The sequence below is a fragment of the Crinia signifera genome, chromosome 5, assembly GCF_055691185.1.
Source record: "Crinia signifera chromosome 5, ASM5569118v1, whole genome shotgun sequence".
Taxonomy (NCBI): domain Eukaryota; kingdom Metazoa; phylum Chordata; class Amphibia; order Anura; family Myobatrachidae; genus Crinia; species Crinia signifera.
Genome location: NC_139221.1, coordinates 116,897,229 through 117,473,944, shown reverse-complemented (window position 1 = coordinate 117,473,944; position 576,716 = coordinate 116,897,229). Strand labels below are relative to the sequence as shown.

Below are 576,716 nucleotides of genomic sequence, written 5' to 3'. Positions count from 1 at the left end.
CATGCATTGCCACAGTTTTGCAATTAGGCAGTAGCACACGCAGGGGGGGTTTCTGAGTACACAGAAACCCCCCCAGGAGTCTAACGGTGCTAGACTGAAAGCTGAGGGTCCCCTCTTTCCAAGGGTACAAGAAATTTAAAAATCGGCCCTTGGGAACCGGAGATATCTGCCTTCAAAGCAGTGATCCCCATCCAAGCCTGTTAATTGCTCTTCCCAGTCAGATATTTCAGGTTCTGTTTGACTTAGAGGTTTTTTTTTTAGGGTATATTCCAAAAGCTGGAACTCTCCACCTTTGATGGACACTAGTAGCTTGTCTCTACTGTGCCCAGAACCAGAGATATCAGCCTTCCAGCAGCTAGTTACTGCTCCAGCTCCACACACCTGGTATGTAGTTTTAAATACTCGTTGGCAGATTGAATTCGGATTCTCTAGTTTTTAATTCCATTAAAATTCCATTAAAATCTAAGAAATCTATTTCCAGGAACTGGAGATATCTGCAGTCAAGCAAGCTGTCCTCCCACCAGAAAATTATGAATAATAAGCCCACTCCACTATACACCCCTGCATATTAAACATCCTCTACCACCCTGGAAGTTATGTATCAGGGCCCCTTCATTCAGCCCAATGCCCCCTTCTCCCAACTCATCTCCCACTATCTGTGCAGTAAAGGGGTAATTAGTGGAAATTACTGATCCAGGCCCTACATGAGCGGTTGATATAATACCCCCTACCACCCGCAGGACATCAAAGCTTCCGCTCAAAGCACCCCCACCCCTACCTCTGGAGGATCAGTAGGGCCCCAATACATTGCTATGCCCTGGGGTCTACACTGCTGTTGATGCCCCTGTATGTATATATATATATATATATATATATATATATATATACAGATGGAGCGGGACTTATCTATCCAGGGGATGGCGATGGCGACGCCAGCCGCCATCCCCTGCCCCGCCCCATCTGTATGCCGGAAGGGGACACGCGCGCACGATGGTGCTGCCGGGTCCCCGCAGCCCCCTGAAGCCCGCCGCAGCCCCCTGAAGCGGGAGGCGGACAGGATTGCGTCCGCCTCGCCGCCCCGCCGCCCGGATACTGAGACGCGCGTGCGTGGGGGACGCACATGCGTCTCAGTCAGATGGAGCGCCGTGTTGCTGGCGGATCGCCAGCAACATGCTGCTGGCGATTCGCCAGCAACAATAAGACCCGCTCCATCTGTATATATATATATATATATATCTATATGTATGTACAGTATATGTATGTATTTGGTCTATCTATAATACTTTAACTGACCCGGCATATACTGGGTCACCTAAGTGTCCATCTACTTGCTTTGCTCCGCCCCTCTGGAAACCCCCTTCTGAAAATCCTGCGTTTACCCCTGTTAGGGAATGCTAAAACTATGTCAAGGCATGCTGGGTGGTATAGCTGGAGGGCCACTGTTTGGACATGCCTGGTATAGTGTGTATTTTGGCTCAATCCATGTGGCAAAATGTGAATTTTGCCTTAATCTGTGTGGCATAACATGAATTTTGACTCAATCTGTCTGCCATAGTGTGAATTTTTGCTCAATCGGTGTGAATTTTGTCTCATTCCATGTGGCATAATGTGTAAGAAGCAAGTGCAGTATAAGGGGTTACTATTGTGTTGCATGATTTGTATAAGGAGTATATGGTGTGGTAAATTTAGGTTACCACATAAAAGGTGCTGACATATTGTCTACCAAGTTTCGGTTTTCAGTATTTTTTTATGACTGGAGTGCCGCCGCAAGTATTTTAGGACATCGGCGTCCTGCGGGTGCACCTTTGGAGTGCACCCGCCAATATATCTCCCTGCATTTTTCTTATGCCAGCCCCCTGCCTTTTCCAGGCATATATAATTAGTTGAAAGTATTTACACAAATAGAGACACAACCATGAGCAGACCACCCAAACAGAACACTGGTCACGCCACCCACATTATTAGGTGCTGGCCGCAACCCCTATTATTGCGCATAATAGGTCCTTGATCATTTTCAGCTCCAGGTCCATTTAGACCTTAATCTGGCTCTGCCCCCCCAAGTTTGAATGAAATATATCTGTGAAATCAGATGGAGCTTTCATCTAAAATCTCTGGTTAGAACTTTCTTCCAGTTGATAAGATATTATTGGCATTTACACTGAAGATATGTGGATTCAAATATTTTAGAGAATTGGAATTCTTCACAGTCTTTGACTAAGAAGATGCAAAGATTTCAGATCAGACATGTAAGAAACAGAGTTCTGTAATGACAGGTATAACTGAAATTGAATTCTGAGAAGTTTACAATTAATGTTTTTAATGGAGAGCCGTATTTGGATTTCAAATCTAAAAAATGGAGGTTGCGTGCTCTTGCAGGCAGCGATAAATTTTGGACTGAATTTATCTTTAACGGTTTGAAATGTTGCTCAATGGCCCTTATTCTGGTTCACTCACAAAGGCAAATTCCTTCTCAATTAGACAAAACCTTGAGCACTGCAGGAGGGCAGATGTTACTTGTGCAGAGAGAATTAGATTTGGGTGGGGTTTTACGTCAAAGTGAGATCTATATTGCAGTCTAAAAATAATTAAGTCAGTATTTTCCCTGTATTAACACAAAATTCAGGCGCAAATCATTAAAAGTATAAAAATTATGTCATGAATTAATGTGGGGATAATAATCCCAATTAAATTTCAATAAAAATATTTATAATATTCATTATTTTCTATAAATATATGCTGAGTCCAAAAGATTCTTAGATCTAATGGTCAATCTACATCTAGCAGCTCCCAACTAGTTTACTGGAACACTAATCAGGAACAATATATTAAACAAAGAGAGTCATTTTATTACATATAAAAAGCAAAAAGAAAATATAAAAATCAGCTAATGAAGCCATCAAATATAATCAAATATATTATTACACACTCGAATGACTTCATCAATATTGTTAGGACAAGTCCATCAATGGAGTTTATAATACACCTGGTATAGAACTCCTTAGTCCTTTATGATGGGACCTCTGTTGGTAATTTTATAACCTTAAAAATGTATATTGGACTGTCAATCAAAAATACCCAAACAAGATATCTCAATTAGTAAACTCCTTGCAGATATTTATAGAAGCATTATATCCAGGTAAATATAGTTGTTGTTATTAGAGCCGACCACACCGAGAGTGTCTGCACACTCCACAATAGTAGAGTGCAGTGGTCTCCAACCTTTTTTGGGGTGTGAGCTTCTCACAGCAAAGTAAACTACCCAAAGAGCTACTAAAATAAAAATAAATAAAAAATCTGCCTAATAACCAAATAATGCCCTTTACACATTATGGAACACACTGTAATTCCCTGGACACACAATGCCATATATACAATTGCGTGCGCGCGACTCAGGCGCGCGCCAAAAATTGGGTATAGCCACAGGGGGTGCGTCCAATGAAAATGGGGGTGTGATACACATATGCCCCCAACAGTGCAGTGCCGTATACACATATGCCCAAATAGTACCAGATACACATATGCTCACACGGTGCCAGGTATGCCCCCACAGTGCCAGAAACAGGAATACCCCCACAGTGCCAGGTGACCCCCACAAAACCGGCACTATGACCCCATGGTGCCGGTTTTGCCAACAATGCCCATACAGTGCCGGTTATGCCCCCACAGTGCCAACAATGCCCCCACAGTGCCAGCAAGTATGCCCTCACAGTGCCAGCAAGTATGCCCCCACAGTGCCAACAATGCCCCCACAGTGCCAACAAGTATGCCCTCACTGTGCCAACAAGTATGCCCCCACAGTGCCAACAATTATGCCTCCACAGTGCCAATAAGTGTGCCCCCACAGTGCCAATAAGTATGCCCCCACAGTGCCAATAAGTATGCCCCTACAGTGCCAGGTGTTCCCCAGCAGCAGCACACTCACCTGTGAAGTTATGCACATCCCCTCGCAGGGCTCGCTGCGCTTGCCACACTTTATATTCTCAACTTCACGCCGACGTGGATAGTAGGGGTATGAAAAGGTCGGAGGACGCGTACCGCCGCCCCTCGCGGGCTCGCTACGCTCGCCACGCTTCGGGTTGGCGTCAATCGTGGGGTGACGTTCACAATAGGGGCATCTGAGCCATCAGGGGGGTTAAAATTGGGGTCCAATGTAAAATAGGGTCCCAGGGACCCTATTCACATTTCAATCAATGCAAAATTAGGGTCCATCGCGTCGGTCGCATCGCATGCGATTTGGTCGCATGCGATGCGATTGACGCGATTTTTTGGACCCGATCAAAATCGGTTTGGCCGTTCTAGGAAACAAGTAAACCAAATTTTTATTTCTTAATTTCTCTAAAGTTGGTATGCTACAGTCAAGAACTCAACAACAACTAATTATAAATAAAGCTGCTTATTTACAAATGTATCACACAAAGGGGGTGATTCAACAAAATTCGTAACAGAGCGAATTCATCCCCATGAAGACACCGGCAATGAATGGCGGTGGGAATGGGGGCAGACGACGGTGGGAATGGGGCTCACCCATTGGAACGCAGGCGGGCCGATGTCTGCCGAGAGCGGGCGGCTGCCGTCACAGGACTTCTGCCACCCGCCCATCTTCGGCCTAATGCTCATAAATAAAAGTCAGTTCAGACTGACTTTTATTTGCAAAGGCCGGAGAAATCAATCGATGGTCTGTTGAATGGCCCCCAAAGCTGGAAGAGATGGAAGAGAGGAGCCTGGAAATCCAGTATATGCCATTATCGGGCTTAGGGGTTGTTTATCAGTACCATGGTTACAAGTGTTAGCAAGACTGATTATATTCCCATTCAGGAAACAATGCAAAGAAAACAGGAATCGCAGGGCTCCGGCTGTGCTACCTCAAGAATTCCAGGAAGTTATTGTACTTTATAAAACAGTCTGTGGTATGCTAGATGTCTAATGCTTTTAAGGTCATACAATATCGCACTGTGTTTGAAATGTCTTTTGAAATAATGATATTGTTTGTGAGCTGCAGGACAGAATGTTTTGTTAATCCCTCAGTTTGCTGAAGGAGCTATTTATCAATCTGTTTTTCAGGATGGCATGGGGAATATGTCATAGCTTCTTGGCATCTGTTTACAAGGATTTGTAAGAACTGTCAAATTCTTTCAGTGATGTGTCCACTGAGCGCGTGCAGACAGTCACGGAGCAGCCATATCCCAGTGACATCATATGGCAGCAAAGTATAGCATCTCACAGCAGAACTCGAGGACTTCCAGAACATGACATCATCATAAACAAGGAATGATAGTAATTCTAATGTATGGTGCAAACAATAAAGACTTACTATAAGTTTTGGTAGTTAAATGATTTTGCATGTAAAATAGAAAAAAGTTTACATTCATTCATTTAATTCATGTAGTATTGGTATGTTGAAAACATGTTATCCTGCAAATGACAAAAAGAGGAATGTGTCAGCGCTGGCTATGCCAATAATTGGATCAGACAGTTCTCAAAAATATAACAATTTTAATAATTATAAAAACACAAATATAGTACAATATATAACAATGATATGGAGTGTGAATCAATAGACTCTAGGTCCAATCATAGTATTTAAAATATATATCACTGGGATATTATAAGCTGGGTGGCAGGTCGTATGTTGACAATGAGTGTTTGTTTATATTACCATCCTGAGGGGTCTGGTGATTGATTGTGTCCAGACAGGTGACGTGTTAGTCCTGGGTTGTCCTATATTTTCAAGGACTCACGATTCCCACTTGTATGGTCCTCCTCTTATTTTCGCTGGAAGAAATTAGGGATCATGGAGTTATCCCATAAGAAATTGATCCATATGTAAATCGAGGGACGTCTGAGGGTGGGTTTGGACAAGTCACCGTATCAGCAGGGATGGTGTCAGCAAGCCAGTTTAATAAAGCTCAACGCGTTTCCCCGGAAAGTTGTGCATCCGGCTTCCTCAGGAGCACACTCACTCTTTTTTCACCATATCCTGCAAATGAACCCATTAATGCCATATACATGCTATAGTATGTGCTACTAGAGAGCACAGGGGTAGATGTATGAAACAGTGATAATGGAGGAGAAGTGATAAAGTGCCTGGTACTTTATCCCAAGCCAATCAGCTCCTAACTGTCCCTTTTTAAACCCAGCCTGTAACCTAACAGTCAGGAGCTTATTGGCCGGTGATAAAGTACCAGACACTTTATCACTTCTCCTCCCTTATCACTGCTTTATACATCTACCCCACAGTGAAAAACTTAAAACTCAATTAATCAGAGCTGGTGTTATTATTGGTCATCAATATACTGAGAACATACTGTATAATTCGTATGGTGTGTACACACGGGTACAATCAGCATGAGATTTTGACTCACATGCAGATCATATGCAGATCTCACAGGGTTTTTACCTTGCGATCCCGATGCGCGCTCCCATGGCTGCACAAATCGAAACCCAGATAGACAGGGCAGAAATGACTATATAGTGCAAATAAAATGTAGATAGCATGAATTGTATGTAGATAGTACAGAGGTAGCAAAGATTGTATAGCACTCGAATTAAAAGTCGAATAGCAAGGGAATCTCACTGTGTGTACACAGCATAACACTTATGGTGGCAAAGCCAAATGCAAGAAAATCAGACTTTCTGCACAAGCCTTCCTACGGTGTCAAATGGTTTTCAATCTACTCCCTTTCACCATGCCTAATGGGCGTATTGCCCAGCAAAGGGTTGTTGCTGACCTACAATACGTTCTAAGGCAGGAGTAGCCAAACCGGTCCTCGAGATCTACTGTACCAATAGTTCACATTTTCCAGACCACCTCCCTGGTGAACAGGTGTCATTCCTAACTGACACATTCAATAGATCCACAGGTGGCCTGGAAAACATGAATTGTTGGTTGATCTCACAGGCCCGGTTTGTCCACCCCTGAGCTAAAACCCTTATTCAGAGAATTACATACATTAAAAATTTAAGTAAATCTCCAATTTATTTTCTTATGTATGCATGTGCAGATCTGTATCTGAAACAACACTCCCAGTGCAACAAAAGCTGCAGCATGATTGATATGCCGCTGGTCTTTGGGGGTGGAAAGCTCCTGATTAGCTGCCAGATCGCGAGTTCTGATTGGTTTGCAAACCAGCTCCCCATTTCAAAAGGTTGCTCTGCTGTCCAGATCAGGGCCGTCTTAACAGCAGTGTGGGCCCCTGGGCAAAGCAATGCACTGGGCCCCTTACCCTTTCTCCCCTCCTAGGGGTGTGGGGTGCTATCAGAAGCAGCTTTGATGTCCCACGGGTGGCAGGGGGTGCTCTATCTTCCACTCAACATGTAGGACCTGGAGCAGTAACTTCTGCTAATTAATCCTTTACTGCACAGGTGGTGGGAGGGAGAACACTAATTTGGGGAAGGGGGCACTGAGCTGAATGAAGGGTCCCTTGTAAATGACTTCCAGGGAGGTAGGGGGTGTTTTATACGCAGGAGAGGGTTGGATAATGGAGTGGGCTTAATATTTGTCATTTTCCAGTGGATGGGCAGCTTGTTTGACTGCAGATTTTGCCATTATCTGGAATTAGATTTCTTAGCCTTCAATAGTATATAAACCTAGAGTCCCAACTTTCAGGAGGTTGTAACGCTGTCTTCTATCCTGACGTGGTGATTCCGAACTGTAAGTGCCTCCACCCCAAGCTTAGTTGTGATGGTGTATAGTGAATACCTATCGGTGTGGGTATTAGTGACTGGGCGAGCTTGGGGAACCGCCCGTTGAGGTGTAGTATCCTAGAACCCAGAAATGCAAGTATACATAGCAAATCCATGCATAATGAATAGAATAAACCACGGCATGGACATCCAACTCAAAGTTTTATTTTACTGGGCTGAAATTATAATCCCTCAGTCCGACAGTTGGAATGTCTACTGAAAAAAGAAAGGTTAAACAGTACTACAGTAGCGTGCTATAAACAAAACCAAAACGTAGTACCTCTTCTAAATAATGAATACTCTAACAATTACCCTCCAGTTCCTATTAACCTTGGCAGTAAAGTTAATAATATTATTGCGCAATAATGACAATACCGGTGGCCTTTTTTACATATTCCTAACTGACATACTTTACTTCTAGGTGCCCTACATCTAAGATACAAGACATTCAAACATGTAAGTATATATTTCACTATATTACCATTTCAGCGGGCAATTACTTGTTTACCCTCCGCTAGTCACAATATTAACTCTATACAACAAATATATTATTCATCCCAAAGTCTGGGGTATAAAACCTGGCTGTCTCAGTCTACATCCCATACAGTTAAAGGAGTTGCCCGGCTATTGTTCCTCTTTTCACTGTGCACAGCCTGTCGGCGGTATATTAGAAGTCCCACAAATTTGTATCTAGGCAGTTAACTCGCTAAGAAAGAGAGGGCGAGTCATTCCCAAAGTTCTTCTCCCTGTGTTTGTGGTTCAACCCTATCTGGTCGATACTATGCACACTCCAAATAGAAGGTTAATACTTCCTCGGCATCTAATCACTTCCCTGAGTCGAGCTCCGGATCCGCAATCCGATCTACAGGCGTCCCCTGACCCTGGAAGAGGGTCGGGTTTAGCCCTCCTGAACTGCTGTACTGGACTAGGGATAATAGACTACTGTGGTCCCCTGACCTAAGAAGTCTTGTCAACTATGGGCGTCCCCAGACCACCGAGGGGTCAGGTTTAGCCCAAGGATACACCTCCAGATGGTTTAGGGATTCGGTATATACAAGCAAGTCCCCGCACACCCCGCTGGTTAGCTGGAGGAATTAGGTCAATACTGGCGGCGGGCCAGACAGTTTCTGAAGAATAATACTAGATAATCCTGACAGTGTCCGGGGTGATGGCAGGGGTTAATCTGCACCTATTCCCTGCATCTTCTTTCATCAGGTGTAGACCAAATATAAGGGTATTTCGGGATGAGGTAAGTGATCTTTGCAACCAAGTGTGAGTACGGGTTATCTTATTCCTTTACTGACAACCTGCAGAAGCTAGGCTATATTTTCAGTTAGCTTATAACATCCACCACGGCTCTCCTGCCTCCTCTCTGAATGATCTATCAGTCTCTGGGCTTAGATATATATATCTATCGATCCTTTTCCTTTACAAGGACGGCTATGGGAGCTGCCAGTTATACAGTCAATAATATCCTATGTAGCTGGGTTACTGCAGCCAAAGATACTGGTGGTAGTTTCTCACTATCACTGCCACTCCTCCTTTTCCTTATTTAGTATAGTAGGGGCTGGCCTGGGAGGGGGATGTACTCACCACCCCTCATCTGCTGCGTTCATAGTCCCAAAATGGTCCGCCCCCTCTCCGCCTCCCGAAGGATGATGCGGCCTAGTCAGCTCCGCCCCGGGATGACGCCGGTATCAAGGGATTCCCCGCAGGGTACTCAAGTACCTCTCACAAGCTCTGGACACCGGCAGACCGTCTCCGACACCAGCCGTCTCTAACACCGCACTTCTACCCTCAGGTTAGCCGGACTTGGTAGCCTTTCGTCCACAATCCTTCTGAGGTGTTGTCCTGCGCCACTGTCTCTCGCGGGTCACCGCCGTTCGTTACGTTAACCCCCTTCCTCTCGCGCTCTCACTCTCTCCAGAATATTCCCTCAGTTAACAGTTTCCGCAGCGCTATCCACGCGCACTATAACTTTATTAACCCCCTGCAGACAACGCGCAGCTGCAGTCTTTATCCCAGCTGCAGGGACAATGCCACCGTCCTCCCCCATCAGTACTTGGGCACAGAACAGTCCCCGCTGCCCCCATCAAGTAACATCCCCCAGCATTTAACCTTAAGTTCACAACACACAATGTGCGATCTATATACCTATGTACATTAAGGGTATTACATTTCTCCCCCTGGCGATCAAGTTGGCTTGTTCCATCACAAAGGCAACCTGATCTCCATTTACCATTAATCACCCCTTATAACGCAGTACATATAATATTCTTTTCCACTTTAACAGTAACAACAATTTACAGGTATACCTCCAAAATATGGCCATGAATATACAATTTGCGGGTGTACTACTCTATCTACTACTGTAGGACACCCTAATTGATCATAGGTTAACATTCTTGGAGGTCTATGCTCCCTGGCAGTTAGTGGAGGTTCAATTTGGTAATTACTGCGTGAAGTTTCACTCCCCCAACTCTCTTCCGTGACTACATGGTGATCGATAATTTCCGGCTCTAGGATGGCTTCCCCAATATTTGAACTTCCAGTATCGGCCATTAGATTGAAGTCCATTTCCCACTTGGCAGTTGGTTCGGTACTTCCTTCTCTGTAAAAATACCCCATTTCTGTGTCGGGCTCCTCTTCTTTGGCCTCTTTCATGTCTGGACCCTCAGACAAGTTGGCTTTCTTTTTCTTACAGGTAATGGGGGCCTGATTTATGGCCAATTCACCACTCTCTGAATTATCCCTGGGAGGAAATATAATGTCTTGCGTAATGGGTAATAAATGTTGACGATGGTATGTCAGTAGAGGTCCTTTCTCACCCTCAGGGACAATCTGGTACACCGGGATACCGGGCAACTGTTTTAACACACGGGACGTCTTTACATCTATTCTCAAGTTTCTGCTTGCGAGGGCAACCCAGTCTCTTAAGCAGGACACGATCTCCGGGTAGCAATACTTGTTCCCTTACTTTTTGATTATACAGTGCTTTATTTTTGTCACTTTGTTTCCGGGCGGAGTCTTGGGCCAACGTATAAGCATAATTGAGTTCCTTTCTCAAATTGGCAACATACTTTGAATGCGACGGGGCTTTCACAGTCGTAGGAGAGGTGCCCAAACTAATATCAATGGGGAGCCTTGCTTCTCTACCAAACATTAGTAAATATGGAGAAAATCCGGTTGCTTCATTTCGGGTACAGTTGTATGCATGTACTAGGTGACAGATGTATTTGTTCCAGTGGATTTTCTGTTGCTGATCCAATGTTCCCAACATGTTTAGGAGAGTGTGGTTGAACCGCTCCGGCTGCGGGTCTCCTTGTGGATGATAGGGAGTGGTGCGGGATTTTCTTATTCCACAAATTTCGCAGAGCTCTTTGATGAGATGACTCTCGAAATCCGGTCCCCTATCGGAGTGAATGCGAGCGGGTAAGCCATAATGCACAAAGAATTTCTCCCAAAGTGTTTTTGCCACCGTAATGGACCTCTGATCTGTTGTCACGAAGGCTTGGGCATATCTAGTAAAATGGTCTGTCACAACCAGGATGTTAGTGTCTCTCCCAGTAGGACTCTCGAACGAAAGGAAATCTATGCAGACTAAGTCCATAGGTCCTGAACTTTGGAGGCTCACCAGATTTGCAGCATGCTGGGGTAAGGTCTTCCTGAGAATGCAATTTCGGCACTTACAACAATACTCTTCAATGTCCCTATTCATCATTGGCCAATACACTCTTTCAGCTATTAAATGTTGGGTTTTATCATATCCCAGGTGTCCATGTTGATCATGCAGCGCCCTCAACACTACAGGTCTGAGATCAGCAGGGAGGACTAACTGCTCTTTCGGCACACCTTTGGGAGGTTTTGTCCTCCGATACAACAGTCCCTGTTTCACCACCAAATTCTTTCTTTGTCGACATAATATCTTATACTTTAGAGTCACTGAATCGGGTAGTACAGCCTTAGCCGGATGGTGAAATTGCTGCAGCATACTTCCTATCTCAAGGTCGTCATCCTGTGCTTTACGTAACTGTTCCTTGGACCATTTAGGTAAATTTCTCATTTCTTCATTTGTAATCCAACAGTACATCAACGGTAATGAAGTTCCAGAAGCCCCCAGTGCACTAACCCTTTCTGGCATTTGATGATGCATGACAGTCACTTGGCGACACAACCCTTGTAGATCTGGGGGCGGGTACCTCTATCCAATCATCATTTTCGCTACTAGTGCTGGAATGAGGTATGCGAGATAAGGCATCTGCATCAGTATTATTGATCCCGGGCTTATATTTCAGGGTAAAGTTGTAGTTGGATAGAGCCGCCAGCCATCGGTGCCCAGTAGCATCCAGTTTAGCAGTAGAATTGATATACGTTAGGGGATTGTTGTCAGTATGGACGGTGAAACTCACTCTGTATAGATAATCATGGAACTTATGCACTACCGCCCACTTGAGAGCCAGAAATTCCAATTTATGGACTGCATAATTCTTTTCACTCTTAGACAGGCTTCTACTAATATAGGCAATAGGGCGGAGAGTCTTCTCTTGCCATTGATAAAGAACCCCTCCTATACCCTCCATGGATGCGTCGATATGTACTTCATATGGTAATTCTGGGTTGGCATAGGCCAACACAGGAGAGTGAGTCAGATGATGCTTTAGTTGTTGAAAGGCCTCGTCACACTCAACTGTCCAACGTGGCCCAAATTCCTCTTAAGGTTTGTAATACATTCCAAGAGCAGGTCGAGGGGTTCCCACTGGGGGATACCCTTTGGTAAGTTCAGTTAGGGGGCGAGCGACTTGAGAATATAGCGGTACAAATCGTCTGTAGTAACCACTGAACCCCAAAAATGACCGTAAGTCTTTCAGTTTCAGGGGTTTCGGCCAATCTTTCACAGCAGATATTTTATCGGGGTCGGTAGATACCCCATCCCGACTGACGACATGGCCCAATTATTTTACGGTGTTCTGACATAGCCGACATTTATCAATGGACAGCTTCAATCCTTTATTATGTAATCTGTCTAGTACTTTCATTAACCTAATGTTATGTTCTTCTAAGGTCTTTCCGAACACTATGACATCATCAAGGTATACTAAGACTCCTCGGTAACACATGTCCCCAACTACTTTCTCCATCGTTTGCTGAAAAGTCGCAGGTGCCCCTTTGATACCCGGTGGCATTTTGAGAAATTCAAAGAACCCGATTGGACAAATAAATGCAGTCTTAGCACAATCATCTGGATGCATCGGGATTTGATAATATCCTGATCGTAAGTCCAGTACGGAGAACCATTGGCTCCCTTGAAGACAGTCCAAAGCTTCTTCCACTTTAGGTACGGTGTACTGGTCTGCAATCGTTGTATTATTGAGAGTTCGATAATCTATGCATAGTCTTATATCGCCGTTCTTTTTCCTTGCTACTACGATGGGTGATGCATAGGGACTTTGGGATTCAGCTATGACTTGATTCTCAAGCAAGAATTTTAAATGAAGGCGCACATCGTCAAAATCAGCTGGGGCCAATCTTCGCGACCTCTCTCGGAACGGCGTGTCATCCGTCATTCTAATTCGGTGTTCCACCCCAGTGGCTGTTCCTAGATCCCAATCACTTAATGAATATACTTTTTTAATTTGTTTCATGTCCAGGATTAGTTTTTCTCGTTCGTCATTGGAGATATCGCTGCCTTTAAAACATTCAAGAATCCGGGTGTCAAAGGAGGGAGGTTCACCAGTATCCTTTCTGGGGGTTGCCATATTCGTCGGGGACACCAAGGATTTTAGCGACTTAGTCTCGCGCTCGGAATACTGTGAAATCATTTGATCTTGTTTCTGGCACCAGTCAGACAAGGTTTTGAATAAATTTGAATTAGTCCCCATAATGACAGAAACGACTTCTTGCCCCGAAGGGGAATCAGGACATACCAGTGCTAGAAAGGGCAACGGAGGTGAAAAAGAATCTGTCGTATGGTCCATGAACTGTAGGTGAGTAGTAACATATCCCAAATAGGGGTACTTTTGATGACTTAATCCCCATATCACCAGTCCATCAATGGGGTTCAAAGGTAAGTTCGCCAGATGTTGCCGATACCAGCTCTCAAAGATTATTGAAACTTGTGATCCGCTGTCCAAAAGCACCTTGCAATACTGGCCATTTATTAACGCAGGGACCATTGGGGCGTCTCCGACTATTCCATGGTGCATCAAACTAGACCACTGGGTGCTCCCCATTGAATTTACATCGATGAGTTGGGAGTCGATGCAGGGTTCATCGGCGTCCCTTAGGAGTTTCCCGGCTGTGCCGTCTCCCTAGAGTCAGGATGATTTACTCTTCTGGTGTATCCCCCTCGGTGAGGGCATTCAAAACTGCGATGGCCCAGTTGACCACAACTGTAACAAGTATAGTTCCCTCTATCGTCAGATCGTCGATTATACCCTCTCCCCCGACTCGCAGAGGGTCCTCTAGGCATTTCACGGGGGCTAGGAGATTGTATGGCAATAAGCTGATCTAATTTCTTAGTCTGCTCTTCCATTAGCTTGTATAACTTATCAGCTGGAAGTGGTACTTCAGGGGCCGGTAAAATAACTTTTACTCTTTTTAAACTTTTGTCTCGATTCTCAATTTGGACTTCTTCCAGTTTCACCTCTTTGATCAGTTCACTAAGAGTCGGAGCGGGCACCTTGGACATACTGCACCGCAGCCGCTGTGCCACAGGATTTGTAGTCAATGCTCCTCTCAGCACGTACTTCATTCGTTTTTCATCTATCTCTGCTCCTAACACTCCTCCTTTTTCCATCAACTTATAAAGAATTTTGTCAATGCGATAAATATAGGTGGTCAACGTTTCGCTGGGTTCCTGGTAAGTATGATTTAATCGGGACAATATGTCTCCCACATCTTTCAATGTTCTAAACGAGTAGTCTAATGCATCAAAGTAGTCTCTTAGAGAGGCCATACTATTGCTTCTCCTTGTGGCTTGAATGATGCCCATTGCCGGTCCTCGAAGACTTTCAACAATCCGCTGTTTCTTTACATGCTCAGGACATCTCCATTCCTCCGAATGCTGAGAGGCGGCTTCTCTCCAGGCCTCGTAACTTTCTTCCCCAGTGGGTACTGGGAGTATACCAGAAAAAATGCGCAACCGTCTGTAACCGCCTTCGTAATGCCATCTCTCAAATTGGCTAACCACCCGATCCATTACAGTATCGACAGCGGGTTCTGCCACTTGCTCACTATTTGTATCTGGTCTGGTAGTATATCTGGGGAGTGGATCCCTGTCATTGATCCCATCACCAGCGCTGATCCCTTGATGTTCTATGTGGCCTTCTCTCAGCGGCTCCAGAGGCATTTCTGGCCATATGATTTTCCACCTTTGGGTTGGCGAATGGGAAAGTGCGATCTGGGCTGGAATCAAGTTGGGGTCTAGTTTACTCAAGTTGGTGATTAGCACGGCCCACACTTCTTCTCCCCCATCACGGATCCTTTTATCAATTAACTTGGGTCGCTGTATGCCATATAATTTATGCATTTCCTCCATAATCTCCTCATCGGAACTGCTGCTAAAATTTCCTTCAATCCCAAAACTACAGTCCATATCAATTCCATGCTTCTGAATCCATTCATGGATATCATGTTACTTAAACTTTCCATATCTTTTGACGTGGATCTCAGCAGTGCCTCCATAATGTAACGCTGTCTTCTATCCTGACGTGGTGATTCCGAACTGTAAGTGCCTCCACCCCAAGCTTAGTTGTGATGGTGTATAGTGAATACCTATCGGTGTGGGTATTAGTGACTGGGCGAGCTTGGGGAACCGCCCGTTGAGGTGTAGTATCCTACAACCCAGAAATGCAAGTATACATAGCAAATCCACGCATAATGAATAGAATAAACCACGGCATGGACATCCAACTCAAAGTTTTATTTTACTGGGCTGAAATTATAATCCCTCAGTCCGACAGTTGGAATGTCTACTGAAAAAAGAAAGGTTAAACAGTACTACAGTAGCGTGCTATAAACAAAACCAAAACGTAGTACCTCTTCTAAATAATGAATACTCTAACAATTACCCTCCAGTTCCTATTAACCTTGGCAGTAAAGTTAATAATATTATTGCGCAATAATGACAATACCGGTGGCCTTTTTTACATACTGTATTCCTAACTGACATACTTTACTTCTAGGTACCCTACATCTAAGATACAAGACATTCAAACATGTAAGTATATATTTCACTATATTACCATTTCAGCGGGCAGTTACTTGTTTACCCTCCGCTAGTCACAATATTAACTCTATACAACAAATATATTATTCATCCCAAAGTCTGGGGTATAAAACCTGGCTGTCTCAGTCTACATCCCATACAGTTAAAGGAGTTGCCCGGCTATTGTTCCTCTTTTCACTGTGCACAGCCTGTCGGCGGTATATTAGAAATCCCACAAATTTGTATCTAGGCAGTTAACTCGCTAAGAAAGAGAGGGCGAATCTTTCCCAAAGTTCTTCTCCCTGTGTTTGTGGTTCAATCCTATCTGATCGATACTATGCACACTCCAAATAGAAGGTTAATACTTCCTCGGCCAGAAAAAGAAGGAAAGAAATCAGTTTTCACTGGGATGCACTCCTCATCCACATTGTCCCATGGGACATAAAAATTAGTACATGTTCTGGTACTTGTTTCCTAGCACGGCCACAATCGTATGGATCGTGTACCTTTAAGTTAAGGTACACGATCCATACGATGGACCCGATTTCCTTTGAAATCAGGTCCATTTGGCCGGCTAGGACAAAATATCGGGGGCATCGCGTCGGTCGGGACCGTTAACAATGGTCCCGACGCGACCGACGCGACCGACACGATGCCCGCGATTTCCCCATAGGCTTCAATGTTAAAAAATATTTTAACATTGAAATCGTGTCGGGAAAGGTAAAATATCGGGGGCATCGCGTCGGTCGGGACCATTAACATAGGTCCCGACGCGATGCCCCCGATTTTTACATAGGCTTCAATGTTAAAAGATTTTTTAACATTGAAATCCTGAAAAAATGTGAAAAATGTGAAATGGGCCAATATGACCCATTTCACATTTTAGATGTCCCCGTCGTCACCCCACGATAGACGCCAACCCGAAGCGTGGCGAGCGCAGCGAGCCCGCGCGGGGCGGCGGTGCGCGTCCTCCGACCTTTTCATTCCTCTACTATCCACGTCGGCGTGGAGTTGAGAATAGAATAGTGTGGCGAGCGCAGCGAGCCACCGAGCCCGAAGCGTGGCGAGCGGACGCGGATACCTTCACAGTTATACGCGTCCCCTCGCGGGCTTCACAGGTGTCCGTGGCGACGCGGACACCTGTGAAGTCCGCGAAGGGACGCGTTTACCTGTGAAGGTATCCGCGTCCCCTCTCGGGGCTCGCTGCGCTCGCCACGCTTCGGGCTCGGTGGCTCGCTGCGCTCGCCACACTATTCTATTCTCAACTCCACGCCGACGTGGATAGTAGGGGAATGAAAAGGTCGGAGGACGCGCACCGCCGCCCCTCGCGGGCTCGCTGCGCTCGCCACGCTTCGGGTTGGCGTCTATCGTGGGGTGGGGTGTACGCCGTGACATTTGGGGGGGTTGGGAATATTTTACATTGAATCCAATGTAAAATCGGGTCCCAGGGACCCGATTTACATTTCATTAAAAAAAAAAATCGGGTCCAAAATCGGTCGGTCGCGTCGATCGCATTGCATGCGACCAAATCGCATGCGATGCGATCGACCCGATTTTTCCGACACGACCACCCCGATGTAAATCGGTGTGGCCGTGCTAGGAAACAAGTACCCATGTTCTTTATTGGTATGCAATTAAAGGTAAAAGGCCATCATTTATTATTCCATTTGGTCAATTTTATTAATTGTCTGGTGACCTGGTATAACGAGTCCCTGTGGCAGGGATATTGATAGCGAAGTATTAAAATAAAGTAATGAATATAGATAAGAAAAGAAAAATAAGAAGATTAAAATCTGTAAACTGTTGTTTTTATCAGGTTTGCTCTGATAGTTTGGTGATAACTATCAGTGGTATTGTACCAGTGAGTACTAGTGTGGCCAGGGGTATATATTCACTGAATGTGTGGGTTTATATGTATTCGCAACTATTGTTGTTGCTAAAGCACACTGTTGCCTTCAGAAGTAATTATTCTACACTTGTAACAGTAGCTACTATGCAATTCATGAGAACACTGCTATTTATTTCCCCGTCAAGAATATTGCGGCTACAGAAACGGGCTACAGTACATGTGTGCCTGCTGAGTCTGTATGAATATATAATTACCGCTATGACGGTTTAATACTATAGTTTCCGCTACTGATGTGGAGATAGCGTTGCCAATGTGCATGCAGGGTATCTGTATCAGACCATAAGGTGTGCTTTCATATATATGTGACTTTATAACACCGATTGTGCTGGTATAGCTGGTTTTAAATATTGCGCTATTATGGCTTTGGTTCACCTATATTATTGCACCTTATAGCAAGCACTGTTTAGTGGTTATGCTTTGATGCATATATCGACAATGTGGGATGCCTGATTATGCACATTCACAGTATGTCATCTATTATATATGCATCTGCAGGCTAGCTGATAAGACAGATAAAGTAGTAAGTATAATCCAATAATCCCACCGTTTGGGAGTGTTCCCGCAGTGTTAATTGCGTGTATTTGCGTATACGCTCTGCATATCACTCAAATACAGTATTTAATCATGGTAATGTTGTCTCCTATTCCATCCGAGATATTGCGGCCACAGAAGCAAGCTTAGTTAGTTAGTGCTGGCTTTCTCTGTGCGTTAAATTACCGCTATAACGGGTGGAGTAATTTACTGTAGTGTGCAGAGGGATTCCCGTTTATTCATACTGCAGGCGGTTTGACATACTACTCATGCATTTTTATAGATATTAGGCCACTCAAAAACACGCAGCTTCCAAACACTGATTTGTACTGATATAGCCAGTTCTGGGTGTCTGCAATTGAGTGGCTTAAGATAGCATATGCTCTGGTATCATGAAGCAGGCACTGTTATTTAGTTATGGCAGTAGTATACACGTGGATATTTAGGGTGCGTCCGTGTGTATCTTCATACCCAATTCTCAGTTATATATATACACCTAGGGTAAGTTAAATATGCGGGTAAGGTGGCGGGCTTGAGTACAGAAGTCTCTGTCAGGCATTGTTCCCTTTGTACTCGCCGCGCGTGTCAGCGTGTGTGCTCAGTTAGCAGCCGGAGATCTGTGGTGATTCTCCGTTGCAATACTGTGCCTTCACAATCAGGGGGTATATTCCCACTAGTACACTGCGTGTGCTAGCGTGTTTATTCACGCTGCCTGCAGCTAGTACTCGCTCTCTTATCCCGCTACCTCTAACCACAATACATTGAGTAAATTTTTTACAGTTAATAAAGCAAACACTGGTACAAACAAACAGTTTACAGCGATCTGCCAATGCGCATTTCGCTCTCTATAAGCTTTGTCAAGGCTTAGTATAGGTATAGGAATACTTCCTCGGCATCTAATCACTTCCCTGAGTCGAGCTCCGGATCCGCAATCCGATCTACAGGCGTCCCCTGACCCTGGAAGAGGGTCGGGTTTAGCCCTCCTGAACTGCTGTACTGGACTAGGGATAATAGACTACTGTGGTCCCCTGACCTAAGAAGTCTTGTCAACTATGGGCGTCCCCAGACCACCGAGGGGTCGGGTTTAGCCCAAGGATACACCTCCAGATGGTTTAGGGATTCGGTATATACAAGCAAGTCCCCGCACACCCCGCTGGTTAGCTGGAGGAATTAGGTCAATACTGGCGGCGGGCCAGACAGTTTCTGAAGAATAATACTAGATAATCCTGACAGTGTCCGGGGTGATGGCAGGGGTTAATCTGCACCTATTCCCTGCATCTCCTTTCATCAGGTGTAGACCAAATATAAGGGTATTTCGGGATGAGGTAAGTGATCTTTGCAACCAAGTGTGAGTACGGGTTATCTTATTCCTTTACTGACAACCTGCAGAAGCTAGGCTATATTTTCAGTTAGCTTATAACATCCACCACGGCTCTCCTGCCTCCTCTCTGAATGATCTATCAGTCTCTGGGCTTAGATATATATATCTATCGATCCTTTTCCTTTACAAGGACGGCTATGGGAGCTGCCAGTTATACAGTCAATAATATCCTATGTAGCTGGGTTACTGCAGCCAAAGATACTGGTGGTAGTTTCTCACTATCACTGCCACTCCTCCTTTTCCTTATTAAGTATAGTAGGGGCTGGCCTGGGAGGGGGATGTACTCACCACCCCTCATCTGCTGCGTTCATAGTCCCAAAATGGTCCGCCCCCTCTCCACCTCCTGGAGGATGATGCGGCCTAGTCAGCTCCGCCCCGGGATGACGCCGGTATCAAGGGATTCCCCGCAGGGTACTCAAGTACCTCTCACAAGCTCTGGACACCGGCAGACCGTCTCCGACACCAGCCGCCTCTAACACCGCACTTCTACCCTCAGGTTAGCCGGACTTGGTAGCCTTTCGTCCACAATCCTTCTGAGGTGTTGTCCTGCGCCACTGTCTCTCGCGGGTCACCGCCGTTCGTTACGTTAACCCCCTTCCTCTCGCGCTCTCACTCTCTCCAGAATATTCCCTCAGTTAACAGTTTCCGCAGCGCTATCCACGCGCACTATAACTTTATTAACCCCCTGCAGACAACGCGCAGCTGCAGTCTTTATCCCAGCTGCAGGGACAATGCCACCGTCCTCCCCCATCAGTACTTGGGCACAGAACAGTCCCCGCTGCCCCCATCAAATAACATCCCCCAGCATTTAACCTTAAGTTCACAACACACAATGTGCGATCTATATACCTATGTACATTAAGGGTATTACAAGGTGCTGGGGACTTGGGGATCAGAGATCAGGAGCCAGAGCAATCCATTGACAAAAATGTAAAACTGTACACCAGATGTTTGGAGCTGGAGCAGGGACTGGCTGCTGGAAGGCTGATATCTCTGGTTCTGAGCATGATAGAGACAAGCCGCTAATGTCAACAGAAAGGGGAGAGTCACAGCTTTTGGAATACATTTTTTTAAGTCAGAGAGAACCTGAGAAATATGACTGGGAAGTGCAATTAACAGGTCGGATTTGGACTGCTGTTTTGAAGTTGGATATCTCCAGTTCCCCAGGGCCGATTTTCAAAATTCTGGTATCCCTGGAAAAAGGGGATCCTCAGCTATCAACAGAGGGCCCTTGTACACCTGGTGCCCCCGGGCAAGTGCCCATTAAGCCCATACGAAAAGACTGCCCTGGTCCGGATCCTGCAAGTACCTGATGCTTCCATGCATTGCGGGCCCCCACCTGAAACTGTTCCGCAATATTCCCGTCTTAGAGTCATGCTCTTCTACATCTCCCATGTGACTGGAAATACAACGTTGGATGTCTGCAGATCTGATCCTAGTAGTCACTGTGGCCGGGCAACGTCTTCCATCTGTCTCTCGGCCACTTGTCACATACTTGCTCTGTGAATTGATAATCAATAGCATTGTGTATTCCCACAATAGCGATCACCTCTGAATAGCCCCCACTCTCAGATGCAGTATCTTGGCAAACAAATATATTTTTACTAGATTTTTATTGATTTGCCAAGATACCACAGGCTTAATGTAATAGAGTAAAAGTTCTAAAATATGTAGTGCATCCTCACATGCACCCTTAAGGTGGTGGGCATGACATACCTGGGATTCACAGCCCCTGACAGATTTCAATATTCCAGGAGGTATGCCCAGAGCACGGAGATGCTGCCTGCACCCGGAGACAGGGTTGTATGTAGTGAAAGGAAGCCGAGTTCTGCAGGAGAATATCACACTACAGCTCCTATCTTCTGTTTCTGCAGAGGTGTTGGCATTTTTGTGTCTCAGCCTCTGAGGATGACACCCAGGTGCAGACTGCTCTGAGCCCACACCTTGTATATAATAGTTGCCTTCAGCAAACTCCATTTTAGTCCCATTACATTAAGGTGTCAGAATCTGTTGCATTTATTCTGTGGTTCTTAGGAGCTACTGTATCACTTCAAGCTTACCGCTGTCTCAATACTCAATGATAAAGTATGTCTGTCTGTAGTACAGTACCTCACCCACCACAGCAAAACAGAGCATTGCAGTGACTGTGATACAATACAGAGAGCACTGCAGTAATTACCATATAATGAAGAGAGCATCAGTGACTGCTATATAATGCAGTGAACAGGGACTTTCATGTAATGCAAATACCATCACTGATCACCATACTATACAGACCACCAGTAATCACCATATAATAAATAGGACATTAATAACAAACATACAATACAGAGAGCATCAAGGCTTAACATATAATACAAACAACTTCAGTCAGAGAGCATCAGTTACCCATACAATACAGATTTGGCCACGCTCATCTCTCTTTTTCACGCTAAGCTTGGCAAATGTGCCTGAGACTAGGATGAGCATATGCATCTAAGTATGCACACCAAGAGGAATACATGGGCAATATCATAGCTGCCTACCTCCTGCATTCTGCAGGAGACTCCCTGAGTTAGCAGCAATCTCCCTCTCCCCTTCATTAGTCCAGCAATCTCCCTAATTTCACCTAGCCCACGTTAATTACATAATTACATTTATGGGGGAAAAAGGACAGATACATTTATGAATCATCAGCGCCATTTCCCAGCACTTTACTAAGTATAGTAGCTCTTACTAACTGCTTTGGGGCTCATCTACATTTGGATATAAACAATTTTAAAATATTCCTCTCAGATGTAAGGGAGGAGAGAAGGGATGCCAGGTGCACAGGACTAGTGTATATTGATAAGGGCCCCCATATGTTTCATCACAATAAAGTGGGTATCAAACTGGAGGTGCGCGACCAATGGACATAAAAAGATATAGAACAGATCAAATGGAAAGTAATGTCCTTTATAATGGTGCACCAAGTTTATAAAAAAATTACTTTTATTAAACTTCTGATAAAAACTGTGAAATATTAAAGAAAGACATACAGTACAATATGTAATGGTGAAAATGATAATACAGGTGTTTAAAGTGAAGGTGGCAGGCAGGTGGCAAACTGGAATTTACTTTATGTTGCAGTATACTGTAGGTGTGTCACATTACCAGTGAGATAATTTGTGAAATAATTGGTTAATGAAATTTCCGTATCTCAGTGTTTAGTGTTTTCACAGTGTACACCTAATCATACCCAAATATATGTGGTTAGCACTATAGGATGCAGCGGTGTAGCTAGGTGCCATGGTGCCCGGAGGAAGGGCATATTTCGCGCCCCCCACCCGGTAATGAACTGGGGGCGTGGCTAACGGAATCTGCTGCTTTATACAAGAAACTGTAACGGAATCTGCTGCGCTATATAAGACACTGTAACGGAATCTGCTGCGCTATATAAGACACTGTAACGGAATCTGCTGTGCTATATAAGACACTGTAACGGAATCTGCTGCGCTATATAAGACACTGTAACGGAATCTGCTGCGCTATATAAGACACTGACGGAATCTGCTGCGCTATATAAGACACTGTAACAGAATCTGCTGCGCTATATAAGACACTGTAACGGAATCTGCTGCGCTATATAAGACACTGTCACGGAATCTGCTGCGCTATATAAGATGCTGTAACGGAATCTGCTGCGCTATATAAGACACTGTAACGGAATCTGCTCGCGCTATATATAACAACCTGTAATGGAATCTGCTGCGCTATATAAGACGCTGTAACGGAATCTGCTGCGCTATATAACATGCTGACAGCTGTAAATAAATAAATATATATATACATATAAAGATATATACAGCACAGCAGGGCAGCAGCAGAAGCCAGAGAGATTCACTCTCCCTCTATACATATGCCCCACACATGATGCCCATTATACATATGCCCCACACCGTGATGCTCCATTACACATATGCCCCACACCGTGATGCTCCATTACACATATGCCCCACACCGTGATGCTCCATTACACATATGCCCCACACCGTGATGCACCATTACACATATGCCCCACACCGTGATGCTCCATTACACATATGCCACACACGTGATGCTCCATTATACATATGCCCCATAACGTGAAGCTCCATTATACAAATGCCCCTCAGAATGATGCTCCATTAATCATATACCACACACCGTGATGCCCATTATACATATGCCACACACCTTGATGTTCATTAAACATATGCCACATACAGGATGCCCATTATACATAAGCCCCACAACGCGAAGCTCCATTATACAAATGCCCCACACATGATGCCCATTATACATATGCCCCACACATGATGCCCATTATACATATGCACCACACATGATGCCCATTATACATATGCCCCACACATGATGCCCATTATACATATGCCCCACATACATGATGCCCATTATATATCAGTGAAAAGGGTATGCAGGCTAGAGTCACAGGCCGCGAATTTTCCTACTGTGCACACAGTTTTTAAAAAAAAGCCATTGTGGGCATGGCCCCTGCCCAGTGCCATATCATGGAGATGTGCTGCTCCTGGGATCTAGCAACCATGGTTCCCACCTGTTACCTGCCCACGAAGCTCTTCCCCGCACTCTGCCCGCCCACCACGGCTATCTGCGGCAGCTCCAGGCGTCCTGCAGCTGGTTCACCAGCGGGATGAGCTGCTCCATATCTCAGTTCCCCGTCATTACTGCTGTCCCCGGGCGCTGCTGGCTGTGGCAGGATATGCGCACGCCGCTGCTGCTGAGGAACGCGGTGCAGGGCTGCTGGTGATGGGGGGGAGGGGGGGGGCCCCGAGTCCTGGGTATGTAACCCGCGGCCGCGGTCATAACTAATATGTCAGCCCGCCGCCCGGCCCCACCGTCCGGACCGTGACGCTTGGCGGCAGGGACCGGGCGCGCAGGGCAGGAGGCAGGCGCCGGGCAGGACAGCCGCCGGCGCTGCACATGCTACCCGTTAGCACTTAGCAGACTGCAGTGCAGTGGGATCATTTGCGGAGGGGGGGCGGGCCGGCGGCGCCATTCGACCAATCGCCGCCCGGAGCATGAGCTCCGGTGGCTCCGCCCTCCCTACGCCTCTGATAGGATGGCTTCTCCTACAATCAGGTAGTACTCTGAACTAATTTGCTAATAACAAAATAGCCACAATTGAAACTTACACAGACTTATAGTATATGCGTCTCTCCCTCTGTGGGGTAAGCAAGGTTAATAATGGGTGGCTAACAGTGTAAGCATGGCTATGGGTCTCCAGTTACAGGCCTGCACATGGGAGAATCCAACTGAGGGTAACTCCTGCGGCTGCTCGTCAATCACCTGTGCCGGAGTATCGTGCACAGTGCTGGGCAGTCCGAGGTGGAAGTGCAAGGCGGGGGGGGGTAACACTGCACAGAGTGATTCCTGCTGCCCTTACAACTTTACAAGGGCTGCAGGATCATCAAACTGGTAGGGAACACAATCAATAAATTACAATAATAAAAATAACAAAGTATCCGTGTGCCATTCTGCCCGCGCACCAAGTTATAAAACTTGGTGCACCATTATAAAGGACATTACTTTCCCTTTGATCTGTCCTCTCAGATGTAGCAGTACACACCCACGCTTCTAGGTGTTCACAAGCTCTTTTCATAATCTCTCCTTATATGGAACTAGACATGCCCTTTGGGTGGATCATGACATGCCCCCTCAAAGTGGCGCTTTGCAAAATTCTACTACCAACTATAATCTCCCTGAAAATAGTTTTCAAAAATAGGCAAGTATGGGCAACATGCTAAGTTGCAGTGTGCCCATACACAGAAGTCACAGGATGGATATATCTGTAACATCAATACATCCCCCACACATATTGCTATACAAATATATCCCTGCTCTTATCATAAATACACCATACCCCATATAACATTTAAACATCTTCACACCTTAATTGATCCCCGTTCCTGCATGCATTAACACATGGTACAAGGATCTATATAGAGTGTGTGGGGAAGGTAAAAAGGATGTGTTGCCTTGCATGTAGGGGATCAGGATAAGGGGCATGGCCTTGCAGTCCAAACCCCCATTTCATCACTCCAGGGCTTCTGAAGATGTGGGCTGCCCTCAGAGACCAGTGAGAGTGCAGTCCCAGCTCCTTACACACTCACAGTGGTAGGAGTTGGGTGCTGCACACAATGTCCACACCACCTTGTGACACCACTGCTTGGAATGAGGATCAAACATATACTTCATTAATTTCTTAACCAACACTTTCCACATTAATTTTTTCATATGGATATTTTGTATTGATTCAGTGCAGTTTCTTTTAAGTGTAACCTATGTAGTGCACCAAAGACTGCGGGCCTTACCTGGTACCATAAGTGGGTAGAATATATGACCCGTGGAAGTTATTAAATGGTTGCACCAACCCTGTAGTATACTTATTGTGCTCTTTAGCTTTCTGTTGTTTTTATTATTTACTTGTGGCTTTCTATTTTCTGTACCACCAGTGTATGGTGTTTCTGATGCCTTAAAAAAAGCATATTCAATTGTCATATCACAAGAGATCTCCTGTGTAAAGTGATGGGAGATTGCAATTGCTAAAGTTTTTTTTAATGCCGATCATGCCAATTAAACCCGATCAAACTAATGGGCGCTTTAAAGTCCCATTTGCATGCTCAAGTGGTTGACTTTTTGTAGCTTTCAACTCATCAAAATTGTTGATGTGAAAAACATTTGAATATGGCCCTTTGAGTCCTACGGAAGAAACATGCTATATAATATAATCATTTTTTTATTATACTTTTGAATATTGACAAAAATAAAACACATCAGTATAGAATGCAGCAGGACAGGACATTTAAACAAAAAAAATATATTAATTTTAACCCATGTCCGTGAACTATTATGTAAGTAGCAGGCAACTTTACAGGATGGCTCTTGAAGTAATTTTTTCCTCAATTTTTTTAGTACTGCTTTTTAATTGCATTGTTTGAATATTTCCCCATGTAAACCATCTACTTCAAGACATGTCTTAGATTTAGTTCCAGCACTTTCCAGATTACTTTTATCAATAAAATGCTTTGATGACGAAGTTGTGATTTTCATTACGGAACTTTTCCACATGCAAATTTTTTTTTTCAATCCCTCTGCAAACTAGTTTTATCTCCTAACAAAACTGAGAGACCATTGTCCAAAGACAGTGTCCAGAAATGTGCCTGACTAAATGTACCCACATTTTCCTGTCACCGTCATCATCTGTTCATGGAGTATCTTTAGTATTGTATTTATTTATCAAATACTTTCACGGAAACAATGTCATTGAGATTGCTATGTTTTATATTATGTTCTGATAGCTTAACATCTAATTAGGAACAAGATTAGCGATACATATTTTTAACAGGTCACCGAATATTTATAGGTCATAGCAAATATTTTACAGATAAACAATAACAATTACCGGAATATTCCACTGGAAAAATAGAAGATATTTCTTAGGGCTTAGGGAACCACAGAAATTAGAGCTGTCTGACAGTTACGACTACAGGGGTGGTCATAAGTGGAGGATTGGGCATCTTATGTTGTGCACTTATACAGCACATAGCTGTGGACAGAGAAAAAAGTCAAAACACTGTTAAAATAATGTTAAATTCAAGCCACATTTATGTGACAGCTGTGATTTGGAGACTAAAGGTTTATACCGGTTATCACAATATAGATGGCGTTTTTTACTAAAATATATATATGGTGAAATGTAATAGGATAAGAGATTCATAAAGTGAGAGATTTGGTAAGAAATGGAAATCATATACATTTTAAATTCAAACTGGTTTTGCAGTGTAAATGAGTGCCGCTTCAAAAAGACTGGAGATTTCTTACCAAATCTATCACTTTCTGAATCTCTTATCCTATTGAATTTCCCCCAAAAGGTCTGATTTAGAGTCTCGCTCAGTTGTGGCCATCCTTATATACTGTATTACTCTGTAATTGCATCCTATACTTAATGCTAATGCCATTACAAAACCTGGTATATACAGTATATCCGTGATCTAAATGTGCAATGACTAAAACACCCATTGTGAGTGTCTGTAGATGCTGCATTATGGTCCATCACTGATGGACCATCAGTAGCACCATTAAAACTAGCACCAGTCTTATGGCAGATACAGTTTCTCCACCTGTGCCTGGCCACTTATGTTAGCGGCTATGCGTCTCTGCACACAACTGGTTTCAGCAACAGGTCTGTGACACTCCCATAAGATGCAACTCTGTGTGTGTTTTTAGCCTCCTCCCCAGTGGTGGAACATGTGAGTAATGGGTCAAGGTGCAAAAACATAATTTGGGCACCCTTCTCTACCCCAACCCATGACGTCTTTGCTAGCCTGAGTAGCAATGGGCTACTTGGTAACCAGGGGCCGCAATGCACCTGATGCACCAATGGTAGTTCCACCCCAGCTCCTCCCTATTACCCAGGAAAACAGCTGATTATTCTGCTACCACAAGTCTTAAAATGTTGCAGTTCTGCAGGGACAAAATCAAGATCCACATTTTGTGCAGGTGCATACACATCACTCTACTGTGTCCAAGTCTGGCATTTAGAGTGTTTTTTTTAAATATACATGCTACTAAATTTGAATGGCTTTGATTTACTCTTGGATTTCTACTTTTAATAATTTCAGCAGTTACAGTAATCAATGTGTTATATGCAACTACAGTCTCATTGATGCACAAAAGGAGCATCAATGAGAAGCTAAGGTAACATTTTCTGTAACAGAAAAAGCCTTTTCCATTTTATTTAGAAAGATTGCTACATTTGCCATTGTGCCCAGCCAACAGGTCACATCTCTAACACAGTAAATCCCTGCTGTAGTTTTGCTAATACACAGCTATAAATACTAGATTTAAAAGCTAGAGTACATAAATAGTAATTATCTTCTATGCAATAAAATGGAATTTAACATCGTAATGGCTGATGAATGACCATGTGCATGAATCAATACATAAATGCTATAACTTTAGCTAAAATAAAGTCATGGAGACTTAGGTTGGGAGAGAATTTTAGCTGATTTATTTAAATAAACTCTAAACTTAAATATCCATAAATAAAATGATTAAATAGTGATGGCTAAGAAAGAACAGCTAAACTCCTACCCCTACAGAACTACATCATTCAAACTAAACAAGCTAACCAAAAAAATGATATCCACTTAACATTCTTCCTTGACTTGACACCCATCCAGGTGGTGTCACTGCCCAGTTTAGGTCAACAAAGGTGAGCGCACCAAACCACAATGAATTAATCAATAAACATCTAAAAATTACCTATAACAGGCAATATGTTGTTCTTTCCCGACAAGCAGCTAACGCAAAATTACCACATCCATCAAAAAGGGAGGGTGGGTGGAATTAAGAATAAGGGGAAATAGGCTGACTCCACCCCAGATATACCTTATGAACAAAAACGACCCTTTCCATCTCTGCGTCCCTATTGGATAATACAGTATTCCCAAAATATGATACCCACAAGGCCATCCCCAGCCTTAGATGTTTAACGCTCTCCATTCCTATTCAGTCATTACGCTTCTCTGATGGAGAAATAAAAATAGCCATTACCAAAAGTCATCTCTCAGAGTTTTGTGTTTGTTATTCAGGAATGTGCTTCTTCAAACTACATTCTTGAGAACTTGAAATCTAACAGACATTTATAACTGCAAAGAATTTATAACTGGGCAAGAATTTCAACATTGTCAAATTACCCAACGTGTATACAAACCTGCGGGCAGCAGTGTCCTGGGGTGGTGGTGGTATGGAGGTGGGGTAGTTGGGGGATCCGCCTGTCATTCGCTGCTCTGCTTAGAAGAACAGTGGTGAATAGACAGCGTCTATTCACACGAGACAGAGGGGCTGGCGGCATGATCTCAGCTTCTGCCCCCATAGTTCCAAAAATGTGTATTATTCCCCCAAAGCCATGCCTCTTTAAGCTGAGGTAAGGTCAATTGTCAAAGCCCTGACTGCAAGTATGTTGGGGGGTAAGTGTATATAACTCTCTATATCACTGCATTATCAGTGCGCACGTCAAAACCTTTGAGTGCCAAGTGAATTTGTCAAAATTGTTGTGAAATTTTCCAAGCAACATTTTAAATTCATCATAAAGACCTGTAATGTTTACCTTGTATACTGTAGTAAATATAATCTTTATTTTTTACACAACATTTTTAATTCAATTTATATTACAAATGTGAGCGGAGCTGGCATTTTTAGCGGATATGTTGCATATCTTTTTTTCAGAGCTGCTGGCACTCACATTTTGTGCATCTCTCACAGAGATGTTGGCACTCAAACTTAGATATAATGAAGACAATATTAAAAATATATTATCAAATTTAAATTTGACCTTCCTAGCAGTATTCATTTTAAACTAGTGATGGGCACCCCCCTGACGGGGCAGCATTTACCTGATCGCTGGGTTCCCAATTTTTACCAAAGACTTCTCCAGCACTAGCTTTGTCAGCTGTAGCTGATATATCAGCTTTTCCTGACAGGAGAAGCAGGAATTGAGTTCTGTCAACAGAGGCTTAGGGGGGTATTCCATCTCCGGCGAGCATCTCCCGTTGGGGAGATGCCCGCCGGGCCCTATTCAATGCTGTCTTCCCTGACAGCATTGAGCAGGGTATCTCAGCAGAACGAGCCCGACATCACAAGCTGTCGGGCTCGTTCTGCCGAGAACTGCCGGGAAGTGACGAGCTGCTGGCTGCAGCTTGCCTCTTCCCGGCTGCAACTCGCGGCCATGCCCCCTTCTCACTCCCAGGCAGGCGGGACATTGAATCCCATCTGCATGTTCTCGGTCGAGCTGACCGAAAACAGGACTGGGTCACAGCGGTCGAGCAAGCTCAACCGCCGTGACCCTCACATTGAATACCCCCCTTATTGTCAGTGGAAAAAAAAAACTACTGCAGATGCACAGGATGGAATTTTGAAGACAGGATGAGTCCAGTATCTCTGCTGTCTGGTGACACAGCTGAGGGGGTGGCTTACCATTCATTGTGGGCTATTCAGTATGCCTCAATGCACATGCTCCAAGGCTCAAATTGCGTTTCAGCATGCTACAGCCACCCAGCATATTACAGTTGCAGTTTTGTGTTTTCTAAAAAAAAAGTAGCTAGTACTGGATCAGGCCCATTTGCAACTGTATGGTCTATTATTAGTAACTTTTGCAGTAGCATCCTTGTCTACCCTCCCAGAAGTTGCAGGAGAAGGGGGCAAATATGGTGTGATAATCATTCACAATCACAGGACCAGGGGACGGGAATGAGGGTAAATGACTGTAGTTACTGTATGTCAATTAACACTGCCCTCTCATTGCAGACTTGTGAATTGCAGGTGTTTCCTTGTGTTGGGTATAGGGCCTAATGACAAGAAAGCCGCCAACAGCGGACTGAGGCTTCCACTAATCTGTGACTGAGAGAGGCTGGTCAGCACTGATGTCACAGTCCCTCCTTAAAAATGCCTGGGCGTGTCTATGCTTTTTTTAAACACACCCAGAAAACACCATGTTTTCACCCCTAAAAGATGTCTTCCTGTCAATCAAACTACGGCTTCATTGCATTTGTAATCCATACACATTTTCAGTCACTAATTCCCCTTGCGCCTGAACAAGGTATATACAATAGTATACACAAGCAGTCATTTGGTAATCGCTCTGATTAGTGCTCCACGCTGAAGTAGGCCTTAAATCAGGGAGCGTCCCAGCATCTGATTCAGAGTACACGCATAGCTGCTGCATAGGAGTTTTTACTTACTGCGGATGCTCACAGGGCTACACTAGATGTACTTACACATCTCGGCAGATCTCCAGGTTATTCAATGTACAGATGGAGCCACTCTCAGCCAGCCCGCCAGCTTGCCATATCGCAGTTTCTGGTGGGGACATGCGAGCGTCTCACTCACGCGTCCCATTGCTATGCTGTTTGTACCTCAGCTGATGGTAGGCAGGCTTCATTGCAGGTGGTAAAGGGAGCGGTAAAGCAGCTGCGCTGTGCTAGAAGCGCAATGCTGCCGATGGGACTTCTGCTGGATGGTCTCGAGAATGGGGCGTGCGCGCCCCATTCCTGGTGGACAGCGGACCTGGCACATGACAATAGTCATGCTAGGTCCCGTTCTAGAGAGTGGATCCATCTGTAGCATGGAAATATACTGTAACAACTCTCCATTTGCAGCTACATGGGAGTAACTGGTTGGCAAAAGGTCACTTGCTGTGGGTTTGTATTAGACCTGAAGTAATTGTAGACAAGCATGTGACAATGGAGATTATTCAGACCTGATTGCACTGCTGTGGATTGAAAGGCCGAGCGATTATCGATACCCTGCGTAGGTGTATGGCTCCTAGTGTGCATTTGTGAGGCCAGTGGCGTAAGTTCGTCCCAGTTGCCCGGAGGCAAGATAAATATTGGTGCCCCCCCCCAACACACACACCATCTTATATAAATATATGTATGCGTGTATGTATGCTATGGATATTATGTTTAGAATAAAGAGTGTGACATCTATGGTCCTTCTAGGAGAAGTCAGCCACAGAAGCCATATCAACGGCTTTCAATTAGCTAATTCAAACTCACAGGGGAGGAGAGGTGCCCCCTTGGTAGCAGGAGCCCGGCGGCAGATGACTCCATTGCCTCCCAGAGTTCTGCCTCTGTGTGAGGCCTTTCTGCAATAAATTCCTGCTACTTTTTTGATTGATAGTCATACCAGCATTTGGTGGTGGTAACCGTCTGTTTTCTGGGCATGTCAGGGAAAACACAGGTGTTTTTAGGGAAGGCGTTTGACGTCAGCTCCAGCTCTGATCTGACCGCTTCTACCGCAGCCGCCGAGCAGTCCTGGGCTGCGCACAGTCTGCACACACTGGAAAAATCATTAGAAGGTAAGCGGTTTGCAAATAGATTTGAAGCGAATAGCCGATCCAGCTAATTTTCACAAGCCATGCTAAACAATTCACAGGCTTACATGGGGCAGAATTTCACACTGTCCGGGCGGTGTACTGTATACCAGATTGCAGGGCTCTGCAATTTCACAGAGCAGTGATCAGGTCTGAATAACCCCCAATTTCAATTGTATCTATTGCACAAAGGATAGGGCTGGAGCAAATGCGAGCTGATAGTAATGACAGATGCTATCTTCTGATAGTGAATACAGCCACATACAAGTTCAGTGCACTGGCAATGTTGGGTGGCAGTAGCGGATGTTAGTGCTGTTCCCCAGTTTGCTGTTGTTCAGACTGCCAGAAAGTGACATGCTCTGTGGTTGCCCTCTCCTGATAACTAATTAGTGTGGGCTTACCTCTTAGGGCCTGATGCACTAAGCTTCAAAAGTGATCAAATGTAGAGCGATAAATAGCCAGCCAATCAGCTCCTACCTGCCATGTCACAGGCTGTGTTTTAAAAATGTCAGGCAGGAGCTGATTGGCTGGCTGTTCATCACTCTCTATTTTATCACTTTTGAAGCATAGTGCATCTGGCCCTGTACCTCTTAACACACTGTGGCAACCTAACAACTATTCTCCCATGTACAATCAAGCCCCTCACATAGTTGTCCTTATCTTTTGAATGGAAATGGAGTTAAAGTGACTGTGATTCAAAGTGCAGAAGACTAAAGTTAATATAATTGTCACTTGGCATATACTACTGACAGATCAGCCTTCTTTGTGCATCTATTTACTTTTGGAGTCAGAAACAATACTGAATGATGATTACTAATGTTAGAATCCAGAGCAAGCACAGTTCAGCAACTCCTGGTGAGGTTACTTCTTGTGATCAGTCTCTTGCCAACCCGTCAGCTGTGCAGACTAGGTGTCATCCTGCTAGACTGTGTTTTGACTTTTGATTTCTGCAGCTGAGTTTAGAGCGTTGATTATTTCTGGACTTATGATGATTGACTGTTCAGTAGGGTGGAGTGAAAAAGTTGCAATTGAGATATTCAAAAATGGCTAGTGTGGAAAAGTTGTGACTTGACCTGAATAAGAAGTGTGCAAAAGCCTTTTGCTTGAAGTCAATATCTTCTGCTTCGGCAAGACACCTAAAGTTTTGCTTTTTAGATGAAAATAACGAAACGTATGAAGAAGCTCCGATCTAGTTAAAATTATGTCAGGATGTCTTAGAGTGGTTCACAAATATACTTTAGCATACCCTCCAACATTTGAGGGGCCACGCCCCCTTTCCGAATGTGTTCTGGGCAGTTTTTTCCCCACATTTATAGGTTATCCCCCCCCCCCCCCGCCCAGCACCTGATGCAGCTCATGTCACATGGTGGCTTGGTGGGCTGCTGGCATATTAAAATAAATAAGTATATTTAATATACTTATTTATTAAATAAGTATATTAAATATACTTATTTAATTTACCAGCAGCCCACCAAGTGACATGAGCTGCAGGCCAACAGGTGCGACACGATGCTGGATATAGCAGACACAGCTTGAGTGATTTATTGCACCTACTTGCTGCACTCTGGATGAGATCTCTGATGTGATGTTCAATGTGTGGTAGACTCCGGACGGCGACCTATAGATGGCCTCCTGGAGATCATCCCCCATGTGTGCCGGGGCTGGCCGCCGCACCCCTCTCTCCCTCACAGAGATTTGCGCCCTCAGTTCTCTTTCTGCGCATGCGCAGACAGTGAGGGCACAGAGACATCCTTCCCTTGAGTGCGGTGCTGGCGCCTGACGTCATGACGCCATGCCCGCAATGCACTCATGGGAACGGAGGGGGAGAGGGGAGAGCCGGCGCAGGGCAGCACGCACAGGAACTCTGACAGCCAAGAGCGGAGGAGGAATGATTTTCCAAAAAAACGGTACATTCGGTACAAACTGATTTTGCCGGTACAGACTGTTAAAAACCGGTACTGTACCGGCAAAATCGGTACAGTTGGAGGATATGCTTTAGTATAGTAAAAAAAAAAAGACTACGAGCTTGTCCTAGTGCAAAGTTACTGACTTTGGTGTGAGAAAAAAAATCCCTGATATACAAAGTATATTAATGAACTATTTGAAGACGTCCTGACATAATTTTAATCAGATTGGATCTTCTTCATACGTTTCGTTATTTTCATCTAAAAAGTGAAACTTTAGGTGTCTTCCTGGAACAGAAGATATTGACTTAGAGCAAAACGCTTTTGCACACTACTCAGGTAGTCACAACTTTTCCGCACTAGCTGATTTTGAATATCTCATTTTCAACTTTTTCATTCCGCCCTACTGTTTAGCCCTAATAGGGATTTCCCTCGGACACTCCTTTGTGGGTTGTAATGTGATTTGGCCAGTCCTGGTATTCAGTTGAAAACCTACTCTGTGCTGTTCAGTGGAAATCATTTTGCTGTGCTGTTCAGCCAGTATTTCTCCACAGTGCAACTAATACAGATTGTTCTGAATATAACTACTTTGGAGCCTTTGTCCCTGCCAGTGCTGGATGATACATCCAGCCGATAGGATTGCATATTACTATGCGATCCTGGGCTGTAATTCAGATTGCATTCAGTATGCGATAGATGATAAATGGGCCCCTATGTCCTTGTGACAACCAGTGAACAACAGTAGTTCAGTGAAAGGGGTTGTTATGGGAGAAGTTGGTTCTGCAAGTTCAGGATCCTGGTAGACACATATAACAGTTAACTCCTGCAAACCATTTCCAAATCTTCTTGCAGCAGTTTGAAAGTTGTTGGCAGTGGCATAAGTTTGTCCCAGTTGCCCGGAGGCAAGATAAATATTGGTGCCCCCCCCCACACACACACACACACACACACTGCACCTTACATACAGTAAATATATATGTATGTATGTTAAGTATATTATAATTAAAAATAAAGAAACTGTGACTTCTATGGTCCTGCTGGGAGGGAGGGGGAGTCAGCCACATAAGTGGTATCAATGGCTTTCAATTAACTGATTCAAACTTGCAGGAGAGGAGAGGTGCCCCTTTGGGAGCAGGAGCCCGGCGGCAGATGACTCCATTGCCTCCCAGAGTTGTGCCTCTGTTTGTTGGAAAAAACATTTAGAGCAGCACTAGAGAGACATGTAGTGGCAGCCACAGTATTAGTACACTCCAATGCGTCTATATGTGAAGCAGCTCATTTATCTCACCTGACATCAACTGTCCTTGGTTCAGACCAATTGTCTTGAAACACTCTCACATGTCTCTACAAGAAAATATGCTTAAAAAGCATCTTAGGATCGAGCTCTAGTCAGGAGGATGGTTTATTATTTCTAAATGAGCTTTCTGTCATGACTGCCTTCTCTATTACCAAGCTGAGCTGGATCACTGGAAAAAAATATTTCCTCAGTGAAAGGATGAGTATTTTTCTGTGCTCAGTAACAAGGGTTGACAGTGGAACACATGCTCGTTAACACATGCTTCACATGCTTTTATGCTGGTTATTCACACAATTCATTCCACTGCAGGAATGTTGTCTAGCACAACTCATATAGGTGTCTCAAGTTCTCAACACTGAATTGTGAATTTCAATTGTTTGTAAAGCATGGAAACTATTTTAAGGTGAGAAGAGTCAGAGGGGTTGTGGTAGACTATTAATTCATTGGAATGTTCCCATCAGCAGATATTATTTGAAAAGAGGGGTGTGATGATTTTGTGAGAGGCACTGACCTGACCAGGTAGCTCCATTCTTTGTGGACCTGTTGCGCGGTGATAGTTGGGCTGGGAGCCGCTCCTAAGACAGCGGCTCCATCTGTATATTATATATAATCTATATATGTCTAGTGTCCATTTGTGTGTCCGAAACACTGCAATCTGTTGGCAGTGAGTGAAACTACATCTCTTTCTCTCTCGCACATGCACAAACACAGGAGCAATCACAAGGTAGCAGTCTAGCTTTCAAAGCATTCGCTTCGAGCAGGCTTACTAGTGTTTGTTACATATGTGGATATATTTTGTCCCAACATTACAGTTTTCATATGGCGTTAACATGCATGCATGCTATGCATGCCAACAATAAACATGATGACATCATCATGTCGACAATGCTAAAATGTAAAATGTGGGCATGATTAGCATGACATTAGAACAGTCCATGTGGTCCAGCGGTAACTTACTTGATCAGTGGTTACAGCAGTGGTGCAATGATGAATTATGGACTCATGAGGTAACACCTCTAACTCTAAACAGAATGTTGACATTTTGAATATTTTGAAATTATGCCGATGTCGACATTTCCCAGGTTGACATATCAACAATGATACACAGCATACCAGTATTTTGTTTTATGGTGCAATGTTTTTCGGCACCATAGGCAAAAGCTGCAGCTTACTACTCACACCAATACCGACTTTCCAGAACCTCAGGTGAAGATGTGGAAGTGGCATCTTAGAAGTTGCAATATGCCAATGTTGCTTTGAGCGACTGTTCTTAAATAGATACAAATACAGCCAAGTCAATTAATTCATGTTTAGTTTAATATCACATACAAAAAATGAGCAGTCTTCGTGAGCGATGCTGACAATTCGGATGGATATTTTGAGGATCTCTCACAAGTTCAACAAGGATGCCTCTTCAGGGAGGAAATTTACTAAGATGGGAGTTCTTTTTCAAATGGTATCTTACTATGGGCAACCAATCAGATGATGTTACTGTGGGAAACCAACAATCTATTATCTTCTAGAAGGTGCAAAATAAGTAAGAAATGGATTTTATTCGTTGCCCATAGTAACATCCCATGTGAAACAGAACTTAGTAAATTTCCCCCTCATCCTTAATTTTGTGCTAGTCAAACTCAGAGGCAGCTGCCTCATGGTGGAGATGGCCCTGTCATTTCCACATCCAACATACAGTAACACCAAATCAGGAATAAGATGAATGAATGAATGAATGAATGAATGTGGCTTTAACTTAAAGCAGGCTGTGCTTTGACCTATTTTCTTTTCAATCCCTGCAATGGAGAAGCCCAGAAATGTCTGAGCCAATCATAAGGCACCATGGGGAATGTGGTCAAACACCAGAAGCAGGTACAATGACACTCATTTAGATGCACAGATTTACAATCTGTCACGCGCTCATAAATGGCCTCCGTAACATCCTTCCAGACTGCAATCTGTATAAATATTATGCATACTTTTCAAGTCAATTACCAAAGCAAATTGAGCAAATCATTATAAAACATGTGACTCCTGTTTAGTAATGCACCTATTGTGTCTGCAGACAGGGAAGAGCCATTATAGATGAAATATGCACTTCTTACAAGTCATTTAACACACACTCCCATGATTACCATGTTGTAATCCCTCCTCTGTAATGGGAATGTTCAGATACATGCCAGACCAGCTGCAATGTCTTTAGTGGAGCCAGGACTGTGATGACTCAGTGGCCTCCATCTATTAAGCATAGGTGTGTTTTCTTGCCATTAAATTCCTGAGACCAGGTGTGGCCGGCGCAGCATCAATGTATCTATGCTATAGCAACATCATTTTATTTACACACCGGAGTATGTATCTATGAGCATAAACGGCCATGTTTATTTCTGTTTTGTTATAAAAAAAAAACAACAAAAAGACATAACAACTAAGCACACAAGAATGAGACTCCGGCTAATTAGATATACAATTAGTCAGCGGACTTCTAATGCAGGAAAAACAAACATATCTAGGCTTCCCCAGATGGAAAATACATTCTAATCTTTAGAAAGTACAGCATGTCCCTGAAGCAACAGAGAAAGTGTTTTATATCTTTACACTATTTTATGTATAAAGTTTACTTAGCAGCCAAAAAGATCAGCAAACAAAACTTAAAACAACATACTTTTCATGATGTCTTATAGTAAATCCAGTGTAATACTAGCAGGGAAAACATTGCAGAACACCTGCATGCTCTCCGTGATCTTGAATACAGATATTTTGCTAATAGAAAGGCACAAGCCAGAGGGAACAACCGGTGACAGATTGGCGCGATTGTTTTTTTAATTATGTTATTTATTTTCTGCAGACATTTTCCAATAGCTAATCATAAGCATATAGAGTGTAATATATTTGTTTTTACATGAGGTCTAGTTGTGCGGTCTGACAGTTCAGCAAGAGCACAATGAGGTTCCTAAGATATCTGATGACCAGCTAACGTCGCTCCACATTTGTAGATTCCAGGCCTAAACAACATGATAAGTAAAAGGTGGCCATACACTGCTGAGACTTCTCACAGCAGTGTAGAGCCAGCCAATCCCCAATGAGCCGCCCGAGAAGAATCTTTTGCATGTGATACTGTACAGTATATCGCCTGCAATCCCAACAAGTGCTGCCGGAAGCTGTCTGATCCTACAGATCCTACTTGAAGCGATGGCGATCTAGTGACTCCAATCCTATGGCCACGCATCGGATCAGAGCAGATCAAAAACACATTGGGGTAATAATGTAAAACAACAATTGAAGTATATCATACATAGGGTGACCAATCCTGGGATCGGGATCGGCGGGATGCCGGGATTTGGCCCCTAAAACGCCGGGATTTTGAGTTTTTCTTTTTAGAAGCTTTAGTAAATTTAACCTGATGTGTTTCGTGTGTTAAATGGTGACATTAAATGCATCCAAAATTCAGCTGATGAGCATATTGTGCCCTACCACTCCCAAAATACAGTAGTGGAGCAGTAGAGGTGAATGGTGTTTGTTAATTAAGATCTTAAGCCCCCCATCCACTACGCAGACATATCTGAAGCTACAAATGTCTTTAGATTTCCCTTGAACTCTCCCAGATATCTGATCTGACCCTGGGCTAATTTTTCACTCTATTTACTTCAGATACATCTGGTTAAAAGCCCCATCAGATGGATCTGGCTACCGATCTGACGGAAAAAGGCCAAATCTGAGCTCCCTCAGATCAGATGTGCGGCTCAGATCCATTTGATGAAAAAATCCTTGGTGCTGCGCCAAAGATCCATCTGATCTGAAGCTGTCAGGATTTTAACATAGAATTGATCAGATGTATCCGAAGGGAATAGAGTGAAAAATTAGTCAGATATCTGGGAGAGTTCAAGGGAAGTCTGAAGAGATTTGTAGTTTCAGATATGTCTGCATAGTGGATGGGGGAGAAGGGAGGGGGGGGGCTTAAGTTTATTTATTATTTATTTACAGTTTCTTATATAGCGCAGCAGATTCTGTTGCGCTTTACAATTGTAAACAGAGATAAAACAAACTGGGGGCGGGATGTACTAAAAGGAAAATGCGGTAAAACGGGGGTTTTACCGCATTTTCCTATTTACCATTACCCGTCCGCCCTGTTTTCGCATGGCAGGGTATCGCCACCCTATGGGCTTCTATCGCCGCCCGCCGTCCGCGCGCCCCCCCCCCCCCCCCTCCGTCCTCCTGATCTCCTCCTCCCCCTGCAGGTGTCACAGCCGGGAGGACATCCGGCTTCAGGGGGGAGGAGGAGATGCGGGGGGACGCTGGCAGCCGCCGGGAGGTGATGGAGACCCACCCAGACCACATTACCGGTATCGCGGGGGTCTCTGTCACCGCAACCCGATGATAGCCGCATATGTTAGTACATATGCGGCAGCATCGCGGCGGCTGCCAGGCGAAGGGCGGCGATGTATATTAATACATCCCGCCCTGGGTAACAACAGACAGACTTGGAGGTAGGAGGGCCCTGCTGCAAGCTTACAATCTATAGGGACGTAGGAGGGAAACACAAGGACAAGCACCAGTAATAGAATAGTAGTCCCACCATTAAACTTAAACCCATGAGAGCTTCAGATCAGACAGATCTTTGGTGCAGCACCAAGGATTTTTTCGTCAGATGGATCTGTGATTCAGCCGCACATCTCATCTTTTTTCGTCAGATCGGTCTGTTAGATCCATCTGGATCTGACAAAAACAGGCCAAATCTGATTAGTGGATGGGGCCTTTAGTGTAATAAAGATCAACTAAAAATAAGTTCAGTGGTGGGGTGTAATACAATTTGAGTTCGCAGATTCCGCCGATTAAAGTCAGAGGTTTTTTAAAGCAGCATTAATGCACAAGACAAAACTGTGTCTTATAAATGATTGCCACTTTATAAAAACATCCAATGTCAGCCAGTATCCGGCACCTCCAATGAACTTGGACATTTAGCCATTTATATTATTGTGTCTCCTACTTCTTTCGGGGAGGGGGGCTGCCTCTGGCCGCAGGCACCCCCTCTCCCTGTCACCGCCATCGTCGCCTCTTCCTGTCCCCGGGGCCTGTCCTATGATGACAGGCCCCGCTTCGGGTTCATGTTGATGGCGGGGTGGCGTCAACTACTTTTGGGGGGACATTCCACTGCTCTGTGGTTTTTTTGGGGGTTTCTGGTCCATTTACCATTCTTCCCTATGCTGATTTGGGTAAATTGATCCATTTAACATTGTTTCCTATGGGAAATCGAATCGGATCGCATCGCATCGTTCAATATCGTGTATGTGTACGATGCGATGCGATCAGATTTCTCTACGGAGAATAGCATGGTGCGCAATTAACTTAGCGGGCGCCCAGATAGGAAACAAGTACCCAATATAAGTTACAGGCACCGGGACCAGCGCGTGCACAGTACCAATATAGGTACTGCGCTTGCGCATATACCGTTTTTGACCAGTAGCCCGCAACAAGGCGTCCCAGAGGGAGGGAACACCTCCCAATGGGACTGCCTTTGTGACTGGCAGGTCGGACTTCCAATAGGAAGTCACTGCCAGTCACAGTGAAGCCAGTGCAGTCTCACAGACTGCATCTGGCTTCACTACAGTGGTGGATTTTACCTTAACTTTACTAACTTAGGGGCCTGATTAAGACCCACTCGCTAAGCAGCGTTCTTCTATTGCTTAGCAAAAAAGTCAGCAAAAAGGTTTCACCAAAAGAGGGGGCAGGCGCTGACGGCAGCTGCCCACCCAGAGCAGGCATCAGCCCGATTGTGTTCCCAGGGGAACACCCAGAATTTCATGGGAACGCCTATGAAATGCTGGACTTTCACCTGCTCCAGCACGATGTCCACACTGCTTTCCCCGTCTGAAGTGAACGGCTTGGTGGGTGTGAAACTCGCTGAAGCCTTTCACTCCCAGGGTCTGCACATGCACAAATACAGGCATGTACAGACATGCCACCATCGGAATGGGGCCGAATTTGGCCAGTCCAATCAGAACTGAATCACCCCCTTATCTTGTAATACTTTCTGTTCCCACACTTTCTATATCTTTTCTTCGTCTTCGTTTTTCCCCCTCACTTGCAGGTCCCATTTATTAGCGGAGAAAAATTGGCAGATGATTTGTAGCCTTTAATTGTCTCATCTCTTCAGGGAAGATGACCAATAATAAATAAAATGTCTGACCAGTTAATAAGAAACAGTGGAAAACATAACTACATTTGGATTAGAATAAGCTTAGGCAAAGTGAATAGATCTGCATCCCATAGGCTTACTGATAAATATTTAATAACTTAACATCTGTAACAGCTTAAAAAAGTTTTCAGTCTTTGATTAATTTTTTTTCCATATATGACATCCTAAAACGTTATTAAATATATTTCTGTAATACTTAATTCTGCATTTCCCTCCATTTTTCATCATCTAAGCAAATAATATGGCGCTCAATGACACAAATTGCAATGTTGACATTATGATTAGATGTAAAGGCCTCTGTGGAATTATATTTGCTTGGTGGGGACTGGCGGCAAGGGGGCTGGGACCGGTGGGGAGCTCCGTTGGAAGTGGATGTGCGCGCGTTCCATTCCCACGGCTGGTGGGGGCTGACGGTTGGCGATCCGACTGCCAGATCCCCGGTAGATGAGCCACGCTCCATCTGTACTGTACTTTACGATCTACGTGGACTACAATTGGGAACAGTATGGCGATCGAAGCATGCCATGCGGGGGTACGTGGTACACTAATTGGGGGTCCATGATGATAGATGTCGACGTAGACTCTAAAAACTAAGCAAAACTCATTTCAACTTTTTCATGTGTCGACCATTTTCATGTCGACCTTTTGCTTGTGTTGTCCTTTTGTCCATGTAGACATAGTGCATTTTGACCTTTTTCCTGTGTTGACCTTTTCACGGTCAACCATTAGTGGTTGACCTATTGACTGTCAACCTAGTTACTGTGAACATAATGATCCATAGCCATAGGAACAAGAACTCTAAAATGCACTGGAGAGCACACATGCCTATGGAATAAAGCTATCTGGAAGTGAAAGATGAACAATAGCAATTGCTATTTGGCCAGCTGCCCATAGGTCTAGACTCTCGGTGAACTTTGCTCTGTACATATGACATTATGTTCTGCACTTGGATGCCCTATGACAAGGTAAGACAACAATTTGCAGTGCTGTGGAATGATTTGTGATGCATGACATATTCTACAGTGTGCCACTTTTCAATGGTGTCTGATGTTATCTTCTAATGTATATTTGAATTATATACATAATACCTTGTATAACTGGGACACAAAGTAGGTCATTCAAGGCATACATGTCCATCCGATTATCACATCAATGTTTGATCAATGAGCAGTGATTCTGTCAGTAGGTGTGTGCATGTACACAGTGGTTAAAGTGGTCCTGGTGAGGTGGTGGAACTCGCACCCCAACCCCTACCCCTCCCCCCCCACCCCCCGCGCCACAAAAATTTAGGGCATGGCTTTGTGGGACAGGGGATTATGCACACCGTAATGCCCATTATACACTATGCCACACATCACAATGCCCATTACATAATATGCCACACATAGTTATGCCCCTTACATATTATGCCACATAAGTGCTGCTTACCTACATGCTTATTGCTAGGGTTTTCTTGCTTGATGCCTGGGGTAACAGGCTCTGTGCCAGGGGTAACATGCTACTGTACTCATAGACACAGTGCACAGCAGGCCAGCGGCAGCCCCTTCTCATGCTTATAGAAAAAATTGGGGGTGATACACTGCGCTCACTATTTGTTGGTGTGTACATCAGGCACTGCCAAGCTATTAAGGGTTTCCCAGTCTCTTATTTATTAGGAGTGTTTGTATTTGGTTGGGCTTTAGCGCTGCCTTTATGTTGTTGTTCCGCCTCCAATATGGAACTGACAGAATGGCTCACTTTAACCCCTGCATGTAAATCACTGGTGTATTCATAATAGGTGCAGTGCGTGTTGCCAGGGCCGAAACTAGGGTGGTGTGGCGAGGGCTCTAGACTGCCCCGAATGCTGGATGTGATAACAGTATGTACATGCAAGGAAAGAGGGAGATGTATCAGAGCCAAATTACTGCCTTGCCCTGGGTGCTGAAAATCACAGGGGCCCTTAAGTCCAGGGGGGCCCACAATGCACACCCTGCACCCATTTATTGAATACATACTCAGCCATACCACCCAACATTGAAACACCTCCTGTTGGGACCCACTACCTAAAGGGGTGTAGCTTCTGGAAAGGGGCATGGCTTTGTGGCTTTTGTCACTGTTTGGTACATGGCCAGTGCTCTGTGAGCTGCTGGCTATGCCTTAGCCCCCTGTCTCCCTGTATAGACAGATCAGCATGGATAGCATTGACAAGGGGACTCCCAACTGCCCCCACCATAGGATGTTGCCAGCCACGGGTGGGACGCGGGTCAGCCCCCCAAAAAACAGGACTGTCCCGTGAAAATCGGGATATTTGGGAGGTATGTTCATCAGTTCTGTGCCGATGGCAGCAGCACTGTGGAAATCACAGAGAAAATTATGTGGATGCCAGTTTTCCAGTGTACTGTGCATGTGCAGTAGTAAAATCACTAGGAATAGAGGTGGAATTAGACCTCATGGAGCCATAGGCAAGATACCGGTTTGGGAACCTCCTCCCTCCAACAATCCATAGTACTATATTTTTGCTGCTGATTGCAGTCAGCATCAATAGAGTACCTTGACGCGTGTCTACCGATAAATGTTCAGCTGCGTGAACATCAGCATTGCGTACAAACCTGCATCAGGCTCTAGGGGCCAGATGCACTGCTCTTCAAAAGCGATAAAATGGAGAGTAATAAACAACCAGCCAATCGGCTCCTGTTTGACATCTTTCAAACACTGTACAAAAGATAGATTTGGGACAAATTCATGTGCTTAGGGCTGCTTGAACTATACAGTAAGTGTGTCACCACACACACAACACATGGACAAAGAGAGAAAATTTGACAGTTTTTCAAGCGCTCCTTCTATATAGCTCCAGTTGTCACTGCATACTATGTATCACTTGATGACAGCTCATGTATCATGAAAAAAAGAGAAACCAGATATGGTGTAATACCGTCAGGTAGTGGTTTAACCATTTATGATAAAAAACGTACCCTATAAAATTGTCCATTTGAATAAAGTAGACAATAATCACTTTAGGATTGAGAAAGAGGTATATCTCCAATGGATCCTCCTACGTTCTCCAAGTTACTCAACATGCAGAGAAATCAGAATATATCTCCAGATAGTGAAATAATGTTTTAATAGGCTAAAAGATTAATACATTTCATATTGGGTGCAAACAATGGACTCTCACCCATAGGTGCCGATTTATGTTTTTGCTGGTGGGTGCTCAAGCCAAAAGTGGCTTCATGGGGAAGGGGTGTGGCCACAAAATAATACCAATTTATATTACGGAGCACAGTTGTCTCCAATATTTAAATTACGGCAACAGAGTTCCACATACATAAATGCCCCCACAGTGCAGGTACATAAATGCCCCTACAGGTACTCCGCGGACAGAATACACTCTTCCCGGTATACTGTTTCCCAGGTGGTGGGTCCGGCAATGTGGGTGCTGCAGCCGCAAATTATCAAGTTAATATGGCGGCCCAGCAGCGGGACTTGGGCCCGTGGGTGCTCATCAATTTCCGTGGGTGCTTGGGCCCTTGAGCACCCACAGAATCAGCACCTATGCTCTCACCAGAAGCAAATGTCTGCAGTGATAAAGTAGACAAACATAGCAAAGGATGATAAACTTCTGGCATCCCTGGATACTCGCTGTAGATGTTAAGTCCTGGTGTTGTGTCCAATGTTCACAGGTGCCCTCCGCCAACGCGTTTCAGACAATATGTCCTTTATCAATATGTCCTTTATCTTTCAAACACTGTCTGTGACATGGCAGGTATGAGCTGATTGGCTGGCTGTTTATCACTCACCATTTCATCACTTTTTGAAGCTTAGTGCATTTCACTCATAGTCTTGTAGAAGTAGGCTTTACACCTGTGTCACATTCAAAGTAAACAGACTGCCCTCATACAGTGGATGAAACCATTTTGTGTGTCCAAACATTTTTATATCTGATCAAAGATCATCACTTTGATAAGGTGGGCAGGTCTGTGTGGTGTCATGCTGGCACGCAATAGTCGCTGAAGGCTCCTTTGGTAATGTTTTGTTGGGCAGAAGCCTATGTTGCCTTGTGGAAAATTCATCTCTGACTGGGAAACTGGCCACTGCGAATTGGATTCTGAGCCCCCTAGAGCTCAGACTCTACAGTGCTGCTGGCAGAGATGAGGGGCCTGGGTGGAAGAGGTTGCACATGGGCCTCCTCCTCTCTTAAAATGCCTCTATGTACATATAGTATGTGTCCTCTTGTGTTGTTGCTATGCAGCAAGCATGCAAATTTAAGTAAAAATGCTTGATGTATTACATCAGGCTGCGGCACCATTCACACCTTGCACACCAGTAAATGCCATGCCAGTTTTTCAAGGCACAAATGCTGCAGCATCCAATAAAGACATAAAAGGAAATATCTGTACATGAGTTAGTTCGATTGTTACAGAGATTTTTTTTCTGGTGAGAACACTGGCGATCTGACTAAATTTTAACTACATGTAGTCAAGATTTAGGGCCAGATTCTCTAAGCTTCAAAAGTTATAAAATGGAGAGTGATAATCAACCAATCAGCTCCTACCTAACATTTTTCAAACACAGTCTGTGACATGGCAGGTAGGAGCTGATTGGCTGGCTGGTTATCACTCTCCATTTTATCACTTTTGAAGCTTAGAGAATCTGGCCCCTAGTCAGGCAATGGTGAAGTGGAGGACTTCGCATCGCCGAGCTATGGCCCGTACACATGGAGCGATCCATGCTTAATTTCTAAGCAATCTAGACTAATCTCTTAGAAATAGGGCTAAAATCACCCTGTGTGTATGCCCTATTAAACATACCAGCCAATGGAGATCTGACACTAGTATCACTACATTATCCTCCCAGTAAGCAGCGGAGCTAGTATTCCAAATGACATCGATTTAAATCAAATAAACAAAGCTATGATATTAAAACTATCTCCCACAAAGGGAATATACAAAAGGTAGACTAGCAGACATAGTGATTCTGAGCATTTATCTAGCCCACACTTAAAATATAATTATTTTAATAATTGTTTCTTTGATAACAAACTTAGTCAATACACCTGATTACATGGATGACAGTGGAAGAGGTGAAGCATAGAGGATCCTTATAGCTGTAAATGGCATTTTTTGGTATCTGCACCCATTTCAATCAGTAAAACAATTTGCAAAATCTGGGAATCTTTCCAATGGATGTGTTCTGGACTGAATCACTCTTGTTCTAGGTTTGCCTGAATCCACATTAAGCTCTTATACAGCCAGCAATTGATTGATTGGTGATTTAAGGTTACTTTGTGTGTGAACTGATTAGATCACAAGTAAAGAAAGTAATAACATTAATAACATTACGCTTGGGGGATGTTTATTAAAAAATACACAGAGAAGAGGGTAATGATAGGAGTCATTTGTCTTAAATGAACCCAAGCCCCACCTGAACCTAAATCACTCATCAGTTTGTATTGGTGGGATATATAAGTATACGTTGCCTGAACATTAAGCGAATCTAAGTGCTTATACTTCCAAAACAAATTTTCAGTCTCCACATGGGAATGATTCCAATAGTTGCGTTACTAACCTTCCCAAAGAATTTACAAACTCTGCCAGTTACTAAGTCTAGTTTTCATGGTCAAAAGAAATGTAATTCCAGGCATTTTTTTCTGTAAGGCATTCATAAGCTAACATAATCCTTATAAAAACGCAAAGAACATTTTTTACTTGTAATAATGCCAGTGGGGTGCAAAGTCAGTTTAAGAAAACCCTTGCGCTATTTTCATTAGTTGCAACACTGGATATTAGAAGAACAAAAAAAAGGTTATTTTGAGTATTTGGATTCACATTAGACATGGAAATCTAAACCATAAATGGATAGAGCCTTTAGCAGAAATTGTTCAATGCGTACGTTCCTAAATATTGGTTATGAAATTGACTCAAGCAGATTGCTAAAAACAGTGTCAAGTAATGATAGAATGAGTCATGTGCAAAAATCCAAAAAGGGAAAAGGTATTTTTTCTAAGTTTTCCAAATTCACTAACCTATCTTTTATGCAAATGCATCATACATTGTATATGAATGAAGACAAAAAAGTATACAAGTCCCTTTCAGTGCGCAGATAGGCAGCCCACGTGGGTAATCCCTTCAGGTGTCCTCCCACCTGTTTTATAGATACAGAAAGAAAAGGGTGTTGGGATAAACCTAATGTAGGCGCCACTAATAGGAAGAGGAATTTAAGAAATATGCATCCCTTAATAGGGGTACCGTTCCTCTTCTCCGTATCAGTCAATCAGGGGTTAACCAGACAGACAGGCTTAAATCAGCATATGTTCTTGGGATCTTTGTCCTTTCTCCCAGGGTGTTTCATCCAGTTTACATGCAGTATGTGAAAAAAGGAAAGTGCATATGGTGCAGAAATCCTTTTATTTATATAAAACACATAGATACATATAAAAACAAATAAAAGCTAAAGTGCTGTGGCAGGGGTGGTGAGAAAGAGTATAAGTTCTGTAATTACCAGAAATATATGAGAAATCCGATTAGGGATGTTCTCATATAAAGCGTAGATGTCAGGGGTAACGTCTGGTCCCGTCCGGATTCAGTCCCAAGCGAGTCCCCTCTGCTGGTAATGCCAGAATACTTCTCCTGCAGTCCCTGGTTCAGGTATATTGATGATATACTCTTTTTCAGTGATGATTGCTGTCTCCCCAATGACAGCGGCTCCGGCGCAGCCTCCTACCTTCCGGCGATGCTGCTGCGTTAGACAGACGATTTATTAGAATGCGTGTTTGACTCCAGAGTGCAGGGAATAGGAGCAGTGACGACTGGAGGGATAGATTGTATATGAATGTGCCAAGATGGGAGTGCAGAAAAACTGGCACCAACCTAAAGGAGTTGTTGAAATGGGGTGGTTTCACGCTACATGCAGATTAGGCTCAAGATTAGGCAGAGTGATAATGGATTATTTACATGACATGGTGGGGTGGAGAAGGCACTTTAAGGCAGACGTTCCCTGTTTTTGGACATGCATAGGGCAAAATTTTATAAGTTCCCCATATGTTAACCTCTGCGTTGTCCCCCTGCTGAGAGATTGTGCCCACCAGGGTATGATAGCCCATGTCTGGTGGCCTTGTCCAGTGCTTGAACCATTTTGGGCAGAAGTCCATACAGTACACCCTGAAAAGTTTATTAGACTATCCAATACAAACAAAAATATATTTATTTTATGTTACCCCTTCCAGACCTTAGTAAACGTTCTGTCAAACTGGCCGTGTGAACGTCTGAAATGCACCACGTCCCTGTCAGCATGGGTAATGGACTGTGAGTGCCGTTACCACAGCATACCTATACTAGCCGTCTATGCTGTCCGTCTCTGGCACCCGGGCAACACAGCCCTTACAGGGGCCTTGGGAGTGCCTGCAGTTTTCCTGCTATATATACAGGGGCGTAACTAGAACTTTTTGGGCCCCATAGCAAAATTTATAATGGGGCCCCCTGGAAATGCCAGTTACACATTATGCGACTGTAATCACCCTTACAGAATATGTGACACACATAAACTTACACAAGATGTGACACACCGCAAGGCCCCATACACATTATGGAGGTTATTCTGGTTGGTGCGTAAATTTCCGAATTCTTTCGGAGCGGAACGCACGCCACGCTGTGCGGACATTGTAAGAAGAAACGTCCACAGGTCCTCCGCATACGGACGGACTCGCTCTCTAAGAAGAGGGTGTGTTTACGGACAACATCCAAACCGTGCATGTGCGTTGGCCACACAAAGATTCTGCAAGGTCTTACAGCGTCAGAACGGACGTGAAGCTGCACGTACGCACCGATGCAGTGTATTTCCGCAAAACTCACGACTATTCTCTGAACTCACATGACACACTTATGCAATTAGGCTACTTCATTAATAATTGTTTGTTTGTTATTGGAATCAATTAAATCCTAATAGATACTTAAACATATTAAACACATTACTACCACTTTACATTAACCCTTACATCATGTGAAGTGAAGTTAAAGAGTGTAATTAATGAGTAATTAGTAGAGGAGTGGATTGTATTGTCTTCAGCTGACAGTGGTTCAGGTGCGGCCGTACTAATTGGGCGATCCGAATGCCTAGCACATGACCGAGTGGTGTCCGCAAAGTGAAACTTGCTTATGAAGACCACATATTTCCTGCCTGTTGGTTCGTTTGCAGTCGGTGTTCTGTCCGAATGCACGCCTACCAGAATTAGTGCACTCCCTCGTGTACGCCCATGTTTACGCCCAGTTTAGCCCACTTTGAAACTACGCCCCTGTGTAGTTCCGAATGACGCCCATATTACACCCATATTTCCCGAGTGAATGCGGTGCACATTTCTGTACGGTATTAGTGAGAACGAGTACAGACACCGTGCGTGGCACATGCGCATAGCGTTGCCCACACATGCGCAGATGGCTAAAAAACGCCATCCGAAAGAATTTGGAAATTTACGCATCAACCAGAATAAGGCCCTATGCAACACACCGCAATGCCCCTTACACATTATGTGACACACCGTAATACTCTTACACAATATGTGACACACTGCAAGACCCCATACACATTATGCGACACACTGCAATGCCGCTTACACATTATATGACACACTGCAATGCCCCTTACACAATATGCAACACACCGTAATACCCTTACACATTATGTGACACCGCAATGCCGCTTACACATTATGCGACACACCGCAATGCCCTTACACATTATGCGACACACTGCAACACCCCATACACATTATTCAGCACACTGTGATGACATTACTATCTATGTCAATAATCACAGCCTGATAAACACATTAAAAAAGTAAATAAAACATTTTAAATGCTGCAGAAATATGCAGGAATAGCCCCTACCAGCATCAGCAGCAGCCAGCAGGACATCTCCCGTATACTTTCTGTAGGGCACACTGAGCTGGCAGAGCAGGTGGATGGCTAGTTAGTCATGCTGGATGCAAGGCGGGCACCAGCAGGCTCCGTGCGCAACCGCTTCTTTCCCTGTTCGGTTTCAGTGACGCGGCCCCATCCCCCTTCCAGGCTCCTTCTGCAGTGCACAGCGGCAGCGCTAAACCGCAGCCGGCTCCTTGCGCACGTTGCCACCCCTCGGCCTAATGAATGGTGCTGCACACCGGTACCCCCCGCCCGGCTCCTTCCCCACCTGGCTTCTTACTGTGGCGGAGGCACGCTGAAGCATGCGGCCGCAGCGGCTATATAATAAAACAATGAAACTACTACTGAGGGTGCAGGGGACTGCTTGCTATCCACGGGGCCCCCCCAGCCACCGGGCCCCATAGCAGCTGCACCCCCTGCACCCTCGGTAGTTCCGCCACTGTATATATATAGGGCTGGGCTTGATCCCCAGGAACAATGACGTCTTGTCCATTGATCTCCAGCGTGTGGCATCTGGTCCCTGAGTTCGGTGGTGAGAGTGGTCTGGCTCATGCACTTGTCTCCGGTGGTGCGATTAAAGTTCTTCCACTGGTTATTGCCTGGTTCATTTTTATAACTTTGTAGCAAGCAATATACAGTGAAGAAATGTCTATTGAGAAAGAAAAGAGAAAAAATACTTTTTAAAATACTATTATACAAGGACTCTGTGTATTACAATATGGATCTATATAGATTGTCGCGCCACTCCCCATTTGTCTTTTTATCTTTTCATCTCCCCCTAGCCAACAGGGGCATTGTGAATAAGGCAGCCCATCACTAGCATTCTACACATTTTATTCTTAACTCTAGTGCGAAAAAAGGGGTCTGGATATCACATTATATATATATATATATATATATATATATATATATATATATATATATATATATATATATATATATATATATATATATATATATATATATATATATATATATACTCTGCTGAGGAGCGCTTAGACTTGTGGTGCCTTAGAAATAAAATTTAATTATACTACTGCACTGTACTACTACTGTATATGCATATGAATACCAACTGAAGTTTAATTTTATTTATTTATTATTCATATACAAATCAAAAGACAAAATTTAAAAATAAGAATTACACTAAAGGACACTGATGGCATAGTACAAAGACTGTGATTCATAGTAGTGACTATTTATGTGTATCTTTCTATCATCAGTAACTTTGGATTGAGTTAATTTGTTTCCATCTGCGATTTTGTGCACCAGCTCACCACATACTGTGTATTCAGTGCCTGCAATACACAGTAGTTGCTTTTTAAATGATTTTATCAAAATTATTATTACTGAATACAATGGGCGGTATTCAATGTGAATACCGGCGACGTGCAGCGAATCCTGTTTAGGATTCGCTGCACATTCGCCACTGGTCGCCACGTTCCGGAGCCTCGCCGGCTCCGGTATTCAACGAGTCAGGGGCTCGCTGCCCCTGACCGGCGAATATGAGCTCCTGCGGCAAACGCCGCAGGGAGCCTGAGGACGGTGGCAGGCAGGGAGATGGAAGTCTCCCTGCCTGCCCCAGAACGTTTGTGGGGGGGAGGTGGGCTCCCTGGGTGCCAGGCAGCACAGGCTGCCCCCCGGGGGTGCCAGCAGGGGACCGGGTATATTCACTACACCCGATCATGCATATGTAAAAAAAATATATATATATATATTTTTTTTTTAATTAAATATATATTCATGGGCTTACAGCACATGAATAAAAATAGCATGCCCCTCCTCAGAATAAAATTCCTGATTTTTTGACACCAATTGTAAAAAACAAAACACTTTATTTTAAAAGTTCACCTTCCACTTCACCATAAAAAGATAGCGATTGCTACTCGGTGAATCATGGCGAAAAAAACCTTGAAATGTATTCGCCATCTGGTCATTGAATAGGGTGATTCACCGTTTTAGTCAGAAATTCGCCTTACAGCACAAAATCGCCATAAAAACCTGGCGAATCAGCCTCATTGAATACCGCCCAATGTATTATATAATGTGATAATATTGTACATTATGTGTAATCCTACTTAATTTCAATGTTTTTCTTTATATATTAAATATTTAATCAGTGGATCCATCGGTTGTTTATACACACATGCAATCTTATGTTTAATTTTTTATATATTCTTTTTAATATACATTCACACAGGTTTATGTAAAATGAAGTAGTGTGTGCAACAAATATACAAAGAACTTATATAGTTTTCATATTATTTGAATTAATTGCTCCTTAGTGCATTGAGTATACTTACAGTATACTGTATATCTGATTAGACTGAAGGCACATGTTGTTTATTTGCCTCTATAAAAGAGTTTGCATATGACAAGCCTATAACTGTGTTACTGCAGTGTCAAAGTGCAGTACGGCTGTCCAGGAGAGATTGACGCCTTATAATTTTGACTGCTGTTTATCTTCTATCACATGTATCCTGTTATCAATAGAACCTTTAGAATCAACTTGTGGACTAATCTGCTCACGTGGGCATAATGGGCATGTGCAGAAGCTGCATGGTGTATGTTGAGATCTGGGCTGTGATGTTGCTTGCAGTGAGACAAACACTGCAGTATGATTGACTTGCTTCTAGCTTTTGGCAGTGGTGAACAGGCTCTGTTTTCTGGCCATGCAGAAGCCAGTGGCTCTGTCCTAGGATGTAGCTTCACTGACTCCAATAGCATGATTGCACCATCATCCAGAGGGTTGCTCAGATTACCAACAGCCACAAAGTTGACCCGATGCTGTGTCCTTGGACATAGTAGTAGATCAAGGAAGCCTGCAGTGGGCATCTTTAAACTATAGACACCTCCTGTGTTCTTTCACATTCACCTCTGAAACTGCATCTTTCTTTTTCAATTCTGTAGTTACAATAAGCACTGAATTGAATAATTTCTGTCTACCTTTTTCATAATTAATAAGTCGGCAGTCATAAATTTGACCATGAATAGTCGACAGTGAAAAGGTCGAGAAGAGAAAAAAGTCAACATTAACAAAGGGTTGATAAAAACAAAAGGTCGACCTGGAAATGGTTTTTCATGGCTGAACAGTGGTTTTCCTATGTTTATAAGCAAAACACTACAATCAGGATGCAAAACACCACAATCAGGATAGACAGTGCATTTACTGCTTATCTCTGCAGGCAATAGTGATGTGTGGTCCATCACTTTTGTTGTCGATGTTGACATGGACACAGGGCCGGCGCCACCACTAGGCAGCCTTAGGCATTTGCCTAGGGCGCCGGCCGCTGGAGGGCGGCAGTTTGGAGTCCCGCATCACCCGCCAAGCCCCCCCCCCCCCGGGACATCACGGCACCGGACATCCCCCTCCTCGGGGAGAGTCACGGCAGCCAGCGCCGCATCGCACAGCAAGCCCCCCCTGGAATGTCACGGCGCCCCAGCGCCGCATCGCATGGCAAGCCCCCCCCCTGGAATGTCATGGCGCCGGACCCCCCCCCCACTTCCCCTCTCTGTGGAGAGAGGCGCGGCAGCCAGCGCCACATCGCACGGCAAGCCCCGGCGCCCCCCTCCTCCCCGCCTGGGGCGCTCCGGTGCATGGACCCCATTTAGTGTAATGTATACCCTTGCTCAATTTGCCATGCTTGAGGCATGGTGACTCGATTGGCTTGGCATGCTTACCATTCTAAACTGTAGTCCACTTGGATCATATGAAAACAAGTTATCTCAAAGAAAACATTTTTGAAAAACCTTTTAATGTGTCCACCATTGCCATGTCTACCTATTGCTTTTGTCAACCTTTTGTCTGTTGACCAATAGTGGTTGACCTATTGATTGTCAACTTAGACACTGTCAACCTATCAACCGGAACCAGTGATAAACACGTACTGTAGTTCAGTAGTCTATTTTATAGCAGGTTCACTAGTTAAATAAGATGGTGTTGGTGTTTTAGTGAATATGAGTCCTCTGTATTGGCTAAAATTAATTTGCACTTACAGTTTGCAAACTTTAAATAAAAATAAGACGGAATCAGACCCGCTCATTATTGTCTGAATTTGGCTCTATGTCCGATAGTTGGGGTTTTCTCATGTGCAAGAGCAAATATGCACATACGCAAATCCGGGGAACGAACAGCTTTGTCGTGTTTCACATTTGCCGACCCATTCGCTCTAGACAGGGAGGTCTGTGGGCGGGCAGGGGGCGGCAGCTGCTATTTATGGGTATCCCCGTGAAGATGCTGGGTTTTCTCCTCGGAACACAGATGGGTCGATGCCTGTGTTGGGTGGGCAGCTGGCATCACATTACGTCAGCGCCCGCCCCTTTTTCGGCCATCTTAGAATAAAATTAAGTATAGACCAGGGCTGGGCAACACCGGCCCTCCAGATGTTAGTGAACTACACATCCCAGGATGCTTTGCATTAGTTTTGCTATGTGGCCATGCTGAAACTGATGCAAGGCATGCTGGGATGTGTAGTTCATCAACATCAGGAGGGCCGGTGTTGCCCAGCCCTGGTATAGACTTACTATTATCCATGAATGGAGAAAAAATCATTCGACGGTCAGCGATATTATAGCCCAATATTATACTGTATATTACAGCACAGTTGTCATAAATACAATAATGAAAGCAGATTACTGTACAGTATATACAATATATGCAATACTATGCAATAAGAACAAACACTTATTTTCTAAAATGTACTAATGCAAGATAAAATTATAAACTTATAATTCAAAACATGCGGTTTTTAATACCAAATAGGGTGAATCAGTTTTAAGTAGATATGGCATCATATAGATATTTTGGTAGCAAGTGTAAACTAAAGATAACACAGTTAAAAAGAGGACTTGACTGACTGATAAAATTGACTACAATTGAGTATTTTCAGATAGAAGTTTATTTTTGCATCTGCAGGCGGAGACAGCCTTGTTCTGTCTGGCAGTGGAACTACAATGTGCTCATACAGGAAGATGACTGCATTTCGTTAAAACGATGTGACACTGACGTAGTACGTGATTTTGGAGACTTTTAACATTTGAACACATGTGTACTTGGTGAGCCACAATCATTCTCTGTTTAAAGCTTTTTCATATGATATGCTGTTACTCCTGAATCCAGCTACTGCAGTTATGTTCTCAGCTTAGAGAGCAGGGGCGTAACCAACTATTAAGCGCCCCCCCCCCCCCCCCCGCCGCGCGTTTATTCGGCGCCCCCCCCCCCACCTAACCTGCCCCCCCTTCTTACCCGCGGTCTGCATCTCGCCCGGCTCTCTGTCGGGACCTTCCTGACGTCACGGTCCCGGCCGGCTCCTGCTGCTACAATGAAAACAGACTCTTAGAAAATGGCTGCCCCATACTGCAGACAGAAAACTGTCTGCAGTATGGAGGCAGCCATTTTCTAATTGTCAGTTTTCATTGCAGCAGGAGCCGGCCGGGACCGTGACGTCAGGAAGGTCCCGACAGAGAGCCGGGCGAGGCGCAGACCGCGGGTAACTATAGCCCCGCAGCCCCCCCGGCGGCGCCCCCAATTTCTCTGTTCACTGGTAGAGAGTACTATATCACATTGCAGGTATATAGAATAAGCTTCCTCTGTCAGTAATGGAGGCTTTTTTTATCTATGGCCCTCAGATTCTGGTTGACTATGTATGGCCCTCATTCTTGCAGCTTACTGAGCCTCAGAGTGCCCGCCCCTCCGAATCGTGCTCCCCCGCCACCGTATGCTTTTGCAACCATGCCAGAGGATGAGTCACAAAGACACACCCCCTCGCATGTAATGTTGCTGGGGAAATCATATGATGGTCGCCAACCACTGAATGATTTCTCCAGGCCTCGCAAATACATGTCAGTGTGGACTGACTTTGTATATTTGTCGGCTTCCGACCGAAGACAGGGTGGGTGTCTGATGTCATGTGACTTCAGCCGCCCAACCCTGGCACCCCACATCCCGCCACAATTTGAACTGGCTACTTGTTAAACACCATCCACCCCCCACCCCCCATGTTAGAGCCATGCTGACAGTGCAAATCAGCGAGGATGCTCGCACAGAAACCCTGCACATGCACATAACTGATTATGCGCATGATGCACAGGGCGAAACCATCGGTTTTCCCTCACATGCGTCCACTAGCAAGAGAAATAATTTGATGTTTGGCAACCATCGATTGATTTATCCAGCCGTCATACAGTAAATAAAAATCAGTTTCAACTATTAGTTCCTTTAGTGTAGATCAAAGTGATGTCTGCCACCTGCCCCCGGCTGGCATTGGCCTGTCTGTGTTCCCATATGAACACCCAATGTTTTCATGTGGACGCCCATAAAACACTGGGCATTACCATGGTCCAGCCAAGTTTCCGCCCCTGCTCCTCACTATCAGGGCCAGATTAAGGTCTAAATGGACCTGGAGCTGAAAATGATCAAGGCCCTATTATGCACAATTATAGGGGGTTGTGGCCAGCACCTAATAATGTGGGAGGTGTGACCAGTGTTCTGGTTGGATGGTCTGCTTATGGGTGCATCTCTATTTGTGGAAATACTTTCATCTAATATTATATATATATATATATATATATATATATATTAGTGCACAAGATCGGCACACCATTTAAAAAATACAGCTACCGGGGTGCAGTCGCCAGGGAGGAAAATGTATTCAAGGTACAGCAGCACTCACTCGGGTTCAGCATAATAAATCACTACCAGTCATGGTAACTTGGATGGTGATGACGTTTCGGAAGTTTATTCCTTTTTCAAATCTGAAGCAACAATTTGTGAGAGCAAACAAACTTGCCTAAATAGCAAAACCAGCACCGGACCCACTTGCGTGATTTCCTGGGCAGGTGTCCACCGTGTCACCACGTACTTCCGGGCGTCAGGACGTCCGTGGGTACGTACACGTCCAGACGGGAAAACTTCATTGGTTGCTAGGCTACCCCCGCACCGGCTCACTCGCAAGCTGTTCCTGTGTTAACAAACAAAAAAGAGGTCTGTCACTGTCTTTTTTGTTTGTTGAACCTGAGTGAGTGCTGTTGTACCTTGTATATACTGTAAATATATATATATATATATATACTGTATAGTGGACGGAGACAGCAGCGGCACTCAAACGGGAACTTTTCAAAGACTTTATCACAGCAAAAAACGGACCGACGTTTCGGGGATTATACGCCCCTTTGTCAAGCAGTATTGCTTTTTACACCTTGACAAAGGGGCGTATAATCCCCGAAACGTCGGTCCGTTTTTTGCTGTTATAAAGTCTTTGAAAAGTTCCCGTTTGAGTGCCGCTGCTGTCTCCGTCCACTGTAACTACTGTTTCCAGAAGGCACCCGGGCAGTTGCCCAAAAGGGAGAGTGCCGGGCCGTCTCCACAGACTATATATACTGTATATATATATATATATATATATATATATATATATATATATATATATATATAAAGGGTTTCAGAGGGCGCTGGAGAGTAGTTTAACACTTGTATTATACAATGTTTATTACAATAAAATATACAATTCATATATAGACACATAAAACATGTCATAAAAACAATTATACACTGATTGTGCAATTTGCATACACTTAGAAGGGTTTGTTGGTACTTGATATCTGCTTAGATTAGTGGTTAACCGATGTTAGTATGTTACGGCACAGTTCATTAGTCTATAGGAGTTCGTCGGTCAAAGAATAGGGCCCAACGCGTTTCGTCTATAAGACTTCCTGAATGGGGTGTGTATCATACACGGACAAACCAAAATCAGATTGTGATCAGGGATATTCAACCATTGGCGGAATCTTCTATAGTACGAATATAGAAATCCTCTATAGAACGAATCAGCTCTAATGAGTTAGAATCTATGGCTTTGTACCCAGCCCACTATCGTATATATAAGATGTGTATCGCTTAGGATCCAATACAGGAGTGCACTGGAGTGGCTCCAAACTGTAGAGAACCAAAAGTGGTACAAATTTTTGAGAGGATGGGGAAGAAAAACCATTGGTGATCCAACTTGTAGAAAAAAAGAACACAAATTATGATACTGCTGCAATAACATAGCATCAGCACTGAGCTGCTGTTTCCCTGGATGATGCCACACCTAAAACTTGAATGGGTTTAAGGTCAAAAACCAACGGGACACACGAGCATTTACCTCTGTGTTTGTATACATCCACTGTAAGGGTGCATGGTCTGTAACCAACTAAAAATCATGTCCCAACAAATAACATCTTAAGGACTCAATAGCCCACTTAATTACTCTCTGGGCAGTAACATACAGCTAAAGTAGAGGAAGGGCTTCTCCTCTCCATCTACCTCTTGGGAAAGGAATGCTCCTTATTCTGTCTCAGAGGCATTCGTATGTAATATAAATGGTTTCTTAAAGTCAGGAACTTGCAAGACAGGCTCAGAACACAAAGCTCATCTTAAACATGCCAAGAAGTTTCCTCTGGTCTGGACCACATTATCTTGTCTGGGGACTGTTTTTTTAAGAGTTTCAGTTTGTGGAGCCGCCCTAGAAATCTTGTATAAACCTGAGCCTTTGGTTTAACCACTGGGACATGAGTTTTGGGCTTTGGTACTGGCATATATCCTGACATGGCTTTATTTAGCTTTCCGAGAGTCAGGTGCCGCTCAATCACCACTGCCAGCTTCTCAAATGTCTATGGATCAGTCTGAAGGGCCCACTGCTGCACCGAACACCCACATATCATGGTCCAGCACAAATATCTTCACAACCCTTACTGCAGTTTTTATCTGCCTGTAACCAGGCCCTTGCCAGCAAGCTAGTATGGCCAGCTGAATCCTGGGAGGCTCAGAGCCCTACAACCACCAGTCATGGAATCTTGGGCTTGGCTGGGCCCCATCACTTCAATCCTGTCAAGTATAGCCTTTTTAAGGCCAGGATAGGAGCATGCCTCAACCACAGTCATATCCACATATGTCTGCTGTGTCTCCCCTGTTAAACAGGGAGCCAGCCTGTCAGCCCATTCCTCTGCAGGCCATGCCAAAGGCATGGTCGTGTGTTTAAAAATGCAAAGGAATGCCTCCATGTCATCAGCTGGGGGGATCTTCAGTAGCCTCTCCCACTTTGGCTCACTTTTCCTCAGCCCTTCAATTCCTAATGCAACATCTGAATCTGAGTTTGCTGGCTCTACATCTGGGCTTGATGTTTAGCAGCCAGTTCCTGTTGCCCTGCATGTAACATCTGGACCTGACCCTCCTGGCTCTGTATCAGGGCTTGTTGCCCCTAACGCAACATCTGAACCTGAGCCTGCTGCCCGACAGCCATGTCAGTTAACTTTTTTAGTATTTCCTCCATATTGCCCTGCACTTCCCATTTAAGGGCAAATTTAGGAGGCTTAATCTGCTGTACCAGACTAGTAAAACAGACCAAGCCAACTTCCACATGCTTTGTTGTCTACTTAACACAAAACAGCAAACACATTTTACAGTGGTATGGTGGCCCTTTAAGGATGGCTGCACTTTTACACACTTCTATCAACTCCTGAGTTGCCCTGTTCTTGTACCACAGTATTCGAGACACACTCCTATTAACCCTTCCTGGTTGTCAGACCAGTTGCATAGTGTGTAACCAAGAAAAACTTGCCAGTTTTTAAACACATGTATATTAGCTGTTCTACCAGAGGTTCGGTTTCTGTATTTTAAATTTCAGCTGTCGGGCTCCATGTTGGGCGCCAAAATTTGAAGAATTAAGCCCAAAAACTGGATCAGATGAAGTATTGGTGTTTATTTTTCATAGCAGGTAAACAGAATACCACATAATCAGCACAGAAATGATGGATATAGCATTTGCAGTGTACAGGTCACAGCAAAACACAAGCACCTCAGGAAGCTCCAATGGTCCCCACTGCAGCCAACAACCTGGCCTATCACTTGTGCAGCTTATCCACCATCAAGAGCTTTTTTCTTGTGCCCTGGAAACACTTAAATCAAGAGAGCACAGATGCTAATTACACAAGCTTGTTGCTGCTAATGCTCCAAAACCTGGTCTGAATCTTCCACATTACTCTAAATCCCTGTACGCACACATCGATTTGCTTTTGATTCGATGTTAGATTCGATTTTCTATTAGATCTGACATTAGATCTTTCCATTCGGTTTGGCATTAGATCTGTACTTTTGCATTAGATATCCAATTCAATATCGAATTCGATATACATTCATGGTACATTGTACACATTCGATTTACTAGATCGAATTCGATATTTCCTTGGCTGCACAGTAGATTTGGTACTTATGTAATATCTGGGCTCCCGTTTTTCTTATGAGACCGTGTCCCCTCGCCACGCTTCGGGCATGGTGGCTCGCTGCGCTCGCCACACTATATAAAATCAACTCCATGCGTAGTTGGATAGTAGGGGTATGAAAAAATGGGGTGCATTTAACATGGGAGCCCAGATAATACATAAGTACCGTAGATTTTTCTGTTCGATTTTGTGAAAACGGGAGCGCGCATCAAATTGAATGTAGATCAAAAGTAACACAAAAACCATTCGATTTCCTTTAGGATTCGATTCGATTTTGCTTCTATAAGCAAAATCGATTCGAAAATCGCGAAAAATCGATGCATGTGTTCAGGGCTTTATGTGGAGAGATACAGGGTGAGAAATAATGGGATGAGAGAATCAGAAAGTGAGAGATTTGGTAGAAAATCTCCAGGGTTTTTTAAAGCGACAATCATTTACACTGCAAAACCAGTTTGATTTTGAAGTGTAAAGGATTGCCACTTTAAAAAAACTGGAGATTTATTACCAAATCTCTCACTTTCTGAATCTCTCATCCCATTAAATCTCACCCACTGTCTCTGCCACATTGTAATAATATATACATACATACTGTACATATTTCATTTTTGTATATATTTGGTAAACTTGTATAAATTAATGTGCTTTCAGATACCCTTAACAAGTGTTGTGACATTTAATAGAAAGCAGATTTTTAGTCATTTTCAAATTTGCCCATTATCGCAATTTTTAAAATTGCCTTTTTTGCTGCGAATTTGCATATTTAATGAGGTGCTTATTCCGGACAAAAAAGTGTGATTAAGTGCGATAATGTGCGAATTTTAGTCATGAAAATGTGCGAATTTGTGTTTTTAAAAAAATGGCGTGGGGTCCCGGCTCCTGAGCATAACCAGCCCCAGGCTCATTGAGCTGGACCTGGTTCAAAAAATACGGGGGACAAAAAATCTGGGGATCCCCCATATTTTGAAACCAGCACCGGGCTCCAACAGCACGCGGTGTCATGCCACAGCCGGGGGGACACTTTTTACATAAGGTCCCCCGGTCGAAACATAAGCACCGTGGCCGGTCAGCCTTGGACGGGGTACCTGGAGGAGTGGGGACCCCCCAATAAAGGCCCCCCCAGGCTTCATCCATCCAGGGCTGAAGCCAGGGCTATCATCCGCGTCAAAGGGCATTGGACGCCGGCCTGATAGGGTTAAATCAGACATTCCTAACATTGCTTTATATAGGTGAACTACAAGTGCCAGCAGGCCTCCCCCGCATGCTGGGACTTGGAGAACCACAAGTCCCAGCCTGCAGGGCATTAATCGGCCTGCTGGGACTTGTGGTCCACCTGTAAAAAGAATGTTAAAATAAAAGACACACACACAGAAAAGTATAACTTTATTACACACACAAACACACACATCCCTTTTACACCAAAACACTTACCAATCCAGGGTCCAGCGCTGGTCTATCTGCTGCAGAGCCAGTACACCCCAGACTGATAGTGGGGTGAACCGTCTTTCTCCTGCACAGATAACAGCCTCTGTAGCGCTCACCCAGCGCTACAGAGGTTTCTAGCATCTTTGGCCGATGCGTCTCCATTAGTGTGGCCAATCCCGGGATCGGGATCGGCGGGATCCCGGGATTTGGCCTAAAAAAGTCCGGGATTTCAATCTCCAATCCCGGGATTTCGGGATTAGACTGCGCATGCGCAGTCTAATGCCGGGCAGTGTCTGAGCACTCGCTCAGACGCTGCCCGGCTGTTCCCGTAACCTGACCCGGCGTGCGGCCTGCGTAGCGTGACAGTAGAGGTCACGCTGCGCAGGCCACACGTCACCAGTGACCGCCTACCTGCCTCTTCTCCGCTGCCCGCCAGCACGCCGGCCTGACTCCGCCCGCCTGCCGGCCTCTTCTCCGCCACCCGCCTGCCTCCGCCCGCCTGCTGTCTTCTATGGAGGTGCACTTGCCGGGAGGCACCGTGCACCTCCAAACCCACTCCCGGCCACCCGCCCGCACCCTAATGTAAGTAGATGTGCGGGTCGGCTGGGGTGGGTCCTATGCTAAAAATGTTTTTTTTTGGTGGGGATGCCAATCCCGGGATCCCGGGAATCCCGGGATTGAGCATTTTTCAATCCCGGATCCCGGGATTGAAAAAATGCCCCGGGATTGGCATCCCTAGTCTCCATGGAGACGCATAGCTCAGCCAATCAGGGCTGAGCCAATCAGGGCTGAGCTATGCGTCTTCATGGAGATGCATAAGCCAACCATGCTAGCAGCCTCTGTAGCACCGTGACAGAGGCTGTTATCTGCGCAGAAGAAAGCCAGCTCACCCCGCTGTCAGTGCGGAGTGAGCTGGCTCTGCAGCCAATAGACCAGCGCTGGACCCTGGATTGGTAAGTATTTTGGTGTAAAAGTGATGTGTGTGTTTGTGTGTGTAATAAAGTTATACTTTTCTGTGTGTGTGTGTCTTTTATTTTAACATTCTTTTTACAGGTGGACTATAAGTCCCAGAGGGCCCATAAATGCCCCGCATTCTGGGACTTGTGGTTCTCCAAGTCCCAGCATGCGGGGGATGCCTGCTGGCACTTGTAGTTCACCTGTATAAAGCAATGTTAGGAATGTCTAATTTAACCCTATCAGTCCTATGCCCTGGGACGCTGGTGACAGCCCCGGTCTTCAGCCCTGGACGGGTGAAGCCTGGGGGGGACCCCTTTATTGGGGGGGTCCCCACTCCTCCAGGTACCCCATCCAAGGCTGTCCAGCCACGGTGCTCATGTTTCGGCCAGGGGACCTTATGTAAAAAGTGTCCCCTGGCTGTGGCATGACACCGCGGGCTGTTGGAGCCCGGTGCTGGTTTAAAAATACTGGGGACCCCCAGATTTTTTTGTCCAGGACCAGTCCAAGAGTCCGGGGCTGGTTTCAGAAACACGAGGGACCCCTACGCTTTTTGTCCCCCATATTTTTGGAACCAGGTCTGGCTCAATGAGCCCGGGGCTGGTTATGCTCAGGAGGGAGGACCCCATGCCATTTAAAAAAAAAAAAAACACTTTTACACATTTTTTTACACAGGACCATGCACAGATCTCAATGATATGTGCAAGGTTCTGGCCAATTTGCCTGTCAGAACACCTGCATGTGTGTTGATTTTTAGACACATTTTCCCAAATTCGCTACTCATTAAATATGCGATTTGTATAGTTTTCAATGGGAAAAAATCTGGATGCAAGTGACGGCGCAACTTAAAATCGCACTTTCAGAATTTGCAGAAAAAAACTATTTTTTTGTCATTTTTCACCTCTTATTAAATATGCGAATTCGGGAAAAGTGCGATTTCGGCCGTTTTTTGCCTAAAAAAATCGCAAAAATCAAAAATAATTGCAGCTTAATTACAAGACAACATATACCACATTGGTAGCCTGTGTTCTTTTTTTGCATCAACATGTAATTTGGGGTGTGTTAATCTAAGGGCAGATTCCTAGATTCAGATTCAATTATAATGGAATGTATCAAATTCTGCATCGCTGTCTGTCATTTTTCCTCTTAATCCCTATGTCAACAATCAGCCAGGTTGGCTGCCAGTATAATTTAAACCTTTAGTGTAAGAAACGCAGCAATTAATGCAACTGAAGTGAACTGATAACATATAATTAAATGTTTTTGGCAGTAGGGAAACATAAATTAACTCAACCGGCAACTTTATCATTAATTATGTTGTTTAGAGTTGCATCAACATAACAAAACACTCTGAATAGAGATTGTGTTTTTATATTTATACTTATATTTAAATTCAATTAAACTTTTTAATTAGAAGCACAAACAATGTGATTAAACTGTAAATTTTAAACATTCTGTGTTGGAATAAAGACATATTTCAAATACCTGTATGTGTCTTTGCAAAGAATGCTTTGTGATATATGAGAAGGGAAGCTCTCAAGCACTTTGCTATATTAGTAATATAAAGTGGGGTAGAAAAGAATCCACTGATTGCAGTAGGCAGCATACTGCTTTTTGTTGAGTCATTAATAACTTGTTATGTCCTCAAGTGTGCAGCTACTGTACTCACAAAGCTGAAGTCTGTACTGTTCATGTTACAACTCAGACTGTAACTTTTCAGCTGCAGTAGTCCTGATCTCTGAGCGCCATCTAGTGGCCGTGAAAATACTGTACTATAAAAAAAGGTGGAACACATTACATTTGTAATACATTCATGAAAGAAATGGATGAAAATGGTAATTATTATAGAGCTGATTCGCATATACTGTAGGTCCCACACAAAGGACCTTATTCTGATTGACTTGCAAAGCTGCAAATTTCGCAGCCTTGCAAGTCCATCAGACGCCGCCCGCTACCGCATGCATGACCCCACGCACGGCTGCGAGTGGCTGATTTACATAATCATTTGATGGTCACCGACTATCGAATGATTTCTAGAGCGCTCGCAGTTCAGAGACACCTATATAGTGACTCTAAACTGCGGGCGCCCTGTGCGAGGACAGGGCAGACAGCATACCCTCCAACGTGACCCATTCCATTAGGTACAAAATGCTCTGTTCCTGGACTTCCTTACCAGTGGCAGTTACAAAGGTGGGGCTCCTGCACAGTCCAAAATTCAAAGAGGGGGGTCACATCAACTGTCAGTGAGTCCAGGACAGTGATGTTTGGGGTAGCAGTAGGTGTGGCTCCCCTCTTGGAATATTGGACTGTGCTGCAGCCTCACATCTGCAACTGCCACTGGCAGGGAAGTCCAGAAACAGAGAATTTTGTACCTAATGGAATGGGTCATGTTGGAGGGTATGTGAGAGCTGACGTGATGTCAGCTGCTTGCCTCCCGCATGTCCGTCACAGCCTCATTAGCCTGGGAATGCTCATGAAATGCTGGGCATTTCCATATGCTGCTTGGTGTCCCCCGCTCGCCGTGTACGGTGCATGCACCCGGCGAACCCTGCATCTGCACAAGCGCAGATGCACAACATTGGTCTTCCATGCGAATGCACGGAGGAACAAACGGATCTGAATAATGTCCAAAGTGTCTGTATTTGCGGGCAGCTGTGGGAGCCAGTTATTACCTTAAGCTAATAACGAGATTCCATTTGTGTCTCACACTATAAGCCTCAGCAAGGTAGCACATCTTACTCCTGGAGATCCCACAGTTGCCTCAGACACCACTTTCAAAAGGCCCATTGAAATCAATGGTGACACCGCTGGCACCCTCAAACTGAGAACTCCTGTACTGTCAACACCTTCTGCATATATTTGCCTACATTTGAAAACTAGTTTCAGGGAGATTATAGTTGAGAGTAGAATTTTGCACAGCGCCCTATTGAGGGGGCATGTCATGCTCCACCCAATGGGCGTGTCTAGTTCCATATATGGAGAGATTGTGAAAACAGATTGTGAACGTGGCACCTAGAAGCGTGGGTGTGCACTGCTACATCTGAGAGGAAACTTTTTTAAATGACTTACTGTATATCCAAATGTAGATGAGCCCCAAAGCAGTTAGTAAAAACTACTATACTTGGTAAAGTGCTGGAAAATGGTGCTGATGATTCAAAGTAAATGTATCTGTCTCTCATTCCTTTTTTTCCACAAAAATGTAACAGTGTAATGTGGTCTAGGTAAAATGAGGGAGATTGCTAGAATAATGAGGGAGAGAGGGGAGATTGATGCTACAGATGGAGTACGGGCCATCCTTGCTGGCGGATCGCCAGAACGTCCCTGCTGGCGACCCGCCAGCAGCCTCGCCAGCGAACATACTGAGACGCGCGTGCGTCTCACGCGCACGCGCGTCTCAATCTCCGTCGCCAGCGCGACGGAAACCCTGTCCGTCTCCGCCTCAGGGACCCGGGGGAACGGATGGAAGCGCCGTCGATAGGGGACACGCGTGCATCTCGTGCGCGCGCGTCCCTTTCTCGCCATTGATATGGCGCTGGCGGGGGATGGCGGCTGGCGTCGTCAGTGCCATCCCCTGCAAGGATGGCTCCTACTCCATCTGTATTTCAGGGAGTCTCATGCAGAATGCAGAAGGGTAGACAACCATGCGCCTGCACTCCCACACTGCTGACACCGCCGGCACTGTTGCTCTGAAGACCCAGCTGGCACCACCACACTGAAGATACAGCCAGCACCAACGACATCACCAACACCCCTGCACTGCTGCAGGACATGGTTGAACTCATGCACCACTACTGAGACTCATGCACAAAGGAAAGTGCTGGCACACCCACACTGCCAATACCACCGGCAACCTCGAAGTGAGTACACCGTCAGCACTCCTGTACTGCTGACACTGCCTGATCTTCATCACTGAGGACACTGCCAGCACTCCTGCACTGCTGGTACAGAAAGCACTTCTGCACTAAAAACACAGTTGGCACGCCTGCACTGCTGCCACCTCCACCAACTTGCACTGAGGAAACACTGCCGGTATTTCAGCACTGCCACCACCCCAATCATCCCCACACTGCGGACTGTCAGCCGTATTGACACCCCCACACTGAAGACACTGCAAAAACTGTCACTGTCACAGTAAGTTCACGATTAGTATATCCAACATGCACTGAATCATACTGCTCTGTATCCTGCAATGTATCCAACCACACTTATATCTGACAGCACTGTATCCAGGATATAAGGAAGCTGCAAGGCGTGTACTCAGTGGCAAGTGCTTGATGCGTTTCGCCGTTAACCACCAGTTTTATCAGACTAAGGAAAGGTCCTCAAACACCAGTGCTGCATTATTTTTGTTGTAGATCTAAAACCATAAACCTTCTGTAACGAGGCGGGTACATGCGTGTGGTGGGCAGAGCCCTCACTCGGGACTGCTGTTTAGGATGGCCATGGCGCACCGTACACTGGCTCTGTTGACCTCCTCGGACAGATTACCATAGTCTGCAGTAAGCTAGGCTTCTCCTTTAGTTGCGGCATTCGAAGGAGCGAGTTAGGCCCGCTCCAACCCCGATACAACCAGGTTTTAAGAGGTGACAAAACTATGGCGATCATCAGATGTAGTGCCAAAAGGATTGCTAGTTAACAGGCGCTATCTGGGAGGAACACCCTGCCTGACGGCACCAGGCCAAGGACAGGGAGTGTGACCTAGTCACAGACACCAGACACAGATGGAATGGGGTGCCACCAACTAAAAACATGCCAAAGTAAATGCAGAGTACACAACTACAACAGTACCCCAAAATAGTCGTGAACCCACAACCATGGGCCTCTCCATACCTAGGAGAGCCGGACAAAGTAAATAATAAGAACGGCCTGCACAGCCCCTGCAATTGCGTCCCCCGGCTGGGCAGAAGAGACGCATCCCGTCCGGGTGGAAGACCATGCACTGCCGGGCAGAATGTCTGGGCAGCCCTGCTCCGGACACCGCAGCAGCGATGCTGCTGACACCTTTTATCAGCAGATGTGGATTGTATGACATCATTGCACCATAACCTTACCACTAATATGAACTAAATTAACTTAAATAAAATAACGACACAGACCATTGAAATGCCATTAAAATTGGTCAGCGGTTATTTATTATAATATTTAAACTGAGTATGGTGCAATAAGAAAGTACGGCCAGATCAATAGTGACATTTCGACTTAAAGCCGCTACACATGTCCACGACGTGACCTTCTCAAAATAATTGGCTATGCCAATAAATGCCAGGTCTCCAACTCACTCTCCCTAATAGACCATAATATGGCTGGCCAGAACGCCAAGCCCAATGACCCCGGTAAGGAGGTCCAGAGTATACAATGTATTAGGCAAAGAGCGCACCCCAAAAGAGCAGTGCAATAGCCACTGTAACTGCTGTTCTTTCCTGCCACATATATAGGTTGACAAACCCCAATCAGCAAAGAAAAAGAAAAATGGGTGGGGAAAAAAAGAGTGATTTGGGGAGAGAGGGCAGGGAAATTACGGAAAGAGTAAGACGAAACTCCTGCATCACACAACATGTCTGCTAGCTCCTCCCTAACACTCCCATTATTCAAATTAGATCCAGACTCCAAACCAATTAACTATTTTCTCACTACTTAAATTGTGCAAGGCTCATTCATTTGTACTGCTTTGGAGTTTACGAATGCTTGCGCTATTTGCACTCGCTATTCAAAACCAACAAGGATGGTCTTGGGAAAACCTTCTACAGATAAAAAAAAAAACGGAAGAAGATACAGATTCAAAACCAATGATGGAGGCCAGTGCACATCCCTAATTCTAATAATTTTTATAGTCAAAATTCTGGCGTCTACTGAAGTATGAAAGGCGAGGTCCTGTCTACCATGACTGCACATCACTGGTTTGGGTGTATCTATACTGTGCCCAGGGTAAGCATTGCACATGTGCCTACAGTATTGGAGGGCCAGAAACATCACTCCCTGGTTATAGAATGTTGGCCTGGATGACAAGAGGGGATAAATAGCTCCTTCCCAGAGCAGGAAAATTAGAGACGCAGTGAGGAGTGATACAGTCAAGTGCAGAGCCAGTGAAGAGATCCAGCGTGACTGCTGTAAAAGGTGGGGAGTGCTAGCCATCCAGAAGGGACAGAGACAGAGGCTACAGGTCCCAGCATCCTGGTGTGTGTGGAGACTGTGTGAGCAGCTGGGACAGCCAGCGAGAGCCATGATAGTAGCAGCCTGTCCCGTGTGGAGGCAACCCAGCACTAGCAGAGAGAGTGGTGGGGTAAGCAAACAGTACCCCATGATATAAGCCCACAGTGCCCTGTATCTCAACCAGCCCTACGGGGGGTAGTCAATCCCGGGTCACAACTGTTGGTGCATCCTGACAGCCTTGACCCTGGCCTGTTTTTGTTTTGGTTGACTGCAAATGGCCAGGCGGGATTCAATGTCCCGTCTGCTAATCGGCAAAAAGGGGGCGTGTCTATGTAAACAGACGGGGATTGTCGAGATCCAGCCATGAGCATGACAATTCACAGCCGTTTTTGGCAAAATGGGCCCGACAGCTCGTTCTCTCAATCTGCCTTTTCAATGCTGTCGGGCAAGACAGCATTAAATAGGCTCCCACCACTATTTCCCCCATCGGAAATAGCAGCAGGGATTGAATACCTCCCTATGTCTGTTTACAGCCAACCAATTTCTGACAAAAAGTAGAGACTATTCCCTGTATAGTCCATCAGTCAGCACCAGGGCTAATCAAATGCCACAGTGGCTTTCATCCTGCATTATTACTGACTGAAGTTTCTTATCCTGTGTTCTGTCAATAATTGCATTACCCCTTCTAGCTTGGAAAAGGTCAAGAACTTCCCTGCTGACTGTAGTCAGAGACACAGGGGTACTAACTTTACCAGGAGTAGTCAGCACAGTTCCAAGTTCTAAGGCCCCCCCATACATTTTTCCGACTTTTCATAAGGACAAGTCGGACCCGATTGTTCCAGCAGCTCCCCGGGAGGGATCACATGCGATGGCACTTCATGTGGCAAGTTTTGCATGTAATAAATTGCATGCGATTTATCACATGCAACTCCCAGGGAGCTGCAGGGACAATGGGAGCGGGGGACAGCAGCGGGAATATGCCCGCGACCAGAGAGCGGGCAGGGCGCAGGGAGCCAGGCATGAAGCCACTGGGCAGGGAGCGGGGGGCGGCACAGAGTACCAGAGAGCCGGGCAGGAGAAGATGCTGCAGCAGCAGCGCGAGTGGCAGGAGCAGCAGAGCACTTCCCCAAAAAAAAGAAAAAGCCCATACAAACGCATAGGAAGCCATTGATTGGCTGAGACCTCTCTCAGCCAATCAGCGATTGTATGGGCTTTTGTATGGGCTTATTTTGGAAGTGCTCTGCTGCTGCTCTAGCCACTCGCGCTGCCGCTGCAGCGTCTTCTCCTGCCCGGCTCCCTGGTACTCTGCGCCACCCCCCCCCCCCCTGCTCCCACTGATGGCATCGGCCTCCTCCTCTGCCCGGCTCCCTGCGCCTGATCCCTCCACCCGGCTTTGGTAGGTCCCCCGTTGCGGGGGAGCACAGCTCCGGGCAGCACATAAGATTTGGCAAATCTTATGTGCAGCCCGTCCGACCTCCCGACTCCGATCTGATGCGCACGGGGCCGTGCATCGGGTCGGAGGGGATGTCTCCATATACGATTTGGGACGATTTCACAGCCTGATTCATCCGAATCGGGCAAAATCGTGCCCAAATCGCATAATGTATGGGGGCCTTAAGTTAAAGGAGATCTTTACCCTTTCATGCAGTGTCCAGTATTAATGGCTCAACACTGGTAGTGTTAAAGAGAGAGCAACATCATCTTCTGTTCAGAAATACATTCACTTCCTTGTGCATTTAAGGTAACAGGTGCAGGTCCAAGGGTTTTATGTATATGCATATACATCCCTTCTTACATTAGCTCAGGTACCTTGGAACTTTTCGCCAGGAACATTGCTACTGTGAACTGTGTTGAAATTCTACTGCATATCACTGATTGCATGCATAGCGATTTTTTTCTAATGTATTAGAAAATTGTCTATTTTCATTGCATAGAGTATTTAATAAAGATTTGCATAGCAGAATTGCTTACGCATCTTTTAATAGAAAGTGAGTTATGTTATAATAGTGGAAATTGTTTAAATGCATCTGATGCTATTACAGATATTAGTGGGAGGTGCTTTGTGATATATATATTTAAAGACGATTCGCATTGTCAGAATATTGCAGGAGTAAGTACTGTGACTTTTGATAATTTGCATACAGTAAGTAGTGATTGTATTGCCTGATATCACGGTGGTCCCGCCTTGCGGGCAGTGTTCCTTAATTAATTCCAAAGCTATCCAGTTTAATAAAACAATGTCATTGAGGCCTATCATGATATTCTGGTCAAATACTGTACTTTCATCTCTCCGCCATCACCAGCGAACCTGAAGCAGGAGTTATTTGGCTGAAGAATCTACAGAGGTTAGTGAAACTTGCACATATGCCGTGAATAATTCCTACCAAGGTTTTACATAATCATATTCACATTACACTGCATGCAGTGCCCCTGATTTATTTTACATCACATAGTAGTGCACCTCTGTACCTGTGCATGTGCAGTAGACTCTGGCACAGTGCAGCAACTATGCCAACAAGATAGGATGTGCCAGTGGGTCGTGAGCTTATGTGCAAAAATATAATTTGGGCTCCCCTCCTCAACCCCAACCCAGGTTCACAATATGCGACATGCTTCCCCCGGGTCCCTCGCCGCCGCCGCCGGTCCCCCTCGCCACCCCTAAACACCCCCCCCCCCAACCCTGCCCGCCTCCCTGAAGCGGAGATGGGCAGGGACGCACTGCACCGCCATCAAAGACTGGGATGTGCATGCGTGTGAGACGCACGCGCGTCCCAGTTTTAATGGAGTCCCTCTCCACCGGTGCTCACCAGAGGGAAGGTTCTGGCGGGCGCCGGGACTGAACGAGGTGGGGCTACATCTTAATTTTAAAACAGCTTTGGAAGAAGTTGCCTTGAACTTTTAATGTTTTTTGTAGTGACCATAATAAATAAAACCTTGAATTGTAATTGGTAGTTACTGTACTGCTAACAATATTGTGTTTCATTTCATACTGTTAAGTTTATTTATTTATTTAATGTATTTACAGTTTCTTATATAGCGCAGCATATTCTGTTGCACTTTACAATTGGAAACAACAGTGATAAGACAAACTGGGTAGTAAACCGACATAGAGGTAGGAGGGTAAGTTATCATATTGGAGAACTGTACAGTACATACTGTATGTCACTCATAACACATTTTACAGAAATTATATCACATTATTAAGTTCCCAAATATTTTATTAACATGACTTCTATTGTTAAATAAAAATTACAAAAACAAAACTAGAACACAGTAGAACATTATCAACACAGTTTGGAAACATTTCCGTTATGTTTATTTATTTTGCGTAACCACCACTAGATGGCAGTTGTTGAGAAGCATCCACTTGGCTGATGCAGTGAGTACTACACTAGTTTGCATAGATCAGTGGTTTTCTACCTTTCCTATATCACAGCGCTCTATCAGTATATTTTCACTTCATCCTTAGGCCAAAAGTTTCTTTTTAACAAAGTCAGCAAAAATGATTGAATTATATAAAGTGTGTTTACTTCTCATCCTTAGGTAACTTATTGGTGGGGCAGGGTGTTGCTTCTGTTTCACCACATATTTATTTATTAACAATTTCTTATTTAATGCACACATATTCCGCAGCACTTTTACAGAGAGTATTTGAACATTCACATAAGTCCCTGCCCCATCTTGTGATTGGTAGCCACCAGCACTGTTTTATCACATCATATGGACCACAAATGTTTAGATTTGTTCCTTGACCATTCGAGTTTGGGAACCACTGGCATAGAGTAAATTGCATAACACCGGTGGTGGCTCCAAAGGTGGGTCTGCAGAACAGTCTAAAAAACAGTCTAAAAAATCAAATAGGGGAGCCACAGTAACTGACAGTGTGTTTGGAATGACACAGAGGCAGAACTCTGGGAGGCAATGGAGTCATCTGCCGCCGGGCTCCTGCTCCCAAGGGGGCACCTTTTCTTCCCTTCAAGTTTGAATCAGTCAAATGTAAGCAGTTGATATTGCTAATGAGGCTGACTCCCCCTCCTAACATCATTTTTGCAATTGTCCTGTGACCCTACTGGAGACAGACACCTTACTCAGGGGTAGATTTATTTAGCTGGGTGAAGTGATATACTGTCTGTTTTTTATCACCGTCCAATCAGCTCCTACCTTTCCTGTTTCAAATCAAGCCGGTAACTTCACAGGTAGGAGCTGATTGGCCGGTAATAAAAACCAGACAGTTTATCACTTCACCGAGCTTAATAAATCTACCCCTGAATGAGCTATTTGGGGGGGCACCAATACTTATCTTGCCTCCGGGCAACTGGGATGAACTTACGCCACTGGAATGACAGTTGGTGGCAGTTGCTGTGCCTCCACTTTTTGAATTTTGAACTGCGCTGCAGCACCTCCTCTGTGCCTCCTCTGCATATCACTACCTAGAAAACCAACTGGTTACACAAACACTAATGCAGATCTCTGAAATTCTGCACTTGTGTGTGGTAGAACAATGGAGACTGAGGGCCTGATTCAGTTTTAGTCGCTACTTTGCTTAAAAAACTGCAACTTCTTCCTCCTGCATGCTAGGCCCCCGCCCCCCCCCCCCCCCCCCCCCCCCCGCACAGGGCAAGGCCACCCAGCATACAGAGCGACTCCTCACGATGCGATTGCAATATACTGTAGCAACAGTGTCAGGGAAACATATACCATGTCATGGGTTATTTTTTGCAGTGTGCAGCATCTGAAAGACCACACAAGTCAGTGGTTTTGGTGCAACTGTCCTGTACGGAAATAGAAAACAAAAATCACAAAATAAACCCCTTGCCGTCCGGCTCTAACTATGCACACGATACCCCTAATTTACAAAGAGAACAATACAAGCAGTTTATAACCAGGCACGGCTCCCTGATTTTCCAAGCAGGTTTCTCTCACATAGAGCGGCGGGATGTACTAGTTTTTGTTCCGTTATATGTTTTTGTTCGCGCTAACATCGCATTGATATAGTCGCAATGTTTGCTAGTTTTCAAATATTTGCCGCTGTAACTGTTGTCTAGTCCTGCTACTAATGCGGTTACACCATTCTCACTGATTTTATTGAGCAGTGTGTTTACATTGTCTGTGCATGTACATTTATTTTTTAGGGGTCATGCTCAGTACACACTGCTGGATGCCAGTATCAAGGGAGCGGTGCTACTTTCTGACTAATTCCAGACTAGTGGATGCAGGGAGCTGAGGGCATGGAGTAATTTGCCCCAGCCTTCTGCTTTGCTCCGGACCTCGGATTCACTGCTTCCTGCTGGGACTCAGCATGCAAAGTAAACTTCTATACACTGCAATGCCAGCTATGTGTGGTATTATAAAAGACAACAATAACTGCAGACACTTAGCACCGCTGCTGATAGTACATTAGAGCGGCGCATTTTCTCCTCAGCCATCAATGGGCTAAAATACCATCATGGAAGTACCACAATATTTCTCTCTACAGAGAAAAAAATAAAACGAACAACACTTTATTAGTGCATTCCCAGACAGAGGATCTCATCATCCAGAACAAGAACCTCGCAACTGTAGCATTTAGTACATACTCTACCTCCCAAGCAGTGTGAGAGACAGTATTTGTCAGGCTAACAGCCTTTCAACACAGCTACACAGCTGAAGACCCTGATTGGTCTTCTGCGAGGTTAATAGCCCAAAGACCCATACTGAACATAAATGTAGGGAGAACCCTCCCTTTCTTCAACCATTCAACCTTAGGACTCTTTCCAGGCTCTTTGCAGAAGCCAAATGCTCTCAGCAGAGCCAATACAATTCTTTTGGGTTTTAAAACTCACTGCACATAAACACTGTGCAAATATACCTGATTCCATCACTATTCCAGTGATCTTGTCACATAATAGATAAGGAGAAGCAGAGCGTAAGATTATCATTCATGGTAAGAGAACCTGCTTTTGCCCCTTACTTACTGTACAATGTATACATGGTTTATCCCAATTTGCAAAAAGGGGGTTACTGAGAGGTATTTTCCTGCCAAAGGCTGTACTCTGTACAGCAATCCATTTTATGGATCCATTTGCTTGAAATGCAGATGGTATATAAATGCCCACCATGAGTGTGACCATGCCTATTACAATGAAGTCACACCCTTATTGTGCCACTGCCATGCCCTCCACCCTGATTCCAAATTCTCACATATTGGGAGGTATAGCTGGCTTCAGTAAACTCATGGGTAATTATTACATTTAAAAGAAGGTGTCCCTTGTTGTGCACTGGGCTCCAGCAACCAGCCTTGGAGCCACTGGGCTTGAATGCAAAACAATTGTAGCTCTACCAATTCCTGTCAATCTTTTTTGACGGGTCCATCTTGTGAGCCAACTGCAGCTTACCCAGAGAAAACCTAGGAGCCTCCACAGCAGATCAACAAAGACTGCCACGTCATGGCATTAACAGGGCAGTTTAACAGCAGTGGGATCAGTGACCAGATTGGCAGAGATGAACAATAGATCCAATGCTGTGGGCGAAGATTCTGGAAGACACCAATACCACAAGGGAGGATGCTAGGCTCAACAGGAAAAAGAGTTGGAGCTTTTGGCTGTGATTTGAGGATGACATCAGACAGTCAATAATGTCTAAAGTTGCTCCTGAGTTCTGTGTGGCAAGACCCATTATCCCCCGTGCAGAATAGGTCCTGTGTGTGTGCAAACTACAAAACCGTGGCACTTTGTGGATCAGGGTGCACCTCCAACCACATCTGAAACAGACCCAATACACACCACACCACCTGCCCTATGTGCATCACTAATGTGAATGTCTCTGTGATGCATTGACAATCTAAACAGTTGGTCTGCACGGGAGACAGGGCCATCTTGATGTACAGTTATACCCAGCAGCTGCCCAGTGTCATGCCTGTGGTCAGATCCTGGCTGGAGTTAACCACAGGCGTAGGGTATGGCTAGTACTGGAACCGAGGAGATTTAATGAGGGAACTGTGCATGCCAGAGACACCCCGGATAGTTGCTAGATGTGACCACAAGGTAAAATGTAAAGTCTTTGTTGACCACAGAAGACAATACGGTAACTGAAGACGTTAAAGAATGATATTGGTATAAAGGGTAATCACAGCCAATAGAAGACATGCATTATTGGTAATAGCAAAATGGGAATAGCTGTAGTGTAGGAACATTGATGAAGTCCAGAGCATACGGTATATAATACTGAAGGGTGACTGGTGCAGTGTAGTAACAGTGATGGAGTATAGAGTAAACACAATAATGCAGATGGATTGTCAGCAATGGAATACTGACCACTGTGAACCTGGAGAATACTACGAAGGATGGGTCACGATATTGGAGCACCGATGGTGGGAAACATTGGCCAGGGAATCACCAATCGCAGGTGCTGTATCGATGGAGGACACCGATGGTGGTGAGTATCAATGAAGGATGCACCTTTGGCGATCAGTAGTGGCGGAGGGATATTGATGGTGATTAATATAGATGAAGGAGACACCTCTGGTGGTGGTTATCAATGTAGGAGCACTGAATGTGATGAAGGAGACACTGATGGGGTTGAAGTATAGATTGCAGAGCACCGTTGGTGAGTAGTGTTGATGGTGGAGCACCAATAGAGAATGGTATGGATAGAGGAGCACTGATGGCCAGTAGTATCGATGGCTGGGCACCGATGATAAGTGGTTTAGATGGCGAAGCACTGATGTAGCCAGGCAGCTGCTTGCTGGAGATGACACAGGACCTGGAAGAGCAGAATTCTCAGGAACAAGGAACCTGGAAAGCAGCTTGAAACCACAGAGAGACACCATGAAGGTAATACACTTATGATGAGATCAGTAACACTAGTCACTGGCATTACTTACTAAGCGTACAGATTTAGCACCACCTCTTTCAGACTGGGGCTGGTGATCGAATCGCCAGCCACCATCTTCTGGAATGGTGCGCGTGTGCACGAGATGGTCACGCGCCCCATTCTGAAGGAGCTTCCCGTCGGTCCGCGCCACCTCCTCGCACCTCCCCCTAACCCAGTGTCCAAGGGCAGTGACCAGGGGCAGTGTCCAGTGTCCAGGGACAGTGTCCAGTGTGACTGGCTGTGTCCAGTGTAAAAATAAGAAAAAATAATAAAAATAATAAAATAAAAACTTATTTTTTTGGAGGATGATGGTGGAGGAAATAGTGGGAGATCAGCAACCTGATAGAAGTGCTGAAGCTGCTACCACCAGTCAGACTCATGATGGCATATTTGCCACATAAGTGCTGTTTACCTACGTGCTCATTACACGGGGGTTCCTGCTTGATGGCACCATAGTACCCATTACACATGATGCCGCACACCATAGCACCCATTACATATGATGCCGCACACCAGACTACCCATTACACATGATGCCGCACACCATAGCACCCATTACACATGATGCCGCACACCATACTTCCCATTACACATGATGCCGTGCACCATAGTACCCATTATACATGATGCTACACACATAATGTCCCTTACACATGATGCTGCACATATAATGCGTAATGCCCCCACATACCGCCACTTGTAGCGTCCCTTAAGCAATGCCCCCAAAAGTGCCACTTACTGTAAATTTTTATATGAGCCATTTTATTTTATTCCAATTTAGAGAAATAAGCAAATAAGGGTACAGAAGAAAAAAGGGGAGGGAGTATTAAACAGGGTACACAGTACACAATAATAACACATGAGAGCTAGTATACTCTGCAAAGATATCCTCAACATTGAAGAGCAGAAATAGTAATAAAAACACAAACAATCGTGACATAAGGAGTTATACAATGCAACACTAGCCCAGTAAGCTATAACTCGTACTGAAAAGTAGAAAAAGGAGCACCTCCTTAACAGGAGGTGGGAGGGAGGCAGGAGGATTGAAAAAAGGAGAGAGGAAAGAAAAGATGAGGTAAGCCAGTTGCATGCTATGAACGCAAAAACGAATTATGAATTCGGAGGAAAAGTATTAGGTGTTGTACTAAGGAGGGAATGTCCCCGCCTATCCATGAATTCACCCCACTTAACCCATTTCTTGAGTGGTGATGAGGCTGAATTGGAGTAAGTACTGTCATACAAGTAAGTCTCATATATATATAGTGTTTATGAATCTTTTGTATAATAGTAAAAAGGCTAGGAATTGATGTCAACTTCCACAGCTGGGCGATAGCCGCCTTTTGTAGAAATTAGGACATAACCCAGCAGATAGGCATCACCAACGGCTAATGGCCTGGGGTGGTATTGGAATAGGGCCACAACAGGATCAACAGGGACATCCACCACTAACACCTCATTAATAAGTGCAAATACAGAAGACCATAAGAACTGTAACATCGGGCAGGACCAAAACACATGAAATAAGGTACCAATACAACCACATTGTCTCCAGCAGTATTTTGATGTGGAGGGCCATATTTTATGCTGTCTGTCCAGTGTGAAATAGGCTCTATAACACAGTTTGTAGTACATCTCAGAGTGAGACAGGCATTTGGTAATTTTGAAGCATAAGCCAGCAATATCATACCCTCCAACATGATCCATTCAAATAGGTACAAAATGCTCTGTTCCTGGACTTCCTTGCCAGTGGCAGTTAAATAGGTTGGACTCCAGCTAAGTCCAAAATTCAAAGAGGGGGGTCACATCAACTTCCAGTGAGTCTAGGGCAGTGATGTTTGGAATGGCATTAGGTGTGGCTCCCCTTTTTGAATATTGGACTGTGCTGCAGCCCCAGCTCTGCAACTGCCACTGGCAGGGAAGTCCAGGAACAGAGCATTTTGTACCTAATGGAATGGATCATGTTGGATGGTATGATATTGCTGGTTTATGCTTCAAAATGACCAAATGTTGGAGGGTATGCAATATGTGTCCAGTCATCATCAGAGAGGGTCCTGTCAAGGTCAAGTTCCCATTTTAACTGGAATGGTAACTTCCCTTTCCTAGTTTCCAAAATCAAATAATAGTACCACCAGGAGATACTACCTCTACTATGCAATAAGTGTAGGTGAGATCAAATCAGCTTCAAGGTGGGGGGAGAGATGACAGAAAATGAGGACTGGCAGCGTTACCAATGTCGAATCTGCAAGTATTTATAAAAATCATGCTTTGGCACATCATATGACAACTGTAGACTACTGAAAGGGATTAGACCCCCTGAGTCACAAATATCACCAAGTTTAACAAGACCCCTAGATATCCAAGAATCAAAGCATAAATCAGGAATAAACGAAGCGGCAATGGATAGTGATAGCTCCGGACCGGGCAAAGCGACGCCGTCACAGGAGACAAACTTATGCCATGTCCTCAAGGTCACCCATATCGCTTCACCCGGACCACAGCGCATCATAGAGAGATCTGCTGGTAGCCACAATAGGTCTATCTAGGGTACGGGGAAAAAGAATGTTCAATTATCACCCAAGATTTAGGGTTATCTAGATTAAACTAATCGCTAAGTTGACTAAGGAGGCAGGCCCTATGGTAGCTTTCAAAGTCGGGAAAGGCAACCCCACCTTCATGTATAGGAAGGATAAGGACGTTTCTAGATATTTTAGGTTTGGCCCCATAGGGGGTTATTTTGGTTCACTCTTTCTGACAAATTCCTTCTTAGATGGACAAAACCATGTGCACTGCAGGGGGGCAGATGTAAAATGTGCAGAGAGAATTAGATTTGGGAGAGTCAGTTTGTTTCTGTGCAGGGTAAATACTGGGCCGGTCCAAGGATTAGTGACATCCTAGGCAAAATGTCATCTTAGCCCCCCTCCCCCCCCCGTTATCCCCTTTTCAGACAGTAAGGTGACAGTGCATATATAGTAGGTATGTATATATACACACACACACACACACGCATGCACATGTGCATCTCATTTATATAACATATTTATTTATATAATTAAAAATAGTTGCCACTTAATACATACTAAAAAACATACCAAAGACCATATACAATAAATGATTAAAAGCAGAATTAAAAGATTATATATGCCTCACTCACAGGATGGATATGGGAGCCAAAGATGTCATACGCTCAAAAGATACAGTAGTCAATAATTTTGAGGTAAGTGCACTTTTTACTGCTGTTGGTTGATGAAAGGGGACGGGGAAGGTGGGGGGGTCACAGGTCCTCTCTATTCATACAGTTACTCAGTCCAGTGCCACTGGAGGACACTGTGAGGATATGATTGCCCTCAGAAGATCTGGGTGAAGACCAAATCACAGGTCCTCTCTAGTGATACGGTATCCCAGTTGGTGCCGCTGGAGGAAGTGTGGATGAAAGGGCCCTCAGATGTGGTTATCCCTCTTGAATTTGACAATATCCCAGTTGTCGTTTGTGGAGTCAGTCGATGAGGATGGAAATTGTCCACTTGGGGTGACTTTAATAAAACGATCACCTGAGGGTCTCAATTGCTGAGGGTCCATGAGGGGGCCAGAGGGATCCTGCTGGAAATTTCCCAATAAGGAAGTGCAGGTAAAAAAAAAACGGACCAAGGCAGCTGTAAGTAAGTTATTATTTATTATTTATTAACAGTTTCTTATATAGCGCACACAGATTCCGCAGCGCTTTACAAAGCATAATTATGAGCAAAAACACATATCAAATTACAGTACAAGACAGTTTAGGACAAGTACATGGTAAAAATGGATAGTTGCATCAGGGGACAGGACACTGAAGCAATCATCAGGGTGGCAGAGGTCTATATATTCTAAGAAAGGCACAAGAGGAGAGAGGGCCCTGCTCGTGAGAGCTTACATTCTAGAAGGGAAAGAAGTGAGCATAAACAGTAGTTTAGGATGAGAGATGGTCAGGTTTTATGCTGGAGGGTGGGAAGAGGTCAGCTTAGTCTTTGATATTTTAAGTCTAAAAAAGCGCTGGGTCATCCAAGAGTAGATAGCAGAGAGACAGTAGGAGATATGAGTGAGGATAGAGGGAGAGAGATCAGGAAAGGAGCAGTATATTTTAGTATTATCAGCATCGAGGTGATAGTGGAAGTTAAGTGAGCAAATAAGCTCACCCAGGGAGGACATATAGAGATAGAGAAGAAGAGGACCAAGAATAAAATGATGGGGGACACCTACTATCAATGGAAGAGCAGAAGTGGTGAAGTCATTAGAGGTACAGCTGTGCATTTTCAAAACAGACAGTGCAAATACAAGCATTAACAGTGATATTCAAAGTTTTAGCAGTTGCAGAAATAGTGATAAGTTGGATGAACATACAGATAGCCAGGAGTAGTATGTTGTGAGTATGAAGTGAGCTCACTCAAAGCAGTCCCTTGGTTTTCTGAGTTGCTGTAGTTTCTGTTTTTCTGAATCACTTTGATATCAAGATGTTAAGTTGGTTGGCAGTTTCTGTCCAGTTTAAGTCCAGAATAAGTCCAATCTTTAATCTATGTAACTTTTTCCCTACTTAAAAATCTTCCTACTTTAAAAACTGACAAAATATCAATAGTCAGCTTTCAATAGTCAGCCAGGCTGTGTCAGCCTAGTATTCTCACTAAATACTAAAAGCTGTTTCTAAGTTAATTGATTAAGACCCCACCCAGCCAGAGCCCCTCTCCCACTAGCAATAAAACTAAGATAAACAAATGGTAAGAGGTTACATACCATCCCAGCCACTAATACATTCTAACTCACTTTAATTCTTAATACAATTGCACAAATACCTATAAGAATGCAATATGCAGGCAGAGTGATGGTGACTCAATACTGGCAATGGCATATAAGGTTAAATACCTATAAGAATGCAATATGCAGGCAGAGTGATGGTGACTCAATACTGGCAATGGCATATAAGGTTAAATACCTATAAGAATGCAATATGCAGGCAGAGTGATGGTGACTCAATACTGGCAATGGCATATAAGGTTAAATACCTATAAGAATGCAATATGCAGGCAGAGTGATGGTGACTCAATACTGGCAATGGCATATAAGGTTAAATACCTATAAGAATGCAATATGCAGGCAGAGTGATGGTGACTCAATACTGGCAATGGCATATAAGGTTAAATACCTATAAGAATGCAATATGCAGGCAGAGTGATGGTGACTCAATACTGGCAATGGCATATAAGGTTAAATACCTATAAGAATGCAATATGCAGGCAGAGTGATGGTGACTCAATACTGGCAATGGCATATAAGGTTAAATACCTATAAGAATGCAATATGCAGGCAGAGTGATGGTGACTCAATACTGGCAATGGCATATAAGGTTAAATACCTATAAGAATGCAATATGCAGGCAGAGTGATGGTGACTCAATACTGGCAATGGCATATAAGGTTAAATACCTGTAATGAGATGAATAAGAAGAAGACAGGCGTTACATCACAGTCGTTCCAGAAGTTGAAATCCAATCCTGGAGATTTTGAGGCAGTAACATCTGATGCGTTTTGCTACTGGCTGTAGCTTTATCAAAGGGAGAGAAAAACGGGGCACAATAACAAAAAACTCAAACTGCAGCAATATGACTCCACTGGCACAATAGAATTATTATGGAATAGCCAAGTACGGTAAGTGCTGGGGGGAGGGGGTGTACATATAGCTAATAGTAAAGCCGGAGGCCTTAAAAAGTTAGGTGCCCCTATCCATATCGACTGCTATCTAAATGATAGCAGGCCGATATGCAGGGCAAATGCGCAGCAGCAGGCTGGTGAAGCCCTAGCTCCACAGCAGGGACAGCACTGGAGATCTTGCATGAGTAGCAAGATCCCACACATGCCCAGTCCAGTCAGCAGGGGGAGAGAGGGAGGATATTTTAAAATGCACATGTGCAGGCCTGAGCAGACACCGATAAGGAGAGCCATTAAAGCTGGGAATAACAGATCTCGCTAGCGGCGCGTGGGGGGTTAATACATTTGGCTGCTACGAGTGCCCACTTATCCTCATTATGCAGGAGAAGCGATCCCTATTCATTTTTGATTGGGCTCAAAACACTGTCATTCAGATATTACCAGGTTTCTGCTCCAACCAGCCCAATCTGACAATCGATCTGTAGATGTATGGCCAGCTTAAAGTGTTTTGGGCCCCATACATCAGCAACTAATTGTGATAATCCTCCGTTCTGGAGATGATTGTCACAATTAATCTTTAATGTGTGGGCTCCCCCTTTTGGTGATCCCAATCAAAAATGAATAGGGATCGCCAATCGAGATGACACGGCTCAATACAGATGGGCACAGGTCCGGGGAGGATAGGTAAAGCTAAGTATAATCAGCATACACAGATGATACTGAAATCCAAAAAGGCTGATTTTTTGCCAAGTGTTGAGGTATAGATTGAGAAAAGCAGAGGACCTAAGACTGAGCCTTGTGGTACTCCAACTGATAGAGGTAGGGAAGAGGAGGGGGAATCATGAATGAACCGAACACTGAAGGAGTAGTGAGATAGGTAGTATGAGAACCAAGAAAGGGCTGCATTTTTAAGACCTAGGGATTGTAGTTTTTGTATGAGAAGTGTGTGGTCAATAGTGTCAAAGAAGCAGAGAGATCTAGGAGAATTAGTAGTGAGTAGTGGCTTTTAGACTTAGCAGTGACCAGATCATTCACCAATTTAGTCAGTGCGCGCTGCCTCGGTGTCATCATTGACTCCTCCCTCTCTTTCACCCCCCACATTCGTACTCTCTCACAGTCTTGCCGCTTTCACCTACGCAACATCTCACGCATCAGACCATTCCTCTTCACTGACGCGACCAAAATTCTCATTCACTCTCTTGTCATCTCCCGCCTTGACTACTGCAACATCCTTCTCTCTGGGCTACCTCTAACCCGCCTCACACCTCTCCAAACCACTCTTAACGCTGCTGCTAGGCTCATCTTCCTCTCCCGCCGCTCTACCTCTGCCTCCCCCCTCTGTCTATCTCTTCACTGGCTCCCCATTCCTTTCCGAGTTCTCTTTAAACTCCTCACCACCACCTACAAGGCTCTCTCCTCCTCCACCGCTCCTTACCTCTCTTCACTGATCTCTATCCACACTCCCTCCCGTCCTCTTCGCTCCATTGCTGACCGCCGACTGACCTCTCACCTAATCACCTCCTCCCACTCCCGTGTCCAAGACTTCTCTCGCGCTGCCCCCCTGCACTGGAACAACCTCCCGCCACCCATCAGGCTTTCTGATTCCCTTACCTCCTTCAAGCGCTCCCTCAAACCCCATTTTTTTCGACTAGCCTATCCCTCCTCCTAACCTCTTTTGATCCTCCTATCCTGCCTCCGTTCCCCTCCATTCCTACTTATCCTGTTGTTTTTCGTTCGTCCACCCACCTATTTTTAGTATGTTAACTCTTATGAGTAGGGTCCTCCTGCCTCACGTACTCACCCTACCTCTTTACCTCACCTGTCCTCCTGTCCTGTTCTTCCTTTCCTCTACTTCATCTTCAGTCTCCTCGACAATTTTACACCTACTTCTGAACTGAAGCTGATTTTATTTCTACCAGCTATACCCCTATTTATACTGTATTTTTCAACACACCCTGTACGTTACCTTGTCATTTGTTTTTTGTTTGCTATATACGGCGCTGTGGACACTTTGTGGCGCCTTATAAATAAACGTACTACTACTACTCTGTGGAGTGTTGTGAACGAAAGCCTGACTGAAGCTGGTCCAATAAGTTTTGTGAGTTAAGAAAGAGTGTGGGGCAAGTGAAGGCTCGTCTCTCAAGTAGTTTGGAGGGGCATGGAAGCTGAGAGTTGGGACGATAGTTTGAGAGAGCTTGGGTCAGAATTGTGTATTTTTAGAATCGGAGTAATAACTGCATGTTTGAACAATGAAGAAAGAAACCAGTAGAGAAAGAGTGGTTATAGATTTAAGTTAATATTGGGATGAGCACAGGAGACAGAGATTGACTTATTTGTGAGGGATACAGGGTCAAAAGGAGAGGTAGTAGAGTGGGAGGAAGAGAAAAGTGCAGATACTTTATCTTCATTTGAGGGATCAAATTAAGTAAATGTGTCAGAGAATTCAGATAGGGAATTCAGCCGGTTACCAACTGAGTCAGAGCATACCATGGTGGCTTGAGTGAGGGAAGTATTAAAAAGACGTTTAGAAGCTTCAGCAGAAATGAGAGTTTGGAAATATGTTTGTTTAGCAGTTTCCAGGACATAACTATAGGACTGGTCGATAGTCTTATATGTGAGGAAGTCAATTGGACTGCGAAATTTATGCCATTTACGTTCAACTTTCTGTGAGAGATGTTGTAGGTGTCTTGTTAATTTAGAGTGCCACAGTTGGGGTCTAGGCCTAGGTGAAGTGTGGTGGATAACTGAAGCCCAATCAAGGACTGTTTTAAGAGTTAAGTTCAGGTGTGATACCGCCATCTCTGGAGTAGTGAATGCAGAAATAGGTGCAAGCTGTTGTTGCTGGGAGGCGGAGAGTTCTTGAAAATTAATATTATTAATATTTCTGCGAGCGTGAGGTGGATTGAGGAATTTCAGTGTCTTTCAGTTTGAAGTAATAGAGGAGAGCATGCAGGGGATAAGGTTGTGATCTGAGAGAGGGAAAGGAGTATTGGTGAATTCAGACACTTAGCATACAGTAGCTTAGTAAATACAAGATCAAGGCAGTGGCCCTCCCGATGAGTAAAGAAGTCAGTCCATTGGGAAAGGCTGAGAAAGGATGTTATATAGAGTCACCCATACCAATAGCAATGTTGAAGTCACCCATGATGTTGGTTGAGATGTCAGAGGAAGTGAGGGAGCCAGGAAGAAAAATCTTCCAGAAATCGTGTTGGTTGCCGAGGTAGGCGATAGATAGCTGCTACATGCAGCGAGAAAGGAGTGTAAGTTCTGATAGAATTACTTCAAATTATGTGAATGTGAGTGATAGAACTTGTGTAAGAGCTGTATATGTTGAGGATTGGAATAGTAATATTCCAACCCCACCTCCTTTACTGTCACCAGCCTGGAGGTGTGTGTGATGTGGAGAAGCAGGGGAAGCAGTGCCTGATTGTGTGAGCCATGTTTTTGTTATAGCCAGCAGGTCAAAGTTGTTTGAAATTAAGAAGTCATGGATGGTTGTTGCCAACAGAGCGTGCATTCTATAATGCACACTTTAGTGATTTGGGGGTGAAGGGAGACATTTGATGTTTATGAGATTAGCTGGATTACTATGTTCATGAGAGGTAGGAGGCTGCAAGTGGGGCAAGCAGATGGGGCCTGGATTCAGTGAAATGTCAGTGAAATGTCAGCAGCTAATAGAAGCAGTAGAGAGAGTTGATGTAGTTGCAGGAGGTTTGTGAATGTTGTTTATGGCTACAGGTCGTGGATGTTATTGTCAATATAGAGAGATACAGATGGAGCCGCTGCTCCAGGCATGATGATCGCCAGCCCCTGCCGCACACCCCATTCTCGGCAATGGGATGCAAGCTCGAGTCTCCGCCCTCCGGCTAGTGAAATCTGGCGATGAGTGTTAATAAGAGGGGAGTGGGTAATTGAGGCAGAAATGCGTATTGATGGGTGAGATTCAGGGAGATTACTGGATGAGACTGAGAGAATGCCATGGAGAGCGATAATTTGTAGTACATGGTGTATTTGAATAAAGAATTATATAGGCTTAGAGAGCAAAGACTTGCAATTGTTAATGCCTGCTTACTGGTTTTGTTCAGGTGGTCATTTGTAAACACTTCATATACAGTATGTGACTGCACACTGACCATAGATTGCATACAATGCTGTGGCTTGGAGTGAAGTAAATGTTTAAAGTTGCAGTTACACTGTATTTTGCTAAGCAGACACCAGCCTTGTATGGCTTCAATTAGCAATACATCCTTGACTAATTTAGCAAATACAGTTCATACAATAAAAAAGGAGAGTGTTGTATAATAATTGCTGTATCACATATACAAAAAGGCATCATAGTGACTGTGTGACGGTCTTAGAATGCAATATATGTACATACGTTCAAATATAGAGGAGTTATTGCAAAAGGGTGAAAAGCAGGGTGTTAATGGTGGTTCTTAGGCACGAAGATGATTTGGAGATGTTTTCATCTGTTTTTGTCCTGTTCAAGTCCAGAATAAGTCCTGAATTTATTCTTGCATTACTTAACTCTTTTAAATAAACCCGTCTAACAGAGGCAGAACTCTGCCCAAGGGGCACCTCCCCTGCAATTTTAAATTCATTAACTGAAAGCCCTTGAAATCACTTTTGAGTTCTGAAATATGTGCTCTCTCTCTCTCTCTCTCTTTATATATATATATATATATATATATATATATATATATATATATATATATAATATATATATATATATACAGTATATACATATACTGTATGCATACTCTATATACTGTATGGCTGTTATATTTCATAACAGACATACAGTATATACTTTATATAAGGTTTTGTGTGTGTATGTGGGGGGGGGGGGGGGGGGGGGCAATACATATCTTGCTTCCGGGCAACTGGGACAAAATTACGCCACTGCCTTCTAATATACCTCTTACCCTCATACGGCTTGACCAGCCTAGTGATTTCACTTAAGAATGATGGATCCAGTCCATGTGAATTTAATACCTCTAATCAAAGGCTGAGCAACCCCCCCCCCCCCCCCCTCCCACCCACCCTCCCTCCCCAATTACAAGGTAGGCAATAAAACTCCAATATAAACAAATATTGAAATACTGTAGCAGATTGCCCACACTTGAAGGTAAAAATTAAGTTTAAACTTAGACCACTAAAATCTAGATAAAATATTAGCAGTGTCATTAATTACCCAATCAATATATTTCAAAATCTGCAGCATAAGATAATCAGGACATACTTGCCTACCTGATCCATGAGGGAGAACATGCTCTGTTCCTGGACTTCCCTGGTAATGTATGATTGCCATCACCTGTGGGGAGCTAGGTAATTGATAAGAAAGGTGTTTCACCACAGGTAATTGCAATCATACATTACCACGGAAGTCCAGGAACATTTTCTCCCTGAAGGAGAGGGTTAGGTAGGCAAAGCAAGAAAAGAGCAGAAAAGGACTCTTTATATATCATCTGTTTAATTAAGACACCTGTGCATCCTTCCCCAAAAAGACAATGGTATGGCTACAGGCCAACAAACACTAACACAGGACCAGCAAACCCAGATTCAAATACTGTGTGAGCAATTAGTGGAAATAAGGAGTGATGGACTGAAGCAGGAAGTGTAGAAGCTGATATTATCAGATGACAGAGGTATTTTTGTGCTTTTTTAAAAGAAGAGGAGCAATGGGTCACAAGATTAGCTCTCTGTCTCACAGGAGAAGCCCAAAGGGCCTATGTGGATTTACCAGTGTCAGAAGCAGACTCCTACCCTCACCTGGAAACCATCATCGCCAGGATTGGGGTGACAGAGCCCAGCAAAACTCAATAATTTCCTGAATGGCGATTGAACTCTTCTCAGACCCCAAAGCTCTAACTGGTGGAACTAGTCACAGAGCTTGGTTACAACCTGACAAACACACCCTTAAGCATGTAGTGGAAGTTGTGGCTTTAGAAGAAGCTATATGGGTGTTATACCATACACCACAACAGTGGGCTCTTCAGGCTGACCCAAAAAGTTTTAGGAGTTAGCCATGGTTGTTGAACAGTATCTGATCCTTGGAAAATTGAATAACACTAAGCAAGGGTTACAACCAATTCCTAAGCACAGGACTTAGGTCCCACTTGTTAAAACAGATAACTATTCCACTATGGTTAAATATGGTCGTGAACGTTGGGATTGTCCAGACCGTTATAAGACAATGGACTTTAGTATGGGTAAACAGACTGACCTGTTGTTATCATGTTTGTAGGAAATATGTCACCAGCAGAAACTACTCTGTGTTGGATAACAATCCAGAATGAAGGGGTGTGGTATGGGGTCTGAAAGTTGGAATTCAGCACATAACTGCCTCACTGGCAGCAGCACATCACCACCTCACTGGAAGTAGCACATCACCACCTCACTGGCTGTAGCACATCACCGCCTCAATGGCAGTAGCACATCACCACCTCACTAGCAGTAGCACATCACTGCCTTACTGGCAGCAGCACATCACCACCTCACTGGCAGTAGCACATCACCACCTCACTGGCAGTAGCACATCACCACCTCACTGGCAGCAGCTCCTGCCATTTTTTAAACACGGGGTAGGTGTATTATACCCCTTTTACACCAGAGGTTGGACCCGGGATATTGCCTCTCCAGTCTGGGGCGGGGCGTGGTGTAAATGGGCTAAAAAAAAATAACCCGGGTCCTGTTTCCCGGGGATCTGACCCGGCAAATGTTCAGGGTCGGACACGGGGCTTATCCGGGGCTCAGGGTGATGTAAATGGTCATTATCCGGGTTATTTAGCAGGGAGAAGGCCACGAAGAGCTGATTGGTGCTTCTACGGCTCTGGCAGATGATGTCATCTGCCAGAGACCCGCACAGGGCACATGGAGCAGCAGCAGAAGCAGCGTTACAATGCTGTTTGCAGCCTGTACCCTACACTACAGCAACATTCTGTGCTGGAAGCACTCTCCCCAGTGAGTTTACAGCCTCAGCTGCAGCAACACACGCTGGCTGTCACACAGTGTGTCCCAGTGTGTTACGAGTTTTTATTCATACGCATCTTCATCTTTCTTTATGAGAATGCATTACATCTATAAAGATTCCAATGTATGATGATTTTATGCATATTTTCAGCTTAATAAAGCAAAAAAATTGAAGTGTCATGTTCCATTTGTTGTGACCTCATCAACAGACCAAAAAGCCATTTTTTAATGACACCAGCAAGGAAAGGCAGGGCTGATCCATTTTCAGTGTAAAAGGGCATTACCCGGGAATAACCTGGATTGAAGTGCAGTGTAAATGGGGTCTGAGGCAGGGCATGCCCTGGCAATTTCCCGTGTTCAATTTCCCGGGTCCTACCCGGCATTCTGGTGTAAAAGTGGTATTATACTTAGTGAACCGCTATAATATTTCCTGCTTCGCCTAATTAACGAGGCACAGCAGGAGGGGAGACCGATGAGATGTATTAACATCTTGCCCACTGAAATGGTGAGCATAAACTCCACCCTCCAGCGATGTCCCCCTCACACCGATGCGCTGTCTGCAAGGCCGGCTCATTGCACATGCGTGAGATCTCGCTATTATCACAATCTTGGGCGCAGCCTGCTGCAAGCAGTATTGTTTCAAACACATGGGATCATGGATTCTTAACAGTGGAAATAAAATATAAAATATAAAAACGTATTTAGTATCTTCATAGCAGTCATGTACCTGTTAAAATTCATTTTCACATACTCCTACACCAAGTTGGAAACAATTGAATAGACATACAGTACATGCGGCAGGAATAATAATGAGATTTGCATTGACATCAGGAACAATGCACGAAGGAACAATGAGTGATTGAAAGGCTTTTGACAGCAATAAGAGCTCTCAATCAGCTAAACTGGAAATAGCTTTGGAGCACATATTGTCTGAAACCAACACATAAAGTGGTGGTCTCTTAAAAGCATATCACTACAGTAATTGCCCTGCTATGGAACTAAATATTTGTTTATAAATATGTGTATGTACAGGTATATGTGTTTCATTACAGATAATTACATATATTTTTATTATGGACATTTTTCTTTCAGCTCCCTTACATGTGCACAAGACAGTAGCTGAAACAGAGGAGACTTGTGAAGCCTGATTCTGAGTTGGGCATGCTACAGGTGTTCTCACATAGCTGGGAGGCTCCCAAAGATCATTTGGCACTCCTGGCCACCTGGAAAAGCAGGTAAATCTCCCGCACCCTGCTCATTTTTCGCTGCGAGAATCAAAACATAAGATTTTGTTCCAAAAGATCTTAAAACTTTTTAAGTGTAGATCAGATATTGTCAAACTTTATTGGTAAAATGACCAAATTATTGGCTTATCAGAAGTTACATTTAAGCAGTCAATAATGCGGGTCTTGTATAGTCACCCATCAGTGGTTATTAGAAACCCCACTCTCCCATTTAGTAGACAATATATATACATGAAATACAGCTATACTTCACACTATAGTTTAATTGGAGTCTTTTATCAGTATAGTATGCAGCACATTTGGGGAGCCTTGCACTTCCCACTTTCAGTCCCCTGGGCAAATCAGTGCAGTAGGGCCCCTACCTAAACAATCACTCACAGGAAAAAAATTTAGTTATCAAAACAATTAAGCTTATATTTATAGGCACCTGCAACTAAAGCAGTGTTTAAACATAAAAAAAATATCCTGTACAGCAGAGATTAATAATCCACAAACACATTTGGGCAATATAACAAGACTTGAAGTTGATAAACAAGAAATATAACATAAAAATGGTACTCCGATGATAACTAATAAGAAATGGAGCAGTATGAATTATTTATCATTAATGTAGTGTTCAACACAAACATACAACACTCTGTGCCCTCCATTATGCAGCTTTTGCTGCTCTTTACTTACCTTTCTTTTGCCTTCTTTCTTCTGATTTCTAATCAACTGTCTTTTCCATCATGGCTGTGGCTTCTCTCTTGGCGCTCCTTACTGTTAATGTCAGCTGTAATGATGTCACGTCCAACATTCAGTGTGACCACTGGAGGAGGGCAGGGGAGGAGGGATGTCACCAATGCTTAGAAATGCTGGCCAGCACTAATGGTATTGCCACCTGCAACACTTTATTTTTGAGTTGCTCTGCCTTAGGCTGCTCTGGGGTACCTATGCTTTGTGGGGCCCCTGTGCATTAGCATACATGGGAAGATGGTCATGCTTATTTTGTATATAACTAACTGATGGTCTGTAATACCTAATGTCACCACAAGAGCACTACAGATGGAGCTGCTCTTCTTGGTGGGGGATCTAGCGTGACTACCACCATGTGCGCGGTCCACCATAAATGGAGAATATGCTCGCACATCCATGGGTACATGTGCATTATCACGGTGCCCAGTACACTATTTTCTTAGTGGGCTATTCTGCGTAGTGAAATTGCATCGCATCGCATGGCACTTTTTCATTGCCTGCGATGGATGCGATGCAATGTGATCTCAGTAATTTATTCACTGCACCCTGTACAAATTTCGCATTGCACTGCAAACCATAACACTAAAAAACGCATGCGATTTTATGTGTGTTGCGACAGAACACCCTGTGTATATGCATATGTGATGCTAAATAACACAGTGTGTATATATGTATGTGATGCAAATCCCGAAGCGTGGCGAGCGGATTCAGTATGCGTCCTCCCGACCTTTTCATACCCCCACTATCCATGTCGGTGTGGAGTTGATTTTATATAGTGTTGCGAGCCCGAAGTGTGTCGAGTGCACGCGGAATACATGTTAAGTAATCCGCATCCCCTTGCAGGGCACGCTGCGCTCGCCGAAGAGCATATTAAATCAAGTAATCACAGTAATCACAATAAATAATGACAATAATAGCAATTAATCAAGAATAACAACATTAATGAGGAAAAAAATGACCAAAAAAAGATAATACAACAGCCAATCTGCCTTTGGAAGCAGTGTCAGCGCGTGAAGGATGCGCTGAAATGGCTTATCAGCACCCAAAGTTTTACGCCACATGAACTCCTGCAAGTAGGATTGCAAATGGTGACGTGCTGTGCCACTTTGGTACTTGTTCCACTATTTGCAGGAGCCCCAAAGCAGTTCGATGTTTTGTGTGTGTACACCTGTATCGGGGTCAACAAAGTTATATCTGTGATTAACTCTGGCATGATTATATCCAGCCTGTTCCAATTGCTCTGTGCAGTATGCCAGCCAGCAATTTGAATAAACGGTTGTGCCCGGCTCAATGTTCTCATTTATGGCCGCCGTCAGAGTGGTGGCATCACGTTTTGGCACTACTGTAATAAAGCACTGGCCAGTTTCACGTAAGATCCCACCAAAAATCCATTGTTGAGGCAAAACACGGCCGTCATTGCTTTTTCTCTTTACAAATATGCTCTCATTGACCTCAACAATCTGGCCTGGACCACAGATACGCCGCTGCAGGTGCGCCATCAGGTCCATGGTGCAGGCCTCCCCCATCCATCCATTGTACAGGACCGCAGTTTTGTTACAAATTTGGAGCTGACGCTCATCATAATCGATTGATGTGAGCTCCTCTGCCGAGGACTATATAAATTGTATGAGGGTGAGGAATGATAAGCGGCACCCCGGAAACCAATGGCCCACTCTTAGGCTCACCTTCTGATGGCATGCTTTGATATGGCACTGCCACATGCACTCCTTAACTGTCAAGCGCATGGGGTGCCCATTTGGTACAATTCTGCGTCAACGGCAGCAGGTGATGGTGCTGAAAGAATTGGACAGCCTCCTCCTCTGTCTTAGGCAGGCTGAACATATTAGTGACAGGTTCAGCCATTTCCGACAATTCTCCTGCAGGTCTGAGTGATGCTGCCATTCCTGTCAGAAATTCACCTCAGACTGATTCTGACAGGGAGTGGGAATACTATCTCTGACTGACTACGCAATTTACGTTACCTACGCTAATTCTGAAACCACAGTTAGTAACTAATGCGTAACAGACACAACTATAGAAGTCCCATATTAACTACTGAAATTGCATCGCATCACATGGAACGCATCGCATGGCACTGTTACATGCAATGCGATTTCAGTACGGTAGCGTACGTATGCTAATTGGGCGCCGTGATAATACACAAGTACCCATCCATGTCTCCGCTGTCTGCCAGCTTTTCCGATATGGTGAGCTGGCGGAATGAACAAAAGTGGCTTCCTCTGTAGGAACTTAAAAAGCAGAACAATTTCAATAGAACAACATGTAATCAACTTTATAACAGTTCAGTCAAATATAATATATATGGATTTAAAACAGTGACATATAATATTTTTATAGAGATGCAGGAATGACTGAACGATGGAGAAGTGCCGTACACAGGTACACTTGAGCAGTTCCAGTCATTCAGGATACACTTAGCTAAGATGTGGATGCCACAGTATGTAAACTCTGGCCAGAACTGTGGAACAGATGCAGGAGAGCAGAATGTGCTGAACAGTGGAGCAGGTGCAGATAAACAGAGTTACTGAGCTGTGGAGCAGATGAAGGTAAACATGATTCTGTGGAGCTGTGATCCGGTGCCAGTAAACAGGATTCTGCAGAGCTGTGGAACAGATGAAGGTAAACAGGATTCTGCTGAGCTGTGGAGGAAGTGCAGGTAAACAGGATTCTGCAGAGGAGCAGGTAAACAAGGTAACCCCAACTGGTGTAGTTTGGCTAATGTGTCAGCAGAGACCAAAAACATAGGCAGGGTGAGCTGAAAGAATAATTAGATAATGACAGAGCACAAGGAGACAAGGGTTCCTGCCACCTCTCCCAGATTTCCGGGATTCTCCATGATTTGGTGGCAACCCTCCAGCAGGCTTTTGCAGTCACCCAGATTTCGTGATTCTCCTGGAATCTGGGTGACTGGAAAACCTTCGACAACCTCCCACTGCGGAATGCGAACTAGAAAAAAAAATTACATGAACACTGCTTGTTGCCTCTGGTTACTGGAAGCCACCTGATGGTTTCCTACATGGCGGTGCCAAACCAAAATACAGACAAGCAAGGATGCAGATCACCTGGAAGACATTCCAACACTAGGGTGTCCCTTAAAATCTAAGGTCCGAAAAGTGATGGGGCACCCTCTATTTTTTTTCCTTTTGCTATTCTGAGAGCCTATGCAAAATATGAAATTAATCGGACAACTCTAACCTGTGCCCCAAGCGGAACAAAGTTTTGCATTTTAGGTGACTTCTTAAAATTGGGTAAGTAAGACAAGACATTTTTTCCCTCAGCACACTGAGCAATGCTAGTAACCAATCTAGAACACTACATGATAATAGAATTCAGAGATATTGGTTACGTATACCTGCGCAGGTGTATGCTATGCCCCCAAGCCGCGTCAAGGCTTCTCTGTATATTGGGGGTCAGAGAAGCCTTGACGCGGCTTGGGGGCATAGCATACACCTGCGCAGGTATATGTAAAGGTGCGTACACACGGTGGAGATATATTGCTCAGCCATATATTGCTGAGCAATATATGGCTGAGCAATATATTGCTCAGTTTCTCCTGTTCATCAGCGACCAGAGATGGTCGCTGATGAAAAAGAAACTGCCGGGGGGAGCCCGGCAGTGGTAATCAGCTGGTCGCAGGAGCATGTTCCTGCGACCAGCGATCACCACAGGGGCAAAAACGGGAGCGCGCACCCGGCGATATATCGCCGGTGCACACTCCAATTGCTGGCAATATGGTCGCTCAGCGACCATATTTCCCGCGATTTTGGACAAAATCGCCCCCGTGTGTACGCACCTTAACCAATATCTCTGAATTCTATTATCATGTAGTGTTCTAGATTGGTTACTAGCATTGCTCAGTGTGCTGAGGGAAAAAATGTCTTGTTTTACTTACCCAGTATTTAACCCCTCCCTCATGCACCTGGGAAATGCTACTGAACTAATTGAGCATCTACCACTATCTGTATGTATGTTGTTAGAGGCAGAAGGGAGCCCATATTAGGAGGAGATGTGGGTCCTGATATGCCACATGGAGTAGTCCGGGGTTGCTCCAAGGTAGGTAGCTCTTAGTTTGGATATATCAAGTAAGGAGCCATTATCATGTGGCTCCTTGCTGGTTAATCGTAGACCCAATTTAGGGTAATGGTGGTGTGGGGTGCGGTGCTCCTGGACTGGATGGGCTGGGTGACTTTAGTGCGGCATGCCCTTACATTATATTAACACTTTTCCCTCACTAACACTATCTCTATCCTATTTTAATTACATTCATTTATCTCTCTCTTTTTATATAGCTTCGGCTTCCTATCACTAATTATTAACACTTAGTATATCACTGGCATGCCGCACTGGGCTTCCCAGCTTATGATGGTTTTTTGGGGTGCCGCACCCTGCACCTAGATATAGCGCTAGGGACCCCCAATATACAGAGAAGCCTTGACGCGGCTTGGGGGCATAGCATACACCTGCGCAGGTATATGTAACCAATATCTCTGAATTCTATTATCATGTAGTGTTCTAGATTGGTTACTAGCATTGCTCAGTGTGCTGAGGGAAAAAATGTATTGTTTTACTTACCCAGTATTTAACCCCTCCCTCATGCACCTGGGAAATGCTACTGAACTAATTGAGCATCTACCACTATCTGTATGACTTCTTAAAATTGCTTCAAACTATTTTTTAGTTGCAAAGGTGGGAATTAGGATCGATGGAAGGGCCTGTGAGCAACATGTTACTTTATCCCTGGACATTGTGTTTATTATATACAATTATAATATACACACAATGCCCAATGATGAAGTAGTATATTCATTTTTCACAAACTTTAACAGCAAGTAATCAAAAACAAATAAAATGAAATAATTGTAAACTTACTCATTTAAGGTTTCATTATTTCTTCAGATAGAAACCTAAAATGAATAAGTTTAGTAGTAGTAGTAGTAGTACGTTTATTTATAGGGCGCCGCAAAGTGTCCGCAGCGCCGTACATAGCAAACAAAAAAAAAATGACGAGGTAACGTACAGGGTGTGTTGAAAAATACAGTATAAATGGGGGTATAGCTGGTAGAACTAAAATCAGCATCAGTTCAGAAGTAGGTGTCAAAATTGTCAAGGAGACTAAAGATGAAGTAGAGGAAGGGAAGAACAGGACAGGAGCACAGGTGAGGTAAAGAGGTAGGGTGAGTACGTGAGGAAGGAGGGCCCTACTCATAAGAGTTAACATACTAAAAATAGGTGGGTGGACGAACGAAAAACAATAGGATAAGTAGGAACGGAGGGGAACGGAGGCAGGATAAGAGGATCAAAAGAGGTTAGGAGGAGGGATAGGCTAGTCGAAAAAAGTGGGTTTTGAGGGAGCGCTTGAAGGAGGTAAGGGAATCAGGAAGCCTGATGGGTGGCGGGAGGTTGTTCCAGTGCAGGGGGGCAGCGCGAGAGAAGTCTTGGACACGGGAGTGGGAGGAGGTGATTAGGTGAGAGGTCAGTCGGCGGTCAGCGATGGAGCGAAGAGGACGGGAGGGAGTGTGGATAGAGATCAGTGAAGAGAGGTAAGGAGCGGTGGAGGAGGAGAGAGCTTTGTAGGTGGTGGTGAGGAGTTTAAAGAGAACTCGGAAAGGAATGGGGAGCCAGTGAAGAGATAGACAGAGGGGGGAGGCGGAGGTAGAGCGGCGGGAGAGGAAGATGAGCCTAGCAGCAGCGTTAAGAATGGATTGGAGAGGTGCGAGGCGGGTGAGAGGTAGCCCGGAGAGAAGGATGTTGCAGTAGTCAAGGCGGGAGATGACAAGAGAGTGAATGAGAATTTTGGTCGCGTCAGTGGAGAGGAATGGTCTGATGCGTGAGATGTTGCGTAGGTGAAAGCGGCAAGACTGTGAGAGAGCACGAATGTGGGGGGTGAAAGAGAGGGAGGAGTCAATGATGACACCGAGGCAGCGCGTTTGGTCGGTGGAGGTGATCTCGGTTTCACCAATACTGATGGAGATAGTGGGAGAAGAGGGGATGTTCGGGGGATGGAAGATTAGAAGTTCAGTTTTAGCCATGTTTAGCTTCAGGAAGCGTTGGGTCATCCAGGCTGAGATGGCTGTGAGGCATTCAGAGACCTTGGACAGGAGTGATGGGGAAAGGTCGGGGGAAGAGAGATAGATTAGGGTATCATCAGCATAAAGGTGGTAATGAAAACCATAGGAGCTGATGAGAGTGCCCAGAGAGGTGGTGTAGAGAGAGAAGAGGAGAGGGCCAAGGACAGACCCTTGGGGAACACCGACTGGCTGCGGGGTAGTAGGAGAGGAGGAGCTCGGAGTGGAGACGGAGAAGGAGCGATCGGAGAGGTATGAGGTGAACCAGGAGAATACCGTGCCAGTGATGCCAAAGGAGCGGAGTGTGTTGAGCAGGAGAGGGTGGTCAACAGTGTCAAAGGCAGCTGACAGATCAAGCTGGATGAGGATAGAGAAGAGGCCTTTGGATTTAGCCGATATTAGATCGTTAGTGACTTTGGTCAGGGCAGTTTCAGTGGAATGTAAAGGGCGGAACCCGGATTGGAGGGGGTCGAGAATGGAGTTAGCAGTAAGGTGGTTTAGGAGACGATTATAGGTCAGACGTTCTAGGAGTTTGGAGGCAAAAGGGAGGAGGGAGATGGGCCTGTAGTTGGATGGGGAGTTGGGGTCCAGATTTGTTTTTTTGAGAATTGGGGAGACAAGAGCGTGTTTGAAGGAGGAAGGGAAGATCCCAGAGGATAGGGAAAGATTAAACAGGTGAGCCAGGTGAGAGCAGACTGACGGACTGAGACGACGGATAATATTGGAGGGGATAGGATCGAGCGGGCAGGTGGAGGGAGAAGCGGATTGAAGGATAGAGTGGACTTCAGCAGCAGTGGTGGGGTAAAATGAGGACAGGGGTTGGAAGGAGGGGAGTGGGGATGTAGGAGGGGAGGAGGGAGAGGGTGGGGTCATGGCAGCAGTGATGGCAGTCCTGAGAGAGGAGATTTTGGTTGAAAAGTAGGTAGCAAAATCAGCGGCTACGATGGAGGACGGAAGAGCTGGAGGAGGGGGGGAGAGCAAGGAGTTGAAGGTGGCGAAGAGCCTGCGGGGATTGGATGATTGGGAAAGGATGAGGGACTTAAAGTAGGATTCCTTGGCCAGAGCAAGGGCAGAGCTGAAGGAGGAAAGAATGAATTTGAAATGGAGATAATCCGCGAGGGAGCGTGATTTCTTCCAGAAGCGCTCAGCAGTGCGAGAGCACTTTTTAAGGAATCGGGTGATAGGCGAGTGCCACGGTTGGGGGTTGGAGCATCGAAGGGGGATAGAGGATGGAGGGCAGGCAGAGTCCAATGTCGAAGATAGGGTGTCATTATAGAAGGAGGCGGCGAGGTTCGGGCAGGACATGGTGGTGATTGGGGCGAGAAGAGGACACAGCGTGTTAGAGAAGGCAGCAAGATCAAGTGTGTTGACGTTATGCCGTGAGACAATGCGCTTGGGAGGGGGAGTGGGAGAGGGGGAAGCAGTGAGGGAGAAGGAGATGAGGTTATTTCAGGGAATAAGTGTAACTACACACACACACAAATAAAGGAAATGATGGTATAATGGTCATCACATCATTTTTCCGCTGCAGTAAATATCGCCACGAGAATAATCCTTTTTTTTTTTATTGATCACATTATTTACTAACAATTTCTACAGGGACAATGCTTTCTGTAAACCACTGTCCCTGTGAAATACTTCTTGACACATTGGCGGAGTCTGTCATTTTGTTGCAAGACTCCTGCGCAGTGACTGGCACTGCGCCATGTACATCTCCTCAGTGCTAGACAAAGACTGCAGGAGAGAAATCATAATAGCCTTCACCGCTGACAATGCCTCCATAAGCATAAAGCAACTAGCACCATCAGAGCCAGATGTCGATAACCTTTGGGACCAAGCTCCAAAAACCTTCCCTTTTTGGAGCTTAGTACATAAGGTTTAGACTCAGTATCCATTCACAATGGGCTATCGCTGCCCCTTATCTCGATTTGTTAATCTTTCGAACGTTGGATGCTTATGGTTCAGCCGAAAGTATCGCAAGTAGCTGTGAAGAAATTTAGCAATCATCTCTGGTACCTAACACATGAATGGGCAGCACTGGCTTTGCTGGACTATTCTGTCCCTCTAGACATGATAAAGAAGAATGGTGGCAGCAATACGTGGTCAAGAGATGAAGACTGACCCTTTGCCATTCTGCGGAAATCACCGGGAATTGCCCCTAATGATAGGTCCAAAAGATCTGCCTCTGGTTTTGTCCAGAAATATGAGTGACTTCGTGGACTTAAGTCCAGTAGAAATTTTCAAAAGGTACGATTTGCCACTGGCCTTTCACGACAGCAATCCAAGCAAGGGGGATGAGACTGCGGCCTTCAAAAAAGCTCAAGTTTTTTCGCCAAGACTTCTTTGTTATGAATGATGCGGCAGAGCGATGTGTTGTCCTTTATATTATAAGATACATTTTGGGATGGGTAATACCCCAAATGGGTCAAACTTCAGTTGATTTGTATGTTTCAAAAGTAATAAACTTATTTTATTTAAGCAATTTTCTTGTTTTTTAAGCATCTTGGGGCACAGGTTAGAGTTGTCCAGTTAATTTCATATTTTGCATAGGCTCTCAGAATAGCAAAAATAAAAAAGTAGAGGGTGTCTCACGTTGTACCTTCAAATTAACAAATTGACCCCAAATAAGGGACATCCTAACCAACACTCCAAACCCGGGCCACCATTACACAACCAGTGTTACTGTACATACCAACATTGCTGCAGCTTCCGCTGTCTCACATGTCAACTACAAGAAACTTGCATGCCCCTCCACTGCCTTACAAGCATCCAAATAGATAGGTCCCATGAACTAGTACCTGAAATCTGCACAGTCCTGACACAGTGCAACCCAAAAGGAGGGTTTTACTGTAGGCCAGTGGTACAACTCCAATGACCAGGTAACTTGCTTCAGTGCCTTTTCCAGGCCAGTGGGCGGAATATGTAGCATGAAGTACAGTAAGAAGCAGCACTCAGTAGACTTTTCATTAAGGTGAACGCATGTCAAAGTTTTATTCCGACATATGTTTCGGGCCCATTACACCCATCGCCAGGGACAAAACAGCAATATACAGGTGATACATTTATACAGACAATAGCAACAACCCAACCCACCTCTAATGAACAGGGCATACTGTCTGAGGTAGGTGGAATTCCACTCACAGCCTCCAAATGTACAACCCCATTCCCAAAGTGAAAAAAAAGTGAAAAAAACAGATACAGACAATACATAAGGAGACGCTCTAATGAGAGCGGCTCCTGGCGCTCCATGCGCCATTCGCCATCCTGCAACACTCCATCCGCCAGAATGGGGAGTGCACACGAGACACGCTCCCCATTCTCACATATCCCCGTCTTCCAGCCATGCCCTCTGCCAGCACCTGCCAGCACTACAGATATGTCACTACATATTTAAAACTGGGTATAACAAACACACCAAACATTTCTTCGCTGAAGTTCTAAATCCATTTTCTTATATAAAGTATTGTAAATAATATTTAAAAACCAATAGAAAGGGTTTTTTCACATTAAGGTAAACTAGTATTCTGAGCTTACTGATGCAAGATTACAAAAAGCTATATAATCCAAGGGTTTCATTTAACCCCCTAGGTGAAATCATATCTAATCTACTGTATATGTCCACCTACATTCCAACTGTAACAATAATTTGCTACTATTGCCACCGCACACGGGTATAGGGACATGATCTATTCATTTTGAACAAATGCTCCCCACTGAATGTCCCAATAGCATACAGTGGCGTGCTACTGGTTGGTCGCTACTGCCGTTCAAAATAATAGCAGCCCTGATGGCTGTGCGATGGTTTGCCATTCTTTTATTTAAATGTTGTCCAATGTAACCTAAGCCACATGGGCAGGTCAAGGTGTAGATGGAGAAGGACAAATTCTTCATTAGCCGTCAGGAACCTTGAGGATGGTAATGATCAGATGTTCTCTTTGTATGTTTTTTTCTCTGAGCCATGCGAGGGGACACGGTACATTTACACATGTTGACATTCAGGGGGAAAAAAAACTGAAAAACCCATGTTGATCTTTAAACTGTCGACCTTCCCATAATGCTTGTGTTGACCTGCCATCCCTGTTGACCTTAGCCATGTTGATCTATTTTAGGTGTCGACCTAAGACCTGTCGACTTTCAGTGGTCAACTCAATGTATGTTGACGTTCGTTAAGCCAACCCTATGAACCTATTTAGTGTGCATCTCATACTAAATTGCTGTGTGATGCATAGGTCGGAATAAAAACCATTGCTTCAGCATGGAAATCAAATCTCTTCCCTTGTACGTATTCTGTGTTAGACTGTTTAGTCCCTCTTTTGTATTCCGCCTCTTCAGTGTATATTATTATCATTGATTTTTGCTAATGACTGTTCTGAGTCATCGCTAGTGTGTTGGGTCTAGATAAAAACCCCGTAGTGACCATACAGAGACTGTGCGCAACCAATTGGATGACTGTTCCCTGGGAATACAAACAGATATTATAATTATTCGACCACTTCTGTCTGATTAAAATAATAACAAAGGAGGCTTTTGGACAAACAAGAGTATACATTACAGTAGGAAAGGTGCCGAGTGGATGTGTTTTTCTGCTCACCTTCCACAGACCTGCAGATGAGTAATTTTCCATGCTAATGAAATCTGAGGGGGAAGATGAAGAACTCTGAAATATTCAATGACAAAAAAACAAAAAACCTTTTCATTTCTCTTAAATTAGCAGGTAATGCATGTTAATAATGAACTGTACCATTCAGAATCAATGGAGGTTTTACATCATCACATAAAAAAAAAACAGAGCAGAACTGGAATTAATGCTCCATCATAAATCTTTATTGCACATGAAATGCTGCTGTGAGTGTTCATTATCTTGAACACACTGCAATATCTCACTCTTTAGCAGAGGATTGGAAAAGGTCAGTAATAGAGGTAAGTACTGGAATTGTTCTTTGCAATTCATTATTCACTAAAAACATTAGTTAAAGTCAGCAGCGGCTCTTACTTCTGTGGAGGAGGGGGGCTGTTGCGATGCAGTGCCCCCCCCCCCCCCCTTACACTGCCGCCACTGCTGCTGTGCTCATGGTCCCCGCCGACAGTCCCAGGTCCAGCCGCCGGTCCCCTCTGTGGGGCTGGTGCATGCACAGTAGCATCTTCGGTACTGCACATGCGCTGGCCCCCAGCCTCTACATGCTGCTTTTACAGCAGACCCCAGAGGCATACTCAGGGTACCGGGACCGGCGCATGCACACTATCGTCCTCGTAGTGTGCATGCATGAAACCCGTTTTTTATGGACTGACACTCAGCAGTCCATGTAGAGGCAACCCGGAGGGAGGGAACACCTACCAATGGGACTGCCATGGGAGACTGGCAGGTCGGACTTCCAATAGGAAGTCACTGTTAGTCACAGTGAAGCCAGAGCAGTCTCACAGACTGCATCTGGCTTCACTTAGGCAGAGAACAGTGGCAGATTTTATCTGGGGGGGGGGGGGGCTGCAGTCCTGCAGCCCATAGGTAAAATCCGCCACTGGTTAAAACAGTTATTTTAAGCAAGAAAACAAGTCTATGGGGTCTTTTTACTAAAGGTAGATTTAGAGATCGCTCTTAAGGGCCATACACACTGGGCAATTTTGAGCTGAAAAGGCTCAGTTTTACCATTTCAGCTGTTTTCAGCACAAAAGCCGCTCACTGTGTACGGGCCAGTGAAGAGCGGGGAGTGCTGCTGCTGCACTGATGTGGCCACCACTCATCTGCTGGTATTACCATAGAGTCCTGCTATGGGACGTCGTCCACCCTGTAAAAATCGCTGGCCAGGAGTAAAATCACTCAGTATGTATGCATTATGCGTTTTTCAGGCCAGTGATTTTCACATCATCGCTGTCCATACACACTGGGCAAAATCGCCCAGTGTGTATGGACCTTTAATCGATGTTCTGCTTTCAGTGTTAAAACACACATTTACAGACAGTTAACTTTTTAGGGTCATTTTGATATGTGTGTTTTCACCGTGGAAGTCCTATAGAATATCTATTAAGGTTGACCAACAGCGATCAAAATCAACCTTTATAAAGGTACCTCATTAGTCTATTCTTTCTTCTGGTGGTGGAGCAGCAGAAAGATCACTTATGTACTAGGACTAATACAGTTTTTAGGTCAATACACTTATGGTCAACATGCATTCGGTCAACCACTGAAGGTCGACATGGCCTTAGGTCGACACCTGAAAGGGTTAACATGAGCTTAGATGGAGAGGGTCATTACAGCGATACAAGCATTAGGTCGACATGGGGAAGGTTGACAATCAAAAGGTCAACATGGGTTTTTCAACTTTTTTTGAGCCGATATGTGTTGACAGGTGGTATTTCATGCTCTACTATCCGCTAGATATAGTGTGCCATGCATAGTAAGGCACCATGCCGGAAGCATGGCAGGTGCAGCGAGCCATGCGAGGGGACGTGGAGCACCGATACCATGTTCATGTTGACAGCATTCAAGACAAAAACTACAAAAAAACAGTTCAACCTTTTTGACTGCCAACCTTCCCCATGTCGACCTAATGCTTGTGTCGACATAATGACCCTGTCAACCTAAAGCTGCCCATACACGCTGCGATCCCGGCATGCGTTCCGGGCTTAAATAGCATCCATCACATCGCATTGCATGCCTTGTGCATGCCTTGTGCATGCGATGCGATGCGATGTGATGAAAAGCAAGTACAAAAAGTATGTGCAGCACATACTTTTTGTACTGTGGGATGAGGTGCTGCGGGAGCGCGCACCTCAAAGCATACATCGCACCGCTGGGAATCGCAGCGTGTATTCGCGGCATAAGTCCTAATCATCTTATTTAATTCTGATAGATTGATAGATAGATAGATAGATAGATAGATAGATAGATAGATAGAATTACAGGGTGACTGAAAATCAAAACAATGAGTAGATGTGACGCTTGAGTAACATTTGACATACAGTAATCTCTTCCATTTGAAATCCTAAATAAGTTTGTATATAAAGTGGGGTGGTGATTTTCTCCTTGTAAGGTGAGAGGCATTGAAGCTATGGCGCTCAAGGAACTCTGTTGCCATGGTTACACCTACTAGCCATTTTTATCAGTTGATCACAGGAAGTTGGTCTGATGCTATGCATTATTCATCTCAGTCCCAGTCAAAATTGTTCTTTATGCTGAGAAATTTTTCAATGACTGAAGAAGCCGGGCTTTGGAGCAGTTTTGCAGGGATTGACATCATCTCATGATACTTGGCAGTAAGTGGTGTTTATTTTCAAGCATTGCTTTTTTAAAGATTGGCATAGGAAATATAGTAAGAAGTTGTTTACATGTTACCATTGCAGCTCTAGATCAGAATTCTACAACAAGATGCATGGGGCAACATTTTGTATGCTTGGATTCTTCTTTTACATACTTTGCCTTATATACTGTAACTGTAGGTGTCTTGTATCAACACTATACTTGTGGATAACATGTACTCTAAATAATAGACTTGCATTTACAAATAGTGTGTGTGTGTGTGTGTGTGTGTGTGTGTGTGTGTGTGTGTGTGTGTGTGTGTGTGTGTGTGTTTCTATCTATCTATAGATCTGATTGATGTGTTAAAATGACATCAGCAACTCATCAGCAATAAAATAATACTTTCTATAAACATTGTTACACTGTATATTTTGTACTCTTCAGCTTGCCTGTGTGTGTTTTATAAGTAAATAAAAGATACAATGGTCTAATGGTGTGTACACACTTGTACAATTTAGACTATATTACAATTTAGACTACCTGTATACAATTTAGACTATATAGTGCAGATCTGCACTATATAGTCAATGCAGCCAAGACTTTCTGGCTGCGATATGGAAGCGCGCATCGGGATCACATCGGGAGCGCAAGGGTTAAAACCTGTGCGATCTGCATGAGATCCAGATGAGATTTTGATTATATAGTCAAAATCTCATGCACATTGTACAAGAGTGTACACACCATAATACAGACATATTTAGAAAAGTACAGTATACCAGAATAGGATTTTCCATAATGGACACAGTTACAGTAGGAGGGACTGCAGTGTTGCCCTTGTGCTAGTAGATGAATACACAGGTAAGACTGCTTCATGGGGAGATCAGTATTGCTACCAGCAGTGTTTCATTGTTATGGCATGTGTCACACACTGTACCAGCAGCCCTGCACTGCTGTGAATCGTTTACTGAATCATTAATCCTCACATCCCAGCAAGACCAAGAGAAAATGATGAACTATTGATTTGTTTTATGTTTAATTAACTTATAACTACATGGTCACTGTTATACAACAGTTTCCATTTGTTTAAACGTATACATTAGTTGCACTTGAAAATGGGTATTAATAGCCAAACGCTAGTATATTGTGACAGACAGCAGCTACTGTAGATAGAATATAATACAAGCAGCTTTTCCATGGTGAGAAATTGTACTGTACTTCATGTAAATCCCTGAATTACAATTAATAAAGGCAGCATATTATTGTGATTATTATTATCATTTATCTAGTGCAGATATATTAAATAGCACTTTACAAAGAATATTTAGTAATTCACAACAGTCCCTATCCCAGTGGGTGACACCAAATGCCAGGTCCTTCTCAGTGACAGGAGCCAGTGACATAACAAAGTACACTGTGGCTCTAGCGGTGGGGGTAGCCAACCCCGCAGGGCGCAATGTTGCAGCAGATTCCATGCTAATGACCCTCCAAAAATGGACCCTACCTTGAACAGAACAGATGCTGGAGGTCCCACTGGACCACTAGTCTCTTTCAGGGGGGCACAGTGTGTACAGAACTACCTGGAAGTGCCAGACTCCATGAGTGCCTTGTGCCCTGTGATCACCTACCCCCTCGCAACAAGCATGTGACTGCGTGGAACAAAGCCAGAAACCCCCTGTCAACAAGCATGTAACCCCCGGCAATGAGCATGTAACCTCCAGGCAATGAGAAGGAGACCCCTAGCTATGACCAAGTAATCCTCTGGCAACTACCAAGTAACCCCCTGGAAACAAGCAAGAAAGACCTGACAATGAGCATGTAACCCCTAGGAATGAGCATGTAATCTCTGGCAATGAGCAAGAAACCCATGGCAATGACCAAGAAACCCATGACAATGAGCATGTGACCCCTGGGAATAAGCAAAAAACATTTAGGTATAACAAAAATTATAGACATTTTTTGCAGGGTGGCACAATATTTTTAAGTATGCCACTGGCAGGAGCCGTGGCTGCACTGTAATATTACATGCAGCATCTGACTCCTGTTACAGTGTAGGAGCTGATACTGAAGCCACAGCAATCTGTGTGGGCAGCATCTACCCTTGGAGTGATGGAAACGGGGGTTGGGATGCTGAGCTATGCACTCTCCACTAAGCCATGCACCCGCATGCATGGACCCTCCTCTATCTCTGCTAGTGTTAGATACTGTAGGTAAGGGATGCCATTGTCCAAAAGAGCTTACAATCCTTCCCACATGGACAGATACTGTACAGATTACTTTTCCATATGTTTTGGAATTGTGAGAAGAACCTGGAATGTTTCAGTAACAAATACCGACAGTCAGAATACCAAAAGCAGAATCTCGACTATTCTGCTCAGAGTACAGACGATCTGTCTGATGAGAATTTTAACCCTACCCATAATCATCGCCACCTGCAGCCAATTCATCCCCTCCAGAAGCCTAACACTCTTCCTAGTGCTTAACCCTAACCCTGAAACTAACCCTAATACTCACCTTGGACATCCATCGGCTATAAATTGCAAACTATATCTACTGTACAAAGAATTTGGATAAACGGTAACTGTTACAAAAAAAACTACAAATTAAGCAACATTTAAGTGTATCAATTGCTCTATATTTGAAACAGTGATTCAATATAGACAATGGACGGTATTCAATGAGGCTGATTCGCCAGGTTTTTATGGCGATTTTGTGCTGTAAGGCGAATTTCTGACTAAAATGGTGAATCACCCTATTCAATGACCAGATGGCGAATACATTTCAAGGTTTTTTTCGCCATGATTCACCGAGTAGCAATCGCTATCTTTTTATGGTGAAGTGGAAGGTGAACTTTTAAAATAAAGTGTTTTGTTTTTTACAATTGGTGTCAAAAAATCAGGAATTTTATTCTGAGGAGGGGCATGCTATTTTTATTCATGTGCTGTAAGCACATGAATATATATTTAATTTAAAAATATATATATTTTTTTTTTTTTTACACAGACCAGCCAGCAGGGGGCCGGAGCCGAGCCGCTCATTAGATATTCATATATTCACTTCACCTGATCATAACATATTCATGATCGGGTGTAGTGAATATGCCCGGTCCCCTGCTGGCAACCCCGGGGGGCAGCCTGTGCTGCCTGGCTCCCGGGGAGCCCACCTCCCCCCACAAACGTTGTGGGGCAGGCAGGGAGACTTCCATCTCCCTGCCTGCCACCGTCCTCAGGCTCCCTGCGGCGTTCGCCGCAGGAGCTCATATTCGCCGGTCAGGGGCAGCGAGCCCCTGGCTCGTTGAATACCGGAGCCGGCGAGGCTCTGGAACGCGACGACCAGTGGCGAATGTGCAGCGAATCCTAAACAGGATTCGCTGCACGTCGCCGGTATTCACATTGAATACCGCCCACTGTCTTGACTCACAAAGCTCTTTCAAAGTCCAGTTTATTTGGATGTACCAACTATACTTATGTACTAGATAGGATTAACTGATTAAGGGTGGTATTAATACCGTGTTTCCCCAATAATAAGACACTGTCTTATTTTTTTTCAACCAACAAAAAACACCATAGGCCTTATTTTCAGGGGAGGTCTTATTTTAATACGGTACACATTGGCAGCAAATGTCAAAAAACAGGTGCCATCTTTGACATGCCCCAAACCCCCTTGATATGGTAAACATGCCCCTGTCCTCCTTTTAAACATGCCCCCAGTGCTCCTTGTAAACATGCCCCAGTGCCCCTTGTAAACATGCCCCCAGTTAAAGAGAGGGAACGTACCATAGCCTCCTTTACACACCTCTCCTCCTCTCTGTCTCATCAACGCCAGCGCTCCTTGCTCTGCTACAGCCGCTCTGCTGCAGCCGCGTGATGTGCGCGGCGACGTCACGTGGCTCCCGCAATGCATCCCTGGGACCGGGAGCAAAGCGGCATCTGTAGAAGCCGGAGGTCTCTAAATACCTCAGAGGTGATTGAAGATCACCTGGAGGTTAGCGGAGGTTAGCGGGGTCTTGTATTTATTGTTTTGCAATGCACAGGATTGAAATTTGAATTGGCCTTATTTTCGGGGGAGGTCTTATTTTGGACATATGTCCAAAATCTGGGGGAGGTCTTATTTTCGGGGGATGTCTTATTATCGGGGAAACACGGTATGCTCAATAGTCATCACATCTATTGCATGATATCATTTGAATTGTCAATTTTATTGTTTTTATGTGCATTTTAAGTGATTCCATTTATATGGATAACTGATTTAATTGCTATATATATTGAGATATTTCTGATTTATTAAAATTTTCTTAAATGTCTAACAAGTGCCTAATTGAGTGTGGAAAGCACTCCAAATTGTGTGTTATTTTGTATTTTAATATGTCACTAAGGAAACAGCACCTTAGTAACTTGGAGCTGCAGTCCACATCTAGACAAAGAGTATTTGGGAAAACTATACAGCATTCATTGGAAGCAGACTAGTGCCTACTATATTATTTTCTATTTTCTGTTTCTTGGTCCATACATATTGGTGTTTAGTATCCTTAATATATTAAGAAATAAAGTGAATACCTTTAACGTTTAGAATTTTATCAGTATTAATATTTGATGGGCATATTGTATAGAATTTATTGGAAAAACATTGAAGAGCAGCAGCATGCAAACCCTGTGCCTAAGCCTATATAATGTATTTATGAACGAGCAATTATTACTAGGGATGATGAGATGATTTGGTCCGAAATATACATTCCTACAGATAGCAGTCTAGGTGCAATTATATATGTCAGGCTGTGCGTGAGAGAGGATAATGTGATTTTAGTATTCACATGACACATTTAAGGTATTCACTATGTTTAACCCTTTGGGCAGTATTCAATGAGAATTTTGACGATGTGCAGCGAATCCTGTTTAGGATTCGCTGCACATTCGCCACTGCCCGCCGCGTTCCGGAGCCTCGCCGGCTCCAGTATTCAACGAGTCAGGGGCTCACTGCCCCATACTGGCGAATTTTAACTCCTGGGGCGATTTTAACATGAATAAAAATAGCATGCCCCTCCTTAGAATAAAATTCCTGATTTTTTGACACCAAATGTAAAAAGCAAAACACTTTATTTTAAAAGTTCACATTCCACTTCACCATAAAAAGATAGCGGTTACTACTCGGTGAATCATGGCGATAAAAACCTTGAAATGTATTCGCCATCTGGTCATTGAATAGGGTGATTCACCGTTTTAGTCAAAAAATCGCCTTACAGCACGAAAATAGCAAAAAAATCGCCGTAGAACATGGCGAATTAGCCTCATTGAATACTGCCCTATGAGTGCCAATTTAATTTTTCAAATTAGGTGTGAAAATTACAAAGAAAATGTATTCATCATAATGACCTGTAATGTTTACCTTGGTACTTGTTTACTAGCAGGGCGTCCACTAAGCTATTTGCTTAGTGGGCTATTCTGCGTAGTGAAATCGCATTGCACATCGCATGGCTTTTTGTGCCTTGCGATGTGTGCAATGTGATCTCAGTAGTTAATTTAGTTAATTTATTCACTGCAACCTGAGTGAAATCACATCGCAGATGAGATCAGATGAGATGAGATCAGAAGAGATGCGATCAGATGAGATGAGATCAGAAGAGATGAGATCAGATGAGATGAGATCAGAAGAGATGAGATCAGATCAGATGAGATCAGATGAGATGAGATCAGAAGAGATGAGATGAGTTCCTATGGTAAAACACCTAAAACAGCACCACTCTCCACATCACCCCGAAGTGTGGCGAGCGCAGCTGAACGCATCCTCAGACCTTTTCATACCCCCACTATCCACGTCGGCGTGGAGTTGATTTTATGTAGTTGATTTTTACGAGCCCAAAGTGTGGCAAGCTTACGCAGATTACTTTACATGTATTCCGCGTCCCCTCGCGGGGCTTGCTGCGCTCGCCACGCTTCGGGTTCGGTGGCTCACTGTGCTCGCCACACTATATAAAGTTAACTCCACACCTACGTGCATAGTGGGGGTATGAAAAGGTCGGAGGATGCGTTCACGCTTCGGGGTGACGTGAAGAGTGGTGCTGTTTTAGGTGTTTTACCATATGAACTACTGAGATCTCATCTCATCTCACATCTCACGCCACAAAAAAAGGCCATGCGATGCGATTTCACTCAGGGTGCAGTGAATAAATTAACTAAATTTACTACTGAGCGTACGTAGGAAATCTGGGCGCCCTGCTAGGAAACAAGTACCTTTACCTTATATAGGAAATATAATCTTTCTTTATACAACATATTTTTTTTAATTTGCATTTATATAACAAATGTGAGCAATGCTGGCATTTTTGAATATCTCACAGAGTTGTTGGCACTCAAATGGATAATGCGTAATTGCAAGTGCCCAGTTTGGAGGCGAGTGCCAATTTTGTAAAAATCTAAAAATAAGCTGTTCAATAATTAAATGAATATTATGACCATTAGAAAGGAAACCAAGAAGGTTAATTAAGGGTATACTTACCAATAACTGCATATATAATGCGGTTGTGGCATAGAAATACTTCATCAACTTGCAATGCAGTCTTGAAAGTGCATTTACCTAATTTTGGGTGCCAGGGAAGAGCTTCTGAAAGAGCTACAGTATCACTCTTATCTGGATTCAGAATTGGCGCAGGAACTGCAGAGAGCCTGATGGAGGGGGATACTCCATTACATTTTGCAAAAGAGTAACCATTGGCTACTATCAGCTAAGACTTTATAATGCCTGGTAAATCTGACAGCATATCAGCCACCTTAGAAATCTATTGTGGCTGCTGTATGGTTGGAAATGTCGTAACCATGCAGACACTTAGGGGGGTATTTAATCTGTGCCAGTATTTCGTGACAGGTGGAAATATCGGCACTCACCTATTTAATGTTGCCGTTAACAACAGCACTGAAGGGTGTCAGAGCTGAGGTTTTTAATAGTCGGATCTGTGTTGTCAAAAATAACCGCGGATTGACGAATTAACTGCTGTTTTTCACCAATCCTTGTCCACTTTCTCCGACATGGGAACGTCCATTGTTTGGGTGTCCCCATGCAAACGATGGGTGTTCCCATGTATATGCGACCATGACGCAGTGTGCCGGGGGTGGGCGTCCTACGTTACAGAAAAATCCTGTGTCACAATTCAAACAGCCCCATAGTGATTCTAACTGGGGGGGGGGTGTCACCTGATCTCTGCCATACTGTATGTCTCAATGAAAAGTTCTACATCTGTAAATGGATCCAAAATACTCAATAACAAAAATAAATAAAAAAAGTTTATCTCCTAATAGATTGACCAGCTTATTTATGAAATGCTTGCTCATTGAATTTTTCTATTTATTTAGGATTCCGATAATAAATTGACTGCTTTAGATACCTAAAGATGACGAACTTTTTGGATGTGGATTCTATACCAAGGCTTTTATTCAGCCAAGGAGCTCAAGGTAACATTGCCTTAAGCAGACTCAAAAAACTTCTGTTGTATTGTAATTTTGTTATTAAAATGTTGATGTTCTTATATAAGCCCAATGAATTGCTGATATTCACCTGCCAGGTAGCGTTGCAGATACCTACTGTATGTTTCCCTGTGCTATAAAATACAGATAACTGCATGGGGTTTTCTTTTGGGAAAATGTGTATGCTCATTGATTACTATTCTACTATTGCAATGTTCTAATTTATTTAGTGTAATCATCTGATTGTCCAAGAAAGTAATTATAGCAACACATCCAGAGCCTCTGCCAGGAAATACAATTCTGACAATATGTGGGTGTAAGAGAAGTAGCGGAACATTGACTGCAGTCAAGTGCTGTGTGTGTGTCATGTGGAAGACAGCAGCACCAGAGGAAAGAGAAACAAAACTGTCATATGCAGAACAGAAACATTGCTAGAGAATCTGTCTTTCATTCCCTCCTTGCACAATTGTGTGAAATAAGACAACATAAGATATATGTTCATTCAGAACACTGCATTTGCCATTTCAGCAGTGAGATACAGTATTGGCAATTAGTTATGTTTGCTCATTTTTTAATTAACTGCAGGGTAATTGATCAGCCGGGACTATTCGAGGACAACCCATGATTGCAGGCTGCACTTACCACAGAATTTGGTTTCAGCTTGAGGGAAGCTCAGAAACATAAATCCAGAGCCGGCCCTAGCCTAAATAACACCCTAGGCAAGATTTTGGCTGGTGCCCCCTAGCAACGCCACTAGTTCTGCCTCTGACCCTGCTCCCCTTTCCCAGCACCATCAACCCTCATCATAGCAGTCATCATTTTGGTGCTCCTACCCGCAATATTTTATGCCATGCAACTCCTGGCCAGTTCTGCTATCGTTGGGTGCCTTTTTTTGCTGAAAATTCGTCTTATTTGCATTGTTATGTGACCAGGACACACAAGGAGCTTCCATTGATTAACATGATATGTGGCATGTCTATATTCTGTGTGCGACTGTAGCTTTACCTGCTTACAGAATGCTATGTTACAGTGATTTCCATGAATACACTATTTCATATGCAGATACAGCCTCACTCACACACAGAATGTAGGCATGCTGCATATCATTTTAATCAGCAGAAGCTGCTGATGCCCCAAGGCATTCCAAATGCCCTAGGCAATTGCCTAGTTTGCCTATGCCTAAGGCCGGCTCTGCATAAATCCATGATAAGTGCCCTTATCACAGGTGCCACAAACACGTTAACCCATAGCTCTGGATACTTTCTGAAACCTATGGGTTAACGCACATTAGCCGCAATTTTGGTGTGCGAGGAAAAAGGGTTTTAATTGAATAGCCTTTCCTGCTAAATTATCAAGTCTCATTGCATCTGAGCCCATAGCATCTGTCAGTGAAACACTTTTCAGTTTATAGTAAACTTACATTGAGATATATATTCATTAGAATACACAGAGAACCCCTTGTTCCTAGTGTTTAAGCATATAAAGCAACTTTATCTACTATTATTTGTAACGAATTATCAATCCAAGCTAGTTGGAATATAGTCTATAATGCCAACCTCACTTGTTATGAAAAGTTGGAGAGAGATAAAGCACTCATCAATAGGCTTCTTAATGGCATATTATAGCCTGCATTTGGAAAATGACAGGGGCTGATTGCCTGGTACTTTATCTCTCTTTACTTTATCACTCTCCAAGGCACAGTACATCTTTATCTCTTGTCAAGATCATACAGATGTAACATGTTTGTGTCAGGCTAGACTTTTGCTCTCAACATCATTATTTGCCTAATTGCTTGTTCTTAGGGTTTCTGCTCATTTTGAAGGGATTCCGCTCCACCAAAATGGCCGCCACCTTCTCTTGCATGCTGTAATAACTGTTTCCTCTGAAGCGGCAGCCAAATTTGCAGGGACATTTTCAATCGGGACAGGCGCGATGGGAGAGCAGACAAGTATCTGCATGCCTAGGCAGTGGCATAGCAATAGCATTAGTGGCCAAATGCCACCCAGTGACTCAAGCCGCCATGGGTTCTGTGAGGGCTATTGCTATGCCACTGTGAATGAGGAAACTCTATACTGGGACCAGAGTGCTCCTTAAAATCTATGGTCCACTCAGATGAAATTGGGACATTTCTAATATTTTACTGATAGGCTTGTTGAGGGCATGGGTTTACCTGATCTGAATGGAATAAAAACTGCACGTTATCTCCTGAGAAGATTAGCAGTACAAACTGTGTGATAAAACTGAAGTAAAAACAAAAAAAAACATCCAGGCATTTATCTGCGGATACTAAAACTTTTCATTAAAAAAACATACAAAAAAATCTATATTTATTCTATGTTTTTGTATACAAACATGTATAAACCTGTAGAGCTAGCAACATAAAAATATCATATTTAGTGCTTAGCTACCTGCCTGAGCTCTGAATATGGAAAATGATCACCTTAGTGCAGCGGTTCTCAAACTGTGGGTCCTGACCCCAAAGTGGGTCCCGACCACCTCAACATGGGGTCACGACTCCATGTTTCTGGCCATCAGACTAATGTGTTTGTTGAGGGGGGACAGGGGATAACTCATTAAGTAAACACCCTCTGCTTCCCTCTTCTATCACCCTACCCCCTTTTCCATCCCCTCATTACCCACTGCCTCCCTGTTACAATAGTGGTCACTTCACTTCACTGTCCACACATGTGGCGGCCATTCTGTGGTAACTTGCTGGGGTCCTGTAATAATACTTATTGTCTGACGTGGTCCCAGGGCAAATAGTTTGAGAACCCCTGCCTTGTTGGAATAGTCTCGCATCAGAGGTGGTAAAGGCAAATACAGTAGAGCAGTTTAAGCACCCTCTTAGTGGTAGCAAGCGCACCATCGAGATGAGGCGCAACGTTAGGATTTTATTATATAGGATAACAATAATTTATTTTGTTTAAACTCAGAGCCGTAACTTTATTTGTTGTACATTTCCTCAAATACATTAAATATGTGCAGCATAAGCAGTGCTCTTACAGTACTGTTGTCGCTCCTCATGTTTTCTCCCCTGATCATTTCCTGCTGGATTTAGTACAGCAGGTGTTTAGCAACTACATCATACAATTCAGTCTATAATACATGGTATTCTTATGCTGCATAATACGTCTGAGTCACATGGTATAACAGCAGCTACCGCTTCATGTACTTATGAAGAGTATAGGTTCAAAAATGAGACACGTCTGTAAAAACTGCTAGACATTGCCGGAATGAGTCATCAAAGTAATGGTTGTCATGACAACAACAACTTTTTTAAAGGTCAGTTCATGATTTAAGAAATAATAATTAGATGGTTAGGTTAGATTAATAGAGCACAACTAGATGGAAATTCAACCTCCTGTTTACCTTCAATCAATCTAGCTGCCTCAAGGTTTTTATTTAGCCAATTATCACCATACAGTAGCTTCCCACGGTAGCAGCAGCATTCAATTCTAAGATTTATCAGCAAACCGATAAAATCTTCCTACCACACATACGCTGTGTATACAATGTCCTCAAATTCTGCTTCTAAGAGCTGTTTTGACCTCTATATTGGTTAAAAATATATATATTTTTTTTTAAAAGGTTGTTTGGAAACTTGTAAACATCATGCAGTTTATGCCAAACCACATAGTAAAAGCTGATGTACCACGGCAGTGGGTGACAGGGTAACAATATGAAACATGGCAGTGGGTGACAGAGAGAGGCAGAGGGTGACAATGAGAGGTAGGGTTGAGGCCGAGTTTGACAGGGAAAAACAGTGGGTGACAGGAACAGTGTGACCTTAGTTCTCGGGGGCTCTGGTGCACTGCACATTCTGTACCAGCAGTAGTTTTGTCTCTGGTACAATATACAGTATGGTTTGTGGTTTGCTGCTACTGTGCTAAGCTTAGCAGGCCAGGCCACTGCCATCCCACCATGGTCTCTTGCCTTTTGAAATAAAAGTGGATTGTCACACTGTTCTGAAACAAAAAGATATTGTAAATAGAATACCATGCGCACAAGCTGCCAATAAGGTACAATATTTGGTAATATGAATCACCTATTCATACAGACTAGAGATACAATACCATTATTGGTACACTTTTCTGAAAGACTTATAAAAAACGATTCCAACATTTAAGGCTTATTCCGGACATAAAGCTCTAGGTGGAAGGCAGGGGGAGTGTGGTGCAACAATTCCCATCATTGACTATGTTCCCCCCCTGCTCAATGCTGTGATTGTGAAATGACAGTTAGGGGCCAATTGCATGGTGGTTTTCCACTCTCCACTTTATCATTTTTTGAAGCTTAATAAATATGGCCCAAAGTGCCTCCATTTTCCCTCTGATCTTACCAGGGTTGCACTGCTCCACAGGGGTAAAGTGGAAACCCTCAGTGAGCCCCACTGCCTGGGGAACCACCTCTTCCTCTAAGGATCAGGTTCCAGACCTTGCATATAAATTATACATTATAAATATGTTACATTATACTGCAACTGACTGTGGTGTATTCCCTACAGTGCAGTGCTGTTATTAATCTGGTTCATTATAATGCATGCAGAGCAGTATTTACTATATATATTTATCAAGGGCCCAGACCATGCACTCTGTAAAGGTTAGCTACACCCCCTCTAGAGACTGTCCACACCCTTGAACGTAGGCCCCTACTGCTACATTTCTCCATTGGGCCCTGCATGCCCCAGTCCAACACTGGATCCCACATGCTCTAACTCTACCTGTGTGCAAGTGATGGGCCAATGTATGAAGCAGTGATAAGGGAGTAGAAGTGAGTCAGTGGAATCTCAGCTGCTCTGTATAATTTTATAGTATGCAAATTATAAATGCTACTTCAGTGCTGATTGGATGACATGGGTAACATCTCCACTGGCTTGCTTCTCTTCTCCTATAACCATTTCTTACTGTACATTTTCCCCACAGTCTCTGAATATGTATACATAGTGCTACAGCCACAGTTTTTTTTCCAAATCAAGCCCTGTTCTGCATACATGCATGGGGACAGATGTATTAAGCCTGGTGAATGATAAAGTGGAAGGTGATAATGTTCCAGCCAATCATCTCCTCACTGTCAAGTTGCAGGCATGGGGGCAGATGTATTACGCCTTGTGAAGACATAAAGTGGAAAGAGATAATGCACCAACCAATCAGCTGTGTTTGAAACATGACACTTAGGAGTTGATTGGCTGGTGCGTTATCGCCTTTCACTTTATCTACACTTTTTTTGAAAAAAAAGTTTGAAAAATGACAGTTAGGTTCTGACTGGATGCTCCGTTATCACTGGCCACTTTGGGATGCCTTGGGATACTTTCAGAGGTGCCAAGGATTGGTGGTCTAGGACCAATTCAAATTATTTATGGTCAATGTAATAGAGAAAACCAGAGTTGGTGGCTTCCAATCATAACATATATGGATAAACAGAAGGGAATCCTGTCCCTCACCTCTTATCTGACCCTTAAGATCACATATAAAAACAATTCACCTCATTTAAAATTTTGCTCAATAAGAAAAGTTTGGCCTAGGGGTGCCATAAATTTTTTTGCTGTGATTCAAAAAGGTTTGGGAACCCCTGGACTACACCCTTCTTGGCAATTTATACACACATTTTTGGACAACAGCAGGCAGTGGGGCAGATGTATTAAGCTTTAACAAGAGACAAATCGGTACTCTTTACCTAGAAGGGCGCCCACGATTTTGATCGTGGGCATCGTAAGGAAAAAAAATTGCGTCGGTCGCATCGCATGTGACCAAAAAATCGCATGCGATGCGACCGACGCGATGACCGCGATTTCCCATAGGGAACAATGTTAAATGTCCCAATTGACCCGATTTTCCATAGGGAACAATGTTAAATGGCCCACAGAGGCCAAATAGGCACCCTCAAGTGTGAAATGGGCCCCCCAATTGTTAACGCCACCCCACGATCAACGTGAACCGGAAGCGCGGCGAGCGCAGCGAGCCCGCGAGGGGCGGTGGTACGCGTCCTACGACCTTTTGATACCCCCACTATCCACGTCGGCGTGGAGTTGAGAATAGAAAGTGTGGCGAGCGCAGCGAGCCACCGAGCCCGAAGCACGGTGAGCGCAGCGAGCCCCGCGAGGGGACGCGGACACCTTCACAGGTATACTCGTCCCCTCGCGGGCTTCACAGGTGTCCGCGTCCCCTCGCCACGCTTCGGGCTCGGTGGCTCGCTACACTCGCCACACTTTCTATTCTCAACTCCACGCCGACGTGGATAGTGGGGGTATGAAAAGGTCGGAGGACGCGTACCGCCGCCCCTCGCGGGCTCGCTGCGCTCGCCACGCTTCGGGTTGACGTTGATCGTGGGGTGGCGTTAACAATTGGGGGGCCATTTCACACTTCAGGGTGCCTATTTGGCCTCTGTGGGCCTTTTAACATTGTTCCCTATGGAAAATCGTGTCAATTGGGACATTTAACATTGTTCCCTATGGGAAATCGCGGTCATCGTGTCGGTCGCATCGCATGCGATTTTTTTGGTACATGCGATGGCCGCGATGGGCGCCCTTCTAGGTAAAGAGTACCGATAAATCCAAGGGTGATAAGGAGAGATAAATGTCCAGCCAATTACCTGCTGACTGCCATGTTACAGGCTGTGTTTGAAAAAAGTCAGTAAGGAGCTGATTGGCTGGACATTTCTCTCTCCTTATCACCCTTGCATTTATCTCTTGTTAAGGCTTAAGGCCCCCATACACTATGCGATTTTCGTCCGATTTCATCCGATTTCGGCCCTTTGGGCCGATAAATTGGGTGAAATCGGACCAAAATCGCATGTGTTTGACATCTGATCTGATCTGATGCGCGGTCCCGCGCGCATCGGATCGGATCACGGCGTCGGACCTGCAAAACATAAGGTATAACAGAATCTGAGCCATCATGGGTGCTTTTTAGCACCCACGATGATCAGATCCGAGCAGCGCCCCCCCCCGCATTGACGGCTCCCGGCGGAGGTAGTGCAGGCGGGGACCGCAGGCGTCGCAGAGCAGAGACCGTCGGCGCGGCGGGAGAATAGGAAGAAATCCTATTCAAAAGACCGGACGGCCGCTGATTGGCTGAGCTCAGCAGCCGCCCAGTCTTTTGAATAAGATTTCTTTCTATTCTCCCGCCGCGCCGACAGTCTCTGCTCTGCGACGCCTGCGGTCCCCGCCTGCACTACCTCCGCAGGGAGCCGTCAATGCGGGGGGGGGCGTTGCTAGTAAGACAGGGGGGCGCTGCTGGGGACACAGAGTTGGCAGTACAAGAGCCGGGCAGGAAAAGCTGTCAGCGCTCAGCCAATCACAGGCTGCCCATTCATTGTATGGGCTTTTTTTCCCAGCACTGACAGTTCCCGCCTCCCCCTGCCCGGCTCTGTCACTGTCCCCCGCAGCGTCCCCTGCACGCTGCCTTAGCAGTGCCCCCCACCAGCAGCCCTATTCTGCAGCCCCCCCCTGCTCCCCGGGTTTACATGTGATAAATTGAGACGATTTATCACATGTAAAAAATGGCACATCAAGTGCCAATCTTATCAAGCTCCCCCGGGGAGCTGCCGGGCAAGCTCAGGGGGAAGTTAGGGGCGACTTGTCCTCAGGACAAGTCGCCCTAGTGTATGGGGGCCTTTAATACATCTTCCCCAGTATGTTTTGCCATTCCACCTTAAGTACAGTATGTAACGTGGCCTAGAATGCACCCGTTGCTCCAATTTGTTTAAGTGGTTCAAAATGAGGTTAAGATCTATAGACAGTCCATCCGGGTTACCGGCTTAGTACATCTGGCCCATGGACACTTGTGTGCCTCTAGGTTTCTGCTTTCCATCACCAGTCCCACAAACAATACAATTGCGGAATCAAAATTTCCATAATAAACTGTATCAGGATATGAAGAAATAGAAAAATAACACCAACAATTTAATAACTTCCATTTGTTAAAGCATATAAGAGTAAATTGGAAGAATCATTTCTCAAGAATAGACAGGATAATGAGTTATCTGTACTCAGCCCTGCAAACCGATTAGAAATGTATTTGTTAACATAAATAGCTTTCCTGTAGATAAAAGATACACTATAGTGATTTATTCTTCTTACCTGTGTTCTTGAACTGCTGTTAACAGTTTACTAATTTCTAAGTGACAAGTAATTGCCATGGCAACCATAGTTAAATGACATGTAATATAGGGAACAAAAAGGCTTTTGGTTGCCTCTATTTTTCTGCTTAAGTTCACCCCAGTCAACCCGTGTCAGGAATCGCGGTGTACATCCACATCTGCAGCAGCGTCTGTTACATGTGGGCTGGTGCATCTTGCAGCGCAGACCTGCGGGCAGCTTCATCTTTGGCCACAGTTCATGGCTGGATGTTCCCCCTAGTTCCCCAGGGCCTAGTCGGCATCTCACCTTGATCCCACACCGGTCCCCCACTGCATGGGTGCTGCCATGATACCTGAGATCAGCTGTCAGGTTTTGTCCATTATCCACCTTGATAAAGCTGGCATTTAGTCCCAGTGAAACGCCTTGGTGCCCCCCCCTGCTCCCCGGGTTTACATGTGATAAATTGAGACGATTTATCACATGTAAAAAATGGCACATCAAGTGCCAATCTTATCAAGCTCCCCCGGGGAGCTGCCGGGCAAGCTCAGGGGGAAGTTAGGGGCGACTTGTCCTCAGGACAAGTCGCCCTAGTGTATGGGGGCCTTTAATACATCTTCCCCAGTATGTTTTGCCATTCCACCTTAAGTACAGTATGTAACGTGGCCTAGAATGCACCCGTTGCTCCAATTTGTTTAAGTGGTTCAAAATGAGGTTAAGATCTATAGACAGTCCATCCGGGTTACCGGCTTAGTACATCTGGCCCATGGACACTTGTGTGCCTCTAGGTTTCTGCTTTCCATCACCAGTCCCACAAACAATACAATTGCGGAATCAAAATTTCCATAATAAACTGTATCAGGATATGAAGAAATAGAAAAATAACACCAACAATTTAATAACTTCCATTTGTTAAAGCATATAAGAGTAAATTGGAAGAATCATTTCTCAAGAATAGACAGGATAATGAGTTATCTGTACTCAGCCCTGCAAACCGATTAGAAATGTATTTGTTAACATAAATAGCTTTCCTGTAGATAAAAGATACACTATAGTGATTTATTCTTCTTACCTGTGTTCTTGAACTGCTGTTAACAGTTTACTAATTTCTAAGTGACAAGTAATTGCCATGGCAACCATAGTTAAATGACATGTAATATAGGGAACAAAAAGGCTTTTGGTTGCCTCTATTTTTCTGCTTAAGTTCACCCCAGTCAACCCGTGTCAGGAATCGCGGTGTACATCCACATCTGCAGCAGCGTCTGTTACATGTGGGCTGGTGCATCTTGCAGCGCAGACCTGCGGGCAGCTTCATCTTTGGCCACAGTTCATGGCTGGATGTTCCCCCTAGTTCCCCAGGGCCTAGTCGGCATCTCACCTTGATCCCACACCGGTCCCCCACTGCATGGGTGCTGCCATGATACCTGAGATCAGCTGTCAGGTTTTGTCCATTATCCACCTTGATAAAGCTGGCATTTAGTCCCAGTGAAACGCCTTGGTGCCCCCCCCTGCTCCCCGGGTTTACATGTGATAAATTGAGACGATTTATCACATGTAAAAAATGGCACATCAAGTGCCAATCTTATCAAGCTCCCCCGGGGAGCTGCCGGGCAAGCTCAGGGGGAAGTTAGGGGCGACTTGTCCTCAGGACAAGTCGCCCTAGTGTATGGGGGCCTTTAATACATCTTCCCCAGTATGTTTTGCCATTCCACCTTAAGTACAGTATGTAACGTGGCCTAGAATGCACCCGTTGCTCCAATTTGTTTAAGTGGTTCAAAATGAGGTTAAGATCTATAGACAGTCCATCCGGGTTACCGGCTTAGTACATCTGGCCCATGGACACTTGTGTGCCTCTAGGTTTCTGCTTTCCATCACCAGTCCCACAAACAATACAATTGCGGAATCAAAATTTCCATAATAAACTGTATCAGGATATGAAGAAATAGAAAAATAACACCAACAATTTAATAACTTCCATTTGTTAAAGCATATAAGAGTAAATTGGAAGAATCATTTCTCAAGAATAGACAGGATAATGAGTTATCTGTACTCAGCCCTGCAAACCGATTAGAAATGTATTTGTTAACATAAATAGCTTTCCTGTAGATAAAAGATACACTATAGTGATTTATTCTTCTTACCTGTGTTCTTGAACTGCTGTTAACAGTTTACTAATTTCTAAGTGACAAGTAATTGCCATGGCAACCATAGTTAAATGACATGTAATATAGGGAACAAAAAGGCTTTTGGTTGCCTCTATTTTTCTGCTTAAGTTCACCCCAGTCAACCCGTGTCAGGAATCGCGGTGTACATCCACATCTGCAGCAGCGTCTGTTACATGTGGGCTGGTGCATCTTGCAGCGCAGACCTGCGGGCAGCTTCATCTTTGGCCACAGTTCATGGCTGGATGTTCCCCCTAGTTCCCCAGGGCCTAGTCGGCATCTCACCTTGATCCCACACCGGTCCCCCACTGCATGGGTGCTGCCATGATACCTGAGATCAGCTGTCAGGTTTTGTCCATTATCCACCTTGATAAAGCTGGCATTTAGTCCCAGTGAAACGCCTTGGTGCCCCCCCCCTGCTCCCCGGGTTTACATGTGATAAATTGAGACGATTTATCACATGTAAAAAATGGCACATCAAGTGCCAATCTTATCAAGCTCCCCCGGGGAGCTGCCGGGCAAGCTCAGGGGGAAGTTAGGGGCGACTTGTCCTCAGGACAAGTCGCCCTAGTGTATGGGGGCCTTTAATACATCTTCCCCAGTATGTTTTGCCATTCCACCTTAAGTACAGTATGTAACGTGGCCTAGAATGCACCCGTTGCTCCAATTTGTTTAAGTGGTTCAAAATGAGGTTAAGATCTATAGACAGTCCATCCGGGTTACCGGCTTAGTACATCTGGCCCATGGACACTTGTGTGCCTCTAGGTTTCTGCTTTCCATCACCAGTCCCACAAACAATACAATTGCGGAATCAAAATTTCCATAATAAACTGTATCAGGATATGAAGAAATAGAAAAATAACACCAACAATTTAATAACTTCCATTTGTTAAAGCATATAAGAGTAAATTGGAAGAATCATTTCTCAAGAATAGACAGGATAATGAGTTATCTGTACTCAGCCCTGCAAACCGATTAGAAATGTATTTGTTAACATAAATAGCTTTCCTGTAGATAAAAGATACACTATAGTGATTTATTCTTCTTACCTGTGTTCTTGAACTGCTGTTAACAGTTTACTAATTTCTAAGTGACAAGTAATTGCCATGGCAACCATAGTTAAATGACATGTAATATAGGGAACAAAAAGGCTTTTGGTTGCCTCTATTTTTCTGCTTAAGTTCACCCCAGTCAACCCGTGTCAGGAATCGCGGTGTACATCCACATCTGCAGCAGCGTCTGTTACATGTGGGCTGGTGCATCTTGCAGCGCAGACCTGCGGGCAGCTTCATCTTTGGCCACAGTTCATGGCTGGATGTTCCCCCTAGTTCCCCAGGGCCTAGTCGGCATCTCACCTTGATCCCACACCGGTCCCCCACTGCATGGGTGCTGCCATGATACCTGAGATCAGCTGTCAGGTTTTGTCCATTATCCACCTTGATAAAGCTGGCATTTAGTCCCAGTGAAACGCCTTGGTGCCCCCCCCTGCTCCCCGGGTTTACATGTGATAAATTGAGACGATTTATCACATGTAAAAAATGGCACATCAAGTGCCAATCTTATCAAGCTCCCCCGGGGAGCTGCCGGGCAAGCTCAGGGGGAAGTTAGGGGCGACTTGTCCTCAGGACAAGTCGCCCTAGTGTATGGGGGCCTTTAATACATCTTCCCCAGTATGTTTTGCCATTCCACCTTAAGTACAGTATGTAACGTGGCCTAGAATGCACCCGTTGCTCCAATTTGTTTAAGTGGTTCAAAATGAGGTTAAGATCTATAGACAGTCCATCCGGGTTACCGGCTTAGTACATCTGGCCCATGGACACTTGTGTGCCTCTAGGTTTCTGCTTTCCATCACCAGTCCCACAAACAATACAATTGCGGAATCAAAATTTCCATAATAAACTGTATCAGGATATGAAGAAATAGAAAAATAACACCAACAATTTAATAACTTCCATTTGTTAAAGCATATAAGAGTAAATTGGAAGAATCATTTCTCAAGAATAGACAGGATAATGAGTTACAGTATCTGTACTCAGCCCTGCAAACCGATTAGAAATGTATTTGTTAACATAAATAGCTTTCCTGTAGATAAAAGATACACTATAGTGATTTATTCTTCTTACCTGTGTTCTTGAACTGCTGTTAACAGTTTACTAATTTCTAAGTGACAAGTAATTGCCATGGCAACCATAGTTAAATGACATGTAATATAGGGAACAAAAAGGCTTTTGGTTGCCTCTATTTTTCTGCTTAAGTTCACCCCAGTCAACCCGTGTCAGGAATCGCGGTGTACATCCACATCTGCAGCAGCGTCTGTTACATGTGGGCTGGTGCATCTTGCAGCGCAGACCTGCGGGCAGCTTCATCTTTGGCCACAGTTCATGGCTGGATGTTCCCCCTAGTTCCCCAGGGCCTAGTCGGCATCTCACCTTGATCCCACACCGGTCCCCCACTGCATGGGTGCTGCCATGATACCTGAGATCAGCTGTCAGGTTTTGTCCATTATCCACCTTGATAAAGCTGGCATTTAGTCCCAGTGAAACGCCTTGGTGCCCCCCCCCCCCCCCCCCCCCCTGGTTTGGACCTCTGAGTGGTACTTTGGAACTTTCCTGCTCAATCATCTGATCACCTTGGTTTACCCACCATACCCGGCTTGGAAGCTACAGACCACCACCATCGGGTTAATTCATCGCATTCTGGTTGAGGTTTAAGATTGGTCCTATCATCAACATCTTTCAGGACCGATCCCTCCAGCGACACCCGGAACAATCTTTCAATTGGACTGTAATCCATCGGGACTCACTCCTACGGATCAGTGCAGGTCATATACTTTGATCCCCCCCCCACACCAATTGGTCCAACCAACACTTGCCAATCTTTTGCCCCATTGACTCAAGTTGTCATGATTTTATTGATATAATATATTTTTAATTGTGTAATAAATTGTTATATTATACATTTGTAGTGTCTTTCACTGTTAGCGCTGCTTAAACCACACTTTTTTCTTTGCATCCTCTAAGGGTTTGACCTTCCCCTTACATAAGCAGCCGCTTTAGGAAAACAGCTTTGGTACCAGCGCTCAATTTTTTCAACCCAGGTTGAATCTCCTTTTTGTTTGTCCATTATCCTGTCTGCAAACATTGATCCACTGACCTGTGCACTTGATCACATAGTCAAGGTGTACACAGGTACTTCCTGGGTTAATTGATGCTGTGGCTTGCAGCCAATCACATGCAGGCATGGGGGATATAAGCCAGACTCCCAGCATCCTAAGTTGCCTTGAATAACTTGTCTGTTCCCCGAGTTGTCTACAGAGTCAGCGTTCTAAGGCTCCAGGCTAATCCCTGCTTCATTACTCCAGAGTACTTGTGCACCTGTGAGCTACTGCTGTTGCTGCTGCTTGCAGTTTCCTGGTTAACTCCCCATCTGCCAGATGCCCTTCTAGGCTTTAAAATCACAAGCCTCCTCCTGAAGATGTCTGTGCTTGTTTCAGGATATTCCTAGCAGAGTTCACCTATCGGCTCCCAGGCCGCATCACCTATCGGCTCTCATGCCGCATCACCTATCGGCTCCCAGGACGTATCACCTATCGGCTCTCAGGCCACATCAAATAATGGCTCCCAGACCACGCCCCTAATGACTCCAAGGCCACATCACCTATCGGCTCCCAGGCTGCATCACCTAATGGCTTTCAGGCCGCGTCACCTAATGGCTCCCAGGCTGCATTACCCATTGGCTCCCATGCCAGATACCCCTTCGGTTCCCAGACCGACTACCACTGTTACCAGTACTTCAGCTACATTTGCATCATCAAGTGATATACAGTATCTGAAGACATACAGTACTCATTCCGTAGAGTGTCCTGTACCTTAATCCCCAGTCAACTGTGTGTAGAGGACCAGGGCAGGGAGCCGCAACCTACTCATTGGGTGCAGTGAAGACCAAAGCTCCTTGCGGGGGTGAAGACCGCGCCTCTGTTCCTGGTTACTGTCAACACTCTGCCCAGCTGCTCCCTTGCACCTCACCATTCTTCATTCGCTGTATGTCATCCAGCCTCATTAAACCACGAAGTTTCCTGCATCCCACTGTATCAGTGATTGCCGGTGGGCTCCATCTCCCGCAGCAGCAGCGACAAGTGCACCATTGCTTGCTGCATCACTGGCTATGCAATACCAGATGGGAGCTGCCGAAGCAGCCCATAAAGGCATCTCAGAGGGAGGTATCACCTCCAATGGGACTGCCTTGGGTGACTGGCATGTCAGACTTCCCAAAGAAAGTGATTGCCAGTCACAGTGAAGCCAGTGCAGGCTCACGGACTGAATCTGCCATCACTTGTTCAGGACACAGTGGTGGATTTTACCTGGGAGGGCTGCAGTCTTGCAGCCCATAGGTAAACACCACCACTGTATCACATCATTGACTGGGATACAGTCAATGAACTGTGCAGGAGCAGCTAGTGTGTGGCAGAGCTCTATTGGATGAGCAGCAGTCATATTTGTGTCCCACGGCAAGCCACAATGGTTCTGCTATATATGCAGCTCATACTTGCCTACCCTCCCGGAATGGCTGGAAGGGTCCCGCATTTTCACCGTAGCAACTGCTCCCCCTCTCCCCAGTTTCTTAAAATATTAATTTCGCGCAAATTGATGCTGCGACCTGTCATGGGGGCGGGGCTTGGTGACAACAGCCACGCCCCACCCCAAAACGAAGACTTTTCCAGCCCCCTTTCACTCCTCTCTGGGCTTCTCCCGGAGAGGAGTTTCAAAAAGTCGGCAGGTATGATGCAGCTGCCCCTTCAGGGCTTGGAGCCTGGAAGCATCGCCTCCGTTGGCTCTAGGAGTTACGCCCCTGTCCCCTCCACATTTCCTGCTATCATACTGTTCTGTACATGGATCAGGTGACTTTGTTTCTGGAACAAGCTTAAGTGCTGGCATGCAAAGTCAATCCTAATGAGACTGTCCAGGAATACAGTTTCAGTTTCCACTGCACAGGGAGATTTTTTAATAGAAAACCTGAGGTATAGAAAACCCTAAAAATCTACATTATGCTATTCGATCCACCACTGCTGCCACCACTCACCTCCTCGCTGCTGACACACCGAATGAGTCATTTCAGCTACTGCCAGTGTCAAGGTGCCAAGTCTGACAGATTCCCTGATTTTTCAACCGTGAACCATACTCGCTGGAATGGAATTCACTGCCAGGATCCTAGCTGGGATGAGTATAAAGTGTGAAGTCTTTTTTGTATACGTTATATCAGCACACTGTTTAGTACTAGTACAGCAGGCACAGCGGCAGCATGTATCCCCCCCCCCCCCCCCCCCTCTCTCTCTTTTGCCCTATTGCAATGTAAGGGGTGCTGCGACTACATCAGGGTCATTGAACATGTGTGTTTTCAGGAGAAAATGTGCTTTTAATCAGTTGATCTAATTAGATCACTGAGGAAGCTGCTGATGTGGTCTATATAGGTGGAGAAACGCATATTTGAACTGTAGTGCGGAGAGCAACTATGGTAGAAGGGGAGCTGCACACCTGGACACTCTATTCAAAGTACACCAGGATTCTACACATAGCCATTGGAGGAAACACATTGTGCGGGACTGGTATTTATAAGGATTTCTGTCTCACATTCTGCAAGTGTATGCCCAAATTTTAGCCATCTCTAGCCTCCTACATACAGCCATTTATGCCAGAGACATTGTGGGCCTTATTCTAGTTCACTCTTAGAGGCAAAGTCCTTCTCAGATGGACAAAACCATGTACACTGCAGGGGGGAAGATGTAACAGGTGCAGATAGAATTAGATTTGGGTGAGTTATTTTGTTTCTGTGCAGGGAAAATACTGACTGCTTTATTTTTACACTGCAATATAGATCTCCCTTTGAAGAAAAACCCCACCCAAATCTAGTTCTCTCTGCACATGGTATATCTGCCCCACCAGCAGTGCACATGCTTTTGTACACTTGAGAAGGAATTTGCCTCTAAGAGTGAACTAGAATAAGGCCCTATGTGTGATGTATGTTACATGTTGTTAGTCTTGTCTGTCTAATGTATAGATATATCATGAAGTGCACTTAAAATTATGTTTTATGAAATGTATTTTTAATAGATTGCTATATATGTTAAAATTGCTATTTGATTAATCATTTTAGTGAGCACAGCTGCACCTCTAATTAGTGACTGTGAGCTGATGCCACAGAAACTATAAACCCCAGTAGTTTATATATAAAACTTGTATATACAAAATGTATATTTACTTACCAAGTATATAACTACATGTCTATTAATATAACATCGATGACATGGAATTAGTTCAATAATACACTTTAGTTAACAAATTCTGTACTAATTATTTAAATAAACACAAAACTCTGCACTGTATATTATTTACTGAAGCAATTGAAGAAATTGCCAGCAGGTGGCGCATGTCCTGTATTCAGTATTTTCACAACGCTCATTGAACATAGATGCTAATACTAATGGTTTTGTGAAATATCACAGGTGTAGATGCTCCCTCTAGTGGTCACATCTTCAGGTACGAAATATACTGTTTTCAAACATACAGTATACTATGCAGTACAATTGTACAAAACATAATAAATTAAAATAAGTTGAAAAATAAACTATTGGAAATCCATTAAAGGGTACTTGTTTCCTAGCACGGCACCCAGATTTCATACTTACGGCACCATAGGGAAATCGAATCGCATGTGTGGCATGCGATGCGATTTTTTTAATTTACTTTTTTACATATCTTTTAATATGGCCATTGTACCCCACTATATCGCATTGCATCACATGTCACGCAAAATCACATGTGATCGCATACGATTTTATAGGGTGTGCGATGCCATGACATTAGGTATACAATAATATGATTGTATGTGCCAAAAATAGGTTTAACGCACCCCGCCCACTAACCAAGCCACCCCAAAGCGAGCCCTGCGAGGGGCGGCGGAACGCGTCCTCCGACTTTTTCGTTACCCCACTATCCATGTCGGCGTGGAGTTGATACTATATAGTGTGGTGAGCGCAGCGCGCCCGAAATCACTTTACATGTATTCTGCGTCCCCTCGCGGGGCTCGCTGTGCTCACCACGCTTCGCGCTCGCCACACTATATATAATCAACTCCACGCCGACGTGGATAGTGGGGTAATGAAAAAGTCGGAGGATGCGTTTTACCACCGCTCGCCAAACTTCGGGGTGGCGTGGATAGTGGGGGGCTGCGTAAAACCTATTTTTGGCACATACAATCATATTATTGTATACCTAATGTCATGGCATAGCACCCCAGAAAATCGCATGCGATCGCATTCGATTTTGTGGGAGGTGCGATGCCATTCGATGAGATGGCCCTAGGAACATAAGATCAGGGAATAAATTAACGGACAAATCGCATTGCATCGCATCGCATTGCATCTTATGCGATCGCATGTGATTTGCAGGTGGTGCGATGCGATGGCCTGGGGACATAAAAGCAGTGAATAAATTAATTTACAAAATCGCATTGCATCTCATCGCATCGCATGCCACTAAAATGGCATGAGATGCGATGCGATTTTTTAACGCAGAATAGCCCTCTACGCAATTAACGTTGTGGGCGCCGTGCTAGGAAACAAGTACCCATTAAAGATCTCTGTTAAGCTACTATTTCTATATGCACGCCGTTCGCAAGGTGTTTGAGAGGAAGTTGGCGTCTGGGGGTGAAAACGGCCATTAAGTGGGAGTGCAGGAAAAACCGCTGGGAGTGTCAAGGAAAAAGCAGGGGTTCCCAAGCATTTTAGAGGAGGGTGCGTGATGTCAGCAACAGGCCGGATATGCCTGTTTTCATTGCAGCCGCCTAATAAGTCCAGGGCTATGAACCTGCTACAATGGGCTTTATTCATATTCACTCGGATGCGAATGGAAGTGTAGTCATACACATCCATTCGCACAGTGCATTCGCAAGGCGGGATTTCACTCTAAAGAGGCGGCATCTTAACTGCACACTATCCTTGCAAATTTGTGCCCATGCGATCAAATCTGAATCGGGCCTGGAGGGTTAGGGATTAGGTCAGTGGAGTAGCTATAGCTCCGCAGCCCCCGCCGTGGCGGGGAGGCGCAGAGAACATGTGGTCGCCACCGGTCTGTGGGGCTATAGTTACCCGCTGCTGTCTTGCCTGCCGTCATAATCCCGTCTCTCCGTCTCTCGGCGGCGGCTCCTGCTGCTATAATGAAAATTATATTCGACAGGGCAGGTACGGGCATGGGGGGGGGGAAGGGCCAAGGGGAGGGGAGGGCAAGGGGGGGGGCGAAAAATTTGCAGCGGGTGGGTGCATATTAGGTAGTTACACCACTGGATTAGGTTTAGCAAAACACACCAGTGCAACCACGCAGGATACCCCAGAAGTGATCTTCACATCACTGCAGGACCCCAAAGACACTGCTGCAGTACCCTACTGGGTAATTCACCACTATATCACCAAGCAGGGCTACCATCAGAAATTGTGGGGCCCGGGACTGACAAAATAGGTAGCCCCCCTGTCTCTCGACCCCCGCAGGCCTGTCCCCTCTCCGTTGAACACAGCTTCCAATCGTTGCTGTTGCCAGAACCGGATTATCAGCGGGCGGCAGTTGCAGAGGTATTGCATGCAAGGCTGCATGTGATACAGTACTTCAGATTAGTGTATGGGGGCCTTTAGTGTCCCACTAGTGTCTAAATCTAACTTCCTTCCCCGGCTGCCCGCTTCTTACCAATTGGGATGCCGGCTGTTGGGATTCCAGCATTGGCTTCCTTAACAGTTTCAAGGTTGTGGCGCCAGTCTTCTGATGGCAGTTGGGATGTTGGCATTGTTATACTGAATGCAAGCATTGAATGCTGACCACATCCCATGATAAATGGGGCCCTCAGTCGCTGTATAGGGTCCTACTCTGCACTCTTGTAAGCTGCAGCACCGATTCACAGTTTAAGGAGCAGGTCTTAACCTGTATACCATTAATTAAATCAGCACTGCAGCATATAGGGTACAGTGTACAGTATGACCTGCTCAGCAGCAGCAAAACAAAGATTTACAATAGTAGATGCCATTACCTGTGCAGGGTGCTGGCCTCCTGCAGGGTCAGTGAGCAGGGGCAGGGAGGCTCCTCCAACTTGCTGACCTTGTCTTCTGTCTGTGTAGCTGGGGTGCATTATGCTGTTGCTACAGTACAAGCAGCCGGCAGCCTCTATCCTCACACATGTGGCTGCAGTGCAGAGCAGCCAACAGAGGGTCCTCTAAGGGGCTGCTGAGCAACAGCAGTGGAGTTCTCTGCACATCTCAACGTGATCTCCAGTCACTGTTGTCGATGCCCAGCAGACCACCACACCCCCCCCCCCCCTTTCCCCATGGAGTGCGCTATATTGCTTATCAGGTACTACCGTTGCTGCTAAGTATTGGAGGCTGTCAGCCCCTCCGCACCCTCCCTGTATGTTGCCCTGTGGCAGCAGTGGTGAGTAACACCAGGAAGGTAGCAGCGCTGGGGATAGCATCTCCCAGCCCTACTTCCTTTCATAGCGCTGGCCCTGACATTGCTGCTCTGCCAGCACCTCTCTGCCCCATTCCAACGCCCCTGCTCCATGAAGGCTGCCTCCTTCGCTCTACTGTGTAGAAGCCTGTGCGCTCAGCTAGTCACTAAGTCGCAGGATACTTCTTCTAATACTATTGGACAGCTGAGCTGTTCCTCTCTGCAAGGCGGCGCCAGATGTCAATCAGGGAGGTGAACTTCTGTGCCGCATATCGGATTGCCCAGGGGGTCAGTCACCCAGGCCCTCTCCTCTTTGTCAGAGCGGCAGGACTGTTGTCCCCTTAGTACCCCCCTGATGACGGCCCTGTCACAAAGGTTATTTTGTTAACATTGTAATCATGTAGACATTTCATCGTTGTAAAGCCACATACACACTGGGCGAACGTGTGCTTAGTGATTTAAGCTAAGTGATCTAGCCCCAAAAATGTGACTAGATCTGAGTGGGCGATGGCGACACGCGGGACATTGCTATGTCGCATACACACGGGGCAATGTGTGCTTAATTTCTAAGCGATCTAGACCAGTGGTAGCCAACCCTAGCCCTCGAGAGCTACCAACAGTTCCCATTTTCCAGACAACCTAGCTGCTGCACAGCTGCACTCATTAATCACTGACACATTTTAAAAGATACACAGATGGAGCTAATTAGCTCACTTGTGATTCTGTGAGGAGACCTGCAAAACCTGCACTGTTGGTAGTTCTCGAGGACTAGGGTTGGCTACCCCAGATCTAGACAGAACGGAAAAAAACAAAACCGCCCAAGTGTATGCTCACTTATGTAGCTTTCACATCACATAAAACATTTTGAAACGTTTTGAAAAACTGTAATTTTAAATGGTATTTTAAACGGGTCTAGTGTTCATATTGCAGCAGATTACCATTTAAAAATACTGTTTAAGTTACATTCACATCACCAGTCAAGCCGTTTAACCTCTGAACACGTTTCTACCCACAGCTTATTTCCTGGTTCAGGGAAGGGACACAAGACAAGGGACAGCCTATCACAGTGCTCTAACCTTTATTTTTTACTAAATACCATTTCAGTGCCATTCAGACAGCACAAAAAATGGCTCTGAATTGGCTTTAAAACGGGTAGGACTCTGCTTTTTAAACGTGTTGAAATACCAGTTAACTTTAAATGGTATTTCAACTATGACACTTTCACACTGCAGCCTTAAACGTTTTAAAAGGCAAAAAAACGGCAATATACCGTTTTAAAAGTGTGATGTGAAAGCTACATTAGAATGATGAATGTTGACATAACAACCGGTTCAGTAATTGACTATTTCTTATTTTAATGGATGCAGTTATACAACATGGCTGACATAAAGCATATGTGCTACCAATATTTAAAAATACTCCATATTTAGAACTAGTCCAATAAGTCGGTATAAGCTGTCAGTCAAATATTAGTCAAAATGTGAGAATAATATTTGTAGGAATTTGTTTAAGATAATAAATTCATAACACTATGTGATGGACAAGCCGTGCCAAACCAATCTAGTTAATTTTTAAATGAAGGTAAAATGCAAACTAGATTTTTATAGTCCAGTCAATTTTTATTTCTGATGATATATTTTTTTATCCATATAATGCCAAAGTAATCTGCAGAGCTTTGCAATTGGAAAAACACAGAGCAAAATGAAACAGACTTGGCAGATAGGTCCAGTCACACTGCAATGGAAAAATGTGCACGGTGGGTCTATAATCCATTATAAGCAGCATAATACCCGGCAAGGGTCGCTTTGGGAGGTCGCCAACCAACAAACCTTTAAGTAAGTGTACATGGCAGAAACTAATTAATGATGAAGAGGGATACAGATCTTGGACTAATCTGAGTGGTCAAATTGCAATATACAGGTTTTGTGGATAAAGCTTTCCATAACAAAATCAGGCATAGTGTAGAGCAGTGGTTCTCAACCTCGGTCCTAGGTCACCCGACAGGTGCACTCATTAGTCACTGACACATATTTCAAATGTGATTCTGGGCCTTATTCTGTTCACTCGGTCCGATGTTGTACGTCTGCGCATTTCTGCGCATGTTCAGATGCAGGGTGCGTGCACTCATGACAAACATTCTGTTCACCGGGTGCATGCCCCCTACTCAGCGAGCGGGGGGCAGAGAGGGGGGTGGGGCGCCGGGCAGCTCCATTACCATATGGGAGTGCCCAGCATTTCATGGGCATTCCCATGAGAATGCTGGGCGTTCTCATGGTAATGAGGCCATGACGCGGGTGCAGGGGGCGGACAGCTGACATCACTGAATGTCAGCTGTCCGCCCATTTCCATCCCAGCGCGCACGCATATGTAAGTGATTTGAAAGTCACTTTTATATGTGTGCACCTTCCACATCTTTCGATGGTGTGAGGGGGGGGGGGGGGGCTGCCTGGCATTAGCCGGATGGGGTTTGGTGGACTTGCAAGCCTGCAAATTTGCAGCCTTGCAAATCAACCAGAATAATCCCCTCTGTGTGGAGACCTGGAAAACGTGCACTGTTGGAGATCCTTGAGGACCGAGGTTGAGAACCACTGGTGTAGAGCCATGACACTCGGAGCAAGCTCATGTCATGGTGCGCCCCCCCCTACACACTTATATAAAGATTCACTCACAAACACACACACACACATGTATACACAACTATATACACACACACACTCACACATAAACATGCACATTTACACACAAACATATACACAGACATATAAACATATGTGCAGGACAGTCTGAATGGGCCCAGGTTCTTTTCAGGGGGCGTGGCCAAATCATGGGAGGCGTGACCTTACTCTTCTAGAATAACACAGAAAAATAGCACTTAAGCACTTCCCTGGCAACACTGCAGCCCAACACACAACAGCTGAGTTGAGAACAGCTGCAGCTACTAGGTAACTGGGGCCTCACTGGGCCCCTTCATCAGACCTAGGCCTGTTGGGATTGATATAGATTTCATATCTCAATACTGATTTTGTTGCATGTACTTTGATGATTAGATCCGTATTACAATATTTCGAAAAATAAAACTAAATAAAATAATGTTTATGCACATGCGCAGTTTTTAAACATTGCGACCCTGTGCTCCTCAGGTGAGCTATCAAACTAGATTAAAGGTCCATACACACTGGGGGACTATGCCCAGCGTGTATGGACAGCAATGACCGCTGTCATTGCTGCGGGGAAAGCCGCTCAGTGCATACACACTGAGCGTTTTTCTCCCTGCCCGGCGCCGTCGGAGGGGGGAGGACAGCGTTGCATAGCGGAGCGCTATGCAAAGCCACCCTGAAAGCCGCTCATCTGCTGGTATAACCATCAGATGAACTGCTTTCCTGGCGATGTTGCGGGAGCGCGCAGCAGCGCTCATCGCCGGGCCGTACACACTGGGCGGCTTTGAGCTGAAAGCCGCTCAAACCTGCTGTTTTGAGCGACTTTCAGCTCAAAGTCGCCCAGTGTGTATGGGCCTTAACCTCCATAAACACACTTTAGACATACTGCACAGTATACACAGACACACAGAAACACACACAGTACATATACACAGGGCTGGCCCGAGCCTAATATTTTTGGTAAGCAAACATAGATTTGAGTGTCCCTCACTGTGGATATTGTGGGTGGAGCTACAATGTGATTATTATTATTATTACTACATTGCAGTGGTTTGTAGTGCCAAACATACAGTATGACACACATCAGAACAATACAGGGTACCCAGAACTTAACATTACAGTAACAGTAACAATAAGCATCACAATACTCAGCCCACAATACATATTAGATGTAGGGAAGCAAAGGAGTTGTATGCATATGACTAGGGGCGGGCTGCCTTTGGAAGAGATGAACAATTATGAATAAGAAGAGATGTGAATATAGATGGTCACTGAGTAGGATAGAGCTGTCATTGAAATACGAGAGAAGAGAGCTGTGAGGAAACAGGAGGAAAGAGAGCCCTGCTCCAAGAGCCTACAATCTAGAAGAAGAGGAAGACATACAGGTGACATGAGGTACAGGCAAAGAGGGCCTGAAGATGGGGAGTAAACATGGCAGGGATGGCTAAGGCATGAGACAGCAGGTAGAAAAAGTGACCTCAATACTATGTTTATTTATGTATTTACAGTTTAAATTGCTTTACAATTTACTATGTTATATTGGAGGGTGCGCTTTGATGATCAGGTGAGTTTTCAGTTGCTATTTGCAGCTTGGCAAGGTTGGGGAGAGCCTAATAAAGTGAGGAGCTCACTTTATGGGGACAGGATACGAAAAATCTTGGCTATGCTTATGGAATGCAGTGACCAGGGTAAACTAGAAGCGATGATCATTGGTAAACCAGATGGGGTTAGAGGGAGTATGTAGGGAAAAGAGGCTGTAGATGTAGGGAGCAGTGGAGTTAGAAATGACCTTGTATTTGAGGGTGAAAAAAATCTGTAGGGGAATAGGAGCCAGTTAAAATTTTCCTGAAAGGGCTTGGTAGAAGTGGAGCAGCGGCAGAGGTAGGCAAGTATGTCTAGCGGCAGAGTCCAGAACAGAATAAAGAACAGTGAGCTGTGAGTGTGAGAGTCCAGTGAGGAGAATATTGAAATAGTTTAGTTGCACTCTGCGAGAGGAACTTCCTGTTGCGAGTGATGTTGTGTAGCTGAAACGGACATGATTGAGTTAGTTATTGGACATGAGTTACTGCAGGAGTCAAGAGTGACACCCAAGGGATGGTGTTGGGGAATGAGGGAGATGATGGTGTGGAGACTTCAGATGAAGGAAAGATAATAAGTTTGGATTTGTACATATAGAGCTTAAGAAAGTGCATAGACATCAAGAAAGTGATGGCAGAGAGGAAGCTGTATACCCACGAAGTGATAGAGGATAGAAGGTTAGAAGAGGAAAGGCATACTTGTGTGTCATCAGCATAGAGGTGGTATAGAAAGCCAAAAGAGCTTATGACTGCACCCAGGGAAGAGGTGTACAGTTTGAAGAGAAAGGGGCCTAGGACAGAATACTGGGGGAAACTGACAGTAATGATGGAAAAGGTGAGGTGAGGTAGAGCCAGAGGCAGACACTAAAAAGGAGCAGTTAGCAAAGTAAGAACTGAACAAAGGCAGGAACAGTGCTAGAGAAGAAAATAGTCTAGAGGGTGTGGAGGAGGAGAGGATGATCCACAGTGTTGAAAGCAGCAAAAAGGTCCAGGTGGATAAGCAGAGAGAAGTGACCCCCTGAACTTGGTGGAAAGCAGGTCATTGGTGACTTTGACCAGGAATAAGAGAGATTGGGCAGTAGCTATTGGACAAGGAAGGTATAAGGTTGAGTTTTTTGGAATAAATGAGACTAGAGCATGTTGAATGTGGATGAACAGATGTTGGTAGCGAGTGATAGGTTGAGGCAGTGAGCAAGGTGAGAGGTAAGGAAAATTGAGTAGGTGAGAGGGAAAGGGAGATGATATAATGAGGAAGTTTTATTTCTTGTCTGTGGTGGGGTGTAAGAAGTACAAGGTGGGATGGATGGTGGGAGTGGTGGAGCTGCAGAAGATAGGGGGAGGAGATTTTGGGTCAGATTACCTCAATTTTGGAGACAATGTCAGTGCAGAAAGGGATGATGGGAGGGGAGGAGTAGGTGCAAAGGAGAGTGTTGAAAGTATCAAAGTGGCAGTGGGAACTGGAGGACTGAGAAGAGATTGGAAAAAAGATTACTTGGTGAGGGACAGGGCAGATCTCGAAGAAGAGAAAATAAACTTGAAACGGACAAAGCCTGCCAGAAAGTAAAATTTCCTCCAGTGGTGCTTGATCATTTTTGCAAGAACCAGATCAATGTGGAATTCCAGGTCTTGGGTTTAGAATGACAGGGGGAGAGATGAGGATGGAGTCAAAATAATCCAGTGTGGAGATGAGGGTGTCATAATAGAGTAGGATGTCTGGTTAGGGAGGATAAAGAAGGTGGACAAAAAAGAAAGGAGAGAATTGAGTGAGGATATGATAGTGGGGTCCAGAAACCTAAAACGGTGTCTAGTGAAGGTGAATGTGGGGAGGAGAGGTGAAAGGGAGAGTTGAAGGTCAAGGGAGTGGCCAAGATGGTGAGTGGGGACTGGAGGTCTGCTGAGAAAGGAAGAGGAGGGGGGTAAGTAGATTAGTGGAAGCTGGGATAGTCAGTGAGGTTGTTAAAGTTGCCGAGGATGATAGAGGGGAGAACAGAAGAGGGGACATGGGGAAGCTGGGCAGCAAAGTTTTTGAGAAATGTCTGGGCAGGATAGATGACTGCCACACAGAGGTAGATGTGGTAGAAGAGGCAAATAGAGTGGACCTCAAAAGTGGAGAAAGTGAGAGATGGTTCAGGTGGGACAACTTGAAAGGTACAGAATGGGGAGGAGGCCAACTCCACCACCTTGTCAGGCATCATGCGCCCGCCGATAATCCACAGGCATGCATGCCCCATGGTGTGGGTGCTTGATTCCCGCTTATGACCAGCGGGGGGGCAGTGGTTTAAGTGGTGATTTACGGGTGGGATCTGGGCGGGTGTAGGAGGGATGCTCACTGGCTCAACTGCTCCCTGCTGTGATGAGTTCTTGGATTGGTACAGCTGCTGCAGCTTTCTATGGTACCTGCTCTCCTCGGCGGCTCAGTACCGCCCTCCAGTGGCTGGCACCCTAGGCAAATGCCTAGTGGTGGCGCTGGCCCTGAGTAGGTTAAAAGAGTGGGAGATAAAAAGGTTGTGGATAGCAGACAACTTGTTGTACATTGATCTGACATTCCAGAGAACACAGGAGAAAGGGAGATGTACAGTAGATCAGGTCAGCAGGGTTGTGGGTGCAGGGGAGGAGGGTGTCTGGACCCAGGGTGCAGGGGAGGGGCTAAAAGCATGCATAGTGGATAGGTAAGGCACCGCTTCAGTACAGTAGTGCTGTTCAGATAAACAGTGTGAAAAGCTGGCGTACTAAAGGCAAAGGCAGATCAGACAGGACTTAGATCAAGGCAAAGGCAAACTCAGAGGCGGAACTACCATTGGTGCAGCAGGTGCATTGCACCGGGACCCCTTAGGACTAAGGGGCCCATTGCTGTCTAGACCAGCAGCTTGTACCCCTGTCAACCACTGGTGTGGGGCCTAAATTGTTTATTTGCACCTGGGCCCACCACTCACAAGTTCCGACACTGGGCAAACTGAAATTGTTACAAAGTAGATGTAAAAAGTGATATCTAGTTATAGAAAGCAATGGATATGAGCATGAAGTTTTTGAGACATGCAGACAGGGAGCTCTATGAGGGATGTCCAGGCTGTGCATTCAGCTGGCATTGGGTGTTGTAAATTAGGTAACTCAGGGGCAGATTTATTAAGCTCGGTGAAGTGATAAAGGGTCTGGTTTTTATCACCGGCCAATCAGCTCCTAACTGTGAAGTTACAGGCTTGGTTTGAAAAATGACAGGCAGGAGTTGATTGGCCAGTGATAAATACCAGACACTTTGGGGGAAATTTACTAAGAATACAAATGCAAAAAGTTGCATTCGTATTCTTAATACGAATGAATACGACTGCATACATTGTATGCCAAGTCATGTTCCGGAGGGGGATTTACAAAGCAGTCAAATACGACTGCTTTGTAACCCTCCAATGTCGTGTTAATTCGTATTAATGGCCGTATATACGGCCGCTAATACGAATTAGTGTAGGCAGTCTGCACGGATCAGTCAGATCCGTGCAGGCTGCAAGGTGTAAAAAAAAATTGTCTGATAAATAAATAAAAAAAACGGCGTGGGATCCCCCCCACCGCTGTTACCAGCACCAGGCTGACAGAGCCGGGGCCGGTAATTAAAAATCAGGGAACCCGACAAACAGGGGTTCCCTGATTTTTAACAACCAGCCCCAGGCTCCAGGTCCGGGGCTGGTTCCCAAAATATGGGGGACAAAATGACTAGGGGTCCCCCGTATTTCAAGAACCAGCCCCAGGCCAAACCAGCCAGCAGGGTAATGCCACAGCTGGGGGGGAGACTTTTTATACAAGTCCCCCCGGCCAAAGCATTCAGCCCTCTGACCGGTCAGCCTGGCCAGGGGCCCTGGGGGAGTGAGGAACCCCCAATAAAGGGGTGTCCCCCCCTCCAGGACTTACCTGACCAGGCTGAAGCCTGGTGCTGTCCACGATGCCCCTGGGCGGTGGGCATCAAGCTGATTTGAGTGTAAAAAAATAGAATAAACTATTGTTTTTAACTGTGGAACTATGAGTCCCAGCAAGCCTGCTCTGCAAGCTGGGACTTGGAGAACCACAAGCCCAGCCTGCGGGGCATTAAAGGGCCCGCTGGGTCTTGTAGTTCCACAGTTAAAAAAATAGTTAAATAAACACACACTAAAAAAATAACTTTAATACATACATTACACACATACTGATACTTACCTATCTTGATCCCGTAGGTAGGTCCCAGGGTCTTGATCCGGTGCCTTGTCCTGGTCCCGGATCCATGTCGGCATTCTTCTTCATGTCGATGTCCATGTCGGCGGCGTCCGTGTCGGCGTCCAGTCCGGGGTCCGAAGAAATCCATGGGGGACCTGTGGAAGGAAATCCTACTCACTCAGGACCTCATGGATCTGAAGTCTTGATCCGCCGTTGTCCTGGACTTCTTCAAGCTGCTGCTAGGCGGCCAATCATGAGCCGACTTTCTCAGCTCCTGATTGGCTGCTTAGCGGCCAATAGAATCATTCTGATGAGAGGCGCAGAGGATGAAAGATCTCTGCGCCTCTCAGTCCGACGTGGGGAGCTCCAGGAATCAGGCAGCTTGAAGAAGTCCAGGACTACGGCGGATCAAGACTTCAGATCTTCCATGGAGGACCTGGGTGAGTAGGATTTCCTTCCACAGGTCCCCCATGGATTTCTTCGGACCCTGGACCGGACGACGACCACACTCCACAGCTACACACTGCACAGCCCTCCACATGCTAGTTAAGTAGAGATGCAGATCTGGGAATAGGCCTAACCAAAAGCAAAAGGTTCTCAGCAAAGTGTGAATAATGAAAATCCAGTACACCCCACACACATACCCGTTTACTTTCTGCCCCACTACAGTCTGAGAATTACTGATATAAATTACAGTATAGACCAGATTACATGATTGTTAGCAGAGAAAGCACAATGCAGGAATGGTACTGTAGGGGTATGAATCTAGTTTACCTAGTAGTGTTAGTTAGCAGAAAAAATAGGATTTATGGTCTTACCTTGATAAATCCCTTTCTTTGAGTCCATAGGGGGCACAGGAGTTCACGCTGGGTATGAGAGGTGAGGTAGCAGAGCGTGCACCAAAGGGTTACAAAAATGTACCCAGCATGCTCCCTGCCTCCCTTTTCCCTCATAACCCGCCCCCTGACCCTGGGTCACCAGTTTCGTTAGCAAGCCCAAGGTAGGAGCAGAGCCAGAGAAGAAGGAAGAGCAAACGCACACCCACATAGCATACAGGCCCTAAAGCCATGGAACTTTCCTACATAGGAAGCCCCGCTACCAGGTGCGTCTGGGAGGGCGTCCTGTGCCCCCTATGGACTCAAAGAAAGGGATTTATCAAGGTAAGACCATAAATCCTATTTTCTTTTTCGTCCACTAGGGGGCACATGAGTTCACGCTGGGACGTCCTAAAGCTGTCCCCTCACGGGTGGGGGACGCTCCTGGACTGTGGAAAACACATGTCTACCAAACTGTGCATTAGCCGATGCAAAGGTATCAAATGCATAAAACTTGATAAAGGTCTGGGAAGAGGACCAAGTAGCCGCCTTACAGAGCTGTTCAGCCGAGGCGCCTCGATTAGCGGCCCAGGATGTACCCACAGACCTGGTAGAATGTGCAGTAATACCCTCCGGGGGAGTAATCAGTGCGGAAAGATACGCTTGGCGAACCACTGATCTGAGCCATCTCGCCAAGGACTGTTTGGAAGCGGGCCAGCCCCTCTTATTGGCCCCATAAAGCACAAACAGTGAACCCGACTTACAAGTTGACTTAGTCCTGCGAAGATAAATCTGCAACGCACGGACTACATCAAGAGAAGCTTCAGAAGAACCTGGAAAAGAAGGCACCACTATTTCCTGGTTAAGGTGAAACTCAGACACCACCTTTGGAAGAAAATCCAGTTTGGTACAAAGAACAGCCCTGTCCGGGTGAAATACCAGAAAAGACGGTTTCCATGATAATGCACTCATGTCAGACCCCCTTCGTGCTGAGGAAATAGCCAACAAGAAGCCACCTTCCAGGATAGCCATTTCAGATCCACCTCCTCCAGAGGCTCGAAAGGAGACGATTGAAGTGCCCGGAAAACCGGAAAAAAAAAAGAGGGACACCTCAACAGCCAGTCCGTCAAAGCCAGGCGACTCAAGTCCGGGTGTCGGAATGGCCCCTGTGAAATTAGGACTGGACGCAGAGGTAGACTCAGAGGAGAGGCTACCTACAGGTTCCATAGATCCGCGTACCAACCTCGATGGGGCCAATCTGGGGCCACTAGGATCATCATTCCTCCCTCCTTCCTGAACTTCCACAGAAGGCGAAGTAGGAGTTGAAACAGGGGGAATGCGTACACTATCTTGCCGACTTAAAAAGTCTGCCTCAAAATTGAGAACCCCATGGATGAAGACTGCAGAGATTGCAGAAATCTGCTTCTCCGCCCACCTGAATATCTTGGAGACTTCTTTTATCGCTCCTTTGCTGCATGTCCCGCCCTGCCTGTTGATAAAGGCCACAGGCGTGGTGCTGTCAGACCGGATCTTTACAGGGCACCCTCGGATGAGGGACCCCAACCTCTGAAGAGCCAGAAGGATTGCTCTCAATTCCAGGAGATCGATCGGAAGGCAACTCTCCTGAGCCGTCCAGCGACCCTGAAAAGATTGAGAATTGCAAACCGCTCCCCAGCCCCGTAGGCTGGCATCCGTGGTAAGCAAGACTCAGGTTGGAATCCAAAACGGGCGGCCCTGAGACAAGTTGTCTGTCTTTAACCACCATGTGAGAGACAGGCGAACCTTCGGGGGCAGTGTGATCAATTGACTCCTTAGACAAGTATGATCTCCTGTCCACTGGCTGAGAGTGTAAAGCCGAAGTGGGCGCGAGTGAAACTGTGTATACTCTACCATGTCGAAGACACCACCATACACTTGTGTACTGAGACCCTTCTGTGACCTATAAGGGAATGAATCTTCCTCTGAAGGGAGTGGATCTTATCCTCTGGAAGATATACTCTCTACAACCGAGTGCCCAGCCGAGCTCCCAAGTGAAGTGTCCTTTGGGAAGGAGTAAGAAACGATTTCTTCCAGGTTATCCTCCAACCGTGAGATAACAGAAGTGTAATCACGACCTGCAAATGACTCCGTAGTAGGTCTGGGGACTTTCCAAAATCAGTGGGCCGTCCAGGTATGGAATCATCCGAACCCCCAGCCGGAGCAGGTGTGCAGCCCTGACCGCCATCACCTTGGTGAACACCCTGGGAGCTGTAGATAGACCAAAAGGTAGCGCCCTGAACTGGAAGTGTTCGACCCGAAGGGCGAACCTCAAAGTGCTGATGTTCCTGTCGGATGGGGATGTGAAGTATATCTAGCAAGGCCATGAAGTCCCCTGGCTCCAGTGAGAGAATGATCGAACGCAGGGACTCCATGCGAAACTTCGGCACTCGCAGAAAAATAGTGAGCGACTTCAGATTCAGGATAGGACGGTGAGAACCATCCAGTTTGTGAATCAAGAATAGGGTGGAGAAGAACCCCTGACCCCTCTGCTCCTGAGGAACTGGAACAATGACGTTCGAGTCCAAAAGAGAGCAGATGGAAAGCTGTAGCACTTGTCGTTTCGCTGGGTCCTTTGGAAGACCCGTGCAAAAATAACACTGAGGAGGGGGGAACCGGAATGTCAGGGCATAGCCCCTGGAGACCACCTCCCTGACCTGTTTAGCCACTGGACGTCTGGTAGCCCAGGGCTGCTTGGTGCAGGGCTTGGCTCCCTTAGTGGATGAGGAAAATCTAAAGGAAGGACTAGTGCCGTCGGACAAACCTCTCTCCACCTTGCCCGCCCACTCAGACACTGTCTTGGCCACCCATGATGCGGCAAGCGTGGTACACCTAATGACCCCTGCCTGTGAAAAAGCAGTCCTGAGGAAATTCTCAGAGGGGTCCTTCAAAGATGAAGAATCCGAAATGGGCAGTACTGAAGCGCGAGCTAATCGCGCAACATGATCATCCGCCAGGGGAGGATTTTCCCACTTAGCCCTCTCTGTGGTAGGAACAGGTTAAAAAGTAGTAAGTCGCTTGGAAAGCTGGAACCTTCTAAACGGTTGAGACCACGCAGTCTCCAATAAATCCTCCATGAGGGCCGAAGGCGGGAGCTGGGCCGATACTTTCTTAAGACGCTTAAAAAGCAGGTCTTTACTTTTAGGGGCAGGAGCCTCATCCTCCCTCTGGAGGACTGCCTTAACCTCCTGCATCAGAGACTCTACCTCCACTGAGGACAAAGTGTCATCGGCCCCTGCGGATTCCGCCACTGAGCTGGAATCCGAATCGGAACGCGGAGAACCCGCATCGGGACTCTGCTGCCTACACTGCCTCCTGGAATCCCTGCCCGCCCGAGTAGCCGTCAACCCCTGCACAGATTGTGCAAAGGATTGCCACCAAGGGGGCTCTACATAAGCAGGAGCTGCCCCAACACTGGTGCTGGCCACTGCCACAGGGGGCATGGGCACAGGGGGGCAGGGGCGCAGGAGGTAAGGAGTTGACAAGTGGTCAATATGTCAATACCTGAGTCAAGTTCGAAGCCCAGGCCGGTTCCTGCTGTGAAGGCGGCAGAAGATCTGCTTCAAGGTCCAAACACCTGGAACAGATATCCTCCTCCTGCCGAGAGAGTATGTCCACACATACCCTACAGGTACGCTGCATCGGAGATGGAGTCTCATTGCCAGGTTTCGCATTAGGCATACTGTCCATGATAAAAGACAAAAAACACCAGCAGTTACAACACTGACACCCAAGCAACACACTTGCAGCCTTACCCACAAAGCTTTAGCAAAGCCATTTGGTATGGGCAGATAAACTCAACAATTCAGCAAGCTGAAAAGGAGACACCGTATATGCAAAGCCAATACTATGAATGGTGACAGTGTTTCAAACTTTCATCTCTTCCAATGATATTGGAAGGAAGACAGCATCAGAATACCAGCCGCAGGAGAGGATAAATACCACAAACACCAGGCTCCAGAAGCAGGGTGTGGGGGAGAATCCCAGCAGCCTCCATCTCTAAACCCAGCAAGTGCCAGAATGGCTGCTCATTAGGACCTTAATGAGGAGCTGGGACACCTGGGGCAAAAATATATTTTTTTTGGGATTGTGGGAGGAAACCGGAGTACCCAGAGGAAACCCACTCAAGTACGGGGAGAATATACAAACTCTGCACAGTTAGGGCCATGGTGGGAATCGAACCCAGGACCTCAGTGCTGTGAGGCAGTAATGCTAACCATTACACCCTCCGTACTCCTACAGCACCTGGTGTTCCTATGTGGTCACCCAATCAAGTACTAACCAGGCCCAATATACAGCATTAGCTGTAGATCCCAGGCTGTCTTCAAGCTTCCAATGATATTGAAAAGAAGACATCAGCAGAGCTCAACAATCCAGCCAGCAGCAGGAGAGGAGAAATACCACACACACACCAGGCTCCTGGAGCAGGGTGTGGGGGAGAATCCCAGCAGCCTCCGTCTCTAAACCAGCAAGTGCCAGAATGGCTGCTGATTAGGACCTTAATGAGGAGCTGGGACACCTGGGGCAATCCTACATCACCTGGTGTTCCTATGTGGTCACCCACTCAAGTACTAACCAGGCCCAATATACAGCATTAGCTGTAGATCCCAGGCTGTCTTCAAGCTTCCAATGATATTGGAAAGAAGACATCAGCAGAGCTCAACAATCCAGCCAGCAGCAGGAGAGGAGAAATACTACACACACACCAAGCTTCCAGGAGCAGGGTGTGGGGGAGAATCCCAGCAGCCTCCGTCTCTAAACCCAGCAAGTGCCAGAATGGCTGCTGATTAGGACCTTAACGAGGAGCTGGGACACCTGGGGCAATCAGAGAGCAAGCCTCAGCACTTCCCCAGGGGTGGGGGAGGGACTAACCTACAGCACCTGGTGTTCCTATGTTGTCTCCCACTCAAGTACTAACCAGGCCCAATATACAACATTTCCAATGTGTATGGCTGTAGGTTCCCAGGCTGTCTAACCTCCCCCTCAGGCATCAACCCCCGGGACATAGCCTGACTAATTGTCCCTGGTGATCTAGTGGAAAGGTGGAGCAGTCCAGACCCCCACTGCCTGCCCCCCCGCTGACTCCCATACAAACGGGGGGGATCGCTGCTAGACGCGGCTCCCTGCAAGCAGGGAACCGCCTCTTACCTGCCCGGGGACGGAGTGCAGCATTCGGGAGCCTCCGAGAGAGGGTCCCGCGACGGAAGTCCCCAGCCCAGTCGCCAGCGCTGCCGTCGCCGCCGCCGAGTGATGGAGTTGCACTGCCGGTGATTCACTAAAAGAGCACCCGCTGCAGCAGCTCTAACCCATGGCTGTTCTAACAGCCGCGATAATGGTGCTGCTCTCTCCTTGGCACCAAAGAAAAAACTGGTGACCCAGGGTCAGGGGGCGGGTTATGAGGGAGAAGGGAGGCAGGGAGCATGCTGGGTACATTTTTGTAACCCTTTGGTGCACGCTCTGCTACCTCACCTCTCATACCCAGCGTGAACTCCTGTGCCCCCTAGTGGACGAAAAAGAAAGTACAGTACATGGTTTGAATCCAGTTTACCACTTTCACACATACACACCTTGCAGCCACACAAGACTTCACAGCCATCCACATGCTGTCCTATTCTAAGCTTCCCCCTATTGCTGACATGGACACCCAGCCAAAGAAGGAGAAGGTGCCACTCCCTAACCCCTCCCCTTTCCTACTTATTACCCCCCCCCCCCCCCCCTTCTCCATCTCCACCCTCTCTCTCCATATCGGCCTTTTCTCTCCCCTTCTACCCTTCCAACTTAGCCCCCCTCCCTCCCTCTCTCTCTCTCTTCCCCCTCTTTTTCTCTCATGGTCTCCACCTCTCTCTACACCCCCCCCCCCCCCACACACACACACACACACACACCATTCTCAGCCTCTCCCTCTCAAACTCTGTCTCTCACCCATTAATAAGGGAACTGCAGAAGCTAGTGTGGAATGTTGAGAATGTACAGTACACATTTTCGCAGTGTTATCTGTGATGAGATATGTCTTAGATGTATGTAACAGTATTTTGATACTGATTGGATATGGGAACAAAGGACTGCTGTGAGACAAGGATGACACATAGCCAGCAAGCTGAAAGGGTAGGGTATATTGTCATATGGATAATAGAAATAGATATATCATGTTGGTAGATTCTGTTGCCTGATCAAAAGTTTAAAAAGATCATTATCTCCATTTTTGAGAGGTTGAGTTTGCGTTGACGAGAGAACATCTGTTGTGATATATATATGGATTTTTCGCATTAGATGAGAATATCAGAACTCATGGGAAAGGCAAGAACATAGATAACTAGCTTCTGGGTACACTTATAACACTGGGTTATACTTATTAGTGATGGCTCAGTTGTGCCAGTATTCAGTGGCATAACTACTGTAAGGTAGCCCCAACAGCCGCTTGGGGGAGCAAGCAGCAGCAGGGTCTGTGTGGGCGCCGGCACCCGCTCGACGCACTGATGTGCTGCTGCCTTCCGCTGCCCACTGACTGAGCACTGGAGGCAAGTCAGCCGCAGTGCGGGTGGGGCCATGGCAGAGATGACAAATTTCCCCAATGATTCAATTGACTGTACACAGAGCCAGCTATTGGCTACTGTGTACAGGATGGGCGGGCGGATGGACGTGCTAGGGTGGCCCGGGATGCGTCGGAGCCAAGGGAAACAGCAGTGTATGCTGGTCTCTCTTCTGCTTCAGCGTCTCCGTTATGCATGTGATGTCATCGCGTGGAGGGGGGGGTGCACAACAAACTTTTTGGCAGGGCGGAGCAAAATTTATAGTTACGCCACTGCCAGTATTGCACCCTCTTATTTTCTATATTTTTTGCTAATAAATTGTAAATGATTCTACACTACAAGTGTTATAAACAAAGTGCGATAGGATCTTGGTAAACTGAAAAGGTGGACAGAAAATGACGCATGAAATTGGACATAGATGTAAGTTATAGCAGTCAGTGAGAGACAGTGCAGTTATAGCAGTCAGTGGATGACAGTGCAGTTATAGCAGTCAGTGGGCCTTATTCTAGTTCACTCTTAGAGGCAAATTCCTTCTCAGATTGACAAAACCATGTGCACTGCAGGTGGGGCAGATGTAACATGTGCAGAGAGAATTAGATTTGGGTGGGGTTTTACTTCAAAGTGCGATCTATATTGCAGTGTAATAATAAAGCAGCCAGTATTTACTCTGCACAGAAACAAAATAACTCACGCAAATCTAATTCTATCTGCACCTGTTACATCTGCCCCCCTGCAGTGCACATGGTTTTGCCCATCTGAGAAGGAAGTTCTAAGAGTCAACTAGAATAAGGCCCAGTGAGTGACAGTGCAGTTATGGCAGTCAGTGAGAGACAGTGCAGTTATGGCAGTCAGTGAGAGACAGTGCAGTTATGGCAGTCAGTGAGAGACAGTGCAGTTATGGCAGTCAGTGAGAGACAGTGCAGTTATGGCAGTCAGTGAGAGACAGTGCAGTTATGGCAGTCAGTGAGAGACAGTGCAATTATGGCAGTCAGTGAGAGACAGTGCAGTTATGGCAGTCAGTGAGAGACAGTGCAGTTATGGCAGTCAGTTAGAGACAGTGCAGTTATGGCAGTCAGTGAGAGACAGTGCAGTTATGGCAGTCAGTGAGAGACAGTGCAGTTATGGCAGTCAGTGAGTGACAGTGCAGTTATGGCAGTCAGTGAGAGACAGTGCAGTTATGGCAGTCAGTGAGAGACAGTGCAGTTATGGCAGTCAGTGAGAGACAGTGCAGTTATGGCAGTCAGTGAGAGACAGTGCAGTTGTGGCAGTCAGTGAGAGACAGTGCAGTTATGGCAGTCAGTGAGAGACAGTGCAGTTATGGCAGTCAGTGAGAGACAGTGCAGTTATGGCAGTCAGTGATTGACAGTGCAGTTATGGCAGTCAGTGAGAGACAGTGCAGTTATGGCAGTCAGTGAGAGACAGTGCAGTTATGGCAGTCAGTGAGAGACAGTGCAGTTATGGCAGTCAGTGAGAGACAGTGCAGTTATGGCAGTCATTGAGAGACAGTGCAGTTATGGCAGTCAGTGAGAGACAGTGCAGTTATGGCAGTCAGTGAGAGACAGGGCAGTAGCTGCTAATGACAAAATACTTTTATTACCAAAGGCAGCAGAAATCATTCGATGGTGAGCAACCATCGAATGATTTCTCCTGCTAGTGGTCACATGTGATCGGATGTGTTAGCAAACACATCCCCTCGCATTCTACCTAGGGGATTTGGGGGGGGGGGGTTCGCTGGAGCATCGCTAACCTTCTCGCTAGGCAGCAAATGTACGCTGCCTAGCGAGCGGGTCTGAATTAGACCAGTAATGTAGTGTATGTACCATTTTGATCACCTGTCTGCATTTTCTTTTCATTCCACTAAAGTAAAAAAAAAATGTGCACCTTATTAATCCCTATTTGTAGAATATAAGGCTGTTTCCAGTGGGTACCTGCAAATATTAAGAATACCCAGGATGTACCACGGAGGGACTGCTGCAGATACATACTGTACCTACATATCCATTCACTACTGTGTAGCATATCTATGGTGGCTGCTGTGTAGTTGAATTTAACAAGCTCTGGATTGGGAAGGCCTGCCTGCCCGCTACCAGAGCAATCCAGAACCTCTTAATATGAATGCAACCCAATCATTTTTGGGTTTTACTAAGTACACTACTCAACACTTCAATTTGAAGACTTTCTCTACACCTGGCATGTGAATTTGTTTTTTTCACCTAATTTACAGTTTTTTTCCCTAGCATGACAATCGGGGAAAACCACATGAATTTGTGGTGATTTCGTGTCAATTGCAGCCATTTTCCCCATTTTTTTTCAGCCTTTTTTTTCAGCGAGTGTAGCTAGCCCCGCGAGTGGACGCGGAATATATGTGAAGTCATCCGTGTGCGCTCGCCACGCTTAGGGCTCGGTGGTGCGCTGCGCTCGCCACACTATATAAAATCAACTCCACGCCGACGTGGATAGTGGGGGTATGAAAAGGTCGGAGGACGCATTCCGCTGCCCCTTGCGGCCTCGCTGCGCTTGCCACACTTCGGGTTGGCGTTGATAGTGGGGTGGCGTTAACAATGGGGGGGCATTTAACATAGTCATTACCCATCAGGGTGGGTATACAATTAAAAATCGGGTCTGGGGAGGGAATTTAACATAGGAATCAGGCATCTGGGTGCCTGTGCGATTAAAAATCGGGTCCAATCGCGTTGCATCGCATCGCATGCAATGACATTGCATGCGATGCGACGCGATTTTTTGGTTGTACAATGCCCTACGATGGAAAAGGTGGGCGCCGTGATAATACACAAATACCAAAATGTTTTTATGCAGCTCAACAAATGGACTGTACTTTACAATTTCTTCTCCAGCAACATAAGTTTCTCTCTCCGGTCAATTCTTTGTGACATACAAAATCGCCAATCGGCGCTGTTCGCCAACGGACAGAAGGGGGTGCGCGTACACGAGATGCTCGCACGCCCCATTCTGTCAGAGCCCTCTGCCGACCTCTGCCAGCTCTCCGCTGATCCCCTGTAGCTCCCTGCAGCCCCCACTTGCCCTGCCCATCTCCCTGAAGTGGAGACGGGCAGGGAATCTGCTCCCCGCCCCCGTGCTGACTGGGATGCGCAAGCACCCCAGGTATCCTTTGGTATATTTACTGGGTCAGTTTGGTGTAGTGTACCATGAGTACCAGTGTGACATAAAAGGTTGAGTAAAATGTGGAGAGACAAGGTGCTCTCTGTAGTATATTCTTATGTGTATCAGACCCTTGATTAAAGGTCTGTAGGTGGTACTGTAAATCCACTATATGAAGGATGAGGATTAGGTAACTCATTTATGCACTACTAGATGAGTCTATGGCACCTACAATAATGCATCTGCCTCATGCAAGTTGCATTGGTAGAGTTAGGTGGGCTGGAAAAGATACTGTAGGTGGCTCTGTCAATTTTAGTATTTACAATTGTATTAATGTAATTTTATTTTGTACAGTGGGATTATAGAAGTGCAGGAGGAAGTATAGCTGTGCACTCCACATGTCCTCAGCAATGTTTGATCACTTCTCAATGGTATTGCATTACAGCAGCTGGCTTGCTACAATGAAGTTAATGCATTATTGCTCAAACTATATATAATCATTTGATCATACTATGCCATTGGTGACAGAAAGATGCTTCTGAAATTATTTAATTCTATCATATAATGTAATTAACATAACTCCTTCCTTAGCGTGTATACGGTCAGTAAGGGCAGTATGTTATATGGCAGATAAACTGAACATGCACATTACATGCTATAGATTTCAATAACTCATTATATACCACACACAATATCACATGGGAAATCTTATGCACATACAGTAAACCTAAACATCTGACACAAAATGTGAATTATATTTATTAATTATATTGCTTTGAAAAGACAGTTAGAATTTGCATAATTGGCAAGTAATTTAACAAAATATTATTTTGACATTGCTTCCTATGTACACTCATTGATCTAGAGTATATTTATTATGCCCAGTAGCATCCCTTGCTGTCAGAATCTGTCCATGCATGCAGTTTATCTGTGTGGTAAATCGCCCCAGCTCAGTCGCTCAGCTTTGTCATGTAACAGGGTTTCTGCATTAACCCTTTCTGCCATGCAGCTAAAGTGGTTAATGAGTAGCCGTTCACACTTGCACATTACCAGCACACAATGAGGGGATGTCCCTTGCCTCTCAGTAGATGTAATTGTCTCTATGTTTCTGTGAACGTTGACAAGTGTGTCTGCTGCTGTAGCTGAGGTGGGGGAGGGCTTGCCTCACCTCCTGCTCACTGCTGCTCTCCTCCTGTTCCCATCTACATTTGAATCCTTAACGTATTTTCTTTTTTTCCCTCCTCCCCTTCTCCTTTCTCTTTCTGCCTTTTTCCTTCTCCCCTCCCCCCGGTGTTCTCTCTTTCCCTTTCCTATGTGTTTGTCTTTGGCACTCTCACTCTTCCCTCCATCTCCCCCCTCCTCTTTGGCACCTTCTTCCTTCTTTCTATTCTGTCCCTCTTTTTTGGTTTTGATTTACCCTCTGCATTAGCTCGCCGGGCAACCCTGTTCACTGTTCACCCCTTAATGGCGGCATCTTCAGAGGAGGAGACTGATCGGCGACCCATCAGGAGAGTTCGGTCAAAAAGTGACACCCCTTATCTGGCAGAGGCAAGGATATCTCTGAACCTGCAGACAGGTAAGAAGAGTCTCCCACCCATTCCTATTTGGAGCTGTCCACTCAGCCAGTGCTGACATACTGTACAATCTCACACACTGTGCCAAAGCTTCTTTGTGTCAATCTTTGACAGTTCACCTCTTGGAACTAAATTTGTGAAATGTCCCAAAGCGTTCTTAAGGTTTCCATTGACATGTGTGTGTTGACATGTAAACAATCTAGTCAGACAAGCATTTTCTTTCCAGGGATTTCTGTTACATTTGATGAAACAAACTTGTCCTGCCTACAATTAATCTGTGCTAAACATAATTCTCTTGCTATATTTACAGTGAGTAAGAATCAAAAATAATTCACCAGGCTGCAGGTCACGTGTCTATCTTACGATACTGAGTAATTAATGCAATAAAGCATTAGCTGGAATAATAGGTTTAGACCACTAGGAAAGGGACATTTGAGCAAGCTTTGCGATATGTCATGAATGGACACTGCTGTGATTTCTGTAGGTGCTGAACTGTAGTGCTTTCAGAATGTAAATGAAGTGTTAAAACACAGTCTGAGATGTGTCATTATAATACTTAGTGTATGTCATTGTTACACCAATAGATCAGCTGCTAGCACTGAACACAGAATACGTTCATATCAGTGACAGTTAAATCCTGTGTTCTGGTGTGTGGGTTTGTTTAGACATGATCATGTTTATATTAGTACAGTACTTTCTTTTTGATGGACGTACAGTGGGTATTGTTAAGAAGATACTTTAACCCAATTCAACAATTCTCTTTCATGAAAAATTATTTCCGTATGCTACATATATGAAAAATACTCTATAGAATGCTGTGTCTTTTTATCAATTTTTGATATAATTCAAGGTGCAAATTTATACTTAAAATTTGATATCACTAAATGAACATACTACAGAATCAGATAAAGGAGATATGTACACAAGCATGGATGTTACCACTGAATAGAGTATCCAACATATTAACCAAAGCCTACATATGTTTTTTTTTTTCAGTTCTTTTTTAGGATATCTGAAAATGTATATATTTTAATGTTTAAAAAATAATAATAGTAATTTTGTATTAGAGACACATATGTATTGAGAGATCAAAATGTAAAAATAAGCTGCATGAAAAGGTTAATTTTATCATAAAACTATTTTTAAATTTGCTGGATTGAATGAAAGGATGTGTTGCCATGGTGATTGGAGTGCTGTGGCTAGGACACAATTGCTCAAAGAACAGTCAATCAAACCTGGAGTTTTACATGTGTAGGTTTATGTTGGTCATACGGTACATGCAATTATATTACAGACAGCGACGCTGCTTTTAAATAGTCCAGACTCAATGCTAGATTGGAAGTGTTCTCATGATGGTCTTTAAAAAAGTGTTTTCCTGTTATGTATTTCAAATATAGCTGTGTTATTTGCATGACTTCTAAATGTGTTGATTTCTATGCCTTTTTGCTGCAATGTGTCATTTGGTTACATATACACATCACAAATGCATTTACTTGGCTTAACAGTGAAAGTAGACAGCCATTATCTATCCCGCAACACGTGAGCGCGCATCACAGGAGTGATTTGCCATGACTGGGTGCAAATAGTTGTACCCACGATTAGAAAATGAACTGTCTATGGACCACTTGTGGGTACACTAAGAGCGTGATTCTGGTTCACTCGCAAAAGCAGACTCCTTCTTTAATGGACAAAACCATGTGCACTGCAGGTGGGGCTGATATAACATGTGCAGAGAGTTAGATTAGGGTGAGTTATTTTATTTCTGTGCAGGACAAAATCTACACTCTAAACAAATCTAACCCTCTATGCTCATGCTACATCTGCCCAACCTACAGTGCACATGGTTTTGTCCATTAAAGAAGGAGTTTGCTTTTGCAAATTAACCAGAATCAGGCCCTAACTGCGAAAACTTTTCTTCCATGAGCATTACAAAAGCGTACATGTTATAAGAATATTCAAACATCTATTGTAAATTATTATGAATATTAGAAGTCACTTCAAATTTCTGCATTCTGTATACTGTATCAGCATGTGATATACAGTCTCATGCTTTATATTGCTTTAACATTGTTAAAGATTTCTCTGTTACTTCTTATATTAACATACGTTTCTGTAGGGAGTGAATGAAGCCAAATGTAATACCAGTGTTGAATTTGGACACGAAGAGCACACCATGGAAATTTAGTGGTAGGGGCCCATTCTAAGGAAGTATGGCCAGCCACCAAGAACGCTTGGCCTAACATAGATCCATGGATAGATACTACAATGCCTTATCTGGGCCCCTTTGTGTATATATATATACACATACACACACAGTATATACAGTATAGTAAACATTGATAGAGCATAATAACAGCTAATGTAACATATGTATAATAACGTGCATGAAAATGATCCAGTTCACATTAATGCAAAGTAATGTGATAGGGAAAGCCCATAATTACCATAATTACCAGCTACTTTTTATTGCGCCTATTTACTACAATGCGATTTTAGAAAGTAGTTGTGATGTGAATAAAAAGTAGTTGTGATGTGAAAATATTGGCACTTATTGTATAGGTGACAATGCAAATCTCAGCACAAGAGAAAGCCCTTTCCTAACCGAGAGTTGAAAAGAAAGAGATAACTACGGCTTATGGTATGGATACAGAGCACCTTATAGGCATGTGCTGCTGTCAGGGTGCGCATGCACCAGTTCAGGCTAGTGGAGAGGGATCCAAAATCAAAAAACACACAGCAGATTTCAGAGATACTGTATCCCCCTTCTACAATCCTAAAGAGATATGGCTGTTTTGGGAGGACTTCCTCCAAAATTCCCTTGGTAAATTTTTCACTAAAGCTAAATGAAAACTGTATTATTTTAGGTCTAGTAAAGGCCAAATACTGTATGTGCAACTGTAAATAAAGGATTCAATTATGTAAGCTATTACCAATGGGATTGCTTCATTGTAAGGTACATGTTTTATTTACAACTATAGTCATGGCCTGCAATATGCTATATTAGAAATGCTTCACATAAGAAACTATTATATCTGCTAACATAACCTATAAATAATGATTTATTAAAGAAGAGTGATGTAAAATAGCTTGGGGGTCCCATTTATTTGGTAAATGGTACTAGTGGGTCAGGTCTGCAGGAAATGCATTAAAGGATATATAGATACAGGTCCCTTATCCAAAATGCTCGGGACCAGGAGAATTTTGGATAACGGATTATTCTGTATTTTGGAATATTTTAATTTTTCAATGATGTATCTTGAGGTATCTTGCATTTATGTTTTACATATACATCAAACACATGAAATAAACACAAATATATTTTATTTGTGCATAAAACAAGGTTTCAAAAAATGAAACAAAGTTTATGTACAATCTCAGGCACTGAATTTAAATGCCAAGCAATCATTGTCTTGCACATATATAGTGCCAGTTACATATCATTCCCTCAGAAGTGCTGTTACAGATGTCCCCAGTAAGTTTTTAGCAAAAAAAATAAAACATTTGTTCACTTTCTGGAATGTATGGTTTTCGGAATAATTCGGATAGCAGATATTCGAATACGGGATACTCAACCTGTATATAAACCCCAATTAGATCTGCATGGATTAATGAGCTGTCTTTTTTGATTATTCATCATGTTATCTCTCATTTATAGCTACCAACTCCAGGTCCCACATTGAATAAGTAAAGGTGCAACTGTTCATATTGCTAGGTGAGCTGAGCCTTATGCATATAGCTTGCATACACACACATTATATATATATATATATATATATATATATATATATATAATCCACTGTATATGTCCTGACGACGGGGGTGAGAGTGTTCCCTCTAAGCTGTGCGCACGTGCGCGCGCACACAACTCGACGAGCGTGCGCAAAGACATTACAACAGAGCGCACAAAGCAGCAGTGGTCCCTTTTTGCAGTTGTGGACTCAATTAATGTGTGTTTCACCCATTAACTACATTGTGTGCTGTGTTTTGAATGTGTAATATCATTTTGAAGTAAAGTTAACACAAATTCTGAACGTCATTTTCCAGTTATATATAAGTGACGCACAAAAATTAAAATTTCCTTCCAGAGTTGCACAGCCAAAATCTTTTGATGCACACAGACTTCGTAAAATTAGAGGGAACATTGGGTGAGACCCCGAAACATTAACTGACTTGGAATAAACCTTTTCCTTTCTTCACCTGCTATTGAGTGTCCCTGAGTGCCCGTTCTTCACCTCTTGTATACAAAAGGGGTGGCCAGGTCCCTAAGGTTGGCACCGGGGCACTCTACATCTTTGGCTCTTACTAAGTCCTGAGTGCCGGTCCTCACCTCTGGATATATATATATATATATATATATATATATATATATATATATATATACATACTGTATATATATTTATACAGATGGAGCCAGCCTAGTTGTTGCAGGGTCTGGTGAAAGTATCACCAGCGGCCAGCTCCCGCCAGGGGCACGCGCACGAGACGCTTGCGCACTCTGCGACGCTGTCGGTCGCCGCCCGACCCCTCTCCGAACCCTGCCCGTCTCCCTGAAGCAGAGATGGGCAGGGAGATGCTGCCCATCCGCCGTGATACTGGGACGTGTGTGTGTGTGTGCGTGAGATGCACGCGCGTCCCAGTCCCTATCGCCGGCGCTCGCCAGAGGAGAGGATCTGGCAGGCACCGGCAATGAACAACGGCGGCTCCATCTGTATATATATAGCAAACAAGAAATGGTCGCACTCACATCTAAATATCATACATTACATTCACCGGGGTGTCATCCAGAACAAAAATAGTCTGTATTTATAGAAAAAATTAGGAAGCACTCACCAGCATTATATGCAAAAAAGATAAAACCGTCCGTGGATTTAATGTAAATGCATCATATACATGTCATGAAATATACTCAATGTTTCCGTCCACTGTTATCCTTAAGAAAAGACACACATGTCTTGAAACGTCGATATGACCAAATAAACATCACCATCTGTTTCACTACAAGCCCACCGAGTGCCGCCTGCAGTCCTTCCCAGTGAAGTACCTCTGTGTGTATATATATATATATATATATATATATATATATATATATATATATATGTATGTATGTTCAGGCACAAACCAATAATATTTCAGGGAATGGTCTCCATGTAGTTTGCAGCCTCTTTTAATCTGTGTAAGGATCAAACCATGATCCCAAGACGATCACTAATTGAAAGAAAGGTACACAGAAAGGCGCACCAAAATTTTATATTTTATATGAATAAATGAGAACATATGCTCACAGACATGAAGGTAAACTTGCCAGCTTGCTTTCACCATCACCGCTATAGATGTTAATCTCCAAACGTCTGCAGCAACCCAGTACCGGACCACATTAACAGCTGTTTAGCACCGATGAGACAACAAGTTCTTACAGAGCTCAGGCAATCAATCACGCACCAGCTTCTGCTCCTGAAGCAGCAGGGTCTCAAATTGAGTACACTGGTTCAAACTACAGGAGCTTCTCGGCGGTCAGGCAGGATAGCAGGCTGGTGTTAGACTTCAATATATGTCACAGTGTTAGGCCCTCAACTAACGCGTTTCATCCAGTCACGGACTTCGTCAGGGGGTGTATCTCAGGCTACCTGTGTCAGTCTTCTGAACTTAATTAGCGGCTGTATTAAACTGGTTCACTAAGAATTGCTACAGTTGCATGAAAAGCTTTGTAAAAAATGCACTAAATAACGTAGAAGTATATATTTATATATACCAATGCTGTAAAATGCTGGATCATTACAATAATCAAGTATTTATACATATGCATATATTCCCGTTTTTACAGTTAATATACAATACACAAAGAATTCACAAAAAATACAAAAATCACATACATACAAAATAACTACATAAAAAAAAAAAAATATATATATATATATATATAATGTTATAGTTGTAGACCGCACTCTCACTGGGGGAGGCAAAAGCCAACGGTGGGGTGTCCTGTGAAGGGGTGCAGAGGGTACTCCGGACTCCAATAGATAGAAAGTGGATTCTCTAAACTAGAGACACAGGCACTCGCCACTTTATCCAAAAAACAGTCAAGTTTTTGATAAAAATCAAAATGTTTTTATTTCACAAAATGGGTAGAAAGGTCAAAGGGATAACATCACCATGCTCCAACGTTTCGGTCCGTACAAAATGGACCTTTATCAAGGAGCCTAAGTAAGCACAAAAACAATGCAAACAGCCCAAAGTGCCAGTACATATTCAAGTGCTTCAACATGGTTGAATGGTCACACCATTGTGTTGCGTTCCACGCTCGCGATACGTCACTTCCGGTGTCCGGACATCCGGCACCGGTATGCGTATCACCTTGCGGTCCATCTCAGCCGCTTACTTCTGGGTTGCGTCACACAGGATGTGACGTCATCCGGCATAAACGGCGGGACCCGGCGCACACAGACTTCCGGCTTAGTGCTATTTAAACCAGGCCAGCACAGCTTCTTCAGTGTATGTCTACCACTGCTCCATGCTGGTTTGCATGCAGCGCACCTGTACTTTTGATGTGCCTCTGTCTACTCACCTGTACCGTAAGTTTATTTGTTTCCACACCATGTTGAAGCACTTGAATATGTACTGGCACTTTGGGCTGTTTGCATTGTTTTTGTGCTTACTTAGGCTCCTTGATAAAGGTCCATTTTGTACGGACCGAAACGTAGGAGCATGGTGATGTTATCCCTTTGACCTTTCTACCCATTTTGTGAAATAAAAACATTTTGATTTTTATCAAAAACTTGACTGTTTTTTGGATAAAGTGGCGAGTGCCTGTGTCTCTAGTTTAGAGAATCCACTTTCTATATATATATATATATATATATATATATATATATATATATATATATATATATATATATATATATATATATATATATTAAACATGTAATCTTATTAAAAACAGCAGTTAGTTTATTTCTGCTAAATTATAACTCTATAAAATTTATATAAGATGCAACGGTTATCTACGATAATACAAAAATGGACCAGGTATACAGTATATGACCTATTATATTTTATCCTATATCTGAAAGACAAGAGAGACAAAAAAGAGTAAATGTATAATGCATTCTAGGAGAAACCTTCAAAAAAACATAAAAAACATATATATAATAGTGACTATATGTATATCATATACTAACATTCAATGCTGTTCTGCACTGAGCTGTGAACTGTTTACCTTAGTTCCTGCTCCAACAGATAACTGGCCCTCTATTAGGAAACAATGTACTCATATAGTATAAGTTTAAGGTCTAGAACAAGAGTGGCCAAACCAGTCCTCAAGATCTGCTGTCAGTCCATGTTTTCCAGAACACCAGCTTGTGCACAGTTGTAGCCATTACTAACCGTCACATTCTACAGATCCACTGGTGGCCTGGAGAACATGAACTGTTGGTAGATCTTGGAGTCCAGTGTGGCTTCCAAGTGTGAAAGTCAACTGAATGTTCTCAGGAACCATAAAAACACCCTAGCATTTAGGCCCTGATTCAGGCTGGCTCAGTAAGCTGTGAACATCGCAGCTTGCCAAGCACCTGGGACACCGCCCGCCACCTGACCAATTCCCCCATATGAATCCCCTTGGTAACATGCGAGGGGATGTGTATGAGAACACATCCCATTGCATCCCTCCGCTAGCATCGAGTGATTTCTCCTGCCTTCACAAATAAAAGTCAGTGAGAACTGATGGACCGCCCTATCTTCACCATTGCGGTGAAGGCAGGGCGGGTGGTTGACGTTCAGGGACATCAGCTGTCCAGCTGTCTGCACATGCGCAAATACACGATTGCGTATGCGCACACCACCAAACATCAGAACTCGCCCCGTTCCAAGTCATCTTGAAACAGGGCTTTAGCACATACTGTGTACAGAGCTATGAAGGACATCTGATGCAGGATTAGGCTGTTTTGTGGCATAAATCTCTTACTAATTATAAACATTATTCTCTATTTCACAAAAACACTTAAATGTGGATATGCTTTTAAAATGTACTATTTGGATCCAAGTTTAAATAAAAACAAGATAAATGTTAGCATAACTATCCATTTTTAATCTTTATGCTTCCTCTGCTGTGTTCCAGGATGCTGTCATTTACAGCAAATAGAAGCCATTCCAGTTATCTGAAAACCACTTGAACATTAGTCTGTTAGCGTTTAAAAATAATTCATATTCATAGTATTGTATTAATCTGCTCTCTGAATGCATGCAGTATACCGGCCTGTATTCTCAAAGTTGAGCACAAGTCTGGCTTGATGATGGAACTTGTGGTTTTTCGCACTGAGCATGCTGTGTACGCATCTACGGAAGACTCATCTCTACTCATGGGCTGTAACTGGGTGGATATGGGACATTCACATACTGTATAGGCAGAGTTTAGAAAACGGCATGTCAAGGAAGCGTCAACAGAATTGCTGGTTATACACAGCTGCGCGTAGGCAGAGACTTCCTTTATGGCTCTCTTACAGCAAACATTGTGCTGGGGCAAGCACACACTGATAATGCTAAAAGTTATGAATCCAAGTGTATGGTTAGGTTACGTAATATTGTGTGTGTGTGCATGTAACTGCATATAGGCGAGTATTCACATTTTTCTCCCATTTATTTGGGGTCTCCCATTTATTTGAGATCAACACCATATGAGTGTACCGCATCCCCTCAGCCATGGTGCCTAACGGCACTTGGCACACTATTATATTCTCCCTCCATGCCCAAGTAGATCGTAGGGTATGAAATGCCGCCTGTTTTGGGGGAAAAAATGTAAAAAACTTGTGTTGACTTTTTGACTGTCGACTTTTCCATTGTCCACCTAATGTTTTTGTCAACCTTCCAACCATGTCGGCCTTAGCCGTGTCAACCTATTTCATGTGTCGACCTAAGCCCTGTTGAACTTTAGTGGACGACCTAACGTATGTCGACCTTCATAGTGTCGACCTGACCTAGCAACTGTATCCACTGAGCGTCAACATTTCCATGTTAAAATGATAATGAAAAAAGATTATGGATTTTCTAAGTGTGAAAAATACTACGAGTTACAGAAAATGTGACAATAGTCTGGTCTTTCTGCAGACCTAAGCACACTGTTTTGATTACTTTTTAAATGAGTGCTTCTGCTGTGCATTATCTGTAGGCAGCTGGTTCTAGGTTGATCTGTGACGAACACTATAAATGTATATTTCTGATGGAGCACTATCAAGTACTGGAACCTAAAATCATACTGATAAGTAGAGGACATGGTATATTTCTTATATACCATGTCTTTGGGTCTGCTGTACATTTACAGCTCTTCTGACAGGTGGCTTCATGGGAAACAACAGATCTGTTGCTTTCTATATATTAGACCAAGGATTCTCAATCTTGGTCCTGAGGACGCCACACAAGCCACGTATTCCAGGTCACCTGACAGGTGCACAGGTGCATTCATTACTCATTGACACATTTTAGAAGATCCTCAGGCACTAATTAGTTCACTTGTGATTCTATGAGGAGACCTGCAAAACATGCACTGTGTGGGGTCTTGAAGACCGAGTTTGAGAACTTGTGTATTAGACTGTGTACTGTAGGACATACATCCATTTGAAGCAATCCGTGGTTACCACTTGCAGTATAGAAGGACTTTCCACTTCTACCCAGAGGCGTTTTAAGAGAGGAGAAGACTTGTGTGCAGCCACCTCCGTCCCGGTCTCCTCCTCTCTGCAGAGCTGAGACTCTTATCCCTCTTATCCACATGTGTAGATCTCCAGGAAAATGGCAATTTTTAATATTGTCCATATCCAACTACTGGGAAAATGGCAGTTATGACATTTTCTCTGTGATTTCTATAGCAATGCTGTCATTAAGTGCTCCAGAGGGGTATGTTTTCAAGAAATGGGTGCAGCGTGTGCGGTGTAGGCCACACACACTGCAACCATTAGAAATACGTCTATGTATCTACCCTCATAGCTAGTGATGAACAAGGTCCAAGGCAACAGAAACTTTAAATCTTTTTTCATGCTGTTTTTTTGTGTGAAAATTAAACATTTTGACATGTGTCGATGTGTAGTTACTAGTGGTGCATGTAAGATTACACATGTCCTCATACCATATTATTCCGAGTTATTTATATAGCGCACACATATTCCACAGTGCTTTACAGAGACTACTGTACATTCAGACGTTTTATTTTTCATTTAAATTGTTTAGGATTATATTAAATTTTTTCATCCCAATTCAGGTAAAAGCTACTGCTTTGCAATTGTTATCCTTAGGGTTGGAACTTTTTCACAAGTAAAAGTGTAGTTTCAGATACACAGTACAGTACTGTACCTAAATTATACTACACACTGTAATTTCTGACACGGTTCAAGAACGCCAAAGAACAGCAATAGACCTTAGTACGGTAGAAGACTATTTAAACTAGTAAGCATTATTAGCTCTGCTGATTGGATTTGGAAAAGCTCAATGGCTTCACTGCTAAGCTCTATAAAGTCTCTCTCTCTCTCTCTCTCTATATATATATATATATATATATATATATATATATATATATATATATATATAGAGGTAGAGGTGTAGGCCTGGCACTCCTCCAGCAGTACAGATAACCCAGGTGCCTTCAGGAACAGAAGTACAGGATAGTGAAGAGACAACAGCGGCACTCTGGGGATTTTTTGAAAAAATATATTTTCAGCAAAAAAGCTTCCAACGTTTCGGGGTATGTGACACCCCTTTGTCAAGGTTATACGTGCGTATAACCTTGACAAAGGGGTGTCACATACCCCGAAACGTTGGAAGCTTTTTTGCTGAAAATATATTTTTTCAAAAAATCCCCAGAGTGCCGCTGTTGTCTCTTCACTATCCTATATATATATATATATATATATATATATATATATATATATATATATATATATATATATATATATATATTTATATTTATATATACATAAATTAAATGTCCATCTGTTCAGAGTAAATCGAAGGAATTACTGTACATTGGTCACTGACCTCTTGTGATCTCTGGATAGTCAACAACTTGGAAATAAATGGCTACATTTCTGGAATACATATACCATTTTTAGCATTTTTTTTTTAAGATAAGGGACAAATCAATGACATAAGGATGAGTAAGATTGATGTGGGGGGTGATGAAAGGATTGAGTTCTAGGCCTGGAAGCAAAAACAGCCAATTGAAGCAGCCAGAGAAAAAGTAGGAATAAGTCGGACACTATAATGTCAGACTGTTTCCTGAAACTCAGCCCCCCCCCCCCCCCCCCCCATGGAGCCAGATGAGCAGCAGGTAGTCAGCAGGTCCGACTCGGTGGCTGCATTCCCCCCCCCCCCCCCGATCTCGGCGGCCGCATCAAACAAGCCCCCCAACTCGGCAGTGGCAGCCGCATCAAACACTCCCTCCCCAGTGTGACCGGCGGGGCAAAACCCCCGGTGACTGGCAGGGCAAACCCCTGCCTGGGTCGCTGCGGTGCCTCACACTGGCCCTAACTAGAATGCATCCAGTTGCAGGCAGGATGTAAGTACAGCTAAGTTAGAAAGTTTAAAACAAAAATATGTTTCTAAAGCTGAACATAACTAGAAGCGTGTTTTTTTTTTTATATATATAAAGGTGCATATACACTAAACAATATTCTAAATGATATGCACAATGATGACCAGTCATAATGGCATTCTTGTGCAGTAGAAATGAATACATAATGAAATTTAAATAACAAAGAAAAAAAAATATTCTCAGGTTAAAGTTCTACACTAGATTGACTTGGCAGAAGTTGGAACTGATTTCTCTTGAACTTCCCCAGCAGCTTCCTTGCGAGTCCTTCCATCTGATTTGGCACTTGATGTGTCATTTTTTTACTTTTATTTATTAACAGTTTCTTATATAGTGCATACATATTTCGCAGCACTTTATAGAGTATAGATGAACATTCACATCAGTCTCTGCTCCAGTGGAGCTTACACTCTATTTTCCCTACCACATGTACTCACACACTCAGACACTCTAGGATTCATTTTTTTTGAAAGCCAATTGAATTACAGATGGGGCAGGCCTCTTCCTTGCTGGTGAATCGCCAGAACGTCAGCGCTGGCGATCCGCCAGCGTCCTGTCTCACCATCTGACTGAGACGCGCGTCTCAATCTCCGTCCGCGGGGCGACGGGAACCCTGTCCGTCTCCGCCTTAGGGAGACAGACAGGGTTAGGGGGGTGCGGGCAGGCGGGGGAGCGGCTGGAAGCGCCGTCAGAAGGGGACGCACATGCACGAGAGGCGTCCCTTCTCGTTATGCAGATGGCGCTGGCGGGGGATGGCGTCGCCATCCCCTGCCAAGATGGGACCTGCCCCATCTGTACCAGTATATTTTTGGGTTGTGGGAGGAAACTGGAGTACCCACGCAAACACAGGGAGAATATACAAACTCTGCACAGGTGGGTATCGAACCCATGACCTCAGTGCTTTGAGGCAGTAATGCTAACCATTACACCGTCCATGATGCACCACATCACATGTGATTTATCGCATGCAATTTATTACTGGTGAAAGGACTCCTGGGGAGCTGCCGGGGGAGTTCAGGGGAAATCGGATGCGATGCATGACAGATGCTAAAAAACACCCGAGACTTCTGACGCAGGAAGGTAAATCAGATCAGATGGGATGTCAAACACATGCGATTTGGTCACTTTTCACTCAATTTCTCATCCTGATCTGAAATCAGGTGAACATTGGTGAAATTGCGCTAGTGTGTGGGCACCTTAAAGCAGTATTAAAGTGATAAAAAAGTCATGTACTATTGAGTGAACAATAATTTAACAGCGATCACTGAAAGTCGAAAGTTAATAACTAGGCCCAATCAGCCCTATTCATAGCGAGTGGAGAAAAGGGAAAAATCGGAATCTAAAATAAAATAACAGTTTGCAATGTAATTCATTATTGGATAAAGGGAAGTGCTAATTTTTCCTGGACAACACCTAATCTAAGTATGCAGAAGTTAAAGAATTTTTTTTTCTGTTGTGCCTTTAAGGATACCTTGTAATTTTTCTCGACTTAACCATTATCCTGTTCATCCATCAATGAGGCCCTGGAGCATAATATACACTTTGACGCTTAGGGTTCAATGTCAAAAATAGCATTTACCCTTCCAATCTCATTTTCCTTTGTGACCGAAACATCATCTACTATTATAAGATGCCATCGCTCTAGTACTGCAGAATATCTTGCCCACATTACTGAATACACCTTGCTTGTTATTAGTAATGATATAGTATGTATATGTTATGGACAATAAGAAACTGGCATCTCTTTCATTATTTTGGGCCTGATTCAGAGTTGATCGCAACGATGCAAAATGTTTCTCGAATGGGTTAAACCCTGCTGCAATGCAGATGTTTCATGTGCAGAGAGAGTTTGATTTGGGAGAGTTATATTGTTTCTGTGCAGGGTAAATCTTGGCTGCTTTATTTTTCCACTGCAAATTAGATTTCAGTTTGAACGCACCCCACCCAAATCTAACTCTCTCAACACTCTACATTTACATTTAACCCACCTGCAGTGCACATGGTTTTGACCATCTGAGAAAGATTTTGTTTTTGCAATCAACTCGGAATCTGCCTTTTGCTGGCTAAAATAGTACATTTTGGAAGCTATTCACACCTGATCGCAGATTTCACAAGGATCAACTGCACATTTATGGATCGTAGCACGCATGTGCGAAGCCAAACAGGTAAACAGTAACTGTCCATTTTCTGGGAGTGTCAAAGAAGAGCAGGCGTGGCCAGTCATTTTCAGGGAGGGTGTGTGACATCAGCTCCTGCCTCAATCAGTCTGTTTCTGTCGCAAAAGTAGAGTAGGTTGTGGGTCAGAAAATAATTCTTTGGTGAGTGAGTAGCGAATGAATTTGCAGTTAAATACGGATTGGTCTGAATTTTGGAAACGATTCACAGGTTGGAGGTTATCTGATCACAGGGCTCTGCAATTTCACAGAGTAGCAATCAGACCCTTTGTTAAAACAAATCAGTCATTTTGGAAATGTATTATGGAGTGGATCCAGGTAAGACCTTAACGCTTTGAGTGCCAAGTGAATTTGTCAAAACTGGTGTGAAATTTGGCAAGCAAACATTTTTATTCATCATAATGACCTGTAATGTTTACCTTATATGGGGTATATTATCTTTTTTTGCACAACAATATATAACAAATGTGAGCGACGCTGGCATTTTTGGCAGATATTTTGCACATCTCTCATAGAGATGTTGGCACTCAAAGGGTTAATACAGTAAATAATGGCCATGATTAAAGGAGACAGCAAAATGTTATATCTGCAAGAGAAGATGAAACCATTGGGCTTGATAGCGTTTTCAGCGGCTGCCATGGGCTATAAATAAAAAGTCATTTTTACATACCCATTACCTTTCTTCCAGCATCTGTTGAACTGAGATAAAAGATGTATGGAGGTCCCCTCTGCCACAAGTAACTGGCCAGCTAATACTATATATATATATATATATATATATATATATATATATATATATATATATATATATATATATATATATATATATATATATATATATATATATGTGATGGAAGTGTTCCTTCTTTTTAACAGAAATACATATGTATGGTCCTGTTTTGTCTTTCTTGACTCTCTTTTGTATTAATTTAAACATACTACATCATTCTCACTGTGGGCAATATGGACAAAGCTGCCAATCCTTAAAATCAAAAGTGTGGATCAAAGGCTAAATTTAGATATTTTTGTGTAATAACATACTCAGTAATTAGAACAGTCATTATCACCAAGATTCTAGTATTCTTACAGTCATTGAACTTCAGTGAACTTTAAATAGTAGTCTAGTAGTAGCTACTACTATGTATAATAATATTATTATAATAATAATAATAGTATTATAATATATACTATTTATTAATAGTAGCTACTACTATGTATTTCTGCCAAGGTCTTTTTAGAACATTGTATTGCGGCAATGGCACTTTGGTTTAGGGTTCTATGTGTTTGTTACCAATAAATCCATAAAACAGATCCTTGCTCATCTCTTACAGTTTACAACTCCTAAGTGCCCCTTTGCGGCTGTGTTTCAGTATTATGTATGTCAATGCTGATGATGAATTATTCTATTACCATTTAAAATAATTGTATCCCTTTCTCTGATGTAATTCCTGACGTTCCAGTAGATTGAAACTACTTCCTTCTGTATGGCCATCCTTTTCACAAAGCAGCAATGTTGTACCCTATCAGAGTTTTATTATCATGTGTCAATACTCAATAGCCTGTTATTCGCATTGGTACAATTGCCAATAACAAGTACTTAATTCTGTCTGTAAGGCCTCGTTTGTCTAGTACAGTAGGTAAGTTCTAGGTGTCATAACAATGCGGTTATTGGGTGAGCGAAAGGAATATTGAATAACTATTTGTCAGCTGATGATGAATTTTTTAGAAATACCCATATGACAGTTTCCACCATAATATATAGTACCATAAACAGCATTATTTCCTGCTTGATAATATTTTATTAAGATGGGGACTTCCATTTCCCCTTTCAATCATTGGGTATTCATGTTGATTTGTTTATACTAAGAAGAATCGAACCTCAACTAAGTAACAATACTTTGGGTTGCATCAGTCTATAGTGAATGTGGAATGATATTGGTATGTTCACTAGGGAAATATTCAGTGCTATACTGTACATGTACTGTAGTATTATTAAATCTGGATCCATAGCAATCCCCAAATTTCATAAGAGATTTGCATAAATTTGGCAGGGTTTTCACCTTGAGCTGTTTACACATTGCATTGTGTGAGATGCCTATTTTATGGAGTATATACAAATGCAAATTAAGGGCAATGTATAGTGTGTGTCTCCTCAGTCGGTGCATCATATAACCCTATTTACAAAGGTGGATCTCTTGTTCTTTTGTTGCTTCCACTAAGCTGGGATTCATGGAAATACATGTTGTAATGATTTTCTCTATGTACTTTTTATTACAGCCTAGACATCTGTTTCCAGACATAATGGCATTGTTTGCATAAGAAATTCTAACTATGCGTACAATTATGCCACACTATACACTATTAGATATAGTAATACTAGCAGTAAATGTATGTACAAGTCAGTTGCAGACTTTCACACAGGGAATACACATTAATATTGTATCACTTTGTGTGCTCATTTGCATATCATTAGCTAGAATGCTAGATGTGAGCTGCTTGGTCAATACATTACATATGACATTGTACCAATTTAGATGAACCTACCTGCCATTATATGTAAATTTACTCTTGCATCCTAAATAATGGTCTGCTTTAAGGCAGCGGCCATTTTGCAAGTGACATTCTAACAGGAGGAGCACTGGGACTGCAGACAGGAGGATCTGCTGGTCCTGGTGAAAGCATCGAAATTGAATATAAAAGTAGACTGTGCAGAAAAGACTATATAGTACAGATCTGTACTATATATAGTCCAAATTGAATGTGTACACGGTGCCATGCGATTTGATCTCTATACGAATGTGTTTGAATTGGGATTGAATAGAAAGTAAGTCCACCATGTGTACACTACTTAAGTGTGATTTAGAGCAGTGGTTCCCAACCTCGGTCCTCAAGTTCAGGTCTTCCAAGTCACTCAGCTGGTCCACCAACTATCACCTTCTAAAAATTTACAGGTGAGCTGGAAAATGTGAACCGTTGGAGGTACTGTACTTGAGCACTGGAGTTGGGAACCATCTTCATGATCTAGAAGACAGATCTGCAGTAGCAGCTGTGATAAAGTTTAAGCCACTGTTGCCTTGTAATGCTAATGTCACATTCCATGGCCACCCTATGGAGATGCCCACTGGCCAATATACAAGTCTGTTACAATGTGCACATAATGCTGCTTTCAGACTGCAAAACTGGGTTTGACCAGGTATTTTAAAATGTTTCTAAAAACGGGTCTGCCAGCTAAAACCCCTTTCACACCGCAGATCTTTAAATGGTATTTCAGTGCAGTTTTTGTCCTTAAACGGTATTTCAATGCAGTTTTTGTTCCTTCACAAAACTGAACCCGTTTAACCCATAGAAAACAGTGAATGAAAAAAACGGGCCTGACACAGGTAGGACCCTGCTTTATTATCGTTTAGAAATACCAGTTCAATAAAACCGGTAAATTCACTCTGCACCTTTCTGCACCTTTCACAAATTACCGTTTTAAAACGGTAAAAAAAACTGCAAAATAACGGGAAAAATGTGTGGTCTGAAAGGGGCATTAGTGTAGTAATGTAATGTAGTTTGTTAATGAAGTTTTATTATGAGGATATATTTTATACCTCCCAATAGTTTTACATTTTTGTCCCATGGTTAAAAGGAGACCAATGTTATCAAAAACCAATCCACCTCCCAAAAACAGTTTCCTTCAGTTGCTAATAGCAGAGTTACATGCATTTGGAGTGCGCTTGCTGACCATCATTAAAGTATGTACTGAGTATTTACATTCATCAAAACCTTGCAAGAATTGATACAAGCTGTGACGGTCTGGCCCAACTGTCCAGTATGCAGTATAAAATCTGTTCAAAGATGACTGAGTAGGCAAGCGTAATAACGTGACTGTAAGTCTAAGGGGTATACAGTATTTACTAAATCTTTTGAAAAGGAAATTAGTTGCAACCAATCAGATTCTTTTTATTTTTAGAAGCTTTCGTAAATTTACCCCCAAAACAAATTAATATGCAAATCCAGGACAATTATGGGGATTATTCTGGTTAATTCACGTGGATGCGAATTCGCACCCTTGAGAATCAACAAAACCCCGCCTTGGGAATGGTTGGCTGCCGCAGCCCATCTGCAGGCGCAGTTACTCAGTAATATCCATTCACAGGCCAGGGGCGGGCAGCTCATATCCGGTGACATCAGCCGCCCACCCTAAGGACTTGCATCACAGCCTCATTAGCATGAGAATACCCAGCAGGGCCACCTGACACCAAACATAACTTTCGCCATGGGTGCACGCACCCTGTGTATGCACATGTGCAGAAATGTGCATGCGCAGTAAGACATAGTTCCCTGTGCGAACGTTGCACTGCTACAAACTGACCTGAATAAGGGCTTATGTTCAGTGACTATAACCTAAAGTTGTTTTTTTTTTTTTTTTTTTTTTTTACTCATATTATAATTTCCTATGGACCAAATTATGCTTTTGTCAAATACTCCATTAAGCTGCAGTCAGTGTGGATTAAAAGGCCCAATTTTCATTCCAAACTGCTTTATGATGAAAATCGAAAACTGAAATGTTTTCCATTTTTGACATCTGTGGCAAAACCAGTTAATGGCTTTTTTTAAAATGTGTTTACTGTATTAAAAATAAATCTAATTTGAAGCTACTGCTGGTAACCTTGTATGCATAGGAAAGGTTACAAGATAAATGCTTTTGTATATTAGTTTGCCATTGTAATTAATACCCTATTTTTCAAAAAAATGTATGTAAGCGTATTGCACTATAAAACCTGTTTAAAATGCTAAGTTTGTGCCTTTAAAAATGAATTTTGCAATTATTAAACTGTTCCCCATAAAACTATATCCAATCATTTTCAGTAATACAGTATGTAAGGATATAGTTTAGATTCTTGTGTAATGCCTATTACGATCATTTTCGTTTGCATGCAAAGTATAATAAATAATTGCTGTAGTGAGTTTGTTATAAAATAGTTTCGAGCAATTTTGTGGTATGGTTTTTAACTTCATGCTACATTAAATACAAAAAGACTTTTATTTGAAGAATATTTTTATTGATCCAATGAGTGATGCAATACAATAGTAGAAAAGCTATAAAGTACAGTACCATACATAGAAATAGACATTAGGGCACAATATGTCCAAGTCGAACATGCAGGAATAAAAATATTAAAAAGTAAGCAAGTAACAAGCTTAGACTAAATGATAACAGATTCTAGGAGACAAAGGAGATAATATGAATATTGGGACAATGTTACAATGACGTCCAAAAACACATGGGGCTAAAATAAGCAAAATGGACAATATAATGTTCCTATGCATAAAATTGACAATCTCAGGCCCATAGACATAACTTTAATAAGCAATAAGTGAACATTTAATATGCGCAATGGAATAACAAGAGAGTCACCCGCCATCATGGGCAAGAGATACCAGGAGGTATTGCACAGAGAATGATGAATCTTGGTTTGTATACAAGACTACAAAGGCTGATTTTGTAGAGATGGGAAACTCTGTAAGGGATTCTTTGGCAGAGTGGAGGAACTTGAAAGGAGTGCAGGATAAGTGGGAAAAATGAAAAAGTGCAATTCTAAAAGCAACAGAACTTTATGTCAAAAGAGTTAGGGAAAACACAAGAAAAAGGAAGCCATTGTGGTTTGCAAAAGAAGTAGCAAGTATTGTAAAAGCAAAAAAGTTGGCCTTTAAGAAATTTAAGCAGACGCAAAAGAATGAGGACAAAGAGGTGTATCGTGTTAGACAGAAGGAGGCTAACAAGGTAATCAGATGTGCAAAAGCACAGGCTGAAGAGAAAATGGCCCAGTCAGTGGGTAAAGGGGGGAAAACTTTTTTTAGGTGTATACAGTAAGTGAAAGGAGAAAAACAAAAAGTGGAATAATAAGACTAAAGATAGAGAGTGGAAGTTTTCTTGAGGGGGACAATGTAATAGCAGATAATATTAATAATTATTTCTAGTCAGTATTCACTGCTGAAAGAGAGGGGAAGGGGCCACAGTTAAGTTGCAAGTATAGTCAGAAAACTGAGGGAGAAACAAGTACATTTACAGACAGAGGCGTAGCTACGGTGGAGCCGGCGGAGCACAAGCTCCGGGCGGGGACATTTCACCTGGCGCCGGAGCTCTGCCGCCGGCTCCCTCGCCCGCTATCAGCGTCAGTGTCAGTGTGGTAAGCAGGGGATAAAGTGAGCCGGAACGGGGCGGAATTGTCAGTTCCATTTTGGAGGTGGAACGGTTCCGCCTCCGTCCGGACACCTTGCCCCTCTCATTACATTTAAAATCTGACACTGGGTGCAGACAGCCTATCGGAGCTCGGGACCAGAGTCGGGACTCCAGCCTAGTCTCTCCTCCGACCTCCAGCTGCTCTGGCCGCGCCCACCGCTTCCCCCAACTTCTCTGGCCGGCGTCCGCGTTCTCCCCAGCTCCTTATGCCGCATCCCCCTCCCTCATCTGTACTGTCCTCCGCCTTCCCCAGTTGACCTCCTCCTACACGTGAGAGCACTGGAGTACCTCTCTCTCACCCCCACCACCGGTGCGCTTGGCTCCAGGTTCTTCCGTCACTGGAGTCCCGCCGACGCGCTGGAGTCGCCCATTTCAGAAGCACCTGTTTCTCAGTCCTGCTATTCCCAGCGGCAGGTAACAGGCAATGCTGCGCGGCAGCCTCCCCCTCCACCTCCCAGCTCTTCATGCCCTTCTGGCTCCTGGCTCTTGCATCTTAATGCTGCCCGCCCAGAGAACAAACCGCAGGAGTCAGGACAGGAGGCATCCAAAAACAGCTCCATATCCACCCTGCCCTGGGACTCACCAACCTGTTGTCGGCCAAACTGCACTTCCCTCCTGATAACAAAAGGCACAGACTGCAGGTAAGTTGGCACTTGCCTGTACTGTGCACTTCCATTGGTGTCTGTATTCATAACTGTGTTACTCCCCACCTCCCAGATCAGTGAACCCCTATATCCAGCCCCATACCCCTTCCCCATAGTGTGCCCCCTTGTACCAGCTACCCCCATAGTGTGCTCCCCATATATATATATATATATATATATATATATATATATATACACACATACCTCCCAACTGTCACGCTTACCGCGGGACGTCCTGACCTCCCAACTTCAAAAGTTGGGAGGTATATATATATATATATATATTTATATATATATATATATAATATCAAAAGTTGGGAGGTATATATATATATATATATATATATATATATATATTTATATATATATTTATTTATTTATTTATTTTTTTGAAGATTTGCTCCACCATCATTCACCACAGTACCTGTTCTATAAAAAAAAAAAAAAAAAATTATATATAAGTGTGTATAATGTGTTACTGGCATTATGGCTTGGCTTGTAGTGTATAGTCTAATGGGAGTTATGGTGTGTGGAGTATAGTGTAAGCAGCAATACGGTGTGTGGAGTATAGTGTAAGGGGCATTACGGTGTGTGGCATATAGTGGTATGGCCATTATGAGGGGGCCTTAGAAACTGTTTTTGGCGGGGGGATCAAAATGTATAGTTGCCCCCTCACCCCCTCTTGCCTCCCATCACCTCACCCCCTCTCATCCTCCGTCAGCTCACCCCCTCGTCCCCCGTCACCTCACCCCATCCCGTCCCCCTGTCAGCTTGACCTCCAGTCACTTCCCCCCTCCTTTCCCCAGTCACCTCCCCCCCTCCACCACCCCTGGCATCGAGCAAGAAAACCCTAGCAATGAGAATGTAGGTAAGGGGCACTTATGTGGCATAATATGTAATAGGCATTACCTGTGAGTGGCATATTGTGTAATGGGCATTACGGTGCGCATAATCCCCTGTCCCACAAAGCCATGCCCTAAATTTTTTCGGCACACACTGTTCTGTTTTTCTTTTGGCTGTTGGCTTGTTCTGCACTGGGGGGCATCATTTCAATTAAGGGTGGTATTATGTGGCCCACATTCATTTTTTCATAGGTGTGCGGGATAGACCATTTATTTAAAGCTTGCAGGGGGCGCTAAACACACTAGCACCCACCCTGGCTGTGATATATGGAAAGGGGGGGCTAGAGGTGGGGATAGTGAGTTCCCCCACCTCCCCAAGACCACTTTAAGCACTGGAGGTAAGTAAAAAATTCGGCGAGCGCTCTCATTGCGCATGCGCCGGTTTTTTTTTGGGGGGGGGCAAAACATGTTCTTGCTCCGGGCGCCGTGGAACCTAGCTACACCACTGTTTACAGAGGAGAAAGTCCTCACAGAACTCTCAAAACTGAAAGTGGATAAATCAATGTGGCCAGATGGGATACATCCAAGGATACTAAAAGAGCTTAAAGGGGAGCTGGTAAAACCAATAACAGAATTATTCAACCAGTCACTAGCTACTGGAGTAATCCCAGATGACTGGAAAACAGCAAATGTAGTCCCACTGCACAAAAGTGGAAACAAGGAAGAGGTAAGCAACTATCGACCAGTGAGCCTTACATCAGTAGTAGGGAAATTGATGGAAACACTCTTAAAACAAAGAGTTGTAGAACATCTCAAAACCAGCAATTTACAGGATCCAAAACAGCATGGGTTTACTGGGGGAAGATCATGCCAAACAAATCTTATTGACTTTTTTGACTGGGTGACTAAAGTAATAGATCAAGGTGGGGCTGTAGATGTAGCTTATCTAGACTTAAGTAAGGCTTTTGACACTGCCCCACATCACAGACTGTTAAATAAACTTGAAAGCTTGGGATTGGATTCTAAGATAGTTGAATGGATAAGAGCATGGTTGCAGGACAGAAAACAGAGAGTTGTAGTAAACGGAGTACAGTCACAGGAGGGAAAGGTTACAAGTGGAGTACCCCAGGGATCTGTACTTGGACCAGTGCTTTTTAATATCTTTATTGGTGATATTGCAAATGTAATTGAGGGTAAAATGTGTCTTTTTGCAGATGACACAAAGGTATGCAACAGGGTAGACACACCAGGAGGAGTAAAACATGATTGATCTAGGTAGATTAGAGGAATGGTCAAGAGCATGGCAACTACAGTTTAATGCCGAAAAATGCAAAATCATGCACTTGGGTTGCAAAAATCCAAAGACTAAATATAGTATAAATTGCACTATAATGGAAACTACTGAGGAAGAGAGGGATCTAGGTGTCACTATTTCAGGGGATTTAAAGGCAGGTAGGCAATGTAACAAAGCAATGAAGAAGGCAAGTCAGATGCTTGGTTACATAGGGAGAGGTATCAGCAATAGAAAGAAAGAAGTAATAATGCCACTGTATAGATCATTGGTACGACCTCGCCTAGAGTATTGTGTTCAGTTCTGGAGGCCAAATCTCCAGAAGGATATAAATACATTAGAGACTGTACAAAGAAGGGCGACTAAAATGGTGCATGGCCTACATCACAAAACATACCAGGAAAGACTAAATGATCTTAATATGTATACTTTAGAGCAGAGAAGGGAAAGGGGGACATGATAGAAACTTTCAAATATATCAAGGGTTTTAACAAGGTACAGGTGGGAGACATTCTTCACAGGAAGAGGAGCAACAGAACACGAGGACAAGCACTGAAACTAGAGGAAGATTCAGGGGAAATTTGAGGAAGAATTACTTCACAGAAAGAGTAGTAGATAAGTGGAATAGTCTCCCATCAGTGGTGGTAGAGGCAAATACAGTAGTACAATTTAAACATGCTTAGGTTAGGCATATTGATATCCTTACAAAAAAATAAGGATCAAATATGGTTTGAGGTAACATGTTTAAAAAAGGGGCAGACTAGATGGGCCAAGTGGTTCTTATCTGCCGTCAAATTCTATGTTTCTATGTTTAATGTGTGTTAAATCTACAACTATATGATTCTGTCCTGTATATTCATTTAAAACACTGTATTATGCAGGATCCTGCTTCTGCTCTTTCAATGTATCACGCTGCACTCATCCTTCTGCCACAAGTACTCTGTAGCACTGTGAGAAATGTGCTACCTGGTATTTATCAGTAAAACAGATGAGAGCATTATGCTGCATTTTCAATTTACTTGAATATCTCAAGCTGTTTTTAGTGTGACTAATCGGAGATTTGTTAAAAAAAGATAGATTCCCCACTTAATCCATACCCCAGGGCCCAGCTGACTGTAATCATCTCCACCATCGCTGTGTATTTACAATACATGTAGATGGAAAGCTTCCCTGAAAAAAAAACTTCTGCAGTTACAATATGTGACAAACGGGCATTTTTATGAAAGTTATATTGTGCAAAAGACATGCAAAAGACAAGTATTCTGTTAATTTAGGAAGAAGGGACCAGAGCAGATATTTTTTTTTATTATAGTTCCTCCACACAACAAGCTTTATTTTTACAGTAAGTAGTCATTTTCTTTACCACCTTTCGGGGTGGGGAACAAGGATCACATCACAACCAATATACCCCATACTGTAGCAGCTATAATACAGTTAGCGAATAATTACATAGTATATCGATGGCCATATCTATTGGGATCTGGAATATCGATGATTGCTAGTGATCTGCTTTCAATATCATTAGCCATCCCTAGGACAGGGAGGATGATGCAATGCATTGAGACATTGGTGTGGTAAACTGGTAAGAGATTTCTTGGTGATTTGTCTAACTCTAAACTGTTTATCTGCTTTGACTTTTAGTTTTCACCACAATGCAGCTATATTTATTCTTGCAAGCTTTGCTATATGGAGTCATATAGAGGTGGAGTCCCTTCCCATGTATTTACTGACCCTCACTACCCATGTCCGACCCATCCCCAACTGTAACTTTGACGCCGATTCTCATGGCTACCAATCAGAAGTACCATAGAAGAAATAGGGCCTTGTTCAGTGAGTAATAACACTTCAGAGCAGGCTATAAACTTGACAATGTGTTACTGTTTCTGCAGAGATTAGCTCTTTGCAGGATGGCTTCAAACGCTGTTGCAACCAGACTACAGGCAGTTTGGTGTCATCAGGACAAGAGAGAAAAAAGGGCACCTTAAAAAAGATCCTGATTGAAATGCGTTGGTGTAGATTGCTGGCTATAGCTGTGGACTCTATATTATGTAACAGAAAGGACTCAAAGTACTTTTTGCGCATTACTATTTACTATCTTCCACTGAGGTATGAAAATCAGATGCCTGCTTTTTATGACTTGCTGTTTTCTGTAAATATATGTTTTTGGGGGGAATTTTTTAACTTGAATAATTTAATAAAATTGAGCCTAAAATTGTGGTTTGAGGAGATGGACTTTGTACATACAGTACTACAAGCCCAATTTCAAGTGGAGAGCAGAGAGTGTTCTATTTGGGGGCAACCCCAGTAATTCTCATACATTGCGGTGGTGGAGACCTGAATGTGAATTTGATCTTTATATGCCTGATTATCAGGCTCCAGTTGTGAGTGATCTGAATGTGGACAACACCATTAGCACATGTTCTAAGGTGGTGGATTATATTGCCAATAGCATATTGGAAATCACACATTGCATAGTATTGATCACTTTGATCCCAATTCAGATCTACCTGCAGTGCTTCAAATGCACTGCGCACATTCTTGAGCTGTCTGTATGAACGGATCTAGCTGTCCTTACACAGGTTGATTTTCAACCTGCGACCGGATGGGAGCGATAACGTTGGTAGGGAGGGCTGCTCATGTCATCAGCAACCTCTTTCTCCCCATGGCCTTTGCAGTGCTGAGTAAGTCTAGACTTGCTCTCCACTTGAAAACGGGAGGGGGGGGGGGGGGGGGGGGGGAAATCCATTCTATGGTGAGTTATTCCATATGGATTTCCCCGTGTGTGCATGGCTGCAAATGCATTCGCATCCGTGCACATGGGTGGGATTCACTTGAGCAGGGTGGCGTGAGGTGGTGTTTACCTGCTCACTGGGCTCTGAAAACTCGCAGCTCAGCGAGCAGTGTGAATCCGGCCTTTTGTCCAAACAGTATTATACAATTGTGTGTTTTATTGTGTTGTGTCTCTCCTTCTTTATGTATCACAGTAAACTTCGAAAACAGAAAATCACAGGAGAGTATTATTTTGACCCATTGCCTATTTGTGTGTTAGAACTAAGGTGCAAACTCATTTTATACTGATGTTTAGGCTGCCTTGTAAAAGGCACCTAATTTGATATTTATGCTGCTATTGGGTGTATTCAAAGCAATATATTGTGGAATGTGTACTTCTGCGCTAGTCACTGGAAATACATCTGTGCAGACAGCCCTCCTCCACAAGGACTGCATTATGAATTAAATATATACTTCTATGACTCACTTGAATAGAGATGTGCTGGATGATATTTCAGAATTTTGTCATTGGTCAGCCCAGGCTGAAAGTCAGAAGTTGTATTCCTGATAATTATTTTTCTAAACAAGGTAGAAATAAACTGCATTCCTCAATGTACAGTATTTCATTCTGTCAAAGCTTCATCTGGGAGAAGTGATGATAAGCCCCCCTCCAATCCTCTACTTCAGATATACATGAGTCACAAGTGCAAGTTACTTCCAACTCATGTGAATCCGACTAATTTATAATGTTGAGGATGAACTTTCAGCCTGTTCTGTTGTATTGTATCCTTTTCAGTAATCACTCACAAACAGCGCCTTTAAACATTGTGTTTCAGTGTATAACTATAGAAAGATACCTGTGTTGGTTTGATTGTCGAAAATGGTACAATTTTAGAAATAAATAAAAAATGAAATGATAATATTAGTCAAAAGCTGTCACATAGCATGCTATTAGTCTGTTATATAAAAAACTGATAATATCTCAGATAGAAGTTGCTGTAATATCAATACATATCTATAAAACAATCACTAAACAGCTAAAATGTCAGTCACCAGCAAATTACCCCTGGCCACTTACCGCTCTCCCCCCAATCTGACTTATGGTGACCCTCACCATACGGACAGTGTTTCCTGCCATCTTCTTGCATTAGCGCCACCATAATGCTGCAGATCATCTGACATCCACTCTACCAATAGTGGTCCTCAGTCCAGTCAGCTGAGATTCCCTCATCTAATGGTCTCATAACAAGAAGGCTAGGAGCACTCCCAGGAGCAACTGCAATTTCCCAGAACAATGGCGCTTCTCAACTGTGACTTGGCTCCAGGCTTCTTTGTACATTTATCTATTCCCAGGTTCTGACTTGCTTCCAGTGATTCAAATGTTCTAACGTCTTCCTGCAACCTGTTAGTACTGAGTATATTAATGCAGATGTACTTCATCCTGCATTGCTGCTATCAGTACTTTATGCTGGCTTCCAGACCAACCAATGCTAAGCTATATGTTATCAATGCAAGTCTGACCCCTGTCCCTACCGGTTCCAGACCGGCCAGTGCAAAGCATATACATTGTCTGACTCCTACTCCAGCTCCCACTGATTCCAGTCCAGTGAGTGCAACACTATTGCAAACCAGTCCTAGTCTGACTACTGTTCCATCTGGCCTGAATAAAATCTATTCCATTTAACACTCCTCAGTTCTGTTCAGGTGGTCTGAACCCCAGCCTGTTCTCCCTAGAACATATCAGTACATATTTTATGTTATCTTCCCATGAGTTCACGATCATTATTTTGTACCATTATCCCGTGTCTCTGTGTCTTGCCCAGCTAGCTTCCTGCATTGAGCATCCCTCTACTGTGCCTGCATCCACAAGAGTGGACATGAAATATATGCCTATACACTACTGTACATTACAAAATAACTGTTGCATGGGTGCATACACTATAATTGATGCCAAATGCAAATTGACAGCACAGTGCAGAATAGCATTACATCCCAACTTGGCCATAGAATTACCAGACTGTTGAACCTAAGCAAATCATCCAGTCCACTGTGGTACTCAGTTTCGGCAATATAGCACTATCATTTCCCTCATCTGTACTTTAAGCTTGACCCATTTCACCCAATACACAGTAACTGTTCTATCTACTCACTTTCTATATCTATAATACCTCACTGCTTTATATAGTACAAGGTCTATTAATGAACACATAAGTGTTACACATAAATGTATCCATCAGCCATGACCAGACGCACTTGGTATGCTCTGGTGTGAATTATTTAATGTTCGAGGTCTGTTTTTTAATGAGGATATTGCTGTGTTTCTCTCATGGTTAAGCCTTCTACATAATTATAATGATTGATTGTGCAGTTGAGGCAGATTGTGAAGCATCATGCCAAGTATTTCTCCAACCCTAGAGCTTTGTGGCCATCCAATACATTAATAAAACAATAAAAAAATACTTTAACTGCCATTATGGACACACAATCCCATGCAAGAACATTTTCAATTGTTACATAAAGCAGGTTATAACAAGAGAACTTCATATTATCAGTGGTGGATTTCCCACACGACCAGATGAGGCCAGGTGATTTTTTTTTTTTTTTTGGGGGGGGGGGGGGGGGATGTTCATGTCATTAAAAATTATTGTTTCATTTTGTAACTTGGGAAAAAGAAGAAGGGTAGTTTGTGGTAGTAAAGGGGAATTCAGGTTGGCGCTGCCTTGGCAGTTGGGAAGCCCCAACATGAAGGGGGAAGTGACATGTCCTCTAGATTCACTCCTGCATGCTTGATACACTATTTTAAAAGAATTGCTTCATTTTTTATATTTTAAACTAATAAGATACAGATTCCCAAATGGTTGGTTTTATGTAATATTTAGTTACATATAACACAGCTTTAGTTAAAGATGGAGCAATGACTATGGAGGACTTTGATGCAAGCAGAAGGGGAAGAGATTGTCAATGCTTGGCTATGATTACTATCCCTCACTCAGTTCCTACTCCTCATCTGTGAACTATATGACCATGCATGCAAATTATTATGTATGTATGTGAGGCACTTGCCTAAGGGCGGCACCTGTTTGCTTATGTTGGTACTGTCAGCCCAAAATGTACCAGTAACCGCAAATTATTTCCACTGAACTTTACCATATGTCAGTTTAAATGGGTAGGACATGCACATACTGTACTGCCCCTTTCAGCTGTCTGATCTTGTAAATATGTCTACATACAGTAACTAAAAATCATAGTCATAGATAGTGGCTTCTTTATAATTCTATAAAAATGGCAAACTCAAATTAGGGTTATAACCGATCAATGAAAATAATAGAATTAGTCAAGGTGTGAGGTGGGTGTAGGGGGGGGGGGGGGATTACTGTTGGGCCTAGGGGCGCCCTCACCTGTATATTCACCCCTGGTGACAGTCAGATATGGAGGAAACAGGAAGGAAAATGCCTGGACCGAAATGGACTGTATCTATACTGGATTTTTAGTTTTTACTAGGGTGAGATATTTTGTGGCAGATTTATTAAGGCTGGTGAAGTGATAAAGTGGAAGGTGATAACACACCAGCCAATCATCCCATAACTGTCATGTTGCATACATGATTGAAAATTACAGTTAGGGGCAGACTGGTTGATGCATTACCACTTTCCACCTTTGTCACTTCAACAGGATTATCACATCTGCCCCTAATGTATATCGGTCCTGATTAAGGCATGTTTGCTAACAGTAAAAATGCCACCCACGCTACCACTCTGCCGCACACCAAATGATATCTATCCCCTTCAGTAATAAGGGGATTTTATTCCGGCTGCAGATCGCCAAAAAGGGGGTGGGCACTGACATCACATGACATGAGCAGGCATCGCCGCGTCTGCGTGTGCAGGGGGACGCCCATAAAGCACTGGGCGTTCCCCTGCTCAGCCCCCTGACCTTATGCTCCCCTAACAGTACGAATGCATTTGCAAGTGTGATACTCGACAAAGGCATTCGCATAGGGGGTTTGCATATGCACAGACCCCCACCATCAAAAAAGGAGCTGAATTCGGACCCGAATGAATAGGTCTGAATTGGCCCCATTACTTATTCTTTGGCTTAATACCAAACCCCAAAAGCCCAGTATATTTTATACTAGTAATTTGCTGAAGATAAATATACAATTTTTACTCTTTTGCCTTAATGCCTAGGCCCCAGTGAAGCCAGTGTATTACATACTGGCCGTTATCTTATGATTTGTCGCACTTCTCTCATTGGACTACTTTTTTTAGCTTGAATATTATGTTTATTGTAGTTTCATAGTTAATTATCAGAAACTCCTTCAAATGTTCTTTCTAATATAATCACAGCAGAACATACAGTCTTTACACAGTTGAGTGCATATACTATTAATCTACTGAAAGATAAGGAATGGCTTGTTTTCTCTTATCTGATGAAATGTGGATTAATTTGCAAACCTATCAGCAACGAGTTATGATCAGATTTCTCAGAATGTAATTGGTACAAAATGGGCACAGTCTGTTCTGCTTTTCTCATTTTTAAAGAGGCGATTTCATACAGCAACAAGAAATGAAATAGCTTTTCTTCTATAGTCTTTTTAATAAAAAGCTAAGTGTAGGTTATTTGTTTTGATTGGTTCATTTAGCATCAAATGAGACGTTGCTTCGTCCAATTACTTTACGTAAAGGGTCTGCATTACCCATAGTATAAATGGGGTTCTTCTATTACAGAGTAGCATGATCTATCCTTATGTATCAATGCCTATTTCTCTACAGATTGCAAGCTTGTGAGCAGGGTCCTCCTACCTTTTGACTGTCTGTAAATACCCTGTTTGTTATATCACTGTCTCCTTTTGTAAAGCGCAATGGAAAATGCTGCGCTATATAAGAAACTGTTAATAAATAAATAATAAATATATACTTTACATATTAAGCATTCAACTATTAGAGGTCAATCAATCTATTGTGGTTCCCAAACTCGGTCCTCAAGGACCCCTAGCAATCCACGTTTTCCAGGTCACTCAGCAGGAGCACTGTGTATCACCAACTGTCACATTTTAAAAACCTGGAAAACATGAACTGTAGGTTCTTGAGAGCCGTGGTTGGGAGTCACTGCTCTAGAGCTTATTTGATGCTTATACATGAAAGTTACATCCAATTTAATAGTACATTGCTAAACACAGAAGCACTGCACAAAAACGCAGTGTGCTGCTACTACTGTGGATGCTGCCATTCCATGAATCAACACATTATACACATTTGCCCTCCCCATCGGCCTATAGCAACACATTCCCTGGTAGCAGTCGAATAGTTTTGCCATCGATGGGAGAGAACCATATTGAAACCCTCCATTGATGGCACAGCATAACTAGAGCGGGCCCCTGGGCAAAAAATTTGAGGGCCCCCTAGTGGTGGCTGATAGCCTGTAGCACTATTTGTCAGACAGGAAGCGCTGCTGATTGTCCGGATGCTGATTGGCTGAGCGTTTGGCCAATCAGTGTCCGGCCAGTCTTTTCAAAATCAGCAGGACTTCTCACCCGGCAAATAGCGTTACTACAAGCTCTGAGTCACCCGCCGTCATTCACCGGGGCAGTGCCATCTTCCCCATTGGGGTGGGGCCCTAGAATCCTTGGGCCCCTGGACAACTTCCCATTTAGCCCAATGGGAAAGGCGGCACTGTCCCCAAGATGCAGGGACACTGAGCATAGCTCTGCACCTGACACCCATGAAGCCTCACCCCCAGCCTCTGTTTGGCCCACAGCCATTTAGTCAAAGAGAATGGATGACCATCAATAGTTAAAACCATTAATGATCATTTGTATCATCGCCATTCATGGGGATCATAAGGATTTTTACCCACTTTTTTTTTATATGTCCACATGGTTTTAACAATAAATAATCTGAATGGACAATACAAGAGAATGTATTGGACATTTTTACCTGTCGGGGACTTTTTTTGACATACTCTAAGAGTCTCATGTAGTTCAGCAATGAACCATTCTTATTAATCATCACTGCTTTATAGCATCCCAATGCAGGCTAAGGGATGAATAAACTCTCACATGTATCGGTTTCCTCTATTTTGTTATTTTAAATTTGATTCATATATCTTCATTGTTTTAAAATGGAAAATAAATTTCATAGTAACTACTGACACAACTAGGGAGTATAAAAGATGTGGTACAAAAAAGCCACAGGAGTACTAATGTGATTAAGCCATTTAATGATTTCATAATTCAATAATACTATTATTATTATTATTATTATTATTATTATTATTATTATTATATATTATAATAAATTATTATTTTAACTATGAATTCTAATTTTCTAATAAGTGACAATTACTGTAAGTATTTATATTATAGTAGGTTATATACTGTAATGTATTGGGCTGGAGAGAGATATCAACTGGACCTAGCAGTACACTGAAAATACTGCTCAGTAGTTTTAGTTCAATTGCAACAAATATTACCCATTGTGTCACTGTCTTATGAGGGGCCGTTCAATTCAAAATGACGACTCTCTGAATATGATGTATAATGAGCTGGATATGAATACTGTATATAGCTATATATGATGTATGATAAGCTGGATATGACATATGAGTAGATGGATATGAATACTGTATGATGAGCTATATATGATGTATGATAAGCTGGATATGACATATGAGGAGCTGGATATGAATACTGTATGATGAGCACCCTTTAGAAGATAGTAGACAGGAGCTGATTGGTTGCCCATAGCAAATCACATGTGAAGTAGAATACACATCTTAGTAAATTTCCCCCATTGAATGAGGGGAACAAAGGACAGTTGAGTTGAGGATGACCCCTAGGCAAGGAGCTTGTGGGGTAGGGTAGAATGTAGAGTTGTCACCAGTTACGGAGATATCAGGATGGTAACTGTTCTTGGCTGGTGGGAATATAATTAATTATGTTTTGGAAATATTGAGTTTGAGGTGGTGAGAAGACATCCAAGATGATGAAGAACATACTTGAATAATACTAAACATATTACTGTTTTTTTTTTTAGTTTTAATCCCCCAAAAACATGCATAGCTGTTATTAATTATAAGATAAGTCTTCTTTCATTAACTTTGAATAAATAGCATTCTCTATTAACTCTGATTGCTCTGATCAGCCAGTTGTAATTGAGAAATGCAAACTTAATAAGAATGCTGATTGTATTAATAGAATATGAAGGTCATTTGTATGGATAACATTCCATGTTTAGTCACCTGGGAATCTTCAAAATATTTAATTATATGAGGAGTTGCAGATCCAGTGCTTTCTCCATTACCTAGAAGTTGCAGCAGCTCTTCTCGAACCAACACATGCTGCTATGAGCTGGGCTACAGTATGGCCAGGGAGGTACTTAAAGTACTAGATTTTCTGTATTTTAGTCTAAGGGTGCATGGCCACGCCTCCTGCAGTTAGGCCACACATCCTACAATTAGACCCCACTCCCTGAAAAGTACATGGGCCAGGCCAGGCTCTCTACTGCCCTGGTGAGGATTGCCAGCAATGTCATACACACAGCGTGTCATTTCACATTTGTTTTTTCATGACAAGATGGTACAATTGGTCTGAAATGCAAGAGTGTAAAATGTATTTTTAGGCAATGGAAAGCAGCTGCTGATCCAGTAATGTCATTTAGAGTAACTCTGCCCCCTGAACAGAGTACTAGGGGATAGAAGGCTGCTGCGCGCAGCCGCTCTGACATTAAAGGGACATTGCTGGCTGCCACCATTGTAGAGAAAGCAGCGCAGTGCTTGGGTGGCCAATGACTTATTGCCAGTGAGTGAGAGCCTCTCATTGAGAGAAAGGGGACTACCAAAACACAGGCCCGTTTTACCAGAACATATGCAGATATTTTATTAGCAATAAATATTGCAAATGCTGGGGGTTTTCAGTAATGTTTTTTTTTTTTTATTTAAAGAATGTTTCTTGGGATTGCATCTATTCTGTACATTCCCCATTGCTTGGGGCTTCAGCAATTCTGGTATCTGTACACTAGTAGTATCTATGAAGTGTTATCACCTTTATAGTTTGCTTTACATGTATAAGGTCAACAGTCATTAAGTCGACACCACAAGGTCGACATGACTGAAGGTCGACATGAGGTTAGATCGACAGGGTTATTAGGTTAGACACACGCATTAGGTCGACATGGGGAAGGTCAACAGTCCACGGATCAACATGGGGTTCACTTTTTTACCCGACTGTCGTCACAGTCAACAAAAAAAAAAAACAGAAAAGATGATAACTAAACAACTACATTTCTCCAATTCTCCAATCATAACCAAATTTCTCCTCTGGAAACAAATAAGGCAAAAGTCCCATCCTGACAATGACTGACAACCCTGACACATTTTCCCACTAGGATTCCTAATGTTCTTTTGCATAAGACTGAAACATATCTAGTTAGTCAACAATGATGCAAACAATTAACTTTCTACATTATTAAGAGAATACAAATTGCTAATCCTTAGCTGTACTACCATGGGCCAACCGCAGATATAGAATGTTATTGATACTCACTGGTTTTGATGAGAGATACCGGTGAGAGATATTTTCCATTATTTTGATAACCGTGCCTAAATTCTACTGAAATTCTACTGAAAAAAAAATCAAAAACATCAACAAATTCCCCCCTGCTCAGCCAATCCCCCTGCATGGCTGAGAATGGATGTTTTGCAGCCTTGTTGCGGGGCCAAATCATTTGATGGTCCCCAACCATGATTTCGAAGGTGCACGCAAAACTAAGACACTCTGTCATGTCTTATTTTTGCATGCTCACTGCCCAATTTCCATGGGTACGCCAGACATTTTCATGGGAACACCCATGAAACGCTGGGTGTTCCAATGGGCGCAGCCCATCGCCACCACCCCATGCCCCCCACTTGCACTGCTAAGTGTGAAAGGGATGGCGAACTAGCACTTTGCCGTGCATGCTCGCACCCAGCATATGCACATGCGCAGAAATGTGCCTAAGGAAAACATCGCTCCCCTGTGCAAACACGCGGGGGAGAGTATGAAACAAAATAAGACCCTATGTGTCAGTAAATAGACTCTCTAACAGAGAAGAGACAAATTCATGTGCAGAGTCTCCCAGATCCTGAAAAAAGCAGCATATAGAATAGATAATATACAATAAATGGTATAATCCTCGTATGTTATTGTTCTTATGTGCTTTTTATTCTAACAGTGCTGCACAGTAGTTTGTTGGATACTATATTATCACAAATGTAGGTACAGTACAGTTTAATCAGGGGGTAACCCTGGAGATATATAGAGAATATGTATAGATGGAAACCAGACTCCTCAGATGTTGGTTTGCTATAACCACTGCTGCTTGCTGGATGTGTGCACCTTTGTCCGATAAGTAAGTGAGCGAGTATTGCAGAACGATATCACCTACAGTATCAGGAGTAAGAGGACATCTGCTGCACTTGAGCAGTGTGCACTATTACCCCATTTTTCATCTATGATGACCCCCCCCCCCCCCCAAGTCCTTCTCTACAGCAGAATTCCCTATAATAACTCCATTCATTTTTGTTCCCATAATGAATTACTTTACATTTTTCAACGTTAAACTGCATTTTCCACCTTTCCGCCCACCTTTCCAGTTTATTTAAGTCACTTTGTAGTGTTTCCACATCCTCTCCTGAGTTCATTTCCTTACTCAATTTTGTGGCATCCACAAATATTGCAATTTTACTCACTATATCACTTTCAATATCATTAATAACTATATTAAACAAGGTGGGTCTAAATATTGAACCTTGTGGGACTCCACTTTGGACCTTACCCCAGCTGGAATGTATGCCATTTATCACCACTCTCTGTCCCCGATTGTGCAACCAGTTTTTAATCCAATTACAAATTTTATCTCCTAACCCTAAATTACCTAGTTTCATTAATAACCTTTTATGTGGCACTGTGTCAAAAGTGTGTATGCACTAGCCAATGACGGCTTCCCACCGGTGCCCCGTCACCGCCAAAATCGGCATCAGTGGGGACTTGTTAAGTGTGTATGGGGCTTAACCCTAATAATGACATTCTGACAACGAGTACATTTTTCCCATTGACTGCCTGAGAAATTTAACATGTTGCCTGTTGACATTTTAACAATGGGGACATTATGAATGTTAACACTGTTATTTGTGACCTTTTTTACTACATGCTGAATCACCATATCCTGATAGAACAAGTGTCCACAAACCATGTGCTCATAAAGAAAGAGGGGGTATTTTTGCTGTCTCTGTCTGGGCCCGCTCCATTCCAGTTGGTACTCTGGTACTCACTAAAAGACCCTAGCACTATCTGAGAGTCTACTCCGCATGTGCAGGTCTCTGGGAAATAGGCACATCTGCCATGTTACCAGTAATTTACCTTGTGTGCATGTGCAAAACAACAGAAAAATGTCCATTGCTCCCTTTTGCTGTGGTTTCCGTAATGCTGCTTCTGCCGACACGGGACTCCAGAGGGTACATTTTGAAAAAGTGGGTGTGGTGCGGACCCCCTGGACCCCGTATTGCACACAATTCACTGAATACAGATATCCCAAGGGCCACTAATACCTTTATTATAAATAATCATTTATTCTAGAAGTCTTCTATAAAAGTGAATGTGGTCATGTTACGCTATTATGTGTTTACTGTGTTATTTTAAGTCCAAATTAACTACTTACTTAGTGTAGGCTCATAATTCACAAGAAAATGGATTAATGGTGCTCAGTAAATGTCTACTGTGGTTACATTATCAGCGTATCCAGTGTTACTTACATTATTAAATGCTTTGCTGGATGATTAAGTGATGGTATTCTGTGGATGCTTCTCATACTGTATTATTGATTGGAGCTTGGTCAGCTTATACCAACCAACTTGTTCATAAAAGAAAATTTAGAAATAGGATTTCCTAAAGTCATGTCTAGTCAAGCTCAACAGCCCTAGCGCCAGTAGCAGATCCAATGGTGAGCCACTTTAAAATAAGAACATTAACATCGTAGAACATTCAGTATAGACCATTTTTAATTTAAAAAAAATACAATTAATTTAAACATTTAAACAAGACTTTGAATTGCAAAAAAAAAAAAATTGGACTGCAAAAGGTTAAACCTAAGACTACATCTGCACACCACCTGACCTTCATAGCAGGTTCCCCAGATAAATCTGTTAAAATATTGGGGAAATTATTACTATCCTTCTTAACCTAATTATGTTCTCCTGTAATTAATATAAGAATGTGTATATGTATACATACGGTACACACACACAAAATAATTTATTGATAAAATTGTTATTTGATGTTGGAATCAACAATTTTTATATACATCAATTACACTGCATCCCTGAAATATTGTTCTTATACCTAGATAAACAAATGTCTTACAGTAAATACATGTTTATGAATGAAGAGAAGAATTTACCAGGAACCTCATGTCTCCTAAAATAATATAGGGCCTTATTTTGGTTCATTCTTTCTGACAAAATCCTTCTTAGATGGGAAAAACCATGTGCACTGCAGGTGGGGCAGGTGTTACTTGTGCAGAGAGAATTAGATTTGGGTGGGGTTTTACTTCAAAGTGAGATCTATATTGCAGTGTAAAAATAAAGCAGTCAGTATTTTCCCTGCACAGAAACAAAATTACTCAACCAAATCTAATTCTCTCTGCACAAGTAACACCTGCCCCCCCTGCAGTGCACATGTTTTGTCCATCTAAGAAGGATTTTGTCAGAAAGAATGAACCAAAATAAGGCCCATAGTATCCTTTGAGATGTCCAAGGTACCATCTGCCAACCTCTTATTTTACAGCAGCTCCAATCTCAAAACAATACTGAAAACAATGCCCTGGGTGATAAATTTAACACCGCAGCAGGAACCTGACAAGTAGATTTTTGAAACGCCACTGTTGGTTTATGTTTTATTACCTGAATAGTTGTTGCATAATATATCTGTTTTGGTGTCTACTTTTCTTAGTTACTTGATTGTGCTTTATCATGGTTCCTGAATAGTCAGTCTACTGTTATAGCAATATTAACCCTTTGAGTACCAACATCTCTTTTAGAGATGGTCAAAATATCTTCTAGAAATGACAGCGTCGCTCACATTTGTTATATAAATTCAAATAAAAAAATGTTGTGCAAAAAAGATTACATTTCCTATATAAGGTCAACATTACAGGTCATTATGATGAATAAAATGTTTGCATGGCAATATTTACACCTATTTTGGCAAATTCACTTGGCACTTAAAGGGTTCATTTACTTGTACTTTCCTAAATAAAACGATTAGTTATCTAATCTGTATACAAACCCCAGAGATTTCTATGGAGGTATTTTACCGTACTTTAGTCATTGGGCAGAAATAATAAACTTGTTGTTAAGTCAGCAGCATGGACATTTGGATGTTGCCAAACCAACTTGCGTATTACTCGGCTTGGTTAAAATATTACTGACATTTAATGATTAGAAACCTGCTAGAAGCTTTATTTATGGGGACATTCTCTCCCATTTTCCTGGCACAACATCTAATCTGACAACTACTGAATGTTAAATACTTTGTGTATAGTGATTAACATACTGTAATGCTCCTAAGTTGGGCTTTGTGAAACCTCAGCAGTATCTTAGCTAGTGTATTGCATTTGCTTGTGTGCAGACTGGAAGTGGCCAGTGCCAGTCAGCCAGGAGTACACTGCAGCTCTGTAGGAATTGCAGAAAGATAAGAGCATTGCCCAGGCAGGGCATAGCACATTCCTCTCCTCTCCGCTTCTGCTTCCTCCTGTTCCTGGTACAGGTGACTGGGCACCAGTTATGACTACAGGCGTGTTGGGAGATCATCTCAGGTAATGCCTAGTACCATTCCATTAATCTCTCAAATAACTCTTGCGTGCTGCTGTGAAAAATAGATTTGCTGCGTCATACTGATATGCCCATAAATGTAGATTGGTTTCCGAAATGTGGACGCATAAACTATTTTAACTTTTAATGCTAACGCCTACAAAGGAATTTTGTTGAAACATGACACAATAGCATTGGGCTACACTTGAGGGCTAATCAGCTTGATGAGTAATCTGTGACAGACTGATTATTTTCTTACAGTAATGGTTAAAAATAACTAATGCCTTAGTTCTGTGCGTCACAGCTCAGTGAGAAGGAACACATTACTAAGTAGCTGCCAGTCATTCCAAGGCATTGCTTAAAATATTGTGCCCAAAATACATCATACAGGGCTTTGGATGCTGAGATCAGCTTTGCAGGTTATCACTATGCAGGGCTGTACAACTACCGAGCCATGCATAAAATAGAATTGCCTGATGGTATTGAATCAAGCATCACTGGCAACTACAAAAGCTGTGCTTACTCCCACTCTGAATGTTTGAGCTGCACAATAGTAAATGAGACAGGGATGTATTGTTAACACATGAGTCATTAGGTTAGGCAGTGGAAAGCTTGCTGGAGATAGATGGATTTGATTATATTCTTTATTGCAATTAACCACAAATGCCGTTTAGCATTACGACACACATCATAGGTCACGTGACCAGAAACAGCATTCAATACTCAGTTGGCCTACCTATTGTGTGCTTGTAGTGCAAACGTTTCCACGCTGTTATGATTGAAAAAGTGTTTCCAGTAGGTTAGACAGTCATTCAACATGCAAAAGAAAATCAATTCAAGTGTATTGGGCATAATGTATGAGTGTGCGTGTCCGTATGTTTTAATTGTTTCTGTAGTCAAGTGTTTAACAGAGGTAAGAAGCTAAAGTCTGACAATTCTTGCACTTAACTCCAGACTAAATATTCAACTGCAACATTTGAATATCTAATACACTGTATTATACTCTACTGTATGGTAAAGATAGCTGAGTGCCTGCATTGCAGTATGCAGTGCAGTAATGCATACTGCTTAAGTCACATACTGTAGCTGTGGAGCTGGATTTATATTTGGCTGGGACATAATGATGTATAGTATTTGAATTAGCTTAGTGACCCTTTGTTCTGTTTTTCTTTAATAATGTATTTTTTGTATTAGTTTTACAGGTGACTATAAATTAAGCACATTAAGAATTTTGTAACCGCTATCTATAATATATATGTCTGGTATATGTGTGTCTCCGAATCCCTGCCATCTGTTGGCAGCAAGTGAAACTACATCTATTAGCTTTGGAAGCATTGGCTTCGAGCAGGCTTACACTACCATCTATTGGCAGCAAGTGAAACTACATCTACTAACTTTTGAAGCATTAGTTTTGAGTGGGCTTACTAGTAGACATTAATGGTAATTAGAAAATCAGTTAATGACACACAATAGAATTTAAAAGAGAAAGTGGTCCTGGGGGTCACACAGGGCCATAACTAGGGTCTTGCGGAGTGTGCCACCGCACATACCGCTGGTGGGTAGGTGGCACTGTTGGCAGCATTTGTCAATTATCTATAGTAATTACTTTTACTTATAGATTCCTTTGTCTTTAAGGCCCAGCAGCTCCCCATTTCTTTCCCCCACCCCTTCTATTAATAATACATGTACAACATTCTTGAATTTAAATTGAGAGCTCTTGGTTATTCCTTCATGCTATTCTTTATTTCATTTCAAAACACTGACATACCTGGGATTCAAACCCATAAGCCTGTGGCATTGCAGTTAGACACTCTATTTGTTAGCTATCTGACCCTGTATAGAATGCTAGAATTCTAACAATTTATAGCTCACCTTGTAGTTTGTGAAAAAATAATCAGCATTGAATCTGAGAAGGTACTGTATATATAGTGACTGCAAGGGATTTGCAATGCTGATTTTTGCAAAGTACAAGTAGATTGATATAGTTATAAATCTCAGGGTTTTTATGAAGGATTACATAGCTCAATGAGTTCTGAGTTTGACTAGAATGCCACAGGTTATGAGTATGCATCCTTTAGCTCAATATAATAAATAAACAAGAAACACAGAATACAATGGTGAGCCAGCACTCATTACCTGAGATAGAAAGTGGTGCAGGGTCCAGAATTATTTGTAAATACATGTAACACTAACTGTTTCATGCTAGAAAAAAGAACATCCCCTGAAGAAGACCAATTGATTGTGGTTGGAATGGCTGTTGGGTTTTTGCTGCCATTCCATGAATTATCAATATAAATGTAACCATAATTAATAACAGATAGTACTTATATATAGCTTACTGTCTCTACCATACAACAAAACCTATACACTGTGGTCAATTCCATCAGTAGGCAACTATCTTACCAGTATGTGTATTGACTGTGAGAGGAAAACAGAGCACCCAGAAGATAATGAAATATACAGTAGGGTGAACATTTAAACTTCACACAAATAGTTCCCTGGTTACAATGGAAGCCATTGGTCATTACTGTGAGAACAACCATGTTCAGGGTACAGTGGGTATTTTACTGGGCAATATCACTTAAAAAAAAATAGGGGAGTCAGAGGCCTCATGTGATATTTAGTGTGCAACCAGATGTATCCGGTTGCACACTAGTACGATACCATTTCTCAAGCATAGCAACAGTAGTATCTGTACTCAAGGAATCTCCAAGGCCAGGTTAAGGCCACATAAGCCTGGAGCTACAGATTACCAAAGGCTATTGTGAGACAAGACCAGCAGCCTTCCAGGATTTCACAGAAGAAAGTGGGAGAGAGAAAATTATGTTATGCATGCACCCACGAGACAGACAGGCAGACTGGTAAGCCAGGAAGCTGTAGATGATGTGTGCCCTCTACTTCCAGGATGAGCTTTGCTACTGGTGAACATAGAAGTAGTCCCTGAAGCACTGCTGCCTGCATGATCTATGCAAGGACCTGGAGGAGCAGAGCACCCTGCTCCCAAGGAGAAGAGTAGCGAGGCAGAACCATGCGGCTGCAGGATTTCTCCCCCTACCTGGCTCCTGTAAGACTGCTCCCTAGGATATGGTGAAGAGACCATAGCTCTGGCTCTCCGGGATAACATCTTCACTCTTCTCTCTGTCCTATTCATGACCACCACCGCCATCAATCTGAGTGTCAGCACCATGCCTGATTAAACAATAGTCTGATTAGGCTGCCACCTAGGGTGCTAGGGCTGGAGAGGGCAACTTGCAGGTCACAGCAAAGGAATAAAAGTAAGGCCTAATTTATGCCATGCTTTTTAGGTATCACCCATCTCCATGTACTGAGGAAGTAGAGTTCTAAAGGTGACTGCCAGATGGCTGTGCCAATGTAACTTACTGATGGCACCATTACTTTATGTACATTGTGCTACAACGCCCGCTGATTATCCTAAAGCCAAAGTCTCCTTCACAAGCATTAGATCCTACATGCCAGCTGTATAACCTTTTTACATGCACATGGGCAGTATGACTGGCAAGTTACAGAGTGCTGATACACATGTGTTTAGCAGCACTACAAGGGCACCTTGAACCTTTAGTCAAGCTCTGATGCCAATGCTACAAGTTGAGGAGGATATGATGAGTGCCCATACTAATGGCACCCATACACTATGCAATTTGGGCCAGATTTAACCATATTCCGGTAGATCGGGCAGGGAAATGGGCCCAAATAGTATGTGTGTGACATCTGATGAGATGCGCGGTCCCGTGCCCATCCCAGGGCCGACCCCCTTCCAGCGGCATGGAAAGGGAATCGCATGCGATACATCGCATGCAGAAGTACCACATGCAATGTATCATATGCAATCCTGTCGCCCAGGGGGGGGGTGGGGCGACTGAAGTTGCATAGTGTATCGGAGCCTGTAGTCCTACTACTAGTGTCATCATCCACTCAGTGTCAGTAAATTAACAGTCATCAGCAAGCATGATACAAATGTATAACAGGACCTGTTCTGCATATGTTTAGTACAACAAACATTGGAAATGTATAAAAACCTGAATTATACCCTTTCGCACCTAATTACTGGTTTCATGCCAGTTTCTTGCCGGTTTGAAGAAGGGTTCTTACCTGTTCGTTGCAGTACAGTGTAAATGGATTAATCGGGACCCATTTCCCATTCACACTATGGAGGAGGCAGCACTTGGAGCAGCGCCAGCTCTAAGCGCTGCCTCCTCCCCCGCCTCTGATGACTCTCCAACGCGCCCCCACATGACGTCAGCGAACCAGCAATACTGCCGATTTGCTGATGCGATCTGAACCAGACCACACAACCATGATCGCACCTGGACTGAACCGTTTCAAAGTCCAGGTACAACCCTGCATTTGAGGTCTGAAAGCGGTATTAGACCCTTTGTCTCTGACGTTTATGTCATAGTTACTGTGTTTTACCTTCTTGTACTGTCTGACACAAAATAAATCAAAAATGAATTGCTCGTTCATCCTTAACTCTCAGTTTGTGACCTGAATTTGCAGAGATTAATTTGCACATCTCCAGACAAGATGCTGCGCTTTTAGATTGGGTAGACAGAAACATTAGGTTTATTAACCGCTTAAGGATTACGTTACATTGTGGAAACCTGAGACACAGAGGTACTCTCCATAAATGGTTCAGCGATATAGGATAAACACATGCAAGAATGATAACAAAGGGAAACATCAATTTAAACATTACGGTGAGTTATTTTATTAACAATACTGATTGGAGTACAAAATAAGAAAATACATTTAAAATAGTAATTGCAGTAAACAGGGCAGTATTCAATGCTCTTGTATTCAAGTAATCCAAGTATTCAGGGCTGTTTTTGGTAAATCTGCAAATTTTTTCTCCGAAAATAATATTCAACGTATTCAATGATCACTGCTTGCCAAAAGCTAACAGCGAATGCCGGCCAATTCACCGTTTCATAGTTGCTGCTATTCGCTGTTGTATTTCTATGGTTTTTTTTGCATATTTCGCCGAAAGTGTATTCAATGCCAAAATGGCATGGTTCAAGTTCTCCGTTCTGCCTTCGACGTCAGTGGCAAACGCAGGATTTTCAGAAGGGGGTTTCCAGAGGGGCGTAGCTAGCAAAGCCAGGTCAGTTAAAGTATTATAGATCGACCAAATGTATATAAATAATAATAATAAATATATATAGTGGAGTGGGGCTTAGTATTCATAATTTCCTGGTGGGAGGACAGCTTGCTTGACTGCAGATATCTCCAGTTCCCGAAAATAGATTTCTTAGATTTTAATGGAATTAAAAACTAGAGAATCCCACTTACCAAATGGTACTGGGGACTAGGGGATCAGAGTTCAGGAGGCAGAGCAATCTGCCAACGAGGATATAAATACTACATACCAGGTGTGTGGAGCTGGAGTAGTAACCAGCTACTGGAAGGCTGATATCTCTGGTTCTGGTAACAGGAGAGACAAGCTACAAGTGTCCATCAAAGAGGGAGAGTCCCAGGTTTTGGAATATACCCTCAGAAAAACTCTAAGTCAGACAGAACCTGAAATATCTGACTGGGAATAGCAATTAACAGGCTTGGATGGGGACCACTGCTTTGAAGTCAGATATCTCTGGTTCCCAAGGGCCGATTTTTTAAATTCTTGTACCGATGGAAAGAGGGGACCCTCAGCTTTCAGCCTAGGGCCCTTAGACTCCTGGGGGGGGTTTCTGGGTACTCAGAACCCCCCCCTGCGTGCGCTACTGGACGTCTTATTTAGATGAAATGTTTTATATTCATTTTTTGGTGTCTACAAGTCAGTTTTTTTATTATTTGAAGGATCTTGCTAATTTTATTTCTTTACAAGCACCACATTAATATTTATATATTTTATTGTTGCCCCAGCGCTGACATCTACTAATCACCGCACTAAAGTAGCAGTACAGGATCAAGCAGTGTTCCTGTGCTGCTGCTTCAGTGCGGTGATAGTAGATGTCAGCGCTGGGGATGACTTCCGCCGTCCCGCTGCTGCTGTGTATGTGCCTCATTACTACACTGCCCATTCGTACTACACCCTCCCGCCCGGCCTCGTTGAGACCTGCTGCCAAACTGACAGGTGGACAGGGAGGACGGGGAAAGTACAGCGAGCGTATGCTGTCCCTGCGCTCACCGCAGCATTGAATACATGCCAATTAATTAATTCAGAGAAAAGTGGAAGGAGGACAACAAGAAATATAACAGATGTGGTCCTTATTCAGAGATGGATACAAATGCCTTACTCAGCTGTGATTCTGTAGGCATCGGTTGTGCAGACATATGCAAAAGCAGGAGGCAACTTGTGTATATGCACAGCTGCGTACTTCTGTGATCCCCTGCCACGGCCGAAGATGCAGCATCGGATCACTCTGCATGAGCATTGGTCATCTGAGATAGTCTCAGGTTACTCAGGGTGGTGGTGTGTTCATATTGCTAGTACCAGGAAACCTGCATCGGAACACACAGACTCTGGCCCTGGCACACCCACAAAATGTGGACAACACATCTAATGTACTTTGCCGCCACCTCTCCTCCCCCAAAGGCATAGTACAACCAGGGCATAAAGTGGTCATGCAGAGGTGGAGGAACTCATTTCTCTATGCCACCTAATTACCCCCCTCCCCTCCCCCCATTAGGCAGAGACAGGGCCAGTGATAGGGTTTTTGGCACCCCCCTGCAAATTCTGTGAGAATTAATGTGCAGGGCCAATGTGGAGGTTTAAATGTTCCACTTCACCATTAGAGGTGGTGGAACTCAGTTCCACCTTGTTCCCCCTCACTTTAACCCCTGAGTACAACTGAGATTAATGCACAGTGGCAAGTAATCGCTCCACTACAGATGGAGCCTCTTTCTTCTTGGCCTTTAATAGGATTAACTGAGAAAGTCACACTAATCCCCTTTTAATCCCCTAGCTGTATTACTCTCTCTATTGTATTGCAGCTGAGAACAATAGATGAAAGGAAGCATTTTCTTCGCCTAGGTGCAGAAACTTAGTCAAGAAGAAACTGGCTCTACAGTATCTGTACATCCAGCATCGACAATGGGTTCTTCTCTGTAATCAGTCCCACTCAGTGGTGTAGCTAGGTGCCATGGTGCCCGGAGCAAGGGCATGTTTCGCACACACGTCCGTCCGTCCCCCCCCCCCCCCCCCAAGTTGCAGTAGGCAGGGCCCTTGAGCGATGAAAAGGGAGAGCGGCATTACATTATATCACACACTGTAATGCCCATTGAACATTTTAGCAAACTTTGTACAGTAATACCTACAGTATTATACATAAAGCCACATGCTGTAATGCAAATTACACATAAGGCCACACATGATGCCCATTACATGCTATATAACAAACCATAATGCCCATTACATACTATATAACAAACCGTAATGACCATTACACATTTGACACATAAGTACCACTTACCTACATACTCATTGCTAGGAACATCATGCTGGATGCCAAGGGGCTTCATGCCCGATGCCAAGGGAGACTGAAACAGCACGTTGCCAAGGGGGAGTGGAATTACTCATTGCCAATGGGGAGTGAAATTGCTCATTGCCAATGGGGAGTGAAATAGCTCATTGCCAAGGGGGAATGCAGCCCGCTCCCCTGCCTGCCCAGCTCTTCCGCTCCCCACTGTGCCCGGCAGAGCTGCTGCTATTTTCAATTTACAAATCTCTTGCTGGACCGCTAGCCAATAGGCGCTCGCAGTTCAGCAGCTAATGCTGCTTCTGATTGACTGCTGGACCGTAAGCGCCTATTGGCTAGCAGTCCAGCGGGAGACTTTAATTGAAATCTAAAATAGCCGCAGACTCCAGCAGGCACAGTGGGGAGCGGGCGACAAGGAAGGGGGAGCCGGTGGCAGACCTTGAGTTGCACGGCTCTGGCGCCGCTCCACCGGCTCCATCCTCCCTACGCCCCTGGTCCCACTGTCTTAACTTCAGATTAGGTTTCCATAGATTTTAATACGAACAATTGTTGTTATTATTATTATTATTGTAATTATTATTATTATTATTATTATTATTATTATGACCTTTATATAAAAGACTTACTGAGTACACTTACATGTAGGGGGAAATTTACCAATATGAAAAACCTAGTTTTTCGTATTGGTATTTCCCCTACGACTGCATACGACTGTTTCAGTCGTAAGCAAAGTCGTGTTCCGGAGGGGAAATTACAAAGCAGTCATATACGACTGCTTTGTAACCCTCCGATGTCGTATTCATTCGTATTAGCTGGCCATATATACGGCAGCTAATAGGAATTTTCCTAGCAGTCTGCACGGATCAGTCAGATCCGTGCAGGCTGCAGAGTGTAAAAAAAATAGAAAAATAAATAAATATTAAAATAAAACGGCGTGGGGTCCCCCCCACAGCCGAAACCAGCACCAGGCTGACAGAGCCAGGAGCCGGTAATTAAAAATCAGGGAACCTGACAAATAGGGGTTCCCTGATTTTTAACAACCAGCCCCAGGCTCCTGCTCTGGGGCTGGTTCCCAAAATACGGGGGACAAAATGAGTAGGGGTCCCCCGTATTTTAAGAACCAGCCCCAGGCAAAACCAGCCAGCAGGGTAATGCCACAGCCGGGGGGAGACTTTTTATACAAGTCCCCGACCAGTCAGCCTGGCCAGGGGCCCTGGGGGAGTGGGGACCCCCCCAATAAAGGGGTCCCCCCCCTCCAGGACTTACCTGACCAGGCTGAAGCCTGGTACTGTCCCCGATACCCCTGGGCGGTGGGCATCGGGCTGATTCAAGTGTAAAAAAAAGATTAAACTATTGTTTTTTACTGTGGCACTACAAGTGCCAGCAAGCTGGGACTTGGAGAACCACAAGTCCCAGCCTGCTGGGCATTAAAGGGCCCGCTGGCACTTGTAGTTCCACAGTTAAAAAAATAGTACACAAAACACACTGACACAAATTTAAAATAAAAGTTTAATACACACATCACACACACACACTGATACTTACCTATCTTGATCCAGTCGGTAGGTCGCTGGCTCCGGTGTCGGCGGCTCCAGTGTCGGCCGCTCCGAGGTCGGCGGCTCCGAGGTCGGCGTCCTGTCTGAGGAAAATCCATGGTGGACCTGTGGAAGGAAATCCTACTCACCAGGTCCTCCATGGATGGTCTTGTGTCTTCTGTCTTCTTTTCCAGGGCTTATTTCTTTATCTTCTTTCTTCTTCTTTACGCTGCCGGCAGCTCCCGGGACTTTCAGAGCTTCAGAGATGTTTCCTCCTCAACGTCTGGACTAAGAATGAATTCTAGCCAATCAGGAGCCGCCTAGCGGCCAATCAGGAGCCAGTAAAGTCGGCTCCTGATTGGCTAGAATTCATTCTTAGTCCAGACGTCGAGGAGGAAACATCTCTGAAGCTCTGAAAGTCCAGGGAGCTGCAGGCAGCGTAAAGAAGAAGAAAGAAGAAAGAAGATAAAGAAATAAGCCCTGAAAAAGAAGACAGAAGACACAAGACCATCCATGGAGGACCTGGTGAGTAGGATTTCCTTCCACAGGTCCACCATGGATTTTCTTCAGACAGGACGCCGACCTCGGAGCCGCCAACACCGGAGCTGCCGACACCGGAGCCAGCGACCTACCGACGGGATCAAGATAGGTAAGTATCAGTGTGTGTGTGATGTGTGTATTAAACTTTTATTTAAAATTTGTGTCAGTGTGTTTTGTGTACTATTTTTTTAACTGTGGAACTACAAGTGCCAGCGGGCCCTTTAATGCCCAGCAGGCTGGGACTTATGGTTCTCCAAGTCCCAGCTTGCTGGGGAGGCTTACTGGCACTTGTAGTGCCACAGTAAAAAACAATAGTTTAATCTTTTTTTTACACTTTAATCAGCCCGATGCCCACCGCCCAGGGGCATCGGGGACAGTACCAGGCTTCAGCCTGGTCAGGTAAGTCCTGGAGGGGGGGGACCCCTTCATTGGGGGGGTCCCCACTCCCCCAGGGCCCCTGGCCAGGCTGACTGGTCGGTAGGGATGAATGCTTTGGCCGGGGGGACTTGTATAAAAAGTCTCCCCCCGGCTGTGAAATTACCCTGCTGGCTGGTTTTGCCTGGGGCTGGTTCTTAAAATACGGGGGACCTCTACTCATTTTGTCCCCCAGTATTTTTGGAACCAGCCCCAGAGCAGGAGCCTGGGGCTGGTTGTTAAAAATCAGGGAACCCCTATTTGTCGGGTTCCCTGATTTTTAATTACCGGCTCCAGGCTCTGTCAGCCTGGTGCTGGTTTCGGCTGTGGGGGTTTTTTACTTATTTATTTTTACACCGCAGCCTGCACGGATCTGACTGATCCGTGCAGGCTAAAACGAGAATACGACAGGAAAATGATGTTCTATTTTTCTGCCGTATTTTTGTGGACAAAAGCAGCCGTATTTTCTATACGGCTGCTTAGCAAATCAGGAACCACCATTCTTTTGAATGGTGATTTCTGTCGTATCCTAACGATGGTGTAGACATTCGTATTTGTAAATACAAATATGAATGTTCCATCCCTAGGACTACGAATTGTTGTATTTTGGGGATAGAAAATCCCGAAAATACAAATTCGTAAAAAAAATGTGCAAATATTACCACTATATAAAGTGAAAAACATAATACACACAGTCAGATACTTAACAAATATTCCTGCACATACAGTACAGTGATAATTCAGTAATAATGACAACAGAGTCTGTGCTGGCTTAAATCTTAATTGATGGGTGCAGAAGGCAGGTGTATGGTTACCGTAAGCAGGTGTGTGTCATTAGCAAAACATATAACCTACTCGTGCATAGGAGACAGACAAGGGTGACACAGTGATGTGAGTCAGTGTTCTAGAACAGAAATAGCTGGTTTCGGATGAGATCTGATAGGCCTCACAACTATCCCAATATTCCTCCACAGAACATGCATGAGATAGATAGCACCTCGCCCATCTCACATTCTGAATTACTGTGCAGTGGATCCAGAGTATTGTTAGCATTATGTACCCATATTCCATAGTAATTCTATATCCAGAATACATAAAACAGTTGTGGAACTACATATCCCAGAATTCCAAAATTAAAAAAGAACTATCCACCACAATGTATTCTGGTCAAAAGATCACCAAAGACCATATTAGGTCATTTGCACACTGTACTGTGTCACCATTCTCACAACGCTTTTGCTTCACATGGCACAAGACACCTAGCAAGACTAAATGCCCCTATACACTATGCAACTTCCCTGAGGGGAGAAGTCGCACATGATGCACCATGAACTGCCAGGGACCTTCCCAGGCGCCACAATTGCGTGGGATATATCTCATGCGGTCCATCTGCATGGGAGGGATCGCCAGGAGCGGGTCCAAGTTGGAGGTTAGACGTGCAGCTGACCTCCGACTCTAGTTCAGTACATACGGGACCGCGCATCGGATCAGATATTGTACACATGATTCCATCCGATTTCTCAGATGAAATCGTGCCCAAATCGCATAGTGTATAGGGGCCCTTTGACATTGTACCACATCTGTGTGGCATCATAACCGCATACAAAGTTGCTAATTGTAAGCCACCTAGTGGGCTCATCTGCAATGCAGTGCTTGTAAGGGGGGGGGGGTTCAGTATTTTGCCCACCCAGCACAGCAGTCCCTGGTAGGAGGTGGTGGTTGCAAACTTGATGCATGCAGCATAGGCACCAGCCAGGGGAATTTTAAGAGAGGAAAGGACCCATGTGCAGCCCCTGCTGAGGGCCCCTTCATCTCTGACAGTGAGTAGACTCTAGCCTTATACAAGAGTCTACTATGCAGCCCAGTTGTCTGGGAATTTGGAGCCCGCACCTTGTTCACGGGTATATATATATATCCAATACGCATGTGCAAATCCCTTGGAAATGGTTGCGGCAGACGTTTTTCGAGTGATTTGTTTCTTTGGTGCCAAGACACCACTGTAGGACTCTGGAGAGGTAAGTATAATATATGGGTGCAGTGTGTGAGGACTCTGGAGAGGTAATATATGGGGTTAGTATAATATATGGGTGCAGTGTTTGAGCCCCCCCCCCCCCCCCCCCCAGACCAACACCTAGTGTGGCATTCTGGGGAGGCATTAAAACTGTAATACCCCATTCTGACCGCCACTTAAATTACCAGGTCAAGCATTTCAACTTGATAATTCATCTTTCAACATGGGTCCTTTTGTAGTGTGAACAGGTTAACTTGGGTCATCATTCCCGGGTCTTGGACCTAGGAATAAAGCAGGGTTGAAAACCCGGGTTATTCTGTTCACACTTGTTGAAGACCTGGGTTATCCCGTTCACAACCTGGGTTATCCAGCATTGAAAGGCATATTACCGGGTCGAAATTCTTGACCCGGTAATTTCATTGGCAGTCAGAATGGGAATTCAGACTGCACCCAGCAAAGTTACCGAGCATTGAAATGCCAAGTAAAAGCTGGATCATTCACACTTAGCAATTGGAACATAGTAATATTATTAATATGGGAATATACACTGTAGGAATCTATGTGTGACATACTGGGGGGAATTTACTAAAGGAAATTTGTAAACAAATAGGTGTATTTGTATCCAGAAATACACTTATTTTTGACATTTACTATCCCGAAAATACCGCAATTCGTAGTCGTATTGATGTGCTATTAATAAGAATACGAATTGCCATATTTTCGGGATAGTAAATGTCAAAAATAAGTGTATTTCTGGATACAAATACACCTATTTTTTACAAATTTCCTTTAGTAAATTCCCCCCACTATGTGTGATGGTGCAATGTGGGGCATACTTGGGAGGCTCTGTGACAAAATATTAATATTGTGGCTCTTTATGGTATACTGGGATGCAATGTGTGACATAGTCTTATTTTATTGGTAGGTGCCCCCACAAATGAGCTGCCTTGAGGCCCCCTCAAGCCTTAATTTAGCCCTTGAAATCATACAAAACCAAACCAATGTAGTTAGTTAAAAGATAGATAAAAGAGATTGTATAGAGCTAATGCTCTTATTTATTTGATAAAATATTATCAGTGTTATAATGCTAAATAGTTTTTTGCTGTCTTTCTCATTTATCAATAAGTTAAAATGTATAGGATGTTTCTAGATGATACAAAGTTCTTTCCTTTCATGATATTTTCTTCCCAATAAAATAGCCGTGATGTCGGCCACATTATGCGCAGTGACCTTAAACCAGTGTATTTTATGGTTGAACACACTGTAAGTATTGATTTCTGACTTCAAAGCATCCTAATAGAAGTAGAGTGAAGGCTGATACTTATGTGGTCCAGGTCAGGGAATGAATTAGTTAAAAGGTCTAACAAGGGAAACAAATGGACATGAAGTGTATTATTTTAACACTACAAACTACATCCTGTTCTCACTGCAATAAACAACTTTTATTATGTGTGTACAGTATTATACAGTGCTTCTATGTCCAGCAAACATGCTCAGTAACTAATGGTAAGACAATGCTAAAGTAAGGAAGGCCTGGAGGCAAGGGCATAACTACCATAGGTGCAGGGGGTGAAGCTGCTATGGGGCCCAGAGCTGAGGGGCCCACTTTGGTCGGGATGTACTAAAGGGAAAATGCGGTAAAACGGGGGTTTGACTGCATTTTCCTATTTAGCATCACCCGTCCGCCCCGATTTCGCTTGGCAGGGTATTGCCACCCAGAGAGTGGCGATACCCTATAGCCTATGGGCTTCTATCGCCGCCCAACGTCCGCCGTCCGCGTGCCCCCCTCCCCGTCCCGTCCTCCTGGTCTCCTCCTCCCCCAGCAGGTGTCACAGCCGGCAGGACATCAGGCTGCAGGGGGGAGGAGAAGACGCCGGGGGACACTGGCAGCCGGGATGTGACAGAGACCCACGCAGACCACATCAAAGGTATCGCGGGGGTCTCCGTCACCGCAACCCGATGCTAGCCAGATATGTTAGTACATATGCGGCAGCATCGTGGCGGCTGCCAGGCGAAGGGCGGCTATGTATATTAATACATCCCGCCCTATGCCTGTCAAAGTGTGATAACCACAGGTGTATTTCGGTGTGCAGTCTTACCGGTGTTGCCGCTTGGATGGTTCTGCTGCTTCTATGTCGTAGAGGATTGGAGGAAGGAGACTAAAAGTGGTTCAAAAGATATTAACACTTTATTTGTGCAGTATTAGGCAAACTGTGCCTTCAAAGAACAGTAAAGAATGCACAATAACAGTTAAATAATTCACCACTTGTCTGGCTAACTACGACTGTCAAGAGTCGCTACATTCTCTGGTTACAGCATACAGCTTTACACAACTAATCTAGGCTTCACATTCACTGGCCTGTAACCTTGGACATACTATCTGCATAAATCCAAACAATGCACACATTCACTAGTATATTGCTAACAGTAAACTAGACTAATTAAGGCATAGACCACAATAAATATATAGGTATCCCTTTTGCATAAATCAGTGGTTCCCAACCCTGGTCCTCAAGTACCCCCAACAGTGCACATTTTCCAGGTCTCCACACAGAATCATAAGTGATATAATTAGCTTCACCTGTGGATCTTTTAAAATGTGCCTGAATAATGAGTGCACCTGCCGGGTGACCTGGAAAACATGCACTGTTGGGGGTACTTGAGGACCAGGGTTGGGAACCACTGGCATAAATAATGGCAAACAGTCAAATGTTCAATGTTATTGCTTAGACCACGGTAAACATAGAAGTATTCCTATTGCATAGATAACGGTAAAAAATCATTCTTACGGCATAGGTAATGACAACAGTAGATATTATTGCGCAATAATTAATGTTTTTATAGTGCACTTTTAGTACCTGAGATGATATCACTGTTAGTCCTTATAGAATCCTTGGAGAAGAAAGTCCAATCACCCCTTAAAAGTCTAGAGTCTATCACAGAGATCCCAAAGGGTCAGTTCCTGCTTTGGACTATAAACTTGTACTGAATATTTGTAATCCACTGGGTTATGGTCAATAGTGAGATATTAAATGTCTTTCCTGCAGCAGCCTTTTGTTCAAGAGGATCCAACTTTAAGAGGTTAAAAACAAACCAATGCAGTAGGATATTGGTTAACTTAGCTGCCTCTTCTATAAGCTGTAACCACATGGGCCAATGATACTTTCATCCCCTGCCACTGAGCAATTCCGGAGTTATTCAATACAGTCTATTAACATGACAGTCTTTCTTGGTGTGGCTGGTTAGATTTGGGAGAGGGTCACTTGAAGATGAATTCCGTTTACCCAGCTTCTTAATGTGTCCATTTACACAAACTTACATGAGATCCCAGTATAACCTGCTGTTCCAATAGCTCCCCAGTAAAATGGTTTGTTGCATTCAGCAACCTTCCCACTTGATCTCTCTCCAAGGCTTGATCCAGCTCACCCTGGAAGAGTTACATTCAAACATATTAGATTAGATTTAACAAATCTATTAATGGGTTCAAAAAATACAGTACTGTCAATCTTAATACAGCTAGGTGTTAGAGAATAGCCCAAAACAATGCTACCAGGGTAACAGCAAGGAAACTGCCCTAAAGCAAGTAATATTGGATTACTGGCCTTGGATGTCAGGATTCAGCAGTTTGTAATACTGTAAAATGCACTTTCATCTCCTATTAATATGTTACTGGCAACTAGTGGTTTACCATGACTGTTTTGAGATTCCAACTCCACAAGTCCTAGATTCCGCTCCTACAGAATATTATCATTTGTTTCTCCTTTAATAACTTCTGTGGTTCTTTGCTGGTGCTGGCAGCTGCATATCCTAGTGTTCAGGGGCGTGATGAGGGGCGGAGCCAGTGGAGTACGAGTTCCGGGCACCAAAAGTTCATAGGGTGCTCAAGCTGTGCACCGCAAATGGCATCCCTGCCCTGTCTGCTGCCCACCCGCTGTCTTCTGTTCTGTGTCCTGACTGCTGAGCTGCCTGGCCATGGCTCACACAATATTGGCTGTGTGAGTCACAGCCGGGCGGTGCTGGAGTCAGGACACACTACCTCCATGATCCACGTACTCGGTCTCCATCACAACAATATTGGCTGAGTGAGACACGGCCGGGCAGCACCGGAGTCAGGACACACTCCCTCCATGGTCCACGTACTCGGTCTCTGTCTTAACATGCCCTTGCTCCGGGTACCGTGCCAGCTAGCTATGCTGCTGTTTATGTTTATGACTGATGTAGAAGCATTTTATAGCTGCTGTTTGTAGGCAGCGTGGGTCTTTCATGTGCCGAAAGATCAATACATAGCATTTGCTACAACATGTGTCTTCTCATTTATAATTGAATAGGGACTATATACAGACATGCAAATCAAGTTGTGTAGTATTATTTTTATATTCCATTATATAATAAAGATTGTACACACTGGTCAACTATTGATTCTCGAGCCACATTATCAGTTACTACTAATTAATACAAGTTTATCCTTTAGGCTTTCACAACTTAATAAATAATGTTGTAGACATAGCTAGCTTATTAGGTTGGATGTTACTCTGAGTATCATCTGCTGTTTGCAGCTGTCTCAGGACAGTCTCCATAAGTCACACTCATTAAAAAACAAATGTCACAGCAAATACACACTAGACATAATTCTCCACCCAGGGGCGTAACTATAGCACCGCAGCCACCGCGGGGGGGGGGCGCTGTGCATGTGGGGGCGCCGGGGGCTGCGGTGCTATAGTTAAACCCCCCCTCAATCCCCCGCAGACTTACCTATCGCGCTGGTCCCGGCGGTTCCGTTCTTCTGCTGAGGACCACCACAAAATGGCCGCCCCCATATAGCACACAGTTATCGGAAACTGTCTGCTGTATGGGGGCGGCCATTTTCTGGTGGTCCTCATCAGAAGAACGGAGCCGCCGGGACCAGCGCGATAGGTAAGGCTGTGGGGGATTGAGGGGGGGTTTGCATGGGCGGCGGGGTAGGGGTGCTCGGCGGGGCAGCGGGGTAGGGGTGCTCGGCGGGGTGGCAAAGGGGGGGCGCCCCCCCCTAACGGCGGGGGGGGGGCACCCAAAATGTAGCTACGCCACTGTCTCCACCAGTTATCGGTCTAGAAAAATAATAGTAAAAGTAATAATATTATTAAGAACATTTTATATTAACTGATAAGAATGCACTACAATAACTTTTATGATCGTTTCAATATCTGAAATGTGATTGTTTTATAAAATGCTGTTTTAACATGTAAAGAAAGATAATAGGAAAAGCATCCCACAAAAAGTATTATTTATTATTATTATTATTAATAATAATAATAATAATAATAATAATAATAATAATAACAGTTCTTTTATAGTGCAGCAAAATCTGTTGTATTTTACAACTGGAAAAAGTGATACTACAAGCCGGGTAGTTGCAGACAGTCATAGAGGTAGGAGGGACCTGCTCATAAGCTAACAGTCCAGTAGTGCACACAGGGGGAGTTCTGAGTACCCAGAACCCCCCCACCTGTGTCTATTCATTGCTGCCTGTGACCACGGCTGCTACTAGAAATTGTGGGGCATGTGACCACAGCCGGTGCCACCACTAGGCAGCTTTAGGCATCTGCCTGGGGTGCTGGCCACTGGAGGGCAGCAGGAGGGAGCAGGATGGAGGTGAGCAACTCTCCCCCCCCCCCTGAAGTGACGGCGGCGCTCGCCGCATCTAGCAGCAGCCCCCCCCCGGCGCGGCGGCTGCAGATGCAGGAGGGAGACTGGGGACAGATAGCAGTGGATGGTATGAGCTTCCCATACCCGCACTGTACCTGCAGTACCCCCTTGATGGTAGCCCTGCCAGTAAAACACTAATCAGCCTGGCACTGTGGCCAAGTAGGCCTACAGAAGGTGAGCCCTTTGGAATGTCTGAAAACAGTGAGTTCCTTTGGTGAAAATTATATACATATCAACATAACTATAATTGAATGATGTTTGTGTGTGTATGGCTGTTCCAGGATAACTCTAGAACGCTTTAACTAACTTTGCACACTACTGTACCTTAACATCTTCAGCAACAGAGGTTTTTCTGGTTCACATGCAGCGCTGCAAATTTTGCAGTGTTGCGAGTGGATTAAACACTGCCTGCACAGTCACCCGCTCCCCCTCGCTCACACAGTTCCCTGCATGATTGCGAATGGATGTTTTGCATGGGTCTTAAAATTGCTGTTATAAGGGTCTATGCCATTTCTATTGTTTTCATGCTTTGTGATATGTCATTGGACAGCTGATGACTTTCTGAATACAACCAAAGCTGATGAAAGCGCCGCCGGGAACTGTAAAATTGGGGCATAGTCAACAGGAGGGGGTGGGGCCATTCCCCTGTAAATTTTTTACAGGGGTGCAGGCTGCTGCAGCTGCCTCTCTTCCCTTCTCAGTACACGGCACTGAGCAGCGTGCGCTGAGCGGGGGAGAGAGGCTGTGCTGCTGCAACAGCTTCTGCTCTCTACTCCCACTGCCCGGTCTCTGCAGCAGGGGAGGAGGGCACGAGACACAGGCTGGTTAAAAAGTACCCACTCCCACCCCCTTGATGGCACTGAATACAACACAACAGACTTAACACTGAACCGCTTGAGTGGTGGGTTTTCCTGGGCCAGGTTTGTACTGCCCAGGGCCGGTGCAAGGCCCCGGCGCAGCAGCCACTTCGCTCCACATGTGGGGGGGTTCCCGCCGCATCGCTCCACAGGGGGAGGTGGTTAATGCTGCCAAGTCACTCCATGGGGGAAATGGGTGATATGGCGTCGGCGAGTCGCTCGGGGGGGGGAGGGTTGCGCCACTCACCTCCATCCAGGGGGGGCCTGCTCCCAACTGCCACCCTCCAGTGGCTGGATCCCTAGGCAAATGCCTAAAGCTGCCTAGTGGTAGCACCGGCCCTGGTCCTGCCCCAGAAATACTTACCACAGAAGGAGCAGAAGCTGCCTTCTGCAGCAGCCCCTGCTTCCCTGGCGCTGCTGATGCTACGGCTGTTTGAGGCCGCTTGGAGAATTTGGGCCCCTTAAGGGGGGCTTGGAGTGCTCGGGTGGTTGGGCTCTCAGCTGTTCATCTGTTTAGGCATTCCTGTGTTTGGACGCCCAAACAAATGAACGGCATGAGCACTGCCGAACCGTCCTAAGCGGCACTGATCCTCCTTGAGCAGCTCTGATCGGCAACAGTAGGGGGGAGTGTTCAGTGAAAGGGAGGATGGTGGTGCGCCAGTGGTTCACAGTTGGAGGCTTCCTTTACAGTAGCATGCACGGAAATTTCTCGCAAGATACCAGGGAAGGGGATAAAGGCCTATAATGGTCCATTAAATTAAAAACATTTTCAATTTACAAAATATTTATATATATATACACACACATACATACATACATACATACATACATACATACATACATACATACAGAGAAGTCCAAATATTGAGCAAAGTCCACAATGAAGATATACAATCTGTCTGGGATGATCAATCTGTGAATGGTGCAGCTGTTACTCCAAACAAGGGCTCACCTGTGCCCATAGACGGACACCATATAGAGAAAAAGATTGGAGAAGCGCACAATGAGCAATAATGTAGAAGCACTTTACTAAGTGTAAATAAGACTCACATACACATTAGTTTAAGAATGCGAATATCAGCATAAGATCACCAAGCATAAATCTGCAGTCACCCAGGCGGCCACGGACAATTCAGCGGGCAGCACCGTGGAGCACAGAGCTAGCAGCAGGACAACACACAGCGTCAGCATTGAAAACACCCTCAACGCATTTTGTCATCAAGGACTTCATCAGGAGGCGTGTCCATAAGTATACTGGTCAGACTTGATATACCCTCACACTAATTGTCCGCACATGCAGGTAATCAGCAATTAATTAATAGTACAATTGTTATAATCAAGCACACATGCTTGTTTAAATCATATAAAACAGCATATACATTACAATAAAGAATACATAGAGGTATAAAAATATATAGATACACACAGTGGATGTAAGGTTGACAGGGCTATAATTTTCAGGGTTAGTTTTGCTACCTTTCTTCCATATTGGTACTACTTTAGCTATGCGCAGAACCGTCCCCGAGTTTATTGATTCCTCGAATATCAGATGTACTGGTAGTGCTATGACCGAACTCAATTCTTTTAGTTTCCTAGGATGTATTTTGACCGGGCCAGGAGATTTGTTACTATTTAGGTTCTGTAAAACATACAGTTTGGGAGCAATTAAGAGCCGAGCATTTATCTGTGGGAGATCTTCTGAAGATTCTTCCCTTGTAAATACCGAAGCAAACAACTCATTGAATAATTCTCATTTATCTTTTCCTTCTATTACCAGGGTACCCTGCTTATTTTTTAGTGGGCCAATATTTTCCTTCCTTAGCCGTTTCCCGTTTATAGAACGGTAGATTTTTGGGGATTATATTTGCTATCTGCGGCTACTTTACGCTCAATCTCTAATTTAACCATCTTGATTGTATTTTTACATTTCTTATTACATCATTTATATGTGGCAAATGATTTGTGTTTCCCAAATATAAGAATTGCTTTCTGTACCTCCACCTGGTAGTTGCTCAATGCTCAGATTTATGGGATTTAGATGATATTTTCTACATACTGTAGCATATACAATATCATAATAATTTTGATTTAATACTGGTTATATATGACTATATACTTGAGTCATTAGTCCTGAGGTAATGGGTTGTGTATTTTACTGTGTTTACTAGAGCATAGCAGAGGTTGTTTGCCTTGGGGACCAGTGTCACAAAAAAATCCAGTCAAATTATAATACAGATATTGCACCACAACAGAGCAAATTATTGCTGCATAGCTTTAGGGCAAATTGCCCTTCCATCTCTCTTAGCACAACCCTGCCATGATGTTCCTTTGTAATTCCAGCACGATCATTAAATGAGAAAATATTTATTACTCTAGTATTTTTCAGCAGGTTTTGTTTCAAACAAATGTTCAATGTTTATTATGGGCCAGATGTACTAAGCTTGAAAAGTAATTTTTATCAGAGAGTGATAAACAGCCAGCCAATCAGCTCCTACCTGTGATCTCACAGGCTGTGTTTGAAAAATGTCAGGTAGAAGCTGATTGGCTGGTTGTTTATCACTGTCCATTTTATCACTTTTCAAGCTTAGTACATCTCGCCCTATGTCACCTATGTAATCATAGTTCTATTTCAAGGGATACATTTAAAAAATGAAAAAGGCACTGTGTGACTTAATGAAAGTAATCAGGACCCATCCGGTTTTACCAATGAAACAGCTCTTGTACAGGCACATGTGGTGAGGCCTTGCATACACACATATACCTGTAAAATAAAATCATACAGGAATATACTGTAGCATAGCTTTTCATATGCAGATACATACAGTATGCAGCATAGGTATTTCAGTCAGCAGGAGTTAATTGTGCATCCTATTCGCACTGTTTTCTGATAAGATGCATTGTAACAGAAAAAGTCACATGCAAAATGCGACACGTGGAGATGATTTGTTATGGGTAACGTGACTTGTAGCGCACGGAGGATAAATGCATTGTGGACACACCAAGGGGTGTAAATATTTGTTTGCAAGCAGGTAAAATACTGATTACTTTTGCATGTAGCCCACAAATGTTACACAGCTTTATTTTTACACTGCAGCTTAGTTTCAAGTTTGGACACACCCCACCCAAATCTAACTCTTTGTATATTTTGGGGTATATTCAATGTGGCCGGCAAGGGGGGTTGTATGGAGAGGATGGCTTGTTTTCGGCAAGGATCGCCCCCTAGCCGCTCGCCCCATTCTATGTTCCAGGGATACCCTCGCCGCCAGAGGACAGTGAGGATTCCCCTGAACGGTGAGGATATCCGGTAATGATGCAAGCCCGCTGTATATAGCCGCGAGCCTCATTGTTTCCACCTCGCTTTTTAGAAACACTGAGGTGGAAATGGTGAGTGCAGGGGGTGGGTTATATACTGAAGGCGGGTTATGACTGAGAGCAATAGGCGCTGCTCACCGTCATAGCTAGCCAGTTTGGCATTGATTATACCCCAGTATATGTGCCCCACCTGCAATGCACCATGCTTTTACAAAGGTGCAGAGTTAGTAGCTCCCATCTCAGAATCAGGCCCACTCTCAAGACATTATTCTATTTGTACTAGGTGATTCATCGTGCCCTCAAGGGCGCTCTTCACATCATCGTAAGAGGCTCTGCCCCCTTAACATGTAAACGCTATATGGGCAAGGTAGATGCTGAGGGAGGGTCAGGCTTGACACTGAGGGAGGTGGCTACTGAGGAAGAGAGGGATCTAGGTGTCACTATTTCAGGGGACTTAAAAGCAGGTAGGCAATGTAACAAAGCAATGAAGAAGGCAAGTCAGATGCTTGGTTGCATAGGGAGAGGTATCAGCAGTAGAAAGAAAGAAGTAATAATGCCACTGTATAGGTCATTGGTACGACCTCACCTAGAGTATTGTGTTCAGTTCTGGAGGCCATATCTCCAGAAGGATATAAATACATTAGAGACTGTACAAAGAAGGGCAACTAAAATGGTGCATGGCCAACATCCAGGGCCGGTGCAAGGTATTTGTGCGCCTTAGGCAAAAGGGGGGGATGTTTGTGGGCGCTCTGAGAAGTTAGCCTCAGCGATAGCGCTGCCTGCACTATGGAGTCGCCGGCAGCAGCAAGATCACTTACCAGCGCTTCAGCGAGCAGCAGCTGCCGCACGCCGGTCCAGCTCCCTCTGCACATCTGGTGACCGGAAGCAGCGTTATACCTCTGCCCTGGAGTCACTCTCCACCTGCTCCCTGCTGTGACACGGGCCGCCGCTACACAGCTCAAGGGACCTGCTGCCACACATAAATAAAATTCATTTAAATGTTGGCCTGAAATGGGGCGCCCTCCAGTGGCCTGCGCCCTAGGCAGCTGCCTAAAGCTGCCTAGTGGTAGCACGGGCCCTGCCTACATCACAAAACGTACCAGAAAAAGACTAAAAGATCTTAATATGTATACTTTAGAGCAGAGAAGGGAAAGGGGGGACATGATAGAAACTTTCAAATATATCAAGGGTTTTAACAAGGTACAGGCGGGAGACATTCTTCAGAGGAAGAAGAGCAACAGAGCACGAGGACATGCACTGAAACTAGAGGGAGGAAGATTCAGGGGAAATGTGAGGAAGAATTACTTCACAGAAAGAGTAGTAGATAAGTGGAATAGCCTACCATCAGAGGTGGTAGACGCAAATACAGTAGTACAATTTAAACTTGCTTGGGATAGGCATATTGATATCCTTACAAAAAAATAAGGATCAAATATGGTTTGAGGTAACATGTTTAAAAAAGGGGCAGACTAGATGGGCAAAGTGGTTCTTATCTGCCGTCAAATTCTATGTTTCTATGTCAGGCTTGAAGCTGAGGGAGGGATGGGTTAGGCTTGGCACTGAGGAAGGGAGGGTCAGGGTTGACGCTGAGGGAGGGTCAGGGTTGATGCTGAGAAAGGGAGGGTCAGGGTTGATGCTGAGGTTGGGAGGGTCACCAGCGGGGTCTGTGGTGGGCGCCGCTGGCTGAACTGACAGACGACCGAGGCAGCAGTAAGCGCTGAGCTGGTCCCGATCTGTGCATATCTAATGAGTGGGGACCTACCGCAGTGTATATTTAACCCCTTCCCGACATTTGACGTATATATACGTCATGGCCGGGATGTACTTCCCGACACATGACGTATATATACGTCATGACTTTAAACTGTCCCCGCGTCTATAGACGCGGGGACAGAGGGACGATGTCTGCTGTCCCTGACAGCAGACATGTCCCTGCATGCCCAGGGGGGGCTGCGATGCCGCCCCCCCGTCGGCGATCGCTGTGATTGGCTGTTCAGTGTGAACAGCCATTCACAGCGTTTTCCTGTGTTACCGGCGAATCAGACGCTCGGTAACACAGGTGTCAATCACCGCCGGGAGTCAGGGGGCATGAGGGGGTCATCGGTGACGACGACACCTCACCCCACCTGCCCCCAAGGCTGTGATTGGTCCGTGGGACCCACGGACCAATCACAGCCAAGGCGCGTGATTTAAACTAACGGTGACTGCACTGCAGACGCCATTCCGGTCTGGAATTGCGTGCAGAGCGGTCACCGTGCCAATCTGTCGTGATACATACCTGATCCTTGCCTGAAACTTACCTGATCACCGCTGATCACCACTGGTAGCGTGCTGCCAGCAGCTGGATACTTCCTGGATCTTGTGACTTCTGTGTGTGCTGCTGCTGCAGTGTCATAGAGTCACAGATCGTGAGAGATAGGGACAGATAGTGACAGAGAGTGACAGAGAGTGATAGAGAGTGATAGAGAGTGATAGAGAGTGCTATATTTTGTGTCTGCTGCACCCCCTTTTGTGCTGATCACTATATCTGAGGTGATCAGCAACTTTTTGGGGGTGCAGAGTTTTTTTTTATATATATATATACCTGTCAGTTGCAGCAAAGGTTGTGCTGCCTGTGCAACTGACTGCTGCCCCCCCCCTGCTGCCCCCCCTTTTGTGCTGATTGTGCTGATTAATTAACTGATCAGCAACTTTTTGGGGGTCCAGGGTTTTTTTTTTTTTTTTATATATATACCTGTCAGTTGCACCAAAGGTTGTGCTGCGTGTGCAACTGACTGCTGCCCCCCCTGCTGCCCCCCCTTTTGTGCTGGTCAGTTTAAATTAATTAATCAGCAACTTTTTGGGGGTCCAGGGTTTTTTTTTTATATATATACCCTGTCAGGTTGTGTGTCTGCTGCCCCTCACTGCTAATCAGTTTTGCATCACTGCATCACTGATCTGCGTTTTTTTTTTTTTTTGGAGGGTTTTGTTTTTACACCCACGTTGCTTGTGTGGGTGTCCTGTGGCCGCTGAGCGCTGATCAGTGACGTACAATCACTGAAAAGCATTTTTGGCACAGGGTTGATATTTTTTTTTCTGCAGTTTTTTTAAATTGTTTTTTTTTTGGAGAGTGCTGTGGAAATTTTTTTTAAATTGTTTTTACACCCACGTTGCTTTTGTGGGTGTCCTGTGGCCGCTGATCACTGACGTACAATCACTGAACAGCATTTTTGGCACAGGTTGATATCATTTTTTTTCTGCAGTTTTTTTTAAATTGTTTTTTTTTGTTTTTACACCCACGTTGTTTTTGTGGGTGTCCTGTTGCCTTTGAGCGCTGTTCAGTGACGGACGTTACTGACCAACATCTGTGCTCAATTTTTGGCGCAGGACCTTTTTTTTTTTTTTTTTTTTAACCCCTTCAATTTTTTTTTTTTTTATTGGGATCAAATTCCTGTATAAAGTATTTTTTTTTCTGCACTACATACACACTACACACTACATACCCCCCGTGTTGAAATAAAGTTTGTACCCCCCCTACACTATACACGTGTTGAAACATTACACTTACAGAAACACAAAAATAAAAATGGCATCCCAAATGTCATCCCAAATGTCATCCCAGTCATCCAGAAGAATGTATTCAGCGGAGGAGGCATATGCCATGCTTGCCTCTGACTCTGACTCTGACACAGCCAGTGATGCAAGCGGGGAATTTGAAGGATTCGCCTTAAGCTCCTCTTCCTCCTCTGCTGATGAGGGACCCCCTCAAAGACGCCCCCGTAGAGCAGCTGAGACCCCCCCCCAAATGATTGATCCCGTATGGACCCCACCACCAGACAATTTTGAGCCCCAGGTTCCTGAGTTTTTGGCCATCCCAGGAATCCAATTTGATTCCACAGGTCTCAGAGAAATTGACTTTTTTAAATTATTTTTCTCTGATGATTTTATAAATTTAATGGTGGACCAAACTAATTTATATGCCCAGCAGTTTATTGCTCAAAACCCCACGTCATCATTTGCTAGGTGGACCCCTGTAGATGCAGTAGAGATGATGACGTTTTGGGGTCTGGTGTTACATATGGGCATAGTAAAAAATCCAGAAATTAGGCAATATTGGAGTACAGATGTTCTGTACAGCACCCCACTTTACCATATGGCCATGGCCCGGCCTCGTTTTGAGATAATCCTTAAATTTTTACATTACACCGATAATACACTGTGCCCACCCAGAGATGATCCCACCTTTGACCGGCTATTCAAAGTCAGGCCGGTCATTGATCATTTCAGTGCCAAATTTGCAGAGATGTACATCCCTGAAAAATTTATTTGTATTGACGAGTCCCTTATACATTTTAAAGGAAGGGTTAAATTCCGCCAGTACCTTCCCAGTAAGAGGGCAAGGTATGGCATAAAAATGTATAAGCTGTGTGAAAGCACCTCAGGGTACACCCACAGGTTTAGGGTATATAAAGGGAAGGATTCAAGAATTGAACCGCCAGAATGCCCCCCCTCCCTCGTAGGTGTTAGTGGAAAAATTGTCTGGGATTTAGTGCACCCCTTCCTGGATAAAGGTTATCACCTCTATGTGGATAACTTTTACACTAGCATCCCCCTGTTTAAGGCCCTTGGTTCAAGAGGTACAGCAGCTTGCGGTACTGTGCGTAAGAACCAAAGAGGCCTCCCAAAAACGCACATTGCCCAAGTAATGAGAAGGGGTGAAAGCAGGGGAATATGCACCGAAAATATGTTGTTGGTCAAATATAAGGACAAGAGGGATGTCCTTATACTGACAACAATTCATGGAGACAGTACCACCTCCATCCCTGTACGAGGTACCAGTACCCACACCTCAAAACCTAATTGTATCCTAGATTACAATAGGTACATGGGCGGAGTGGATCTTTCAGATCAGGTACTGAAGCCGTACAGTGCCCTGCGGAAAACAAAAATCTGGTACAAGAAGCTGGCCGTGTATATCATCCAGATGGCACTGTATAACGCTTACGTGCTATTCCGTTCTACCAGCCAGAGGGGGACATTTATGCACTTTCAAGAGGAAGTCATAAAGGGCCTAATATTTGGGAACCAGCAGGCAGAGGGCCCCAGTACTTCTAGTACTGGCCCCCGTATTGTACCAGGGCAGCATTTTCCTAACGAAATCCCCTCCACTGCAAGAAAGGGCAGGACACAAAAAAGGTGCAAAGTTTGCTATAAAAAGGGAATAAGAAAGGAAACTATTTTCCACTGTGAAACTTGCCCCGACAAACCCGGCCTATGTATAAAGGAGTGTTTTAAAATATACCACACATCTATGGATTATTAGGTTCATCATTTCACCGTGCTTCGGGGGTCTTGCTAATGCCACATAGCACCCACCATTCATTCCACCAGAATCTGAGCTGCAAAATCCAAAAATCACTCCTTCCCTTCTGAGTCCTGCCATGCACCCAACTGGTATTTTTTGGTCACATATGAGGCATTGCCATACTCGGGAGAAATTGGGGCACAGATTTTGGGGTGCTTTGTCTCCTTCATTCCTTGTGAAAATGAAAAATTTTGAGCCAGAACTGCATTTTTGTGTAAAAAATTTAATTTTTCATTTGCACAGCCCAGTTGTATCAAAATTGGTGAAACCCCTGGGGGTTTGAAATGTACACTATACCCCTAGATGAATTCCCTGAGGGGTGTAGTTTGCAAAATGGGGTCACTTGTGGGGGGGTTCCACTGTATTGGTGCTTGGGGGGTCTTGCTAATGCGACATAGCACCCACCAACATTCCACCAGAATCTGAGCTGCAAAATCCAAAAATCACTCCTTCCCTTCTGAGTCCTGCCATGCACCCAAATGGTATTTTTTGGTCACATGTGAGGCATTGCCGTACTCGGGAGAAATTGGGCCACAGATTTTGGGGTGCTTTGTCTCCTTCATTCCTTGTGAAAATGAAAAATTTTGAGCCAGAACTGCATTTTTGTGTAAAAAATTTAATTTTTCATTTTCACTGCCCAGTTGTACCACAATTGGTGAAACCCCTGGGGGTTTGAAATGTACACTATACCCCTAGATGAATTCCCTGAGGGGTGTAGTTTGCAAAATGGGGTCACTTGTGGGGGGGGTTCCTAAATTTTAGCATCTTATGGTGCCTAGAAACCTACATGGTGCCTAAAAAATAATCTCATAAAAAGGAGGCTCCAAAATCAAGTAGGTGCTCCTTCTATTATGAAGCCTGTGGTTTGGTCAATGTGCACACTAGGGCCACATATAGGATATTTATGAAAACAAAAGAATTGGGGGAATCAATTTTTAGTCACATTTCTCTAGTAAAATCTACTGTGTTCCTTAGAAAAATGTATTAAAATTGCAAATCTGCAAAAAAAAATGAAATTTTGAAATTTCACCTACACTTTGTTTTAATTCCTGTGAAACACCTAAAGGGTTAACAAACTTCCAAAATGCTGTTTTGAATACTGTGAGGGGTGTAGTTTTTGAAATGGCATCATTTATGGGGGTGTCTCACATACAAGTCCCTCAAAGTCACATCAGAACTGAACTGGTCCCTAAAAAAATCAGTGTTTGAAATTTTCTTGAAAATTTGAGAATTTGCTATTCATATTGTAAGCCTCCTAGTGTCCAAAAAAAAATTAAAAGGAAGTTGAAATAATGATGGAAACATAAAGTAGACATATGGTCTATGTTAGTTATTAACTATTTTGAGTGGTATGATTATTTGTCTCACAAGCAGAAAATTTAACATTTTGCAAATTGCTAAATTTTCCATTTTTTTACGACATTTTGGTATTTTTCACAAAAAAACACAGACTGTATCGACCCAAATTTACCACTAATTTGAAGTACAATGTGTCACGAGAAAACAATCTCAAAATCACTGGGATAAGTAAAAGCAAAAAAAAGTTATCCCCACTTAAGTGATACATGTCAGATTTGAAAAAAAGGGCTCTGTCAGGAAGGCAAAAACTGGCTGTGTCAGGAAGGGGTTAATGAGCGTGTCCCCGCCCCGTGCATATGCTCAGCTCTCACTGCTGCCTGGGTCGCCTGTCAGCTCAACCAGCAGCGCCCATAGTCAATCGCCTTGCCCCTTCTTGGGGGGGGGGGGGGGGGGCGCGTGCCGGAATTTTTTGGGCAGGGGGGAGTGTATATTTAATGAGCGTGTCCCCGCCCCGTGCATATGCTCAGCGCTCACTGCTGCCTGGGTCGTCTGTCAGCTCAACCAGCAGCGCCCATAGTCAACCGCCTTGCCCCTTCTTGGGGGGGGGGGGGCGCGCGCGCCGGAATTTTTTGGGCAGGGGGGAGAAAAATTTCTAGCTACGCCACTGTTTGTATTAGTGTGATGTAAAGACCACCAGGTCAGGAAAAATAACTGGACAAGAACCTACAGTATTAGAGGACATCACCAACATGGTATTAAAAAGGAGAGGTAATAATCATGGGAGACTTTAATCCTCTTAGGGGTAGGGATATTTTAAATTTCTTGCAGGGAGCATCCCTCCGGCAATTGGTGCCCACTGGCAAAGACACAATATTAGACTTAATACTTACAAATAGAGAGGAAATATCTGACATAATAGTGGGTGAAAACCTGGGATCCAGTGATCATCAAGCAGTATGGTTCAGAATAAAGACAGAGACCAACTCATCCCATATAAAACAAAGGAGCTAGATTTTAGGAAGGCTGATTTTGTAGGAATGGGAAAATGTGTAAGCGATTCTTTGGCAGAGTGGGGGAATTCTGGAGTGAAGGAAAGGTGGGAACAATGAAAAAATACAATATGAAAGGCAACAGAACTTCGTATTAAAAAGGGTTAGAAAAAACATAAGAAAAAGGAAGCCAGTGTGGTTTACGAAAGAAGTAGCAAGTATTGTGAAAGCAAAAAATATGTATTTTAGGAAATATAAGCAGACACAAAATAATGTATTTTGTTAGACAGGAGGAGACTAAGAAGGTAATCAGATGTGCAAAGTCACAAGAGGAGAAAATGGGCAAGTCAGTGGTTAAAGGACACAAAACTTTTTTGAGGTATACTAAATGGAGAAAAAAAAATGGTGTGATAGTAAGGCTAAAGACAGAGACTTGTTGTCTTGTTGAGGGAAAAAATGTAATAGGAGATTGTCCTAATAATTATTTTTGCTCAGTATTCACTAATGAAGGGAAGGGACCAAGTTGCTGGGATATTCCAAAAAATGTAATAAGTACATTTACAGAGGAAAAGGTCCTAACAGAACTCTCAAAACTAAATGTGGATAAATCAATGGGGACAGATGGGATACATTCAAATATACTAAAACAGCTTAAAGGGGTGCTAGTAGCACCAATAAACAGAAATTGTCAACCAGTCACTACAGTAGTAATTCCAGGGGACTAGAAAACAGTGAACATGGTAGTACCACTTCAGAAAAGTGGAAGCAAGAAAGATGCAAGTAACTGACCAGAGAGCTTTACATCAGTAGTAGGAAATTTGAGGGAAACACTCTTTAAAGAAAGATTTGAAGATTATCTCAAATCCAGCAATTTACAGGATCTACCTAGGGGAGATCATATCCAACATACCTTATTGACTTTTTTAACTGGGTGACTAAAGTAAAAGATAAACAGAGGGCATAGAAAAAGCTTATTTAGACTTTAGTTATGCTTTTGACACTATCCCATTGCAGACTGCTAAATAAACTTGAAAGCATGTAATATGATACTAAGATAGTTGTATGGATCAGATCTTGGTGGAAGGATAGAAAACAGAGTTGTAGTTAATGGAATGTATTTACAGGAGGAAACTTTTACCAGTGTAGTACCCTGGGATCTTTACTTGGACTAGGGTTTTTTTATATTTTTATTGGTGACATTGCAAATGGTATTGAAGGCAAAGTATGCCTTTTTTGCAGATGACACAAAAGGGATGCAACAGTGTAGACACACCAAGTGATTGATGATCTAGGCAGACCAGAGGAATGGTCAAGAGTCACAGTTAGAGTTTAATGCTAAAAAATGCTAAATCATGCACTTCGGTCTAAAAAATCTAAAGAATAATATACTGTAGTATTAGTGACACTATATTGGAAACTAGTGAGGCGGAAAGGGATCAAGGAGTCACTATTTCAGGTGACTTAAAGGCAGGTAAGCAATGTAATAAAACTGTAAGTGAAACAAATTGTGACCTGCGGCTTATCAAATAAAAGCATATGTGGGTTTGGCCAAAGCAGGTGTTTGCTTTTCACTCTTTGTTATTGTTGTTTAGGTAAATGTTTTTTGTTTTTTTAATCAGGTTACCAAAACATTACTTGTATAATGAAAATACATTCCTCTAGTGACAGACTTGCATCTGTTCCAAGTCACATAAATCTATTAGTGCACTGCAGCGACCTTGATAAATTGACTTCAGCTTTGTAGAATGGGAAGATGGAGAAACGGTGTGCATAGGAAGAGAAATGTCAGCAGGAGGACATGTACAGTATGTATAGTAACCATGCCTGGAGCATGCATAAAAAAACATATGTTATTAGCTTAAGTTTACACAATTTGCATTTATTGAAATACTGTAGAATCACTGCTGATATTAAAATTGAATAATACTCTATATTATGTATGATAAGAAAATACTGTAAATATGCACCTTTTTTTTACTTTTGGCACACCAAACAAGATTTTAATTGCCAAGGCACACCACCTGTCCCCCACAATGAAAAACAGACACACATTGGCCCCCACAGGGAAAAAAAGGAATATTGGCCCCCACATAAACAAAATAATCATTCATACAGTGCCTCACAGAACACAAAAATAAAACACACTTCCCCCCAGATGAACACAGCAAATTACAGTACAAAGTATGTGCCAGGCTTATCTGATACCTTATGCCAATGCCAACTGTTTTCTATGTGGAGTACCCCAAGCTGTAGAGTTAAAAATGCATCTTTGGCTCCGACGGCACACTTGAAAACTAGTGTGACACAGCACAGTGGTTGAAAAACATTGCAGTATATTATGTTTTGTAAGACACTTATAAGACTATTGATAGATAATGAGAAATTCTAACTAGTCCCCCAACTTTAACTGTAATATTACAATTTAATAATATGATTAGTAAAAAATTTTGTGCGTGAATGAACTAAAGTGTGAATATGAACCCATGTGTGAATTCCATGTGATTAATAGTGTTCAGCACTTTGCTATCTATCACACTTAGCAGAGATACTGTATACTGTTGGAATGAAGCCCACTCAGTCAACAGCAGTGAATCCATTCATTAATGAACTCATATTACTCCAGGCAAGATACTTAATTGCGCAACACTGTAAATGGAATGGAAAGTTATAAAACTAGATATAAGGCTGTAAAACTTAATTTTAAAATGACAAACAGTATTCTTTTTATAGCACAGCTAGGGCAGAACTACCTTCGGAAAATATAGAACTTAAAAGAACATACTGTAAATAGTGAGTACAAAGGTTTCTTTGTACCCGGCGGGCCCGCTCCGCCACATTCAAAGTGCCCCTTGTCCTCCAGCACCCATTTGTGTCCAAATGCAAATCTAAATTTGCTGAAGTGGTGTAAAAATAAAGCCTGCACATATACTTAATATCTCTGCAATTCCACATGGCTACAGTTCTTCATTAGGAATCAGGGCCAGCTAAACTACTGCATGTAGTTCACAAACAGCAACTGAGAATTACAACACAGAGAACATGAAATATCTTCATTGACACATTTCTAAAATCTGCTATTAGCCCTGGAATTTGGGATGGTTGTCACTGGATACATATGAATGACCAGCAGTGAGTATACCTGCAATCAGAATACTGATGACAAGATCCTGATGGAAGGAATCCTGACAGGGGACAGGGTAAATATACTTACCTTCTCCCTGCTTCTCCATCCCTACCCCCTCCCCTCAGCCTAACCCTTCCCACTAGTGTATAACAATAACCTCAATACCTCACTGCCTAAACCTAACTCCCCCACCCCACAGCCTAACTCAGCAGCAACACAATGGTGTGGTGGCCATTTTCCCAGAGGTTTACACAGTCACCCTAAACAAGGCATGAGTGTCATGGTCCCCAAGAACTGTGCATTCTTCAGTACCATAGAGAGGAGCGCACCTATATAGAATATGCACATGGAACCATCTCTTAAAGCACCACTCTGGGCAATTTAATATATGTAAGTAGTAAGGGAGGGGCTGATTCTGAGGCACATGCAGTGGCAGACTTGGAAATGTTAGGAGCATCTGGGGGAACACACTGTGAGGGCTCATGTTTACTGTTGTGGCCAGTTGTCATAGAGCATAGTTGCCTACCCTCCTGCATTATGCAGGAGACTCCCTGAAATAACAGCAATCTCCCTCTCTCCCTCATAAGTCTAGCAATCTCCATCATTTCACCCTCGTTACATTTCTTTGGGGAAAAGGAATGAGAAATAGATACATTTACATTAAATCATCTGTGCCATTTCCCAGCACTTTACCAAGTATACTGTAGTAGCTCTTACTAACTGCTTTGGGGCTCATCTACATTTGGCTATAAGTCATTTTAAAAGCTTCCTTTCAGATGCAGCAGTACACACCCACGCTTCTAGGTGCCACGTTCACAAACTCTTTTCACAATCTCTCCATATATGGATGTAGACACGCCCTTTGGGTAGAGCATGACACACCCCCTCAATGGGGCACTGTGCAAAATTCTATTACCAACTACAATCTCCCTGAAACTAGTTTTCAAAAGTAGGCAAGTACTGTATGTCATAGAGACTTGACTAACCATTATCTGGGCCCCATGTTAAATATTTATATATATATATATATATATATATATATATATATATATATATATATATATATATATATATATAACTACTGGTTCTTTTATGATAATGTACCAGAATGATAACAGCAAAACTCTGTACAGAATATACCATAGTGCACTATAAGGTAACATATGTATAACGTAAATTTTAAATGTACAGTACCTGATCCCTATGAAGCAGTTGGGTCCATCGGGGGATACCCATGTGGACCAGTCCAACCCTAGGCCATGCAATCCACACGCTATGCTGTTGTTCATGTAATTGAGAGATTATTAGGTAATGAATAATAGGAGTAATATCAGAAAATTATGAGGCAAACTGTGTTTTTGTTAATATACTGTATGTATGTGGCAGACAGATTTATTGGTCACATGATGACAGAAGCAACATAAAATCAAGGAACATAACCATTTTGTGTTGTGTTAAATGATTGTAGGCAAATAAACATCTGTCACTGACACTTTATTACTATTCATTTTCTTGTGAGCCAGTGTAATAGCTTTGAACCTAATACAATCAATTATCTACCAGTGCGTGTCTACAGCCATATAAGTTGATATATGATTATGTGATATTGGTCTATTTTATGTACACTGCTGTTACAGATGTATTTTTAATGTGGCTTTCTCTTGCTAGTTTGTGTAATAGCTAAGTATATATTGTCTATTAAAGACTAATTATTAGATTTATATTGATAGGAGAGAGGAATTTATGGTATTGCTTGCTCTATATTATGTATTATGGGTTAAGTGTTGTATGCAATGTCTCCATGTGTGCTCTGCTACTTCCTGGATCTAGTGCTGCTACCAATGACAGGCAGGTTGCATCACTACCGGGCTGCCTCACTTTAGTAAATCCGCACCACCTCACTCCCCTTCTCCCTCCACACTTCCCCACTTACTGCCCCAAATCCAGGCCAGGCAGTGTCACCATGCAAGATGCTAATACTAAAGCAAGTAACCCACAGTTTCACTTGCAAGTAAACCACTGGAGCCTTTACCTTTTGTGTCTGACTCTGAATCAGTCCCTTAAGGACTATATTATAGTTATGTTTATTTTATAAATATAATATAGCAGAAATGAAATAATTACTGTACTAAAATGATAAAGCGGCAAATAACAAGAATTACCAAACCCTTATAGCTGGGATTCACGTCAGTCCAATTACCTTAGATTGGCAGCCAATGTGTTCTGGAGGATCACTGCAATTTCAAGGTAGATGTCACCACTGAATGCCACAAACCACAAGGATTCTAACATTTTTTGAACAGTGTATTTATTCTGAGTTTAGCTTCCAATTAGCAATACTGCGTATACAGTATGTGTCACCCAATACTGTGTATGTATGTCACATGGGAGTTCTAAGTCATTATCAGCAGTATGTGCAAAAAGCCATTCTGGATAGAACTTACTGTGACACCCAGCTTATCAGGACAAGCACAACCTCAACGGAGTGAGTTTGGTTTTTAAATGAGGCCTGCAAGTATGTTGTTATAACACATGAGACCCAAAAGCATGGACAATATAGTGACTAATTACAGTCCCCAGGTGCTAGAAGGTTCTACTTCTGTCTGGCAAGCCAATTAGGAACACCCTAAACAGAGTGAGGGAGATATATCAGACCCCTGGGACTATGTTATAGTGTTTCAATCAGGAAGCACCAGCTCCACTTCTGTGTAAGTGTGTGTGGATGAAAAATCACAATTCAGTTTGAAATCTAGATTATCATGATTGCATCCCTAAAATTCTAATTTATAATTCTGTTTTATATCTAAAAAAAATTAAGAGTTGTATTGAAATTAAATGAAATACAGTTTACTTAAAAAACTACCAACCAATCCACATTACGTTACTGATGAAAATAAAGTATCCCTTTGCAGTATTTGTCATAATGTGAAAATGGTTATGGATCATTAGGTTGACCCAAGAAAGGTTGACACTCCTTAGGTTGACCGGCAGAAGGTTGACAATGCAGAAGGTTGTTTTTTTAGGCACCTAGATCTAGACACTGTTTAAGTGTACAGCAGCCCCTCGCATGGCTCGCTGCGCTTTCAATGCTTCTGGGATGGTGCCTCACTACACTCGGCACTCTATTCTATTCTCCCTCCATGCTCTAGTGCTGGGGTAGCCAACCCTAGTCCTCGAGAGCTACCAACAGTGCATGTTTTGCAGGTCTCCTCACAGAATCACAAGTGAAGTAATTAGCTCCATCTGTGGATCTTTTAAAATGTGTCCGTGATTAATGAGTGCAGCAGCTAGGTTGTCTGGAAAATGTGAACTGTTGGTAGCTCTCGAGGACTAGGGTTGGCTACCACTGCTCTAGTGGATTCTCCCTCCATGCCTGTTCTGGAACCACAGTGGGGGGGAAAAAAAAAACTTGTGTTGACCTTCTGCATTGTTGACCTTCCACCAGTCAACCTAAGGAACCTGTCGACCTTCAGTCCCTGTCCGACCTTCTGGTGTCGACCTAAGGAGTGTCGACCTTTCTTGTGCCAACCTAACGACCACATCCCGTGAAATGTCCAGGAACACTGCGCAGTTGACAGGTGATTGCCACATGTTGTGTGACAGAACAATCTGCTGATACGATACTACACAGTACACATATATAGATTTTTGGGGAAACTATAATGAATGTACAACTTATACTGTATACAGTATAAGAACACAGTGATTATAGCAAGAGACTATTCTGGTCTCTTTAATTGAAAACATCTTGCCTGGGTTTGCTGTAAATACTAATATTCATTACATGTGAGCTCTAACGAGCAGGGCCCTCTTCCCTCAGGTGCTTGTCCTACTCTTATTTACTATCTTTATTGGCACCAAATCATGCATTTTCTGCCCCCCTGATACTGCTGGCCATTCCCCCAGAGCTGCAAAAATGGGTAAGTCACGCCCCCAAATTTTATCCGCGCGCGAAGTCACAATTTAGACTACTCAACTGTTAGTCTTGTGCAGCCTGCCACAGCATAGCATTCCCGTGATGCATACATCTGTATACATAGCCTGTATATTGTATAGTTTATGGATTAGCTTATGTCCTTTTTAATAGCATATCTTATTATTATTTATTTATTTATTAACAGTTTCTTATATAGCGCATACAAATTCCGCAGCGCTTTACAGAGCATAGTTATGAGCAAACACAAAACAAAATTACATTACAAGACAGTTTAGGACAAGTACATGGTTAATACAGATAGTTGCATCAGGGGACAGGACACTGAAGCAATTATCAGGGTGGCAGTGGTTTATATCTTGCATGTATGTGCACTGCTAATGCCTGTAGAGCTAAATGCCAGTCCATTTGCAGAGCGTATCTTGCAGAGCCAAGTACTGGTGAGTTATATGCAATTCATTCGCATCTGCTCTTGTGCAATTTTCCATCTGAGTATGGATTTCAAAGAGAACAATTGAGCATCTGTGTATTCCAACACTTCAGAGACTTGCCAGTGTCGCTCCATAACACGGACCATCTCCATGCATCTGTTTAGCCAGCTCCCAGGAAAGACCAGTATAGGGGAGATTCTCTAAGAATCTCCGCCCCCCTTCGCCGCCCATCGCATTTATAATTATCGAATATGTTCTAACATATGCGATAATTATAGCAAAGGACAGCTCTTGCGTTAAGAGCTGTCCTTTGCGGTGAGAGTCGCCGGGTCCCAGCAGGTCCCGGCGGCTCTCCCCTCCCTCACACACCCGGCGCTGCTGCTGCTGCGCCGGGCTCTCCTCCTCCCTGCACCCAGAAGAGGATCAGTGCAGGGAGGAGGTCACAGGTCCGGGCAGCACTGCGCTGTGCTGCCCGGACACAGGTGAGGGGGCGATGCGGGGCGGCGGGGGTCCGTGTGGGGGGTCGTTGCGGGCGGCGGTGGGATGCGGTAGAAGCCCATTGGCTTCTATGGGGCATCGCCAGATTTTTCTGGCAATGCCCCCGGCGGGGGATGCTTATGTTTTTACCGCATTTCTTGCTTAGAGAATCTCCCCCTTTGTCTGATACCTTGTGTCTCATTTGCAACTGCACCTACAGTATGTGTGACGAATGCACCATAGTAGTTTTTAGATATTTACATGCATGCACAGTACCAAAAAATATATTCAACCAAGTGAACGTAGGCAATGTATCTGACACTGATCAGGACCAATGAATTGGATTAAAGCCTTATACTGTACATTTATGTTTCAGTTTTATTATAAAAACCGTAATCAGAAGTATGCCTTACATACTTTGTTATTCAGCGAGTGCCAATCATGTGAAAGCGCGCTATTGCCAGTCTTTTGCTGTCTTCCGCTGATTGCACTGCTGACTTCATGTACCGTCATCTGCTTTTTGTGACATACCTTCACCATGGAAACAATAGAACAGTCTGGCTTATCCATATAAAGATCAACAATGTAACAAATCATATATAATATAGATTTCTTCATAAAAACTTTTGATAGAGATATTCATTAAGACTGTTCAGCTGAATACTGGTTAAATAAAAAATCAACATTGTTTCAAGTTGCAGAAGTATCCTATCAGGTTTACCTCCTTTTCTATACTCAGGTACATGATCAATCATCTTATACTTTAATTGTGCTAAAGTATGGGGGTTATTCTGATTGCTACGGTACCCCATGCTTTCCCCCGGGGTTTGTGCAGTTAGAAAAATCGAATGGACACAAAACAGCATTCGACCGCATGTACAATTTGATAAATATTATGTGCAGAACATAAGATCATGAGACGAGAGATTTGACCAGCGTGCCCGCACATCGCATCACATGATACACAAAATGTGCATACAATCATTCGGTTTATCGAACAGATGTGGTTGAAATCGAATGATTGCATGCTATATCTCACAAGTGTATGGGCAGCATTATGTTCTGCACATAATATTTATCGAATTGTACGTGCGGTCGAATGCTGTTTTGTGCATTCACTTCTCACTTCCTGGTCACTCCTCTTCCACCCACTGTGCACATGACTGTTCGATAATCTGGTGTGTTTTTGTCAGCATTCGATGCAATCGAACGCAATCATGCGATCCTGCTCGACTTTTTTATCGCAAGGGGCAGTCGATAAATCCAATAATAATTGTACACCAGAAAAACATTTTCAATGCGATGTATCAAAAGGTGAGCTTTAAGGGAAATCAAACTTGATATCGCGTTGAATGCATTTGCGCAAGTTTATGGGTAGCATTTGGCTTTAGGCTGCCCGGCTGCTGCTGAAGCACAATGTACATAAAGAAATGGTACCATCAATAAGTTACATTGGCACCAAGGTTTAAAGTGAGGGAAAACGGGGTGGAACTGAGTTTCACCACCTCTAACCTCCACATTGGCCCTGCACAGTGAAAAGCATTCTAGTTTGCAGGGGGCTGCCAAAAGCCCTGTCTCTGCCTAATGGGGTAGAGGAGGGGGGGGGGGGTAATTATGTGGCATAGAGAAATGAGTTCCCCCACATCTGCATGGTCACCTTAAGCCCTGATTGGCAGAGCCACCTGGCAGTCACCTTAAGAAACTTTAGCCCCCAGAGTCAGCACCCCGGTGATGCGGCTGCCGCCACTTCTCTCCCTCGGGGGGGGGGGGGGGGGGGGTGGAAGGGGCGGGAGATCGCTCCATGAGGGGGGAGGGGGTAGAGAGAGAGGGGGAGATGCTCATCTTGACCTTGATCCAGGGGGGCTGCTCCCAAGTGCCCGCCCTCCAGTGGCCGGCGCCCTAGGCAATTGCCTAAGGCTGCCTAGTGGTGGTTCCGGCCCTGCCCACAGTACATTAGGATGGGAGATAACTAACAAGCATGGAATAAATTAGGCCTTAATATTATTCCTCGGCTGTCACTTGCAATGCTGCTAGCTTTGGGGTACAAATCTACTTCACTCGCCGATCCAAGTCTGAAATGCAAAACTAATTCACAAATCTAAACAATAGGGTTTGGTTCATATCATACCTCCCAACTTTGGCAGCTCAGCAGGCGGGACGCTGCTGCTACGCGCCGCAGGCGCACCGAAATTTTCGGGGGGCGTGGCCTATACTCGCGGCTCTCCGCGAGGCCACGCCCCCCATTTTGCCGCTATGGGGGCATGACCCAGAGGCTCTGTGAGCCTCTAGCCATGCCCCCAGCCCCCTGGCTGCGGGAATAGACGCTGTGCGCATGCACACAGCGTTTATTCCCCGCTGCTTAGCAGCTGACAGGGGGGACTCCCAACAGCCCCCCCACATCGCGGGACACTGCAGCCCGCGGGTGGGACAGCGGGACAGGCCCTGATAATCGGGACTGTCCCGCTAAAATCGGGACTGTTGGGAGGTATGTCATATATTGATCAATACATTTAAGCTTGCATTCCTCATCAAGGGACCTCAATTTTTTTTGTACCTACTCTATTAGTCAGATTTATAAACCTGTTCATTTCTATCAGATCAGAATTACACATAAGGTACTGTACTGAGGGGTAGATGTATGAAGCAGTGATAAGGGAGAAATGATAAAGTGCCTGGTACTTTATCAGCAGCCAATCAGCTCCTGACTGTTAAGTTACAGGCAGGGTTTAAAAAGTGACATTTAGGATCTGATTGGGGAGTGACAAAGTACCAGGCACTTTATCACTTCTCCTCATACATCTACCCCTGTATGCTAACTGGTTTAAAGATCATCTGCCAACGGACTTTTGGTTTTTACAGACCAGGGAGGGGAAACACCCAGACTTGTATCCTCCCTAGGGCCAAGTGACGTTTTAATCTGTCTCTGCGACCTGATGCATAAAAATGTTGGCCCTTAATGAGCAAAAAATTTGAACATTTCCTTACTAATTTTATTAATCAAATGGCTTAGCTTTACAATTCAACAACTGTGACTGTATGAGCCATTTAATTAAGTACTGCTAGAACTTTAACTTGCTCTGCCATCTAGTGGCCAGCAGTCATATTTTAATGACACGTAAGGTTCATTTGTGTGACATATTTTCATTCATAATTTTATTAAAATCTACTTATTAACTGGGAACAGAACAGTAACCAGAGTGGTTAATAACAGACAGATAAATAGGTAGGAGGGCCCAGCTCACAGGATAACAATCTACAGATTTTAAGAACTTTGACTGTATAAAAGTTAAGAAAAAACTTTGAATGTATATAAGAAATAGTGTATTTGTGTCATTAGTCCTACTTATCTACAGAAGGGCCTATTTCCTTCTGTAATCTAGTGAGCGATATCTATTTATACTGTTAGTGTTTAAAAAATAGACACACTACTTATAATAGGGTAAGTGCCATAGGTATAATCATACCTACCAACATTGTGTGCGCAAAAGGACACATGATCTTGTACCCACATGGCCATGCCCCTGGGATGACATTTTGGAGGTGTCACAACCCCAAAAATTGCCTGTTTCATTCTTTTCTAAAGGATCTACACTATGGGTCGGCATGGTTTTTTCACGATTTTTTTCTTAATTTTTTTTAAACTTTTCCATACTTTACCATCCATGTAGACTATGATCAGGAATGGTAAAATGGTCCGAAGTATGGAGAGAGAGCCATGAGAGGGGATGCATATACTATTTGGGGGTCCATGTGATCAGATGTAGCAATTGACACCAAAAAAGTGAACAGTGAAAAGCCCTTTTTCCCATGTTAACCTTTGGGGTCAACCTAGACATTGCTAACGTAACCACTGTTGACCCTATGATCCACGCCCCTTCTGTCACAGTGTGGATGACTCACACATCATCCATTCACCAGAACCTGCTATACAGTTGTTAATGGATACCCACAGGACACTGCACATTGGTGGGTGATGCAGCGCAGGGGCAAACGCAGGATTTTCAGAAGGGAGTTTCCAGAGAGGGGCGGATCAAAGCATGGAGATGGAGACTTAGGTGACCCAGTATATGCCGGGTCAGTTAAAGTATTATAGATAGACCAAATTTATATAAATAATAATAATAATAATAATAAAAATATATACACACACACATATATATATATATATATATATATATATATATATATATATATATATATACATAACAGCAGTGTAGACCCCTGGGCATAGCAATGTATTGGGGCCCCTACCGATCCTCCAGTGGTAGGGGTGGGGGAAGCTTTGATGTCCCACAGGTGGAAGGGGGTATTATATCAACCACTCAGCATGTAGGGCCTGGATCAGTAATTTCCACTAATTACCCCTTTACTGCACAGATGGTGGGAGATGAGGTGGGAGAAGGGGCATTGGGCTGAATGAAGGGGTCCTGATACATAACTTCCAGGGTGGTAGAGGATGTTTAATACGCAGAGGAGGGGTGTATAGTGGAGTGGGCTTATTATTCATAATTTTCTGGTGGGAGGACAGCTTGCTTGACTGCAGATATCTCCAGTTCCTAGAACTAGATTTCTTAGCTTTTAATGGAATGTAAAACTAGAGAATCCCACCTACCAAATGGTATTGGGGATTAGGGGATCAGAGTTCAGGAGGCAGGCGCCAAACAAATATATAAAACTACATACCAGGTGTGTGGAGCTGGATCAGTAACCAGCTGCTGGAAGGCTGATATCTCTGGTTCTGGGCACAGTAGAGACAAGCTACTAGTGTTAGTCAAAGGGGGAGAGTCCCAGCTTTTGGAATATACTAACTGGGAAGAGCAATTAACAGGCTTGGATGGGGACCACTGCTATGAAGTCAGATATCTCTGGTTCCCCAGGGCCGATTTTTTAAATTCTTGTACCTATGGAAAGAGGGGACCCTCAGCTTTCAGTCTTGTGCTGTTAGATTCCTTGGGGGTTTCTGGGTACTCAGAAACCCCCCTGCGTGCGCCACTGATGCAGCGGGTTGCTGCTGTCATTGGGAAAGTTGAGTGGTATGACATTAGATGTTTGGCTAAAAGTGCCTTCTAAATATGTGTTTGTGAGATTGTTATTCATTTTCCCTTCCTATGGCTAATTTGTTTTGGACACTCCTGTATTCCTGTAATAGAATTCAGTCAATCAAGCAAGTGGGAAGGAGCTATCAACAGAGACAGACATATGACTGGCAGTGTTGATAACATGTGAGTCACTGTCCCTCGTTCCCACCTGTGGGCCACGGTGTCCTGAGGGTGGGGAGAAGGTTGGGGGGAACTGTGTATAGATGTCACGCACACATGTCAGAAAAGGCTGGGGCTGCCCAGAAGCTCCCAGAGTGCTTGGCCAGCCAGCAGTGTGAAAAGAATGGGAGTGTTACACTCAATCATGTCCCCGAATCATTATCAACCAAGGGGCATGGCCTCACAGGTATGATGCCAAGCCCCCTTTCGCACGGGCACACTGACTTGGGTTCTAAAGTGGTAGAGCCCTGTTTCATAACATATAACTTTTCATCTGTATAGAACTTTCCAGATACATATTTGTATTTTTTTTTATTAGGCTACCACTCACTGTCAGTCAATACATTCAAATCAATTGATGAAATTACCCTTTTACGACTTTTTCAGAGAAATGTATAGGTTATCATGATGTATTTAGTTCCTTTAAGACCTATGCTTGCTGTCTGACTGCTGTGATAGCAGCTCCTCTATCTAAAAGGAGGTTAAGTGATTCCTGCCTTTCTTATCGCGGTTGTGTCAGTATATTAATCTTACATCACTCCAGGCTGTTATGTGAGGTTAAGCTTCTTACAGTAACAGGACACTATAGCTACAGTATGTACAGTCATACAATCAATCTTGGCCTTGTTCATTTTTTTACACCAGAACATGAATATAATTTGTGAATATTATTTATTATGCTGCCAAATGTATACAAAAAAGAACAGCCATCTCCATTGCCATATACTCAACTAGGTAAATAAGGCCAGTGTCACGGCCTGGACTGTCTGTGTTCCCGGCACTGACCTGGGTGCGCCAGTGGAGGGCGCAGGGAACTGGAAGCGAGGAGGCTTGAGATAGCTGGAGCTCATGCACGGAGACAGGAGGGAGATGAACTGCCGGGGACACAGGGGATTGGCTGAAACCTAAAGCGGAGGCGCGGGGTCTAAGCCGACAGTGGTATTCACCAGGGACCCCCGCAAGGGGATATGGACTTCGCTGCAACTGCCGACCAGGTCGCGGCCCTCTGCCCAGGTTCCCCTGTGGCTTTGGCAGAGTTGAGGCACAAGAGTCTTTTAACGGGGTACTTAAACCATCGATGGTGGTCGATGGCACTGAATGCTATACAGCAACACAGAGGGTACTTGAAAGATGAGTGATGCGGCCTGGAAGCCGAGGATGACACGGGGGTAACACAGGGGGGCGCTGGAGATGCTGGAGACACTGGTGACACTGGGGCGGCTAGGGAGCCGATACTTGAGATCACTGGGGATCGCAGGAGCGGCTAGGGAGCCGGTACTTGAGATCACTGAGGATCGCTGGAGCGGCCTGAGAGCCGAGGGGAGACGGGTAGGGAACCCACGGATAACCGGACACTGAGAGAGTAACCTGGGCTGCACGAGAAGACAGGATCACACGGCAGATGGAAACACGTGGAGACTTCTGGCAGGAGTGGAATAACCAGGACGCTGAGAGTAACACAGGTGACAGCGGACTCAGGAAACCGGACCTCTGGAGCACGTGGGGAGTCTTGACAGGAGCTTACCGCTGGAGAACTCACAGGTAAACTGACGAGTTGTTCAAGACAAGGAGGAGACTGTGAGCTGGGTTTTTATCCCTCCAGGTGATTAGGGAATCAGACGCAGGTGATGGAATTAGCCGCAGCAGCAGCACACAGACCAGGAAGTGAGTTGGAGCTTACCTGGATCATGTGACCTGCAGCTTGATCAGGGAATACACCTGGAGCTCACAGTGACGCAGGGGCGACTTGGAAGCAAAAGACATCACACCAGGGATTGCCGACTGTGCCGGCAGCCGACCTACGGAGGACACTACCCCAGCGTGCCGGTAAGGGGCGCATGCGAGCAGTGCGAGAACCGGGGTTCATGACAGTACCCCCCCCTTTAAGGGTGGACACCGAACACCCTTTGGGCTTACTCGGATTGTCTTTATGAAAAGCTGCAATCAAACGGGGAGCATGCACATCTGCAGCATTGATCCAGCTTCTTTCTTCTGGGCCATAGCCCTTCCAATCGATGAGGTATTGGATGTTTCCATATCTTTTGCGAGAATCCACCACCTTATCGACCTCGAATTCAACCCCTCGATGGGTATAAACTCTGGGGAGCTCAGGAGTAGCACTTTGGAACCGGTTGAGAACGAGAGGTCGCAATAAGGATATGTGGAAGGAATTTGGGATCTTCAGGTATGGTGGTAACTTCAACTTATAAGCTACCGGGTTGATCCTTCGGATCACAGGAAATGGCCCAATGAATCGGGGGGCGAATTTCATGGACGGGACTCGTAGGCGAAGATTTCGAGTGGAGAGCCATACTTTGTCACCAAGTTTTAACTGAGGAACTGCTCTTCTTTTACGGTCAGCAAAGAATTTGTATCTTTTTGAGGCTTTCTTGAGAGAAACATGCACATTTTTCCAGACTTGTGAAAAATGTTTGAGTGTGGACGATGCGGCAGGCACTTCCAAGGCTGGTAAAGGCTCAAAGGTTGGTGGTCGAGGGTGTTGACCGTAAACTACGTAGAAAGGAGAGTAGCCAGTAGCAGTGTGGTATCTGAAGTTGTGGGCAAATTCAGCCCAAGGCAGCAGGCTGACCCAGTTGTCTTGTGACGAGGAGGTATACAGGCGGAGGAATGCTTCCAGATCTTGGTTAACTCTCTCTGTTTGCCCATTAGACTGCGGGTGGTACGCTGTGGAAAAGTTCAATTTTACCTTCAGGGCAGAACAGAGAGCTCTCCAGAAGCGGGCTACAAATTGCACTCCACGATCGGAGACAATGTCTGCAGGGAGTCCATGAATTCGAAAGATATGTTGAATGAAGATCTGGGCGAGCTTGGGAGCAGAGGGCAGGCCAGTCAATGGAATAAAATGTGCCATTTTGGAGAACCGGTCTACCACCACCCAGATGGTATTACATTCTTGAGACTTAGGGAGTTCAGAGATAAAGTCCATGGAAATGTGCGTCCAGGGACGCATGGGAGTGGGCAACGGAAGGAGAGTACCTGCAGGGGACTGACGATGGACTTTATGCTGGGCACAGGTAGGACATGAGGCCACGAAATCCTGGACATCTTTTTTCATGTGAGGCCACCAATATGACCGGCGAAGAATTTCCAGGGTTTTGTGAACGCCTGGGTGACCGGAGAAAGGCGAGGCGTGAGCCCACGATAAGACTTTGGGCTGGAGCTCTGGTAGAACCAGCATCTTTCCTCGAGGTGGCACGGGTGACACATGGGTGGCGGCAAAGGCTGTAGGACTGATGATGGGACGCTGTTCTTGCAGTACTGTGTCATCTTCCATAGAGCGGGACAGTGCATCGGCTTTTGCATTCTGGGACCCAGGACGATAGAAAATTTTAAAACTGAATCGTGAGAAGAATAAGAACCAACGAGCTTGGCGGGAATTAAGACACTGGGCTGTCTGGACGTACAGTAAGTTCTTGTGATCTGTGAAGATGGACACAGGAAACTTGGCCCCTTCTAACAGATAACGCCATTCTTCCAGTGCAAGTTTAATTGCCAACAACTCTTGATCGCCAATGGAGTAGTTTTTCTCGGCAGGGAGGAATTTCCGGGAGAAAAACCCACAGGGGTGCTGTTTGCCATCGTCTGTAACTTGAGAGAGCACAGCACCAACACCCACATTCGAGGCGTCGACTTCCAAGAGGAAGGGTTTGTCTGTGTCTGGCTGCTTGAGAATGGGGGCAGATATGAAGGCTTGTTTTAGCAGGTGGAATGCGGACAAGGCTTCTTCGGACCAGACAGCTGGATTGGCACCTTTTTGGGTGAGAGCTGTGATGGGAGCGATGAGGGTGGAGAATCCTTTGACAAATTTTCTGTAGTAATTGGCAAAGCCAATAAAACGCTGGACTGCTTTGAGAGTGGTTGGTTGGAACCAACTGTTGATGGCTTCGAGTTTTGCGGGATCCATTCGCAACTCTGAGCCAGACACGATATATCCTAGGAAGGGTATCCGGGGAACTTCAAATGTGCACTTGGAGAGTTTACCGTACAACTTATTGGCACATAAACGGGACAGCACTTCTTTGACTTGAGAACGATGGGACTGGAGATCTGAAGAAAAAATTAGAATGTCGTCGAGGTAAACAACAAGATATTTATATAGAACATCTCTAAAAATTTCATTGACGAATTCTTGAAAGACGGCGGGTGCATTACTGAGACCGAAGGGCATCACTAGATACTCGTAATGCCCATCTCTAGTGTTGAAGGCAGTCTTCCATTCGTCGCCTTGGCGAATTCTGATCAGATTATACGCCCCTCTGAGGTCAAGCTTGGTAAAAAATTTTGCACCTTTGATACGATCAAATAACTCAGTGATCAAGGGAAGAGGATAACTGTTCTTGATGGTTATCTCATTGAGACCTCTATAGTCTATGCATGGGCGTAACCCTCCATCTTTTTCTTTCACGAAAAAGAATCCTGCACCAGCAGGGGAGGTAGAGGGTCGGATGAAACCTTTCTGGAGATTTTCTTGGATATACTCAGACATCGCTTTGGTCTCAGGGATTGACAGAGGATAGGTACGCCCCTTAGGAGGGGACTTCCCAGGGAGGAGATCGATGGGACAATCCCACCGGCGGTGTGGAGGCAGAACATCAGCGGCTTGTTCACTGAATACATCACTGAATGCATGATACACTGAGGGAAGACCCGGAAGGCTTTTGACTGCGGAAGATCGGACCGGAGTTACTTCAGTCAAGCAATGTTTCTGGCAATATTCGCTCCATTCCACAATTTGGAGGGATCTCCAATCGATACGGGGGTTGTGGAGTTGTAGCCATGGTAGCCCTAACACAAGGTCATAAGAGGATTTAGGAATGACCAGGAAGTCCATACATTCTTGATGAAGTACACCTACATGGAATGAGACAGGAACTGTCCGATACACAATATCGCTTCCGGGGATTCTGCTTCCATCCACCGCTGTTAGGAAGTGAGGCTGGGAAAGAGGCAGAATTGGAATTTTACACTTCTTTACCAGCTCGGCTGAGATAAAGTTCCCTGCAGCCCCGGAGTCTGCCAGGGCTGAGACTTGCAGGGTACCCACAGGGGACACAAGGGCAACAGGTAGAATCAAGTCAATGGTGGGAGGAGTTTTACTGAGACAACCTAACCTGACTCCCCCACTGCAGGTTAGGGCTTGGCGTTTCCCGGACGCTCGGGACAGGACCCAATGAAGTGACCGGGGGCGGCACAGTAAATACATAATTTTTCTTTCTGCCTCCTAGACCGTTCTTCTGTGGATAACCTAGATCTACCTATTTGCATAGGTTCTTCTGTAGTGGTTGTCGCAGGACGGTGCTGAGGCGGAGACGGAACTCGGGGAACTACTTTCTTTAATTTTTCTAGACCTCGCTCCCTTAAGCGCAGGTCTATTTTGACACACAAGGAAATTAATTCTTCAAGCTGCTCAGGGAGATCTCGGGTGGCAAGTTCGTCTTTGATGCGTTCTGAGACGCCCAACCAGAAGGCGGCTGTTAGCGCCTCATTGTTCCATTTGAGCTCAGAGGCAAGTGTCTGGAATTGAACCACGTATTGGCCCATGGAGCGAGAGCCCTGTTTGAGGCGGAGAATTTCTGTAGAGGCTGATGCAGGCCTTCCTGGCTCATCGAATATCCGTCGGAAGAGAGAGACGAATCTGTCATAGTCGGTGAGAATTGGATCAGATCTTTCCCAGAGGGGTGATATCCAATCTAGGGCAGAACCAGTGAGCAAGGAAACAATATATGCTATCTTGGTCCTGGCAGTCGGAAAGTTCTGTGGTAGAAGCTCAAATTGGATATCACATTGGTTTAGAAAGCCTCTACAGCCTTTGGGATTGCCATCATATTTATTAGGGGTAGGCAGCTGAAGACAGGGAATATACGCTGGGGCATGAGTGGCAGGCTGATTAGATACCGGTGGCGGAGGTGGCCGGAGGGACTGCTGGAGGGAATCCAGACGAGTGGACACATCCTGGAGGTATGTAATCACCTGCTGCTGCGTCGCTTCTTGCGTTTCTATACGCGAGGTGACATCTTGGAGAGCCGCTGGCCCCACACTATGGTCGCGTGCCGAGTCCATCGGTCTTGAACAATCTGTCACGGCCTGGACTGTCTGTGTTCCCGGCACTGACCTGGGTGCGCCAGTGGAGGGCGCAGGGAACTGGAAGCGAGGAGGCTTGAGATAGCTGGAGCTCATGCACGGAGACAGGAGGGAGATGAACTGCCGGGGACACAGGGGATTGGCTGAAACCTAAAGCGGAGGCGCGGGGTCTAAGCCGACAGTGGTATTCACCAGGGACCCCCGCAAGGGGATATGGACTTCGCTGCAACTGCCGACCAGGTCGCGGCCCTCTGCCCAGGCTTTGGCAGAGTTGAGGCACAAGAGTCTTTTAACGGGGTACTTAAACCATCGATGGTGGTCGATGGCACTGAATGCTATACAGCAACACGGAGGGTACTTGAGAGATGAGTGATGCGGCCTGGAAGCCGAGGATGACACGGGGGTAACACAGGGGGGCGCTGGAGATGCTGGAGACACTGGTGACACTGGGGCGGCTAGGGAGCCGATACTTGAGATCACTGGGGATCGCAGGAGCGGCTAGGGAGCCGGTACTTGAGATCACTGAGGATCGCTGGAGCGGCCTGAGAGCCGAGGGGAGACGGGTAGGGAACCCACGGATAACCGGACACTGAGAGAGTAACCTGGGCTGCACGAGAAGACAGGATCACACGGCAGATGGAAACACGTGGAGACTTCTGGCAGGAGTGGAATAACCAGGACGCTGAGAGTAACACAGGTGACAGCGGACTCAGGAAACCGGACCTCAGGAGCACGTGGGGAGTCTTGACAGGAGCTTAACGCTGGAGAACTCACAGGTAAACTGACGAGTTGTTCAAGACAAGGAGGAGACTGTGAGCTGGGTTTTTATCCCTCCAGGTGATTAGGGAATCAGACGCAGGTGATGGAATTAGCCGCAGCAGCAGCACACAGACCAGGAAGTGAGTTGGAGCTTACCTGGATCATGTGACCCGCAGCTTGATCAGGGAATACACCTGGAGCTCACAGTGACGCAGGGGCGACTTGGAAGCAAAAGACATCACGCCAGGGATTGCCGACTGTGCCGGCAGCCGACCTACGGAGGACACTACCCCAGCGTGCCGGTAAGGGGCGCATGCGAGCAGTGCGAGAACCAGGGTTCATGACAGCCAGATTCTCTAAGCTTCAAAAGTGATAAAATGGAGAGCGATAAACAACCAGCCAATCAGCTCCTGTCTGACATTTTTCAAACACAGTCTGTGACATGGCAGGTAGGAGCTGATTGGCTGGCTGTTTATCACTCTCCATTTTATCACTTTTGAAGCTTAGAGAATCTGGCCCCCTGTCACTGAAAGGATTGATTGGTTAAACTGTGCATGTCCTGTTAATATAACATAAGGGTGGGCGGGAGGACAATTCCATCTTGCACCTATTTTGTTTGCTTTATGTGCTCTATGGATCATTTTTTGTCACAGTTTTTAAAACTGCCATCCTGTCCGCCATATGCAGATGGGCCACATGTTTGTGCCACTCACTTGTAGCTTAGGATAGTCATCCAGCTACCTCTGTGCAACCTTCTGGCCTAAAAACAATATTGTGAATTGTGAGATATTCAGGATAGACTGGAAATGAGTGGAAATTAATGTTATTGAGTTAAATAGCGTAGGCCGTAGGAGAAGAAAAAACTCTGCAATTTTAGTAGTTTTTAGCCAATATAATTAAACTAGATGGATTGATGATCTAATTAACTTTGTTTTATAAATTCAATGTTATCAGTAATGTTCTAGATTTCTCAATTACACCTTTTCTACAGTTACTCATTCTATCCACTTGGTGTCAGAAATGTAAAAGATTTTATCTGCTTTTATCTCTTAAATAAAACCTTCTTTGGAAGTCGAAGTTGGAATTATCACCAAAGCAGACGTCTCTAAAAACTGTTTTGAACATGAGTAATAGAAAATACGGAACATATTATTTGGAAAAGCAAAGCTAGTACCGAAAAATTGTTAACACACTCCGTCAACCAATCCAAAATCTGTAAACATGCAATGCTCTCAGTCTTCTCAAGGAGAAGACAGGAAGAAATGGAATACATACTGTAATGTTCTAAATATAAAAGAAACCAAATCATATGATTTAAATTACACGTTGCTGTGGCGGAGTAAAAGCAGAGACTGTTCCTAGGGCTTCAAGTCCTAAAGTTAACACAGTGATCTGCTTGGCTGCTGTTTGCTATTCCATGCTGATTGCTCACCACCAGAGCAGATGTGAAGCTCACACAAACAGATGTGTTGAAGATAAAGCATGCAGACCTGCTGTACCAGGTACACTCATCTCTGTTATGGGAATCTTCTTAAAGGGCTGTATTAGCATTCTTACCACTGCCGTCATATAAAAATGTTTTTTTTTAAATATAACTATTTTGGGGGTAGACAATGGTTATGCTCTGATTTTATTTAATTGTACCCTTCCTTAGTAATATAAAACCTAAAACAGAATAAATAATAATAATAATAATAATAATAATATAAAAACTAAACAGAAAACTAGAATGTCAAGCTGACCTTTCAGATGGGATGGCTTTGCAATTGGGAAACATAAATATACAAATGCATTGATACAACAGACAAGACATGTTACTGGTGTGTTCACCTTTCAGGTTTATTAAGTGTTACTTACCAGCTGTAATGTAACAGACTCTCCCTCCGTCCTACTAGTCCTGGTGCTCCTGTTGCACACTACAGCAAACATAAGCATACTGTATTAAGGGCCTAATTCCATCCTAGCCATCAGACAGATCAGCACCATCCACTGGCCCACCGAATGCACAGCCCCCCCCCCCCCCCTCGCTGCCCGCATCGATGTGTACGAGAAAACATACCCTTGCATGCGGCCAAAGGGGAGAGTAATCATTCGATAATCAATGGTCACCAACCGTCTAATGATTTTTCTCCCCTTAGGAAATAAAGTCAGTCTAACCTGACGTTTATTTCCGCCGTTGATCACTGAAAACAGGGTGGGCACTTCCGTCATGTGAACCCCCATGTCAGCCCCCGCCCCGAGCAGGCGACGCCACGCCTGCGTTTCCATGGGAATGCCCAGCTTTTTCATGAGGATGCCCATAAAATGCTGGGTGTTCCCCTGATGCCACCCCCGGCCCACTCCCCTCCCTCCCCTGCCTGTGCGAACACCTCGGCGAGTGTGATACTCACCAATGGCATATGCACAGGGGGACTGCACACGCACATATACACGCATGTGCAGACCCCATACCATTGAAAACGGGACTGAGTCTGAATCGGCCCCTAAATCCAGTTAGCTACTGAAGATTTGGCACCTATTCCTAGCTTCTGGTTTCGCCCAATCACAGAGGGGCTACCTTCCACATGACCAGAGGCACCAAAAACTGATTAGAGCGTTCCTATCTACAATCCTCACTTTCATCTGTTCATTGCCAGTACAGCTTGTATCTTACCAATTCCAGTAGCAGCGGATCTGATTGGTAATTCCTGGTTAGATTGCTGTATATGCCATCTGGTGCACATTCCACGGTGCACACTCAAGTTCTGAGTTCATTAGTTCCTATTTTGAGCTCTAGCTTACCCTTACTTGTGTCTGTAATCCTGTGCAGCCAAATTCTGTGCAGTCTACCACTGCTGTCCTGTGCAACTCTAGACAGCTATCATTCCCATACCATGTACTTTCATACATGATCATGCACCCTGCAGAGTTACCACACTCTTACCAACAGAGATTTCTTCAGCAGAATCTACTCCTATACACCTTATTGCAAGGTCTTCCTGCAGACGCTAAGGAGTGAGCGAGAAGCCGGTGGTGCAGGAATTTGTCTGAGAATGGCCATATCTTTAAAACGGCAATCATTTACTGGGCAAAACCAGATTCGCCAGATTATCTTGATCACCACCTGGATTCCCCCCTTCGGGGTACCCACCATTGTGCCAACAGATCGGTGATCCAGGTAAGCACTTACTGATTGGACACTAGATGTGTTGTTCTGAAAATTGAAATTCCTGCCCAGCTTTAATTTTAGTCCCCGCAGCAAGTGTACAGCCGGATGCCCCAATATATCTCTAGATGCATCGGCAATCAGCTGTTCTGCAGAGATGATGCAATATTATTTGAATATTCTTGACAATCTGCCCGCAATATATCGGGCATTCATTCCTAAGGATCATCTACAGTGTGTAGCCAGCATAAGACTAGCCCCAGTGATATTTCTGTATGAGACTGTATAAGACCTTCGTACCTTGTTCACTCTAGCCGCAACCAGTCTTGCCCAGTTGTCCCAGTCCAGAGCCCAAACAAGACCCAAATACTGACACCAATCAAAACTTTTGTTTTTGATAGAATCTGTGCATATCACCTTCAAAAATATTTATAACCTTTGCATGACATTAGGATGTGCTATGTATAGTACACCAGTCACAAATAGCATCTGGAATAGATAACAACACTCTATCCAGCTTGGTTTGTGTGGAACGAATTAGAGCAAATTCTTACTGACATAAACACAACTGTAGTTTTTTAGTTGTATTAGAAAGGAATGCATGTAATTATAGTATAGTACACAAAACCTCACTAGAATTAACGTATCTTCTTGCCATCACTTAGTATTAAAAAACATGACATTCTTAACTAAGGAGACATTTGTTCTTTCAAAGAATGCCACAATTATGGACCACATTTTTAGCAGTGCACATGCTCCATAGCTGAACAACTAGAGGAAATTATGAGTTATATGCAGTGATAGGTGTTACCCCCAGGGCTGCAGCACGGACCAAAATTAGCAGAGGAAAGCCAACTGAAACATAAATCATAAATGTACCTCTGAACATTTTGTCAATAGTTTTTAATACTAGAGGGCGATTGCACAGAGCGTGTCTGTGTCTCTCCAGGGATCAATGCCATGTATCAAAGCTGCATCTGCCAGGACAGAGCAATCAGGATCCACCTGCTGCATCTGACCACCTGCAGACTCCCATTGGCCAGTTGACACAGGAGACTGTGGGGCTAGCAGATAGACCAAAGAGGTGCTGGAATAAAAAAAAATAAAGAATAGAATAGAATCAACTTTATTGGCCATGTATGCTTGCGCACACTAGGAATTTTTTTTGTGGATTACGGTGCAGCATCAAACAGGGGTAAAGGGAGACATTACATGCATTCCATTTCTAGCTACGACTATGGTGGATAGGTCGCCAAGTAGGGTCACATTGTTTGGCTGTTGATATTGGGATTGCATTCGCTTTGATTGGATTGTTCAGGTGATGGATGGCTAACGGAAAGATGCTTCTTGCGGATCTGGACGTTTTGACGGGGACTGACCTGAACCGTCTTCTGGATGGTAGGATGTTGAACAGGTTGTGACCAGGATGCAGCTTGTCCTTCGTGATCTTCTCAGCACGTTTCCTTACCCTGGATGAGAACAGATCCCTTATCGGGGGGAGGTTGGTCCCTATGATTCTTTCTATAGTCTTCACTACCCTCTGCAGTTATTGTTTGTCATTCTCGCTTGCGCCACCATACCAGATTGTGATCGATACTAACCAATCAGCTAACTCTCATTTTACAGTCCAAAAATAAAGAATTTATTAAAAAAAATAACTCTCATTTTACAGGGTGTGTTTGAAAAATGACAGGAGCTGATTGGCTCCAAATAATCTGATGGCCCTTTCGGCCCTCTAGAAAGTTGGGCATGTATCCCACTTTTCACAGGGCTCCCACGCAGCCCCCACACCATGATGCGATGCAATGACCCGATGTTGCGATTTGCGCTGAATTATGTCATCTGTATACAGTGCCTGCTTTTTTTAGCAGTGTATAGTGGGACTGAGCAATTATGATGCAATCATGATGTCACACACACACACACACACACACACACACAACCCCAGGGCTGGCCACCTTCCCAATGCGGACACGCCCCCTTTACGCTGCAGCAAAGTCGGTGTGCATGGTATAGGCTAGTAAAGGAAAGAGTGTTGATGGTGACGCAGGCTTTCACCAGTGGATAAATGGGGGCAGTCAGCATACTCTCAGATAAGACATTACAGCACAGACCTTTATCTCATACTGTCAGTATGCATCTGTCACTTACGCAACTACGCACTCTAAACAGCTCATACTGGTGTTTCAACATCCCCATTTAATAATCAAGTATTTTGCTTTCACATGTGAATTATTACCAGATGTACATTTGTAAATGTGAATGCTAGGTCATACTAGGTAACACGGGTCTGGCTGCTTGTGTTGTGTTTCTTGGTTCTGTTACTGAGATTATATCAAGGCTATTGTCTCGCTGCACCTTTTCTTCTGACCACATACTGACTGAGCACTGACACATTCCCATGGTGCCAGCACTGGCTAAGGAACAGAAACATAAGCTGTCAACAGGGCATTTCGGCTTTAATTACACTGCCAAACGTAAGGTTACAATTCAGAAAATAGAACTCCGTACTACCCAACATGCTCTGTATGGCAAAAATTGCCAATTTCTTAAGACTAAAGAATATTTTAAGAAACATTTAAAAACAGTACTTGTCAGTTTGCCGTGGCTTCAAGAATAATTATTATTAACCTTTATAATGTGCCAATATATTACGTAGTAATGTACATTGAGGGGCTCATGACAAGCGGGTTCAGACAAATACATAGTGACATGAAACAGAAAGTAAGATGGTCCTGGCAAATAAGATTCCAGCGTATGAGGTATAGGCAACGATTGATAAATGAGGTTCGCTCTATTACTACCACAGTAAGCCTATAAATAAATTTTGTGTTTTTTTGCTAAAAATTACATTACTGGTAATTAGAAAATAGCTAAATTAAAGGGTTTTTTTTCTATGTCTTTAATTTCGTAAGCTCAATGGGTCATACACCCATGTATAATGCTTTGTACAACCACTAGAGCAGTAATATCGAAAGCATTGAATAATTGTTTTCTTAAGATTGGTATTTATATAGATAAATATGTAGTATGCTAAACATATTTTACATACCTTCCAACTTTTTTATTGCAGAGTCAGGACCCATGCCCGAAAGGGGGGCACAGGTTCATCCCCCAGAGGTCACATCCCAGAGCAACAATACTTTGGAGGGCATGCAATGATAGACACGGGAGGGCATCAAATGATAGACAATAGATGGCATGCAATGATAGACACTGGAGGACATGCAATGATAGACACTGTAGGGCATGCAATGATAGACACTGTAGGGCATGCAATGATAGACACTGGAGGACATGCAATGATAGACACTGGAGGGCATGCAATGATAGACACTGGAGGACATGCAATGATAGACACTGGAGGGCATGTAATGATAGACACTGGAGGGCATGCAATGATAGACACTAGAGGGCATGCAATGATATACACTGTAGGGCATGCAATGATAGACACTGGAGGACATGTAATGATAGACACTGGAAGACATGTAATGATAGACACTGGAGGGCATGCAATGATATACACTGTAGGGCATGCAATGATAGACACTGGAGGACATGTAATGATAGACACTGGAAGACATGTAATGATAGACACTGGAGGGCATGCAATAATAGACACTGGAGGGCATGCAATGATAGACACTGGAGGGCATGCAATGATAGACACTGTAGGACATGTAATGATAGACACTGTAGGACATGTAATGATAGACACTGGAGGACATGCAATGATAGACACTGGAGGGCATGCAATGATAGACACTGGAGGACATGCAATGATAGACACTGGAGGGCATGTAATGATAGACACTGGAGGGCATGCAATGATAGACACTAGAGGGCATGCAATGATATACACTGTAGGGCATGCAATGATAGACACTGGAGGACATGTAATGATAGACACTGGAAGACATGTAATGATAGACACTGGAGGGCATGCAATAATAGACACTGGAGGGCATGCAATGATAGACACTGGAGGGCATGCAATGATAGACACTGTAGGACATGTAATGATAGACACTGTAGGACATGTAATGATAGACACTGGAAGACATGTAATGATAGACACTGTAGGACATGTAATGATAGACACTGGAAGACATGTAATGATAGACACTGGAGGGCATGCAATAATAGACACTGGAGGGCATGCAATGATAGACACTGGAGGGCATGCAATGATAGACACTAGAGGGCATGCAATGATAGACACTGGAGGACATGCAATGATAGACACTGGAGGGCATGCAATGATAGACACTAGAGGGCATGCAATGATATACACTGTAGGGCATGCAATGATAGACACTGGAGGACATGCAATGATAGATACTGCTGGGCATGCAATGATAGACACTGGAGGACATGCAATGATAGACACTGGAGGGCATGTAATGATATGCAACTACATAGACACTAGTGGGCATGCAATGATATGCAGCTATATAGACACTGGAGGACATGCAATGATTGACAATAGAGGGCATGCAATGATAGACACTGGAGGACATGCAATGATAGACACTAGAGGGCATGCAATGATAGACACTGGAGGACATGCAATGATAGACACTAGAGGGCATGCAATGATAGACACTGGAGGACATGCAATGATAGACACTAGAGGGCATGCAATGATAGACACTGGAGGGCATGCAATGATAGACACTGGAGGACATGCAATGATAGACACTAGAGGGCATGCAATGATATGCAACTACATAGACACTAGTGGGCATGCAATGATATGCAGCTATATAGACACTGGAGGACATGCAATGATAGACACTAGAGGGCATGCAATGATAGACACTGGAGGGCATGCAATGATAGACACTGGAGGGCATGCAATGATATGCAGCTACACAGACACTAGAGGGCATGCAATTATATGACACTAGATAGCATGCAATGATATGCAGATACATAGACACTAGAGGGCATGCAATGATATGCAGCTACATAGACACTAGATGGCATGCAATGATATGCAGCTACATAGACACTAGATGGCATGCAATGATATGCAGCTACATATACACTAGATGGCATGCAATGATATGCAGCTACATATACACTAGATGGCATGCAATGATATGCAGCTACATAGACACTAGATGGCATGCAATGATATGCAGCTACATAGACACTAGATGGCATGCAATGATATGCAACTACATAGACTCTAGATGGCATGCAATGATATGCAGCTACATAGACATGTGGTGATAACCAGCTACATAGGCACTAGATGACATGCTCCAGAATTGTTAATTTGATTTCATGGTATTATCTTTAATCATATGAACCCTTTTCTTAAGTGCCCTGTGCCTCACAAGGTCATTATCCAGCTCTGGCAGAATATCTAGCATAGTGATTTCCAACTTGAGTCTTTACATATACATGGTGCAATATGAGCTACTGATATGGACTGTATAGTACAGATGGAGCCGGGCTAATCCTTGGCCGGTGCTTGCCTGATCCCTTTCACTGGCGAGCACACGAATCACGGCGTCTCCTTGCCCGTCTCCGCTTCATGGAGATGCTGCCCAGTTCGGGGGGGGTCTCGGCGGCAAGAGGGACCGGTGGCGACAGCGGGGGAAGCAGCGGGGACCCCCGCCAAGCTCCGTTGCCATGGGGGGCGCAAGCGTCTCGTGTGCGCGCCCCTGGCGGTAGCCGGCTGCTGGCAGGGGACGGCGGTAGAATCGCCATCCCCTGCAAGGATGAGCCGGGCTACGTCTGTACATATGGCAATGAGTCTATATAGCTTGCAATGTCAATGCACACCACCTTCAGGGTTTGTATCACAAGCAAAAGTAGACTGTGCATGCAGCTCAATTTTGACTAGAAAGTGTACAATCTATTTCTAGTATAGTCAAAATTGGCCATAGTCAAAATCAAAACCTGAGCTCCCAGTGGGTGATCTGGTAGTGATGCACTATTAGAAGTTTGGAGGACTGTAGCTGAGAATAACTAGTCATGCAGGGCCTCATGCAGAGTTGGACCTGCAGCTGTTGGTACTTGTGTATTATCACGGCGCCCATCGCATCGCATCGCATCGCATACCACTAATTAAGGTATGCGATGGCATGCGATGGACCCGATTTCAGCCTTTTTTCCGGGCTGAGTATACAATTTTAAAATCGGGTCACATCGCATGCCATTACAATGGCATGCGATGCGATGCGACGCGATTTGCCATTGCGTCCCATGTTAAATGGCACCCCCAGACCCGATTTTTAATTGTATACCCACCCTGATGGGTAATAAATATGTAAAATGCCCCCACATTGTTAACGGTCCCCCACTATCAACGCCAACCTGAAGCGTGCCGAGCATAGCGAGGGGCGGCGGTACGCGTCCTCCGACCATATCATACCCCCACTATCCACGTCAGCATGGAGTTGATTTTATAAAGTGCCGAGCCCGAAGCGTGGCGAGCGGCCGCGCATTACTTCACAGGTATACGCGTCCGCTTGCCACGCTTCGGGCTCGGTGGCTCGCAACGCTCGCCACACTGAATAAAATCAACTCCACGCCGAAGTGGATAGTGGGGGTATGAAAAGGTCGGAGGACGCGTACAGCCGCCCCTCGCGGGCTCGCTGCGCTCGCCACGCTTCGGGATGGCATTCATAGTGGGGTGGCATAAACAATGGGGGGCATTTCACATACTCATGACCCATGAGGGTGGGTATACAATTAGAAATCGGGTCTGGGGGGGCATTTAACAGGGTAATAAGGAATCTGGGTGCCTGTACAATGAAAAATCAGGTGAAATCGCGTCGCATCGCATGCGATCATTTCGCATGCGATGCGATGCAACGCGATTTTTCATCGTACAATGCTCTACGATGGAAATCGGGGGCGCCGTGATAATACACAAGTACCCAGCCGTTTCTCTAGCATATACAAAATGCATATGTATTCTTCCATATGCAGATGTAGTTGCACCTTGTACTTGTAAATACTTCCACTGGTACAAGGTAAGGGTATTTGATTATTTGTTGAGACAAAAAACGGCCTGGACACAGATATAGATACATATGCACAGACAGGACTGAGACACAGTCCAATAAGTAGGAGCAAAAAGTGACGTTTTTTGTTTCATGGTATTGGTCTGAATAAGTGCTGTTTAGCCTTATGAATCATGAAGCTAAAGGTGACAAAATATCTGTATTACATGAGCCACAGTTGTGCTTTGTATGTATTATTACATATTCATTAGCATTTGCATTGATATGAGCTTTTAATAGGATTCCATCACCTTTGAGAATTCTATTACCCCTAAGAAGTTTTACAAGTAAAGGGCCTGATTCAGTATTGATCATCACATATGCTAAGTTGCTGGTAATGCTTCAGTATGGTTTATTTAAAAATAGTCACTGTCAGAAACAAAACATAAATTCTATGGGAAGGAATCAGAATATAACTGAACCAAAATTGTATTTGCTTATAGCATCCAGAATAGTGCACATATTTTCCAAATCACTAATATCAATTTTAAACATATATGTAAAAGCAATATTTTTGGTGGTGAAGAAAGAGTTCATCTAAGGATCTAAATCTGGTTGTAATTGTACACATTGTAATCAATCTTCATTGGTTTATTTAATATTCTGTTCAAAAAGACCATTATTTAATTTTAGAACACTAACATTAAGAGCCAGATTCAATTAGCAGCTGTAATGTAGCACACAGGGAAAAGTGTGCTGGCCTCGTGCTTAATGGTATTCAATTACAACCACATTTTCTCTAACTGTTGACTCATAGGGATAAATTGACTAAAACTTCTTACAAATGAAAAGAGGAGATGTTGCCAATAGCAGCCAATCAGATCATGTCTTTCATTTCTCTTTTGCATCCTAGAAAATGATAGTCAGAGTCTGATTGGTTGCTATGGACAACATCACTTCTTTTCATATTTAGACCCTTTAGTAAATTTACCTCTATTGCCCCATACACACTATATGATATGCATTCACTGTCATCACTGGGACCCCTGTCCCACATGGAGTCACTGACAATATCATCAGAGTTATTGGTAATGATCTGTGGGAGCGTGTATCATTCATGATAAAGTGGTCACGCACTGAACAGTGATATCATTATAGTGTTATCGCTATCATGCATATCGTAAATGAAAATCGTATAATGCGTACCCACCTTGAGAGTCAATAGTACTCATATCTCAAAAACAACATCATGGGCCAGATGTACTAAGCTTGAAAAGTGATAAAATGGAGAGTGATAAACCACCAGCCAATCAGCTCCTAACTGCCATATTACAGGCTGTGTTTGAAAAATGATAGGTAGGGGCTGATTGTTTGGTGGTTTTTGACTCTCCATTTTATCACTTTTCAAGCTTAGTACATCTAGCCCAGGGTTGCCGACACTCCCGCATTTAGCGGGAGTATCCCGTTTTTTGTTCCTTTCTCCCGGTCTCCCGGTAATGTGTGGGATCCTCCCGGTTTTTTAGCCCGTCTGGCAAAAAAAGTGACTGCGCATGCGCAAATCACAAAGTGCCGAGGCAGACGCCGTGGCTGAAAATGTAATTTAGATAGCTCCGCCCATGGCCACGCCCCATTTTTGAGCCGTAAATGGGGCAGGGCCATGGGCGGAGCTATCCAAATTACATTTGAGAGCTCCCACGCCCCCTAATTAGCTGCCCTCTCCCTGGTTTCCTGCAAAGGGGAGATGAAAAGTCGGCAAGTATGATCTAGCCCCACATTGGCTATCAGCTCTCATGCGTTTTAGATAGCTAATAAGGTCAATCCGGATAAATCCAAACTTGCTCTAATTTTTCAAAAAAGTACCTACCCACGTTTCTCTACTTAATAGGTCTGTCATATTTCACTTGTTCTGTGTTTTGTAAGTACATGGTAGACCTAATGTGTCTTTCTGAACTGTTTCTGGACATTAATATGCACTGCGGACCCTGTAACACGTCTGCACAAACTTCTTCTATAACATTAAGATTAAGCCATTTGTTTCAGGACATACTATAAGATGCAAGTCTGATCATTTTCCATTTACCCAGACTCCAGAAATTGGAGGACACACACAGCTCAATTTCACGAAACTCATTTATCTTACAGACGGTGCATTAACCCTGTCCCGCTTCCCTTTCTATCACCCAGCATGGTACCATTTCTTCAAATAACCTCTAATGTGGCTGTGGTACAAATGAACCACTTTACAATTTGTGTTGGAATATATCTTAATGGTTTGGTAATGCAGCTGTAATTGCTGCAACGCAATGTATTTTTTTTTTCATGGGGGCATGAATTATCTTTTGGAAGCAGAAAGAGAACAAATTCTGTTTCCAGCAGTGTGGAAATTACCATTGGCAGGAAATTATTTACTGTCTGAGTGTATTGTCAATTAGTATAGAAAAAAGTAAATGATTTTCAAGGGTACTGAATACATGAGATACTGTATAAAACACAAGTTATGAGTATATTCAGTATACATAATCTGAACTATTAGAGAAAAATGCCATTCGGACTAAATCTTTTTGCTCATACAGGATTCCATGGAAAATATTGAATGCAATATTGTATGCACTGTATCAGTTAAGCTGGGTACACACCTCAGCAATGTGGTGACACAGCAACGGCTTGATACAATGTAACAATATACCATATCGCCATACACAATACAGGATCTGCCATATGACAATTTGCTATATTATTACAGCATTGCTTCTTCCATGGCATCATCTTATCTGCTGTGAATCACATAAGATGGGACGATGAGGCTAACCGATTCATCAATGATGAAGTGGGTGGATTTGGGGGTACACTATACAGTGTCATACCGATGCATCATGGATCGCAAGATAGGCCAATATATGGTAGTTGCTAAATCCTAGTGGGCTAAAGGATCTTTCATGCCCAGGGAAAGGAGAAGAGCTGGTGGCCTCGCAGTGACCCGCAAGGGTACTTTGGGCTCCTTTACTTGGAATTTGCTCCTCCCCCTGTGCTGCCGTGTCACATGACAGGTTCTTTCTCCCACTAGGAAATAGACCTAACCATCAATATATAATACAATACCGACTATTAATCTTTGATAGGAACAAGGACACATCCAAAGGGAGTATATTTTTCTGCCTCTAATATTGTGGCCAACATCTATGAAAATGTACAAATTATTAAGTCATTATTAATAATTGAGCGACCATTTTTTGTCTGACCTTATGGATAATCCTAAGGATAACATACAGATTTGATACCCTGTAAGTTTTTTAATATTAGGTATTACCCAGAAATACAGTAGTGCATTCTATCTTTTTGTCTTTCAAATGAAGTCATTCATTACAGTTATATTTTGAGGGCACAGTTATTATAGCCATTTTGATTGCTATCACCCAAATAATCAGGATACCCTTAAAAAGTATTATATGAGTTCTCCTGGAAATACTGCAGCAAAGATATCTGCAGCACTTTCCCAATTCCCCATCACAATTTCAATGACATTAGCCCAGCTGGGCTACCCTATTGTATAATTTACCGGCATAGGATTTGTCTGGATCCCTCCCCGGTAACAGCCACTGGCGCATGTCCTGATTGTGATCACTTTAGCTTACACATTGCTGGGATTGGCTGCTATCGGAGCACCTGTCCCTGGATGTGATTTTTAATACATTTGGGCAACAATAAATAGCGGCAATAAGAAATTCTAAACCTCAATACACAGTAACTTAGCCCCTTAATGTTGTATCGGGTATGGGTCATTGGGTGGATTCAGTTTAGATCGACATGCATTGGGTTGACCACTGAAGGTTGACAGGCCTTAAGTTGACACCTGAAATAGGTCAACCTCACTAAGGTCGACATGGTTGGAAGGTCGACACATACATTAGGTCGACAATGGCAACATAGTTAACATGGACACTGTCAAATTGTGTTGCGTCCCTTCGCATGGTTTGCTGCACTCGCCATGGTTCGGGCACGGTGCCTTGCTGCGTTCTGCACACTATTCTATTCTCCCTCCACGCCCTAATGGATGGTAGAGCATGAAATACTGCCTGTCGGAACATGCCGGCTAGAAAAAAAAGTGAAAACAGCATGCAAACCTTTTGACTGTCCACCTTGCCATTGTCGACCTAATGCTTGTGTCGACATTTTGCATGTTGACCTTTTGGCATCAACCTATTGACACTGTAGACCAGGGTTGGCTAAACTGGTCCTTGAGATCTACCAACGGTCCACATTTTCCAAATCACCTAGCTGGTGCACAGCTGTAGTCATTACTGTCCCATTTTCAAACCTGCTTCATTAATTCCTTCTATATATTCACAGATTGCCTGAAAAACATGAACTGTTGGTAGATCTTGAGAACAGGTTTGGCCACCCCTGCTGTAGACCTATCAACCGGATACCTCTAAAGACTACTAAAGTTTGTGAATTAGGCAGTGGCGTAACTAGCTTTTGGGCGCCCCCCCGCCGTTAAAGGGAGGGCGCCCACCCAGCCCACCCACGCACCCCACCGCACCAACCGCCGCCCGCCCCGCCGCACCAACCCCCGCCTCGCCGCCATGCAAACCCCCCATCCCCCGCAGTCTTACCTACGCTCAGTACGCGCTGGTCCCGGCTCCCTTCTTCTGCTATGAGGACCACCACAAAATGTCCGCCCCCATGCAGCAGACAGTTTCACAGAACAGTCTGCTAAATGGGGGCGGACATTTTGTTGTGGTCCTCATAGCAGAAGAAGGGAGCCGGGACCAGCGTGTACTGAAGACACTGACAGGTAAAGACTGCGGGGGATGGCGGCGGGGTGTAACTATAGCACTGCAGCCCCCGGCGCCCGCACATGCACAGCGCCCCCCCCGCGGTCGCGGGGGCTGCGGTGCTATAGTTACGCCCCTGGAATTAGGCCATTTCTTGTCAATGCTTTCCTCTGTAATAAGCAAATCACATCTTGAGGGTAGAGTATTTAAGATGCCAAATACTTTCCAGTCACTAAAGGGTTTTTGTAAATTCCTCTATGACCTCAGAAAGCTTTTATTGCACTTAAAAATTCACATGCATCTCATTGGCCCTTATTCTGGTTGGTGCGGCCAGAGCCGCACACGGGGCTCCGGCCGCACAAACCAATCCCCGCCCACCCTACGGATCGCCACGGCCGTCCGTACACGGACGGCTGGCGATCCGCATAAAAATGGTGGAGGCTACGCCTCCACCATGGTGGGAGCTGCCCCCTGCATTCGATGGTCGTCGACCATCGAAGGCAGGTCCGCACGCCGCGGCAGCTCCCGCAAGCTAAGACCACACGGACAATCGTCCGTGTGGTAGCTTGTATGGGGGCTGAAAGCTGACATCCGGCGACGTCAGCTTTCCGCCCCCATGAGTGGCGTCATGCCCTCATTACCATGCATACGCCCCGCGTTTGCATGGGAACGCCCATGAAACGCGGGGCGTACACATAGGGAAATGAGGGCATGAAGCCCCTCACGCCCCTATACGCCCCCTTTGCGGCGGACGAAATACGTCTGCGGCGAAGGGGGCTGCACATGCGCAGATTGACCTCTGCGCATGTGCAGTGTTAAAACATCGGCGGTACGGCCGCACGCGGGCCGTACCGCACGAAGTAGAATAAGGGCCATTGTGAGGATAATTGCAAGTAATCATCTTCCTTCTCTGTAAACACATGTAGTTTAAAAGTATTGCATTTATTTTGACCAGCTCAAATGCATACACAATTAGCTTTAATGACAATACACTTACAAGCAAATCCAGCTGTCTAAATGTTTAAGCATGCATGTTCAGAAGATCCCCAGCCAGAATTGTTCATTCTCTTTATACTTATTTCAATTTAGTTTTACATTTTGTTTTTAAACTTTTTACTTTGAACACAACTCACACACAACATAAATAATTTAAGTATAAAAACAGATTTCATATTTTAAGATCCCTAAGTTTAACTGATGTTTACAGACTGGTTACTGATTTCTTGATGTATCTAAAGTATAAACATATTATATACAGTGTCATATATAAAAAGAACCGTAAAGGGGCTTCAAACTTCCTAGTGCCCTTGAAAACTGTATACACTACTTCATAAGACATGCCAAAGCCTGTAATGAGAACCACAAGGGATATACAATTAGGGTGGTATTCAATGCCGCTGGCGAGGGGTTTGTGTTGGATTTGTGCCAGACATAGGGTTTTCCTTGGTGGCCGAAAAGTTCAATTTTAGTCTCATCTGACCAGAGCACCTTCCTCCATACATTTGGGCAGTCACCCACATTCCCTTTTGCAAACTTAAAATGTGCTATCTTATTTTTAACACAAGTAATGGCTTTTTCTGGCCACTCTTCCATAAAGCCCAGCACTATGGAGTGTACGGATTATTGTGGTCCCATGCACAGATACACCAGTTTCTGTTTGGAACTCTGCAGCTCCGTCAGGGTTACGTTTGGTCTCTGTGCTGCCTATCTGATAAATGCCCTCATTGGCCAGTCTTGGTGGGTGGTCCTCTCTTGGCAGGTTTGTTGTGGTACCATGTTCTTTCCATTTGAAAATTATGGTTTTCATGGTGATTTGGGGATCATCAAAGATTTGGATATTTTTTTATAACCCAACCCTAACTTGTACTTCTCAACAACTTTGTCCCTGACCTCTTTGGAGAGTTCCTTGGTCTTCTTGGTGTGATGCCTCTTGCTTTGTGGTGTTGCAGCCACTGGGGCCTTTTAGAAAAGTGTGTTTATACTGACAGATCATGTGACACTTATATTGCACACAGGTGGACTTCATTTCACTATTATTTGACATCTAAAGGTAATTGGTTGCACCAGAACTTTTGAGGGACTTTATAGGAAGGGAAGTGAATACCTATGCACATGACAATTTTCAGATTTTTTTTTTTAAATCATTTTTTATAAATGTTTTTCTCATTTCACTTCACTAACTTAAACTATTTTGGGCGGATCCATTACATAAAACTCAGATTAAAAAATAACAATTAAATTACAGGTTGTAATATAACAAAATAGGAAAAAATACAAGGGGGTGAATACTTTTGCAATGCACTGTATGTATAATATAGTTTGGGTAAAATACATTTGTCATTTTGCAAGGGTAGTAAACTGTAATAAAACAATGAGTATTTAAACCATACTAAACATAACTAGAGTGCGCCATTGCCCCATTGTAAAGGAATACAGGTTGAGTATCCCGTATCCAAAATGCTCGGGACCAGGAGAATTTTGGATAACGGATAATTCCGTATTTCGGAATATTTTAATATTTCAATGATGTATTTTGAAGTATCTTGCATGTATGCTGTATAAACACATAATATACACACAAATATATTTTATTACCACATAAAATACACACAAATATATTTTAATTGTTCAAAAAACAAGGTTTCAAAACGTGAAACAAAATGTGTGTACTATCTCAGCACTGAATTTGAATGCCAAGCAATCATTGTCTTGCACATATATACTGCCAGTTACATATCATGTCCCCAGTGATGCTGTTACAAATGTCCCCAGTGAGTTTTTAGCAAATAAAAAATTTTTTTTCACTTTCTGGAATGTCCGTATTTCGGAATAATTCGGATAACGGATACTCGGATACGGGATACTCGACCTGTATTATGGTGAGGCTGATGGAGGGAAGGACCGGCTTCACACAGGAGGGTTAGCAAACCTACAGTAGACTGCTATCATCTGCTCCAAATTTGGTCAAATTTGGATTCTGTATTTTAAATATTTTTTTATGGGTAAGGGTCACATTATCAAGGCAAATTGGAAAAAAGGGGGGGTTTAACTATTAGCCTGGTGGCCTGTAGTTAAAGGGCGCCTTTAGGGATGGTTTGGCAAGCTGCTCCTACTGGGGGTGTCAATCCCCGGGTATGGTTAACAAATAGAAAAGAGAGGTGGGTGGAGCGCTATGAGCAATAATTGGTTAACGATATATTTTAAACATGAAAAATTTATTAGTAAAAAATTCAAATGTGCTATGCACTGAGTTGGTATATAATAATATTAGACACAACGTATTGCACAGTTAATTAGATAATACAGAAATATGTTAAAAAGAAATGTACATTGGTAAGGAAATAAAAAATTGTAAAACAAGAGGGTCTGATACTTATGGTCAGAAGTCCCGTTTACTCCAAGATGGGGAGACGAAAGTGAAGTTGGGGTGATCCTGAGATTATACCTCAGATTGCTCCCTGCTGATTTTATTGGGCATTTATGGTCTGATCCCTCCCCATCATCCATTTGCAATACAGTCATTTGGAGACTGACTATTACAATTTTTGCATCACCTGGGCCTCACGAGCCATACTAGCACTTTGGGAACCACCACCTGCACAATCAGGATTACAAATTCCGCACTATCGTAGAGGACTCCCCACACTCCATCAGGGGCTCTAACAGCATCCTCCAGCGTGAAAACAAAAATCCGGCAAGGTTTCATGGACTCCCACAATCTCCAACAATCTGAGGTATAATCCCAGGATCACCCCAACATAAGTATCAGACCCTCTTGTTTTACAATTTTTTATTTCCTTACCAATGTACATTTCTTTTTAACATATTTCTGTATTATCTAATTAACTGTGCATTACGTTGTGTTTAATATTATTATATACCAACTCAGTGCATAGCACATTTGAATTTTTTACTAATAAATTTTTCATGTTTAAAATATATCGTTAACCAATTATTGATCATTGCGCTCCACCCACCTCTCTTTTCTACACATTATCAAGGCAAACCCAAGTAACAAGACAGGACTTGAGGTTGTATTCATGAGAAAGCTACACAAACCTTAGCCAATGTGTACAGGTTAATAACATACTGTCTAGTGTACCTATCTAGGGCACCTATAGCTAAAACCCCAAGAGAATACAGCACAGATGTAAGAATAGAAGAGAAAATGTCTGTACAAATGATTTCTCATATCACATTAACCTGGGTCCTTTACCAAAGAAGTACCAAACACTCATCTGTTGCACATCCTCTACATTTCCTAATCTGTAAAGTGATGAGAGGTTCTATGTGGATACTCAGTTATATTTGTTGAAAGCAATGGATAGCCATGGGCTTTCAGGAGCTATAGACCAAGCATCCTTGCATAATGGCCCCACATCTGACTCCCAACTTATCCTGAGGTGTGGTAAATCTGTGGGAAACAGACACAATGAAGAGATAAAGGTAGAAATTACTTCTACGGGAACAAAGAAAAAAGTAAAACATCTTAGTGACGAATCTTATATAGGTGTGGGTGTTGTTTGAAACCATAACTGCCAGTGATGGTATACTTTGGCAGAATACCTATAAAAGTTCATGGATGGAAGTACAGTAGATATGCATTGCAAAGCTGAGTAAAGGATTTCAGAATGTGGTTATCATACAGTTGAGTGTAGAGATGCCACGGTCACCCCAAACCATGCTAGACTGAAGGTAGTAGGAGAGTTGGGATAGCGACTTAGTATTCTAGATCAATATCCTGAAAATGCAGACAGTTATTGAATACACCGCAAAAAACACAAAAAGGTTTGAGCGCTGATTGGATTTTTGCACTGCAGCAGTTCCCAATAAGGGGGATTACCAAAACCCCTTTTTTATCGAAAGACCAAAAAGAAATAAAATGTAATGGGACTGCGCTTTGCAAAAATAGAAAACAATTTATTTAAAACATAAAATACATTTTAAAACTTTTTCATCATGATCGTGGCCACTGTGACAGACAGGACAGACACACACATAACATTTATATGCTCTCTCACAACACTTGTTATTTTGATGTTAGTTTGTGTTAGTCCATGCATAAACCGGTTAATATGCTTTTCAGATTTTTCCAAATTGTTTTAATAAACAAAAAAGTCTGCCACTCATGTGCACATGGTTAGTGGTTAATAACTCACTCTTGTTGTATCGTTTGGTACTTGACACATGGGGATCCGGCTCTTTGGCACCTGGGTGCTTGTTCTGACCAGTTCTTCAGCAGATCACTGCGGTCGGATTTTAGAAGCGTGCTGTGCTCCCTCCAGGTATATCATCAGTAGCCACGAGTGTCCTTGTATCCCTCTACGCGTTTCTCCGCCTACTAGAATCAGCGGCTTCCTCAGGAGGTGTATACAGTGCCTCTCATCTCCCCGCCTTTTATGTCTGGTTTACTTCCGGCCCACGCTCGCGCGCAGTTCGCCGGTTCACGCCTCGTTCTGATTGAATATCCGCAATTATTATGCGTGTCACGTCTCCTCTCAACCACCCCTCGCGAGAGCTGAGGGAGGGAGAGTTAGACGTGTGTTTTATGTGACTGCGTCTTCTCGCGATTCTCTGCGAGATCAATACCTCAGCTGGTTTATTGCGTGTCACCTAGTAGCTTTTGCGTGCCACACAGTAGGAAATTCACAGTCCCATATTTATGAGTTTCTTATGGAGATGGTGACGCTGCATACAAACATCATTTTGTGCTATTACATATATATGTATATATATATAGAACTCGTGTCTTCTTGAGCATTTTGCAAGCACACATAAACAAAGGACAACATATAACAATTAAAACATAATTATATTCATTTAATTTAATTTAATTTGGAGCAAGATATGTAGACCATTTTAATTCTATTAAAGCCTGTTATTTCTTTTAATCATTTTAGCCCTATGGATATACCAAAAAATATATAAAATCACATGATTATACAACTATATGATTATACAACAATATAATTAATGGACCCTTCTAATTCCAAGTATAGATGTTATTTATACACACTTCAATATTTAAAATGCCTCTAAATACAGTTTATTTCATAATATTTCAAATTATTACATTTATATAAATGTGAAGACTCTCAAGCCTACACTAAATTTAGTATATGGAAATACACTACTCTAATATCTCTATTGTATGTCCGCCCCACCCCCTCCCCCCAAAAAAAACACCCCTCCCCCCCCCCCCCCCCACCCCCACCCCCATGCAGAATCCCCAAACAGCAGGTATACTGATAGTCGGTTATCAGGGTTGAAGAAAACGGAATAAATGTATACATTTTATAGCTGGTAAGTATTTAGATTCCATTCAATTCGATTGTATCGTTCAGTCCCTTCGGCACCAAGGTACACAGGCGGAATATCCAGTAGGCTTCTCGGCTGCAGAGTCTGTTATATCTATCTCCGCCCCGTTCTGTGTTCTTAATATGTTCTATAGCCTTGATCTCAACATCATTCAATGATTTTCCTTGGCAATTTGAGATATGTTTGGATAATGGATGATTTTTGACGCCCCCCAGGATATTCCGCCTATGTTCCAGGTACCTTACGTTTAAACAGCGTATGGTGCGGCCCACATATTGTAAGCCGCAACCACACTGAATCATATAAATTATATACGAGGTCCTACAATTCATAAATTCTTTTATCTGAAAAGTTTCCCCTGTACTATTAGATCTAAATTCTACAGATTTCTTTGCCACCCCTTTACAGGTAATACAATTATCGTTCCCACACTTGTGGAATCCCCGTGGTTTCTCTGGAATCCAACTCCTAACATTTCCGGAATTTGTCTTAGTCTCTGTGTCTCCTGAGAAGTGACTCTTAATCAATTTGCTTTTTAGATTCTCCCCTTTTCTAAAGATTACTTTACCCTTAGGATCTATAATGTCTTTTAAGAAATCGTCCTGCATAAGCAATGCTGTGTTCCTTTTCATTATATTTCTGATCTCATTTGAACACTCATTATACTGTGTAACAAATTGGGACGATCTATCCTCTTTCACGCTGTTCTTTTTGTCACTGTTTTTATTCATATTTAACAAATTTTCCCTTGGAATTTTTTCTACCTGTTTTACTGCTTTTTGGATAATTTCATCTAGATATTCCTGCTCTCTAAAGGAGGATAGTAATATATTTGTTTGTTGATGATATGTATTTTTAGATGAACAATTGCGTTTCACTCTCACTAGTTGTCCTTTTGGGACATTATCTCTCCAAATTTTGTCATGAGCGCTCCTATAATTTAAATATCTGCTTTGATCTACGGGTTTGATGTAGGTCTCAGTCTCTAATTGGCCTCCTTTTACTGAGAGCGCTATATCGAGAAAATTAATATTAGTGAAACTGTGAGTACTTGTGAATTTTAATCCGAAATTATTAAAATTAAGACTTTCCGTGAAAGTGCATAAACTAGTGAAATCCCCCTTCCAAATTATAAACAAATCATTAATAAATCTGCAATAGAGGACCAGGTTCCCCCCGAACTCGCTCCCCCACACATGTTGGTCCTCAAAGGCCCCCATGTATAGGTTCGCAAAGCTCAGGGCGAACCTGGTCCCCATTGCAGTCCCCCGTGTTTGTAAATAATAACGTGAATTAAACAGAAAATAATTGTGACTAAGAATAAATTTAATTGAACGTGAGATAAGGCCACGTAGGGCATCTGAAAGGTTTTCATCTCTTTCCAAATAAGTTTTCATAATTTCTACTCCCAGATCTTGGGGTATGTTTGAGTACAATGCTTCTACATCGCACGTGAGTAGGATATAACCTTCTCTCCATTCAACCTGATTAATACGGTTCAGAAAGTGTTTAGTATCTTGAATATAAGATTGGAGTTTCCCTACGTGGCCTTGTAAATAATAATCAACAAAAAAGGATAAATTATTCGTGAGGGAACCTATACCCGACACAATGGGACGCCCTGGTGGTTTGTGAAGTGTTTTGTGTATTTTTGGGAGAAAATAAAAAAGTGGGAACTATAGGGTGTGAACTATATAAAAAATTAAACGTGTCTCTCGATATAGCGCCCTCTTCTAGTGCTGTTTCTAACATGATCCTTAAATCTTTTTGATACTGGGCGGTGGGATTGTGACCAAGGACACTGTAGAAATCGATGTTATTAAGCTTCTTCCGTATAATCCACAGTGTCCATGATCACAATCCCACCGCCTTTGTCCGCCGGCTTAATTGTTAAATTTTTATTTTTGTATAAACATCTCAGGGCAGATCTTTCGCCCTTACGAAGATTATCATTCCAAATTTTTCCGTTATTTTGTTCACTTCTCTCACACACACAGTTATTGAATACTATATAACCCAAATTTTAATTGCATGCATGACTAATGAAGGTCCTGTCCGATGCATTTTACTACAGAGTAAAGCTTGCAGAGGTATATGCTCAGAAGCTACCTACGCAACTTACCATAGATATTGGAAATAAAACAAGGGAGAAACATGGAAAAAAGTAACATGGCCAGTAAGGAGAAAAGGGAGCTCAAGAATGTGTGTTATCTCTAAGACAAATAAGTTGTGATTGTACATTCAAAGCTATCTAATCTTTTGAGAAAATTAGTAATCCAAATATATAGATATTTAAGGTGGATAGCCCATCAAAGGAATATATCAAAGTAGTGAAGAAATGGGACAGGAACCTCTAAGGGCAGGAATATACGGGGGGGGTTCAATTAATTGTAAGACCAGGATGTACAGTATGCCCGACTAATTATTTACCTATAAGAAAACAGTCATAAACACATATAAGATGATAACTACCATCTAGAGCCCCAGATTCATCCTACCACCCAGCTAAAGACTTCTAAAACACAATTGGCACAACACAAACATGGAAGGGGCCAATTAACTAATGAAAAAAGAGATGGGAATAAAGGACACCCTTGTCTCATAACCCAAGACAAAGGAAATGAGGGGAAGACAAACCTATTAATGGATGCCTGAGGTCTTGGCTCAGTATTGGCCTTATTCTAGTTCACTCGAGAGGCAAATTCCTTCTCAAATGGACAAAACCATGTGCACTGCAGGTACATTGAGAGTTAGATTTGGCTGGGGGTTTTCTTCAAAGTGAGATCTATATTGCAGTGTAAAAATAAAGCAATCAGCATTTTCCCTGCACAGAAACAAAATAACTCACCCAAATCTAATTCTATCTGCACCTGTTACATCTGCCCCACCTGCAGTGCACATGGTTTTGTCCATCTGAGAAGGAATGTGCCTCTAAGAGTGGCTCAGTATGTAACAGGTCTTGGCTCAGTATGTAACAGGTCTAGGCTCAGTATGTAACAGTTGGAACCATTAAAAAAAAAAAAAGATTCCCCCAGCATAGTTTATATGGACTATAGTAGTAATACCCTAATTGACTCAAATTGAAGGGAATTTAGCTCAAGTGTTAGCATCAGTATGGATCAAGGATATAGGGCAGTAGAAGTCAGGTAGTCTATGATACTTTACAGGTTTTGGTAACATAACATTGCCTCAGACACAGAAGAGGCAAAAGTCATAAGTCATAATTCCTGAATCATCAACAAGTTCAGCTGTAGCAGCAAATGGATGATCAGCATTAACTAAATGAGCCAAATAACTATTTGTCCTGTCTACATAAGTGTACTGAGAATCGAATGTCAACATAAGCCTATGTTTAGCTTTGTCCATAATATGATCAGTCCAAGCAGTCTGAGAAGTCAGTCAATTAAGTCTAGAATACTTTGGTTACTCGCTCACCTTGGTAAGCCAAAGCAAGGTTCCGGTAATTATTCTCAAGTTGTGCCTCTATCTTCCTATCATTTTTTTTTAACTCAGTCACTATTTCCAACTGTTTCCCATGAAAGAATGCATTAACTGAATCCCAACCCACAGAAGTTGCCTTCGACCTTACAATGGGGCAGATGTAGTAAGCCTTAACAAGAGATAAAAGAAAGGGTGATAAAGAGAGATAAACGTCCAGCCAATCAGCTCCTTACTGACTTTTTTCAAACACAGCCTGTACCATGGCAGTTAGCAGGTGATTGGCTGGACATTTATCTCTCTCTGTCACCCTTGCATTTATCTCTTTTTTTTTTTTAATATTACTTTTTATTGAAAAAATTTCACAAATATATGTGGTACAGAAAAAAGAAAATGGGAAAACATTAGGGGAGCCAGGTACAGATATTATTATACAAATTAGGCCTTTTACTGAATCAACCAAAAAGAATAACATAGAAAAGAATTGTATTATAATACTGATCATCACCAATCTTAGGCCCTTATTCTGATTGACGCGGACTTTACCGCATACTTTCGGATCGCGTCTTTACGGCGTCTGCGCATGCGTGGAGAACGCAACGCGCATGTGCCATGCCTTGACTCGGTACCAGTTCGGCCAAATCCCGTCCAAAACTGTTCACCGCTATCAGTCGGGAAATAGGGGCGTATTATGGGCGTCATGCGGAATGACACATGGGCGTAGTTTCAAAGTGGGCAAAACGGGGCGGAAACATGGGCGGACACGGGGGAGTACACTTATGTTGGGGGGCGTACATTCGGAAACCACTCCGAATGCACGCGATCAAAAAGGGCAGAAATGTGCGGTGTCCACAAGTGTACTATTGCTTTGCGGACACCACTCGTTCATGCGGTAGGCGAACGTACGCCTAATGACTACAACCATTAACACCTGAACCCAATAGAATCTACGCCTTTACTCATTACTCACTAATAGGCCGCTTGTCAGTGCTTTAATTGAAACCATTGCTGCTTCAAGGAAACCTTAGTAATCCCCCACATATGCTGTACTTGTCCCACACTTAAAAACTGCTAACAATGGACATGACTGAATCTTAATACTATCAATACACATGTGTATTCGACATGTACTCATGAAACCACACATTTTGGGTAAAGTAAACACATTTATTTATATTCATGTCACAGTCAATGCCACTGTGATGCAATGACCATAAAATAATACATACAAACAATAAACAAGATGCCAGGAATGCAGCAAAATAAATAATAATACAAAACAAATATAATTGCACACAGATGGACTCCAGCACCTCCTATGTGCCACTGCACATGCAGCCAGTGGGAAATGAGGAGGCTGCTGGCCCTTCTACAGCAGGGCAAGCTGCACCTGACCATTCAACAGCAGGGCACCCTACACCTGGCCCTTCTGCAGCAGGCCAACCTGCAGCTGGCTCATATGCACCATCAGCAGAATCATTTGGAACACAACCGGGGACTTCACAAGATAGTACCATGGCCATCACTTCAAGTACAGCTGACAGTAATGGCAGGCAAAAGAGGGCAACAGGGGAACCACAAAGGACATATGAAGCAAGGGCTCATCTGGTTACCCTCAGCACGTGATTGGACACAAGAAGCTGACACACACAGCACAATGGAAGATTTGGGAACACATAACGGTGGAGATTAATGCAGCCACAAGTTCATTTCCGACCACGTTTGGCCTTGGTAGGCTCCTTGGCCTGTGCAGCAGCTCTTTGGGGACGGCCAGATGCTGGGGCAGGTGGAGCAGATGATGTGGAGGGGTTGGCTGGTCTACCCCTCCTGCCAGCAGGGAGTGTTGCGGGTGGTAATGCACCAGAAACGGATGACATTAGGACCCTGTTGCTGGTAACCAGCTCCACCATAAGCTCATTATGGTGGAGGAGGAGATCATTTTGGCGGGTGGCTTGCTCGGCCAGCACCTGAGCACTTGCAGCCATGGCCTGATGTGACTCAGCCATGGCCTGCATGCTCGCAGCCATGGACTGCTGGGTGCTGACCAAGCTCGCCAGGATCTCCTCGGTCCTACGCACCCGTTCTGATGCCAAGACTCCCTGCTGGTTGATGTCCCCAAGCATCTGGGCCAAGGCGGCCAAATCGGCTTGGGCCGATGGCGGCTGCTGCTGCACAGGCCTACCACTGGGGCCAGGTGGCACGGACTCCTCCACCTCCTGAGCAGAGTTGTCACCAAGCGGTGGGGTTTCTGTGGGAAAAGATATACACAATTAGGAGACATTCTACGATAATTACTTGCACAAGTTTATGGCATGACCAATATTTACCTTCCAGAAAAGACGCAAACACTTCAGCTGGGGCCTCGCTATCCATCGTGCTCACCCCCCTGATCTCCTCAACTGATATACAGCTCTCGGCCATCACCTCCAGGGGGGTGAGCTCTAGCCCTGATGGCATGGGCCCGGCCCCAGATGTCTGGCTGTGTTCCCACCGCTTGGTCATCTTCCTCTTCAGGTTGGTTTTGAAGTCCTGCCACCTGCAATGTAAGTTGACATATTAATACATGTCACTCCCAATGTTAGCTGTTGCAGCCATTGCTCTGTGCTACATATTACAACATGTGATTAATGTCCCATATATAATATTACATGCAACTATGATATCAACCGTTACAATACACATTCACAATCACCCTACTCTAACTCTCAACGAAATAACATGGCAATAATGTATGTGTATCGTAACAACCTCACGGGCCATTTGCAAAATGCATCTAAGCATCAATTCAATCATTACTTGGCTATTACTGGCCACATGTATCACAAAACAACTTGCCTCTTCTTCACATGGTCCGTCTCACGAACTTGTGGCGCTACTTCATTAATCTCTGCCGTTATCTGTTCCCAAATCTTCCATCTGCGTGTGTGTGTCAGCTTCTCGGATGGACACTCTATCCAATCACGTGCTCGGGGAACCAGGATGGCCAGCTCCTGTGCTTCATATGCCTTATTTTTTTTGGGTGGTTCCGCTGTTGCACTGGCTCGCCCCTTGCCACGTCCCTGGCCACGCCCCCTGGCACCAGTCGCTGCACTTGAAGTGCTGGCCATGGTACTACCTTGTGAAGTCCCCTGTTGTGTTCCAACCAATTCTGCTGATGGTGCATATGAGCCAGCTGCAGGTTGGCCTGCTGCAGAAGGGCCAGGTGTAGGTTGCCCTGCTGTAGAATGGTCAGGTGCAGCTTGCCCTGCTGTCGAAGGGCCAGCAGCCTCCTCATTACCCACTGCCTGCATGTGCAGTGGCACATAGGTGGTGCTGGAGTCCAGCTGGTGAAAAAGTTGCTGCAGCTCTGGGTCCAGCTCTGGTTGGGATCCAGACATGTTTGCAACAACATTGTCACCTTCTAATACACCTTTATATACTGTTTGTGTATCCTGTTTGGCGGACATCAGCGGCAGCTGCGTTCCGTGCGTGAGCGTACGTCGCTGTTTTTTCGCGCCGCATACGGTGGCTGAAATTCCATTGTGTAAAACCTGGCGAAAGTTCGACATGAAATACTGGTCACCAATGCTAACATTGCATAGAATCTTCTGATACACCTGTGACTATTGCACAATACACATGCTATTTTCTAGCATGACATGACATTTGATTCATGACTACTGTGGTATTGTGGCGTTTAATTGCAAGCTAAAAGTAGCCCAATCCCTTAGATAATCCAGGCCACAAGTCATGCAATACTCATCTCTACTGTTATAGACCACACATGTGAGAGCCCTATAAATAGTGACTTGCTGGTAGAATCATTTGTCTCCAGATCTGGACTTGTCAGGGTCTAAGGTAAGCTCTTCCATGCTCCTTGTAGATATGATATCCATGAACAATGTAAGTGTATGAATGTATGCACCATTGCCTCACTGACTACAGATTGTTGGGCCAGCAAAGTGCGTGTATCATTATTGCAACATGTCACATGTTCACTATTTCACTCACAGGTCTTAAACCTGTGTGGGTTCATCTATTGCAGGACAACATGTCCCAGCAATAGATGAAATGTCTCATAGTACATGATGTCGGCAAAAAATGCTGACACCTTTATCTGTGTGTTTTTGACGGTGTGTATTGAGTTCATATTATTGTGTCATCATTAGAGAGTCAAATGGATCTGCGGGATTTCACGGGGCGGCCATCTATTGTACGTATTGAAGGCTACAAATCTATTTGTAGTGGGATATGGCCATTATGTGCATAGGTGCATCAGTATTTATGTTCATTCCTTTATAGGTTGCTGAAGCAATGATGCGCTACATGGAGAGGAGGCTAAGGGCACTTGCGGCTCTCCCCACTCGTCGCCCAAGGAGGCCAGGACGTGCTAGAATCTATCGCACACGGGTGACTCTGTTTGCTATGCCCGATGATGAGGTACTTACTAGGTACCGGTTACCGCCACATGTCATTCTGGATCTGCTCACCTTAATTCAGAGCGATCTGGAACCTCTACACGGGATCACGACAGCAATTCCGCCTCACACACAGCTGCTGGCGGTGTTGCATTTCTGCGCCTCAGGATCATTCCAACAAGTAGTGGCAGTACTTGCTGGAATATCTCAGCCGGTCTTCTGCCGAATCCTGAGGCGTGTGACGTCGGCCATGTTCAGGCGCAAGGGGCACTTCATGGCCATGACATTTGCCACCGAGACCCTGCGCAGAAGCCAGCAGGCCTTCCATCAAATTGCTGGCTTCCCTAATGTGATAGGGGCTGTGGATGGCACCCATGTACCATTTGTGCCTCCATCTCGAAGTGAGAAGATATATAGGAACCGCAAATTGTTCCACTCACTGAACGTGATGGTGGTATGTGGCCCATCCATGGAGATTCTCGCCTTCAACTCGAAGTTTCCCGGAAGTGCCCATGACTCTCATGTCATCCGACAAACCGGGATATGGCAAAGACTACAAGAGCTGGAAGGCCGTGATGCGTGGGTTCTGGGTGACTCCGGTTACCCATGTACGCCCTGGCTACTTACGCCGTACAGCTACCCAGCACCGGGCCCACAGGAGGCATTCAATCGGGCGCATGTTGCCACCAGGCAAGTGGTGGAGCGCTCAATTGGCCTTTTAAAAGGTCGATTTAGAGTGCTCCACCGCACTGGTGGTGACTTACAATATGCGCCTGAAATGGTGTCGAGGATCGTGGGCCTGTGTATATTTTTCCACAACATTGCTGTGCGGCGTGAGATACCCTTTGATGAGTGGGAGGTACCATCTGAGCCGCAAGATCCGCCCATGCGGCCATCCCGCGCCCCTGAATGCCGGAGGGGATACCAGCTGCGGGACTCTGTGGCGCAAAGATACTTCAGGTACATGTTATCGAGTTGACAGAACACACCAATTATTGTAAAAATCACCCCTTCAAATAAGTACAGTGTGTTAGTTGTCAGTGTTACAACACGAAAATTAGCCAGCCTGCCCTCCTAATGGCAAAGAAATAGTAGATATTTATCATATGTGCTTAGTTTTGGGGGAAGTTAAATATAGGTGCTAATTATTATACCTTGTTCAAGGGATCTTATGTGTTTGTTATATCTTCATTATTGTAGTTGATACTATCCCTGATGACTGGTGAGTACATTGATTTATTCTGTAATGTGTTGGGGATTTTATCATGTGTTGATGTCTGATTTGTTTGCAGATATATATATATATATATATATATATATATATATATATATATATATATCTCTATATATATGATATTTGAATTTATTCACATGTTTCAACATTTCAAGGAGCAGGCAGCCAGGCAGGCAGGCAGGCAGGCAGGGCTGGTGTATAATGCTGGTCTCAGGATACCTGCAAGTGTGTGTATGTGTCTTTTACACATAAATGTACGCATACACATAGATGCATAGAGTAAGTAATGCTAACTACAGCTATGCGTTGCTAAGCTATAGCACGCGTTGCTTGGCGGAGCGAGGCGTCATTGGATTTGCTAAGTGCATACACACTGTGTTTTATATATATCAGATTTGTTCATTGCCATACATCAACACTACTGTTTTGAAGGCATGCGAATTTGTCACCATTTGTGTTGGCGCAGAGACGCTGTTCATGTAAAGATGAACAATAAAGTTATTAACACAAATAACTGTGATCAACCAATGCCACCACCTGATTGGTTGATAGATGCCATTGTCAACATGGCGGAGACACGAAGGGCAGAACCCTTCACACATGCGGAGCTGAGGGTTCTTGTCTCCGTCATGGAGACAAGGCTGGGCCGTGCGGGGCCCTTCATCACAAACCGCCATAAGCGGAGGGCGTATGCTGCGGCAGGGCGCCGTATTTACGCCCGCACTCGGGTGCGTAGGTCCCTCGGGCAGCTGGAGAGGCGGTGGTCGGACCTCCGCAGGCGCCAGCCCCAGCTGCTCCATCAAATCAGGGGCGAAATTGCTGAGTGTGAGTATTTTAGCTATGAAATTTCGCACTTACAACATAGCATCTAGAAACAATAAAATGTGTCTCATGATAAGTGGGTGTCCATGGGTTTAAAAGTCCATAGACTGTTATGTGTGCTTCTTCCTGGTTAACATGCAGTCATGTGGCTTTTATATGTAATGCCATAGCATTGAGGATTCTGATGCATACAATGTGCCCGATCTAATATGTGTTACACATTTATAAATGCCTGGGTTGTAATGTGTGAACAAATTACTAACAATCACATAATAATTTAAATGTCACAATTTGGAATCCATTAACAGTAAGGAGCTACTTTCCTGCATCGTTTGCCATCATTATCACCCTTCCATGTATGTCTTGTTATGGATTAATACATGTGCCCCAATGACCCGACATTGACCATGATGTTTTTTTCTACCACACAGCACGAGCCCGAGCCCGACAGGCCCGTGAAGACGCGGAGGCAGCCCTGGGCCAGGAGGAGGCCCAAGACCCGGAGGAGGAGGTGGCGGCAAGGGTGGAGGAGGAGGAAGTGGAGGAGGAGCAAATGGTGGAGGAGGTGGTGGAGGAGGAGGAGGAGGTGCGTGAGGAGGTGGTGGAGGAGGATGTGGAAGCGGAGTTGGTGGCGGAGGAGGAGGTGTTGGTGGCGGAGGAGGAGGTGGAGGAGGATGTGGTGGTGGTGGTGGAGGAGGAGGAGGAGGAGGAGGTGGAGGAGGAGGTGGAGGAGGAGGTGGAGGAGGAGTTGGAGGAGGAGGTTCTTGTGGCAGAGGAGCTGGCGGAGGAGGGGGCTGAGGAGGCCACGGTTGCCCCGGAGAAATCGGATGACGAGGGGGAGGAGGCGTGCCAGGCCCCAGAGTACCAGCAGATCGGTATGTTAACATAATGCATCATTCATGAAGTAGTTGTACTGGTATTTCTTATGTAGCACTGGTGATAATCAATTTTGGGCCCATCCTATTCATATAGACCCCAAAGTGGGTAGCTACAGATACAGGTACGGGTTAGATGGGGTGTCCAAGGCATCCCTTTCATCCAGGACACCTCTCAATTACACAGGTTTGTGGGATGGGTTGGAGGTCCATTTTGACTGCCACATAACCGTTGTAGTTAAACAGGATCCAGGAGTAAAGGGATGAGTGGATCATTTGTGGATTAAAATCACCTGCTGCAAGCGTAGATTATGACCCATCAAATAGTGGAATCTATATGGTTGCTGAATGTTATTTATAAACTCTAGGATGTATGCTATAAATGGAGTAGGGGCCGGCCTACCTTGGAATGGAGTCACAAGTTGCCAGTGTCCCAGGAGCCTCCTCTACCTAAACACCCCCTGTAGTTCAGATTGTTTTTTTGACCTCACAGAATTGTAGGTTGGTTTAGACAGAATTAAGATTTTGAGGATGTGTACTGTGCATTCCTGACATTTGCATAACTCCCATGCCACGAACCATCACTGAACTTAGACTGAGCAGATTGGGACAAGTTCTTATTGACGGAGGCCATGACATGCTTGTCATTGGTTAGTCATGGGTGGGTTGTGACTGAGAAGAAACACTATGACTGTTATGTCTTCTGCAGAGTAAAGGGTAGAGGCCAAAAAAGACAGTATGTAGTAAATAAGTTTGCATGTATGTATATATGTATGTGTCATATCTATTTATCTATGTGTGTCTCTATCTCTCTACATAGATAGATATATATATATATATATATATACACACATGTCACCTAGCATTTGTGCCATTTATGTCGCAGTATGTGAAATGTATGCATGAATAACATGACTAATTTTTGCCCCTTTGACATGCCCACAGATGACACCACACCAGCAGATGAGGGGGTGCGTGGGGCCGTCCTGCGAGCGGAGCACCACTTGCGGCTCCTTCTAGCAGACCTGCAGGACATCCGCGATCTGCTGCTTTAATTTATTATTGTAAAATATTTTTTTTCTATGTTAATGCAGTTTTTTAATAAATTCTTTATGCAAGTTCACAGTTGTTGGTTTTATTTGCACTTGAAACAGTATATGTGTATATTGTTTATAATCTTTTACACAGGGTGTAATACAAAGCATTGCACTTACATTGCTGTAAGGGTTAATGTGTGCAATGCATGTGTTAGGCATGCTTGTAAGGATATATTGGCATCTAATTGATTCCAATTCCAAATAAGCTGTTTTTTATGAGGATAGGTAATTGAATAAGTGGGTCATGTGATGTATTGCAGAAGATACTTCATAGTGGGTTGTTTGGCGTAAATACTCCGCTTACGGGCGGTAGCACCGCTTGGCTCCCGTTCGGATGCGGTATTTCCGAGCATACTCTGTAATACTCTGTAATACCGTGCAGAATCGGAGTGTTTCGCCCGCACACGCATGGTTTGTATGTCGTCCGTAAACACGCCCTGTTCTTAAAGAGTGAGTCCGTCCGAATACGGAGGACACGTGGGCGTTTCTACGGACGATGGCCGCATGCGGCAAAACACCGTGGCGTGCGGACCGCTCCGTAAGAATGCGGGAATATCCGCACCGATCTGAATAAGGGCCTTAATGAGGAGAATGTAAAACAGACAAGTCAGTAGGGGAAATATATATAGTCAAGTGTCACATAAGTTCTCTACATAGATTCCACCCAAACCATTTCTTAAGAATAGAAGAATGAGAGGAGGAATATTTAGCTCCAGCAGTTTCAAACATGTAGTGTTTATGGATCTTAATCTGGATAACTACCAACAGCCTCTGAAGTCCAAAGTTGAGTGACCGCAGCCTTTTATTGCAATCAAGATGTGTCCCTTAACATATTATCCCCAATAGACAATTGGTCCAGGTAAAGGTAAATTAATGCTATAGCAGGCTCTGCAAGGATGTTCACACCTATAATTGCATTTAATCTGGAACACCTCAACCCAAAGAGATTGGAGATGTGGGCAAGCCCAGAACATATGATAGATATCCCCTACCACCCACACTTCCTCCAGCAGAATTTGGACGTGGAAGGCCAAATCTGATGTTGCCTCTCTGGTGTGAAGTATGCTCTTTATAATAATTTGAAGAACATTTCTGAGTGATTAATGCATTTGGAAAGTTTAAAACATGAACGAAAAATGTAATCCCACTCATTTTCATTAACAGACCTGCCCAAATCCCTCTCCCACTTAACCTGAAAATTCAGTTTACCCCTTTTATCATCCAAGATTTGAAATTTGTACCACCAAGAGATTCCTCCTTTGTGTGAAGGCGAAACAAGTTTGGCTTTAATGGAGGCTGGGAAAACTGGTTTCTTCTGGGAAGCGGACAGAAAAGATTGAAGCCAATGACGTATTTGTAAAAACTTGAAGAAATCCTGTTTCTGGATGGCATATTGCGTCTGCAACTGAGATAAGGGCATTAAACCATCTTCTGAAAACAGATCTCCTATTGATTTTAATCCATTACTTATACAATTTTCTAGTGCCAAGTTATAGATCAATAGCATCAATGTCTTCAGTGACAAAAAAGGGGATGGTAGTGATGCCTCCTTAGAACAATTTATGCCATACATCTAGTGTAGTCCTAATTGATGTACAGGGCCCCCCAATATTTACGTGTAGTAGAGGGCAGCATCCACAATAAATCGCGTGGCACCCGGGAACAACTACTGCTTTCCAATAAAATCCATAGTTTTGGTGTTTCTAATTCGAACCAATCTCTCGCTGAGCAATTATACATGCAATGTGGTATTTCTCAATGGAAAAGCTACCCCTCCTGCCAATTTAGGAAAGGCCAGAGTATTCCTCGCAATTCTTGGTTTGGAACCTTTCAATATATATTTTAATAAAATATGTTTGAATCTATAGTTGATTTGGGAGAAGGCGGGGAATAGCGCAAAACAAGTACAGTACATCAGTTTCAGCAGCAACACCATTTTGGCTGCTGCTATCCTACCTAGCCATGACACCTCTTGTAGCATCCAGTCTCCAGTCAACTCCTCGAAAGCCCTCAATAAGGGGTCAAAATTACAATCAATAAAGTTATCTGCATTCGCCAAATGTATCCCAAAGTATTTAAACGAGTGCCCTGCCAGGCATATTTGTATGAATTTTTAAGGTTACCTAAAACCTCTGCAGGGATGTTAAAGGGCAGTGCTTCTGTCTTATTAGTGTCAATCTACAGTATGAGACCTCGGCGTAGTCTTGCAGAACTTTAAGTAATACTGGCAACGAGGACTCTGGATCCTGCAGGCAGTTGTATTTATCTCTTGTTAAGGATTAATACATCAGCCCCATTGTCAGAAAAATTACTCGACCAAGGAACCTCTATTCTCTACCGTGCACTCATCTTTAGGAACTAGGAGAGACCAAGATTACAAAACAAAATCCCTTGAGGGCTAACCTCAAGGGATGGGACACTGGGACACTGGCAGTTGGTGTTCTGAAATTTGAATTTTGGACTGTTTTGTATCCTTGCTGCTGTAACTGTCACTGGCAACGAAGTCCAGAACATTTTGTCCCTCCTGGAATGTGTAATGTTGGAAGGTACAGTATGCTGAGGAATCAGGATATGTAAAACTAAAAATATAGTGATAGCAAGGCAGACACATGGGGGGAAATATACTAAGATGGGAGTTCTATTGAAGATGGGATGTTACCCATAGCAACCAACCAGATTCTACTATTCATATTCGGATTGGTTGCTATGGGCTGATACTATCTATTATCTTCTCTAGAATGTGATAAATACATAAGAAGTAGATTCTGATTGGTTGCCCATAGCAACATCCCATGTGAAATACTGTAGAACTCCCACCCTATATGAGCTCATGTATAAATAAGTCGTATTTACCTATCACTTGCTTAGAAGATTATTTCACATTATGGCACTACTATTTATGATTTGAAAGTTGTATTATTTTATATGATTTGAAACTATCACACTGTTGTGGTTATTTATGTATCTTTTATCCACATATTGCTGAACTGGCTGACATGTCCCAAAACCTGTATCAGGGGAAGTATTAATTTTATTATATTTTCTCTCACCCTCTATTCTTTCCATCACCTCATTGGAAACCTAACCTATCAGCACCCAGGGCACTTACACCACTTCTGTTTACTGTCATTCGTATTATGTTTTTATACCCAATACCTCCCTTGGAATATAATAGTGCCGTTTACAGAGGACTCTGCCCTGTGTCTGGAATGCTTGGCATTTTCACATCCCTTGGCAGCCATAGTGTTTGAAATAGAAAACAAAATAGCTTGAAGATAAAAAGTGCCCAGGGCAAGTCATGAAACATTAATCTGCTGCTCCACTGCAACCATACTCCTTATTGTTACAACCATAAGGAAATGACAGAGATGACCAGCACTGAGAAAACAATTGTGCGCCATGATTACTTACAGTCGAGTAACAGGGATTTGGTTTCTGTGCTTATGTAAACTGCAGCAGATTTGATCTTGGCACCGAAATATTCACATGGGGATTAAGTTAAATAGAAAACAGATGCGAATGAGCATGAAGAAAAACAACGCCAGCCAGATATCTGTTAGCAGACTGAAGTTACATGAGCATGTTTGGGCACACGAGATCAATAAATTGTCAGAACAAAAGGCAGCTTGCAGATCCTAAGGTCAGTCTATTTCTGTAGCTGGTTCATATTGTAAGAAACTAGAATAATATTTGCAGCTGAATATATTCTATAAAAAGCTGCTGCACAGTTATGAACCATTTGATTGGCTTTGGCACCTGGTAATGCATTATCTGATCGGGTGACAAATGATGCGACCAGTGATGGGCGACTGCAAGAAGATAGATTCCTACAGCTGCTGCTCTCAGAGGGGCCTTCCAGTCTACCTACTTCCTTGTACACTCAGGGGTGCAGTGAGGGTGGTTCCAGTGTAGGACGAGCTCTACGCACCAAAAACTTAAGAAGGCGCTGGTTCTAAATAAATAAGCAGTAGATTCTGATTGGTTTCTATGGGCAACATAGGACACAAGGGCATGTGCTCAGGAACCAATGGTCAGGCTGTGCGCATTTCTGCAGCAAACATTCTGTTATCCCAATGTACGAACCTTACACAGCGGGCAGCTGGGGAGAGAGGAACGTGGGGTGCCGGGCAGCCTCATTACCATATGGGAACGCCCAGCATTCCATGGGCGTTCCCTTGAGAACACCCAGCATTCTCATGGTAATGAGGGCATGACAAACAGGCGGGGGCGGGCAGCTGTCCAGATGTCAGCTGCCCGCCTACTTCCCCCCGACCGGACACGCATTTGTAAGGTTGCTCAGAGCAACCTTACATAAGCGTGGGCCTTCGCCATCATTCCATGGTCGGCGACCATGGAATTATGGGGGTGGGTCCCGAGAGACTGCAAATAGATGTATATGTTAAACATCCATTTGCAGCCAGTGCGGGCGAACCCGCGCTGTGAGGGGGAGTGGGCAGCCCTGCATTCGCCGGGCGTGGTTTGGTGGACTCGCAAGGCTGCGAATTTGCAGCCTTGCGAGTCAACCAGAATAACCCCTTAGACTGGAGGACAGAAGGTTTAGTACACTTAGAATGAAGGGCTTTTTTTATGGTCAGGGCAGTAAAATGATGGAACTGTCTTCCATGTGAGGTGGTGTCGGCCGATACAATAACTAGACAAGCATTTATTAGATAAAAACATCCAGGGATATAACTGGTAAGCGTAGGCTGAACTTGATGGACGTAAGTCTTTTTTCAACATAAACTACTATATAACAATGTAACATCCCATCTTCAATAAAATTTCCATCTATGCCTGTGTGCGGCATCCATTCACCTCATGGACAGAGGCTTGGGGCGCACAGAGGCTGGGAGCAGCCTAGCAGCTTTCCTGGGTGCTGGACTTGCCCCAGCATACTGGTCATGGTCATGGGGTTCTCGGCTGGCGGGTTTCCCAGCGCTTATAGATGATGTCATCTCCAAGTGCTAGCTCAGGGCCTGCCTTTGCCAGCGTTGCCCACCCGGCATAATACCGGGGGGACTGCCTGGTAACATCTGGGTTGGAGACGAGTCCAAAAACCTGAGTGTGACCCAGCAGTTCTGGTGTAAAAGTGGTATTAGAGGGAAGTCCAGAAACAGAGCATTCTGTCCCTCCTGGAGAGGGTCATGTTGGGAGGTATGCATTGTGACATCTATTAAAGGGACAGGAGTGGGTGCTATCTGGGGGTGTAAAAAATTCTGGGTGTTTCATGACTCCAATGGGGAAGGGTGGTGTATTTGTGATATTCTGGGTATAATGGTAATGAGTTATTTGTCTGCTTGATGGAGGTTTTGGGGTCGGTATTCAGTCTGAATGGGGGGAGTGGGGTATTATGTGAAATGTGGAGGTCTGTGGTCTGTTACAGCAGCTTAAAGGTCTGGGGGCCACTCAACTGCCAAACATTTTGCAACCAACAGCTTCCACACAGGTGTAGTGATATAGTAATCCCACCTTTTGAAGTTAAGGGGCCTGCACACTGCACTCTCCAAGTGTCAAGAATATGGCCCTTATTCAGATCTGATTGCAGTACAAATTTGTTCTCCAAATGGACAAAAACATGTGCACTGCAGGTGGGGCAGATGTAACATGTAAAGAGAGAGTTACATTTTTGTGAGTTATTTTTTTCTGTGCAGGGTAAATACTGGCTCCATTATTTTTAGACTGCAATTTAGATTCAGTTTAAACACACCGACCCAAATGTAACTCTCTCTATACATGTTACATCTGCCCCACCTGCAGTGCACATGGTTTTGCCCATTTTGAAAACAAATTTGTACTGCCATCAAATCTGAATAAGGGCCTATGTTTCTTCCTTTATTGCTCCTCTCTCTGATTTCATACCTCAGTTTCTTTCTAGGTCACTAAACTATTCAATAGTGAAAACATGATTCAAATTCAACAAGTAATGAATTGGCTGAATTTGAGTGCACAATCAGATAAAAATTTGATTCCCACCCATCTCCATCGTTTATAAACAGACCCTAGAAATAAGTATTTCTCAAAATAAATTTCTGTGTACATACATGGGGGGTTACTGTGGTTCACGCACAAAGGCAAATTTCTTCTCAATTGCTCAGAACAAAGAGCCTTATTCTGGTTGGTTCGGACGGAAGCGTATTTGCGGACTGGAACCGAGTGTTCTTAGCCCCGCCTTCCATACGGATCGCACACACCGTCCGAATGCGGTAAGACGCCGACCGAACGGACCGCGAGTGGATTTTCCATGTGAACACCTCCTCCATGTGTGGGAACCTCCCCCATCATTCGATGGTCGCCAAACATCGAATGATGGACCGAGTGGTCAGGCAGCACCGAGTGCTCCATACCACTCTGGCATTTCTCTGTGCAAAAGCAGGGATGTGGGCGGGCAGCTGGCATCCGGATATGCCCTATGTCCGCCCCCCACACGTGCGTCACGGCTGCATTAATATATGCGTACGCCCAGCGTTTTCATGGGAACACCCATGAAACGCGGGGCATACGCATATAGTAATGAGGCCAAACAGCCCTTCACGCCCCTCTCCACCCCCTGTTCGGATTGTACAGAATTCACGCCGTATTCGGACGTGCGCGGCGTTCACACATGCGCAGATACACCTCTGCACATGCGCAAACACCAACCATCGACCGCCCGTACACATTTGCAGCAATCCGAACCAACCAGAATAAGGCCCCATGTACACTGCAGGTGGGACAGATGTAACATATATATATATATATATATATATATATATATATGTACAGAGGTATATTTTGCTGAAGTTAGATGCTATGGCTAGAGATGTGACTGACAATGATTTCATTTTGCTGTGTGGTGTATAAGTGGTAATATTTAGGATTATTTTGTATATTTTGAAAGTAGTCATCCTTTCAAAGCATAGCAATTAAGTTTCCCTCTACATTACAAAGCACAGTTTGTCCTTTATACTGTATAAGAAATTCATGTTGCCTATAATAAAGTCACCGGAGGCAGTAATCTCATGCAACAATTTTGGTGGATAACAAGATGTAAAAATAAAAAAATTGTAAATCTTTATTTTCTTTCTAAAAATAAAAAGTATACACTGTTTTTCTCTTATTGTTATATCAGTAAATTAGATTTAAAATGAGTGAGCACTGTTAATATTGTTCCTATCTGTATGGAAAAGTTTGCAAGATCATCTACGAATACCTGGCACTGAGAGTGAAACGAGTCTTATTTCAGTTGACACAACAGAATTACTTGGACTCTTCACAGACAACAAGCAAAAGATTACAAACGAAATGTTACAAAAAATAAAGAGTTTCAAATGTATTTAACAATAAACGCATTCATAAAATAACAAAACACATTTGTATTTTCCATGCAACTGAATAATGGCCTTTGTCTAGAAGGGTATGGATCATTGGCTAGACACCAATTAGGTCAACAAGCATTAGGTCGATACCAATAGGTCAACATGCAGGAAGATCGGCATGCAGGAAGGTCGACATGACTGAAGGTCAACAGGTTCATTAGGTCGACACAGTCAACATGGGCACTGAAATGTAGCACCGCGTCACCTCACATGGCTCGATGCGCTCACAATGCTTCGGGAGCGGTGTCCCGCTATGCTCGGCATACTATTTTATTCTCCGACCACGCTCTAGTGGATGGTAGGGCATGAAATACTTCTTGTCAGCGCATGTCGGCTAAAAAAAAACAGTGAAAAACCCCATGTCGACATTTTGACTGTCAACCTTTCCCATGTCGACCTAATGTTTGTGTTGACCTTCAGTCATGTCGACCTTCATGCATGTCGACCTAGTGGTGTCGATCTAATGCTTGTAGACCTAGTGACCATATCCCCTCTATAATATACACACTGTTGCCATTTTATTATTTGGCAGTTTATAGGATGTTGTAAAACACAGAAAGGGTCATATAAGTTTGTGTGACCAGGAAATTTCGGGTATGGGTCATAGGGTCGACACATAATAGGTCGACATGCATTGGGTTGAGAACAAAAGGTTGACCTTTTGGCCTAACCATTTTCAATCTAATGCTTGTGTCGACCTTCCAACCCTGTCATGCTTAACCATGTTGACCTATTTCATTTGTCCCCCTAAGCCATGTCGACCTTCAGTGGTTGACCCAATGTGTCAACCTAACGAAATGATTTGAACAAATGTAAATGCAGTGAGGAGCAATGTAATGTGGTCCATACAATTACCAGGCTAATCCACACTGCCAATCTGATCCACTGATTGGCAGATTTCAATGATCACTGATTTCTCAGTGGATCGGCAATGTAATATGTGGGTTGAAATTGGAAAATCAAGGTTTTCCAAAATTCTAATCACCTGACCCAGTCATCGGTAGCATGGCTGCTGAGAGGGGAGGGGGAGCAGGTACCAATTACCCTGGCTTGCTGGAGGGGCCCAGCGGGGGCCCTGGTTTGACACCCCTCTTTCCCTCCCAGGCCGGAGCAGCATGAGCTCTCACGCTGTCAGTGTGTTACAGCATATGAGATGCTCATATGAGCCTGTCAGCACAGCACTTTCTGTAGGTGTGTGCTGTGCCGCTGAGCAGGGGGTGTGTGATCCCAATCCCCCCTCAACTGGGCTTTTACATATTCTCCCCACTAAGGGGGCTTGGCCCTGCCTCCCACGATAAGGCCATGCCCCACAATTTTATCAGGGCCAGGCAGACCTCTCTTTGGCACTGATCGGCAGAACTGGGAATTGGCCCAATTGATTGCTGACGTTCGGGTCCGTCAAGTCAAAACCTTTTGGTACTGTAATAAAGGTAGGGAACAAGGTAGGGAACAATAGATTTAAGATAGCATGTAAGTTTAGAATAGCCATGGAAATGATTTTCAAATACTCTGATTTTATGAGAGAATGTAGAAAGTTTAAACATAACGGTACTTGTTTCCTATCTGGGCGCCCGTCGCGGGCATCGCGGGTACATTTATGTATGGCCGCGACGCGACCGACGCGATGCCCGCGATTTCCCATTGAAACCAATGTTAAACTTGGAAATCGTGTCGGTCGCGTCGCGGCCGGCCATAAATGTACCCGCGATGGCCGCGACGCGATGCTCACGATTTCCCATAGGAATCAATGTTAAAAGCCGCGATGGACCCGATTTTACTGTTAAATGCCTCAATCCACCCGATTTGGCCATAGGAATCAATGTTAAATGGGCCACAGAGCCCATTAACCCTTAAATGTCCCCCCAAATTTTTGACGCCACCCCACGATCGACGCCAACCCGAAGCGTGGCGAGCGCAGCGAGCCCGCGAGGGGCGGCGGTACGCGTCCTCCGACCTTTTCATGCCCTACTATCCACTAGGGCGTGGTGTGAGAATATAATAGTGTGGCGAGCGCAGCGAGCCACCGAGCCCGAAGCGTGGCGAGCGCAGCGAGCCCCGCGAGGGGACGCGGATACCTTCACTGTGAAGGCCGCGAGGGGACGCGCATAATTGTGAAGGTATCCGCGTCCCCTCGCGGGGCTCGCTGCGCTCGCCACGCTTCGGGCTCGGTGGCTCGCTGCGCTCGCCACACTATTATATTCTCACACCACGCCCTAGTGGATAGTAGGGCATGAAAAGGTCGGAGGACGCGTACCGCCGCCCCTCGCGGGCTCGCTGCGCTCGCCACGCTTCAGGTTGGCGTCGATCGTGGGGTGGCGTCAAAAATTTGGGGGGACATTTAAGGGTTAATTGGGCCTAATTCAGGGTTAATATGGCCAAATCGGGTCAATTGAGCCATTTTACAGTGAAATCGCGGTCAATCAGCCTTTTTAACATTGTTCCCTATGGGAAAATCGCGGTGATCGCGGTCATCGCGGGCATCGCGACCATCCAATTTTACCCGCGATGACCGCGATGACCGCGATCACCGCGATTTTTACCCCCGATGACCGCGATTTTGATCGTGGGCGCCCAGATAGGAAACAAGTACCAACATAACAAATTCATGGATCATGTGGCAGATTACTATAGATTGTGCTTGGGAAATCTTGGTTTAGGCTGCAGCTGTAACATGTTGTTGAAGTGCAACTAAGAAATAATTTAGAAAAGAAAAGGACCGAAAATTACATGAAATTTATACTGTCATTATTTCGGTAAATTACATTAAATCATTGCAGAGTTTTATGAGTAACAATATGTCGATTGATCTCTGTGGATTCACTTTAATATTCCTTTGTCTTCTTAAGTGTAAGGACTTTAATGTACTGTACTAAAAATGACAATATTATTATTATTATTATATTTTTATAAGGCGCCACAAGTGTTTCGCAGCACCTTACAAAGGAACAGTACAGGGAGACAAAACTTAGCATTACAGTAAGTAAATAACAAAAATAGATTACAGGTAAAAAATGTGCCACAAGTCAATACACACCACAGCTTAGATCTAAGTAGTGAGGATGTGATCAACGTACTACTAGAGGCTGGTGGCCACAGATGGAGATGGTTATGCAGACGAAGATGGTCGCTGAGTGTTAGAGTATGGGAGAGCTGTCAGTGAAATATGAAGAGAAGAAGGCTTTGACAACAGGAGGGAAGAGGGCCCTGCTCTGAGGAGCTTACAATTAGGAAGGGGAGACAAACAGATTACATGAGGTGCAAGCAAGCGGAAGGTGGCTTGATAGCAGGATGTAAGCAGGAAAAGAGAGCCAAAGCATGCGGCAGGGGGTTGGAGAACCAGCCTCAGGAATGTGTTATGCAGTAGAAGGGTACACTTTGATGAATAGGTGAGTTTTCAGTGCTCGTTTGAAGCTTTGCAAGTGTGGGGAGAGTCTAATGGAGCAAGGGAGTGCACTCCACTAAAAGGGTGCAGCACCGGGAAAGTCCTGAACTCTAGCGTGGGAAGCAGTGATCAGAGTGGAGGAGAGGCGCCATCCGTAAATTGCCCGTGGAGGATGGGAGGGAGTATGAATGGAGATGAGGTTGGAGATATATGGAGCAATGGAATAAGAGATGCCCTGTAAGTGAGGGTGAGGAGTTTGAAGAGGATTCTGTAGGGGAGTGAGAACCAGTGCAGATTTTGGTGAAGGGGAGTGGCAGAAGTTGAGCACAATAAGCCTGGCTGCCAGGTTACAGACAGATTGGAGTGGCTCCAGCTGAGGTAAGAGGTAAACCAGTCAAGGACAGTGTCAGAAAGAAAAATGCTTTTGAGTGTGCGGAGGAGGAGAGGGTGATCCACAGTGTCAAAGGCAGCAGAGAGGTCCAGAAGGATAAGCAAGAGAATTGGTCTCTGGATTTCGATGACAGCAGGTAATTGGTGACTTTCACTAGAGCAGTCTCAGTAGAGTAGAGTGTGCTAAATCCAGATTGAAGGAGATCATGGATGGAGTGGTCAGGGAGGTAGATGGTGAGACGCATGTAAAACAATAGTTTAGAGGCGAATGGGAGAAGAGATATAGGGTGGTTGCTCATGGGTGATAAAGGGTCCAGGTTTTTTTTTTAAAGAATAGGTGAGACAAGAGCATGTTTGAACGGTTAGCATTACATTTTTACCAATATCAATAAGACATGTTTAGTACCACATTAACAGTGCATCTGGAAAGTATACACAGCACTTCACTTTTTCCATATTTTGTTATGTTAAAAACTTATTCCAAAATGGAATAAATTATTTTTTTACCACAAAATTGTACATACAATGCCCCATAATGACAATGGGAAAGGGTACAGAAAAAAATATCTTCTGATTTGAAGGTCCCAATGAGCACAGTTGCCTCCATCATCCACAAATGGAAGAGGTTCAGAACCACCAGGAGTGTTCCTAGAGCTGGCCAGCAGTCTGCCCAATGGTCACTCTGTCAGAGCTACAGCATTCCTCTGTGGAGAGAGGAGACCCTTCCAGAAGAACGGCCATCTCTGCAGCAATCCACCAACCAGGCCTGTATTGTAGAGTGGCCAAATGGAAGCCACTTCTTATTAAAAAGCACATGGCAGCCCTCCTGGAGTTTGACAAAATGCATCTTAAGGGCTTTCAGACCATGAGAGAAAAAATTCTCTGGTCTCATGAGACAGAGATTGAAGTCTTTGGCGTGAATGCCAGACGTCATGTTTGGAGGAAACCAGGCAATGCTCTTTACTAGACCAATACTATCCCTACAATGAATCATGGTGGTGGCAGCATTATGTTGTTGGGGATTTTTTTTATCAACAGCAGGAACTGGGAGACTAGTTATGATTTGTTAGTTTTTGATTTTTACAAAACTTTTTTCACATTGTCACTATGGGGTATTGTGTGTAGATGCTTGAGGGGAAAAATGAATTTATTCCATTTCGGAATAAGGCTGTAACATAACAAAATGTGGAGAAAGTTAAGCGCTGAGAATACCTTCCCGGATGCACTGTATATACACACGTTTAAAAAATATATAGTTTAAGTAGCTATAACTACTAGTAGTACTGTAGCTTATTTAGTCCTGAGTGGAAAACATGTTAGTGATATGGGAAGGCTATATACAGTATGGACCTGGGAACAGACCAATGTCTGGTAAAAGATGACAGTGGTGGGTACATTTACTAAACGTTGAAAATATCAAACCACTAAATTTACTATTCAGCAGTTCTGTTGGGGTTGTGTAAATTATTGCCGATGTCTGTCTGTTTTACAGAGGTTTTGTGGTTGGTGTTAGTCACTGCATCCGCCTGACCAACAGTAGATAAGGACTAGCAATAATATTGATAATTGCCTTATGAGGGGAATATATTAGAGGGCAACTTATTTTTTAAATTTGTTTCATTCACAGTCGTGCAGGCAACCCGGCGTGCGAGGGAGGGACTGCCGGACCTGGGAGCGGTGGGCGGCGTTAGTCCACATGCAACTCTGCGAAATTTGTGGAACAGAATAACCCCCTAAGTCTGCTGGTCATACACTAGACCAACTTTCATCCAACCATCCAACTAGTTGGTTGAAATGAATAAAAATCTGGTACTGGATGCCAGCAAATGTAATTTCTTAGTTAGAAAATTGCTGCCAAACTCTAGAAAGGGCATAGGGTCACTCAAACAATTTATTGTGGTTGAATCTGTTTGATTTAAACAATATGACTGAATGTTTGTGTCCATTTTCCTGGGTTTGCTCCAATACATTTTTTCTGCTATGTTACTATTTGCTATCTTCTACTTTGTGCATGTGTTCTTTGTATTTTGCTTATACTTGATTACTGTTTGCATTTTATAACTCCAATACCAGGACCACTCTGCCACCTAATAATTTCCTAGTACAACGTGAACATGCATTATAGATATTAGGTACAAGTTTGCTTGCATTACTAGAGGCACATAATTAGCAGTCTGCCTTTTATACAACATTCCTGTAGTTCTTAATATTCTGTTAATTTAAAATAATCGTGGCGAGCGCAGCGAGCCCGCGAGGGGCGGCGGTACGCGTCCTCCGACCTTTTCATGCCCTACTATCCACTAGGGCGTGGTGTGAGAATATAATAGTGTGGCGAGCGCAGCGAGCCACCGAGCCCGAAGCGTGGCGAGCGCAGCGAGCCCCGCGAGGGGACGCGGATACCTTCACTGTGAAGGCCGCGAGGGGACGCGCATAATTGTGAAGGTATCCGCGTCCCCTCGCGGGGCTCGCTGCGCTCGCCACGCTTCGGGCTCGGTGGCTCGCTGCGCTCGCCACACTATTATATTCTCACACCACGCCCTAGTGGATAGTAGGGCATGAAAAGGTCGGAGGACGCGTACCGCCGCCCCTCGCGGGCTCGCTGCGCTCGCCACGCTTCGGGTTGGCGTCGATCGTGGGGTGGCGTCAAAAATTTGGGGGGACATTTAAGGGTTAATTGGGCCTAATTCAGGGTTAATATGGCCAAATCGGGTCAATTGAGCCATTTTACAGTGAAATCGCGGTCAATCAGCCTTTTTAACATTGTTCCCTATGGGAAAATCGCGGTGATCGCGGTCATCGCGGGCATCGCGACCATCCAATTTTACCCGCGATGACCGCGATGACCGCGATCACCGCGATTTTTACCCCCGATGACCGCGATTTTGATCGTGGGCGCCCAGATAGGAAACAAGTACCAACATAACAAATTCATGGATCATGTGGCAGATTACTATAGATTGTGCTTGGGAAATCTTGGTTTAGGCTGCAGCTGTAACATGTTGTTGAAGTGCAACTAAGAAATAATTTAGAAAAGAAAAGGACCGAAAATTACATGAAATTTATACTGTCATTATTTCGGTAAATTACATTAAATCATTGCAGAGTTTTATGAGTAACAATATGTCGATTGATCTCTGTGGATTCACTTTAATATTCCTTTGTCTTCTTAAGTGTAAGGACTTTAATGTACTGTACTAAAAATGACAATATTATTATTATTATTATATTTTTATAAGGCGCCACAAGTGTTTCGCAGCACCTTACAAAGGAACAGTACAGGGAGACAAAACTTAGCATTACAGTAAGTAAATAACAAAAATAGATTACAGGTAAAAAATGTGCCACAAGTCAATACACACCACAGCTTAGATCTAAGTAGTGAGGATGTGATCAACGTACTACTAGAGGCTGGTGGCCACAGATGGAGATGGTTATGCAGACGAAGATGGTCGCTGAGTGTTAGAGTATGGGAGAGCTGTCAGTGAAATATGAAGAGAAGAAGGCTTTGACAACAGGAGGGAAGAGGGCCCTGCTCTGAGGAGCTTACAATTAGGAAGGGGAGACAAACAGATTACATGAGGTGCAAGCAAGCGGAAGGTGGCTTGATAGCAGGATGTAAGCAGGAAAAGAGAGCCAAAGCATGCGGCAGGGGGTTGGAGAACCAGCCTCAGGAATGTGTTATGCAGTAGAAGGGTACACTTTGATGAATAGGTGAGTTTTCAGTGCTCGTTTGAAGCTTTGCAAGTGTGGGGAGAGTCTAATGGAGCAAGGGAGTGCACTCCACTAAAAGGGTGCAGCACCGGGAAAGTCCTGAACTCTAGCGTGGGAAGCAGTGATCAGAGTGGAGGAGAGGCGCCATCCGTAAATTGCCCGTGGAGGATGGGAGGGAGTATGAATGGAGATGAGGTTGGAGATATATGGAGCAATGGAATAAGAGATGCCCTGTAAGTGAGGGTGAGGAGTTTGAAGAGGATTCTGTAGGGGAGTGAGAACCAGTGCAGATTTTGGTGAAGGGGAGTGGCAGAAGTTGAGCACAATAAGCCTGGCTGCCAGGTTACAGACAGATTGGAGTGGCTCCAGCTGAGGTAAGAGGTAAACCAGTCAAGGACAGTGTCAGAAAGAAAAATGCTTTTGAGTGTGCGGAGGAGGAGAGGGTGATCCACAGTGTCAAAGGCAGCAGAGAGGTCCAGAAGGATAAGCAAGAGAATTGGTCTCTGGATTTCGATGACAGCAGGTAATTGGTGACTTTCACTAGAGCAGTCTCAGTAGAGTAGAGTGTGCTAAATCCAGATTGAAGGAGATCATGGATGGAGTGGTCAGGGAGGTAGATGGTGAGACGCATGTAAAACAATAGTTTAGAGGCGAATGGGAGAAGAGATATAGGGTGGTTGCTCATGGGTGATAAAGGGTCCAGGTTTTTTTTTTAAAGAATAGGTGAGACAAGAGCATGTTTGAACGGTTAGCATTACATTTTTACCAATATCAATAAGACATGTTTAGTACCACATTAACAGTGCATCTGGAAAGTATACACAGCACTTCACTTTTTCCATATTTTGTTATGTTAAAAACTTATTCCAAAATGGAATAAATTATTTTTTTACCACAAAATTGTACATACAATGCCCCATAATGACAATGGGAAAGGGTACAGAAAAAAATATCTTCTGATTTGAAGGTCCCAATGAGCACAGTTGCCTCCATCATCCACAAATGGAAGAGGTTCAGAACCACCAGGAGTGTTCCTAGAGCTGGCCAGCAGTCTGCCCAATGGTCACTCTGTCAGAGCTACAGCATTCCTCTGTGGAGAGAGGAGACCCTTCCAGAAGAACGGCCATCTCTGCAGCAATCCACCAACCAGGCCTGTATTGTAGAGTGGCCAAATGGAAGCCACTTCTTATTAAAAAGCACATGGCAGCCCTCCTGGAGTTTGACAAAATGCATCTTAAGGGCTTTCAGACCATGAGAGAAAAAATTCTCTGGTCTCATGAGACAGAGATTGAAGTCTTTGGCGTGAATGCCAGACGTCATGTTTGGAGGAAACCAGGCAATGCTCTTTACTAGACCAATACTATCCCTACAATGAATCATGGTGGTGGCAGCATTATGTTGTTGGGGATTTTTTTTTATCAACAGCAGGAACTGGGAGACTAGTTATGATTTGTTAGTTTTTGATTTTTACAAAACTTTTTTCACATTGTCACTATGGGGTATTGTGTGTAGATGCTTGAGGGGAAAAATGAATTTATTCCATTTCGGAATAAGGCTGTAACATAACAAAATGTGGAGAAAGTTAAGCGCTGAGAATACCTTCCCGGATGCACTGTATATACACACGTTTAAAAAATATATAGTTTAAGTAGCTATAACTACTAGTAGTACTGTAGCTTATTTAGTCCTGAGTGGAAAACATGTTAGTGATATGGGAAGGCTATATACAGTATGGACCTGGGAACAGACCAATGTCTGGTAAAAGATGACAGTGGTGGGTACATTTACTAAACGTTGAAAATATCAAACCACTAAATTTACTATTCAGCAGTTCTGTTGGGGTTGTGTAAATTATTGCCGATGTCTGTCTGTTTTACAGAGGTTTTGTGGTTGGTGTTAGTCACTGCATCCGCCTGACCAACAGTAGATAAGGACTAGCAATAATATTGATAATTGCCTTATGAGGGGAATATATTAGAGGGCAACTTATTTTTTAAATTTGTTTCATTCACAGTCGTGCAGGCAACCCGGCGTGCGAGGGAGGGACTGCCGGACCTGGGAGCGGTGGGCGGCGTTAGTCCACATGCAACTCTGCGAAATTTGTGGAACAGAATAACCCCCTAAGTCTGCTGGTCATACACTAGACCAACTTTCATCCAACCATCCAACTAGTTGGTTGAAATGAATAAAAATCTGGTACTGGATGCCAGCAAATGTAATTTCTTAGTTAGAAAATTGCTGCCAAACTCTAGAAAGGGCATAGGGTCACTCAAACAATTTATTGTGGTTGAATCTGTTTGATTTAAACAATATGACTGAATGTTTGTGTCCATTTTCCTGGGTTTGCTCCAATACATTTTTTCTGCTATGTTACTATTTGCTATCTTCTACTTTGTGCATGTGTTCTTTGTATTTTGCTTATACTTGATTACTGTTTGCATTTTATAACTCCAATACCAGGACCACTCTGCCACCTAATAATTTCCTAGTACAACGTGAACATGCATTATAGATATTAGGTACAAGTTTGCTTGCATTACTAGAGGCACATAATTAGCAGTCTGCCTTTTATACAACATTCCTGTAGTTCTTAATATTCTGTTAATTTAAAATAATCTGAATTCAAATATGTTTATATCCATAATTCAGTAGACATCACTTGGAGCATAAAGGAAAGTTTATATTGTGCTAGTGATTGTGATGTTAATTTATCTGGGTTTTGAATTATGACCGCATCAACTGCTAAAGAAACATCCTTAACAGGCTTTAGGTCACTGGCTTAGCTTCTTTTTAGTTGCATCTGAATGAGTTCATTTTAAGCAGGACTTAATGATTTGCCCTTAATAACCTGAAGCCATATGGTCTTAGACCTACCAGCAATTATACGTCTTGACAGTAACGCACATATGTTTAGCAATTCTAGAACTTGTCTTCAAAGCCAGATTCCCACAGAGCATGATCAAGGATGACCTTACATCATTTTAATGTCACAATAAATGTTCAATTGTTCTCTGTAAAGTGCTGTGGAATATGCGTGCGCTATATAAATAACAGTTAATAAAGAATACATAATAAATCATATATGCTCAAACCTAGGCCTTCCAAGATATTGCATAGCACTGAAAAATTGCAAAATAATACACATAAAAGTGTGTAGCTAGGAAGAACGGCTGTTGGCACAATACTTGTTATGTGCATTGTATAATAAATCCTTTTTTGTTCTCTGATTGTGTTGGTGAAAATCCCTCGCTGCTACTGTATGGGTGAGGGATTAGAGTCACTTCTTTCTGGAAAATACACAACACAACGCCAAGTGAATACTTTGTTTGCTTTCCAGTAAGTCTAGATTAAACACTCATGTGTTCTATAGATAGCATAATTGCTGACTTCACATGTTTATAAAAAAAAATTCTTACAATTGTTTTTTGTAATGATAACAATCTTTGGTACTTATGTAGTATCTGGGCTGCCGATTTTCTGATTGTATGCCTTACCTTAAGGCATACAATCAGATGCGATTCGACGCGATTTTCGGCATAGGATTCAATGTCCTGTTCATTTCCCCACTATCCAAGTGGGCATGGAGTTGGATATAAACCTGTGGCGAGCGTAGCGAGCCACCGAGCCCGAAGCGTGGCGAGGGGATGCAGATTTCTTAAAAAGTGTTCTGTGTCCCCACGCGGGGCTCGCCACGCTTCGGGCTCGGTGGCTCGCTACGCTCGCCACAGGTTTATATCCAACTCCTTTATATCCAACTCCATGCCCACTTGGATAGTGGGGAAAGGAAAAGGACCCCTTTTTCCCATTGAATTCTATGTTAAAATGGACTCAGACCAGTTTAACATTGAATCCTATGGAAAAATCGGGACCATCGCATCGCATACGATTTGGTCGCATGCGATGCAATGCGATGCTACCGATCCGACCCGATTTCTAAATCGGACGCCCCGATTATTCATAAGTACCCAATCTTTCTGTCCCTAAATTTGCTTTAGAAAACAGCAAGACACCTCATAAAGCTTTAATGAAAATCAAACCAGACTTAATATTACCATTACCTCTTTAAATTGCACTTAAAATGCCCTTTACCATGCATTTATGTGATGCCTGCGTCCCATGGTCAACCTGAGGTTCTTAGAACTTACAACAGACAGTTTGGGGTCTATAATGTAGAACAGGTCTGTCACCAGCAATTGTGTGGCCTGGGTGTAATACCTTCAGAGACATCATCAAGCATGGTGACACCCGGTTTACAATCTACACTCATCCCTGAGCACCTCCGGCATGGCCTAATATAAAGGTCGTGGCCTAGTGCGAATTCCCTGTTAAATGCACCTGAAAGTAGAAAAGTGTCCCTAGAAATTGTACAAAGCTACAGTTATATACACAGTACAGTCCTACAGACATTACTTTGAATGTATACAATGACAAGCAGCAATGGAGCATAGCTGTATATGTGGTTCTGGTGGTGGTGGTGGTGGTGGTTGTGTTATCATCATCATTGGTTCTGTTAAAATGAGCTTTACCATGCAGGAAACTTCTGAGTAAGCATGAAATACACAGGCCTTGTTCTCCTATACTGAGCAAATGTGTGCTGGTCATCACAGAGCATAATCAATGTATTTCTTAAAAGATTCTGTACATTCTGTCATGTTGTGCAGATGTACCAGTACAGTACAATATGCAGCAACATCTGAAGGTCAGGGTAAAACAGTGACAAAGAAGTCTGTCAATTCCTGTTCATGTAAATGATGCTGACGTTTACTTTCATATTTAAGCAAACTAATTCCCTTATGAATAAATGCATTTTGCTGAAAATGCATCCACACTAAACTGTTGCTCTATCCTTCACTTATCTAAATAGTTACATAGTCAGCTAACAAGTCCATTGTTGAATGCGTAGCTTACTCAATATAATTGCTAATTATGCTCCTGATTTAGAGCCGTACACAAATGCATTCAGAGCTGTAGACCCGCATGTAGCAAATGTACCAACATGTGCTAATGTTGTAGCCGCCTGCAAGACGCCCACAGACAGCATTGCCGATCCAAGTTACTGCATGCAAACACACAATGGTGGTTGCAGATCCTTTAAATAAACAAATGCCTAAGTAACCCTATGGTCGCACAGAAAGATTTGGAATTGAGACGTTGGCCCCATGTTTTCTGAGTACAGGATCACAGTTTTAGGCTGAAACGAACATTGAAAACGGTAACAACATGTCATCATTTTTGTCACCATTGCTAAGGTACCTTATCAGATTTGCAGTGATACAAAGGCACATGCACAGATGATAATCACTCACCTCCATAAATATCAGCATAGCGCACAGTGTAAGACTGGGGCATGAAGGGCCCCCGTGGGGGGTGCAATGGTAGAGGTCCTTGTTTAGGGGTGTGGTCAGCCACAACACTGGTTTCCCTAACCATTACAGAGTGCATAATGCTTGTGAGTGCATAATAATGTCACAAATTAATAACAGCAATGCACTGTAGAAATACACCATAGTCCAGTGTAGTATAAGTTAACATGTATAATTCAAATGCACTGTTTTGAACCTAGAGGAGAAGGTGGAGCCCACTGGGGGTTTCCCCTGTACTCTGGTGGGCCAGTCCAGCCCTGATTGCACATCATTGCCATGAGTTTAGTCTATAGAGAGCTTTATGTGAGGCTGAATTGGAAATGACAATCCAAAATATATGTCTTTAGAATTACTATATATCTTTCCAAATGGAGTTCCAGATCTCCATGTATCATGTCATGACATTTTGAACTGATGTCTTTACCAGACATTTCTGTGGACTTCAGGCATTTAAGCAATTGTATCAGTATTTCACAGAGTATTCCTATTTTCCTTTTTGGGGGAAATGTTTAGCTTTCCCATGAGTTCCTGTTTTCCCTGGAAAGTTCTGTTTTTTCCACTGAAAAATCAGTCATTTGAAATGGTTACTTTCACAGAACTCTTGACACCTGATCAGAGACATCATTAGCTTCTGTGACACCCTGTGTGCATAAGCAAAAAGGCATGTGTCTCAATTGGAAGGTGTGGCATCAATGGGAGGGTACTGTCCTGACCCGCATTTTTGTAAATTTTGGAATCCCTGAGATGTGGGCTGCCCCTAAAAACAGTGTACAGTATGCTACAGTGCCGGCTCCGCAACTATGACAGGCGCCAGGTTCAGCATGTAGTGTTACAGTGCAGCATCCGGCTCCTGTCACTGAGCAGGAGCCGGCATATTGGTGTCACCTCAGTGGGTGGCACGAGTGCACCACGGCACCTATAGGTGAGGAATAGGATTCTACAGGATTCTACAGGATTTTAGATTTTTTTTTTATCTACATACACAAAAAGCAGGGATTTACAGGGTTTCTCTTCCCATTCTAATTCCCTTTATAGAACAGCTTATTTGAATAATGCACATTATCTTTACTTACCTCATAACCTACAGTATGTCACTATTGAGGATCATCAGGCCTACATTTGTGAAATGGCAATACACAAAGTTGTAACTACCACAGGTGCCGGGGGCCCAGAGCTGAGAGGGGCCCACTTTGCCTGTCAAAGTATCATGTGATGTATACATTTTTCAGCATTAGGTGATAAATAGGGGCCCTTACAAAATTGTGCTATGGGGCCCACATGTATAAAGTTATGCCACTGGAAATACAGTCCTTTGTCTGGGTGTGAGAATATGACAGGGTCAAATTATTCTAATGTTTGCATCACTACCATATTCCTACTTAATATAAAGTTATTTACAAATAATAACCATTCCAAGCATTTCATCATGAGCTTGGTTTGGATTTTCTTCTTTTAGAACAGTGAAGAGCTTAGATGGCAGGGTGTAAAGGGCATGGGGTAGCAAGAGCTAGAAATCTGAATCTGGTAGTTTGGGGTAAGTGGAAATAAGAAAGTTTACTGTAAGACAGGATGCCGTTTTGTTTTGTATTTTAGGTTCTTTTAATGAACAGATGGAAGCAAATAATTAAGATTGGTATAATCCCACTGCTGTTCCTAATACTCTATGAGAGAAATCTGCTATGGTTCACATGCTAACTCTATAAAGCCACCTCCAAATGAATACAATTGAAATATTAACTGAGTGACACAGAAATGAATATTTAGGAGTTTACATAAACAAGCCTAAGGCAGGATATAGGTGATGGGGTTAAGGCCCCCATAATCTGGTCCGGTTTATCCTGAGGACAAACCGGACCCAATTTTCCCTGAGTTCCCCCAGCAGTTACCCTAGAGGCTCACTTACAATTTGGCTCTTGATGTACCATTTTTAACATGGGATAAATCGCTTGTTAACTCCTGGGGAGCTGCGGGGGCAGGACAGTTAAAAAGCACTGAGCAGATCTGCGACCAATGGATGCAGAGCCTAAACAAATTAAAAGACAGGCTGGCCCTTGATTGGCTGTGAGAGAGCACTCTCAGCCAATCAGCGGCAAGCCTGTCTTTTAAGTTTTTTTATAATTCTACATGGCACCTGCTGCTCAGCTTCCTGGACACTGCCCACACCACCTTTGCACGGTCACCCCCAGGCACTCAGCGCAGCCTGGACTCCGTCGCTGCCGCCCTACACATAGGTATGTGCCACACCTATGGATCGGACCGACACATTGTGGTTGCTAAAAAGCACCCATGATGTGCAGCTGATGATGCAGGTCAGATTGTGACACACCTTACAGTATGTCCCGCTGGTGTGATTACAGGGTCCGGATCCAATGCGCACGGGACCGCACATCAGACCTGGTGGCATGTCACATACATCCCATTTGGGACGATTTCACAGCCCGATCCGTCGGAATTGGACCAGTGTATGGGGGCCTTAAGACTATCTGGTCCAAGCTTCTGGTTAAAAGGTATCAAATGAAATCTGGTGGAAAAAAATAAAATTCCAGCTCTAGCACATCACAAGAACCTGTATTAAAATGGGTCTTCAGAACATGGCCTTTTCATGTTGAGATCAGCATGGGAAACCTTGTGGAGATTTCCTCATTCAACAAATAGATGAGCAAGGGTTTGTGTCCTAGACTTTTACGTGAAGACACCGATGTAGTGCATGGGGTTGTCCTAGAAAAACCTGTGATATACAGTAGCACAGATTTGCAAAAGAAGAACATATTGACTATCCACCACCAGAGTTTCATCTATATCAAGACTCATCTGACCCATTAACTTAAGCTATATTCAAAATATACGATTTTCTGATGACCTGGGTCTTTAGTCTAATAACACTAGCCAACAAAAAAACAACTTTTTATTTGCTTCTTTTACAAAATAGTCATTTTTTACAAAATTTGGGTGAGGAAACCCGAATATGACCTTAGAATTTGTTTATTAGCTCTAGTTTTTTAGATACACTACTTGTAATACATGTACTTCTGTAGTAAAAACCAATATTATATTAATATGATATCTGTACACAACAGAAGTAGCAATTGTTTTAATTCAATCTATGTACAGGTAAATGAGCAGAAAATAAGATACCAAGCCTTGTTATTTCGTATGACAACCTATTTATGACTGCGCCTTCGTTTTCCTTGTCGTTTGTACTCTTGTACTGGAGCCTCTCTTGACATATATGAGTAACATATATATTGAGTAACAAAATATGGCTGACAATAACTCAGGATACCCGTACTAAGGATTGCCAACCTACAATTTATTTAAAATTATTTAAATTAAAAAAATCCATAGTATTTTTCGAAAATCCCTCAAATTCTCTAGCATTTAATGGAATATGGTTATATCTCAGAACATAGAGCTAACTCAGCATTTTTTTTTATAAATTCTTTATTTATTGAGTTTTCAAAAAGTTACAATTTTTCAGAACATAACAATCAACAAAACTCCAGTATTTAGTTCGTTGACATGTCAAGCAAATTATCATTTAAATAAAGTACAATATGGCGTAAATAGAGAGATACATCTCAATAAGACGTTATATGATATTATGATTTATAATAATTAGACATCTATAACAATTTTTGTTAAACCGGAAAAATAATAGCAGAAAAACAAGGGAGGGAAGACACATGAGGTAAGGATACTAGGGGGGGAGTTGAGACAGTATTTAAATGATATAAGCTTATTATATCAGGATCTCTGTTTGTCAGTGAGAGCCGTCTCTCTTCAAATTAATGCCAGACACCCTTTTTTTTCTGGTAGTTAAGTTATCGGGAATCAGGAAACCATCAAATCTCTCCGGGAGGGTGGGTGAGGAAGCAGGTCCCTATATGTGGGTGTAACTCCAACCAGCTAAACCAAGGAGGCATTAAAGTCAGTTTGTTTTTCTGGGGAGGACAAGAAAACGTCGTCAATATACATATATAAGTCTAATCTTTGGCACCATTCCCAGACAGATGGTGGTGCTGTGGAACGCCATTTGACTGAGACAACCACTCTGGATGCATTGTTCATGTGTCTGAGGAGTGATTTCTTGTATCTAGACAATGGTATATTAGAGTGTGAAAGTAACCAGAAATCTGGATCCTTCGGAACTTGAAAACCCAGGATTTCAGAGGTCCTTTTTATGATAGCAGACCAAAAGCGTCTGATCAAGGGGCAGTCGCACCAAATATGGATCAGCGTTCCCCTCTCTTTATTACATCTCCAGCACATAGAAGGAACGTTGGAGATGTAATAAAGATGTACAATAGTTTGTACTGCGTTTCTATGACCTCAAGACTAGATGAGCAGGCACTTGTATACAGGAAAACTCTATTCCAGTTCACTTGGATTCCCTTACTCTCCATATCTCTGTCCCAGTCAACTTGGGATTTTGTCTTGTCAGGTAGGCAACTAGATAATAGAACCTGGTATACAGTATGTTAGATATGGTGTGTTGTGGGGTGATTTCTGTTGTACATAATGATTCTATTAGTGTTAGCGGTCTGTTAAGGTTCGCTGAGTCGTTAAGGGAAGAGGCAAAATGGCGAGTTTGTAAGTAGAACCAATGTTCTGTTTTATCTAATCCTGATTCTATCATAAGTGTATTAAATGATTTGAAAACCCCTTCCAAGAGCCATTTACCCAATCTATCAAGTCCCAAGGCTGACCACTTAATGTAGATAGTATTCTTTCATTGTTACAGGTACAAAAAGAGGGTTCTTTGTTATTGGGGTGAGTTGAGAAATTTTTGACGATACACCAGGTTTATTTCTAAGTCTGTTCCACAGTATGAGAGTTTGTTGGGTGTGTAGAGTGAGGTATCTTTAGACACCAAGGAGTGGATTTGGACCCACTGTTTCTCTGGGGAATTTCGATACCAGTCCACAATCCTATCAAGAACAGTGGTTTGGTGGTATGTCGAGACCACAGGGAGCTGTCTTACTCCCTGCAGTTTTTGCCTGAATAAAACCTGGTGTCTAAATCTAGGTCTTTTGTCATTCCATACAAATTCTCGAATCAACTTGTGGACTGTCAATAGATAGTTGGCTGGCAATCGGATAGGAAGTGTTTGGAATATGGGAATGATATTCATTTTTATGATGCTTGAAGTTATCCTGCCCATCCAAGAAAGTTTTTTTTGCCATCCATTGAGTAAGATCAGATTACATTTTTTTCAGGAGGGGTATGTGGATTAGGACACCTAGATTGGTTAAATTGCTTGGTATCTCCATACCTAGTTACCTTAAATGTGAGGAATGCCATGGGAAGGGAAAGGAGGATTTGTAACTCAGCATTTTAAATGCAGAGAGATTTGCAGTCACTTGCTAAGCAATTTGACTAGATTTTGACTGCATGCACTGACTTAGTTAGCAAGAGATAATAAATCTCTCTGGGCATACACAAGGAGAGATCTGTGCTTACTTTCTAAGCAATCTAGTCAGATTGCTTAGAAAATAGCACAAAATCCCTCATTGTGTATGGCCTTTTAGACCACTCACCAATTCAAGCTTCTATGACACTAGGCCAAGAAAGAAAACAAAGCTGATGTTTTGCAGCCCTATAATTATTTTATTCACAGCAGACCATGGAGACAAAAATGTGTATGTTTTCACAGCGCCTATAATTCTGTCAGCCTAGAGCTGGATGTGGTGCAGAGCTGCAAGTTGCTGGCTAGGTAAATATAAGTAACATTTCCCCCAGCATTCCACTGTGCACATTGCTTATCCCTTGCTTCGAGTTCAGATTAACTATCCTACACAAGATAATGCAGTTGCGTTCTTAAATTAGCGTTTTCTTTTTTTTTATACAAACACAGAGCTTACTGAATCGATTCAGCTTGCCAATTGCTAGTGTGCAGAAGTAGGAACATTAACAGTGAATTGTTTAAGGTGCCCATACACTTATCTGATTTGGGACGATTTGGCCTGATTCAGAACAGAGAAATCAGTCCAAATTGGATGTCTTTGACACCCCATCCGACCTGATGCGCGGTCCCATGCGAATCGGGTCGGACCCTAAAAATTAAAGTGGCTGCAGGTTCAATCTGTCAGATCAGACCCATCAGCGGCACATTGCAGGTGTGTTGTCTGATTCATAGGAGCAGCCTCACTGCTGATTAGCTGAGAGAGAGAGCACTCTCAGCCAATCAGTGGACGGCTTATCTTTTGAATTTTTTTTTCAAATTATGCCGCCGCTGTCCACAGTGTTCACTCAGCACTTCCCGGACACTGTGGACTGCCTGCATCCACTCTTGTCTGCAGACCAAACACAAGTGCTTTTACTATGTGCACATGAGAATGCAGCTATGTATGTAGATTTCTATTTTATATCTGTACTGCATTACCGTCCATTGACTCCTCATTCATTAAAAGCATTTGAAAAGAAAATTTGAATTAGAAATTTGTATTAAACTGTGCAATAAAAAGAATCACATGCATGTTAGGTCAGCTAAACTCTAATTAATCATAATGAAACATAAATGCTACAATAATATATACTTAATTATTTTAATTGAAATCACAAGATAGTGCTTATAATATTAAGAAGGAAACCATTGACTGTCCCCAGGCCAACATCAGAGCTATTTTTGTCCATTAAACAATCCTAGCAGGTAGCAGATCTCATTTACTGAGAATGGCTGCTGGCAAAATAATTCTTCACGGCTTCATATATTTAACCCTTGAAATTCTGCTGCTCTGCAAATGTTTACAATTATTTGCAGATATCTAATACCGCTTTCACACTTTCAAAACGTTTAAAGAACTGGTATTTTTAAACGGTATTTAAAACGGGTCTGAGCCTTCACATTGCAGTAGATTACCATTTTAAATACTGTTAAAGTACCATTCACATCAGTCAACCCGTTTAATCCCCTGAACACATTTCAAGGCAGAATGCAGGGGACAGCCTATCACAGGTCTGTAGTCTGTTGTTTTTACTAAATACCGTTTCAGAGCCATTCTCACTGCATAAAAATCGTCTCTGAAACGTGTAGGACTCTGCTTTTTAAAGTGTTGAAATACCGGTTATCTTTAACCGGTAAATCAACTCTGGCGCTTTCCCACTGCAGCCTTAAACGTTTAGAAATGGGAAAAAAATGGCAATATACCCTTTAACAAGTGCAGTGTGAAAGGGGTATAAGTTTCCTTTATATACAACAGCTAACTATAACACCATTGCACCAAACAGGGCTGATAACAGAAGACAAAAGCTTTACGTAGCAATATTTTCAATGGGTGACCTGCAGCATATTAAAAAGGAATCCTGAGGCCTGGGCATGTTAAAAATAAAATGTAAAGAGTAGAGTGTCCTAGTAATGTCAGCTTATCATCAAATGGCAGAAAGAAAACAGGGCTATATAAGTGAGTTGCCGGCTAGTTTAAAGTGATTTGGAATAAAAGTACTTGCAATTAAAATACAAAAAGCTAATAGGAGTCAGGGTGAATGTCTGAAATATTGAGGGTGTTTTAATGCATTTAGGTCACTGACAGAGATACAAGATGTGAATTTATTAGCTTCTAATTCTAAATTGAGAATGCATAAGCCATAAGGTCTGCTACAGTATGTCATTCTGCTTAACAGCAAAACAATGTAATGCATATCTCCCAACAGTCACGCTATTTGGATACTGTCCCACTGTCCCTCCTGCAGGTGGCAATGTCCCGCCCGGGGTAGGGGGGGAGTTGGGGGGAGCCGGAGAACACTGCTGCTCAGTCAGTGATCACTGAAGAGATGCTTTAGTTCATGGTGGAAGGAGGGAGTGCAGGGTGCCGGTGGCTCCCCAGCTGCTAGGGGAGCGATGGGCATGTCCTCGAAAATGTTTAAAAACAGGGTCGGGATGCCAGGTGATGAAGCCATGCCCACTGCACCTTAGCTTCGTCCACTTTTTGGAGCAGCAGGTCTCGATTTTAGTATTTCAGAAAGTTGGACGGTATACTCAAGGCCGCCGAGAGGGTGGGAGCGGGTACTAATTACCCGGGCCCGGGCTTGCTGGAGGGGCCCGGCAGGAGGCCCTGGTCCGACCCACCCCCTTCATTCCCGGGCAGCAGCAGCACACACCTACAGCAGGAGAGCTCATGCTGAGCCTGCTGTCAGCACAGCACATGCTGTAGGTGTGTGCAGCTGCTGCTGAGTTGGGGAGGGGACAATACCACCCCTCAACTTTAGACTGTTTTTTCAACCCATTCTAAACATTTTGGGGTGTGGCCTAATCGCAGGAGGCATGACCACCTCCCGCGATTAGGCTACGCCACCAAAATTTTACCGGGGCCCGGCATACCTCTCGGCTGCCCTGGGTATAGTAATGTGTGTAGGAAAATGGGCAGAAAAGTGTACAGGTCATATATATATATATATATATATATATATATATATATATATATATATATATATATTGATAATATTGATATATTGATATATATTGATATAAATGTAATGTAAAATGTCAAGAAAAAAAAATCCTTAAAATACTCATCTGGGTAGACATTTTGTATCACGGATGCATGGAAATGTTGTGGTGTCATGTGCTAAGCATTTCTGGGCTACTATTGCATTTTGTTTACTTTAACATTCCTGTAACTAATCTGTACATTGTTCAAATACCACAATAACTGGGCGGCTGTTTGAGTCATCACCCTGGCAGTAGAATTCCAGAACCCTGGTGTGACTGAGGGGATGAAACATGCACATGTATTGTACGTATCCCCTACAATACGCCTACTAAATATATGCTACTCAAGGTCTGAGAATATTTTCCATGTGGAGTAAACTACACTGACCTGAAATACTAAATTGTGTCATGTATGCACAATGGAATTGCAATAGCAAGGAGGCTGGGATTTATTTTAAGACTACAGTAAGAACAATAGTACAAAATACATTTACGGAAAATTGAAAAGTCCTTTTACCTTAGTTAATAGTGATATTATTTACCTCTTACATAACTAACATAATAGTCTCGGAAAAGACAGCTTTAACATCATATAAGATTACAGAAATGTCTGGGTCAGCCAATTTTAATATTGTAATGTCTGTCCTTCCTACCAGAACATGAATTAATCAATCCAAAGATATCAAAATAAAACATATATAATCGGCAATAAACTAAATGGGGATGTAGCCCTTAGGTTGTCAGAAACAATGTCAACAACATAACGTGGTGTTTATGATGTTAAAATGCTGAACGGCTCGCTGAGAGTGACCCATCTATACACAAGTGCAACACATGTGTGTTAAAGCAAGTTATACGTAAAGTATAATTGGGGTGAATGCATGAAAAGTGATTATTAAAGTGGGTTGACTTCTAATATTGGGGGTGATTCTAATCACCATGCTCCCCTGTATATTCACACACTGGAACGATGGTGAGTGACTGCGCATGCGCATATACTTTTATCCGCATGTGCAGCAGCTTGGTGCAAGGGGGTACGGCAAACTGCTTGTTTGCCGTCGCGTTTGCACCTAGCAGTGCGGGCATGGGGCTGTGCCGAGTGTTTCATGGGCGACCCATAAAAATGCTGGGCATTCCAATGTAAATGAGCCAGTGACGCGGGTGCGGGGGCGAGCAGCTAACGGATGTCAATGGCCCGCCCGCTTCTCTACAGGGCTCCCACAGATGTAAGTCCCAGCACACAAGGCTGAGAATGGATTAAACATCCATTCGCATGCGTGCAGGTATATTCGGCGTGTGTGGGGGGGGACATTCCAAAGATGCGATTATCGCAGCTTTGAGTGTCAACTGGAATGACCTCCATTGTGAGGAAGCTAAGCAACAATGTAAGTGCAGGTGGCAGGGTGATATGTGTGTGGTATATAGCAGGGTCTTAACTAGGCATGTGCCAGCGGTGCCTTGCCCACAGCGCATCTGCACTGTGGGCACACCAGTTCTCAGCACCATCCACATGGCTGCTCCCTGCCACTGACTGCCCATCCACTCCCCGCAACCGATCGCCCATCCGTCCCCTGTCACCGAGTGGCTGCCCGCTTTCCGTCTACTGCTTTCCACCCTCCGCGGCTGCTCCCCAACGACATTTCAGATGCCGGCCGCCAGTATATCAAAGCTCGTGGATCGGCACCCGCAGTTAGAGTTTGGCTGCAGGACTGCAAGATCTGATTGGCTCAGAAGCCACCAAATGTGGAAATTCCACAGGCACTTTACTGGGGCAAGTATGCGAGTATCTCAGGGACAAGGAGCTAAGTCACCTATAAACAGTATATTATATATATAATTTAGCTGGAGCATTGTGTAAGAAGCACTATTGGGGGCAGTGTGTAAGGGGCACTACTAGGGGCATTGTGTAAGGGGCACTGCTGGGGGCATTATGCATGACATAATGTGATATGGGCATTACACTGTGACAAATTGTGCAAGGTGCATTACGTGTGGCATCATGTATTTATTTATTTACAGTTTCTTATATAGCACAGCATATTCCGTTGCACTTTATGTGTAATCGGCATTATGGTGTGCAGCATATTGTATAATATGCATTATGGTTTGCGGCATTATGTGGCCACGCCCCTACTTTTCGGACGCACTATCTCTATTTTGACTATGGGGGCGCCAATTCCCTTTCTTGCACAACTCACAGAAATGTCTAGTCACGGCACTGGTATATACTGTAGAAGATGATGATAATAATAACCAGTCAGCTCTTAACTATCCTTTTACAAACCGATTTTAAAATAATGCTGCTAATAATATGGTATTTTGAACACTGGGGCAGATGTATTAAGCCTGGTAAAGTGATAAAGTGGTGATAAAGCAGTGATAAAGTGGAAGGTGATAACACACAGGCGAATCAGCTGTGTTCAAAAACTGGCAATTAGGAGTTGATTGGGTTAAGGTGCCCATACATGCTGCGTTTTGGGCTTGGGATGCGTGCTCTCGCGCACATTACATTGCAAAGTACAAAAAGTATGTGCAGCATGTACTTTTTGCACTAGATCGCATCGCATTTGGCTCAAAATTGCACCGTGTGTGGGCACCTTTACCACTTTACCAATCTTAATACATCTGCCCCACTGTTCCAATTCAGGTCAGACAAGCGATTTACCCCATTTACCCTGCAGTGCTGACCTGGGATATTCCTATGTTGGCACCTTTTACACTGCACAAGGATGCAGTGTCTTGAAGGCCGGTGCTTGGAGATGATATAATTTCATACTTGCCTACTTTGCACTACAATGACGTGATTCACATAATTTGACTCCCACAGATCCCCATGCAGAGAAGGGGGGGGGGGGGGGGTTTGTTTGTGGGACACTCTCGACAATGCAGGGGGGAGGGTAGGTAAGTATGCATCATCTCCGTCTGTGTGGTGAATGGATGCTGCACACAGGAATCCATTCACCTTTCGTCCCAACACCGCTGCTGTCTGCATGGCAGGGCAGATAGCAGAGAAGGCATGCACCCTCTTTCAACTCCTGGACGCTGCGGTCGGGAGGTATAGGCTCTCCCAGTGATGTAACACTGCACCTAAACAAGGGTCCTACCAATGTTCAATCAGGAGCATTTCCTGGGTTGGATTGCCAGGTCTTTGGACCCAGGTTATTTTTAAGGGGGCCATTTATACCCCTTTTAGACATACTACACAGGAATTACCTGGCATTTTGACTGCTGGGTCATTTTCCCGGGTGCACCCTTTCACACTTAAAGCAGCGAATTACCAAGTGCAGCAGGTCTACCTCAACCCAGGTAAACAGAAGAATTGGAGACCTGGGTTTTAACACCCGGGTTGACCCATTCAGACATACCAAAATCCTGGGTTGATGCGTGTTCATGTGCAAAAACCTGGGATTTTGGAGTATGTCTGAAAGGGGTATAAAACTGAAACCTGACCAGGGTCATAAGGACAATAGCCAGGGTAAAATAGTTTGCTGTACAAAGGGTATAACAACCTAAATTTACGGTGTAGACAACTGCATTGGGGCTTTAATAAAGAGTTCTCCATATTGTTCAATTAGAACTAATTAGGGCCTACCATAAGCATGTGTAACAAAAAAAAAAATACTTGACCTCATGTGGCAAATGGGCGAACAAGTTGGCAATTCATACTGTACAGATATATTGTTTAATTAATGGCAATTTCTGGCAATGGATGGTTAGAATCTCATGGTTCTTTCCAATCTCAACTTTCAAAATATCACCTTATCATATACAGTGTTATTATATTCCTAATCTTATATTTGCCCCTTAGATCTGTCAGAACTTAGCTGAGCAGGCAGCCCTAGAAAGAATGCAGTGATGAGAGAGGTCAGCTGGTGAGTGGAGGAGACAGGACAGCACAGGGATGTGGGAGGGGGATGGAGGGAGCTGCTGCATGTGAGGACGGGATGCTGGCATGGCAGGTATAGGCAGAGGAATGCGGTTCTAGAGCATCACCGACCACACTGGATGCGCCTGTAGTACACACTGGTGACAGCAGCAGAGGTGACAGGACCCCGGGGGCCGCTCTCCTGCCCCCCCCAGCCCCGGCAATGTGTGTGTGTGTGAGGTGACTGCTGAGAGCGAAGGGGACGGATGGCGGATCTCACACACTCCGGCAGCAGCAGCAGCATCAGGCAGCCTGGGATGTTCTCTCTGCCTTCCTTCGGCTGCAGGGAGGGCGCTGCACTGACAGGCACCGGCAGAGCCGACAAGCACAGGAAGAAGTCTTTATATCTAGTCAGGATGAAGCCGCTGAAGGAGCCCACGAACAACAACGTGTCCTTTGTCATCCACTGCCACATAGGGAAGGAGATCAAGCACATATGCAGCAACTGCAGCCGCGGGGAAGAGGCTCGTGAGGGTGAGTGCGGGGCTGCGGGCTGCTCGGTGTGCGGGCTGGGCTGTTTGTGTGCTACTCTGCCGGCTAACGAGAGATCGGGGACGGTGGAGCTGGACAGGGCTCTGTTCCGGGGCAGGGCGGTACCTGCTTATGTAGCTGTATTATGCTTTTATTACCGTGCGCGGTGCATCAATGGAGGGAGGCCGGTGTGAGGCCAGTGTGGGTATAGAGGGGTTAGCCCAGTGTGGTTAGAGGGTAGAGAGGACAGTGTGGGTACAGAGGGGGGAGGCCAGTGTGGGTTCATATTGGGGAGGCCAGTGTATGTACAGAGGGGGAGGCCAGTGTTGGTACTGAGTGGGGAGGCCACTATGGATAAAGGGGAGAGACGCCAGTGTGAGTACAGTGGAAGGTGGCCAGTGTGGGTACAGAGGGGGGAGCCCAGTGTGGGTACAGAGAGGGGGGGGGGGGGGGCAGTGTGGGTACAGAGGGGGAGGAAGCCAGTGTGGGTATAAGGGAGGGAAGCCAGTGTGGGTACTGAGTGGGGAGGCCACTGTGGGTACAAGGGAGAGAGGCCAGTGTGGGTACAGAGGGGGGGACGGGGGGGGGGGGGGGCAGTGTGGGTACAGAGGGTGAGGAAGCCAGTGTGGGTATAAGGGAGGGAAGCCAGTGTGGGTACTGAGTGGGGAGGCCACTGTGGGTACAGGGGAGAGAGGCCAGTGTGGGTACAGAGGGGGGAGGCCAGTGTGGGTATAGAGGAAGGTGGCCAGTGTGGGTACAGAAGAGGAAGCACAGTGTGGGTACAGAGGAGAGAGATGACAGTGTGAGTACAGAGGGGGAAGACTGAGTGGGTACAGATTGAGTAGTGAGGCCACTGTGGGTAAACATGAGGGAGGTCAGTATAAGTACAAAGGATGGAGGCCAGTGTAGGTACAGAGAAGGGAGAGAAGGATAGGTACATTACAGAGGACGGATGAATAGCATCAGTCAGAGGATAGCAGTGATGAGGCACAGGTTACCTTATAGTGCTGCTCCATTCTGTGGATATGCGTAGGACTCCATAGCCTTTAATGTTAGAATGAAACATGTTATTATTATATGTTGCCTAGTGTAACATGCAGGCAGGGCCCCATGTCATGAACTCTTCGGTCATCTCAAGATTCTACTTTGTGTGTGCCCAGTAGATAGAGCGAGTACATCACACAGAGACTTCATTATTGGGACATCGGTATTTATCAGATAAGGGCTAAAGGTGAGCTACCCTGTACTGTTACACATCGCTGTATAGTGTGTGGAGACATGCACAGGTGCTAGTATGTGTCAGTTGTGTGATGTAGGAAGAGGATGGATGTGATGAGAGTTTTGAAGGTCAGGAGGAGGTGTCTCAGAGGTACACCTCTAACAAAGTGCCAACATCATCTAGTTGCTTCAGGCACAATTATGTCTGGAGATGGATGATGAATGAGGTCCCAGAGATTCTTACAACTGTGTAAAATGTTGGGAAGTCAGAGCTACAAGATAGCAATTGATTTCTGACAAAGCTTTATCTTCAAGGCTTAATTTCCTTTGCAGAGCAAATTAATTTATGAAGAGCTGGCTCTAATTTGCCATTGGAGTGACTGCATTGTCACCTGGTTTCAAGTCCATGTTGTGGATTCCCTCATTATCAAAGTAAGAGGCCACAAGTAAAGGTGGAAGTCCGGAAGAACCAAGTAGCTAATCAATTGCGCAGTATGTTTATTATTACTGGTGTGTGTAGACTCAACTACGTCTGACAGCCAGCTCTCAGGAAATTAGAGATTTAACAACAGCAACCGCTAAGTGATTTGCAGTATTAAGAATGATTCATTTATCCTTGGAAGCAGTGAGAGAAACATATTACAAAGGGTTTTCAGCTGGAGTAATTAATAGGTAAAAATAGTGATTATTAGCCTATAACTACAACAATTTATTTCCAGCAGCATTTTAGCAGGTGCAGCTTACAGTACTTATTGTGGATTTCTCTCTGATATGTCACTCAAATGATCCTATCCTATATAATAAAGGGCTAACTCTGCTCCTCACCACTATGTGGGGATCCAAGTGTTTTGCACGCTAGCAGCCACTAGATAGTGCCCGACACAGCAATTCAAGTGTTGCCCGGTTTGACACACAGCTGCTAGCTTTAGTTACTTGCTGGTAACTAGCCTGGGAATAAGGAATACTTGGAAACATTATAGATGTCTTTGATACGGCAAAACTTTGTATAAAAATAATTTCAGAAATGTATTTCTGTACATAAAGTGAATTGCCATGTTTAGCTATAAATTTATGTAGGTAACTTTATGGTACTGGTTGGTGATAGCTGTGACAAGATAGGCCATTATTGTCCGCAAACCATTATTTTACTAGAGGTATAGCATAATATGTTATCATGTAACTTACTGTACATGACAAATTTTTTTGTCAAAATAATATTGCCTAACCTGTTTATTGATGTATCCTATTTGTGTAGCAATGCATTGAGTTATTGAAAAACATTTACATGTTTTGTACATAAATGTATTATATATAGGAGCAAAAGAGTGTTATTGATCAGTTTATCTCCAACAGCTAATGTCATATAAAGATAGCTTTAGCCAGACCCTCTATAGTGGAAGCTTTGCAAGACAGGGATCTTCTGATCCCTCCCAGGCAGGCTACATGCTCCTCCCCTATCTTACCCTCTGATGCAGTGCTAATAACATATTATATTAGGGATGCATGCAGCTGGATTAAATAATACTAAACCACCGGCATGCCTGAATTGTGGCACGGCAGTACATGGAACTTTAGTGATAGTGAAAGCTTTCATTAGTAGTAGGCTCTACACCAGTACAACATGTCTAAATGTGACATATACTAGTGCGATTTGGACAATTTTCACTCAATTCCGATGCATTGGGACAAGAAAGTGCATGAAAAGTGTCAAATCGTATATGTTTTACCTCTGATCCTATCCAGTACGCGGTCCCATGCACATTGATAGGAGCCGGAGATTGCCATGGCTGCCACAAACATTGATCAGATCCCACAGCCATGACTGGACTTGCATACGATAAATTGTAGAAGTAAGCAGAGGCATACTGGATTTTTTATATCGAAAAGGCATTAATCATTTTGGATAAAATATTTAGTTGTAAATGTAGTAGAGAACAATATGGGATCAATATGATAGAAGCTAGAAGGAGCAATGTTGCAGTGTACAGATGGTGATTTCAGTTAGTTAACCAAGTGTATACTGATAGGGTACCATGCCATCACTTTAGATACTGCCAGTACCTACATTTTCATTTAATACACATTTGCAAAGAAATTACTGATTGGTAGAGAAACATGTCAGATGCCGGCTTTATTTAGTTATTATATAAGCAACATGCACAATCTTTAATTCCCATTCTTTAACATTGATTTTTGGGACTATACTAATTTACTGAGCTCTAATCTATTCATTTGTTTGAGACACAGAGATTGCTTTTGTTAGTCCCACATGGGGGTGGGGGGGGGGGGGGGGTGGGGGGGCATGGCAGCTGTGCAGAATGCCAGTCTCTACTGAAAAATAAAAGTAAAATAAAAATAAATAAATAAAATGGGGCACAATGCTCACCATTTAGGGGACTACTCTTGGTAAGTGAGCTGAAATTTTCTGTAAATAGTTCCCATAATTCCTGCTGTGAGTGGGATCTACGTTCTCCAAGTAGACAGTTAATAGGACAACACCATCTTGTCCACATGCATTAGGTCGATAGTTATAAAAGGTCAAAAGATGTTAAGGTCAACGGGGTCAAACGGTCCACATGAAAATGGTCAGCACACAAATGGCCAAAACACTTCCCCCCCCCCATTTTTAGGGGTGAAATCTTGTATGTTTGGTAATATGTCACCACCATTGGCACAAATCGGCACAAATGTGTACTCTCACAGGCTCGCTTAAGAGTAGGTGGCTCTCTTCACTACAATTGTGTCCCACCATGGTGTCAACCATTTGTGTGTTGATCGTTGTCATATGTCAGTCTTTTGTAGCCATTGTCACTGTCAACCTTTCATCTGTCAACATTTTGTACCTGTTGACCTAATACATGTCGACTAAAAGTGTCAACCTATGACTGGTTACCTAGACAGTGTAGATCGATCATCTGTATACTCTGTGAGTACATTTACTGCTTTATCACTGATTGCAAACTGGATGATCTAATCTGCTCCCATCTTGAAAAAAATATGGTTAAGATGTATATGCGAATATTTATACTGTATATATGTATGTCTGAAATATGGCCATTTTTAGTATGTTAGGGGCACCAGCCAACCATTCACAAGGCGGGATTTGGTGGACTCGCAACCAGAATAACCCCCAGTATCTGTACACATTAGACTTTTCTAGTTTTGGTTTGTATTATTGTGCCTTTAAATCCATTGGTTGAAACTCTTTGGACTCTCATCTCCTGCAACTTTTGCAAGCTAGACTGGGTCACTAACATTATTAAATACTTATTTATCTGTTTATGACTATTTAGCACAATGGCACTTTATCTTAGGTTTTGCATATAGATTTTGTTTTATTAATGTTCAATGAATTTGCATCATTGAGAGTGACACCTTTGCTTTCTGATGGTTCTCTGTATACAACCTTTGTGTAATCTACAAAATGATTCAAGCAATTTTATAAAATTTCCTTCAGGCTATGGCCCTGATTCTTGTTGGCTTGCAAAGAAGCGTTAGTTCGCTGCTTTTCAAGCCTTGTAGCACTGCCCGCCATGCGACAAAACACCCGCCCCTCTTTACTTGCCGATTTTCCCTGTAGCGCTGCAAATGGATGTTTTGCGTAAACGCCCATTCGCAGCCTTGCATGGGTGGCCGAAATCATGGGATGTTCGCCGACCATCGAAAGATTTTTGAAGCGCTCGCTAATCCACTGTAAATCACTCTGGTGCCTTAGATGAGCAGCACCCTGCTCCGTGGCATCCGGTGACATCAGCGGCCCACCAAGAGAAGGCAGGTAGCCACCTCCACGCATGGGGATGCCCAGCGTTTTCCTGGGCGAATGCAGCATTTTCTTGGGTAGGCCCAGGAAACACAAAACGTTTGCATACGAATGCCCCCTGCCCACCTCCTCCTCGCTGCAAGCACCTCGGAGACTATGCAAGTCTCAGAAGGCGCTCGCAGTGAAGACCTGCACATGTGCATAAACGATTATGCGCATGCACAGGTAGTAAACATTGGTCACCATTGCGAATTCGCAAATTAGCGACCAGATGAGAATAATGTCCTATGTGTATGAGGTGTGAAATATGAAACATAAATGCATTCTTTGGGTAGACCTGCATCCCGTCCCAAGATATCTCATTATGTTATGCAATTATTCCAAAATACAGAAAATACTTCTGATATGGTAGACTCAACCTGTACTATATGTATGTATCCATCGTATTTTTTGTCCTGAATATGAAAGCTTGTCATTGTCTAAACTGGGAATGAATGCTGTTTACGTACTGAAATTGTGAGTGTTTAAATTATTTATAATTAAGCAAGCTTACAATTAATTTCCAGGCTATGGGTAGTATTTGAGTGTCAGGCTGTGTGGTCTATTGGTAACAAGTTATTTACCTACTAACATACCAGAAAGCTGACCTATTTCCTTTTGCAGTAGCCAAAGCATTTTAACGGAACATTAGTTTTGTGAGTGAGGACTTGAGATTATAGGGAGATTTGTACTTAAAGATAGATAAACTAATCAATATTTCATTAAAGGGGAACCACTGGGATACTTTAATTGAGAAAGGTTGTGGGTAGAAGAGTTGTCATCCATCAGTAAATGTATTGATGGTACAAAAATAAAATTTTCACCCATCAATGAGAAAAAAAAAACACACACACACAAATGAATGCACACACATGCACACATAGAAAGAATGACAGGTACTTGTGTATTATCACGGTGCCCAATTATCATACGTACGCTACCGTAGTGAAATCGCATCGCATGAGTGGCATGAATTTATATAGTGCCAAGAATTTAGAATTCTTGAGCTAAATTTTTTTGCTTCCATTTCCAGTAGTTTTGATACCTACCTTTGTTTTTTTTGTAAAATTGTGAGTAAAAATTATTGGTTGGCAATCCATGTTGATAGTGTAACATAAATGAACGAACGTGAAAATGTTGTTTATAAATCACAATAGATGAGAGAATTAACCATTGTGTGCCTCAATTTTTCTAGGTGCACTTGCACACAGTCAGGGATTTTGTAGGATTATACTTAAGTGTATGATTAACCAATCATACAAAACAGGTAGCCAGCTGTAGGTTGAAACACAGTCATTATATTAAACAGAAACAGCTGTGTAGTGGGCTTAAAGTTCGGAGAGGAACAGCTAAACTCTACTACAAAGGTAGTGTTATGTAACACCGTTTCATGTCACAGGTCAAACACCATGGCAAGACACAAATCAGCATGGTCTCTTCCATGCAAAGGATTTAAAGCAGACTAGGGCTTCAAGATTGCTGTTCAAGTTCATTTGAAAAAAAAACACCAAAAAAGGGTAACATTGAATAAAAAAGTGCATCTGTTGCAAGACACATCATGCTTACTTCCCTTTGAAGATATCTAGAAGGGCCAGCAGCTCAAAACTGGCAGAAACCATTGGGACCCAGGTACACACATCTACTGGCCAGCAGTGGTCTCCATGGCAGAATTGTGGCCAAAAATGCCATACCTACGACATGGAAACTAGTCCATGCACCTCAGCTATGCACAAAACATAGTAACTGGGGTGCAGAAAAATGGCAGCAGGTGCTCTGCACTGATGAGTGCAATTTGGAAATATTTGGCTGTAACAGGAGGCAGTTATTGGCCGAAGGGTTGGAGACCGGTACAATAATAGTGTCTTCAGGCAACAGTGAAGCATGGTGGAGGTTCCTTACAAGTTTGATGATATACTGTACAGTATTTCAGCAAAAGGAGTTGGGGGTTTCGTCAGCATTAATAGTGTCCACAGTGCAGATTAACAAAGGCAGATACTTATCCATTATGCATGACCACCAGGGAGAAGTCTATCATTAAGAACTATCATTAAAGAACTATCTTCAGTGTTAAGAAGAACAAGGACTCCTGGAAGGGATTAGATGGACTCCACAGAGCCCTGATCTCAGCATCACCGAGTCTGTCTGTGCTTACATTACAAAAAGGAGTTTTATATGCCAACCCATGCTTCAGTCCAAACGGTTAAATAATATGTATTGTGGTACTAATTAAATCACTTGTCTTCAAACATGGATATACATAAAATTTTGACTGTAATAGCAGAATTTTTACTTTATTGAAACTAGAGATAAAAATCCCATATTTTTAATCATTTTGATAAAAGTTTTTATGACGTTAAAAGGAGCAGGAGGATCAACAAGAAGCCACAATGATGTATTATTTTTAAACTGCCCGCTCAAACACCTCTTCTACATTTTGTGGTATATAATTAGTATATGTGGTACTAAGGAGGAACACCCATGCCATAAAAACAAACACAAAAAGTTGACTGAGATGAATGTAATGCAATGTCATGATGTGAGGAGAAGAATATAGGTATTGGGAAAGCTAAGTTTCGAAGAAGCAACGGAACAGTAATCAAATAAAGTAAAATTGTGCAGTCAAACACCTGTTTATTTGATACAAAGTTATGACTGTACCAAGTCTGTAGGTGAAATAATGTGCAGTCTCAGTTCTAAAAAAAAAAAGTGCAATTGTAAACCCAAAACATGTTACTCTTTATTTCACCAATACTATTATTAACTGAATGAAGTATATGTAAGCATGTTATGTTATGCTCTGTTATGCATTATATTGTTTAATGCAAAGCATTATACATCCATAATCTAATTTTGTTTTAATGATTATTATACTATGTATGACACACATAGCTAAACACAAATTCTATGGAATGTTGAAACTAGACAATGTTTGTGTTGGGGAGCATAGAGGAGGATCATTTATTATGGTATGCAATACGCAACCACAACTTTACAACTAGTTGTCTGGATGGAAAGAGAATCTTTAGAAGTGTGGCCAGCTTTATATGTTCCTGAGGACTGGAGTTAGGAATCCTCATAAGATATAGTCAAACTGTACTTGTCCAAGCTATTAGTCTTGGAGGGTCATCTGTTACTGGTAGCGTTTAGTACTGCTGTTGTAATTTCAGCATTTTACATAACACCTTCTGTTTAACAATGTGCTTTTGTCAGTTGACAACGCCAGTAGGTAAAGCCTTACAATGTGCACATTGTTTATAGACTCAAATATATTACTGACATTAATACCACTTTTACACAATAACTGCCAGGTCGCACCTGGGTTTTTCGACTCTGTTCTAACCCGGATTTGGCAGTTGTTCCCTTTCACACCGTTGTCCCCTGGCATTATGGCAGGTGGGCGACGCCGGCCATGGCAGGCCCTGAGCCGGCACTTGGAGATGACATAATCTCCAATGGGTTGGCAAACCTGCCAGCCGGGACTCCCACAATGCCGACCGACACGCTGGGCTTCCCCTAGCCTCTGTGCGCCCCCAGCTTCATTCTTTGAGGTGAATGAATACCGCATACAGGCATCCATTCACCTCCTCCCAGCCTCTGCTCCTGTCTGCATAGTACTGGAGACAGCAGCAGAGGTTGTACACGGCCCCTGCCCAACCTCCGGACTGACCACAGTGCGCTGCAGTCCAGAGGTATGGGCTTCCCTATTGGTGCAAATGGGTCCCGGGACCGATGACCCTGGTTACCCATTAATATAGCCGCTAATTCCGGTATGCCCCGTGTCGGACCCTGAGCATTTGCCGGGTCAGACACCCAGGAACAGGATCTGAGTTATTTTTTTTTCCCCAATTACACCAAGCCCCGGCCCGGAGTGGAGCAGCAATAACCTTGGTCAAGGCTCTGGTTTAAAAGGGGTATAAAAGGTCCATGTTACCAGGAATGGCCTTTGGTGGAGTCCAGCAATGGTTAATCCCCTGATTGTGGTATAAGTGTTGAACTGATGAGATCTTGGTAGTCATTATAGGAGTGTGCTGACACATTTCATTTTAATTTAACAATTCAATCACTTAAAATCCAGAGAAATTAGTAAGCATATGTAGTGAGAATGATTTGTAATCACATTTCCATTAAACAATTTCATCCAGAGATGACCTGTGCTCTTTAAGTAGCTTATTAATGTTAACACCACATCATGAAGCGTACTCTGTCTTTTGACTCAAATATTACATTGCTCTCAGTCGTATGTTGCTATGGAAATAGATACAAAAGGAAAATACTGTACTTTTATAAAAAAAGTACGCTTAGAAGTTATGCTGGGTACACACTAGTATATGTGTGTACCTGGCGATATTGGTAAAGGTGGGGACCTGGCGCAGTGACAGCATTGGTAAGTGTATACACACCCATGCTGGCAGGATGGGGGGGTGGGCGACAGTGGGGGAAGCGACAGGGTGAGCGGGGGCCATGCTGCAGCTGCCCCTACCATGCCGGATTGCGCATTAGATGGATGGATTGCGCATACTAGACGAGAAAGTAAAATATATCAATCAGAAGGGCCCTTCTGTCTATTTTGTATGAGGCTTTAGTTTAAGGACAGCTTACAACCACAGAACAGTTACAGAACTTGAAGTTATACTGTATTATGAGGAACTCGTTTTAAAGTTTCAATTACCTTGGTCCTTTTGGCGCATAACAAAAATATTGGTCTTTTCGAGTACTTATAAATCCAATCAGTATTGCTATATATATATATATATATATATATATATATTAGTATACAGATGGCTGACAAACAATGTCTAGGTCGACACTCAATAGCTTGACAATATATGGTTGACATGGTCAAAAGGTTGACACAAACAATAGGTCAGCGTGGCTATGATTGACACATTAAAGGGACGACATGAGTTTATGGGTTAATCTTTTTAGTTTTTCAAACTTTTTCATACTTTCCGTCCATGTAGACCGATTGGGAAAGGAATTTTTCCAGGAACAAATCAAGATTTTAAGAATGAATGAATGATTGTGCAAGAACAAGAACCTATAAGAGCTGCACCAATAATTGATGATGGAGCTGGGGGGAATATAGAGAAATTGGCGTACATACAAAATCAGAGATAGAGAGAAAAAGAGATAGACTGAATATGTAGAAAGACGAGCGAATCAGAATATCCCCCAAGTGCTATGTAGTGTATGGCTTCCAATAATATCAATATAATCACTTCTGACATGTGCACTAGAGCAGGAGCAGGTCACATGCACAGTGGTTGGACCTACTGTACTAGGATCTGGATCTGCCAGTAATGATGAGGCTGCCTGTAAACTGCCTTTGTTTTACAGGCAGACTCATAAGGCTCCTTACTGGACACTCCTCCTCCACTCCATATCATCCTGACTGCAGCCCTCGTATCTCGTGGTGAGGTCAGAGTTTAATAAAGGGACAATTGGTGGAGGGATTTAAGGATTAGAAGCTTGAATTGAATTCTGGAATGAATAGGAAGTCGGTGCAGGGATAAGCAGGGTAGTGTACTAGATGTGGAGGAGAGGAGTTGCAGATGAGGTCGTTTAGAAAATATAACATTTATTTGTTGCTATGTTGGTGTCTCAAAATGGCAGCATTGAATTAAATTATTCAGTCAGAAACATAACTTCACAAACATTCATAAAGTATATGTGTGAATATATTGTAACAAATGCCATAATATAGCACATATCTCATGCTAGAATCTCATAAAGTAGACATGCATACTCACTGCTGTTTTGGAGTATTCCACAAGTTCTGTTCTCCATGCAAAGTCTCAGTCATACACAATATACAAATGCCATATATAAAATTAATGAGCATAGCTTCCACTTGTGTTCTAGTCACATTGCATTGGGACTATGATGCATTTTTGGTAAAAAAAAAAAAAAGACTCACAAAGCAAGGGGTCTACTACACTCACAGGGCCTCCACTTTTTGGGAGTGACGAAGCTACAGTGCCTGGTCTGCATAATCTGATGGGTGATTCAGCCAGCCAATGCTGACTTAGGTGATATGATGCTGCGTCCTCAAGGCAGCAGAGAATCACACATGTACACAAGGGGCATATACTTATACTAGATGCTTCCTACTGCATTAATGTACTGTATGTAAGCATCGGTACTTGTGTATTATCACGGCGCCCGCGAAATCGGCCGCAAATCGCATGCCAAAATCGGATGCGATTTAGCGGCCGATTTTCAGCCTATTTTCCGTGATTTCCTGCCGATTTGCATGCTATTCCATCCTTGCACACCCCCACTATCCAAGTTAGGTACTTGTTTCCTAGCACGGCGCCCCCCGATTTCCCTCGCTGTGCATCACATCGCATGCAATATAGCGGCATGCAATGCAATGCGATTTTTAATTGTACAAGCACCCTGATGTTAAAAGCACCCCCATTGTCAACGCCACCCCCACTATCAATGCCAACCCGAAGCATGGAGAGCGCAGTGAGCCCGCAGTGAGCCGCGTGGGGAGGCGGTACGCGTCCTCCGACCTATCCACGTCGGCGTGGAGTTGATTTTAGATAGTGTGGTGAGCGCTCGCCGCACTTTGAACATTAAAAAATCAACTCCACGCTGACGTGGATAGTGGGGGTATGAAAAGGGTGGAGGACGCGCACTGCCACCCCTCGCGGGCACGCTGCGCTCGCCACGCTTCGGATTGCCGTTGATAATGGGGGTGGCGTTGACAATGGGGGTGTATTTAACATTGTAAGTACCCATCAGGGTGGTTGTACAATTAAAAATTGCATCGCATCACATGCCATTTGCTGGCATGAGATGCTATGCGATATTTAATTGTACATTCTGGGTCATTTACCCGAATATCGCATCACATCGCATACCTTCGCATATGGTATGCCATGGTATGCGATGGGCGCCGTGCTAGGAAACAAGTACCCCAAGTTAGCCCAGAGCGTGGCGAGTGGACGCGGTACGCGTCCTCCCAACCTGTTCATACCCCCACTATCCACGGCGGCGTAGAGTTGATTTTATAAAGCGTGGCGAGCGCATCGAGCCACCAAGCCCGAAGCCCAAAGCGTGGCGAGCGCAGCAAGCCCCGCGAGGGGGACGTGGAATACACGTGAAGCAATCCGTGTCCGCCCGCCATGCTTAGGGATCGTTTTCCGCGTGCCCTCGCGGGGCACGCTGCGCTCGCCGTGCTTCGGGCTCAGTGGCTCGCTGCGCTCGCCACGCTTTATACAATCAACTCCATGCCGACGTGGATAGTGGGAGTGTGAACAGGTCGGGAGGACACGTATCGCCACGCTTCGGGCTGACTTGGATAGTGGGAGTGTGCAAGGATGGAATAGCATGCAAATCGGAAGGAAATGGCGGAAAATCGGCCGCGAAATCGCATCGCGGATCAAATCGGGCGCTAAATCGTATGCGATATCGTATACAATTTTGGGTACTTGTGAGTTATCCGGGCTGCCGATTTCTAAATCGGGTCGGATCGGGCACATCGCATCGCATCGCATGCGACCATCGGATGCGATGCGATGCGATGACCCGATTTTTCCATAGGAATCAATGTTAAAATGGACTGAGTCCATTTTAACATGGAATTCAATGGGAAAAAGGGGTCCTTTTCATACCCCTACTATCCAAGTGGGCATGGAGTTGGATATAAACCTGTGGCGAGCGTAGCGAGCCACCGAGCCCGAAGCGTGGCGAGCGGACACAGAATACCGTCCCCTCGCGGGGCTCGCTTCGCTCGCCACGCTTCGCTCGCCACGCTTCGGGCTCGGTGGCTCGCTACGCTCACCACAGGTTTATATCCAACTCCATGCCCACTTGGATAGTAGGGGTATGAAAAGGACCCCTTTTTCCCATTGAATTCCATGTTAAAATGGACTCAGTCCATTTTAACATTGATTCCTATGGAAAAATCGGGTCATCGCATCCGATGGTCGCATGCGATGCGATGCGATATCGCATCGCATCGCATCTGATTGTATGCCTTAACTTAAGGCATACAATCAAAAAATCGGCAGCCCAGATAACTCACAAGTACCCAATTTTGATAAAATCGGGTGCTGTGATAATACACAAGTACCTAAGCATCTCTGCTGCTTCCTAGTAGGTTGCAGCAATGCTTTTTCCAACCACATCTAAATCCCCACTGTGGTATCAGGGGTAAAGTTTCTAAAAATGAAAAGGTGATGTTGCCCATAGTAACCAATCAGATTCTGTCTATCATTTCTGAATTGCATCCTATAAAATTATAGACAAAATGTGTGGTGTCCTGAACACAAGCTATTTCTGGTGCTTGTATATATATTTATCCAATCAATTTGTTTTTTTAGGATTATATATAGTTTGAATGGTTGATAAAGTGCAATAGTAACGTATATCGGTATTTATAATGGTAACATATACAGGTTGAGTATCCGGTATCCGGACATCCCTTATCCGAATTATTCCAAAAACCGTGGTTTTTGGAATCATTCGAATTTTTTTTTTTTTAACCCCCTAACCCTCTTTTCATACTTACCAAGTCCCCCGGCGTCCACAGCAGGCCTCCGGCATCTTCTCCAGGGTCTCCAGCGGTCCCAGGAATGACGTCACCGGTGCGCGCGCACACTCGCTCAATGCATTCCTGGGACCGCTGGAGACCAGGAGAAGATGCCGGAGGCCTGCTGTGGACGCCCGGGCACTGCGCGGACGCCGAGGGACCACCGGACACCATCAGGGGACAGGTAAGTATGGCTACAAAAATATATTGCAAAAAATGGGGGAGAGGGAAAGAGGACTCTTGTTGTGGGGCACTCTTGTATCTTATCTTAGATACAAGAGTGCCCCACAACAAGAGTCCTCTTTCCCTCTCCCCCATTTTTTGCATTGTATTGGACTCAGGGGAGCACCACCAATACACAAAGACCTCTAACCCGGACAGGGACATTACGTCTAGTAAAAGTTGGTTCCAGGTCACTCAGACCGAATCCCACCCTAAGGTGAAACGGGTCTTCCTTGACTCATTTCACAATAGGTGGGCTCAACCTTGTGCGGTTCCCAAAACCCCTTCTTCTTTACAAAAATATATTCCCAAAACCGGAAAATTCCCCTATCCGGAATGCTCGTGGTCCCGAGCATTTCGGATAAGGGATACTCAACCTGTATTGGTATTTATAATAGTAAAGTATAATAGCCTGCTGCATGTGGCCAAGAAGTACTCGGCAGGTCCTTCAATCACAGGAAACAGACAAAGAAAGATAGTATATGGTCACTGCAAGTTTGCTAAATACTTCAATTTATTTGGTTCAGATTAATTTGTTGGGTAAACCATGTCTGCATACACAAAAATTGGTTAATGCGTAATACTTAAATATAAAAATATATAATTTTTAATTTTTTTTGTGGAGTACTATAACAGTAATTTAATTAAATTGCACAATGAAGGATAATAAATATATATATATATATATATATATATATATATAAAAATTTCCTATGCATATATATTTTATTCTGTATTGTGCAATTTATGTAAATTCCTAGTTAGTTTGTCGAATAGTCCTTGACAATTTTGTGTCTTCAGCACGTACATCAGTTAATCAATTAATATGTATTCAATAAATTAGATTTATTTAACTATATTTTGAATAGATTGATATCACTGACAGATACATGGAAAAAGGGGCTCCTTGCAGAATTTTATTACTAAACAACAATTGCACAATTAGGGCAGTTAGTTTCACCCTTGTTAAATGACTGTACACAAACTGTGACTCCCATTCCCAAAAGGCAATAGATGGGATTATGCCGCAAATTTTATTGATTATTCTTCTATACTTGGTTGGGTAGAGGCTTCAAAAGATATATCATTGAATACTGTAAAATATGTTTAAACAAAGGCAGGAAATCACCAGCCACATTAATTATAATGCAGATAGGGCAGCAGTAAAATATACCTCAACATTTGGATTTGATGCAAGGTTCACGTGATCAATGGACAGTTATTTCCCATCACTGCGTTCTGCTGGGCACACACTGGGTAATATATCATTAACGATATAGACAATATCGATATTGTTAACTATATATATTGCCAATCTTCCAGTGTGTATGCTCGATGATGTTATCGACCCCCCCTGTCGTCTGTAAATGCAACTCAATCTTCAGTATCTACTCAACAATTGCATGTACGGGCGGTGGGCGAGTGGCGTCACTTACCCATATCGTTACCAATATCGATCAGGGTTTATGCACTATATCGTGACTCCTTCGGCACCGCCACTATAGTTAACATTATCGGCGGTGTGTACCCAGCATTCGGTAGCATCACGCTGCAGTCCAGGAATACCAGCAGGGGCGGCCAGAATTAATTTTGGGGCAGTACAGAGGGTGTAATGGTTAGCATTACTGCCTCACAGCACTGAGGTCATTGGTTTGATTCCCACCATGGCCCTTATGCTGTGTACACACGGTCCGATTTCCTTTCCGATGTTGACGATATAGTCAACATCGGATCGGCATCGGATCAACATCGGATGCAGATCGCAAGGGTGCAGAGATTGTATATTCCTCCAGGTACTCCGGTTGCCTCCCACAATCCAAAAATATACTGGTAAGCTAATTGGCTCTCAACAAATTAACCCTAAAATGTCTGTGTGTGCATGTACAGTATATAGGGTAGGGAATATAGATTGTAAGCTCTACTGGGGCAGAGACTGATGTGAGCATTCAAATATTCTCTGTTCAGCGCTGCGGAATATGTGTGCGCTATATAAGAAACTGTTCATAATAATAATAATAATAAAGGCTACTGGTTGTGGAAGACTGTAGAAAGATGACAGAGCCAAAATGTTGAACCTTTATGTGTTATAAATGGAATTAAAAGTTTGGGTCCTCATTTGAATAATATCACAGTAACCATAATGGTATCAAACCTGCTATAGAAATAAACAGATAAAATACACCTAATTATTTCGATTTTTGCTGAGTGGTGTTTATGAAATCATATGCATTACTCATGTTGCTGAATCCATTGTGAGATAGAGAAAGAATTCCTTGGCTGCCTGTCCACTGTGCTATCGTTTTGCTAGCACATCAGTTTTTAGGTTGCATAAATACATTTCCATCATTCTGTCTGCATATCTGCATTCCTTTGTCTCCTGTACTCCTTAACCTGTCAGCACTACCCCGCCCCCTTTTCTTTTTTATCATGAACGATGACACATTGAAATAAATTAGACATGGGATGCACAGTGTCCTTCAGGAAATTAGTTTTGGTCTTCAAAATCAGCAGTGTCTGATTGGCAATGATGTGCCTTCATTTTGATGTTCATTGTTTGAATTAAAATCTGCTTTCCATCTAAGCTCTTATTTCTTATTACTGTTACCATATAGTACTGGATCTGAACATGTGAGAGCCTTAGTTACAGTCCTGCATGTCTTGTATTTTCAGCTGAGGAAGTGGAGAGACTGGCTGCAATGCGCTCGGAGTCTTTAGTACCTGGGACCCACACTCCACCTATCAGGAGAAGAAGTAAATTTGCCACTCTAGGAAGACTATTTAAGCCATGGAAATGGAGAAAGAAGAAAAGTGAAAAATTTAAACAAACATCTGCAGGTAAGATCTTCTATAGTGCTCATATTATACAGGGAGTTCACAAAGTCCTTCCGCAGAGAGCACCATCCCTGGCTGCAGGGGTATAGGTCATAGAGTCGACTCCATTTGGGTCGACATACTTTGTGTCGATCGTTGAAGGTCGACAGGGCTTAGTTCGACTCCCGATATAGGTTGACATGGCTATGGTCAACAGGGTTTGACACAAGCATTAGGTCGGCAATGGGAAGGTCGACAGTCAAAAGGTCAACATGAGTTTTTCATTCCGAATGTCAACATGGTCAACATACACACCGCCTAATTGTACTGCTAAGCTTGACATGCATCGGGCATTATGTTTGGCCACCACGCTGTAGCGGATGGCAGGCTATGAAATACAGCCTGTTGGCACCTTTCGGCTACAAAAAAAAGTGTCAACCTTTTGACTGTTGACCTTCCCATTGTCGGCCTAATGCTTGCATCGACCTTCCAACCCTGTCAACCTTAGCTATATCCACCTAAGCCCTGTTGACCTTCGGTGGTCAACTCAATGTATGTCGACCTTAATTGAGTCGACCTATTGACCATTTCCTGGCTGCAGAACAGCTGCAACTGTGGGAGACCAGAGAGGGACAAACCCTGTGGGTATGTACATTGTGGGGCAGATGTATTAAGCTTTAACAAGAGATAAATCCAAGGGTGATAAGGAGAGATAAACCTCCAGCCAATCACCTGCTAACTGCCATGTTACAGGCTGTGTTTGAAAAAAGTCAGTAAGGAGCTGATTGGCTGGATGTTTATCTCTCCTTATCACACTTGCATTTATCTCTTGTTAAGGCTTAATACATCTGCCCCACAGTGTGTGCTGTATACATGTATGTAGATAATTACTTCACAGATTCTGTTTTCTTTCATGTAAATAAAGTGTACAATTATGTTGTAATATTAATTAGCCTACATTCTCTGCAGGGACTTGCTTAGAACACAGGACTATTTGTACTCCTTGTATATATGGGAATGACACACTGCTGGTGTAAAATGGGAGTTCTGTTGAAGATTGGATTTTGCCCATAGCAACTAATCAGAATCTACATATTTATTTTGCACCTTCTAGAACAGTGGTTCCCAACCTTTTTTCTCTCCTGTATCCCTTGATTAGGCTTTTCATTGATGAGTACCCCCTCCTCTCAATTTGAAATATAGACAGTACTTATGAGTGGAGTGGAAGTGAGCGGCATGCGTGTCCTTATGCATATACTTATATTAAGGCGTAACGGACAGGAATCGTGCCCTTCCGTGTCTGGCCGCTGGTTGTGTATTGTCTCCAGGGTTCCCACTTACACCTGTAGGATTAATGCCGCTGCTTCCTCCACCTGTGTCAGCGCAGGGCAGATGATTGCTGATGTCTGAGGGCAGCATGGGAAGCTCCCTGTGGATTGCTGGTCAGGCAAAAGCACGAGGAGACACTGATGATGCTGATGACGCTGAAGACAGAACCGTAAGTGACTAAACATGGTTCTTCTCCATAGCAATGGGTCTTCTTCTGCCATCTAAATTCTTTTTTTCATCTTCCGCCATTACCAATATTATTTTCAATAATACTGGTATGCAGAGTACCCCCAGGGGTACTAGTACCCCAGGTTGGGAACCACTGTTCTAGAAGATAGTAGATAGATTCTGATTGGTTGCCCATAGCAACATCCCCCATCTTGAATAGAACTCCTATCTTAGTAAATAAACACTGCTAAAATCCATTAATTTGCATCTTCCTTGCCACTTTTGATCTTACTGATCTAGAATCCATACTGGACCAGTTTCTCCCAATTTCTAGTCTTGCTGTAGTAAATAATCATATAGTACTTACTTAGTAGGTGTTAGGATTCTATGCATCGGGATCCTGTTGTTCTGACCACCTGCATCCCAAGTGCCATAATGCCTTTACCATCCACTGAGAACTGTTTAGCGCACCAGTTTTTCCCAATGGCCAGCTCTGCTGTGGTAAAGAAATAGGGGAAAAAATACCCCACATACACAAGTTAATGGGCCTTGTCTGTAGGCCAAAGGTTCCAGCAAACATATTTGGTAGATAAACACAAGCCATGACCCATTTCACCAAGAGCTTCAGCATGGAATTAGCAGACCATGGGGGAATATAGTTAAACTTTATAAGTTAATTGGAAGCAGAACCAGATTAGAGAAGACCTCTGAGGGTTATTTTGTTGGTGCACATTCAAACCCACGGGTGCAGCACATTAGCTCCTCTTACCCACATGTGGGTGGTTATACCCACTTTCTCTGATTTATGGCTGTTTCAACCACAGCAACAGGTAAGTGAATCTGTTGAGAGAAGGATTAAGTGTTAAGGGCCTAGTTAGGATAATTGGTTTTAATTATGAGAGTGAAATAGTTAGTGCTGTTCATGAGGTTAATAAGGGAAGTACTGTAATGAGGGGGCTTAATGAATATACAAATAATTCATGATATGGGGGTTAATAATTAATAATGGACATGACAGTGAATAGTAAATTATGTTGAATAAGTTTGCTATGGTGCAGCTGGGGAGGGTTTCATTAATGATATGGGTAAGTTGTTGCGTGGTGTTCACAAAATGGTGGTCAGTAGGAGGCTAACTTGGGTGCTCTGCAGATAATATTGTCACTGGGATGCTCAATGTATGAATTGGATTTTAAAAGGATGTTCAGTGTACTGTATGGCAGTCACTTAATATTATTTGTATGGTGATCAAAGGGGATGCACTCTATGGCAGTGACTGGGGGGTAGATTTATTAAGCTTGGTGAAGTGATAAAGTGTCTGGTTTTTATCACCGGTCAATCAGCTCCTACCTGTCATTTTTCAAACCAAGCCTGTAACCTCACAGGTAGGAACTGATTGGCCGGTGATAAAAACCAGACACTTTATCACTTCACCGAGCTTAATAAATCTACCCCTGGGTTCTTTGTATGAAGAAAGGAAAGATTGGGGATTTGCACTAGATGGTGGGAAAATTTTAATTTATTTAGCATTAGAATTCATTGGGGGTCATAACTGACCTATTCAGAAATTCTCTCACTATTGGTCACTTGTCACTATGGGGTCAATTCCCCTTACTATGTGTGTTTTGTGTGACGGTCAGTGGTGCAGCTCCGAGTTATAGCTAGTCAATTATCAACAAAAAACAAGAGAAAAAGAAACTCGGGTGGGGTGCACGCTAGACCCATCGAACTAATGTACCATAATACAGTTAAAACATTTTATTAAGAATACTTATTATATATGAATGTTTGTTCCCACAAAAAGAAGATTTTGTACAGTATGTTCATGCCTGAAATTCGCGAATATATGATGTAGATATTTGTATCTACAGTCTGCCAGTGGTTACTGTACCATTTCTGGACTCGGCTGTGCCTGTCGTTTCTACAGCATGCTGAGCGGTAATCCACCAGTTCAGTGGAGAACAGCAGCGGGTCTGCTGATCACGTGTGCGCACTACGTGATCGGCCTCCTGTGACATACGTTTCACTTAGGGCTTGTTCACATGGCACACGGTTTCTTTTTATCTTGTTTTTTATTATTTGTATGACGTTCAGGAATCACAATCCAGGAATATGTTAGGTAAAACTTTAATAGCATATACACTGATATCTCTAATGCAACTAATGTATAATTGCATGTTGATACCCTAGATACAGTTTGATAAAATGTTCATATATTTTTCTTTAGCTTAGATAACCTCTAGTACAACTAAATAAATTAAAATGTACACCTACACACAACATAGATGTAGTGGTGATACCTTTTTTTATGTTTTGCATATTGTATGGTGGTCTCTGAGGGTTATCTGTATTTTTATAATATATTACTTTGAAATTATATTTACCACTTTTTTTTATAACTTTTGTGCATAGCCTATAGGGTCCATTCTGTTTTAAGTGTCCCAAGCTCCCTGAAGTCTTAATATTGCTCTGATTGAAAGTTAACTTATTAGCTTTGTTTCTCAAAAAGTTGTGTGAAACAGAAAGTAATGAGGATTCTTATGAGACCAGTTACTGAGCAATAGCTGAAAATTGACATCTATGGTACTGTATTTTGCGGACTATTCTTTAGAAATTGTTGTAGGCTTTTAAAGTCCAATTGAAGAACAAAATTGCAACACATTTTTTTTAAAGGTCTTGACAAAGTTTACGAGAAAAATACAAAATACTTACACATTTTTAAATAATGGGTTTAAAACGCTGAACATATCTCAGGTTTTGAAAGTGTGCACAGGGCATCCTGCCCAAGTGATAGTGTAGGCTTTCTACAGTACTTTTCTGCAAAAATAAATAATCTGGGACTCTTAATCAGCCGCAATATTGACCAATTTTCTTTGCTGTTCCAAAATAAGCAATAAGTGATAGAAAACTGCTTATTAGTAATATTTGAAATGATTGCTGGGGAATGAAATGATAGAAGTTATTGAGAAACAGTACCTGCATAACAATACCCTAATAACAAAAGTGCCTTTAGGGCCTGATGTTGATTTGCCTGCGATGGTGCAGAGTTGTGCAGTTGCATTTGAGATGCACATTTTCAGAAATATTTTGGAAATGCCCAGTGGACATCTTACTTTGCACAGGCAGACACATAGATGTACATCCTTAGCAAGGAAAGGTTTGTTCTTCTATTAGAATAATAAGGCTTAGTACATATCCCCTTAGTCTTTTACTGTTTTAATTGCATTTTACTTTGTTTTTGTCAGTACATGGACTGTACTGTTCTGTATTTACTGTACGTTATGTCTTGGGCAATCTAGCAGTGACACAGTTTTCATGTGTGTCTCTCACTAATTATTATGCTTTATTCTTAAAACACAAAAAAAGCTATTATTTGTTAGGACCGTTTGTACATTGCTGTCCTTTTGTTCTTCAAAAGAGCTTATTTACTGACTTTGTCCCTGGGATATCTCTAATGAATGTTTTGTGGCTTACTATAAATCATTTTCAAATATATATATAACACTGGAGAATGAATAAAAATATTTTTATGTGGTGTCTGGAATGTTAGACATCATTGTGGGTATTTGGGTGCCGCTGATTCCGAAAATACCATCTATTTAATTCAAGGATCTCAAATTTTTTAGATATCGCTGATGTCTTTACCTATTGTTCTTAAGGTTGGGTGCCTGAAGACGCTCCGACAGGGGGATCCCGACAGTCAATATCCCGACGTCGCAATCCTGACTGCCGGTGTCCACGACCCCCATAGAGGGAGAATACAACCTGGGGCGAGCCACCAAGCCTGCAGCATGGCGAGCACAGCATACCTGCAAGGGGCTTCTTTGCGCTTGCCCCCCTGTCGGACCACCGGCAGCTGGGATTCCGACATCGGGATACTGACTGTCGGGATCCCCCCTGTCGGAGCCCCATACCACACCCTTATGATTACTCTATATACTATAAGGCCATTAACTACACTGAATTCGTGGAGAATATGCTCTTCTTTCTGTACACATAGTTGTAACACGAACATCAAAGGGCATTACCTCCACAGTCATTTGGATTGATTTCCACATTGTAAGCAATGAACATGATGATCGATTTCACCAGGAAGTAAGGACCATGTAAGAACAGTAACGTGGACGATGGGATATACAAATGATGGCGGACTACTTTTGGAGCATCCACCATGAATGCCATTGGTGCAGCAGGTTAGGGTTATGGCTAAGGGGCCCACTGTTGCCTCTGTCACCCACTGTTTTTCCTTGTCATGTTCTGCCTCCCCCTGCCTCTCCCTGTCACCTTCTGCCTCTCCCAGTCACCTACTGCAGTGTTTTATATTGTGATCATGGGTTGGTGTGGAGGAGGGGGGCCCAAATTATATTTTTATACTTTGGCTCACCACCCACAAGTTCCGCCACTGCTTGAATGTCCAGGAACATCTCATTGCACAGAAATGCGGTTTCAGCTACATGTCTCAATGAAGAAACTTCTTTTAATTTTTTGTTCGTGTTCTAGGAATTGATCTTCATTTTATTGGCATTCATTACATGTATAATACAATAAATATCTATCTATATATATATATATATCTATATATATATATAGATATATATATATATAGATATATATCTATCTATCTATATATATATATATCTATATATTATACAAATGTATACATTTGTACAGATATATGTCATATCTTGATAAGCAGACCTGGTGGACAAAACCGTAGGTAATTTTCAAAATCTACGACCCCAAAATACCCCCAAAAGTATCAAACATTTCAGTCACCAAAAGTTGTGTTCACCATGGTAATTGATTAGAACTGAGTATGTACCAAGGGATGGCAAAAAAACTCCCAGATAATTAAAGGCATGGTAAATACTATTCAAGATGTTATCACGTAATCTAAAAGGGATACGGTCATTAGGTCTACAGCAACTAGGTCGACAAGCATTGGGTCGACACCACTAGGTCGACAGGCAACAAGGTTGACATGGGTTTAGCTCGACATGGGTCTAGGTCGAGATGGGTCTAGGTCGACATGACATTAGGGTGACACAAGCATTAGGTCGACATGGGGTAGGTCGACAGCCAAAAGGTCGACATGGGGTTTTTCACTGTTTTTTGAGCCTACATGTGCCGACAGGCGGTATTTCATGCCCTACCATCCACTAGGGCATGGTGGGAGAATAAAATAGTGTGCCAAGTGTCGCGAGGCACCGTGCCTGAATGCGGTGCACTTCAAACTGTGTTGACATTCGGGTCAGAAAAACAGTGAAAAACCCCATGTCGACCTTTTGACTGTCAACCTTGCCCATGTCGACCTAATGCTTGTGTCGACCTAATTCCATGTCGACCTTGCTGCCTGTCGACCTAGTGGTGTCGACCCAATGCTTGTCGACCTAGTTGTTGTAGACCAAACAATCCACACCCATCTGAAAGTGCTTGGAACACAGTTTAATTTCAGTGGGTTTGAATATGATATTGTTGGACTGCGAAATTCCGTTTTTGATAAATATATATGTATAAAAGCATTTGGCATGTGAAGCTTTGTTGGGATATGTAACTTTATTAGAAGAACATCATTTTCTGTGCAGTAATGCCTATATGACATGTGACAGGTTTGGTCCAAATCATCATGCCAACTACTGCACATATACCGGGCTAGTTATAAAGCTGCCAGAGGCTCTTGAGTTTGTACCCAGGGGCTAAATACAGGCAACACTACAGCACTTTTTTCTCTAGCATTGTTTTCTAATTTAAAATTCCCCCATAATACCTGGCATCTAAAGGCAGCTGACTTGTTTTCAATGGTAACTGTATATCAACACTATACCATTATAAACTGTGCATGAATAAAATATTTATAAGGCAATGCCATGAGACTCCAGTCACTGCTAATATATACACTATGGGTGACATTCTATGGAATGAGAGTTGTGTTTTTTGGCGAATTTTACTCCAAAAAACGTCTAATTCGCATTTTTCCGTGAAATCGCATATTTAATGTGATTCGAAAAGGTCCCTAAATCGCATATTTTTTGCGATAAGTCATGCGTACTGAAAGTGCGGTAAAAATTCACACTTTTATCGCATCCAGATGTTTTCCAATAGAAAAGTATACAATTCGCATATTTAATGGAATGGGATTTCGCAAATCGCACTTTTAAGGTGTCTAATAATCGCCATTTTTTCAGACCAGGTTCTGATATGCGAGTTGGCCAGAACCCTGCACAGATCATTGAGATCTGTGCATGGTTCTGCGGTAAAAAATGTTTTTTTTTTTTTTAGAAAAAAATTGCGTGGGGTCCCCCCTCCTGAGCATAACCAGCCCCGGGCTCATTGAGCCGGACCTGGTTCCAAAAATACGGGAGACAAAAAGTGTAGGGGTCCCCCCGTATTTCTGAAACCAGCCCTGGACTCTTGGACCGGTCCTGGTTCCAAAAATACGGGGGACAAAAAATCTGGGGGTCCCCCGTATTTTGAAACCAGCACCGGGCTCCAACAGCCCGCAGTGTCATGCCACAGCCGGGGGACACTTTTTACATAAGGTCCCCCGGCCGTACCATGAGCACCATGGCTGGTCAGCCTTGGACGGGGTACCTGGAGGAGTGGGGACCCCCCCAATAAAGGGGTCCACCCCCCAAGGCTTCGCCCATCCAGGGCTGAAGCCCGGGGCTGTCACCGGCGTCCCTGGCCATTGGACGCCTGCCTGATGGTGTCAAATCTTTCAATCCTAACATTGCTTTATACAGGAGAACTACAAGTCCCAGCAGACCTCCCCCGCAGGCTGGGACTTGGAGAACCACAAGTCCCAGCATGCGGGGCATTAATGGGCCCGCTGGGACTTGTAGTCCACCTGTAAAAAGAATGTTAAAAGAAAACACACACACAGGAAAGTAAAATTTTATTACACACACATCCACACACCTCACTTTTACACAAATATACTTACCGATCCAGGATCCAGCGCTGGTCTCCCTCCTGCAGCAGAGCCGGCTACCCCCGCACTGACAGCGGGGACAACCGGCTGTCTCCGATGCAGCTAACAGCTTCTGTCGCGTTGTCCCAGCGCGACACAGGCTGAGAGCGTCTTCGGCTTATGCGTCTCCATGGAGACGCATAGCTCAGCCAATCAGGGCTGAGCTATGCGTCTCCATGGAGACGCATCGCCCAACGCATCGCCCAATCACGCTCTCAGCCTGTGTCACGCTGGGACAACGCGACAGAAGCTGTTAGCTGCATTGGAGACAGCCGGTTGTCCCCGCTGTCAGTGCGGGGGTAGCCGGCTCTGCTGCAGGAGGGAGACCAGCGCTGGATCCTGGATCGGTAAGTATATTTGTGTAAAAGTGAGGTGTGTGGATGTGTGTGTAATAAAGTTTTACTTTCCTGTGTGTGTGTCTTTTCTTTTAACATTCTTTTTACAGATGGACTACAAGTCCCAGCAGGCCCATTAATGCCCCGCAGGCTGGGACTTGTGGTTCTCCAAGTCCCAGCCTGCGGGGAAGATTTGACACCATCAGGCCGGCGTCCAATGGCCAGGGACGCCGGTGACAGCCCCGGGCTTCAGCCCTGGACGGGTGAAGCCTTGGGGGAGACACCCCTTTATTGGGGGGTCCCCACTCTTCCAGGTACCCCGTCCAAGGCTGACCAGCCACGGTGCTCATGGTACGGCCTGGGGACCTTATGTAAAAAGTGTCCCCCGGCTGTGGCATGACACTGCGGGCTGTTGGAGCCCGGTGCTGGTTTCAAAATACGGGGGACCCCCAGATTTTTTGTCCCCCCGTATTTTTGGAACCAGGACCGGTCCAAGAGTCCGGGGCTGGTTTCAGAAATACGGGGGACCCATACACTTTTTGTCCCCCGTATTTTTGGAACCAGGACCGGCTCAATGAGCCCGGGGCTGGTTATGCTCAGGAGGGGGGACCCCATGCAATTTTTTTTTTTTTTTTAATACAAACCCAAAATCACACATAAGCTCAAATTCGCACATTTTCATGCCTAAAAATCGCACATTTTCATGCCGAAAATTCGCCCATTATCGCACTCAATCGCACTTTTTAGCCTCTAATGCGCATCCCATTAAATATACGAATTATGACAAAAAAATGCGATTTCTGAAAGTGCGAAGTGCGGCGATGTGGAGTGCGAAAAATATATGCGCTTTTCTCTCAGCCCATAGAATGTCACCCTATATGTCTGTCCTACCATTCTATAACCCATGCTTCTTTACCTGTTCATTTTTTTAATTGGTTGTTATAAGTTTGTATTAAGAGTGTTGCTTTGTCATGTATAATATAGAATCAGGAATTAATATGTAGTCATAAAAGAGCAGCATTTGCCTTTGCATACTGTATTGGAGGGAGCAACCTTATGATCAAATCCAAGTCATTAAAAACCTGATGCACTTTGTAACCAATGTTCACAAATTACTGTTGTCGTAAGTATTGAAATTATTTTAAGTTGTGAAAGTACTGCGGTAACATTGTGCTGGTCCAAGCTATTCACCAGTCCACAAACATTATTCTGCCCATCCTCATAGAATAACATGAATCATTACATTGTAGATTAATGCCATTTGCAATCACTCTATGATAAAGTATATTAAAAAACCCAAATATATACTTTATATCAACTGCACCTGCTATAAGCATATAATAGGTTTATACAACTGTTTTAGGAAGGACTACACATCTAAGAGGAGAATTCAATTGGCTAAAGTTAATAACCGTGGTGAATTGAACCCCCACCCCAGGCTATGCCTCAGAAATACAATCCTTGACACAGCCCTGTTTACTCAGGCACAGCCACGAAAACCATATAGGTCTGAGATCTTATGCTGGATCCTAAGAAGGGAATTCAATTATCCCCGATCATTGGTCACTGTCAAAACTAGTGCCAAAATATCGTTTTCCCACAGTTTTTTCAGCATAGTTCAATAACCCCCTTTTTTCATGTTTGTTTTCACTATGATGGGTGCAAAAACACAGCATTTACTAGGGATTTTGTTTCCCCTGCCTCCACGCAACAAATTCCCAAAAGTGCCATCTATTGCAATTGATTGAATTACTCCTCGGGGATTAATTACCCCAATGTGTTGAATTACCCCAATGTGCAATCAAAATATATGTGCAAAATAAGGGTATAGTTGAATAGCCTATTGTAAAAGATCAGGCAAAAATCACGTGAATACCCCTTTTTTATTCAAAAATGTTGTGGGGACAATTTGGAAAGAAAACCTGAACTTGCTTCTGATATCTTTGTGTGTGATAAAAGTGTCCCTCTGTCATATTGCATTCTCTGTAAGATTGCATTCAGTACAATACAATAGTAGAATGAAATATCATTTATTTGATCAGCCTGAAATAAAACAAAGAATATTTTTATTTGAATAGCTAGTGATTTTGGCTCATCTGCCTACCCAACTGGCACATCATATAAAACGGAGAAGCCAGTCACAGGCAACATCCTAAAAATTATTTTTTTCAAAGAAGATTTCAGAACTAACAATATATTTAATGAATATTAAATGATATGCCTCAATTTACTTATTTTTTTTATTAACAGTTTCATATATAGCACACACATATTCTGCAGTGGTTTACAGATAATATTTAAACATTCACATCAGTTCCTGTCCCAGTGGAGCTTACAATCTATATTCCCTACCACATGTACAGGCACACACAGACATTCTAGGGTTAATTTGTTAAGGGCCAATTAGCCTACCAGTATATTTTTGGAATGTGGGAGGAAACCGGTGTACCTCAATGCAAAACATTGCTACCTGCTGGCTTTACCATTTGTATTTCTTATGCAGTTTTCCTTATTGATATTAGCCTAAAAATGTTACTCTACTTCTTCTTGATTATGATTTTAAAGTGTAAATTATGATTTAGCACTTGCATATTGATTTCATATTGATCGTAATTGAATATTTAAACAAAAAATTAAATTAACTTCAAAATATATTTTATTTGGTGTGGACTTCTGATTCTGTTATTTTTAACTCTCTGCGTGCCAACATCTCTGAGAGATGTGAAATTTCAACACATTGAGAATTGTCGTTTTATTGCGCAATTTACATATTTATTTATTTATTTTTTAATTGTTTGTCTGATATTTTGCTGTTTCAATAATATTGTATTATTTCAGACAAATTAAGTGTTTACCATTTAATTCAGTGAAGCCCAAGCACTGTATATCCTTCTTTTGTTTCATTTACAAATTTCTCTTTCAATGGTCCTGGTGACACAGCTCAACATTGGGATGTAGGAGGGTCCGCAGGAGCCAGGCACCTATCCTAAAGCTTTTGGAGGGTAGGCTCCTCCCTTCTGCATCCCAGATTCTCCAGTTCGTGTTAGGTGCCCACTGGAGTGGGTGCTATTCTAAAGGGCTGCCGGAGCAGCCGAAGGATTAGTGTTAGTTAGGGTTTTTATTATTTTATTAACTTTTACACTAGTTAGGTAGGCACAGTGTGAGGATTCTCATTAGTGAATTCTTACACTGATAGCGCAGCAGGAGCTGACAGAAGCGCGTCCTGTCAGCTCGCTGTGCACAGGGGAGACGCTGTCTGGCCTCCCCGTGCAGCGCTTACAGCTTCTTTTAAGAAGCTGCCTGGGCTCCGGAGCGCTCTGAAACCGGCTTCACGCTAGGTGGGGATCATGGGGGACAGGCGCCATTTTCTGCGGAGCTTACACACTGAGCTCCTAGATGAGAGGACAGCAGTGTGTTACAGGCATGTTCCAAGTGGTCCCCAGTGGAGGGGGAGATACTGGAACTAGGAGATCCTGCAATGGGAGCGGCTGTCTGGGGGTGGTTGGCGCCAAAAGTCACGGACCCCGCAGCAGCAGGGACTTGGTCTCTTCCCTCACTCTGTTTTGGCGCCATTCGGAACGCTTGCAGCTGAGCTGAGCTGGCTGACAGATTCTGACAGAGTGATTGGATTTCCTGGGCATCGTTTTCCCCATTCTGAAGACTACAGACAGCTAAGTGACTGAGTACATTGGCTCTGTGATAAACGCCTGTACATTTTGCGCTGTGACTGTGTTATTGTGAACATCATGTCTGTGCATCAGTCTGTGGTTTTGGGGGAGGGAGCCCCAGATACATTGAGCCCTTGCAGTGTTTGTGCACTGAAATTTGTCCCTGAGCAGATGACCAAAGGGGGCTTGTGTAATTCTTGCGCTGCTGTGAAACCCATGGGGAGTGAACCCCAGAGGGTAGAGCAATTGGAACCCGCGTGGGCCAGTGCCCTGGGCAGGTCTGTAAATGCTTTAGTGCAATTGCTGGACAGACAGAGTGATGTCTTGGTAGATACTCAGAGACCTATGTCATCATCTCAGCAGTCCTCTGGCTCCTTGCCTCTGACCCAAGCAGATCCTGGATTTCTTCAGGTCATGCAGGATACTGCTAAGGGGATTAACAGGTTTAGTGAATTGCTAGACAAGATTGATGTTGATACTGTGGGGACCCCTAAAAGGTCTTATTCAGTGCCTTTAGTGGTTGATGATGAGGATGGAGCATATGCAGACATTCCCTGGGAGCAGGGTGATGATTTTGAGGATTCCTCAGCCGCAGGGGTGGAGGATTTGATCACTGCTGTTAAACAGGCTTTGAATTTGTCTGTGGAAGATAAAACCCCTGCAAAAGGTGTGTGTAAACGGCAGCGTAAGGAAGCTGTTACCTTCCCGGCAGATGAAGGTTTACAGGATTTATTGGAAGGAGCGTGGAAAATGCCCGATAAAAGGCTGCAAATGCCAAAGAGATTCCTCAGTTTATACCCCATGCCTGAGGCTCATGCAGATCTCTGGGAGAAAGTTCCAGTGGTAGATGCTTCTGTGGCACGTTTGTCAAAAGCCACTGTGCTACCAGTGCAAGGGGGAGCAGCTTTTAAGGACCCCGTAGACAAAAAGCTGGAGGGAAACCTCAAGGCAATATTTGAAGGGGTGGGATACACCCTACGCCCTCTGATTGCTTCAGCCTGGGTCTCTAAGGCCATGATTGTGTGGGCAAGTGATTTGTGCACTATTTTACATGCTGACCCTTGTGTGTTATTGCTTGCGGAGAAGCTTAAAGCAGCTGCAGAGTATGTACTGGAGGCTGAGGAGGAAGCTCTCAAAATGGCTGCCAGAGTTTCCACAGTGTCTGTAAATGCCAGGAGAGTGCTCTGGATTAAGGCTTGGGAGGCAGATAATGAGTCTAAGAAAGCCTTAGAGACATTAACTTTTAAAGGAAAGCTGTTATTTGGTTCTGAACTGGAGGAGATTATCAAGCAGGCCACAGGTGGCAAAAGTACCTTTCTGCCAGCTCCTGCAGCCAAGCAGACATCAAGGTTTTCTGCTTTCAGGCCGTCCTTTCGGCCCTCCCCTAGAGGAGGTGCGTCCTTTCGAGGGCATTCTTTTAGGGGAAAGTTTCAGTCCTCCAGGGGCAAGGCCCCAAAGTCTAAATTTGGTTCCTTTCATAAGAAACCAAGCACAAAAGGAGAGGACAAACCCTCCGCATGACTACCAAGGGTTTTGCCCGGCGGTGGTCAAGGTGGGGGGACGTCTGACAGAGTTCAGAGACGCATGGGCATTGTTAGACCGGGATCCTTGGGTGTTAGAAATTGTATCCCAGGGTTACAGAATTCTCTTCAGGGGTCTTCCGCCGAGAAGATTCATTCCCACACCACTACCAAAGGAGGCTCGGCTCCGTACGGCTCTTTTGGGAGCAGCTCACTCTCAGAGAAGGGCGTGGTAGTCCCGGTCCCCAGAGCGGAGTGGAAAAGAGGCTTTTATTCCACCCTGTTTTTGGTGCCCAAACCAGACGGGTCTTTCAGGCCGATTCTAAACTTAAAGTCATTGAATGTCCATTTGTGGGTAGACCATTTCAAAATGGAGTCTCTACGGTTGGTGCTACTAAGCCTGGACCAGGGAGAATTTTTGGCGTCCATGGATGTCCAGGACGCATACCTTCATGTTCCCATCCACCCAGAACATCATTGAGGTTTGCGATAGGAGACCTGCATTTGCAATTCCAGGCGTTGCCCTTCGGTCTGGCCACAGCGCCAAGGGTATTCAAAAAAATAATGTCAGTAATGGCGGCAGCGCTTCAACTGAGGGGAATCACGGTGATTCCATATTTAGACGACCTGCTGTTCAAAGCAGAGTCAGCAGAAAAGTTGAAGAGTCACTTGGCAGAAGCCATCGGGTTTTTGCAAGCTCACGGCTGGCTTTTAAATTTACAAAAGTCTCAGTTGGTGCCGTCACAGAGACTCCAATTCTTGGGAGTTGTACTGGATACCCACCTACATCGGGTATTTCTACCAGAGGCAAAGGCCAGGGATCTGGCTGCCTTGGTACAGGAGATCCTCGGGTCTCGGAGCACATCAGTATGGAGGTGCCTCAAACTGCTGGGGAAGATGGTGGCGTCTTTCGAGACGTTACAGTTCGCCAGGTTCCACTCTTGAGTGTTCCAGTGGAACATTCTGACAGCCTGGTCAGGAAATACTCTGACCATGAAGTCAGAACAAATGGTGTTGTCTCCAGAAACTCGATTCTCCCTGAAATGGTGGATGGAGGTGGATTCCCTTCAGTGGGGCCGGTCCCTGCAGTCCTGGAGCTGGCTGGTAGTCACTACAGATGCCAGCCTCAGGGGCTGGGGGGCAGTGGTCTGCCTTACTGATCAACATCCTGGAACTGAGAGCTGTGTGAAAGGTGATTTCTCTGGCAGGAGAAAGATTGCAAGGGCTCCCTTTAAGGATTCAGACCGACAACGCCACAGCTGTGGCATATCTGAATCACCAGGGAGGCACACGCAGCAAACTGGCTATGTGGGAGGTGTCCCGGATTTTCAGCTGGGCGGAACAGAAGGTTCCAGCGTTATCAGCGATATTCATACCAGGAGTGGAGAATATAGAGGCCGACTTCCTGAGCAGGGAGAAGCTGATGGAAGGAGAATGGAGCCTGAACCCACAAGTATTTTATCAGATTACACTGAAATGGGGAACTCCGGAGGTGGACCTGATGGCATCCAGGTTCAACCATCAGGTACCCAGGTTCTATGCCAGGACGAGGGATCCACTGGCAGAAGCGGTGGATGCTATGACTATACCCTGGGAGGGGAATCTTCTTTATGTTTTTCCGCCAGTCCCTATGCTGGCAAGAGTTCTGAAAAAGATACAGGCCCAAGCAATGCAGGTGATTTTAGTGGCCCCAGATTGGCCAAAGAGGTCCTGGTACTCGAGGCTTCAGAGATTGTCTGTGGACTCGTGGCGTCTACCTCTGAGGTCAGACCTCCTAAACCAAGGACCGTTCAACCATCTCGATTCAGCTCGGTTAAATTTGACGGCTTGGCTGTTGAAACCGCCATCTTGAAGAACAAAGGGTTCTCAGAGGCTGTGGTTAACACTATGATTAAAGCTAGAAAATCAGTGTTTTCTGCAAATTATTATAGGGTCTGGAAGACCTATATTCAATGGTGTGAGAGGCAGAAATCTCATACCTCGCGATTTAGATTGGCTAAATTGTTGGAGTTTTTGCAGGATGGCTTTTCCTCTGGGTTAAGCCTTCAGTCACTCAAAGTGCAGATCTCGGCCTTGTCAATTTATTTCCAAAAAAGGATAGCATTGTTACCGGAAGTACAGACCTTCCTACAGGGGGTTTCTCGATTGAAACCTCCCTACAAACAACCAGTAGCACCATGGGATTTATCTCTGGTTCTGGAGTGCCTTCAAAAGGCGCCTTTTGAGCCGTTAAGGTCGGCTGACCTTAAATTCCTTACATGGAAACTGGTATTTCTGTTGGCAGTGGCGTCAGCAAAAAGAGTATCGGAGTTGGGAGCATTGTCCTGCAAGTCTCCATTCCTTATAATTCATGATGATAGGGCTGTCCTTCGGACAGTACCCCAATTTTTACCAAAAGTAGTCTCTGCTTTTCATTTAAATCAGGAGATAGTTCTGCCTGTGTTTCAACCCCCAGAGGGTTCAAGGAAAAGGGACAAATTGAGGAATTTGGATGTTGTGCGCGCCTTGCGCATTTATGTGGACAGAGTAAAGAGTGTCAGGAAGACTGATACCTTGTTGGTTTTGTATGATGTACACAAAATTGGTTGGCCTGCTTCTAAGCAGACCATCGCTAGGTGGTTGCGCTCTGTAATTGCTTTTGCATATACTAAAGTTGGTAGGCCTGTGCCGGCCAGGATTAATGCGCATACCACCAGGTCAGTCGCCACCTCTTGGGCGGTTCGACATGGGGCAACAGCTGAGCAGGTTTGCAGGGCTGCCACTTGGTCATCTGTTCATACTTTTGCCAAATTCTATAGGTTCCATGAGTTCGCGTCGGAGGACGCATCATTCGGGCGAGCAGTGATGAGAGCTGCAGACCTGAGCGTACCCACCCAAAGGACCGGCTCTGGAACGTCCCAATGTTGAGCTGTGTCACCAGGACCATTGAAAGAGAAAAAGGGATTTTTGTAAGAACTTACCGTTCTAATCCCTTTCTCTGATATGTTCCTGGTGACACAGCGATCCCTCCCTTACGCTCAGTAAGTATGCCAAGTTCATGATGTTTCATGTTATATATGGTTGAGAAGTTAATTTTGATATTGTGCATATAATATATGCAGGCGTTTGTACTGAGTTAATGTATTCCAGTGGCTTTGAAAGATTGAACTGAAGAATCTGGGATGCAGAAGGGAGGAGCCTACCCTCCAAAAGCTTTAGGATAGGTGCCTGGCTCCTGCGGACCCTCCTACATCACAATCTTGAGCTGTGTCACCAGGACCATATCAGAGAAAGGGATTCGAACGGTAAGTTCTTACAAAAATCCCTTTATTGGGAGATTTACCCCCTCCTCCTTCCAGCTGCTATTTGTCACGCCATTGGTCTATATTCTTCTTTCTAGTTGTACTGGTCTGCTATTTTAGTCTTCTGGACCAATGGAATGGTTTAATGTATGGTCCACCATTTAAGTTTGGTTTGTTAGATGAAAGTTGGAATAGTTAATGGCCACCTTTAAGAGTTTTCGGGCCATACTTGTGTAGTAAACTTTTATATACTGTTTTAGAGTGTTTATAGAAAATACTAAACAGGAGCTGAAATAGAAGAGAACAGCTCTTTACATGTCTGTTGCATAGCCCATTTAGAGCTGATTACAGGTTTCCAGAATTACGTTTTCTCATAGTAAATTCATGTGATGCATAAATACTGTAATTCTAGTAACTGTATTCAGTGGTATACATGGTAGCGGGTATGATACTTCACATGCCTGTATGATATGAAAAAACAACAACAACAAAAAAAACAATTTGTAGCTTTTTTAGCATAATCCTTCTAATGGCATCTGAAATGCCATAACAAGACTTTGCAAAGTCATTTCTATATCTATGTGATAAGGGGCATGCACACGTTGAGCTGTCTGCTAAGTGTTTTTGCTAAGCTATTTAGGGTAGGCAATTTCCCAGGGTCTAGATAGCCCATATACATGCAGCGATGTGTGCTAAGAGATTAAAAAAAAAAAAGAAGAGGGGTAGTGATTCAGCATGACGTAGTTCGCAAGCACTATAGCTCATTCTATACGCACAGAGCAATTTGCAGTCACTTGCTAATCAATATGACTAGATTTTAACTGCATGCACTGACTTAACTAGCGGGCGATAGCAACATACGGGACCGTGCATCGCCATCGCTCGGGGCATACACACGGAGCGATCAGACTTAAAAAGTGATAAAGTGGGGAGTGATAAACCGCCAACCAATCAGCTCCTGTCATTTTTCCAACACAGCCTGTAACAGTTAGGAGCTGATTGGCTGCTCTTTTATCACTCTCCATTTTATCATTTTTAAGCTTAGTACATATGGCCCTATGTCTTTTAACTGAAATTATAATGCATGAACTATATGGTACCCATTTCTTTATGCCAAGCAATATTAATTTTGCTTGTGATGTTATTGCTTAAAATCTGAAGTTTTATTTCTTACTAGGTAATATAGTATAATATAAAATAGAATGTATTGGCCAAATATAATTGTTGCTTTCTATAAGATAAGATAATGGAGCATTAAGTTATTATGTCATGTTTGAGCAACTCTAAATGTGAACTGTAAGGACAGGTGGTATTTTTACAAAAACTGATTAATCAGGAAGAATGCAAGGAATAGGACATTCTATATATGAGTCACTAAAAAAACTGGCTCCTCCCAGCTTCTCGTTTTATTTTGATTCCTTTTGCTAGGGCAAAAATGCCCAGTGTCTATGCACCTTCAGCTACAGTATCACTGAATCTGAATCCTGTATTATGTCTAATTTTGCTGTGTGTATGCTTCTATATATAAGCACTAATACAATCGATTTACAATAAGGCAGCACATAAATCTAATTGTTTTACGCCACTTATGTGTGGATTAAAATGCACGTAAAATAAAAGTACAGAAAAGTGGTAAAAACTATTTAAGGATGTTCTGATTTAACTCTTTTGTTTTGCCTTGTCCTTTTTTTCTTATTTCAACCAACCAATCTCAGTCTCAATATAGCAATGTGTTCAGCATCTTGCTTTGTTCCTCTGTGTGTGAAGGAGTGAAATAAAACAAGATCTACCCTAAGTGCTACAAACAAAACGATTCCCTACACATCACAATAGTGCTTTGATTTCCAACTACACATCTGAAAGGTTGCTTTTAAGGGTTTTTGTGTTTTAGATACAAAATAGCTCTTCAATGCATCAAGCTGTAATTTCTATTTTCTTCAGATGTTATAGATCTATGTAAGCACAGTTTTTCTGTGGATGATTCAGAGATGGACTCTAATGGCACCGCTGCTATGTCTTTGTACACAGTGGCTGTGCAAAATTATACAAAAAGCCGCATGAGGCATCCGAAGTATAAACACCCCCCCAAACACTGACTTCCTGTGCATCAAATTGCAAGGGGATCGCGAAATTTCGTGCGCTTAAATCCGTATGCATATGCTGTCATTTCATAATCAAATGGATTGTGAATTCACACATCAGCAATCAACTCTGAATTACACCATAAATTCACACAATAGCACTGGGATCCACAAAATGAATTTATTGTGGATCCACCAAAATCTGTGCTTGTTTCTGTAAATTTAGAAGGTCACCCACTGACCGCATGAATGCCTGCATCCCCCCCCCCACACACACGAATATCCCCTCGGGGACCATCAAATAATTTCAAGCTGAGAATGTCCACGTGAGTGCGGGGCCGAAATTATTCGATGGTTGCCGACCGTCGAATGATTTCGAAAGCGTTTGCAGATCTAAGTCACTCTCTGGTGACTTAGATCTGCGGCACCCTTGTACATGAACAGGGCGAGTAGCTGACGCCCAGAGATACCAGCTGCCCGCCCCCGGCATCTGTGTCGCAGGCAAATTACCATAAGGAGGCCCAGCATTTTCATGGGGATACCCATGAAACACTGGGCGTACCCAGTGCCTGCCACTCCATGCCCCCCCACCCGCACTGGGAGGTTTTGTATAGTGCGGATATAGCACGATCCTGGTGTGTTTGTGTACATTCCACTAACGTCATATTGGATACTGGGAGTCGTCTTAGACATTGGGTATTAGAGGGTATCCACAGGAGACAGGCACATCTATAACTTTGAACTGGGTGTACTGGCTCCTCCCTTCTGATTCCCCACCCACAAACCAGTTTAGAAAAATGTGCCCTCAGGAGAGAATGCACACTGCTGGAGCTCCAGAGAGTTTGTCTTCAGTTTACTTTCTTTTATTATTTTGGGTTTGCTTTGCTGAACTTCACAGCATTCCTGCTTCGTGGGAAATCAGTGAGAAGGGTTAAGTTGCAGGCCTCTTGAGGTACCGAGCTGTCCCTGCTGCAGGACCACTGTCCTGAGTGGGTGCTTGCGCTGCAGCGTTACACACCTGCAGCGCGGGCATTGCGCTGCAGCGTTACACACCCCCAGCATGCCGCACACTCCTGACTCAGTCCGAAGATGTCAGTGGTGAGTAAAAACCAGGGTCCCCTCCCCTACACAGGGACTGCGCAGTCCCCCTGTCACAGACTGGATGCTAGGGACAACCACTGGACCACCAGGGTAGTTCCCATAAATAGCGCTGTTCAGGCGGGCGATGACAGCCAGCGCCAGTATAAATATTAGTATAAGCCCAGCGCCATTGCAAGGGGCGGGGCTTGCTCATAGCGGGACCAGAGACTCTGTGGGAGCTAACACTGCTTCCTGCTTCTCCCTGCGGTGCCATTACTGTCTCCAGACACTCCTTAGCAGTGAGGTAGTGAAGAGGGATGCTGCAGCAGAACAGCAAGTGTTTGTTAAGCGCTAATTCGCTCATTGTGTCACTGATTGTACTGACATTAACTGTGTATGTACTGAACCAACTTCTAAAACGGGAGTTAAGGTTATAGGTTGTGCTTGTCTCCTCAGTTTACTCTGAGCGCTCCCCCACGGGCTTGTTAAAGCTACACACATATCAGTGTTAGAGACTCACACATAAATAGTTTCTATACACTTCACATTAATTTATTTATATTTCACTGTGTTTGCTGTGTGTTGTGGGAAGGTTAATATTCTCCAGCAATGGTAAGAGAAATAACCTGTGTTATTTGCAGCATTAAGTTTGTGCCTGGGTCCACTTCACAGATTACCTGTGAACAATGCATGTCTCCACAGCTTGGTGTGTCACCCCAGCTTAGTGGGACCCCGCAATCAGACTCCCAGGAGCCTGAATGGGCCTCTGGCATTAAAACCATGCTGCAGCTGGTGTCAGCCCAATTGGCTGCAAATAGTGTGCAGACCAAACAAGTGCAGCAGGAACTTTCTGTTCTGTCTGCAAGGGTGGATAACATCACCCCCACACCGGGCCAGTCGCCATGTTGCCTGACTCAGATGTTGATTCTCAGGAAGGAAATGATGATGAGGTACTGCTGCAGGACTCTTAATCATCTCTGCGTGACCTGGAGCCTCTCATTATGGCTATAAGAGAGGTTTTGGATCTCCCTCTGGCAGAAACACAGGAGGGTGACCCATTTTTTTTGTCTCGCAGAGAAAACATGTACAAACTCTGCACAGTTGGGCCCCATGACCTCAGTGCTGTGAGGCAGTAATGCTAACCATTACACCATCCGTGCTCACACAAAGTTCAGTGAGAGACTTATTTTCTTCATTTAAATGCGCCATGGATTTACAGTAGGTGTTCCTCCATAGCCTTCGAATGGATGTTTATGTTAAACATCCATTCGCAGCCAGTGCAAGGCGGGGTTTGGTGGACTCAAAAGGCTGTAAGAGGCATTGTGTGCCATAATGTGTAATTGTCATTACGACAGAATATTTAAAGGGTATAGCAGAGTATGACAATGTTTAATGAAGGTAATCCTAGTGCAGTGTGAGATTTTTATTTTTGTTTTGTGATGTCAATTTTTTATATAAAATGTGCCCTCCCGATTGAAAAAGTGCCCTGCCCGGAGTTAACACTACATATGTAGATCTGTGCTTCCCGATAATAATGGTTATCCTGCAGCACCTGACAGTGTTTGGCTGTCAAGGTTTGGAACAGTGTCTTTTTCATACAACATTTCATTCATTGGTATATAATTAAATGACTTATGTGAATGAGCGATCAGAGTCACTGAGGCATCTCTATAATGGTTTAAATTCCCTGTCTTCTTTAATTTGTCTTTCTATTTTCACATGAATGGTAGAACACACTTGACATTTCATATTTGCTAATTTTTCTCAGAAAGTTAAGATGTAATTAGACAGTCTAATGTTAACTAGAGCCTTTTTTAAAAGGTCTTTTAGTGGTGAATACTCATTAAACAAGTTGCTACATGATATTTTCAATCCCTAGAGATATATATATATATATATATATATATATATATATATATATATATATATTATTGGTAACATTAGTATATCTTGTATAGTCTGACTCTTTTGAAGCTAGTACAGCGGTTAATGTGAAAAGAGAAGTCACTATCCAAGATAAAACGATTGAAGATTTGTCAACAGTACTCAAGTTGGCAGTCATCAGTTTGCCCATGTGCCTGGATGCGCTTGTGGATATGTGTTTTCTGCCACCGGCTGAAAACGGAAATTTGGATGTCAAATTAGGGTACTCTAGACTTAGAATTGCCAGTCATATACATACAGTATTAACATAGACCATCAATTCCGCCACTTTCAAGCGTTCCCTGAAAACTTACCTCTTCAGGCAAACCTATAATATTTAAGTACCACACGCATAACCCTCTGAGGGACTTATGTATTGTATAGCTTTTCGGTACTTGTTTCCTAGCACGGCGCCCCCGATTTTGATCGTAGTACATCTTATACAATCGCATCGCATGCAATATAGCGGCATACGATGCATGCAATGCGATGCGATTTTTAACTGTACAAGCACCCTGATGGGTGCTTACAATGTTAAATGCACCCCCATTGTCAACGCCACCCCCACTATCACGCCAACCCGAAGCGTGGCGAGGGGCAGTGGTACGCGTCCTCCGACCTTTTCATAACCCCACTGTCCACGTCGGTGTGGAGTTGACTTTAGATAGTGTGGCGAGCGTAGCGAGCCACCAAGCCCGAAGCGTGATGAGCGCAGCTCGCCACGCTTCGGGCTTGTATTCCGCTATATATTATGGAAATAACACTTAAATTTATTTGATTATGAAGTCCCTTCCCTGCTCCCTTCCCTTTTCACTTCTCCCTTCCCTTCTTCCTTCCCTTTTCCCTTCCCTTTTCCCTTCTCCCTTCCCTTTTCCCTTCTCCCTTCCCATCTCTTCTCCCTTCTCTTCTCCCTTGCTTTCTTCCCTTCCCTTCTCCCTTCCCTTCTTCCTTTACTTCCCTTCTCCCTTCCTTCCTCTCCCTTCCCTGAGATATGCTGATAGCAGGCATAACAATAGGGCAGTATCCAGGGATGCCAGAGTATAACTGATTAAAAATAAAAGTAAGGTACACAATCTGAGGATAACAGAAATTACTTTCCTAAATGCAGGATATAGCCAACTTGGCAGAAAACCCAAGGTGAAAAAACAAAAGTAATAACTGCCAACATGACAGGGTACTTAAATAACAGGCACACTGTAACAGGAAGGTAGCAGGAAACTAGTGGCAGAGTATAAATGACCGAGTCTAGATGGCATCTGAGCTGGGACTATAACTGAATGGCAGCTGATACACCTAGGCTGGTACAGGTTTGCAGGAGACTCGCAGTAGCAAACGGAATCAGGAATATGATAATACGCTAATAGCGGCTGTGGCAGGTTGGTGAATGACTAGGTGGTGGACAGTGTCCAGTAAGCGGCTGGAAAGCCATGCACTTCCGGTGTGCGGCTGGGGGGTTCACAATGTCCAGGGAGCAGCTGGAAGACAGACAGGAACAGGATACCGGATGTGGCTTGGAGGTCAGGAAGGGGACAGGTAGTGCAGGTGCTGCTTAGAAGATGAGCAGTGGCAGATGAAAGACACATGCTGGCAGCACACAGGAACCAGGTAACTAGAAAGACAGGTGTGACCAGAAATAGGGTCTTGGTATGACGTTGCTGAAAGCAATCACTGGTCCTGAATGCAGGATATTTATTCCTCCTGTGTTACAAGGATTGGCTGTCAGGAAGGAGGAGAATCCATAATCGTATGCATGGATACAGAAGACCTCAGGCTGAACTAATCAGATGGAAAAACAGGAACAGGGCACCAAAGGCTTACTGGAGATCTCTTGCTGCAGGCTGAACTCACATAGGTGCTGCAACCATTCAGCAGTGCTCAGAGCTACACAGGACTAATTGGCAGAGCAAAACTGAACCAAACAGGATGCTATCACGAACCAGAAGCAAATTTCCGGGTTAAAGTTTTTCTTTGGTGTGAAAGGGTCAGCACGGGTCTTAAATCCCGGCACTCCGACCCTGCTCTTGACCACCTTTTTCAGCAAATTCCCAGGTTGAAAATCTTTAACCCGGTAACTTGCGGATGGTGTGAATTGGGGTCAATACTCAAAAATGGCGGGTAATTGCCAGGTTGCCAGTGTGAAAGGGGTATAAGATGGAATACTATTTATATGCAAACTCATTCTATAAAACAAATAAAGGAAATTCATAAGGATTATGAATAAAATACATATCCAGAATAATTATATGCACATGTCTATTAAGGCACATGTTTATTAAGCAATGAAATGTCATCTGTTTTAGTCTTGTAGCACAAGACTACAGTGATTTATCGCAATTATACTGTGGAGCCTCAGAGTGTTCCTAACATTATAAAATAATACCAGATTTGTCAAACATCTGAAAACACAATAGGTAAATACTGTATTCAGTTCATTACTGTTGTTTTCTTGTAATCCTGCAGCTGGTATGAGTGACTAGAATTGTATTGTGTTCCATTTAAATTTTTTCATGTCCTAACATTTGCCCAAAGATATTCTAGACATATAAAGCACCTTGTCATTTTCAAAGTTCTATATCACCGCCACACATTTTATCACCTAAAACAATTGAGAGAGCACCAGAAGCACCTGCCTTGTCTAAATTGGGACAGTTAAGGAGGTATGGTTACAATCCTACAATCATTTAAAATATGCTTGTAACAACACTAATACAAATTGCATGATGGTTAAAATTAGTTATATCACCATTTTGATCTAGTGTTTTCAACACATAAACATTGTTGCAGATATCACTGATTAAAACAGTGGTCCTCCAATCACAGTATTAAGTTTCATTTGTAAACATATTCGGACAGTAGGGTTGGCCATCAATGTGGTTTTAATCGATGGTGATATGGCAAATGCCCATCGGTTGTTTACCAACTATGCAATGGATGACCATTGATGGTTTCACCAACTGATAGCCACCCCTTTTGTTTTACTGATTGACCTGTGGGCCAATCAGAACCTGGGAGCGTAAATTCACAGGTGTCGGAGGCGCAGCTGTGCTCATTGTCCAAACTCCTTGTAAAAATAAAAAAAACACAACCCATTCTGTTATGCTGTGACATCATGGAGAGAAACCATTTGGTTCTCCCACAAAATTGATTCAAAATGATTATGACTTGATGTTATATTTATTGAAGGAGAAAAAGTTATCCAACACGAACTGTGTAAAATAGTATGTGACTCCTTATTCTAGCCATACACTAGACCAGTGGTTCCCAAACTGTGTGCCATATCACCCTGAGGTCCCCCACTGGACACTTGGGCGCGTGCCCCGGGTTGGTGGTCCAGGATCATTTCCAATTATTTATGGTCAATGTAATAGACACAAGAAGTTCTAGTGGCTGCCAATCATAACATGTATGTACAAACAGAAGCAAATCCTGCCCACATAACATAACAGACCCCAAGGATAACATGTTAACACAATCCACTTAGTTTTCTATAATTTTTCTATAGTTATTTTGGCCTAGGGGCGCCATGAATAAAATCAGATACTCTAAGGTACCGTGATTCAAAAAGTTTGGGAACCACTGTACTAGACCAATTTACATCCAACCAGTCGGTTGGTTGGACTGAAAATCTGGTACTAAATGGGAGCAAATAACAGTCAGCAATTTGTTCTCAAACTCAGGAAAATGGACAAAAACATTCAGCCAAATTATTTAATTCAAATTTGGGGGCTGGGGTTCTTGTCTTTTAAATCATACACAGCTTTACTAAGGAGCAGTTGCAGTTTAGATTACTTCTTTCTTTACTTCATACTTCACTACTGAGTTGTGTGCTGTTGCTAGCTGCTGGAGATGCAAGTCACACAACAGTAAACACTACCTTAGTTTAATCTCTTGCGAAACGGCTTATAAAGAAATATATAATTATGTGTAATAAATAGTTATGTCTTGATTATAAGGTACTGTGCTTACTCTCAGTTAGACAATGCATTCTGTGTGAACGATGTTGGTAACTGTGTACAACCATGAACCAATAATGCTGCAGCAAAAGTTGGTACTTGTTTCCTAGCACGGCGCCCTCAATTTTTATCTTATGCCATTTTGATCGTTTTGATCGCATCGCATGTGACCCGATGTGTGATTACTATGTAAAATGCACCCCCATTGTTAACGCCACCCCCACTATGAATGACCAAGTTATATTAGGAGAATTCAATCCCCCATTACTTTCAATCTGTTGTAATTTAAGTAAACTAATCCTTGGCTTTTTCAACTGCCATATGAATTTTCTAAACAAACAATTCAAATATTGGGGATCTTTAGGCATAATCATATTTGAAATTGTTTTAATTATATAAATAAGATGATGGAATGTCTTCTTTATTTCTATTATACCTCATGGTGAACTCTTCACAGTCTCAGGAGATAAGAAGAGGACACGGCAACTTTTTATATGAAAATCAGACTGGTAAACCAAAACCAAAATGTTCCTCGGCAATCTCACCTATAATCAGTGAGATGTATACACATACGGGTTTCTTTAATGCCCTCTATTAAACCATCATATATCCATGAGGTTGGAAACATTCTTGACCAGTGCTATCCCCTACAGCAGGGCTGGGCAATTGTGGCCCTCCAGATGTTGATGAACTACACATCCCAGCATGCCTTGCATCAGTTTCAGCATGGCCACATAGCAAAACTAATGCAAAGCATCCTGGGATGTGTAGTTCATCAACATCTGGAGGGCCGCAATTGCCCAGCCCTGCCCTACAGAGATAAAAATCACCTGGAAACAGGTTGCGTTAACATCTTTTATGTTGTTCATATTATAATATCACTTTGGCTTTCAATTTAGTACTCACACAGTTAAAAATGTAATGTACTGTATACAGTGCTTACAGTTACAAGACAGACATGCAGACAGATTGCTTTGTTCATACCATCCATCCATGCTAGTGATGAGTCTCTGATATGCTTTCATGCTTTGAGCTTGTGTTGTTGAAATGATACAGGCACAAACTAAATTCTGTATTCTATGAAAAAAATACGGCTGAATTTTTAGGTGAATCGTATGAATTTTTAGCCGAAATCGAGCTAGTTATTGTATGTCACATGTTTATGTCAAATTAAAAATTCTAAAACAACACATATGAGTGTATTTTGCTGGTGTAACTTGTGCGACTTTATGGATCAGGTTCCTGGTGTGCATCCATGTGTCTGAACATGGAAGGACTGAGATGCCCACTGTGAGCATATTTAGATGTTTAAAACCGTTTGGTGCATCTTTAGACGCTTAAATACTGCTTGGTGCATATTTAGATGCTGAAATACCGCTCAGTGCATCTTTACATGCTGAAAATCATTTTGGTGCATAATTAGATGCTGAAATACCGCTTGGTGCCTCTTTAGACACTGAAATACCTCTCAGTGCCTCTTTAGACACTGAATCACCTCTTGGTGCATCTTTAGATGCTGAAATACCACTTGGTGCATATTTCATATACTCCCTGTCTTCCCCCATTTTTTCCCCTCCGTACAACATGCCTAACCTTAACCCTCCCAGTTAGCGCCTAAACCTGACCCTACCTTATTGCAGACTGACCTTAATCTTCTCCCCCCATAGCCTAAACCTGCTTAGTGTTTAACCCTAACTTTTCCTTCCCGCAGCCTGACCCTAACACTTCCCCCTGATGTCTAACACTAAGTCACCCCCTACTGCCTAAACCTGACCCCCCCCCCCCCTTATTTCTAGGGCCTAAACCTAACCTGCTCCGGCTTACTTATGATCAGGATGCTGGCAGTCGGGATTCTGGAGTCGGCATTGAGACCGATGGCTGGTTTCCAGCATCCCATATATTGCTTCTTTTTGGAAAACCTAAATTTAATAGGATGAAGATTCAGAAAGTGAGAGATTTGGTAAGAAATCTCCAGTCTTTTTAAAGCGGCAATCATTTACACTGTATAATCAAACTGGTTTCTTACCCACTGTACCTTACAAGAAAAAAATAAATGATACAAGCCACGAGCAATACTTCATCTTTACCAACTGATGCAAAGAGATTATTTTTTCTTTATTAGTTTAAAATAAACAAAATATATCTCAATATAACTCAAACAAAAAATATTTTGCACACAACAATTACTGTTTGTTGTAATGATTAATTAATTGCATATACCTTAGCATGTATTTTATTTCATGTGTGGTCTGCTTAATCCTTAATCCTTAAGCAGTGACAATGCTCCACCTGTTGTGTGGTCATTTCCCTTACACATTATGTTAGCCGCTTGCTGGCAATATTTTTAGATGTATTTGGCCATGCTGCGTCATGCTGCCTAATCATACCCTATATATAGTCTACAAAACAACTGTATCCACAAACATTAGTGGAATATGCGGACAGGTGTGTTAACAGCAACAGTCTTTTGAGCGGATGAGTTCAGAAGGTTAGTTCTCCATAACTGGGATTTGTTGTAGCAGATGTTACACAAAAAAAGGAAAAAATAAAGCGCAGTTTCTAACAAATACAGTTCATTATACGACAAATGTAGTGTATAGTAGTATGTAGTATGTACTATAATGTTTTTTCAATATAACGATCTATTCTATTTCACCCCTACTATCCAAGTATGCATGGAGTTGATTTTATATAGTGTGGCGAGCGCAGCGAGCCACCGTGCCCGAAGCGTGGCGAGTGGATGCGGTCTCACAAGAAAAACGGGAGCCCAGATATTACATAAGTACCTAATACTCAAATCTCCCTCTTTCCTGTGTCTCTGACTGTCTGATGGTGCCCACACACGGTGCGATGGTTGAATGTGTTTTTACCTTTTTAGTTCAAAATGCATCATGTGTAGTTCTCATCGTACTGTGTTTCTTTTGGCTTGCAATGCGATGCGCGCTCCCACGTAGTTCACATCGAAAGCCATAAAAGTATATAAATGTCATCTATGAAAAATGGCTATATACAGATAGAGTGTTACCTCTCTCTCTGTGTTACCGCCAGCTCGCCGTATCGCTAGAGCTGGCGGGCAGCGGGACTGGGACGTGCAGGAGTCTCACATGCTCAGGCCTCACATGTTCGCACCTCACATGCTCACGCCTCCCATTGCCGAGAATGGGGCACACAAGTGTCTTGTGCGTGCGTGCCTCATTCTGGAGTACGGCACGGGTCAGTGGACGGCGTGATGGGAGCCACACTGACAGCGGTTCCATCTGTATAGTTCCTTTATGGAGATGAATCAGTGTTGGTGCAGCTCTCACTGATGTGTCTGCTGACAGCTGGCACAGTGGACACAAGCGTAGGCAACGGGGAGAGGTGTGGTGGGGTTGGGACAAATCAGTGAACTCTGTGTTTGGGCAATGCACAGAGGGATTCCCTCCCCCACCAATCCCTCTGTGCAGTCAGTTCGGGAGATTCCACTCCAAAGTGTTCCAATGGGACCTGTTGAGCAACTGGTCCGAGTCACACGTCCATATACACAGGCTAATTCACCTTTCAGTTCGGACGAAACAGTCTCTACAGCGGTGGCTTCACTCTCCAAATCTCCTGGCGGGACGGAGATTCAGAACCCAGGACCGGTTCCTATTAATAACAGACGCCAGTCTCCAGGGCTGGGGTGCGGTGACACAAGGGGTGCAGATTCAAGGGAAATGGTCACCATGGGAAGCTCAGCTTCACATCAACAACTTAGAGCTGAGAGCGGGCTACTACGCTCTACTGCAGGCTCATTCCCTCATGGAAAATCGGGTGATTCAGGTCCAGATGGACAACGCAAAGACAGTTGCATATATAAACCGGCAAGGAGGGACAAAGAGCAGAGCCTGCATAAGAGAAGTCACCAAGATCCTCTCCTGGGCAGAGTTTCATGCAGTGGCAATATCTGCTATCTTCATCCCCGGGATGGACAACTGGAAAGCGGACTTCCTCAGTCACCACTACCTTCCCCCTGGGGAATGGGGATTACATCCCCAGGTATTTCAGAGAATTGTGGATCTGTGGGGAGTGCCGCAGATAGACCTAATGGCCTCCAGGGTCAACAAGTAGGTCGACAAGTATTGCTCGAGGACAAGAGATCCCCAGGCAGAGGCAGTGGATTCTCTGACTACAATGTGGTCGTACGATCTGGTGTACCTGTGCCCTCCTCTGCCGCAGTTGGGAAGAGTATTAAAAAGAATTCAAAGCCAAAGGGTGGAGGCAATTCTGATAGCCCCAGACTGGCCTTGAAGGGTATGGTATGCAAGTCTGCTAAACATGCTAGTAGAAGACCTGTGGCAACTGCCTCGCAGAAGGGATCTTCTGGTTCAAGGCACATTTGTCTACCAGGACTTAGGGCGGCTTCGTTTGACGGCCTGGAAGTTGAGCGGCAGATCTTAGCTCAAAAGGGATTTCATTCCTCAGTCATTACTACTATGACCGAGGCCAGGAAGTCGGTGACAGCGGCACACTATCACAAGATATGGCGTAGATACATGGCATGGTGTGAGAAGTTGAGTTTTCCGCCAGCGGACTGGAACATTTTCTGCAGTCAGGTTTAGACTTGGACCTCCATCTCGAGTCCTTAAAAGTTCAGATTTTGTCCCTTTCCATCTTCTTCCAAAAGAAGTTGGCTGCGTTTCCAGAAGTCCAGACCTTCTCACAAGGAGTACTGCGTACACAGCCCCTTTGTGCCACCAATGGCACCGTGGGACCTGGAAGTGGTTCTAGCCTTCCTTCAGTCGTCTTGGTTTGAACCTTTGGATTCAACGGAGTTGAAATACCTCACCTGGAAGACGGTGATGTTGTTGGCTTTGGTTTCGGCCAGGAGGGTGTCCGAGCTAAGCGTTCTTTCCTGTAAGAGCTTCTACCTGATATTTCATCAGGATAGGGCGCAGCTTAGGACAAGACAACAGTTCTTGCCTAAAGTTGTGTTGGCATTCCATTTGAACCAGCTGATTGTGGTGCCTTCCAGCTTAGGGCATCAGGATATCCCTGAATCCTTAGATGTGGTCAGGACCCTTAGGACTTACACCAGGAGGACTGCTCGTGTCCGTAAGACAGAGTGCCTGTTTGTGCTTTATGACACACAAAAGAAAGGCTGCCCGGCTTCCAAGCAATCAATTGCTAGGTGGCTCTGTTCCACCATACAGCAGGCCTATGGGGCAGCACATTTGTCTGTACCGGCTTCTGTGAGAGCTCACTTCACAAGAGCGGTGTGCGCATCCTGGGCGGCTGCTCGGGGTGTTTCAGCATTGCAGCTTTGTAGAGCTGCTACTTGGTCAGGTCAACATACTTTCGTCAAGTTTTACAAGTTTGACGCTTTGCCAAGGATGATACCCAGTTTGGGCAGGCGGTGTTGCAACAGGCTCCCGCCCCTTCTGGAAGCTTTCGGACATCCCCAATATATTGAGACCTCAGTATCCTATATGAATGATATTGAAAATTTTGATATCTATTGGTAAATCCTTTTCATGAAGTTCATATGGGATACTGAGCACCCACCTCAGTGCAGTGTCCTGATAGCAATTCCTTGTGATCTTGTTCCAACTGTTCTTGCAGGTTGCAAGACAGTGGGTTAAGAATTCTGCTTTGTACCCTACAGGTTGGAAACCCTGAGTTTAAGCACCTTAGTTTTGGTGACTTGTTGCTACTTACTACAGTAGTGGTTATTGTTATGTTAAAATATTACAATAACGGGATTAACTAAATTTAGTTAAGTATGTTGTTGTGATTGTTGTGGTGTGCTGTTGCGAATCTCACCACATTGCTTGTTAATGTTTAATCCTACCTCACATACGTTCATCCTTCCTTCGGGCACACTTTCCTTAACTGGCTAGTGGACGGAAAGTAGAGGGGAGGAGCCAGCACAACCAGGTTGAAGAAATGTATGTGCCTGTCTCCTGTTGGCTGACCTCTATTCCCCAATGTATTGAGAGCTCAGTATCCCATATGAACATTGTGTGTCCTCATTCTGTCGGTATTTTCGGTATTTTTGAGGTGTTAACATTTATGATATTGACATTTTACAATGTTGACATTCTGGTGTCAACATTCTAAATGTGATGGCATACCATATACATTGTAGGGAGAATAAGGCAACATTAAAGTTAAGCCTCGAATATTGATACTGCTTGTTTCCTCCTCTGAAAGTAAGTAATTTCTTTAAAACTGGATCTGAGGTTGGGAGACAAGAAGGGTGGAAAAAATTGAGTGTAATTTTCCCAGAATCGCTACATAGGGTTCTGTGGTAATGATGACTTATCTGTATAATGAAAGAAAACCACAGTAAACTTCCAGTTTAATTTACAGCTAGCAGGAAGTTTTTAATTGCAACTGGTTATACAACAATAGTTTTTCTGAAACTACTTATTCTATTCAAAAATAGATTAGGCTCAGGAAGTTTTACCTCACATAATGCAGCCGGCGAAATCTGTATAAGTGACATTACAACATAGCACATGCAGCTGACAAGAAGAAGCGTTTAAGACTTAACCCTGGGCCTTATTCTGAGTGGCACACAATCCACATGCAATGCCAGTATTTACCTACTTGAGCAGTTATTTTCAGTTATACTGAAGGTCGACATGTATCAAGGTCGACACACCTGATGGTGGACATGGAGTTAGGTCAACAGGATCATTAGGTCAGCACATGCATTAGGTTGACATGGGGGTTTTCACTTTTTTATCCCGAATGTCGACACAGTCGGCATGGCTCCCCCCCTCACCTTCGCTCCGGCGTTAGTACGCCAGAGCTCCGGAGATCCCCTGCCGCCACTTCCCCCTGCCGCCTGTCAGTCATCACACAGGCGGCAGGCTCGGGGATGTTTTGCGGCAGCTCGGGAGGACTCGGGCGCCTGAGTGCTCCCGAGTCCCCCCGAGCCGCCCCGAACATCCCCAAGCCTGCCGCCTACGTCATTCCTGCAAAATGACAGGCGGCTAGAGGCTTTTCAGAAGAGCTCCGGCGTACGATCGCCGGAGCACAGTGACAGCCGGTGGACAGGTGATTGGGGGGGCTGGGGGACGCAACGGGGGGCTCAAGAGGTGGTGCGCCAGTGGTGCACACCTGGACACCACTGGCGCATACCTGTTTCATATTTGTGGTATGCCCGGAAATTTTCCGGGACAGCCCGCTGCGGCAGCGCAGCTGAGCCCAGAAAATTTCCGGGCATACCACTCAAGGGGTTAAATGTGGTTATTTTTATTATACACTGGTGTAGCGCTGCTTTTTATGCTTATGGGATTTTCTCAGTAGCATAATTCTACTTTCCTGAAACCTATATGTATTTTTTAATTCCACATATGATTGTTTATACAGTATAACAGCAAAAGACGGCTGCAGTTTAATCTTCATTGCTTTTCTATAAATAAATGAAATATGTGATTGATAACAGAAGGTTCTACCTGGGCATCTGTAACATTGACCTTACATTGTTACAGGGGTTTGTGTCCTTTCTTAAAGGACACAATAGTTATTTTTTTTTATCTATATTAAAGCAGTACATTCTAATATGATTTCTTTAGGCAGTATTTTCTGTTTACACAATGTAGTATGAATTAATTTATTTTTCTAGGAAATACTGACATGTTGATATTGCTCTTAAGTGCAGGGGTTCCCAATCTTTTTTTAATCAAGGCACCCCTAGAGTATCAGAATTTTTTCACGGCACCCCTATGCCAATTTTTTTTAATTAGATTGTGTTTATATGCGATTTTTTGTGTCAGTTATGTGATAAATGACAGGGTTTGCTTCTGTTTGTACACATTTTATGATAGGCAGCCACCAGCACTGCTTTTTCAGATAAATACTTAACCATTAATAATTTTAGTTGGTCCTGGACCACCAACCCAGGGCACCCCTTCATGTGTCCCGAGGCACCCCAGGGAGCCACGGCACACAGTTTGGGAACCACTGCTTTAGTGTGTTCTTGGAGTCATTGTGCTGTAGGCTATAAGAGGCTTTGGATAATGTTCCTTACTGTAACTGCTTAGTTATGGCCAATTTGTCATAGAAACATGGAGAAAAACAGGCACTACATAGATGCAATCCTCTCGCGTGTGTTTTTTTTTTAAGATGGCCAAATAATGTACTACTGGCATTAATGTAAGCACAGAAACTGGGCAACAGGAGCTTAATGGAATGGTGTTCCACGGCTGATCAGCTGCATGCAAGACCTCAAATCACCAAGTCCAATACCAAAGGAAAGATAGAGTGGTGTAAATCACACAGACACTGGATTGCGGAGCAGTGGAAATGTGTTCTGTTGCATGACAAAACATGCTTCTCTGACAGACAGATGGCCTAGTCTGGGTTTGTTGAAGGCAGGCAGAAAGTTACCTGCCTGACTGCATTATACCAACTGTAAAGGATGGTGGAGGAGGGATAATGAATGGGTGTTTGGGTTAGGCCCTTTTCTATTCCAACATGACTGTGCCAAAGTGCACAAAACATGGACTATAAAGACATGTCCATGTGTGGATGAACTTGCCACAGAGTCTTGACATCAACCCCATCAATCACCTTTCAGATATCCTGGAAAGGAGATTGTGAGCAAGACCTTCTCCTCCAACATCATTGCATGACAGAATGAATAGGCCCATATTCCCACAGAAACAATGTACAGTCTTGTGGAAAGCCTCCAAGAAAAGTGGATGCTGTTATAGCTGCAAAAGGGGGACTAGCTCCATGTTAAAGTATTGCTGTGTACACATGGTTAGATATAACATTCGTTTGGTACTTATGTAATATCTGGGCTCCCGTTTTTCTAATGAGACCGCGTCCCCTCGCGGGGCTCGCTGCGCTCGCCAAGCTTCGGGCACGGTGGCTCGCTGCGCTCGCCACACTATATGAAATCAACTCCATGCGTAGTTGGATAGTAGGGGTATGAAAAAATGGGGTGCATTTAACATGGGAGCCCAGATAATACATAAGTACCTTCAGTTTTGACTATATAGTCAAAATGGAATTGAAATCGAATGCACACTGAATGCTTTTAGCAGAATTTGATTCAGATTCGATCCCGATGTGAGTTACCGTTTAGTGGAAATCGAAAAGTATTGCCAGGCAAGACTATATGGTAGAAATTGAATCGTATTCCACATCTAACCATGGCCCTGATTCTAGTTGACTCGCAAAGCAGTGGTCTTTCACTGCTTTGTGAGCCAACTAACGACGGACATATGTATGCCTGCCCCCGCTGGTCGCCGAATGTCCCAGCAGGCCTGCGAAATAATGTTTTGCATAAACATCCACTCACAGCCTTGCGTGGGTGACCGAAATCATTGAATGGTCGCTGACTCTTTGCTGACTTAGATTAAGGGCGCCCCACTCCAAGAACAGGGTGGGCAGCTGACATCTGGTGAAGCCGCTCTCCTTTGCATGGGGATGCCCGGTGGTTTCCTGAGTGCACCCAGTATTTTTGTTAGTACGCCCTGAAAAGGCATGCGAACGCCCCCTGCACGCCTCCTGCATGACCCCCCACTGTAAGCGCCTTGGAGACGATGCAAGTCTCCAAGGGCGCTCGCAGAGAAGATCTGCATCTTACGCATCGGAGTCGCAAATTCGCAACGTAGCGTACTGACCAGAATGAGGGCCCATGTGTACACACCTTAAGTGTTGATGTACTGATCAGGCGTCTGGATACTTTAAAAGTAAAGTAAGTAACAGGAACTTTGGAGGCAGGTTTAAAGGGGATGCAGTCGACTTGTCGACAGTAAAAACATAGCCAGTATTTAGGTCAACCACTATTGGTTGACAGGGTCAAAGGTTTACACATCAAAAAGGTTGACATATACAAAAGGTCAATATTAGGTTTTGACGATTTGTTTTTTTAAAAATGACTTGTTCATACTTTACCAACCCAGTGGACATGGAGGGGGGATACAATTGTGTCCTGAGCACAGCGAGGCACCGTGCCCAATGCATGGCGAGCCAAGTGGTAAACTAATACGTGGCCGTGTCGACATTTGTCAAAGACACTAAAATAGAAAAACCATTATGTCAACATTTTCCATGTTGACCTTTTGCTTGTGTTGACCTTTTGTCTATGTCCCTCAAATGCATTTCAACATTTTTGGTGTGTCGACATTTGGCCTGTTGACCAATAGTGGTGGACCTAATGACTGTCCACCTTTTTACTGTCAACAAGTTGACGCATACCCATTTTAAAGCTCAGGTTGCTCCTAGGCACACCATTATTGGCAGCCCCCTTCTTCACAACTGTCCACAGCCCCAGTAGTCATAGGCAGTTAAGCATAGCTGTAGATCCATCCACTAGAAGCATCAGACCGTTTTTGCATAGACCTCATAATAGTGTCACTGCCACCACTTATCTACAGCCAGCTGGTCCCAAAGCTGAAATCTCTCTGCAGACCACAGTTAGGGGGTGATTTCTGATTTGATCGCTCCCCCGCGCGTTCGACCTTCGAAATCATTCGCTGGTCGGCGATCATCGAATGAGTTCCTCCCTACACGTGTGCTGCGAATGGATGTTAATGCTAAACATCCATTTGTACGTGTGTGGTGGAACTCGGCGTGCAAGGGGGGGGGGGGGGGCAGTCGTGCGGGCAGCAGTTGTGATTAACATCCTTAGGCAAGTAACCCCAACCTGTTCTACATTTCTGCATGCAAATCACCACCTGCAAATGCTTCCACCTCCACCTAAAATATCAGCTGCTTTGAGAAAGAAAATGCCAGCTTGCTGTGCTACCATCCAGCAGGTGTCACCTATACTTGGCTTCCATGCTTTGTTGGGAATCTGCCACTATGGAATTTACAAAGTACTACTGAGGAGGGCCTTCTCACCAAACACCAATGCCAACGCAAAATACTGAACCATATTGTTTGACTATCATTGCAGTTGCCACCTCTGTTCCACCCTTAGATGATCTACACAGCCTCCTTGATGATAGCATGTGACCTAAGGCATTTTGAGGGTGTTTTATTTTCCCAATGTCTCAGACGCCTTTATGCTTAACTTTGCATATATTAAATGCCACCTTTATTCCCCAAATGTTAACAGGTTCTCCATGACTGTGTAAGATTGCAGAATAATAACTTTGTGTTGTGTTGCATTGCCCTATGGGCCTAATTCTAGTCTGATCCGACAGGGCCGCCTTCGGCCTCATTTCCGATGTTGGAGGTCTGCACATGCGCATGTGCAGACCCCCTTATCAAATGCGGAGGCGTTCGCTTTGTTGAGGAAGGGCTGGGGCAGGGGAGCACCAAGTGTTCAAAAGGTGTCCCCTTGATAATGCTGGGCATTCCCCTGGGAACTCAGGCGGGTCAATGCCTGCACGGGGTGGGTGGCTGACATCACATGACATCAGCGCCCACCTCCTTTTCGGTGATCTGCAGCACATATAAAAGTCAGTTTAGACTGACTTTTATTACTGAAGGGGAGATAAATCATTCAGTGGTCAGCGACCATCAAATTAGTTCTCTCCCCTTCATCCACTTACAAGCGAGGGTATTCGGGCGGCGCTGACCTGTTCTTTAGGCTGGGAGTGTACGCAACCTAGTAAACTGTTCTGAATCAGGCCCTAGTTGACACTTTGGGTTATCACAGTACACAGTTTTCTTTTTAGAATCCGTCCTTAAATAAAGTTTCTAAAATGGAGCTGGGTATGACTGAGGCTCTTGGACTGGTTGCAACAGGAGCGTGATGGAGATTGCTTAAGATATTGTAAAGTGGATGACAGATGAGGTGAAGGAGTAATCTTCCTACCATTTCATTCTGAACACTGAAAGCTGTTTCAAGTGTGTAAGCTGGTAGGATGGAAAAATAGCTACAGCTGCACAACCCACATTAAAGTCTTAAAATAGTAAATGAATTATTCAAATTCTCCATGGACAGAAGATCAGAGAGAACTTGCAGGGGACTTTTGTCAGTGTCTTCCTGTTATCAAAACGTTGTCGCAAGAAGTTGCCTGCAAAAGAAATATTTCCAAAATATTAAAACAACATGTTGGCTAATCATTTGTGTAAAGGTTTTGTGTCTTTGATATTTTATTGGTTCTAAGGTATTCCAATTATTTATTATTTTAAAAGTAGGTTTTCTAGAGGTCTCTTTAGACCTCTTAATGGTTTGTGTACTACTGAGATTGTTGTGCATCTGCGTATGTGCTGGACCCATTTTGCACATGTGCAGAACAGGTCCTGAGCAGCAGAGCCTGACTTAGACCTCATGGGCCCCCAGGCAAAATATCAGTTTCGGGTCCTCCTTTCCTTAAACAGTCCCTAACACTATATCTTTGCTCCTGATTCATGTCCATTACATTATTTGTCATTTTTTCTCCCTATAGTAAAACCCATTACCCATTATACCACACAATTTAATGCCCCTTACACATTATGCCACACACCATAATGCTCCTCACATATTATGCCACACACTGTAATGCCGTATACATTAAACTACACAGTAATGCCCATTACACATTATGCCAAACACTGTTATACCTCTTACACATTATGCCGCACATTGTAATGCCCATTACACAATATGCCACACACTGCTAAAATATCCTGCCACTTGACATGCCCCACGTCTAATACAGTGACATCTTTTGCTGACTGGCACTCATCCAGAACAGTGATGCATCTGAAAGTTATGCTGCTCATAGCTCGGAGCAACCCTTGCCAGAAGGAGAATGTCGGCCACCTTGATTCACAACCTGGGAGTGTGGTGCCCATGCCCCGACAGTGGTTCTGTACAGAAAGTGCTACAGTACCCCCTAAGCATGAGGCCACACCCTCTTAATATAGGTGCACGTATTTGGCCCTCTTCAACGTTGTCAAATGTTGGGTGGTATGGTAACCAACCCTAATATCCTATCCCTAATACCCCATCCCCATACTTCCAACTAAACCTAATACCCTTACCCCAAATACAACCCTAATACCCTATCACAAATACCATAAACCCAAACCCCATCTCTAACACCAATACCCTAATGGACACACTGGATGGGCCATATGGTTCTTATCTGCCATCAAATTCTATGTTTCTAAGCTACACATAATTATAGCATAGTGTGCTAAAACAGTCCTCTTAATGAGTCAATGGCATGTACAGTAACTAGATACAGCTCTGAGTGGAGGAGGTGGTGTAAATAGCTATTTATTTGTTTTAATACTCAGTGGTTTTGAAATATAACTATACTATTGGTTGCATCTTGTCACACAGCATATGTACTGACAAGTATACATATTGTAAAGAAGCATTTTGCAGTTACTCTGTAATTTACTTCCTTGGCACTCACATGCACAGTCAGGGCTTTAAATAAGGGAAGAAATAAACTGACAAAGTATTCAATGCTGGACAATATTTTCAGCACTTGGAAATATTGTCCAGCATCTATTCAAGGACAGGATTCACTGCTGCAGATTTGACTCTTTAAAAAGCTGAATCTGCGTCCACAAAAACGACCTCTAAATTTGCGAATTGGTGGCTGTTTTTTGCAGAAAAAAAACACGTATTCGCAGATTCAGCTCTTTTCTGATTTTTGGATTGTTGAAAAAGGTTGAATAGATGGAGTGATATTCCATTTATTCTGCATGAAAATGGATGATATTTACGTGGATCTAAATTATCAGGAAACATTGAATATGCCCTACAGTGCTGTCTGTAGTAAACCAAATTCAGGTTTACCTTAGCTGTGCAGAAATCCCTTAAACGCCAACATGAGACTTGTGAATAAGTGAGGCACAATATGGAGAAACCTCGGAATCAAATACTGCCAATCGCAGAGCTTCGGTGAGTGTCGCAGACCCAGGAATCATGGCATTTGGCTGAAATGGGGCAGGGCTTGATTACATCAGAGTCCACCCCGCCCCGAAGTGCATGTAGATTTCTCCTGGAAAGGAACAAGAAAAAGTAGATAAGTATGAGTTAAATTGGTCATATATACAGTCACTGAAGAATACATTGGCCTTGGATCACTGAAGTACTGTTCATGGAAAATATCATGTGATGAAGCTGTGCTTTGTGCTGCAAGCATTGCTATAGTTATTTTGAAAGACACCACACACAATCCGGTCAATCCAATTATATGCAAGTTTCCATGTACAAATTTGTATTGCCAATTCAGTTTGCAATCCAATTAGCAACTCACAAAACAATGACATTTAATTTTTGCATTTTTAAAAAAATGGTTCCAAATTTCCCCCAAAAAACTATTTTGTTGCTTAATGTGTTCAAAGCATGTTTGTGTATTTGTATGTAAGTAAATAAAAACAAAAGTTCACTTTTTAGAATTTTTCATCTTTTTAAAAAATCTTGACGGTACTTGTTTCCTAGCACGGCCACACCGATTTACATCGGGGTGGTCGTGTCGGAAAAATCGGGTCGATCGCATCGCATGCGATTTGGTCGCATGCGATGCGATCGACGCGACCGACCCGATTTTTTGATTGAATGAAATGTAAATCGGGTCCCTGGGACCCGATTTTAAATTGGATTCAATGTAAAATATTCCCTAGCCCCCCAAATTTAACGACGTAAACCCCACCCCACGATAGACGCCAACCCAAAGCGTGGCGAGCGCAGCGAGCCCGCGAGGGGCGGCGGTGCACGTCCTCCGACCTTTTCATTCCCCTACTATCCACGTCGGCGTGGAGTTGAAAATAGAATAGTGTGGCGAGCCCCGCGAGGGGACGCGTATACCTGTGAAGTTATACGCGTCGCCTCGCGGGGCGCGCTGCGCTCGCCACGCTTCGGGCTCGGTGGCTCGCTGCGCTCGCCACACTATTCTATTCTCAACTCCACGCCGACGTGGATAGTAGGGGAATGAAAAGGTCGGAGGACATGCACCGCCGCCCCTCGCGGGCTCGCTGCGCTCGCCACGCTTCGGGTTGGCGTCTATCGTGGGGTGACGACGGGGACATCTATAATGTGAAATGGGTCATATTGGCCCATTTCACATTTTTCACATTTTTTTAAAGGTGAGATGGACTTAATCAAGTCCATCTCATCTTGTGCCATTATAATGGCACAAGACCGACGCGATCCTCCCGATTTCAATGTTAAAAAATATTTTAACATTGAAGCCTATGGCAAAATCGGGGGCATCGCGTCGGTCACGTCGGGACCAATGTTAATGGTCCCGACCGACGCGATGCCCCCGATTTTGAACCTTTGCCGGCAAAATGGACCTGATTTCAAAGGAAATCGGGTCCATCGTGTGGATCGTGTACCTTAACTTAAAGGTACACGATCCACACGATTGTGGCCGTGCTAGGAAACAAGTACCATCTTGACAAATCAGCCATTTAGCCTTCTGTATGATTCTGAAAACTAAATTGGCGTTTTTTTGGATGGTCCAGGAAGGTCATCTCACTTTTTCATGCACTTTTCTCACCTTGCATATGGCTGACAATTCGCAAACCCCTGCTGCGAGCACCATGAATAGGCATTTTTAATTGGATTAGAAAATTCTCAGGAGTGTGCATTAGTGTGAATTCTAGTTTCACAAAACAACTGAAAACTCACACCTAATTGGATTACCCACAATTTATTCAATAAAAATGCAATTCATCTAGTTCTTCCAGGGTTTGCCATAGTGCCACAGTACTTTTAGCTGTGGTCCACTGGCTATTCCATAAGGAACCCCCGCTGTAAGTGAACTACACCACTATACTTCTACAACTGTTGACACTAATTTCCCCATGACATGGAACCATGCCTGCCAGACTGCAGCAAAGCCTCTGGCTATAGCCATTAAACATACATAGTAATCCAAAGCAGTGAATGCATTTAACAAACATTAAATAATGTAATAGATGGGCAAGTAGTTTAGGTAGAGGTTTCTTTGTTACTGTACTAGGATGTTAAATTCTGTTGCTTTGCAAGTTCTTTCTCTATACCTATACTTCATCTCATTTACCTGTAGTAAATTGTTAATTCTACTTAGTTGAAGTACATGATTGAAAGACCTTATCTTGATCGTTAATGAACATTTGAAGTTTATGAATTGATTTTGAAACAAAGGTATAAGAGTTAACCATTTGCTGGCTATGTATCTATATCTATGACGTTTTGTCATCCATTATGTTTTGACTACTGTTCTTACATTTTATGTTCTTGTTACGATGAACTGATTTATCATGTGTTTGCTTTACCCTAAATCTTCTGTGCTTTTTTTCATCATAGCACTGGAGAGAAAGATCTCAATGAGACAGAGCAGAGAGGAGCTCATCAAGAGGGGTGTCTTAAAGGAAATCTACGACAAAGGTAAAATGTATGCTATATATTATAGCCACTAACATTGCTAAATGTCAGGTAGCAGGTGTATTCCCGTTGGCATATGCCTTGGGTCATTGCCCAGAACAGATTTACCTATTGATTAATTGTGCCTAGGCCTCGGTGTGCCACAATACCTAGAAACTTGTAAATTATTCTGGAACAGCTGTTGCTAAAGTCAGAATAGTAATATAGAATTTGGTCATAAAGAAGATACATAGTCCTTGTAAAACCATTAGATTGTATACAAAATGTTCCAATTTGGGGGCACAGTCACCATTTTGTTCATTAGCCCGTCCTTCTAAAGCCCCATACATACTAGCTGATATATTGATATGACCGATAATAATAGTGTTAACAATTGTTTATATCGGCTACTATGTCAACTTTTTAGCTATATTAATTGATTTCACCCCATAACGAGCAATCTTTCATCCCTAGCTATCAACAGCCTCCAAGCAGAGTAGATGCATATTGGGGCACAAATACAGTCATCACTGAAAACGAGAAAAACTCTTCACACCCTCTACTCAAAGTGCAGGTAGCCTGTAAGACTGGCACCTTAGGCCGGTTACACTCTACACTGATATCTGGCTGTTTTGTCGTGGAACGGTAAATCAGGCATATTGGGCAGTGTTTGGCTGATTTGAATGTACCTGCCATTGTTAGTGATGCCTTCTGGTTGGCCCCACTGCCGGGTTAACCAGAAGACATCTCTAAGGATGGCATGCTACGAATGCCACAGGAAATTCTCTGGGATACACATCGTTCTGATGTGCAGCTGGCTTAATTGCGCATTTTCATGATGTACATCAAGACATGTTCTCAAGTTAAACAATTATAATGTAACTAGGGGGTTGTTTAAGCTTTATATGGAAGCAAACATAAACTAGACTTTAAATAAGAAAGGTAGTATGGATTAGTTACATGTATTTTAGGGATCTGTGGTCTCTTTAAGCATGATCACAGAGAGACCTATAAAAATTAAAATTTCTGTCCTTCAAATGTTATAATTGATCAAGTAGGTCAGGGAGCTGGGGATTATGTATCTTCATTTATTTTCTAATGCGCCTGTTAAATAAGATAATTCTCACTGAAACGAGTCACTACGTTTTTGCCCTGCAGCCTTTCTAACAGATTTGTTAAGTAATATTTTGTGCTAATATATTATGTTGCAGCTCATACTAAGAGATAGGATCTATGCTGACATGTTGTGCTGTGTAATATCATTTTCCATGCAGAGCAAATTGAAGTGTTCAATTCCCGCCTGGACTCTTTTCTCAGGGAAAACTCTGCACACACTGTCCTTAAATTGCTCTAGAATATATTCAGATTATATTTAGTCTGGCCCAGCAATGCAATGGGCACTATTAGTCATGGTTATTCATTATAGTTATTGCTATTTTCTTCAATGGCATATAATAACTTAAACATTTGGTACTGTGGGCCTAACTCAGCACCTGTCACTGCGAAGAAGTCATTCGCTACTTAGCGAGTGGCATAATGCCGCTCGGCCGAACGTTTGCCGCCTCCTCTCCGCCGCCAGTGAAGCACACATCCTCTCGGTAAAATGAAAGGAATGTATCCGAGAACACATCCCCTCACATGCAACCGAAAAAGAGAGAAATCGTTTCATGGTCGCCGACCATCGAATGATTCCCTTACCCTTTGGAGATAAAAGTCAGTCTAAACTTAGTTTTTATTTCCTTCGGAATCCGCCGAAGGGGGGACGGGTGCCAACATCATGTGACAGTCTCCCAGGGGAGCCCCAGAGTTTTCATGGGGATGTCCAGAGATTGGCTGGTGAAAAAGTACCAGGCTCTTTATCACTACTCCTCCCTTAGAACAGCTTCATACATCTACCCCTGTGTTCTTTGTAATTATATTCATACAGATGGAGCGCCTGTCATTCGCAGGGGCTGGAGATAGAATTGCCAGCATACATTCCCCGTCAGCCGTTAGAAGGGGGAGCACGAGGCACTCGCACACCCTGTTCAAATGGAGCTCCCCGCTCCCGTCTGATGCCTCCCCGGTCCCCATCGCCGGTCCCCACCACACCCCGAACACCCACTAACCCTGCCAGTCTCCCTGAAGTACAGACGGGCAGGGTCCCACCACCCAGCTGCCAACTGACTGGGACACGCGTGCATGTGAGACGCTCACGTGTCCCAGTCTAATGGAGTCCCTCTTTGCCAGCGCTCGTCAGCAGGGACATTCTGGCGAGCGTGGCAATGAAAGAGAGGGGCTCCATCTGTATGCCAGTCCCAGGCATATTTAAATTGCACTACTGTCCTCGCCTTTACCACCTCTAACAGGAGGCTATTCCTCTTATTCACTAGCCTTTCTGTAGTCATGTTTCCTCATATTTGCCCTGAATCCTACCTTCAGTTTCATTGCATATCTCAATGTCAATATTTAAACCATGTCAACATTTCATCAGTGTTAACATGGTGATTTATAAAACACTATAAAAAAAAGTCTACAGAAAACACCATAATATAAACCTACTACCTACTAAGTATTGGACTAATACAGAGTTGTGGAGCTGCACATGAGATCTACACACAGGCATTAGTAACTGATACGTGCTGAAATGCATCACATACTAAATGTCATACAGGTTGAGTATCCCTTATCCAGATACAAATATATGTTATCCAAATTGTTGCAAAAACATAGTTTACGAAATGTACTTTTTTTTTCTCTAAAAGCACTACTGGGTACAACTTTAACTGGCACTACTGGGTACATGATGTAACTGGCACTACTGAGGACATCTGTAACGCACTACTGGGGACATGATATGTAACTGGCACTACTGGGTACATGATGTAACTGGCACTACTGAGGACATCTGTAACGCACTACTGGGGACATGATATGTAACTGGCACTACTGGGTACATGATGTAACTGGCACTACTGAGGACATCTGTAACGCACTACTGGGGACATGATATGTAACTGGCACTACTGGGGACATGATATGAAACTGGCGCTACTGTGGACATATGTAACTGGCACTACTGGGGACATGATATGAAACTGGCGCTACTGAGGACATCTGTGACTGGCACTGCTGGGTACATGATATGTAACTGGCACTACTGGGGGCATCTGTAACTATAGTACAAAAACTTTCATGTTAAGAAACCTTGTTTCATGCAGAAGTAACATTTGTGTGTATTTCATGTGTTTGATTTGTTTATACTACATAAATGCACTTTGTGTTGACACATGGGTCACGTCCTCAAGATACCTCTTTGAAATATAAAAACATTCCGAAATACGGAATAATTCGTTATCCAAAATGCTTGCTTCTGGTCCTGAGTATTTTGGATAAGGGATACTCAACCTGTATTATATTACTTTTAAAACCACTGTCAATAGATATAGGAGAAATCAAAATAGAGGGACACATTATTCCTTTGAATGGCAGCTCAGGGAACTGCCCCAATCAACAATAAATACATAAATTATAATGAATGATTGTAAGTGGAAGAAAACATTAAATGTAAAACGTTAAAATGAATAATTCTTAGGAAATATACAAAAATTATCTTAGTTTATGTGATTTGCTCTAAAGAAAAAAAATGATGACGCTATCTTTTTTATAGTAAGAAACACACTAATGAATTTTCTAAATGTATTCTTAGCATAAGTTAACAACTGTGAAATGTGAAAGTTGTGTCATTCATTACGGGTCACATCATCTCCAGTCATGTTATACAGTACTATACAGCACCAGAAATATGCAGCCCTCAATATAAGTATGAAGCTAGAAACTAGGTTCAATAATAAACCTTAATTTATATAAATACCATGCAGAGTATATGCAGCTCCTACTATGCATATACCTAGATTTGGAAATAACAAGAGTATATTAAAGCAAAAGTATATTTTATCATAAACTTTAAGATGGAGAAAAATAAGGTTTATAAAAAGACATACTTTTGCCTTTACTGTATTTAAAATTACAGGGAAATATGATAAATGGTATCAGTGCTGTAGTAAATATGCCCATTCCAGTGGTATGGAAGAAAATGAACCCCAGTTTGTCACACAGTGTTAACATCCATCGTTAAGCCTTTGTTTTGTTTTGGATGACTCAATGCTCAAAGTCTCGTCTATCCGGACAAAAAAAGGAAGCTATTTATTGAAGCATGGTCTGTAAGCAAACATCTTTCTGGGCGCTTTGTATTCTGGAATTATAAATAGCAACTACACAAGACGATTGATTGCTTTTGCGAAGATTTCACTATGGGAGAATACATCTTATAGTATTGTTATTCATAAACCCTCCAGTGTATCATTTCTTTGCACTTTTCTCCATGGTATCATCTCTCTATGGGCCTTATTCTGATCGGTGCGGCCCGATCAGAATATGCGGCCGCGACCGTGCAGGCGAATCCCCGCCTTCCATACGGATCGCCACCTGCCGTCCGTACGCGGATATGTGGCGATCCGCATGAAATTGGACGGGGATACGCCTCCTCCGTCTTGGGAGCAGCCCCTGCATTCGATGGTCGCCGAACATCGAATGCAGGGCCGCACGCTCCACCAGGTCCCGCCACACAAGACCACACGGACACTTGTCCGTGTGAAATCATGTATGGGGGCGGGCAGCTGACATCCGGCGATGTCAGATGCCCGCCCCGTACCCACGCGTCACGGCCTCATTACCATGCATACGCCCCGCGTTTGCATGGGAACGCCCATGAAACGCGGGGCGTATGTATAGGGTAATGAGGCTAAGTAGCCCCTCACGCCCCTCTACGCCCCCTGTGCGGCGTATAAAGAATCTGTGCGGCGAAATCGCCTGCACATGCGCAGAGTGACCTCTGCACATGCGCAGACGATCAACATCGGCGGTCCGTCCGCATGCGGGAATATCCGCACCGATCAGAATAAGGCCCTATGTGTGAAAGACTGGTACAGCTTTTTTTTTATAATCTAATCTACATAGCTCCTCTCATTTCCACCATACGAAGATCCAGGAAGACATTTAACCAACATTGTTCTTGTGTGCGGGTGTTAGTCTGACACACATGGCTGGGAGTTTAATATCCAGAGGTTTGGAGGGTAAAATCTACAATCTTTAGAGATGAGCAGTGAAATATGTCTGGCACAAATCAAATAAAACTGTTGCGATGTTGAAGGAAATGTGAGATATTTTTTTTCCAGATTGGCCAATTTTAAACTACTCTAGCCATGGGGCCTGAGTCACATATGGATGCAATGTAGATTTTGCACACAGTTTAGCTAATTTTTTGCCAGTGCATATGTATTACAGTTGTACTGAATATATGCTGTGATGGTCTTGTAACAATGGCCATTACTCACTACTTATTCTTCTAAATATCTCTGCTGCTTTTGATACTTATGATCATTCTCTACTCATACTGTATAAACACTACAATCAGTAGGTCTTCAAGACACTGCCCTCACTTGGTTCCTATACTACCTATCTAATCACTCCTTCAGTGTCCACTTCTCTGATTCCACCTCCTCTTCTCTACCTCTATTAGTTCAAGTACCACACAGCTTGGTCTTAGGTCCTCTGCTTTTATCAATCTATACCTCATCTCTTGGTAAACTAATTAGTTATTTTGGATTTCAGTGTCATCTGTATGCATATAATACTTCAATCTACCTATCCTATCCAGACTTGTCACCTTCTGTATTGGTCATGTAACATGCATCTAAAAAACTTTATCCAAGATACTGCCAAAACTCTAATCCATGCTCTCATTATCTCCCACATTAATTATTGCAATAGTCTCCTTACTGATCTTCCCAAGAAGAGACTTTCACCACTACAATCCATCCTGTATGCAGTTGCAAGGATAATCTTCTCTCATTGACTCCATTGGTTACCTGTATTCTATCGTATTTAATATAAAATACTTTTACTCACACATAAGGCCATCAACCAAACTACACAAATGTACATCTCTTCGCTTATTTAAAAATATCACCCAACCCGACCTCTCTGCTCATCTCAAGACCTACGTCTCTTATCAACGCGTATTACTCACTCCCATGCATGATTGCAGGACTTTCTTCGGGCTGCACCCACTCTGTGAAATGCCCTACCAGGCGGAATAAGACTCTTTCTAGCACACAAAAGAAAGAAAGTAGCTGTGTTTTTATTCATTTTTTTATTATTATTTCTACACTTATAGCCCTTTCACACGCATCCTTGACCCAGGTTATTGCCAGGTTGATGACATACCAACTCAGGTCGAGGTGTGGTATGAAAGCACCAAAACCTATAACCCGGTTCAAGCAATCCGGCAATTCGACCCAGGTTAAACCCAGGTTGCCTTTTCTGTGCAATGGGTGACCTGGGTTAAGTGTGAATGCGCCGGACCCGATCACTGCTTGGTCATATCCCAGGTCCAACTTAGCATTGCGATCTGAAAGGGGAATTATAGCTTTATGTGCAGGCTTCCCCATCACCTATCTTGCATAAATCATTGTTTTGTGTGCTAAGTTTTCTTGCGGTATAAAGTGACACTGATTTTAATGTTTGAATACATTTGAATAAATGGGCATGATTTTCACAGTTATGATGAACAAATCTTCATTAGTATCTTAATAGTCATCACTATCAGGTTTTACAAAGATAACATTCCTTCAGGAGGCTGGATTTGTGACTTTTCAGCAGCCATATTTGCCTCAACTTGAGACTAGATTCCCAGAACATGCCCGTTCTGTACTTTGGTGTGACTGCATACTCAATGGTGCCCATGGTCACACCAATTCAAGCACTGTTAGGAAAAGGCAGGCAAGCAGAGTTATAAAAATTGCAATTTTAGCAATTTTAAAATGCGTTGACGACGTCTAAATAAGGCCCCATGTGATCAGCTGGAGTATTAGAGGAAAATGTATATAACAACTAACAGACTTTTATTCATCTTTTACATGTCATAACAGGTAGACCACAATACTAAATGAAGTCAGACAGATGTCTCCTGAGACATTTTGGAAGTGTGTGGCTTGGCATTGCTTTAGTGTGTGCAGTGGCGTAACTAAGTTTTGGGCGCCCCCCCCCGCCGCGCACCCCCAATCCCCCGCCGCCCATGCAAACCCCCCCCCCCCAATCCCCTGCAGCCTTACCTATCGCGCTGGTCCCGGCGGCTCCGTTCTTCTTCTGCTGAGCGGGGGCTGCGGTGCTATAGTTACGCCGCTGAGTGTGTGGCTTGACATTGCTGTGGCATAAATAAGCTGGTTTAAAGGGCTGGTATAAAGTGCATATTTTGGTTTCTTCCTAGCTCATCAAGAAATCATTAGTGCATTCTGGTCATTAGTTTTTCAAAAAGTAACATATAATTTGTTTGACTAAATAAGTGTTTTGCATCGTCATCTTACATTGGATAATATGATCAATTGTATAAAAGGCCATACATTGAAGATTCATTTGTTTGAATCCTAATTCACACTCCCACATCCACAGATAACTCCAGTCTCTACAAGAGTAATGCTCTCCAGAAACGAGGAATTATGGGAAATATTCTGGACATGTGTTATCATTTCTGTGTAAGCTGTCACGTTCCATAGGAAACCTGTCACTCTCCAGATGTTGCCTGTGGCTGGCATGACATGCTGGAACTTAAACTTCCACAACAGCTTGAGGCTGTGATTGCCTTCTTATCTACATTGTTGTCCTTCCTAGTCTTTCACACAGATTGTTTGCTGATTGTAGTAGGAAAGATGATGCAAATGTATTTCCATAAAAACAATGGCGTATTACCATGTAAAGTGCAGGATGAGCAAAAGATGCAACATTATAAATCACTCACCAGGATAAGAGCTCAAATTATTCTGTATTGGAAATTGTAATTCTGTACCTGTTCTCGTGTAATCATACATAATAATGCATCATTCACATAACTACCGCATCGCTGCAGTGTGTTTATGTTCCAAAAAAATATTTTTAAGTTGTTATATGACTGAGGTCAAAGTAGACATATGTTTAGAAGATCATTTACATTTTAATGCAGTTCAACAAGTTAATGTAAGAAACATAATTGTTCTTAACAGGAGTTGACTGGGAACTTAGAGTAAAACATTGCACATTCTGTATAACCTCCTCCTGTGTCAGTAGATAGGGTTAAATTAGCAAGGCACTGCATGTAGGGGTGAAATTGGGCAGTATGATGTAGGCCAACTTCTTGAAACTTGAAATACTGCCACCTGCCCAAAAAAGGTCCATGGCCCCATGTCAGTGGGAGTGGCTTTGCAGGAAATACCACAGTTATGAATACTATGTGAGCTGTCAGACAAGCCCCCAGTCCCCCCCTCCATGGAATAGAGCAGTGGTTCTCAAACTCGGTCCTCATGACCCCACACAGCTCACGTTTTCCAGGTCACCCGACAGGTGCACTCATTACTGACTGACACATTTTAAAAGATCCACAGGTGGAGCTAATTATTTCACTTGATTCTGTGATGAGACCTACAAACCATGCACTGTGTGGGGTCCCGAGGACCGACTTTGAGAACCTGTGGAATAGAGCATATGCACAGCATCTATTCACTACTGCTCTCCTAGCAATTGTGAGGGGACTTCTCAACTCCCCACCAAGATGGAACATTTGGGAGGGGAAGGCTTGGCTTTTCTCTTAGATACCCCTAGACTATTCTGCAACCACTATCCTAAAAAATATCCTTTCCTTCACACACACTGGCATTGGTATTAGGTGGAGATGGCTCTTCTCTCACAAGCAGAACGTGTGGAGCCTTAAGCGGACTCCGGGGCATTACATGGTTCCAAATACAGCAGCCATGTAGTGCAGGTTTCACCCTGCACTACATGGCTGGTGCTGTGGCCAAGGCTGAGATTCATATTGTGGGAGGAAGACTTCCCCTGTGTTTCTCTTGTGTATTGTGTGCCCATGTAGAGAGCCAGCACCAGCTCCACATCCACAATCTACTGTACATCTACACTAACGCTGGGCACACACGGAGTGATATATCATTAACAATATGCGTGGTACCAATATCGTTAACAATAAATCACGCATCTTGTCTAGGGTGTATGGTCAATATCATTAAAGATGTGGGCTCCCGCACATCGTTAATGACACCTCCACCCCCTTGGTCTATGCAGACAGCTAGGATTGGAGAAAAGAAGACTCTTTTGCTGGGGCACTCTTGAGATTAATAGTGAAAATTATAGTAATAAAATATAACTTTTAATCAGATATATTTAAAATATGTGGCAAAAATAGACATACATACATATATGATTGATGATCACACTGGTGATCCGGATAGCACACAATGCTAGTTTGATACTTCGATGTGCTATCAAAATCCACTTCCTTTATTGGGAGGGATTTATGTTACCAAATGGTTAACAATTATATATTTTTGGAGGTGGAATTCTCCGCGGACACAGAGATTAAAGACCGCATAAATAGAGAAACTGGTTATCAATTAAAGAATAACAATACTCATTTTGCTAGTTTCTATTAAATGCATATAACTGTGTCTCTGCCTGTTTGGTAAATGCAAAGTAGCAACATTGTAACTCCCCATGTGTCAATTGTATAAACACCTAGGTTTATATTCAGGCAGTCACTCCCTTCTGTTGATAATTTGTTATTGGGTACTGGTTTTAGAAATTATTCTCACATACATATTTTACCAAGTATTTGTGGAGAAAGGGACAGGTTACCCAGGGACTTGTTGGCTGGACCGCACATCCAAGTTTAGGGTATGTCCCTAATTATCCCCAGTGTGTAAGATAGCTGATGGTAATGTGAGGTGCCTTAAATACTAATCACCTGGCACTCTGCTGTCTCTGGGTCATGCAGTATGCTGCAGCGGACTCTGGATGAGAGGTGAAAGGTGTGATTTAAGGTCAGAAATCAAGTCACACTTCTGCTGTCAGTTTTCCGTGATGTCGGTGACCTGTTGCTTTAATTGCATTGCAGGACAACTCAGATATCTGTACTAGCTGATGAGAGAGTGTGAGAAAAAGTGTGAGAAAAATAGATAGAATAGGCAAAGTGGCTTTTAACGCTTTACATGTGATTTGCAAATCTTTGCATAGTGTAAGTGCTATTTGCAGTTATTGCCAATTATAAAGTACCCAGTGCTTCCCTACTCAGCCCCCTGTGATCCTTGTGTCTTAATCATGGTAGCGGACCCAAGATTAGAGGGAGACTGGTATAGGAAGACAATCCCGCCTATGGCTTTTTCCCATCTGCCCAGTCCCTGCCCTGGGGCTACTACTTACCCTCAGGCTCCAGGCAGGGCTCCTGGTTTCTCCGGCTGGATGTCCCCTTGCCATGCTGACAGCGGCCATGTGCTCAGAACACACAGCACTGCAGAGGCGCTCACGGGGTTGGGAGCCGTCTATGCCGGACATGCAGGGAGGGCGGCTGGGGTGCGGAGATCCGGGTGAGGAAGGAGGGCTTTCACGCACCCCCTCTCCTGGCAGGGGGAAAGTATTTGGGTCCGTGCAGCCGCCGAGTGGGGAAGGGAGGGAGGGGGGTTAGTGCGGAGGTTCTTGCACTCACAGTGTGGGGAAGGGGGGGCGGTGCGGAGGGTGCAGATGCAGATGGGTTGCTTCTGATATGCTGACAGGCAGCATTGAGACCAATCATAGCTGCCTCAGTGACAGGACAAGCACCCCCTGTCACTGAGGCACCGCTATAGGTGCCGCCTGTACAGGTTTTTTTAATGGGATTATGCAGCCTGCTGCTTGGCACCGCCCCCTGCCCACCCCCTGTTTGTGGAACCTGAACATAGATAGCCGGAGGCACGGCTCCCAATGCCTCCGAAACCAACTTTAAAAATGATGGTGTAAAAATAAATATGATTATATAAAGCATATACTTATGACACATAATGTGTCATAAGTATTTTCTTTGTATTGTATTATCTTTATCATTGATAACAGGGGAGGCACTGCCTCCCCTGACTGCACGTCCCTGCCGCCTAAGGATCAGAGGCGCTCCATCTGTACATTAGATCAGGACAATGCATGCGTGTTACTCTACGTTATCTGTATGAACCTTGATGCACTGCAAGCCTGAAATGCCCAATTAACTTCTTTATGATCTAAGTTTTTGCATTTAAAACAGTTTTCATTAATATTCTTTTTTTTTTAAGTCCAAGCCGTAGTAATACCATAATAGCTAATTGTGAAAATGGCATTACAGGGAAAAAGAGGAATGTTACTGTACAGATGGTCAGTGGAAAGCAGAGGAGAGATTTGTAATGCCAGATCTTTCAAATTGGACATTTTGAAATGTTCACAGTCAAGCTAAAATAATTCTGTCTTTGCTGAACAGACGCTTCGGTATTAAACAGAAAAAAATAATATCAAGAAAGCAATATAAAAAGTATATAAAAATATTACATTCACATGTATTTATTTAGTTACTTATATATCTATTATGTTTCTAAACCTGGGATTGTACCTGGAGATAAGTTTATATCAATGTCAATTTAGTTTTCTCCATGTATACCCTAATGTATTGAAGGTTTCCGTTATCCAAATAATGGGAGATGCTACTAATATAGGTCCCGATTCTTGTTGGTTTGGTCCCGCGCGTGTTTGTACGGGGGGACCGATGGTGAAGTACTCTACTGCGCCTGCGCATATTCTCATTTGCGCATGTGCAGGTCATCTGTGCGGTCGCCTTCGCTGACCTGCACAGTTGGCATGACGCTCGCTCAAGGGAGGGGGGTAGGATGGAGCGGTGGCGGTGCTGGGACATGGGAACACCCAGCATTTCATGGGTGTCCCCATGCAAACGCTGGGCGTTCCCATGCAAATGTGGCCATGACCAGACTCAGGCCCATATTGTGATGGATAAAAAGCCTGGCTGTGTGATGGTGGGGGCCACATGTTTGTATGACGAATGTCACTTAGTGAGGTATGGGTGTATTGTGTGGAATGTCCAAGACGGACTCAGTGATATCCTCACAGCACACTGCTGTCCTCTGGTTCCAAGTATCCATTGGTATTGATTAGCCATCTCTCTCCAGGCTCATCTCTTCATAATTTTACATGACATTGATCACAAAACCAGCTGTAATTACTTTATAGTGTATGCACTCATATGCTGCTGTAATTAATTAACACATAATGATTCTGCACCTAAGCGAGGTCAAACAACACGATGCAAGCTTTGTGTGTATATGATGTACTGTAGTTATTTTGATTGAAGAAATGTAATTAGCCTTGTCTGACCTCTGTGAGACATCATTCAATGCAGCGTTTACAGTTATTACCCACACTGCTTGAGCACATAAATGATTAACATCCAGTGTGATAACTACACAAATCAAATTGCACACAATATAAGTCGCTGACAAAACGTAGGTTTGATCAGTTAATTGTTTTGATGTTATTATTTAAAGTACTGGAATCAGCTTAAGTTAACAGTGTAAACCCCCCAAAATGGTTTTATTTTAAAAAAAATGTAAGATGTTGCTGCACTTTTGGCTCACTCACTTCAATCCATCTTTATAATATAAGTTATTTTACCGTTATGGGGCCTACACACAGGGAGAATTCAGGGCATTTTCTAAGCGATTGAACTAGATAGCTTAGAAAATGCCCCTACATTGCCCGGCGATTAATATCCAGCATGCTGAATAAATCTTCTTGATCGTCGGTCAGAGCCAGTGTTCTCAACGGAGAACACTGGCCCTGACAGATCACTCAGCACACAGCGCGGACACATTGCTGTGCAGCGATGTGTGCTGAGCAATCTTTCTGAGCTAGCAAAAATATGATCCTGCCTACCAATTTCTTTGCTCAGCATAGGACTAATGCACGCAACTGAACTACAGTAGCTGTGTTACAAATTCTGACCAAAAGAGATCTAACATTGCTCAGCAATAAATACTAGAATTGTATATGAGGGCATTAGAATTTTCTTAGGAAATCTTTGGCCAATAAATTGTTATATTTTCAAAGGAATTTGATTTATACAATAGGCAGTCTTTCTTGATCATCTTACTATGAATTACACACTCATGGCCACACACATGGATGCTTTACTTGCTCTCCCATCTGATCCTGAGTGTGCATCACATTTGCCCACTCTCTGTCCTCCTAGACACTAGCAACTGAATTGTTACACAGCAGTACAAAGCAGTTTACTACTAGGTCTTGCATCAGCATCCAGGAGAAAAAACTTGGGACACTGGGGACATGGTGCACATGGTTTTGTCCATTAGAGAGTGATTGTGCCTTTCCGAGTGAATCAGAATAACCCCCACTATTCGCATGATATTATTGTGCATTCTTTAGCTGATATTCACATCTCCCTAAAGCAAACCCATCATTAAACAGTTAATTCTTGAGTCATAGAAAAAAAAAAACAACTGTATGAGTTCCATCACATGGCTGAAGGGGGCCTTTAAACTGTCATGACATTCACATCAAATGTATTTCCTGGTTGATGTTGAGATGAGAAGAGAAAGTTTATCCCTCAACACAACACCAGATAGAAAGATTAAAGCAGAAAATCATCTCTATATATGTCTAGTGTCCGTGAGTCTCTGAAACACTGCCATCTGCTGGCAGAGAATGAAACTACGGGTGAGATTCTATGCTTTGCGCTAAATGCGCATGTTTTATTTGCGCACCACATCGCCGCAAATCGCCTATTTTAAAATCGCATTTTTCAGCCTAAATGCGCATATTTAATGTGATGCGCATTGGAGGCTGAAAAGTGCGAATAGGGGCGATTTGCAGCGAAGTGGTGCGCTGTTTTTAGTCCTGAAAATGTGCGATTTTCATGTCTGAAAATCGCACATTTGCAGGACAGCGCAAGGTTGTAAAAAAAAGAACCGAGCGCGGGGTCCCCCGCCCGAGTCTAACCAGCCCCGGGCTCACTGAGCCGGTGCTGGTGACATAAAATCAGGGTCCCCGACAAATAGGGGTCCCCTTGATTTTATGAAACCAGCACCGGGCTCAAGGTCCGGCGCTGGTTTCCAAAATACGGGGGACAAAGTGACTAGGGGTCCCCCGTATTTTAAGAACCAGCACCGGACACAACCAGCCAGCAGGGTAATGCCACAGCCGGGGGGAGACTTTTTATACAAGTCTCCCCCGGCCAAAGCATTAACCCCCTGGCTGGTCAGCATGGGCAGGGGTCCTGGGGAAGTGGGGACCCCCCCAATGAAGGGGTCCCCCCCCTCCAGGACTTACCAGCCCATGCTGATAGTCCGGGGCTGTCCTCCATGCCCCTGGGCTGTGGGCATGGAGCTGATGATTTGTGTAAAAAAAAAGAATGAAAACTATTGTTTTACACTGGCGAACTATGAGTCCCAGCAAGCCTACCCCGCATGCTGGGACTTGGGGAACCACAAGTCCCAGCATGCGGGGCATTAAAGGGCCCGCTGGCACTTGTAGTTCTGCAGTGTAAAAAATAGTGCACAAAATCACACTGACACCCTGTAAAATAAAACTTTAATACACACAAAACACACACACTGATACTTACCTACCTTGAGCCCGTAGGTCGGTCCCTGGATCCTGGGTCCGTCCTCCGGGGCTCCAGGGCAGAAGAGTCCGGTTCCGGGGCCTTGGTCCTGGTTCCGGGGCTGGTCCTGGGGTTCCGGGGCTCCTGGCGTGAAGAATCCGGGGTCCGGAATCCGTGGTAGTCCCCAGGGGTACCTAAGGAGGAAAATCCAACTCACCTGCTCCCCGGCGGCGACCTCCGGTGACAGCGCTGCTCCAGACTGGTACCCGGCTTGCAGGAGTTTGTCCGGCGCTGAGATGTTTCCTCCTCGCCGTCTCTGAACAGAATGATTTCTCGGCCAATCAGGAGCCGAGAAAGTCGGCTCCTGATTGGCCAGAAATCATTCTGAATACAGACGCCGACGAAGTAACATCTCAGCGCATCCAGAGCAGAGATGTTACTTCGTCGGCGTCTGTATTCAGAATGATTTCTGGCCAATCAGGAGCCGACTTTCTCGGCTCCTGATTGGCCGAGAAATCATTCTGTTCAGAGACGGCGAGGAGGAAACCTCTCAGCGCCGGACAAACTCCTGCAAGCCGGGTACCAGTCTGGAGCAGCGCTGTCACCGGAGGTCGCCGCCGGGGAGCAGGTGAGTTGGATTTTCCTCCTTAGGTACCCCTGGGGACTACCACGGATCCCGGACCCCGGATTCTTCACGCCAGGAGCCCCGGAACCCCAGGACCAGCCCCGGAACCGGACTCTTCTGCCCTGGAGCCCCGGAGGACGGACCCAGGATCCAGGGACCGACCTACGGGCTCAAGGTAGGTAAGTATCAGTGTCTGTGTGTTTTGTGTGTATTAAAGTTTTATTTTACAGGGTGTCAGTGTGATTTTGTGCACTATTTTTTACACTGCAGAACTACAAGTGCCAGCGGGCCCTTAAATGCCCCGCATGCTGGGACTTGTGGTTCCCCAAGTCCCAGCATGCGGGGTAGGCTTGCTGGGACTCATAGTTCACCAGTGTAAAACAATAGTTTTCATTCTTTTTTTTACACAAATCATCAGCTCCATGCCCACAGCCCAGGGGCATGGAGGACAGCCCCGGACTATCAGCATGGGCTGGTAAGTCCTGGAGGGGGGGGACCCCTTCATTGGGGGGGTCCCCACTTCCCCAGGACCCCTGCCCATGCTGACCAGCCAGGGGGTTAATGCTTTGGCCGGGGGGGACTTGTATAAAAAGTCTCCCCCCGGCTGTGGCATTACCCTGCTAGCTGGTTGTGTCCGGTGCTGGTTCTTAAAATACGGGGGACCCCTAGTCACTTTGTACCCCGTATTTTGGGAACCAGCGCCGGACCTTGAGCCCGGTGCTGGTTTCTTAAAATCAAGGGGACCCCTATTTGTCGGGGACCCTGATTTTATGTCACCAGCACCGGCTCAGTGAGCCCGGGGCTGGTTAGACTCGGGCGGGGGACCCCGCGCTCGTTTTTTTTTGTATTTAACCATTTCTTTTATTTTTTACAGCAGAACCCTGCACGGAACATTGCGATCTGTGCAGGGTTCTGGCTAATTCGCCTAACAGACCCAGGTCTGAAATAAGTGCGATAATTAGTCACTTAAAAAATGCGATGTGCAAATGCGCATTGCATTAAATAAGCGACTTGTATACTTTTCTGTGCGAAAACATCTGGATGCGATAAAAATGCGAATTAATCTCGCATTTTTATTCACCAGACCTTAACGCACATAATATGCGATTTCAGCCCCTGTGCGCATCCCATTAAATAAACGATTTCATGGGAAAATGCGATATCGCCATTTTGTGGTCTAATTACCGCAAAATAACGAAAATCGCATCCCATAGAATGTCACCCTACATCTCTTTTTAACACATGCACAAACACAGATGGTAGCAGACTAGCTTTCGAAGCTTTTGCTTTGAGCGGGCTTACTAGTATATATAATATGTTCACAGATGGCTACTAGGTATAAATACTTCTAATATGTATAAAAAGAAGCAAAAATCGGGCGCAAATTTAGCTATATAAATATAATCTATTATGTTCTACGCCAATTATGGCTATATGGATGATTATATAATTAATTGGCTGCTCCCAATAGCAATCTGGAATATTGCTGATTAGACCAAGGTATAAACAAAAAATATCTATGTGCATATAATATAATTACACATAAATATTGCTTATGGTGCTCTCTCATAAGCAATATTTATGTGTAATTATATTATATGCACATAGATATTCTTTGTTTATACCTTACTTCTAATATGTATTTGCTCGCTTGATTTTGGTGGTATACAGACATTGCAGGATGAATGCTCCTGCTTGGACTTTGTTAGGTGTGGTACTGTAGGTGATACTGAAGTCTAGATGTGGATAAATAGAGCAGATTGGATGTGTATAGCACACTGCAAATCTAAAGAGTGGTATCTGCTAGATATCTCTGTGCTATACTCAGTGCTTAGTTGAAATGCATTGCACACCAAGACCACCTGTTTTCATATGCGCTTGCCTAGGTTAGTGACTTCTGGAAGCAAACATTGCTATTTCATTTAAATCTCAATATTACCAAGTCTACTGGGCAATGGTAACATAAGGGCATATACTACACATGGCTGGGGTGTTCATTAAAAACCCATACACACTGGGCGATTTTGAGCTGAAAGCAGCTCAGTTTTGTTGTTTGAGCTGCTTTCAGCTCAAAAGCCGCCCAGTATGTACGGGCCAGTGATGAGCACTTTCCATAGCGCCCTGCTATGGAAAGCCATTCACCCTTGTGAAAATCGCTGGACAGGGGGTAAAGCGGTTTTCAAGCCAGCGATTTTCACATCATTACTGTCCAAATTCGCCCAGTGTGTATGGACCTTTACACTTATTGTGTATACTCCCTAACATGGCACCTAACCCTTGTTTTATTTCCATTGAAGCAGCAATGCTTATATGCCATGTACATTGTCTTGTACTGTAAGTCGCTGTTTTCTTGTTTTGCTGATTTGTTTATGTACTTTGGGGGTTATTCAAAGCTAGCCGCTGTTGTGCAAATTGTCACAGCGATCGATTATCAAATGACTGCTCATGCCTACGGATCGCAGTAAGCATTCGCAGAGCCAAACATTTTCAAAAACCAATGAAGAATCTAATCACAATCCCCTCACAACTTGGCTGACAGGAAACTTGCATTTATGGGCGACAACCTGATGTTTTCTGGGAATGTCAGAGAAAATGCAGGTGTGCCCAGGCGTTTTCAAAGAGGGCTTGTGACGTCAGCTCCGGCCTCGATCACCATGTCAGGGTCAGACTTAAGGTGCCCATACACGGTGCGTTTTTGCTATGCAATGCATGTTCCCGCGGGCATCCCATCACTTTGTGAACTAGCTTCGGATCACATCGCACGCAAATCGCATTGATGCGATACAGCCCCAAACGCATGCGATAATTGCACCTTTGCTCATATTTGCACAGACTAGGATAATCATTTGCTGGTGAGTGAATTGTGAATGGATCTGCTCCATTGGTACACACTGGATGTTGTACACTGCTTGTGCATGTTGACACTTTAGGAATTTTGCAGCGCTATAGGATCTGCAAATGTATGGATAAAATATGTTACTCAAATGAAGACTCCCCCAATTCCATCTCTTTTTCTATCTCTCTCTCTCTCTCTAACCGCTGTGGAATATGTGTGCGCTATATAAATAACTGGTAATAAATAATAAATATGTATATCATATATAATAAATATAATCTGATACCAATGGAATTTTGATGACGCAAACCAGCTCCTTATAGAGCTGTATTGTGATAAACAAGGTGGATAGTTTGCCAGCACTAAATAACAGCGATTTTACATTACATTTTTGAATTTCTATTCAGACAGTCTACTACATTCATTAAGCTATTTATCATTGTGTGATGATGATTTTCAATGTTAAAACACCCTTCTGTATAATTTGAATTATAATATTTTATTCTATTTTATAAAGCTCCATAAATGCAATGTAATAAAAACATGCAGATGTATCACAGTGACACATGTAAAAAAGATGACTTTGATGTTTCCTTTCTCTATTAGTTAGAAAAATTAGGGTTATTCGACAAGTATTTTAGAGAAATAAAAATTGAAAAACTAAATTAAGTGGTTGAGAAATACCCCGCCACCATACCCTTTGCCCCGAATATTACCTGGCAGTGATTGCTGTGATCAGTCCTGTGCTAGCATTTATCTAGTAAAGACATGCTATCCAGCTCTGGGTCTCTTGTAATTTTCTTAAGGCCCCCATACACTATGCAATTTGGGCCCGATATCACCCGATTCCAGCGGATTGGGACGAGAAATCAGGTGAATTCAGCCCAAATCACATTTGAATGGCGATCATCTGTTCTGACGGACAGCACATAAGATAAGTCGTATGTGCAGCTGTATGTGCAGATGTATCCGATACGGTCTGTAGGTGTGTGCCAGCGGTGCTGCACCGCTGGCACACAGACATATCTGCTGAGTGGGAAAGCATGGAACAGGAAAGGCGCTCTCCCCACTTTGCATCCCTGGCAAGCAGCAGGCAAAAAACACATACAAAAGAATGGGCAGCCAATCAGCTGCTGTCCATTCATTTGAATGTTTTTTTTTTAATTCTCCTGCCCCCCGCCTGCAGCTCCCCAAGAGTTAAGGCCCCCCATGCACAGGTCCGATTTGGCCTGTTTCCATCAGATTCCAAAGGATCAGGCCTACAGATCGAATGTGTTTTGACATCCGATCCAATGCACGGCCCTGTGACATTGGGTCCAGAGATCATATGTGCAGCACATATGATCTCTGGATTCTGCCCCCTCCCAGCGTTGAGGAAGGGGGTCACATGTGATACGTCACGTGATACATCACATGTGAAAAGACCGCATGTATGAAGGTCCGGGGCAGCTCAAGGGGAAGTGGATGGACATACACATACGCATCGCAATACTTCTCTTGCTGGGTGTCAAGGCTTGCTGTCTATCTCTAAATACTATCATGTCGCTTCTCTTAGCCAGTTGGTGGTTTAGTATTTCCCCAGAGCACAAATTGCTGGGTGGATTTAGAAAAAGCACTTGGTGGAGTAGATTCTATATTTATTTATTACCAGTTATTTATATAGCGCACACATATTCCGCAGCACTTTACAGAGAATATTTGAACATTCACATCTGTCCCTGCCCTATTGGAGCTTACAATCTAAATACCCTATCACATATACACGCACACACATTCATGCTATCGTTACTTTTGCAGGGAGCCAATTAACCTACCAGTATATTTTTGGATTGTGGGAGGAAACCGGAGTACCCGGAGAAAACCCACGCAAGCATGGTGAGAATATACAAACTCTGGACAGTTAGCGCCATGGTGGGAATCAAACTCATGACCTCAGCGCTGTGAGGCAGTAATGCTAACCATTACACCGTCCATGTTGCCAACAACAGTATTTGGCTTCTTTATAAACTTAGATATTCTTCCCTATAAGTCCTCTCAGTTGCCCTAACCCTGTTTGGGACTCCTGTGCCACAAGCTTTAACCTCTGTACATATGTCTCCCCGTAAACACCCCTGTTGCACATCCCTTATTAACTCTAGGCCAGTCCCCTCACTGGACCGCATCTGGCATTTGTCATTTTCTGCATATCTTAGGTAGGTTTTTCCCCTAGATCAAATCCAGTTAGGAAATTCCTTATATTGTTAAGTACCTTCATATATGGAGCTTCGCCGATTCATCCCTCCCTATCCCCGCTAATCTCAATGCCCCCACCCCGATGAAATACCTACAGATGGGTCAGGTCCCATCTTGGCAGGGGATGGCGCTGGCGTCGCCAGCCGCCATCCCCCGCCAGCGTCGCCAGCCGCCATCCCCCGCCAGCGCCATGGCGATGGTGAGAAGGGGACGCGCGCGCACGAGAGGCGCGCGCGTCCCCTTCCGACGGCGCTTCCATCCGTTCCCCCGGGTCCCCGCCGGCTTGACGGCGGTAACCCGGGGTCCCCGCCACCTGCCCGCATTCCCCCCTAACCCTGTCAGTCTCCCTGAGGCGGAGACAGACAGGGTTTCCGTCGCGCTGGCGACGGAGACTGAGATGCGCGTGCGCGTGAGACGCACGCTCGTCTCAGTGTATTCGCTGGCGCGGCTGCTGGCGGGTCGCCAGGGCGGACGTTCTGGCGACCCGCCAGCCAGGATGGGACCTGACCCATCTGTATGCATTTATCCCCTTTTGGATAGAAGCATTTATTTCCCAGTTCTGTCACTCCATTTTAAACCTGGACCACCCACTCCTGGTCACCCAAGAATTGTCTTGGGAGAAGGACCTTGAATCACCCTTGGGGGAGGACACTTAGGAGGCAGTTTGATCTAATTGAAATGCTTCATTAGCTTCATTAGCATTTCTATCAAAGAGAGCTTATATAAGGTGCACACATGGAGAAGCTTGTAGTTTTTACATGCATGTTTACCTATAAAAACTTTCTAATTCATTGAATAGATCTAACCCACAAAATGGCAGGCTTATTTTAAAGTAAGTTATCAGTACATGAAGTTCATGTCAGTCACTTTACCCTATAAAATAGAAGGCAAACACTGCTCCTCACCTCTATGAGGAAGATTAAAGTGTTTTGCATGCCAGCAGCCACTAGATGGTACTCAATGGTTTAATTCAAGTGTAGCTTTGTTTGGGCACGCACATGGTCAAGTGCTGACATTACTGTTATGTTGTTGCTTAATTTTGACAGGCTGGCAACGAGTGTCTTATGACTTATAAAACTTTATAAAAGTCTGAAAATATCATATGCATCACCTTTATGTGTGAAACAGATTTTTATTGCAACTGTTGCTGAAGAGCGCTTCGATAACCTTCAGCTGTTTGGATCCCTCAGTTTATTGTATAAGTACATTAGTAGAAATTGTGTCCTTCGGCCATCTTCACAATTGTATTCACATGCTCCGATAACACTCCTGGTGGATTATTCATAATTTGAGTAGTCTTTAAGCGGGGTCCCAAGCATGGTGATAATGTGGTTCTACAAGTTAGTCAGATGGAGACTTCAGGAATAACAAAATACTTAATGGAAAGTGTCTGACTTTTTTATTATAATTATTATTATTATTATTATTATTATAATAATCAAAATATTACATATTTTCAAGCCAGAACTGGCCATGTGGCCAAACATAAATGAATAATGACCCCAGAGGCATGCCACCCCTGATGGGACCAACGTGTGAGAGCTGTCCTAGGAGTAATTAATGCTTTCCCTATAAATTTTGAAAATACACTGTATGACTAGTTGCCAAAAATCTGTCTTGCTAAATTTTGTACCTTTTTTTTATACTTTCAGATGGCGAGTTACATAATGAAGAAGGAATGATGGAAAATGGGCAGCCGATTGGTACTGGGTCATCTTCACTTCCAATTATAACTGAGCTAGAATCCAGTTCTGTTTCAGGTGACACTTGTGCATATGAAGTACTTCCAACCTCTGAGCTCATGGATGGGACAGGTGACTATCCTCATCATCTGATACCAGTACCAACAGTGGTCTGACAAAGTGGATGTATATATTTTGTTGTCAGAAAATACATCCTATTTATGCCATGTGTAGTAGTGATAATAATGAGACGCTGATCACCATGAATTATTGACAATCACAATGATATCACTACTTCCTTGTGAATGAATACGATGCATTTTCATGAGCAGCCCTAAGGCAACAAAATGTCTGTCTCCATTGGTATAACTCATAACTAGGGACTACTAAGCTACTTCATCACCACCTGACACCAAGAAAACAGTCGGCAGGTCCACAGAAACCTGAGACTGGCAGGAACCACTTTTACAGAGTGCTTAGTGCAGGCATGTCCAAACTGTGGCCCTCCAGCTGTTGTGAAACTACATAACCCAGCATGCCTTGCCATAGTTTTAGCATTCACAAATAGAAAAACTGTGGCAGGTATGATGGCAACTTAACAATCCTTCCCCCACACACACATACACCAGAAATGGGGACAGTGCGCGCTGAAGGTGCTTTGCAAAAATTTACACTGTAATGCCCATTACACCATAATGCCCATTACACATAAAGCCATCACTGTAATGCCCATCAGACATGATGCCACACACTGTAATGCCCATCAAACATAATGCCACACACGTAATGGCCATTACACATAATGCCACACACCGTAATGCCAATTAAATATAATGCCACACACCGTAATGCCCATTACACATAATGCCAACACTGTAATGCCCATTACACATAATGCCACACACCATAATGCCAATTAAACATAATGCCACACACTGTAATGCCCATCAAACATAATGCCACACACGTAATGGCCATTACACATAATGCCAACACCGTGATGCCCATTAAACATAATGCCACACACGTAATGTCAATTAAAATTAATGCCACACACCGTAATGCCCATTACACATAATGCCAACACCATAATGCCCATTACACATAATGCCATCACCGTAATGCCCATTACACATAATACCAACAACGTAATGCCCATAAAACATAATGCCAACAACGTAATGCCCATAAAACATAATGCCACAAGCCATAATGCCATTTAAACATAATGCCAATACCATAATGCCCATTAAACATAATGCCAATACCATAATGCCCATTAAACATAATAATGCCTATTACATATTATACCATATAACTGCTGCTTACCTACATGCTCATTGTCAGAGGAATATCGCTTGTTGCCAGGGGTTACATGCTTCTCCAGGGGTTTCATTCTTGTTGCCAGGGGGGAGCCAGGGTACATGCTAGTTGCCAAGGGATTCCATTTAAATAGAGCGCCAGCGCTACCCGAATCTGCACTTCTGTGCAGCGCTGGCAGCGCTGTTCTCTTCTGACAGACACTAGAGGTATGGCAGTACCTCTAGCGTCTGTCTCCTCTTAGGCGGCCGCCATTTTTGGAGAGGCCGTCACCTTACATTCGTGCGGCCGGGAAGCCAGGGTGTGCTGGACATGTAGGCACCCTGCCGACCGGCCCAGCCTGCCCCAGGTATGATGGGACTTGTAGTGTCACAACAGCTGGAGGGCCATAGTGAGGACATGCCTGGCTTAGTGAGTAGTATAACATCATCCTGGTGCTTTGTGTGGATACGTTTTGTAACCCAGGTATCTCATTAAGTATGGGTTCTATTTACTAAGCATTAGAGAGAGATAAAGTGGGCAGAGATGAAGTACTAGCCAAACAGCTCCTAACTGACACTTTTCAAACACAGTCTGTAACATGCCAGTTAAGAGGTGCCTCATCTCCATCCATCTTATCTCTCTACAAAGCTTATTATATTGACTATTTGCTATGTTTCTGCCTATAGCATAAAGAATGTACAGAAGTGACTGACATAGCAGGAAGCGTAAGCTCTTATATCCTATCACATGAACATTTATCCTTTCTATGAGTTATGTCGGCAGTGTGTAAAGAGGAAACAATGGCAGCATATCAGGAATCTAGTACGTAAATTACCGGCTACTGTATGTACAGTCTAGGAGTGCAATGGTCCCTCGGCAAATGACATGGGTCCCTTGTGTTAAGGGACCCAGGGCAGTGGTATGATTCACCATATTGTCCAGTATTCAACTCAACTTACCCTAATCAACAAATTGTACAACTACACGAATACTTCAAACATCAACACCCCTCCTCATGTCCTCTAAGATCCATATTTGACCTGCGGGCTTCCTTCTCTCTAATAACCACTGCTCACTCCCACCTACTGTAGATGGCTTTTGCTATGTGGCTACACGGATTGCTTATCACTCTGAATAGGCCCATTATCAAGTCATTAAATTTGATCTGAAAACCTACCTCTCTATTAAATCTACATTACTCAGAGGTGCAGCCTTTGTGTTGTCCGAATCCTCCCTAATAACCACTTCTCTTATCTCAGGTCTCCCGCAGGGCCCTCCTTAACCTTGTTCTAACATAAATACTTATTTTGTCTACGTTGTATGTACCTGTTTTATGTACAATATGCCCTGTTTTTCCCACTGTCCGTGCCTTGAGCACTATGTTGTTATAAAAAGACAAAGTACAGTAATAATGCTATCACATGACGGCATAGGGGGGCTGGTATAATTTTGTATTTTGTGCTATAATTTTTGCTTGGTTGATAGGCCACACTTAACTATTGGTGCAAAAGCATTTATATCTGAAATGTAATGCTTTGTAACAATACAATCCAGATTCTATGTATTTACATATTTCCCAGATCATATCTACCATTTTCCGGGTCCCAGGATAATATTTTTGTGAATGTTGGACCAAAGATGTATGTATGATGCTCATCATTGCTGAGGCCCAGTGGGGTCCTGTTTGGTCTATCAGTTCCATCAGAGTGGGCTACTACTGAGCACTTGACTTATGTACAGTATAAGCGTAAATGGTGATATGGTGATTAATATTTTGTGTACATATAAACATGTAGATCATAAATTAGAATGGTTCCGATTTATTACCAAGGACACTGAAAAAAAATCAGAACAATTATTGTGTGTGTGTGTGTGGGGGGGGGGGATCATATTTGTTTATTTATTTATTTACAGTTTCTTATATAGCGCAGCATATTCTGTTTCGCTTCATAAATATTTAATTATTACAAGTTATATGGCTTTGAGCAGCAGTCACTTTTATTCAGCATACAAATGTTGATTTTTTATTTTTTTTATTATGTTAGTTCGTTTTGCATTTGTTTAAATCAGTGTGGACATCTAGTGTGCAGCCTTGGAATTACACACAGCTTAGCTTGCAAAATTATATACGATAGAAATGGGATTGGTACTAAATCCCGGCGGTCGGAATCCCAGCGTTCACCATCCAGACACCGGAATCCCGACCGCCGAAATCCTGACAAAGGGGGACGTGGATTTCCCCCCCTTGCGGGCTCGCTGCGCTCGCCAGGGGCTTCACTGAACTGGGACACGCGTGCGTCTCACACGCATGCGCGTCCCAGTCTATCGGCGGGGACGCTGCGTGTCCCTGCCTGTCTCCGCTTCAGGGAGATGGGCAGGGTTAGGGGGGGCGCTTGGGCAGCGACGGGGACCGGAGGCAGGCTCCGTTGCCCAGGGGGCGCGTAAGCGTCTCGTGCGCTCGCGCCCCCTGGCGGGGCTGGCGTTAGAAACGCCATCCCTGCAAAGATGAAGCCAGCCCCATCTGTAGTGTGCAGTCAGGAATTGGGTCCCTCTGTGCCTGCCCACTGGCTCTGTACTGTCTCTGGGGTTACAGCTAATGTAGGATTATTGCCTCTTCTTCCTCCATGCTTGTCAGTGTGGGGCAAATGATCACTGATGTCTGAGGACAGCGCGGGAACTCCTTGTGGATTGCTGGTTGGGCAAAAGCACGTGGAAAGGCTGATGATGCTGCACGCGGAACCGGAAGAGATGCAACTTGAATTACTTAGGTCTTGCTTTCAACATGTGTGACCTGGAAAAAAGATAAATAAAAACAGATTGCATACATTTTAAAAAAAAAAAGAGTATATATGTTTAATATATTTATCCTCTTACGTGGATACGTTTTGCATCACTGTGGGACTCGGCTTGTCTTCTATCTAAGGGGGTAGGGGGGGGGGGAGATTGATAAGCAGTAGTAGATGCGGCCCATTTCAAAATCCAAATAGGGGAGCATTATTCCAAACAGTGTCCTTACATTAAAACTTCAGGCTCAAAATAAACAAATATAAAACTGTGTTTGATAAGGACTTAGTTGATATTTATAGCACTGAATATATAGCAGCTCCCATTAAGTTTACTGGAAAACTAGAAAGCAAAAGCATATCATATTCAATAATACATATAAACCATAAAAACCTCACAATTACTATAAATAATAAGAACTATTGCAGATCCTGTTGTGGAATTAATATTAAATTCTTATTTGGAATACATTCAATTCACGTTTGCAGATACTTTTTAAATCATGTTAATGATGTATTGTACCATGGGAATCTTACCCACTCAGACACTAGGCTCGACCTCTTATTTTTTTAGCCCATAGATAGATGATTAATATGTGCTCATGGGATGCAGTTACAATGCCGGCGGTCGGGATCCCGGCGTTCAGAATCCCGACGCCGGAATCCCGACCACCGAAATGCCGACACATTCTCCCTCCGTGGGTGTCCACGACACCCCTGGAGGGAGAATAAATTAGTGTGCCGAGCGTAGCGAGGCTCCGGGCCCGCTGCGTGGCGAGTGCAGCGAGCCCACAAGGGGGGGCGATGCACGTCCCCCCCTTGTCGGCATTTCGGCTGTCTGGATTCCGGCGTCGGGATTCTGAACGCCGGGATCCCGACCGCCGGGATTCAATACTTAATCCGTGCTCATATATATGTAGGATAATGGTCAAAGTCAGCGGTTAGAAGCACAGAGTCTATTAGTTGTATTGTATTAGCACATCCGCTACTGATCAAGGTGCATATACCAGGTAAATGGCACAAGCCTTCTAGTGCTGACATGCTGTTGCTCTGAAGCAGGCATTTCCAACCTGTGGCCCTCCAGCTGTTGTGAAACCACACATCCCAGCATGCCTTGCCACAGTTTTGCTATTATGGAAAGCTAAAACTGTGGCAAGGCATGCTGGGATGTGTAGTTTCACAACAGCTGGTGGGCCATAGGTTGGAAATGCCTGCTCTAAAGAATACCTTTGGAAATGAGCCTGTTGTGTTAGATAATATTTATATCATTTATAGAAGGGTGTGCATTATTCCAAACAGTATCATTACATTATATGCAGGGCGTTCCTCAGTAACAGGATGCGGCCTGCATCCCGGCGTTCAATATACCAACGGCGGCATACCATCTGGCACTAGATCGGCATTGGAACCTCGAAAAGGATAGGGATGCCGACACTGGAATACCGTCAGCTGTAATACCGATCTTAAAGGCAAATTGGGTATATATTCAGGCATTTGCCACTTCAGTGAAGGGGGTGAGTCAGGCAGCCGTTAATGGTGTTTAACTGCCACGGCAATCCACTCCCTTCTTTATAAAGGGGTTGTCCCACAGCCTGTGAGTAAGAAGCAATTTGTTGTAGGAACCAGCTGTGATTTTTTTAATGCTTTCCCAAGTCTTTGGCGTCTGATAGCATATGTTCCAATTCAATACTGCTTAATTTGTAACCAAGTTAGAATGGTAATCTACAGTATATGCAATTCCATATTTCACAGTTTTAAACAGTAAGCATATTGTGTTTACATGGAACACATGCTAGTTTAGTTTCATGTAAGACAAGACTAAGAAAATAGCCTCTAGCACCAGGTCTGGGTTGATTCAGTGCAGTACAGTAATCACTGTCTTACATTTCTGAAGCAGTACAGGGGCAGACATCATGGAAAGCTCCTAGGGTTTAATTTTGTGTTGGATAATTTATAAGTGTAGTGATACCTTCTGGAGCTTTGCAAAGAGCAATGCAAGTCTGTGGCAATTCCAGAATTCAGCACTTGGGTGATTTCTAACTATGCATGGTGTGTGGCTGTACAAACAGCACACCCCACATACAGAAACACAGGATCGCTGTGTTTTTATGTAGAATTGGGACATGTAAGCGATTTAACATACTGTAGGTATACTTTGTGGATATACCGTAATTTGCATGCAACAATAACAAACTGAGTACAGATCTTAGCTCTTAGCCGAGCAGAGAATAACTACACACCTGGTTACCCATATGGGGAGGGGGACCCATTATTTAGCACTGGAGCCACTTTGCTTCTTTCTGACCATGTTTACCAACATCCTCCATAGTGTTCATATCAGTTTGAGAAGAAGAAAATTCAGGCATCAGGTCAGTATTGGAAATGTTAACCTAGCATGTGTGCACAGCATTAGTATCATCCCACCTGGTTTGTCATAAAAATGGTATGGTCCATAAAGCTACAATACAAAAAGTGGGGATGGCACTCAACTAAGTCATCGGTAGAGCAAAAATCAAGTCTGTCTAATCGAATCCAATCACTTCTGCAATGATAGTTGCATCCATACCTTCCTATTTTCATAGACGGTATATTCGCATAAGGAGGGAACAAAAAAAAATATATATATACAGTAGTGCAGTGGTTCCCAAACTGTGTGCCGTGGCTCCCTGGGGTGCCTCGGGACACATGCAGGGGTGCCCTGGGTTGGTGGTCCAGGACCAACTCAAATTATTAATGGTTAATTATTTATGAGCAAAACCAGTGCTGGTAGCTGCCAGTCATAAAATGTGTACAAACAGAAGCAAATCCTGCCCTTAACCACATAACTGAACCATAGAATCACATATAAACCACATCAAATTATTATTTTTTTTGGCCTTGGGGTGCCGTGAAAAAATTCTCATACTCCTAGGGTTCCATGATTCAAAAAAGATTGGGAACCCCTGCAGTAGTGTATGGATAAAGCATTCATACCATTGTGAGGGGGAGAGATGTGAATTTCCCTCATACAGTAGAAATAAATGGAATAGCGAACACAACTCACTATTCATACTAATTAAGTGCATGTAAAGGTTTTGGCACCACCTGAAGAGATAAGCGATAAATATCACCATAACCAGATGAATTCCCTGTTGAATGGTCAAACCGTTCTCACACAGCTAATGGCAGGAATATTCAATGGATTCTTTGTGATACCGATATGTATCAAATTTCTGGATGTTGGTACAGTAGGAGCAAGTTTCATCTTTGCTCCTTTGGCCATGGCTAGCCATGGCTATTCTATTGTTCTCAGCTGCAATACGTATTGTATTGCAGCTGAGAACAATAGAATAGCCATGGCTAGCCATGACCAAAGGAGCAAAGATGAAACTTGCTCCTACTGTAAATAGCATTTTGTCTGGGCAATGGCTATATGGTCAATCTCCTTGGTCATTGGTTAAAGCAGGATCAAATATGACAATCCAATTGCAGCCTGGAACTCTATACCAATACGTTTCAACACACATGATGTCCTTGACAAAGACATCGGGCGGTATTCAATGCTCTTTGGCAAGCTGTGACGGCGAGCCGGTCAGTATACACTCGCCGTTTCCACCTCGCTAGGTTTTTCCTGTGAGGTGGAAACGGCGAGTGCGGCCATCAAAACGGCAAGGCTCGCGGCTAAATGCAGCCGGCTCACTGCATTAGTGGCAAACTTCGTAATTCAGGGGAATCCCCCAGAACGTTGAATAGGACGAGCGGCTGTCGCGGGGGTTAAACTTCTGTATGGTTCGTAAAGCTGCCGAGAGGTGCTTTGCAAAGAAGATAATCATTGTATGAGGCCACGCTAGCAGGCCCCACTGTGAAGTAAATCTCAATCAATTTCATCACCCATGTGGTCATGTTGCTTCGCATTTACACCAAGTGGCATTGTCGGACTGTTGTATGGCAAGTTACGTGTAACAACATACTTTACACCTCTGCCCTTGTTTCCTGTTGAATTTCTGGTCATTGGCGGGGAGGTAAATTACATACTTGCCCGTGTACACGGGACAACAGGAGCAACAGGGACAACAGGAGCTTTATGCTGAGCGATACACAGAGTTAAACACAGATCGCTCAGTACACTGCGCTGCACCAGTGATGTGTGCTGAGCGATCTGTCACTGCCCATGTTCTCAACAGAGAGAACATGGGCGATGACTAGATTTATACCGGCATTGCCATCGCCGGGGGTCATACACATGGAGCGATCTGTGCTTAATTTCTAAGCAATCTAGTTAGATTGCTTAGAATGAAGCTGTAATCTCCCCATGTACAGTATCTATGCCCCATTAGATGTTGCATCTAATGAGAGCATTGTATACATGAAATATTTCATGTTTTTGTTGTCCATATTTTTCCTGTTTAGAAACCTAAATACATTATTATTCATTGGGAGGACTGTCCCGGTACTGCTGTGTCCCCTGACACTTTTACACTAAAACAAGTCTTTTTTCCCCTGCTTTTCACCTACTCTGAAGGAACGAACTCGAAATCGCATTAAGGATGACATTTAACAGAGTGCGATTTTTAGTAGGGTTTGGAAATCGCACCTTAATGCATTTTCTGAATTCGGTAATTTAAAAAAAAATCGTCAATTTAATGGGATGCGAATTCCCAGCTTAAAAATGTGATATGCTGCGATATGGCGCAAGGAAAGCGACCCAGAGACAGCAGCAGTGAGAGAGGCAGCATGGTGCCAAGGAGGACTGTGCCAGGGATGAGACATGAGGAGCACCCACACCAGGACCAGAAGGAGAAGACTATTGCTGCAACCAGCTACAGCAGCACACAAGAGGACCTGTTTGCCACACACCAAACGCAGACATGTCTGAGGTAGACTGGCAGGAGGAGGAGGGTGATGCTGGGCAGGATGATGATGAGGAGACCACAGAGGAGGAGGAGATGGAGGGGGATGCTGGCTCTACCACAGGGTGCACTTCCAGTGGGTGCCATGTGCTTTTTTCAATCCCTATCCGTGCCATGTCCCCCTTTACAACAGCCTTCTTAGTAAGGATAATGCACGCACCAATATGATGCACAAGCAGAAAATCCAGATGTTGTGCATGGCACTTTTAAGACCCACACCCCATTACATTAACACTATATTATTAATAATAATGCCACCGCCACAATATATTTTAACATCTTCATGTAAAAACATATGGTGATGTTAAAAAAGGAGTTTTTGTATATATTCCAACATTGCCCCCAAATGGCACACTTAAACATAATACTCAGTAATGTGAACATATTTACCAAATGTCAACATATTCACAGGGTCATCAACATATCCACCCCAGCCACAAGTGCTGCCACAAGTGATGGAGGACGAAAAAGAAATCATCCACCCCAAAACACCCCACTTATCCAACCAGCCCCTACAGCACCTACTGCCAATGAATTAGCTAGATCATTAGATACATTTAAAAACAAGAAGGTTGAGTTTATCTCTAACCAAACCAACCAGATGCATAACATGCAGGGCTATCTTCACAATATGTGCCAGCAATTGTGTAAGGTGGCCAACACCGCCCGCGTAACTGCTGGCACAAAAATTAGAATGGCTGCCACCATCAATAGCCGACTTTCGGAGATCAGTCAGGCCCTAAGGGCACAAACTGATTCTCTAAAAACACTCAATGAGAGTGCAGGAGCTCAGACCCAGGCCATTATTGCACAAACGACTGCTATGGTATCACTACATACCCAACTTTCCAGCCAATCATAAAATATAATTAATCCTGGCCCATCAACCATTAGCAGTGTGTCAAGCACACCTATTAGTACCTCCCAAACTACGCCACCATGTACAAGTGTCCGCACAAAGGGTGGTGTAAGCAAAGGTGCAAAGTAGAACGCAGGCCAGAAAGCCTTAACTAGGGTACTAGTTGTACTTGAACACATGAATTTTAGTTCACACATCCAAATACCTGAGAAATTCTGCCGTATTAGCTCATCAGGGATCACATCCCCCCTCCACGTACTCCTAACTACCCAAGGTTGTGTAGCTTCAGCTTCCTGCACGACTGCTGCAATGCCTTCCTTTAATTTGCTTGGGCCAGGGCAATGTTATGCAGCATGCAGCAAACCTGGACGATCATCACTACTTTGGCAGTGTCCCAGATGATCTGTCCAAACACCGGAAACGACTTTTCAGCACTCAAAGGTGCGTTCCACAACATTGTGGGTAGCAATGTGTGCATCAATGTAGCGGTGCTGTGCAGGGCCTTGTGGGTTACGCAGTTGTGTCATGAACCAAAGGAGACGCCCATATCCTGAGTCACATATAAATAAAAAATATGGGTCTTAGAGTGTAAGCTACTAGGTGTACTGTTATTCTAGTCACATCACAGTGAATTTTAAAGATATGTACAGTAAATTGTAACACATTAATAATGTTAAATTACAATAATGAGATCTCACATATTAACAATAACATGTTTGTACCACCCACAAACTACCTGATTTACAAACATGGAATGTTGCTAGAAGCTAAGCAAGCATAATCAGGTGCAAATGAGAGGTGGAAAAGGTGAACATTCACATTGGTTCATGCCATTTGAAATATGTACATGATTTAAAGCAATAGTTACTACATAAGCACACCACTATACTGGTGTTTAGTATAGTTCTTTCATGTTAAACTGTTTCTGCATACACTATAGAGGCAAACACATGAATATAAATTAAAAATGTACTTGCCAAGTAGCCAGCCCTCAGGCACGGTGCGCTCCTGGAAGTGGTCCCAACGGGCAGAGTGACGCAGGATATAGGCATCATGGCAGTTACCGGGGTAGCCTGCAACCACACTTCAGGTTGGCATCACATACCGACCTGCACGTTGAGAGAGTGACGCCCATGTCTATTTACGAAGACTTACCCCCTCATGTGTGGTGTCTGAATCCAAATGTGGGTGCAGTCTATGGCTCCAAGCACATTAGGGAATGTTGAGAGCCGATAGAATGCCACCTTCAGGTCCTGCCACTCGGACTCAGAACTTGGGAATGTGATATATATGCGCCACAGTTTTTTCAAAGTTAAATGCTTAGAGAAACCACCAACGACCATGAGCTCAGAGACTGAATAGAGCCTGTGGCAAAGATGTGGAGGGCACACATTAATGTTTGCAGCCCAGACACCGCATAGTTGGCTGACCCAAAAGGTTCCAAATCATTTCTCACCTGCTCATACTAGTTCAACAGGTTATTGCGGTTCAGCCGAAACATCCCCACCACCTGTTAATCAGAGAGGGAGTCCAGGTACACCTTTGCATGGTACCTGCATGAAGCACAAAGTGCTCCAGGGACCTGGATCTGGTGTGCAGGATGCGCCCTCCTCCTGTGCAGCTCCTCCAAATGCGCAATATCACACATAACCAGCTCAACTCCACACAGCAAAAAAAAACAGCTCAACTCCATCACTCAAACCCTCACAGGTGCCCTTGATGATGTTGGGGTATATGTAGGGGACTTTTTGATTAAAGTAGGGGACTTTTTGATTAAAGTAGGGGACACCTGTGTAAAAATTAACCTTTATCATTTTTTTTTAAGTTGGTTTGTTTTTGTAAAAATTCAGAGGCAAATTCAGAATTTGCATCCTATTAAATCGGCGATTTGTATACTTTATAATGGGAAAACAACTGAATGGGAATTTGAAGTGCGAATTGTAACTACAGATGGAGCCGGCCTCTTTCTTGCATGGGACGCTCGCGCGCGCCATGTGGCTACGAAGCTTTCTCTGCCGCCTCCCCCGATGCCCCTCAGATGCACGTGCGTTCCAGTCAGATGGAGCGCCTCTGCGCTGGCGATCGACAGCAGACACATGCTGGCGATCCCCGGCCAAGGAAGAGAGGCGCTCCATCTGTATGTGTGAATTAGGACAGTTTTTGACTACAAATTGTCAGGATATCTCATCCCATTAAATGTAACCCTAAATCTCATTGAACCCGTATTAATGTCGATTTCTAATTGAATGGCAAAAAGTCATGGACACAGCTTTTACGCATGGTAAAAAGTTGTGTAACCTAGTTTGAGGCTAATTCCACTTTCAGATCCAGGGACTAGCAACTGACTGGCAAATGTCCTGGTCTCAGCTCCATGACCATGGTTGGGAACAAAGCCGTGGACCATTGTTTCCTTTCCCACATGCAGAAATCCAGGGTTGATGCACATTCACTCAAAAATACCTGGTGTATAGCTGCATGTGTGAAAGGGATAGTGATTTAACCTACCACAGTGTCTTCTAAAAGATCGTCATTTATATTTTGTTCTTAAAAAGTATTTTTAAAGGAAATATTTTAATATCGAATTTGACTGGTGTACACGGTGAAATGTACAATTTTAAATTGATGGTAATTAACCAGGGTTGCCTACTCTCCCGGAATGGCCGGGAGGGTCCCGGAAATCGGGTCCCCCTCCCGGCCCCCCGGAAAGGGTGGCAATCCTCCCGCATATTCCCCCTAGCTCCCGAGATGTGTCCCTCGCCGGGGGGCCGCGGTAAAATGCCACTAATGCGATCACGGCATCGCGATCGCAGCATTTTAGCCCCGCCGTGCAATGCCTGAAATACCGGCATTGCATGGCGGGGGCGGGGCTAAAATTACGTGACGCTGTAGGCACACCCCCAACAGGGCAGCATCTGTGTGGCCACGCCCCCGAACTGGCTCTTTTTCACTCCCGGCTATGGCCCCGCCCACCTGCCGAACAGAGCTGGCTGCCCTCTCCCGGAGAGGGCAGCTCAAAAGTCGGCAAGTATGGTAATTAACATACTACAGTAAATACATTTGGGTTGAAGTAATGTGGTACTGCTCATGAGACAGTTACTGTAAATAAATTACTTGGATTATTCACTGTATTTATCCGATTCTACAATCCAAAAGACTTGCAGAGAACATTGTTACCAGGTTTTTCACATAATAAGGGTCACCAAGTATCAAATTGCTGCTAACTTTTTACAGTAAATTAGCAATTATATGTTTAAAAAAATGTTAAATGTAATAGTACAAGTTTGAGAATAATACAGTAACAACATACTGATCTGTCCGTGCCCTATCCGTAGTAAGTCTGTGAACTAACCCATTGCTTTTCATTCTGTTGCCACATGTTTGTTTGCTACTTCACATGTAATAGTGTTATGTCTGTCATGTGGTTTATGTTCCTCAGTGTCTGAAGATCTCTCGTCTGAGCCAGGATCCCTTTCCCAGGATCCATCCTACAAGCCAACCCTGCTTCTTCCCCCCAAAAAATCATCTGTATACCCTGTAGACCATGAGGACACCCCTGTGAAACCACTAACTCTCCTCAAGCAGCCCCCTGCCCTGCCTCCTAAACCTATGTCCAGAATTGCCAATCATATAGCAGGTAAGAGACAGTGAATGAACCTTGTATTCCTCTTCCTTCCTGACTGCTGCGGGTGTACTAGCCAGACTACCTCATTCACTGAACAGCCAACCATTTTACTGAATTCCCATCCACTGACTACTAAGAACAAAGGTTTTCCATCCAGCTACATTATTCCTAGAGAAAATATTGTATCAAACCAATCAATTAAATAAATGCACTCACAATATTCTTACTCCAGAATAAATGCACATATCTCAGTGCTTATCTGGTATTTATGACCAAAATAAAGTGTAAATACTAATCTTTATTTGGGTGCAAAACATTAGCTTACAAATAGCATTACAGTTTGGTAGGAAATATTACAGTACTTTACATACAATAGATGTACTGAGGAGACATCTGACCATTCATGGACAAATAAAGGCATTTGACCTAAGCAATAAACAGCTATAGCTCAGTCAAGTTTGACCAAATATACAGTTATGAAGTCGATGTTCGCGATGTCTAACATTGTGACATCTGGAAAAGGTTGACATTGACAACATTTTGACATGACATGCTGACATTAGAATTAAAGATTCATTTAAGGGCAAAGGTTAGAACATTGTGAACATATCGATATTATGGCAATAAACTACCCATTTACAGAATACATTCTTTTTATCAGTCCTATATGCATTACCATAAGTGTAGAAATGATAATAAATCATATGCACCTGTTCAGTAACACACTTTATTTGCTGTCTATGTCTGTAGATCCTGCGCATACTGTAAAACTGTATTGCTGCTTTTGACGCTAATACAAATTTAACTTGGGCCTGTATTCAGCAATCCCTGGCTCATTTAGGTGTCCGTTACTAACCTGCTGTTATTGTGAGAGGTCTCTGTTGAAAACACATTGGAAGTGAGCTTTTCTTCACCCAAAGACTCCTTAGACACTTGCAGCTATTTTAGGTCACTGTAGGAATAAATCTGTGCGGATGAACTATGGGCTGCGGATCTTTTAAACAGCTAAACGGATTATCTACTTTAAATAAACTACAGTATGTACTAAATCATCTCCCTTTCCTATCATATCTTCCAAAGTGTATGGGAGTGCCAGAAAGCTACTAAACACTCAAAAAGAGCCATGTTTATCCAGAAATTAGCCACGTATATGCAGTATGTGCTTACGGGTGCAGAGAGGAAAAGGAGCCCAGTGACAAGACCCTTCAAAAAGCCAAGAGTTGCGTATAGGGCCTGGAAGGGATCCAGGCCAGCTGTGCATAGTGCCAGACTGGGGCATCATAGGCCCATCGGGGAAATGCAGTGATAGGGGCTCACATTTAGGGGTGTGGTCAGCCTCCACAGAAGCTTGGGTGATCTTCATATGTAAATACTGCTACAATGTGGTACTGTACAAGATTAATAACAGCAATGTACTTCAGACAATACACGGGATACATATGTATGACCGGTGTTCAGGATGCCAGGTTTTCAGAATACCAATCCCAATATCCTAAAGGAGGGAATCCTGGCAGAGGTGAGGTAAGTATACTTACCTTCCTCCTGACCTCCCCCAACCCTAACCCTCCCTTTGAGCAGCCTAACGGAAAGCAGCCTGACCATAACCCTTCCTAATAGTGCCTGAACCTAACCTCCCCCCACCCCACATCCTATCCTAACCACCTCCCGCAGCCTAACAGTACGTCCCCACCCACACACTAATGCCTAAACCTAGCCCCCCTTATTTTTCCAGCCAAATGCTTGTTCTGCCAGCATACTCACCATTTGGCATCCTAATTGACGTTGGTGTGCCACTTGTTGGGATCCTGGTATCGGTATACTGAACACCGGCATCCTGACTGCATCCCGAATACACCATAGTCCTGTGCAGTATAATGTAACATATGTATAATTCAAGTGCATAGTCTGGAACCTGAACCCTAGAGGAAAGAGAGGGCCCTCAAGCAGGGGGGTCCAGCGTGGGTTTCCCATGTAGGGCAGATCAGCCCACTGTAGTCTTTTTTTGTTTTGTTTTAGGCAGCATGTATATATGCAACAATGAGTTGGCAATGACTCCCCTATCTCCCAGGCCTGTCATTGCTTTGTACAGCCCTGTATGTATCTACAATAAACCACAAATTTGTATGTACAAGTATATGTTTCTCATGCAGTTCTGAAGGTATGGATTGTGCAAGTCTGGACAGATTATACTGATATTTCAACACAATGCTTATTTTGTTTCCTTCATGTTCATCCTATATCTTATGGGTACATGTCACATGATCCAAAGTTTAACACATTTGTTTTTTTTTTCTTCTAACTATTGTGTGTGTTTAATTTGTTGGTATATAGTGTCCCACTGGTGGGATTAAGATATCTCAACCAAAAATGTATTTGTTGTCTATATTACTTTTAAGGTAGCACAGTCAGAAAAGCATGGGGACATAGGTTAATAAAATGTTACTTATTTTGGGGTTCTTTAAATAATAAATAAGATATATAGAACATCTTATAGATTTGTTTAATCATTGTTCCCTTCACTGATCATAAAGTCAGTGATTGTGATTTGTGAGTTTGTGAGTCCAACACAGATGGGCCTAATTCAGACCTGATCGCAGGACAAATTTGTTCTCAAAATGGGCAAAACCATGTGCACTGCAGGTGGGACAGATGTAACATGTGCAGAGAGAGTTAGATTTGGGTGGGGTGTGTTCAAACTGAAATCTAAATTGCAGATTCAAAATAACACAGCCAGTATTTACGGAAACAAAAAAACTCCCAAATCTAACTCTTTGCACATGTTACATCTGCCCCACCTGCGTCAGGGCCTGATTAACCAATAGGCTGACTAGGCTGCAGCCTGGGGCATTGGGTCCTGAGGGGGGGGGGTGCACCTCTGGCACAACAGATTGCGCTTGGATGGGAGCGCTTCCTGGTGCTGCTGGAGTTGGCGGCAGAGCCAGGTCTTGTGAGATCTGTGAACTGTGGGAGCAGTGGTGCCTGCAGGGATTGCAAGATCCTCTGAGAGGCAATGTTATAGAATTTTAGCTGAATATGAATGAAGAAATTGGTGGTGGTGGTGGTGGTGGGGGGGGGGGGGGACACTTCTATATTAGCCTAGGGTGGCTGTAACTGCTAATCAGGCCCTCCCTGCAGTGCACATGGTTTTGCCCATATTGATAACAAATGTGTGCTACAATCAGGTCTGAATTAGGCCCCAGGTTAATAAACTATCATTGTCCTATATTGATTTTTTAAGACCTTGCCAAATGGTTTTAATTTGTAGTACAAGATTTGAAGTGTGCTCTTCTTCTCTAGACTCCGGAGTACCTATGAAACTGCCTTGTATGCCAGGGAAGATGTCTCCTCCTCTACCTCCAAAGAAAGTCATGATATGCATGCCAATGGGAGGATCAGATTACTCCCACTCCTACTCCAATCAGAAAAGCTCCCAGCATCACCACACCATCCTACCTTCCCAATTAGCCGTCCACCAGCACCAGCTTCAATATGGCAGCCAGCATATGTCAACTGGATCCAACTCAGGGTCCATACATTCATCCCTACCCCCAGGATGCAGGGTCATCGAGGAGCTAAACAAGACATTTGCCATGACCATGCAAAGACTGGAAAGGTACTGTACAAAGCTGTGCAGTATATTTACTTTACATATGGCTAGATGATGATAACTGTGCTTTATTTAAGTATATTCTCACATATTTATCTTTAAATGTACTGTACTTAGGTGCTTAACACAATACATACTGTATATTAATAAATATGGATATATAGTATTTCCAAAGCACTGCAAACAGATTACACTTACTATAGAAGTAGTTATTATGAACATTGGGCCTGATTCAGAGTAGTACATAAACGAGCACACTACTCCAAATGTTGTGGGTCTGTGCATGTGCAGGATATGCAGAAAAGGTCCTGCGTTGTCACTCAGTTCCTCCAAGCTGCATCTGTTTGGGGGTGGAGCAGGGGCATGGTTGACGATCCCCATTTTCTGCGTGAGAGGATGCAGATTTCTTGGTCTCACAAGCAGGCAGGAGCCAGCAATATTAATAATATATACTGTAATAAGCAATATTGTTGACAGTGAAAATATCATCAGTTAAGATAATCAATCCTGGCCGGGACTCACCACCCCAGCCAGGACTCGATTGCTACAGACAGTCTGTAAATGGCAGACAGAAACGGACATGTAATGGCAAATCCGCGGCCATTTTTCTACAAAACAGATGCCTTTTTGCCAATCCATGGACTTTCCAACACTCAACAGTCCGAACATTGAATTCCGGCTGTCGAGTTACAGTCAGAAGAACCGAGAAACGTCTTGGGATTCTGACTGTCAGGATTTCAGATTGAATATTCCCCTTAATGTACAATATTGTAATATTTTTTGTTCTTGTTGTATACCCTAATATACATACATGAATTCTCAAAATAACAGGTATCATCAGTAAAACTAATGTTTTCAACTGTACGATCTACCTTCCTCTGTGAACTCAAACTAGAGAGTGCGGTATAAAACATAAATGGAGACAATTTTTATAAACATTAAAAATTATACTGTATATCATAATAACTGTCCCTCAGTCCACTGAACCTAAGTATGCATTGATACAGTATGGAAATACAGTTACAGACAAAGGGTGAAATGTAATAATGTGAGACAATCAGCGGCAATCATTAACACTGCAAAAGCAGTTTGATTTTGCAGTGTAAATGATTGTCACTAAAAAAATCTGGAGATTTCTTACCAAATTTCTCACTTTCTGGTCCTCTCATCCTGTTACATTTCACCCATACAGTCTACAGTATGGAAACATTCACATAACTTTAGATTTCCTATGCTGCATTTACTGTACATTTCATGGGTCATCTGGACAAACTGTCCTGTTATCAGGCAAAGATTGTGGGAAGATTTATGAAGCAGTGCCTGGTACTTTATCACCGGCCAATCAGCTCCTGACTGTTAAGTTACAGGCTGGGTTTAAAAAGGGACAGTTAGTAGATGATTGGCCGGTGCTAAAGTACCAGGCACTTTATCACTTCTCCTCCCTTCACTGCTTCATACATCTACCCCACTGTTCTATATAGGAAAGTAACAGCTGTATGTGACATATGTTCAGAACACATATAGGTTTCAAAATGATTTTATACAAGCTGCTCAGTTTTACAGAAAGAGTGTGACAGAACCATGAGAACGTCACAAGTAGCTTTATATTACAAGGCATTTTGCATTACAGCTTTTAGTCAGGAGTGCTCCTGTACAATTTCCCCAGCCTTCTATGTGAGTTTAGGGGGTGCCGGAGATGTGCATTATGAAGCAATCAGTGTGCCTTCTATCCATTTGTCGCATTGCCAGTGTGTTGAATTGGAGAATCAGATGGGATTGGATTGTGTCAGCACTTCTTTTATATATGCCTCTAGCAAGTGTGGCTGACCAATTACCATTCCCCTGCCTTATAGCGTGCCTTGTTGAACTATTTGTAGCAATAGAAATTCAGCTGAATCTACCCTTTCATTTAGCAGTGATATTCAGAGAGAAAATGAAGCAGATGCATTCAGAATATGAGCAAATTATTTATGGGTCTGTGCGTAGTAACTAGAAGAGTATTGGGCTTTAGCAGAGATGGCAATACAATGATAGTCTTGCCACTTACAGAGCTGATTCTCTGAACAAAGCTGTTACATTTATAGATATCCTAAATATAGATGTAAGATGTGGTGTGTACTGTGTGTGATGAGCAAGTTTTATATACTACAGTGCAGTAATCTTACAAACCTATAAAAACCATCACCTAGAAGCTATAAGTAATGCCTGGTACACACCAGAACGACTAGGGCCCGATCCCCTCAATCTAGATCCAATTCCGACCAATTGGATGTAGATTGTAGGTAGATTGGGCCCTTTTTTTCCCTGTTCTGGTCCGATCCCGATCCGATGCGCGGCCCCGCGGGTCGGTTGGTCGTTATTCAGATCCTATCTGCTGCAGGTAGGATCTGAAGAACGACCATACAGCCGGGTGTGGGTCACCATCGGATCGGACCCGCTCACGGTGCACATCGTGAGCGGGTCGTGCACCCCCCCCCCGCGTCACCGTGAGCGGGTCGGACGAGACACTGACGACCCACTCACGATGTGCATCGTGAGCGGGTCGTCGTGGTGTGTACCCTACATAAGGCTGTCTGGTTTTGTGGATTCAGGCCAGGAATGGATGCACTTTCAGCAAAACCACTCTGTAGATCATGCAGTGATGTAGACTCATATTGTATATGTATCATATGATGATAGTGTGTCTCTCCGTGAATATATATTTCATTCATTTTTGTAGTATTCAGGCAAAATGTTTGGCAGCAGTGTTTAGACTCTGGGTTTAAGCAGATGTATCCCAGCTACAAATACAGTATGTTCTGAGCACCAGGTGTTTGTAGCCAATCGTATAGTGGGGGTTATTCAATAAGGATCTCAAAAGCAAAATCTTTCTCTAAAGGCCCATACACACTTGCCGATTTTCAGCTTAAAACCGTGCAAAACAGCCGTTTTGAGTGATTTTCAAGTGAAAGTCGACTAGTGTGTATGCCCCACTGATGGCTGACTAGCGATGATGCGCGATCCGCATCATCGCTAGCGAGGTGGGTAGTCGGCTGGTTCTACCATCACATCTAGCGATGATGGCTGTTTTTTTTTAGCCATCATCGCTAGGTGTGTACGGACGACACGGCCTCCGGGCTGAAAGATGAGAGACTGGTAGCCAATCAGGAGCTCGCGAGCCGGTGCGTCATTTGAAATAGCCGCGCCGCACACTGTGCATGTAACCCCTGGTGCGCTGCATGGAGCCCCTGGCTTTTGGACTATTTTGCACTGTGGGGCATAATTTTAATAAGGGGTGGTATTATGTGGCCCACATTATTCTTTTCATAGGTGTGTCGGATAGGCCATAAATGTAAAGCTTGCAGAGAGGAGCTGAACACCCTAACACCCACCCTGGCTGTGACATATTGGGTGGTGGGGAGTGAGTTCTACCACCTATCCAGGACCACTTTAAGCACTGCTGCCCACCCATACAAGCGGTAACATAAGCATTGCATGTGTTACCTCCGCCACTGCCCCCCAATGTATATTTTTTGTGGCGGTTACATATACATTGCTGGCGCAGGTGAATGGATTTCTCCCTACATGCACGACTGCAAATGAAATTGTAGCCGTGCACGTGGGCAGGATTTTTCCAGTCGGGGCAGTGCGAGGAGGGTGTTTACCTGATCGCTAGGCTCCAACTATACGTAGTCCAGCAATCAGTTCTAATCAGGCCCCAAGAACAGAAATGCACTGAATAAAATGGCCGCTGCTCCCACCCTTGGGATTCATACCCCACCCAGTATGTAAATAGCCATAATGAAATATTTTCAGCAAAGTCTTTCGCCTCCTGAAAATCTCTTGCTCTTTGAGAAAATAGCTCAGTGTGTACGCAATACTTTGGTGAAAGATATATCTTTAACACATTTTGGCCAAATCTTTTGAAATTAAAATCTTCTAGTGTGTATGGGCCTTAATGGGAAAAACCATGTTGCACTAAAGGTGGGGCAGATGTAACATGTGCAGGGAGAGTTAAGCTGGCCATACATCAGAACGATATCAGGTCTGAATGCACGATTTTGACTGGTTGTGCCATGGACACTTAATCCATTGTGTGCACATCGTAAGGTATTGCAGTGCGATTTGTAGTCCCGCGGTCGCTCAACTGATCATACGTGCTGCACGTATGATCAGTTGGGATGGCTTGTGGTCGTAAGCAGATCATATGTGTTTTAGTTCGATCATACGACCTGCATCATATGCAGGTCATTCTAATGTATGCCCAGCTTAAGTTGCAATGTGATGTGACTAGGATGCACCAGGAGATGCTAGCAAAGTAACATGGCATCGCCCACTGTGTGACGTATTGAGGCCGGGTGTATTATTTATGTATTTATTTATTTACAGTTTCTTATATAGCGCAGCAGATTCTGTTGCGCTTTACAATTGGAAACAGTGTAAAACAAACCGGGTAGTAACAAAGCGACATAGCGGTAGGAGGGCATAAGGATGCATCTGACCGAGGGTCGGTTTATATCTAACTCTAAATAACTAAAAGACTTTCCTTCAATAGCTGTCCTATCATATAAAAAACTTAGGTAATGAGGTAATGCCATTTTATTAGACTATGGGTATGCTATATATATGTATGTATGTATGTATATATACTGTATATATATATATATATATATATATATATATATATATATATATATATATGATAGATAGATAGATAGATCGACACTCATTCACAATAATGGTACTAATAAAATAGTAAAAGTTAAATTTTTTGATTTTTGATTAAACAATACAAAGTTTATGTCACTATTTAGGTTGCACCATGTGTGCGAAAAAAGGTTAATTAGCAATGGTGAGGGTGGAAGGTCAAAGCAAAGTTCTCTTATTATAGTTCTATCCACACTCCTATTGTTGGTAATGTGTGTTACAGTATCTCACAGAGGAAAAATGAAAGTTGATTTGTTTCTTTTCTAATGTTTTTAAGCTCGGGGTTACATGGAGGAGACAGCATGTCAAAGATGGGTGGATATTCTGACATGAGACAAGTGCCAACTGTTGTTATTGAATGTGAAGATGATAAAGAAAATGTGCCTCATGATACAAATTATGAAGACTCTTCATGCCTCTACTCCAGAGATGATGACGATGATGATGATGACGATGAGGAGGAAGATGAAGAAGATGATGATGATGATGATAGTTCACTATACACAAGTATGCAGTCTGAGACATGTATATGAAAACTGGTATATCATGTATATTTCGTATTGCTTCCAAACTAAACCTTTATCCTATATCCAAAACCTACATAACAGCAATACTAGCTGTACAGCTGGGTGTAAACCTGAGTGACACGTCAGTGAGCCAATCCAGTTCTGCCGAACTGAGTGACTGACAAAGGTAACACACTTTAAGTGTGTACACACGGTACAATCCAGCATGAGATTTTGACTATATAGTCAAGATCGCATGCAGATCGCACAGGTTTTTTTACCTTGCGATCCCGATGCGCGCTCCCGGGACAGCACAAATCGAAACCCAGATAGACAGGGCAGCAATGACTATATAGGGGAAATCTAATGCAGAGAGCATGAATTGTATGTTAATAGCGCATAAGTTAGCAAAGATTGCATAGCAAGTCAAATAACCAAGGAATCTCACCATGTGTACACACCATTACTGATCGGACACTTGAAGTGTTGAACAGGATTCCAAGTTGAGCGGGCATTTGAATCTGCCTGCCCAGCAGTGACATCTGTCCCCCACAGCAAGTGTATGGGTAGTCAGCGGATGGCTCATGCACACTCCCAGATTGCCTGATAAATATATATATATATATATATATATATATCACCCATGGTTGTGCTGAAGTGCTGATGTGATGTATGTGAAGACATTGTTCACAGGCATACCGAGGGTACACACAGGCACATGATATATCAGTGGTTTGATTAATTGCCCAATGTATTGGCCAGTGTTTATCCAGGTTAAGATAGGCATATGTAATCATGAATTGTTATTTGGCAGCAAGCAGATACTGGGCGGTATTCAATGAGCCTGATTCGCCATGTTTTTATGGCGAATTTGTGCTGTTTGGCGAATTTTGGACTAAAACGGTGAATCACCCTATTCAATGACCAGATGGCGAATACATTTGAAGGTTTTTTTCGCCATGATTCACCGAGTAGCAATCGCTATCTTTTGATGGAGAAGTGGAATGTGAACTTTTAAAATAAAGTGTTTTGTTTTTGACATTTGGTGTCAAAAAATCAGGAATTTTATTCTGAGGAGGGGCATGTTACTTTTATTCATGTGCTGTAAGCACATGAATATATATTTAATAAAAAAAAAAATATATATATATATTTTTTTTACACAGCAGCCAGCAGGGGGCGCCGGAGCCGAGCCGCTCATTACATATTCATATATTCACTGCACCCGATCGTTACGATCGGGTGTAGTGAATATAGGTCCCCTGCTGGCACCCCCGGGGGGCAGCCTGTGCTGCCTGGCACCCGGGGAGCCCACCTCCCCCCTACAAATGTTCTGGGGCAGGCAGAGAGACTTCCATCTCTCTGCCTGCCACCGTCCTCATGCTCCGGAGCTCATATTCGCTGGTCAGGGGCTCGCTGCCCCTGACTCGTTGAATACCGGAGCCGGTGAATGTGCAGCGAATCCAAAAAAGCATTCGCTGCACCTCGCAGGTATTCTCATTGAATACCGCCCATTGAATGGAAGAGCAACACTGTCAGTGAGTCTAAAGCCCCGTACACACTGGGCGACTTTCATGTGAAAGCCGATCAGTTTTCTCGTGTGAGCGGCTTTCAGTATGAATGCCGCCCAGTGTGTACAGGACAGCGATAAACGGTGAGCTGCCGGACGCCGCTCATCTGCTGGTATTACCAGCAGATCAGTGACGGAGGGGATGGCTTTCCATAGTGTCTTGCTATGGAAAGCCGCCCATCCCCGGGGAAAATGGTTGGGCAGGGGGAAAACCGCTCAGTGTGTATGTACTGAGCGTTTTTCTGCCCAGCTATTATCCCCATCATCGTGCACCATACACACTGGGCATACAGAGACGCTGTTACCTGGAGGAGACATTAATATAGTGTATACCTAACATTATACAGCATATACTGTGTATATAAAAATAATAATAATAATAATACCTTGATAACTGAAGTAACCAAACCATTTAATCATAAAATCTAATATCTTAAAAATATTCTCCCAAGATTAGTTTTCATTTTGTTCGAATTTTATGAAGTGCGCTACATATAAAGCAGATGTATCACAGCTTCAGTCACTGTAAGTTAGAAACCAGTGAGGTAATACAACCATATAACATAAATACATTAATGTGCCAATGCGCTGTAATGAAATCTAAATTCATTTATTTACCATTTTGTTTATATTTGACAGTAAGATAATTAATAAGCAACTTATTTTCCAAGGTTCTCTGGCATTAAAGGTCCTCCGGAAGGATTCCTTGGCGATAAAGTTAAGCAACAGGCCGTCCAAGAGAGAATTGGAGGAGAAGAACATCCTTCCCGTGCAGACGGATGAAGAGAGGCTGGAACTAAGGCAACAGATTGGGACTAAACTGACTAGGTAGAGACAGTCAGCACTGCTATTCTTATTTTACAGTTATATGTCAAGTAATATTATTGAATTACCATAGTATATATATATATTAGTATTTTGAACCCTTCATTTGCCAGGATGTTAGTTATTGAGGGGCAGATTTATTAAGCTCGGTGATGTGATAAAGTGTCTGGTTTTTATCACCGGCCAATCAGCTCCCAAATGTGAAGTTACAGGCTTAGTTTGAAAAATGACAGGTAGGAGCTGATTGGCCGGTGATAAAAACCGGACACTTTATTACTTCACCGAGCTTAATAAATCTACCCCTGTGTCTGGCTTTGTGCTTGTTCTCTCTTCCCCTACCTTACCATTTCTGTCCCATCTCCAACCCCACCACCACATCATGAATATTAGTAATATACTGTATCAGCACTAACAATATGTGATACATCAGCAGTATCAGTGGTCAATAATAATCTGCCACTAATAACAAAGGTCCTCACTGCAGTTTGGACTGCTTGTGCGCACAACATGTATATCTAGAATTTTTGTCTGAAGGTAATTTTTATATTGGCTGCCAACACATATTGCTTCCCCACCAAAGTGCAGCTGTTAGAACAAACTACAAAACAACATTGCTTTGAAGTTTTGCACAAGATCTGATGTCATTGCCCAGAGCTGGTATAAAATAATAAGTAAGGAGCCCCATATAAGTATCCCCTTCACTCATTTACAGTATTTCATCTTGACAATCTAGTTCAGCCAGATAAAAATATAGCTATTACACTGATCCCAATAGTGTGTCTGCTTCATCTACGCCACTCCTTTGGTGCTCCCGCAATAGTGCTGCCATTTTACTTCACACACTGGGCCTGATTCTGGTTCACTTCCAAAAGCAAATTCTCTCTCTAATGGACAAAACCATGTGCACTGCAGGTGGGGCAGATGTAACATGTGCAGTGCACATGGTTTTGTCCATTCGAGAGAAAATTTGCTTTTGCGAGTGAACCAGAATCAGGCCCACTAAAGATCTATTAAATAAAGATAGAGAATATTGAGAGTAAAAGTAGGACAGCAAAAACCAATGTACAGATGGCAGCAGTTACAGACCCCCAGGCCCATGTAGTCTGTGTGTTATTGTCCTGCACTATAAATACATTTCTAATGTTTATTTGAAATGTTCTTTAGCATAGTCTTGTTTCCATTTGTAAAATAAATAAACTACATAATATATTTCATTTCTACTTTAACACGTTTCCTCGAGAATGTCTCCAAACATCTGTATTATTTGAGTTTTTCTTCCTTGCATCCTCCAAACATTGCTAAGCTCATTAACCATCAAGTATTTAAACATTTATTATATCTGATTGCTGGCCCTGCCTGGGAAGTTTCCACACTTATAGGAATATTAATAATTACTACAGGGTTCATTCAAGTGCAGTTTTATTTGCTATCATGTGTACTTCCATGGAAGTGATAGCGCTGTCAGGTGATGCAGCAGCAGGCATCTATGTCCTAATATGGAAATTCCTGCTCTTCCCACCCTATAAATGGTGGCGATACTCCTCACAAACCTCTTTGCCAACCCCTGAATGGCAGCAGACTTTCAATCACTCACAGTCTGCTGCCATTTTGCTTCCGACATCCAGTTACATATCATGTCCTCAGTAGTGCCAGTTATATATCATGTCCCCAGTAGTGCCAGTTACATATCATGTCCCCAGTAGCGCCAGTTACATATCATGTCCCCAGTAGTGCCAGTTACATATCATGTCCTCAGAAGTGGCAGTTACATATCATGCCCCCAGTAGCGCCAGTTACATATCATGTCCCCAGTAGCACCAGTTACATATCATGCCCCCAGTAGTGCCAGTTACAAATCATGTCCTCAGTAGTGCCAGTTACATATCATGTCCCCAGTAGTGCCAGTTACATATAATGTCACCAGTAGTGCGAGTTACATATCATGTCCTCAGTAGCGCCAGTTACATATAATGTCCCCAGTAGTGCTAGTTACATATCATGTCCCCAGTAGTGCCAGTTACATATCATGTCCTCAGAAGTGCCAGTTACATATCATGTCCCCAGTAGTGCCAGTTACGTATCATGTCCCCAGTAGTGCCAGTTAAATATCATGTCCCCAGTAGCACCAGTTACATATCATGCCCCCAGTAGTGCCAGTTACATATCATGTCCTCAGTAGTGCCAGTTACATATCATGTCCCCAGTAGTGCCAGTTACATATCATGTCCCCAGTAGTGCGAGTTACATATCATGTCCTCAGTAGCGCCAGTTACATATCATGTCCCCAGTAGTGTGAGTTACATATCATGTCCTCAGAAGTGCCAGTTACATATCATGTCCCCAGTAGCGCCAGTTACATATTATGTCCCCAGTAGCGCCAGTTACATATCATGTCCCCAGTAGTGCCAGTTACATATCATGTCCCCAGTAGTGCCAGTTACATATCATGTCCTCAGAAGTGCCAGTTACATATCATGTCCCCAGTAGTGCCAGTTACATATCATGTCCCCAGTAGTGCCAGTTACATATCATGTCCCCAGTAGTGCCAGTTACATATCATGTCCTCAGAAGTGCCAGTTACATATAATGTTTTCAGAAGTGGCAGTTACATATTATGTCCCCAGTAGTGCGAGTTACAGTACATATCATGTCCTCAGAAGTGCAAGTTACATATTATGTCCTCAGTAGTGCCAGTTACATACATGTCCTCAGTAGTGCCAGTTACATATCATGTCCCCAGTAGTGCCAGTTACATATCATGTCCCCAGTAGCGCCAGTTACATATCATGTTCCCAGTAGCGCCAGTTACATATCATGTCCCCAGTAGCGCCAGTTACATATCATGTCCCCATTAGTGCCAGTTACATATCATGTCCCCAGTAGTGCCAGTTACATATCATGTCCCCAGTAGTGCCAGTTACATATCATGTCCCCAGTAGTGCCAGTTACATATAATATCCCCAGTAGTGCCAGTTACATATCATGTCCCCAGTAGCGCCAGTTACATATCATGTCCCCAGTAGCGCCAGTTACATATCATGTCCCCAGTAGTGCCAGTTACATATCATGTCCTCAGTAGTGCCAGTTACATATCATGTCCCCAGTAGTGCCAGTTACATATCATGTCCCCAGTAGCGCCAGTTACATATCATGTCCCCAGTAGTGTGAGTTACATATCATGTCCTCAGAAGTGCCAGTTACATATCATGTCCCCAGTAGCGCCAGTTACATATCGTGTCCCCAGTAGCGCCAGTTACATATCGTGTCCCCAGTAGCGCCAGTTACATGATATGTAACTGGCGTAGCGCCAGTTACATATCATGTCCCCAGTAGTGCCAGTTACATATCATGTCCCCAGTAGTGCCAGTTACATATCATGTCCTCAGAAGTGCCAGTTACATATAATGTTTTCAGAAGTGCCAGTTACATATTATGTCCCCAGTAGTGCGAGTTACATATCATGTCCTCAGTAGTGCTGTTACAGATGTCCTCAGTAGTGCCAGTTACATATCATGTCCTCAGTAGTACCAGTTACATATCATGTCCTCAGTAGTGCTGTTACAGATGTCCCCAGTAGTGCCAGTTACATATAATGTCCTCAGTAGTGCTGTTACAGATGTCCTCAGTAGTGCCAGTTACATATCATGTCCTCAGTAGTGCCAGTTACATATCATGTCCTCAGTAGTGCTGTTACAGATGTCCCAAGTAGTGGTTTTAGCAAGAATTGTTTTACACTTTCTGGAATGTATGATTTTCAGAATAATTTGGATAACGGATATTTGGATAAGGGATAATCAACCTGTAGTACCAATTCCACATACTGTAAGCCTGACAATGAATGCAGAAGTTATATTCTGAACAAAATGTAGTTTACATGATCCCAATACTTTTTCGCAGACGATTGAGCCAAAGGCCAACAGCTGAAGAGTTGGAACAAAGAAATATCCTGAAACGTAAGTTTATATTACTTGTCTCCTAAATTTATGTAAATTAGCGGCATGTATTTCATGAAATCTATCAGCTGTGAGTGAAAATATACAATGCGTGTGTGTGTGTGTATATATGTATACTTATATATGTTATGGTGACATGTATCAAAGGGCCTTATTCTGGTCGGTGCGGCTGGATCCGATTATGCGGCCAGGACCGTGCGTGCGAAACCCCGCCTTCCATACGGATCGCCAACTCCGTCCGTACGCGGCAAGAAGCTGGCCGAACGGACCGCACGTGTATTTTACACGGAATACGCCTCCTCCATCTAAGGGAACCTCCCCCATCATTCGATGGTCGCAGACCATCGGCTGCAGGACCGAGTGCTCCACCAGCTCCCGCAACCTCAGACCACACGGACATTTCTCCGTGCAAAAGCAGGGATCTGGGCGGGCAACTGACATCCGGCGATGTCATACGTCCGCCCCCTACACGTGCGTCACGGCCGCATTACCATACGTACGCCCAGCGTTTGCATGGGAACGCCCATGAAACGCGGGGCGTATGCATATGGTAATGAGCCCAAATAGCCCTTCACGCCCCTCTCCACCCCCTGTTCGGAGTGTTCACATATCATGCGGGATTTGGCCGTACGCCCCGCTCGCACATGCGCAGAGACGCCTCTGCACATGCGCAGACACAAAACATCGGCGGGCCGAACGCACGCTGATATATCCGCACCGACCAGAATAAGGCCCAAAGTTTGGAGAGAGATAAAGTACTCACTAATCATCTTCTAATTCCCCTTTCAGAAAATTGCCAGGTAATCCTGGGTCATATGTTGGTGTAAAAAAATCATCCCGGGTCATAACCAGGGTTATTCCCATGTTTGTGCCAGATATTCTGCAGTTTGATATGGGGGTCCCGTGTTACTCAATCCAGATTATGTTTAAAATATGCTCACTGGTGCTCAGTTTTCATGAGACATCTAAATGATCCTGTAACGTCCATTTTTAATGGCTCACACAGCTTGCATGGTAGCTACAGGTGCAATGTGAAAGGCAATAACCCGGGTCCAACTTGCGGTATAAAAGGGGTTTGAGCAGCTCTAACATGGGCTCGGACCTGGGATTTAGGTATTTCTGGACCTGGGAAGGTTATTTATTGTTATTGGAATAAACAGCTTTTAAAATGTCAGGAGCTGATTTGCTGATACTGTGGGTGACATTTAATGGTATGCGATTTTTAGTAAGGTTCTGAATTTGCACCTTATTGCATTTTCCGAAATCGGAAATTCTGAATAAATCTACTATTTAATGAGATAAAAATTGTGATATGGTTCGAATTTAGTCATGAAAATGTGCAAATTAAAGAGCATGTGCGATTTTTGTAAAACATTTTTTTTACTAATGTCGTCTTTAGCACAATCAGTTATCTGTGCAGAACTGAGCCTATTCTCAGTGGTGTAGGCTTCCGACCCCCTCCCCTATTACTGAGCAATATCTCCCAGCATATAGCCAGCAGCTGATATACCTAAAACAGCAATGGTTTAAGCTACAATATAAATATTTATTTTAGAAGGCGTTGACATTGTTTAAACGTATTGTAATTTACAGCTCGTAATGAACAAGAGGAGCAGGAAGAAAAACGAGAGATTAAAAGGAGACTTACACGTAAGGTGAGATTGCAGCTGATCATGTGCTTAGAAATGGGTTCAACTAAAATAGTTAAAATGACCAACACATTGGTTCCCAAACTGTGCCGTGGCTTCCTGGGGTGCCTTGGAGTACTTGCAGGGGTGCCTCGGGTTGTTGTTTCAGAACTGATTCAAATGATTTATGGTCAGTGTAATAGGCAAAATCGGTGCTTGTGGCTTCCAATTATAAAATATGTGAATAAACAGAAGTGAATCCTGCCCCTCACCACATAACTGGACCTAAGGATGAAATATAAGCACAACTTTGTTTTAAATTCTTGGTAATAAACTTTACACCTATGGGTGCCGTGAAGAATATTCTGATACTCTAGGGTGCCCGGATTACAAAAAGTTTGGGAACCCCTGTACCAACAAACATTATCAGTCATTTAGGTGTAAGGCTGACAGAAGTGCACATTAGTGGCTTTAGGATTTGTCCATCCAAACACTTCCTCAAACTGCGTACCAATCAGAATGTCACTAAAGGACATCTAGTAATCAATAGGACACGCCATCTCTAGTCTTTACATTCATATACGGGATTTGTTATAGGCTTATAGCACAAGAGGGTTCATTAAAAAAACATGTGAACAAGCCGGAGGGACCATATTTGTGAGACTCCAAAACAGGAGGGGAGGATACCCAAATATCTGTCAGCCATCATCATTATGAGCAGTACATAGTTTTGATACATTTGGAGATATTTAATACGTGAACGTGTAGTACTAATTGTTATGAGTTGGTAATTTCAGAACATGAATGGGTACTTGTGTAGTTTCACGGCGCCAGCTTACACTATGCACGGCGCCAGCTTACGCTACGTTTGAAGGTACTCTAATAGCATAGCCCAATGGCTAAGGCTAAGCTACGTTATCAGCGTAGCCCAATGGCTGCCTTACTTGTGTAGTTTCACGGCTGCAGCGTAAGCTTCGTTATCAACGTAGGCTGGCGCCGTGAAACTACACAAGTAACTACCGTGCTGTTGCTGAGAACAGCATCTCTGTCCCCGGTGTCCCTTGGAAGCCTAGTCAGCGCCTCTCTTACACTGGCAGCGCCAGCATGATCCCCTCTCTTTGTCGGAGAGGGGATCATGCTGGCGCCGGCGGAGAGGCGCTCCATCTGTTTGACACGCAGGAGCGTTTCATACGCTCCATTAATGATACGCTCCTGCATCGGAGTATCTATTGTTGAGATGTATGATATGGCAGGTGTGAATGTGTTCCTGAAATACCCCCACTATCCACGGCAGCCCGAAGTGTTGCGAGCGGACGCATTACACCTCCTCCCGACCTTTTCATACCCCCACTATCCACGTTGGCGTGGAGTTGATTTTATATAGTGTGGCGAGCCACCGAGCCCGAAGCGTGGCGAGCGCAGTGAGCTCTGCGCGAGGACGCGGATTCCATGTAAGGTCATCCGCGTCCCATCGCGGGGCATGCTGTGCTCGCCACACTATATAAAATCAACTCCATGCCAACGTGGATAGTGGGGGTATGAAAAGGTCGGGAGGACGCGTTACGCCACGCTTCGGGCTGCCGTGGATAGTGAAACACATTCACACCTGCCATATCACACATCTCAACAATAGATACTCAGACGCAGGAGCGTATCATTAATGGAGCGTCTGAGATGCTCCTGCTCCTGAAAGGCACTGACTAGGCTTAACAGGTATGCCGGGGACAGAGATGCTGTTCCTGCCAACAGCCCACTAGTTACTTGTATAGTTTCACGGCGCCAACCTACGCTGTTAACGCAGCTTACGCTGCAACCGTGAAAATACACAAGTAAGGCAGCCAGGGACGCTACGCTACTTCTGACTGACTACACTAACAACGCTGGGTGCGAGAACACTACGCTGATTCTGACAGGTATGCTACGCTGGCGGCGTAAGCAGGCGCCGCAAAACTTCACAAGTATCCATGAATGTATACAGATCAGTAAAACTCGTACAGAAATGTATCACCCCGTGCAGAATCCTTACTCGGCCATAAGTCTAAACAGAAACCAACATTTGGTCATGTAACTTTGGTGTAATTCAGACCTGCTCACAAGCGAGCATGTAAACGCCGCCGTGCCTAGTGAATCTCTATGCGACTGGATGTGTACGCTTACACATCTGCTCGCATGCGGCCGCATGGAGGAATAATCATTCTATGGTCGCTGACTAGCAAATGAATTTTCTACCCTTTGCAGATAAAAGTCGGTCTATACTTACTTTAATCCTGCACTGTGATGGCTGAAATGGGGGCGGGTGCTGATGTCATGTGACTTCAGCTGCCCACCCCGAGCAGGCATGGTCACGTCTGCGTTCCCAGGTGTCCACCTAGCGTTTCTATGGGCGTGCCCACTGTTTTTGTGGGTACGCCCATAAAACACTGGGCAGACCCCAGCGACCGCCCCTTTCCTGCCCATCATTTAGCCAATGCCCAGGTGAGTGTAAAATTGCAGGTGCAGACTCCCACCATTGGGGACGGGGCCAAATTCAGACATCCCTGAATTGGCCCCTTAGTTCCTATTACCATAGTCTGAGGGGTAAATCTACTAAGTAGTGCTGCATGTACTGGGGGTTACTTGGTTTTGAATGTAAGATTATTACCCTTTTATAATCCACTGTGGAGGGCGGAATATCGGTTGTTCCACAAAATAATAATAATAATAGTAGTGGTGTGTGGGTATCCGGACTCATGATAAATTGACTCTAGGTCGACAGTCATAAGGTCGACCACTATTGGGCGACAATCAGAAGGTCAACAGGGTTCAAAGGTCGACAGGGTCCAAAAATCGACAGCCAAAAAGGTTTAATTGGAAAGGGTCGACGTGTAAAAAGTCGACGTACATTTGGGCAAAATTTTGAGCTGACATGTGCCGACAGGCGGTATTTCATACCCTACCCTCCACTACAGCGTGAAGGGAGACTATTATAGTGTGCAGACAATGTCCATTTCCACCTATGTTGACATAGACACCCAAAAACCATGAAATCCCAAGTCTACCTTTTCCATGTCGACCTTTTGACTATGTCGTCCTTTTCACTTTTGACCCTGTCAACCTTTTTACTGTTGACCTTTGGACCCTGTCGACCTTTTCACTGTCGACCTTTGGACCATATGACTGTAGACCTAGACATTGCAGATCTAAAATACCATAACTTATGTGTGTGCCAAGTACTTACATCCAGATTAGGAATATCCCTAATACAGTCGATGATGATGTAGCCTCTCAGATTGAGGAAGTTGTTCCAGACCAAGCTCATGCTGTAATGTCTTAATATCTTCTGGAATTTTATGTGCACAGCTCAGTCAAAGACCCACAGTTGAGGAGCTGCGTGAAAAGAAAATCCTGATACGATTCAGTGACTACGTGGAGTTGGCTGATGCACAGGACTACGACAGGAGAGCAGACAAACCGTGGACTCGTCTTACAGCCGCTGACAAAGTTTGTAAATTTGGCATATTCATGATTCCGCACAGTTTTTTGCATAACTTAAAACCGCCATAGAGATGAGAGGCAAATATTGAGCAATGTAACCTATAAAATGTAATGACTGTAGTCTCCAAGTAATCCTGGCAGCAATATATTTGGACTGGTCTGTTAACAGAGCCATTTGTTGTAAGTTACACAACGGCACCAATTTGTCTTCAGACCTATCCTGTGTTGTCTTAAGGTGCCCATACACGTACCAATTACCCGGTACTTTTTGTGCTAAAATAGCATCCCATCCCATGCACAACATATGCACAACGATGCTATTTTAGCACAAAAAGTACCGGGTAATTGGTACGTGTATGGGCACCTTTAGAGCTTTGTACCACTCTGAGCTTTTATAAACACTGTGGTGACAAATGTCTGCTCATACTGCATTCTGTTAGTAGGATGAGACATTGGGGGTTATTCTGGTTCACTCTGAAAGGCAAAATCCTTCTCAAATGGACAAAACCATGTGCACTGCAGGTAGGGCAGATGTAACATGTGCAGAGAGAATTCGATTTGGGTGTGGTTTTACTTCAAAGTGAGATCTATATTGCATTGTAAAAATAAAGCAGTCAGTATTTACCCTGCACAGAAACAAAATAACACCCAAATCTAAATCTCTTTGCACATTTTACATCTGCCCCCCCCCCCCTGCTGTGCACATGGTTTTGTCCATTTGAGAAGGAATTTGCCCTTGCGAGTGAACCAGAATAACCCCCATTATATACACTAGCACTGCCTTCTGGAATCAGAATGGAATCACCACAGGGCAGGCTAGTTAGAGTCACACTGCACCAAAGCACTATGTAACTCAGGCACCCAGTGCTGCTTGTGACTGGGGAAAGAAATACAAGTTTAACATTTTTAGAAACAAATTAGACTAATTACAGTTGGGTTTTTCTTGAAACATTTGGGGGGTAATCAATCCAAGATTACGGTTGTTGATCCCTCCCAACAGCCGTGATCAAGGCCCATTTACGTTTTGCCTGACAGCAAACCGGCAGGCAGGATTCAATGTCCTGCCTGCTGATCAGTGAAAAGTGGGCTTGTCCGCGTCCGTGGATTGTTGATCTGCAGCCGGGATTGTAACAATCCACGGCCGTTATCGGCAGAACGGGCCCGACAGCTTCTAAAGTCGGGCTCGTTCTGCCGTGATCCCTCTGCAATGCTGTCGGTAAAGAGCATTGAATACCCCTAGACTGTTTCCAAATTGGCGGGTGCGCTGAAGTCCCCGATTAAGCACAGAAATAAAACCATCAACTTTTTGTTTCATTATTAAATCAATGGGGTAATATAGACCTGATCGCACGGCCTCAGGTAGACACTGCCCCGCTAATAAAATCCTGCCCTGCAAATGAATGTGCACACTGTACGAATGGATGTGTCTGCCTTACGAAGACTTCTCAGTCATGCAAATGTGTCCAAAACCCTTCCTTACAGAATGATTTTTCCACTGGGCACCAGTCATTGCAGACTCAGAGTAGCCAGAGACTTACTCGCCAACTGCAATGAAAACAGGCATATCCCGGCCTGTTTCTGATGTCACACACCCTCCTCTGAAATGCTTGGGCACGCCTAGCGGTATTTATGGCACTCCCATGAAATGGGCGGGTTACCACCCTCTGACGCATTCTTCCTGTCAATCACCCTACAAACAAACGGCTTGCAAATAGAATAAATGACAGGATTTCATCGCTGCTCAGCATAGCACAAGCGCAATGTGGCCCATACACAGGCGCAGTCTATTAATAATCGTCCTCCATGCGAAGTCACAGGCATGCAATCGTTTCTGAATAACCCCAATAAGTGAAAGCAGTTTATGTTTTTCCAATGTTTCATCCATGGGGCAAGGCTGGTTTCCCTGTGTTACACCTCAACAGTAATAAATCAGAAATGTTGGAGATTATTATTTTACAGTAAATGAAAGTCTTATCTCTAGTGTGGTTTTATTCAGTATGTAGCCACAACATTTAAGTTAATTTGTCATGTGTTATATTTATAGGCAGCCATACGCAAAGAGCTGAACGAGTTTAAAAGTACAGAAATGGAAGTCCATGAATTAAGTAGGCATTTAACAAGGTTTGTATATAGTGCTTCTTCTGACTATGGGTTTTAGTATTACAGGGCTCAGTAAAATGATGTATGTCTTAGTCTGTGTGCTGCAAGGTACTGACTGTATGCAAGATTCTAGCCATACCCCATTGCTGAAAATTGCTGATTGTACCCACCTTGCTGCAAGATGCTGGCCATATCACCCCTTGCTGCAAGATGCTGATGGTACCCCCTTGCTGCAAGATGCTGATGGTACCCCCCGTGCTGCAAGATGCTGGCCATATTACCCCTTGCTGCAAGATGCTGATGGTGCCCGCTTGCTGCAAGATGCTGATGATACCCCCCTCTTGCTGCAAGATGCTGATGGTACTCCGCCCTTGCTGCAAGATGCTGATGATACCCCCCTCTTGCTGCAAGATGCTGATGGTACTCCGCCCTTACTGCAAGATGCTGATGGTACCCCTCTTGCTGCAAAATGCTGACTGTACTCCCCTTGCTGCAAAATGCTGATTTTATCCTCCCTTGCTGTAAGATGCTGGCGGCTTTATGCCCCCCTTTCTGCAAAATGCTGGCTGTATCACCCCTTGCTGCAAAATGCTGGCTGTACCCAACCACTGCTGCAAGATGCTGGCTGTACTCCTTCACCCCTCCCTTGCTAAAAGTTGCTGACAGAAAACAAAATGACTGGGTACAGCATTTCAACCCGGTAATTTTGTGATTAACACAAATTGGAATTGACCAGGGTCGATGACACGGGATTTATGACTCAGGTTAACCCTTTCACACAGAAGAAATACCCCTGTTATTCAGCAAATTGCCGGGTAGAAATTTTCAACCCGGTAATTTGTTCTCCTGTGTGAAGGGGGGTCAGGCAGCTTTCAGTCTGAAAGGGGTATTACATAGAATTTGGCAGCAGATAAGAACCACTTGAGCCATGTAGTCTGCCTCTAAAAAGTTTGGAACATTCCAATTGTATTTCTGGTGGGAATTAATAGACTGAATGAAGGCTCTCCTAATGTTTTGTGACAAAATATGACATTTGAGCCGGCATCCATTTAAATGCAATACAGATTTTTTTGGTACAGTATTCTTACCTTTATTTAATGACTTAATGCTGTTGTTTCCAAAATAATTGGATAGAAATATTAACAATAATGTGTACTCATTAATATGTAATTGGTGACCATAACAAATTCTTACATTAAAACAAAATGCTATTATTTGCTAATAACAGTATAGGGATAAGAATAACCAATAGACATTGCAAATACTAAGATTACATTGCATGCAGTGTATCATTCATAGTACATGTGATTGTCCTTCACTCATGACGTCTCTCTCCTGCAGGTTTCACAGACCCTAGAATTAAAGTTCTACTTGATTACTTCACTGTTTTCAAAAAGGGAACCACAAGTGCTGGGATATTTTATTTTCTCTTTTACTTAAATGTAAATCTTTGGAACTGCCTTGTTTTTTCAAGAGAAGAAAAAGTCATTTGCATAATCTTCATAGATGATCTACATCTTCACTAGACCTTAAAATGTGAAGCATTGTGCAAAGAAAACTGTCAGCAAAAAATGTGTGGATCTGCCCTGAATGTACGGCGTGAGCTTGGTACGGCTCAGTGCCAGTGGGAGCTCACATGGACGGCCATGCAAGGAGATCCCAAGTATGAAGGAGACCTCTCATGCCTATGTCAGAGCAGCTTGATGCATTTCAGCCAAATCTATATGGGATGTGGAAGCAAAAGGAAAGAGACCTGCACTACTTTTCAATCATTCCGAATTCCACGTGTCATATCTTCCATGCAAGCCGCTGGTTGTTGTTTTTTGAGCCTGCTGTAGCAAACGGATCAGGCGCTCATTCTGAGAGATGCGCAGACAGGGATGGAATGGGCAGCCCCATGATGCTTTGCAACTGGTTCTTGGCAACAATACCACCATCATTTTTTCTTTAGACATTAAATTAGATCAGTTAATAAAACAACACAGATACAACAACCCATTTGAACAAACAAAACATTTCAATAAGTTCCAAAGTGATGTGGCCTATATGTACTTAGGCTGGGATTCTACATACATGGTTCTGTGTCAGTTGCACTGTGCATCTCATTGTCTGATCTCTCAGTATACAGCCACCGCTCACTACAGTTCTGGATCGGCAGGTGCAGTCTGGATCAGTCCTACTTTCATTCTACATCCTGGAAAATATTTTCCTAAAGGCAGATATTGATTGTGTTTGTCTTTGGGAATGTGGTGTCATTATATTGTGCCTGTTCTGTATAGAGTAGGAACGGATTGGTGAAGACAAACTCAACCGTTATGCCAGGTTAGAAATCTCCATTGAGTGAACCTGTCAATAATAACATGGAGTTTTCTTGTAAATGAAATGAAGAAATAAACAAGAATATTTTTCAAAATCTACTCTGTGTTTATACATAAAGCTCTAGCAGACTGCAGCGTCGTTACTAACTTAGGAAAGAGGGTTAATAATCGGGTGCTAAAGTGGGCTGGTCCCTGAACAGCTGCTGCTAAAGTAGGGAATAGTCAGTTCCCAAAAACAGTAAATATACACAGTATAACAATCAATATCTAAATACTAAGTGATTGGATTTGCAATATTTATTAAAATAAACATAATAAAAACATCCACAATAAAATTGATAAACCACCACCTAGTGATGTTAGGACACCTGCACTGGAATTACAGATATCTGGTACCCATAGTAGAAGGACATTTCCATAATAATACGCCTTTTACACAGCCGCAAAAACCCTTGTTTTTCCCTCCTGGACCCGGGTCAGCGGCAGTGTAAAAGGGGTTAACCCGTGTCCTGACCAGGGTAGAACACAGGCAGGACCTGGGTAGAAGGCAGTGTAAACGGATACGACCCGGCTCCCGTTGACACCAATGGGGGAAGCTCAACCTCCAGACAGCAGCAGAGGCAGGGAGGAGGTGAATTGATGCCTGTGTGCAGCATCCATTCACCTCCCGGACGGGGGCTGCACGCAGTTTACCTTGGTGCAGGGCTTGCCCCCAGTGCGATAAATTGCGGTCCTGGCTGGATGATCGGCAGTCCCGGCGCTTGGAGGTGATGTCATCTCCAAGCGCCGCCCCCGTTTACAATGCTGGTAGGCACCACAGTGTAAATGGTGCAAATCCCGGATACAACCTCTCTTGGATCCGTGTTCCAAATACCAGGTCGGATCCGGGATTTGGGTGTAAAAGTGGTATGTTACCACACAGGAGAGCTTCTGGAGGAAGGATTCCAGATATAATCCGAAAGTAAAGTTGCTCACTAGGTGCATGGTTGTCCAAGTGGATAAGGTTCACGTTCCTTTAGAAATTGCAGGGGTCCAGGTCAGGGAGTAAGTGTCCAGTCTCCAGTGAATTATCAGGTAGAGAAGTCCAGGAAGGTGCAATCCAGGCACAACTGACGCATTTCGCTGCAAAGCTTAGGCAGTTTTAGTCACAACCCACAGGGACAATATGATCATTTGTTTTCTTTTTCAAAGATTTATACAATTCATAAACATAAGTTGCACAATATATAAATGTATATATGTATGCTAAAATATCAGGTATATACAGTTTGACAGTGCAAATAAATATATGTCAATACACACAGAGCAACAAAAAACTGGTGGTAAGGAGTAGAATAAAGGGGCATTTGCCTTAAAGAGGTAAAGATCAAGTACTGAAAATGAACTAGTATAAAACTTATTTCTACCTAAGCTTATATTTGTTTTACTGTTCGGTCTGTTCATAGGAAACTTGGTCATCCATTAAGGTGAGAGGAGAGGAAGTTTTGCACCAAGCCAGGTCAGGGATCCTGTTTTTTTTTTTTTATAGATAGGCAATAACCTTATCCGGGTCATTTAAACCTTGAGATCTTATATGAAGGTTGAACTTGATGGACTTATGTATTTTCTTAATCTCAAAAACTATGTTACTTCTATGTGTTACTTCTAGTAAAATCCCTCACCAGACCCAGAGCTGGATGCGCTAAAGAAGAAATGCAGTGAAAACCTCAAAAACATTTTGGGGGCTTTAAACAAATTTGCAAATACACTAAACCGTGCACATTAGTGCTCCGTTGCTATAGCTGGCATTACCCTTTTGATGCCTTTTCGTTTCTCTCCACTGGCATGCCCCACGGCTGCCAGCATAACTGTGCATACACCTGGAACTAATCTTTGTTTGTAGGCAGGCTGGGCACTGATAAATTCTCTCTTATTCTCTAATATTGGTTATTTAATTTTGCGAATGATCCATTTTCATTCTTTACCTCGTATTGATAGCAGCCATGTTGGAAGCAATAACAACTGTTATGCTTTGAGTATTTTTGTTTTCAGGCATTTAGTGGCTCTTAAGCCCCGCACACATGCAACGATGGGTGCAGGGAGGCAGAGTGACTTGCTTAAGCACGATCGCTCAGCACACATCGCCGTAAACCTGCAATGCACACCATAGAGCCGTCTGTGCAGCATGGGGCTTTGCCTATTGTTTATAGGCAAAGCCCTGCGATCTAGCAGCAAAAACTGTGCAAGCATTGCCTTTTCCTGCCAGCGATGGCGATGCGCAGGACCGTGCATCACCGTCACCTGGGGCTATACACACAGAGATTAGTGCCCCACTTCTAAGTGATCTTGTCAGATCACTTAGAAATGGGGTGAAAATTGCCAATGTGTATGCCCCTTTACAATCTGATTTTCCTGCCAAATCCAAACCTACCTGCTGCTTGTGCACGAACCCCTTCCCCATACCTCTTCCCACCTTATACCGAATCCGAACAAACTAAGCAGATGTAGTCCAAATACAATGATCCCTTTCATGTGTTTAGACTTTGGGAGAAAACTGACTCCTGGTAGACACCCACCGTAATCTAGGGAGAATATTCCGCCCTTGGCAAGAATCCACAGATGCTAAAATTGCTAACCTCGCTCCTGCTATGCCATCCCCAGATTCAGCTTGCTATTGGCATTGTGCATTCCAGCAATGATGCCTGCAGCTTGCATCAATTTAAATTTAGTTAAATATTTAAAAATATGGATATAAATGAGAGGATGTTGCCAACTAGTTAATAAGGAGAAAAATATGTTTTCCTTAGTAAGTGGAAGGTTTTTTTTTTTTGCAAATTTAAACGTTATCATATTTTATTGTACAGTAATAATTGTACTGTACAGTAATGCATTTTATTTTAAAATGAATAGTAGCTTCTGACAAAATGATGAAACATTTTTATTTTTACTATGTACAGATATGCCTTATATCAAGTGTCGCACATCAGATCAATCCTATCATCCGCACACAAGTGTTGCACATCAGATGAATGCTATTATTAGCATACAGACATACAAGTGTCGCACATCAGATCAATGCTATCATTCTCACACAGATGTGTAAGTGTCGCACATCAAATCAGTGCTATGCCACACACAGATGTACAAGTATCCCACATCAGATCAATGCTATCATCCACACACATATGTACAAGTGTCCAACATCAGATCAGTGCTATCATCCGCACACAGATGTGTAAGTATCCCACATTAAATCAGTGCTATCATCCGCACACAGATGTACAATTGTCCCACATCAGCTCAGTGCAATCATCTGCACACAAATGTACAATTGTCCCACATCAGATCAATTATTATTATAATTTTATTTATAAGGCACCACAAGTGTTTCACAGTGCCTTACAAAGGAACAGTACAGGGAGACAAAACTTAGCATTACAGTAAGTAAATAACAAAAATAGAGTACAGGTAAAATGAATGCCACAATTCAATAAACATTACAGCTTAAATGTAAGTAGAGGACTTGATCAACATACTACTAGAGGCTGGTGGCCAAAGATGGAGATGCGTATGTGGACGAAGATAGTCACTGAGTGTTTGAGTATAGGAGAGCTGAGAGTGAAATGTGAAGAGAAGAGGGCTTTGACAACAGGAGGGAAGAGGGCCCTGCTCTGGGGAGCTTACAATCTAGATCGATGCTATCATCCACACACAGATGTACAAGTGTCGCACATCAGATCAATGCTATCATCTGCTCACAGATGTGAAAGTGTCCCACATCAGATTAATGCTATCTGCACAAAGATGTATAAGTGTCCCACATCAGATCAATGCTATCATCCGCACACAGATGTATAAGTGTCCCACATAAGATCAATGTTATCATCCGCACACAGATATACAAGTGTCCCACATCAGATCAGTGCTATCATCCGTACACAGATGCACAAGTGTCCCACATCAGATCAGTGCTATCATCCGCACACAGATATACAAGTGTCCCACATCAGATCAGTGCTATCATCCGTACACAGATGCACAAGTGTCCCACATCAGATCAGTGCTATCATCCGCACACAGATATACAAGTGTCCCACATCAGATCAGTGCTATCATCCGCACACAGATGTACAAGCGTCCCAAATCAGATCAGTGCTATCATCCGCACACAGATGTACAAGTGTCCCACATCAGATCAGTGCAATTGGACAAAGTAATTTTGTTGCTTTGCAGTTTTTGGCACCTGGCACTCGATGTGCTGAGAAGGTTCTTTGGGATGCGGTCATTAGGACGACAGTGTCTAGATCAACAGTGATCTGTCTATTGGTCGAGAGTCAAAAGGTCGACACAAGTAAAAGGTAAAGATGAAAAAAGGTTGATGTGGGTATTTCATGATTTTTTTTTTAAATGACTTGTTCATACTTTACCATCCCAGGGGGCATAGAGGAAGAATAAAATATACTGAGTGTAGTGTGGCACCGCGCCCGAAGCATGGCAAGCGCAGCAGTTACATTATAAGGTGTCCTATGTCGACATAGCCACCCACAAAAAAAATTAAAAACTCACATCAACCTTTTTCCATGTCGACCTTTTGCTTGTGTAGACCTTTTGACAGCGCACCACCACAGCCATGGTCGCACCTGGACTTTGGGAGAAAACTGACACCTGGTAGACACCCACCGTAATCTAGGGAGAATATTCCGCCCTTGGCAAGAATCCACAGATGCTAAAATTGCTAACCTCGCTCCTGCTATGCCATCCCTAGATTCAGCTTCTCCAAGAGAAAATTCCATTTAGCCTCCCTCTCTAACAACTTATACCTATTGCCAACCCACGACAGAGGGGGTATGTGGTCAATAATCATGTGTTTTAGTGTAGTGGGTGAGTGTCCCAAGTCGGCATAGTGCCTAGCAATGGGTTGTTCACTAGTGCCCTTCAAAATGGCAGTGCGGATTGCCTGTCTGTGTTGTGTCAACCTATGATTTGGCACTCTGTTCTGCCAATATAGTGCATTGCTGCACGGGCATACTAGGGCACAGACTACAAACTTAGAGGAGCAACTTAGGTGGTGCTTGATTTTAAAGGGTTGGATGTTGTCGGGTGTTTGCTCAATGTGCCTGTCCACTTAATCGCAAAGCCTGTTTTTTAGCAAATGGACAAAACTATGCTGCACTCCAAGGTGGTCACATGTCACATCTGCCCCACCTGCAGTGCACATTGTTTTGTTTATTTTCTAAAAAAAAAATTGCCTTGCGATCAAGTCATAATTAGTCCCATTGTGTCAATAAAGAACTCATTCAAAACTATGTGGTTGATTTCAGTAAAGAGTCATCTTTCTATGAAATTCTGTTTTTGTGCCTTTACTGGTGATGAGTTTTCATGCTGAAAATAGCACTGCAGTGTTGTACCTAGATGGGCAACTTGTTAGTACAGTAAAGGTGGGAGTATTTGTTTATTGTTTATATTTGTATCCATTAACATGAATAAGATTTCTCTTGCTGCAGAAAGGATGGGGATAGTATAGCGGGTGTGTTACAGCGGTCCGACAGTCGGGATCCCGACAGTCATTAGCCCGATGTCAGGATCCCAACTGGCCGGACTCAGACAGCATGGTGAGCGCAACTAAGCCCCTTGCGGGCTCGCTGCGGGCACGGTGGCTCGCTACACTCGCCACCTATTCTATTCTCCCTCTATGGGGGTCGTTGACCCCCACGAGGGAAAATAGCACCCGGCTGTCGGTGTTTTGACAGTCGGGTAAATGCCTGTCGGGATCCCGACTGTCGGGACCCCGTCCGGCACCCAGTATACCACCAGTCATGATACCAATAGTAGATATCCCCGCAACAAAACACTGTATATATATAGCACAATGAGGCGGCACCCGGATAATGAAGACAACATACGTAGGTCAAGGATCATTGACCTGCATTTGCTGTCTTCATTATCCGGGTGCTGCCGCATTGTGCTGTATATACTCACCCATCCAGGGTGTTTGGGAAGGCACCGGAGCAGAGAGAGAGAGAGAGAGAGAGCTCTCATATATATATATATATATATATATATATATATATATATATATATATATATATATATATATATATATATATATATACAAAGAAAGGAGCGGGAGCACAGTGTAAGCATATATTTCAAAGGTAATTTTACTAAGGTATAAAAGCTCATACATTAAAATAAACAATAAACAGCTTGCCACTGATGCTATAAAGGTCCACCACGCCAACGGGAGAGACTGGTCTTGCAGCACCGCCGATATACTGGTGGACCAGGACGTCTGTGGAACAGGTTGTCTGTCAGAGGTCATTTGGTATTTAAACCCTATGAGGACTGTTTGTCAATACCTTTGAAAAGCTGCAGTCAAGCAGTCAATGTGTTAGCCTCAGTGCCGGTGCAAGGCTTCTCAGCACCCTAGGCAAAACTTCAAACCCTCCCCCCCCCCCCAAATCCCCCCCTAATTTTTTTTTTAGATCATGTGGTCATCCAATCCCCCCCGGGAAGGTGGCCAATTCCCCTGCTTTTCCTGGAGGTCCTCTGCACCCTCCCATTTGCCACCAACAACAGAGTACAAGGAGGAGGGGGCAGCAATGTAGGAGGTATGACATAAGGGAAAGTATAGAGGTGAGGTCTTAGAAGTTCCATAGCCACCACCTGCATTAAGTACAACAAGGATCCTTGATTTTTGGATTTGTAGACTTGGTGGCGCCCCCCAGATCCCAGCGCCCTAGGCAGCTGCCTAAAGCTGCCTAGTGGTAGAGCCGGCCCTGGTTAGCCTACCACCCACTGGACCCATCTGTGCCATCACTGGATGTACTAGAAGCAGACCAGCCCTGCAACTTGCCAGCGTGAACTATTTCCTCACAACAGCTACACTTAGACAGTTTACTGCCCCTATGAACACCTTTGGGAGGATTGGGGCATGACACCCCCCCCCCTCCCCCACAGCATTAATTAAACACGCAAAAGTATTATTGGGCATACACGGAATGGACTCCATGTGCATGAACTCACCACCCCACCATGTTTATGTGGTCCATCTGGGTGAAGATACTGTATTGCTAATTTTTATATTCATTATTTTTTATATTTACTGTATGATTATATATCCATTAAATTTGCTTTTTAATAAAAAAGTAAAGTGTTTCAGCGCTGTTACCACTTTTGCAAAGTATACGCCTTCACATCTAGGCTGTGCACACAGGGGGCTACCATTAATATGCGATCGCTTCAAAGCTTGTATTTAAGCAAAGGGGAAGGGCCCAGCTTGCAGGACACAGACTTTCCTTGCAAGTTTTAGCAAAACTGCAACTCATACTGAACCCTACAGTGCATCCTTATTTAGCTTGATATATCCTATATGATGTATTGTAATTCTGCACCACCATGTGGTTTTTCAGATTATTGCATGCACAGGATATCACTTTTCACCACATCTTTTCAATATATTCTCATCTTCTCAAAGTAAGAATTATTTTATGCAAAAACATGCACAAATAGAATTATCATATCACTATAGTATAGGGTCCATTTATAGTTGAAGGCTGTGATGTCAACAATGAACGGAACCCTAACTATATTAAGGGAGCTACGTACCAAACCTCCTACAGGTGCGGTGAATTTGCCCATATCAACCTATCAGATAATTCTTATTTTATAGACTATACTTGATACATGTTAACTAGAAACTCTCTGTTATTGGCAACTTCTTAACTGTTGATACATTTCCCCCAAAGGGGTAAATAAATGTGATAAGAGGCGGTAAGTGCCAAATGCACTAAACAAACACTATTTGGCACTTGCTGCACAATATTGATATTTATCAAAGCAGAGTAAATCTGCCAACATCTAAATATTCCACCATACTATTGTACATCAACAGAAAAATATTTAGATGTTCTCATAGGATTACCAGTGACAGCATCCCAGGAGCCTGGCTTTGTGTGAGATCTTGCATGTGGCAGCATCCCGGGGGCCTGGCTTTGTGTGAGATCTTGCATAGACGCAGTTAGGGTTAACCAGGAAGTAAGATACAGCGCGTCAGCACCCCCCTAATGAACAGTGGGCCTTGCAGGGACTGAGCAGTAGATAGAAACGTTCCCGCTCCAGCAGTCTTTGTTCCTCTGTTCTAGATCAGTGGTTCTCAACCTCGGTCCTCAAGGACCCCCAACAGTACATGTTTTCCAGGTCACCCGGCAGTTGCACAGGTGCACTCATTATTCACTGACACATTTTAAAAGATCCACAGGTGGAGATAATTACTTCACTTGTGACTCTGGCCCTTATTCTGATCGGTGCAGCCGGATCCAAATATGCGGCCAGCACCGTGCGTCCTAAACCCCGCCTTCCATACGGATCGCCAACTCCGTCCGTACGCGGTAAGAAGCTGTCCGAACGGACCGCACGTGTATTTCTCATGAATACGCCTCCTCCATCTCAGGGAACCTCCCCCATCATTCGATGGTCGCAGACCATCGAATGCAGGACCGAGTGGCCAGGCAGCCCCCGCAACCTCAGACCACACGGGCATTTCTCCGTGCAAAAGCAGGGATCTGGGCGGGCAGCTGACATCCGGCAATGTCATATGTCCGCCCCCTACACGTGTGTCATGGTCACATTACCATACGTATGCCCAGCGTTTGCATGGGAACGCCCATGAAACGCGGGGTGTAAACATATGGTAATGAGCCCAAACAGCCCTTCACGTCCCTCTCCACCCCCTGTTCGTAGTGTACACATTTCATGCGGAATGTGGCCGTGCGTCCCGCTCGCACATGCGCAGAGACGCCTCTGCACATGCGCAGACACAAAACATCGGCGGCACGAACGCACGCGGATATTACCGCACCAACCAGAATAAGGGCCTCTGTGTGAAGACCTGGAAAATGTGAACTGTTGGGGGTTGAGGACAGAGGTTGAGAATCTAGATGATTTGAGACTTAGGGGGTTATTCAGGTTGATTCGCAAGGCTGCGGATTCGCAGCCTTGTGAGTCCACCAAACCCCGCCCGGCGAAAGACCGCCCCCCTACCGCCCCCTCAAAGTGCGGCTTCGCCCGAACAGCTGCGAATGGATGTTTTGCATAAATATCCATTCGCATGGCTCGGGTAACCGCCCACATCTTTCGATGGTCACCGACCATCAAATGATGTTTAGCGTGCACGCATATATAAGTGACTTTTCAGTTGCGTATATATGTGCGCACGCTGGCGTGGATACGGCCGGGCAGCTGACATCCGGTGATGTCAGCCACCCGCCCCCCACACCCGTGTCACTGCCTCATTTCCATGAGAACGCTCAGCAGTCTCATGGGAACGCCCATGGAACGCTGGGCGTTCCCATATGGTAATGGGGCAGCCCGGCGCCCCTTGCAAATCTCCGCCCCCCCCCCCCCACGCCGGCATGGGTGCGTGCACCCGGCGACCCGAAAGGTACCAGATACCCGCATGCGCAGACGCACATCGGTACTGCGTACGAATGCACGCAGTACCGAACGGATCTGAATCAGGCCCTTAATTCAAAGTACAGATTGCAACCATCAGAGGTCTCCTATAACTTGCAGACTGTCTGACTGGTAATGAATCCGATGGGAATAATTTAGCATACAATCACAAATTTTTTTTTTTATATATTTACTCTCTGCCTAGTTTTAGGCAGATTTAACAACAGCTCAATAAAGAGGAGAACATTTTAATATCATTATTCTCTGTAGTACACCCAAATATTTTCATCATTTCCCTTTGTGCTTTCAATTATGCATTTCAGATTTGGAAAAGTCCCAGTAATGTTCCCTAGGATTAATTTTTTCATTATTATTTTAATCAAATAAAATGTGTGAATGTTTCCTACCATAGCGTGGTGAGATTTAGTTTTTCTAGTTTAATTTACCAGGTTTACGACAATTATTGTCACAGCCAAATGGGGCACTTGGGTAATTATACATTTTTTTATTTGAACAATTTTTTATTTTTTTATTTCAGCATCTTTAGATATATATTGTTTCTATTGCACTGCAGAAATAACTGATAAATGGGGAGTAGCATTTAACAAATGATGAATATGCGGTCAGCTGCTTGCACCAAGCAGGGAAAGCCATGCCTGCATTTCCAGAGGAACACCCAGCTTATCATGAGGATGCCCACTGGGCATTCCCGTCCAGCCACCATCCTCTCTCCCCTACCCGCACGAATGCTTCAGTGAGTGTGATACTCGCTGAAGGCATCGCACCAGGGTCTGCACATGTACACACATGCGAAGAACCTCCCTCATCAGAAAGGGGCTGAATTCATCCCCTTCTGAGCCAAGCTGAATCACCCCCTCAGTGCGTTCTCATTTGAAAGAGGTCTGTCCATTCTTTCACAGCCAAAGTAAGAATTGCTTGGCAGAGATTTGCCTTCATTTCACTTTTGTACATTTTTGCTAGATCACCTGTTCAGGAGACATGATCAAACAAATCAGGGTATGTAAAGTCTTCTGAGGGAAAATAAAACTAGGAATTATTTGTGTAAGTACAGCATAAATAATTAATACTTGCCGACCCTCCCGAATTTAGCGAGAGTATCCCGCTTTTTGATCCTTTCTCCCGCCTCCCGGGAATGTTTTGGATCCTCCCGGATTTTAGCCTGTCACAAAAAAATCAGTGACTGCGCATGCGCAAGTCACAAAGGGCAGAGCCGACGGTAACCTCTTAAATGCGGCTGTACTATTAAATGACGGCTGGCAGGGGCGGATTGGGGACTAAAAGTGGCCCTGGAAAATTTCTGGAAGTGGCCTCATGTGGGCGGCAACAAATCAATAATGGCCGCACTCATGCATACATACACCTGGTTCCTGTAGTGTTGAGAGATTCCCAGATCAGTAGCACGCCCCTAGGCCCGCCCCAACCCCTCCCCTTGACCTGTCCAAGCCCCTCCCCTTGACCCACCCCATCATTTTTTTTAACCTTTGCTTCAATTCCATTCTTGATTTTGCACACTGTAATGCCAGTTACATGTTACATCACACACTGTAATGCCCATTACACGTTACACCATACACCACAGTGACCATTACTCGTTATGATGCCAGGACTTTTTTCTAAAGGAGGGTCAACAAGGACAGTGCGCGCCAAAAAAAATTCAATGTAATGCCGATTACACATCACACACCCATTACATAGTATACCATATGCCGGGAGCAGTAATTAAATAATGACCAGGATATAGCGGGTGACTGAGAAAGACGCAGATAGTGGGTCACTGGGGAAGCTGGGGGTGACAGAAATAGCAGGTGACTGGGGAAGCTGGCGTGACTGAGATAGCGGGTGACTGGGGAAGCTGGGGTGTAGCAGATAGCGGGTGACTGGGGAAGCTGGGGTGACTGGAGAGGCTATGGTGACAGGGAGATAGCGGGGAACAGGGGAAGCTGGGGTGACAGGGTCAGGAGATAGCAGGTATATTTGTATATATATGTATATCACCCCCCTGCACCATCATCACCCCCCCTGCACATCATCATCACCTCCCCCTGCAGCATCACCCCGAGCAGGGCCGGTGCTAGGGTGTTTTTGCGCCTCCCTGCAAACTATAAATTTGGGACACTTCAGGGGCAGAGAGACAGAGAAAGAGAGAGAGACCAGGGGCAGATAGGCAGAGAAAGAGAGAGAGACCAGGAGCAGAGAGGCAGAGAAAGAGAGAGAGATCAGGAGCAGAGAGGCAGAGAAAGAGAGAGAGATCAGGGGCAGAGAGAGAGACCAGGGGCATAGAGGCAGAGAAAGAGACCAGGGGCAGAGAGGCAGAGAAAGAGAGAGAGACCAGGGGCAGAGAGAGAGAGAGACCAGGGGCAGAGAGGCAGAGAAAGAGACCATGGGCAGAGAGAGAGAGACCAGGGGCAGAGAAAGAGAGATACCAGGGGCAGAGAGGCAGAGAAAGAGACCAGGCGCAGAGAGGCAAAGAATGAGAGAGAGAGAGACCAGGGACAGAGAGGCAGAGAAAGAGAGAGAGAGACCAGGGGAAGAGAGGTAGAGAAAGAGAGAGAGACCAGGAGCAGAGAGAGAGAGAGACCAGGGGCAGAGAGGCAGAGAAAGAGACCAGGGGCAGAGAGGCAGAGAAGGAGAGAGAGAGAGAGACCAGGGGCAGAGAGGCAGAGAAGGAGAGAGAGAGAGACCAGGGGCAGAGAGGCAGAGAAGGAGAGAGAGAGAGACCAGGGGCAGAGAGGCAGAGAAGGAGAGAGAGAGAGACCAGGGGCAGAGAGGCAGAGAAGGAGAGAGAGAGAGACCAGGGGCAGAGAGGCAGAGAAAGAGACCAGGGGCAGAGAGGCAGAGAAGGAGAGAGAGAGAGACCAGGGGCAGAGAGGCAGAGAAGGAGAGAGAGAGAGACCAGGGGCAGAGAGGCAGAGAAGGAGAGAGAGAGAGACCAGGGGCAGAGAGGCAGAGAAAGAGACCAGGGGCAGAGAGGCAGAGAAGGAGAGAGAGAGAGACCAGGGGCAGAGAGGCAGAGAAAGAGACCAGGGGCAGAGAGGCAGAGAAGGAGAGAGAGAGAGACCAGGGGCAGAGAGGCAGAGAAGGAGAGAGAGAGAGACCAGGGGCAGAGAGGCAGAGAAAGAGACCAGGGGCAGAGAGGCAGAGAAGGAGAGAGAGAGAGACCAGGGGCAGAGAGAGAAAGAGACCAGGGGCAGAGAGGCAGAGAAAGAGACCAGGGGCAGAGAGAGAAAGAGACCAGGGGCAGAGAGGCAGAGAGAGAGACCAGGGACAGAGAGAAATAGAGAGAGAGTCGAGACCAGGGGCAGAGAGCAAGGCAGACATGGGGAGAGAAAGGGGGGCATGTTCCCAGGTCACTAGTGGGTGTCAGGGCAGACAGAGGTGACTGGGCGATATTGGTGGAAAGAGGAATCAGAGGGTGACAAAGGAGGCAGTGGGTAACTGCTATGAGGTGGGTGCATCCAGAAACATTCATACATTTTCTTACCAGGGTCAGTGAGTGAGGGAGACATATGGGAGAGAGAGGGGGACATATTCCCCAGTCACTATGTTCTGCTCACCTGCTCCTGTGATGACCAGTGTCCCCGACTGTTGTACAGCTGGTCAGCAAATGGTGGTAATGTTACAGGTGCCTCACTGCTTCTTCTCCACGCCCATAACATCAAGCGTCAGTCTGGACACACACTTGTCAGCATACAGGCAGCAGGAGTCACTGGAGAAAGAAACTGGTGAGGTGATACAATAGAGGAGACCTAAGGACAGGTAAAAGTGTGACAGAAGCAGAGGGAGACAGGGGGCAGGATGTACCAACCACTTGCGGTACATCCCACCATCGATTGTGCCAATACTTTTCGCATAGACACTAACATATCCGATTTGTAATGCAAAGGACAGCTCTCCCAAAAAGAGAAGGCCCGTGGAGATGCACTCTGGTGCCTGGACTTCCAGGTCTGTGATCCGGGAGTCCCTCTACCAATGCTCCCAGTGTTGCGGAAAGAAGCCGATGTGCCTCTACAGGGTAATGCCATGTATAGCTGGCATTACCACTGCATTAGGCTACTGGTGGTAGGGCTTTATTAAATTTAAAAATAGGGTAAAATCCCTGAAAATGGGTATTTTACCGCATTTCTGCCGTAGGGAGCATAAAGGGTGATGGAGAGGGTGAAAAACAGATAGTGGTCAATGGGTCATAGTGGGTGAAAAGTAAATCAGGGGACAGGGCTGTCCGGGTGATGGGAGGAGAGTCTGCGGCTAAGAGGCGGCACCGGGGGTTAGCGCGGGCCGTGGGAGAGACAGGTACGGTCTGGGCTGGCTCGGTCACATCACCCCAGGGTCAGGCAGCCCAGGCAGACAGTGGGTCCCTACAGGGTACGGGAAGTCACCGGCAGGGTCCCTCTAGTGCATGGGAAGTAACCGGCCGGAATTACCGGACTGTCCGGAGTAATCCCGGATGGGTGGTAACCCTAGGTCCCTGCCGCTCTCATACATACATACATACACCCTGCCACTCTCATACATACATACACCCTGCCACCCTCATACATACATACATACATACACCCTGCCACTCTCATACATACACCCTGCCACTCTCATACATACATATACCCTGCCGCTCTCATACATACATACATACATACACCCTGCCACTCTCATACATACATACACCCTGCCACCCTCATACATACACCCTGCCACTCTCATACATACATATACCCTGCCGCTCTCATACATACATACATACATACATACATACACCCTGCCACTCTCATACATACATACACCCTGCCACCCTCATACATACATACATACACCCTGCTCATACATACATACCTACATACACCCTGCCACTCTCATACATACACCCTGCCACTCTCATACATACATATACCCTGCCGCTCTCATACATACATACATACATACATACACCCTGCCACTCTCATACATACATACACCCTGCCGCTCTCATATATACATACATACATACACCCTGCCGCTCTCATACATACATACACCCTGCCACTCTCATACATACATACACCCTGCCGCTCTCATACATACATACACCCTGCCGCTCTCATACATACATACACCCTGCCGCTCTCATACATACATACACCCTGCCGCTCTCATACATACATACACCCTGCCGCTCTCATACATACATACACCCTGCCACTCTCATACATACATACACCCTGCCGCTCTCATACATACATACATACATACACCCTGCCGCTCTCATACATACATACACCCTGCCACTCTCATACATACATACACCCTGCCGCTCTCATACATACATACACCCTGCCACTCTCATACATACATACACCCTGCCGCTCTCATACATACATACATACATACACCCTGCCGCTCTCATACATACATACACCCTGCCACTCTCATACATACATACACCCTGCCGCTCTCATACATACATACACCCTGCCACTCTCATACATACATACACCCTGCCGCTCTCATACATACATACATACATACACCCTGCCGCTCTCATACATACATACACCCTGCCACTCTCATACATAAATACATACATACACCCTGCCGCTCTCATACATACATACATACATACATACACCCTGCCGCTCTCATACATACATACATACACCCTGCCGCTCTCATACATACATACATACACCCTGCCACTCTCATACATGCATACACCCTGCCGCTCTCATACATACATACATACACCCTGCCGCTCTCATACATACATACACCCTGACGCTCTCATACACACATACACCCTGCCGCTCTCATACACACATACACCCTGCCGCTCTCATACATACATACATCCTGACGCTCTCATACATACATACACCCTGACGCTCTCATACATACATACACCCTGCCGCTCTCATACATACATACACCCTGCCACTCTCATACATACATACACCCTGCCGCTCTCATACATACATACATACATACATACACCCTGCCGCTCTCATACATACATACACCCTGCCACTCTCATACATACATACACCCTGCCGCTCTCATACATACATACACCCTGCCACTCTCATACATACATACACCCTGCCGCTCTCATACATACATACATACATACACCCTGCCGCTCTCATACATACATACACCCTGCCACTCTCATACATACATACATACATACACCCTGCCGCTCTCATACATACATACATACATACATACACCCTGCCGCTCTCATACATACATACACCCTGCCGCTCTCATACATACATACATACACCCTGCCACTCTCATACATACATACACCCTGCCACTCTCATACATACATACACCCTGCCGCTCTCATTCATACATACATACATACACCCTGCCGCTCTCATACATACATACACGCTGCCGCTCTCATACATACATACACCCTGCCGCTCTCATACATACATGCACCCTGCCGCTCTCATACATACATGCACCCTGCCGCTCTCATACATACATACATACATACATACACCCTGCCGCTCTCATACATACATTCACCCTGCCGCTCTCATACATACATACACCCTGCCGCTCTCATACATACATACACCCTGACGCTCTCATACATACATACACCCTGCCGCTCTCATACATACATACATACACCCTGCCGCTCTCATACATACATACATACACCATGCCGCTCTCATACATACATACACCCTGCCGCTCTCATACATAGATACACCCTGACGCTCTCATACATACATATACCCTGACGCTCTCATACATACATACACCCTGCCGCTCTCATACATACATACATACATACATACACCCTGCCGCTCTCATACATACATACATACACCCTGCCGCTCTCATACATACATACATACACCCTGCCACTCTCATACATGCATACACCCTGCCGCTCTCATACATACATACATACACCCTGCCGCTCTCATACATACATACACCCTGACGCTCTCATACACACATACACCCTGCCGCTCTCATACATACATCTTCACTCAAAGCGGCGTACATTCCACTAGTGGCGGCCTCCTGTACACAGCCCCTGTACACAGCCCCCTTAACCAAATTACACACAGGACATTATACACAGCCCCCCTCCCCTAAATTACACACAGGACATTATACACAGCCCCCCTCAACCAAATTACACACAGGACATTATACACAGCCCCCCTCAACCAAATTACACACAGGACATTATACACAGCCCCCCTCAACCAAATTACACACAGGACATTATACACAGCCCCCCTCAACCAAATTACACACAGGACATTATACACAGCCCCCCCTCCCTAAGTTACACAAAGAACATTATACACAGCACCCCTCAACCAAATTACACACAGGACATTATACACAGCCCCCCTCAACCAAATTGCACACAGAACATTATACACAGCCCCCCCTTCCCCCCCCCCCCCCCCCTCAACCAAATTACACACAGGATATTATACACAGGCCCCCCTCCCCTAAGTTACAAACAGGACATTATACACAGCCCCCCCCCCCCCTCAACCAAATTACACCCAGTACATTACACACAGCCCCTGCATCAATATTACACCCAATATGCACTCACCCAAAGATCTGTTTTGTAGTGTCTGTGACTGCTTCTGTTAGGGGAGGCAGCATAGAGCACGTAGAGGAGCTGCTGCAGGACCAGGAAGAGCAGGGCTGGATACACGCAGCACACAGTGTGGTGGGCGGGGCCAGCCTCAGGGAACTGCTCAGTGCTGCCCCTGCTGCCTGCAACTTTAAATTCGGCCTCAGGAGCATCGGCCTCCCGGGAAAGTTCCCGGTAATTATAATGGCCAATCCGCCCCTGACGGCTGGGGTTCTGTGGGACCGGATGTGGTCACCATCATAGCGGCAGCACTGGTCGGAGGACAGTCAGGACTGGAGGAAGAGCACTAGGGAGGGTGCGAGGTAGGCACACAGCCAAGCAGCGGTAGTACTGTGCTGTGCAAGCTGCATTCTAGTGTAAGTCCTCCCGAGACCCTTTTCACATGCTCTCAGATAAAATCCCCCATCAGTGGGTAGGTGAATGTGTTGAACTGTAGCAGTAATTAATAACATTCATTGGGGCGACACGAGCACATTATGGTCCATATGAAGTATGGGGAAGTTCATGTTACAGCAATCACTATTGTTATAAATGGGGTAAGCCATGATTTAGGTAGCGGCATGTTTGCTCCAAGCCCAAATCATAGTGCCCAGGCCCTTCAGAGCAGAGGTGACCTATTACTGCACATGAAGGATTGCAGTGTATATAGCCCAAAGTATTCCTGAGAAGGTGATTGCTGTGAGCATACTACTACTGCCTGTGTGGTGGGGACATGGTGGGCTAGGTGGAGACACTGGAGAGAGACCCTCCTCCTAGCCCTGTAGAGGCAGATCGATCGATGCGGGAATTGGGGTGGTGCAGGACAGGTTCCCGGCCAGCAGCAGTAGCACTGTGAACATTCGGGAGGAGGACCGAAGGAGCCAGGAGGATCCGCAGCAGCAGCACAGCATGGGGCAGCCGCGGGAGCAGCACGAGCGAGCAGCAGAGGAGACAACAGGACTCCGGAGCAGCAGAGGGCAGCCAGGCAGCGCCGCAGATGACAGGGTAAGCTAGCGGCTGGCTGCTTCGGCACTTCCCTCCTGCTTCTCTCACTCTGCTCACGCTGTTTACTTTAATAAGGCTCATGCTGTCTCTCAAACCCCCGCCCCCCTCACTACAGACCCCCACGCAGCTTCATAAAAATTGTTCCCCTCCCCACTGCCTTATAACATTTTTAAGAAGCAGTAATGAGGGTGCAGGAGGAGAGGAACAATTATTTTTATAAAGCAGCAGCGTGGAGGGAGGGAGGGAGGGAAGAAAGATTCCAAGTTTGAAAACTGTAGAGCTATCACTTTCTAAAGTACCCTCTGAAATGTACTTTGGATAGCTCCGCCCATGGCCCCGCCCCATTTACATGCCGTAAATGGGGTGGGGGCCATGGGCAGAGCTATCCAAATTACAATTGAGTGCTCCCACGCCCCCTCTCTCCCGCAAAGACCAGCTAAGAAGTCGGCAAGTATGAAATTAGATAATGATGTTGGAATATTATCAGTCAAAAAAGAGCAAAATAGGATGTCAGTAAATGGTTAATGAGATTCATTTACCACAGCACATTTTGGTATGATCTAAATGTGTCTCTTATACAAAAGGGAACCAATCAATCACTTACAGCCATGACAGAGATGCAAAACCAAAACAGGTGGAAGTCTCCCAGGTGGTAGTAGTAGTAGTACGTTTATTTATAAGGCGCCGCAAAGTGTCCGCAGCGCCGTACATAGCAAACAAAAAAACAAATTACAAGGTAACGTACAGGGTGTGTTGAAAGATACAGTATAGCTGGTAGAACTAAAATCAGCATCAGTTCAGAAGTAGGTGTCAAAATTGTCAAGGAGACTGAAGATGAAGTAGAGGAAGGGAAGAACAGGACAGGAGCACAGGTGAGGTAATGAGGTAGGGTGAGTACGTGAGGAAGGAGGGCCCTGCTCATAAGAGTTAACATACTAAAAATAGGTGGGTGGACGAACGAAATACAATAGGATAAGTAGGAACGGAGGCAGGATAGGAGGATCAAAAGAGGTTAGGAGGAGGGATAGGCTAGTCGAAAAAAGTGGGTTTTGAGGGAGCGCTTGAAGGAGGTAAGGGAATCAGATAGCCTGATGGGTGGCGGGAGGTTGTTCCAGTGCAGGGGGGCAGCGCGAGAGAAATCTTGGACACGGGAGTGGGAGGAGGTGATTAGGTGAGAGGTCAGTCGGCGGTCAGCGATGGAGCGAAGAGGACGGGAGGGAGTGTGGATAGAGATCAGTGAAGAGAGGTAGGGAGCTGTGGAGGAGGAGAGAGCCTTGTAGGTGGTGGTGAGGAGTTTAAAGAGAACTCGGAAAGGAATGGGGAGCCAGTGAAGAGATAAACAGAGGGGGGAGGCGGAGCTAGAGCGGCGGGAGAGGAAGATGAGCCTAGCAGCAGCGTTAAGAACGGATTGGAGAGGTGCAAGGCGGGTGAGAGGTAGCCCAGAGAGAAGGATGTTGCAGTAGTCAAGGCGGGAGATGACAAGAGAGTGAATGAGAATTTTGGTTGCGTCAGTGGAGAGGAATGGTCTGATGCGTGAGATGTTGCGTAGGTGAAAGCGGCAAGACTGTGAGAGAGCACGAATGTGGGGGGTGAAAGAGAGGGAGGAGTAAATGATGACACCGAGGCAGCGCGTTTGGTCGGTGGACGTGATCTCGGTTTCACCAATGCTGATGGAGATAGTGGGAGAAGAGGGGATGTTCGGGGGATGGAAGATTAGAAGTTCAGTTTTAGCCATGTTTAGTTTCAGGAAGCGTTGGGTCATCCAGGCTGAGATGGCCGTGAGGCATTCGGAGACCTTGGACAGGAGTGATGGGGATAAGTCGGGGGAGGAGAGATAGATTAGGGTATCATCAGCATAAAGGTGGTAATGAAAACCATAGGAGCTGATGAGGGTGCCCAGAGAGGTGGTGTAGAGGGAGAAGAGGAGAGGGCCAAGGACTGACCCTTGGGGAACACCGACTGGCTGGGGGGTAGTAGGAGAGGAGGAGCTCGGAGTGGAGACGGAGAAGGAGCGATCGGAGAGGTATGAGGTGAACCAGGAGAAGACCGTGCCAGTGATGCCAAAGGAGCGGAGGGTGTTGAGCAGGAGAGGGTGGTCAACAGTGTCAAAGGCAGCCGACAGATCAAGCTGGATGAGGATAGAGAAGAGGCCTTTGGATTTAGCCGATAGTAGATCGTTAGTGACTTTGGTCAGGGCAGTTTCAGTGGAATGTAAAGGGCGGAACCCGGATTGGAGGGGGTCTAGAATGGAGTTAGCAGTAAGGTGGCTTAGGAGACGATTATAGGTCAGACGTTCTAGAAGTTTGGAGGCAAAAGGGAGGAGGGAGATGGGCCTGTAGTTGGATGGAGAGTTGGGGTCCAGATTTGTTTTTTTGAGAATTGGGGAGACAAGAGCATGTTTGAAGGAGGAAGGGAAGATCCCAGAGGATAGGGAAAGATTAAAGAGGTGAGCCAGGTGAGAGCAGACTGATGGACTGAGATGACGGATAATATTGGAGGGGATAGGATCGAGCGGGCAGGTGGAGGGAGAAGCGGATTGGAGGATAGAGTGGACTTCAGCAGCAGTGGTGGGGTAAAATGAGGACAGGGGTTGGAAGGAGGGGAGTGGAGATGTAGGAGGGGAGGAGGGAGAGGGTGAGGTCATGGCAGCAGTGATGGCAGTCCTGAGAGAGGAGATTTTGGTTGAAAAGTAGGTAGCAAAATCAGCGGCTACGATGGAGGACGGAAGAGCTGGAGGAGGGGGGGAGAGCAAGGAGTTGAAGGTGGCGAAGAGCCTGCGGGGATTGGATGATTGGGAAAGGATGAGGGACTTAAAGTAGGATTCCTTGGCCAGAGCAAGGGCAGAGCTGAAGGAGGAAAGAATGAATTTGAAATGGAGATAATCCGCAAGGGAGCGTGATTTCTTCCAGAAGCGCTCAGCAGTGCGAGAGCACTTTTTAAGGAATCGGGTGATAGGTGAGTGCCACGGTTGGGGGTTGGAGCATCGAAGAGGGATAGAGGAGGGAGGGCAGGCAGAGTCCAATGCCGAAGATAGGGTGTCATTATAGAGGGAGGCAGCGAGGTTCGGGCAGGACATGAGGGCGATTGGGGCGAGAAGAGGACACAGCGTGTTTGAGAAGGCAGCAAGATCAAGTGTGTTGACGTTATGCCGTGAGACAATGCGCTTGGGAGGGGGGGTGGGAGAGGGGGAAGCAGTGAGGGAGAAGGAGATGAGGTGATGGTCAGAAAGAGGAAAAGGTGAGATAGTGTAGTCAGTAAGGGAACAAGAGCGAGAGAAGACGAGATCGAGGGAGTGTCCTTGGATGTGGGTGGGAGAGGTAGTCCACTGAGATAGGCCAAGAGAGGAGCAGAGAGAGAGGAGTTTGGAGGTGCCAGGATCAGCGGGGTTATCCAAGGGGATGTTAAAGTCACCAAGAATGACAGATGGCAGGTCGGAGGAGAGGAAGTGTGGAAGCCAGGCGGCGAAGTTGTCAAGAAATTGGGAGATAGGGCCAGGGGGGCGGTAGATTGCAGCGACACGGAGGTGGTAGGGGTAGTATAGACGGATAGAGTGAGACTCAAAGGAGGAGAAAAGGAGAGAGGGTTCAGGGTGAATGACACTGTGGGTGCATGAGGCTGAGAGGAGAAAACCCACACCGCCACCTTGGCGACCGTCAGGCCTGGGAGTGTGAGAGAAAGACAGGCCACCGTGGGAGAGAGCAGCTGGAGAGACAGAATCAGAGGTGGAGAGCCAGGTCTCGGTGATAGCAAGGAGGTGGAATGCTCTAGAGATGAATAGGTCATGGATGGCAGGGAGTTTGTTGCAGATGGATCTGGCGTTCCATAGTGCACAGGAAAGAGGGGGGGTGGGTTGTGTATTTATGTGGATAAGGTTTTTGGGATTGCAGAAGCGAGGGGGGGGTCATTGGGAGGGTGGGGGTGCGGGGGCGAGTGGTCAGGATAGGTATGGGATGGTAGGGGGGAGGAGCAGTTGGAGAAAGTGAAGTTGAGAGATTAACAGCCATGAGGAACCGAAGGTGAGAGGGTAGGTTAGTGAAAGCAGACAGAGGGATTTGGGAGGACAGACAGCGTCTGTAGTAGATTTGGTAGAAAACAGTGAGAGAGAAGGTAACAGGCAAGGAACTACTGCTTCAGTTTCCAACTCACTTAAGTAATCAAGCTTCACTTTAGTATGCAAGCTTCCCTCTCAATGAGCTCAATTAGGAATGACTCTTTACTCTGTCTTGGCAATTTACATTGTTTCTTTTGGGTAAGGAGGGGGGAGGGGGGTCCTTTCTCTAGCAGAGGGAAATTCTTTTAATCCAGTGAATTTGCAATAATTTTTTATACGGTTCCTTTTGGATGTTCAGTGCAGTCGTGCTCAGTATTGTAGTCATTTCACCTGGATCTTTAGAACCTATGGATACAATCTATGGCCCTTATTCAGATCTGATCGCAGTACAAATTTGCTCTCAAAATGGGCAAAATCATGAGCACTGCAGGTGGGGCAGATGTAACAGGTGCAGAGAGATTTAGTTGGGGGGGTAGTTATTTTGTTTCTGTGCAGGTAAATACCGTCTGCATTATTTTTACACTGCCATTTCAGTTTCAACACACCCCACTCAAATCTAACTCTCTCTATACATGTTACATCTGCCCCACCTGCAGTGCACATGGTTTTGCCCATTTTTAGAACAAATTTGTACTGCGATCAGATCTGAATAAGGGCCAATGTGTACATACAGTAACAAGGGACTGAAATAGGAATATATTTTGTATTTAACACTTTACTTTTAATGACTCAAAGAGATCTCATTGCCAATAGAATTTAAATTCTACATAGATTTAATAGTAGTGACATTAGCAGTTACTATCAGGTGCAGCAGATGATGACCCCAATAGCCAATCCTGCATGACATAGACAAGCCAGCCAGACTGCTAGAAAAAATTCCCTGCGTGCATCATGCCAGGAAGCCAACTATTAGATTGTTATTACTATGGCTGACAGCAATGCCCCAAACGTCTTGAATGAAAATAATTATTTCAGGTATACAACCAATAGTGAAGATAACAAAAATTTGTTTTGCTGAGAGCGGCTTCAAAAATATTTCTATACAGTACTACTGTAGGTGTTGGGATGGCTACGATAAAATCCCTGGTGTGTGAAGGCTGAGCGCAAGGTGACTGCAATCTGGTAATATGGATCAAGCTTTACAGCTCATGTAATCAACAGGTTTTTCTTTTTCCATCTTTAAGATTTTATACATGGTCAATGATAATAGCGAAATAGACCACACAACAGTTGGAAAAAGTTCATGTATTGGCTCCAACAAACAAGCATACAGTTTACATATTTGAAAGAATAGACAATATACAATTATTGATAAATAAAATGAATAAAGTAAAATGTACAGATGTAAGTCAGCATCCAGGACCGACGCTCACACAGAATGGGCAGGTATCACAGTGTTTATGCCACAAGTCTATCGCTTTGCTGACTATCGGGTCTGTGCTGTCTTCAGGGATCTAAGAGAGAACAAAACACCGTCACATGACCACAGAGTTTCCTTTGCTACTTCAAATAGCCACATAATAAAAAAGGCCACTAAAGTTAACAATGAAATGTTATGAAGAAAAACACCAAACAGAATGTGTAAGAAATGCTTCTCCTATACCAGTAGAATAAGGAGGGCTGGCAGCAATACCTCGACAACTTCAAAACAATTACACAGTACGTCTGCTGTGCACAGACATAAGTTTGTTCTTTCCCCAGCAATCATAACTTTACCTGGGATCACTTTCTTCCTTGTAACTACCCCATACCTATATAGACTGAATATATTGGTCAAGTAGCACTTTGACAGGTGGCAAATTTGATGTATTGTTAGTAGCCTTATGGCAAACACTACTGCCTTCTGAGGAAGAGCTATAAAGCTTGAAAGACGTTAATACCCTGGAGGCAGTGTGATCAGCTGAGGAGCGGTACCTATCTGGATGGCAGCAGTGTTCGGTTAGTCACTGAGGTGTATTCTGGATCTCTTCCCAGTGCATAATATTGCTGGACACTTATCCTACCTCTGGTAAGGTGGCTACCGAGCCATTTACTGATTGCCTGAGACTGAATATTTAGCATTTATGTTTTATATGTTTTGGAGTTATATGTAGATGTTTAGTGCTCAGTGCTCAACTTTTGAGCTCATTTTATGCATTATTATATATATTATATATATTTATATATAAATGTATGGTTTGTCAGAATATTTATATTCATCTCTCCAAACATACCAAAAATCTGTGCATTGAGAATAAAACCGTGTACATACGGGGTGACTGGTGCTCCGTGCTGAGCATGCATGCACTTTTATTTCCTATGCTTATAGGCAAAACACCGATCTAAGCAGGATAGACAATGCATGCCCTATCTCTATGGGCGATGGCGATGCGCAGTCCATTGCTACAGGGTGTACACATGGAGCGATCCTTGCATTATTTATCGAGTCAGATTGCTTAGAAATGGGCCTTAAATCACCCCATGTGTACGCCCCTTAAGCACAAGAGAGAAGTACCATGTTATTCATTCACTGTGTGGCACCAGGGGAGTTTACACTCCATTTTTCCTACCACCATACTTATTGGGCTATAAGGTACTCACATGTAATACACCATAGGCTGCATTCCTGGTTGAGTGCTGTACCAAATTACTTTATTTTATGGCAAATACGGTATTTATGTAAAGAACTTCAAATCTATATATTAGCAAACAAGCCAAGTGTAATGTTGCACATTGCTACCCCTTAATACAAGACAGACATATGCCACTGTACACTAGGCTTAGAGAGTATGATGGTCTTTCCTTACACCACTTTCCACTAAAAGCCCTGGTCAGACTCTATGTCCACCACACATCCGGCCCAGATTATTCCTAGTGCTTCTGTTCTGCTGGCACATGGACAAGAATCTCCAAGCGTCATCTCTCATGGCTTTAAATGTGACCCTGGCTGGATGACCCGGGTAACCCAATTACACTGCGCTGTTACCTAGGACCTTCCCAGGTCCATCACTGGTAGCTATCCGGGTTGGATTCCTGTGAACTGGACCTAGGTTATTTTTTGGGAGCCTTTTCCACTGAGCTGAAACCTGGATTAACAATAACCCGGGTATTACAGAACAATTAGAAAACAACATAAGAGCAGGTAAGGTTACAGCACAACTACCATGTCTCTATATAACACCTCTTTTACACCTAAAGGTGCATACACACGGTACGAATCATGTTCCGTGCAATATTACGTCCTTGTGGTGAAAAGCATAAGATTTGTGCTGAAAATAATGTACGATATGTATAGGATATCATATAGGATATGACGTCACAGCTATTCTACACTATACTATTGTATGCTTTCTAGCCAGAATTGAGTTGCATGTTCATCGGAGCACCTCGCTCACATACAACTCTGGTAGTGATCTGGGTTGAGGCCCCTGCAATTTGTACCCAGGTAAACCATTTCAAACAGAGCCAGAACCCGGGTCACCCTGGGAATATCCTAGGTTTTCCACTCGGTGTGAATGGGGTAAATCTGACATGTTACGAAAAATACAAATATTCTCTTATGTAACAATTCTGAGGAAATGAGCTGAGAATTTTTGCAGTATGACTTATACTTACTTTGTCCAGAAATACAGTAATACTCTCCGCATTATTTAGACCAATCACTTTCATCTTGAAGGTCAGCAGAATCTCCACAGCTACAAATACTAAAATCTTACAGGATCCACTAATAACTTTGTCCCACACCCTGTGGCATATGAAAAAGGAATGGGAACAGGCATATGAGAGCAACTGTGATTCATAGAGCAGTACACTGAAATGCTAATAATATATCCTAGCTATATTACTTTCATAGACACACACAACCTGTGGCTTTCCAGCTGTTTGAAAACTACAAGTCGCAGCATTTCCTGCCACAGATTTGCTATTAGGGAATTGTAGAACTCTGGCAGGGAAGGCTGGGATGTGGAGAGCCACAGGATGGCCAAGCATGACACTTTCACTTAAATCAAATGGGTAAATCTAATTCAATTAGGCCACTTAGTTCCTGGGGAGTATATAATGTATGTCCAGCTTTACTACTATATAGATAAAGGTTTGGACCACTTGTCAATACTTACAAAAAATATATATGTATCAGAGAAAAGATATACACTATTTAGTATTTCTGTCTATGCACACCTCGCTTCCAGACATAAAGCCTGTAGGGAAAGTGTTGTAATAAGCCCATCTGAGCACAAACTGGCAGGCAACACACAGTGTCAATGATCTGACCCTTCAAAGACTGAATTGTACCTGGGCTGCACAAAACGTTGTCTCACAGAGAGCAGTGGCCAAGACCCAGTTATTTCTGGGGTAAAAATTTAACTTTTCATTGTGATTAAAAGAATTTTAAAAAGAAAATGGCCCAGTCAAGGGGTAAAGGAGGCAAAACTTTTTTTTTTTTAAAGGTATACAAGTGAAAAAAGAAAAAACAAAAGACAGAAAAAGACTAAAGACAGAAACTGGTAGTTTTGTCGAGGAAGACAATGGGCCTTATTCAGATCTGATTGCAGTACAAATTTGTTCTCAAAATGGGCAAAACCATGTGCACTGCAGGGGGAGAAGATGTAACATGTGGAGAGAGTTTTAGATTTGGGTGAGTTATTTTGTTCCTGTGCAGGGTAAATACTGGCTGCATTATTCTTACACTGCAATTTAGATTTCAGTTTCAACACACCCCACCCAAATTTAACTCTCTATGCACATGTTACATCTGCCACACCTGCAGTGCACATGGTCTTGCCCATTTTGAGAACAAATTTGTACTGCGATCAGATCTGAATAAGGGCCAATGTACAGGCGGATCATCTTTATTTTTGCTCAGTATTCACTACTGAAATAGAGGAGAAGGGGCCACAGTTAAGCTGCAGTGAATAAGTACATTTACAGAGGAGAAGGTCCAAACAGAACTCTAAAAACTAAAAGTGGATAAATCAATGGGCCAGATGGGATACATTCAATGATACTAAAAGAGCTTAAAAGGAAGGTGTGCTGGTAGCACCATAAACATAAATATTTACCAGTCACTAGCTACAAGAGTAATTGCAGAGGACTGGAAAAAAACAAATGTTGTACCACTGCACAAAAGTGGAAGCAAGAAAGACGCAACCAACTGACCAGTAAGCCTCACATCAGTAGTAGGGAAAATAGGAATTTAATACCTACCGGTAATTCCTTTTCACGTAGTCCTTATGGGATACTGGGAATGGTCTTAAGACATTGGGTATTAGAGGGTATCCGCAGGAGACAGGCACATCTATAACTTTGAAGCTGGGTGTACTGGCTCCTCCCCTCTGATTCCCCTCCCAGGAACCAGTTAATGGAAAAACTGTGCCCGAAGGAGAATGTACATATGAGAGGAATACTTTATATGTCACCTATGTAAACATAAGTGTGAATAGTGTGGTGAGATTCATGCCAGCACACCCGCATTCATCAAAAATAACAACTATAATACCACCAACTGGGTGGATTTTCTTTAACAGAAGACAATCAAGTGAACTTCTGAACTTTAATAAGCAGAATAAAACTGCAGCCAGACCCCCGCACAGGGCGGGCGCCCAGTATCCCATAAGGACTACGTGAAAAGGAATTACCGGTAGGTATTAAATTCCTATTTTCACTAACATCCTTGATGGGATACTGGGAATGGTCTTAAGACATTGGGGATGTCCCAAAGCTTCCAGAAAGGGAGGGTACGTGCGGAGACTGCTGCAGTACTGCCTGCCCAAACTGGGTATCCTCTTTGGCCAAGGCATCAAACTTGTAAAATTTTACAAAGGTGTGTTGCCCCGACCATGTAGCAGCTCTACAGAGTTGCAGAGCTGACACACCCCGAGCAGCCGCCCAGGATGCGCCCACCGAGGCCGGCAGACCTGATTTGAAGAACCTGTGAGGGGGAGGTTTTTCGAATTCCAACCTGTAGCCGTTGGTAATAAGATCTCTCACCCAGGAATCCAGGTGAGAGACTGACCATACTTGGCTGAAAGCTGACAGGCGACCCCCCACCTCGCAAGTGACTCCAGGGTCGGAACCCGAGTCATGCTGCCGGCTTAGAGGCGGAGGCATTTGCGGCACGATCCTGAGATCCTGTGCTGGCGGGCTTCCTGAACCTGCCACGGCCCCCTCTGGCGGCCGAGCTGGAGCCTCTCGCCCTCTGCCTGGGCCTGGAAGGCCGAAAGGACTGAGAAGCCTGAAAGGACTGGGACGTATGGCCCTGAAAGGGACGTTTTGCGTGAGTGGAAGCCGTCGGCAGAAAAGTCGACTTGCCGGCTGTAGCCTTGGATATAAGGTCGTCAAGTTCGCTACCAAATAACTTTTCTCCCTTAAAAGGCAAACTTTCCACACTACGTTTGGACTCTGGATCAGCTACCCACTGTCTTAACCAGAGGGCCCGGCGGCCTGAAACCGCCATTGCGGAAGAGCGAGCATTTATAGCTCCAAGCTCCTTCTGAGTGCCACACAGGATCTTTGCAGTATCCTGGATATGGCGAAGTCTCTCTCCGACCTGCGCCATTGACATATCGGCCAGCATGCCTTCCTGGATTTGAGAAGCCCATGTATAAATGGACTTAGCCATCCAACAACTGGCGAGGACAGGTCTCTGAGACGCCCCACTCGCTGTGTACATGGACTTAAGGGTAGTATCCAGTTTTTTGTCTGTACTATCCTTGAGTGTTGCTGCCCCTGGAACGGGGAGAACCACCTTCTTGGACAGTCTGGACACTGATGCATCCACAACCGGAGGCTCTTCCCACACCGCTCTAGTGGTGGGATCAAAGGGAAAGTTGGACTTAAACCTTTTAGACAGTTGGAAACGCTTTTCAGGTTGTTTCCAAGCCTCCTTAAACGTCTCATCAAGGTCAACTTGTTCAGGATAAACAATTTGCTGTTTCCTTTGGGACCCAAAAAACGGGTCACCTTCCTGCATGTCTGCTAAAGGAAGGTCTAACACTTCTCTTATTGCTGTAATAAGAGGTTCTGGGCCTCTAAGAGATGACTGTGAATCAGGGATCAGAGCCCCGTCGTCCACGTTATCATCTGTGTCGTCACCCGCCTGCAGATCATCGTCTGAATCAGGCAACATGGCGGCTGCAGCACGCTTACGTGACTGGCCCGTGGTGGTATTTATATTATCCACCCGTGCGGCTAGAACTGTTAAGTCCTGCTGCACCTGTTTGGTCTGCACTGTATTTGCAGCCAATTGAGTTGACACTGCCTGCAGCATGGTTTTAATGCCAGCAGCCCACTCAGGCTCTTGTGAGTCTGATTGAGGAGTACCACTGATCTGGGGTGAAACCCCTGTCTGAGTGGTCATACATTCCTCACAAGTAATCTGTGAGGTGGACTTAGGCACAAACTTGCTGCTGCAAATGAGACAGGTTAACTTCCTCACCATGTTGAAGGAAAGAGTAACCTTTTATCCACAAACACACCACAATCACAATGAAATAAAGATATATAAAATCAATGTGCAGTGTATAGCAGCTATATATGTGTGAGCTCTATCACTGGAAGTGTGTAGCTTAACAAGCACGTGGGGGAGCGCTCAGATTATACTGAGGAGACCAGCACACCCTGTACAACCTGAACTCCTATTTAGGAGTTGGTAACACGCATAAACACAGAACAGTGTGATCAATTAAGCGATCTTAGCGCTAAATACACTTGCTGTTTTCTGCAGATTTCCTCTGTCCAACACCTCACCGCTGAGGAGTGTATCTGGAGACAGTAATGGCGCCCAGGGAGAAGCAGGAAGTAGTGTATGCGCGCTCAGAGCTCTGGCCTCGCTCCGCTGAAGCCCCGCCCCCTGTGATGGCGCAGGGGCTTCACTGATCTTTATACTGGCGCTGGCTGTCAGTTTTAATGGCGCTCTTTACACTGAACAGCGTTTTATGGTGGGATCTGCCCTGGTAGCCCAGGGACTGTCACCCGCAGCCAGTCTGTGACGGGGGGTCTGCGCAGCCCCTGTGCCGGGTACCGCGTCTGCCGCCGCCGCCATCTTGCCGCACGATGAGCCGGGGTACCCCACTGTGGGGACTCCGGTTTCTACTCACCACAGACGTCTTCGGACTGTGTCAGGAGTGTGCGGCATGCTGGGGGTGAGTATCACTGCAGCGCAATGCCCGTGAGTACAAACACCCTCTCAGGACAGTGGTCCTGCAGCAGGGACAGCTCGGTACCTTAAGAGGCCTGCAGCTGAACCCTCCTCAACTGACTCCCTCGAAGCAGGGATACTGTGAAGTCCAACACAGTAACCCCAAAATAACAAAAGAAAATAAACTGAAGACAAACTCTCTGGAGCTCCAGCAGTGTGCATCCTCTCCTGAGGGCACATTTTTCTAAACTGGTTCCTGGGAGGGGAATCAGAGGGGAGGAGCCAGTACACCCAGCTTCAAAGTTATAGATGTGCCTGTCTCCTGCGGATACCCTCTAATACCCAATGTCTTAAGACCATTCCCAGTATCCCATCAAGGACGTTAGTGAAATTAATGTAAACACTCTTTAAAGAAACACTTGTAGATCATCTTAAATCCAGCAATTCACAGGATCCCAGACAGCATGGATTTACTCCAGGGAGATAATGCCAAACACACCATTTTGACTAGGTGACTTAAGTAATAGATAAATGAGGGTCTGTAGATATAGCTTATCTAGACTTTAGTAAGGTTTTTGACACTGTCCCACATAGCAGACTGCTAAATAAACTTGAAAGCATGGGATTGGATACTGAGATGGTTGAATGGATAAGATCTTGGTTGCAGGATAGAAAACGCATTCACCGGATGGTGATATCCCAGGGATCTGTACTTGGCTTTTAAATATTGTTATTGGTGACATCGAAAATGGAGGTATGCACAATTTGTGGTCTTGATAAACCAACGACCCTTGCAGAAACAGGAGCAATTGCACAAACACAGGTTCTAGAAATTTGAAAGTGGGAAATTTACTTGCTTTATAGTTACATGGATGCACTTATAATTCAAGTCTAGCTGCTCTCTTAATATATAATCCACAATTGAAGGAGGGCAATGGTCTGAAGCAGTTTTTACAAATGAGAAGTAGTGATATAATTGTACCTTTGTAAGCTGGATGCTGGTAAACAACCTGCAAAGCACTTCCTAAACCACAAGTGATATGGAAGCTTATCCAATGCATTGCACGTCTTCAGGTGAGTCACAAGTCTGTTGTCCTCTAAATTCAGATAATGCTCAAAGGCTTTCTGCTGTAATATAGAGGAGGGCACTGTAAATGATGGGTTATAGAAACATGTACCCAGAGAGGAAATCCAGCAGCTCATATAACAGTTATATGCACAGAGATGAACATAGAAGCATTTGCATACTAGAAATATATCTGTAGTTAATGTTTCCAGCAACATAGGGGAAGCAATATATCACTACTATCTGTAACCAGGGCACAGACAGTGTTTGGAAAGAGTACAAAAGGAAATGTTATCCTAATTAATTGTAGGCACGTTCAGGAGGGCATTATAAAAAGGAACACGCAGAAAGTACTCCGTGCTGCTGTATTCCTTGCCAATTGTAATGAAAGGAAATGGCTTTCACTCCTGACTCTGCAAGACCTGGCAAGCTCCACCCCCAAACACACTACATATACATAGACTGTCAATAACCTAAATATGACAACAAGCAATAACTATACATCAGTGTGGACCGCTGGATTTTATTTTAAAAAAATGTTCTAGACAGGCTGAAAGCATAAACTGCAATTAGCAATCCATAAAACTACTAGAACCCATTTTGTCTACCTCATCTGTTAGGTCATGCGAATTCTGGGAAGATTTTTATTATTCAGTATGGATTAATTAATAGACAGAAACTGTATGGTTCTCAGCTCCCAGTACCATCCCACGTGGCAGCAAATGGCAATGCTACATCAGTGAGCACTGTTGAAAAATGCCCCCATGAGCCTCCAGGAGCCATGTTACAACATGCAACAACTCTATTTTGCAACTTTGCCATTAAAAAGTGTCTTATTGGCGAAACAGGACACATAGAAAAAAATGCACGCAAAGACACGCAACCTGTATGTATGGAAAATAGATGTATGTGGACACACATGTATATTAGCTAAATGTAACAGCACCATCACAGCATATTACAGTGTATTAGACAGACAGGGGTTCTGCATATTAATTTAAAAGTCTTATAAAATCTGCAAGTAGGCACCTGAAAGTAGTGGAATACAGTGTCCATTACAAGGCACAATCCATTATGATCGCTGAATAGTAGAGAACAAATAAAAACACATTTATATTATCCTTTAACTGAGTACACATTGGGCGAGATTTAATGCCGCCCGAGTTCAATGGCAGTGCGAGCTGTCCGCCAAACTCGGACGTTTTTTTTAAAGGGGAATTAACTTACAAAGGCATGGTTTTGCCTTGTAAGTTAATTCCCCTTTAAAAACCGTCTGAGTTCGTCAGACATCTCGCACTGCCGCTGAACACAGGTGGCATTAAATCTCGCCCATTATTTCAGTGTATGAGCATTTGTTTTGATTTACAGAAAGGCAAATCTTAGGTGCCTGCAATCTTTTAAAGGTTGTTGACCATGTATTCCCTAGTAAGAGGCTGTAAATGCACTTTCTGAAACTATGATATTTTTACAGCTGGGGTCTATGCAGTAATAATGAAACACAGGCAAGTATCACACCTACATATTTCAGCATGGGTATGCCAATTTACACACTTACCAGCTGCGGCTGAGAATCCTTAAACTTGGTATCTAAATGATGAACAAAATTTTTGATAAGCCAATAACAATCCACATCATCATCAACCATCTCCTCCATTGCACTGGCTATGGCAAGGAAAGATTCATCCTCGGGTTCCTGGAAAAAAAAAAAAAGACCATTTGTATAATACCACCCTCTGATAGCCCTGGAATATAACATTTGAATAGTAAACTGAAGGAAGGAAAATGTATGAAAAACAAAGCATTGTAGGGGTTTTCCTCAAGTGGCCAGTTACAAAGACTTATTTGGAAATACTTTCCAATGGCATTTTGTTGCTGGGCAGGAGTGACTTGGCAGACATAGGCACCAATTTGACTGTAACCAAAAAGAAAGTGGCATAATACTTTGGGAGTCAGATTATTAAGTCAATGAGCCATGTTGATATAAAGCCTAATTGGTACTTATATGTTAGTTGGGTGCCCACTAAGCTATTTGCTTAGTTTTCTGCGTCCTCTCGCCACACTATATAAAATCAACTCCATGCCGACATGGATAGTGGGGGTATGAGCGTACTAACTATAGTTGGTGCCCAACTAACATACTAAATACCGCCTAATTCAAACCCATGCACAGAAGCACTTCTGCGAATGCATGAGTACAGGTGATTTTGTGGGAGTGGTCTGGACAGCTAGGCTGCACAACCAGGAGGCAGCCGGTAAAGTGCGAGCGCTTCGCGTGAGATCCGGTATGCGGGGTGGCCTTGCCCTGTGCTGGGCAGCCCCCACCCCCCCTCAGCCTAGCAATTGAGTCTGAATCAGGATTACAGTATAGCATACCACAGTTACATACTGCTCTCATTTCCCCCAAACATGCTAGCAGTTAATTCCGCTTCTAGCATATTATAGAAAGTAAGACAATCCAGAGCCTTGGGAGCCAGAGAAAGTAAAATTGGTACTTGTGTATTATCACGGTGCCCATCGCATCGCATACCTTAATTAGTGGTATGCGATGCGATATTCGGGTGAAAAGACCCGCAATGTACAATAAAATATCGCATAGCATCGCATGCCAGCAAAATGGCATGCGATGCAATTTTTAATTGTACAAGCACCCTGATGGGTGCTTACTATGTTAACTGCACCCCCCATTGTCAACACCATCCCCACTATCAACGCCAACCCGAAGCGCGGCGAGCGCAGCAAGGCCGCAAGGGGCGGCAATACGCATCCTCCGACCTTTTCATACCCCCACTATCCACGTCGGCGTGGAGTTGATCTTAGATAGTGTGGCGAGCCCGAAGCGTGGCGAGCGCACGTGGAATACATGTCAAGTAATCCGCGTGCGCTCGACACGCTTCGGGCTCGGTGGCTCACCACACTATATAAGATCAACTAAACGCCGACGTGGATAGTGGGGGTATGAAAAGGTCGGAGGACGCGTACCGCCGCCCCTCGCGGGCTCACTGCGCTCGCCACGCTTCGGGTTGGCGTTGATAGTGGGGGTGGCGTTGACAATGGGGGTGCATTTAACATAGTAAGCACCCATCAGGGTGCTTGTACAATTAAAAATCGCATGTCATACAATTAAAAATCGCATCTGATCGCATTGCATGCGATCAGATGCCCTGCGATGAAAATCTTGGGCGCCGTGATAATGCACAAGTACCGTAAAATTCACATTTGAAAGTGGTGTAGTTAAAAAGTCATGTGTACATAGCAGATAACCATACCAGAGGGTATATATTTCTTCTCGACAGTTTCCCTGTCTCCAGGTGATAAACGTGAAGGAACACCTCAATCTTGGGGGTGGATTTACTAATGAAGCGGATAATCTGCAGAGCGTGGTGAACATCATCATAATGCTCCCTCCTGTAGACCATCACCACAGAGTGAGACTCCTGGTGGGAAGGCAGTATTCCTTTAAGAAGCCAAAAACAATACAAAATAAATCAAACATATAGAGGCAAGACCTGGTGGGTGGAAATCATCTGATGTACGCGACCAGAGCGCACAGCAGAAAGCACCCAGACAGATGACAGAAGAGGGCGAGCGCTGCTAATGCTGGCAGCCTATGCGCTAGGTAGCTCCCGCATTACAATAGCTGCAGGGAATGGGTATGGAAGGACTGCCGGAAAACGGGGCGGATGTGCCCCAATCAGGGCTGTAGCCCGGCAGCAACTGCCTCAGTTGTCTCTGACAATTCCACCCCTACCAGAACATGCTCATGATTAGAATACACAAAACGTGCATACTTCTAATCTCAGCATCCACGTGTGCTAAACTTTATCAATCTATGCTGACTACATATTTAACTAAATAGCAATCCAGCTACCATGGTCATAGAACAGTTACTAATATGTAATGGTTACAATTCTGTAAAGCAATGATATATCAATGTGTAAAAGTGGTGCACTCTAAGGGGTATATTAACTAAGATGAGAGTTCTATTGAAAATAGAATGTTGCCCATAGCAACCAATTAGGATCTATCTATTATCTTCTAGAAAGGTCTAAATAAATCAACAGAGTATTGCCCGTCACTCACTCCAAACATCCCCTGAGATGAGGACAATATATGAACAATGTAATAAGATGCACTCGCAACTTCCAACAAGACAAATGCAAAAAGAATGACAGACCCACGCAGGTAGGTTCTAGTATCAACGTTTCCGGTATTGATAAAGGGTTTCTCACTTACTGTATTCATTGGGTGTCTGTATACATTTAAATTAAAAAAAAACAAGGTACTTGTGTATTATCACGGCGCCCATCGCGTCGCATCGCATACCACTAATTAAGGTATGCGATGGGACCCGATTTCCGACTTTCCCCGGGCTGAGTATACAATTTTAACATTGCGTCGCATTGCATGCCATTATAATGGGGTTATTTCCATGTTAAATGACCCCCCAGACCCACCTTGATGGGTAATGAGTATGTTAAATGAACCCAATTGTTAACGCCACCCCACTATCAACGGCAACCCGAAGCGTTGCGAGCGCAGGCGGTACGCGTCCTCCGACCTTTTCATACCCCCACTATCCACGTCGGCGTGGAGTTGATTTTATATAGTGTGGCGAGCACAGCGAGCCACCGAGCCTGAAGCGTGGCGAGCGCAGCGCGCCCCGCAAAGGGACGCGGAATACGAGCCCGAAGCGTGGCGAGCGCAGCGTGCCCCGCGAGGGGACGTGGATTACTTAACACGTATTCCGCGTCCCCTCGCCACGCTTTGGGCTCGTGTTCCGCGTCCCCTCGCGGGGCGCGCTGCGCACGGCACACTATATAAAGTCAACTCCACACTGACGTGAATAGTGGGGGTTTGAAAAGGTCGGAGGACGCATACCGCTGCGCTCGCCACGCTTCGGGTTGGCGTTGATAGTGGGGTGACGTTAACAATGGGGGGGATTTAACATAGTCATTACCCATCAGGGTGGGTGTACAATCCAAAATCGGGTCTGGGGGGCATTTGGGTGCTTGTACAACTTAAAATCGGGTCCAATCGCGTCGCATCGCATGATTTTGTGGTTGTACAATGCCCTACGATGGAAATCGGGGGCGCCGTGATAATACACAAGTACCACAAACAAAAATCTATTTATCTGGTAATAAGTAATGTTATAATAAGTGTAATGTACAGTACCTAGGAGAACTTTCCATATAAGAATTCGGTACATGGATGGCAGAGGGAATCTTTGACTGAAGGTACAAAGCTTCTCAATATCTGTGGGCAGAAATGCAGATGATAAAATATGGCTGACCACTTTACTCTTCAAAACACACACACACACACACACACACACACAGTACATACGTGACATTTTTAGAGCCAGTCTATTGTGAATGTTAGTACAGGCTGACAGAAGGGCATTACTCACTGGGACTCATACAGCACTGAACAAAGGAGTGTTTCGTGCTACGGTACTTCAGTTTCATCCTGAACATAGCTCAAAAAGCAGCGGATAGCACTGCTTTGGTAGCCAACTAAAATTACCTCCCATATCATAACAATTGAACTTCTACCAGTCATGAGTAGTGAGGTGAAGAACTGGTGAGGCTCTGCGGCACCATTTTTTTAAATGGGAACTAATCCTGCCGCTGCCAAAGCCCGATACTGCCCCTCCAGCGAAGGAATGGTATCGTTTCGTCGACCATAATATGGTCGACAGTCATTAGGTCGACAGGTTTTTTTTTACCCAAATGTAGACACAGTTGACATGGACACAATTTTAAGTGTACCATATCCCCTCGCAATCATTTGGGCATGGTGCCTCGCTACACTATTTTATTTTCCCACCACGCCTGACTGGATGGTAGGGCATGAAATACCGCTTGTCGGCACAAAAAAACAGTAAAAAAAAACCATGTCAACCGCATGTGTCGACCTAGTCCCCTGTCGACCATCTTATGTCTGCCTGGCTTACCCAACGGTGATGTCACTGCTGTGGGAGGTATTGATGCAGATTCCTGGACTCCGGCACATGGCGGCAGCACATGGTATGGAGCTGTATTATGTATGGGAGGTGATCGCCTTAACCCGTAACCGTGACAGCGGATACAGGCCGTCAATGTGGGACAGCCTGATCTGCTGTCCTATCACATCAGACTTAGGGGGTTATTCTAGTTCATTCTTTCTGACAAAATCCTTCTTAGATGGACAAAACCATGTGCACTGCGGGTGGGGCAAATGTAACATGTGCAGAGAGAATTAGATTTGGGTGGGGTTTTTCTTCAAAGTGAGATCTATATTGCAGTGTAAAATCATGCAGTCAGTATTTTCCCTGCACAGAAACAAAAAAAACTCACCCAAATCTAATTCTCTCTGCACATGTTACATCTGCCCCCCCCCTGCAGTGCACATGGTTTTGTCCATCTAAGAAGGATTTTGTCAGAAAGAATGAACTAGAATAAACCCCTTAGTGACAGGGGCGTGCTTTGTATATGGGCTGAAGGCACATCCCGGTCACTGAGGCAGATGTGTAGGTGCCACTTCCTCATTGTTTTTCAATGGGCTTTGCAGACTCTTTTTCTGCCCGTGAATAGCCCCGCACAGCCTCCCACCTCATCATTTACATAAATATGTGTATATATAAAAAAAGAAAATACAAATAAGATATTTATTACACAGTATGTGTTCTAAATCTCTTTGGAATTTTTGTTGGATACTTGTGTATTATCACGGCTCCCAAGTTTCTTACGTACGGCACCGTAGGAAAATCGCATCGCATGGGCCATTATAACGGCCGTGCGATGCGATTTTCCTATGTAATTCATCAACTGCTCTCTTAGCCCCGGGGAATCGCATCGCATTGCATTGCACCTGTACAATGCCATTAGGTATACAATAATAACATACAATGATGTTTCAGGCACCCCCCCACTATCCACACCACCCCGAAGTGTGGCGAGTGCAGCGAGCCCCGCGAGTGGCGGCGGAACGCGTCCTCTGACCTTTTCATACCCCTACCATCCACGTCAGAATGGAGTTGATTTTATATAGTGTGGCGAGCGCAGCGAGCCAACGAGCCCCGCAAGGGGACGCGGATTACTTTACATGTATTCCGCATCCGCTCGCCACACTTCGGGCTCGGTGGCTCGCTACACTATATAGAATCAACTCCATGCCGACGTGGATAGTAGAGGTATGAAAAGGTCAGAGGACGCGTTCTGCCGCCGCCCCACCCCCTCAGGGTGGCGTGGATAGTGGGGGGGTGCCTAAAACCTCATTGTATGTCATAATTGTATACCTAATGGCATTGTACACCCTATACAATATAAATAAAAAAGCATTGAATAAATCGCATAGGAAAATAGCATTGCATCGCACTTACAATACAGATGCAATGCGGTTTTCTACGCAGAATAGCCCACTAATCAAATAGCTTAGTGGGCGCCGTGATAATACACAAGTATCTTTTTTTGTGATCAATTAGGACAGGGGAGGCACTGCCTCCCCTGCCTGCTACTCACATACTTCAGTTATATTGCAGATTAAAGTAAGGGGCCTATTTATCAATGAGTAAATTTAGCTACTTAGAATGTGTTGTATTTGACAATCCATGAAGAAATCATGCATTAACAGGGGCAGGTAAATTAAAGAAAAAATAAATAAATAACTCCTGCCTTTGGGGCTAATAGGATAGTCAGACACAGCTACAGTGGTAATTCAATGCCACCCTAAGTAGGGTAATATGCATCATTGCTACTGACTGTAGTCATCACTGATCATCATCATCATCGCCAGCTGCCGATGGTAACATGGGTGGAAAAACTGTAACTACCTGTTACACTTGAAAGAGATGCAACATCTGAATTCAGATGACATTCATACTGTGAGCCTAGAGAACCAGGTAGTTTAGGAATACCCACTTAGAAAGAGTTTAGTTTGCTTTGTTCTTTCATTGTTGTTTTTTGAGACTATTACAGTAAGTCGCAATCACAGTGGTTAATAGAGTGACCAGCACTGTCTTAACAGGATACAAGTACAAATACTGATACCCATTATGTCTTCCCTGTATGTTTCCCTATCATTTTGCATAACCATCCACTCATCATCCATCATTTGGAAAACAACAATGTCCCTTTGTACTTTTTACCTAAACGGTCATCTTTCAGCAAGATTTCCAAGGATTTCTTCTCCTCCACTCCACGAAACCCAACCTTTTCGTAGTACACCGACCGGAAATTCCTCTGAGAATCTTCCGTCATGTTTCACACTGCTTAAATAAAAATATAGGTACTTATGTAGTATCTGGGCTGCCGATTTCTAAATCGGGTCGGATCGGGAGATCGCATCGCATCGCATGCGACCATGCGATTCGATGCGATGCGATGCGATGCGATGACCCGATTTTTCCATAGGAATCAATGTTAAAATGGACTGAGTCCATTTTAACATGGAATTCAATGGGAAAAATGGGTCCTTTTCATACCCCTACTATCCAAGTGGGCATGGAGTTGGATATAAACCTGTGGCGAGCGTAGCGAGCCACCGAGCCCGAAGCGTGGCGAGCGAAGCGAGCCCCGCGAGGGGACGAATACCGTCCCCTCGCGGGGCTCGCTTCGCTCGCCACGCTTCGGGCTCGGTGGCTCGCTACGCTCGCCACAGGTTTATATCCAACTCCATGCCCACTTGGATAGTAGGGGTATGAAAAGGACCCATTTTTCCATAGGAATCATTTTAACATTGATTCCTATGGAAAAATCGGGTCATCGCATCCGATATCGGATGCGATGCGATGCGATGCGATATCGCATCGCATCGCATCTGATTGTATGCCTTAACTTAAGGCATACAATCAAAAAATCGGCAGCCCAGATACTACATAAGTACCAAAATATATACAATGTTCAAACCACTGATTTATGTTATACGAATAATGCATGAGGAGCAAAGAGGAGACTCGCTACCCCAAACTGGGTGCTGTGGCATTCTCACAATAGTCCTGTTTCAATTCATACAGCAATTACAGCTGTAAAAACTAGCTCATCATTGCTCACACCTAGGGATGCCAATCCCGGGATCGGCGGGATCCCGGGCAATTTTGGCCGGGATTTCAATCCCAGGATTGGACCCTCCAATCCTGGGATTTCGGGATTGAAATGCGCATGCGCTTTTCATCCCTCACTGCCGGGCAGCGCAGAGCAGCAGCAGCGCTCAGATTACATAATGCCCGGCTCACAGCCTCACAGTGCTGCCTGACCGGAATAAAATGCTCTGTGTCTGCAGCAGCTCTCGGTCGCGTCCACGGATGCTGGCTCATACACAGCAGGGTCCCTTCCCCCAATCACAGTGCAGGCGACGGCAGCGCTGTGCTATTACCGGGGAATCACGTTGCTGCTGGATTCTGGACACATGTTCACTCAGTCTTGCCGGAACTCAGCAGGGAAGTGAGAGGTTGCCGCGGCCCTGGATCCTGAAGTGGAGTAATGGAGCGGGTAAGTTTGACTGTGTCCTCAGGGAGGCTGCAACTCGCCTGTGTGTTCCAGATGGTATAAACCTGGGGTAGCCAACCCTGGTCCTCGAGAGCTACCAACAGTGCATGTTTTGCAGGTCTCCTCACAGAATCACAAGTGAGCTAATTAGCACCACCTGTGGATCTTTTAAAATGTTTCAGTGAGTAATGAGTGCAGCTGTGCAGCAGCTAGGTTGTCTGGAAAATGTGCACTGTTGGTAGCTCTCGAGGGCTAGGGTTGGCTACCACTGGTATAAACTTTTAAACCACCCCATCTTGCTGCAATTTAATTCACCAGCATGGCCTGTTGTCAAAAGAAGTCTGAGAGCCTATGGTTGTTGTGAACCATGAAAGTTTGTTGAACCACTTCACTAACCTACAGAGAAGCCCATATAGACTGTCTGGTGACTGGCCTACATCATACACAGAATACACTATACAGTATTAACCAGAAGTATTGCCATGTAACAGATGCTTTCAGAACTTATGGCCCTTGCTAGTTAAATGCTTTAAAATGTTTGTTTGAACCATTCATTATTAAACTGAATTCAAAACATTCAATTTATACTGCAGAGCGGTTATCTGTACTTACATGATTAGTAAGCTTCAACATTCATCTACATTTTACTCTGCTGTAACTGTAGTATCTGGCGGGATGTAATGGAGGCCAATTTTGTGAAAGGTCTGATTTTTCTGCTAAAGTCAGACATTTCGCAAAGTCGGACAATGTAATAGCGTATGAGTTCATTAAGTCGGATGTTTTCTTCTTCGTAGAAGAGCTTCCGGTAAAAAGCTGGATCAAGAGGTTTTGCCCATGCCAAACCTAGAACTCAGCTGATGTAAGAGTCCGAATTAGAAAGTGGGACATAATTAGAGCTGGGTTTTTTTGTGAGTTGTCTTCGACAATGTTGAAAATCACTTACAAGTACACAATTACAGCAAATTTGTAACAAACATTTTTGAAATTATAACCGCATACAATGATATGCAGCATGCCCATATTCTGTGTGTAATTTCAACTATATCTGCATACTAGGTTATGATACAGTGTTTGGCTGGAAAACAATGTGGCATAACATTTGCAGTTACATACAGAATATAGGCATGAGGCATTTCAAACAACAGAAATTGCTTGTACATCTGATTCGCATAGCAATGAAAATAAGATGCATTTTAGAGGGAAAAAGTGCAAAAATTAGCTATTTTGACAAATCAAAGTATACATTGCATTTCTAAGGTTACAAAGGCAGGTATTCAATGCAGCCGGCGAGGGGGTTAAACAGCGAGGATTGCAGAAAACCTGCGATCCTCGCTGTTTAACCCCCGCGCCGGCTGCTCGCTCTATTCAATGTTCTGGGGAAATCCTCGCTGTCACAGGACGGCGAGAATTCCCCAAAACAGCGAGACCTGCGGCTAATGCAGGAAACTCGCTGTATTTAGCCGCGAGTCTCGCTGGTTCTGGAGCCGCATGCGCCAATTCCCCCTCACTCAAAAAATGGAGCGAGGGGGAATTGGCGTATGAGGGGGGCTGCGTTGAATACTGACAGGGTGAGTGGTGACAGCGAGCAGGAAGCTCTGCTCGCTGTCGCCGATCGCCCACAGCATTGAATACTCCCCAAAGAATTTTTAAAAGTTTGTTGTAAAGAAGATGTACTTGTGTACTTAGTATTGATTTACATCATTGCCGAATACAACATATTCCAAATAAACAGCTCTATTTAGGTCTTGCTATTTTGTACGAGCCTTTCCAACTCAGCTCCCATTTCATCCCTGCCTGCAACTGTTATACTAGAATACGTATTCCGGTGAGTCTTAAAAAGTCGGTGCAGTTGCCATCGATGGTGACCCTGCAACCAGCAATTGATAGTCGTAAACTATCTGATGGATAACCATTGACAGTTTTAACTATCGATGGTCATCCATTATCTTTGACTTAATGGCCCGTGGGCCAATCAGAATTCAGGGCGGGACTTCCGGGTGTCGTGGGTGGCACTATGGTCCATGTCCCAGCACCTTGAAAAAATAAATAAAAAGGAAACATCAGTTCTCCTTTGGCATCGATGTAGGGAAACCATCTGGTGTTCCCACATCAATGACAAAAGTATTCAACATCGGCCATAAACCATCGATGACTTAAAATCATTGATGGTCATTGGCTATTCCTACATCACAGTCACATGTACTAGATCGCATGCGATCTACTTCAAAATGCATGGAGCACATCACTCTGTGTACACCTTTAGGATTGACATTTGGCGGAACAGGGGTCTTATTCAACAGGTCTTAGAATAACACCCAACCTTGGTGTCTCTTCTATAAATTAATAAAAAAAAATTAGAGTCTGCAACAAAACATTACAGGTGCACCAGCTGCTTCCGTGAAGGACTACAGAGAAAAGAAGCTAAACGTGAAGGATTAAAAACAACAGGCGATGGCGACACCAATACAGTATGACGCCATTAAAACATACTGTACCTAGGCGAGGAGCATCGACCACCCGCCGCCCTATCCCTGCAGTACGGGACTGTTCTTAGCACCATCAGCAGCCATCACACATTAATGTTTACTTCCAGGTTATTATGACGCCACGGTACTGCAGAACGGCAACCGCGATGGGTCAAAATACATGAACTCATAGTTAACATGCCCATATCTTGCTTCGATTTGCAGACGCTGCCAGTGTGCACTGTGCCTGAAGATATATTAATTTGTGGAGTGATGGCTCTGAAATATAAATTCTATTTCTATTTAAACCATTTCTATGGGTTTTTTTTCTGCATATTCCGCGTAAAATGTATTGCTAAATAATAACATTGTTATTATTACGTTATTTTGATAGCACTTTTTCCCAGCATGACTGCAAGGCAGAGGGGATTCTTTGGTCCTCCAGCTGTTTGTTGAGCTACACATCCCAGCATGACCTATTACAGTTTTGCTATTTGGCCATGCTAAACCTGTTGCAGGGCATGCTGGGATGTGTAGTTCAACAACAACTGGCAGGCCAAAGGTTCCCCATCCCGGCTCTAAGGGGGAAATTTACTAAGATGTGAGTTATATTGCAGAGCAACATCATTTGTGAAAGAGAACTCCCATTTTGGTAATTTTCCCCTTAAGTTGCTTTACGAGCATCAACAACATGAATAATAGCTGCTCAATCAGTTTACTACTTATACTCCTCAGGCGCTGAAAGGGAGGGGTTATTCTAGACAATAAAAAGGGGGGTTTGCCCTACAACATCAAGGTGTACCAATAACAAGACTTAAACACTATGGGCGGGTGTACTAAACTGAAAATGTGTTAAAAACCTTGTTACCAGGGATTTTACCACATTTTCTGATGAACTAAAGCCCCACCAATATGTCTTCACTGCAGAGGGGTTAGGCTCTAGCCGGTGTAACCCCATTGAAACCTATGGGCTACATTTCGTGACCCCTCCTGCCACCCTGCTGTAATGGCCGGACCACTGACCTCCTCCTTCTGGGTGCAGGGAGAAGGAGCCCGGCAGTTCCTGCAGCCATCTGAACAGGAGGGGGAGAGCCGTGGGAAACCGCTCACCCCCCGCCGGCTACTTCACAAAGGGCAGCTATTATCGCAAGAGCTGCCCTTTGTGATACTAATTGCATATGTTAATACAGTAGATATGCAATTAGTGTCTTTGCGATGGGTGGCGGGATGTACCACAGTTGCCTGGTACATCCCGCCCTATGAGCGATATCCAACTAGCTGCTGTAATTTCCTGCAGCTAATGGATTAACCTAGGGCTATTCAATTATCCTCAATAATGAGGAACTTATGAAAAATGATGACTTCAGATGTCTCGGGCCCCCCAGATCCACAATAACACATGGGTCTGGGAATTCATCATGGATCCCAATATCTATTGACTAAAAACAGGACCTTTTCCTAATTGGATAGCCCTATAATGAGTATTATTTACATATCGCTCTATCTCCTAATTTTTTTCAGGCGAAAATGCATTGGGGCTGGCAGTGATTGACAGTCTGCTGCTGTCTGGGGGCAGGAATGGGGCAACGGTCAGATGCTGCATCCTAGGACATACAGTAGGTCAGATCAGTACTGCAGCAGGAGATGTCTGCTTGTAATAGACGCCTCATGCTGCATCATCATACAGACCTATCACTGCAGCAATAGCAGTTCTAACCACATCTCAATTAAGCCCAATGGGCTTTATACAGGGTTACTACAGACATCATTCTTTTCTTCCTGACAAATTTACAGCTCACCTAGATGGTCAGTGCATATACTGTGGACAGACATTGTGTATTTGAGCTATTTAAAATGCATACAGGTATGTCAACATATTTCAATCTAAAATCATCGGCACCCAATGGGTGTTATTCTGGTTCACCTGCAAAGGCAAATTCACTCTCAGATGGACAAAACCATATGCACTGCAGGTGGGACAGATGTAACATTTGCAGAGAGAGTTAGATTTGGGGGAGTTATTTTGTTTCTGTGCAGGGTAAATACTGGCTGCTTTATTTTTACACTGCAATATAGATATCAGTTTGAACACACCCCACCCAAATCTAACTCTCTCTGCACATATTACATCAGGCCCACCTCAGGGCCGTAACTAGGGGGGGGGCTTGGGGGTCACGCTCACCGGGCGCTGGAGGGTGGGGGCGCTAGTGTGGTGTCCCGGCAGCGGGGTCCCTGGGATGAGCAGCGGGGGTCCGGGGACTGGTGGGTTAACGCCAGGTCCTCGCGGGGTCCCGGGGACTGGTGGGTTAACTGGCGGCTTTCACATACACAGCCGCTCGCTATTTGCCTGGCGGCGGGAAGCGCTGATGATTTTGAAAAGACTTGCCGGACGCCGATTGGCTGAATTCAGCCAATCAGCGTCCGGCAAGTCTTTTCAAAATCTGCCTCCCGCCCACCGCCCGGCAGAGCTAATAGCCGGAGTTAACCTTCTCCAGTCCCCGGACCCCCGCTGCCTGTCCCCAAGACAGTGATTTGGTTTTTTTTGGGGGGTGGGTTTTGGGGGGGGGGGGCGACCAAATGAATGCCGACCCGGGCGCCGAAACACCTAGTTTCGGCCCTGCCCACCTGCAGTGCACATGGTTTTGTTCATCTGAGAGTGAATTTGCCTTTGCAAGTGAACCAGAATAACCCCTAATGTCTGTCTGCACAATGCACCCAATACACAAATACATGATTAATATGCCCAGTTATGGCACTTACATTCCTGTAAGTCAAGCCCCTTTAAGAGCCACAGAATGAATCAACAACATGGCAAAGTAATAATCATATTTAGTGGCCATGCTATTTTAGGGTAGCCAGTGTTCACATTATACATTTTTCAAGGAACCAGCTGCCAGTTCAGTGATTGGTAATGTACACCCTCATACCAGCAAGCATTCTGGGATATATATATATATATATATATATATTAGTGGTCGAAGTGGAAATTTTGAAGTGGGGGTATGGAAATTTTGAAGTGGGGGTATGGAAAAGTAAAGAGTGAATATAGTGCGCACCTTCGGACACCCCCCTGTCCATCAACGTCCCCTGCCAGACTGCCCCGTTGTACAGGGGTATTACAAAAGCACAATATGTGCTGCTGAGTGATCAGAGAGCATCCTGAGGGGGAAAAAAAAGTTTTTTTTTTTATCTTCAGATTAAAGTGGCGGTATGGCATACCCCCGTATACCGCCCCACTTCGACCACTGTATATATATATATATATATATATATATATATATATATATATATATATATATATATTCAAGTTAATTTATTAACCAGTGATAACCTCTTTAACTTTTTTGATGAGAAAGCAGTTTTCATATTTAATATCAGAGATACCTCAGAGTAAACCACTAATTTATCTTGCAGTCCATCTTTTTTACACTTTACTGCCATTGGTACTGTAGTTAATGTGAAACTTACCTTTTTACTTTTAAATAGCACTTAATATTTGTGGAATACTGTATTTGAATTCAGTATCAGTCATACTTGCGTACTCTCTCAGACCACAGAACATCTGCATACCTCTACACTGTCCCAATTTCAGCAGGTCAGTCATGCTGATTGGACCCTGTCCCACTCACAGCCCACAGTGTGCTGTGTCAGGTGGGACAGTTGTGGAAACCTGTCATCATTGCTGCTCTGCAATGCAGCCAGTGATCATCGATCTAGCAGTGCACGGAGGGGAGCCAGGGGCTGCCCAGTTGCTAAGGTAGCACTGGGCACACCCCTAAATTGATATCCCCCTTTAATAGCGCCGCCAAGTGGTAACCTGTGCAGCAGGGGTCCCAGGGTTCCCCTCCCCCCCAGTCACCAGTGTGTATGTATTTTGCCCTTGCATAGCAGGCATAAGGCAATTCCTCGACCGGGAGCTCTGCTCCCTTCTGAGCCGGACGCGCTTTTGGCGCAGCAGGTCCCGAATCCTAACTTCAAAATATTGGGAGATATGCTCTTCCATGATACCAGGGTAATTCCATGAAACACAGGACTTCTGGACTTTCCAGGAGAGTAGGCAATTGGGATTTACATAATGTAAAAAAGTGTTTCAATGTAAGTTTTGAGCACTGTGCACAACTTGCATCTGTATTTATAGTTGCACTGAACATGGAGGTACAAGTCAAACACTCACTTTTAAGATGTAATTTTTATTTTATTTTATACAGATACATACATTTGCAGCCTATGTATGTCACGACTGTACTTTAGCCCATAGAAATGTTTGTATACAATACATTTACAAAAAAAATATATGGTACATGAAATGATCTTTACACTGTAGGTATTTAGTAATAATGTACTATACATTGTAAAGATTGTGGGTGGAGTTTTTAAGGAGTGTATTCAATTTGATGCAAGTCAGCTCGCTAAGAGTGAGTAAGCTAGTACATTTGTGTGGTAAACTGGGAGTGAATTGATGCCTGTTTGCAGCTAATTGTATTGAGAATGTGACACTATCAGTAGCTCCTTGTATTTTATTTCGAGAACATTAGTTTAAATTATTAAATTAATTTTTACAAACAAATCATGTTGGTTTTGCCTCGGGGTTACATATGGATGACTGGCAGTGGTGATGCCCCTCAGTCAGAATACAGCTGCTGGCTTCTCAATACAGGGAATAGCAACAGGGTCAGGTATGTATACTTACCTATCACAAAGTTCCACCCCCTTCTGAAAAACTGCTCTGATTTGCAGGTCACTGTTGAGGGGGAGGAGCCAATATGACACAATTCCATTAAAGTTTGTCATTTTGGTCCCACCACCTCCAGATAAACCCATGAATCACAGCATTTTGTGGTCTATGAGGCATGTCTGGTTACAGTTCCCGCTCAATGTACTCTACCCCTTTAATACCTCACAGTACTCCCGCCTCCCTCCCCCATATAACCTTACAGTATCCCCATATCTTATTAACATCAGGAAACCCCCTTCATCAATCATCTCACAGCACTCTCCCACCTCTTTTCAATAAACACCTCACAGCACACAGATGTAAGCCCCAGAACTGTCAGTACCAGCGCACATAGAGTTAATCCGGCGGCAGCCCGAGATGGACAGGTCAGGGAGCGTACCTGATTGGAGGAGAGAGACTAGGGGGGAGCCGGAAGGAAGGAGGAAGTAGTAAGAGGCTGGACGCACGTGTGCAGGAGCAGCGTGGTGGAGCGTGTGAGGCGAGGACCGGCAGCTCGAGCAGCAGGACAGCTGCGAGCCGGGGAGACGGGTGACGGGTGAGGGACGGGTGAGTGACCCTCGCCGACCTCCAGCACCCGCGCCGGGCCAAGTGACGCGGCGCTTGGAAGCGCGCGACCCCCGCCGCCTACAGAGGCACATGGAGAGCAGCGTGGAGGCGGCCAACCCACGCTGGTGCCTGTGATCCACGAGGGGACAGAAACAGCACAGCGGAGTGTGCTGCCCAGCATCCGAAAGGCCGCGGAGAAGGTGGTGACCCGCTGCCACAGCCAGCTTGACACAGAGAGCAAGACGGGTTATACCCCGCCATTCGCATTGGCCGCCATCTTGCCCGTCTCTGAAGACGCCAACAGTAAGTCAGCCCTCGGGGCACCCAGTCACAGTATCCCTGCTATAGCTTCTCCCAAGGGCACTGTTTGTCAGTCACTTGCCCGCTGAGTAAGGCACATAGACTGTCTCCCAATTGAGACGCCTGTCCCAGAGGCCCATCCTGGTGACAGAGCATAAGGACAGAACCCCAAGCCCTTTGTGACCTTAACACTGCTAGGAATAGAAAAGGCAGTAACAGCCTGGCCACCAAGGCCCCTCTCCCATTTCCCTTCTTCTATTGTTTTCCCCTGGCCCATCTTCAGATAGGATCACCGTTTGGGCCCCACCGAAATCCCTGTGCACGGGTCAGGTTACTAGGACCTGCAGTCCGGGACTTTAGTTAATGGTCATGGTTACCGGTAACCTTAGGTTATGTGCATGGCAAGAGTCTATGGTGAATAGATGTAAGAAGCACTGATTGATTTCATGAGTAATGAGTATGGTCTAGTATTATGGTAAAATGTTTCCTTCTATGCATGGTCTAGTATTATGGTAAAACGTTTCCTTCTATGCATTATCTAATAGTATGGTAAAACATTTCCTTCATGTTGTCTACACTATTGCACTTTGTTCACTTGTTGTTTTAATACTGTTAAATTATTCAATGAAAGAGTTTGATGTCCTCAGGGGCAGATTCTGAAATAAAAGGTCAACCTTACCCAGTAGTCGAGTGTTCTGTATCCATTCCTGTATCAAGAGAAGACTCCAGACTGAGATCCGTGAAATCGGGGAAGCACAACCCCCACCGCATCCATAAGGTAACTCCTCCTTTGGGTGTCTACACATACCCTCCCCTCCCCCCACCTTTCTACAGGAGCTAGTAAAGACCAGAACCGCACTGAACCCCAATGTCGGTGGTGAGTTGGGATGGTGGAGCTTATAGCAATCATCGGTGGCTGCCATGCAGCTATAATGAAATTTTTTTAAAAATCTTCAAAATTTTTGGCTGAACCCCCTTTCTCTTCCTGAATCTTTTTATATTGGTACGTGTCTGCTCTGCCAGGAGGTAATTGAAACAGGGTAATGTTCTGTAAATCTGTAAAAAGTAATTTCAAATTATTTGGACAGAAATTGACAGTCTTCATGTCCTGAAGCACAAACTACTCTTTATCTGCTTATTTGTTGCTGCAAAAACATATTCTTTATCCTCTGGCCATCATTTTAATGTATAAAAACAAATGGAATGAAACACTACTGTACAGGGCAAATTGTAAAAGCGAACTGCATATCCAGCTCTTTACACTAGAGGTCCTTTAATGCACACACAATAACAGCATTTTCTGCTCTTCAACACAGAGGCGTAACTCTGGGAGGCAATGGAGTAATCTGCCGCCGGGTTTATGCTCCCAAGGGAGCACCTCTCCTCCACTGCGAGTTTGAATCAGTTAATTGAAAGCTGTCTATATTGCTTCTGTGGCTGACTCCCCCTCCTAACATCATTTTTGCAAATGTCATACACTGTATGAACCCATGACCTGTCTTACTGGAGACAGACACCTTACTGATTGAGCTATTTGGGGGGCACCAATATGTATCTTGCCTCCGGGCAACTGGGACAAACTTATGCCACTGCTTCAACAGTAACACAAAGAAATATAAGTTCATGTTCAGGATTTACCCTTACTCAAATTACTGTCACCTTGAATGTTGTAAGTGTAGAATACTGAAGTTTGGACTGATGAAATTCTCTGTCCAATGTAACCTATTTTGGATGCTGAATTCAATTAGCAGTATTATATAATGTGACAAGCAATCACATACACTGAAACAAGATGAAGTCTTGGCCTTTATTTTTGGAGCAGGTCACAGCATACCAGGTACACAGCATAGACAAGTACAGTTACAGCAAGCAGCATCATACCTCCCAAAATTTGATGACCGGAAGGAGGGACAGTGCGTATGCTGAAATTTTGGGGCATGGCCTAGCAGGAAGGGGCGTGGCCTGTATTTGCGGCGTGGTCACACCCCCATTTTCATCACTATGCCCCCAGCCCCTCTGGCTGCAGGAAAAGATGCTGTGCACATGCACATCAGAGCATATTAAGGGTTTAGGTTTAGCTGCTTATCACATACTGTATGGCTGCACCAAGGTTGGACCTTATAATTAACACCATCTTTTCCAGTATAAACATGGACAAAAAATATGTTGGGGTTTGTGGGAGGGCGCAATGGTTTTGCCTATCAATTTAGTGAATCAATAATTTACAGAAACTGGAATATTGTGAAGCAATGTCCTTAGGATAATGCAAAAGTTATTTTTGAGGTCAACAAATTGGCCGGAAGTTCTCCCAAAAGTAATAGCAAGTATAGAAGAAAAAAAGAAGTCAAGGTGTGTACACACGGGGCAACATGATCGCTGGCAATATATTGCAAGCAAAATATTGCTCAGCAATCATATTGCTCAGTGTCCCGTTTTCATCTGGGACCAGTGATGTTTCTTATCGCCAAAAGTTTGGATTTTTCCGATTGGCTATCGACTATCACATGTTTTGGATAGCAAAAGAGCCCGCACATCTCGAAAAAACAACATATAAAACTTAAAAAATGTATAACTAATTAATGCAGGTACAGTATTGTCGAGGGTTGGGATCATTTGGTCTATTGCATTATGGTCGAAAGTCATTAGGTCGAATCCATTAGGTCGACATGCTAAAAGGTCGACATGACTCTAGGTCGACATGGGAAAGGTCGACATGATTCTAGGTCGAAAGGTCATTAGTTCGACAGGTCATTAGTTCGACAAGGTCATTAGTTCGACATTGTCTATGTCGACATTCACAAGGTCGACATGGGGTTTTTCACTGTTTTTTTACCTGAATGTCAACACAGTCGACATGGACACAGTTTAAAGTGCACTGCATCCCCTCGCATCGCTCGCTGCGCTCGCTATGGGTCGGGCACGGTGCCTCGCTACGCTCGGCACACTATTTTATTCTCCCACCACGCCCTAGTGGATGGTAGGGCATGAAATACCGCCTGTCGGCACATGTTGGCTCAAAAAACAGTGAAAAACTCCATGTCGACCTTGTGAATGTCGACATAGACAATGTCGAACTAATGACCTTGTCGAACTAATGACCTGTCAAACTAATGACCTTTCGAACTAGAATTATGTCGACCTAGAGTCATGTCGACCTTTTAGCATGTCGACCTAATGGATTCGACCTAATGACTGTCGACCATAATGCAGTAGACCAAATGACCGCATCCCATTGTCGAGCACGTGTGTATGCTATAGGGGTCATTCAGGTATTGTTACTGTGCTATCTATGCAAAGTACCACTTATCTGTACTAGAGAAGGGCTTGTGCTAGTTTTTTGGCATCCTAGGTAAAATTTCAGTTTACTGATTCCATTACCACACATACGCCTACAGTATAGCAACTTTCCAGAATCTCCAGTGAAAGTGTGAAGGTGGAGTCTTAAAAGCTCACCCCTGCATTAAGTTTAACAAGGATGCCTCTCTTAAAGACTTCCTTAATTTTGTGATAGACTCAAATGATGCCCCCGAGATTCAGGAGCCACTAGGCAGCTGCTTAATGGTAGAGCCCACCCTGTTAGAGAGTCAAAAGATAACACTATCAGGTCATTAATTGAATCTATTATGCAGTTCACACTATATCAATTTCAGTCTAGAGTGTACACTCAACAGGGCAGGATTAACAATAGGCCTGATGGAGCTACAGCTCCAGGCCCACTCTCCAAGGACCAGGGCTTTCCAACGAGCCCGGCCCTGCGTCCCTAGCACCCCAGGAACCAGAGATATTGTCAGGCAAAGCTGGAACGTTTTACCCATAGGATAACATGGGACCCGCTAATTAGGAGCCCAACCCAGTTCCAACGGCTAGCAGTTCCGCCTCCGGCATCACATAAGCTCGAGGTTGATCTCAGTCTAACCCAAATTGCTGGTCCTTCAATTTGATACCAGGCTGGTCCATATGGGTTAATCGGTTCCAGAGATATTGTGGGTAAACCGATTTTTTTCATTTCTGAAATGTAATTTCAAGGCTGTTCATGTTGTTTGAGGACAGATTTCTCTGGAGCCAAATGGCCCAGTTTCACAGTACCAAAATTATTTTGAAGCCCACTCAAACGTTCTTCAAAATGATACTGGTCTCATGTAAATGGGTCAGTTGGTTCCGAAGATATAGCTGGTTGTTTAAAGGGGGGGTGGTTTTCTCTCCCACTCGCACCAGAAAATGCAGAGACTTGGCTGGTGTAAAAGGGTCCGGGAATGATCCTGGTGGGACCGTATTCCTGGGTAAGTCCCTGCATTTTCTGGTGTGAAAGGGGTATTATTTCAAATAGCCGGGACCTGCAGTGCTCTGAATACAGCCAGGCAGCCCCCCGTTCTCTGCCCGTCTGTCAATGGTTGTCATTTCTGCCCGGCGGCAGCTGTCCCCCAGTTACCGCAAGCATGTATTCCCCCTTGGCAATGAGCATGTAATCCCACATGGCAACGAGCATGGAACCCCTGGCAATGAGCATGGAACCCCTGGCAATGAGCAAGTAGGTAAGCAGCACTTATGTAGTTATCCTGGTACTTGTGTATTATCCGGACGCCCGATTTTTTTATCGCAGGTAAAAAAATCGCGTTGCATCGCATCGCATACAATCATATCGCATGCGATGCGATGCGACGTGATTGGACACGATTTTTAATCGCACAGGCACCCAGATGCCTGATTCTTATGTTAAATGCCCCCCCAGATCCGATTTTTGATTGTACACCCACCCTGATGGGTGATTACTATGTTAAATGGCCCCCCATTGTTAACGCCATCCAGTATCAACGTGAACCCGAAGCGATTTCACATTAGGGGCAATGTTAAATGCCCCCCAGGTCCCTCCCTATTAGGTGTATTAGGCCAAATGCCCCCTCATTGTTAACTCCACCCCACCATCAACACAAACCCGAAGCGTGGCGAGCGCAGCGAGCCCCCGAGGGGCGGCGATATGCGTCCTCTGACATTTTCATACCCCCCCTATCCACGTCGGCGTGGAGTTGATTTAATATAGTGTGGCAAGCGCAGCGAGCCATCGAGCCCGAAGCGTGGCGAGCGGACACGAAATACGAGCCCAAAGTGAGGGGACACGGATTACTTAACATGTATTTCGCTTCCCATCGCGGGGCTCGCTGCGCTTGCCATACTTCGGGCTTGTATTCCTCGTCTCCTCGCGGGGCTCACTGCGCTCGCCACGCTTCGAGCACGGCGGCTCGCTACGCTCGCCACACTATATAAAATCAACTCCACGCCGACATGGATAGTGGGGGTATGAAAAGGTCGGAGGACGCGTACCGCCACCCCTCGCGGCGGGTTGGCGTTGATGGGGGGGCATACAAACAATGAGGGGGCATACAAACAATGGGGGGGCCTGGGGGGCATTTAACATTGACCCTAATGTGAAATTGGGTCTCAGGGACCATTTGGGACCATTTAACATTGATTCCTATGGAAAAATCGCGTCCATCGCATCGCATGCGATTTGGTTGCATGCGATCCGATCGACGCGATTTTTCCGACCCGATGAAAAAATAATACACAAGTACCTCATTTTTAATTTGCATTATGGTGTTTGGCATAATACGTAAGGGACATGATGGTGTGTGGCTTAATATGTAATGGGCATTACGGTGTAAATTTTTAATGTATGCCTTTGGCACGCAATGCCCCTGTTTATGAAGCATATTGTGCATTATTGCTCAATCTGTTTGGTATAGTGTGTATATTGGCTCAATCCATGTGGCAAAATGTGAATTTTGCCTTTATCTGTGTGACAAACGTGAATTTTGAATCAATCCGTGTGCCATAATGTGAATTTTGGCTCAGTTGGTGTGAATTTTGGCTCATTCCATGTGGCATAATGTGTAAGAGGCAAGTACAGTATAAGGGGGTTATTGTGTTGCATGATTTGTATAAGGGGTATATGGTGTGGTAAACTTAGGTGACCACATAAAAGGTGCTGAAATGTTGTCTACCAAGTTTAGGCTTTCAGTATTTTTTTTATGACTGGCATGTCGCCTCACCCCGCAAGTCTTAGGACATCGGCATCCTGTGGGTGCACCTTTGGAGTGCACCCACCAATATATCTATCTCCCTGCATTTTTCCTATGCCAGCCCCCTGCCTTTTCCAGGCATATATGATAGGTTGAAAGTATTTATACAAATTAAGACACACCCATGAGCAGACCACCCAAACAGAACACTGGTCACGCCCCCCCACATTATTAGGTGCTTGCTACAACCCCTATTATTGCGCAAAATAGGCCCTTGATAATTTTCAGCTCCAGGCCAGGGCCGTCTTAACATTAGGAAGGGCCCCTGGGCAACCTAGTTCACTGGACCCCCCCCAAATTAGTTTGCCCAGGAGCCCACAGTCACCTCCCCAACCCTCACCTCTCTGGCTCCGTGCGGCAGCCAGTCAGCTTCCGGCGGCCGGGGATCCGATCAGAGCCGGCCTTAGGCATAGGCAAACTAGGCAATTGCCTAGGGCATTTGGAATGCCTGTGGGCATCAGCAGCTTCTGCTGATTAAAATTATATGCAGCATGCCTATATTCTGTGTGTGAGTGAGGCTGTATCTGCATATGAAATAGTGTATTCATGAAAATCACTGTAACATAGCATTCCGTATGCAGGTACAGCCACAGTCGCACACAGAATATAGGCATGCTGCATATCATTTTAATCATCGGAAGCTCCTTGTGTGTCCTGATCATAACAATGCAAATAAGACGAAATTTCAGCAAAAAAAGGCACCCAACGTTAGCAGAACTGGCCAGGAACTGCATGGCCTATTGAGTCAAGATGTATGAGGAAACATCTGTATCCAAGCAGAGGCAGAGGTCACAGCGGCTGTGCGAGTGCTGTCTGCGGGTGGGTTGGTTGTGCAATAGTGTCGGCATATGTGTAAGGGGCATTATTTGTGTCATGTATAAATGCATTAATAATGGGCGACATATGTGTAACAGGCATTATGTGTGTCATGTGTATAAGGGCATTAATAATGTGTGACATGTGTTAGGGGCATTGTGTGTGTGTCATGTATAAATGCATTAATAATGTGCGTCATGTGTAACAGGCATTATGTGTGTCATGTGTATAAGGGCATTAATAATGTGTGACATATGTGTAAGGGGCATTATGTGTGTCATGTAAAATTGCATTAATAATGTGCAACATATGTGTAATGGGCATTATGTGTGTCATGTGTATAAGTGCATTAATAATGTGCAACATATGTGTAAGGGGCATTATGTGTGTCATTATGTGTATGAAGGGCATTAATAAAGGTTGGCATAATGTGTAAGGGGCATTTTGTGTGTCATTATGTGTATGAAGGGCATTAATAAAGGTTGGCATATAGTGTAATCGGCATTATGGTTATAAGGACATTAATAATGTGTGTCATGTGTAAGGGGCATTACTGTGTGGTATTATCAGGGGTACAGAGAGAAAGGGGTAGGGGGTACAAATTACCCAGGCCAAAGTCTGATGGAAGGGCCCAGTGGGGGCCCCGGGCACCCGCCCCTTCAGTGACAGCAGCAGCTGCAGCTCTTCTCCTCTGCCCAGCACACACTGCTTTGTGCTGGGTTGCAGTGTGGCCATGGAGGTGCTTAAAATACAATATTTTCTCAGGATTTTTTTCTAAGAGAATAATGTGAGGAGTAATGTATATAAAGTAAAGTGGTACTACTGTGTGATGTAACATAAATAAGGGACACTATCGCATGATATAAAGTTGCACTACTGTGTGTCATAATTTGAATTGGGGGTACTATTGTGTGGCCATTCCCCTTCCCAGCAAGAACACCCCCCTTTTGGGCTGCGCACCGAATTTGTGCACTTTTGTTTCTATTTAAAATATTGCGGGTAAGAGCATCAATATGATGACTGTTATGATGAGGGTTGATGGTGCTGGAAAAGGGGAGCAGGGTCAGAGGCGGAATTAGTGGCGCTGCTAGGGGGCACCAGCCAAAATCTTGCCTAGGGCGTCATTTAGGCTAGGGCCGGCTCTGGATCCGATCATCTTTGCTGGGGGATCCGGGCAGCGGGATCAGGGCAGCGGCGGTAGCTAGGAGCCTGCCCTGAAGTGGCAAAGCGCTATTAACTGGCGGGGCGGGAAGCGCTGTTGCATTTGAAAAGACTGTCCAGACGCTGATTGGCTGAATTCAGCCAATCAGCGTTCGGCCAGTCTTTTCAAATGCAGCAGCGCTTCCCGTCCCACTGGCAAATAGCGCTAATGGGAAAGATGGTGGCCGGGTGGCGGGGATCCGACCATCTTCGCTGGGGAAGGGGATCAGGGCGGCGGTGGCGGTAGCTAGGAGCCCGAAGCGGCATTTTAAATGCAGCAGCGCTTCTCGCCCCCCCTGCTGGCAAATAGCGCTTCGCCGCTTCGGGCTCCTAGCTACAGCCACCGATGCCCTGATCCCCCTGCCGGATCACCCAGTGAGGGTGATCAGAACCCCGGCACACGGACCCCCGAAATTAAATTCACTGCTAGCTAGGAGGTGAAGCGCTATTTGCCGGCGGGGTGGGAAGCGCTGTTGCCTTTTCAAAGACTGGCTGGATGCTGATTTTCTGAATTCAGCCAATCAGCGTCCGGCCAGTCTATTCAAATGCAACAGCGCTTCCCGCTCCGCCGGCAAATAGAGCTTCGCCGAATCAGGCTTCTAGCTACCGCCACCGCCCTGATCCCCCTGCCCGGATCCCCCAGCGAGGTTGAGCGGATTCCCGGACCCCGACCACCATCTTTCCCATTGGGCTGGGCCGGGGGCCCCTAAGTCCTAGGGCCCCCGGGCAACTGCCCATCGTGCCCAATGGGAAAGACGGCACTGCTCCAGGCCCATTTAGACCTTAATCTGGCACTGACACTCAATACTGTTAAGGATGTGCACTCCCACTCATCGTTAACGTCTTCTTCTCTTGTCTGAACATGTACAGGAGGGAGTCCTCGTTAACATAAGCCAGGCTCCCTCCTCCCCTCTTCAGACCTACTTGTCGGCATCGGCAAGTGTGTATGCACTTACCGATGCCTCCTTTAGTGTGTATGGGGCTTAACACTCATATCATGATACTGCTATCTAAAGTTGCTTTTGATTTTGTGGATTGGGGCTTTGTATTGGTATTGAGGCAGAGGGTCGGGTTAAGGGAGGGATAACAAAAGCTATGAACCTGGGAGCCAAACACACAGGGTGCCCTCACAGAGGGTAACCTGACCCTACATCTGGAATGGGCTCCTGCAGCTCAAGCTGGGAACAGCGCAGTAGACACATTGTGGAAAATTTACTAAGATCAAATGGGTACGAATACACCCATTAGAACCCATTTGCTCTTAAATAGGGCTGGGAATCACTATTTACTATCCACTAAATTCGTCTTATTTGCCCTTTTTACAAACAAAAACTTTAGCCGAATCCGGGTGTATGAATGAATACACCATCAATATGGTCATGAGTTCTGTGGGGGTTGGCTCATTTACTCATTGTACTGCAGAATTACTAATATAGAAATATAGAAAATACGAATGGAAAATGGGACTCAATCAGATCCTTGCAGGATTCTCTGTGTAAAAAATAGAAAAATTATTAAACAATAATAATAAAAAAAAAAAGCATTGGGGTTCCCCCTCCACCAGTATAACCAGCTACAAGCTCTTTGAGCCAGTCCTGGTTACAAAAAATATGGGGGACAAAAAAATAGGGGTCTTCTGTATTTTTATAGCCAGCACCAGGCTACCAGCCAGCAGTGGCATGCCACAGTACGGCAGAACTTTTTACATATGTTACCCCATCCAAAGCATGATCACCCTGGCCAGGTCACTGGGGGAGAGGGGACCCCCTGGGCTGTGGGGGCACTGGGCTGATTAAAGTGTTCAAAATTTTTTAAATAAGTTAGTGGGTTTTGTAGAACAACTAAAAGCCCCAGCAAGCTTCTCTCACATGCTGAGACCTGGAGAACCACAAGTCCCAGCATGCGGAGCATTAATGGGCCCATTGGGACTTGTAATCCCACTACAGAACCAATATTACACACTTCATACATACATACTCATCTACAGATCAAGCCACCCTCATCTATGCTACCTATGGTGCTTGTCCCAACAACTCGTCGCAGCGTGGCGCAATAAGTCTCACAACATGGCATATGGTGTTACCGGTGAGTGCAACACCAGCGATCATCCACCAGACGTCGCTTTTTAAAATCACCACTGCGCATGCTTCATATCTTTAATTCAATACTATAGAAAAAGAATCCTCATTGCGCGTGCGTGAAGTCTCCATTGAATGCACCATAGTGCAAGAACTACTTTACTGTACAATACTATAATATAGAATGTTAAACAGACATTTATCTCAGATAATACTATTGCATAGAAGTGCGTCTCATTAAGCTATTTATAACAGGCTATGGGGATAAGTGAGCGAGTATATAGTATGGTCAAAGTACTGTACATACTATAGGCCATATTCGGGTTAACAAAATGTCTACCAGGGCTTCATGGGAGCCCACACCTATGGCGCTGTCAACGGGGCACTGCTGTTTGCGTGTCTCATTACACTACACCAGTAACACAGAATTACGCTAGAGTATGAATGACATGGAGCAGGAGCAAACCAGACACCAGGTTTACACAATGGCTTCAGCTAGGGCTTCCTAGTAGTCCACATCTATGCAGCTACTGATGGCATAGTTTACACTTTTGTAAGGGCAATGCTGTACATGCGTCTCATTATGCTACACTTGTTAAAACCCAGAATTACAATATCATCTAGCGCCCGTAAAGCAGGACAGTCGTTTCCATGTTGAGATGCTCGAGCATTGGTCACTCACAGGAAGTGAGGTGGAAAAAATGAGTGGGGACCCCTGTATTTTAGGAACCAGCACCGGGCTCATGGAGCTGGCTCTGGTTCTAAAAATACTGGGGAAAAAATTAGTAGGAATCCCCTGTATTTTCAGAACAAGCACGGGGCTTCACTAGCAGGGTGGTAATGCCACAGCCAGGGGACACAGGAGACAGGGTCCCATGGCCAAAGCATTACCCTCCCTAACTAGTCAGGCCAGGGAATCATGGGGAGGTGGGTCCCCCTCTCCAAGGCACCCTAGGCCCAGGCTATCCCCTGAAACCCTGGGGGGTGGATGCAGGGTTGATAGCTTTGCATAAAGTAATATTGGGTTTTGCATTTGGACTACAGATCCCAGCAAGCCTGCCCTACATGCTGGTATTTGAAGAACCACACATACCAGCATGTGGGGTATTAAGGGCCCGCTGGTACCCATAATCCACCTGCAATGGCAATATAAAAATAACCACACAACACAACACAACACTGATTGCTTTAATAAGGGGAGTTATAGTAAAACCTACCTTCGGTTAACTCCCTTTCTTCGAGTTTCCTGGGCCCACAGGGTTTACATCGGGGTTGTAGGTGGATCCAGAGGACCGGGCACCAACTTCTCCAAATCTTTCTGAGCTTCCCATTATGCCTGGCTCCACTACCCTATGCTAGGCTAGTCAGTTATTTCACCAAGCCCCAGGAGGAAGCAGAGTACGACAGAGTACACAACACAGGTCCACACATGTACACACATACAGGCATACAGAGAGGCCAGCAAGCAGATCGCATGCCCCAAAGACATCAGGCGTACTAGGGTGGGTGCCCTATGGGCCATGGAACCTTGAAGAAAGGGAGTTAACCGAAGGTAGGTTTTACCATCATTTACCTTTTCTTCTTTGGGGTTCCTGGGTCCCACAGTCATTACATCGGGATGTCCCAAAGCAGTATTCTAAGGGTGGGTAGATGCCTGAGGGGCCAGTAGAACTTGGCACCCAAACGCAGCATCTTGGGAAGCAAATGTATCAAAGGCATAGAACCTCAGGAATGTGTGGACCGAGGACCACGTTGCTACCTTGCACAGCTGCTCCGTGGAAGCCCCCCGCCTAGCAGCCCACGACGGACCAACCAACCTAGTGGAATGTGCAGAAATAGAGGAAGATTATCCTTCTCATAAGCCTGTTGGATCGCCATCCTGATCCAGCGCGCTAAGGACTGCTTGTGAGCAGGCCACCCTCTTCTATGGAACCCATAGAGAACAAGCAAGGTGTATTTGAACATATATCCAAAGTGTTTTCACCACATCTAACAATGTCTCTTTTGAAGACAACCTGGAAGAATTCAGGGCAGGAACCCCAATCTCTTGGTTCACATGGAACTTTGAAACCACCTTAGGAAGGTGAGAGGGCCTAGTCCTAAGAACGGCCCTGTCTTTATGACAAATAAGGAACGGGGAAAGACAAGATAACGCCCCCAAGTCAGAAACTCTCCTGGCAGAGGCAATGCCTGACTGTAAGCCACTTCAATTTAACTGAATTAAAAGGTTCGAAAGGTGGTTCTGAGAGAGCAGTAAGAACCAATGTCAGAATCCATGGAGCAACCGGAGGAGTGTACGGGGGAAAAATCCTCAGCACCCCCTGAAAAAATGTGCGAACATCAGGTAGGGTGGCCAACTGCCGTTGAAACCACACTGATAAGGCGGATACCTGGACTCAAAGAGAAGCCAGACGCAGACCTTTATCCAGACCGTTCTGAAAAAAGGGCAATAATCTTGCCACTTGCCACCTTAAACTGCTTGGTGTCAAGCGATCTTGCCCTACACAAGGCAAAATATGTGTGCCACACATGATAATAAATTCTAGATGAGGCTGGCTTCCTGGCCTGAAACACAGTCCTAGCCACTTTTGAAGAGAAACCCTTGTTCCTCAGGACGGCTGTTTCAAGAGTCATGCCATCAAATTTAGCCTCTTCAGATCTGGGTATAGACAAGGTCCCTGACCTAGTAGGTCTATCTGCCGAGGTAATTGAAAAGGAGGAGCAGGTGAGAACTGTACATCAGGTACATAATAAAGGATCGGCAAAAACACTATACTTCAGAAAAGCTAACTTTGAAATATTCAGAGAAGCCCTAAAAAGAATTGTGTGGGAAACTCTAAAAAATGTACTCTAATCATTAACTATTAAATACATTCCTAAAGTAAATAAGGGTAAATTCAGTAAAAAAAAGCCACCATGGTTGGACAAAAAAGTTAGGTCAGCAATCAACAATAAAACAAGAGCATTTAAATTCTATAAAAATAACTTAAATGAGAAGGCGTTCACCAATTACAAAGAAACAAACAAAATTTGCAAAGGGGCAATCAAAGCAGCTAAAAGGGATTATGAAGAGCGCATAGCCACTGAAATCAAAACTAACCCCAAGAAGTTTTTCAAATACATAAATAATAAACGTATAATTAAGGACAACATAGGCCCACTAACCGATATCACTGTAAAAAGTTTTACAGAGGATAAGGGAAAAGATGAACTGTTAAATGAGTTCTTCTCATCAGTGTTTACTAAGGGAGAGCAGACTGTGGAACGCACACATACCACAAATAGGATGAACAAGTCAGACCTCAATATTTATTTCTCTACCGAGGAAATAATATTGAGGGTCAGCAAAATCAAAACAAATAAATCACCTGGGCCAGATGGGATTAATCCTAGGGTACTAATGGAATTAAGGGAGGAATTAGCTTCCCCTCTACATTATATCTTCAATAATTCACTATCATCAGGAAAGGTACCAAAAGACTGGAGAATAGCAGAGGTAGTGCCATTATTCAAAAAAGAAAAAAAGGAGGATCCCGCTAATTACAGACCTGTTAGTTTAACATCAATAGTGGGTAAACTATTTGAAGGATTTTTAAGAGATGGGATCCAGGAAAGACCTTCATAGTTTACTCAGTTATAACCAGCATGGGTTCGTGAAAAATCGTTCATGCCAAACTAATCTACTTGGTTTCTATGAAGAGGTTAGCAAAAACCTTGATAATGGAAATGCTGTAGATGTGATTTTCCTAGATTTTGCTAAAACCTTCGACACGGTACCACACAAGAGGTTGATAAATAAAATGGAGGACCTGGGATTAGGGGCAAATATCTGCAGATGGGTAGGGAACTGGCCTTGTAATAGAGAACAAAGAGTGGTTGTGAACAGTGCAGTTTCAAATATGATACCAGTACTAAGTGGAGTGCCACAGGGTTCGGTTCTAGGGCCCATTTTGTTTAACATTTTTATTAACGATATTGGGATGGGGTTACTCAGCAATGTATCCATCTTTGCGGACGACACAAAACTGAGCAGAGTTATTAAATCATCAGAAGATGTCACCACGCTTCAAAATAATCTTGACAATCTAGACGAGTGGGCAAAAAAGTGGAAGATGAGGTTCAATGTGGACAAATTCAAGGTCATGCACCTTGGGAGACATAACCAGTGTGCTAGTTATAACCTAAGCGGGATGAATTGGGTAATTCAGTAATCGAAAAGGATCTAGAAGTCCAAATAGACAACGAACTAGGGTGTAGTGCTCAATGTAATATAGCAACTAAAAAGGCCAAAACTCTAGCATGTATTAAAAGGGGCATGGAAACTAGGGATTCAAAAGTAATTATGCCCCAGGGGCAAACGCAGGATTTTCAGAAGGGGGTTTCCAGAGGTGCGGGGCAAAGCACGGAGATGGACACTTAGGTGACCCAGTAAATTCCGGTTCAGTTAAAGTATTATAGATAGACCAAATTGATATAAATAATAATAAAATAAATAAATAAATATATATATTAGGGCGGAGTGAAAAAAATGAAATTGAGAAATTCAAAATTGGCTAGTGTGGGAAAGTTGTGACTTGACCTGAATAAGAAACGTGCAAAAGCTTTTTGATCTGAGTCAACATCTTCTGTTCTGGCAAGAGGCCTGAAGTTTCACTTTTTTGGTGAAAATGACGAAAACTGTGAAGATGCTCCGATCTAGTTAAAATTATGTCATGATGTCTTAGAGTGGTTTATTAATGTACTTTAGCTTAGTAAAAGAGAGTACAAGCTTGTCCTAGTGCAAAGTGACTGACTTTGGCAAGAGAAAAAATCCCTGATAAATGACCCATTTTCATGGTTTCAATTGTTAATATGGTGTTTTCTCCGGAACGTGTTTTTTTTTTTGGAGAGGATGCTCTGTAATTGATGTGATCAGGAAAAGAAACTTGCTGGGAAAAAAACTGGGTAAATACCTTTTGTTTGCCTTTAGTAGAACAGTGCACCTATGTGTCTTCTAATGTCCAACAAACTCTTTAATGAATGCTCCAGTAAGTTCAGTCATACCGTGTTCTCACTGCGAGTGAGAAATACACGGCTTTTCCCCATTGAAATGCCAGGGACTGTCACGCTCGACCCCCGTTCTCACTGCAAGGCAAATTCCCGGGTGAAGAAGTTCTACCCGGGAATTTGCCTTTTAACACTGGTTTTTCGGCAGTGTGAACGGGTCGACCAGTATCTGCATACCCGGATCTCAGACACGGGTAAAAAGAAGGGTTTTACCCGTGGCCGAGATCCGGGTATGCGACCCGTTCACACTGCCAAAAATCCCGTGTTAAAAGGAAAATTCCCGGGTCTACATGCTAGACCCGGGAATTTGGCTGCAGAGAACGGGGTATCACAATGCATTACACTCTGTTCTTTAGGTGCAGGATTTAAAACACTTCTGTTTTTTTGTTTATTAGTTTATTTGTTTAAAAAACAGTTTGCATCCCCTATGCTGGGAACATGAAAGGGCTGCATTACTGCATATAGGCCCTTATTCTGATTGACGCGGACTTTACCGCATACTTTCGGATCGCGTCTTTTCGGCGTCTGCGCATGCGTGGAGAACGCAACGCGCATGTGCCACGCCTTGACTCCGTACCAGTTCGGCCAAATCCCGTCCAAAACTGTTCCCCGCAATCAGTCGGGAAATATGGGCGTATTATGGGCGTCATGCGGAATGACACATGGGCGTAGTTTCAAAGTGGGCAAAACGGGGCGGAAACATGGGCGGATACGGGGGAGTACACTTATGTTGGGGGGCGTACATTCGGATAGCACTCCGAATGCACGCGATCAAAAAGGGCAGAAATGTGCGGTGTCCACAAGTGTACTATTGCTTTGCGGACACCACTCGTTCATGCGGTAGGCGAACGTACGCCTAATGACTACAAGCATTAACACCTGAACCCAATAGAATCTACTCCTTTACTCATTACTCACTAATAGGCCGCTTGTCAGTGCTTTAATTGAAACCATTGCTGCTTCAATTGCTGTAAGGGTTAATGCGTGCAATGCATGTGTTAGGCATGCTTGTAAGGATATATTGGCATCTAATTGATTCCAATTTCAAATTAGCAGTTTTTTATGAGGATAGGTAATTGAATAAGTGGGTCATGTGATGTCTTGCAGAAGATACTTAATAGTGGGTTGTTTGGCGTAAATACTCCGCTTACGGGCGGTAGCACCGCTTGGCTCCCGTTCGGATGCGGTATTTCCGAGCATACTCTGTAATACTCTGTAATACCGTGCAGAATCAGAGTGTTTCTCCCGCACACGCATGGTTTGTATGTCGTCCGTAAACACGCCCTGTTCTTACAGAGTGAGTCCGTCCGAATGCGGAGGACACGTGGGCGTTTCTACGGACGATGGCCGCACGCGGCAAAACACCGTGGCGTGCGGACCGCTCCGTAAGAATGCGGGAATATCCGCACCGATCTGAATAAGGGCCAATGTTATGCCAAAGATAAGCCAATATATTAACAATTAAATACGTTGAAGTGTATTATGATGTAATAAACAAATACATCTAATGTTTAGTGATATTTAAAATGATGCATTAAACAGTTTACACTGTTACATGTAATACTTATTGTAACAGTTACTGTATTTCAATAACAGACTACAACAGTTTTGTCTTATTAGCAAGATCTGAGAACCAGACACACTTATTGATAAGACACAATGGGGCAGATGTATGAAAGATCCTTATGGGGGAGAAGGGTATCAGCGCACGTTATGTGCACTGATGCCGCTTCTCCTCCATGTATGATGGAGCCAGCGTGCGGTAAAGAACTATGCGCCCCTGTCCATATCGGTGCTGCTATCTAAATGATAGCAGGCCGAATATATGAATGGTCAGCATCATTACTAATGAAAAGGTAATGAGGCTTTTCTGTGAACTGTTGTATCACTGCCTTTTGGCCCTTATTCAAACCTGATCGCAGTAAAAATTTGTTCTCAAAATGGGCAAAAAAATGCTGCACTGCAGGGGGGGGGGGCAGATGTAACATGTGCAGAGTGAGTTAGATAAGGGTGGGGTGTGTTGAAACTGAAATCTATATTGCAGTGTAAAAATAAAGCAGCCAGAATTTACCCTGCACAGTAACAAAATAACTCACACAAATTTAATTCTCTCTGCACATGTTACATCAGCCCCACCTGCAGTGCAGCATTTTTTTGCCCATTTTGAGAACAAATTTTTACTGCGATCAGGTCCTTTACTGCACGCTGGCTCCATCATACATGGGGGAGAAGCGGCATCAGTGCACATAACGTGCGCTGATACCCTTCTCCCCCATAACAATCTTTCATACATCTGCCCCATTGTGTCATCAATAAGAGTGTCTGGTTGTCAGATCTTGCTAATAAGAAATAACTGTTGCAGTCTGTTATTGAAAAACAGTAACTGTTACAATAAGTATTACATGTAACAGTGTAAACTGTTTAATGTATCATTTTAAATATCACTAAACATTATAAACAGAAGTGTTTTAAATCCTGCACCTAAAGAACAGAGTGTAATGCATTGTAACTGAAATTACTGGAGCATTCAGTAAAGAGTTTGTTGGACATTAGAAGACACATAGGTGCACTATTCTATTAAAGGCAAACAAAAGGGATTTACCCTGTTTTTTTCCACCAAGTTTCTTTTCTTGATCACATCAATTTCAGAGCATTCTCTCCCACAAAAAAACCCACCATATTCACAATTGAAACCATGAAAATGGGTCATTTATCAGGGATTTTTTCTCTCGCCAAAGTCAGTTACTTTGCACTAGGATAAGCTCGTAATCACTTTTACTAAGCTAAAGTATATAAATAAACCACTCTAAGACATCATTTTAACTAGATCGGAGCATCTTCACAGTTTTCGTCATCTTCACCAAAAAAGTGAAACGTCAGGCCTCTTGCCAGAACAGAAGATGTTGACTCAGATAAAAAAGCTTTTGCACTTTTCTTATTCAAGTCAAGTCACAACTTTTCCACACTAGCCGATTTTTTATTTCTCAATTTCAGTTTTTTCACTTCGCCCTAATATATAATATATATATATATATATATATATATATATATATACATACACATACAAGGGCACCAACAGCAGTGTAGACCCCTGGGCATAGCAATGTATTGGGGCCCCTACCGATCCTCCAGCGGTAGGGGTAGGGGAAGCTTTGATGTCCCACGGGTGGGAGGGGGTATTATATCACCCGCTCAGCATGTAGGGCCTGGATAAGTAATTTACACTAATTACCCCTTTACTGTACAGATGGTGGGAGATGGGGTGGGAGAAGGGGGCATTGGGCTGAATGAAGGGGCCCTGATACATAACTTCCAGGGTGGTAGAGGATGTTTAATATGCAGAGGAGGGGTGTATAGTGGAGTGGGCTTATTATTCATAATTTTCGGGAGGGAGGACAGCTTGCTTGACTGCAGATATCTCCAGTTCTAGGAAATAGATTTCTTAGATTTTTATGTAATTAAAAACTAGAGAATCCCTCCTACCAAATGGTATTGGGGACTAGGGGATCAGAGTTCAGGAGGCAGAGCAATCTGCCAACGAGTAGATAAAACTACATACCAGGTGTGTGGAGCTGGAGTAGTAACCAGCTGCTGGAAGGCTAATATCTCTGGTTATGGGAACAGTAGAGACAAGATACTCGTGTCCATTAAGGGGGAGAGTCCAGGCTTTTGGAACCCTCAAAAAAACTCTAAATCAGAAAGAACCTGAAATATCTGACTGGGAAGGACAATTAACAGGCTTGGATGGGGACCACTGCTTTGAAGTCAGATATCTCCGGTTCCCAAAGGCCGATTTTTTAAATTCTTGTACCCATGGAAAGAGGGGACCCTCAGCTTTCAGACTAAGGGGGTTCTGGGTACTCAGAACCCCCCCCCCCTGCGTGCGCTACTGTGCCCCTGTACAAATCATTGGTAAGACCGCACCTCGAATACGGAGTACAATTCTGGGCCCCACGCTATAAAAAGGACATCATAGAATTAGAAAAAATCCAAAGAAGAGCAGCATAGCTTATTAGGGGAATGGAGACTTTAAGCTACGAGGAGAGATTAAGCAAGCTTGGACTATTTACACTAGAGAAGAGACATTTAAGGGGGGACATGCTCAACATGTACAAATATATGAGGGCCAATATAAGGAACTGTCAAGCACCCTTTTTTCTGCTAGAGAAATTTCTCTATGCCCAGTGACCCGATAAACATGTGACTAAACCTACAGTATCCCCAGTATGCCCTGTCTATGCAAGCAGTAGCAAGAGAACTACTGTATACTGCACTATGTCCCCCATAGTAACCCAGAGGCTATGTAAAACATTTAGTGCTGTAAAAACCTGTCAGCAGAAGATGATTTTACAGGGGAGTAGCGCTCAGCCTTCCAGAGTCTGCACAGCGGTGAAGATGGCTGCCAGCATCTGGGAGAGGAGCTGGAAGCACGAATCTGCAGCAAATAGGCGCCCAGCACTGAGGTGAACTGGTGCCTAAAGCTGGGGGGAGGGGCCGCCTCCTCCAATGCTGGATTTCCCCAACGGTTAACATGGAGCCTAATGTAAAATGGAGGAGTTTCCCTCTCAGGATAATTGCCTCCAGCCTGCGCTCCCAGTCCCTGGTGGGCAAGGGGAATCCCTGCTGTGGGCAGGTCCACGTCAGCGCTGTGACCTGCTCCCCACAGAATTACAGTTAGAACAGCGATTTGTGCTCTCACTGAGAGTGCTTACCCTCCAGCGGAGGTCCGGCCACGCTGTCCAAGAAGAAATGCAGTGCCCAGCATCGACGCCGGCGTGGGTGTCAGAGCGGCAGCGCTGCAGGCGCAATGTCAGCAGTGCTGCCTGCTCAGTGTTAAAGTAAGAAGTAAAAAAAAAAAAGCTTGGGATTGCTATCAAGCAATCTCACTAGAAAAATACTGGTGCACCTGCTTCCTGCAGGCACCAACAAAAAACTGACTAGCCTAGCATGGAGGCAGGGTTATAGGGGAGAGGAGCCAGGCATGATGGGAAGCTCTGAAAGCTTTGGAGAAATTGGTGCCCAGTCCTTTAGATCCCTGTGGGACCCAGGAACCGAAGAAGATCTTCACCTTGGACCAGCGACCTTTAAGGTCTTTTGCATGGCCACCGCCTCTCCAGGGCTTCCTCCGGCATTTTCATCTGTGATCTTCACCCAGGGGTGGCGGCCCTAAAGCTCGTTTTCATTGGCTTCCGCCCACCTAGGACTTCCCATCTCTTCCATCTTCAGACTGGCTGCCCCCTGTCTGGCGCTGCCTAATATACGCAGCCCAAGGGGGTGGGGCTATGACTATTGGCTATTTTTATTAAATGATTTCCCATGGGGACCCGGATGTACACACTAGCCTAATAGAAGCATAGGAATGCCCATAAAATGCTGGGCGTTCCCTTGCTACTACCCTCTTCCCTCCCATACTGGAGTGAATGCCCCGGTGAGTGTGAAACTTACTGAAGACGTTCGCTCAGGGGGTTTGCACTTGCACATATTTGTGCATGCACAAACCCCGACCAGCAGGGAGAGGGCAGAATTTGGTCTGAATCGTCCCCTATGTGGTCTATCCATTTTTTATAAACAACAGGCTCAGAGGGAAACTTGACCGACAGCATACACATTTTTGTATGGCTCGAACTTCAGTGCTTGTAGAAGAAGGCTTTGTTGCAGTGTGTGCTGGGATATATCTTTTAATATTTGGACCCTATCACAATTAAGGTCTATCCTTCATAGTCCTAGTAATATATGAAGCAGATGGCGTTACAGTCTGTCAGATTAGGATCCCAATGGTTGCGTGGGTTCTGGGAGTGCTATCTAATCCAATGTGTGCATCAGGAAATTGCTCCATGATTCTGTTACAAATTTTTTTCACTAGGTTGCTATTGCCTATATATTTATTGGGTTGTGTGTTACGCGGAAGGATGCAGCCTCCCCCCACTAATATTGCAGCCCCCATTGTTGAGCTTTTTAGGTATTTTTCCTGTACTTTGAGGAGTATTTCAATCGTTTTTTTTGCAAGGGAATATTTTCTTCAGAGGCATCTCTGTATTTCTCCAGTAGTCTAGAGGGAATTTAATGTCTCTGCTTAGCTGATTTTCAAAGGAGCTAAGGTACAGTATTACCTAACATCTGAATAAGACAATGCCTCAATTCTTTTAAGTATCTTTCCACTGGCTTTTTTTCCTTTTCATTCTATAAGGCATCGAGACATTGATTAAGCCTTTCAGCTCAAGGTCATGCAGAGCACATTTAAAGGACCTTACTTTGGCATTGATACAAGTCACACCCACATTTTCAACATTTTTGGCAATTATACATTCAGTTATAGAAGCCTTCAATGGCCATTATTATGTGAGGTCAACATGTATAGTTACAAATATAGCTACATATATTGGCAACCTGTGGTGTAACTAAAATAAACGGCACAATATGATAGACTTTGAACATGGAATAATTGTTGGCGCTCCCAATAGCAGTCTCAGCACTAGCAAAATGCTGTGCTGGTGAATTGTTTGAGGATGGCAGTTGGTAAAGTGTATACAGAAAACTGGGTCTGAGTGTGATGCATGTGCTCATAAACAGCTACTAGATGCTTGGGCAGAATGGAGAGTGGACAGAATAGTTTTGTCCCACAGGTGGAGAACAGTGCAGAAATGTACTAATAACCACAATAAGAGTCCAATTCAGATGGCATCTCAGTGAACAGTGCATTTCATTGTATGGGCTACAAAAGCAGAAAGCAACTTGCATTAAAGTTGTTTTTTTGTTATTCACGACTTTTCTCTTTCCTTTTCCATAGCCCATTGGAGGAATAGTCATATCTGAAATAAACTAGCAGCCAACAAAGACTGTGTTGTGCAAAACTACATAGATTTTTCCATGTCATGAAATAGCAGTATGTAAAGGCAATGGTAGGTGGCGCCACTGTACTGTGACATCTTGAAAAATCCCAGACCTGTATCAGTTGTAATTAGGGAGGCGAATCCTAGGCCATTTTTTCAATACGGGGCTTCATGTTTAATAAATGCTCAATTCCCAGGATTGAGTTGGTCATGGCACTGGCTAGAAGCAGGACTTCCATCGTCCTCCTGTTCTTATCTCTCTTCCCTCTTTGTCTCAGTCATTAATTCCTTCACTCCGTCCGTCCCCCCAGTCCCATCCAGGAGACAGAATATTAGCTCTCCTCCTCCCCTTGTGCCCCACTCTTACCTCTCTGAATATAAAAGCGGCTGCCTGGCTGGTCTTCCTGAGTGAGACAGTCACTCACACTGTGCGTCACACTGGTAGGCCGGCAGCTTGAACTGACCAAACCAACACACATGGTGGGGCTGTACAGTGTCAGGTCACAACATGCACACCTGCAATGCTGTGAGTCACTTTGACCACCGGCTAGGCTGCTCATGGCAAGGCAACATTAATTAACAGAGTTGGAAAGGGGCATTATAGTGGCCTTGCTAAATCATGACATCGTTAATTTGACCCTGGAGGTCTGGCAGAATGTGGCGTGGTCCAATGAGAAAATGATTCCAGTTGTTTCTGGCTGATGGTAGGGTTTGGGTGTGGTGCAGACCTCCTGAGTGGTTCTATAATGGTGTGGGATGTGTTCACGTAGCATTGGTTGGGTCCGCTGGTACCCCTTAACATCTTACTGACCTGTAACCACTGCTTTTGCATTGCTTGCGGACCATTTGTAGTTCTTCGTGAACTTCATGTCCCCAATAATGATGTAATATTCCAGCAGGATAATGTAATGCACTGGTCCCAAATGGTCTAAAATTGGTTTTAGTCGCATTGAGGAAAGCAGGGCTGTAACTTGGTGTGTCTGTTGACACACAAGTCTGCAGAGCAGGGTGCCGCTCTCCCCTTCACATCAGATGTATGCGGTCGATTGGACTTTTACCTTTACAGAACAAAAACATCTAGTTGTTTCAAAATTCTTGTCCCAATAGTAGATGTATTGGCTAATTGGTGATGATTTCTCAAATAAAATGTATCTGCACAACTGTAACAGAACCTATTTTAGTTATTACGAGCACACAAAGGGTGAAATTTAATAGGATTACATTTCATAATCAAACTGATTTTGCAGTGTAAATGATTGCCACTTTAAAAGAACTGGAGATTTCTTACCAAATCTCTCACTTTCAGAATCTCTCATCCTATTAAATTTCACCCAAAATGCCTTCACAGCATTTGAGGCCATCTTTCCTGACTGGTCATATGACGTGCTTCCAGTTGCTTACATCACAATGGCCTTCCGCAGTTAAAATGTCTAGTGCGTGATGTCATCTTACATCGCCGTTATTTTATAATTGTTAAAACTGTCTATTTCTTTTCAAATAAATCTTTATAAGCCACTGAAGATTATGTAAAAGATACATCCATAAGCCTTGAACTTCAACACCAGATAAGCACAAAATTTATTGTGTCCATTCCATTAATTATTAACCACATGTGTGGCATTAATACAGACGTTCACAGGAAATCAGAAATAATACAAAATATACCTCTGTAAGTCCCCTTCCCAAAAATATCCATAATATTTTGCAAGCAGAACAAAAATGACATTTGGTCAATAAGTGGTGCAAATATTCTTTGTTCCGTAAAGGCTTGATTGCCATCACAAAATTATAATACATTCATGTTAACCTTATAGACACTCATGTTCTTTAAATAAATTAAGCAGGATAGGAATTGAAGTTTTATAATTACAAGAGAAAATATGTTCTTTACAAGTAAAATCCTGACTTGTCTGGTGGCAACATTATTTATTTTCATTGGAAAATAGTGTCATGGCTGTAAGCCTTAAACATACATCATTATTCTGTAGTTTTATGCTACTTATTATGAAGTTACTGTGATTCTGCTGTAATTGGTCTAAAGCTGGCTACAGATCATCTACAGATTTATTGACCGATCTGGCTGGTTGGAACAAAAACCTGGTAATGGATGAGAGCAAATGACAGTTGACTATTTGCTTCAAAATGCTGGAAAACTGCCAAACTGTCATTTAGATACAGTATTACCAGGTTTTGTTCCAACCTGCCAGATCTGACGATCAATCTTTAGATGTATGGCCAGCTTAACTCTCATTTACCTACTCTAATTTAAAAAATATATATTATTTTCATGGCCATGGTTTTTCCAATGTTTCTAATCATCTATTCATAAGAGTTGCACAAATGATGCGTATATTACGAAATGTGTCCTAACTATGCTGTTGTCCAAATACTCTCTTGAGTTCTCATTGCGCTCCGGTACCTCTGAACGCCGCAGAGCTGGAAAATGACACGAGGGGACAAATGCAATTGGTTCTGATTTTCTGATGATGTTTTTGCCTGTACACACATAACTGCCTGATAACGAGGAACCTGCCAATTTCACCTGATTCCCTAAGCTGCAACCAAATCCCCTCTCTGTTCCGAAAAAGACCCTTGAAATACCATGGCTCCAGGCTGCACTTGCAAACCATGGTGAGTGGAGACATAACTGTAGTCTTCCTGGGATTGTATTGAAATGTGTCAACTGTCAAGACAGCAGTCCCATCAAATTAGGAGGGTTGGGAGGGGTATGTAAGTGCAATTTGAGATCTTTGGTATCAACTACTTTTTCAAAGTGACACAGGCAAACTGAATTGACTGCGGCAAATTTTGCACTTTGTATCCTCTTTTGCGTAGGCCTTATACATCAGACTAAAGGATTTCAGAGCCTTCAAGTATGGAATAGGACAATTCAAGTATAGTTATTTTTTTTTTTTATTAGTTTGTGGGGTTGTCCTGTTAGTTTTACAATGATCCATCTTTGTACTTTCCTCCTTGCGGCAAAGCAATATTCCAATGTATATCAGATTGTATAGAGGTTTTGTATTATTAATATATGAAGACATAGCATTTGTAAATTGTTATTTCACCAACTGTTGTGGAAGCGTTTGCATTAATTAGCTGTCCGGTATAAGTTCTGTGCTTTATAAGCAACAAATATTTAGCTATACATAAAACTATAACACAGGGGGAGATTCTCTAAGCAAGAAATGCGGTAAAAAACCCCGTTATCTGGGTTTTTACCGCATTTTGGGATGCTGTAAGCTTCCTCCGCCGGGATAACGCGGCAGGGAACATCGCCTGAAAAATCTGGTGATGCCCCATAGAAGCCAATGGGCTTCTACCGCATCCCACCGCCGCCCCGCAACGACCCCCGCCGCCACGCACGGACCCCCGCCGCCCCGCATCGCCCCCTCCCCCCTCACCTGTGTCCGGGCAGCACAGCGCAGTGCTGCCCGGACCTGTGACCTCCTCCCTGCACTGATCCTCTTCTGGGTGCAGGGAGGAGGAGAGCCCGGCGCAGCAGCGCCGGGTGTGGGAGGGAGGGGTGAGCCGCGGGGACCCGGCGACTATCACCGCAAAGGACAGCTCTTAACGCAAGAGCTGTCCTTTGCTATAATTATCGCATATGTTACAACATATGCGATAATTATAAATGCGATGGGCGGCGAAGATTCTTAGAGAATCTCCCCCACAGTCTTTTACTTCGCAATACTGGGAATGGTCACTGGTTTGACCCTGAAAATATGTGTGCCTAGTTATATTCATATACTGTAGTCATATTTTTCAATATTAACCATCCATACAGTACAATTTCCCCATTGGATGCCACTCCCATAGTCTGACCTTTGTAACCATTTTTTTAAATTAAAAAAGTTATAAAAGACTTGCACCCAGTCTGAGCCATATTAAGCTGTTTACATGCACAGACTCAGAAACAGTGTCACTGGATACTAGTTCCATATGCTTATAACTATGACCTATGGGACAGACCCTAAAGTAAAACAAAATGGATGTATCTTGTTATTTCATTCATCTAGTGAAAGTTACAAAATGAAAGCTATAAACTACAGCACCTCTTTCTTGTACTGCGACCGAAGCACCAGTTTTCATATGTGTGCCTCATTATTTGCTATTTACAGACAAAGCAGGTAATTCTATAATTTTAAGTTAGCAAACCAAGCAAAAAACGCAAGTAACTTTGTATCTGGACAAATGCAATGGCTGCAAATACATTTCTTATTTTTGCGTGCAGGGTAAATACTGCCTGCTTTTGCATGTAGCCAGCATTATTTTTACAACGCAAATTAATTTCAGTTCAGCCGCACCCCTCACATCTACTCTCTCTCTTTCCACGTTGCAATTGCCCAACCGGCAGTATAACATGATTAGCATTGCTATACACAATAAATCAACTAAACATCGAATGTATATACAATAAATCGACAATAATGATTAGCATTATTGGCTCACAACACAGAGGTCATGGGTTTGATTGCCATCATGACTCTAACTGTGTAGAGTTTGTATATTCCTCCCATGCTTGTGTGTATTTCCTCTGGGTAGGCCCAGCAACAGAGGGTTGCAAAGGGGACACTTTTAGCAGGCCCCAAGGAGTCCAGTTCATGAGTCTTGCCTGTGTAATGGCGTATCTGGTAATTCGACCAACAATGTCTAGGTCGACAGTCAAAAGGTTAACCAAAATTAGTAGACAGTCAGAAGGTTGACATGGGCAAAAGTTCAACACAATCAAAATGTCGAAATAGAAAAAGGTCTACATGAGTTTTTTATGGGTTTTTTTTTAAACTGAATTGTTCATACTTTACCATTCAAGTGGGCATAGAGTTAGAATTTAATAGCGTGCCTTGGGCAATGGCCCAATTCGAGGCAACTCGTTACACTGATGTCAACCTTTGTCATTTAAACTTTTTGTTTATGTTGATCTTCTGACTGTCGACCAATAGTGGTCCACCTTTTGACTTTCAACCAAGACACTGTCGACTACTTGCTGTGCGGTATTCAGCATGGTACAGGCAGCAGCAGCCCCAGAAACCCTGCACACAACCAGCTCAAGAAAGGGTTTTTGGGTGTTGGTGCAATACGTGTGGCCTTTAGATCAGAGAGCAGTAAGTCAAAGGTGTGCTGGGCTGGAAAGACACAAGTAGGGCCAGGGTTGATAGGAATGGATTTGAAGTGTAAAGCAAAATGGGAGGTAAAAACATGGGCCTTGGGAGACACATGGGACTTGCCGGAGAACCAGGATGATGGGGCAGGGATAAGAAGTATAAGGGGGTGGGAGTTGTGCTGGGAGACACGGGGAAGGGAATGCGGCTGATAGACATGGAGGTATGAGATATGCAGCCATGCAAATAGTTGTAGACTGAGGATGATGCTGGACACCCAGGTATTGTGTTGGATAATCATGGCAGGGAAACAGTGGAGGAATGAACCAATGGATGACCAGCCTTTACCTACTGGGTCCACAGAAACATGAGTGTCAGGCCCCAAGATTTCTGTTGCTGGCCCTGCCTCCGGGTACACAATCCAATATGCTAGTAGATTAATTGGCTCCTGACAGACTGGATGGGCCAGGTGGTTCTTATCTGCAACTTACTTAAGGCCCCCCATACACACTACCCCCTTGATATAGGTGTGTGCCAGCGGTGCACACACCTACAGATCAGACCCACCACATTGTGGGTGCTAAAAACCACCTGCGATGTGCCACTGGTGGGTCTGATCCGACAGATTGAACCTGCAGCAGGTTCAAGCTGTAGGGTCTGACCCGATGTGCACGGGACCACAATCGGATAAGTGTATGGACACTTTTACTCTTTCTTGCTTTGCTCCAAACTCAGGATCAGTCTAAAAAGGGTATCATTTTCTTTCAATTTGATCAAATGTTAAGCATGTTCCATAGTGTAAAAATTGTGTTCCAGTCATGCTATAGAATAAATGAATCTGACACTTGGGCGTATATTTGCTAAACAGCGGGTTTTGTCGCAGTAGTTACAGTAGCATTGTTTAAGGCAAATTGCCATATATTGCCTTTAAAAGAAATTGCTAAGACACTCAGCAAAATGACTGAATATTATCAGACTGGATCTTCTAGAAAATAATTTCACATTAAGGGCCAGATGCACTAAGCTTCAAAAGTGATTCAATGGAGAGTGATAAAAAGCCAGCCAATCAGCTCCTAATTTCCATGTCGCAGAAAAAAAATAGTGAAATCTAACAGCCACAGCACCCTTCACCAGCGCTGTCTGTTTGATTTCACTATTAGCTCTTTGAGTGCTGAAGAACACTGTTTAAGTTCACACATCCCAGCTGCATCATTTGCGCAGAAACAGATATACCCACCATTTGTTCTTATCACTTGTGTTTGAAAAATGTCAGGCAGGAGCTGATTGGCTGGTTGTTTATCACTCTCCACTTTATCACTTTTCAAGCTTAGTACATCTGGCCCTTAGCGATAACTTAGTAGGCAATAATTTGCCACCATCTCAGCTACAATTAGAAGTGTTAACAATGATTTTGGTTGGCTCTGAGCAGTCAATTATTCATTCAAACTTTATTTCTCCAGCAATTAAAGACTCCTCTTGCTTAAAATAGCAGCATTATATTCTAATTCTATTCTTATTATCAGGTAATAATATACTAAGTTGCTCTGATTGCTGATACTACAAGAGTCTGTAAAATCAGTGCATGAATGTAGCCCCAGCTCATCTCATGCTAAACTGGGTATTATACAATGCAATCATCGATAAGCGTCAGACTACAAACCTGAAATACCAAAATACATTCATATTTCAATGTTGCACTACATTCCATGGAAACTATTTTACTGAGGGGCCCCTCCCAGCCCCGGCCCCAGGGAATGCGATATGTAGTCTGATTGACCTACTCCGCTAGTGTAATCATTTACTGAGCTTTAGAATATTGGGCCTGATTCAGACCCATTTGCAGCCCATCCAAACACTGATAAACCGCACATGCGCACAGTACGCTGTGTGCAGGGTCCTCTTGCGTACGGACCGTGCAAAGGATAGTCTTTGCTGGGTTACTCATAGACTGAAGATGGTGAAGGGTAGACCCCTGGCGTTTCATGGGTGTACCCACAAAACAAAGCTTTCGCTGGGTCGGTGTTAACCTGCTTGCTGGGCTCCGAACACACGCAGCCCAGCGAGCAGGTCTGAATCCAGCTCATTTTGTATAGGGCACATACACTAAACAATATAATGTATTTGGTACTTTTAGCTGATGTGAATAGTTATGAAAACTGGACTTCTGTGCAGAAAAGATGCCGTGATGCTGTATCCATAGCAACGAAACAATCTGTACCAACTCTCATATATACACTCAGAGATACTTAGAAATATAAGATGTTTATATATGAAATGGCCTGCTCTGGACAAACAGAGGGAATGTTAACCACAGGAGATCTTGTTCCATAGTGTCCAAAGATTAAGTATAGTGAGAATTATTTGATAATATCTTTAGGGTTGCAACCTGGTCCGTTATTTTTCAGATAGAAATGGGACACTAGGGGTGATTCAGGTTGGTTTGCAAAGGCAAACGCCTTCTTTAATGGGCAAAACCATGTGCACTGCAGGTGGGGCTGATGTAACATATGCAGAGAGAGTGAGTTATTTTGTTTCTATAAAGTAAATACTGGCTGCTTTATTTTTAGTAAAAAATCAAGACAGCGCTAGAGACAATATAAAACAAGGCAATTAACATACATTAAATACTTTTTTAAATGTAATATTTTTACACTGCAATTTAGACTGCAGTTTACATTTAGATTTAGAACACACATCACCCAAACATAACTCTCTCTGTACGTTACATCTGCCCCACCTGCAGAGCACATGGTGTTGCCCATTAGAAAGAGATTTTGCTTTTGCGAGCCAATCTGTGTCTATCTAAATAATATAGTAAAGACATAAAAGAAATGATTTCTTTACAAAGAAGCTAGCAAATCTACTTCCAATGGCTTAATGGAACATAGCTTCAGTTCAGCCTTCGCTTTCACGACTAATTCTACACATTAGCATGTAATGCATATTACACATTGCAGTCATTTAGTACAGGGTATATGGCAGTACACATCCTAAACAGTACACTACGTACAAGAAACAGTAATTCAAGAAAGAATTATGTGCATGGTGTTTAGAATATTAAGCTAAATGATCAGGGAATGAGTAAACAGTAGTCAATAAATTCTGTATACAGGGCAAAGATGGCCACTTTGAGCCATCCGAATAGAACGGACATTCACAATTTCTAAGCATAAAACAATCTTGAGAATGCACATATCTGTAATGAGGGCCCAATTCTACAGCTCGCAGGCAAATGAAGGTATGCAATTGTGGAGAACTACCAGCACACTAAAATACATTCTTCTAATGTTCACAGCTTGTCTGCTGTGGAAAGAAAACCTAGAGCTCCTTTCCAATGGCAGCAGTTATACAAAGATGCATAAGTTATATCATAGACCTGTACCATCTGCTGTGGTACAAAAATGCCTTCAAGCAGCATAAATTTACATATACAAATGAATCCTTATCCGTCTACATCTGGCAAGACTGCTAGCAGTACAATGACATCCGGCTCCTGCGCATCGCTTCACTAATTAAGTAAGCAGGGCTTAATTCAGGCTCCTCTGTCATTATCTCTATGTTCTGCCATTCACCAGTCTGGTTAGATTTTTTAATTGTGTCCACTACACAAAGAGCATATAAACAGTCATCAAATGTGGCTGCCATTGTAAGTGGCCTGCCATCCCATGTTCTCCTATCATCCTGGTCTTCAAATGCTTGTCGCACAGCCTGTACCATTTTGATGGTCCCTCTCAGATATGGGGAAGGAATGTCACTAAAGGCCTTTTCAGGCAATAAGGAGTTGCTAACAGGTGTAGAGTCTTTTAGAAGTAGCTCTTTCTCAGAAGAGATGTTTCTTTGTCCGTAGAGGTCCGTTCCCATTACTATCAGTCTTCCAGCTGACCCAACGACTACAACATCTTGCTTAAATTCCCCAGGGACATTAAAATTGAGAGTAATTGTACAACACACTCCACCTTCAAGGACCATCTGAAATGTACAAAAATCATCGCTGGTTATCTGGCGTATTCCTTTTATGTGGTCTGTCTGTTTCACAAAAGTTTTCAGAAGACCATGGACCTTTTTGGCTTTCTGGCTGGTCAGGAAAGTCAAAAGATCAATGATATAGCTGCCTACAGAATGCAGTCCTCCTCCACCCATGAGGTCATCGCAGCTCCAGTTGTACTTCTTTCCAAGTAGACTTCCGCTGTGCACCTGCACTTCACACACTTGCAGTTCCCCCACATATCCTTCTTGAATGAGTTGCTTCATCTTCACAAAAGCAGGCAGAAAACGTAACACATTCCCCATGATGCTCATGAGCTTAGGGTAATAGTGAGCTGCTGACATCATTCGAAATGCATCAAGTGGAGTTGCTGTCCTGTCACAGATGACATTCTTTCCAATCCCTGCAGGACATAATAGAGAAAAGGATGAGATGCTTCATATTACCACATTAGTAAGCAACATTTCCTATGCATGTACAGTCATACATATCATCATCTTAAGGGATTTTGGCCTGCATGTGGATAGGACAAAGCAACACCAATTCCAATACAGTACATAATCTATTAATAACTTGGGTTCTAAATCTTACCACTGTTGTTACAAAGATATTCAAAGAAAACATCGTTTAAAATAGCAAACCAAAGCCACACAGACAGCTAGATACCATATATAATTATGAGCAGTAAGAGAGCGGTGGTGATGCCATAATACTGTATAGTAATCTCAGTACATTAGAATACTATGTTCTACTAGATAATATTCAATTTGAGCTTATTGCATACTTTTATAACACAGAAATGCAGCGCCCATTGGGACTTATTCAGTAGCAAGACTGTACTTAGGATGCGGGCATTCATTGAGGCTCCGTACGGAATTAACAAGGGGTTTCTTCACCATAAGAGGAGGTAAGTTCTGGAATTCTTTGCCAGAAAATGTGGTAACAGCTAGTACAATAAATTAATTTAAACTAAAACTGGCTAAATTCTTGGACATTAAGGAAATCATATAGTTATGACTCCTGTGCATAGTACAGTAATCTGATAATAGGAACCTACTCCCACTAATCCCTGCAATCCACATGCACCAGAAATGATTAATAGAATAAAGACTGTAACTTCCATGTTTGCAGAATCTCAGCAAGCAGAAGATTTAACTTAAGGTCACCCATTGAATAACTACTGGCCTTCAAATGTCCTTAATGGAATGGACTATGGAGAACAGGGGAGGAACATGTGGAATGTCCTATAATTTGTCCTTATTTTGCCATGATAAATGTTGGGATGTGTAGGTATTTATTTCTAGCTTATAGACATTCTAGAGTCCCCGGTAGAATTAAAATGTCCACTTCTTATACAATGTTTAGACTTTGGGCATGATTCAGGGATTGAGGCTTCTGCACAGCAGCTGTGTCTCCTGCTAAGGTCCAAAGACACTATAGCCACCATCAGTCACAAGGGCAGCAGAATTGGCGAATGAGTAAGCCTACTCAGAATCGTCTCTTGCCAGCTTGCTAGGTCAGTAAAGCTTAGAAAGAAGACAATCACAATAATAACTACTCCTAGAAAACAGTGCTGGCATGCTTGAGTTTTCCGAGCACATGCCCTCATGACATCCTGCAGCTTGGGGGTATTATTTGCAGCAGGAGACCAGCACATGGGCAGTGTGGCATATGGGCATGTGCAGATCTCTAAACATTAGAGATGTATGTACACCATCAGGTTTATGTACATTTCTAAAACCGGTCCTTTATTTGCCTTTGTCCCAGCCACCAAATGCAACACTGGAAACAGGGACTCTGCCCAATGTTAATCCTGTGTACACTATTGCATAGAAAGTATATGTGCCTAATAAAAAAAAAGTGCAAAATAAATGTTCCTCTGAAAACAAACAAAAAACTCATAAGGTCTATTTTTTAATCATACGATTTATACAGATGCTAAAACAAAATCTTTCCCTTGTGTACATCCATGCTGTCAAACCGTGCATGGTCTGGGACACCGACTTTTAGCATCGGTGCACCCTCTGTAATATTGTTGGTGCATTCTTATTCAACAGCGATGGGAGCACCTTGTAAACTTGCCCCTACCCTATGGCAGGGCAGTTTCTCTGTCTGATTACTGCCTGCTAAGCCTACAGCTGCACTTCTGCTCTTACACTCCTGTAACTACCAGGGGCAGATTGGGAACTAAAAGTGCCCCTGTAAACATTTCTAGACGTGGCCTCATGTAAGCACCTGTGTGGAAGCAATTGGTTTCAATATGCTTGGCAGTCTGATGGCCCCTACATCTTTCAGATTCTGACAAATCTCCCAAACTCCACATTTCAAATATTTCTCCATCAAGCAGACTCATTACCATAATCCACTGAATATCACAAATATCGACACCCTTTCCCAGTGGAGCCCAGAAACACTCCAGACATTGATACACTCCCAGATAGCACCCACTCCTGACCCTTTAGCACAGGGGTAGAGAACCTTTTTTGTGCCAAGGGCCGTTTGTATGGGGAAAAAATCCTTCGGGGGCCATATGTAAAAATGTCTCTTACAAATTGTCCTACTGCAGCCGTCCCATGCTCCGGCGACTGCCGCTGAATAGGACTGACAGTCTCCGGCTGCTGTTGATTAAGAGGAATCTCGCAAGAACTACCGACCTCTTGCGATAATGCCCCTGTACTTTACTCCCGGCAAAGCCGCCAGGCTGGTGGAAGGGCCACTCAGACCGGCTACGGGCCTGAGGTTCCCTACCCCTGCTTTAGCAGATCCCAAAATGGATATAGATGGGTGCTCCTACAATATATAGATGGACGATCACAAAGGTTGAGGAAGAGCAGGACTCCACCTTGAAATAAAGTCACTGGCTGACAGGTGGCCCCACAGGTGTGTGGATCTGAGTCAGGCTTATAATGCATGACTGCGGCAGAAAGGCAGCATTCTCATATGCAGATGTGTTACCAAGCCATAAAACAAGTCATGGGATACAGTTAACAGACAAGAAAACAGTTACAACATCCATATATCTGACAATTCTAGAACTGCAGGCACCATTTACAAGCTCTGAATACTGAGCAGAGAATACTACACAAAGCCTTTCACAAGCAGACATATTAACTTAAAATAGGATACCTGTAACCCATTAGACTAATGATGAGATGTAATCACTTGCTAGTTGTCCACAGACCAGCGGTCCATTAGGCTAATGATGCGACCTAGAAATTCCTAATGATATGTACACTGACATGAAACTCATTCATCATTGGCTAATAATTCTTTTCCATATGGATTTTTCTCCAGCTCCCCTTGTACTGCACCTCAGCATAGAGAACATATAAATCACTATTATAACTCAGTCTTCTACTGAAATTATAATGAAGATGTACAGAACAATAGATACAACTACAAAGTAAGAACTCAGTAATAAATAATGTTAAGAGAATCATTGTTATTCATCATAATGTGTTCTCTTACAAATTACTGCCTGCTCTACATCTCCAATTATATATGATGGAAACTAAGGTCCACAACGTGCAGTGTGATGTTTGTCTCATTAGAAACACGGAATAATAGGTAAGAAGGTGAAGTAACATAGGAGATTGTATAAATCAGCAACACAATGCAGAGACTGTGCTACAAACAATGTCCTCTCCAAGGAGCTACAACTCCTCCAAAGTGTAATACAGCAATTACAGATGCATCATGTTTTCTGGTCCTCTGTGTCCATGTTATTGGAAATGCTGCAATAAATATACATCTACTTACAGCACATGTACAGAGACATACAGTACTCTAATCAGATAGTAAGCATGTCCAATAAATGTGAATCTGTGCCCTGTGTCGGGCCCAGGTACTGGGAGAAGTCATGCACCCCAAGTTAGGGACTGTCAAAAATATTAGCTTTTGTAGGCACGCATTGGAGGGTAGAGGGTTCACCTGCTTGAGGATTGATGGGCGCCGGGAGCAGGACTGTGAACACTTCAACACATCACAAAGTGAGAGAGAGAGAAGTGACTGCTCCTGCAGCTGCCTCTCTCTCCCCTGGCAGCATGCAGCAGCATGTGTGCTGTGGAGAGATCCTGTTGCAGCAATCATGCCTCTCTCACCTCTGGTAAAGAATACCCTTTCCCTCCCTCCTCTATGCACCACAGGTGATTCTTGTTATCAGAGAGAATAGGTTATGTCAATAACACACAACACATATCGGTCCGAATCAATTAGAATCAGGCCCAGAGTGCAAATGCTGCTTCATTAATGCCCCCATTTATAGGAGCATTTTACTGCACTGCCTTGTATGCAATAACTTCACTTTGTACATTTCCTGCACTGCTTACATTCAATGTAAGCAGTGCAATAAGTGATGGGGTGCCCCTCCTGAGGTGTGAGATAAAATCTGCACAAAGGCCCTTATTCTGGTTGGTGCGGTCGAGCCGCATATGCGGCTCCGACCGCACCAGACGAATCCCCGCCCACCCTACGGTTCGCCACGGCCGTCCGTACACGGACGGCTGGCGAACCGCATAAAAATGGTGGAGGCTACGCCTCCACCATGGTGGGAGCTGCCCCCTGCATTCGATGGTCGTCGACCATCGAAGGCAGGTCCGCACGCCGCGGCAGCTCCCGCAAGCTGAGACCACACGGACAATCGTCCGTGTGGTAGCTTGTATGGGGGCTGAAAGCTGACATCCGGCGACGTCAGCTTTCCGCCCCCATGAGTTGCGTCATGGCCTCATTACCATGCGTACGCCCCGCGTTTGCATGGGAACGCCCATGAAACGCGGGGCGTACACATAGGGAAATGAGGGCATGATGCCTCTCACGCCCCTATACGCCCCCTTTGCGGCGGACGAAATCCGTCTGCGGCGAAGGGGGCTGCACATGCGCAGATTCACCTCTGCGCATGTGCAGAGTAAAAACATCGGCGGTACGGCCGCACGCGGGCCGTACCGATCCGATCAGAATAAGGGCCTTTAAAGTCTGGCTTTTGGGGGCCTTAACTGCACCTAAGCATTGAACAAGACACTTTAGGCAGAAAATTCCATGCAATTTCAGATCAAGAATGTTCCTGTCCTGACTGGAGTTGAATGGATCCCAACTACATTCCCCAGAAGTAATTGACTTCCTTCCTAACCTTGATGTTTACTTTTAGAACACATACATCAAGTGGTAGAATTATTCTGATCAAACTAACACATTGTTTTATTACATTATTAACAAAATAAAACAAATCCCTATTTAAATTTGGTTGCATATGGCTTGGTGCCTATACTATTCCTGGGAATTTTTAAGAATTTGTGTATATCCTTGCTTGATGCCATGTGCAACACCTATTCCAATAATAACATTCTATTATCTAATTTAATAGCATTTAGGGGGTTATTCAGACCTGATCGCTGCTTTGCAGAGTGCTGCAATCAGATAGTTGCCGCCCAGACAAACTGAAAACCCGCCATCTGCAAATCAATTTGCAACTCACTGACCATCAAATGATTTTTCCAGTCTGTGCAAGTGACTGTAACTCTGACCCTTCCACAGCTCTGCTGCAGACAGTCTGACCGAGGCTAGAGATAACTCCCACCCTAAAAACGCTTGGTCATGCCTTCGTTTTTTGGACACTCCCAGAAAAGGGCAAGCCCATAAGTGGTGGCTTCCTGTCAGTCAAGTTACTAGGGGATTGCGAATAGATATTTCATAGTTTTTTGTTGCTGTTTGGCCTAGTTCCTGAGTACTGCAATCCATACAGTTGTTTGTTAATCGATTGTCAGGTGAATTCACACAACAGTGATCAGCCCTGAATAACCGTCTTAGTGGGAAGAAGAGCTCATGTGTAGAGACAGGGATAGAGATCTCCCTGCAGAGAACCACATAGTGACAGCCAGAGACGTTAACATGTGACCTTGCCATGAAAGCATCCAGAGGTGCGGCTCTCACTGTGTATTTTTATAGCTCTATCTCCAGGGTGTGTGTACAAAGAACACTTCCACTAATGCCCCTTTCAGACCGCACTTTTAAAACGGTAAATTGCCGTTTTTTTACCGTTTTAAAACGGTAATGTGTGCGGTCTGAAAGGTCCAGTCCCACTTAACCGGTTAGAAAATGCCGTTTTTTCTAACCGGTTAAAATGCAGGGTCCTACCCGTTTCTGAACCGGTATTTTAGCGCAAAAATCGGCTCAGAAACGGTATTTAGGACCCAGCCAATGAGCTGGGTCCTAAATTCAGCACAGTGAATACTTAATGAGCGCTCATTAAGTATTCACAGCACTGGAGCCCCCCCCGCGCGTGTCGACACCCCCCGCGCGCGTGTCGACGCCCCCGCGCGTGTCGACGGCCCCCCGCGTGTCGACCCCCCCCGCGCGTGTCGGCGCCCCCCGTGTCGACTTACCCCGTGCCGGTATCTCCGTTGTGGTTCCCAGCACTGCAGCTCAGTATGCTCGGAAAGCACTTATGAAAAAAGTGTCTTTCAGAAAATGGCTGCCCCCCATACGGAAGACAGTTTTTTTAAACCGGGTTTCCTATGGGGCAGCCATTTTCTGGAAGACACTTTTTTCATAAGTGCTTTCCGAGCATACTGAGCTGCAGTCCACAACGGAGGTACCGGCACGGGGTAAGTCGACCCGGGGGGGGGGCGCCGACACGTGGGGTGGGGGGGGCGTCGACATGCGCGGGGGCGTCGACATGCGCGGGGGGCGTCGACATGCTCTCGGTCGACACGCGAGGGGGGGGGGGGGGAGCTGCACGGAGGGGAGGGCTGAAGGCTGCACTGGCTTTGACCCTGTATTTGGAAAGTTTCCAAAAACGGGTCTGCCAGTGTCAAAAAATCGGCACTTAAACGGTAATATACCGTTTAAGTGCTGCGGTGTGAAAGGGGTTTTATCTGGCAGACCCGTTTTTGGAAACGTTTCCAAATACAGGGTCAAAGCCAGTTATGCGGTCTGAAAGCAGCATAAGTGTATTTCTGTAATAGGTCATAGAGATCAATAATGAATGTAAAATATCATAGGTAGCAATTTGGCAATACTTATAAATGAAAATCCTGAATATAATTACTGATAAATTGCTTATTAGCTGCTTGTATAAAACAGGTAACCAAAAAGATGTTCATATAGACAAGTGATGGCTAACCTTGACACGTCAGCTGTTGTTGGACTACACATCCCAGCATGCCCTGCTACAGTTTTACTATATGGCCATGCTAAAACTGATGCAGGGCATGCTGGGATGTGTAGTTCAACAACAGCAAGAGTGTCAAGGTTAGCCATCACTGATATAGACCTATGATGATTAATGATGTTGATCATGATGCCTGCAATTGTTGTGGCAGAGTACTAAAATGCAAGTGGATCATTCCAGATGAATGAAACTAAACATCTACAGAATACAGAGAAACTATATAGAAACTCCAATCTCAGTAGTATAAGATATGGTACGTACAAATATTACCATAAAACTTTCTCTCTGTATTGCTCTATAATACTGCAGCATAGCAGTACTCCCTCACTAATGCTACCGATCGCACATCATTATCAGACAGGGGCTGATTCAGAGTGGGCACAAATGACACCGATGCTGCATCTCTGTATACAGCAGCTACGCACTATTATGCAAAAGTCATAGTTGATGCCTGGCCATAGGGTTACCACCATCCATCCGGGATTACTCCGGACAGTCCGGTAATTAAGACCGGAGTCTGGAGGTGTGGCGCTCCCAGACTATACAATGTCCTATTCCTGGACATTATATAGTCCAGGAACTCCGGACTTAATCACGGATGGGTGGTAACCATAGCCTGCCAGCTTCATTGATATACAGCTGATTCGAAGACATAGCATCGGATCATCTGCATTATCATCGGACATCTGAGTAACCCTCGGGTTACTTAGACTATACAGCAAAATTGCACTGCCGTGGCTGGTGAAGCTGCATCCCAGGATGAATCCACTGGCTTCGGCACGCCTAGAATATAGAGATAACATGCTCCCATATTATGGAACACTTCCAGTCACCACCCCCAAACACCAGCAGCATGTCAATCATGGGGCACCGCAACCGTTGTCCCAGGGTCAGATCTGCACATGCGCATATCATATTTATTTAAGGGAACTAGGGGTAATTCATGCCGGGCATTTGGAACTGTGCTATAAGCTGGTGGAGTGAAATATGTTGCTCTTAGGACAAGAGGACGGCAGCTGCATCAGGTCATCTATGCACTAACTGTATAGCAAAAAGATAACATCAAATATCATCTATATATGTCTAGTGTCTGACTGTGTATCTCCGAAACACTGCCATCTGTTGGCAGCGAGTGAAACCACATCTCTTTCTTTCTCACACGTGCACAAACACAGAGGCAATCACAAGGTAACAGTAGCTTTTGAAGCATTTGCTTTGAGCGGGCTTACTAGTATAGTACATAAGTGAGCTAAATATATAAGAGATTGTTTTCAAATAATAACTGTTTAACCCATTTCAAATATTTTTTTTTTGCTATTTGCATTTGTATTAATTAATTTGGAAACTGTGGAGGAAAGGCGGAGCGTGGGAAAGCAGCGGTACATGTGAGGTTCATTAGAAGACTATACAAGCATTCAGTACAAACAGATCTGCAAGCTGCTGGCAGGAAAGCCGATCATGTGAATATAGTTTACTCTTTATGCAAAAGGTCGTAAAGTGCTTCTTTATGGCAGACGCTTGCTGAAATCCCATGTATAAACCTTCCACAACTCACCATTTGTTTATTCATATTTTAATACTAAGCAGCCCCTTGTTACATTGGGGGTTATTCTAGTTCATTCTTTCTGACAAAATCCTTCTTAGATGGACAAAACCATGTGCACTGCGGGTGGGGCAGATGTAACTTGTGCAGAGAGAATTAGATTTGGGTGGGGTTTTTCTTCAAAGTGAGATCTATATTGAAGTGTAAAATCATGCAGTCAGTATTTTCCCTGCACAGAAACAAAATACCTCACCCAAATCTAATTATCTCTGCACCTGTAACATCTGCCCCCCTGCAGTGCACATGGTTTTGTCCATCTAAGAAGGATTTTGTCAGAAAGAATGAACTAGAATAAACCCCATTATCTGGACACTAAAATGCAACAACACTGAATCATTCTATGGCCGTGGGAGCTGCACAAGTTTTAAAATAATCTTAAAAGGAAAAATAATAAAAATGGAAAAAATTGAAATTCTTTATTTCTTCATTTTATTCTGGGAATCTTTCTGAAGCTTATAATATAAGCCTGTAAACGGACAATTGGACATTCGTGTCTATAAAAGGACATAAAAGCTTAATAATTTGCCTGATATAAACAGAATCTAAATATGTTCTATATTCACAGGGTGCCACATCGGGACACAGTGGCGTCTCTATTCTGCATCACTGGGAAGCTGCAGAGTGTAGTAGGATTTCTCTGTCACTTTTACACGTTATATGTGAAATGGTAGTTTCTGTTTTTATTGGTACATATTTGGGAGCCCGATGCATGGCCAGAACACTATAAATACTATAAAAACTCCTGAATATCTTTAATTTAGGAACATATCTAGGTTTAGGCGTCAGGGATAGAGTTAGGCACTAGCAGGGAAGGTTCGGGTCAGGTTGCGCGGGCTACCGTTTTCTCTACCACCCTGGTCAGGCTCTCACATGAAGGCCTTGAAGAGAAATAAAGTAACAACTAAGCAGCTCCAAACTGCCATGTTGCAGAGGGGTAGATGTATAAAGCAGTGATAAGGGAGGAGAAGTGATAAAGTGCCTGGTACTTTATCACCGGACAATCAGCTCCTGACTGTTAAGTTACAGGCTGGGTTTAAAAAAGGGGTAGTTAGGAGCTGATTGGCCTTTTAGTACTTTATTACTCTCCAAGGTTATGAATATCCGCCCTACTTCCTTCAAGCCTCTAAACTCTTTATTTGAGCCAACGACACTCCCTCTTATACTACTCACTAGTACACCTCACAACAAGTCTCCCAATCTCTACTCACTCTGCTCTGACCCAATCTAACTCCTCTTGCCTCAGCTCAACCCCTTCTCCACAAGATAAACTCTTATGGGTAGGGGCATTCCTACACTTTGATTGCACATCTGCAGTTATTTTCTCTACAACATACCTGTCTTTGCCAATCCTCTGTAATCCCCACTGTCATATGACATACAAATCAATAATAATTTCAACAAAAACATTTGTTAGAGTGTTAGTCCAAAAAATTCACAATTCTCTAATGATGATTTTGTACGATCTGAAACTTTACTACGTTCCTTTTTTGACAAGACTGGCACAGATGAAAAGTAGATAGTGGATTAGGTTATTTTTGTATTAGAACACTTCTAAAAACATTATGACATGCTGGCATAATCTGTTTATACACTGTGTAAAAACTCAAACCAAATAAGCCAATGTGTTTTTGTATCCAAATTTGGTTGAGCAGAATTGTGCACTCAGTACATTGTAATCTTTGGTATCGCAGAGGATTGTGGACTAAGCTAGCTCAGTACAAATGATTGTCTTCTGGGTAGTGTGACATGGAAACTCTGATTGGTGCTGTCATAACACACTTCACATAGCACATTCTGAATATTCCGACCAACATTCCTGGCATTTGTACAGAGCTCAGGAGACACTAGAAAAGCAATACAAACACTATGTAATGTATACATACTATGGGGCAGATGTACTAAATGATAAAGTGGAGAGATATAAACCACCAGCCAACCAGATCCACACTGTCATTTTTAATCCAGCCTGTAAAAAGACAGGTGCTAAATGGCTATACTTGGGATAAAAGTATATAACGCTTCCTACTTTGCGTCTTTACCCAGACAAAGCAGCAGCGCAGTGTATTAACATTTCGGATGCCAAAGAGTGAAACACCCCCCCCCCCGACAATCGCTGCCAGGCCGGGTATGGATCATTAGGTCACCAGCATTAGGCCGACACCATTAGGTCGACATGCATTTAGGTTGCCATGAGTTAAGGTCGACATGACTTTAGGTCGGCATGGGTAAGGTCGTCAGGGACACCGAAACATAGCACAGCGTCCCCTCGACTGGCTCACTGCACTCGCCATGCTTCGGGCATGGTGCGCCGCTACGCTTGGCACACTATTTTATTCTCTCACCATGACCTAATGGATGGTAGGGCATGAAATCCCCCCTGTTGGCACACGTTGGCTCAAAAAACAGTACAAAACCCCATGTCAACCTAGTGACCCTGTCGACCTTACCCATGTCGACCTAATGACCATCTCGACCTAAACCATCTCAACCTTAAGTCATGTTGACCTAAATGCATGTCGACCATCATGCTGGTGACCCAATGACTGTATCCCGCCAGGCCTCTCCCCATCGCATCTGCATTTGATCTCTCTGCAAAGCTTAGCACATTTCCCCTATATAAAAAATAGTATGGCCCTGAGACAAAGATGGATACAATGTCAATTTTGTATGTAGTGCAGCAATCTTTTTGACACTGCGCAGGTGTAAGAATCGCACTGTGCATGTGCACACAATGGTGTTACGACAAAGGTCGCAGAGTGTAATTATTCTCTGCTGACAGTAAGTGGCTATCCATCCTTTGCTGATTATCCACCACCTTCGTCATAGTAAGGTTATCAGGGAATCAGACACAGAGGGCCAGATGTACCAAGCTTCAAAAGTGAAAAAATGGAGAGTGATAAACAGCCAGCTCATTGGCTGGCTGTTTATCACTATCCACTTTTATCACTTTTTGAAGCTTGATACATCTGGCCCAGAAAGTGATGGAAATCTCAAGAGGGTTTTTTTGTTCCCTGAAATCGCCCATGCTAAGGGCCAGATTCTCTAAGCTTCAAACGTGATAAAATGGAGAGTGATAAACAGCCAGCCAATCAGCTCCTACCTGCCATGTCACAGACTGTGTTTGATAAACGTCAGACAGGAGCTAATTGGCTAGCTGTTTATCACTCTCCTTTTTATCACTTTTGAAGCATAGAGAATCTGGCCCTAAATCTCTCAGCACAATCGCTGGTGCACTTCGCTGATACTTTCTGAGCGATCTAGAGTCCGGAAAGCTGACGGGGAATCGCCCTGCTAAATTGGCCATCGCTGGCACACATCGCTACAGGTGTAGGACCACAAAATATCAATCTGGTGCAGCTTATAGAACTTATAGGGGGTTATAGAACATAGCAGTTGTAGCCTTATTTTCACTTCAGCCCCTCTTACATGCCCAGAGCTGTACAATAATACATGGTCCAAGGTACAGATTGGAAAAACGTTAAACAGATGCAATTATGACAAAAGTGTACAAATCAGAGACACAATATAAAGTATTAATGAGGTGGTACACTGCATGCCATCTCACCCTCTATATCCCCCTCTTGTTGGAGATGCAGAAGTTCTACTGGCACAATGTTTGTGGGACTGTTCTGCACTTGAAGCCTACTGGGCAGACATAATAGCAGAGATTCTAAAGGCCTCTGTTCCCACTGACCCAGCCTTTTGTCTGATCAACCACTCGACTATGACACTATCGGCCCATAAGACCTCGTTGATACGCCACCTAGCTAACACTGCCCGGGCAGTAATCACTTCAATGTGGAAATCCACTAACCCACCCGGAACAAATTATGGTTCTCTGAAATAGATCACTACCAAAATATGGAAGACGCTCTCCTCACCTCAAAAGACAAACTGGCGGACTTTGCAAGGGTCTGGCTCCCTTGGCAAGAATATAAATCCCCTGAGGCTTATAAAAACTTTATATTTTCAGACCTTGGAGTTGTAGCAGTTACACCATAAAGGAAATGCCACTTGGTTCTTGGCAATCTCGATCTCGGTCCACGGTCACCCTTACCCCCACCATCTCTTCTACCTACCCTTTCCTTTCATAACCCTTCTCTCTACCCCCCTTTACTTCTTAGTTATACTGTACATGTTGAGGATTAGTTAAAATATAGAGTAATAGTACTGTATATGCAAGTATCCAGGACTCTGAGACTACTGGTAGTTTATTCAGAACTAGACTGGTAACTTACTATTAATACGTTCACACTTTACTGTATTGACATGTTGTAATGTTTATTTGATTATACTCAATAAAAACAGAATATATATATAAAGTGTACAAATCTTCACATAAGTGTTATGGAGGATCTCCTCACAGAGACATTCTTACCAGGGCTCTGACAAGTGATTTATGCATTAGTAGAAAAGTATTATCCTAAAATAGCTAAGTGTTTGCATGCAGAGAGCCATCCTCCTTCACACTTACATTATGGGAGCTCTGCTTTTCATTTGCTTTGGTCTGTCTATTGTTTGAAAGGATTTGATCCATTATGGCATCTCGGTATTTAAGATATTTTTAAGAATTTGAAATTAATAGAAATATACAAGTAAAATACAGTAAGTGGCCAAATTATTATGATAACCATAGTTAATTTATAATAAGTAACTATTCTGCAGATACTGCTGACATAGAGGGGGACATTTAATGAGATGCAAAAATGTAATTTGTGCAATTTTTAGGCAAAAAAACGTCCGAAATCACACTTTTTCCTGAATTTGCATATTTAATGAGATGCGAAAAACCATCCAGATGTTTTCCCATTGAAAAGTATACAAATCGCATATTTAATGAGCTGCTAATTCAGGAAAATGTGTCTAAAAATTGCCACATATGTAGACCAGGTTCTGACAGGCGAGATCTGTGCATGGTCCTGTCTTAAAAAATGTGTAAAAGGTTTTTTTATTTTTTATTTAAATGGCGTGAGGTCCCCCCTCCTGAGCATAACCAGCCCTGGGCTCATTGAGCCGGACCTGGTTCCAAAAATACGGGGGTCCCCCGTATTTTGAAACCAGAACCGGGCTCCAACAGCCCGCGGTGTCATGCCACAGCCGGGGGACACTTTTTACATAAGGCCAAAACATGAGCACCGTGGCTGGTCAGCCTTGGACCAGGTACCTGGAGGAGTGGTGCCCCCCCCCCCATAAAGGCGTTCCCCCCCCAGGCTTCACCCATCCAGGGCTGAAGCCCGGCGTCCCAGGGCTTTGGATGCCGACCTGATAGTTAAAACAGTCATTCATAACATTGCTTTATACACGTGAACTACAAGTGCCAGCAGGCTTTCCCCACATGCTTGGACTTGGCGAACCACAAGTCCCAGCATGCAGGGTATTAATGTGCCCGCTGGGACTTGTAGTCCACCTGTAAAAAGAATGTTAAAATAAAACACACACACACACACAGAAAAGTATAACTTTATTACACACACAAACACACACCTCACTTTTACACCAATATACTTACCAACCCACGGTCCGGCGCTGTCCTCCTTTCTCCAGAGCCAGCTCACCCCGCACTGACAGCGGGGTGAGACGGCTTTCTCCAGCGCAGATCACAGCTTCTGCGTCCTTTGCTTATGCGTCTCCATGGAGTCGCACAGCTCAGCCAATCAGCGCTGAGCGTTCCCATGGTAATCACCCAGTGACGTGGGTGCCAGGGGTGAGGCAGCTGACATCACCTAATGGCAGCTGCCTGCCATATCCTTAGGAATAGACGCAAAGCTAAGACACCTGAGAGTGCCTTTGTTTTGCGTGTACCTTCCACATCATTCGATGGTCGGCGACCATTGAATGATGTGGGTGTTTCCCCATAGGCTGTGAATGAATGCTTATGCTAAACATCCATTTGCAGCCGTACAGGAGAAATCATCCTGCAAAGGGGGGTGGCGGCATATGCAAACGGCGGGGGGTAAAAAATGACAAGCAGCGCTGCGTGTCAACCAGAATAACCCCATGTGTGCACTATAAAATAAACTGTTAATAAATAAATAAAAGAAGGAAACTAGTTTCCAATGTTGATCTTTATAAAGCTATTGTAGTCTACAGTCATGTTAACATGCGTATTTTAGATGTGGACAGAGCTCCAGAAGATGGAAATGAGCTGCTGCTTAGGAACCTACTGGGACGGCAGAAGAATCCAGGAACAGCAGTAAATCCTTCTGCATTCAATTAGTATCATCAGTTTGCAAAACTTGATGAATGAGATCCTGTGTATCTTTGTGTTCCAAGAGAAATGCAGCATCATAATACTCCCAAACTGCCTTCTGACACTACTGAATGTTTAATACAATAACTTCTAGTCACATCCTGTTTCTCTCAATTCTTCTGTGTATTTATGGAGACAATCATTCTCAATAATGGCTTTGTGTATTTTTGGATGAACACATTCTCCTTACTGGATAATGAGCACAGGTATCTAAAATCAATACAAAGTGAGGTACTCTTTACCTAGAACGGCGCCGCCGATCAAAATCGTGGTCATCGCGGGTAAAAATCGCGGTGATCGCGGTAATCGCGGGCATCGCGGGTAAAATTGGATGGTCGCGATGCCCGCGATTACCGCGATCACCGCGATTTTCCCATAGGAAACAATGTTAAAAAGCCTGATTGACCGCGATTTGACACTTAAATGCCTCAATGGACCCGATTTTGGCATATAAATCAATGTAAAATGGGCCACACAGCCCAAATAGGGCCAATGAACCGTTAAATGTCCCCCCAAATTTTTAACGCCACCCCACGATCCACGCCAACCCGAAGCGTGGCGAGCGCAGCGAGCCCGCGAGGGGCGGCGGTACGCGTCCTCCGACCTTTTCATGCCCTACTATCCACGTCGGCGTGGTGTGAGAATATAATAGTGTCCGTCGCCACGGACACCTGTGAAGCCCGCGAGGGGACGCGTCTACCTGTGAAGGTATCCGCGTCCCCTCGCGGGGCTCGCTGCGCTCGCCACGCTTCGGGCTCGGTGGCTCGCTGCGCTCGCCACACTATTATATTCTCACACCACGCCGACGTGGATAGTAGGGCATGAAAAGGTCGGAGGACGCTTACCGCCGCCCCTCGCGGGCTCGCTGCGCTCGCCACGCTTCGGGTTGGCGTGGATCGTGGGGTGGCGTTAAAAATTTGGGGGGACATTTAAGGGTTAATGGGCTCTGTGGCCCATTTAACATTGATTCCTATGGCCAAATCGGGTTGATTGAGCCATTTAACACTAAAATCGGGTCCATCGCGACTTTTAACATTGTTCCCTATGGGAAATCGTGAGCATCGCGTCGCGGGCATCGCGGGTGCGTTTATGTGCGGCCGCGACGCGACCGACACGATTTTTATGTTTTACATTGATTTCAATGGCAAATCGCGGGCATCGCGTCGGTCGCGTCGCGGCCATACATTAATGTACCCGCGATGCCCGCGACGGGCGCCGCACTAAGTAAAGAGTACCCAAAGTGATTATTGCATCCCAAGTAGATGTACTTATAAGGTGTACATGCAATTCGATTTTGTCTATTTTTGTATTCAATTTTGCTTATACAGGTTGAGTATCCCGTATCCAAAATGCTCGGGACCAGGATTATTCCGTATTTCGGAATATTTTAATATTTCAATGATGTATTTTGAAGTATCTTGCATTTATGCTGTATAAACACATCAAACACATGAAATGCACACAAATATATTTTATTTGTTCAAAAAACGAGGTTTCAAAAAATGAAACAAAATGTGTGTACTATCTCAGATATTGAATTTGAAGGCCAAGCAATCATTTTCTTGTACATATATAGTGCCAGTTACATATCATGTCCTCAGTAGTGCTGTTACAAATGTCCCCAGTGAGTTTTTAGCAAAAAAAAAAAAAAAATTGGTTCACTTTCTGGAATGTATGGTTTTCGGAATAATTCGGATAACGGATATTCGGATACGGGATACTCAACCTGTATAAGCAAAATCAAATTGAAATCAAATACATTAGATTTCAATTCGATCGCTATGCCTATTATATCTAATTGAGCTGTATCTAGGTCTCTCAGGTATTTATGTCTGTTATGTTTCACTTGCATTTATCTCTTTTGCACCTTGATAAAAAGACCTGACGGTCTTGTAACGTCGGTTTACAAAAACTACTCTCTGGTGTCTTATTTTGGAGTGCCGCCGTCCTATCGACTATATGTGAAGTACTGCCTGTCAGCTACTTTATGGAAGGCACCTGCATTACATTGATGTACTTACCTGTTCCAGCCATTGACTAAGAGTGCCTCCTTGAGGAATATATATATATATATATATATATATATATATATATATATATATATACAGGTTGAGTATCCCCTATCTGAAATGCTCGGGACCACGAGCATTCCGGATAGGGGAATTTTTCGGAATAATTTTTTTAAGGCATACTTACCTGTCCCCTGATGGTGTCTGGTGGTCCCTCGGCGTCCACGCAGTCCCCGGGTGTCCACAGCAGGCCTCCGGCATCTTCTCTGGGCCTCCAGTGGTCCCAGGAATGCATTGCGCGGGTGTGCGCGCGCACCGGTGACGTCTGGAGGCCTCGGAGAAGATGCCGGAGGCCTGCTGTGTACGCCCTGGGACTTGGTAAGTATGCAAAGAGGGTTAGGGGGGTAAAAAAAAAAAAAAAATCGAATGATTCCAAAAACCACGTTTTTGGGAATAATTCGGATAATGGATGCACGGATACAGGATACTCAACCTGTATATATATATATATATATATATATATATATATATATATATATATATATATATATATATGTATATATCTATCATCTATATATGTATAGTGTCCTTGAGTATTTATATATATATATATATATATATATATATATATTATCGGAAAACACATATACATGCAAATTCAGGCTGACAATACCCCTTTTCCTTTAGCAAAAATAACCCGGGAGGCTACGACCAGGGTTTGTTGGTAGTGCAAATGCGCCCCAAGGTAAAATCCCCAACTGGGTAGTTACCTGAGTTAGAACATGCTCTCAGGGTCCAGGGGCAATGGAAACGGGTAACCCGGGTCGATGCGGCATGGGTCCAGTTTACTGCAACCTAAAAGCCGCCGCTGGGAGATGCTCTCATCTCCGAGTGCCGCCACGCCTCGTGATGACGTCACCTGCCCGGCATTATGCCAGGTTGGGAGACTAGTGAGAAAGGGTTTGCAAGCCGGGTATAACCCATGTACAAAACCCTGGGTGCAACCCGGCTTGTCTAGTGTAAAAGGGGACAGCTTCAGCACTGGAGGGCTCAGTCAGTCCAGCATAATGGAGACCATTCATAAGGAGAGGGGTTAACCAGAAGTGCCATACTGTATATCAAATTCTGTCATAATTGGTGATTTTTAAACTTTATAAAATGCCCCATATAGAGAAACCACTCGTATTCATATAACAATTTCCTTTAATGTCCTGCAATGCATAGTAGAATGCAGTATATAAACGTCCTTTCCTTTAGATAAAAACACTGTCCTGGGCATACCACACTGAATAAACACATTGAAAGTACAGATAGTAGGCATCAAAGCTTTAAGATAAATGAGCAGAAGGGCGAGCAGCATGAGATTAATTACTGACAGAAATGCTAACGCTATTAGTGTTTATGAAACCATAGTGATTTTCCACAATGAGTAAACAACCCTCTTGCAGATATTACTGAATAAAATGTCATATTAGCTGCTGCCAATATGCTCCACATACAGTATTTCCACAGATTAGCACCAAATTCTAGTATACCACACGCCATTGGCAAACATAAATACAGTACATCTGAATACCTTCGCTGCAGTTCTCCTGCGTGCCAAAGCCAGGCACTTGTATATACAAATTAGAGTAGCATTGCATGGGTACAAAAATGAGATCTTCCCCATCAAATGGTGACCAGACTAAATAGGGCAAATCACAAAATCTAGTACTTGTTGTGAACATGGACTCACAATGGTGTACTGCTATGTGAGCCAGTTGTTAGGCCCATCCCCCATTTCACCAGCTACATTTTTTTTTATTATCAGAGAGGAAATACAGTATCCTTAACTAACAACATAACCCAGGCTGCCATCAGAATTTGGGCCAGATTCTCTAAGCTTCAAAAGTGATAAAATAGAGAGTGATAAACTGCCAGCCAATCAGCTCCTGCCTGACATTTTTCAAACACAGCCTGTGACATGGCAGTTACAAGCTGATTGGCTGGCTGTTTATCACTCTCCATTTTATCACATCTGAAGCTTAGAGAATCTGGCCCTTTGTGAGGCCCAGGACTGACAAAATAGGCAGGGCCTCTTCCCGAAGAGATCCCAGTGCTTCAGATGCCGGCCGTTAGAAGACCAACAGTGGCACCCCGATGGTCAGGATCCCAACACCTTCTAGGTAAGTGTTCTAACGCCACCCCCTATGCTTCCCTACCTCTGCCTAACTATAACCCTTCCCTCTTACTTTCTAGCCCTAACCCCCCCCCCAAGATCCAGCGACCTCACCCTGCCACCTTAGTGCCTAACCCTTCTTGGTGTTACCACTAACCCTCCCCATCTTGCAACCACACCCTAACCTTCTCTCTAGTGCCTAGTGCTCCCCCACAGCAGCCAAACCCTATATATACCCAGTATACTTACGATCGTGATCCCGACAGTCGGTATTCCAGCATTGTGAGGAATTAATTTAAATGAATTATAACATTTCCACTTGCCTTCCACCTCTAAATATTTAGAGAGTGCAGACTAGAGATTGTTGCGCAGTGAGACCACATATCAGAGTGCAGTTGCTTGCTGTAACACCCCTTTCACATCTGAAATGCTGGGTCGCACTCGGGAGTTGGACATGGGTCGCCTAGGAGCGACTCGACATTTGCAATGTTTGCTGCTCAAAGTGACCTTCCATCTGGTTATTTTTGGGGTGTGAAAGGGGTATTAGTCACATCATTTTGCTAAGTGCCAGTAACAACACAGGAGAATGGGAGGACATTCTGACTGACTAGGGACACTAGGGGGCAATTGTGTCTGAGCTAACATATACTGTACCAAATTTCAAGTTTCAAGAATTTAAAAGGCATATTGAACAAGAGACGTGTTACTGCATTTGTCCTAAGAAAAAAGTTTGGTACCGTGTTAGCCAGTTGATAAGAAAAGTTTTATTGTTCCTCAGTGAGAAAAACAAAATAGCAATCTAGCAAATATGATACCTTTTAATGGCTAACAAAAATAAATGTTTTTAAAATGCAAGCTTTCGAGACTTCTTTGGTCTCTTCCTCAGGCATGGTATAACAAGGTGTGTGAAGAAACACATATATATACACAGCAGAGTAGGAACAAGATGTGATAGATGGACATTCTTAAGATCAAAACAAAACAAAATAACAGAATGAGCTTGTAAATTGAGTCCTTAATTGGTTTGTAGATAAGTAGTGTGAAAGTTTTATTGTCTCTAAGTTGATGACAGACCAGAGTTAGAGCTCCGATGCCCTCACTCTCTCTGGGCCAGATTCCTCAGATGTTGTAGTGGGCCATAAATCCCTCGGATAGATTCAGTCCTGTGTTAAGGGTGTCAAACGTTGTCATTAATTTGTATTCCCAGACCCTCCTGTCTCTTTGTGATTTGAAATTTCCTTTTAGTATAATCACTTTCATATGATCCTGATTGTGTCCTGGGCTGCAGAAATGTTTGGCCACAGGAAAGTGTGTCTTTTTTTCCTTTATTGTGTGGCGATGGGACCTCATCCTTGCCTTAAGTTTTTGTCCTGTTTCTCCAACATACAGACCCCCTGATTCTGTGCACCAAATGTCCTATTGGGGGTCTGTATGTTGGAGAAACAGGACAAAAACTTAAGGCAAGGATGAGGTCCCATCGCCACACAATAAAGGAAAAAAAGACACACTTTCCTGTGGCCAAACATTTCTGCAGCCCAGGACACAATCAGGATCATATGAAAGTGATTATACTAAAAGGAAATTTCAAATCACAAAGAGACAGGAGGGTCTGGGAATACAAATTAATGACAACGTTTGACACCCTTAACACAGGACTGAATCTATCCGAGGGATTTATGGCCCACTACAACATCTGAGGAATCTGGCCCAGAGAGAGTGAGGGCATCGGAGCTCTAACTCTGGTCTGTCATCAACTTAGAGACAATAAAACTTTCACACTACTTATCTACAAACCAATTAAGGACTCAATTTACAAGCTCATTCTGTTATTTTGTTTTGTATTGATCTTAAGAATGTCCATCTATCACATCTTGTTCCTACTCTGCTGTGTATATATATGTGTTTCTTCACACACCTTGTTATACCATGCCTGAGGAAGAGACCTAAGAAGTCTCGAAAGCTTGCATTTTAAAAACATTTATTTTTGTTAGCCATTAAAAGGTATCATATTTGCTAGATTGCTATTTTGTTTTTCTCACTGAGGAACAATAAAACTTTTGCATTTGTCCTTACACACAGTTTATGATCAGGGATTAGGCAAATGCAATCTGCAAGTATCTATGGAAACTGTATACAGGGAGAACCTGCCTAATCCTTGGTGACAGAGCACTATGAAGGTTGATTACAGACACGCGTGTCTTAATGAAGACTGTACCTGTGCAGTGCATCATTAGAGTGGCAAGTTCAAAGATGCTTCAATATCAACCTGATGGCAAGGTACAGATGTGTCCACATACATCTATCCTCCATGCTATACAAGTCCTGTTATACATAATGCGTGAGCTCAGTGTGACTGTGTAGCGCCGGGCACACAGGCAGCTTCTTCTGATTACAATTATATACAGCATTTCTATATTCAGTGTGTGATTTCCGCTTTATCTGCATACAAAATGCTGCATTACAATGATTTCCTTCCTGTTTAATGGAAAAAGTCGCAAAAAAAGACACCCAGTGCTGCGGAGTCATGCCACTAAAAGAGCTGTTTAATGCGAAAGGAGGCTAGATGTACAGTACGTGATAACATCTGTAGCAAGCATGGGAGTAGTAACATTTACACACATGGCATGTAATAGAGGCACAGCATAAACTGAGCACATCTAGATTCAACCGCAGCCACTCATACGAGTTGTAACAAGTCAGCTCTGTATGAGGCAGTGCAAAGCAGGGTCTTGCTCTACTAAACTGCTTCACAGATTTTAAAATGAATATAGAGTTACAATAGGTGGAGATGTAATCATATTGTCAGTCACCATTCTTTTGACATTATAGATAGAGCTTAATCCTTGAGTGCCAACATCTCTGTGAGAGATGTGTAAAATTACCCATAAAAAAGCCAGCATCACTCACATTTGCTATATAAATTTAAATAAAAAATGTGTTAAAAAAAAATAAAATTTCCAATATAAAGTAAACATCATTACGCTAAATAAAAATGGTTGCTTGGCAATTTTCACACCTATTTTGACAAATTCACTTTGCACTTGCTGTGTTATTACATAATAATGACTTTACAGGAACCTGGAGGCAAACTTGAACAGAACAGAACAGAATTAGAAGGCCGGGTAAGGAATTATGTACGTACAAATATATTCTAATCTGCACAGAAGTGATACACATAGGATCATAGCCCCCCAAACTCAGAAACTCTAAACCAAAAAATGTAGTAAAGACACAGATATTGGGGTTTTTACAGCATATTCGTATGCTCCAAAGCACCTCTGTCGGGAAGCGATGTGGAGGGAATCACCAGCTTTTGTTGGCGATACCCTGTAGAAGCCTATGGGCTTATCTTTGCAGCACTGTGTGAGGGATCAGTCACAAATCTTTCCCAGCATTCTCCGCGGCCGGACCATCACTGCATGCGTAGAGGGACTCCCGGGTCTCAGACCCAGAAGTCCAGGGACAGAGCTGCATCGCAAAGGACAGCTCTTATCACAAGAGTTGTCCATTGCGTTACTAATCGCATATGTTAGTGCATTTGCGATTAGTATAAATGTGGTAGATGGCAATAGAGGGGCAATGGATGTTAGAGCATCCCACCCAAAATGTTGTACTTTGTGTATGATTTGGTATGCACTATATAGTATTGTTATGTGATGCTTGCAATCTGCAGTACCCATGTGATAAGCCATAGGATCTGCATAGTCGGGATGCAGTTAAAATCCTGGCGGTCGGGATCCCGGCGTTCAGAATCCTGACGCCGGAATCCCGACCGCCGAAATCCCGACCGCCGAAATCCCGACACTTTCTCCCTCCGTGGGTGTCCACGACACCCCTGAAAGGAGAATAAATTAGCGTGCCGAGCGTAGCGAGGCACCGGGCCCGCTGCGTGGCGAGCGTAGCGAGCCCGCAAGGGGGGGGGCGATCCACGTCCCCCCCTTGTCGGGATTTCGGCGGTCGGGATTCCGGCGTCGGGATTTTGAACGCCGGGATCCCGACCGCCGGGATTTCATACTGAATCCGCATAGTCATGTATTTTCATTGAATGCCAAAAAGTGAGCTCCCAATATCCAATCACATGCACTCTAATCTAAACAAGGTCATATAGGAAATATAAACATATGGAACGGTACTTTCTTTTCACATCAGCATATATTCCTGCAGCATTGAATTTAGCATTGTTATATTGTTCATAAAATTCTATTCAATAAAAAATATAGCTATTGCATGGATCATCTGCTTTGCAAGAGTTAATGTTTTTATGACTCCACACTTCATTATATAATAATAATTTCAATGACAAGTGATGTGGGTAAGTGGGGGCTGTGCCCAGCCGTTGTTCTTGAGAAACAAAGCAAAAATGCACATTCTTCCGGCCTTGATTACTTTCAGGATGTTGCTTTGTCCAGGACCAAACAAACCATTTCCACTTGCTGTGAGTTACCTTCCATCAGTCTGTTCTCCTATACTGTATCATTACTGACCAGTGTACACTATAGTCCTGAATTCTATTAACATCTGTCAGGATAAGAAAACTGTCATTGATTCCAGCAAAAAAAATTATTTCTCATGTGCTCTCTACCACTGCCCTACATTTTCTATATAGGTCACTGGCCTACATTATAGGCAAGTACTAATGATTCCCAAGGCAGAAAGAAACAGCACAATTAAACAGTAGAACAGAGCAGTGACTCATTAAAAAGGAAATCTAAATGAATGCACTCTACAAAACAATTACTTAACAAGCTGCAGGACTTATTACAACACAAACACAAACAAGTGCAGGCATTTGAACTCCAAGCATTTAGGAAGTGGAAATATACTTGAAGTAATGGCCAATCAATAAGTTACATTTACTGTAGAATAAATTCACTGTTATGGTCATGCATTTAATAGTACCTAGTACCGCTTTCACATTGCAAATGCCAGGTCGCACCCGGGATTTTGGACACAGGTCCTTCCCTAAAGCGACCCGGCATTTGTGTTAACTGTGGCTCACAGCTTACTGCCAGTTCGCTGATGTCATCTGCGGAATCCAGGTCGCATTTTTGGCCACTAAGGGAATCCTATAGATATGTCTTACTCAAGTCAGTAGTTACAAGTTAGATAGGTTGAACTCGATGGACTAACGACTTTTTTCAGCCTTAATTTGTTACTATGATTGGTTGCTATGGGCGATATCCCCTATTTTAATTTTTAGAAGCTTTAGTAAATAAACCCCTCATTTAGGCCCTTATTCATATCTGTTTGCAGTACAAATTTGTTCTCAAAATGGGCAAAACCATGTACACTGCAGGTGCGGCAGATGTAACATGTGCAGAGAGAGTTAAATTTGGGTGGGGTGTGTTGAAACTGAAATCTAAATTACAGTGTAAAAATAATGCAGCCAGTATTTACCCTGCACAGAAACAAAATAACTCACACAAATCTCATTCTCTCTGCACATGTTACATCTGCCCCACCTGTAGTGCACATGATTTTGTCCATTTTGAGAACAAATTTGTACTGCAATGAGATCTGAATAAGGGCCTTAAGGAGCCCATACACGCTCCGTTTTGCGGCTCCGTTTTGTACTTTTAAAGTACACATCGTATCGGATCGCATGCCTTGTGCATGCACTGCGATCCGATACGATGTGTAGCTAGTACAAAAAGTATGTGCAGCACATACTTTTTGTACCGTACTATGTGATGCGCGGGAGCCCGCATCGCATAGTACAGAACGGAGCCGGACCACAACGGAGCGTGTATGGGCTCCTTTAGTACATTTACCATACTGAAATTAGTACATGTGCTATTCCATAGATCAGTTTGAGTTTTATAGAGGGAAGATCTATTGTATTCAATTTTGCTTATATAAGAAAAATTTGAATTGAAATAAACGGAAATCAAACACATTTGATTCGATCCCGATGCGCACTGTGGTAATGAAATTTAATAGAAAAATAGACTGTGCAGGCAAGACTATATAGTGTATATATGTATAATACTATATAGCACAGAAACCAAGCGAACAGCAGAGAGCCGCACTGTACTGTGTACATGTGCGGCTCCGCCCCCGAATGCCGCTATTGGCCGCCTTGCGGCCTAGCGGCCAATCAGGAGCCGCTAGGCCGCAAGGCGGCCAATAGCGGCATTCGGAGCCGCACGATGTAAACAAATACCGTGCGGCTCTCTGCAGTTCGCTTGGTTTCGCGTGTCGGTTTGTTTTTTTGCAAAGACCCATCCCTGGACTACGTCGCCCTGGGACAGGTGAGTATGGTTTCCTTCCATAGGTTCCCACATGGATTTCTTCGGACTCCGGACCGCCGACGCAATCGCCGACAGGGATGCCGACATGGATACAGACGCCGACACAGACCAGGACATCAGGACCAGGGCTCAAGATAGGTAAGTATCAGTGTGTTTGTGTAATGTATGTATTAAACTTTTATTTTTCACGTGTGTCAGTGTGTTTATTGTACTATTTCTTTTACTGTGGAACTACAAGTGCCAGCGGGCCCTTTAATGCCCCGCAGGCTGGGACTTGTGGTTCTCCAAGTCCCAGCTTGCGGGGGAGGCTTGCTGGGACTCATAGTTCACCAGTAAAAGACAATAGTTTTTATTCTATTTTTTACACCATTCCATCAACCCGATGCCCACCGCCCAGGGGCATCAGGGACAGCACCAGGCTTCCGCCTGGTCAGGTAAGTCCTGGAGGGGGGGGACCCCTTCATTGTGGGGGTCCCCACTCCCCCAGGGCCCCTGGCCAGGCTGACTGGTCAGTAGGGTTAATGCTTTGGCCGCGGGAACTTATATAATAAGTGTCCCCCGGCTGTGGCATTACCCTGCTGGCTGGTTTGGACTGGGGCTGGTTCTTAAAATATGGGGGACCCCTAGTCATGTTGTCCCCCGTATTTTGGGAACCAGCCCCTGACCTGGAGCTGGTTGTAAAAAATCAGGGAACCCCTATTTGCCGGGTTTCCTGATTTTTTATTACCAGCCCCGGCTCTTTCAGCCTGGTGCTGGTTACAGCAGTGGGGGGGGACCCCACGCCGTTTTTTTTTTTAAATCCCCCCCCATCTTTACACTGCTTAAACGGGTTTTTAAACGGGTAAGTGTGAATGTGACAAAAACAGCTTTTAAACGGTAATTTACCGTTTAAAAGCTGCAGTGGGAAAGGGTCTTTATGGCTCTTACCCGTTTAAAGACCCGTTTAAAAAAAACGGGTCATTACCCATGTAGGCAGTGGGAAAGCAGCATGAGTTAAAGGGTGTACATATGGTGCGATTGCCTTGCTATTCGATCCCGATTCGAATCAGGATTGAATCGAATCGCACAGCAAGGCAAACGCATTCAAGTTGGACTATATAGTACAGATCTGTACTATATAGTATTGCCTGTACATTCTATTTTTCTATTCTTTAGATGCCGCGTGGCCACCCATCGGGAGCAAATTGAATACGTTTGACTACAAGTCGATTTTTTTTATTTAAGAAAAATCGAATAGAAAAATAGACTGAATCGAACCATGTGTACAAGGCATTAGTGTTCCAGCTAATCGCAGTGTCCTTGGTTATCAAGGCAAAGCAAGAACCAGTTTGAACACTGCTCCTCGCCTACATCATACCATTATGTAATACGTCATATGATAGGCATTCCCAGCAGTCCTTATGATGCTTGTGGACAGGGGAGGACTCAAGAATGTAATTGGAAAAATCCAACAACAATAGTATGGGCTGATTAAAAGTCTAATTATGCAGTGTATAGTTATTAACCCACATACCATTCTTAAGGAAAATCAGCTGTTCCCTGCCTTGCAGTGTATTAATAAATGCCTCAGGCATAATTTCAGAGTAGCTGTTGGTGTTGGCAGATGGTCCTGTGAATTAGTCTCATGTGAAAATTCATGGGCAAGATACTCAATGCAGGTAGTTTCTCAGGAGCAAAGTGAGTGTGTTCCTGGCAGTGGGCTCTTCACACTCTTATTAATATACAGTACAAGAGCAATTACTGATGTCTGCAAATGAGTTCATTAACTTAGCTTATAGGAAAAGTGAATACAAAAGACATCTTAAAACTTTAATATATATATATATATATATATAAATATATATATAGTACATGTTATCTATTCAGAAAGCTGATTGATATGTTATGTAGGCACCAGGCATTCTTTGCTAGAGATTCAAGGTCACCCTGCTTGGATAACCTGCGTCACATTAGCACAGGTAATTAAATCACCACGACAACTAAAATGTAAGTATATATGTGTGTGTGTGTGTGTGTGTGTGTGTATATATATATATATATATATATATATATATATATATATATATATATACACATATACATATATATATATCTCATAGAAATAGATTGAAGAACTAAATAGAATTAGCTTTTTCAAAATCTTGTCAAATGAAGGTAATTGGTAAAAGAGAAAAGGGGATGGGGGATTTACCTATGCACTGGTTACTCTTTTTTCAACATGGTCAAAAGGTGGACATGAGTTTTTAGTATTTTCTTAACTGTTTCATTGTTTACCATCAATGTGGACTCCGAGTGGAAACAGTATAGTGTGCCGAGTGCAGCATCTGGCGGGAAGCATAATGTTGTGCCATGCAAGAGAGGGGACACGGTACACTAATTGGGGGCCCACATGCTCAGGTGTCGGCATTGACACCAAAAAATGTGAAAAACTCATGTCAACATTTTCATGTGTCAAACTTTAGCCTTTATTATCAATCTTGTGCATGTTGTCTTTCTGGGACCGACCTAATTATACCACACCCCGAATCTAATCTCTATAACACACCACGATGTTATATTTTTCTGTAATTAGCTAATGCTTTTAATAATGTGTAACTATAGCATAACCCTCATTCACATTCATTCATGGGACTAATGAAGGGTACACACCAGGATGACCCGCTCACGATGCACATCGTGAGCAGGTCATCAGTGTCTCGTCCGACCCGCTCACGATGACGCGGAGCGCATGTGCACCGTGAGCGGGTTCCGATCCGATGGCGACCCGCACCCGGATGTGTGGTCGTTTCCAGATCCTACCTGCTGCAGATAGGATCTGAATAACGACCGACCGACCCGCGGGGCTGCGCATCCGATCGGAAACGGATCAGAACAGGACAGAAAAGGGCCCAAACACCACACAATCTACATCCAATCGGTCGGAATTGGATCTAGATTGATGGGATCGGACCCTTGTCGTCCTGGTGTGTACCCAGCATTACATATTATCAAATGTTAAATAGATAACTTTGGAAACATGTAGATTTCCAGGAATGTGAGCAGGTATGCTGGAGATGCAGCTTCTACTGATAAAGGCTGCTGGGCAGGACAGCTCTAGCTTTACCTGATATTCCTGTAGCTGAATGCTGTGGGGAGTTCTCACACCATGCTGAGCAGGAATTGCGAAACATGTAATAGTAAAACAAAATATCTTTACATGTGAAGATCTACTGATTTTTTAATTTGCAAAATCTACACTTTCACAAAATAAAAGGAAATATTCTTTGATTTAGCTGTTTGTATATACTTAGTAGCAATACTAAATGTCAGAGTACTCCATTCTGATGTTACAGACAGTCTGATGTAGGGAACTATGGGGCAATTCAGAGCTGGCTGTAGTTTGTATTGCTGCTTTGTCCCGCAATGTGACCATGTGATAATGCTGCAGGAGGCGTATTGTGCTAGTAGAAGCTTTCTGCCTGCTTCTGTGATCCAGCCATCGGATCACTTGCGTGAACTTCGCCCATACCCTCACCACTCCAGAAATGGCAATCATGGTTGGTTTTATGGCACTACGAACGAGACCGCAGAGACCGGCACATACATACATAGTACAAATGCTGATTGGTTACCCTGATGTAAACCATCAAGTTTATGTGCAACTCTAAATCAGGCCCTATGTGTGTATGAGTCTCAGCTCAATATTGGACCTGTTATTTTAGCCCAATCATTTGATTGGGCTAAAAAAAACTCTGGAAAACTAAGGGTGACTATTAATATTATATATGTCTGGTCTATTTTATATCATGTGTTTTTAATGGTTTATTTTTATTATTAAATGTATTTACCTGATCACTTTTTGCCTGATCACTTTTGCCTAAAGGGTTTAGAAATATATTTAAATATATTTGGCGCAGTCGTACCTCTTCCTATTGTAAGCCTACAATCCACCTGATGGTCTGACTAGCCATGACTCCACTGCAGCTGATTTATTGCTTAATTCAGACAGGTAGGCATGCATGCACGCTTGCAGCAAAGAGCTTAGAGAGATGTCTGCCAGTCTGTTGGTGGGTGTGCACAAGTGTCAACAGCAGAGGCGGCTATGAGATGTGAGGGTTAGGTTTGGTGGTTTAAGGGATTATTTTCATCAACTATCCAGGAGACACTGATGAACTTCCCAGACCAAGAACGGTTTTGTCAACATTCTAATCCTATCGACATGTCATCATAGTCAATATGATGGATGTCTACATGCTGCATGTCAACAATATGACAATGTCAACATTATGATCATCGACGTGATGAATGTAGACAAAACATGCCACACCACTTCTAAAATAGGGCCTTATTCTCAGTCACTCTTTCTGACAAAATCCTTCTTAGATGGACAAAACCATGTGCACTGCAGGGGGGCAGATGTAACATGTGCAGAGATAATTAGATTTGGGTGTTATTTTGTTTCTGTGCTGGGAAAATACTGACTGCTTTATTTTTACACTGCAATATAGATCTCACTTTGAAGTAAAACCCCACCCAAATCTAATTCTCTCTGCACAAGTAACATCTGCCCCACCTGCAGTGCACATGGTTTTGCCCATCTAAGAAGGATTTTGTCAGAAAGAGTGAACCAAAATAACCCCCATAGTGTATAACAAACTACAGTTATTAGTAAATTGAGAAATGTTTTAAATTTGCATCTTATTTACTATAAAGTAGTACTAGAACAACATGTTTTAATGTAACTGTAAAAAAAAAGTGATGACTTCAAAGGACACTTAATTAGAGAGCTATCAATGTAAGAATATGCTTCGGCTAGTATTATGTGTCACATATCCATTTAATCCACTTTCTATATTTACCTCAGCAAATGCCATGCTGTTTGTTGTGCCATAAACCAGACACATGACGCTTTTAAAAGGTATGGGTCAAATTGTAGAGATATAAATAGAAAGTGGCAATGAGGAAATTTATCATTTTGTTTATTAATTCTGGGAGTGGGTGGCGCAGCCGTTTAAAGGATCAAGCTGAACCTTACATCATTTAATCCCTAGTGTTTGTTAGAGAGCCAATGTAGAAAGACTATCATGCTGTATACATATTTTGTGTAGCAGGCATTCATCAAATGACACTGCTATTCGTTTTAAAGGCAAATGTGGTATATCCTTATAAGAAAGGAGATTTGTCCATATTAACAAATCAGATTGAAGCTGACATTTTATAGAATATACTGGGTCAATTCAATTGTTTCAGAGAATCAGCACGTGTCTAAAGTGGCTAGGACCTATTCAACTGTTTGGGCGACCAGCCACGAGGCTGCACTAGAAATCTGCTTGGTGGCTTTGGGGCTTTTCACAAGTGACTTAACTGCAGCGCATCTGGCATTTAGGGGTTGATGTACCAAAGAGTATAGATAAGGACCAATTGAAAGGTAGCTCATAGCAACCACACAGCTACTATAATTTTATAGAATGTACTTGATAAACCAAAGCAGTTTAGTTGCAACATCTCCAGTGGTCCACTTCCCCATTCAAGGGGACTCAGACGCCATACTGGCGCCGTGAAACTACACAAGTACCGAATTGGCTGCTCTGGGCAACACCTCAACCTGTCGCCGTTAGAAGGACTAAATAATTTCAACCAACAGCAAGCGGTTTAAGATATATAGGAGACTTGAAAGGCACAAATGCTTTTGTGATACAGTATTTGTCAGAGACCATCCTTCCTGCTAATTTGTGTCAATTCTTAAAGTAGGGATTTGTTTTACCTTGGCTGGGAGCGAGAGGACATTGCGCCAAATTCAGACTTGATCTAGGACAAATTGCTTCTCAAAATGGGCAAAAACCATGTGCACTGCAGGTGGGGCAAATGTGCAGAGAGAGTTAGATTTAACCTGCACAGAAACAAAATACCTCACCCAAATCTAACTCTCTCTGCACATATTACATATGCCTCCACCTTCAGTGCACATGGTTTTGCACATTTTGAGAACCCTTTATAATGATCAAACTACTGGAGAACATTGCTGTGTCTATGCTGAAAAACACTGTCACTGTCAGTCATTCCCTCTGGATAAATAATGAAAAACAATATAATTGCTGTATGAATTTATTACAAAAAAAAAAAAAATATGGCAAGACATACCATATATACTCGAGTATAAGCCTACTTTTTCAGAACATTTTTTTATGCTGAAAAAGCCTCCCTCAGCTTATACTCGAGTGAGGGTCCCACTTGAGTCAATAAGTTTTCCCAGTTTTTTGTTGTAAAATGAGGTGCCTCGGCTTATATTCGGGTCGATTTATACTCGAGTATATACGGTAAGTACTTCCCATTCTAAGAGCAAACCTGTAAGACCTACACAATGCTCCTTTGTTCTTCACACACTGATCATCAGGGGTGGATTTACAGGTGAGGGCAACCCTAGGCACAACAATAATCCCCCCCACCCCCGCCTAATTGTATTACTGTGACATTTTTTATTTGTTATTATGTATACATATTTACTAAGTAGGACAGTTTACAGGGACAGTATCTGCATGTCCTATCCATTTATACTCTGTTCAAGATGGAATATGATACAGCGCAGTGGATAATCTGCAGTTACTGGTACATTTCAGGCTGACAGTACTATCACAAGCATCCGAGTGCCGCCCCCAAACATGTGCCGCCTCTAGGCATGTGCCTCACGTGCCTAATGGGAAGTTCAGCTCTGCTGATCATAGATTTTACATCTTCTTCCAACAAGTACTGTACTCTGTAGCTAGTACCATGAACACTGTGCTCTTTTACTATGTTACGTTTCACAGTTACATATAACTAATAAATGGGTCCAATGAGTTCAACGTTTTCTAAATTATGGTAAAATTTATCTAGAGGAATTCAGACGTAAACCTCTATTCTCCAATTTCTTATTGATAACATGTAAATGAGAACATGAGTTAACAGGTCAGGTACACACACTCAGGGTAATCACTAACTCTCGGTGTAAAGAGGCACTATATACCGTATACGGCCTTCCACAAATAATCTGCTCAATCTGTACACAGAGCTGATGATCACAGTGCCTTGTCCAATAAATGACCCTGGTAAGGGTATTCAATATCAGTATCAGCATGGTAAAACCTTATCATTGCCACCTTATTCATTACCCAAATCACATCTACATAGTCATGTGCTAATAATAACTACATGTTCCATACAAAACATATAGGCAATGTGAATGACATGGAAAGGAACAAGTGAAACTGCACTTATATTTACAGTACATATGTAAAAAACAAGGAATGCGCTGCCCATCCGTTTATTCAGTGGTTCTCAACCCCGGTCCTCAATGCTGATGGAGAAAATGCCTTTCCTCTATATACAGAGGATTGCCCCTTGTTACGTACAGTATATTGAGAGTCTATGTATTGGCCATGAAAATGTTATATATGTTAGGTCATCTCTAAATTGTCTTTACTTAAAAAGTAAACAAATCAACAAGACAGATGTGTCCTCATGTGATTAGGCTTTTGCATTGCTGGAATGTGCATCTTAATTGCAAACGGATGCAACAAAACTGCTTCACTAGACTGAACCGATTAATTTGATATGCAACACTTTTATATCTATGGGCGACTAAGTCTAAATATGTATACGAAGTGCTACGATGCAACAGCCGTGACTTTCTTTTATGTCAAGTTCGCATACAGATTCAGACTCAGACGCACACAGGTACAACATTAAATTAATCAGTGAAGTTTTGTGAAGTGGTTTTGTAACATCGCATTATTATTATTATTATTACATTTTATTTATAAGGCGCCACACCTGTTTCACAGCGCTGTACAAAGGGCATACAATAGAACGGTACAGGGAGACAGAACTTAACCACCTGTGGCTCTGTGGAATGTGTCGGTTAGAAATGAATACAGCATGTTTGAAAATGTTACAGTTAAGATGCCCATACACTGTGCGATGATCGCACCCGTTGGCTGGATCGCATTGCAACGCATGCGTTTTGCGTGCAATGCGATTCGTGGGCAGTACAAAAAGTATGTGCAGCACATACTTTTTGTACTGTGCGATGCCTGCCGGAGCACACATCGCATTGCACGGTATGGGCACCTTTAGTAATGACTACACCTGTGCACCATCTAGGTCAAGCATGTCCAAACTATGGCCCTTCAGCTGTTGTGAAACTACAAGTCCCATCATGCTTTGCCACAGTTTTGCTATTAGGGAATGCTAAAACTATGGCAAGGCATGCAGGGATGTGAAGTTTTACAACAGCTGGAGGGCCACAGTTTGGACATGCCTGATCTAGGTGGTCTGGAAAATGAGGATTGTTGATAGATTTTGAGGACCGGTTTGGCCAGCCCAGTTTGGATTAATAGGGTGACAGTGTCTAGGTCGACAGGCAATAGGTCAATCGCTCTTGGTCGACAGTCAATAGGTCTACACATGAAAAAGTTGACATGGACTAGATTGACATCGACAAAACAATACAATACAAGCAAAAGGTCAGCATGGAAATAGTCAATACAGGAAAATGGCGACACACCGTTTTGGTGCCTGTGTCAACATTTGTGGACAACATATAAGTGTGCCGCATCCTTGCACATGGCTTGCCATGCTTTGGGCACACTATTATATTCCCCTCTATGCTCACTTGGATCAGTAAGTAATACAAGGCGGTGTTTTTTTTTAACGAAAAAAAGCAATAAAAACCCATGTCAATCTTTTGCTTGTGTCGACCTTTTGTCAATGTCGACCTAGACCATGTCAACCCTTTTCATGTGTCAACCTATTGCCTGTCGACCAATAGTGGTTGAGGTATTGAGCGGAAACCGGCCAACCCTGCTTTACACCTTACTCCAGTTTTCAGTAGCCCATCAGTGGTCCCATCAGTGGTGCTTCATAGCTCAGACAAGCCCCTTTTTCATTGCTACAAAATAGCTGCAATTTTTTGACCATCACTTGTTCCCCGACAGGGCACAATTATTTTAAAGTTTTTGCTATCCTACACTAATTTTTTTAGCCTCTAGCAGCTTACGTTTGTACCATTTTAGGTTATTAACTGATCTTTGAGTTGCTTATTTTACAAAAAATGCAAAAATGTGGGTGTTCTAAAAGTTTTGTCCAATAGTGTCTGTACATGCAGCTACTACTTATAATTAACATGCATAATCTATGAGCCTCTGTTTTAAGGTGCCCATCAACTAGTCCCATTTGGGCCCTTTTTATCCGATTTCGATGGACTGGGCTGAGAAATCGGATGAAAAGTGTCAAATCAGATGTGTTTTTTCTCAGATTCTGATCCAATGTGTGGTCTGGCAGAGGATCGTACCTACTGCAACAATTATCTTTCAGATCCCGCAGCTCTGGCTGTGATGGTATATGATACATGGTATACAAAAGGACTGTATACCAGGGTTGCCGACCCTCCCGGAATGGCCGGGAGGATCCCGAAAATCGGGTCCTCCTCCCGGCCCCCCGGAAAAGTGGGCAACCCTCACGGATTCTGGGGGACCCCCAGGCCCCCCCCCCCCCGATTGCAGCATGTTCCCCCCATACCTCTGGGCAATCCGCGGGTGTCTCAGAGGAGGGGGCGGAGCTAAAAGTCCACAACCGCGTCATTTTAGCCCCGCCCCTCCACAGAGATTCGTGAATTGGGGGAGGGGTTTCCATACTGGGGGTGGGGCTTAATGATGTAACACTCAAGCCCCCCCCCCCCCCCCCCCCCCCCCCCACTGCCGCTGGAAGTCTCCTCTCCGAGCTTCTCCCGGAGAGGAGACAGAAAAAGTCGGCAACCCTGCTGTATACCATGTATTGTATGCGGTCCAGCCGCCCAGGAGTTGGCAGGGTATAGCATGTGATACCTCGTAGTAGTGCATCGGCAACTTTAGATTCAGAAGCAGGAGTGCTTACTGTATGTGATGGCTTGCCATGAATATATATGAGATGCCTAAGCTCTCCATAGAGTGTGAGGCTGATTTCCTTTTATGACAGCTGTTTGCAGCAGTTATAAGCTGTTTTACTTGTAGCCTGAATTGAAAACTGGTCTATTCATAAAAGGATAGTAATGTTCTCAACAGTGTTTACATTGCAGATTCAGTCTGCATTGCACCAGAGTAATGACAAGATGATAAAACCAGAAGTACACAGGATCATACCTGTCTTTCTTACAAAGCTGACCACAAATGTGTGAGAAATGTGAAACTACAAAGTGTGGTAAATAGTTCACTGCTGATGATATATCTATTTATGAGATTATGAAAAGGTTGTGGTAACCAGTCTCTTAATGTGTAAACTACAGATGTGTCCTCATACGCTATTGTGACACATGTGCCAAACATCCTGTCTTAGTGCAACAAGTCTTGTGCAACTCTTCTTGCACCAAGCATCTTTTTCACTTGAATGCGCATCTTTTAGGGCAAACAGTAGACGCGGTTCAATTTTGAAAATCGTGGTCTGCCTTCCAGTCACTCAGGAAGGTGGGCAAGTCTGCTTGCCGGCTAGAGCCCACGCACCCCCCCTGGTTGTATTACCGCAAATCGCAGGTCCACAGAGACGGGGGCTAAAATTACATAGAAACATAGAAACATAGAATTTGACGGCAGATAAGAACCATTTGGCCCATCTAGTCTGCCCCTTTTTTACCCTTCAGGTAAACTCAACCCTTTTTAATCCTTATTTCTTTGTAAGGATATTCATATGCCTATCCCAAGCATGTTTAAATTGTTCTACTGTCTTAGCCTCTACCACCTCTGATGGGAGGCTATTCCACATGTCAGTATAATTTGCGTAATTTAAGCCCCAACCCTCTCCATGGCCTGCAAATCACAGAGTTTTATGGCATGGGGCTGGGCCAAGTGATGTCAGCTTTGTCCCGCCCCCCATGACGTGTTGCCTGGCTTCTCCCGAAGAGGTGAAAATCAAAGTAGGTAAGTACAGTACTGAGGCTAGGTGTGTGGGCAGTAGCTTCATTTGCTGATATCAGCAGCTGCATTGAGGAGAACACCGCACTAGCAACTGCATTAGCATCCATCTCTGAATCAGGCCCAGAGTACAGCAGCTGCTGAGCAGGGCTACTGTGTGCCAAGATGTGTTGAGCCACCTCTCTGACTGGACAGGCTGATCTCAGGTGTCATTAAGCAAAGAAGCCACTCTCCTAGCTCACATAGGGTGGTATGTACTAAAAAAAAATGCAGTAAAAACACTATTATGGGTTTTTAACTCATTTTTAAATGCCCCTCCTTGCGGAGCTTTGCTGCAGGGGTTACGCTAGCTCTATGGCATAACCCCATAGAAGCCCATGGCTTATCTTCGCAGCACTGCTCTGTGAGGGATCCGACACATATGTGATGAGCATCGGGGTGATGAGCAAGGGATGTACCGCCACCGGTTGGTACATCACACCCCATAGAGAAGTGAGTCGAATTGCAATGCAAGGGGTGCAAATGCATCTACTTTTTGCATGCAAGGAAAATAGTGTTTTTATATGTAGGGAATAAATACTGGCCAGCTTTGTTTTTACACTGAAGCTTAGAATAAAGCTAGGACATGCCTCCTACCTCCTCCCAACCCTCAAGTTTACATGTCTGCATAAACCTGCCCCAACTGCAGCGCAGCTGTTTTGCCAAGGGGGAAAGTACTCTTTTTTTTGTATGCTCCTAACTCACAATCAGGCTCTTGTGGGTAAATTCAATTAATGCTGAATGGATTTTACATACATGGTAGCGGGATCTCGCTCAAAAATATTTGCTATCCCATAGGGTAGTGAGCTTCTCTTAGCATAAATGAAGTCAATAAATGTGCCTTCTAATAGCTGAAACTGACTGGTACGTCATTTTGAAATAGGGAAGAAGCATTTAAAGAAGTCTAGGGTCAGTTTCCTTTCATTATTTGCTAGAGGAGGTGTTTTTTAAGCATGTAGATGCTTGCCATACATGAAGAAATGCATGACACACCCTCCTGTGGCTCTGTGGTTATGATGCTAGCAAAAGCTGAAAGAGACCAGATGACATCTAAAAAGTGTATGCATTATACTAATATAGAAGAATGTTATTTTGAGTTATAATATACACTGGAGGACATGAATAAACGAATATGTCATCCCTCCTTCCTGTCTGACATATACAGTAAGGCTTGCAGGCTTATTTTGAAGATAAGATCAGTAAAAATGCCTTCTGACTATATTACTTAAACTTTAATAAAATCTGTGATGTGCTGATAAAGTTCTGAGATTATTATGGAATGGGACATTTTTAATTCATGCTAGTCTCTAAAATTCTGCTATTATTAGAAATGAACAACTTACCAATTATAATATTTCCAGCAGCCAGTACTTTAGGTTTGAAGGTTGATGTGTTTAAAATAAGTAGGAAGAATATATATCTCGCAAACAGCATTTGCTGGTCAAGGTAATCTCATAGAGGGGGTGTCCAGTGGCCTGGACCACTACAGCCATTGGAAAGCCTACAGGTGTGGTATGGGGCTCCGACAGTCGGGATCCCGACAGTCATTAGCCCGACGTCAGGATCCCGACTGCCCTTACTCGGACAGCATGGCGAGCCCAAAAAAGCACCTTGCGGGCTCACTGCGCTTGCCACGCTGTGGGAATGGTGGCTCGCTATTCTATTCTCCCTCTATGGGGGTCGTGGACCCCCACGAGGGAAAATAGCAGGTGGCCGACGGGCACCCGGATGTCGGCGTTTTGACAGTCGGGATCCCGACGTCGGGTAAATGACTGTCGGGATCCCGACTGTCAGGAACGCGTCCGGCACCCAAGCCTACAGGGCCCCTTACACTTGTGAGATTTTGTGAGATTTGACCCAATTCAGGTGGATTGAGTCAATTTATCTGACAAAATGTGATGTGCCTGTCTGACAAAATCTTACAATGCACAATCCTGTGCCATTGGGTATAACCAAGAGATTGCAAGAGATTGATCCTCCTGCACATAGGATAAATCTCGAGTCAATCAGGTCCAATTTGTTGAACAATAAGTTGAACAAGTGTAAGGGGGCCTTACGGCAACCTGATACATGTAAAGGCTCTAAATGTGCCCCAAAACCGGTACTAAATCTGCCTAATATCGCTAAGAAATTAAAACTACATTTAGGGGGTGATTCAGGTTGGCTTGGTAAATTCGCTGCTTACTGAGTGCTTAAACCCTGCCCACCGGGTGAGTGAATGCCCGCAGCTGCATGCAAATGGATATGTTCGCTGATACATCCATTTGGATATGGCCATATGGGCAAAAAATCATTTGATGGTAGCCAGCCATCGAATGATTTTTCGCACACTCGTAGATAAAAGTCAGTCTGACTTATAACTGGGCCGGAGATGGCTAAACAGGGGGCGGATCCGCACCGTGCAGGTTTTGCCACGTCTGCATTCACATGGGGAAGACCAGCATTTTTCTGGGCGCATCCACCATTTTTCTGGCCAGGCAAGCTCCCTGTTCACCCACTACCTGCCCCGCATTGTGCAAATGCAAGTCATAGGAGGCTGTAGGGGGCATGGTTTCGCAATCACATAATCATGGACAGCAGGGGGTGGCTACAATTATGCAATTCATCCCCCATCTAGGTGAAAGGCAGAGGCTGGCTCTGGCAGACTTGCCCACTCTTAAGGATACTGTCAGGGCTCGAGTATCTGGTGTCCCCAGCTGTGGCAGCAGCGAGCTAGTGGAAGGGTCAGGGAACTTACAAATGGGAGGCTTAAGTTAAGGACAGTTCATAGAGCACTGGGCACTGAGGACACAGAGTTGACGAGACTCTAACCCCACCGACGGGGCTGCGTTTGGTGGACAGGTTGCGGCCCTCTGAAAGAGTTCCCACATCAAACTGGCCAATCACTGATAGATGGATAGTGATGGCTGAGTGCTGGTGAACTAGAGTCTTTGGTTTACTCTGTGCTTGGAAGTCAACAGCCTGGAAGCCGTGAGGGTCTGTGTCGGCCTGGGAGCCGTGAGGGTCTGTGCCAGCCTGGGAGCCGAGAGGGTCTGTGTCAGCCTGGGAGCCAAGAGGGATGTCGACTGCCTGGGAGCTGAGATGAATGTCGATGGCCTGGGAACCAAGATGGGTGTCAGCGGCCTGGGAGCTGAGATGGACGTCATTGGCATGGGAGCCAAGATGGGTATCGATGGCCTGGGAGCCGAGATGGGTGTCAACGACCTGATGGTAAATGGCTTGGAAGCCTATAGTGATCTCTGCTGGTGGAAGCTGGGAAGCTCTTCTCCTGGAAGCTATAGATGTTATTAGCTGGGAGGTAACCTGGGAGATGTAATAGCAGCAGAAGCATATCGCAGATATACATCACAGGTGACTCTGGAACAGGGAACCTGGAGCCTAGAACGTTGACTTCTGAGGAGTACAAGTTGTTCAAGGCAAGAAGGAAGGCCAGAGGCCTGGCCTATATCCCCCATGCCTGTCTGTGATTGGCTGCAAGTCGCAGCATCAATTAACCCCAGGAAGTACCTGTGCACACCTTTATCACATGATCAAGGGCACAGGTCAGATTATCAAGGTTACAGGGAAATCACTGGAGAATTCTTGTCATGTGACTGCAAGAGTCATGGCAGTGCCCATGCAGCATGGGACCGGCTTGGGATCAGCGTGGGACACCGACTAGGCCCCATGGAATCACCATACACATCATGCCACGGAGAATGACTGGGGACAGCGCTGAACTTGCATCTCAGAACGCACCAGTATGTGGGTAAGGAACACGGTCGCAGAGGTGGCCACGCACCTCGATTTCTCACAGATAAGCTGGAAAAGACACACGATTTTATGGAGCCTTTAGGTAGATCCCAGAGGGTAGAAAATGTGTAAAGTCATGAAAATAAAGGTATGCATCTGAGAGTCTCAATTTACAGTAGAACTGAGATACATTTTTCTTAAGGCATTATAAAAATGTACTGTATGTGTATGAAAATGTATGGTACAAAAAGTATGGGCATTAAACATGTAGATACAGCCACAAGGATCAGCAACCTTATGCTATCAGTGGGCAGACTAAAATCTAGTTGAGCTCAGTGCGCAAGATCCACATTATTATTTAATAAAAATAATATGAGAAACAAACATAAAGCATATTATATTAATGATAGAAAATATGTACAATACAATTTAAACTATAGAAATATAAAGTAGGAAAAGTACAGAGGTGAGAGCAGTAAGATACACAGTGATACCCCTTTTCCATTAGACAAGCTGGGTCTCACCTGGGATTTTGTACCCGGGTGCGACTTGGCTTGCAGACCATTTCCCAGAAAGCCAGGTGGGTGCCGTCACGTGGCAGGGCGGCGCTGGGAGATGAGAGCGTAACCCATGGGCTGCTTCTACATTGCAGTGAAGAGGACCTGGAATAACCGTTTCCACTGCCCCTGGACCCAGGAGCATCCCGGGTCCAATCCAGAAACTACCCGGGTTGGAGTCCTGGGTTAGTCGACCCGGGATTTCTGCTTTGGACACGTTTCCACTAGCGTCCCCGCACATTTACCTGGGTTATTATTGCTAGTGGAAAATTGGTGGGTTTAGGCTATTTGGTAGATTGCTATTTGTAATTGAATTATACAATTTTCTCTCTCTGCACATATTACATCAGCTCTAGCTGCAGTGCACATGGTTTTGTCCATTAAATAAGGAATTTGCTTTTGCAAACCAACCTGAATCACCACCCTAAAGGTGCTTCCCAAAACTATGTGGAATTTCTGCACTACCATAAAAAACTAGGCGTAAAGTGTTTTCAACTTTAGATTAGCTAACAGGAAAAGAGAGCTGAGAGCTTAAAAAATGTTGAGCTTTCGTCTTTGTGTTTGCTGTAACCAAGGCAAGTGGTCTAAAGGGCAGATTCGGCAAACAGTCAGCTCACAAGGTATTGAGAACTTTGGTATGCCAATTCAGGGGCATGATGTCAGTTATTCTGAATTGTGTGAAAAGATTTTTGTATTTGAGTGTGCATTCCCCTACAAACATAATTATGCATCTAAACAACAAACATAACCAAAAATGAACTCTATTTTTTCAAGATGAATAGAACAAAAATGAAAGGACTGCATGCAGGAAGGCACAGGGCTGGCACAGCCAAAGAGATATGGGTCAGGAAATCAGGAAACCACATAGGCTAAACATAATAGACACTTCAGGAAGCAGCATTCAAAGGGTAAGAGAATGAAATACAACCTAATATAGCATGTTACGGATTATCACCAGGAACATTTAATAAAAAGATCTGCAGATAATACCAGATTATTAAACATGTTTAAAAACCTGATTAAGCAATCAATTGGCGATTTTCATTGGGACTGCCAAATGGGGGAGCCCACACATCTAAAATTAATTGTGGCAATCATCTCCATATCTGAAAATTGTCACAATTAATTGCTGATGTATGGGGCCCTTTACATTACACACACACACACACATTAAAAAATATATATATATATTCTGGTATTTACTGGTATTTACTACTCTCTCACAGTATTTTATTTAAACATTTAAGGTCCATACACACTGGGCGATTTTTCCCAGCATGTATGGGGAAAATCGCTGGGCTGAAAATCGCTCTGTGCATACACACGGAGCGTTTTTCGCTCCTTCTAATCGATTTTCCCAGGGGTGGACGACTTTCATAGCAGGACGCTATGGAAAGCCATCCACCCCGTCGCTCATCTTCTGGTAATAACGGAAACAAAGCAAGCCATGCGAGGGGACCCAGTACACTTATACAGTGTCCATGTTGATTTAAGTCGACATAGACATAAAAAACATAGAAACCGCATGTTTGACCTGTTCCATGTCAACCTAATGCTTGTTTCGACCTAACGACCATGTCGACCTAATGCATGTTGATGTATTTCATGTGTCAACCTACTGACTGTCGACCTATAGTGGTCAACCTAATGACGGTCAAGCTAAGTTCTGCTGACCCTATGACCCATACCCCTAAATAACTACCACAGTAAAAGCAGGAATTCAAAGAATTATTTTCACTCATCCAGCATGTACATTGCAATCTTGGCCCACAATCCTGCGGGGCGATTGCCCAAAATGGGCTTCTTCAGGTGAAAAATTATAATGTTCTCATATAGGGCGGGATGTATTAATACACATCGCCGCCCTACGCCTGGCAGCCGCCGCGATGCTGCCGCATATGTACTAACATATGCGGCTAGCATAGGGGTGCGTTGACGGAGACCCCTGTGATACCTTTGATGTGGTCTGCGGGGGTCTCTGTCACATCCCGGCGGCTGGCAGTGTCCCCCTGCGTCTCCTCCCCCCCGCAGCTGGATGTCCTGCCGGCTGTGACACCTGCTGGGGGAGGAGATCAGGAGGACGGGAGGGGGCGCGCGGACGGTGGCGGCGATAGAAGCCCCGTTTCCGCATGGCAGGGTATCGCCACCCTCTGGGTGGCGATACCCTGCCATGCGGAAACGGGGCGGACGGGTATTGGTACATAGGAAAATGCGGTAAAACCCCCGTTTTATTGCATTTTCCCTTTAGTACATCCAGCCCATACTTTGGTTTAGCCTTAGGGTGAAATTTAGATTTGGTAATAAATCTCCAGTATTTTTAAAGCTGCAATCATTTACACTGCCAAATCAGTTTGATTTTGCAGTGTAAATGATTGCCGCTTTAAAAAAAACCTGGAGATTTCTTACCAAATCTCTCACTTTCTGAATCTCACATCCTATTAAATTTCACCTTTAGTATCTAATAATATGAATTAGAAAATTTGCCTCATAGACAATAGCCTGTACAAGAAAATGGAGCTTTGATTGCTTTATTGTAGTTTCAGGACAGCTTTTAACTTCTATTGTCTATCCATAGCAAAACTCCATTATTGACTGTACATCCAAATGGGTTCTGATTGATCGCACAATATTGAGAGTCGCACTGAGCAGTAAAGGGCCACTTACTGAAAACCTCCTCTGTATGCAATATCCTGGCTCTTGTCATTTGTGATGGAAAACAAGGCTTTGTGCAGACAGATGCAGCTACAATTAGATTTGCATGTCAGCAGCATACACATATTAAGGGAACAAATGTTAGTATTGAACAGAAAAGTAATTAGCTATTAATGCACCTTCATCTCTGGCCACTATGCTAAGGACATTACTATTATTATTATTAATAATAATAACACAAGCTGAATATATACTCCCTGAAGGCAAATTTAATGTCTTCTCCTGCAATTTAGAATGTTTTTGCACTTACAGTCTGTATATCGCAGAAAACACCCAACTAATCCAATCAGAGGAACACATGATACCTGTATTTATTCATTCAGCCTTAATTCATGTGCTTGCTCGTATGACTGGCCGTGTGATATCAAAACCAGGGAAGAAGTGCCACTTGGCTGTCTGTTCCAATTATTCATTTTTATAGATATGCCCCAGGGTGTTTGGATTAATAGGAATGTATGGAGGACAACCAGCAGGGCTTCTGGTTAGTAAAACAACGTCATCTAGATCTAGTAGGATACATTATCTAGAACCAGTTTGGCACAGAGGTGTGCACTGCAGTAAAGCATTTCATTATTGTATAAAGGTCAATATAGAGTTAAATATTTAATACTACTTATGAAATGTCCCTACCTGAAGACTTGTTTCACTCAGCTATAAAAGCTCGACAGTTGTAAGAAAGATGTCGATAAATCAATTGTTGGCATAGTCCTTTGTGCCACAGACTGTGTGCTTTAGATGGGGATGGAGAATGAGGAGGGAAATGTGATGTCTACATTATTAGGTCGACCACTAAAGGTTGAAAGGGCTTAGCAAGGTTGACACATAAAATATGTCGACATGGTCAACAAAAGCATAAGGTCGACAATGGGAAGTATTTGAGGGTGGTTTGTATTGTGCTCTACCAGGGTTGGGGTATAGGGTGGGAACAGTCGGGTGGGGGTGCTGTGTGGTTTGGTACAGTAAATTCTGGGGTTTGTCCACAACCCCTGTGGGTACTATTGTTTTTGGAGAAGAATTGCGCACTCTGTAAATGGTCAGGCTGAATGAGGGGCGGAGGAGAGGGGGGATTTGGGAATGTGGTAAATTACTCTATTGGTATGTGAAATACGACAGGTGCAAATTAACACAAACCAGATATATAGGGTTAAAGGATTTATTGGTTCAAAATGTAATCAATGTTCAATATATAGAGGGTACTGAAAAACTTATGTTGACCTTTTGGCTGTCGACCTTTCCATTGTCGCCCTACTGCTTGTGTCAACCTTACGGCCATGTCGACCTTTAGTGGTCCACCTAATGTACATCGGCCTCAATACGGTAGACCCTATGACCCATACCCTGGCAGCTACAGAACTAGGGCACGCACAATTCTGTACAGTCTGGCACAAAATGTAAGTGACCCAGCTATGTTTGTAATTCATTGTATAGTTACATGAGATGGAACCCTATGGCTGCTCACTTGTATTATGGCTTTGATACACAGCACATATATACACAGTCCTTCCTATGTCTGCAGAGAACTATAGACAAGGTAATGAATGAAATTAGATGGGGCAGATCTACAGGAGGGATTGAGATGTCCAATCACACTGAACCCAGGTGCACCAGGCTTCAAAAAGTGATAAAGTGGAGTGATAAACAACCAGCCACTAACTGTCATTTTCAAACCCAGTCTTTTACATGAGTTAGGAGCTGATTGTCTGGTAGTTTATCCCTCTCCACTTTTTCACTTTTTGAAGCTTGGTGAATCTGGCCTATAATCTGAAGAACTTTCAGCCTAAACTGAACGGACAACATGGTAATGAGTACAGTCTATACGTGAGCTTTATTTTAAGTGCATTATTTTTATTTACCTTACTTCCTTTAATTTAACAGATGTGCAGTGTCTTATGTAATAGCCTGCAAGATGAATTCTGATGAGCAGATCTGTAATTTGAAAGGGACAAGCATCTATAAAGAAAAAACAACATTGTTTTGTCTTGTAAATGAGATTGCCACTTTAAAAATACAGACTCACTCTCTCTGGAATTCCCACAGAGCCGGCATCTCCCAGGCTATTACATAAGCCACACAGTGTTAAATATAACCAGGATCCCTATAGTCTGTGGTGCGATTTCCCTGTCAAGATCCAGCTATATCAAATGCCTGTCTAAGCAGAATACAGTAGGTTGGAGTATGTTTAATACATAGCGGCCCTTATTCAGATCTGATTGCAGTACAAATTTGTTCTCAAAATGGGAAAAACCATGTGCACTACAGGTGGGGCAAATGATTAGAGTGCTATGCAATCTTTGCTATCTCTGTACTATTTACATACAATTCATACAATCTGCATTAGATTTGCACTATATAGTCATTGCTGCTCTGTCTATTTGGGTTTCAATTTGTGCTGTCACGGGAGCGCGCATCGGGAGCGCAAGGTAAAAAAACTGTGCGATCTGCATGCGATTTTGACTATATAGTCAAAATCTAATTTCAAATCTCACCGTTTGTACACAGCATAAGTCTTATTGAGCAAACAGAAATACAAATTTTCAAGACAAAAGAACAGGCTCTCCAACTGTATGATTTCAAACATATTGATCCTGTGTCGGTTGCTTGGAGTCCGAGGCTGCACTGTGCCCCCGGGGAAACTCGGGGGTGCCGAACATGCACGGGTGATCCCAAAATCACCATGCATTAGTAAGCACTTGCACTGCGCACTTTCCCTTCAGGCGACGCTTCACGTCCTTACCTCGTCCTTTTGGATGAGGTAGGACAATTTTTCACCCCCCCACCCCGGCCCTCTGGCTGAGGTATCTTTATTATTTATTTATTTATCTTATCCTCTCACGTTTGTCACTTTCACGTTCCTTGTTTTTTTGTAGTTTGTCACGTTTTTTGGGTAGTGTGGTCGACCCTTTCGGGCCTTCCATTTCCCCAATGTGCCGAAGCTCTCGCCTTTTGGGGAGAGCTTCGTGCCCCCCGAGGACGACCCCGAACCGCAAGGCGGAGGGAAGTCTACTGAGGGTCTCTCCAAACCTTCGGGTGCGGAGGACCCACCGTCCTAACCCTTCCGGGGGTGGAGGAATGAGGGTCTCTCTAAGCTTTGGCGAAGAGGACCCACCGTTCCCTATTTTCCCCTCTTCGGCCTTATGGTTGAGAGGGGTTAGGGGAAAAACGGGGCCCGTCTCCTTCGGGAGATGGCCCACTTCGATCGCACGGCCCCCTTTGCACGTGTTTAGGCACAGCACTGGTGGTAGGGAGCACACCTCGGGCTCCTGAGTTTTTTCAAACTCATTGATGCTGTGTGTGTCTTTGTCCATGACAGCTGCCAATCACAGCCTGAGTTTTACTAATGATACTAATGAAAATGATTGATAAAATCAGAGAGTCTTTGTGCATATACAATACAGACATTAAAGTATAATTTTAATGTATTTAATGTAAATTTTGTATAATTCTGTATGCAAATATTTATTAATATATGTAATATTCTTCCACAAACAGATGAATATTAGTTTATATTTGGTGTAACGGGCATATCAAAGTAAGAACTGCATCAATTCTAACTTTTTTTCATGTAGAACAATGTATGGCTAAGGTGCATACACACTGGGCTGTTAAAGTTTCTTTATAGCAGTGAATTACTTAAGGCCCCCATACACTAGCCGATTTTGGTCAGATTTCAGCCAGATCAGTCGGATCTGGCCGAAATCGGACCAAAATCGGCTAGTTTTGATGTCCCCTCAGATCCGATGCGCGGTCCCGTGCGCATCGGATCTGCGTTGGGTGGTCGGACCTGCTGCACGTCCGACCACCCGACTTGGGACCTAGTGGGGCGGCGCAGCGGTAGAGGGAGCAGGGGGGGCTGGGGACGCTGCGGGGGACACAGACGGCATAGAGCCGGCGGGAGCTGTCAGTACGGAAGGAAAAAAAAAAAAAGGCCATACAATGAATGGGCAGCCTGTGATTGGCTGAGCGCTCTCTCAGCCAGTCAGCAATTGGCTGAGAGAGCGCTCAGCAGCCAATCACAGGCTGCCCATTCATTGTATGGGCTTATTTTTTTCTTCGGTACAGACAGCTCCCGGCTCCCCCTGCCCGGCTCAGCTGTAAGTAATTGCCGCAGCTGTGTCCCCCGCAGCGTCCGTCCCCCCAGCCGCCTCAATGTCCCCCTGCCCCCTTCACATTGCAGCTCCCCTGGAGTTGCAAATGATACATCGCATGCGATATATCATTTGCAAAACTTGGCACATCAAGTGCCAAATCGTGTGTCCCCCTCCCGGGGAGCTGCAGGGGGGAATCAGGTCCGACTTGTCCTTAGGACAAGTCGGACTAATGTATGGGGGCCTTTAAAAACCAGCAAATCAGCCCAGTGACCGCGGCAGGTGTTTCTGGAAAGATATAACTTGAAAATAGACAGAAAGACTTCGGAGAGCACTGCCCCATGTATTTGTTCACGTGTCTCTGGGCATAATTCAGACCTGATGAAACGGCTGCAAATTCATAGGCCAGGTGATTATGGATAGGCTGCGCATGTGTACAGCCCGTAGAACACATGAGCGAGACCTGCAATAAAGACCTGCTTTATGATCATTTGCTGTTTGCAGGGGAATGTCAGGGAATACGCAGGCGGACAACATCTCCGCTTCTATAAACTCATACTTTAGTAATATACCCTGTAACTTTAGGTGAGTACTGGTATTTTTTTTCCATAGAAAAGGAACTGCCAAAAATGTTCTTCTCCTATCAATTTCACTAATAGCAAGAGCTCAGGGACCTAATCATTGCATCAACATAATTTCACTGTAAGGGATCAATATGAGAAACTGAACTTTGTCCAAAATAAATTTTCCCATTTGTCTGACAGAACAAACATAGGCAACAAAGGGGGTTATTCTGGTTGATTCGCAAGGCTGGAATGGATGTTACTCATTCGCAGCCGAGTGGGATCCACCTACATCATGCAATGGTCGGCGACCATTGAATGATGGTGAAGGTGCACGCATTTAAAAGTGACTCTGAAATAGTTCTATAAAGCAGCAATTCGTGTGTGTCTGACATGCGATCAGACATATGTGCTGCATGTATGGGAGTACAGAGAACTTGTGCAGAACTTTGCTACTTGGTGAGTGGGGAACCATTTTCAACTTAACACGAGGAAAACTAGGGAGCTGGTAGTTGAGGAAACATCAGCATACCCCCCCAACTCCTGTGAGCATTCAGGAAATGGATATTGAGATCGTAAGAACTTACAAGTACCTAGGTTTTCACCTTAACAATAAACTTGACTGGTCTGATAATTATGCTGCTCTGTACAGGAAAGGGCATAGTAGACTTTATCTGCTGAGGAGACTGAGGTCCTTTGGAGTGAAGGGAGTGCTCCTGAAGACCTTCTTCAACTGTGTAGTGGCATCGGCCATATTCTACGGAGTGGTCTGCTGGGGCAGCAGTGTTTCAGCAGCCGACAATAAGAGACTAAACAGACTGGTAGGGAAGGCCAGTTCTGTCCTAGGAATGCCTTTTGATTCTGTAGAGATTGTGGGTGAGAGGAGAATGATCAGCAAGATAACATCATTATTGGATAATGCTTCACACCCGCTCAAAAGCGTTTTGAAGGATCTGTGTAGCACTTTCAGTGATAGGTTGCTTCACCCTCAATGCTCAACGGAGAGATATCGCAGATCGGTCCCTCCGGCTGCAATTAGAATGTACAACTGTCATATTCTGAAGAAGACCTGCATGTTCCTAGATTCTTGAGTTATATTGTTTGAATCTTATCTTATTATGTGTGTTCTTATTATTATGCTATTACTCTTATCTGTACTTGAACCTTGCTGTAACGATTGACAATTTCTCCATTGTGAGATGAATAAAGGAATTCTATCTAATCTGTGTCGGACCCCTCCCGGCAGCAGGGAACAGGGATCACATGATATACATTACATGCAGAAGGTGTATCGAATGTGACCATGCCCCACAGGAGGGTCCCGGGCAGCTGGAGAGGGATTTTATGCGACTTCCCAGAGGGGGAGTGGCATAGTGTATGGGCACCTTAAGGATTTATTGCAGTATTGACATTGTGGGTTGTAATGGGGAGTGGCCACCTAAAGGCAGGTAGACAGTTATGGGGGAGTGTCTCAACCTGTGACTGCTCTCCCATATGTCAATAAAATGCCACCAGTGTTTTATAACCAAAGCCCATACTGCGCATCCATAGGCTGACTCAGGTTGAGCGATGTGCATCTGATGGATGTATCTACATACACAAGTGACAGATATCAGGTGCCTCCAGTGGGCATTTTAATACATACAGTGTTGCCGGATGCTGGCTAATCTTGGATGTTTTTTATAAAAGGGCAATCGGTCGGGTTGGTTGGGTCCCATCGCATACCTTAACTTAAGGTATGCGATGGCACCCGACGGGTGCCCTGCCAGGAAACAAGTACCGGGCAATCATTTACAAGGCAAAAAATTTCAGAAATTGGTCAGAATATGGCACCTCTTTTCCCTGTTAATCCTGGTAGTCAAGTTATTTGCAATTAAGGGCAGAATGTACTATTGCGGCCTAAATTCAGAAAACTGCCGTTTTCAGGGGTTTGGGCACATTTCCCATAAGTACTAGGCTCCGAAATGCAATACTTGTACAAGATACTATAGGCAATGTCACCTATAGATGGGACTGTCTAATACCCCTCTCCCATTGCACAAATAACCCGTGTCGACCCGGGTCGGCATGCGGTGTGAAAGAGCCATTTCAAATATCCTGGGTCCAGCAACCTCGCAATCCGACCCCGGTCGGACCTGGGTTGCTGGGCAGCGTGAATGGGTAACCCAGGTCAAGCGAAAAAGGTCCTGTGCACTTCTACGGAGGAGGCAGCAGCATCACCTCAGTGCAGCCTTCTCCCCTGCCTGACCTGACCCACCCCTGGATGACTACAGCGACCCAGCAATAAGCCGGGTCGCTGTGAGCTGCTAAATTTCCTGGGATGGAAATACTCAGCGGTCAGATGTCGCCCATGGGAATGCGGGCATGCCGATGTGTGCCGAGGCAGGCAGCTAACGTCACATAACGTCAGTCACCCACCCTGTCTTCGGCCGGAAGCCTGCAAATATAAGTCTGTCTACACCGACTTATATTGTGAGCACTGGAGAAATCATTTGTTTCTCCTGCTGCGGGCACAAGCGACGGGATGTGTCTTTGTTACACATTCCCTCATATGGTTGTGAGGGGAAACAGCGGCGGGGTGGGGGGGCAGCATCACAAGGACTCAATACCAAGTCAACTAAAATCACCCCCTTTATGTATGGACCTTTCGATTCTCAGCCTAAGAAGTCCACTGACTGGCTCAAGAAAAGTTTGACTTGATCAAAGAAAGGTCATATGCAAAAGTAAACAATTCTTTCACCTACACAATACCCGAATTAGGTTGCAAGTCACAATCACCTTGAAGCAATGTGGAAAAGCTGGAATTTCTGGTGGCTCTTGCTGCTGCACACTGAACTTTAAAGACTTCTCCTAGCACACAGCTATGGTATCTGCTATTTGCATAGACACAGGCCCAGGCTATTTCCTTACTTATTTCTAGGGCATAATCTGTATGAAGTGCCGAAGAAAATGGGAGTATTTACAGTATGAGGTGTACAATTGGCAAGCACTACTTTCCTTCAGCTCATTTACATTACTGACACAAGTAATTGGCAATATATAAACTTCATATGTAATACTGGAAGTTGAATGCTGTGACGATGTTTTTGCACATAAACTATTATCGGCAATCTGTGTGCATGCATCAGATTCAAGGTACCTTAGCAACGTTGCTCACAGTGAGGATTTATTTTGCAGTCAGTAGTCATTTGGGGGAGGAAACAGGGTATGGTGGCAAAAATTCAGGCAGGTCGTGACCATTTTGGGGGTGATTTTTGGCTCCATTTATGAGCCTGCATGCAGAAAACTGCAGGTGGGGCAGATGTAACATGTGCATAGAGAGTTAGATTTGGGTGGGCGGTGTACTTCAAACTACTGTAATATCTATATTGCAGTGTAAAAATAAAGCAGCCAGTATTTACCCTGCACAGAAACAATAAAACACCCAAATCTATCTCTCTGCACATGTAAATCAGCCCCACCTGCAGTGCATACGGTTTTGTCCATTAGAGAGTGATGGTGCCTTTCCGAGTGAATCAGAATAACCCCCAAAGTTTCCCCATGGAACAGAGCTCTACAGACATCACACATTACTTACAACCCTACACTAGCTGCTCAGTGGTAAAGCAAATATAGCCATGTGGCTTACAGACTGGTCGGAGCTGGATCATTAGGTTGGCAGTGAATTGGTCGAACGCTATTAATCAAGAGTGAATAGGTCAACACAGGAAAAATGTCAACACAATCAAAAGGTTCACATGGAAATGGTTGACATAAGTTTTTCATGGTTTCTTTATGTCTATGTCGACATTGGCCCCAAATTAGTGTAACGCGTACCCTTGCATGGCTTGCATAGTGTTAACCCGTCCGCCCCTCCCTCGGACCAGACTTCCTCGTCGGCAGTGCAGCCTGTAGCCCATAGGCTACAATGGGCTAGCACCATCTCAGAATGGTGGTAGCCCCAGCTTTACATCCCCTATACTAACTTATGGGGAATGTGGGTGCGAGCAGAACAGGAAGAGACTGGAGGTTGCTGCTGCGGTCCCTCCTACATACATTCTGGTGATACTTAATATTTGTGGAATTAGCCACAAATATTATATGATAAATGGGCCACATAACGTGAAGCAGTCCTGACAGAGCAGTACACTGGGTCCATTATAAAATGCTAAAACTGCACACAATCAGCTTCTCTGTGTTCCTGCCCATCTACTTAATTCAAGGTACACATGCAATTTGCAGACTTTGGAAACACCCCCGTAAAATTAACACCCAGTTTTAGCTTTGTGGATAAACCTGAAAATAGTGAAAACAATAAAAATGTCACATCAAAGTCTAATCCTCATTTTAAAGCCACACCCTTTAGTAACTAACATATTGCTTTTGCTTCTTCCTTCTAACAATCAGCATGGTTTTTAGGTTTTCATATAATCACTGAGCGAGAGGGTATTGTTGACACTGCATGTACTACTCACTTTTGGCTGTTTGAAGTTTTTTAATTAGACTGCAATAGGGCAAACAAATGTGCAGCCGGAAAGGAGCGCACTATTAGAGACGATTAAACCCGATAAAACATTGGGTGTGAAAAACTCAAAATTTTTCCGGAATTTTTTTCCAATGTTTTACTGATGTTATTTACAGTATCTGGTGATGCTATTTAAATTGCACGATAAAAAAGCATGAACTCCCCTGAAAACACAGTTTCAGTAAAACATGTGTTTTCACCCACGAGGCCCCTTTTGATGGAAACTTGGGCTGCTTTCGGGGGTTTTGGGCGCGTGAAACAATAACCGTGATAAGCTGCAGCACGTCCGTTTTTTTGGGCTTATTCGATAGCACCAGCGATCGCGGGGAATAGGATATGCCGGTATAAGTGTAAGGGCTTCTTATTTTTACCATGTGTTTTATCATGTGTTCTTTTGCCTTTAGGGTTGTTCCGAGGGCTTTATTTGGACATGATCGCAGAGCTCCGAATGCTCGGATTTAGGGGGAGGGCAGCTGACATCACCGGATGTCAGCTGCCTGTCCATTTCCCAGCGCGTATGCATATGTAATTGACTTGGGAGTCACTTTTATATGCGTTTTTCAATGGTCGGCGACCATCGAAAGATGTGGAAGGGTCCCCCTACCCTGCAAATTCACAAGCCTATGCGAGCAAGTAACCCTTGCGAATGAGTGGCCTCAGCAAACCATTTGCAAGATGGGGTTTGGTAGACTTGCAAGGCTGCGAATTTGCAGCCTTGCGAATCAAACAGAATAACCCCCTTACTCGGCACTGCAAAGGCCAAGAAGATGAGGCAACACCTGCGTTTTACGTCGGTGTTTCACTCACTGCGGACCGTGCACATGTACCGTCATTCGATAATTGCTCGGCCTGCGAATTCGCAGCCGAGTGAATGGGTCTGAATTGTGCCCTGAGTCAGACAGATCTCACTGCACTGATACAAATAGCAAGTATTAGCATATAGTGTTTGAAGAAATAAATGTACTCATTTGTGCATAACTCTGTCCAGTTCTAAGTCAGATGGATTTTTGCTATATCTGTCTTTGGGGTGGAAACTGGGTGGCAACAATGCGAACGCACTGAACTATTTTGTATTGCGTGTTTAGCTACATGTTTAGCTAACTGGATACAATGATAAGTAACATCTGATTGGTTGCTATGGACAATGTGTCCACTTGTCTTTTTTTAAGAATGAAAAAATCTCCCTCTGGAATAATTAGTGATGTAAGAAAAAAATTTAAGCCAGGATCGACAATGTCTAAATCGACCATGCTTAGTCAAACCCGTCTAATTAGACGCCTAAAGAAAGTCGATCACGTCTAGGGTGACAGTAACGAAGTTTAGACTCAAGTGTTAGGTCAATGGGAATGTGTTCATTTAAAATAAAGTGTTTTTCTTTGTTTTTTTGGTGTCAAAAAATCAGTAATTGTATTATGTGGAGGGGCATGCTATTTAAAATATATTTAATTTATTTTTTTATTATTTTTTTACACATGAAGTCACAGGGGGATGGGGCGCCACTTATTAGATATTCACTGTGCCTGGTCCCGCTCATTACATATGCATGGAGCAGGACCAGCGCAGCGCTCCCTCCACCACCAGCTCTACGGGGGGCAGCTTCTGCTGCCTATGTCCCCACCAGCCCTCCTTCTCCCCCACACATTCCGGCGCAGACACGGAGGCTTCCATCTCCCTGCCTTCCACTGTCCCCCCGGTTCCCTGCGGAATTTGCCGGGGGTATTTTTGGTGTCCACATTGACCTTTGTCGACATAGGCACCAAAAATACTTGAAAAACTCATGTCGGCCACATAACTGTCGATCAAACTCCTGGCGACCTGCTGCATGCATCTAACTTTTGTTACTGTCGATCTAAACACGGTCGAATATCTATAGGTGTTTAACTAGATGGGTGCGACTAAGGGTGGTCTCCCATAACATGATGGAACTAGACACGTTGATCCGCTATACCCTAACCAGGGAGATATATCCAATCTTCACAGGTTCTCAAAAGCATCCCTGAGCAGAGGAGAATCTAAGGGGTGGTCCGGGGGTGCACCGTACCACCCATTAGACTGCCCCGCCGTTCTGCACCTTTAAATTGAATCTCCGCTGTTTTATCACACCAAAAACATGGCCACGGGAGGGCTGCGCGCATGCCCGATTGCATGCAGCTCCTCCCATTGTCCTTTGCGGAGCGGCTCCCTCCGTCTCTCTGTCCTCCTCCTCATGCTGCTGCAGCAGGCTAGAGTGTGCAGCGTGCAGGGTCTGGGTCGCGGCAGTGGAGATTGACAGTCCTGGGCGCCAGGTGGCACAAAAAACATTAAGTAAGTGAAAGTGCCTCAGCCAGCAGCCTGTCTACCTCCACATTGTGGCATGCCTTGCCCTGCCCAGTGCCCTGCCCTTAGAAAAAAAAAAAAACAAGGTAATCTGTCCCCCCAGGCCCTGTGGGGGTGGATAGTGGGAGCCCTTGGTTTTAACCCAATGCATGCTGTCACCCAGGTTGGGAACTGTCAGCGAGCGTCTGGCTTTGCCCACACTGAGAGGTGCTCTGCGTGCTCCCGTCACCCACTCATAACAAGTGACGGGGCCGCGCAATTCCTGCATGCAGGATAAATGTAGTGAGATCACCGGTCAGTGCCAGTGTCTGGTCAGTGCCAGTGTCGGAGAACACTGGCCCTGACAGATTGCTCAGCACACCTCGCTGACACATAGCTGTGCAGATCTGTGTGCTAAGCGATCTTGCTGAGTGATCTGAGCGATCTACATTGCTCAGATCACTCAGCAGTGTCGCCCCATGTGTAGGCCCTATTAGGGTAGCTTTCCCGTGATATTCCCATATTCATCTGATTAATGCAAACAGCTTTGAGTAACACTGTGTAAACATAAAGATGCAACAGCGCGCATCACCTCTCACCGCTCATCACCAAGACGAACACACTGGGTGGCTTTTGACCTGAAAGCAGCTCAAATGGTAAAAGTGAGCTTTCAGCTCAAAATCACCCTGTGTGTATGGGCTTAAACAATAGCAACATGTAGGATTACTAAACGAAAATATACTCATTGAGGTATATTTACTTAATTGTAGAGATTTTAGAAGTGAACATGTTGAACGTAGCAACCAATCAAATTCTACCTATTATCTTCTACAAGGTGCTACATAAATGATATGCAGCATCTGATTGGTTGCTTGGGCAATATCTCCAGTTCTAAAAACCTGCACTTTAGTAAATATACTTTTGTACTTTTAAGGTAAAAAAAGCTTTATGAATAGAAAAAGTTGGATGAGTCAGATTTTATTGCGTAAAATAAGTACAAAATTACTCCATGTAAACCATGACAATGTTACACATACTTTTTAAAATATCAGTATGACTACATTTCCTGCCTCTGCAGTTCCTGTTTCGCAAACAGATCAGCATGTGAAAAGTGTCTTACCAATGCACTCACTCCCACAATTGTAACTCATTCATTTACTCACATCTTGACATACTAAAAATGGGCAAAATATGTGTCAGGCAATTGGCCAATAATTGTATTGGCCAACCAAGACTACACAGTGGGGGTTATTCTGGTTGACATGCAGCGCTGCATGTAATTTTTCACCCGCACGCCGTTTGCATACCATACCCCTTTGCAGTGCGAATTCCCCCCGCATGGCTGCGAATGGATTTTTATCATAAAAATCCATTTGCAGCCTATGGGGAAACACCCACATCATTCGATGGTCACCGACCATCGAATGATGTAGAAGGTACACGCAAAACTAAGACACTCTCAGATGTCTTAGCTTTGCGTGTATTCCTAAGGGGAGAATGGCGGACAGCTGACATCCGGTGATGTCAGCTGCCCGCCTTCAGTCACTGGATAATTACCATGGGAATGCCCATGAAACGCTGGGCGTTCACACGGGCGCGACTACCCGCCAACCGCCCCAGGCCCACAGTGGAGAAATGTGCAGATCAAAAACATTGCACTCCTATGTGAATTCGCATGCGCAGTGTATGAACCAGTATTAACCCCCAGCTTGTGGCTAGATTAGGTGATTTATGTGTTTATAATTTCTTCACATTTAATTTGTTTTACCCTCTTACTAAGCTAATTTACCAAAGAAAGGCAGTAAGTCAGGGTTAATTGTGCACTATCACTTTTTTTCAGCACACTATTGTGGGAAATGTGCACTTCATACACAAATGAACAAAGACTCCCACTACAATTTTGGCTTTACAAAATATCTGTTTCAAGTGACGTCCCTTTCAGTTCAATATATAGTAATGGCAGATATTGTTGTGGGCATGGACACTGTAGATGACCCCAAATGTGTCACTGAAATATGCAACTTAAAAAGTCCATTAAGCGCAGTAGCACATTATACATACAGTATGTGCAATAAAATCACAGCCAAATCCAGGTACTACACTCTACATCACATACCACACAAGAGGCAATACATGGAACAATAACATAATATTGCCTTGGATGCACCTTTGCACATATGAGCTGTGATTCACTTCTACCAATGCAATCTATAATGTAGTTCAGGGTAACATGAGAGATAGGGTATATATTTAGGGTAGCACTGGCTCTTGTCATATTAGGACGTACTTAAACTTCTAAGGTCATTAAAATCAAGCGTTAATGACCCTGTATTTTTAAACGGTGCATCTCTAGAAGAAAAAAGTTGGTGATTGACATAACTACTTTCTGTAATGGCTATGCACCAAATTGTGTTGGCTGGTAAAGGGCCCCTAAGTGCGAGGGCAGGATGTAATATTATAACTGGGTCACATTTATCAATTGCAATCAAGAAACAAAATCTTGCAGCAGTTGAGCCTAAATCATTGCAATAGCAGTAAGTAGAAAGACATGTAAAACCTTGTATGGAAGGGTGAAGGACCAAACAAAAAACAACAACAAATAATAATAGTAATAAATAATTAAATAAATGTGTGTGTGTGTATCTATTATTGTATTTGTGTGTGCAATAAATGAAGGAATGCCTACGTCCAGTCAGAGCCCCACAAGCACATACTGTAGCTAGACAGCAGAGTGGCCAGCTGTAACTATCCATGAGAGTCCTGAGCAGCTACCACCCCATGCTTTTGAGCAACCAGCGCCACCTTGGGCCAGGGCACATAATGCCCCCTCCTGTGCGTGGTCTCTGGGATTAGGGCCCCGGGGAGACGTGTTGATGGCGCCTGTATGTACTCACCAAGGGTTTTGACTGCGATCTGCTTGGTGAGGGGGGGAGGCAGGTTGATGCACACTAGGTCCACATCTTGGTGCAATAAGACGTCGTCAATGCGGTTGGTGTAGAAGGGGACGCTCATCTCCTTGGCCAGCTCCTCTGCCTCCTCCTGCGTCCGGCCCCATAAAGCTTTCACCGAGAACCCCTCGTCCTTCAGCAGAGGGATGATCACCCTGGATGTCAGGCTGGTGCCAAACACCCCCACTCCGGGCAACATGGTGACCCGGGTACAATGGCAAAGTGCTGCTGCTGCCGGGTGCCCGGTGCACTCACACAGATCAGTCAGTTCTGCCCACCCCTCGCGCGGTGCCTACTGTGCCTCCTGCATGCCCGCTCACCTCCCAGCCTGGAGGGGCCAAGCACTTCCCTCCATGTCCAGCTCATGCCAGGAACCTTCAGACAGCCTGCCTCCCTCTCATCAGAGCACAATGCAATCCCGAGGGAGGTGGCAGCGGCACGGGGAAAGGTGCACGGGATGCGGGCAGTGCCAGTCTCCCCGTTGCAGAGCCCGACTACACGGAGGCCCAGGGGCTAGAGCCAGCAGTGTACGGGGCTGCCAGGGTCTGCTGCTCTTCTTCTGCCATGATCAGAGGTTCCCTTCTCATTACTGCTGCTGTGATACGGAGAGTGGGTGGAGGCAGCTGCTGTCACCTAGTGTGTGTCTCGGTTCCTGCAACGCCCTCTATGGAGCTTCACCCGCCATTGGCTGCCGCCTCCTAACCCTGGCTGCCCATCGGAGGGACGTGTCCTGCAGCTGCTGCCAGGCCTTGCTGGTGCTTGTGCTGCTGCTGCTGTTGCTGCTGTTGTAGGGTTACTGAATTGGTCCAAGGTGCTGCCTCTGGTTACAGGTGCTGCTGTGCAGGGAGATCCCGGTGCTGGGCACACAGGATGGTGTGATCAGGCCTCCAGTCCAGCATCACTGCAATCCCACCCAATAACAAATGTGCATTACAAATAAACCTCAACACAAAGGGGTCGTTTCCCTTAGAACAGACCAGGGCGGGTCTGTAAATAATGACCAAAGAGGATAAACACTACCCCCTCCTCCTCCTCCTGTTTGTTGTAGTGGGGGAACTGCTGGTTTGTCACACCTAAAAGACAGATCAATGGATATTTTAAAGATTTACTATTACAAGTGATATGGGGGTCTATTTTTATGTATTGCGCAAATAGCTTGTTGTATTCCATTTGTCAATGGCTAAAAATGTAATGAATAAAAATAGAATAAAGTCGAGGTACTAAGGGCGGAATGTATTAATATACATCGCCGCCCTTCGCCTGACAGCCGCCGCGATGCTGCCGCATATGTACTAACATATGCGGCTAGCATCGGGTTGCGGTGACGGAGACCCCCGCGATACCTGTGATGTGGTCTGCAGGGGTCTCCGTCACATCCCGGCGGCTGCCAGTGTCCCCCTGCGTCTCCTCCTCCCCCTTACAGCCGGATGTCCTCCCGGCTGTGACACCTGCTGGGGGAGGAAGAGATCAAAGGAGGACGGGAGGGGGGGGGGGGGCGATAGAAGCCTATGGGCTTACCACCCTCTGGCCAGGCGAAGACGGGGCGGACGGGTATTGGTACATAGGAAAATGCGGTAAAACCCCTGTTTTACCGCCTTTTCCCTTTAGTACATCCTGCCCTAACCATGTATATATGGGGGTGTGGTATGACAACCTGACAGTCAGTATACCGACATCGGAATTCTGACCACTGGTACTCCGACGTGGGCGAGCACAAAGAAGCCCCTTGCAGGATACCCACGATTAAGAATAGCCCCTGTCAGTTGGGATCCCGACTGTCGGACATTTAAGCAGTCGGGATGTCAATGTCGGTATACTGAACCTCAGGATCCCAACTGTCGGCACCCATATATGGAAGCCAATATATTATACTACAACCATTAGTAACCACAAAGCCAGTGCTTAAAGTGGTCCTGGTGAGGTGGTGGAACTCTCTTCCCCGCCATCTCCCCCCCCCCCCCCCCCCCATATGTCACAACCAGGGCGGGTGCTAGGGTATTCGGCGCCCCCCTGCGAGCTCAAAATGTATGACCTATCTCACATAGACATGGAAACAATAATGCGGGCCACATAACGCCACCCTTAATGCAAATTATGCCCCAAAGTGCAAAAGAATCTAACAGGCTAAACAATGTGAAAGTGCGCGCCGTAGGCGCGCCACAAAATTTTAGGGCATGGCTTTGTGGGACAGGGGATTATGCACACCGTAAAGCCCGGCTGCTCCCCCTGCATATCAACCAGGCCACCACAGGCTGCTCCCCCTGCATAACAACCAAGCCACCACAGGCTGCTCCCCCTGCATAACAACCAGGCCACCACAGGCTGCTCCCCCTGCATAACAACCAGGCCACCACAGGCTGCTCCCCCTGCATAACAACCAGGACACCACAGGCTGCTCCCCCTGCATAACCAGGACACCACAGGCTGCTCCCCCTGAATAACCAGGACACCACAGGCTGCTCCCCCTGAATAACCAGGACAAACAGGCTGAAAACAGTGCTTAAAGTGCCCGCTGCATTATATATATATATATATATATATATATATATATATATATATATATATATATATATATATAATGAATAGGAGGTGGCGGCACTCAAATAAAGGCAATATAATGTATAAATAAGGTACATACCAGGTACCTGGGAGCCGGGCCTGGGACACTGCAGGGAGGGAGAGAGGCTACTGCTCACCAGATGGTGGGGGCCGGGGGTAGATAAAGAGCGCGGATTTCAACGGCCGCGTCGGAGAGAGGGAGCCGCTCTGCAAGCTGCCGCCTGCGCTGTCATACAATATGACAAGCGCGGCAGCAGCAGTTTAAGGAGCATAGCAGGGAGAGCGTCCTGGCCTCCTGAGCGGGTAGCGCCGGCGGCCATGTTCCTGTAGCCAGCCCGCCCCTGACAGCCGGGTAGAGTGCTGGAAAACCCGGCTGTCTCAGAGCACGTCGTCCATCCCTCCGTGTGCGTTGCAGCTATTTGAAATGACGCGCAGCCCGGCTGCCAATCAGGCAGTCGCAAGCTGGCACGTCATTTCAAATAGCCGCCCGCGGACGGATGGACGACGTGCTCTGAGACAGCCGGGTTTTCCAGCACTCTACCCGGCTGTCTTGACTTGTTTAGCAATGCAGGCAGGGAGAAGCAGAGGGGGCAAGGTGAGCGGATGGAGGCGGAACCGTTCCGCCTCCAAAATGGAACTGACGGAACGCAGTTCCGCCCCGTTCCGCCTCACTTTAACCCCTGCACAAAGCTGACTTTCTATTTTATTTATTTTAATAAATATAAAGGAGCACATTTATCAAGTAATTCAATGTATTCATAATGCTGTTTCCGCATGTTTATGGCAGGGACGTGCGGTGAGGTAAATGGCTCAAGAGTCCCTGGCAAGTACCAGAGCAAGATATGCACACAATATATGAGTGTGGCATCCCAGAATTGGGGGTACCCTTGTCTTTATGCCACAGACTTACTGGTGGCCAGCACTAACTATGTTTGTACATAACTGCAGCCCATGCTGCTCCCAGGAACTGTTACAACTTGTGCTTCAGGTGTTAGCTCCCTGTACTATGTTGCTAGGCAACCACCCTGCAGTCTACACAGGAGGAACGTTAGGACCCAGCAAGGTGCTGGGAGAAAGCAGGAAGTTGAGCCCTGCCTGTTGCTGGGCAGATTGGAGTGTAACCAGTTTGCTGTGAGCAGTGAGAGGAACCAGGAAGGCAGTCAGGCAGAAGTGTGCCTGAGAGTAAGGAGTAAGCAGCACGTTACGCTGGGCGTGCTGAGGAGGGTGGTGAAGAGTGGAGCAGAGGCAGGACAGAGCAGCCAGAGAGAGACTTCTGCAGCAGCTTCCCAGTGGTGATTGATGGTTGGGAGAGAGGGAGAGAGAGCCTGCAGCCCACACTCGTGTAGAGACGCCATTCACACAGCAGCAGTGATTGACAGCAGGCAGACCGGCCTGCAGGGAGACGTGACTGACAGGAGTCAGCAACAGCACCCGGTGTGCAGGTACCATACTACCACTCCACACTGACACTGTCCTCCATTTCACGCCACAAGTTAACCCAGCACAACGCCATTTTTAGCCTGAGGCACAGTCCACCTTGCAGTGACTGCCTTTACCATCACCCTTTCAGTTATTGGAAACCTTTTGAGAAGTAACCCCAGTGTTGGCATTGTGCCAGAGCTCAGGACATAACTTGCCTTGGATTACAACTCCTTGTATTAGCTGTTACTTCAATTTACGGTGCACCTAGGCCAAAAGGTACCTAGGACCAACAATAGAACTGCGCAGTTCAGGGACTTACTCTTTCGCCACTGGACAATTATTGTTAGTGATATATGGTTTAATATGCTGCATATTATTGTCAGTCATTTAAATGTCATTACAAATCTTTTGATTGAGGGTTGGAATTGTTTGCACTGTAGTCTTATGACATTGGTGACGCAGTATACCGTGCGAGTTGCGGTCCACAGAGGTTACCTGTGGCCCCATTGCGCACGATATCTTCTTGACGGAGTATCTTTATTCTTCCATCTTTACCTGAATTCATTGTGAATAACAGTGCATTGCATTTGTTGCAGCGTATTGTGTGAAGTGTGGCCTACCTGTGCCACAGTGGCCCCATCGCACACAATATCATAGAAGGGAAACTGTCCTCATTCGTAAACTGTTAATTGTCATTATTGTATTGTTTAATTATTTCATAGCGGTGATCCACGGTCCTTTTGCTACTAAAATAAATCCTTTTGATCACCGTCCTCACGTGTGGTGACCATTCTGTGTGGTTGTGTTGGGGTATTGTCTTCCCGTGGTGCCTTTGCCCCTCCGCCCTCTGAATTGCAGGCAAGTGAAGCAGTCAGGTAGCAGCCAAGCAGTGCCGAGAGGAGAACAGGAACATCAGGTAACGGTCACACACCTGCACGTAGTCTGACAACATCACACTTGGCGTCCGCGAACAGGATTCAGCGATGTCAGACTCAGACCAAGCAGAAGCTCCCACATTGACCAGATTGAGGAGACGACTTCCTGCATCACCTGGAGAAGGAAATCCAGTGTCAATGACGGCGGCACCAATCACCATGCCATACTATTATGGCGCGCCCTGGGTACCGACTTATTCGGGAAACAACACCCCGGGGACGCAAACGCTGAAAGAATTAAAAAACCGGATACTCTCCATGACACAGCTGTACCGGCTCAGCAACGAACAAGCGATCGAAATACTGGTGGGGCAACTGAGAGGCCCAGCACTACGTGAAGTAAGAACGTGGGAGGCCGACGAAAAGGAAACGGTGGAGCAAATTTTTGAAAAGCTGCAAGAGATCTTTGAATCAAAGACAATAGCAGATTTGAAGAGCCGCCTGTACTCGAGAAAACAGCGACCGAATGAACCACTGCGGGAGTATGCACTAAGCTTACAGGAAGCCATGAAGGCCATACAGTTGAGAGAAAAGAAACCAAAGGAACAAGTGGATGAAACACTAACCAACCTGTTCATCGAAGGAGCGCAGGAGGAGGCAGTCAAGTCCCAATTGCGCATGTGGAGACGACAACAACCTGACAGCACCTTCGCCAAATTTAAGGAAACTGTCCTACAAATCCTGGGCCTGAACCAGAGTGGTCGGGATGAAGATGAGGACTCAATAGAAGGGGAAGCCTGCTACCAGGCCCCAAAAGGGCAAATCACAGACGCCCTATACCCGAACAGAGCAGTTACCCAACAGGCACAAGCCCCCGCAGAACTGAGCCCACTCGAAGTGCTGACCCGCCAGATGTCCGAATTAACGCGTAATGTGACGCGCATGTCGCAAAAGCTAGAAGACTTGGACAGAAATCAAGAAAGAAACCGACGCAGAAAATGGCGTCAAGATCGTGACACAAGGAACCGTCCGTGGCGGGAGGTGACCCGAGAATCGAACCGACAATCCACCAACAAGTATGATCTACAAGGCCGACCAATTTGCAGAAGGTGCCACGAGAGTGGGCACATTGTGAGGTACTGCCCAAACGCCACCTCCAGACAAGAGGATCCCGAGGCAAGAGACAGACTTTCAAGAGAAGCCCCAAAAACAATAGGGCAGAACCAAGTCCGAGTGAATGTGCCATCCGACGCTGTGGATTGGCGAATCAGAACGAGAAAGTTAACAGGCCAAGTGATGTGGTTTAACGTAGCACGTGGCTATGGAATTATCCGAAGAACAGATAATGGGAGAACCGTATATGTCCACTATACGGGCATCCAGAAGACCCATCGGAATGAATGCTTCCGGACCCTAGCAAATGGAGAGTGGGTCGAATTTGAAATGGCAAGTGGAAGGAGAGGCGTCAAGGCCATTAACGTGACAGGCCCCGGTGGTGCTGCGGTAAGAGGCGACAGAGACACAGGTCAGAGTGAACGCCAGCGCTTCACGCATCACTGTGATGACCCACACAGCCACCGGCCATATGGTCAGCAGAACCAAAGGGAAAGAAGACTACAGGAAGGTCTTGGCGAGACAGACAGGCCTAACATGAATTCTCCGCAACCTGAGCAGATGCCCAGACCACCAGAACCTAAAGTCCCCAGGAAGAGGGAATGGCTGGAAACGAGCCAGAGACCAGTCGTGATGACTCAGAGTGAAACAGAGCAGCAGTGCATGGAAGGTGTGGTTAGGCCACAATTTTCTCCAGAGCAGAAGCGTGCTGCTACACAGGGAATGGAAGATGCGGATAACGGAGAAGCCAATCCTCGACTGACAGATGTTGAAGCAACAGACCGAGGAAAGGGCAGTGAAACCGTGCATCACGTGGCAGCGGAAGAGAGGATGGACCGCATGGAACCGAAGGGCTCAGAACCCATTATGCCACTGTCTAAACCCAATGTCCCTACAGAGAACCTAAAGGAAGCTGAGAAGGCCGAAGCCCAGCCTAAGGAAGAGAGGCCCGGTAGCGAGTATGAGTATACAACGATTTCGAGTGAAAAATTCCTATTCTTGATGCAACAGGCCATCAACAGGTCCAAGAAAAGGCAGAGAGAGGAAGCACGTGCTCAATGCCGACCGCATGCAGTGATTTAAGGTGCAGTCGAAGAATACTGTTGAAGGGGAGAGAAGACTTGCCTGAGGCGGAGGAGCAGGGAACCCGGGGGGACATGCCTCTGCACAACCCAGGCCCCATAGTTGACAGGCTTTTACCAGGCTTAGGTAACCCGCCCTGAATGTAATTGTAAATGCTTTAATGTATGGATGTAAGGCAGAAATGTAGAAATGTTTTACAGTTTATAGGTAATGTTATCTTGGAATGCTTTGTTTCTAAATGAGAGACTGTAACAGGACATTTGTTACTTCAGCCGCCATGCCCGCGGACGGGCATTCTTCCAGCAGGGAAGCATGTGGCATCCCAGAATTGGGGGTACCCTTGTCTTTATGCCACAGACTTACTGGTGGCCAGCACTAACTATGTTTGTACATAACTGCAGCCCATGCTGCTCCCAGGAACTGTTACAACTTGTGCTTCAGGTGTTAGCTCCCTGTACTATGTTGCTAGGCAACCACCCTGCAGTCTACACAGGAGGAACGTTAGGACCCAGCAAGGTGCTGGGAGAAAGCAGGAAGTTGAGCCCTGCCTGTTGCTGGGCAGATTGGAGTGTAACCAGTTTGCTGTGAGCAGTGAGAGGAACCAGGAAGGCAGTCAGGCAGAAGTGTGCCTGAGAGTAAGGAGTAAGCAGCACGTTACGCTGGGCGTGCTGAGGAGGGTGGTGAAGAGTGGAGCAGAGGCAGGACAGAGCAGCCAGAGAGAGACTTCTGCAGCAGCTTCCCAGTGGTGATTGATGGTTGGGAGAGAGGGAGAGAGAGCCTGCAGCCCACACTCGTGTAGAGACGCCATTCACACAGCAGCAGTGATTGACAGCAGGCAGACCGGCCTGCAGGGAGACGTGACTGACAGGAGTCAGCAACAGCACCCGGTGTGCAGGTACCATACTACCACTCCACACTGACACTGTCCTCCATTTCACGCCACAAGTTAACCCAGCACAACGCCATTTTTAGCCTGAGGCACAGTCCACCTTGCAGTGACTGCCTTTACCATCACCCTTTCAGTTATTGGAAACCTTTTGAGAAGTAACCCCAGTGTTGGCATTGTGCCAGAGCTCAGGACATAACTTGCCTTGGATTACAACTCCTTGTATTAGCTGTTACTTCAATTTACGGTGCACCTAGGCCAAAAGGTACCTAGGACCAACAATAGAACTGCGCAGTTCAGGGACTTACTCTTTCGCCACTGGACAATTATTGTTAGTGATATATGGTTTAATATGCTGCATATTATTGTCAGTCATTTAAATGTCATTACAAATCTTTTGATTGAGGGTTGGAATTGTTTGCACTGTAGTCTTATGACATTGGTGACGCAGTATACCGTGCGAGTTGCGGTCCACAGAGGTTACCTGTGGCCCCATTGCGCACGATATCTTCTTGACGGAGTATCTTTATTCTTCCATCTTTACCTGAATTCATTGTGAATAACAGTGCATTGCATTTGTTGCAGCGTATTGTGTGAAGTGTGGCCTACCTGTGCCACAGTGGCCCCATCGCACACAATATCATAGAAGGGAAACTGTCCTCATTCGTAAACTGTTAATTGTCATTATTGTATTGTTTAATTATTTCATAGCGGTGATCCACGGTCCTTTTGCTACTAAAATAAATCCTTTTGATCACCGTCCTCACGTGTGGTGACCATTCTGTGTGGTTGTGTTGGGGTATTGTCTTCCCGTGGTGCCTTTGCCCCTCCGCCCTCTGAATTGCAGGCAAGTGAAGCAGTCAGGTAGCAGCCAAGCAGTGCCGAGAGGAGAACAGGAACATCAGGTAACGGTCACACACCTGCACGTAGTCTGACAACATCACATGAGCCATGGGGTACATCAGCGTTGCCGACTCTCCCGGAATGGCCGGGAGTCTCCCGAAAATCGGGACCCCCCGGAAGGGTGGGCAACCCTCCCGGATTCAGGGGGGACCCCCCACCCTGCGCCCCGGATCGCGGCATTAAAATGCTGCAATCCTCGGGTCTCAGAGGAGGGGGCGGAGCTAAAATGACACAATCGCGTCGTTGTAGACCCAGCCCCCTCCACGGAGATCCGTGAATTCGGCAGTTTGTCATCATGGGGACGGGGCTTAGTGACGTCACACTTAAGCCCCGCCCCCTGAGTGGCTGCTGGAACTCCCCTCTCCGGGCTTCTCCCGGAGAGGAGAATTATAAAGTCGGCGACACTGGGGTACATACCAGCATTATACACGTGTGCAGCAGTATATACTGCTGGAGATTCGCTGGATTTTGATAAGAGATGTGCAGAAAAGGTAGCCAGGTGAGGCTATAGACCTCACCTGCCATAGACTTTTTACTCCAGAGTTTTCACTATAAAAATTATTAGAATAATTAAAATAAGATTTTTTTTTATAAATTATTTGTATTTTTGACATACTTAATTAATTCAAAACGCTGGCATATATGCTATTATGACAGAAAACGCTGTGCCTCAGCCCACCGCACACCACTGGTTTATGGGTAGAGTGAATTATCCCTTAAATGTACCATGATGGAAGGCAGGCGATATTGGGGGTTATTCTGTTTGATTCACAAGGCTGCAAATTCACAGCCTTGCGAGTCCAACAAACCCCGCTCAGCGAATTCCCGGACGCCCGCCCACCCTTGCAGCGTGTGTCCCTACGCAAAGGCTGCTAATGGATGTTTAACATAAACATCCATTCGCATGCTGTGGGAAACACCCACATCTTTCGATGGTCGCTGACTTTCAATGTGAATAACCCCCATTGGGTATACCTGTTCCTGCTTTGTGGTCACCAGCCCTTGCTGGAGCCATCCTAATAGGTTTCTATTGGGACATTGGTTAGTTAGGGTCCAAGAGTAGATGAGGACGATGTCTAGTTCCACAGCTAGCCAAGGAGCCCATACCTGAAAAAAGAAAAGGCTTCTATCATTGAAAGTATCTATTATCTCCTACATAGTTGGCACATGGCAGATGTGCTGAAAGGGATGGGTGGGAGGGGAACTGTTTCCAATTCAAGGCCACTAGGGATTTAGCCGCTGTCAAAATATGTCTAACCAGTTTTCATGAGAATTCAGCATTACAAAAATATATGGTGGTCCCTCGTCACCAGAGTTTCAAGAAGAGAATTCAAGAGATGCACCAAGGGCCTAATTCAAACCCAATCGGAAGGGGCACATTGCCTTGCATGTTACCAAAGGGATGCAGGCACCCCTTGGGCAGGTGGAAGTGGGGCAGTACTTACTTGCTTGCTAGGCAGCGAATATATGCTTCTGAATCAGGCCCCAAGTCTGGAATAACAGATGAGGAAGGGCAGGTCCTTCCGATAAGGAAGTGGGGAATATTTTGTGAAGTCTCATTTGAGTATAGTACCAGCAGTGGCGGATCCAGGAGAAAATGACAGGAGGGCACCATTTAAGGGTAGGGATGGAAGGGGGAGGGTAGTGTTAGTGGTGCCAGTGTGCATGCTCAGAGAGTGGAGAGATAGAGGAGGAGAGAAGAGAGAGGGTGAGAATGGGATTAAAAATAGGCCCTGGCATTTAAAGTACACAGGCCGGGTGTGGTAGAACACACCGACAGTCGGGATTTCGACAATCATTACTCCGATGTCGGAATCCCGACTGCACAGCGGGGGGAGCACAATGAAGCCCCTTGTGGGTTCGCTGCGCTCCCCCTCGCCATGCGGGCATGGTGGCGAGCTGCACTTGCCACCTATTTTATTCTCCCTCTATGGGGGTCGTGGACCCCCACAAGGGAGCAGTCGGGATTCCAACGTCGGAGTAATGACTGTCGGAATCCCGACTGTCGGGGAGCCATCCGGCACCCCACAGGCCCACCTTGGCCTCAAAATGAAGGATGTAGTTGTGCATGCTGTGAGCCAATTGGAGCTTGCGGGCACTCACTTTCTTAATCTCTCATCCTATTAAATCTCACCCTCTGTCTTTAAAATACCAGTATTCACTACATAAAACAAGGGTTAAGCTAATAAACTAAGGTTGAGCTAGATGGACACAAGTCTTTTTTCAGCCTTATCTACTATGTAACTATGAATACAGCTGGGCAGCTTGCCGCTCTCTGCCCGGCTGTTAATGCTCTCTTCCCGGCTCAATGGGTGGCCTGGCGGGCAAAAAGGAACATTTTAAGAAATAACAAGGGGGGGGGGGCACGTGCCCGGGTGCACCCCCTACCCCGAATCTGCCACTGAGTACAAGTGATAATAAACTTTTATGACTCTTGTATTCTTGTAGGAACATGGCAAAAGCCAATAAATCACTGGAACTTATGCGTATCTATTTATTATTGGCAGCTCAGTGGCTGGGCTCTGTATCATGTGAATATTGCAGAGCTATAAGGGCCTTATTTACAGTCAGTCTAAAATGCTATTTCTGTATCTTATTTTATGTTGCAATTGGTACTTGTGTATTATCAGGGTGCCCAATTAGCATACGTACGCTTCCGTAGTGAAATTGCATCGCATGGCACTATAACGTGACATGCGATGCGATTTCAGTGTTAATATTGTACTTCTATATTGGTGTGTGTTAGGCATTTAGCGTAACTGTGGTTTCAGAATTAGCGTAGGTAGCGTAAATTGCGTAGTCAGTCAGAGATAGTATTCCCACTCCCTGTCAGAATCAGTCTGAGGTGAATTACTGACAGGAATGGCAGCATCACTCAGACCTGCAGGAGAAGTGTCGGAAATGGTTGTACCTGTGTCAAATATGTTCAGCTTGCCTAAGACAGAGTAGGAGGCTGTCCTCTTCTTTCAGCACCATCATCTGCTTCCGCTGACGCAGAATTGTAGTAACGGGCACCCTATGCGGTTGTCAGTTAAAGAGTGTATGTGGCAGTGCCATATTAAAGCATGCTGTCAGAATTTGAGCCTAAGAGCAGGCCATTGGTTTCCAAGGTGCCGCTTATCGTTCCTCACCTTGATTCGATTTATATTTTCCTAGGTAGAGGAGCTCAATAATTGATTATTGTGAGCGACAGCTGCAATTATCAAATAAAACTGTGGTCCTGTATAATCTAGTAAATAAGTGTCAGACACTAAAGAGTGTCTGTCACTTTAAGAAGCGCGGTCCTGCTCAGTAATTGAATGTCCATACATTTTTAGTAAAGAATATAAAGCATTTTATTAAAACAACATAGCAAATTATGCTTCCCCCCAATAACAATTCTTGAATTGTATATACAAGACAACATACAAACAAGACATACAATAATAAACATATAATAAAAGCTAGATTAGCTGGGATTGCCGGTTGGTTCAGTCAATTCTATTGAAATAATGAATGAGGCTTTGTGCAAATTTAGCTAGAGGCAATTAGGTATTTCATATAGTTACCAGTCCTGTACACTTGGTTCCATGGATGGTGCGCTGTTTTTTGTGGTTATTAACCTCAGGTCAGTCTCTCCAAGAATTTACCAGAGATGTACTCCGGAATAACTGTAATGGGGACCTTCTCCTGCTGGACCAGCCAGCTAAGTAGTAGTTTGTTTGTAATCCACGTGTAATTGCGCTGAACAGGAACAATGCACAGTGCAGGACCAGCGATGGATAGGGGCTCAAAAACGCGTTTCTCCGCCTGTCACTGGAATCGGCGGCTTCCTCAGTCTGAGCCCACAAGAGTAAATCAAGCAGTTATATAGCGGCGGTGTTCGCGCCCTTCGTTTCACCCGTACTTCCGGGTTGCACTCCAAGCCTCACTTTCGTTCTCATATACTTATAGGCTCCCGCGGCCATTTTGTTTATTGCGTGTCAAGCCTCAATT

At 44.1% G+C, this 576,716-nt stretch overlaps 3 protein-coding genes across 12 annotated transcripts; 1 reads left to right on the top strand and 2 right to left on the bottom strand.

The window, feature by feature from the left end:
• The first annotated feature begins 105,360 nt into the window (after positions 1-105,360).
• On the top strand, positions 105,361-426,298 carry PHACTR1 (phosphatase and actin regulator 1). 10 transcript variants are annotated; one of them, XM_083187902.1, is made up of 16 exons: positions 105,361-105,496; positions 112,820-112,918; positions 152,989-153,135; positions 323,538-323,702; positions 366,155-366,235; positions 385,961-386,038; positions 388,048-388,209; positions 401,347-401,544; positions 404,830-405,145; positions 410,103-410,332; positions 412,573-412,729; positions 416,624-416,679; positions 418,273-418,334; positions 421,647-421,787; positions 423,826-423,902; positions 425,223-426,298. In XM_083187902.1, exons 2-16 carry the CDS (start codon positions 112,858-112,860, stop codon positions 425,236-425,238), a joined length of 1,947 nt encoding a protein of 648 aa, XP_083044028.1. In that variant the 5' UTR covers positions 105,361-105,496; positions 112,820-112,857; the 3' UTR covers positions 425,239-426,298. The 10 variants fall into 10 exon arrangements, with proteins under 10 accessions (XP_083044028.1, XP_083044031.1, XP_083044035.1 ...); XM_083187905.1 differs by lacking the exon at positions 385,961-386,038; XM_083187909.1 differs by lacking the exons at positions 385,961-386,038; positions 401,347-401,544.
• Positions 426,299-449,532: 23,234 nt separating this feature from the next.
• Positions 449,533-469,592, bottom strand: TBC1D7 (TBC1 domain family member 7). The gene is given in 9 exon segments (XM_083187898.1): positions 449,533-449,693; positions 449,695-449,756; positions 451,897-452,026; positions 457,401-457,546; positions 459,040-459,177; positions 460,751-460,938; positions 462,660-462,740; positions 465,613-465,735; positions 469,447-469,592. Coding segments are annotated over 8 exon segments (879 nt in total). The 5' UTR covers positions 465,725-465,735; positions 469,447-469,592; the 3' UTR covers positions 449,533-449,671.
• Positions 469,593-498,598: 29,006 nt separating this feature from the next.
• GFOD1 (Gfo/Idh/MocA-like oxidoreductase domain containing 1) lies at positions 498,599-564,834 on the bottom strand. Its single transcript, XM_083187897.1, has 2 exons — positions 563,847-564,834; positions 498,599-506,534 (listed from the first exon to the last, which is right to left on the bottom strand). Exons 1-2 carry the CDS (start codon positions 564,097-564,099, stop codon positions 505,615-505,617), a joined length of 1,173 nt encoding a protein of 390 aa, XP_083044023.1. The 5' UTR covers positions 564,100-564,834; the 3' UTR covers positions 498,599-505,614.
• Between the last annotated feature and the right edge of the window lie 11,882 nt (positions 564,835-576,716).

Coding starts and splice junctions, on each gene's coding strand:
- PHACTR1 (XM_083187900.1), top strand. CDS start 306,822: ATGGCGGATCTCACACACTCCGGCAGCAGCAGCAGCATCAGGCAGCCT. Junction 323,703..366,154: donor ATTTAAACAAACATCTGCAG/GTAAGATCTTCT, acceptor TTTTCATCATAG/CACTGGAGAGAAAGATCTCA. Junction 366,236..385,960: donor AAAGGAAATCTACGACAAAG/GTAAAATGTATG, acceptor TTACTTTTGCAG/GGAGCCAATTAACCTACCAG.
- GFOD1 (XM_083187897.1), bottom strand. CDS start 564,099: ATGTTGCCCGGAGTGGGGGTGTTTGGCACCAGCCTGACATCCAGGGTG. Junction 506,535..563,846: donor GATCGCAGTCAAAACCCTTG/GTGAGTACATAC, acceptor TATGTCCTGCAG/GGATTGGAAAGAATGTCATC.